The 477,547-nt window shown below is 44.0% G+C and overlaps 2 protein-coding genes and 1 long non-coding RNA gene across 3 annotated transcripts; 1 reads left to right on the top strand and 2 right to left on the bottom strand.

The window, feature by feature from the left end:
• Positions 1-18,986: 18,986 nt before the first annotated feature.
• LOC137522469 (E3 SUMO-protein ligase ZBED1-like) lies at positions 18,987-22,612 on the bottom strand. The gene is made up of 2 exons (XM_068242533.1): positions 22,188-22,612; positions 18,987-21,525 (listed from the first exon to the last, which is right to left on the bottom strand). The coding sequence occupies exons 1-2, from the start codon at positions 22,590-22,592 to the stop codon at positions 19,849-19,851; spliced, it is 2,082 nt and encodes a 693-aa protein (XP_068098634.1). The 5' UTR covers positions 22,593-22,612; the 3' UTR covers positions 18,987-19,848.
• Positions 22,613-24,413: 1,801 nt separating this feature from the next.
• Positions 24,414-230,594, bottom strand: SLC6A9 (solute carrier family 6 member 9). The gene is made up of 14 exons (XM_068239550.1): positions 230,325-230,594; positions 161,327-161,455; positions 61,047-61,203; positions 56,346-56,477; positions 53,271-53,544; positions 45,972-46,104; positions 42,586-42,720; positions 39,160-39,263; positions 37,377-37,614; positions 37,108-37,242; positions 36,824-36,923; positions 32,628-32,728; positions 31,344-31,514; positions 24,414-29,635 (listed from the first exon to the last, which is right to left on the bottom strand). Exons 2-14 carry the CDS (start codon positions 161,354-161,356, stop codon positions 29,441-29,443), a joined length of 1,905 nt encoding a protein of 634 aa, XP_068095651.1. The 5' UTR covers positions 161,357-161,455; positions 230,325-230,594; the 3' UTR covers positions 24,414-29,440.
• Positions 230,595-240,164: 9,570 nt separating this feature from the next.
• Positions 240,165-268,595, top strand: LOC137522468 (uncharacterized). Its single transcript, XR_011022303.1, has 3 exons — positions 240,165-240,252; positions 259,581-259,862; positions 268,512-268,595. It is a non-coding gene; the product is annotated as an uncharacterized lncRNA (long non-coding RNA).
• The last annotated feature ends 208,952 nt before the right edge of the window (positions 268,596-477,547 follow it).

Genomic DNA, 477,547 nt, shown 5'->3' with positions numbered 1-477,547 from the left:
CGAGACCATTTGTTTATGCTTGTGACTTTCTGTATGTTTTTTAAATCGCACACAGCTTTCTGCTTTTTTCAGCACGACGCGTACCTTTGCATACAGTTTATGAAATGCGAAAAAACACAAGCGTAGCGGAAAACGCAAAAGCCGACAGAGACCAGGGAATACCAGGGGAAAACGGTCCTGCAAGTGTGTCCCCTGCCTTAGTAAATATGCCTTCTTGCCTTCATCACAGCTTTCTTCATTACATTATGCAACTCAAACATCTTCCCCATTCAGCGCATTTCTGATTTCCGAAAACAACATGGTGTAAGATCTGGTAAGTATGGTGGGTAATCCAAAAATGGCATTTTTTGTCAGCTATAAATACAGTGGGGTGTGAAAGTTTGGGCAACCTTGTTAATCGTCATGATTTTCCTGTATAAATTGTTGGTTGTTACGTAAAAAATGTCAGTTAAATATATCATATAGGAGACACACACAGTGATATTTGAGAAGTGAATTTTAGTTTATTGGATTTACAGAAAGTGTGCAATAATTGTTTAAACAAAATTAGGCAGGTGTATACATTTGGGCACTGTTGTCATTTTATTGATTCAGAAACCTTTAGAACTAATTATTGCAACTCAAATTGGCTTGGTAAGCTCAGTGACCCCTGACCTACATACACAGATGAATCCAGTTATGAGAAAGAGTATTTAAGGGGGTCAATTGTAAGTTTCTATCCTCTTTTAATTTTATCTGAAGAGTAGCATCATGGGGGTCTCAAAACAACTCTCAAATGACCTGAAGACAAAGATTGTTCACCATCATGGTTTAGGGGAAGGATACAGAAAGCTGTCTCTGAGATTTCAGCTGTCTGTTTGCACAGTTATGGAACATATTGAGGAAATGGAAGACCAAAGGTTCAGTTCAAGTTAAGGCTCGAAGTGGCAGACCAAGAAAAATCTCGGATAGACTGAAGCGACGAATGATGAGAACAGTCAGAGTCAACCCACAGACTAGCACCAAAGACCTACGACTTCATCTTACTGCAGATGGAGTCACTGTGCTTCGTTCAACCATTGGGCGCACTTTACACAAGGAGATGCTGTATGTGAGAGTGATGCAGAGGAAGCCTTTCCTCTGTCCACAGCACAAACAGAGCTGCATGAGCCATGCTAAAGCACATTTGGACAAGCCAGCTTCATTTTGGAATAAGGTGCTGTGGACTGATGAAATTAAAATTTAGTTATTTGGGCTTAATAAAGGGCATTATGCATAGAGGAAAAAGAACACAGCAGAAAAACACCTGCTACCTACAGTAAAATATGGTGGTGGTTCCATCATTCTGTGGGGCTGTGTGGCCAATTCAGGGACTGGGAATCTTGTCAAAGTTGAGGAACGCATGGATTCCACTCAGTATCAGCAGATTCTAGAGATCAATGTTCAGGAATCAGTGACAAAGCTGAAGCTGCGTCATGGCTGGATCTTTCAACAAGACATCGATCCTAAGCACTGCTCAAAATCCACAAAGGCATTCATGCAGAGGAACAAGTACAATATTCTGGAATGGCCATCTCAGTCCCCAGACCTGAATAAAGTTGAAAATCTGTGGTGTGAGTTAAAGAGAGCTGTCCATGCTCGGAAGCCATCAAACCTGAATGAACTAGAGATGTTTTGTAAAGAGGAATGGTCCAAAATACCTTCAACCAGAATCCAGACTCACATAGGAATCTACAGGAAGCGTTTAGAGTCTGTAATTTCTGCAAAAGGAGGATCTTCAAAATATTGTTTTAATTTATTTTTTGTGGTGCCCAAATTTATGCACCTGCCTAATTTTGTTTAAACAATTATTGCACACTTTCTGTAAATCCAATAAACTTCATTTCATTTCTCAAATATCACTGTGTGTGTCTCCTATATGATATATTTAACTGACATTTTTTATCGTAACAACCAAAGATTTATACAGGAAAATCATGACGATTAACAAGGTTGCCCAAACTTTCCCACCCCACTGTAGTTGCACAGAGATCACATTGTGGATTAGAACACTGTCCTGCTACAGCATCCAACCTTTCCAAGTCTGGCCTCTTTCTCTTCACACGCTCCCTGTTTGCTCGAGATCCCCTTTTTTGTGTACGTTGACTGACAACCGCTGTCTTTATGAATGGCAACTACTCTAGCTATCGTTCTTACTGTCCGCCATCTGTCCTTCTGCATGATTTTGTTGATTTGTTTTTGTCTTCAGTTATTGAGCCGCTTGGACATCCTGGGCATTCATCAGCCTCCACATTTTCTTGACCATCATGCAAATGCATATGTGGCTCAGAGGCCTGTGTATGATGAAAACATTCTTCTCCATAAAACAGGTTATGACTTTCTTTAAAGGACAACTGTAGTGAGGAGAATATATGGAAGCTGCCATATTTATTTCCTTTAAAATTATACCAGTTTCCTGGCAACCCATCTTTTTGGCTGCAATCGTGTCTAAATAACACCAGAAGCATATGCTTGTTTAGGGTCTATGGCTTAAAGTATTAGAGGCAGAGGATCAGCAGGACAGCCAGGCAATCTAGATTGTTTAAAGAGAACCCGAGGTGGGTTTGAAGAATATTATCTGCATACAGAGGCTGGATCTGCCTATACAGCCCAGCCTCTGTTGCTATCCCAAACCCCCCTAAGGTCCCCCTGCACTCTGCAATACCTCATAAATCACAGCCACGCTGCTGACAAACAGCTTGTCAGAGCTGGCTGTGTTTATCTCTATAGTGTCAGTCTGCTGCTCTCCCCGCCTCCTGCAGAACTCCAGTCCCCACCTGCATCCCTTCCCTCCCTGCTGATTGGAGGGAAAGGATGGGGGCAGGGACCGGAGCAATGCAGGAGGCGGGGGAGCAGCTGAGACTGACACTACAGATGTAAACACAGCCTCACAGCACGGCTGTGATTTATGAGGGATTGCAGAGTGCAGGGGGGCCTTAGTGGTGTTTGGGATAGCAACAGAGGCTGGGCTGTATAGGCAGATCCAGCCTGTGTATGCAGATAACATTCTTTAAACACACCTCGGGTTCTCTTTAAAAGGTAATACATATGGCAGCCTCCATATCCCTCTCGCTTCAGTTGTTCTTTAATAACTTGCAGTAAGTTAATATGCTGTTCTGTTTTGTGAGGTGGCATTTCTGTGAGAATGAAACTGACCAGTATCTAGCTTAGCTGGCACATGCATGAGTTGTGGGGAAAGCTGAGAAGACTCCGAGGTCCAGTGTTAACCTAACATATCTCCTGATCAGAGTCACATGAATCTGTTATTTATATGACAATTATATAGATTCTGAGGCCAGAGCAAGTGATGAAGTGTTTCTATTTTTGTGTGTTATAAATTCAAATCTTATATCTATCCTGGTGTTTTATTATAAGTTTTATGTGTTTGTTTGTTTACTGTACATCTTTTAAGAAATATTTCAGTCAGGGCCCACTCACACTAGGGATTGCAAAACACTCGCAACATCACTAATGTTTTGTGGTGGCTTTTTCGCAATTTAGTGCATATTTTTCAATGTTCATTTTCACAATTTTTGAGCCAATCGCGTGTTTTTAACATTGCAATTGCTCTAAAATCTCAAAAAAAGCGCTGCATGCACCGCATTTGCGTTTACCACGCATCACCAGCGTTTGCGGCAGTGATCTCACTGCCATATACTTATTATTACACTAGCTCTTTTAAAAGTTCTAGCGATCGCCGGCGATCAGCGGTAAACGGTCGCTAATTGCCCCAGTGTGAATGGGCCCTTACAGTGTTTCACATTAGGAGATGAAATACATTTTTCGTTTTTTTATTAAATAATAAAACTACAAGTTAGATAGCAGATCAGCCATTATCTAGAGACAGAATTTAGCCTTCGAAGGGATAGCAGCCCCATCTTTAACCACTTTATCCACCACTACAGTATATCTAAGTCTTCTGTGACTTCATCTAAGCCACGAGTCAGTAGATATAGGTCTTGTAGCAGAAGCAGTGCTGTGCAGGATTGGGCTTGCTCCTGTGCACATTTCCGGCATTATCTGATGCAGCACTAATTCGTGAACAGGAATATATGTTTCCTGAGGTAATGAGATTGATTTTTACCATTAAAAATACTTTCATTTTCTCAGTTCATAGTGAAAATACACTCTGTAGCATTATTTCAGAATCAAATATATTCACCATAAATTGTGACAGGAACATAATCTAAGTTTTGTGATAAGAATAAGAATATTGTGATAAGAATAAGAATAGCCAAACAAAATTCGTGTTTTTTATCTACAGTAGCACTTTTTATTTTTAACCACTTGCCGACCGCACGCTTATACCGTGCGTCGGCAAAGTGGCAGCTGCAGGACCAGCGACGCAGTACTGCGTCGCCAGCTGCAGGCTGATTAATCAGGAAGCAGCCGCTCGTGCGAGCGGCTGCTTCCTGTCAATTCACGGCGGGGGGCTCCGTGAATAGCCTGCGGGCCGCCGATGGCGGCTCGCAGGCTAAATGTAAACACAAGCGGAAATAATCCGCTTTGTTTACATTTGTACGGCGCTGCTGCGCAGCAGCGCCGTAAGGCAGATCGGCGATCCCCGGCCAATCAGCGGCCGGGGATCGCCGCCATGTGACAGGGGACGTCCTGTCACTGGCTGCACAGGACGGATAGCGTCCTGTGCAGCCCAGATCTCCCGGGGGAGCAGGTAGGAGAGGGAGGGGGGAGAATGTCGCCGCGGAGGGGGGCTTTGAGGTGCCCCCCCCGCAACATGCCTGCAGGTAGGAGCGATCAGACCCCCCCTGCACATCATCCCCATAGGGGGAAAAAAAGGGGGGCGATCTGATCGCTCTGTGTGGCCGCGGATCTGTGCTGGGGGCTGCAGAGCCCACCCAGCACAGATCCAAACAAACAGCGCTGGTCCTTAAGGGGGGGTAAAGGGTGGGTCCTCAAGTGGTTAAACTAGAATTGGTAAAACTGAGAAATTATGTGTTTTTTTCTATTTTTTTTCCTTGTTTTCCTATTAAAATTCATAGAAAACAAAATTATTCGATGGAAAAAATGGCTTACAATGAAAGCCTAGTTTGTCTTGAAAAAGACAATACAGTATATATTTCATTTCTGTGTCATAAGTAGTTTTTTACCCATTTAATCATGTGAGTGAGATTGGATAGAAGAGGGGTGTCTGTGAATGTGTGGACATTTGCCCCCTCCCCCTTTTTGCTCCATTTTTGTTTTGTGTGCGTGTGATTGATGGGCTGACACTGTGCTGTGGGATTCTTTATTGATACTCATATTGTTGGAGTTCCCCTTAATTTAGCGTCCAAGATAAAAGGATGTATGTCTCTTGCTATTACTATTGGACGCTGTGAGTAAAGTGTGGAGCTTGCCAATCCTGATATGCGCCCAATACTTTCGGAGAAATAACTGACATTACGAGTTTCAAGCTGTTAAGAGAACTGCTCGATTATTTGTTTTGGAGAGGAGGCTTAACCAATGGGTAGAGAGTGGAGGCGGGGATATGTAGATGCGACAGGGAAGACTGCCTTTTAAAAGTAACATGACGGTGCTGATCACATGACCGTCTGAGGAAGCCCGAGGGGCGGGCGATACTAGTCACGGAAACGAGCCAGGAGTGACGTCACCCGCTGCGCGTCTTGCTAGCGCATGGATCCGGATTAGCGTGGACGGGGAGCTCTTGTGAGAAGGGGTTGAGAGGAGTGGCGAGCAGTGGCCGGAGGAATCCTGAGGAGTCCACAGGAATACATGACTGTCCCAAGGAGGTGGTGAGAGCCCTCCGGGCAATGTGATCAAATGTGTATGAGATCTGGGCTGAAGAGGTTGCAATTTATGCTGAACGCTGCCCTGTACAATCACATAGGCTTTTGCTTGTTGTGGGAAACGGACTAACACCTGGGGGGCCCCCTATGCATGGATTAACCTTACTGCATGCCTAACTCCACTCCCCCTGAGCTCGTCCTTGGAACTCAATTGCTATTTGAGGGCTTTATATGTTGGAAAGTGTGAATCATCAACCTGGAGGAAACGGGGACTATTCACTATTTGCCTTATAGCATTGACCACGCAAGTTGGATCTGAAACTACAGCCCACACACATCTAATGAACATTGCAGTTGCAATTGAAATAACTCCCGGGAGTGTACCTTCTGAGTGTGTGGGATGATTGTGAGTGCAGTGTGAGTGACATGGCCGGCTATGTATGCCAGGTTTAAATACACTCAAAGGCTCGGTTTTATGGGGGTAATGGGGGACTTTGTATGCAGACATTAAATAAATTAAATGTGTTTATATGAGACTGAGTGATACAGTTTTTTGGTTCTAGGCATTTAATCACTCACTAGGCTCCCCCAATTGGGGTTTAACACTAACTATATACAGTGAGCGCTGGATAACATTGTTGTTGCTATGTGTCATAAGTAGGGATAAAGTTATTGCTGATTAAATAAGGACATAGCTAAACTGTCAAAACTGCTCTGGTCCATAAGGGGGAAACAAGGTCTGGATGCGAAATGGTTAAAGGGAATTTCTATGTTTGTTGAGAAGTTCAGTGCTTTGGGTCCAGCTCTGTATATTGCAAGGACCAGCATTATTTCTGCTTGCCATTGTTTTTAAAACAGTCCTCACACAGTGTAGCTAAAGCAAGGTACACTCGCTGGACATTGTCCCTTGGATAGAGGTAGAGACTGATAGCAGTATACTCGCTGGATAAGGCTTGATTAATACGGGAGCTCCGTTTTACCTTTGGGCAAATTTCAATGGATCCCATATCAATAGGATACATTTACTCATGTCCATTTGGGAAGGATCTGTTGCAGACCTGAAATGCAAAGTCCTGATCTGCTCAATATTTCTGTACAAGTGGATGCATTTCCCATAGAAGTCTATGGTGGAAACGCATCCACTCTGGACTCTACAAGGACCTCAATTGATCACCTGAAGAGATCTTGCACTGTTCGGCTGGCCATTTGCGATCCGGCTCCAGTGTGGGCCAAAAAAACCTTTAAAACCAATAAAGTGGAGTGTGTTGACTTACCTCCAGGAATGACACAACCTGATTAGGACACAAAAATGTGTTTAGTAAAGACAAGACAACTAATTTTGTTGTGCTACCCTCACTTCCTCAGGTGTGTATGTGCCTAATAAAGTAAGAGGTAATTGCAAATGGCATTACCGAAAATGTAATCATGAGGTAAAATTATGAAAGGTACATACATTTTATTCTGTATTTATATTTTTGAGGGCCTCATATACTTAGTCCATTCATCAGTTGCATACACCTATGTAAGTGGACTTGATGCAAGGAAATGTGTTGTCTTGTGGCTTTTTACCTAATGAAACTCTGTAGGTAACCAACCTGTGTCTTTCCTTAAAGTAAGCCCACACCCAAACACCATTTTATTAGTGTTATCTGTATTGGGAACCTTCTTTGTTTATGCGTTAGTGACAGTTTGCCCTCATTGGACCAGTGGAGTTTACTTTCTATGACTTTTTCATTCCATAAATTACCTGGTTTGCAGGATTAACTGTTCCACTGGCTTTCCTGTGCATCTGCCCTTACTCCAGTGAGGTTGGGTTAGTCTCCTCCCCTGCTGTATCAATAGTTGTCTTGATGATAACACTGTTTTGTGAGTGTAACCAATAACCCTGTTATCCATCCGGATAGCTTTTTATGCTACATTTTTTTTTGCTCTCTGTATTGCCATTCTTGTTTTTGATTTTCCTTTTTATTCCAGTACAGAAAGCTGTGACTTTCTTTTTGGAATCTGTTGGAACCACTCCCCAAGCTTAGGACTTACAGCCCCAAGCACTCTTACCACCACTAGACCCACTTTAGCCATCACTGTCCACATCCTATCTACTTCCTGTTTCATGCATTGCCACTTCTACAGCTTCTCATACTCTGTCTGATGCTGTGACCTCTTACTACTATATCTCATCACTGCTCTGTTCTAATCCCTGCTCTATCTCACGACGTTCAGTTGACTGGCTGGTTCCTGTTTCTCGGTCTGTTTGAATCTCGAAGTTGCATTTGATCTTATCCCTGATGTTCTTTTGGACCTTCTGTGGAATTTACCATTGGAACCTGGCAGGGCTTAGACCATAATTTGTGCACATGTTCCTGTATACAAGGCTAGTTAGTTAATTGTGTGATTTAGTTCCTGGTGTCCTTGCTTGCATCTTACACCCTGCCCCTATATCATAGAATGACTTTAGAGGTATCTATGCAACGGCCTCAATTCACTAAGCTTATCTTTTGTCTTTCATAACGTTTCTAGAGTTATCACCATGGTGATGAGGCATGTCATAGGCCTCAATTCACTAAGGTTATCTCCTGTCTTTAATAACTCTTCTAGAGTTGTTACCATGGTGATAAGGCATGTAGTATTCAGGAAACATTTTACCTCAGGCAAGCCTAAAGTTAACTCTTCTGTCTTTAAATTAACTCTCCAATCCTTAAAATAACTCCAGAGTTAAAGACAGGCTGTTAATTAACTGCATGTGAAAATAACTACAGAGGAGGTAAATTAACTACAGAGGAGGTAAATTAACTACAGAGGAGGTAAATTAACTACAGGAGAGGTAACTTAAGGAATGAAGAGGTAAGATAACTCTCTCACGTGTGGAGGTAAGTTTTCTCTTGCTTTATTATCTCTAGCATGATCTTAGTGAATTGAGGCCATTTTCAGGAAACATTTTACCTCAGGAAAACCTAAAGTGAACTCTTCTGTCTTTAAGTTACCTCTTCAATCCTTAAAATAACTCTAATCTAATTCTAAAGTTGATGGCCTCAATTCAGAAAGATCATGCTGAAGATCAGGCAAGAGAAAACTTACCTCCACACATCGATCTTGCCTTATTAACCTATTTTAGTTCCTGGACGTAGAAACTACGTCCAGGAACCACGCGCGCTCCCACGGCCAATCGCGCGCGTGCACTCGCGCTCCTGGCCCGCGGTTCGTTAGCCAGGCAATCAGTGAATCGGGCTATGGTGCCCGATCACTGATTCCTCTCCCCCGCTGAAAAAGCGACAGCTTCTCTCGGAAGCTGCGCTTTTTCTGGCTGTTACCTCCCCCATGCGTCTCTCTAAGCGTATGTTACGCTTAGACTGACGTCATGTAAACAAACTCATGGCCGCCATCTTGTGGCCAAAAAGTAAAGCTACAACTAAAAGTAAAAAAAATAAAACTCAAGACACATTTACATTATAAAACCATTGTTTACATCCCACCCTCCCAAAAATACCCAAATAAAATGTTTAATATATATAAAAAAAAAAAAAAATTACAATAAAAAAAACAAAACATGTAAATATTTACCTAAGGGTCTAAACTTTTTAAATATCAATGTAAAGATGAAATATTTCTATATTTTTTTTTTTATTTTAAACTTGTAAATCGTGATAGATGCAAAACGGAAAAAATGCACCTTTATTTCCAAATAAAATATTGTCGCCATACATTGTGATAGGGACATAATTTTAACGGTGTAATAACCGGGACATATGGGCAAATACAATACGTGAGTTTTAATTATGGAGGCATGTATTATTTTAAAACTATAATGGCTGAAAACTGAGAAATAATGAATTTTTTCAGTTTTTTTTCTTATTCTTCCTGTTAAAATGCATTTACAGTAAAGTGGCTCTTAGCAAAATTTACCCCCCAAAGAAAGCCTAATTGGTGGCGGAAAAAACAAGATATAGATCAGTTCATTGTGATAAGTAGTGATAAAGTTATAGGCTAATGAATGGGAGGTGAACATTTCTCAAGTGAAAATGACGGAACGCAAATGGGTTAAGGTGTAGAGATAAGTTTTCACAGTGAGAGAGTTATCTTATCTCTTCAGTCCTCAAGTTACCTCCTCTGTAGTTTTCACATGCAGTCAATTAACAGCCTGTCTTTTACTTTAGAATTCTGAAGTTATTTTAACCTCCGTGGCGGTAAGCCCGAGCTGAGCTCGGGCTATGCCGCGCAGGAGGAGATCTCAGCCCCTGGTGGGGCGATTTTCACCATTTAAAGTGCTGTACGCGCAGCTAGAACTGTGCTAGCCGCACGTACAACTTGATCGCCGCCGCTATGCGGCGATCGCCCGCACGCAGCGGCAGAAGAGGTCCCCCCCCCGCCAGAGCCCTGCGCTGCCCGGACCAATGAGTTCCGGGCAGCGCTATGGGCTGGATCGGAGGCATCTGACGTCAGGACGTCGGCTGACGTGCATGACGTCATTCCGATCAAGCCAAACAGGGGGGAGCGTTATTTACGCGTTCCCCTGTTTGCTATTGTTGCCGGCGACGATCGAACTAGAGGGACACATGCGCCCTCTAGTGGAGTTTCATGTAGCTACCACTCTGGTAGCTTTACATGAAACATAAAAAAAAATTGGATTTCTGCAATTTTTGCAGAAAAAATAAACCGCCAGGGAGGTTAAGGGTTGAATAGTTAACTTTAGAGATCTTGCCTTAACTTAAAGACAGAAGAGTTAACTTTAGGTTTGCCCGAGGTAAAATGTTTCCTAAATACTACATGCCTTATCACCATGGTGATAACTCTAGAAATGTTATTAAATACAGGAGATAAGCTTAGTAAATTGAGGCCAAAGACAGGCTGTTAATTAACTGCGTGTGAAAATAACTACAGAGGAGGTAACTTAAGGAATGAAGAGATAAGATAACGCTCTCACTGTGTGGTGGCAAGTTTTCTCTTGCCTTATTAGCTCCAGCATGATCTTAGTGAATTGAGGCCTTTGTCTGCATCTTAGAATGTGTCAGCATCCTGTCTGTGGATGGTACATCCCATACAGGCTCTTGTGTTGCCATGGCACTTCCTCTGTTTGGTCTTCCTTCCATGTCTGCTGGTGTCTGAGGTAATTTCTCACCAGCTCACATCATTGGGTGCCATCAACTGATAGACTCGTGGACTCTGGGTTTAAATCAAGACAAAAGTTTTTGACAGACACATACACAGCAACACCCTCCAAAATTTGATGAGGATGGCCAATTTATTTTCCAAAATCCACATTGTACCTTTATAAATGTGACCTCTCTCTGCAGTTAATTATTTAGTAACACAGAATTTGCAGCATAAAATCCATGGAGCGTGTAGCAGGAGCCATACATGTCCCAATCAGCATAAATCAGATCTCAAGCTGACGTTTTTATTGCTTCCCTGTGCAGATGTTTTATCACCAATACTCTGGAGCGCCACTCACATTCTGGAGAAAACATTCATGCAAATTTCTTTATGAATGAAGAGTGATGGGATACGTTAGCAAAGTTGTGTGTCTATCATAAATTATTACCTTATCTGAATGCAGAAAAAATGGTTTTTCAAATTTGTGTTCTTCTTGGGTTGTGATTGACAAAGATGAAGCTGGAGGGTAGAAGAGAAGATGTATCTCTCTGTAAAATCTGTTCCCATAGAGAGTGGCCCACCTCATGCAATACTAATCAGATCCTGTCTGAGGAGAGATAAATGGCCTCCCTGCTACACTTCCAGTATTAAAGTAAAACTTCAGCTTTGATGATTAAAGAAAAAAAAAGAAATCTGGTCAACGGTAGCTCTAAACACTCCAGAGATTTTAACAAATAGTGATAGTCTTACCTGCTTCTGTTCCATAGGAACTGAGACAGTTCAATGCAGTGAATACCTACAACACCACAGTGTTTAGTATTAAGCTTCCTACACATGCCTGACTGAAAGCGGACCCAAACCAAAATTGTTTTTAATTCAAAATATTTAGTTGCACCACTCTGACACATACAAAGATAAATAAACACTCCTTCAAGCCTATGAGCATTTCAGTGCATGCTTTTCACCCTTCTCTTTTCATTACTAGGGTTACACAGGGGGCATCCATTAGCAATTCCTCCTTTGCCGGACACCACCTACTCCAGCATTTTGCCATATTCTGTCCTGGCAATATGAAAGGAAGGGAGGGGTTCCTCCAATAAATGTAAAAAATGTTATATTTGTCATCATGCAACTGAAAAAAGGCTGCTATTTATTATTATAATTTAGAAAATAGATTTTATTTCTGAAATCTTGTATTTTTAATTTGGGTCCACTTTAAAGAGACACTGAAGCGAGAATAAATCTCGCTTCAGTACTTATATTCAGCAGGGGCATGTGTGCCCCTGCTAAAACGACACTATCCCGCGGCTAAACGGGGGACCCTTACCTCCCAAATCCCCTCCGTGCAGCAGGGGATCTCTTCCGTATTCAGGCAGGGCTAATGGCCGCAGCCCTGCCTCCACACGCGTCTGTCAGCGCGTATCTCCGCCTCTCCCCCGCCCCTCTCAGTCTTCCTTCGCTGAGAGGGGCGGGGGAGAGATGGCGATGCGCCGCTGATAGACGGCGCTGAGAGGCAGAGCTGCAGCTGTTAGCCCTGCCTCAACAGCAGCAGCAGCATCTTTAACCACTTTATCTACCACTACAGTATATCTACGTCTTCTGTGACTTCATCTAAGCCACAAGTAGATATAGGTCGTGTAGCAGAAGCAGTGCTGTGCAGGATTGCGCTTGCTCCTGTGCACATTTCCGTCACTATCTGATGCAGCACCAATTGGTGAATGGGAATATATATTTCCTGAGCTAATGAGATTGATTTTTACCATTAAAAATACTTTCATTTTCTCAGTTCATAGTGAAAATACACTCTTTAGCATTATTTCAGAATCAAATATATTCACCATAAATTGTGACAGGAACATAATCTAAGTTTTGTGATAAGCAGTAAGAATAGCCAAACAAAATTCGTGTTTTTTATCTACAGTAGCACTCTTTATTTTTAAACTAGAATTGGTAAAACTGAGAAATGATGTGTTTTTTACTATTTTTTTTCCTTGTTTTCCTATTAAAATTCATAGAAAATAAAATTATTCGATGGAAAAAATGGCTTACAATGAAAGCCTAGTTTGTCTTGAAAAAGACAATACAGTATATATTTCATTTCTGTGTCATAAGTAGGGATAAAGTTATTGCTGATTAAATAAGGACATCGCTAAACTGTCAAAACTGCTCTGGTCCATAAGGGGGAAACAAGGTCTGGATGCGAAGTGGTTAAAGAGAATTTCTACGTTTGTTGAGAAGTTCAGTGCTTTAGGTCCAGCTCTGTATATTGCAAGGACCAGCATTATTTCTGCTTTCAAATCCCCTCCGTGCAGCGGGGGATCTCTTCCGCATTGAGGCAGGGCTAATGGCCGCAGCCCTGCCTCCACACGCGATGCGCCGCTGATAGACGGCGCTGAGAGGCAGAGCTGCAGCTGTTAGCCCTGCCTCAACAGCAGCAAAATCTACGACCAAGTCGGTCATAGATTTTGCAGGGGGGGATTTGGGGGGTGAGGGACCCCAGTTTAGATGCGGGATATCGGCGTTTTAGCAGGGGCACACTTGCCCCTGCTGAATATAAACACTGAAGCAAGATTTATTCTCGCTTCAGTGTCTCTTTAAAGGCGAAAAATTGTAAATATTTAAATATGTGCAAACATATGCATATACGAAGTAAGTTTTTGCCAGAGTAAAATGAGCCATAAATTACTTTTCTCCTATTTTGCTGTCACTTACAGTAGGTAGTAGAAATCTTACAGAAACGACAGGTTTTGGACTAGTCCATCTCTTCATGGGGGAGTCTCAGGGATTTATTTATTTTCAAAAGCACTTAGTGAATGGCAGTTGCTCTGTCCAACTGCCAAAAAACTGTGTAGCGAGCAGGAAAGCTGGCCAGCATCATTGTTTAAATCCTTTTTAGGGAATATCTTTATAAAGAATAACAGCCTTGCTGAGAATCCCCTATGAAGAGATGGACTAGTCCAAAACATGTCGCTTCTGTCTACTACCTGCTGTAAGTGACAGCAACATAGGAGAAAAGTAATTTGTGGCTCATTTTACTGTGGAGAAAACGTACTTCTTATTTGTCTATGTTTGCACATATTTTACATTTTAAATGTTTTTGCCATAGTTCCCCTTTAAGTTGGCTGAGGCGGTCGATAATGATTGCCTCAGCTGACAAACAGGCGTGTGTATGGCACCTGACGACCCCCGACAACCAACCCGCGAGCGATCCGGTGGACGGACCTACTCAACCCCAGTGATATTGATCCCCTTGTTCACGCCACTCCCCCGCCCTCCGTTCCATCACCCCCCCCCCCACACACACACACACATAGCATAACAGCACATTGTCAGCTTCTCAGCAGACGCGTGTGCAGCCCGGGCCAGCAATGTGGCCCAAGCTTATCCCCAATGGGCGACGACATTTGGGCATGTGCACGCACCCTAAGAAGGAGAGTCTTTCTGTTATAGTTACATTAAACTTTCCTAGATTGTAAAAAGCAAAGCCACCACACTTCGCCCACCCGATGCAGCTGCTTCTGAAGTATCGGTATATGGTGCTTGATTTGAGTGTCTGTTAAATATGTTATTGGCAGGCATGTGTTGTGGAACCTGAGAATGGTGTAGCCCAATCAAGAGTTGGAAGGCGAGTATTGATTGATTAGGGCTATCATGCTAGGGTTAGCTACAGATATTAGGAAGGTTACGGTTAGGAGATGGGTAGAGGGAAGTTACTATAATGGCACCCATCCACTTGTAGATGTGTAGTGGATCACGTAATATCTTCCTAATATTTAAAAGAAAGGAAAAAACACAATTGAGAGCCCCCAATAGTGTATTATTGATGATAAAGGAATGTCAAGGTAGTAGCAAATAGAAATATACTCACAAGTATGGGTTTCCTGTTCAGGAAACCACTTAAAGCACTTATGGGGATATTAAGCCTGTCCCCACTCTGGCTAAAAAGTCACTCTCTGTAGAAGGAAAGATCCACCAGGTGGATAACAATAATTGCAATGGAAACAGAGGCGCCAGCAGAGTAAAAATTGATCATAGGTAAAAACAGATAAAAGTTGGGGGGGGGGGGGGGCAAGGGTGGACTTACCTCTCCAAAACCAAACACAACCACTATGTATGGTTTAAACAAGATTAAATTCGTACTCTAGAACAAATGCAACGCGTTTCGTGGGTCTCTAGCCTGCTTCCTCAGGCAATAATAAAGATCGGAGTAACTCAGAAGTAACTACACAACTTCTGAGTTACTCCTATCTGTATTATTGCCTGAGGAAGCAGGCTAGAGACCCGCGAAACGCGTTGCATTTGTTCTGGAGTACGAATTAAATCTTGTTTAAACCATACATAGTGGTTGTGTTTGGTTTTGGGGAGGTAAGTCCACCCTTGCCCCCCCTCAACTTTTATCTGTTTTTACCTATGATCAATTTTTACTCTGCTGGCGCCTCTGTTTCCATTGCAATCTTTGTAATATTGGTGGCTTACCTGTGTTACCATTTTGTACCATTAATTGAAAAGATTGTAGCAGTTATCTTTTCTAATATCAACCACAACGCCACTGGCTTTTGTACTGCCTGATGCAGTACAAAGCAATGGAAACTTTGTGTACTGCAGCTAGAGACTCCACCCCCATGCTTCACTGGCAGGTATCTGGTATTGTTTAAAAGGAAATAAATACGGCAGCTTCCATAGGTCTCACACCCCAGGTTTCTTTTAACAAACAATTCGGCCTATGACTGAGACTATGGTTTAGGTTTTGGCCAATTACGTGATAACAGCCCTGGTGTAACCTATTAAAAATGTCTCTGAATGTGGTTTTCTAGGGCCCATATGGCGCTCCTCTTTACTGCAGTCTACCACCGGGCCAGACCCCAATGCAGATGCAATGCAATGCCTATTCTGCCAGAGTCGTCCTACACATCTGATCCAGTCGCCTGGCTTTCTTCTGATTTAGGACTTATTCACATTAGCGTCTTAGGGATCATTTTCCTTGTGAATTTTATGTACTGTATATACTCGAGTATAAGTCTAGAAATTTAGGTCTGATTCACTTCATAAAAGTATAGGGGTCGACTTATACACAAGTCACCGGCAACATTGAGCACACTGAGTAATGTGTGTACTAATAGTGACATTCCCATTTTCCCAGTGGTAAGGGATACTTTGAGGAAAGGAAATGCCAAGAAAATACAGGTCTGAAAGTCCTGGCCACAACAATTAACAAGGAAAGAGGCAGGGGGGAGGGGGGGATACTGGGCTGCATAAAAGGGAGTGAATACTTGAAACACTGGGGGGCCTGGAGGAGGTATTGGCTGCACTTAAGGTGCAGGAGGGGTTAATGGCGGCAATACTGTATGCAGTGCAGCCATTAACCCCTCCAGAGCCCCAAGTGCAGCCATTAACTTTGCTGGGTAGACTTATACTTGAGTAAGTAAAGCATTCCAGCTTAAGAGGGTTGAATATTGGAGTCGACTTATACACAAGGTCGACTTGTATTCTAGTATATACTGTAAGAGAAGCTGTTGCTTTACTTTCAGAAAAAATAGTATCATAACACTCAATTGAGGAGTGTATACGACCTAAGCCAAAGGACAAGCATCCTCCACTACTAGTAATAAGTTCACAATCTCCACTGATACTTCCACTAATTAAAGCAGGCATATTTCCTTTGCTAAAAGCAGTGGGCAATCAGTACATGTACCTATAGGATCAACTTTGACAAAGTTTACATCTGTGGCTTATTTTTAGCTAACCTTGATCCTCCTCATCACCTCACCTTTACTATCCTTTGTGGCAGCAAAGCCTTATCACCTAACTTTAACATTTATTAGCAGCACCCAACACTTATCAATGCCTAACCTTAACCCACCTTTGTGGTACACAACCGTTATGACCGCTTAACCCTCCTTTGTGGCTCCCAAGTCTTATCAAGTGAAACCTTAAAGTGAACACAGAATTGAAAATAAACTGATGAGATAATTAATTTTATTTATCCTCCTACTCCTAAAAATGTCCTATTTAGATATGCCATGGTTTTATTTTATATTTAAACATATACAATGTAGATTAAATGTTTTATTGTCTCTGCATAATGGCAGCCTAGTAAGTGTCTCAATGTTAAAATGCATGAACTAGTGACCTAGTTCTAGCTCTCCAATGTCCTCAGAAGTTGTATTCCGCCAGTAAAACTATTATGGCTGTAATTTACTTATCAGTGAGGTTTACTATATTCTCGAAAAGCTACTGACAAGACAGAAGCTGTCACTTGCATGCCTGAAAAGTAACTGTTTCAGGCAGCAAAACAAACAAAGAAAAACAGCCTTTTATTAATGTTTTGCACTGTAAATTGACATATTTATCTCATCATGTCTCATTTCATCTCGGGTACATTTTAACATTGTTTGCAACACCCAACCCTTATTACCTAACCTCAACCCTACTTTGATGCACTCAGCCCTTAGTGTCACCTAACTATAATCTTCTTTTATGGCAGATGAACATTATCAGCACCTAAACCATGTATTCAATCCTAACTTTCGAATGCTAACCAAAAAAACCTGTCATTAAACTCCTCACTTCAACTGAACTGTACTAATGATAATATAATCTTTATTCTCTAACAGTAATTTTTCACTTATGACCTGAACCCTGCACGGAAATGTGCATAGTGCCAAACCTGTGTCAAAGCCTGCATCAAAAAGATGCATGAATCTTAATCCAATCAAATTTTTTAGAACTTTTTTTTCCTGAATGAGTACTGACTAGGGTTGCAACGGTATGAAAATTGACGGTATGATAACCGTCAAAAAAAATACCGCGGTATGACGGTATCACGGTATACGGTATTGTACAATTATTCTCATTACAAATACCCTTATAAAAATGAGACAGTCAAATTTAAACAAACTCCTCTTTATTAAACCCTTAAGGGTTAGTGTCTGACCTCCTGTCATGCTTGAAACCAACAATACAAAAAGTAAAGGTCAATCCAAAATTCACAACAGAGCAATTTGCTATTTTGCTGGCTGTCATTCTTAAAGTGGACCTGAACTCTTGCATAGGACTGAAAAAACACATAGATAAATGCACCCTGTATGTATTTAGAGAGTTTAGCCTGTTTAATTCCCCCTCATTTGTGTCTAATGATGATTAAACTCTAATAATCACAAGTTGTAATCTGATCTCTCCCCTGTGTGTCACATGACTGCCTATGGCAAAGAGAGGGCACTAGGGCAGATAATAAGGCCATTTGAAAATGAGAAAGTACAGTATGTTATGTCTATCTGCTAAACTGTGCAGATTTATTTTAGGAATTGTATCAGGTTCAGGTATAACAAGGAAAAGGTTATCATGCTGTTGCATATCTTTTGGAGCACAGAGGAGAACGTTCTTCTGAGTTCAGTTCCACTTTAATTGGTTCTTAATCTTAACTTTTATTAACGTGTAATAAATTGCATGCCATGCATTGTATTATATTACAGCCAGAACCTGTCCTGAAGTCTTGTTGTGCACCATGCAATTTCCCATCAGACAGATGGGTCGACCTATAACTAGATAATTTCAGACAGATCCAATCAGATCTCCGATCGTATTCCTGAGCGATTTTCTGATCACTTAGATGATCAATGCAAATCAAACAGAAAAACGATCGGAAATCAGATCAGACCTGTCGGAAATTATCCAATTCGACCCATCTATCTGACATGAAATTGCATGGAAAACACCAAAAATACAATAATTAAAGGTCAATCCAATTGCCAACAGAGCAAGAGCAGAGCTGAGGGTAAATCTTCCCATGGAGAGTGACCCTTCCAACAGATCATGAGATTAACTAAAGTTCAATCCAAAATTGCCAACAACAGTTACAGGGCTAATTGACACTTTATGCCTGGCTGGCCCTGGGCTGGGTACCAGACTGACTGGTACTATTCAATGAGTAGTACACTATTACACACTAAAATGTGCACTGCAATTTCTCATCAGACAGATGGGTAGACCTATATTAGATAATTTCAGACAGATCCGATCGGATCTCCGATCGTTTTCCTGATTGATTTTCTGACCACTTAGATGATCAATGCAAATCAATCAAAAAAACGATCGGAAATCAGATCAGACCTGTTGGAAATTATCCAATTCGACCCATCTATCTGACATGAAATTGCATGGAAACTTCCTGAGCATGCCCTAATCCATGGAAAACATCAGCAATACGATAAGTGAAGGTCAATTCAAAATTGCCAACAACAGTAAGTAAGTACACAGAGTCACTCACAGACACTTTATGCCAGGCCCTGGGCTTTGTGAGTACCAGTACCAAAACCACCAGACTGGTATTCAATAAGTATATTACAGTCACTAAAGTTGTGCACCATGCAATTTCCCATCAGACAGATGGGTCGACCTATATTAGATAATTTCAGACAGATCCGATCGGATCTCCGATCGTTTTCCTGATTGATTTTCTGACCACTTAGATGATCAATGCAAATCAATCAGAAAAACGATCGGAAATCAGATCAGACCTGTCGGAAATTATCCAATTCGACCCATCTATCTGACATGAAATTGCATGGAAACTTCCTGAGCATGCCCTAATCCATGGAAAACATCAGCAATACGATAAGTGAAGGTCAATTCAAAATTGCCAACAACAGTAAGTAAGTACACAGAGTCACTCACAGACACTTTATGCCAGGCCCTGGGCTGAGTGAGTACCAGTACCACCACCACCAGACTGGTATTCAATGAGTATATTACAGTCACTAAAGTTGTGCACCATGCAATTTCCCATCAGACAGATGGGTCGACCTATACTAGATAATTTCAGACAGATCCGATTTCCTGATTGATTTTCTGACCACTTACATGATCAATGCAAATCAATCAGAAAAACCATCGGAAATCAGATCAGACCTGTCGGAAATTATCCAATTCGACCCATCTATCTGACATGAAATTCACATTCACAACTCATCATGAGAGTCGGAGATTAACATGTATTTGTTTAGGCCAGGTTATGGTGAAGAAATGTAAGCATGTTGAGAGTTTCAGGGCTCATCCTTGACCGCTGAGGAGACAGGATATGTCCGCTGGTACTAAAGATTCTCTCTGAAGGCACGCTTGTTGCAGGTATGCAGAGATACTTTCTTGCCACATTTGCCAGAAGAGGCATTTCTTGCCTATGCATTTTCCACCAAGAAAGAGGGTCAGCGTCACTGCTGATAGTAGGAAGAGATATGTACATGGACACTTCGGACAGCACTTTTTCATGAATGTTTTTATTTCCTAATGTTGCCTTGTTCTGCCGGGATGATGTGATTCGCTGTAGCAACCCAGATAGACCCTTCTCTTTCTTAGTGGTGGTGGTGGTACTGGTACAACTGGTAGTGCTACGGCTTTCTGTTCCCTCTGCTCCTTCATTTACTGGAGTGGATTCTTCTAGTGAGTGTGACATTGGTGCAAGATTCTCAGCTTCTTCAATACATGCCTCAACTGTGTCATCCAGGTTTTTACAAAAGCTTCTCTTAAATCGCGGATCTAGTAAGCAGGAGATGTGCAACACACGTTGCATTGACTCTGTGTATCTCCCTTCTAGCAAGTCTTCCCTCATTATAGTCTTCATCTGTGAGGTAAGTATGCTGTCTTCAGTTTGCTCCTTAAGGATTTCATTGCCAATGTGCTCAAGTATTGGTGTGAGTGAGGACAGTGTGACCCGTTTCTCAGAGGCAAGGGCATCAGTGAGCTCATGAAGTGGTTGAAGAATCTTGTTGACATTCTCAAGAGTGGCAATGTCGCTGTCTTTTGGCATGAGGTGCCATGTACCTCGGTCAATGGCCAGCACTGCGCAGACAGCCTGTTGCTGTTCCAGGAACCTGGAGATCATCTCAAATGTAGATCCCCACCTTGTTACCACATCATGGATTAGGGCATGCTCAGGAAGTTCCAGGTCTGACTGTTTCTTTTTTAAATCTCTTTTCTTTTTCCAACTCCTAGAAAAACCCTGTACTAAATGTCGGCAGGCTCTGACAGCTGATTCTACCCTTTGCATTTTCAAGACTTTGTTAATGGCCAAATTTAAATTGTGTCCAAAACATGTGAGCCAAACACAAGGGAACTCTAAAAAGGCCTTCTTCATATTTGACGCGTTGTCTGTAGTAATTCCACACAGGCTTTCCTTTGGAAGATTCCAATCTTGGAGAATGTTGTCAAACATTTCAGAGATGTGTTCTGCAGTGTGGTCTTCTGGAAAAAAGAGAGTCTCCAAGCAATGACATATCAGTTTCCAATCTGAAGAGAGGTAGTGGACTGTAAAACTAATGAATGGTTCCCCTCCTCCACTGCTACTGGTCCACAGGTCTGTGGTGACTGCATACCACATAGCTTCCTTCAGCTGTTGTTCAACACTGGATCTCACTTCTTTGTACATGCGAGGTATTTCATTACTGGAAAAGTATGTTCTTGATGGCACCTTGTACAGTGGGATGGCCTTTTTCATCAGGTGTAGAAAGCCAGGTTTTTCCACTAATCTTAAGGGCATCATGTCCTTGGCAATGAAGTATGCCACAGCACGGTTCAAATCTTTGGCTTGTTTAGACTTGGGGTCTAATTTTGTTCCCTTTATAAATGACTGCATGACAGTTGGTTGAACAGTGCTGGAATATTCAGTCTTCTTAGCTTCATCCTACAGAAAGAAGAAACAATTACCACAAAATCACTCACTAAAATATGTATATATAATTTACATTTAAAGTAAAGCAGAGACAAAGCATCCTCATGTTTTTTACCATATTAGTGGGAAGTTGGAACATTAGAGAAAACACCTACCCTGGCCTGCTCTCTGTTTCATTATTTACTGTTCATTCAGATTGCTTCTGATCAGCCCATGAGCCCTGATAAAATCCCAGACTGAGCATTCAGTCTGGCTTTGCTATAATGACTCAGGCACAGGCAGATAATGATTCATGAGCAGCAGAGCCACAAGGGGAAGGGGGCAGGCTTAGGCTTGAAAAGACAGCACAGAAAAGAGACTCACCTATAAAGATTCCTGAACAAAGACAGACTGAACAGCGCTCAGACAGTCGGGGTCTCTGGAATTTTATCAGGGCTGATAAGAAGCAAGCTGACAGTAAATAATGAAACAGAGAGCAGGTCAGGGTGTTTTCTCTAATAATGTTGCAACTTTTCCACTGATATATGTTAAAAAAACGTAAAATACATGAGGGTGCTTCGTCTCTGGTTGCACAGGCATGCACAGGCCTAAAAGTTAAAGTACACAGCAATAATGCAGCATTGATAAAAAATTAGGCAGTGAGGAAATTGAAATGGGAATGGATGGATACATACCTTGCTATGTTGTAGAGAGTGAGACACAGAGGGATGGTGTTCTCGGAGATGAGCAAACATGTTCGAGGTGTTTCCTCCTTTGGCAGCCACTTTTCGCCCACAATTGCGACATACTGGAAATCCGTCCTCCATGACAAAGCCACGGTCGTTTTTGGGATATCCAAAATGTTCCCATGCTGCAGATTTGACTTTTTTATTTGGTGGATGGAGCAGGATTCTTTCTGCCGTTTGCTGTGGCTCTGTTGCCTGCATGCTTTTGTGTAGCTCAATTTCCTCTTCCTGCATATTACTTCTTCTGTGCATCTTAGGATCAGCATCCTGCATATTTCTTGACTCAGCTGGCTGCATTTCTGATGCCTCAGCCTGCATGATCTGTGGCTGGTGGAAATCCTCCTCAGGAAGCATTCTGCAGTGCAATTCTCTTTTACAACTAGCTTATTGGTGGCACCGTGGCAGTGGCAGTGGCACAAGGACTGGGAGAGATCAAATTACAACTTGTGATCAGACGAGCTTATGCACAGCACAGGTGGTAGTCAGACTCAGTCTCAGAGATGATGACACATTGGGGATCAAATGACTTGCTTGCACTCACACAGGCTAAACTCTCTAAATACATGCAGCAGGTGCACCGTGCAGCCAGGGTCTGCTTTCCTAGCTGGCTCAGGCTGGCAGTGGCAGGCAGGCCCAGGCCCCAGAGTCAGACACAGTGGGGGAGGCTCTCAGGCGGCAGGCCATGAGGTCAGGTGGGGCTGGATGCATACCCTTAAGGTGGTGGTGGTGGCGAATTGGCGTTGGCGTGGCGATGCCCTTATTTTTTCCTTTAGGGTGGCTCTAGGGCGTTTCCCCCTTGCCTTACTTTGTTGCTGGCCTGGCTGGAAATATGGCTCCCTCCTGGGTCGTACAAGCTACGCAGCGGCAGTACGCAGCACTCACAGACTCTGGGCGGGAAGGCAGGAGGAGTACGTGCCTACGTGGTGCGTAGATGCGTGTGCGCTCCAGCCGCTAGGGGAGCAGCGTTTAAATTACATGCCGCGGTCGCGGCAGGTCGCACTCGCGTCATCATTACAGGACGCGTACGCAGCCAGCGCCTGACGTCAACCCGGAAATAGGGCAAACCGGTATTTCGGAAATGTGCACGGTACGGTTACCATGTAAATTAATACCGCGATATATCGTGAAACCGGTAAACCGCGGCAACCCTAGTACTGACACATTATTCTACTAGGTACACAGCTGTAATTGTATTTCTATACTGCTTTATTGTTGTCATCAGATGCTCCATAATATTAAAGAGACCTGAACTCAGAACTTCCTCTTTGCTCTGAAAGATAAGCATTAACAGCATAATAACCTTAAAGTGGACCCAAATTTAAAATACAGGATTTCAGAAATAAAATCTATTTTCTAACTAATAATAACAAACATAAAATATTTTACATTTATTGGAGGAACCCCTCCCTTCCTTTCATATTGCCGGGACAGAATCTGGCAGGCTAGTGGAGGAGATAAAAAACAAAAACCAGGCTGCTACTGATGATGTCACAGGGGAGGTGATCTCATCTTATGTGAGATTTCACATAGATGACGCCCCTGTGAGGGAAGGTAGCTGATGACAAACACACCCATGATCTAAAACCTCCTACTAAGCTCAAAAGTAATGGCTACCACTTGTATAACCCTAGTTATAAAAAGAAAGAGGGTGAAAAGCATGCACTGAAATGCTCATAGGCTTGAAGGAGTGTTTATTTATCTTTGTATGTGTCAGAGTGGTGCAACTAAATATTTTGAATTTAAAAAAAATGTTTGGTTTGGGTCGCTTTAAAGGAAAACATTTCTTTGTTAGAGCTTACACAACTCCTGCAATAAATCTGCAGTGTGTCTACTTCCTGGTTTCATGGAAGCAGAGAAAAGGTGAACCTCCTGTGTTTACATATTAGCTGTGTCTGCCGAGACAGCGCATTTCTGTGCTGACAAAGCTGAGAGCTCAAATTACACTTGTGAATACTTACAGATGATGGGGAATTACACCGGCTCTTTTCTCTAAAAACACACAGGGTGCATTTCTCTCTGTTTTCCTTCTGTCCTATGCAAAAGTACAGATCCCTTTTACTATCAGTTTCTGAGCCTCTTTACAAGTTCTCTGAATTGTCCTGAGGTTCCACTCACACCTCACTCAAACACACAAAATCCCCAAGTATCAGTCGCACCAAATAACAGGAGGCAATAAAGTTTTCTACAGTAACTTTAATCATGATTATTACGTTAAAGGGACATAGACATTTCAGGATCAACTTGGTGTCTGGTGGGAGAACATTTGGCAATGACAATTATAAATGACAATTTTATTGTGCCATAAATCCCGTGTACCCCACGCTCAGATATGTCTTCCTCCGGCCTTGTGCTAAGACAGAATACTTTCCGTTTTCTCATTGTGCACCAGTAAGAAGACTCTCCGCACATGGCAATGCTGGCATAAAGGGGCTAAAAAAATACAGCACTGTGCTTATGAGGAAAGGGCGGTTTGCATAGGACGAGCCTGTCCTTTATGGCACTTGGGGACTATCGGTGACATTTCAAAGGGGACAATGTGCTCACAGTTTCATATTCTGTTGTCTATACTTTGGGCTTCTCAGTGAATAAAGTTGACAACATCATAGATTAAAAAAATAAGTTTCAGTAGACACGGATGATAAAAAAATATCAATGCTATAATAAGCCGACAATAAAATACTTCTTACGGATTAGTTCATAAAATGTAAGGGGGAAGGGGAATCATTAGAACACTGCGCTACTGTCTATGTCAAGTTCTAATACTCCATGGCAGACTTGTAAAAACATCAAACAAAAAAAATGATACTGAAAACGAGTTACAGACAATTCCCATCATACATTCTTCTCTAAATATCTTCTATACATTCACATATATTCATCTACAAGACGTACGACAGAGTCCCAGGATGGCATACAGCACGGAGAAAACAGGAATTAAAGGGTGAGAGGACAGACAGGAAGTGATGAAGTCAGAGCTGCCATCATTTCCATCCTTGTGTTACAACTAATACACACAGTTTCTAAAAGTGATTTAGTGCACATGTACCTACTGAGACTGCCTACCTACCTAGATCCACTCCATGCTGCGCGAATGTTGAGGAACGTTTGTATGGCAGAAAGAAAGACAGCAGGCTTATTAATTGTGTGTTGAGTGCAATGATTGGCGTCCGATGGCTGTGTGAGCGCTATCGCACTTTCCATGACAAGGTAAAGTGTCTCGGCCTGCACTTGGCATCCCACTATCACTACACTTTGCAGTCTGTGAGCTGCAGAGAAGGACCAGAGACACACAGAGCAGCTTATATCTGATAGAGGCCATCATTTGGCTCTAGTGAGTAGTAGTCAGATCTTCATCCATCTGACTGGCTCACTTGTGGTGGTTTCCTGTTACACACCTCATAAATGCATCTGACATCTCTCACTGTATGTAGGTGGGGGGCTGACCTGTACTCAGAGATGGATTAGGGGCCCTAGGCAAGGTAGTAGATGTGGTGCCCCTTTGTAGTCCTTTTGGTAAGCTGAAGTGGAAAGAGGTCAGAGAAGGGGGCAGGTGGGCCCCTGACACCCACTAGGCCCCAAGCACCTGCCTTGATTGCCTGGTGGATGATCCTGCTCTGCCTGTACAAGGGATAATACTGCGGTAAAGTCTGGCTTTGGGCTGTTGATCTGTACCCGATATTGGCAGAAATCAGCATATATCAAGCGAGCCAACAACAGGCTGAATGTAGTGTCATCATATTGCCCTTGTGTCACACAGCCTGCCTAGAAATGGCTGGAGAAGCTTGTGCCAGACTGCCTGCAAACATGCTTCAGGAAGCACAGACTTTTATCCGTGTGGCCACTTATAGCATCAAATGTGTAACAAACCGGTGTGAAGAAATTGAAGTGCTGCTGCTAAAGAAGTGAAAGGAATGAGAGGTATTATACAGTAAGTACTGGAATTGATAATAGGAGGTAATGTCACATTATGCTGTAGTGACTCCCTACAAGAAGATGCAATGTGCTGCCACCTTGTGGGAAGAGCTGGTGCTGCATCACAACTTTGACATTTACCCATTCTTGGTTTTGGCACATTGTATGATCCAGCAGCTGTGAAATGACCAGTCCCAGCGTGGCTTCCAGGACACGCTGACACCGGCGCTCTCACCATAGCTTATACAAAGCCTGGAGACTGCCCAGCAGCTCCTCTATTGCTCTGCCATGAGAGTGTGTATCAGATGGTGTTCCTGAAGTTTGGTCTCTGCTGAGAACTCTACAGGGTGCACTATAAAGCCCAGCAACTATACCATTTACAAATAAATAAGTGAATAATATCAGTATGGTATGTGTACATGCTGTATACCAGCTCTGTGCCAGGCTCCACCGTCTGATAGCTAACATGACTCTGCCCACATGGTGAAGGGTTTGCAGAATACTTGGCCGATTACAGAGTTACACTGAAGCAGGAACCAGACCCCAGAACCATAAGAAGAGCTGGATAGGCCTTCAGTAAACTGACACTGCTGCTTAGTGCAGAATCCCACTGCTGATGAGAAAAGGCAACCCCTATATCCACCAGGGATCTACAGCAAACCTGCAATCCACAGTAACTCCACATGCCTCCTAGCAGAGGCTGTGAAATGTTTGCTGCCGTTGTATTTGTCCAGGTTTGGAAAACAAGTAACAAGCTGATACTCAAAGCAGCCCATTATTCCTGCCGAACGATGAGAGGTTTCTGGGCAGCCTGTACTTCACATAGAGTACAGATTCCATCTCTGCAATCCCTGCTTCAGCCAGTTTGGGAAATTCATAGCTGGTTGCAAACTGAAATGCAAAATAATTTTTTTGATTAACAATAAAGTCATCTGAGCACCACAAACATGTACAAATATTTCAAGGCCTCCCCTTCAGGGAGGTTTGTAAATAATGAGTTCTTTAGTGGGGCTGCACTGTAGCCCCCCGACTATATGAACCCATCCATCCTGAGCATGTCAGTGCCGTAGGTTTGAAGTACTCATGCTGTCAGGCACATCCTGGCTGCTAGTGCATGCTGGGCGATATACTCATTAATGTGCCTACATCTCCCATCATGCACTAGAGTCCAGGCATGCGCTGGAGACCACCATGGCGCTTCAAACAAGCAGCGAAAACAGCAGAAAGATGGATGTCCCCATACAGTGTGTGTGTGGGCTATGGAGCAGCCTCTCCATAGGTAAGTAAATCAATGCAGTCACCCACAAAAGCGCAGATAATTTACCATCCATCTTTAGGGGGAGGACTTTTTTAAAATATTTTAAAAATAAGGTGCTTGGATCCCTTTAGATGACATTAAGTGTTATACAGCACTGGTAATAGCTTTTAGCGAAAGTGGAGTTTCACTTTAAAGTTGACCTATGCTCAGGAAATGATCTTCAGCTATATCATTAGCCGTCAGCATGCTTTAATTGTTCTTACATTTTATGTTTAAACAAAGCTTAAAAAAAAACAAACAAAAAAAAACCCTCTGTGTAAGCTTCTAATCCTGTTCTGATGACTACAAGGTTGTTCCTACATCCCATACAGATTATAGATTTTTATTGCCCAACACAGATACCTGTGATTGCCTTGGGCGAAAATCTGGCATCAGTGCAGGTGTGCTATGAGATCATTTAGTGATTGACATTGCCTCAGAGTTCCTTGGGGGAGGGGTTTCACCACAATATCAGTCATACAGCACCCCCTGATGGTCTGTTTGTGAAAAGGAATAGATTTCTCATGTAAAAGGGGGTATCAGCTACTGACTGGGATAAAGTTTCTCTTTAAGTGAAGATACCAAAAGATGTCACCAATACCTTTGTTATATAACAAGCCTGCTCTATCGTGTGACACCCACAATCTTAGACCTCCACTGAATAGCGGTATTGACTTCTCTGCCTTGGAGTGACAACCACCTCTTATACTTGGCCATAAACCACTGTGAGCACCATCACTGTAAGGGATCTGCAGGAGAGGTGGAGTTCCAAGTCACAAATGTCAGGACATCTTCTCTCTGTGGGTCTACCTGATAGCTCAGGGAAGGATGAGTGCTTCTAGAAGGTACCTGGAGGTATCGTATGAGTCTTGCACTAAGTAGTAGTGTCAGTTTATAAACCCTGCAATCCTTGATGGATTTACTTTAGCTCCTGGCATCTTGCTTGGGTTGACTATGCCCATAACGCCCTATGAATCTCTATGAATACTTCATTCCATGAATATCGTGCAGAGCCTGTGGCCAGAGTTGGAATATCAGCCATACTAACGATGCACAAATAGCCAGTACAAGCAATGACACACATTTTCAAAGAGTAATTTCCTGTGCAATGGGGACAATGAAGCAGAACTTTCTGTGCACAGCATACATGGAAACAAAGGGAAGACTTGGGATTAAGCTGTTGAATTAATAACTACCTCATATGGGAAATGCAGTGAGAACAGACAGAGCATAAAGTGACTTTTGGGGTAGTTGAGGTCTAGTATTAAAAAAAAAAGCAGAGACCATTTGATCCACAGGAGTCGCTGTGGCACCATCTTGCTGGAGGGACAATCAGGAATGTGGTGCCCCTCCCGGTATGCACAACTGTGTAGCAGCTCCTATTATGTGTTAGCAATCAGCGACGCACTGGGCGGACGTGTATGTAGACACAGTAGGAGGGAAACACGGCCCCTTGTATCACAAAGGAGCTCTCCGCTTCCCACTGTTCTCCTCAAGTAACAGGAAATAGAAGTGTTGCATTTCTCTTCTCTCTCCCCAGCTCAGTAAAATGTCCTCCTAACATGCCAGGGAAGAGTGACGGAGGACAGGCAACCCCTGACCTCCTGGGGTTAAAAATCTGAGGTTTATAAAACTCTAAAAAATAACATTTCATGTAAACTAAAATTAGAAGAGTTAGCTCTACGTGTTGAGATGACGACACCTCTTTCTCCCACGCGCTCCCATCCTGCACATGTTGTGTCCTGGTGATGAGAGTCAGGGAACTGGCCGTCCTAGGCCATGGCTCCTCTGCGCAGCAGCTGAACAGTTGATGTCTCCGCGTGGATGGGAGAAACAGTTTGGTAGTTATTCTTTTGAATGCTCTGAGGTGACAGGTTGGAAGGAGGACAATGGAGGGTTGGACTGGTCTGGATGAATACAAGAGGGAGATGGGGAGAGGGTAAAAACGCATCCATACCACCAGTGCCTTTTTCCAGCCCTCCGCACCAGCTGGCTACACTTTAGAGTCCTGGCTGTGGGCCTGCCCATTGCTGCCCGGTATTGTTAAGCCAATCTCTTCCTTCTTCTGTTTCTCGGGGTTCAGTGGCTGGATCTCGGGGCTGCCCTCGTCTGCTGCATAGCGGCCTGTCCGGTGCTCAAGCAGAGCCGGGCCCCAGTCCTTGCTGGGCTTCACTGCATACTTCAATCGCTGCCAATGAAACAAAATAAAGACAAGTCAGAGCCGAAGTTTAGCATTCAATTCCATCCCTAACTGTAGTAATCTCAATATGTGAAAAAGACGAGCGCTTGGTCTAGCTGTGCTTGGAACGGCACCTGCGCAGTTCTCAAACGCATGGTGCAGCTTGGGGGAAAAAAGGTATACGACTGAAGGATCCCTTTGAATATGAAGAGGGCTAAATATGGCAAATGGGAGGGGGGGACCCCCGAGGACACCTAGTAGCAGCAGCGCACTCCGGAGATAACCCAGCCCACCATGGGCTTCAATCCATAATGTAGGTCCGGTTCAGGGGTACTTTAAAGTAATAAAACTAAGTTAAGAAGCCAACAGTAGAAAAGTCTCTTTTGCTTTTTGTTTTAGCCTACACAGAAAGCATAAATGTCTTGTGATCACATGATAAGCCAGCCAACCAGAGCTGGTCACGTGATCAAATCTCTCACATCCTTCTACAAGAAAATAAGGGTGGGAGAAACAGAACATCCCTGGTGAACAGCTGTCCCCAAGCCCAGGAGGCTGTATCTGCAACTAAAAGCTCAAACTCTGCAGCTCGGCACAACCACTCACTCTGCTCTGACCCATAGATAGACATGCACTGTGGAGATAGTAAAGAGGTGGGTGTGGCAGAATCTCTAGTTTTAGTCCCAAAGTAGATACAAAGAACCGGCACTGCAGATCTCAGTGAAAAAATTGTCATAAATATACTTATATACTTTCTACATGTACTATATAGAATCTCTAGTTTCTTGCTGAATATCTCTATATGCATATGTAGCCACCCCACCCATTTGGCAAAATACTCAAGTATAAAATGTAAAATGTATACAGGGCTACCAATATCAACAAAATTGAAGCAGCCCTTTGGGAAGTTAGTGGCCATCACATAATCTGCCTTGATGTGTTTTACGAAGACCCATGTTAATGAATTCAATGGATAGCTTGTCAAATATATAATGCCTTAATAGTAAAGTCGTATAACAGCAGACACACAAGAGACATCACTGCAGAGTAGGTTTGTTCAAAAATCAGAAAATTGCAATGTTGCCATCAGTGTTACCAGATCTCTTAGCATACATCTCATCCACTAAGATGTAAAGCCAGCAGATGGCGCTGTGGGAATGTGAAGCCACAATATACTGTATACATGGTATTGTGGGACTGTGAAGGTTGAGGGCCCTTTCATGCGGTTCCTCGCGTCGCACAAAAACGCTGCATCCCATGGCAGAAGCAGTGATATGGGGGTATCACATTGAACGCGGTGTGGCAGGTCCCGTGACGTAGCACAAGTAACTGTGCGTCATTGAAAAGTATGCCTCACTGTATGGTCTTCGGCTTGAAGTGTGGAAGGCTATGTGGGTACATTTACAGTGGTGTATTGCAGTTTGGCATAACGGCCGCTTTGTAACATGGTTTGCCGCATTGCAATAAGCCACGTATGCGACATTCACACTGCAGCGGGTGCATTGCATTATAATGGAGTGTGGCATCATAACTTACTGCATGCTGTGCGTTACCGTAAAATGTGCGCAGTAACAGTGAAGCATACTTTTCATTGACTGCATGCGATGTAATTCACAAATGATGTGCGGCGCCTCTTTCCCGTTCCATTACATTGTGCCGGAAGCTTCCCTAGCTTCCCCTTATGAGGTAACTGAATCTCATTTATGCAGCACAAACTCACCTGCAGAAAGGTGTCCCCAGGCGACTTCCAAATCTTGAAGAAGGCATATCCTGGGATGCAGACGACAGACGACAGCGCCATCAGGAACCCCAGTGAAATGGCCCAGCCAGGGTAGAGGTAGTCATTGTATGTGATTGGCCGATACTGAATGACTGTGAAGATGAGAATGAACTGAGGAGAGAACAGAGAGGAACGCTGTCAGTGGGAGAGAATTCACAAAGCACAGAGGCAAAAGGCTGCCCAGGTCTGAAGTCTAACATTTCTCCCGTGTAAAAATCATGAGATGTCCATAAAACATATTTCACAGAAAATAACACTGAGCAGGTACCCGCTCTCATGGTAATGCACAGTGATATCTTTTTCAGTTTTTTTAATACATCGGGGGTTAGTACTACAGATGGTCAACGATATGACGAAAATTCTGATTTGATGCACAGGTTATGCTCATTTTATACAGCTTGGAAAAGGACCTATAAAATGCAACCGCTGTTGTGTTTGATTGAATTCCTAACTGCATAGATTTGCATAAACCTCGCACCAACTCCACAGACTTACTGCCACTTCTTTGTCCATCCCTTCTTAGCAGTTTTTCTTTTTTTGTAAAAACTGTTCTTGCAGCTTTTTTTTTTTAGCAATTTTATATTTTAAAAAATGAAGATATCACCCATGAAATAGATCTGTTTTACATGTTCTTTCTATTCACTTATCAGCCTGATTATTATAAGAATTTGAGAAAAACAGAACTAGAAAATCTCAATCCTTAAAACCAACAACACCAATCGAGCTGCCGTCCCTCCACCTGAACAGTTTCGCGTTAAGCTTCATCAGAGGTGTGGAGAGCGGCAAACAAGCAGCTTCTTTTATAACTTACTCACCTAAGGGTTCCGTGATCAGCCATAAGTGCACATAGCTGCGGCTTACGTTAGAGACACCCTGTCACAATATTTATTTATTTATTATTTATTAAGCACTGTATTAGGTACAGTGTAGCAGCATACATACCCAGTGATCCCAGCAGAGACTTATTAGTGCATAATTAGTACAAATGTACTGAGAGTGTTAGTGTCCTTTTACACTTAATGCGTTATAATGCTTTGCTATGTGTTGCGTTTTAATGTGTTTTTTCCTTCTCTATAGCAGTGCATTGAGAAAACGCTTCAGTTTTTCAGTGTGTAGTGTGAAAGAAGCCATAGGTAAACATGGACACTGGGCTACACACCAATTGTCCTTTCAGTTACAACTGTGTAAAAGGACCCTTAGTGACCACCAGTGAAAGTCACTTACAAAGATAATGGCTGGAGAGAAGAAGCGCCAGCAGATCTGGAAGAAGAGAGGAGGAGGGAACCCCAACATCATCTCAATGTCCTTGAAGTACTTACGGTGACCTGCAAGAAGTCAGAGAACTGTCAGTGAAATATCGTGAAGCACTGTGAGTACAGAGCAATAGTCCTCATGTATGGTGCACAGGCCAGGTGATGCACAGCCATGACATGTGGAGTACACCTCTGATCAATTACTCGGATTGTTTGAGATAACACAACACTGAACATACTAAGAATGTAAACGTCCCTGGGGTTGTAAGCGACGTCTAACTTTTCTACTCTTCTCAGTCTACTTTTCCTCTTCCTTTCCTTCTGTCCTCATCTTAAAACTCCCATCTCTGCTGGTATCTGAGGTCAGGCCTGAACTATGGACTAACGGTGGCCACACACCATACAATTTTTTACATTTCTTTTAATTCAAAAATTACAATCAATTTTTCTAATTGATTATAAATTTTAAAAAAATCTGATCAATGTACCACACAGGTGTGTTAAATTTTTCCCCAATTAAAGTATTGCAAACTCTGAAAAAATTGCTTGGGTCTATACAATTATAATTTGAAAATATACCCTACACCATTTTCATAAAAATTGATCAGAAAGAATCCACCACTCCCGACTTATCGACTTACGCTGAAAAAAAACAGGAAATCTGATCTAATATGATCTAATTTCATGCTCCATCCAGTGACTGACTAAGCATTACCTTGTACTCATACTTTGCTGCGTGATCTGGTTTTTCTTGTATTCCTGTATTGTCTTATTGCTGTATGTCACCCCTAAATATTGTCTGTAACCTAAACTAATGTACAGCGCTGCGTAATATGTTGGCGCTTTATAAATACAATAAATAAATACATTTCTTGCTCAAATAGTAAAAAAAAAAAAGTTTTACATTTTTCGGAACAAGCAATAGTTTTAAAGGACACCCGGGGTGAAAATTAACTTTTTCTCTTTTCTGCTCTCAGAAGCCATTTTTCTTTTTCATGGCTGTATTTCCTTATCGATGAGAGTTATACTGTAGTCTGACCCAGTCCTGACAGGAAAAAGCAACACAGCATAGTTATTAGTGTGCTTGGCACTGTACAGACACATGTCTATCTCATCATGCCACCTCGGGTATCCTTTAATCACATTGCCATAAAAATGGATCATTTTATTGCAGTGGTCCTCAAACCAAGGCCTGTCGGGCCGAATGCAGCCCCCTGAGGCTTTTTCACTGGCCCACCACTCACAAAATGTATTACATATAGATGCGGTCCACTGCATCTTTAAATATTGGTGTCTTGCATATATAATAGCAGTGCTGGTACCACCAATCCACAGGGAAGCCAGCGAGCAGTCACTTGCTGGCTTCCAATCCAATTCTGAATCAGGTGACACTGCTTTACTATTGGATGACAGGTTACTCACCGAGTATGCTTCACTGTCTGGCTAAAATAGATTTTTTTACTATCTGCACATGCTGTATTGGGGCATAATATCTGCTTTGGATAAATGGGAGGCAAAAGGGCTGCACGTGTAAACAGGTAATAGTTTACACTACCTAGGTTCAATGTAATGTTTTCTACATCATATTGTGTATACTCCGGCCCCCAGTTAGTTTGAAGTATATTGGCCCGGCCCTTGACCGAAAAAGTTTGGGGACCCCTGTTTTATTGTATTGTGTGTGGCCACATAAAGGAGCCAGTGTTGCCAACTCATCCCTTTAATTACTGACACATGAATTATACAGGTTTTGTAGCTAGGTAGATGCAGTTAAGGCACTGATTATGTGCAAATAGCCCCAGAACCTGTATAACTTAGATGTGTTAGTAATTAAAGGGATGAGTTGGCAACATTGAAAGGAGCATCAGAGACCACAGGATTCAATCGGATTTACTAATTAAGCATTGTTAAAGAGAACTCGAGGCGGGGTTCTCACAATGAAATCCCCATACAGAGGCTGGGTTTGCCTATAGAGCCCAGCCTCTGTTGCTAATCAGATCCCCCCTAAATCCCCCCCTGTGCTCAGCCAGACCCCATAAATCACAGCCGCACTGAGCGGCTGTGTTTACCTTTGTAACGTCAGTCTCGGCGCTCCCCCCACCTCCTGCATCACTCCCGTCCCCGCCCACGTCCCTTCCCTCCAATCAGCGGGGAGGGAAGGGACGCGGGCGGGACCGGTGCGATGCAGGAGGCGGGGAGAGCGGAAACTGACGTTCCAAAGGTAAACACAGCCGCTGCTGACACGCTGCCTGACACTACCTCCTTCTTTTTAAAGTTTTTTAGTTCTTTTTATACTGTTGGCACCTCTGTACAACTGTACAAGAAAATACTTAGAATCATTTTGACTACTTTTCTACCTACTTTTTGGCACTTTTTCAGTTGTAGATTGCTGAAAAGTTACTTTAAACAGAAGATATAAAATTATCTCCTAGGAGAAAACTTAGGAGAAAAAGTGAACTGGATCAGGCCTTTTATTTGTTAACTATGTTAAAGAGTAACTGTCAGGCTGCAAAAGTTAATTTAAACCTCTATTCTCCTGTGTTAAACAGTTTAGAAGGAAGCCAAAAAGGCAATACTGAAGTTAAAAATCTCTCTTACTTTTGATGTGTGCTGAACAGCAAGGATGTTAGACCCAAGCTCTTAAAAGGACGACAGGCCGCATACCATACTGCAAAGCATTCTGGGGCTGCTTGGGTCCTCCCCTCGGCTGCTAGTGAGAAGTTACAGTCTCATGTTACAACAGCCAGCACTGAAAAATCTCCGGGCAGAGTATACTGCATGAGTCCGCTATTGTTCCTAGCCACATGGCTAATTAATATTCACTGCACAGTAGTGTTGTATTTTTTCTGAGTGGAATCATCAGGAAGCAGGGAGGACATGACGACACAATTGGCTTCATAGGAGACAGCCAAACATGGAACCTGCCATGAGCTGTCAGGAGCATCAATCTCTGCAAATACTATATAAAAATTCTGTGAAATCCAAACGTGGACAGTGAAATGCATATGTAATGTAAGTAGAGCCAATATTAAGCTACTGATATATGTGTTTTTTTTCTCTGAGACCTTATACCTAACAGCTCCTCTTTAAAGAGACTCTGTAACAATTTTTTCAGCCTTAGTTCTTCTATCCTATAAGTTCCTTTGCCTGTTCTAATGTGCTCTGGCTTACTGCAGCTTTTCCTAATTGCACAGTGGCTGTGTTATCTCTGTTATATGATCTAATCTGTTTTCTTCTGTTGGCACAGTCAGGCTAAAGCTGGAATGTGTGGAATGTGCAGGGCTGCTTGTGATTGGTAGAAGCAATACACACCCCCTCCAGGCCCCCTGCAGGCTCTGTATGACTTACACAATCTGCTTATGTGAGCCTATCAGAAGCTGGTTAGTTTGTTTGTAAACCCTGCCTAAAACTGTTAATTACAAGCCAGGATTGCAGCAGAGAGTGGCAGAAACAGCACAGAGGGGGCCAGGAGAACATAATGAATAGAACGGTATGCTTTTTGCTGTAAAAATGTTAGAGTACAGATTCTCTTTAAAGACGTGTTAAAATATACAAAAATATATTTTTTAATGAGTAACACACGTAACACAAGTAACATGTGCTACACTAGTGACCTAGGTTACATGGGTTTCACTAATTGTGCAACACATGCTACTTACTTAGTATAAGTAATGTTACAATTGCTATACGCTTCCCATACATGTCAACTTTGCCAGCAGTTAGTGACAATGGCTCTATAGATAAAATTGATCATCTCTTCAGTTTATTTTCACTTCAGGGTTGCTGAAGGCAGTTTGGATTGTATTATCTTGATATCAGACCTTTAAACCATTTTACTATGGTAGCAGGAAATCTGTTTTGCACTTAAAGTGATTTAATTCATAAAAGTTACATTACTGGTGATGCTGCGTATAAGTTCTGTCTGGTAACTACATGAACAGAAAAAAATATTGTAGTATTGTACCAATAAAAGTTGTGTTTACTTAATTTCACATGTTGTCACGTGACTGATTTAGATATGAGGTAAGTCTTTCCTTTAACCTCATTTTAGTTTTACTTTAGTTAGTCTGGATTTGACTTCAGATATGGTTAAACAGAAGCTTTGTAGCACTTGAGCTATAGAACCGTGAGTGAGACATGCGTGAGAAGGTGTATCTAAGATTCACTCACCATAAATGTACATTATAGCGACACACATTATACAGGAAATGATGACCAGTGAGAAGCTAGCAGCATAATTGTCCATTAGGAGGAGCCAGTAGATTCCAGCCTGTAGGAGGGACAGAGGGAAAGTCAGGGAATCTCACCATAATAAACAATTTACTGATGTCATGTGTCAGAGCAGGGTGGGGCAGAAGTCATGTGATCAATGAGGATGTGAGGAGGAAGTTACTGTCACTCTGGACACCCACATATCTGTACAAAGCTCAGAGCAACACCTTTGTGCTGATTACCTGTGTTGTCAGTGGGATCCCCAGCAGGAAACCTACTACTGCCACTCCAAACGTCACACACGTTTTCCAGCGAATAATCCAATCACTGCCGATCTCATCCACAATGGCTGTGACCAGAGTCTCCAGTAGACAGAACTGCAACCAATGAGAGAAGAAAGAGCCAGGTTATGACACCCCTAGTGGAGTATAGCAGATATGACTGCAAAGTGGCCCACCAATGGCCAACCCCAACATTTCCCAATTCCTTTTATGATAAAAGCAGGTATTACCTGTGTACCCAGTCCCAGCAGGATCAGCATGAAAAAGAACAATATTGACCAGAGAGGAGAGATTGGCAGCAGAGTCAGGGCTTCAGGATATGCCACAAATGCCAGGCCAGGGCCGTGGTCCGCCACTTTGGACACATCCACCCCTAGGTGGTTTGCCATAAAGCCGAGGATGGAGAAGATAACAAAGCCAGCATAGACGCTTGTGGCACAGTTGGTGATGCTGATGATGATGCTGTCCCTGGAAGGGAAGTCACAAATGTCAGCTACAAGTTCCCACATTGGATATATTTGGTTTCTGTGTGTGTAGATCTCAGCATCAACGATCCACCTACCTTCACTATATGTGCACATGTTCCCTACAATATGTAGCCGTGAAGAATGTACTCCTGGGTGCAGGATGATATCTGGCGGCGCCCAATAACCAGTGGCACAAAAGATAAGTTATCGGCAACGTCAAAACAACACAAAGTAATTGCTCTTTTATTGGTCAATGGACAAGCATGACAATGATAGTCAATTCACAGTAATTTGCTTGTTTGAAAATTTGATTGAAAATAAGGGAAGAAGGGAGGGGGTAACAACCGAGAGCCCACTATAGTGTAGTATGTAAAAGTTTATTGTGGGCAACAACAACACAGAAAGCTGAAATACTACAAGTGTGGGTTACCGCTAAGGAAATCACTGTAAATGCAGGTGGGGTGATTAGACTACTCGAGTTAAGAAGTCGCTCTCTGTAGTAGTAGGAATGGGGTGACCTCCACCAAGGGTGGACAACAACTGGACTGGATTAGGAAAACAGAGGCGCCAAAACAGAATAAAATACACTAAAAACAGTTTAAAAATGGGAGGCAGTGGTGGACATCCCTCCTGACAGATGACACAGTAGTAACTGTGGAGAGTCTCTCAGTGCAGAGGCGCCCATATACCGAGAGACTCTCCACAGTTACTCCCCTATCACCTGAGGAAGCGGGTTTAACCCGCAAAACACATCACAACAAAGGAGGAGTAAATCCTAATAAAAATTGTGTTCTGTATTGAAACAGACCTATTGTGTCATCTTTTGGGAGGTAAGGTCACCACTACCTCCCATTTTTAAACTGTTTTTAGTGTATTTTATTCTGTATTCCTAAACCAGTCCTCTTTATTAAGTTGTGTCTTTGATAGCGTTGGTATTGGAAACCCCTGAATACTGCCAAACGCCACACTTCAGAACCATTCAGTGCTGAACAAGCAGACAAGGTCCGGGGTAGTCCACCAACTTTCACTTCACGGCGCTTTCCAGGTGACTCCGATGCTCCTCCTTCCGGCTTTGGAAGGAGGAAGCATGGTGGTCATTTGAAATGCGCCATGAACTGCGAGTAAGTGAACTCACCCAGACCCTGTCTGCTTGTTCTGTGCTGAAGTGTGGCGTTTAGCAGTATACAGGTGTTCAGAATTCGATATGCCGAATTCGAACATCAATACTAGTCTTTTAGCACAACTTAATAAAGGAGCAAACTGCTTTGAAACAACCATCATTGTCACGCTTGACCGTTGACCAATAAAAGAGCAATTACCTTGAACCACTTCAGCCTCTTCTCTCTCATGTCAGACATTATCTAGAACATTTATGAAGGTGTAAACTAGTCTTGTGTGACATCACCTCTTCTATAAACTACTTTAAGTTACATCTTGCATATGGCTGTACAAAGCCAGCCAGCGGGGGGCCACAGTCATGGTGAAAATGCCAATACAATATATATATAACAATAGCTAGTGGGGGGAGGAAACAAGGCGGACCTACCTGTAGCAATTGTTGTGAAACTTGTTATAAGACGCCATTGTGATGAGTCCCCCCCATGCACAGCCCAATGAGTAAAATATCTGCGAGGCGGCATCACCCCAAACCTGTAAGAGAAGATTCACATCAGACCAAGACAGAGAACCACAGAACAGGGGGAAAAACGCTAATATAAAGACCAAAGGCTGGAGGGAAACATTGGAATTTATTCAGTATATTGTAAACATTAAAAGCTTTATTTTTTTTACACACAATGACAAAACTTCCTTTAACGACAGCTGAAATGAGAAGAATATGAAAGCTGCCATATTTATAACTTTTAAACAATACCAGTTGCCTGGCAGCCCTGTAAAGCATTCATGCAAAGGGCACCTGGGCACAACTTACATTTTCATGCTGAAATTGATCGGGAATCAGCCTGCGGTTTATGACGCTCAATGGATCTCTCTCCGATCTGATTTGACCGGAGATAGATCTGTCTCTTGGTCGATCTGCTTATCCTCGCTAGATGTATGGGCCCTTAAGTACTACTGAATACAACTGTTTAGCCACAGACCATATAGCTAAACAATGGCAGAGCTCTGCCATGTAAGTTGCCTGGCTATCCTGCTGACCCTCTGCCTCCTTAACCATAGACTCTGAACAAGAATGCAGCAGATCAGAGGTTTCTGACATTATTGTCAGATATCACAAGATTAGCTGCATGCTTGTTTCTGGTGTTATTCAGACACTACTTCAGCCAAATAGATCAGCAGGGCCGCCAGGCAACTGGTATCATTTTAAAGGAAATAAATATTGAAGCCTCCATAGTCTTCTCACTCCACTTATGCTACAATCTTAGCATGTCTATGTAATATGAGAGAATGCCTAAAGAATCCATTCAAAGTATATTCTGTAAATCCACCAGTCTTCTACATAAATATGGTAAGATTGTACAATCAAGTGGGTTCCTTTAGCACATCACTCAATTGTGTGGAATCAGTGCAAGTTTACTTTCTAATTCACAAAGTCAGCAATTGCACTCATTTGCTTTGGCCACTAGATGGCACTATTATATACTGAATGCCATTGCATATTAGATTTAAATTATTAAGTTTTGACACATTTTTGGAGAAGAAGAACTCAAATTCATATAGACAAATAAGAAAAAAGTTCAGTTCCAAGCTGAATGTAATAAGCAACACAGCAGATTAGCATCTCAATGATTATCTCTATAGAGAGCCATTCTTTACATGAAGCAATGGTTGTCATTTTACACCTCAATAGTCATCTCTAATTAGTACACCAATGGTAATTCATTAGGATATCAATAGCATGGTTGGCGCTAATAATGTAATAATTAAACTTGCACTTGCGTTAGCATTGTTCTTGAGTGCCTTTTGCACTACATTTTGATGGAATTTTCTTGCAAGATGAACTCGTGTGATTTTTTTTAAGACTTCTGTATGTTTGGGTTTCATTTTGTAATTTTTGAATAATTTGGAAAGGATAAATGAAAACGTTTTTGCTTTATCAGCCCACCCAGGTCCTCAGTCACCCCTGGATTTTGCCAGTCTGGCTGCTATATTAATAGTGCTGCAGCTAGGACTGCATAAGAGGCCCAGCCTGCCTTGCCCTCAGACTCCACCCATTTGGCGAGTGCCCGTGGTCCAGAAGACAGAATAGCCACATATTTGCTGTGTTGATTGGTCCCAGTGGCCTTCTGCATTCAACACTTCGACATCAGAAACTACGGACAGCACTAAGTATAGCACACCACAATATTGCTCACTGACACTACTCTGATAGGACCCTTGGGTAAGGAGTGTTATGTGATCCTAGTGGCCCCTCCCCCAGCAAAGCGTTCAAAGCAGTGGGTAAGCGTCATACTTTACTTTCTAGCAGAAAGACTGGTCCTCACTCCTGGTCTTCACTATAGCCGCTGAACAGTCTATCACCTTATTATTATTATTATTTAGAAATAAATGGTGAGATAGGAAAAGGAGTGGGTATGAGCACAAATCAAATCAATCAAATTATTATTATTTATTGTGTTTATAAAGTGCCAACATATTACGCAGCGCTGTACAATAGATAAATGGGTTAACATACAAGGTAGGACATACAGGAAGACTGTTCTAGTCCACAAAAAGGATGGTTGACAGTAAGATTGCATAATCAAGCATGAAACACTAGGGAGGAGGGCCCTGCCAGAGGCTTACAATCTAAAGGGTAGGGGTGGAGACAATAGGTTCATCTATTGTTTATGGTGCTGGTGTAGGGGGGTATGCGAGCATGAAAAGGTCTTGAGGGCTTGTTTGAAGGTATTAAAGGTGGGAGCGAGTTCCTAGAGAGTGGGGGCAGCCCTAGTTAAGTCCCGCAATCTTGCATGGGAGTGAGATATGCGTGGTGCGACTAGGCACAGGTCATTAGAGAATCGGAGGGGACGGCTCTTCTCTGTGCATGTCATGTGACATGTATCAAGAGTCACAAGGAGATAGGCCGTACAGTAGCTACAACAAAGAAAGGAGTGGGGACCTGTTGCTCCACTGGAAGAAGTCCAAATTCTGCTTTGGGTCCCAGAGGTCTGTAGCTATGCCTGTACAAGATACTTTCCTAACAGACTGCCTAATGGCAACAAGTGTGGCAAGTACAGTATGTACATGGCTTAAAGGACAACTGAAGTGAGAAGAATATGGAGGCTGCCATATTTATTTCCTTTTAAACAATACCAGTTGCCTGGCAGCCCTGCTGATCTATTTGGCTGCCGTAGTGTCTGAATCACACCAGAAACAAGCATGCAGCTAATCTTGTCAGATCTGACATTAATGTCAGAAACACCTGATCTGCTGCATGCTTATTTAGGGTCTAAGGCTAAAAGTATTAGAGGCAAAGGATCAGCAGGACAGCCAGGAAACTAGTATTGTTTAGAAGGAAATAAATATGGCAGCCTCCATATCTCTCTCACTTCAGTTGTCCTTTAACTCTTCTGTTGCTGGTTTGCTAATAATAACATATGTCTGTTTCATATCATATACATCAGTACTGACTGCTGAAAATGTTTTCTTGTTGCCCATAGATATAGTTAAAGTGAACCCAAGGTGAAAGTGATATGGAGGCTGCCATATTTATTTCTTTTTAAACTATACCAGTTGCCCGGGAGCCCTGCTGGTCTATTTGGCTGCAGTAGTGTGCAAATAACACCAGAAACAAGTATGCAGCTAATATTTTCAGACACACTTGATCTGCATATGCTTGTTCAGGGTCTATGGCTGAAAGTATTAGAGGCAGAGGATCAGCAGGCAACTGGTATTGCTTAAAAGGAAATAAATATGGCAGACTCCATATCACTCTCACCTCGGGTTCACTTTAATGTACAGCGTAGATTTCTTGCCATATGAAAGATGAGAAGTCAGGTGCAAGTCACATGATGTGGTCACACTAAGTTACCTTGGCATCTAGGATCTTGTCCCACTGAGGGGTCAGATAATACATAATCCCATTTACAGCTCCTTCTAGAGTTATCCCTCGAATAAAGAGGATTGTGAGCACCACGTAGGGAAATGTGGCTGTGAAATACACCACCTGGAAGACAAGCAGAAGATGTCAGAGCGAGTAAGGAGCAAGGCAATGTAGTGCGAGTGCCAGGAAAACAGTAAGCGATCAATAAATAATAGACACAAAGGCATTGGCCAATTCAGTAAACATTTCTTCCAAGTTCTCTCACAGGACATTTTCATTCCTTATTAATAAAATACCTCATCAGCCCCATGCAAGCAAGGAAGCACTGAAAAAGTTGATACAAATCAACTTTTTGTTTAATATTTGTTTTATTTGCTTCTTTTAAGTACTATGCGGTGTATTCAGCAAAGAAAAGTTTCCGAGGGCTGGGAACGCTCTGTAATTTAGCTGGTATACCACATAGGTAGTGTGCATTGCGCAGTCAGTAGGACCCACATAATGCAAACGTTGCCAGGGTACAGCATGCTATGGAAGTACGTAGCGCACGGTACCCTGACAATTCGCACTAATTGAACGTGTGCTACTTGACTGTTGGATGTACCGTTAACATTACCGTGTGCTTCCTGCATATGGCACTTTTAGTGACATTTAGTCGGTATTATTAAGAGCTCCATTGTAATATCCAGCCTAATTCTCAGTCAGTCAGTTCTCTTCATGCCTGGAGGTAACAAATTACTGGGCTTTCACATTACAAAACCCAGCGTGCTTTGCTAACCAAGTGTCATGATTATAATCTGCATTATTAGCTAAGCAAACTTATAGCATAACAATACTAAACCATCCCCAAATTGTCTTACGTACTACCGTAATACAATACATTTCTAATCCTTGCCCCCCCCCCCCCCAAAAAAAAAGCAGGAATCAGAGAACAGTCAGTCTAGACAGTTTTTCTCTTATTTATTTAATACACAAGTTTCCAAATTATTGTATTTTTTAATTGCATGTGTAAAACATTTGTTAGGCCCGGTTCACATTAGCGTTTTGAGCCAAACGGATGCGGTGAGCGGATCCGTTCTCCACTTCACCGGATCCGGATGGCTCTGTGCACACTGCCAAATGGAAAGTGAAAACCGATCTGATCAACGATCGATCGGATCAGTTTTCACTCAGTTTGCTGTTAAATATATACCTAATGCTCTTTTGAAGCCGGTGGTAGAGGCTTCCTCTTCTTCCGCTGTGACGACGCAGCTCGCCATGTGACTAGTCAAATGACGAGTCATGTAGTCACGATGCGGAAGAAGACTGAAGCTTCTACCACCGGCTTCAAAAGAGCATTAGGTATATATTTTACCCTCCCTCACCCACCCGTCCGGCTGCTGCACTCTCCCTCACCCTCCCGCCGCTCAGGTTCACGTTCCCACATCCCCCATGGAACGGACCGTTTCCTCACTAGTGTGAAGAAATGTTCCGTTTTCCATTGCCCCAATGCTGCAGCATTTTTTGTCCGGTTCCGTTCCACTGGGCAGAACGGTCCGGAAAATTAGAGCCTGCAGCATTTTTTAGGTCCGGGTAATGGAACATATCCGTACCACCGGACGTATGTGAATGGATCCATAGGTTAACATTGGATCCTTTCACATCCGTTCTGTTTGTACAGTATATGTTCCGGTTACGTTCCAAAAAAAAACACTAATGTGAACGGGCCTTATTGTTTAACACATACCTAATGCAGATATTGGCATACGGTCTAATGTGCAGATAACAGATAAGTATGTAATGCTGACACACACAGCGATAGGCAGAGGTGGGGAAGATCTGCAGGAAGCAGAGGGCGGCACAGGGAAGCTGCTGACAGGGAGTCAACAGCCACCTAAGTGTTGGTGTCGGGGTGTAAACAAAAATGGAGGCACGTGTAAATATAAATACTAAATAATAATAATAAATAATAATAATAGTGGCTGGATAGTGTACTGTGTGGCTGGATAGTATACTGTGTGGCTAGATAATGTACTGTGTGGCTGGATAGTGTACTGTGTGGCTGGATAGTATACTGTGTGGCTAGATAATGTACTGTGTGGTTGGATAGTGTACTGTGTGGCTGGATAGTGTACTGTGTGGCTGGATAGTATACTGTGTGGCTGGATAGTGTACTGTGTGGCTGGATAGTGTACTGTGTGGCTGGATAGTATACTGTGTGGCTGGATAGTATACTGTGTGGCTGGATAGTATACTGTGTGGTTGGATAGTATACTGTGTGGCTGGATAGTGTACTGTGTGGCTGGATAGTATACTGTGTGGCTAGATAGTGTACTGTGTGGCTGGATAGTGTACTGTGTGGCTGGATAGTGTACTGTGTGGCTGGATAGTGTACTGTGTGGCTGGATAGTGTACTGTGTGGCTGGGTAGTATACTGTGTGGCTAGATAGTGTACTGGATGTGGCTGGATAGTGTACTGTGTGGCTGGATAGTATACTGTGTGGCTGGATAGTGTACTGTGTGGCTGGATAGTATACTGTGTGGCTAGATAGTGTACTGTGTGGCTGGATAGTGTACGGTGTGGCTGGATAGTATACTGTTTGGCTGGATAGTGTACTGTGTGGCTGTATAGTGTACTGTGTGGCTGTATAGTGTACTGTGTGGCTGTATAGTGTACTGTGTGGCTGGATAGTGTACTGTGTGGCTGGATAGTATACTGTGTGGCTGGATAGTATACTGTGTGGCTGGATAGTGTACTGTGTGGCTGGATAGTATACTGTGTGGCTGGATAGTATACTGTGTGGCTGGATAGTATACTGTGTGGCTGGATAGTGTACTGTGTGGCTGGATAGTGTACTGTGTGGCTGGATAGTGTACTGTGTGGCTGTATAGTGTACTGTGTGGCTGGATAGTATACTGTGTGGCTGGATAGGGTACTGTGTGGCTGGATAGTGTACTGTGTGGTTGGATAGTGTACTGTGTGGCTGTATAGTGTACTGTGTGGCTGGATAGTATACTGTGTGGCTGGATATTGTACTAGTTTAGAGCTCTGCCTCTGACACAGGAGACCAGGGTTTAAATCTCGGCTCTTCCTGTTCAGTAAGCCTGCACCTATTCAGTAAGGAGATCTTGGGCAAGACTCCATGACACTTCTACTGCCTAGTGAGTGTGCCCTCGTGTCTGCCACTTTGTTGCCTGGAGTCTGCCAGATGTACTTTACAAACAGTATCAGGGGTGTAACTAGAAGGGAGCAGCCACTGCAACTGCAGAGGGGCCCAGAGGTGTGTGTGTGTGGGGGGGGGGGGGGGGGGGGGGGGGGGCAACTACACTAAAAATACAAGTTTCTGGTTTGCACCTTGCAGGAGAAAGGAAGGATTGTTATGCAGTAGAAATCTCACCTTCCCAGAAGATTTCACTCCTCGGATGAGGCAGAGGAACACCACAATCCAGGAGAGGCCCAGACATCCTAAGATAGGCAGCCGTATCTCCCCAAAATTTCCAATGTCATCCGACAGCCTCAGCACCTCAACTCTGTAACATAACCAGAGAGGCCATGTGATATACATGTAATCACAAGGAAAGAGTGCATATGTATGTATTCATCCCACTTGTTGTTACACCACCAAATAAGATTTGGTCCAACTGTCAGAAGTCACATAATTGGTTATGCACCTGTGTGCAAAGTGTCACATGACCTGTCATGTGATGCCCGTATAATCTGTACTGAAACTGTCCTGACTCTGCAACATCACTCACTAAGCAACATGATGAGCGAGGGACACTCCAAACGAGAAAGATGTGGAGAAATATATTAAAATAAAATACATTTTGAGTATCCCATGAAGAACCATTGCATTTATTAATGAAAAATGGAAAGAATATGGCATCACTATCAACCTGGCAAGTGAAGGTTGCCCACCAAAACTCACACACTAGGCAAAGGGCATTAATTAGGCGTAATAAAGGATCCCGGAAAAAGGGTGCAGGAGATTGCTACTAGTAGAATATTGGTAAATTTACCAATAGGCTACTACTTTCTTCCGATAGTAGAATATCAGTAATATTTACTGATATTTTACTATGACCTAACCTGACCCTACTTATACACCCTGTTGGTTGTGCCTAACTCTAGTACCCCCTGGTGGTGCCCTCCTCCCCGGCCACAAAACCGCAGCAGTAGATGGAATTTTGGGTGCCTGGAAATTGAGACTACAAATAGCTGGTGCTTGCGGCTATAGCTGCAAGTTGCGGCTGCCGAAAATTTTTATTCAATGTCACTAATCGCAACTCCAATGGTGGAAGGAAGGGTGCCGCCATAGACTGCTTCATGCCTGCTATTTATAGCCACGATTTCGAGGTACCCAAATTTCCCTCTATGGGCACTTTCCACTTTGGTCTGTGTGTCCTTTTTTCCTGACCGTTTAATTAGAGGTAACACACCAAGGCTTTTCCAGTGGAGGTGAAAAAGCTTTAAGAAAGAGTGGCCAGAAAGAGTAGCGTAGCGGTCTCTATGGCTGCATTGATGGTTTGTATGTCACTGACCAAATCAAGGCTCCTCTATAAGGGCTCTTTTACACTTAGAAGCTCGATCGCATTCACACTGTGATGAGATCGCGATTCTTGCAGATTTTCACTACAGTGATTGAGTCCCTATACAAAGAATATGAGCTTAATCGCACGGAAAATGCTTCAGGATGATGACTACGCTCGGAAGACATTTGCACCGCAAACAAATCACAGTAATGGAAAGGGGAGCCATGGTTTACATTAGATCTAACTGTAGCTAGCATTTTACGATCCGCTAACCATCGGAATTAGATCGCAAAACAGTCCTAAAGCATGCTTCTTATCTTATAGAGGTATCAACACTCAGACATAAAGCACATTCATCTATTGTGCATTGCTGCTGATGGCCATACCATAGTCCTCATACAGTCCGAAAATACCGGCCAATCTTCTATTTTTAAAAGTGAGCCTTTTATAAGGCATTTCCTCCTATGCATATTATGGAGAGCATACTGATGGAGCAGATAACATAATAGAGCATGTATTGTGTGCTGCATTCTGAGGCTGGCCAGGGAATTAGCTCTCGATAATAGAGGCCATGATCACAAGGCAAGCAGTAGCTCCCATTGAGTATAAACAAAAGCGGAAGGAGCGCTCCGTAGCGTGTTAACTTTTAATAAATAAAAAAAAGGCGCAAACACATATGCACTTAACAGGCGTTGCATTTGGCGTAAAGCCTTTATGAAAATGTCCCACCAGAGGAGCAACCTGGAAACTGCAGTGGCCAGCAGCAGTGGGGTCCGGATGGAATGGTGACCCGAGGTGCCCTTGCGGGGTGATCGTGTGCAGGAGATGTCAAAACGTGTTTCGGCGTATCCACGCCTGCGTCAGTTAACGTCTCCTGCACACACACGAGGGCTCAGCTTTATACTCGGTTGCTGAGAAGGACTTCCAGATGCACTGCAGGTTAAGCAGGGGGTGGGGCTCTGTTTGGGTGTGTGGACCCTTTGTAATATGTGCATTACAGTGGCTTGCAAAAGTATTCGGCCCCCCTGAAGTTTTCCACATTTTGTCACATTACTGCCACAAACATAAATACATTTTATTGGAATTCCATGTGAAAGACCAATACAAAGTGGTGTACACGTGAGAAGTGGAATGAAAATCATACATGATTCCAAACATTTTTTGTGCGTAATTATTCAGCCCCCTGAGTCAATACTTTGTAGAACCACCTTTTGCTGCAATTACAGCTGCCAGTCTTTTAGGGTATGTCTCTACCAGCTTTGCACATCTAGAGACTGAAATCCTTGCCCATTCTTCTTTGCAAAACACCTCCAACTCAGTCAGATTAGATGGACAGCATTTGTGAACAGCAGTTTTCAGATCTTGCCACAGATTCTCGATTGGATTTAGATCTGGACTTTGACTGGGCAATTCTAACACATGGATATGTTTTGTTTTAAACCATTCCATTGTTGCCCTAGCTTTATGTTTAGGGTCGTTGTCCTGTTGGAAGGGGAACCTTCGCCCCAGTCTCATGTCTTTTGCAGACTCCAAGAGGTTTTCTTCCAAGATTGCCCTGTATTTTGCTCCATCCATCTTCCCATTAACTCTGACCAGTTTCCCTGTCCCTGCTGAAGAGAAGCACACCCAGAGCATGATGCTGCTACCACCGTATTTGACAGTGGGGATGGTGTGTTCAGAGTGATGTGCAGTGTTAGTTTTCTGCCACACATAGCATTTTGCATTTTGGCCAAAAAGTTCCATTTTGGTCTCATCTGACCAGAGCACCTTCTTCCACATGTTTGCTGTGTCCCCCACATGGCTTGTGGCAAACTGCAAACGGGACTTCTTATGCTTTTCTGTTAACAATGGCTATCTTCTTGCCATTCTTCCATAAAGGCCAACTTTGTGCAGTGCACGACTAATAGTTGTCCTATGGACAGATTCCCCCACCTGAGCTATAGCTCTCTGCAGCTCGTCCAAAGTCATCATGGGCCTCTTGACTGCATTTCTGATCAGCGCTCTCCTTGTTCGGCCTGTGAGTTTAGGTGGATGGCCTTGTCTTGGTAGGTTTACAGTTGTGCCATACTCTTTCCATTTATGAATGATCGCTTGAACAGTGCTCTGTGGGATGTTCAAGGCTTTGGAAATCTTTTTGTAGCCTAGGCCTGCTTTAAATTTCTCAATAACTTTATCCCTGACCTGTCTGGTGTGCTCTTTGGACTTCATGATGTTGATGCTCCCAATATTCTCTTAGACAACCTCTGAGGCCGTCACAGAGCAGCTGTATTTGTACTGACAGTAGATTACACACAGGTGCACTCTTTTTAGTCATTAGCACTCATCAGGCAATGTCTATGGGCAACTGACTGCACTCAGACCAAAGGGGGCTGAATAATTACGCACACCCCACTTTGCAGTTATTTATTTGTAAAAAATGTTTGGAATCATGTATGATTTTTGTTCCACTTCTCACGTGTACATCACTTTGTATTGGTCTTTCATATGTAATTCCAATAAAACTGTACTTTGCAGCTCGACAATATTACTTGTGCACAAAAGCAAACATGATAACTGAATGGGCAATAAAAAGTAGCAAATTTTTTTTATTGAATGTTATGTCAGAGTTTTGTCCCACTTTAAGTACAAAAAATAGCTTCTATGGTCTGCATAAATAGCAGCACTGCTTATTTCCACAGTGTGATCTGCTCGTTGTGTTTTGGTGATCTCAATATTAAAAGCCTGTTATCGCTGCCATCTGTATGGCTCTGTTCTATGAGGTAGCACAGGGGGTATTCAGTAAAAGGCGCCAGTTACAGGAACAATGACACAATGCCCATTGAAGTGCCATACAGAGATCAGCACCTTGTACTGTGCGGCGGTGTGGTGACGAGAGCCGGCATACAATACAAGGAAACCCCGAGCAAATCTAACTCTGCACAATGCAAATTCCACACGGTGGGCCACGATCGCTGAACGGCGCTGTCTTCTGGCGGATAGCCATGAGGCTTCAGGGCGGCTGCACGGTGCTGACATTATTATATGGGGTGTCAGTACTGTAAAAGGTCTAACGTTAATCTTCCAATTTGCTTTCCAGTAGTCAGTCTCTACTTAAAGTGAACCTTAAAGTGAAAATAAACTGATGATCTAACAATGGTATCTATCCTTCTACTCCTAAAAAATGACTTTTAGATATCCCATAGATTTATGTAATGTTTAAAAACTTAAAAAAAGTAGATTTATTTGCTCAATGATACAGTCTGTCCCGTGTCTCTGAGTGCAGAAATATATTAAGCATTGGCCTATTTATCTATCCTCTGCTCTCAGGAAAGTATTTATAGCTGTAATTCGTCATCAGCGAGGGACCCTAACCCTATAGTCCGACTGGGTCCTGACTGGAGGAAAACTATCATTTGCATAGCTGAATATGAACTTTCCTAGTCAGAGAAAGAAGAAACGCAACACAGCATATTTACAGTATTTGTGTGCTTTGCACTGTACATACTTATATCTATCTCATCATGTCACATTAGCTTCCCTTTAAGTGAAAATAAACGGAGTTAAACAATTGTATCCATCCTTCTACTTCTAAAATTACTTTTTTTTCTAGATATCCCATGTTATGTTTCAAAACTTAAAGTAAATTTATTGTTTTGTCTCTGCTCAATGACACAGTGTTTTTGATCCCAAGATAGCTAAAATATATTAACTATTGACATTTTTTATCTATCCCCTGCACTTAGAAGCCCAGTTCTCTGCCAGGAATGAGCTTTATGGCTGTAATTCTTTATCAGTGAGGGCTACACTATAGTCCGACTGGGTGCTGATGGGACCCAGTTTCATCTTCAGCAACTCTTAATAAAGCCTGCATTGTAAAGGGCCAGAGGGAGTGCTTAGTTTAACCAACAGCTGTCCAGAGACATCAGTTAGTAATAACAGAATGCCAGAAATAATCAGTAATGTTTATGTACCGGACATCGGTATACAGCTGGCCGTACGCTATTCAGTTGCCATTCGATTTTGTTCAATATTACAATGGATATAATGATGAATTATTTTAAGACTGACTATTATTACTATTATTATTGATTTATTAATTGCCAACATATTCCATGCGTCTATTCCATGCGTCTATAAACCAACACTGCAGATCTGTCTTTAGATCAATTTTTAGCCCTTAATATAGATGGCAACATTGATCTAATTGACCAAATGACCAGCTTAAGGGCTCTTACACACAATTAGGACTCACAATGTGTGTCCATCCATGTGTGTGTGTGTGTGTGTGTGTGTGTGCGTGCATGTTCATGCATGTGTGCGTGTTCATGCATGTGTGTGTGCGTGCATGTATGTCCATCCTTGTTTGTGTGTGTGTGTGCGTGCATGTGTGTGTCCATCCATGTGTGTGTGTGCATGCATGTGTGTCCATCCATGTGTGTGCGTGCATGTGTGTGTCCATCCATGTGTGTGGTTGCATGGGTGTGTGGTCAAGCATGTGTGCGTGTTCATGCGTGTGTGTGCGTGTCCATCCATGTATGTGTGTGTGTGTGTGTGCGTGCATGTTCATGCATGTGTGCGTGTTCATGCATGTGTGTGTGCGTGCATGTGTGTCCATCCTTGTTTGTGTGTGTGTGTGTGTGTGAGTGCATATGTGTGTGTGCATGCATGTGTGTGTCCATCCATGTGTGTGAGCGTGCATGTTTTTGTGTGCATGTGTGTGTGCATGTGTGTGAGCGTGCATGTTTTTGTGTGCGTGTGTGTGCGCGTGTGTGTGTGCATGTGTGCGTGTGTGCATGTGTGTGTGTGCATGTGCGTGTGCATGTGTGTGTGCGTGCAAAGTATATGGAGACAGGGTAGGAAGTACTTACTCAGACTACACTTTCCTAAATACTCTTGTAATGCTTACAATAAGAATTTAGAAACAGTTGCTACCCCTAAAAGGCTGAGGTGCTTTTTTTTTACTACTCAGGAACCACAGTGTGGAAAGAAAGCTGTGATGACCCTCTGCAATAGGCATACTATCCAATACTTGTGTTATCAATATTTAAGAAGCTGTAACATTTTACAAGGTGGGTCTTTAAATATTTTTTATAAATTGCCGCATGCTGGGCTGCTTTCTTTATCTGATTTGACTAAAGTGTTTCTATTGCGGTCAATGATACACTCCAAGCCTGCTAGAAGTATCTCATGAGGAAATAACGAGCTTCTGTTGCTTACACAAGTCAGTCTATGAGTTTCATCTTTAAATCAATAGAAAAAGTAGAAAAAGTGTCATTATGAATTTGTTTAAAGGGAAGGTCCAAGCAAAATAAAAAAAAATGAGTTTCACTTACCTGGGACTTCTACCAGCCCCATGCAGCCATCCTGTGCCCTCGTAGTCACTCACTGCTGCTCCAGTCCCCCGCTGGCAGCTTGCCGACCTCGGAGGTCGGCGGGCCGCATTGCGTCCATTTTTACGCATTCCTGCTAGTGCAGGAACATTAACACATACATTTTTGCGCGTTACTGGTTCAATACGTACATTTTTACGCATTGAACCAGTAACGCGTAAGAATGTATGTGTTAATGTTCCTGCACTAGCAGGAATGCATAAAAATGTACGCAATGCGGCCCGCCGACCTCCGAGGTCGTCAAGCTGCCAGCGGGGGACTGGAGCAGCAGTGAGTGACTACGAGGGCACAGGATGGCTGCATGGGGCTGGTAGAAGCCCCAGGTAAGTGAAACTCTTTTTTTTTATTTTGCTTGGACTTTCCCCTTAAAAGCACCCAAGGAAATCAATTCATTTTATATTGGAAATGAGTAGGAAAGCATTCAAAACCTTTATATTATACTGCTATTCGTCCCTGTAATGCAACGGGAATAAATCACAATCCACAAATAGAAAAAAACAGGTAAAAGCTTCTAAAACTACCTCAACAAACTATTAAAAGTGAAAGTCACAGGAGACCTGAGGGCTGAGGCAGCCTCTGTGGCGCCATCTTAGGTGGTGAATAAAGAAATAAAGGCTAAAATAGAGACATACTCTGTAGATAGCAATAACAACCTGTTTATAACTTGTGCACAGAAGAGTTAGAACATGTCCCTGTCCCTGCTGAGGATTTGTTTTCCCTCCTGTGGTGTCACCAGTGGTAGAGATGTGAGGATCGTCATGCAGTGTGTGACAGAGGAGCAGCAGTATCACTCACCTCCAGTACTCTTCACTCGGACTGGTCCTCTTCACAGTCTGGTTAAGCATAGTGGTCATGTTGAGGGCGTCTTGTTGGGAGGTGAGGTTGACAGTGGCGTTTGAGTAAGGGCTCAGCACCCCCATACAGTTTTTAGAGTTCCAGATATTATTGCAGTACGTCCATGGCAGAATTCGGTTCATAGACGCAAACAAGTAGTAAAATGCAAGGCAAATAACAACGTTGTAATAAATACCAATATATGTTGACACCACCATCATCCCGTAACCTACACCTGTGGGGAGACAAGGTGATGGTTACTGATCATCAAGTGTAGCTAATCATCAAACCTGTAGGCATGTGAGATAGGAGGAAGGTTACCGAAGAAAAACAACAGAGCTTAATTACCAGCTTCCAATAATCCAACTAAACTCATCTACTAAAATTCAACTGATTGCTGTGAACTACTGGACATATTTTCCTCCACATAATTATACAATCTCAGATACAGTATGATAAGGCTATGGTTCTGCTTAAAGGGCAGCCATACTGAAAGGCACACCGATTCTGCCATTGAAAAAAGTTTTTTTGTTTTGTTTTTAGAAAATATGACAATTCTTTGGATCAAAGGCAGGAAGGATGCCTATGTGAGCAAGACTTTTATCATATGTTTTGGTAGACTATGTATGACAGACTATCTTCAGTCAAATAGTTTTGTCTTGAACTCAGAAGTCAAAGCAAACCTGAAGTGAAATTAAAATGCAGACATGTGCAGGTTTTGGAAGTGTTATCCAGCTCCCATACAGACAAATCTTGAACTGCTGAACTTGTTATCTGTTCCCTGCACTCAGGTGTGTTTTTCTCAGCACAAATTCTGATAGGCTATCAGTGAAAGTTATTCTATTTATTGAAAGACATGCCTCTGTGTGCCCTCCGTGCCACTGTCAGCCCCCCCCCCAGTGCTGTGCTAGCCTCCCCCCCAGTCTGGTGACAAGCAGCTTGTTGGCAGACAAATTGGGAAGGGGCATCCCGAGTGGAGAGGAATTCCTGCATAACGCCCCTTCCCTGCCTCTAAGAGCCTTCTCATTGGCTCTCCTATGTCTGTTCCCCACCTCTCCCCAGCCCCTTCCATGTCAATCAGTGCTCTGTGCTCTCATAGGGGTCACAGAAACGAAACTAAAGAAAAACAGCACATAGGATTGCCGGGGAGAGGCGGTAATGGACACTACCTGTTCCGGCCACCCTTCCAGATCAGGTAGTATGCTTTTTTTTACTTTTGAGACTTGCTCAGGTTGCCTTTAAAGGGAACCAGAGACGAAGACAACCTGCAAAATTGAAAAAGATGTTATACATACCTGGGGCTTCCTCCAGCCCCATAAGCCTGGATCTCTCCCACGCCGCTATCCTCCGCTGCCTCTATCGCCGGTACCGGGTCCCGCCACTTCCGCCGGATGCGACCAGTTGTACGCATGCACAGGGGCTCCCTCCGGCTTTGTACGCATGCGCCTGCACAGTACGGAGGGAGCGCACTGCGCTTGCGTCGTCTGGCTCGACTGCCCGAAATTACGGGACCCGGTACCGGTGATAGAGGCAGCGGAGGACGGCCGTGTGGGAGCGATCCAGGCTTATGGGGCTGGAGGAAGCCCCAGGTATGTATAAATTTAGTATCATCTCGTCTCTGGGTCTCTTTAAGTACATATTGGGAATATACATACACATGTTTACTCATCATGCCACATGTCACTTCAGGTATCCTTTAGTTTATTGTCGGGTTGGAATACAAGTATTAAAAAAAAATCTAATACAATTTTCATACATGTTAAAGCATTTTTTTTTCATCGCTTGACAACCCAGAATCACAGCTTTGCAATTCACACCACAGTGCTCAAAAGACAGGTGACCGTCACCAAAACCAAAGGACAGGCTCGTTGGTCACTTGTACTCTCAAAAGTCACAATTTATTGCTTAAAATACACAGGTATCTAAAGACTTACATCATGGGACCTTATAACAGAGACCCTTGAAGATAAAACTCGCATATAGTGTATTTCATACACATATAAGATGCCTGTGTATTTTAAGCAATAAATTGTGACTTTTGAGAGTACAAGTGACCAACGAACCTGTCCTTTTGGTGATGGTCACCTGTCTTTTGAGCACTGTGGTGTGAATTGCAGAGCTGTGATTCTGGGTTGTCAAACGCTGAGGAATATTGCTGCATGTATGAAAGACCATAGATGGAATTGGTTGCCTAAACTACTGGCAGAGTTACCAGATCAGGAGAGATATCATTGAAGGAGCGCCTGTATCTACATTACAACTGCGACTATATTTTTTTTTTTCTTGTTAAAGCATTTTAGGTTATAATAATACATAAAATCAAATGAAATTACAATTTTATATTTAAAATTATTATCAAATCTAAAATACAGAACAATGTACATGTCCTGCAAAAATATGAGAGACCTCAACTGTGAGTAATACAACAAAATGATAGGAAACCGAGTTTATAGAAGCCTGTTTACATTATACATGGTGGAGTTATATCATGTTCTGGTAATTTGTGGAATTTGCAGCATTAAAGGGAAGGTTCAGGGACTATGAAAAAAAAATAAAAATCCTTATCCACTTACCTGGGGCTTCCTCCAGCCCGTGGCAGGCAGGAGGTGCCCTCGGCGCCGCTTCGCAGGCTCCCGGTGGTCTACGGTGGCCGACCCAGCCTGGCCAGGCCGGCGGCCAGGTCGGGCCTCTTCTGCGCTCCATTGTGCGTTCCACGCCCGCGCGCTGACGTCATCGGACGTCCTCCGGGCTCTACTGCGCAGGCTCAGTAGTCCGATGACGTCAGCGCGCCAGCGTGAAACGCACAATGGAGCGCAGAAGAGGCCCGACCTGGCCGCCAGCCTGGCCAGGTTGGGTCGGCCACCGGAGACCACCGGGAGCCAGCGGAGCGGCGCCGAAGGCACCTCCTGCCTGCCACGGGCTGGAGGAAGCCCCAGGTAAGTGGATAAGGATTTTTTTTTCATAGTCCCTGAACCTTCCCTTTAAAGCTTTCTTCATTTTCTGGTTTTGGAAATTTGTCATAAACATCCACCTTACCTTTAAAGATGGGGCTGACCCGCCACACCCCAAGACATCCCTGACTGGCAAACTGTCCAAATGAAAGCTCCATAAAAAAGAGTGGGATTCCACAGAAGACCAGCATGATGAAGTACGGGAACATGAAGGCCCCTGAGTGAGAGAAACAGTGGTGAATCGTGTGAGGATGCTGTATGGTTTATGATAGCAGTAAGTAAGAACACTTTAAGGTTCAGTGCAATCATTGCCTGCAAAATGCATATACAGGCATGTCCAAAAAGTTGGGGATGATTGCAAACCCTCAAACCCTATATTAAGTTTCACCATCATGTACTTTGAGTAGGTAGGGAGCACTCTGCAACCTGAGTTAGCCTATGTAATGCAAGTGTTTTACTTGGGTAACGTATGGTGCGTACCCTGCATTACTCTAGTAATGCTTATGTTACCTAGGTAACACTGGTTATGCTAACTGCACAACTCACACTACTTACCGTATTTTTCACCGTATAAGACGCTCCGGCATATAAGACGCACTCAGTTTTAGAAGGCAAAAATCAGGAAAAAAAGAAAAAAACTAAACCTTGGTGCGTCTATGATGCAGGGGCGTCTTAAAGTGGAACTCCAGTGAAAATAATTTAATAAAAAAAGTGCTTCATTTTTACAATAATTATGTATAAATGATTTAGTCAGTGTTTGCTCATTGTAAAATCTTTCCTCTCCCAGATTCACATTCTGACATGTATTACATGGTGACATTGTTACTGTGGGCAAGTTATGTAGCTGTTTCTAGCTGCTCTGGCTGTTACAGACAGCTTTAAACAGCCATTTCCTGTCTGTGAACATTGTTACATTGTGGCAGTTTGCCCAGAGTACCGCGGTATTCAGAGCCTCTTGTGGGAGGGGTTTCAGCACAAAATTAGTCACACAGCACCCCCTGATGGTCTGTTTGTGAAAATCATTCTATTTCTCATGTAAAAGGCGGTATCAGCTACTGATTGGGATAAAGTTCAATTCTTGGTTGGAGTTTCTCTTTAAGGACTTTTCACCCCCCAGTTACTCTACATACTATTACACTGACCACATAAGGGGACAGTGTAATGATTGCCTATTCCCATGTTGCCTGCCTGTTTTCCCCTATGTGGTCAGTGTAGGGATTGGCTGTTCCTGTGTCCCCCTGTGTCTGTCATGTCCTCCTGTGCCAACCATGCCCTTCTGTGCCAGCCATGTCTCCCTGTGGCAGCCATGTCCCTCTGTCAGTCTCCGCCTGTGCCAGCCATGTCCCCGTCAGTGTCCCTGTGCCAGCCATGTCCCCCTGTCAGTGTCCCTGTGCCAGCCATGTCCCCCTGTCAGTGTCCCTCTGCCAGCCATGCCCCCCTGTCAGTGTCCCTGTGCCAGCCATGTCCCCCTGTCAGTGTCCCTGTGCCAGCCATGCCCCCCTGTCAGTCTCCCTGTGCCAGCCATGCCCCCCTGTCTGTGTCCCTGTGCCAGCCATGTCCCCCTGTCAGTGTCCCTGTGCCAGCCATGTCCCCCTGTCAGTGTCCCTGTGCCAGCCATGTCCCCCTGTCAGTGTCCCTGTGTCAGCCATGTCCCCCTGTCTGTGTCCCTGTGCCAGCCATGTCCCCCTGTCAGTGTCCCGTGCCAGCCATGTCCCCCTGTTAGTGTCCCCCTGTGCCAGCCATGTCCCCGTCAGTGTCCCTGTGGCAGCCATGTCCCCCTGTCAGTGTCCCTGTGGCAGCCATGTCCCCCTGTCAGTGTCCCTGTGCCAGCCATGTCCCCCTGTCAGTGTCCCTGTGCCAGCCATGTCCCCCTGTTAGTGTCCTCCTGCCAGCCATTTCCCCCTGTCAGTGTCCCCCTGTGCCGTCCGTGTCCCGCTGTTCCGGCCATGTCCCCCTGTCCATATCCCCCTGTGCCTGCAGCGTGAATACAGTATATAAGTTACCTGCTCCTGCTGACATGATTCTGGCTTCAGTCCTGCTTCGCGATCCTCTTCTCCTATCTACCGCTGCTACAGCCGCCGAACATCGCTTGCCGGTGAGTCCCAATTAGCCGCACGGCGATTACGCAATCAGCACACGTGCGCCGGGGTCACGCATGCATGACCCTGGCACACGTGTACTGATTGTGTAATCCCTGCGCGGCTAATTAGGACTCACCGGTCAGCGATGTTCGGCGGCTGCAACAGCAGTAGATGGGAGAAGAGGATCGCGAAGCAGGACTGGAGCCAGGATCATGGCAGCTGTAGCAGGAGGCATCGGTGGATGGCAGAAGAGGATCTCGAAGCAGGACTGGAGCCACGAGCGTGGCGGCAGGAGCAGGTAATGTATATACCGCTTCCCTGCGCACCTCTGCATCCCAAAATCTGTACCTTCGCCGCATAAGACGCACCCACTTTTCCCCAAAAATTTTGGGGAAGAAAAAGTGCGTCTTATACGGCGAAAAATACGGTACTCAGTATCCAAAGACATAACAACAAATGTTGTTTAGGTGATAGCTTTAATGACTAACTGTACAAGAGTTTTCTGCAAGCTTTCGAAACTTTAAGTTTCTTCTTCAGGCATGTGTCGGAACTGAAACATGATGTCTGAAAAAGAAACTTAAGTTTCCAAAGCTTGCAGAAAAATCTTGTACAGTTAGTCCCCGTTTCGCAAACTGAAACCAATGTACGGCAATGGAACAGTTTCTATTGTGTGCTGGTTATGCGGAGCGGTGCAGAGCAATCCGAGAATCTGCAGCATGCTGCAGTTTCTCGCACAGCTGCATCCGCGTCCCCGTCTCTTTGCATTGGGTGGCCGCATCTCCTGATGCGGAAGTGATGCAAATGGGAGCGGAAGTGACGCAAATGGGAGCATAAGTGATGTGTAGCCGCATCGCATCCCTTCGGATCCCATTCCCCTTTGGAAACAGGCCTTTATTCATTAGAGGTACTGTATTAACTAAATGTCTTTGGATTCTCGAACCACATGCAACTACCTACTCAGTGTAATGATAAAATTGCCACATGCTCCCTGCACACGGCAAATTTACTGACAGTTAGATACCCTCAATATATCAAATGTTGAAACTGAAAAATGACATTATTTACTAAAAATATATTCTCATTTTTAATTTGATATTATAAATGTATTTGAGTTCAGGGACAGCAAAAGACCGGAGAAGTCATGTAATGCTAAAAAGATATCTGGTGGAACATGTCACAACTAATTTAGTCAGTTGGAAGAAGGTCAGTAACAGTTTCCAGAAAAGTTAAGTGTCTCAGTAATAATGATGTGGAGAGGTACACCACTCTCTGAAACATTGTGTGGTCATATGCTACAACAATTTATATAGTATTTTTCGGACTATAAGACGCTCCTGACCATAAGACGCACCTAGGTTTAGAGGACAAAAACCAGGGAAAAAATATACTAAACCTGGTGCATCCATGGTGAAGGGGCATCTTGTGGATTATGCCCCCTTTGTACCTCATGCCCACTTGTGTCTCCCTGTGTCCACCTCTGTCCTCGTGTCCTATTCTATGCCCCTTGTGTCCTCCTCTGCATGGGCACAGTACAGGGAATACCCGACATTGCGGTGGGTTGGAGGTATTCACAAGTCAGGAGTATCCTACATTTGGACTATAAGACGCAGTGACTTTTTTCCCCCACTTTTGGAGGCGAAAAAGTGAGTCTTATAGTCCAAAAAATACAGTATATTGTTCCATAACCAAAAAATTGCAAGAGTGTAGGGATTACTTAATCCCCAGTACATAATATCAGTAAAAGATTCAGAGAATCTGTAGAAATCTTTGCATGCAAGGGACAAGGCCAAAGGCCAATAGTGGATAGCAATGATCCTTAGGCCCCCAGGTGGCACTGCAATAAAAACAGAAACAACTCTGTAGTGGCAGTTACTGCAAAAACTCATGAACAATTCTGAAAACCAATGGTCTCACATGGTGTTTTAACCATTAATTATGCTGACAAGGTGTTGTGCCAGCAGCGTGACCTGCTTTACCTCGCAAGTTCTCTTAAGCTGGTCACTAACGGTCCAATTTCTAGCGAAAAATCGTTCGAGCGATCAGAAATTCTGATCCGATTGGTTGTAAATAATCTCCATTGGTGGACACAATCGATTATGAACGAGTGAAAAAAATGTCGCCCGAATGAATTTTCGACGAACGAAAATTTGGATTTTCCTGGTGGTCGTGATAGATAGGAAGAAATGATTGGTTAGTTGATGGTGTAGTGAACGATTTTTCGTCCGATCAGAATTTCTGATCGCTCAAATGATTTTTCGCTAGAAATTGGACCGTTAGTGGCCAGCTTAAGAGTAACATGAGCTATGCAAGTAGCTTGGAGCAAGTTACCATAGTCAAAAAGCTCTGCTACCCACTCCGTGGTGAATTAAACCTGAACGCTGGTGCGCAATCCTCCTGTGTGTGTGTGTTTGGGGGGGAGAGGGGTCACCATAGCATTGCTCAGATTACATAGGTAACATGGATTACACCAAATGCGCAATGTGTGCTACCTTATCAGCATAATTACTGGTTAAATTAATGGTAAGAAAAAAACTTAATCAGACCTTTGTGACTATGCCCCTGACACAAAAAATATTCAGCAGCTGAAACCTTGTGTCAGGTAAAAGTAGGACAACATTTTACTTTCAAACCTTCCACAATTGGTTTGCTCAGTTTCTGAACATTTACAGAATGTTAAAATAAAGACAGAGTGTAGGATGACTTACCTCCTCCATTTCTGTAGCACAGGTACGGGAATCTCCAGACATTCCCTAAGCCCACTGCGTACCCCACGCTTGTTAGGACAAACTCAATCTGGTTTCCCCAGTTGCCTCTTTTTACATTCTCATCCCTCTTTGTGGCCTCCCCAGGCACCGTTCCATTCTGTAAAACAGGAATAAACTTCATGTAAGGTAACATTTACGCTATGAAGATACACCAATAAACCATCTTCATTTAAAGCCAACAATGTCAAGCAATAATCAAGCAATGTCAGCCAGGCCTCCCTTCTGTTACCAAAAGCACAAGTGAAAGTTCTGAAACATGGGCCCAGACGCAATTCACTTTTTCATCTGAGTTTTGCCCTAGGTTGTATTTTCACAACTTGTCAATAAAATGCCTTTTAAACCACCAACAAGCGAGAAAATACTTGGAATAATTTTGATAGAAACTTTTCACCTACTTTTTGGTATTTTTTCAGTAGCAAAATACTGAAAAAATATTTTAGACGTTTTAAAATTATCTCCTCAGAGAAAGCTCAGGAGAAGTTTTCTCCTAGGTGATATTTTCACAACTTGTCAATAAAATGCCTCAAACCACCAACAAGCAAGAAAATACTACAAATAATTTTAATCATATTTTTACACCTACTTTTTGAACTGCAAAGTGCTGAAACATTATTTTGAAAAGAAATGAAAACATTATATCGTAGGAGAAAATTCAGGAAAAATAAGGGCCATGGGCCAGGCCTTATCGAATTTCCTTTTTCCCCTAAATTTTCTCCAAGGTTACAGTTTCACACCTTATGAATAAAATGACTTTTAAGCCACCAGTAAGCAAGAAAATACTCCATATCAAACTCCTCATCAGTTCCTTCCCAAATGTGTCTCCTTCCCCTGTGATCTATAGCTCCGTGCACACGCTGAACCATGGTCATAGACAATCGATCAGCTCCCGACATTTAGCGACAAGCGAACAATGTCAGCACACCTTTGAATTCGGCAACGGCACAATGATGGTCCGAAAATTGGATCATTGATGTGTGTAAATGAAGTGGGGGAAGTGCAAATACAACACCGGTGTGTACTTTGAAAGGATTGATCATTTGTTATTGTTCGGTAGGAATGACTGGCAACAATTCTTGTCCAAACTGATCTGCAAGGACATGGGTGATAACCACTGTCTTTTACCATCATTGGGGCATTTTTTTTAAACGATTATTGGCCGACCCGTCATTTATTTCTGAAGGAGCTTTGGGCATAAACCTACATAATCAGGAGACCTTGGTGTAAATTTATGGTAAAACTGTCACAAAAGGCCTGTCCTGATTTTAGGATCAGTGCCTGTACATCTGCCTGTACTCCGAGCAGGGGCGCCTCTAGCCATTTTGTCACTCCAGGGCCAAAAACCTGTGGCCAGAAGGAGGCGCAAAAGGGGAAAGAAGGATGCACAAGGCACAGAGGTGGCAGCTGCCTGCAGCTGAACCAAGTAATAGAAAACCCATGGGGGTGGGGTTTAGTCCAGGGGTGGGGCTTCATTTGGGGTTAGGCTTAATCCAGCAACATGGCACCCCCAGTAGCAATGGCACATTAGGCAATGGCCTGTACTGCCTATGCCTAAAGGCTCCCCTGACTCTGGCCACACAAGCCTATCACCTTCACATGTGTCTATCATCTTTAAAGGACAACTGAACCAAAAGGGATATGAAGGCTGCCATAATTATTTCCTTTTAAAGAGACACTTAAGCGAAAAAAAATGATGATATTATGATTTGTATGTGTAGTACAGCTAAGAAATAAAACATTAAGATCAGATACATCAGTCTAATTGTTTCCAGTACAGGAAGAGTTGAGAAACTCCAGTTGTTATCTCTATGCAAAAAAAGCTATTAAGCTCTCCGACTAACTTAGTCGTGGAGAGGGCTGTTATCTGACTTTTATTATCTCAACTGTAATTGAACTGTTTACTTTTCCTCTGCTAGAGGAGAGTTCATTACTTCACAGACTGCTCTGAAAGACTCATTTTGAATGCTGAGTGTTGTATAATCTGCACATATTATAGAATGATGCAATGTTAGAAAAAACACTATATACCTGAAAATAAAAATATGAGAATATTTTCTTTGCTGCTAATCTTCTAGTAATTATTCATAGTACACAACCAATTCATTATATCATATATTTTTTTTCGCTTCAGTGTCTCTTTAAGCAATACCAGTTGCCCGGCATCCTGCTGATCCTCTGCCTCTAATACTTTTAGCTTTAGCCCCTGAACAAGAATATGCAGATCAGGTGTTTGGCCTAGTCCACACTAGGTCCGGAAACGTATCCGAGGCTCCGTTTTTCAGCCCTGATGAAAAACGGAGTCCCGGATACTAATGTTAAAAATAGCAGCCGTTCCTTACCCAAGAAAAAAACGGATCCGTCTGCGTGTGCAGGGACCCGTTTTCAAAACCTGAACGGAAGGTCCGGAATTGCTGCATTTTACGGACCACGTATACACGGATGGGTAGTGAAAAGCAATGGGAAAACGCAACTCCATCTCCACAGGCAAAATAGCACCCAAAACGGATGAAAAAAATGGATAGCATGAACTTTATTATTGGCCCAAAAACTCCTCCCACTACCTTCCTAATGGTCAAATTCTCATAGAGACGTTTTCTGTCCATTTTTTGGGGTAAAAAACGGAACGGAAACTGATGCAAAACTGATACACTTTTTTTTTAAAAACTGATCAGTTTGCGGTCTGGTGGTACTTCCCCTGATCCCGGACTGCAGCGTCCGTCCTGCAACCGTGCCTAGTGTGGACCTAGCCTTTCTGACAATATTGTCAGATATGACAAAAGCTGCATGCTTGTTTCTGGTGTGATTCAGCCAAAAAGATCAGCAGGGCTGCCAGGAAACTGGTATTTTTTAAAAGGAAATAAATACGGCAGACTTCATATTCTTCTCACTTCAATTGTCCTTTAAATTAAAGTTATAAAATGTTATTTGCAACAAAAGGGAAGGAGGTAGTGGAAGCAAGTATGGCAGACTGAAGGCGACAGGCCACAAAACAAAGGCCCCTCTTTTCCATTTCCCTGACATGAGCACAGGGGGTCCGGAACCCGTTCCCTACACCTTGTCTGCAGTCACAGGATGGAGGAGACATGACAGATCCGCAGGAGATACCTCTGAGAACAGCCATCACTGCCAGCATTCATTCCGCAGACACCCGGCCTGCAAATTCCAAATACCCCAATTTCAGGGGTCAGCTCATTCTTCCATGGGCCAGTGATATTTGTTATGCAAATCAGACCTCCCATCAAGTTCAATAGGTGGTCCTTGGAATGGTTAGAACAACATATCCTGATATAACTGCATACAGCATACTCAATAAGCTTTTATAGATACGGGATATATTTACAGATACATATTATCAGCTTGCTTAAAAAAAAGTTTCTATTTCCTGTTCTGACTTCCTTCTTCCTCAGCCATTACTGCAGACACACGCATTAACATTACACGTACCACTGATAGATGGCCAGTGAGGCAATGGTTTTTAACGTGAACCTGAACTCTTGCACAGGACAGAAGGAAAACAGAGAGGAATGCTCGCTGTGTGTTTTTAAAGAGAAGAGCCTGTCTCATTTCCCCTCATCTGTAAGTAATTACAAATGTAATTTGAGCTCTCAGCTGTGTCAGCAGTCTTGGCAGACACAGCTAATATGTAAAAACAGAATGCTAACCCTTTCTCTGCTTTCATTAGAGCAGGAAGTAGCCACACTGCAGATTTATTGCAGTAGTTCTGTAACAAATAAATGGTTTTCTTTAAAGGGTATTATGCTGTTGCTTATCTAACGTTGCCAGAAATGTGGGATAATGCAGCTGAAAAAGTACATCTGAGGAGCTAGCAGCAGGCACTGTGGGTGGGGCTGCAAGTTGGTGCTTATTCCAGTGTCTTCGCTGCTCGCAGTCCACGGTGATGAAGGCACAGGCTAAACTCTGAGAATAGGGTTTTATGGTGAAGAGAATGTTATGTTCCAGCACATGGCTAGCCTGACACCTGACCAGCAATTAAGTTGACATTAGCTAATCAAGGGCCTGATTCACAAAGCTTTTCTATTAAATTATCTCACCTTATTTATTAACTCACAATTTACCTCTCCTTATCTAACTTAACTCGTGGTTTAACTCTCCTTAACTAATTTAACTCATGGTTTAGCTCTCCTTATTTGACATAACTCATGGTTTAGCTCTCCTTATTTGATGTAACTCATGGTTTAGCTCTCCTTAGTTGACATAATTCATGGTTTAGCACTCCTTATTTGACATAACTCATGGTTTAGCGCTCCTTATTTTACATAACTCATGGTTTAGCACTCCTTATTTGACATAACTCATGGTTTAGCACTCCTTATTTGACATAACTCATGGTTTAGCTCTCCTTATTTGACATAACTCATGGTTTAGCTCTCCTTATTTGACATAACTCATGGTTTAGCTCTCCTTATTTGACATAACTCATGGTTTAGCTCTCCTTATTTGACATAACTCATGGTTTAGCTCTCCTTATCTATTTATCTCATGAATTATCTCTCCTTATTTGACATAACTCGTGGTTTAGCTCTCCTTATCTATTTATCTCATGAATTATCTCTCCTTATTTGTTTATCTCATGCATTATCACTCCTTACAGTTAAGGTGAAAAATAAAATCCACCCCCATGTGCCTTATACAGAAACAGACAGACTATGCCACTGACTGCATACACTGGATTTGGAATTGGACATGACCTTTTTATGAGGCTTTAAAGAGACACTGAAGCGAAAAAAAAATATGATATAGTGAATTGGTTGTGTACTATGAATAATTACTAGAAGATTAGCAGCAAAGAAAATATTCTCATACTTTTATTTTCAGGTATATAGTGTTTTTTCTAACATTGCATCATTCTATAATATGTGCAGATTACACAACACTCAGCATTCAAAATGAGTCTTTCAGAGCAGTCTGTGAAGTAATGACCTCTCCTCTAGCAGAGAAAAAGTAAACAGTTCACTTACAGTTGAGATAATAAAAGTCAGATAACAGCCCTCTCCAGGACTAAAGGTGGCCATACACTGGTCGATTTGCCATCAGATTCGACCAACAGATAGATCCCTCTCTGATCGAATCTGATCAGAGAGGGATCGTATGGCTACCTTTACAGCAAACAGATTGTGAACCGATTTCAGCCTGAAACCGTTCACAATCTGTTGTGGTGGTGCTGCTGCTGCTGCCCCCGCCCTCCCGCATACATTACCTGCTCCGCCGGCGCTACTCCAGTCCCCCGGTCACCGCTGCTCCGTCTGCGCTCTGGTCTCCAGGTCCGGCATGCCTCACTTCTTCTAGCCCGGCAGGAAGTTTAAACAGTAGAGGGCGCTCTACTGTTTAAACTTTCTGCCGGGCTAGAAGAAGTGAGGCATGCCGGACCTGGAGACCAGAGCGCAGACAGAGCAGCGGTGACCGGGAGACTGGAGTCGCGCCGGCGGAGCAGGTAATGTATGCGGGGTCTATTGCGTCGGTCGTCGGGCACTCGAACGCCGCCAGCGATGCGCTCTTTACCCGCGGGCGATCGACGGTTATTTTCCGCACGGCGCGATCGACGGGATCGGACGAAATGGATCGAAATTCGGCGTGTAGCGTGAACGATTGGCAGCAGATTCGATCCCAGTGATCGAATCTGCTGTCGAAACGAGCGCAAATCGGGCCAGTGTATGGCCAGCTTAAGACTTATGCTGGGAATACACGGTTCGTTTTTGCCTTCGTTTAAACCTTCGTTTCGATTGTGCCTTTTGTCCTTTTCGATCCCGAAATAATCAGTCATACGGTTAATATCACCACCCACGGTTTAGTTTTTTTTTCCGATTCTGATGGTTTCGTTTTTCCAATGATCGAAGGCTGCAAAGAAACGAAACGAAAATCCCTTTTTACAGGGACGGACTAGCAAAAACGAATGTATAATCGATCTGAACAGCCATCAAGCCTACCAATGGCTCGATTAGATGGATAAAGAGAGATAATATCAAACATGTTCGATCACTAGTCGTTCGTTTTTGGGGTCTATTAATCGAAACTATAATGAGATTATGACTATTTTCACATACGTTTTCAACACTCGATTCGTTTACCGAACGAATCGAAGGTTTAAACGAAGGCAAAAACGAACCGTGTATTCCCAGCATTAGTCGGAGAGCTTAATGGCTTGTTTGCATAGAGATAACAACTGGAGTTTCTCAACTCTTCCTATACTGGCAACAATTAGACTGATGTATCTGATCTTAATGTTTTATTTCTTAGCTGTACTACACATACAAATCATAATATCATAATTTTTTTTCGCTTCAGTGTCTCTTTAAACAGGCAGCTCACTCTCAAGGTAATTAGGGGCATCACAAGAATAAAAAATGCCACAGCAAAGCAACCCTTTCTGATGTTCAGACTACATGCGCTGCGAATGTTTTGGCAAAGCACAGCGCTGACAGTGAATGGACTCAGCAGCGCATATGACATGCGATCACGGCATTACATTTCAATCACACAGCCATCTGCGCTTATAAGTGTGAAGTAGGCCTAACAATGATATTTAGAAAAAGAGAAAGGTTTATATTATTGTTATGTTCAGCATTAAATTGGCATTGCATTAGAAACCTAATCATTACAGTCACATCTAAAGTAGAGTCATTTATAATACATCACATGCTTTCTCCATGTTTTACAAGGAATACTTACTTTACTAACTTAGGAACTCATGAGAAAAAGGTACACAAAGATTATATTTGGTTTTTATCACTGAACAAGACTTCTGACAACTGCTAACCCTAAAATGACATTAATCAGCTCTTTGGTCAGAGGGGATCAAAACAATAAAATGTCAGGGCTCTTTTACACTACATACAATTCCGATTTTGATGTGATTTTACAGGAGATTTAGATTTTTGTTGCAATTAAAAAAAAAGTCCTGCATGTTGCATTTTTCTTCTTGTTTAGCTACCATCCAGTGAAAATCAGATATTGGAATCGCAAATTGGAAATGTGATTTGCAGTTAAAAAAAGTCTAAAAACGTATCAAACTTGGCACCACACTTTTTTGGTATTACTGAATGCAAGATTAGCTAATAGTCTTCAGTTGTCTGTTTATTGTCTTATTGTCTCAAGTATTGTCAAGCTAAAAAAAGGAAAAGATTTAGGCAGGATTCACACTTGTCTTTCAGTTTTCTGCACACGCCTTTTTTCTGCACACTATGGGTTTGATTCACTAAACCAATATGACACCTTATCACCGATATCACACCTTATCAAAGATATCACACCTTATCAAAGTTAACACGCCTTATCAGAGTAGCATAGCGAGCGCTACAAACTTATGCCTGCTAATTGGCAATGGCACTCGTACTGCCCCGAGCCCCCGCGGTTCGTAGCGCTTGGTATGCTACTCTGATAAGGCGTGTTAACTTTGATAAGGTGGGATATTTGAGTTATCACGGTTTAGTGAATCAAGCCCTATGTGCGTTTGTATGCAGAGAAACACGCATGTTTTTAATAGCAGCTAATGTAACTGATAGAGTAAACGCAAACAACGTGCAGAGTTGCTGCAGTCAGTCAGCTTTTTTTTTCCCTGTGCGCGAAAAACACATGAAGTGTGAACTAGCCCATTGATCAACATGACTTCTCAGTTTGAATGTGTTTTTCTGTGCAGAAAATATGCACAAAAATAGCCGTGTGTGTCCCCTGCATTTCTGTAATATTTATCTAAAATTTTCCTAATAAAGTTTTTACTGTTATAGTCCTGCTTCCATCCCTGACTGGAAAAACCACATTCGGTATCTTTTCTGATGAAGTGTGTGCTGCTACACAAAATCTGTCAGTGATTTTGAGTGAATGCTATAAGCGACTATAATTATCATGCTACTGATATAATGGTGCCTCTAAACCTCCTTTGACTCTACTGTTAACCATTTCACCACTGAGGGGTTTTACCCCCTGACCACCAGAGCAATTTTCACCTTTCAGCGCTCCTTCCATTCATTCGTCTATAACTTTATTATTACTTATCCCAATGAAATGAACTATATCTTGTTTTTTTTCGCCACCAATTAGGCTTTCTTTAGGTGGGACATTATGCCAAGAATTATTTTATTCTAAATGTGTTTTAATGGGGAAATAGGGAAAAATGTGGGAAAAAATTATTATTTTTCAGTTTTCGGCCATTATAGTTTTTAAATAAAGCATGCTACTGTAATTAAAACCCATGAAATGTATTAACCCATTTGTCCCAGTTATAAAACCATTTAAATTATGTCCCTATCACAAAGTTTGGCGACAATATTTTATTTGGAAATAAAGGTGCATTTTTTTCAGTTTTGCGTCCATCCCTAATTACAAGCCCGCAGTTTATAAAGTAACAGTGTTATACCCTCTTGACATAAATATTTAAAAAGTTCAGTCCCTAAGGTAACTATTTATGCTTTTTTTTTTATTGTATTTTTTTTTTTTATTACAAAAAAAAAATAAAAATTGGGGAGTGTGGGAGGTAATGAGTTAATTTATTGTGTAAATGTAATGTTTGTATATGTAAAATGCTTTTAGGGTGTAGTTTACTATTTGGCCACAAGATGGCCACAGAGTGTTTGTTTACATGCGACCTGTAAGCGTCCGGAAGGACGCTTACAGGAAGCAGTAGGAGGCTGGGAGACTCACAATGATCTCGCTGTTTCTGAAAAAAGCAGCAGATCATTGCGGGGGCTAGATCAACAAACGGGAATGGATTTTCCCGTTCATTGATCTCCGGGCGAGCGGGCGGCGGCGTGCACGAGCGGCGGGTGCACGCGCACGAGCGGCGGGAGCGCGGATAGCGGCGGTAGCGCGGAAGGTACGGATTTCTCCGTCCCTGGTTTTTTAGGGAGGAAAAAAGGGACGGAGAAATTCGTACCGCCGGGGGTAAAGTGGTTAAACATAACAATTCCACATGCCTTATCTCCATGAAAATACCCTAAACATCCACATGAGTGTTGAAGAGGTGAATTTCGACTGTTTCTCAAACAAGTTATAATTCAAATGTTGTAAGCATATTACTTACAGCGACATGTGAATTAGCGGTTTAGACAGTGAGGGTGTATAATAGTTTAGGGATCTGGGCTTTCTGGTCTTTCACAAGTCTTTCTAAGTTTTTCAAATATATCCCATGTCTTACACGTTTCACATTTTATCGTACATTAGACCCGCTAGTATATGCTAGGCCAATACGAGGTAAATACAAGGTGGGCTGTGTATTTGATTCGGCCATTGGTAACTCAGTGCTATTAGTTTGCAGCACTGGCGCTATCAACTTTTTGTTTTACTACCTACTGAGACGGATACACTAAAGTACACAGATGAACCTAAGGGATCCCACAAGCCAACTGAACAAATTGTAACCATTCCCTGCGTCATATCAAAACATGGTGGGAACTGCCAAAAAGTTAGTACCGTACCTTTATGGCTATGTGATTATGGTCACATACTTTCTTCGCAATGCATACCTGTTGATATTATTTAAAGAGGAACTTTGAACAAGGACTGAGCTTCATCCCAATCAGTAGCTAATACCCCTTTCCCACAATTTTTTTTTACCATTTCTCAAATAGCTCATCGGGGGGGGGGGGGGGGGGGGGGGGTCTGTATAGCCGATACTGTGGTGGAAGCTTGCTGTCTGTGAGCCTCGTTGCACTGTGGGAAATAACTGCTTTTTCCAACTGCCAAGCAAGCAATATCTGCCTCTGTGCATAGAACTCTCAGTAAGGAACATTCCGTACAGATCACCTGGCAGATCTAAAGATGTCACCACCAGAGATAAATTTCAGAATGTAGATCAGAGATTGGAAAGATTTTACCATGGAGAAACACTGACTAAATAGTATATAAGTGAATATTGTAAACAATAAACAATTTTATTAATTATGTTCTTTTCACTACAGTCCCTCTTTAAAGTCACACAGAATGCGCTCAGCCCAATACATACACCTCAGCTAAAAGGAAAGAGGAACGAAAGGGGTCATTTATCACAAAACCTACCTTGTTAGAAAAACATCCTGTTTGTAATTTGGTAGTTTGTTCCCTCTAAATGTTTACTGTCTTTGTAGTCAGAGTTTATTGGTTAGAGCGTAACCTGGCCTCTCCCAGGTTCCATCCTCTCAAGAAAATGAGGTAAGTGTATTGGAGCTCAGCAAACTTTCTGCTACTGAACAGTGTAATGTCAGTGTTGGTGGTCAGCTTCCGTAACACATTTGTGCTGGACTCAGTGGGTAGTATCAGGGAGCTTGTGTCAGGTCACATGGCCTCTAGCGCCACACTATGCCTGGTCAGAGTGATCGCTGGATCGCCGGGGGAGACGGTGTGGGGAATGGAGAGAAGGGCAGTAGACAGAAGCTCATGGCATCAGTTAAATTCAGGTCAAAACAGGAATGGTCACTAATTCTAATGAGGCCTGAGCAGAGTGCCAGCTACACCGCACAATGCCAAGTCTCCAGGGCAGGACTTTCAGGAGAATAGCTGCAGTGAGTGTCTGGGGTACATCCGGGGGAGCAGATGTAGATTCATTACTGCAGACAAACATACAGCGTGCGGACAATGCACGAGTCCTGATACAGATGGGAAACTGTTCACTAAAAATAATTATTCTGAGATGTAAAAGGCAGTGAGAGAATACAAGATGACAGTATCACAGGTGGGGCTTATTCACCTTCTACAGATGGTCCAACGACAGGCACAACCTGCCCACACACACAGGCTCTGATTTAATAAACTTCAGTATTATCCTGGTTTTCATTGCAATAGATATTTTTACATTTTATCCACAAAAAATGTGAAGCGACTCTTATCAGGGTTCAGCGCCAGCCGCGTAGCACCTGAGTTGGGCGCTGCTATAGCAACAATGCTAAAGTCCACGGCCCGCGCACGATAATTTGGGGTACCGATCGCCAGATCCCAAATTACTTCTCCATTCCAAGATGTTAAGACTCGGAAGGGAAATAGTATTTATCACCACTGGGAATTTTAGCTGTCATTCAGCTCACCCTGACTGGCGGCGTACTGATATTACTTTTTCACTTGCTAGGTACTGAAATCTTATTTTATACATAAGATGAGATAACTTCTCCTGTGAGAAAGCTCAGGGGAACTCAGGGCCATCGATTCAAACATTTTATCGAATCGAGAAGGAATTGAGAGGGGATCGAGTGCGTTCCAGAATTCCCAATCAATGTAAAGTGGCTGATATCATGTTGAATCGAGCAGGATGCAAGATATCGGTCGCTCGCACAGGAATCGGATACTGTTCACATATCATTCAATCAATTTTTACATTCAGAGCATGGAGACACAACATTGGTCAGATCGATTAGTGAAGGTGAAACTCATAGGATATCATTTGTAGTGTGTGGGTCACTAGTCCATCGACTTTCGATCAACTATACTGAAGTCAATTCCCCAATAAAGTTGATCGCTTTGTTGATTGAATCAGAATCGCTAGATGTATGGCTACCTTTACAGTTCTTAGGGAGGCATGCAGTGTTGGCGACTAATCCCTTTTTAATACAGACACAAATGAATCATATCAGGCTAGCTTGATGCAGTTTTGGCACTGATTATGCGTAAGTAGCTCTGGAACCTGCATAACTTAGATGTTGGTATATAAAGGGAAGATTTGGCAACCCTGGAGGCATGTGAGGTGAAATGGGAGGGACCAAGGGAGATGACCAGAACAGTCAAAGCTGGCTTATCACTATATAAATGATTATATTGGGAAATACTGAACATTATGAAATGTGGTCTTCATTGCCAGTATTTTGTATAATATGCTCATTATGGATTATACAGGTCCGTGACAGGTGTATTTCAAAGTCCTGTATGCATACATCCCAACAGGAGAAACCATGATTTGCACCAAATCCTTCTTCGCTTCTCACTCACTCTCTGTAAATAAATGTATTACTGCTACAGTATAATCTCATTATAATAAACTCCGGTAGCGTAAACATTTGTGTATAGTAAACTACCTCTCCAGGTCCCGGCCAATCTCCATTATAAGTCTATGGGAGCAACGCCTGGTATAGTAAACTCTGATATAATAAAACTTCTGTTATATATAGTAAACATGTTTTTTGGCCCCTATTTGATGCTGACTCTGGATATAGTAAACAGTGGGCGGAGCATGCGTCATATGTCAGTGTGAAACCCATTGTCGGCTGGAAGCAGGTGAGTTGATGCCTGATAACATTTGTAAGACAAGAAGAATGGCACCGGCGCTGGATATACAGTACTGTACAAATAAGCAGCCTGGGGGAAATGGGGAATAATGTGAACATAAACAAAAGAGGATGCAGTGTTACCACTTCCAATTTGCAATCACTGATAAAAGTATTGTCCTCCCACGACATTGTACGCACTCCTGTGTATCTCTTCCCTTGTTAGCGATGACGCTCCTGGTAGTGTGTAGAGTGCAGTACAGGCTATTTTCACTTGTAGTGCAGATCAGAGCGGGCCTACTTGCTAATGCTAAGCCCGTCCAGCAGAGGTTTCGGGCCACTTACATTACAGATGCAAGTGGCTTACCATGATTGGCTGCATTTTGAAGAGAGGCTTCATGAATGGTTCAAGTGTGAGCAAAAAGCTTTGCAGGGCACGTCCTGCAAGTCCCACCCACGGAGGTATGGGAGCCACTCACAGAAAGCGGGTTCCCTTTATTCAGTGATGACTGCAATTTTATAGGAGCCTTGGATACTGTACCAGTGATTTGTCCATCCTGGCTATGAAGCCCTAAGGTATACTTCACCTTGTAGTCCAGCAAATGTGCAAGTGCTTGTACTGTACCTCCAATGGGAGGACAAATTTGGTCCATGGCAGCAGAGGATGCACCTGGGCAGGCTGGGCCATTTCTAGGACTATTTCTGATATAGTAGACTTCTGATATAGTAAACCAGTTTTAATGGTCCCATGGAGTTAACTATAACAAGATTATACTGCACAACTATTGACATGCTGCCTCTATATTACTGCATTACTTATTTTAGGTACAGATTGTTCTCCTAGTAGTCTTTGGCAACCTCTGCTGATGTCCATAGTATGAAAATGTGACTTTTGTTAGGGAGTTCTTCAGAACTGGAGGTTGCTTGAGGGTCATTTTCTTTGCCTTAATATTTTTTGCTGTGCGCCAACATAACTCCATCTGTGTTGGCCCCATAAATACAAGTATAGGTGAGTGACCTACAGAAATTAAAATTTCATTAAGATAAGTTGGCACTATCCAAATCAATAAAAAGAATCAATAATAATAATAATTCTACAGGCCTAATTTAGTGGTTGGGTTGAGAATGGTGACAATGGGGTCTATTCAGTAAAGAATGGTAAAGTTGCCATGTACAGGGAGTGCACTGCAATTTAACTGGTATACCTGATGGTAAGGTAACTTGCGTTGCACAATTAGCGTAACCCGCATTACCTAGGTATACGAGCAATCCAACAGTCCACAAACTGTAGCTGCTTCCAGTAAAAACCTTTTTATTCCATAATCAGTGCAGTTTCAACAAAATTCTTGTAAGCAACCAAAGTGTGTGGACTTTGTATTGTTTGTATTACTTGACGTATGGTCTAGCACCTACCCTTTATACTGGATTGGGGGGTGTGGGGATTACCGCATTACCTAGGAAATGCACACATCACCTGGGTACCACACTACAATATTTGCATAGCAAGCAATACCCTGGTAACTCAGGTTGTGCTAATTATGCAACATGTGCTACCTTTTACTGTTAACCTTCCTGGTGGTTTGATTATTTCCAGATTTTAGATCTAAAAGCGGTGCAATTTTTAGCATGCTTCTAGACGCTAAAATCAGGAAAATAATCACACCACAGAGAGATCTGCAGCAGTCCCTGCACTTACTCACCTCCTCTGGGATCCAGCACTGCAATTCTCCCTCCATCCTCCAGGTGGCTCTGTAACCCAATAGTAAGATTGTCGCAGACGGCGATCTCACCAGGGGGATGCAGAGCCTCCGAAGACAGAAAGCAGAATGGCTGCCGCGTCTGGATCATGGGGGAGGTGAGTTACAACGCCCGCTACGTGCTGCACTCTGCATAGAGCCCCCGGTGGCTACCACAGGTCAGGCTCGGGGTTACCGCTCCTGGCTGCTTTTTTCCACCCCGAGCCTGACTCGGGAAACCACCAGGGAGGTTAAAGGACCACTATCACAAAAAACTGTAAAATACCTGTAAACACATACAAACAAGAATATTGTTTCTTTCAGAGTAAAATGAGCTATAAATTACTTTTCTCTTATGTTGCTGTCACAGTAGTTAGAAGAAATCTGACAGAACTGACAGGTTTTGTGACTAGTCCATCTCTTCATGAGGGATTCTGAATATTTTTGTATTAATTCCTTACAAAAGCAGTCCCTGGAAAGGATCTAAATAAAGATGCAGGATGACACCCCCCCCCCCACACCCCCTCCCAACCTGTTTATACACTATGGTGGCAGTTGGAGTAAGCGACAGCCGTTCACTTTTGAAAATAAAGAAAACCCCGATATTCTCAGATGCTGCTGTGACACCACAGATTGGAATGTTTCATGTCATACATTCACTGCTAGAGGAACGAGTTCTTACATCAAAGTCTTCCCACATGGTGAGTCACGCATCTGAGTCATTACCACTCGCTGTCTAGTTATGGCAACCAGCATGCACTGAGTGCGCATCTAATAAAGAATATTTTCTGGCATGTCTGAGCTTACAAACTATTTTCAGCCTCTGGAACCCGCAAAATAACTCCAGGAACTCCTGAAGTGTATGCAAATCTGTAGCTCTATGTCAGAGGCTCCACCGTGAACATTCAGATAAGGAGTTTTACTTCTATTTATAGTAAATATCATTAATGGCATGTACATAACACTTAAAACCCTTCTAATGCCTTATTATTACTAAGTAGAGCTCCCCACAGTGAACTAGTGTGATGTTTCAAATTTACAATTTATAACACACTGCGCTGACCAATGCGAGAGTTATACTTTATATTCACGGTGGTGCGCTCCTTACAACTATTAAGACAAAATTTATAAAATAAAAGCGCTCCCGCTGTGTTCACAGTCCTAAATAAAGTCCTAAATAAAGTCCCTTAGTCCGCGTTCTTGCCAGATTTCAACCTCCAGAAGCGTATGGAATGAACACCACCACCTCACCCTCAGAAGTGGGCACTCACCCTTAGATGATGACCCCCGGCTAGATGGGTCACAAGCGCCTCTGGGATATTTTCAGGCAATCCCTCGCCTATACTGGCTCCTCTGGACGACGTTTAAAAGACAGTGTGTCCACAGCAATTCACCTCAAATAAAGCACATAGTCCTTTCCATAGCGTAAAACCATATAAACAATTTATTTATATAAAAAATGCACACTCACATTCCAAAGGATTTTGTAGCGCATAGAGTTTTATAGGGCTCTACCCCTTCACGTTGGCCGCCTGGCTGGCTCTCCGTGTTCGCATGGAGGATGTTTCCTCGATCTCCCCGCACGCCACGCCGGCTTACTTCCGCCTCTGTCGTCACGCCCGAACACGGAGAGCCAGCCAGGCGGCCAACGTGAAGGGGTAGAGCCCTATAAAACTCTATGCGCTACAAAATCCTTTGGAATGTGAGTGTGCATTTTTTATATAAATAAATTGTTTATATGGTTTTACGCTATGGAAAGGACTATGTGCTTTATTTGAGGTGAATTGCTGTGGACACACTGTCTTTTAAACGTCGTCCAGAGGAGCCAGTATAGGCGAGGGATTGCCTGAAAATATCCCAGAGGCGCTTGTGACCCATCTAGCCGGGGGTCATCATCTAAGGGTGAGTGCCCACTTCTGAGGGTGAGGTGGTGGTGTTCATTCCATACGCTTCTGGAGGTTGAAATCTGGCAAGAACGCGGACTAAGGGACTTTATTTAGGACTTTATTTAGGACTGTGAACACAGCGGGAGCGCTTTTAGTGTGATGTTTCCACTGCTTATTGTAGTTTCTACCAGAGACTGCCAGACAAAGTGTCAAAATCTGCTGCCAGATTTGTGCAGGTATGAAAGTGGTAAGAAACTTTATATTAAATGATGAGGTTAAAAAAGAAAAAAATCATCCAATGAGAAATTACTCATTTAGCTTTCCTATCCTGTTGTTTTTAGTGTGCGCTGGCAGAATTAGGAGAAATGTGATAATAAAAAAGAAAATAATATTTCTGCTGGTCTCCATCTTTACTGTTTCTCTGAGATGCCAACAGTAACATCACTTCCGCACCTTTTTTTTCCTTTCCAACCTAGCTCAGTGTTAATTTTCCTTACCTATTTCCACAGCTTAGGGCTGGTCTCCACTGAGCTGGCGTGTGTCTTGCTAGACACATGCCATTCCTTGCATGGATCTCTGCTTATCAGCTTACATCACTGTGTAAACTCTTCAAAAGGTGCAATCAGAATAAAAGTTGAACATAAATAAAATCAGGTAAAAGTTGGGAGGCAAGGGTTGACTTGCCTCCCCAAACCAAACACAACCACTATGTATGGTTTAAATAAGTTTTAATTTGTACTCCCAAACAAATGCAACGCGTTTCACAGGTCTCTAGCCCGCTCCCTCAGGTAAAAATACAGATAGGAGTAACTCAGAAGTTGTGCAACCACGTACAGCGCCTCTGTCAGAGTGGTTCAGTGTTCTCCCCAGGCTCTTTTCTAGTTTTGGTGAGCACCCGGCTGTCATTGGCTAACCTCCTCTGCTGTAAGAAGAGTTGTGCAGAGAAGCGCTGGCCCTGCATTCTCTTATCTAGCCCCACCGGCTACTTTTTCATGCCACCTGGCTGGGAAAAAATTTCTGGCGAGAACACTGATGGTTGTGTTTACCTGATTTTATTTATGATCAACTGTTATTCTGCTGGCGACTCTGTTTCCATTGCAATTATTATGCACCTGGTGGATGGGTGAACACCCCTTCTTTCCTTCTACAGAGAGCGACTTTTTAGCCTGAGTGGGGACAGGTCTAATACTCCCATAAGCGCTTTGAGTGGTTGCCTGAATTTGGCAACCCAGATTTGTGAGTATATTTCTATTTGCTGCTACCTTAGCATTCCTCTATTGTCAATAATACACAATTGGGGGCTCTCGATTGTGTTCGTCTTTGCCAGCGGCTGCTATGGCTATTGCTATGCCCCTGATAGTGTCCTTATCTTATCTGATAAAGAAAGCTTTCTGTTATTTGCATGGTGAGATAAGCTTCTTACTGGTAGCTAAAATATAAAAAAAACCTTTCCACATTCCTACTGGCACTGCATAGTTCCTGCAGTCAGGCCAGGGATGTCAAACCGGTCCTTCAAGGGCCAAGGTCCTCACACATTTATTGATACAGCTCAAATGAATTGATGGGTCTGAATCAGGAAAGGTGTGGTTCATCAGGTAGAACACATTCCTCTCTTTCTCAACACCTGTGAGTTAGGCAAAGGCAGCCAGACCAGGTAAAAAGAAAAATAAGTGGGGAAGGGGAGTACATATAGGGGCCTATTAGTAGAGAAGGGTTTTTAAATATTTTGTGAGCAATAACTACTTTTTGGCAATTTTTTATTTTTGGGTATTACAACCCCCTTTAAACACGAGTAACAATGGCTGCTGATCTGAAAAGCTAACTATATATGCCGCATGCATGAACATTGTGTACTCAGTGCTGTTGCCCGGTTTAGAAAGATGTGCAATTTCAGTTTACTGTCAGATTTGAAGATGTGACCCTCACTGCAAATTGAGACAGAAAGATCGTTTTCACAGCACTATGCAGCCCCAATCTATGCTTACATTTATAGTGAAAGTGCTATTACTTTATATAGCCTCTCATTTTTAAATGCATGCCATAATAAGGTTGCATATTTTGTACAGTACACCTATGTACTTTTTGCAACACATACAGTGAAAGTACCTGGATGGTTGAGTCGTATAATTTCCTGTTGACTAGCTGGGGAACGTCCACTCCCCTTGCAGCTGCTAGTTTTCAAATGAATCCTGGGTCACATGACCGACCTTTACAATGGGAATTTTTCTGGAATGACTGCATCAGCAATAACATTTGTGTAATGGTATAATTCTGTACTCGTTTTTACTAACAATAAAAACCTGAAAGGCTGATCTAAGACCAAAGTCCAACACAAGCACAACTGTTTATTGTTTGGACATGTTAAGGCCAGTACCCACCACTTGTTACTTGTGCCGATGTTACCCGACGTTGGGCAACATCGCTTTAACATATGCATGTTACACAATGTTTCCCCCCGCAGAGATCGCGCATGGTTAAGCAACGGGCACAGTGGTTCAGATCAGATTGATTCCCAACAACTCCCGCTCAAAGTACCGCGATTGCTTGAAGTCTCGTTGCTCCCATCATGTAACATGGGATTAATTGGCGGAGCGCTAGTTATCAGGGAGACGCCGACGGATCCATCTCCCTGCATCACGAGGTGAGTACATAGCATTCGATTGGTTGTTGTTGCCATCTGTGCCACAGCTAGTGAGAATTCCCTTTAATGCTTAGACCTCACGGTGAGTGAGAGAAATCACCAAAAAAAAAGGTACAGCCATCCAGCTTATATATAGCTCTAAACACCCTCTTAGGCCTTGTTCACATTGTAAATTACCAGCTTTTTAAAGAGCTTTTCCGTGCGTTTTGCTATTAGAAAAGTACTTTTGTAAGTGCTTTTCTAAGCATTTTTGCTGAGCGCTTAATTTTTACACTTCCTGACGTTAGTCAGGAAGTGAACTCTTTGGCCTGGAAATGAATAAATACAATGTATTTATTCAAAAAAGCGCTTGGGAAATAACCATTCAAAGCTCTTTCAAGCACTTTGTGATTTCCCTAAACTTTCTATTGAAGAGCAAACGCTCAGAAAATGGTACAGGTAGCTTGTTTGCGATTGGAAAGAAAGCTCTTTGCTTATGTGAGAACACTCACATAGAGCAATATTACACAAGTGCTTTTAAGGCAATTTTGAAAATCGCCAGCACTTAAAAAAAAGTGGAAAATGCTCATAGTGTGAACAAGCCCTCACTCCATGAAAAGGATACAGAGTTTTGGCTGCATTCAGTTAATGCAGCACACAGAGCCTGAATCTTTATCTCATTCTTCAATCCCAGCAGCCACTATTGCTCTAGACTAGCTGAAGTGTTTCTGTGTGATAACCCGGGGCGATGCCATGTAACAGGCATGGACAGAAAGGGGGCACTCTGCACATATCTGAAGTCTTGTGTTTCCAGGCTAAACTCGATAAACAAGACAAGCCTGCCAGCCCTGCCATCTGGGTTACTGGCACTGCCAGGGAGAGCAGGGCAGCACTGAAGAGAATCTCTGGCAAAATAACCAAGTATATTATCACTATTTTCTGTGTTCAGAATATAATAAGATGGCTTCAGGCATCCAGTCTGAGTGTACAGCTTGAATGTGATTGAAGGAAGGACTATCAGTGTCCCAATGATGTCCACATTCTTCTGTTCACAATTACCGGGCAGCATCACAAATAGAGAAAATCATATTCATCACTGGAGGCAGCACCTGACATTCTTTCAACAAAAACACTAAACGACGTACAATTATTCTATGCCCACTCAAGACGGATTTATACTTTTTCTGCCTCTAGGCCAGGTATGTTGCGGCTTCCCGTTTATGTGCAGCCCCCCTCCCATTCCATGTACAGCCCCCCTTCCATCTGTATCATCCATGTACAGCAGCTCCTCTCCCATTCCATGTACAGCCCCCCTTCCATGTGTATCATCCATGTACAGCAGCTCCTCTCCCATTCCATGTACAGCCCCCCCTTCCATGTGTATCATCCATGTACAGCAGCTCCTCTCCCATTCCATGTGTATCATCCATGTACAGCAGCCCCTCTCCCATTCCATGTACAGCCCCCCATCCATGTGTATCATCCATGTACAGCAGCCCCTCTCCCATTCCATGTGCAGCCCCTCTCTTCCATGTGTATCATCCATGTACAGCAGTCCCTCTCCCATTCCATGTACAGCCCCCCATCCATGTGTATCATCCATGTACAGCAGCCTCTCTCCCATTTCATGTGCAGCCCCCTCTTCCATGTGTATCATCCATGTACAGCAGCCCCTCTCCCATTTCATGTGCAGCCCCCTCTTCCATGTGTATCATCCATGCAGTGGCGTAGCTAGGGCATTTGGCACCTAGTGCTGGGTATTAAAAGACACCCCCCCCCCTAAAAAAATGGGCGTGGCCACAACCTGTGGTGTGCTTCGCGACAAAAATGGGCGTGTTCATGACCGGATGAGGGCGGGAATAACTGTAATTTAAAGTATTAGCTAGTATAGTTGCCCCAGTATAGCTAGTAGTTTCCCCCAGTATAGCTGCCCCCAGTGAAGCTAGTTGCCCCCAATGAAGTTAGTATAGTTGCCCCCAGTATAGTTGCCCCAGTATAGTTGCCCCCAGTATAGCTAGTATAGTTGCCCCCAGTATAGCTGCCCCCCAGTATAGCTAGTTTAGTTGCCCCCAGTATAGCTAGTATAGCTGCTCCCAGTATAGCTAGTTCAGTTGCCCCCAGCGTAGGTAGTTTAGTTGCCCCCAGCGTAGGTAGTTTAGTTGCCCCCAGTGTAGGTAGTTTAGTTGCCCCCAGTATAGCTAGTTTAGTTGCCCCCAGTATAGCTAGTTTAGTTGCCCCCAGTATAGAAGTCCCAGGAGGGGGGGAGCAGCGCTAGAAGGAGGGGAAATGGGGCAGCGGTGGGGAGGGGGGAAATATCCCCCCCCCTCCCTCACCTGGGACCCCTCCTTCTGCCTCTCTCTCCCCTCCATTTAGCGGTGGCAAGTGCGGGCTCGGCGGCGGGGAGACATGCGCAGAATTACTCACCACTTCCACGTTCCAAGCGCTGGCAGCATCATGTCGTCACAGATCTCCGCCTTCAATGCCGCTCACTGTGCTTCCGCTTATCAGGAAGCACAGTGGGCGGCTTTGAAGGCGGAGATCTGTGACGACATGACACTGCCAGCGCTTGGAACGCGGAAGTGGTGAGTAATTCTCCGCATGTCTCCCCGCCGCTGAGCCCGCATTTGCCACCGCTAAATGGAGGGGGAGAGAGGCAGAAGGAGGGGTCCCAGGTGAGGGAGGGGGGATATTTCCCCCCTCCCCACCGCTGCCCCCACTGCTCCTCCTTCTAGCGCTGCTTCCCCTCCTGCTCTGCTGCTGTGGGGGGGTCGTGGCGACACCCCCTGGCTGTCTGTCACCCGGTGCGCCACGCCCCCCTGCGCACTACAGTAGGAACGCCACTGCATCCATGTACAGCAGCCCCTCTCCCATTTCATGTGCAGCCCCCTCTTCCATGTGTATCATCCATGTACAGCAGCCCCTCTCCCATTTCATGTGCAGCCCCCTCTTCCATGTGTATCATCCATGTACAGCAGCCCCTCTCCCATTTCATGTGCAGTCCCCTCTTCCATGTGTATCATCCATGTACAGCAGCCCCTCTCCCATTCCATGTGTATCATGCATGTACAGCAGCTCCTCTCCGATTCCATGTGCAGCCCCCTCTTCCATGTGTATCATCCATGTACAGCAGCTCCTCTCCCATTCCATGTGTATCATCCATGTACAGCAGCCCCTCTCCCATTCCATGTACTGCCCCCCCTTCCATGTGTATCATCCGTGTACAGCAGTCCCTCTCCCATTTCATGTGCAGCCCCCTCTTCCATGTGTATCACCCATGTACAGCAGCCCCCTCTCCCTTGGGCATCAGTTTCTGTTTTTCATGTGTTGCTCCCAATTTTCATCTTCCATATGTAGCAGGCCCTCTTTCATGTTACAGCGCCCCCTTGGCCTGCAGCCACCCAAAGCCCGGGCCTTTGAGGCCTTTCCACAAATCTGGCCCTATGTCCACGCCTATGTTGATATTAGAGTTACGCAATCTACATCACACAGTCTAATCTCAAATGACTAAAGATTCCATATGCACAGAACCATTTTTTAGCAGACAAGAATACTTTATTCCAGTTGCATGCCTGTCCAATAAACTGGTCAGTTTCAGACACAGAACTTCATCAAATGAAACAGTGGCTGGTCATGGAGGTACATTTCTGTACAGGGGGTGGTGATGGAAGTTGTAGAGGAGTCATGTGTGGGGCAGCAGCATCCATGGAACACCATATCTGAGATCAGCATATGTACACTGCTTTGCCAAAGTAATGGGCCATACACACATACAAGGACTGTCACCCGGCGTGGATCGATACCTCAGGCAACATAGAGTCAAGGCTCAAAGACACATCACTAGCCTCTATGTTTTGTTCCTATGTAGACGGTGGGGAGGGCGCTGAGGGCCAACGGAGCAGCGTGGGAGTGATGTCACGTAGCAGGCGGGTCAAGTTGGGAGAGCAATGCCTTTGGCTGTAGGTCGCATGTTTGACTTAAGTTTGAGTGCATAGTATAGTATTGTTTAAAAGGAAATAAATATCCTCCTCACTTCAGTTGTCCATTAAAGGGGGTTGTAACATCCAAAAATAAAAAAAATTGCCCAAAAATAGTTAATGCCCCAAATATATATACATTCCCCCTTTTTTTTCCTAAAATGGGTCTCTATATGTCCCCTATTTTTTTTTTTACCTGGTCCGTGTGCCTATGCTGAACTGTGCAGAACTGTACAGTGCCAACAGGATTGTGGGAAGTTATTTTTAGCCACAGTAACAAGCTTATGTCAAAATGCACATAACAGTTGTTGTATGCCTATTATCTAGGTGATGTTTGCTATTGGAGGTATAGTAACATGTAAAATAAGCTGTAAATTAACACTGATCTGTGTTTAAAAGAAGGATAGGAGTCATGTCATTTTTGGCATCACAGAGAAACAGTAAAAATGGAAATCATGTTTTTTCATATCACATTTCTATGAAATCAGAATCAGAAGAATCAGAATCAGAATCAATTTATTTTCGCCAAGTAAGTTTGCACCTACAAGGAATTTGTCTTGGCAGTTGCTTAACAAACACAAACAAAAACAATACAAGGACAGACAGTGTGAATATTACAAGTTAAGGACATTATAAGTATAGTGGCAGTAAGCAATGTGAGAATTGTTCATGTTTAGTTCTGTGCTGATTACTTTCAGTCCTAGCAGCTCTAACGTGGTTCAGCATTAAGTATGGCTACCGCTTGAGGAAAAAAACTGTTCCTGTGTCTAGAGGTTTTGGTAGCGATTGACCGGAATCTTACTCCTGAAGGCATGCGCTGGAAGATGGAGTGAGCTGGGTGAGAGGGGTCAGAGGCAATTTTGGTTGCTCTCTTTCTGCACCTGCTAGTGTAAAGATCCTGCAGGGAAGGTAAGCTACAGCCAATTATCCTTTCCGCTGATCGGATGATGCGCTGCAGCCTCCCCTTTTCTAATGCTGAGCAGGAGCCGAACCATACAGTCATAGATGATGTTATGGTTGATTCGATGATTGCAGTGTAGAACTGCACCATTAGATTTTGAGGTAGGCCAAACTTTTTCAGCTGCCGTAGATGGTACATTCTCTGTTGTGCTTTCTTGACAATAGTGGCAGTGTTGTTGTCCCATTTTAAGTCGTTTGAGATCGTGGACCCAAGAAACTTGAATGACTCTACTTGGGTTATTGTGGATCCATTTATGGTTAAGGGGAGGTGCTGGGGGGGAGATCTCCTAAAGTCTATTATCATCTCCATGGTTTTGAGAGCATTTAGTTCCAAGTTGTTGCTGCTGCACCAGGAGGAAAGCTGTCCCACCACATGCCTGTATGCAGACTCATCCCCGTTTTGAATGAGACCAACAACTGTTGTGTCGTCTGCAAACTTCAGAACCTTAACAGATGGATCTGTGGAGATACAGTCATTGGTGTAAAGTGAGTACAGCAGTGGGGAAAGCACACAGCCCTGGGGTGCACCAGTACTGACTGTCAGAGAGCTTGATGTGAGTTTACCAAGTCTAACACGCTGTCTTCTGTCGGTTAAGAAGTCGGTTATCCATTTGCAGAGGGATTCAGGTATATGTAGCTGGGAGAGCTTGCTGTGCAGCAGTGATGGAATTATGGTATTAAATGCAGAGCTGAAATCTATAAATAAAATCCTGGTGTAGGTTCCTGGGATATCTAAATGCTGTAGTACATAATGCATACACATGTTCACGGCATCGTCTGCGGATCTGTTAGGCCAGTGTGATAGTAAACACTAAAACAGGATAGGTAAACTAATTTAATAATTGCCGATTGGATTATCTATTTTAATTTTTTATTCACTAGTATGGGGTTTCACTCCACTTTAACAAGTGGATTAAGTAGCCAGGGATCAAGGGCCATACTCTGAGCATGCCTGGATTCTGGCACAAGTCACAGAAGATTTGTGTAGGACTTGGGCAGCCAAACATTGCAGATTAACCTGTCTGCCCTTTGTGTTGAGGGTAACAGAACATTTCTACCTCTCATAAAGATACATTTTTCCATGTAAATACTAATATCAGCACAGCCTCTATGAGATATGGAGAGCATTACTCTCCTCCCATGCAGCAGGCACAGGTGAGGCCCCCCTCGGCAGAGATTGCAGAATGAGAATGACGTTTATATGAGTAAATACATTTCCACCCCTCCTCCCCTTGTCAGGTCATCAGAGCTCATCTGTGCAGAAAGCCGACTACCAACAACTGTTCTGAGTTCTCTGCAAATGGTGAGATGTCGGGAATGATTTTGCTCAGGTCTGTAGGGTGCTGGCATCAGGCGTCTGTGTGCGCCTAACCATGTCATTTAATTACACATGAGCACGACTGGGATGTGACGGCCAGTTACCCTGCACCAATCTGCCAGATAAGGCAATCTGCTGAGAGTTAAAACTGCAGAAAATAACTTTTATTTAACCCTTCAGTCTTCTATACATATATGTAATGTACATCCTTGGGGGCCGATTTTCAGGCTGGCCATGCTGCAATTAAAATCAGGCAGCTACCACACTTTGTTCTGCAAGTCCGGATCTAGAGGAACCCGATGTCTGGTCACACAAGCTCTGTGTGCACAACTTCCTCCAGTAGTCCAAAGGGGTAAAGAACCAGACATGCATCCAAAACAGTTTGTGTCAGCGTGCTTGTAAGTTTAATGGTTGAGAAATTGTACATCACAGCTACTATATGAGCGTACACAAATAAAAACTGTGTGTGAATGAAATATCAACTTTAAAGTCAATCTAGATCCAACATTTAAAATAGAAACATCTGAAAGAAAACATGTTTACCAGTGTAAAATATATGTTATATAAATTGCAACTGAGCATGAGCCACCCACTCCCGGCCATGGGAGCGCGATTGGTTAGGCATGCGGACAGGGCCGTGCATATACGCAGTAGCCCACGACCGGCTCAGTCGGCCAGCTTTCAGAGGGGCACAGCGGCTCAATGGAACAGAATGGAATGGCAGCGACGGTCCAGAAGGACTACAGGGGGCTGGAAGAAGCTCCAGGAAAGCTACACTGTACACATTGCTTTCACTTTAGGTACTGTGAGAAAACGCGGAAAAGCCGCCGCGTGTGCTCAGAACAAGGTGGCTGATTCCGCATCTAATGCGGCGGTTTGCATGCGTAGGCCTACATCTGCTAGTATGGCCGAACGCGGAGAAACCGCCGCATGCCCTGATAGCGGTGCGGCTGGTTCCGCGTCCAGCGCTGCGGGTGGTACACAACACGTCTGGTGTGGCTAGGACTGATAGTCCACACAGGTTCAGAAGGACGCGCGCGCTGAGAGGCAGAACTTTTATGACAGCCAGAAGGGAGTCAGCTGACCAAGCCGCTCAGCTGACGGTTCTACCAGTTCCCGTTGGTCCAGCACTTAGGGGAGGCGCTGGAGAGCGCTATGCTATATATACAACTTGCTTGTCAGTTGCTGGTTGTCTGCCGTTGCGATCACTACGTGGAAGCACTCAGACCTTTTTGTCAGAATCTGTGTTACCATTCTGTTATACTTCAGACTAGTTCCAGGGTGTTGATGATCACGGACCTCACACCCAAGATTAGGGACTTGTGTTACCATTCTGTTATACTTCAGACTAGTTCCAGGGTGTTGATGATCACGGACCTCACACCTAAGATTAGGGACTTGTGTTACCATTCTGTTATACTTCAGACTAGTTCCAGGGTGTTGATGATCACGGACCTCACACCCAAGATTAGGGACTTGTGTTACCATTCTGTTATATGTCAGACTAGTTCCAGGGTGTTGATGATCACGGAGCTCACACCCAAGAATAGGCATTGTTATCTGTTATGACTTTCTGCTTTCCTGACCTCTCTTCTGATCACTGATTCGGTACTACGCTATATCTGATTCTCTGTTGCCAAACCCTGCGTTCCATAGGATTACCGAATCAGCCTCCTGTCTTTGTACTTTATCTGTCCGTGTGTTGCCGACCTGGCTTGCCCGACCTCGAGAGCTATCTCTCCTGTTTAGAGATAGTTCACAGATCAGTCAGTGACATCCTCCTATTGGTGTCACTCACGCTCTGGTCCTTCCTACTCCTAGCCTGACTCCTCCCTTCGGGAGATTCTCAGGCTACTGTTAGGTTCTTGTTGTTGCTCTAGTGCAGTATTCCTTACTGCCTTTGTACCTGTTCTCCAGGTATTGTCCTCAAAGTATTACTGTTGCACCAAACAAACACTCATATCACTCAGGTGTCCAGAGGTTAGCAATATATCTGATTATCAGTGATTCTGCAGATCATCAATAATCAGGTGTATATCTGTATTTTTGGTGATACTGCAGATCACCAATAATCAGATCCTCTCTGTGTTACACCGATCGTTACAGGTACTCTTTAAGATCCCTGGAAATTGTTACTTCCTGTCATGTGAGATGTGGGTCTTAAAATTACACCACCTACTTTCTCTGATCTACCAAGTGTCATTTCCACATGTAGACACAATTTCTACTGTAATAAAGAAATTTTGGGAAATGGAGTCAGGCACCTGTTGGTCTTACCACAATGGACATGATTCACAAAGCTTTTTTACCTTCTTTGATCTGTTTCTGTTTTCTATGTTACATTTTTAAACTTCCAAAGAGCAAAAAAAAAAAAATAAATATAATTAAGGTAAGACAAGTAATATTGAAATGAAGCTAAATGAGCTTAAAAACAAATTCTTGGTAAATAGAGGAGGTCATGGTGGTCTTACCTCATCCAAGTAGACACACAATGACTGTAGTAAAGACAGTCAATATATTTTATTTATAAACTCCAAATATGCACTGCGTTTCGCAGGTTTGATCCCGCTTCATCAGGCAATATTAACGGAGCAATAGCATATGTGGTCAGTAGAAGAGCCATTTAGCTTCCTTTTATCTTTTTGGCGCCTCTGTTCTCCTGCATAATGTTGAGTCCACCCTGGGTGGAGGGTTGAACCGCCTTTTTCTCATCTACAGAGAGCGACTTCTTATTCCTGAGTGGGGTCAGGAAAATCTCCCCACCTGCTTTTACAGTGGTTGCCTAATGGTAACCCTGGTTTGTGAGTATTAATATTTACTCTATCTAGTAACCATTTACCAGTACATATTACACTATTGGGGCTCTTGGTGTTCCTTGTTTTTAATATTGAAATGAAGTGAATCAGGAACAACTCACTTTATTTTGCTTGTAACTGTGCTGAAACGATCATTTTATTAATCCGGAGAAAAATAAGTAATGTATGAGAAGTTTTGTGAATTGACTCATTTGTGTGGGACATGGGGGAACATAACTGTCCTTTGTTTTTGCTGAATTCAGAAAATAGAGGAAGTAAGTTGCAAAAATAAAAAATAAATAAATAAAAATCTATATACCTCCTTCTGATGTTCAAATGTATATAAGCTGTGTGTTCTAACATGTTGTCAGTCTACGGGAATATAGTCTGAAGATGGCTTATTAGCCGAAAATGTACTACTTTTCTTTTAGAGGATACCTGACCCCTGGCAAAGCTACTGAAGGTAAGCACAGATGTACAGTGGTGTGAAAAAGTATTTGCCCCCTTCCTGATTTCTTATTCTTTTGCATGTTTGTCACACTTAAATGTTTCTGCTCATCAAAAAACATTAACTATTAGTCAAAGATAACATAATTGAACACAAAATGCAGTTTTAAATGATGGTTTTTATTATTTAGTGAGAAAAAAACCCTCAAAACCTACATGGCCCTGTGTGAAAAAGAAATTGCCCCCTGAACCTAATAACTGGTTGGGCCACCCAGAGCAGCAATAACTGCAATCAAGCGTTTGCAATAACTTGCAACGTGTCTTTTACAGTGCTCTGGAGGGATTGTGGCCCACTCATCTTTGCAGAATTGTTGTAATTCAGCTTTATTTGAGGGTTTTCTAGCATGAACCGCCTTTCTAAGGTCATGTCACAACATCTCAATAGGATTCAGGTCAGGACTTTGGCTAGGCCACTCCAGTCTTCATTTTGTTTTTCTTCAGCCATTCAGAGGTGGATTTACTGGTGTGCTTTAGGTCATTGTCCTGCTGCAGCACCCAAGATCGCTTCAGCTTGAGTTGACGAACAGATGGCCGGACATTCTCTTTTAGGATTTTTTGGTAGACAGTAGAATTCATGGTTCCATCTATCACAGCAAGCCTTCCAGGTCCTGAAGCAGCAAAACAACCCCAGACCATCACACTACTACCACCATATTTTACTGTTGGTATGATGTTCTTTTGCTGAAATGCTGTGTTACTTCTACGCCAGATGTAACGGGACACGCACCTTCCAAAAAGTTCAACTTTTGTCTTGTCGGTCCACAAGGTATGTTCCCAAAAGTCTTGGCAATCATTGAGATGTTTTTTAGCAAAATTGAGACGAGCCTTAATGTTCTTTTTGCTTAAAAGTGGTTTGCGCCTTGTATATCTGCCGTGCAGGCCATTTTTGCCCAGTCTCTTTCTTATGGTGGAGTCGTGAACACTGACCTTAATTGATGCAAGTCACGCCTGCAGTTCTTTAGATGTTGTCCTGGGGTCTTTTGTGGCCTCTCGGATGAGTTTTCTCTGCGCTCTTGGGGTAATTTTGGTCAGCCGGCCACTTCTGGGAAGGTTCATCACTGTTCCATGTTTTTGCCATTTGTGGATAATGGCTCTCACTGTGGTTCGCTGGAGTCCCAAAGCTTTAGGAATGGCTTTATAACCTTTACCAGACTGATAGATCTCAATTACAGTACTTTTGTTCTCATTTAGTCCTGAATTTCTTTGGATCTTGGCATGTCTAGCTTTTGAGGTGCTTTTGGTCTACTTCTCTGTGTCAAATAGCTCCTATTTAAGTTATTTCTTAATTGAAACAGGTGTGGCAGTAATCAGGCCTGGGGGTGACTACAGAAATTGAACTCAGGTTTGATAAACCACAGTTAAGTTATTTTTAACAAGGGGGGCAATCACTTTTTCACACAGGGCCATGTAGATTTGGAGTTTTTTTCTCACTAAATAATAAAAACCATCATTTAAAACTGCATTTTGTGTTGAATTATGTTGTCTTTGACTAGTAGTTAACAGTTTTTGATGAGCAGAAACATTTAAGTGTGACAAACATGCAAAAGAATAAGAAATCAGGAAGGGGGCAAATAGTTTTTCACACCACTGTATGTTAAGGCTGGATCCACATACCTTTGTGCATTGGATATTCCCCTCCATGTTTCCCCCATTCTCCGTAATCACTATTTGAAAAATGTGACTTTTGGATAAAGTCAAATCTTCATACAGGAAGAGGCAGGCTTACTGCGATGTTCCCTCCCATCACCCTCGCATCCCCTCTTCTACCTTGTCCCCTAAGGGGAGTAAATGGGGCGGGGAAGAGGAGGGAATGAGAGGCTGACAGGAGGAAACATCCCATCAAGCATGCCTTTTCCTGTCTAAAAATTTGACTTCAGCCCACAAGTCAGTTTTTTTTTTCAAGGAGTATTAAGGAGACCAGGGGACATCAGATGATCAATAATCGATTGTTGAGGTGACAATTTAGTAGTGGATGTAAAAGGAAGGATAATTGGTGGGAAATGAGCAAGTAATGTCCTGTAGAGTTGGGTCATAGAAACACAACGTTCTTTTCCATCTTTACTGATCCTCCATGGAAGATTGCTAAATGACATCATGGGGCAGCTGTATGCATGCTAGAATCTCAGCCAAAGTGGCTCAAAACAATTGTCTCGGTACAGGATTACCTAGTGTGTATAAGATCCTTAAAATTAAACTTAAAGGCCCGTACACACACCTGACTTATGTCGGCCGAGGCGGATGATAACGACCACCTCAGTCAATAATCAGGTGTATGTATGGCAGCTGGCAACCTCCAACCCGCGAGAGATCCATCGAGTGGATCTACTCACCCCCAGTGACACTGATCCCCCACCAATCCCATTGTTCCCATTGATCCCCAAGGCGATCAGGTCCTGATCCCCGACCGGCGACATCTGTGAAAGGTGCATACACAGCTTAAGACTTCAGATCAGGTAACTGATACCTAATTGATCTGTATTGTTTACATGGGTACCGCTGTACTCGCTCCATATTCCATCAGGTTTTAGTTGGAGGTTATAAATAATCCAGTAATATCAATTTCAAAGCTGCTGAAAAACATATTGTAAAATTATGTATTTTTTTTTTATTATTTTATAGGTTTTCTCTTCTCTACTTATTTTATCACTGATCTATATATTAATAATGTAATTACCGTACATGTTTTCACAAACTGGTGAAATGCTAACCAGGAACTAGAGTGAAAGTGCTCCTAAATAGGAACTAATATTACATCTCCCATATAACAGCATGTTTACAATATGCCACGGGAATCTAAAATAACATAGTTAGTGAATATAGATTAGCGTAATGGAAATCAGACATTTGTGACTTATCAGTAATAAAGTTGTCACAGTCACGTGGACCTGTCATGATATATGCAGGGAGAATCTCACGCTCTTGGAATGGCGTCTGCTCTGGGCCTTTTTTCAGATGCTAATGTGAGGTCTCTGTCCACAAAGCTTGCATTTTGCTGGTAATGCCCACATGCCTTTTGGCTGTGTCTGGCTGCTGTGACTTGAATGGAGCTCACGGCCGACGTGGGCAGTCTGGGATCAAGAAGAGATTGTCCGAACATCACTGATTTACGTTTGGGAAGCGCATCTCCTTACACTGGCGGGTAGGGTCCTTCCGCTGCGCCATTCACTGGGCAGCACACGGAATGTAATAAAGGCCACCATTTCATCGGCTGACAACTCGCAGGTCCGAGAGCAACCTGAATTGCCCTCAGCACAAAAGGGGAAGAGTTATATGTGACACAGGAAATCCCCAACACAATGGAGGGTCCAGGGAAAGAGCTGTTGGCTGATATATGGTAGCGGAAGACACCATACAGACACCTTTATATAGCACAGTGTTTTATTTATATTATTTTCCATGTACAATTTATTCCATTCTGATGAAGAAAATCTCTGTCTGAACACAAACTGAAATCTAACTAGGGGCACATGAGTAGTATGGCTGTCCGAAGTCGCATTCTACATTTAATTTACAACTCTGTGTACAGCAACATCAGCTAAGATGCAGATTGTGCAGACATTTTTGACTCAGAAATATCTTTTCTATCAGCCTCACTTGTTTTAAATACTGATCTGGACAACAGAGTTGGATGTCTGGTGGGTTTCCGAAGACCTCCCACACAAGGAAAAGACAGGAGAGACCACAGTAGCCCTGATGGAGTAGTAATTTAAAGCACAGAGTGTGAATAATTCAAATATAAAAAATGACTTACAGAGGTGGATTGCGGAACCCTCAACCACAGTTTCGAGCAGGTGAGGCATTCCCATCCTAACTCTGGTATTTTATTGTCTTCAATAGCCGATTGGGAATATAATGGTTGGATGTCCAAGAGGTCTCTCAACTACCCCCACCCCAGAGGGGACTTTGCGGAGTGGGGATAATGCACTGCGAGGTAAGAGGTGCCCCAATAAGCAGATGACTAGAATAACTGGTAATGGATTAGGAAATAAAAAACGGCTTACCTGAGTCAAAAAAACACTAAATGTAAATATTTATTGTTTTTATTAAAGAGTAACTGTATAAAAACTAAAATCAATTCCCTATTTCTATCTGCAATACAGATAAAATGGATGCTAAAAAGGCAATGCCTAACTTAACAAATCTTGCTTTTTTTTTTCTTACAGATGAATCCTCATGTCCCCAGCTCTAAAGTACGCAGCAATTAGCCGCAAAAGAGAAGTTGCAGTGCAGGCTGGGGCAGGGGGAGTTCTCCTTAACTTTTCTCCCCAGACACAGCTAGTTTAGCCTGATTGGCTGCAGCCTGTGTCACTCACGCCTAACCCTCTCTCATTGGCTGCCTCACGTCTGCACTGTCCGCCCCCTCCCAGCACTCAAGCCCAACAGGCATCTGCGTCCCTTTATTTGGGGGCAGCAGGCACCTCCACATCCATGGGAACCCTCGGCCCTGCTACTATTTCCAAAGGGATTCCCCCTGCATTAACCCTCCACTCGGTAACATCCCTGCTCGGCCCGCAGCATTATAGAGCTTAGCGGGGAGGAATATATGCAGCGCACACAGATTCTCCTCAACATGGTTCCAGGCGATGGTGCTGCATTTATTCTCCCCTGCCAAGTGCTGTTATGCTGCGAGACGAGATGGATGCTGCAGGGTTGAGGGTCAATGCAGGGGGAATCCCTACTGATATAGAAGCAGGGGTTCTCATGGATGTCGGGGAGGAGGAGGGGGGGAGGGGTAAGGGAGGAAATGACGCAACCAATGGCTTTGCTGGAGGGACTAAAGATGGCCCCCTGTCAGGGAAAAGGATTCTCTGCATTTCCTTTTTTTATTTTATGAAATTTACTGAAATCAAATCGTGAGCAGTGCAATACATCTATCATGTAAGTAGTTAGTATTTATCTACTTATATGTGTATTTCTTTATCCTAGCATAGTATGGCTGACAGCTCCTCTTTAATATTATCCCTGAAAAATACGCGTTTCATGGGTAGTTGCCCGCTTCATCAGGTTTTTACAGTGTCTTATCTGTGCAATCAATAGAAGCTGGACAGTGACACTGTTAGGGATATTTTTCACTGTTAACGCTTTGCTGCATTTTGCAGATTGTTTGCCCAAAAGCACAAGGACACTGGCTCTATAATGTACAGCAAGTCGCAGGTACACATTTCCACTAATGTGATCCAATTTCAATCCAATGTGACGCAAACGTCAATTCAATGTCTTCTGCTTTTTTTGAGTGTTTGCACTTGTGAAGAAAGTACAAGTAAATCACAGACATAATGCTCTGCATTGCTATTTTCTTGCAATTTACCCATAAAAACTTAACAAAATGCATTATTCCATAGCCAATGTAGTGAAAATCACAAAATGCAATTGCAGAGACAAAAAGACAACATGCAGAGAACCACTGAAAAAAAGCGCAAACAACTTCATGCCGGATAATTGTAAAAATCACAATGGAAATGCAAAACACCCAATTTTCTCTGAGATTAACATCTATTTTGCACATTATTCTGCCAAGCGATATCATGCTATACTAAACTTAGTTTAAAGTGTACCTGTGTCCACATGTTAAGTATGTGACACTCAGGCATGGGTTAGGTTGTAAATTGTGCCTAATATTCAGCTTTTTCCATTGACCACTGTCACCATATCAAGTCATGTGATACTGGTGAAGTGGACAGTAGCTTAGGAGTATAGGAGTAGCTTAAGGTTTGTACACACGTGCAACTGTTCCGCCCAACTATCATCCAAACTTGGTCTGTTGGACGATAGTTGGGAATGTGTATGCAGGGCAAGCGACTAGACGAGTGACTGATAACAGGCGTTATGACCGAGCCAACCAGTGGATCAACTCACGACTGTTGGGATGATTTTGCACATTTGCCAATGTGTGTACAAGTCATTTCGAAAAACTTGTACTTGTTTTGAATGAGGCCATTTTATGCAGTCCGTCATCCCACTTGCTCACGGAGTATGTAAATTAATTTGCCATTCAGTTGGTTGGTGCACGGAAAATACCAGGGCTGTGGAGTCGGAGTCGGAGTCGTGGAGTCGGAGTCGTGGAGTCGGGCAATTTTGGGTGCCTGGAGTCGGAGTCGGAGTCGGGAAAAAATGCACCAACTCCGACTCCGACTCCTAATGAATTTGTAACTGTAATTAAAATAGAAAATATGATAAAATGTTCTATTTCTCAGATAATAGTCATTAAAAATAATGTATATATACAGTAATAGCTGTGCTTAGTCCACAAAAATGAAATAAACCAATAAAAATTAGTTACTTGTGCTGCTTCAATAAAGCAGTCCCCGTATTGTTAAGGTCAGATATACATATCTGATTGTGACTGTATATATGATGAGTACACAGGAATCTCTTATATATACTAAATAACATCTATGCTGTAAGAATAAAGCCTGATGTGTAGCTGTGTCACTAATAGAGATGGTCAATGAGATGGAAATAATTCTGCACTGATGCTGATTTATGCAAATGTATGCACTGAAATCAAATAATTTGATATGTTATTAAAATTTGGTTTGGTGACTACAAATTAAAGGGTACCTGAGACGGATGAAAAGTAAAGTTTTATACATACCTGGGGCTTCCTCCAGCCCCCTTCAGGCTAATCAGTCCCTCACTGTCCTCCACCACCCGGATCTTCTGCTATGAGTCCTGGTAATTCAGCCAGTCAGCGCAGTCCGGCCGCATACCACTCCCACAGCCAGGAACATTCTGCACCTGCGCAATAGTGCTGCACAGGTGTAGTATGCTCCTAGCGGTGGAGTGTGTTCATGCGCACTACGCCAGACTGGCTCAAGTACCTGGACTCATAGCAGAAGATCCAGGTGGTGGAGGAGGACAACGAGGGACTGATTATCCTGAAGGCGGCTGGAGGAAGCCCCAGGTATGTACAAAACTTTAATTTCATCTGTCTCAGGTTTACTTTGTTACACAGTAGTACTATACTCTACATATGCACTCCTCACAGAGCTGCAGGGAATCCACTGAGAATGCTGTGCACATTGAACACAGAGGTGTTGTCTGTTTACAATCTCCTCATTCCCCTGCAGAGTACCTGCACATCATTCTTACATGTACCCACACTTACATTGCCTAGGGCCTGATAGATGTTCTTTGTTCCGGTTTGTACCTTTTACAAGTACTATTACTAAGGACTAGTTTTAGTCTAAAGGGAATAAATATAGTAGTCTACATTTCCTTCTCACTTCAGTTGTCTTGTAAAATTCCTAAGCGTTGGCAGTTATGAGACGAATTTCATGTTACATACTTTTAATCAACAAAATTGTAATATGCAAATTAGAGGAGTCGGAGTCGTGGAGTCGGAGTCGGTGGAATCCTAAACTGAGGAGTCGGAGTCGGAGTCGGTGGATTTTTGGACCGACTCCACAGCCCTGGAAAATACAAGTCATGTAATCGCTTGGTGGTGCGATCAGTCAGGTCGTGGAGTTGGTTGGGCACTTCGTTGGACGTGTGTGCAAGCTTTTAGTGAAGGAGGGAGATGTGGTCACAATGTATGACTGGTTCACTTTTATTATTATTACTATCATTATTCATTACTGTACAAAAGGAACCTGTAACTGCCCACTTACTGTGGTTGGATGGGCAATCAGTGATGATTATCTGCACTGAAAATATCCCATAACAAGAAAAAAACAGTCAGATGTTTAACATGTTTGCTCCATTTTTCTTTGCCCTAGTTGTGATAAATCAGCCCTATTGATTGCTATCACAAGTCACTTCTGAAACGACTCACATCTTTATATGCTTGCAATAGTTCATGAAAGGAAGTCAGGCAATAGCCAAACAAAGTGAGGAAAATGTACTAACACATTGGTGTGAGTCAGACTTATTTTATTAAGTAGACCTAGCTGCAAAAAAGTGAAATTTTGAAAACCTCAAAGAGGAAAAACCAAGGAAACAAAATAAAGTTTAGGAAAGTGAAGCTAGAAGTAGAAGATATATTCAAAAATCAGGGTCAACCAAAGAACAAAGCACCATATAAAGGAAGAGGTCTCAAGCAATCAGTCTCTCTGGGAATTCAGTTGACTAATAGCACAAGTGTAAGCAAGTTACTACTGAAACTAGACAACTGTAAGAGGCACCTGTATGATGTAAAACAATAAGTACAAAAAGAACTATACGCACGTTGACCTTTTGAAGGAATAACCACTGATATAGGCCTCGATTCATCATTCTCTTTCAGATAACTTTTTCCAGTTTGTTAAATTACCGAATTCGAAGTTTAGCGATTTCTAGTTGTATTCATCAAGGTTTTTCCTCATTCGGTGTGAATTCGATAACAATTCGGTAACCATTCGGTAACGTGTCGATATTTCCATTTTACAGTGGTACTTTAACACAAGGCCATACGATTCCCATGGAATTGTGGGTAAAAGGCAGTCCTTTGAACACTACGTAGCAACATTCTGAATAGGGCTTAACACCTGGACCAGGATTCTGAAAGTGGTTGGGACAATCCCACAATTTGATAGGAGCCTTTTCTAAAAAATTATAGTGCAGCTAGCAAATTAGTTAACCCTGACACTGCCTGTGTTCTCTTACAAGATGATTCAAGAGAAATGCAGATGTCGTGTTATAGCAAATAAATCTATTCTCTTACAAATTTATATGGTTGCAGACCTTATTCTTGCCCTTCTGCGCCTTTGAATCACTCTCAGCTGATACATAACCACTTCAAATGGCTCCATCTTCTCTGTCAGCAATGATCTGACAGGAATAACGACAGAGCAGTGAAGGAGATAACTAATCCTAAATGTAACGCTAAACCACGCCCACTTTCTTTTTCATGAATTGCACTTTATTCCGTTTTAGCGAATCGTTACCGAATGTTCGCTAACAGCTGTAGATAACTTTGATAAATCCTGAAATGAAGTTAACAAATTCGGTATTTTACCAAACTGTTGTTAACAATTTGCTAAGTGTTGATGAATCGAGGCCATAGTACAATATTTATTTAGCACTAGAAACCATGCATTTCATGAGTACAAACCCCAATTTAACAGATACCAGTACAACAAGGCTGTAATCAGAGCGAATGCTGACATTTCCTGGCATATCCCACAGATAACTGCTCCATACACTTTCAGCCGTCCATATGATTCAAAGTCAGGTCAGGCCACAGTGTTTCATTGCTCCGTGGTCCAGGTCTGATGCTCACATGCCCACTGCAAGCACCTCGGCAGTTGACAGGAGTCGGCATGGGCAAACTGGTCTGTAACTACAAAGTCTCATATGCAGCAAGCTATGATGCATGGATTCTCCTGACACATTTCACTCATGGCCAGCCTTACATTTCTCAGTGGTACAGTAGCTATTCTGTGAGATCGTACCATGCAGGCTCATCTTTACTATCCTTGGGTGCCCATGACTGTCGCCAGTTCATTAATTATTCTTCCTTGGACCACTTTTTAGTATTTACTAACCATTACACAATGATGATACCCCCACAAGACAGCCCACCCCCTGACAGGTGCACATTGCAATGACTGTAATACTGTGAAGATAAAAGGGAAGGTACATGTTGTTCTAGCTCATAAATCAATATAAAGACTTTATTGAAGTACTCAAAGACAACACAGCACCTCACCCAGCTTTCTTAGGACTTTCAGTGTCGTAAAGGTGTCTGGGTTAAATTCTTGACCAGTGTTTCCTTGTGCATACATTTTGCTTTGTTTCCCTTACCTACACCTATTGAAAACTGACTCACCAAGTCTGTAGGACTGCTATTACAATGGTCATGTCATGTGTACTGTGGAGAATTATATGGACTCTCCACGCCTTACAAACATTCCAGGTCGATACAATAGGCAATCTTCAGGCAGCAGTTCAGTTCTTCAATGTAATAATAACTTTAACAGTGCAAATATGTTTGATATTAGTTTAGCTTTCAATGGGTGCTGGTGGGGGAAAGAAAGCTTCATTTATGTACAAGGAAGTGCTGATCAAGAACTTAGCACAGATTTGATCGGGAGACACACTCTATGATTCAAGCGCACCTGAATTTGTTGAAGTTCTTGATTACAAAGGGACTAAGAGGCGGGGCATAACCACCGGCTTATTTTGTGTATATATTAACATTGCGGTTTGTAACATAGAGAGGACATTTCATAAAGGTGACTGTTTAGAGCTCGTAGAGCCAAGTGTCTCTTCTCCTGGGCTCTACAGTGCCACCTTTATGGCACTTTACTACTTGAGAAAGTGGAACAAGGTACCCACGAAATACACTGGCCTCGATTCATCATTCTCTTTGAGATAACTTTTTCCAGTTTGTTAAATTACCGAATTCAAAGTTTAGCGATTTCTAGTTGTATTCATCAAGGTTTTTTCTCATTCGGTGTGAATTCGATAAAAATTTGGTAACCATTCGGTAACGTGTCGATATTTCCATTTTACAGTGGTACTTGTGGGTAAAAGGCAGTCCTTTGAACACTACGTAGCAACATTCTGAATAGGGCTTAACACCTGGACCAGGATTCTGAAAGTGGTTGGGACAATCCCACAATTTGATAGGAGCCTTTTCTAAAAAATTATAGTGCAGCTAGCAAATTAGTTAACCCTGACACTGCCTATGTTCTCTTACAAGATGATTCAAGAGAAATGCAGATGTCGTGTTATAGCAAATAAATCTATTCTCTTGCAAATTGATATGGTTGCAGACCTAATTCTTGCCCTTCTGTGCCTTTGAATCACTCTCAGCTGATACATAACCACTTCAAATGGCTCTATCTTCTCTGTCAGCAATGATCTGACAGGAATAACGACAGAGCAGTGAAGGAGATAACTAATCCTAAATGTAACGCTAAACCACGCCCACTTTCTTTTTCATGAATTGCACTTTATTCCGTTTTAGCGAATCGTTACCGAATCGTTACCGAATGTTCGCTAACAGCTGTAGATAACTTTGATGAATCCTGAAATGAAGTTAACAAATTCGGTATTTTACCAAACTGTTGTTAACAAATTTGCTAAGTGTTGATGAATCGAGGCCACGGTCTTTGAGTGTTTCAATAAACTTGTTTGGCATTTATATGGATTAATGACTACTTTAGGAACTGGGCCAACACATGCCTTCCATTTCAAACATTTAAAAAAACTTTTAGATTTCTGGGTGTCTTCAGACTACCCCAATACTTGTACTCTGCTGAGAGGTTGGCTTTCAAGTTATTCGAAATTAACCGCCCCTTTTTTTTTTGACAAGGGATTGCCACCTCTAGGAGAGACCATACAACAGTGGTGACTGCATCCTCACCGTTGTTAGCGTTTACCTGTGTGGTAACCTGGATTTGTGAGAGTCTATCATTCCTTACTTCTACCACTCTTCTAATTTTATCTTCATACTTCACTATTTTTACCTCTTGGTCTTGTTCTTATTTTCTTCAAAAAATTTCCGTTCTCCACTCTAGTGGGAAACGTATCCGTGGCTCAGTTTTTTAAAACCTGATGAAAACCGGAGCCACGGATAGAAATGTTAAAGATAGCAGCCGTCTTGACCCAAACAAAAAACGTATCCGTCTGTGTTTGCAGGGACCCATTTTTTAAACCTGAACGGAAGGTCCGGATCTGCTTTTTTTCCTGCAACGCTTCTGGATCCGGATACACGGAGAGGTAGTGCAGGGGAATAGGAGAACGGATCCCCCTCTACACAGGCAGTTTTGGACACAGAAACAGATCCGTTTCTGTGTCACAGCCTGTGGGTGGGGAGGGGGTTGCCATGCTGGAGGGGGTAGCAGCCCAGATGTGGGGGACAGCGGTTGGTGGGGAAGGGGGTCGCCCCCCTCCCTCACCTGGGTCCCCCACCCCACTCCCCTCCAGCTATTTGTGCAAAATTGGTAAAAATGTAAAGTATGTGGTGAGCAGTGAGCTTACCTTCTCTCTACTTCCTCCGCCGCTGCGTCACTGCCTGCAATGCTGCCCTCCGAAGTATAGAGGGAGGCATTGCAGGCAGTGACACAGTGAGCGGAGGAAGTAGAAAGATGGTAAGCTCCCCACTCGCCGCGTCACTGCCCGCAATGCTGCCCTCCGAAGTATAGAGGGAGGCATTGCAGGCAGTGAAGCAGCGAGCGGAGGAGTGATGGTAAGCTCCCTGCTCGCTGTATACTTTACATTTTTACCAATTTTGCACAAATAGCTGGAGGGGAGTGGGGGTGGGTGAGGAAGGGGGCGACCCCCTTCCCCGCCAACTGCTGTCATCCACGTCCTGGCTGCTACCCCCTCCAGCATGGCTGCTGCCTCTCCCCCCGTTTCCAGTCGTCTCCACGGACTGGAAACGTATGCTGCAAAAAGGCATTTTTAGAAAAAAACAGATTAAAACGGATTCGATCTGCAACGGACCAGTGTGGACCAGGCCTAAAGTCAGACTGCATGCTTGTTTCAGGTGTGTGATTCAGACACTACTGATGGATGAAAGATCGACAGGACTGCCAGACTGCCAGGCAACTGGTATTGATGGAAAGGAAATGAATATGGCAGCCTCCAAACTCCTCTTACTTCAGGTTAAGTCCAATGCCAAAATTGAGAAACCCTTCATCTGTTCAGTTACAGGAAGTTCTGTCAGGCTGAGGTGTTCTGTGCTGGAATGAAGTGAGATAGCTACACATACAGCTGGGAAAACATCAGCTGATATTTACTAGGAGCTCCTGCCAAGTCTTATCTGCCCTACTGGGAACTGCTACAGAGCCTAATCACTTATCAATATTTAAACAATGCATGTTAGCTGGCTGAGTGACCTCCTTGCTGGGCCACTGATAAACTGTGCTGGGCGGGGCAAAACATTTACTGAATGAAGTTTCTACACTGGAGCCTTCGTTTTATCAATGATATCTCCACTGAGTGTATTTGCAAAACATTTCCCCTATGTGTTTATTTACAAAGTGTCCAGAGAAAAGTGTCAGATGTTAAAAGTGGCCACGCGCTGTCCGTTAGCAAAACTCCATTTAATATTTACTGCTATGAATGCCTAAAAGATCGGCAAGAGGTAAATAATTTAATTCATATCTGCTATGGTTTTATGCATTTTATAAAAGAGGAACTGTATTCAAAATAACACAATGTATAAAATTGCTTATTTTTTTTACAAAATGTATTTAAAAATGAGTCACTGTTTGCACATTGTAAAATCTTTTCTCTACCTGACTTACTTTCTGAAATTTATAACAGATGTCAACATCTTTAGTCTTGCCAGGTGGTCTTTGCGGGCTATTCATTTATTGAGAGTTCTAAAGCCAATAGCAAATATAGCTGGTCTCCCAGAACACTCTGGGGAGGAGAATTCCACAAAATAAACAGAAAAATACAAACAGTAGCACAGATATGGATAATGGCCTCGATTCATCATTCTCTTTGAGATAACTTTTATGGCACTTTACTACTTGAGAAAGTGGAACAAGGTACCCACGAAATACACTGGCCTCGATTCATCATTCTCTTTGAGATAACTTTTTCCAGTTTGTTAAATTACCGAATTCGAAGTTAAGCGATTTCTAGTTGTATTCATCAAGGTTTTTCCTCATTCGGTGTGAATTCGATAAAAATTCGGTAACCATTCGGTAACGTGTCGATATTTCCATTTTACAGTGGTACTTTAACACAAGGCCATAAGATTCCCATGGAATTGTGGGTAAAAGGCAGTCCTTTGAGCACTACGTAGCAACATTCTGAATAGGGCTTTACACCTGGACCAGGATTCTGAAAGTGGTTAGGACAATCCCACAATTTGATAGGAGCCTTTTCTAAAAAATTATAGTGCAGCTAGCAAATTAGTTAACCCTGACACTGCCTGTGTTCTCTTGCAAGATGATTCAAGAGAAATGCAGATGTCGTGTTATAGCAAATAAATCTATTCTCTTACAAATTTATATGGTTGCAGACCTTATTCTTGCCCTTCTGCGCCTTTGAATCACTCTCAGCTGATACATAACCACTTCAAATGGCTCCATCTTCTCTGTCAGCAATGATCTGACAGGAATAACGACAGAGCATTGAAGGAGATAACTAATCCTAAATGTAACGCTAAACCACGCCCACTTTCTTTTTCATGAATTGCACTTTATTCCGTTTAGCGAATCGTTACCGAATCGTTACCGAATGTTCGCTAACAGCTGTAGATAACTTTGATGAATCCTTAAATGAAGTTAACAAATTCGGTATTTTACCAAACTGTTGTTAACAAATTTGCTAAGTGTTGATGAATCGAGGCCAATGTCTGCAGCTAGAGGTGTAAAAATTTGTATAGTTCGTGTCAACACCGCTCTACCCACCAATCACTGGAGTGTGCTCGATCAGGTCAGCAAAGCCCACAATATGCAACAAGAAGGTCCGCACCAAACCAGGATTCCAGACAATGGCTTTATTTAGGACGTATCCAATATGAAAACATGCACATGCACATGCATCAGAACGCTGACATGTTTCGAGCTATCTCAGCTCTTAATCATAGCTATGATTAAGAGCTGAGATAGCTCGAAACATGTCAGCGTTCTGATGCATGTGCATGTGCATGTTTTCATATTGCATACGTCCTAAATAAAGCCATTGTCTGGAATCCTGGTTTGGTGCGGACCTTCTTGTTGCATATTGTGGGCTTTGCTGACCTGATCGAGCACACTCCAGTGATTGGTGGGTAGAGCGGTGTTGACACGAACTATACAAATTTTTACACCTCTAGCTGCAGACATTGGCCTCGATTCATCAACACTTAGCAAATTTGTTAACAACAGTTTGGTAAAATACCGAATTTGTTAACTTCATTTATGATAACTTCATCATAGCTATGATTAAGAGCTGAGATAGCTCGAAACATGTCAGCGTTCTGATGCATGTGCATGTGCATGTTTTCATATTGGATACGTCCTAAATAAAGCCATTGTCTGGAATCCTGGTTTGGTGCGGACCTTCTTGTTGCATAGAGGTGTAAAAAGATGTAAAAGAGCGCACTATAGGTCCAGCCAAGCGGATCGCTCAGAAACAGCCGTATCAGTCCGCCGACAGACTGTACACACGCCGGACTGTCGCTGGAACGCCCACCCAGCGGGAGGTGACGACGGACTCGTCGTTTCCTCCAGTCCGGCGTGTGTACGGATCTTTTTGTTCCATTTTATCTCCTGTAGCCAGGAAGCAACAGCCGGGCTTTCACTGGCTTAACAGAGAAGAAGAAACCAGCGTGGAACTCACAACGGGCGGAAGCAGGAAGTTGGAGAGGTCACCTGATCAGGGAGTCCAGGCAGTTGGTGTTTTGCCTACAGCTTGCAGAATGGAGCCTTGCTGCTAACTTAGCTGCAAGTGGCCCGCTAGATGTCGGGATTACATCAAGTTTTTACATCTATGGTGCAGTTTGAGCTCACATAATAAACAGCTTAGGCTAAGCCCCAGCGGGAGGAGGGGCTACATACCAATATACAGCAATATCTAGCTATAGGAAGTGTTTCTGATGCTGAAACTAGGATATTGAACGTAAAAGTGGTTATCCTAAAAAAAAAATGTACTGCATTCTACTACATATTGTTACACTCTCTTTAATGTTAGTATGTACAACATTGCAGTACTGTAATATTCTGCATGGGGGTGCTATACCTAATTTTGTATGAAATGACACCCATTTACAGCTATGCTGTTGTAGATCCACACAAGAACTATTCCAGATCGGATCCGTGTCAAACGGATCCAATTTTCTGAAAAACAGATCCGTTTGACACAGATCTGATCTGGATGGCAGGCCCATTCCGGTCCACGCCAATCGCGTCGGTATATACGCGTATATATGCTCACCGCTGCCGCCGCTTGTTCCCTTGCACAGCTTGGAGGCCAGCAGAAGCATGGCTCTCCATAGGTTGGAACAGGCCAATCCTGCCTAGCAACAGGGAGAATTTTCATTGGTTCAACATGAACCAATGAGAATTCTCTCTGTTGCTGAGGATTCCTATTGGCCTGTTCCAGTCAATGGAGAGTCCCTGTGCTTCCTGTCAGCCTCCGGGCTGTTTAAAAGGACCGAGCGGCGGTGATGGGCGGTGGGACACGTGATTATACATCACGTTGGCGGCGTGTATGCAACAAAAACGTGCGAAGCAGATGCAGCAACTAGCCTGGTGAGAGCAGAAAATGTCAGTTCTCATAGGTTTGCATTGCAGTAGGTAGTGTCCCATATACACTGGGCAGTGTATATATAGAAGACTCCTGTATATATTCAGAGTGTAGCTATAGTGTATATATAGAAGACTCCTGTATATATTCAGAGTGTAGCTAACAAACTTGCACACATAGCCTCCAGGCTTTTCATCCAGCAAGACCCAGTGAGCGGCCATCTATGGAGATCAGCTGATGTGACCGATCCGGTTTGAAAGCACCACTGCTTCCTGCGTCCCCGGCATAGAGAGGGACAACGCTAGACTGCTGACAGACCCATATGGGCTAGTCAGTCAGTCCTAAAGGTGAGATCATTCCCCGGCAGGCTTGCCAGGGACAACTGCTACCCTTCTGAGTGCGCTCTCCTCTCTATCCTCCCATTCCCCCCACCCCTTGTCTATACAGATAGGTTTGCATTGGACACATTTTCCCGTCCAGTCCGGGAAAACGCGTCAAGTCCGGATTCTCCGCGACGTTTTCTTTCCGTTAAACATGGATCCGTATGTGATCCGTGTTGCCGCACATGTGGAAGCAGGTCCTAATTTTAACATAAGATCCGCTTCCTGCGTTTTTAAAAATGTATCCCACGGATACATTTTTAAAACAAGTGTGAACCGGCCATTACATTTATCTGACTACAATTACCAATGATGACACTTACAACTGAGATTAGAATTGGTATGATAATTACAACTGACTAAAAACCAACATTGCAGATCAGTCTTTAAAATTGAGTTTAAGGCCAGTGCACACCAAAAACTGCTAGCGGATCTGCAAAATCATCTCAGAAATCAGCAAAAATGCTGCAGGACCCGAGTTTGCGTTTGGGAAAAAAACAAATCGCTCTGGTGTGCACCATCCCATTGAAATACATTACATAAGCGGTTTTCAACCTGCTAGCGTTTTTACAAACGCTCAGAACCGTTCTAGGAGTGCACCAGCCCTCAGTCCTTAATATTGATTGTAACGTTGATTACAAACGTTTAACTTCATTTCCAACCATTGATAAGAGGTTTTGTCTGATCAAATGTTTAAATGGGCAAAATAACTGCACAGTGTATGGTTGCCTTAGGACCCTGTACAGACACTGAGTATTTGCTATCTCAAACAATTATTAGCGACAGCTTTATAAAAGGCCTCGAACACACAGGCAACTTTTCCGCCCAACTGTCGTCCAAAATTAGTTTGTTGGATGATAGTTGGGTGTGTGAAAGTGTAACAAACAACTAGATGTGCGACTGATAACAGGTAGTTTGCCTGATCCAAAAGGCGGCTTGACTCACTCAACTGTTGGACTAATGTCGTGCAATTGGCCGCATGTGAACGACTAGTACTTTTTTTGAATGTGGCTATATCGCGCAGTCCATCATTCGCTTGTGTGAGCAGTATGCAAATGAATTGGTCGTTCAGTTGGTTGGTGCACGGAAAATACAAGTCGTGCAATCGCTTGGTCGTGCAAGTCAGTCATGTTGCCGGGTTGATAGTGCGGAAAAGTTGCACGTGTGTACAAGACTATACACAATCACTATACAGATCCAGCTACTGCCAAGCAGACTATTCTATGGAAAGCTAACAATAGCAGTTGATAAGAGTCAGACGTTTAATAACTACGCAATGATAAAGTTGAAGAGAAATCGAGAGCCCAATATGGTGTAGTATGTCAAAATTGATTGGATAAATGAAACAGTGAGATGGTAATACTCACAAACACGGGTTACCACCTAGGTAACCACTCATTAGGCAGGTGAGGAGATTAGACCTGTCCTCACTCAAGATTAAGAAGTCGCTCTCTGTAGATAGGAAGAAAGGGGGTAGATCACCCCTCCACCTGGGGTGGACTCAAATAAATTGGTAGGTGAACAGAGGCGCCAGAAGGATAAAAGTACATAAAATTTTTACAAAATTGCTGGGAGGAAGTGGTGGACTCGCCTCCGTTAAAGTCACAGAGGTGCTCTGCTTGCTATAACTGAATTGCTGTTGTTTATCCCCTGCTTATTGCCTGAAGAAGTGGGCTGTGCCCGCGAAACGCGTTGCATCTTTGGGGTATTTTCAATAAATGTGTATATCTATATATTTACAGTCCTTGGTGTCTGCGATTCCACCACTTCCTCCCAGCAATTTTTTAAAAATTTTATGTACTTTTATCCTTCTGGCGCCTCTGTTCACCTACCAATATAACTACGCAATGATGTTGTACTTAAGATAGATTTTTGCACATTACATACCCTATAGGTACTTTTGCTGCTCCTATTGCTTCTTGCCCAGAGTGGCTCTATTTTAAAAGAGTAGACTCTTCGTCCTGCAGTGATACTGTACACTCACAATGCTGACTAATACCTGGTCTGTTTGAAGGCCCCCTTTATGAAAACTCAGAGATGAAAAATAAAAGAAACTTTATTGCTAAAAAAATGTTTCTCTCATACATTGAATGGTGCCACTGAACAATTGCATAGAAGTAATAAAAAGTTAAGCAAGACTACTAGTGTGAGTATAGGTGTGGCTCACATCGGCAGCCATCCGCCCTGCTGTGAGCCATAGTGCCATAGTGGGACACTTCCTGTTCCTTCTAAATCTCTATTGAACAGTACGGACTGCAGGGAGCTGAGCAGAACATCTGTACACGGCTCAGCCAGGGGCAGATGTCACCTGAAGTGATGACAAAAATCACACAAAAAGCTATGTACATAACTTTAGCCAGAATTCCAATGCTGCACTGAGATGAAAAGAGACAATTTCACTGAGATTTTAACCTGTCTGCCCTGAGTGACATGTAAGCCCTGCTGTGTGGAGGTTTGGAAATGTCCGAGGCCTGAAATCCCCCCCACAGGGAAAGCACAGAGTGTTCACTAACTGCTCTGTGGTGTACTACAGGGGCCACAACCATCAGAAGCATGATATTTACAGGAAGGAAGGAGCGAGGGGCTGCGCGCAGCACACAGATGTCCCCTTCATTCAGGAGCATTCAGCCTGAAGTAACCACATTACAAGCTTCCATTTCAACTCAAGCAGCAAAGAGATCATCTCCCGTCCAAATGTTGGCTCTGCCAAGACAAGACCCAAACAATTCGCCATCTCTGTTACCGCACAACGCATCCTATAATAATGCAAATTTCAGTCATTGCATTCTTCAACCTTTTTATGCATTCGTTTTATGTCTTAACTTTAAGAGTTTTTGTTATATATACATATGCATTTCCTTTTTTTTAATACCTGCATTTATTGTATTTTGCATATGATTGCATATATTGTAGTTATGAAACTTGGTTTGGAGAGAACAATTCATTTTCTATAAGAAATGAAAAGAAACTGCATGAAGGCATCCTCTTTAGAGGCTGTATGGCCCACTAGAGCGCTATGCTAATGAAAGTCAATGGGGGTAAACACACAGTAGCAATTGCAATTAAGGAAATCACAATTGCGGGTCCTGCAGCATTTTTGGAGTAAATACGCTCCAATACAAACGATAAGAATGTTGCAAAATCACTGTACAAGAGCAATTTTGCAGCAATTCTACTGAATAAATCGCAAAAAAAAAGGTAAAATTGCAAATCGCAATAGCTAATTGCAATCACTCTAAAACACCAAGCACTAACATTAAATCCCTGCTAAATCACTGTACAAACACCAGGCTATTGCGATTAGCAACCAGTAGTGGGTGACTGGCCTTAGTCTGGGTAAACAACACAAACAGTAGCAATATGTCTGTACAGAGCTCATCAGTGCACTACCCTTCAAAACAATCGGTAAAGATTGTTTGGCGCAGCAAAAGTTTAAATTGTTTGCCAACCCTTATACATTGATTAGCTGCCACACCAGAACTACTGACAAGTGAAGCAAATAACTTTGAATACCTGAGTCAAGTGTCAAGACTGGAAAATGAAGCTTTGATAGAACCCCCAAAAAAACCACATCACCAAAACCTGAATACAGTGTAATGTGAAGTTGAATCAGAAGAACTGCCGAGGTAAGAAATGATAGCTACTCACAAACTCAGGTTACCACACAAACCCAGGTTACCACAAAGGTAAACACTAACAAGGCAGGTAAGGAAGCTGACCCTTGCCCTGCTGTATTTTGGTCTCTCCCAAAGGTGGCATGTTTTGGTCTAGCTCCCAAAGAAGCCACAAATCAATATAAAAGCCAAAAGTCTTTATTGAAACACTTAAAGACAATGGCCTCAATTCACTAAGATCATGCTAGAGATAATAAGGCAAGAGAAAACTTACCTCCACACGTGAGAGAGTTATCTTACCTCTTCATTCCTTAAGTTACCTCTTCTGTAGTTAATTTACCTCCTCTGTAGTTAATTTACCTCCTCTGTAGTTATTTTCACATGCAGCTAATAAACAGCCTGTCTTTAACTCTGGAGTTATTTTAAGGATTGGAGAGTTAATTTAAAGACAGAAGAGTTAACTTTAGGCTTGCCTGAGGTAAAATGTTTCCTGAATACTACATGCCTTATCACCATGGTAACAACTCTAGAAGAGTTATTAAAGACAGGAGATAAGTTTAGTGAATTGAGGCCAATGTGTTTTGTGAGTACTTTGTTCTATTTCCTCAGGTAATAAAGTGCAATAAAGGTGGCAGTATAGAGTCAAGCAGCAGAGACACTAGGCTCTAAACACCTTTATGACATTGACAGACCTGAGCAAGTTGTCTGAGGTACTCACACATTGGCCTCAATTCACTAAGCTTTATAAAACACTTTATCAAACGTTTGATAATTTACCTCATGGGTAAAATCTAATTTTGAAATTCACTAAGGTGTTCTATATTTGTTGAATGTTTTATCAATAAAACGTTCAATAACTCTATAAAACTTTAGCGAATTCAAAATTAGATTTTACCCATGAGGTAAATTATCAAACGTTTGATAAAGTGTTTGATAAAGCTTAGTGAATTGAGGCTGTTGTGTTGTCTTTGAGTGTTTGCATAAAGTCTTTATATTAATTTGTGTCTTCTTAGTGAGCCCAGACAATTACCTTACCTTTTTAATTAATTTTATATTTTTCATATTTTGGGGATGTCAGAGTATTCCAGTCAGTGCAATCTTCAGGCTTTATCAGGCACCAAGTGAACAACATTGTGATGGCTAGTCACAGGCCAGATCGACTGAGTTATGGGCACCCAAGGTACTAAGGTACAAGGGTAGTAATGGCTGGACTGCCTGGTATGATCCCACAGTAAAACTACTGTATTAATATCAGGTTGTATTCTTGAGACGTTAAAGCTGAGTTCTTCTCTGGAAACCTAGTAATAGTCACAGCCTTGTGGTTCTGGTACCTGATGACTCTATACCTGCATTTAAAGGGGGCTTAGATGCTTTCCTTGCGTTGAAAGACATCCATGGCTACAATTACTAGGTAATGCCTAATGATGTTGATCCAGGGATTTTATCTGATTGCCATCTGGAGTCGGGAAGGAATTTTTCCCTTTTGGGGCTAATTGGACCATGCCTTGTAAGGGTTTTTTCGCCTTCCTCTGGATCAACAGGGATATGTGAGGGAGCACGCTGGAGTTGTACTTTGTACTGGTTGAACTCGATGGACGTATGTCTTTCTTCAACCAAAATAACTATGTAACTATGTTGAAGATCGTTTTGTTCCCATGAAACACATTGTTTGTAGCGCTAAATAAATACTATACTATACCAGTGGTTGCTCATTAAAGGGGCACTTCAGCCAAACCAGGAATTAAAAAATCACTTTTACTTGCCTGGGGCTTCTACTAGCCTCCTGCAGCCGCCACTTGCCCCCACAGTCACTCACGGAGCCTCCGCTCCCCCACAGCCAGCTAGTTTTGTTTTTGCGGACAGGCCCCGACAGGGAGTCGGTGGGCTTTCTGCGCCTGCGCAGGCCTGGCCACGTGTATCCTTCTTCATGGTACCGTCCTCAATAACGTTCTGCATAGGGTGCTGGACAATATTGCGGACGGTAACGCGAAGAAAAAATACACATGGCCAGGCCTGTCAGCGAAAACGAAACTAGTTGGTGCCGGGGGTCCCTTTAAGGAGGTCGAGATACTTACACTCCTTTTTGTATTTTAATTGTGTTATATCATACAGGTGCCTACTAGTCACCTGAATAATATCATGACCTAGTTCCCAAAGAAACTGATTGCCTAAGACCACGTCCTTTATATGGTTTCCTGACTGAACTACTTCTTCTAGCATCTATTTTTATAACTTCACCTATATACTGTATAACAGTTACATTTTCATCCCTTTGTTTTGAGGTTTACAAGGCTTTGATTTGTGCAGCTAGGCGTACATAAGAATATGTCAACACTCTGTATATTTTTTTCAATAGGGTGGTGTGTATATATCATATGTTTTTTGATATTTGGATGACCGCCTGTGACGAATGGCATCCTCATTTAAATACATACGACAACGCTAGAGGGCACTATTTTGTGGCCAGGCATGATACAGTCCTTTTGAATACTGTATGTCCATTTGATAACCCTCCCCTCACTTGTTTTGGTGGTGGTGATGTGTATGGCCCGTTATATTGTTTTAAATTGACTAATAAAAGTTATATTTTAGGTACTATAGTTGTAACGATTGTAATAATATTTTGGTGTAGCAACACAGACGTCTGATTATGTGGTGATCTGCAGAATCACCAATAATACAGATGCTATACCTGATTATGTGGTGATCTGCAGAATCACCAATAATGCAAGTATAGCTAACAGGAACACAGAGTGAGATGTGCTTGGTGCAACAGTAACTGATTAGTTTAATGAGACCTCACCAGAGGAGCTGGTGGGTACTATCAGAAACAGTAACTGAGTAGATTTAACTAAACCTCACCAGAGGAGCTGGTGGGTACTATCAGAAAAGCACCTCACCAGTGGCAAGGGCCCACTGGTGAGTAGAGAGGTCAGACAGGCTAGGTTCAGCAACTGAGAGGCAGATACAGTACAGAATCAGTAGGCAAAAGAGTAGTAGGTATTCAGGCAGAGGTTCAGCAACTAGATCAGATGGGCAGAGGTACAGAAACGTTAAGCAATAGTGGAGTCAGAGATAAGCCAGAGTCATACACAGAATATCAATAATAATACAATAAACAATAGTCCTAGTCTTGTGTGAAATCCCTGGTTTCCTCCCAGATCAAAGCACACCGGATACTAGTCTAAGGTCTGAGCGCTAACACGTATGTATTCGCATCAGCAGAGAGGTTTCGAGTGAATCGTGCAGGCTTAAGAAGCAGAGGAGACCTCACAGCCGCGCCCACTACAATTAGCCAATCCTGAGCGGCGTGAGTCCCCTCTGACGTCAGCCGACCAGTGGGTCAGCTGACGTGCCTCCTCCCACCATAAAGGTCCTGTCTACGCGCGCGGCCGCGCGATACAGCAACCCTATGTGCTAATAACAATTCCGTCCTCAGCGTGCTAGACGCCGACGGAACGGAAAAACCCTCCGAGCAGGGAACTGAGGCGGCTGCGGAGACATCCTGCGTGCCCGCAGCCGCAGATGTTACAATAGTACTATTTAGGAAGGGCATGTTTTAGGGTCTGTTGACAGCCACAATGCTTGCTATAATTTGTAATTTGGTGATCTGTCCTGCAGAGGAGATAATGTGGCTTTTACACACGCTAGATAAAAGTTGAAGGATACAAATAATCCATGTAAAGTTTTCAGGCAATTGTTCAGTGAAAAAAAAGCCCACCAACATGACACATGACCAGTGACGGTTCTCGCATGCTATGATTGGTCTATCCCGGAGAAGTTATCACATCATCAGAATATCGTTTTATCATAAACGATGATTTGGACACATTCTCCACATGAACTTTGAATGAAAGTTCCCTTATGCTATACCTGGGCTACCAATGCAACATGCATACACATTTCTCCACAGTCCATACAATGGCACATGCGCATTAATTTTCCCCCAGTCTGTGCAGTGGTGCATGCATGCTTTTTTTCTCCACAGTCTGTATAATTCCATATGCACATTCATTTCCCCCAGTCTGTACAATGGTGCATGCACACTCATTTTCCTCTAGTCTGTACAATGGCACATACAAACTTATTTCCCCCTAGTCTGTACAATGGCACATGCACACTCATTTCCCCCTAGTCTTTACAATAGTGCATGCACACTTATTTCTCCAATCTTTACAATGGTGCATACACACTTATTTCTTAACAATCTGTACAATGGCGCATGCACACTCATTTATTAACAGTCTGTAGAATGCCATATGCACACTCATTTCCCCACAGTCTGTACAGTGTTGGGGACAATGCGTTATTGCAGTTTGTGCAGAATTGTTTACAGATGATGACCATTTGTTGGGAATCTGTAATGAGTTTTATCTGGTGTGTTTTCTGAATTTAAAGCAAACTTGCTGGGGCGAAGTATAAAAATTTAGATACTTACACCTCAATAGTGGGAAGCCTCTGGGTATTTCATAGGCTTCCCAGATCCCCTTGTATCCTACCATCCCTGGGACTCTTCTTGTGGCCATGCTCCCCACCATGTATGAGCATAGCATGTGATACCCTGGTAATGTACATGTTACTTAAGTAATATGGGTCACGCTAATTTGCGCAACGCTTGCTAGCAAACTGTTGCAACTAACGGTCAAATTGCCACACCCTCTCTGCGTATGGCACGTCAAATTTGGCGATTCCCATAATCCCTGTGACGTGCTTTCACATCTCAACTTCAAGCAACTATCTGTAAAGTATAAATTCTCAGAACAGGCATGGGTGGCACAGTGTTGTGGTGGATAGCACTCTCCTCTTGCAGTGCTAGCACCCCCAGTTCAAGTCTGGGCCAGGACACTATCTATATTAAGTTTATATGTTCTCCCTGCTCTTGCGTGGGTTTCCTCTAAGCAATCTGGCTACCTCCCTTATTCCAAAAGTATACAGATAACTTAGTTATCTTCTCCCCAAAATTGGTCTTAGTCTACCATGGGGAAATGTGACTGATTAAGGTAGGTATGGTATCTCATAAAATCTTGGTATCTTTTGGAAAACAGCACAGCACTGGGACAAGACCTGCAAAACCTTTATCTTATGTCAACTCACATCCTGGAAAACACAATACACTTGTCTACAACTGGCCATACATGTTATCAATTAAAGCACGCACTCAGGCATATGATTAAAGCTTTTCTGATTGTAAAACAATCTGGAAATATTTAGGCCAGATTCACACTAGCGTTTCGGAAGGGCCTGCCTTGTTCCTATTGAAGTGCATTGTTTCCCAATGTTATTGGGGCTTCCGTTTTCTATGGTAATTTCCTAAAGGGGAATAACCATGGGATTCCCGTAAGATCGCCAAAAGATGCTGATTGAACAAAGAGGCTGAACGTTGGTGTGAATGACACCACTGAACCCCCTTGTCTGCATGTTTGCCAGCGTTCCACTGCCGCTCCCCCAGCGATGGGAAGAATGGGGAAATGCCAGGTTCAAACAGTAGTGTGAATGGTGCCCTATAGTGTTTCCACTTTGCTCTACACAATATTGAATAGGTTTAAAGAGGCATTCATTTTTTTCCAAAACAAAACTGGCCTTTCCTTATAATTTCAAGACCAAGGCCCATATGCCATTCACTTTTTCTCCTTAGTTTTCTCCTAGGAAATAATTTTTCCAACCAAAAGTAAGTGAAAAAGCACTGCCAAAATGATCCAGTGTATTTTATTGTTTCCTGGTGGCTTAAAAGGCATTTTATTGACAAGGTGCAAAAATATCAACTTGGAGAAAAGTAAGGAGAAAAAGTGAATTGCGTATGGGCCCAAGTGTTGAAGCAGAGGGCTGTACATGTAGAACAGTAGATAACACACTGAATATCGCCAGACACAGGGAGCAGCTTTCCTGGGCCTGAAATAAAATATATCAGAAACCAGCAGTTCAGAGCCAAATAAGACTCCATCAAAAAGTTCTCCATCTTCCCGAGGCAATAACCAGCAGTGTGGAACTGTAAGCATTATAGGAATCTCACACAAGTGACTGAACTTCATATATGTTCTTGGAGGGTAAGAAAGCGATCCTCTAGTTCCAGTGTCAAACACTGCATTGGGTTTGTGTTTTTTCATATATTCTGACTATTCCAGTTCTTCTACATTCTACCCACAATCTAAAAATATTCAGGCAGATTAACTATTTGCATCTAACCAAGACGATGTTAGGCTGGGTACATACAATTTAATTTCCCGTCAACAAGTAAACTGATGGGAAGTTGTATTGTGTGTACAAGTCCAAACTTCTCCCGACTGATAATGGGATCGATTTTCCCATTATAACTTTGGAAAATTGTTCCCATTATTGATCGGGAGCCGATCAGACATGTTGGAAATAATCGTCTGATTCCCATCAATTGGACAGGAATTTGCATTGTGTGTACTAAGCATTAGAGTTATTTAAGTGTAGGCTCAAGCAGCCATGGCCTGATGTAAATGATTCATACGCAAAGTGATCCTTTTACTCTAATATATGCAGAACAGGGTTGAACTCATGTTCTTCAATAATCTGCAGTCTGAGAGAACCTTGATGAAATCCACTTTGTCCAATTTATTGGCTACAGATAGAAATGGAGACACACCCTTCTCTGCCATCCATAGTGGCACAGTGGTCCTGTACACAAAGGCCCTATTCAATTCACTTTTACTCCTAAGTTTTCATCTTGGTGATAATTTCACAGTGCTTTCTAAGCCACCAGCAAACAAGAAAATCACTTTGGCAGTACTTATTCATCTACTTTTTGATACTTTTTAAATTGCAGAGTGATGTAAAGTTATTTTAAAGAGAAGATGAAACATTATCTCCTATGAGAAAACTTAAGAGGAAAAGTGAATTGAACAAGCATCAAGGACCCATATGCAATTACACTAATTTCTTTCTCCTGAATTTTCTCCTTTTCATCTTCTCTTTAAAATAACTTTTCAGGACTTTGCTAGTAGGTTTTCACCCACTTTTTGGAACTTTTTCAATTGCAAAGTTATTTTGAGTATTTTCTTACTTGCTGATGGTTTAAAAGGTATTTTATTGATAAGTTCTAAACATTTCACCAAGGTGAAATCTCAGGATAAAAAAAATAAATTAATAGCATATGGGCCAAAGTCTCTTACCGGTTTAGAGAACAGTCATGGTTAAGCTGCAAATCAGTAGATGCAGATCTATAACCTTTCAAGAAACATATCTGTACTTTCCAAAGCAAATTCTGTTTCCTCAGGTGCCTAAAATACATCAACATTGCCTCAGTTTCTCCAGTTACCTACTGCAAATGGCACTCACACAGTAAGTATAATTAGGAATAATTGCAGTCAGGATACTGAGAGGTGAAGTATGTTCAAAAAGCCAACTTTAGTGAAACATTCTCAATAGTAGACCCATGGCTCTTATTCAATTTACTTTTTCCCCAAAGTTTTCTCCTAGGAGATCATTTTCATCTTTTGTTTAAAACAACCTTTTAACACTCTGCAATTGAAAAAGTAACAAAAAGTAGGTGAAAAGTTCTGTCAAAATTATTCTGAGAATTTTCTTACTTGCTGGAGGCTTAAAGGGCATTTTATTGCTAAAGTGTGAACATATCAGCTAGGATACATTTTTTCTCCTGAGTTTTCTCCTAGTTGCTATTTTTACAACTTGTCATAAAATGCCTTTTAAGCCACCAGCAAGCAACAAAATACTCAAAATAAATGTCATAGCACTTGTTCACCAACTTTTGGGTACTTTTTCAATTGTAAAATGCTGAAAATTTTGTTTACAGACAAGATGAAAATTATCTCCTAGGAGATAACTCAGGTGAAAAAAATGAATTGCATATGGCCCAGTATGTCTGTAAAATTACAAAAACAACACTTAATACCAGCTACAAAGACAGCAACAAGCAAACATAACCTGGGGCAGAAACAAAACAATTCATACTGTCCAGGACTTAATATATATTCAGAGTTCTGCACTAACATTTATATCATGACTAGTGTGAATAACTTTCTCAACATCCCTGATGAAACATTCATATGTTTTATTAAGCTGAGAAACTGATCAAGATTCATTGATTAAATAAAAAGTTTTCTTTAATTTTTCTATGCAATCAAATAAACTTAAAAATGTAATGATTTTTAGCTTGTGTGGGGCCACCTTAAGGCAGTTATCCTAACGAGCATGTTATATAATAAGTTTGACAATATAACATTGAGGAAAACTGATTCAACACACCAAACGTGGAGCTAAAGTAAAACCAAACATGATAAAGAATTTGAGCTTGGAAACTCATAAAAGTAATTACACACTGCAGAGAAGTTGGAAACACATTTGGATGTATTAATCACAAGTGCCTTATGCCAGTTATTTTGAGGAGTAACCAGTACTTTTCATTAATTAATATTAATATTTCTCAAATACTCTGCTGAGCGGGTCATGTCTTCTCATGCACTCCTCAGAGTCCATCTCCAATTCTTAATAAATGTAAACAAACTACCTCCGATCCTTTCTGATTTTCAACATCAAGTAAATTGTCATATCTGTTTTAGGCTTGATTCATTATTTCTTCCTGAGACTATGAACTACACTATGAATTTACGTTCAACCAGAAGTGTCTCTTGAGCCTTATAGAATCAGCCTTGAGGTAGCACTAGATGAGAACCTGTGGAGCAGACAAAACGTCAAGGACAAATAATATATAACATGCAACCTACCACACACAGCCCCATGGTTGCCCTCTTCCAGATCCCGGAGCCTTCTTTCAGCCAGCTAATCCGAGCAGGACTGAATGCGGCCGGACCACTCAGGTGCGCTTGGCGTTAGTCTGGCTACTGAACTGGCCCCCGGGATTAGAGATCAAGACACGGAGCATTTCAGGGGCGGATGAGAGAGGAAGAAGAAAAGAGAGGGAAAGTTACTGGTTCCTGATATAAATCGGAGCGGGGACAATGCCACTCGGCGGAAGTGTACGTTACTTGAAAGGCACACACATCGTTTATCTGCCAGCCTGACAAGCTTTCAAACGGCTTGAAATGTATTAAGTCTCTGGCACATCCATAAAATATGCAGAGGAGGGGAGAGGAGCTTCATTCAGGCCTTCCTTCCCCATCCTCATGCTCAGCAACACTTTGCCTCTGCTTTCTATTCAGCCCTTGTTGCCGTGAAAGGCACAGAAGCTCCGAGCCCCCCACTTTCATAGCAGCACAAAGGAAGGGAACTTATGACCTTTCCTTTTTGGTATCTCAACTAACTTGGAAAACGACAAAACATTTAAAGCCAGGAGAAGGGGGAGAGAGCAGAGGAAACCATTATTCCGTACATGAAACATTAAAACAGAAGCATCCCCCTCCTCTTTTGTAAATCCCCTGCCCTTTATTTTATTATCTGTCCTGCCACCAGTATCGTGCCATCTACCCCGTCCCACCATTAACATGTAGAGGATGGTAGGAAATGAGGACCCCAACAGCAGGCTCCCTCCCCACAGAAAGGTATAATAAGTCAATGGAGATTGAAATAATTCCAGAGGGAATCTATACAGTCTCCCCGGGGAACTGGCACAATGAGGCATTGACACAAAGACCAGTCACTCTATGTATCCTTGTACAGATTTAACTTTCTGCCTGTGTTGCCAGCTTCCTATCCATAGCATTGCACTGGCTTCTGATAGGTGTATGAAACTGGGAATATAAACTTTTGCTACGATAACTTAGCCACTAGGGGTGCTGTTTCATGCAAGTCAGGCAAGGGAACTTCAATTAAGGTCCGTACACATACTCAACAAAAGTGGCCACAAACAACCAACAGTGCGGAAACTACCTAACTGACGACAAAGACAAACTACGAGTCTTTCCAACGAGGTTGTCTGCACACCGATATTGCAAATGACCAAACTCATTTAAATACTGCGCACGCAAGCGGAAGTGACATTATGAACATGAGTCCATTCTGTAGAGCAATGTTGTTTGAATGATGTTGTACACACGTGGCAAACTGAAACTGATCTGTTACACAGATAAACTTTCCATCCATAAAAGTGTGAACTGGGCCTTGCTCATATGTAGCAATGCTTCAATTGTACACATCTGCGTGTAAAAGGGGCTCAGATGCTTTCCTTGCGATTTAAAGACATCCATGGCTATGATTACTAGATTATTTCCAGTCTTGTTGTTCCAGGGTTTTATCTGAGTGCCATCTGGAGTCAGGAAGGATTTTTTTTTTCCTTTTGGGTCTAACTGGACCATACCTTGTAAGGGTTTTTTTGCCTTCCTCTGGATCAACAGGGATATGTGAGGGTGCAGGCTGGTGTTGTAGTTTATTTTCTGGTTGAACTCGTTGGACGTACATCTTTTTTCAACCCAAACAACTAGATAACACCTGCAATTTGAAGGCCAAAAATAAATGAAGCGGCAACTCTGTTACCAAACCTGTAGTCCTCAAATGGTCCTAACCCATGATACAAATACAGTATCTAGTGTTAGCTTGGATAGCACCATTTTTGAAAACAAGCAGCTCTACAACAAGCTCCTTCTTGCAGTTTTTGCCCTATTTATTTATCTACAGGTCCAATGTAACTTTTCTTAGTAATATGTATGTCTCATGACATACCAAGCTGAACATTTGTATATAAATGTATTCAATTTATGTCATGAAAGTACATTGGATTAAAAAACAAAAAAATTGCAGTGGTACACTCCCTCTGACTCGCTGGTGATCGTTCAGATAAAAATAGCTGGACTGGATTGGTGTACAGGCACCACCAGTGCTATGTAACCAAAAGTGCCTGGATCAGATTTTCCAGTAACAGGATCTGGTCTTTCGTCTGTGCTGGAGGGTAGAAAAAGGGGACGGGGAGACACCGGGAGCCCAATCTGGTGCAGTATCTCACGTGTGGTTACTTCAGATAATAAGAAATGATCAAATATACTCACAAAGCTGGGTTGCGTGTAGAGCAACCAGTCTAACTGCGCATGTGGGGAAGTACCGTCCCCACTCGGCCTTGTGAGGTACTCTTAGTGGTCGCAGCTCCTCTGAAGAAAGAATACCACCTGCCAGGTGGTGACCCCTACTCCTTGAAAAGAAGGGGTTATATGCAACGCGGGGGGATAGGAGGCGCCCTAATGGGTACTATTGGCACAGCACTTCCGTCTGAGACGGACAATTTGGCAGGTAGACTAATGCTCAAATCAATAAATATACTGATCGAAATTGGTATGTACTCCTGATACAGAGGATATTAGCATCTATTCAAGTAATTTAATTGGTGGTTCATACTGTTAATCAATATCATCTGGAACGATCCTACCTTAATGAGTAGTCATTCCATAGTGTGTTGTGCCTATACGCTGAGATCCCCTAGATTCGGGCGCCCGAATCTAGGGGATCTCAGCGTATAGGCACGACACACGACCTGATGAAGCGGTCTTGAACCGCGAAACGCGTAGTCATATTTTAAGTGCTCCAATAAAGATTGTTTTTTCTTACAACCACTATGGAATGACTACTCATTAAGGTAGGATCGTTCCAGATGATATTGATTAACAGTATGAACCACCAATTAAATTACTTGAATAGATGCTAATATCCTCTGTATCAGGAGTACATACCAATTTCGATCAGTATATTTATTGATTTGAGCATTAGTCTACCTGCCAAATTGTCCATCTCAGACGGAAGTGCTGTGCCAATAGGATCTGGTCTTTGGTCTTTACAGAAAATCTGCCGATGTAAGACTGTTGTCTGGTCCAATCAAGAAAGGCCTAATTTGGCAGCTGTAGATACCTTAACAATGACCAAACTGAATCTATAGATTCAGAAAATGCATTCCTGTGGAAGCCTGGCCACAAAAAAACCATAGCTGAGTTAAAAGGAATCTTGGTTATAGCTGGGCTAAAGTCAACAACAGTAATGGGCAGGTTAAAATAAAGTGTTTGCCAAACCTTTAGGGTATCTAGTAAGGCGTACCACTTGGCCAGAGGTTGGAGGGGGGTTGGCCTAAGTTAGAGCGTATGCTTGACGGAAAAGGATTCCTTTGTATAGTATGATCCAGTACACGTTTATGGTAGTATCAGCACTGCAAACTATATGATACAGAGGAGAAGGTGGACTAAGGGTGGCCACTAATGATCCAATATTTTTCATCCAATCTTATCTAATATAAGGGAACTGCCTATAGTATCCAATTAATATTATTCCATCAGTTTACTCTTCTACTACATAGATTTGGTAAGATTGGATGAAAAAGATTGGATCATTAGTGGCCACCCTTATTCTGTATCCTGCCACTATAGGCTTTAACTTATGCAGTATTGTCTGAAGTCCTACAACACAGATAGCAGAGTCAGTAGTGCTTTTCAGCTGTAGAGTCTCAGATATGAATCCGACCCAGGATAGCGTTTCGATGCTCTCCCTGCATTTATGCTGCTCTCTTGATTCAATTTTCGAAGACAACCAAAAACCTGAAGTTGGATTAACTGTTTCCACCCTGAAAACATTGCCTGTGAGCCGTGGTAGGTATATAATATTGTGGGCCCCTTTGCAGTACAGTAATTTGAATTGTTCAATGTTCTCTGTAAATAAATACACCATGGTCTGTATATTGAGGCCTCTGTATAATGAATTGAGTTTCAGAACCCGGGAGGGCAGAGGATCAGCTCCGCTTCCTGTGTACTTTAATGAAGTCTCATTAGTGGAATCCAGCTGCTTCTCGCTCCTTTTCCCTTTCCATGGATTATACACCTCATTACACAGCTCCCCCTAACTCTTACCTGAGTGAGTGCACTGCCTTTACTGCAGAAACCATAAGCACCCAAGCACGGTTTTCACTTCTTGTAGGAACTCGCAACAATTCCAAAGGGGCACAAAATTAACTTCCTTCCACAGAGCTAGATGGGGCATTCCAGACATCCGAAAATGGTTGTAAGTGAATTTACTAATTAGCCAACCATGAGCCAAGCCATAAGTAGCCATGGCTATTGGGCATTGTAATCCCCTTTCATATTTGTATTGCAGAATGGTAAATACATACAGTGGTGTGAAAAACGATTTGCCCCCTTCCTGATTTCTTATTCTTTTGCATGTTTGTCACACTTAAATGTTTCTGCTCATCAAAAACCGTTAACTATTAGTCAAAGATTACATAATTGAACACAAAATGCAGTTTTAAATGATGGTTTTTATTATTTCGTGAGAAAAAAACTCAAAACCTACATGGCCCTGTGTGAAAAAGAAATTGCTCCCTGAACCTAATAACTGGTTGGGCCTCCCTTAGCAGCAATAACTGCAATCAAGCGTTTACGATAACTTGCAACGAGTCTTTTACAGCGCTCTGGAGGAATTTTGGCCCCCTCATCTTTGCAGAATTGTTGTAATTCAGCTTTATTTGAGGGTTTTCTAGCATGAACCACCTTTTCAAGGTCCTGCTACAACATCTCAATAGGATTCAGGTCAGGACTTTGACTAGGCCACTCCAAAGTCTTTATTTTGTTTTTCTTCAGCCATTCAGAGGTGGATTTGCTGGTGTGTTTTGGGTCATTGTCCTGCTGCAGCACCCAAGATCGCTTCAACTTGAGTTGACGAACAGATGGCCGGACATTCTCCTTCAGGATTTTTTGGTAGACAGTAGAATTCATGGTTCCATCTATCACAGCAAGCCTTCCAGGTCCTGAAGCAGAAAAACAATCCCAGACCATCACACTACCACCACCATATTTTACTGTTGGTATGATGTACTTTTGCTGAAATGATGTGTGTATTCTACGCCAGATGTAACAGGACACGCACCTTCCAAAAAGTTTAACTTTTGTCTCGTCGGTCCACAAGGTATTTTCCCAAAAGTCTTGGCAATCATTGAGATGTTTTTTAGCAAAATTGAGATGAGCCTTAATGTTCTTTTTGCTTAAAAGTGGTTTGCGCCTTGGATATCTGCCATGCAGGCTGTTTTTGCCCAGTCTCTTTCTTATGGTGGAGTCATGAACACTGACCTTAATTGAGGCAAGTGAGGCCTGCAGTTCTTTAGATGTTGTCCTGGGGTCTTTTGTGGCCTCTCGGATGAGTTTTCTCTGCGCTCTTGGGGTAATTTTGGTCGGTCGGCCACTCCTGGGAAGGTTCATCACTGTTCCATGTTTTTGCCATTTGTGGATAATGGCTCTCACTGTGGTTCGCTGGAGTCCCAAAGCTTTAGAAATGGCTTTATAAGCTTTACCAGACTGATAGATCTCAACTACTTTTTGTTCTCATTTGTTCCTGAATTTCTTTGGATCTTGGCATGATGTCTAGCTTTTGAGGTGCTTTTGGTCTACTTCTCTGTGTCAGTTAGCTCCTATATAAGTGATTTCTTGATTGAAACAGGTGTGGCAGTAATCAGGCCTGGGGGAGACTACAGAAATTGAACTCAGGTGTGGTAAACCACAGTTAAGTTATTTTTTTAACAAGGGGGGAAATCACTTTTTCACACAGGGCCATGCAGATTTGGAGTTTGTTTTCTCACTAAATAATAAAAACCATCATTTAAAACTGCATTTTGTGTTCAATTATGTTATCTTTGACTAATAGTTAACGGTTTTTGATGAGCCGAAACATTTAAATGTGACAAACATGCAAAAGAATAAGAAATCAGGAAGAGGCAAATAGTTTTTCACACCATTGTATATGGAAATGTGCACCTTCTCTAGAACTGGGTTATGTAACTGAAGTTGAACAGCAACACCACAGTCCAAAGTTGGCTTGTATTCCAAATGCAAGTAGTCCAGCAATTAAAAAGGAACGTTAGTGAATAGGGGAGAACATAAATCAATACATTGCAAACTGAGAAGCTACAAAATAGAAGAGAGTTCAGGAATTGATTGATATTCGCCATGTAATTTGTTCATATTGTTTGATCCACAATCAGCCTACACGTCATCATCTTAACTGCTGGCAGACAGGAAAAAAAACAGACAGCCCCAACTGGCATTACCTATACCCACACTCCCTAACAAAATGATAAGGTAAAAGGTTGTTGTTTTATAGATATACATATGCACAGTGAGAAATACTGGTTGCTTGGCAGTTGGAAACAGCCATTATTTCCCACAATGCAACAAGGCTCCAATACTGTGATGTCAGGACCATCAGGACCTAAGTCCTGACATCCTACAGTGGGAGGGGTTTCACCACAATACCAGCCATACAAATGTTCCTATGATCTGTTCGAGAAAAAGTAAAGATTTTGCGTGAGAAAGGAGGTGTCGGCTACTGATTGTGATGATGTTTAATTGCTGGGTTATAATTCCTCTTTAAACTCCAATTCCGGAAAGAAATAAATATTTTAGTATTCAACATGGTATGGGTTTAGCAACTCTTCAAGATTTTTATTGTCACCCTGAGTCTACATCTGTGACAGTTTAGATTACTTTTTGTCTAAACAGGAAATGAAAAAAACTTTCCAAAACTGGCTAAGATAGCAATAAATATAACCTTATTTTTGCAAAGAGAAAAAGAGCTAGAATCTCAAACTACTTTAGTAGCTAAAAAAGTGGGTACAGTGACCCTACTTGAAAAACCCAATGACAATTCTAAACAAAAAAATGAGCGCTGGACAGACACTTTGCAGTGGTATAGCAACATACCGTTACCATGGAGGTGGGAGGAGGGTGGTAGGACGAGAGCGTGGTGCCCAATTGAGCATCTTCCGGTAGGTGGGATGTGGAGAGGGCCAATACGCTCAGGACTTGTTGTTATTAAAGATCTGACATATAGGGAGGCATGCAAGTGCTTTAAAGAGGCATGCAAATGGTATGCAGATGAAGGAGGCATGCAGATAAGGAGGAGTCCAGGTGTAGGAGGTATGCAGATGATGGAAACAACCAGATAATGGTGGTACGCTGATGAAGAAGAGGCAGAACAAGGCATTTCCAAACCTGCTTGGAACATGAAACAATGTGCAGCCATTACATAGGCAGAAAATGCTGTTTCAGTCGTTCGGGAAAAAAACTCATTACTGATAAAACTTCTGGGATATATTTATTTAATGCTTCATGGAATCATTCTCTAAGCACAGAGGTGTAGTAAGGAGGTTAAGTGCCAGGAATTATGAAACTAAATAATAATGTAATAATAATCATGTAATTATTATTATTAAATTATTATTATGTCATTATTATTAATATAATCAACATGGAAAAAGAGCAGACATGGCTCTTGTAGAATGCCATTGCTGATTTCAGCAGACTGAATGCTCCAATCACATTACTGGCTATACTGCAGAAGGCCAACAACCCCCCCACAAGTTTTTTTTAGTTCCATAAGAGAAGATGAATCATGCAAGGCTTCCCCTCCCCGCTCTGAATATCCCCCCCCCCCCCCATCAGATTCCTTTTCTCTACACATTTGGAGGATTTGGCTTGGAGGGACCCAGCTGCTGTCATGTGCGTAGCTACAAAGTGCCCTCACGGGAGAACACGTCCAAAAGGCAAGTGAAGCACAAACGAGCCGTCCTCAGAGCGCTGAGCGAGGGAGGCATGATCTATGAGAACATATGGGATCCAAACAAAACACTCAACCACAAAGAGGAGGTTGAGGCGGCCACGTGGCTGTCCATGTTTCTAGATATCTATAGCTTGGCCAGCTATGACCATACTGGTGGTCCGACAGAAACTGCAACCACCTGAATAGGAAAGATCCCGTCTTTTCCCAACCACAGACCTAATCATTGGTAAGCCAGGACCTTGCTGTCTAGTTGTCCTCTCTTCCCTATACAGCTTTCTGGTGTCTAGTAGCCCCCCCACCCTCCACTATACAGTTCCCTAGTGTTTAGTGCTTTCACCCTACCTCCTCCATATGGCTTCCCTGGAGGTCTAGGGCTTCACCTCGAATATACCGTAGCTTCCCTGGTGGTCTAGAGTGGGCCAAACATAATGCAAAGTGGGAAAACCAATGAAGGGCAAAATTTTAAGGTCCTGAGGGCCAGATTTGGCCCGCAGGTTGGAGTTTGACATATATGGCATAGGAGGAGGATGGGGAGATGAGCCGATGACAACTGGCTGCTCACCAAAATTAGCTGGGTGAAGCACCCGGCTAAAAGAGCCTGGGGAGAACCCTGTATCTGTGCTGGATATAGGAAAAATCCTTATCATGCATTCCTAAGGGCCTTTTCACACAGGCAGCTGACAAGCGGTAAAGTCACCACCTGTCAGCTGCTCTCCTGCATCAGCCGAGCATTTGTTATCAGCTGATACCGGTGCTGTACAGGCAGCCACCACACGGAGGGAGATCTGAGCGCTCCTGCAGCCGCGCCCCGACCTGTCGTGATCCTCCGCCACCCAGTAACACCACCGCGTGTCAACACCTGACAGGTGTGGTGGTACAACCGCTGCAATTAGGCTGCATTTAAATTGCACCCAACTAGCACAGGCGGGTGGCAGACAGGAGACTGAACTTCTCGGTAAACATGCAGTTCAGCCGTCCATCTGAAAGAGTCCTAACAATGCATAAAAGTAGTTTTAAACCTACACTCGTGTCACAAGCCCCCTAGTGGACAGACCGCACACTGCCTTCCAATTGGTTTCAGCACACAGACCATGCGATCTGTGGTTGCAATCGGTGCGCAGAAACCACTGGGATTTTGGCAGCAGACCGACTAGAAGGGAGCCTGTGAGTTACGGTAATACAAATTACACACTATTTCAGGGTATAACTGCCACCACCTCTGTTACCATGGTACAGAGGAACCCACTGACTGGCTGACTCTAGACCTGCAAATAAAAAATGGTTAAACACACTCTATTTTCTAGCTATCAACAATAGTAGCGACTCTTCAGAAGCTAGGTTTGGTTTTGTGTTGCGGAATAATAGGTGTAGCCGAACAAATAAATAACGTTAGCGCCGTTTATTATAAATGCAACATAAATAATTAATATATACAGAAAATCATTAAAATCAACAATTATAGAGACATTAGTAAGTCTCTAAAAAAAAAGTAAAAAAAAAAATGAAAAGGGAGAAAATACTTAAGTTCGTGGAAATATGTCCTTTCTGGGAAAACTCGTAAAGTTCCTTTGTTTCAGTTCAGGAGCAACGTTCAGACAAGATGGCCGCTAACCACATGGTCCTCTGGCTAGCAGCAGCATGCTCTCGTGAAGATGGGATTTGGAGGACTGACCTTCCCTGTATGCACCCTGGTTTTATGGAAGCTAGTTTTGGGGGTGGAACAAAGCCAGCCCCCACCGGTTCACAAACCAATTACAGTTCATTCCCTCGAAGAGAGATTTAGGTTTGAACTTATAAAATGCTGTAATTCAAAACCGATAAATGCCACATTTATGCTGATAACAGATTAATATTCCTCAGATTATGACAATTCCTATGACATCAGACTTGATTAGGGTAGAGGGTCCAGTTCCTGAGAAGTTTAATAATTTGGTTGTAGCGTACCCCTTGCCTCTCAAGACTGGTATCAAAAGGTTCAGCAAGACACTACAAATCCAATGATACAACTCTCATAACTATCCTAGATACGGTATTTCGTAAATAGGCAAAAAAAAATTCTCTCTGCTTCTGACAGAGTCAGGCAGTCTGGTCTCATGCAGAGTTTGTCTTTTCAAAAGGCAGTAACACTTGCCATTTGGGGCTTAGTGCTGGAGAGCCTTCACACCTTAGTGTCACTGGCCAGGAAAGGGACTCTTTTGATCAAGTTAATTTACACAAACATTAACTGCAATGACTGCACAAATCTAACGGGAAGCGATCAGAAAAGCGACGGCGCAAATCTTTCCGATTCGCCGGCGTTTCTCACGGCTGTTCCGTGACCACTCGTAACTATAATGTGTGACGCTACCCTACAGCCCAAAGCCTTGTACACACGCTGGATAAAAGTTGTTTGAAACATTTGACAATCAACAGATTTCGCTATATCAGACAACCATTGGTATAAAAAAAATGTAGCCAAAGGACGTTAAATGACAACAACGACACCCAACTGGCAAGTTTAATCTAGCGTGTGCAGGGGCTTCAGATTTTAGATAGTAGGTTTATACCTGCAGCGTTCGCCACAGAATTTTTTTCCAGCCGGGTGTCATAAAAAAGTAGCCGGGCCAGGCTGTACAAAACCACCACGGTAAAAAATAATCACTATAAGACTCTGGAGATCTGGCTTCACAGGATCGCCTGTACAACAAAATACATACAAGACTGGACTGGAGAGGAAGAGAGGAAAACTGGACAGATGTTAGTCTGACGTACAAACAAATGGTGTAATTTGCATAAAAGGAAATTCGGTGTAAATGACTACAAACCAATATCCCACTATAAAGTATCTGAAATCCACTGAATAGCACTAGCAAAATACCAGTATTGGCTTCTGCCTATTTGCAACAATCTTTCAATTGCAGAGTCTCAGTTTGTTACACACTATTCTGGAACTGGGTTTATAGAGCACGGATTGGCAAAATACAGCTTGCATTTCTTTGTTGCAGTGTGGTGCTTCCATTCAATGATACTTCCTGTTTGGTATTTTGATTATGAATTAGGGAAAATGTGTCAAAACTGCACTGGATCCAACAACATGTGCCAGCCTTATGCTAGGTACTCACAATACGTTTTTACGTTCGATAGATGCGTTTCGATAGATAATTTCCGACATGTCCCATATTACTTTCGGTTGCTTTACCGCTCGATTTTTCATAGAAGTGAATGGAAATTGATAAGAAAAGATGAGAGAATTGAGCGGGAAATAGAGCGGAAAAACAAAACGAAAATTGATCGAAAAAACGTATCGTGTGTACCTAGTTTTAAAATGTTGCACATTTGTAATTGCTTGTGGCTAAACATGTCTTAGAAAGAGTCCCTGTTCAAAATTAAAATACACTTGGGTTGATAAGGTCTCTTTGAGATGGGAGGCTGAACTGTGCGCCTGTCGCGCAGTCTGGCGTCCCCCCACAAGCGCCATAGCAATGCAGCTAAATAGCAGAGTGATAACATCACCAAGCAAAGCTGTGGCCTTGCTCAGATGTGACCCCATGGGGGCTGTCTGTTCACTGCCGGTACCAAGTGCTAACGAGCGCCAAGCTGGTGCAAAAGAGCAGCTCACAGGCGGTGAAGTCACCACCTTCAGAAGCCCATACAAAAGAGTCCTTAGGCCAGTTTAACACTGAAGACACTGTGCACTTGTCGGGTAGTTCGGTCTGATGCTGGGCCCTTTTACACTTAATGTGCTTAATGCATTGCGTTTTTTTTTTTTTTTACACCATAGCAGTGCATTGTGAAAAGGCTTCAGTATTCAGCATATAGTGTGAAACATGGACATTAACTTGCACATCAATTGTCCTTTCAGTTACAACTGACAGCAACTGATATAATGTAAAAGGACCCCAATTCCGGCTTTAGTGTTCGATTCTTACCTGATCGCTTATACAATTTGTTACTTGCCAACTGTACAAATTGTATTGTATTGGCGATTGTTTAATGTAATGGACTTTATGAGCCAAAACTGAATCACAAAAAAATCAATTGAATTTTTCCATCTACTACAGAGTCATCTAAGACGATGGTGTAACTCAGAAAATAGCAAACATTCGATGCGTACTTCAAATGGAAATTACAGAAATGTTTTGTCCACAGGATATGCGTTTGTACATTTGCAGAAAAATTATTCTTTACAGATTACCTGTACTTGGATACATGAAATCATTTGTTGGATGCAATGATCGGATTGTATTGTGTAAGATTAACCTGGAAATTCCCATAGAAATTGATGCAGCAATGTCACAGGGGATCCCATGGGTAGAGCTGATGCTGAAGACCTTTCTAGGTGACATCGGGGAAGAGCAGGCACCTGGCAGGATCCACAACAGGTTAAGCTTGGCCCTTTCATTGAGGCGATAGCAGAGGAGGAAGGTGACACATACATTTGACGAAATGCAGCGTCAGCGCCCTCCTGAGGCAGAATTTCCAGGTCATAGGCCTATTCTACACGTTCGGATGATTGCATGCAATTGTACCCATCTGTGGCTCCCGTTAACCCCGTAGGCTACTGATCTCATAACATCGTGCTGATGACTCCTCATATCGGAGCGAGGAAGTTGGAGATTAACCGCTTCATTGCAGCAGAGTGACTTCTACAGCAGTATGTATATAATCAGGACATATCATTCTGTATGCATGACAGGATAGGAACTTTAGCTGCACTGGGGAGGGTATAAGCACTATATGCTATAAAGGAGGGATGTATACATTGTAAAGCCCAGTAATTCCTGTAGGAGAGCGCACAGCAAAGAAGCTAGTTAATTCTGTATGCATGAGAAGGCAGCGATAACCACTTCTGCTGCACTGAGGTGAATGTAACACTGGGGGGAGCATGTCTGCTGCATACCAGAGCGGAGCACATGAGATTATATACATTAGTATAGGACAGTGTGCAGCTATGAAGCTATATCATTCTGTATGCATGAGAGGAAAGCCGATTCTGCTGCAATGAAATATATTCAGCACTGAGGGAAGCATGCCTACCACACAGTATACAGTGTAATATTGTACATTAAAAAGTATAATATAATGTTAGCAGTAGCACAGAGGCAGGAACCACTGACAGTGTATACCACCTATACATTCTATAAGGGAAAAGCAACGCGTACGATTGCATGCCATCTGTGCTACTATGCGCTGCATTGCATATCCCATTCATTGCAATGAATGGGATCTGCGCTGCGATTCCCGAAAATGCATGTAGCACGCAATAGCTGTGCAGCGCATATGATGGGAACGGTAGAAGGGCTGCCTATGCCCTTCTACCATTTTTGCGTGTCGCACACTATGCGCGCTGCTAAAATGCACACGGCAGCGTGTATAGTCTGAACGAGCCCTTACTGTCACTAGACAGGCACCGTTCATTGAAGAAGTTAACCTATTTTGGTTCCTGGACGTAGAAACTACGTCCAGGAACCATGCGCACTCCCGCGGCCGATCGCGCGCGTACACGCGCGCTCCCGGCCCGCGGTTCGTTAACCAGGCAATCAGTGAATCGGGCTATGGTGCCTGATCACTGATTCCTCTTCCCCGCTGAAAAAGCGACAGCTTCTCTCGGAAGCTGCGCCTTTTCTGGCTGTTACCTCCCCCATGCGTCGCTCTAAGCGTATGTTACGCTTAGAGTGACGTCATGTAAACAAACTCATGGCAAAAGTAATACTACAACTAAAAGTTAAAAAAAAATAAAAATCAACACACATTTACATTATAAACCTATTGTTTACATCCCACCCTCCCAAAACTACCCAAATAAAATGTTTAATATAAAAAAAAAAAACCATTACAATAAAAAATAAATAAAAAACATGTAAATATTTACCTCAGGGTCTAAACTTTTTAAATATCAATGTAAAGATGATATATTTCTATATTTTTTTATTTTAAACTTGTAAATAGTGATAGATGCAAAACGGAAAAAATGCACCTTTATTTCCAAATAAAATATTGTCGCCATACATTGTGATAGGGACATAATTTTAACGGTGTAATAACCGGGACATATGGGCAAATACAATACGTGAGTTTTAATTATGGAAGCATGTATTATTTTAAAACTATAATGGCTGAAAACTGAGAAATAATGATTTTTTCAGTTTTTTTCTTATTCTTCCTGTTAAAATGCATTTACAGTAAAGTGGCTCTTAGCAAAATGTACCCCCCAAAGAAAGCCTAATTGGTGGCGGAAAAAACAAGATATAGATCTGTTAATTGTGATAAGTAGTGATAAAGTTATAGGCTAATGAATGGGAGGTGAACATTTCTCAAGTGAAAACGACGGAACGCGAATGGGTTAAGGTGGCCATACACAATACAATAAAATGATCCAATTTTGAGAAAATTCAATAAAAACAATCGGTTGTCCGAAAAATGTAAAACTTTTTTTTTCTTCATTCGAGTGAGAAAGAGAAATTTGACCAGATTTCCCATTTTTTTTTTAAATATATGTCGATCGGGAGTGGAGGATTCTTTTTGTTCAATATTTATGAACACTGAATGGTGTAGGGTAGATTGTCAATGTATTAATTTGTAGACCCAAGCAATTATTTCAGAGTTTGCAATCATTTTGTTTTAATAATTGGGGAAAAATTGAACACACCTGTGTGGAACATTGGTCACATTTTTTGGATGTTACAATCAATCAGAAAAATTGATTGTAATTCTTGAATGACATAGCTCCCATCTGTCCCTCTTTTGGACGGACAGTACCTCTTTGGGAACCCAATACCCCTGTTCCTGTTTCTACCTCATCTATCCCTCTTTCAGGACTAATGTACAGATTGGTGTACATATATGTATTTTTCTCCTGAAAGATGTGTTTAATTGACTCTAAACTTTATTCCCATCCTTTAAATTGATACATTTATTTTCAAGTTTTAATATGAAGGAAAATGAGCCAGGATAGAAAGAACCAGTGTGGTTTGAATGATAAAACAACATATTTTTCTTATGAATTCTTTATAGTATGTGTGACTAGGGGTGTGTCAGGGATGTGGTTAGAGGTGAGTCAGGGGTGTGGCTTAGAGAGGAACTCCAGTGAAAATAACGTAATTAACAAAAGTGCTTAATTTCTACAATAATGATGTATAAATAATTTAGTCAGTGTTTGCCCATTGTAAAATCTTTCCTTTCCCTGATTTACATGCTGACATTTATCATATGGTGATATTTTTACTGCTGGCAGGTGATGTGAGTGGCAGTAACTGTTGCTTGCTTTTTTGGCAGTTGGAGACAGCTGTTATTTCCCACAATGCAACAAGGCTCCCGGAGTGTAATGTCAGAACCAGAACTGGTCCTGACATCACACTGTGGGAGGGGTTTCACCACAATATCAGCCATACAGACCCCCCTGAAGATCTGTTTGAGAAAAGGAAAAGATTTCTCATGGGAAAGGGGGTATCAGCTACTGATTGGGATGAAGTTCAATCCTTGGTCACAGTTTCTCTTTAAGTATCCCTCTTTCTGATCTCAAAAAGTTGAGAGGTATACTTATAGAATGTCTATGAGTAATATCAAAGCTTGCAGAAAGAACTGAGAATCTATTGCTTTCAATCAGAAAGAGATGAGGTAGAATGTTTGTGGCTGTGTAGTGTATTAGTAAGGGGCTCTGCCTCTGACACAGGAGACCAGAGTGTAAATCTTGGCTTTCCTGTTTAGTAAGCCAGCCTTGGGCAAGTCTCCCTAAAGCTCAACACACACCATACAATCTTGGTTGATAAATCTTACCACTTAAATGTAGTATAAGAGCTTATCCAATCAATCCAAGGTATTTTCAATCTGTTGGCCCTTATACTACCTAGATTTGGTAAATCTGTACAACCAAGATTGTATGGTGTGTGTTGAGCCTAACACTGCTACTGCCTATAGAGCACGCCCTAGTGGCTGCAGCTCTGGCGCTTTGAGTCCGCCAAGAGAAAATCGTGATATAAATGTCCTGTGTCTTGTATAGAATGACATATAAGCAAAAGTGATCTACAGTATTTCACACACACATAAATAAGAAGTTTTGAATCAGGATGATACCATTTATCTCAGGATGATTCAAAACTACTTGCTTTTACTGATGGCCAACACGGTACCCTACTGCTATACATAAATAAGTAAGTTAAAATGACCGAAGTTCCACTTTAAGCCGTAAAGCTCCCCTTGGCCACAAACCACTTTGTATTTCACCTTCAGAGACTCACACTTATCTGATCCAATTTACACTCAGACCCTGACTGTACCATATGCTGCAAGACCGTCCATCTGGCGTGTCTCCCGTCCACCGCTCCCGGCACTCCAGCTAGAACATCTACAATGTGAACTGAAAGCCATGACAATGTACGGTAATCAGTCCAGCAAGCTTCCCGTACATGCCATCAGATGCTGAACCTCCGACCAATTACTAATTCTTCATGAGGAACACTGACTAAGATCCCACCAATGCCACCAAATGTATTATAGCATGCTGACTATTTGTAATCAATACAGAAGCTCAAAAAATGTAAAGAAAAAACATGTTGTGCCCAATCAGCTTCTTTCTAAAAGATTTGTGAAAAGTTAGAGCAGGAACCCACACCAACACCACATACCTTTGTTTTGTGTCATTAGTGTCAATGATATGGAGCCTTTCTATAAATTTTGGTGAGCACATCTAACAAAATCCCATGTCCTCTGCAGTTTAGATGTAATCTTCAGTGAACACATTTTACATTGGAAAATAGAATTGTGCCTACTTAAAACAGAAAGTATTTGGAATTGGAGTGAGCATATGATGAGTTGTAGTGAGCATATGTTGTCTCCCATGATGCATCACTGCTGAATATGCAAATCATCTTTTGGTTGCCCTCTGATAGCTAAACACATCTCTAGAACCGTTAGAATGCAATGATGTGTCAGCTTATTACAGAGCCAAACTAATCCAAAATGCATACAGACTGTTTCGGATTAGTTGATCCTCATCAGTGCATGGCATGGATTAATATGGCTCTATGGGTAGGACTTGAGTTACAGAGTACCCAGCAATCTCATGGTGAACCAGAACTCCTAGGAGTGTGTAAGGGGCTGAAAGAGACCAAAAAGTCCTCTTACTAAAATGCTTTGTTTGCCTTTATATGCTGGAACTAGCGAATTGCCGCATATACTCGCATATAAGCCGACCCATGTATAATCCTAGGTACCCACTTTCCCCTCCGAAACCAGGAAAAAGTGATTGACTCACGTATAAGCCCCCGCCCCAGTAGCCAGATGTGCTTCCAGTACAAGCCAGCCCCTCTCCCCATATTCAGATGTGCCCCAAGGATTATACAGCTGTGTCTCAAGATGCCGCTAGATGGTGTCATACATATGACACACAGTGATTGCCACACAGGAAGGATCCCCAATCATTGCACTGCTGACACGTTACTTGCACGCTCCACTCCACAAGCCAAGGGACACAGATAGTCTTGAGCAGCACACTCTGCACACCAGGGGATGGGGGCGTGTACACAGCAGGGAGCCAAATGGCAAGAGCAGGATCACTAGTGCACGATCCTGACGCTCCTCTGCCAGTAAGAAAACCTGATCCATCATCCATTCTGCTCCACTGACCTGCACATAAGCCGAGGGGTAACTTTTCAAGACGAAAGATTAGGATTATATGCGAGTATATAAGGTAATAGCTGCTGGGCAAGGCACAGTATTTACAGTGGAAGTGGGTAGGACAGGCAAGCAGGGTGGAAAGAGCACATACAGGGGATGATAACAAAGGCTAGTGGGAGGGAAGGAAGTTTGCTTTTACATTGTTGTATGCTGAATTCTGTGTCCCTAAAGCCCCATCTACACGATATTGACCCTTGTAATGTAGTAAAATTTTAGAAGACAAAACAGAGGCACCAGGTTTTTATAAAAAAAAAAAAAAAAAAAAGAAACAGTCTAAAATGAAAGACAGTGGTGGACTTGCCTCCCAATTGAAGACTCAAATTGTCTGAATCAGGCAAAATTTTATTGTATACTCCACAAAACAGTGCAACACGTTTCACAGGTATTTCACCTGCTTCTTCAGGCAATTAACAGGAGTAATTGCCTGAAGAAGCGGGTGAAATACTTAAAGAGGGGCAAAGTCATAGCTCCACATAGAAGGAAAATTCCAAAATTTGGCTAGCATGCAGAGATTTAAAACCTTGGAGGATAAGGTGAAGTATTGCTGAAGTCAATGGGTAAACAATTTCAAGTAAGAGGCTGGTATTTACAGGCAGCTCCAACATACCACAAGGGAAAGTCACTCTTTAAGACAGTTATATTTATTGCAGGTGTTTTAGAGCTAGTCCACACTAGGTCCGGAAACGTATCCGTGGCTGCGTTTTTCAAACCGGATGAAAAACGGAGTCCCGGATACTAATGTTGATAATAGCAGCCAGCCTCACCCAAGTAAAAAACGGATCCGTCTGCGTTTGCGGGGATCCGTTTTCAAAACCTGAACGGAAGGTCCGGATCTGCTGCATTTTCACGCAACGAATCAGAACCACGGATACACGCAGGGGTAGTGAAAGCAATGAGAAAACGCATCTCCAGCTCCACAGGCAAAAAACGGATGTTAAAACGGATAGCCTGAGCTTTATGATTGGCCCCAAAAAATCCTCCCACTCCTTCCTAATGATGGAGACGTTTTCTGTCAGGGAAAAACCTGAACGGAAACTGATGCAAAACTGATGCACTTTCATCAGTTTGCAGTACGGTGGTACTTCCCCTAATCTTCCCCTGATCCGGACTGCAGTGTCCGTCCTGCAACTGTATCTAGTGTGGACCAGCTCTTACTGGACAATGCAGCACAATTCTTCTTTTTTAATGTTAATAGCAACATACTATGCTCTTCTCACACAGAGAATTGCATTGGATCAAATGAGGAACAGGTGCTAAAGAGGTGTGGCCAAATTCCAAACAACGAAAATCATTAACCCTCTGAGTACTCATACATACTGTACAAAATCTAACTGCATAGCAGTCATCAAAATGCTGTCCAGAGACTGAGGTATTTGCTTCCAAGGCATGTGTGATTCTGCGTAGTAGAACACACTATGGAAGGGTTCCTCTCAATCATTATGCATCCTAATACTATTACGTACTGTGCACCAATCTGAGAGCACATAATGAAGGCTCCAAGCAATCAGTCAGATAGTGCATTGTTAAAGTGGTATGAAACTCAGCATTTCTTCTTTGCACTAAAAGATTATTTACTCTATAAAACCTACAGTATCACCACAAAAAAATGGTAGCAGAACAGCAGTCAAACAGTTAACACAGCATTTTCTTTTTCAGTGAGCAGCTTCTGCCCGCATCCATAGATGTGATATTTTATCTTTTGCTTACTAAAGCCTCCTACACATGCCTGAGTTAAAGGACATCGGAGGTGACATTTGACATGATGAGCTATACATGTGTATGTACAGTGCCAAGCACAAAAATGACTATGCTGCGTTACTTTTTTTCTTTCTTTGCCTGAAAGAGTTAAACATTAGGTTTGAACGTGACTTGTCAGGGTGTTCTGTCCGGGTCGGGACTGGGTCGGACTATAGCAGAACGCTCACTGATGAGGAATTACAGCCATAAAACTTTTTCTTGGCAGTAAATGGATTCTGAGAACAGGGAAGAGATTCAAAGGGTCAATAGTTCATAGCTTTTAGCTCTGGCATACTTCAATGCATGTGTCATTGAGCATAGACAATGAAACCGTAATAACTTAAAAAGTAGATTTAAAATTAAAATAAAACTGTGGGATGTCGTAATAAGTCATTTTTAGGAGGAGGAGGATAGATACTATTGTTTATCTCATCCGTTTATTTTCACCTCGGATGTAATTACCCTCCCTGGCGGTAACCCCGAGTCAGGCTTGGGACGGAAATCTGTAGCTCAGAGTGGTAATACCGAGTTGGATCCATGGAAGGTGTGTAATGTGCAGAGCTTCCACAGATCTAACTAGCAGCATGATTTTTAAAGTCTAAAATCTTGTGAAAAAATTGAACCACTTTAAAACATTAAAACCTAGAAGTAATCATACCGCCAGGGAGGTTCTAAGTTAATCAGGCGTGTGTACAGCACTCGACTCAACCCCCGACGCCCTAACCGCAAGCAATCTGCCGAATTGATCTACCCAACCCCAACAAAGCCGATCCCATTGTTCGCACTGTTTCCCCGCATGACATCACGCATTTGCCGCTCCATTGTCCCCATGCATAGCAACACAGCACATTGTAAGCTTCGCACGTGTGACACGCGTGTGAGCAGCCTGGCTCAGCCATGTCGCCCAACGGGATCAGCTCCTGGCCCCCTGTACTTTGGGAACTTGCAATTTGTAAACACACAATATTACTTGTGCACAAAAGCAAATACGGTAACTGAATGGGTATTACAAACAGTAGGGAAACACATTTTTATTGAATTTTATGTCAGAGTTTTATCCCACTTTAACAATGTTTGAAGGGTACAAATTAAAGATGGGCATTAACAATACAATCCCCCGACGATCAATTGTCCAATTCGATTGTAATGATCAATCGGAAACAATCATTCATGACCACTAACTGAACTGCAAAACAATTCAATCAGATTAATAGAAGCGATCCATTTTTTAAATAGATTCCAATTCCATCAATCTGATTGGATTTAGTAAGGTTGTCCACCCATTAGTGGGCCAGAACAATTGTTTCCATCAGCTTGAACATAGCGATAGAATTGGACAACCAATCATCCGGGAGATTGTATCGTTAATGGCAGGGCTGTGGAGTCGGAGCAATTTTTGGTACCTGGAGGCGGAGTCGGTTATTTCAATAAACCGAGGAGTCAGAGTCAGGAGTCGAATGATTTTTGAACCAAATCCATAGCCTTTGTAAAAATTAGACTAAGGGGTCGGAGTTGAGGAGTCAGAGCAATTTTGGGTACCTGGAGTCAGAGTCGGTTGTTTCATAAACGGAGGAGTCTGAGTCGTTTTTTGTACCGACTCCACAGCCCTGGTTAATGGCCACCTTGAAGTTACACTACACAGACCAATGCTGACGCTAATTTCATCTTGATTTCTTAAAAACAAATTTAATCAAATTTAATCTCGTCACTAAAACAAAATGACATCTAGGACTAATAACATTTGCTGTCAGTCAATGGAATAGCACAGGTGTTGAAAATGAAAAACAAAGTGGGAACTTGAACAAAGTGGGAACTTCTGACAACAGTGCTCCAAACAGAATACACAGAGTACTGTTGCCAAGGTTGCAAAGATGCGCAATCTAAGCTTCTTACACGTTTTGGAAATTGTCAGCTGGCTGCAAACTGGCAAGCAATGATCATTTTTAATAACTGCAAAAAAGGCAAACTATCTACTGTATTTGTCTGGCAGTTTTATGTTAAATTTCCCTTTAATTCTGCATGTTGAGGATGTAGACGGAAGCGTAACAAAGCGATCTGTGTTTACTGACAGCTTATGGCTGAAGAGCTGACACCATGACACAAGCCTGAATGGGAAGCCACAAGTCACAGAAACAATTTGTTCTGTGGAGGAGCGAGTCACAGGGGACAAACACTAGACGTATTGTCATTTCACACAAAGCCACATGCCGTCAGTGGACCGGGAATGTTTGAAAAAAAAAAACACCAACATTAATCAAAGATTTCAATTTCTGGTTGAATAGCACACATAAAATAATCACAGTATTTCATCTAGGGAAGGGAAGCTCATAGCAGCGAATTAAACTTGGCAAACTAGCTGTGCACAGGTGCAAGATTATTGGTGTCCCATTATTAGTGATATTTAACTACAAGGGAAAATCTTCCAAACAGACAGGAACAATCATGTGAAAGTGGCAAGAACCCCCCCCCCCCCCCCCCATCTCCTGCCCCAACAGAAAATAAACACTGAAGACACCGACAACAATTAAAAACAGGTTCTAAAGCTACCAGCTCTAACTCTTGGCATAAGTCCCACTTCAAACCCAGGGAGGCTTCCAAGAAATCCCAGACAGTTGGTAGGAACACCATAGATTAGTAATTATCAAATCGTAGTCAGCAGTGAACATAAATCATGACCTTTGCAAGTAATCACAACATTCATAGTTTGTAGCTACCTATAACAGTAACCCCTGCTCTGGTAGCTATATTGGCCTATATGGAAGTAGGACTGGGACTGTCTATACACGTGTTTTAACTTATATTACCCAGGTAACATGCACATTGCTAGTGTACTGGGTGTTACGTTCTTGAGTAAGTCTTAGTAAAATTTACGTGCACTGCCTGCGTACTGCAATTTTACCAAAGTTACATGGATCAACCTCCATGTAACATGTCACTTCAGGTACTCTTTAAAGAGGAACTTTAACCAAGGATTGATATACCAATCAGTAGCTGATACCCTCTTTTCTATGAGAAAGCTTTACCTTTTCTTGATTAGATCATCTGGAGGTGTGGTGAGATCCCTCCCACACTGTGATGTCATGACCAGGGTCCTGACAGTTTTCTGTCTGTAAACCTCATTGCATTGTGGGAAATAACAGCTTTTTCCAACTGCCAAGCAAGCTGTATCTCCCTCTGGGCATAGAACTCTCAGTAACGAACATTCCGTACAGATCACCTGGCAGACCTAAACATGTCACCACCTGTGTTACATTTCAGAATGTAAACCAGGGAGAGGAAAGATTTTACAATGGGCAAACACTGAATAATTCCTTTATAAGTAAATATTGTAAAAAATAATTTTATACATTGTGTTATTTACATCACAGTTCCTCTTTAAGGCAGTTTTGGATTGAGGGGTCAGGTAATAGGATCAATGGTAAATGCAGCAGTGCAGGATGCAGAGATGGAGGAGGGAGTTTTAAGTTAAATGGGAGAAAGCAAGGAGTTGAGAGCTGGGATATGTAGGTAGGGACTGGGGCACTGGGTGTCTTTGCTGATTTTATCTTTAAAAAGTAGTACTGCATGTCTGCATGGATCTATTAGTAAAGATCCCACGTCTATTTATGATGTTGCTCAGAGCAGGGACAAGGTCCTCCAGCACCCAAAGCTGAGACACCAAAGTCCGCCCCTCCATCCCTCCACACCAGCTGTTAGGCCTGGAACCCACTGCAAAACGCTATCGCTAATCGCAAGCGCTAGCATTTTGTATGAGCAGTTTGTCAGTAGTTTCATGAGCGTTTTAGGAAGTGATTTTACAAAGTGTATCAATTTGCCAGCGGTTGTGTAGCGATTAGCGTTTTAAAGTCTGATTGGTCCTTTCAATTAATTTTTATTTTGTTACAGTGTGTTAACTTTTAAACGCTAGCAAAATCGCTCCATGCAGGTTTTGATGAGCGATTACGCCAGCGTTTATATACTTTACATTGAAACACTAACGCTTCCAAAATGCTGCATGTCCTGCGTTTGCGATTTGAGGAATCACAAACGCTCCAGTGGAAGTTGCCCCATCCAATTACATTAACTGAGCGTTTTGGCAAAACGCTAGCGTTCTGTAACGCTCCTAAAATGCTCTCAAAATCGCCCTTGTGGGTTCCAGCCCTCACACACTGATTGCTATTAGACTAAGAGGGCCACAGGGCCCACAACCTCCCCAACACCTTAATCTCTAGTTATCTGGCTTGCAGTCATTACCATGTATCCCCATTTCTTATTTCTTTATGCTTCAAACACAATTAGGAATGACAGCTGAATGAATTGTGCGCCCCCTCCTACACTGCGCCCTGAGGCTGGAGCCTCTCCAGCCTATGCCTCGGCCCAGCCCTGATTTTTGCTCTTTACCCAGGATGGCCCAGGAGCGGACAGTCTTGTTTCAATCTGCTCCTGCTTTGGAGCAGAAACAATGGCCCAAACCAATTCACTTTTTCTCCTGAAGGTGGCCATATGGAAAGCAATGCAAGTGCCATGCGTTGCTACGACCACATATGTTGCAAGCATTGTGCAAACGGAGGCAGGGCCTAAAGCAAATGCAGACAAAATCGTGAACAAAAAAAATGCAGTGTTGCAAGGAGGAAAGTGTACCTTATGTAAACATAAACTCTAAAAGCAGTAGCATAGTGTGAAAGTGGCCTTATGCTAGGTACACACTGTACAAATTTACTGTCAGATTGATTATTTTAAATAGGTCTGATCTGATTTCCGAACGATTTTCCATTCACTTCTATGGAAATTTGATCGGAAATCAAATCGGACCTGCTGGAAATAATCGATCTGACCGTAAATCCGTCAGAAAATTGTATCGTGTGTACCTAGCATTAGGGCTGGGGCCCACTTGGAGCATTTGGCAATCGCCAGCAATTGCTGTTGATCTGCAAAGCACCATGGCAGTGGAACTCTAGGAGCGCGATTCCACTTCTACACCTGCTTTTTGTATAAAACGCAAACACGCTCTTGCAGCATTTTTAGAGCAATTGCGATTGAAGGAATGCAGGCATTCCTTCAAACCCCCCCCCCCCCCCCCCCCGCAAATCACTACACAAATCGCAATTTCTAGTGGTCTTATCGATTTTTCAGAGCAGATTACAAGCATTGGTGTACAAATATTAACTACAATCGACATAAGCTGGGGACAGTTATATTTAAAGGACCACTATCACAAAAATGTGAAATTTAAAATACAGAAAAACACATAAATAAAAAGTACAGTTCTCCTAGAGTAAAATCTGCTGAAAAATACTTTTCTCCCATGTTGCTGTCACTTCAGGGCGGGCGCTACCATTACGGCAAAGGAGGCAGCTGCCCCAGGGCCCCAGAGCTTGTAGGGGCCCCCAGTGGCTACAAGAGGAAATTTTTTTTTTGCAAATCGGCCTTATAGTTTTTGAGAAAATCGATTTTAAAGTTTCAAAGGAAAATAACAAAACACATTTAAAAACCTGTCGACTTTAATGGTTAATAGCAAATCCACCTTAAATGCTAGAAACCCTAAATTTGCAGGAGATGTTAAGGAGATCATTAGGAATAAGAGGAAAAAACAATTTTTCAAAAAGAGCTTATAGTTTTTGAGAAAATCGATTTTAAAGTTTAGAAGGAAAAAAGTATAGTTTTAAATGCGGTAAATGTCACTTTTAGTAGCAAACCTAATGGTAGTGTAATTTTACATGCATCAAACGAAAGCGCAGTAAATTTCCTGACGGGGTTTCCAGGGGGTCTATACGCAGCAGCAGCGCTTTGGCCAGGGATCGCTATACAGCCGCAATATGGCTGTATGAAGATCCCTGGCATTTTTTCCTATTTTCCCAATTTTTTTTTATGTTTAGAGTGTGGGAATTTTAAAAAAAAATTATGTGGGGTCCCCCCTCCTGAAACTTTTTAACCCCTTGTCCCCCATGCAGGCTGGGATAGCCAGAATGTGGAGCTCTGACCGATTGGGACTTCACACCCTGACTATACCAGCTGCAAAAAAGGTCCCCTAATTCTGATTTTTGTTCCGGGGTATATGTTGGGGGGCCCCCCAGGTTTATTTTGCCCTGGGGCCCCATTGTTGCTTAAACCGGCCCTGTGTCACTTACAGTAGGTAGTAGAAATCTGATAGAACTGACAGGTTTTGGGCTAGCCCCCTCTCATGGGGGATTCTCTGGGTTTTCTTTATTTTCAAAAGCACTTAGAGGAGGTCAGTTGCCCAGTCCAACTGCCAGAATAGTGTGCAAACAGGTGGCGGTGGTGGGGGGTCAGCCTGCATTTTTGTATAGATCCTGTGGAGGGACAGCTTTTGTAAAAAATACATGAAATACTGAGGTGATGGACTAGTCAAAAACCTGTCAGTTCAGTCAGAATTCTACTAACTACTGTAAATGACAGCAACATAGGAGAAAAGTAATTTATTGTTCATTTTACTGTGGAAGAAACGTGCTTCTTATTTATATGCATATACGTGTATTTTAAATGTTACAATTTTTCACAAAAGTGATCCTTTAAAGGGGAGCTTCAGTCTAAACAAACATACTGTCATTAAAAAGACTCTGAAGTCTCGTAAAAATCATGTTTTAATTTAAAAAATGTGTTTAACATTATTGCCCTACCTAAACTGCCGCATTCTCGCCGCTGTAATCTAACTAAATCCCCCCTAACTCCCCGGGGGGCCATCCGGGCAGCGCTTCCGTGAGAGGCAGAGCTATGAGCCGCAGCTCTGCCTCTCAGCGAGTCTATCAGCCCGGATCGCCGCCTCTCCCCCGCCCCTCTCAGTCTTCCTTCACTGAGAGGGGCGGGGATACGCGGCTGATAGACGTGTAAGGAGGCAGAGCTCTGCGGCTGCAAGCTCTGCCTCCAACAGAAGCAAAATGCACGACCAAGAAAGTCGTGGATTTTGCGGGGGAGAGGGAAGGGGGAGTTAGGGGGGATTTAGTTAGATTTCAGCGGCGGGGATGCGGCGGTTTAGGTAGGGCTAACATGATAAACACATTTTTTAAATAAAAACATGATTTTTTTTACGAGACTTCAGTGTCTCTTTAAGTTACATTAGTTATGTTAATTAAAATAAGTAATATAATCTCTTACCCACCCTGTTTTAAAAGAACAGGCAAATGTTTGGGATTTCATGGGGGCAGCCATCTTTTTAGTTGAAAGGAGGTGACAGGGAACATGAGACACAAATCCAACTGCCCTTTGTCCTGATCACCCCTCCCAGCTGTGCGCTAGGCTTCAAATCTCAAATTCAAAATTAAAAAAACAAAAAACAAATTTGCTTCAAAACAGCAGAAGGAGAACAACATCAGAAATCCCATCATGCTTTGCACAGCATCAGATGCTTTGCACAGCATCAGGGGAAAACCGCCGGAGCAGTTTTTGTCTGTGCAGCTAAAAATGAGGCTTGGGGAAGAAAACCAAAGTTCTGATGCTGTGAAACTGTTAAAGAAAAACCAATCCTTTTAGTGCTGATGGGTAGATTTTTAGTCTGGAGGTTCACTTTAAGGCAGGCTGAAGTTTTCCTTTAAGAGTTTGAAAATGATTACTGGATAAAGCTGGAGCTGGGCACCCCTGTTCCTGGCATTTGTGTAATGCACGAGAATAATGTGTTCTGTGATGTACTGGAAAGCAGCAGGGCACGGCTTGTGTCGGTGGGAGAGTAGATTGGGTCATCAGGAAAGCATGACCTCTGATGAAAGTGGTGCATTGTACCTGCTGTGCTCACACAGACATAAACACACATGGGAAGAGTACAGGAGTTGAGATGTGAATACACACTGACACGTAGTCACACAAACAAAGGTCCTGGCTCTAATCTCATACACCTTCCATGGCATGCAGGGGCATGAGAGAGGGCAGATCTCCCCCTGGCCCCAGGGAAACATACAGTCCATACATGACGCCTTCTCCCCTTTATTCCCCATCTGTACACACATTACACCATGTGCACAGAAAACTACACGTCTGCCCCTTCTGAGACCCACCCTCACAGTGTGTTCTGTATGCACTGCTGTAACATCAAAAGAGAAAGTTCCACCACAGATAACAACTGCACTGATAAAATAATCAATAGGACTCAGCGATATTGTGGGGAAAAGTAAAACATACTTGAAAGGAAAGACGGAAAGTTTTAGACTTTATTTGAAGTGTTATTTAGGTTAATATACAAATGGAAGTTCATTGTTATCGATTGCAATTATGATTACCAACAAAAATATCAAATGAAAGTAATTTTGTGCTACTGAAGGGAAACAGTCAATTAAAAGGTTGTCCAATGATGATGAAGAGAAAATATGCATTCAATTTTATGATCAAATCAGTCGTATGGTCACCTTAAAGGACAGGTGTGAGGTGAAAAAACAAAAACGAGATCTACTTACGTGGGGCTTCCTCCAGCCCCTGGCAGCCTATCTGTCCCTTGCCGCAGCTCCAGTGTCCTGGGGTCCCCTCAGTTGCAGATGCTGATTTCGCCGGCTCAGCATCGTCTGTGCCTGCCACACCACTCACAATCGCGCTCTTGTGGCCTGGAGCATTCTGCGCAGGTGCAGAAGTACCGCAGAATGCCCCAGGCCACGTGAGCACGATCACGAGTGGAGCGGCCTCGACAGGTCGGCATCTGCAACGGAGGGGACCCACCGGAGCCATGGCGAGGGACAGAAAGGCTGCTAGGGGTTGGAGGAAGCACCAAGTAAATAGATCTTGTTTTTGTTTTGTTTTTTTACCTCACACCTGTCCTTTCATCTCTTGAGGACTGCGGTCTTAAACCCCCTAGTGACCAGGACATTTTTTACAAAATAAACCACTGCAGCTTTAAGGGCTCACTGCGGGGCCGTACAGCACACAACTACAGCACACAACTACAGCATACAAGTGATTGCCCCCAAACCCCCGACACCCCCCCCCCCCCCCTCCTTTTCTGCTCACCAACAGCGCTCACTAACATTATCTCCTAATGTTTATTTACAGGGAGTGCAGAATTATTAGGCAAATGAGTATTTTGACCACATCATCCTCTTTATGCATGTTGTCTTACTCCAAGCTGTATAGACTCGGAAGCCTACTACCAATTAAGCATATTAGGTGATGTGCATCTCTGTAATGAGAAGGGGTGTGGTCTAATGACATCAACACCCTATATCAGGTGTGCATAATTATTAGGCAACTTCCTTTCCTTTGGCAAAATGGGTCAAAAGAAGGACTTGACAGGCTCAGAAAAGTCAAAAATAGTGAGATATCTTGCAGAGGGATGCAGCACTCTTAAAATTGCAAAGCTTCTGAAGCGTGACCATCGAACAATCAAGCGTTTCATTCAAAATAGTCAACAGGGTCGCAAGAAGCGTGTGGAAAAGCCAAGGTGCAAAATAACTGCCCATGAACTGAGAAAAGTCAAGAGTGCAGCTGCCAAGATGCCACTTGCCACCAGTTTGGCCATATTGAAGAGCTGCAACATCACTGGAGTGCCCAAAAGCACAAGGTGTGCAATACTCAGAGACATGGCCAAGGTAAGAAAGGCTGAAAGACGACCACCATTGAACAAGAAACACAAGCTGAAATGTCAAGACTGGGCCAAGAAATATCTAAAGACTGATTTTTCTAAGGTTTTATGGACTGATGAAATGAGAGTGAGTCTTGATGGGCCAGATGGATGGGCCCGTGGCTGGATTGGTAAAGGGCAGAGAGCTCCAGTCCGACTCAGACGTCAGCAAGGTGGAGGTGGAGTACTGGTTTGGGCTGGTATAATCAAAGATGAGCTTGTGGGGCCTTTTCGGGTTGAGGATGGAGTCAAGCTCAACTCCCAGTCCTACTGCCAGTTTCTGGAAGACACCTTCTTCAAGCAGTGGTACAGGAAGAAGTCTGCATCCTTCAAGAAAAACATGATTTTCATGCAGGACAATGCTCCATCACATGCGTCCAAGTACTCCACAGCGTGGCTGGCAAGAAAGGGTATAAAAGAAGAAAAACTAATGACATGGCCTCCTTGTTCACCTGATCTGAACCCCATTGAGAACCTGTGGTCCATCATAAAATGTGAGATTTACAAGGAGGGAAAACAGTACACCTCTCTGAACAGTGTCTGGGAGGCTGTGGTTGCTGCTGCACGCAATGTTGATGGTGAACAGATCAAAACACTGACAGAATCCATGGATGGCAGGCTTTTGAGTGTCCTTGCAAAGAAAGGTGGCTATATTGGTCACTGATTTGTTTTTGTTTTGTTTTTGAATGTCAGAAATGTATATTTGTGAATGTTGAGATGTTATATTGGTTTCACTGGTAAAAATAAATAATTGAAATGGGTATGTATTTGTTTTTTGTTAATGTGCCTAATAATTATGCACAGTAATAGTCACCTGCAAACACAGATATCCTCCTGAAATAGCTAAAACTGAAAACAAACTAAAAACTACTTTCAAAAATATTCAGCTTTGATATTAATGAGTTTTTTTGGGTTCATTGAGAACATGGTTGTTGTTCAATAATTCCTCAAAAATACAACTTGCCTAATAATTCTGCACTCCCTGTATTTTTAAATAAATATTTATTTTTTTAATACATCTTCCTATTTTTTTTCCCGTAATCCCCCTCCCTTCCCCCGCCAGTCAATCAGCGTGATCCACTGTCATAGCTTCAGCCTATGACAGCGGATCACTTCCCTGCCTACAGAGGGGAAAGCCATGTGACACGGCTGTCCCCAGTACAGCGCTGCCTTAGATTGCAGTGCTGTACAGTATTTCCCCGTCTAACAGTCCCTAGCAGCAATCGCCGCTGGGAGACTGATGACGGAGCGGGGCTCAGTCATTCAAGCGGTGATGCACGCACATCGGCGCGAGAGATCCCCTGCAATCTCCATTCCCAGCCATTCACGCCAATCGACGTGCAGAGGTCCTGGAGCTGCCGTGCTGCTCCCGCCAACTGGCATGGAGCAGTCGTTAGGCAGATAAAGAGGGGGTCAAAACTAAATCATGTAAGGAGTCTAAGGTCGCATTCACAGTGGGACGTTGCTTTTTAATGTGACGTTAAAGTCGCAACATGTCTGCTTTGTGTCTGCACTGCAAGAATTGCAGGCCAAATTGTTTATTAAGATTTAACACTTATTGAACAGTCTCAAAATGCAATATATATCTGTAGATAGGCAACTTTTTGACATCCATGTCTTGGGTGGTTGGTGTCATATGCGGGGGAAGGGGGGGATAGGAAGAGCGTATGCAGAGTGCGCTGAGGAGCGTGCCTCAGTATGTATAGCTACCTGTCCTCAGTCCAGCTTGGGGAGGGCGGGGTGGTTTTGATTCCAGGAGGGGCTCATGCAAATTTTGTTGGGGCGGAGTCCTGTGGGTTATTGCTGCAACCTGGCTCATACTGACAATGTTTCAAATATTATTATTTTTTAGTATTTATATAGCGTCGACACCTTCCACAGCGCTGTAATGAGTATATTGTCACTTAACTGTCCCTCAGATGGGCTCACAATCAAGTCCCTACCATAGTAATAGGTCTATGTATGTATCGTGTGGCATATATCTCGTAGTCTAGGGCTAATTTAGGGGAAGCCAATTAACTTATCTGTATGTTATATTTTATGTATGTTATATTTTCGCTCCACTTCTCATGTGTACACCACTTTGTATTGGTCTATCACGTGGAATTCCAATACAATTGATTCATGGTTGTGGCAGTAATATGACAAAATGTGGAAAATACTTTTGCAAACCACTGTATATTTTTGGGATGTGGGAGGAAAAGTGCATGGAGGAAACCCATTCTGAAAGACTGTCACCAATGTGCTCCCCTGGATGGGAAGGCAGTGTGCTGTTTTTCTTTTACTGGTTACAATGATTGACAATGGAAGCTCTTGAGGGCCAAATAAAATGGCAAGGAGGGCCACATTCGTCCTGCGGGCCTTGAGTTTGGCACCTGTGCCTTAAAGGATGGCAATACACATATCAATTCTTCCAGAAGACTCCATCTCTTTTATTGAACCTGCTGATGATATTGCCTCCCAATATCTCCGAATGATCAGCTTTCGATTGAAAGGGTGTCATAATGTTGTAAAGAAAAACAAAAGTTTGCTTTCCTAAAACAGAAAGAATTTGCGATAATTCAGGTTGGAGTGAGCTTGAGATGTCTCCCAGAGCAACACTGCTGAATATATGCAAATTAACCATTGTACCCTTAGAAGCTAAACACACCTCCAGAACCGCCGGAATGCAATGATGTGTCAGCTTGTTAATTTGTACAGAGCCATAATAATCCAACATGCATACAGACTGTTTCGGATTGTTAGATCCTCATCAGTGCATGGCATGGATTAATTTGGCTCTATGGAGTAGGGCTTGTAAATCCGAGAGGCACAGACTAACCAGCAAACTCATGGTGACCCAGAACTCGTTGGAGTGTGTAAGGGAATACAATGGTCCTAAAAGCCCCCTTACTAAGATGTTAAGAAAAACAAAAGTTTGCTTTCCTAAAACAGAAAGAATTTGTGATAATTCAGGTTAGAGTGAGCTTGAGATGTCTCCCAGAGCAACACTGCTGAATAGATGCAAATTAACCATTGTTGCCCTTAGAAGCTAAACACACCTCCAGAACCGCTGGAATGCAATGATGTGTCAGCTTGTTAATGTGTACAGAGCCATAATAATCCATCCAACAATAATAATCCAACATGCATACAGACTGTTTTGGATTGTTATTATCGCAAATTCTTTCTGTTTTAGGAAAGCAAACTTTTGTTTTTCTTAACATCTTAGTAAGGGGGCTTTTAGGACCATTGTAGTCCCTTACACACTCCAATGAGTTCTGGGTCACCATGAGCTTGCTGGTTAGTCTGTGCATAATGTTGTAAAGTCTCCACTGAGCGGACAGAGAGAGAAGGAGCAGCAGTGACATCGATGGTCATCTTGCATAAAGCAGTTCCACTGATTCTCTAATAGGCTCAACACACACCATACAACCTTGGTTGTTCAATCTTACCACTTTCATGTAGTATAAGAGCTTATCCAATCAATCATTCAAGGTATTTTCAATCTGTTGGCCCTTATACTACATAGATTTGGTAAATCTGTACAACCAAGATTGTATGGTGTGTGTTGAGCTTTAGATTGATGCTGAAATCTCATCAGATCAGATCAGGCAAAATAGCAGGATTTATCATCACCAGCTGATCGATTTCTGATTTGCGTCTGCTATGTGGGACGGTTACTGACCCATGTAAAGACATCTTCCTGAGTGATATTACTACATTGTTATAATGATGAATGCAGCCAACGCTCTCACAAATACCAAGAGCCACATTTGGTAAATCAATAGCGGTTTAGGCTCTCCATAGATAAATTCCAGCTTATCCATGGGAGAGTCACCTCTGTGAACTCGCTTCCCCACAGATCGTCACGTTTCATTACCAACCAAAAGAACACTAAACGCCACTCACCACAGAGGGGCACCGAGTACGGCGTCCAAGTCAGAGGTCACGGGGAAAGTTCAGCCGGCTGCGTTGTGGCTAAACCCTCTATAGTGCAAAATGACAAGAAAATTTGTCACATAGAGTTATGACTGCTACTGATGGGGAAGATTCGTGCAGCTGTGTCTGCGGCATTCTCAGGAAACGCATTCCACAAACTCGCTCACCGAGAGTAATGAGTAAAAATCACCCCGATGTCTCCAGATCTGTCCGCCATCTACTGAGGGACTGTTGTGGAGGAATTATACAGGTAAACATCAACTAACTGACCTGTTTCTACACATTTAGCAAATAAAGACACATTTGCTTAAACAACCAGTTAAGGACCGCAGGAATTTTGAATGATCTGTGCTGGGTGGGCTCTTCAGCCCCCAGCACAGATCGTGTGGCAGGCAGGGCGATCAGACTTCCCCCCTTTTTTCCCCACTAGGGGGATGTCCTGCTGGGGGGGTCTGATCGCTGCCGCTCACTTTCGCCTAGCAGGGGGGGGGTTCCTCAAAGCCCCCCTCCGCAGCACTATTCCGCCCTCCCTCTTCTTCCCTCTCGCTCCTGCCCAAGATAGGCGGTACAGGACAGCGATGCGTCCTGTACCGCCTCTGATAGGCTTCAGCCTATCAGATGCCGGTGATCCCCGGCCAATCAGAGGCCAGGGATTGCCAATCTCCTTTACGGCGCTGCTTTGCAATGTATACACCAGGGATTTCTTCCCCGGTTGTTTACATTTCGCCTGCGAGCCGCAATCGGAGGCTCGCAGGCTGTTCACGGAGACTCCCTCCGTGAACTGACAGGAAACGGCCGTTTCCATGGAAACACCACTGTGACCAGCTGCCCGTTGGCTGGTTGTTAAGTGGTTAAAGGATCACTATCGTGAAAAATTGTAAAATTTAAAATACATGTACAGCAAAGTCCCCAGTATCTGGCTCTGGCGGGGATCGCCTGATGCCGGGTACATGTACTTGCCAGTTGCTTGAGTCAAATAACACAAACCTCCTCCTAAATTACTTACCGAGGCTCCAGCAATGGCTGTCAGTCCACCAGAACCTCTTTGCGGGCTCTGAGAGGCTTTCCGGCTTCCCCAGTGCACAGAAGCCGGAGTGTCAGCTGACCTGCATCAAGTCATGTGATACCCTGGCTTCCGTACACAGAAGCTGGAAGCTGCTCAGAGCCCGCGAGGAGGTTTAGGGAGACTGCCAGCCATCACAGGAGCCGTGATAAACCTGCTAGCCCCCTCACAAAGTCCCCCAAAAGAGGTCCCCATTATCCTACAGCATGCCGCTTAGTTGAGACTTCCAGTTGCCTGAATTCCGGATTACGGGGACTTTGCTGTATACGCTGTAAACTTTGCAGTAAATTGGTTCCAGAGTAAAATTTGCTATAAAATTATTTTTTCCTATGTTGCGGTCACTTACAAGATTGCACAAATCTCACAGAACTGGCCAGATTTGGATTCATTGATCTGCTCATAGCGGATTCTCAGGGTTCTCTTTATTTTTAAAAGCACTGTTAGAAAGGTAGTTGCTTAGACCAGCTGCCAAAATAGTGTGCAAGCGAGAAGGGAGGCTGGCAGGAATCTTTGTATACATCCTTCCCAGGGAGTGCTTTAGTAAAGAATAAAGGAAATACTGAGAACCCCTCATGAGGAGATGCACTAGTCCAAAATCAGATGTCAAATTTATAATGCTTACTGTAAGCAACAGCAACATAGGAAAACGGGGATTTATAGTGAATTTTACTATGTGAGAAATGTACTTCTTATACACTAGTATTTTAAATTTTAAATTTTTTTGCGATAGTGGTCCTTTAATGATAATGGGCTTGATTAACTAAGACAACTAGCATGCCTTATCAGAGTTAACACAACTCATCAGAGTTACCACGCCTTATCAGAGTTAACACACCTTATCATAGTTAACACACCTTATCAGAGTAGCACAGCAAGCGCTACGAACGTATGCCTGCTAATTGGCAATGACGAGAGCTCCACTCGTCCTGCCCTGAGCCCCTGTGGGTCCAATCACTTTAAAGGACATTATCCCCATGCTTTGATTGGCTCAATAGGCTGCCTGTCACTTGACAGGAAACTTGACAGGCAGCCTATTGGGCCAATCAAAGTGCAGGGATAATGTCCTTTAAAGTGATTGGACCCACAGGGGCTCAGGGCAGGACGAGTGGACCTCTCGTCATTGCTAATTAGCAGGGATAAGTTCGTAGCGCTCGCTATGCTACTCTGATAAGGCACGTTAGCTCTGATAATGTGTGTTAACTCTGATAAGGCATGCTATTTGTCTAAGTAAATCAAGCCCATTGACAGCTATGGGAACAGCGATTGCTATGTGGTGTTAATGCCAGGTGATGCAGAATAAGCCAGCAGGACAAATATGAGACAATTTTATAGGGAATCAGTAGCAAACTGGGATTTAGAAAATCTGAGTAGGTACCAATAGGGAATTACTGGCATAAGCAAGATTGCCTGCACCAAACACCATGAATGAATTACCGTATTTTTCGGACTATAAGACGGTCCTGACCATAAGACACACCTAGGTTTAGAGGAAAAAAACAGGAGAAAAATATATACTAAACCTGGCGCATTGATGATGAAGGGGCATCTTGTGGATTATGCCCCCTTTGTGCCTCATGACCCCTTGTACCTCTTGTGTCTCCCTGTGTCCTCCTCTGCCCCTCTTGTGTCCTCCTGTGTCTGCCTCGCCTCTGTCCTCCTCTATGCCCCTTTGTATCCCTCTTGTCTCCTCCTCTATGCCCCTTTGTGTCCCCCTGTGTCCACCGTTATTCCCTGTGTCCTCCTCTGCATGGGCACAGTACAGGGAGTCCCCAACATTGCGGTGGGTTGAAGGTTCGTATTGACAGGCGTATAAAAAAAAGGAACTCTCTGAATTTGAATTATAAGACGCAGTGACTTTTTTCCCCTCGCTTCTGAGTCTTATAGTCCAAAAAATACAGTAGCAACTGTAATAATATATGTACTGTAATATAAATACGGAACATTATAAACCGAAGATGTTAAAAGACACCTGAAGTGAGAGAAATATGAAGGCTGCCTTATTTATTTCCTTTTAACCACTTGATGACCCACCCTTTACCCCCCCCTTAAGGACCAGCGCTGTTTTGAGTGATCTGTGCTGGGTGGGCTGTGCAGCCCCCAGCACAGATCAGGTTGCAGGCAGAGAGATCAGATTGCCCCCCTTTTTTCCCCCCTATGGGGATGATGTGCAGGGGGGGTCTGATCTCTCCTGCCTGCCTGGGTGTTGCGGGGGGAGGGCACCTCAAAGCCCCCCTCCGCGGCGAAATCCTCCCCCTCCCTCTCCTACCTGGCCCCCCCCCCCGGCGATCGAGGCTGCACAGGACGCTATCCGTCCTGTGCAGCCAGTGACGGGACGTCCCCTGTCACATGGCGGCGATCCCCGGCCGCTGATTGGCCGGGGATCGCCGATCTGCCTTACGGCGCTGCTGCGCCGTACAATGTAAACAAAGCGGATTATTTCCGCTTGTGTTTACATTTAGCCTGCGAGCCGCCATCGGCGGCCCGCAGGCTATTCACGGAGCCCCCCGCCGTGATTTGACAGGAAGCAGCCGCTCGCGCGAGCGGCTGCTTCCTAATTAATCAGCCTGCAGCTGGCGACGCAGTACTGCGTCGCTGGTCCTGCAGCTGCCACTTTGCCGACGCACGGTATAAGCGTGCGGTCGGCAAGTGGTTAAACAATGCACATTGCCTGGCTGTACAGCTAATCCTATGCCTGTAGTACTTTTAGCCATAGACCCTGAACAAGCATATCCAGATCAGGTGTTTGGCTGACGTCTGACTGGATTTGTTTCAGGTGTGTGATTTAGACAATACTAAGCATCTATTACCTTAGTAGTGACTCTGGGGAGAGAAGCATTGGAAGGGGGCGAGACAGAGAGAAGAGGGAGAGAGAAAGCAGCGGAATGCAGAGAAGGAAGAGAGGGATTGGAAGGGAGAGAGCGTAGGTGGAGGTAGGGAGATGACCGCTGGGGAGAAAGGGAATAGAAGAGAAAGATAGGGGGTTATTCAGTTACAATGGAAGTGGGTTGGCGAGAGAAACATGGGAAAGAGCAAAAATGAGATTTGAGATCTGGAGTTTTCAAAGTTTTTCTGTTATATACACATTTAGTTAATACATGGTAAAAAATAGAACATTTTTCTATACTTAGAACAATAGTAAAAAACAAAAATAGGCAAGAGAAGACAACCCAGTCCCTGCTGTGCGCTGTACTTCCACTAATGCCCAAGGCTTAAGCAGTGTTTAGAACAGAACAGCCGCTTGCTAGACTGAACTCTGTGCCACATCGTCTGTCACTGATTGTCTTACAGCCTGCGTTCTCTCCAGTGCCCCCCCCCCCCCAAATGCCCCTCGCCTAAGAGTACTGATAAATGGACTGATTAAAAAAACACAAATATGAGCAGCAGATTCATTAAACAGATGGGACTCAAGTTATAGTGTAAAAAAAAAAAAGTTGTGGAATATATTTATCATACAGCTATGTTGGTGATGGTGTTATTGTTTCAGTTACATGAATTGCTAATGCAACGCATGCTAATGCATATCATCCCATATAGAACACCTAAACAAGCCAGTTTCGGGAATAATGCACAGTGTTTGGTCCAAGAATTAAAAAAACGAGACTAAACAAGCCAGTTTAATATACAGTTTAGTGGACTTTACACAATCTACACAAATAATGTAAAGGTGGCCAGCAATGGTCCAATTGGCCAAAAATTTACCATAAATGTTCAATCAGGAACACTGATTTGAAGAGTTTTTCCTAACGATTATATTGATCGTATTGGGCAAGTTTTCACTTCCCGTTAGTATTCCCAATTGATTGTTGCCAGACAATTTTGAGCAGGTCAATCAGGAAATTGGACCATTAGTGGCCACCTTAACGTACATTACCTATGCAACGACTTATGCTGCTTGTATAACAGGCAACATAGACTTGCATTGCTGCATAATCCCTACGGGGCCACGGATCATGCGGTAACGCACGGATGATTTTGCGGTGATTGGAAGGTAGGGATGCAGCTGACATCTTTGTTAGAGTAATGGCTGGTGTGAATCCTACAGGCAGTAAGGGGAGTTTAGACTATAAAGCCTAATTTACCAGCAATTGCGCTGGTAAAGCAGCACACGATGCGCAATTAGCGCTACCCATGTTATCTAATTAGCGTGCATGTTGATACTGTAACACGTGCTACAAAAGTAGCACAGTTCGCATTACCATGATACTGCATGTTACCTTGGTAACACAGGTTGCACTAATTACGTAACAGGCACTACCTAAATAGCGTAACTAACACTGCCATGTGCCACCTGTACAGGGCAATCTTACCATTAGTTAGCGAATATATCCCTATTTGGCAGACAAGACAGTGGATTGAACCAGGATAAGTTGAAGATTAATGATGTTCTGTGGGGCAGTTTACATTGATCTGTTCCATTCTTGTCCACTGCGGAAAAGTCCTACTACCCACATTTTGCCATTATTTGATGAATCATGCCTCTGCTTGCCTGTAGTGGAAATTACAACAGAGACAGGAGTTCTAGCATGAACCAGGAAGAAGTGTCATTAAAATCAGAGAAGAGTACTTTCCACTTGTGCCGGTCATACGGTAAATGACTGGCTTACAGTAAACACACAAACAAACGTCTGACTGGCTGACGTCTGTTAAAACATGACAACCAGGCAAATAAATGATACTGTTGAGGGTGATTAAGTATTGGTTTCCTCAAGATATCAGATTTTCTATTCACACACTATTTCCCCAGAGTTCCTCTTTAAACTAACATATTTGTACATGCCAGTGTGTGTTTTCACTAAATGGAAGTGGACCGAAGAAGTGCTCCAGTGAACTACACGGAAGTGGAGGCAGTGTAATAAGCTCTGATTGGTTCTCTTCACACTGGCTTGGCAAATATTGGTATTAATGTATGAAACATAAAGAAATCCACATTATAGCTGTGCATAAGAGGAAATGCACTGTCCTGCTGCCACTACTAACATTCCTCATAAGATCTGGGCCTGGAAGATAGGCGGAGCACCGGCTATCTGTCAGAGGCCACATGTGCTGTGAAGGAAGAGTCTCCTCCAGATTCACAGAGGTGCAGCAGAAGTTGTAGCACGTCAGCGGGTTACACATGAATGCAGGGTGGGGTAACTTCTCCGTTATCTCAGGGGTTTTCAGTTCTGTGAATGGTGCTTCTGCTGTTATTGATAAGGAGGGACCCGTCAAAATCCCTCCCAGTCTCACAGCCTAATATTTCTCTGCATGATAAAACCACTCGAGGAACTCTGTCTCCAACCACAGCACAAAACGAGATCTCGGCAAAAGAGGAATTCTAAAAAGCCTGCTCCAGTAACTATTAAAGAAACAGAGGAGGTAGAAGAGTGAGAGACTAGACAGCTGGGCCCATAAGCAATTCCCCTTTTCTCCCAAGATTTCTCCAAGGAGAGAGTTTTTCAACTTCTATTTAAAATAACTTTGCAGCATTTTTCAACTGAAAAAGCTTGCTTTCTGGTGCCTAAAAGGCATTATTTGACAAATTTAAAAATATGACTTAGGAGAAAATTTAGGAGAAAAGTCAATTGCATATGAGCCCATGACCCATATGCAATTCACTTTTTCTCCTAAGTTATCTCCTATGAGATCATTTTCATATTTTCTTTAAAATAACTATTTTACAATTGAAAAAGTACTCAAAAGTAGGTGATAAAATACTATTGAAATTACTTTGAGTATTTTCTTGCTTGAGGTCAGGCTCGGATTTACATCACAGGAACCTATAGGCACAGATGTCCTGGCACCTTTGACTTTGCCCTCCATGAACCTACAAACCCCCGTTGAACCGCACCGCAAGTGTGCTGGCTGTCGAAACTGTCTCTTCTCTCTTACTTCCGACGCCCGTCATAGGTAGCTACGGGTGCCGCTTAGTATTAAGTAGCCAGAGGAACCTGAATATTAAGTAGCTACAGGTGCCCCCAAGTATTAGGTAGCCAGAAGTACTAAGTAGCTAAAAGTGCCCACAAATACCAGGTAGCTACAGGTGCCCCCGACAAATAGGTGATCTCGTATGTGGAATGCAGAGAGCTGGGTGAGTAACCTCTCATTTATGCTTTGTTTGGGGAAGGTGGGAGGCACTTGGGGAGGAGAGTGAGCTGCCTTTCCATCATCAGGCGACTGTAGGCACGTGCCTATAGTGCCTTATGGTAAATCCGGCCCTGCTTGCGGTTCATAGGGCATTTTATGACGACGTGTGAAAATAGCACCTAGGAGATACCTCAGGAGAAATAGTGAATTGCATATGGGCCCAAGCGTAGAAGAAAGAAAAAACAAGGGGGGAGAGAGAGAGAGAGAGAGAGAGAGAGAGAGTCAAAGGAGACAGAAATGTAAAGGTGCATACACACATCCAATCTTGGCCAATTTTACCACTTTCATGTAGTGTGAGAGCTTCCCTACACTATCTATTCAAAGTATTCAAGTCTCTTGTTCTGCATACTACATGGAAGTGGCAAAATTGGTCAATCAAGATTTCAAGATTGGATGTGTGTACCAGGCTTAAAGGTGGCCACACACCATACTATTTTTTTAATATCTGTTCAATTTAAGAATTGCAATCAAATTTTCTGACTGATTGTAACATTTCAAAAATCTGACCTATATACCACACACACACGTTAGATTTTTCCCCCAATTATGGTAAAATTGATTGGAAACGCTGAGAAAATTGCTTGGGTGTGCCGGAAGGAGGAAGTGCGGTAGCGAGTCGTGCAACGTGTCCCATAGGTAGTATGCGGGTGGATTGAGATGCATAGAAGCCGACGGACTTCTGGGTAAGTAACCCCCTGTCTCCCGTGCTCACACCTGAGGCAATTAAGCCTCATTTTAATTCCAAATTCGAATGGATTCCTACACGGAAGCCCATCGCTAGTGACGGTACGAGTAATACTAGAAAAGATTTTGCTGAAATCTTGTCTTCTATCTTATGGTGAAAAATGACAGGCCAGGAAAACAGTCAATATCAGGAAGATATTGATCGCTTACCTGATTTATGAGCAGTAAGCATCCCAATGCTGGCACAACAACAGCCTATCAATAGCAGTCAGTCACTAATGATTAGACTTGGTGCATCCACCAATGAGAGTCATCATCAACATTACTGGGCACCTGTACCACGCCAAAATACATTTTTAGGTGGTCCAACTCAGATAAACATCTCAGGCCAATGGCTGAATAGTGTACTGTCTAAGGGCGCTACCTTTTGACACAGGAGACTAGGGTTTGAATCTCAGACTTTTCCTGGTCAGTAAGCCAGTGCCTATTCAGTAAGGAGTCCTTGGGTAAGACTCCCAAACGCTGCTACTGCCTCCCGAGCGCGCCCTAGTGGCTACAGCTCGGGTGCTTGAAGTCTGCCAGGAGAAAAGAGCAATATAAATGTTCTGTGTTTTGTACTTTAAGTTATACTGCTACAGAAGCCTACAGGAGAATTTGTTTTCTGCTTTTATTTCTGGGTGTCAAAGTATATATATGACTAGGCTATATATGTCTAAACTGCAGAAGCAGGTTAGAGCCTGGTGCCATAAGTCTGTGATATATGTGAAAATTCTGCAAAATGTCAGCTATTTCCTACAATCCATTACACTCTAGTTGAACAATGGATGTCTAGAAATCGGTAAGACTCTGTACTGACGCTGAAAGGGTTAAGCGTTGCATATTCTTCTCCACCCTGTGTCCATGTGCAGAAGTATGTATAGAAATATGCCAAGCATTGTACACAGTTGACATCACTTCCTGTTCTGCAGAAAATAGAATTATCATTAGCAAATCCTCCCTAGAGCTGGGAGCATTTACACACAAGTCTGGCACACATGTACACACACATGTGCAGCTCTCATGTCAAAGGGTACCTGGAGTTTGTACCAGCCATAACTGTTCTGCTCCCAGATAAAAAGTTGCTGCCTGTGCATGAAATACAGACAAAACAAAAGACAGTGAAAGTTATCTTTTTATACTGTAAATATGCTCTGAAGTTTACATAGTTTTTTGCTAGCAAACTGCGACTATATACTTAGGAGATAATATATCAACCTGCTATTTAGCATTATTAGTATTTAGTATTATACAGGGCTGTGGAGTCTGAGTTGGAGTCAGAGCAATTTTGGGTACGCGGAGTCGGAGTTGGAGTCAGTGATTTCATAAACTGAGGAGTCGGAGTCGGGAGTCGGATCACTTTGAACAAAATCCACAGCCCTGGTTATTATTAGACTAAGGTGTCGGAGTCGAGGAGTCAGAGCCATTTGGGTACCCGGAGTCGGAGTTGGAGTCGGTGGTTTCATCAACTGAGGATTCGGAGTTGGAGTTTTGTACGAACTCCACAGCCCTGGTATTATAGCTGTTGCTTAGACACAAAAGTACAGTTATATGTTTGCACACAACAAAAAAATTAAATTGGACCCCCTACCTAGATGGCCCAGATACAGAGATATGGGTGTGCTCCCAAGTCCACTCTGTCAGTTGTAAGCAACAGGTATGTCATATATTGTCTACCTAAAGAACATTGGAGATAGGCAGGTAAGTAAGGCTTTGTTCACACCATACGCATAGCCGTTGCGCATTTCGGCAAAGCATATGATGTGCAACACGGAAGAACATCAGAACTGCATAGACTACACTGTCCGACGTTCTCACTTAAAGAGTACCTGAGATGGGGCCACAGGAATAAATTATACATACCTGGGGCTTCCTCCAGCCACCTCCTGCCTGATTGCTCCCACTCCATCCTCTTCTGACTTCCCGTTCTCCTACAGTTGACCCTGGAAAATCCGTCAGTCGGGGCCAGTCGGCACATGCGCAGTCCAGTCAGGTATGGAGGAATTTTTGGGGCCAATTGCAGGCGAACGGGAAAACAAAAGAGGACGGCGTGGGAGCGATCAGGCCGGAGGGGGCTGGAGGTAGCCCCAGGTATGTATATTTTATTCCTGTGAGCCCATCCAAGGGTCACTTTAATGCGCTACGCAGCAGTGGCTTGTGATATCGCACTGCTGCATGCTTTTTACCAAAATGCAACGCTGATCCAATGGGATCAGCAGCGCAACAAGGAAGGCATGCAATCAGGGCTGTGGAGTCGGTCCAAAAATCTTCCGACTCCAACTCCTTGGTTTATGAAACCACGACTCCGACTCCAACTCCAGGAACCCAAAATGGCTCCGACTCCTGGACTCCGACTCCTTAGTCTAATACTTAACAGGGCTGTGGATTTTGTACAAAAATCTTCCGACTCCGACGCCTATGTTTACGAAACCACAACTCTGACTCAAACTCCGACTCCATATGCCCAAAATTGCCCAGACTCTGACTCCTCGACTCCGATTTCAACTCCATAGCCCTGCATGCAATGGCGTGCGTTGGGTTCCAATCACACAGCCATCTGCATTGGCTAGTGCGAACAAGGCCTTGGTTGTAATGCTGATAGCCCTTCTCTGCATAGCAGAATCGCCGGCCGCCCCCCCCCCCCCCACCACTACCCCCAACCATTCAGGTATGAAGTGAATGCATCCCAATCTCTCGGTAGGAGGTCTCAGGTAAACATGAAGTGCTCAGACTTGCTCCTCTTCTCAGTATAACCCCCCCCCCCCCCCCATCAATAGCTTCAAACAAATACAATGAAAAAGGAGAGAACAAAAAAAAAAGAAAGAAAAAAAACAAAAAAAGCACCACTAATGCCATTTAATTCCCAAATCCACAAACCCGCAAGAGAATGATAAAGATGAGAGTTAGAGAAAGAGGATGCATCTTACCAGCACGGCGTCTGCACACTTCTCTGCCATCCTCCTGGAGTCAGATGTGACAAGCAGCTATGTGGACCACTCTCCTTCTCTTCTGATGGCGAGCGCTGGTGTTTGCATTCACTCCCGCAACTTTCTGGGCTGCAGAGACAAAAGAGCATTTTATAGGGAGATCTAAGTAGGACGGAGGTCCTTTTGGGAGGAACCATAAAAAAACAATGTTAGGTAAATAAAGCTTTATCCATGGGGATGCTGGCAATTGGCAATACTGATTAAAGCAGCAGATGTGAAGGTATGTCCGCTCACAAGTGACATCGTGTGTGCCACAGACAGGCTATAATGCTGACCACAAGCAAAGTTTCAGACTGGATTCTCTCTGGACACTATGCAAAACTTTACAGTCACACCAAACACATTGCAATCCAGCTGCCATTATTCTGTCATGTAGCAAGGGAGCTAAAGGGAAAATATTTGGGCAGTACAAATCAAAGGAAACAGTCCACTGTTTAACTAATTGTTCAGATTGGCTGTATATTCAGACTGTTTAATGCATGGCCATCAATAATTGAAGAGACCCGACTACTTCTTGTAGCAGGGAGACCACTTTATCTAAAACTAGGAAGAAAAATGAAGTTTTGAAACGTTTTATAAGTCTTTAAGATGCACTTTATGAATCAATAATAATAAGTATATGTTTAAAGTGAACCCAAGGGGAAAATAAACTGATGAGATAAATGTATTTATTTTATATTTAAACATTTACAAAAGTAGGTTGAATGTTTTACTGTCTCTAATTAGTGGCAGCCTATTAAGTGTCCCAGAGTTAGAAAAAGGTCAATAGTTCATGTATTTTATCTCTCCCTGTCATAAGAAGTTGTATTCTGCCAGGAAAACCTTTATGGCTGTAATTAGCTTATCAGTGATGTTTACTATATTCCCCACAAGGTACAGAAGCTGTGACTTCCATGCCTAGGATTTAACTCTTTCAGGCAGCAAAACAAAACAACTAAGACAGCCTGGTTATTAATATGTTTGGCACTGTACATACACGTTTATCTCATCATGTCATATATCACCTTGGGTACATTTTAAGGTTAAGTTCTCACAAGACATAAAAATTACATTTTAATACAATGCTTGTGTGTTCCTGAATGGTTATGTAATCTGCTGTCCAGAAAAATGCATGCAACAGAACAAATCAATGTGAAATGGCCAATAAGAGAATCATAGGAGTCTTTGACTTGTCTGTTTTCACCACGCTGTCCAATCCATCAAAATACAGGGCAGTGGACTTACTGTGAACCAAGCCTAAGAAATAAGTTAGGCTAGAGTTCTGCTTTAAACCAGGAGAAAACAGCACTGAGCTTCTGAAGACCATAAATGAGAATGAATTTATTACAGGAGTGAGCAAGCTAAAAAGTTGCATCAATAAAGAAAATCTTTGTCATCAAGACAAACAAGAGGCACAAGTGTTGGAAAAGCCTGCTGTATGCTGGGTACAATTCCAGCAACAGGGGGCTGGCAAACAAAGCCAATCTTCTTGAAGATCTTACAGGGACATGACGGGAACTGGCACCTGTACAATGGAGGCCAGGATAAGAGTGTGCTCTGAGCACAGGAGGGAGGCCTGGCCAGATCAGAACACAACAGTAAGCACAAAGAACATTTCTCAATCCTTGCCTCCGAATTAAACTCATTAAATTTTGAGAGGATAAAAAAATAATACATTGCTTGATCTTCAGAAGACCTCCAAAGGTTTACCATACAGAGAAGGGCCTCAACAATAACCTGTTAAAGACTCCATCTGAAAGACATTATTGTGGCAATCAACAGACAGAAGTGCTCTGACCCTCTCCAGGGAAAGTGGACAAAAAAACAACAGAAAAGAACTGGACAAACATCAGACGTAATACGTCAGGCCAAGAACAGAGGTCCAGATGGGACCACCATGTACTTTGCATTCCAGGCCCAGTTGGGGATATGTAGAGGATTCTGTCCATGCATGCTGGGACAAAGAACATCACGATAGAAAAGGACAAGGAATAATCAAAAGCAAGATAATATGCAGGTATTTGTGCTCTAAAGAACCCAAACTACTTTCTGCTAGAAGGCTACCATCAAACTGAACAATAAAAAAGAACAAATAAAAGTAAACTATTTCAAACTACTAAAAGGCTACCATCAAACTGAACAATAAAAAAGAACAAATCAAAGTAAACTATTCCAAGCTATAATAACAAAAGACCCATGGGGTGCTTTATCACATCATGAAATTCCCTCTCTAAATAAAAGCAAAATAAACTATCAAGGTATTTGTTTCCTACTACTTATCAGACAACTGAACTGAAGTGGAAAATGAAGAACAAATAAGTCTGCACAAGATAAAAAATACAGCTGTTAGATTTATGACAAGTGAAAAGCCAATATTCTTTTAGATCCTTGCCTAAAATTCCTAATCCAAATACATAACTAGAGTATTTTAGGTGATACCTTTAACGACTAACTGTACAAGATTTCTCTGCAAGCTTTTGAAAATGTAAGTTTCGTCTTCAGGCATTTTTCAGAACTAGTTCAGAACCATACCAGAACCACATGGTTCTGAAACATGCCTGAAGAAGAAACTTGAAGTTTCAAAAGCTTTCAGAGGAATCTTGTACAGTTAGCTAAAGGTATCACCTAAACAACTCTTGTTGTTATGTCTTCGGATTCTCACCACGACTCATCCCGGACCACACGCAGCTAAAATTCCTAAATATCTGGAAGACTTGGATTCAAAAATCCCACCTCAGTTTTAAAATAGAGAGTCTATTTTTGGAAGCCTCTTTGGCTAGGCTTACATGTCCATCCACTTAATTGTCTGTAGTAAAAGACATGTCATCGGTAGCATACTATTTATGTCCGTGTTCCGTACCGTATCTGGTAATGTCATGCAATGTTGGGACTTTGTGTTTCGATACCGTAACGAACAAATGTGATTGTATAGATAACATAGGATCCGTCAACATGTCTGTGTGTCCTTTGTGGAATACATTCCGTTATTGTGTGTAGTGTGAACATGGCTTAAACCCTCCATGTCCTATTCTGCTTTTCCTTTCTTCTCATTAAGCAAAAGTAATGTCTGTTACACAAAATAAGCCATTTTTCATGGGGCATAGAGAAAGAAAAATGAATGTATCTTCTAACACTCGTACATTACAATAGAAATCACCAGGCATCAGTGGGCAAACGCCTCTCCCGTTTCTGTTTCCAGTACTGCCTCTCTCCCACAACCTCTCATCTACACTTTGTCCTTTTCCCCCTTCCCTACATAGCACTATCCTACATAAGCCACTCCCCAGCCTATACACAGCCTTGCACTACAGAGCTGCTCCCCTACGCGAACACCTGTAGGAGCTATCCTGGAGTAAGAGAGGACTTGAATCACATCTAAACCAAGCATTGAACAAGGCAAATTCAAATACCAGTCAGGATAAGGAAATGTAAATGCAAAGCGTTGGACAGACTGTCCTCTTCTAGGTCAATGTGTTTGGAACTGTAGTACAGCTCAGGGCTGTGGAGTCGGAGTCGTGGAGTCGGAGTCGTGGAGTCGGGCAATTTTGGGTGCCTGGAGTCGGAGTCGGGAAAAAATGCACCGACTCCGACTCCTAATGAATTTGTAACTGTAATTAAAATAGAAAATATGATAAAATGTTCTATTTCTCAGATAATAGTCATTAAAAATAATGTATATATACAGTAATAGCTGTGCTTAGTCCACAAAAATGAAATAAACCAATCAAAATTAGTTACTTGTGCTGCTTCAATAAAGCAGTCCCCGTATTTTTAAGGTCAGATATACAGATCTGATTGTGACTGTATATATGATGTGTACACAGGAATCTCTTATATATACTAAATAACATCTATGCTGTAAGAATAAAGCCTGATGTGTAGCTGTGTCACTAATAGAGATGGTCAATGAGATGGAAATAATTCTGCACTGATGCTGATTTATGCAAATGTATGCACTCCCTTTGCTGATGAAATCAAATAATTTGATATGTTGTTAAAATTTGCTTTGGTGACTACAAATTAAAGGGTACCTGAGACGGATGAAAAGTAAAGTTTTATACATACCTGGGGCTTCCTCCAGCCCCCTTCAGGCTAATCAGTCCCTCGCTGTCCTCTACCACCCGGATCTTCTGCTATGAGTCCTGGTAATTAAGCCAGTCAGCGCTGTCCGGCCGCATGCCGCTCTCACAGCCAGGAACATTCTGCACCTGCGCAATAGTGCTGCACAGGTGTAGTATGCTCCTGGCGGCGGAGTGTGTGCATGCGCACTACGCCCGACTGGCTCAAGTACCTGGACTCATAGCAGAAGATCCAGGTGGTGGAGGAGGACAACGAGGGACTAATTATCCTGAAGGCGGCTGGAGGAAGCCCCAGGTATGTATAAAACTTTAATTTCATCTGTCTCAAGTTTACTTTGTTACACAGTAGTACTATACTCTACATATGCACTCCCCACAGAGCTGCAGGGAATCCACTGAGAATGCTGTGCACATTAAACACAGAGGTGTTGTCTATTCCCCATAAACCTGGTTCAGATTGTGCATGAAGAATGTGTAATAGAGGAAGAATCTCCTTATTCCCCTGCAGAGTACCTGCACCTCATTCTTACATGTACCCACAGTTACATTGCCTAGGGCCTGATAGATGTTCTTTGTTCCGGTTTGTACCTTTTACAAGTACTCTTACCAAGGACTAGTTTTAGTCTAAAGGGAATAAATATAGTAGTCTACATATCCTTCTCACTTCAGTTGTCTTGTAAAATTCCTAAGCGTTGGCAGTTAAGAGACGAATTTCATGTTACATACTTTTAATCAACAAAATTGTAATATGCAAATTAGAGGAGTCGGAGTCGAGGAGTCGGAGTTGGTGGAATCCTAAACTGAGGAGTCGGAGTCGGTGGATTTTTGGACCGACTCCACAGCCCTGGTACAGCTTATTTATTATGCTATCTGGCTGCAGAAACTGGCGGTTCAGTCAGGTATGACCACGTACCACATAAAGACGGAAAATCAATAGATGATGTTTCATTTAAGGTAATACATTAGATTTACTCTAAACTCCATTGCTTTAATAAGTTCTATTGTCCAAATTGGGGGTTAAGTAGGCTTTTAGGAAACTGCTATATTTATGTATGTATTATTCTTGTGTATTTACACATATGTGTATGCATCTGTATGTACATGGGTGTATGTAGGTCTTGTATATAATAGATGTGTAAATATTTGCTATCATGATATATATAAGTGCAGTTATGCCCCCTCTCCAGTACTGCTTCCCCCTGTAAAAAGTAAAAGTCCATAAAGGTAGTGGTGGTGGGCACTCTCCATTTTGATATGGTTTGGTTCCTTTCCATTTTTTTGTGTTTGGTTCCTGTCCCATTTCCTTCACCCCCCCCCCCCCCACCTTTTCCACAGATCCTCCCCTGCACAGCAACTGGGTGTCAGTACTCTGCTGCCCCCTCCACCCCCTTGTGGAGAATGCATAATAAGGCGTGGCCCACCATATGCAGAGTACATATTGGATGGAGCATGCATCCAATTGGCTTGGCTACATTCTATTTTTGGGTGTAAAGTGGCCATTCTGAATCGATGAAGTACAGCAGAAGGTTTTAAACCTCCCTGGCATTCAATTTCTCCAGGATTTCTGTGCAAAAAGTGATTCAATACATTTTCATAACCTTTTTTCCCCTGTAACTTGCCATAATGTGTCAAGCAAGGGTTGTATTACAGTGCAGGAGAGTATTGACGTGTTTGCACGTCAATACTGTTCACAGCATGTTTTGTATTGACGTGTATAACCGTCAATAGCACCAGGGAGGTTAATAAAAATATCAAAAATGAAAGGAGACTAATAAGAAATGAGAGATGAGAAAATCAGATAAATGAAAACGCAATGTTTGCAGTTGTCTGGAGAGTGAATTTACATGTTAATAATTTACATGACTACCTGAAATATTCAAATCATATAATTCTGATACAAGGGTCAAAATGTGTGCCATCAACTTAAAGGTATGAGCTCAGATTTTATTACAAGTTCACCCTGTTATTTCAATATAACTAAATGTAAAAAAAAAAAAAAAAAAAAAATCAACCTCGTGGCTTTTTATCATTATTTTTTTTAATACTAGTTCATTAAGGGAATAGTTCTTGTCCTGTCCAATCCAGATGTAATGAGTTATGTGCTTGTTTAGATTTAGAAACAAAATATGGACTTGTCAAAGTACTTCTCCTAATTAGTCTTTTCCTGTTTAGGGTTAATGGGTCAATTATTTGTATGTTAAAAAAAAAGGTTAGCTAGGAGAAGAAAACAATGAAAGTTTGAGTCACTGTCACAAGGAATGAATCAGCAACTGCAACAAAGAAACAAACTGGAATGGTGGCTGTAGTGTTCTGCTGACACAGGAGACAAGAGGGAGACACAGGACCTCATGGAAAAACGCAATGCAGCTTTCACTCCAAACAAAAATTCCCTACAACTACTTATCACCATGCAAGTCATTATATGACAAAGGCTCATGCACATGTGCAACTTAAAGAGACACTGAAGCGAAAAAAAAATTATGATATTATGATTTGTATGTGTAGTACAGCTAAGAAATAAAACATTAAGATCAGATACATCAGTCTAATTGTTTCCAGTACAGGAAGAGTTGAGAAACTCCAGTTGTTATCTCTATGCAAACAAGCCATTAAGCTCTCCGACTAAGTTAAGGTGGCCATACACTGGCCCGATTCGCCGCCGTTTCGACAGCAGATTCGATCACCTTGGATCGAATCTGCTGCCAATCGTTCGCGCTACACGCCGAATTTCGATCCTTTTCGCCCGATCCCGTCGATCGCTCCGTGCGGAAATTTAGCGCCGATCGCCCGCGGGTAGGGAGCGCGTCGCTAGCGGCGTTCGAGTGCCCGACGACCGACGCAATAGAGCCGCATACATTACCTGCTCCGCCGGCACGTCTACGCCCGGTCACCGCTGCTCCGTGTCCGCGCTGGTCTCCGGCATGCTTCAGTTCCTCCGGCCCGGCAGGAAATTTAAACAGTAGAGGGCGCTCTACTGTTTAAACTTCCTGCCGGGCAGGAAGAAGTAAAGCATGCCGGGGCCGGAGACCAGAGCGGAGACGGAGCAGCGGTGACCTGGAGACTGGAGTCGCGCCGGCGGAGCAGGTAATGTATGCGGGCATGCGGGCGAGGGGAGCGGCGGCAGCACCACCACCACCACCACAACAGATTGTGAACGGTTTCAGGCTGAAATCGGTTCACAATCTGTTTGCAGTAAAAGTAGCCATACGATCCCTCTCTGATCAGATTCGATCAGATAGGGATCTGTCAGTTGGTCGAATCTGAAGGCAAATCGACCAGTGTATGGCTACCTTAGTCCTGGAGAGGGCTGTTATCTGACTTTTATTATCTCAACTGTAAGTGAACTGTTTACTTTTTCTCTGCTAGTGGAGATGTCATTACTGCACAGACTGCTCTGAAAGACTCATTTTGAATGCTGAATGTTGTGTAATCTGCACATATTATAGAATAATGCAATGTTAGAAAAAACACTATATACCTGAAAATAAAAGTATGAGAATATTTTCTTTGCTGCTAATCTTCTAGTAATTATTCATAGTACACAACCAATTCATTATATCATATATTTTTTTCGCTTCAGTGTCTCTTTAAAGAGAACCTGTAACAAAAAACCTCTGTAGACTTGGAGGAATCCAGCGCTAGCTCCCCCGAAGCCTTCCTCGACAAGCTTGAAAAGCGCTGATATCTTTACCTCTCCGAGATCCTGCGGAGGCGCACTAGTGGCTCTTCGTTCAGGCTAGGTGGAAATATCCAAGCTCAATCATATCCGCTCTACTGTGCAAAGAACTTGCGCCTGCGCAGTAAAGCGGATACAATGGTGTTTGGCTATTTCCGCCTTACCCAAACAAAGAGCCACTAGTACGCCTGCGCAGGATGGGGGGGGGGGGTGCCCGGAGATTAAACAGAGGGATGGAGGAGGTTGGGGGAAGCCTCGTTAGGATCCAGAGGCTCACCCTCACGAGGTAAGTATCCCCCAGAGGTTTTTTTTTTTTTACATTACAGATTCTCTTTAAAAGCACAACCAACCGCACAACATGATCAGTTGTTTACGACTTGTTGTACACAAGTATATACACATGTGCTGATCAACTACAGAATCGACTCATTTAAATACTGCGTGCTCATCAAGAAGTCTGCATTCAAAAACAACAAGTTGTTCAAACTACTTGTACACAGATGGCCAACCAGCGGGATAGTTGGGCAGGTTGATTCTCCAGTTGGATTGGGCAAACCGCCTGTTATGGGCACTCTGAACTCCTCCCACATCCCAAAACCATACAAATAAGTTAATTGGCTTCCCCTAAAATTGACCCTAGACATATGACTATGGTAGGGTTTAGATTGTGAGCTCCTCCGAGGGACAGTTAGTGACGAGACTATATATATACCCTGTAAAGCGCGTCAGAAGATGTTGGCGCTATATATTATATATATATATATATATATATATATATATATATATATATATAGTGGCTTGCAAGAGTATTTGGCCTTCTTGAATTCCAATAAAATTGATTCATGTTTGTGGCAGTAATGTGACAAAGTGTGGAAAACTTCAAGGGGGCCCAATACTTTTGCAAGCCACTGTATATGTATATATATATATATATATATATACATACATACATGTGTGTATGTATGTGTGTATGTATGTATGTGTGTATGTAGTATTTGTGGGTGGTGGAGCACTCCTCTAGAAGATCAAGCTTGATGTGCCACGGCGTTTCTGGCAACACTCCAGAATCTTGAGCAGTAGGTAGAGAGATGAAGCCGGCACCATCAATAGTATTAATGCTCTTTTAATGGATGAAAAACATGCTGACAGTCAATATGCGACGTTTCAAGGCCCGCAGCCTCTTTCTCAAGCTAGACTGTGCATGACAAAATGTACAATGTATAATCAGCTTTATATACTCACAACATGTATTCAAGGCAGCCAATCTGGTTTGCGCACACAAACAACAACCAATAGGAACAGGTCCTACCTAGTGGACCTGATAGAGAACTCTGTTGCTGCCTACCTGATAGGGACGTTCGAAGTGGTGTCCCTCCCCTCCAACATAACGCCTATCTCCGCAAGAGCAGGATCGCTTCGCAATGCCGGGCTGTTGAGCGGAAGTCCGTTCCCATAGGCCACGCCCCCGGCGGACCACATGGGGAACCTGCCGCACTACGTAGAGGAGAAGGCGGCGGCATGCCGCCCACTCCCCTTCTGCCCGGCAACATGTGACGCGAGCGGGAAAACCCGCTCATTCGTCACAGGAATGTAAATAAGGAAGCGTGCTGTCTGCTCCTGACAGAGAGCATAGCGTGGGTCCGTGACCTAGCAACGGACCTCTTGCGTGCTGTATCATATATTACAATACATTAAATGGTGCTATCTATCCATCGAGGCAAACAACAGACCCATTGGTATATATAGTGACCCACATTAAGGGCAACTTCCTACTTATAGATTATGGTGTCAGTAATTGAATGTCAGGACTATAGAAAGGGGATACGGTAAACGCAGGAGACCAGGAGGAAAAAAAGGGAGGAAAAGGGAGGAAAAAAACGGGAGGAAAAAAACGGGAGGAAAAAAACGGGAGGAAAAAGGAAGACAAACAGACACTAAAAGTCATCATGAGGAGGAAAGAGAGAGAGAGGAGGACATACGCCGGGCAGGATACCCACCGCTTCTATACAACTAAAAAAAGATACAATAATAATAATGATAATAATAATTAATAGAGGAGGCTGGACAGCATGGAACGGGGGAACCATCAAATAAAGGGTACAAGATCTAATTCTCTATTTAAACCCCTCGGTTCCATGGTGTCCAGTCTCTTGATCCAATGGGCCTCCCTCCATAGCAGCCTCCTCTCCCTATCTCCCCCCCTCCTCAACGGCAGAACCTGCTCTATAATTTGGAATTTAAGTTGGCTAACGTGATGATTTGCTGCCACAAAGTGGTAGGGGACAGCCTGATCAACCAGTTTTTCTCTTATAGCATACTTATGTGAAGATAACCTTTTCTTCAATTTTTGCGTGGTCTGACCAACGTATAATAGTCCACAAGGACACTTCAGAATATAGACCACATATGCGGTATCACAAGTAAAGTAGCCATTGATCCTAAATTGTCTTCCCGTGTGTGGGTGGCTAATAAATTCTCCCCTAGTCACCGAGCTACAGTGCACACAGTTGAGGCATGGGAAAGTTCCCTTTCTAGTTGAATCAGATCTGCCCCCTTCAGCGTGTCCCATGTCTGCATGGACCAAACGGTCTCTTAAATTTGGTGCTCTTTTGTAAGACACCAATGGAGGACGCTGAAAAAAGGGTATTTCTGGGAAACTATCGGTCAAAAGATACCAATGTCTCCTAATAATTTTGGAGATATCCTCACTCTGTGTACTGTATCTCGTGACAAAGGGGACGCGGTCCCCTGTATTTCTGTTTCGTCTACGTCTCCCCTCCAAACCTTGATATAGTCTGTCATGTGCTGTTTGTAAAACCTCAGTGGGATAACCGCGATTAAGAAATCTACCAGTCATCTGTGATATCCTCTGCTGTCTGGTCATCTCGTCGTCAACTATCATCTGTACCCGTCGTAGTTGTCCAATGGGTATGGCTTTCCTGGTCATATCGGGGTGGAAACTCCCGTAATGTAGGAGTGAGTTAACGTCAGTAGGTTTGATATAAATGTCCGTCACTAGTCTGTCTCCCTGTCGCTGTACTAGTGTGTCCAAAAAATTAATTTCTTGTTCAGAACAATGGATTGTTAGACGTATGTCAATACATCTCATCATTAGCTCAGCTATAAAGGCTTCAAGGGTCGAGTGTGGCCCCGCCCACACGCAAAAAACATCATCGATATAGCGATACCACATTTTAGCATGTGTCTGAAAGAGAATGTTAGTGTATACATACATATCTTCGTATACTCCCATGAAGATGTTAGCGTAGGGCGGGGCCACATTCGACCCCATCGCCGTGCCTTTCCTCTGTAAATAGTACCTGTGTTCAAAACGAAAATAGTTAAAGGTTAAGACAATTTCTAATAGTCTACAAACAAAATCAACTTGCTGTTTAGAAAAATCAGAGGAAGTCTCCAACACATAACGAACAGCCTCTATACCCCCATCGTGTGGGATGGAGGTATAGAGGCTCTCCACATCAAGTGTGACAAGCAGAAATGGACCCTCCAATGGGGGGGTGTTGCGTAGAATGTTAAGAAACATCTGAGTGTCTCTCAAATAGGATTTTAAGGCTACTACAAAAGGACTCAGTATTTTCTCCAGATATTTTGCTATAGGTGCAAAGACAGAGTCTATTCCAGCCACTATAGGTCTGCCAGGGGGATTGACTAGACTTTTGTGGATCTTGGGACATATGTAAAGAACAGGAGTAATGGGAAAATCCTGAACAAGGTATTTAGCAAGTTTGTCATCTACTATGTCGGCTGTCCTAGCAGCAGACACAATAGACGCTATCTTGGCTTGAATCTCGGGGAGGGGATCCCTCTCTAAGGGCTGGTAAGTTGATGTGTCCGAGATCTGTCGTAGTATTTCCTGGCGATAGGCAGGAGTATCCATGATGACGATGGCCCCGCCTTTGTCGGCGGGCTTAATAGTGATTGCTGTGTTTTCTGCCAATTGTCTAATGGCCAATCTCTCCTGTGTCGAAATGTTGTTACGACATTTGAGGCCGAACATGTTGGATCTTCTCAACACAGAATCTATCTCTTCTTGCACCTTTTTAGTGTATATGTCTATAATCTGGCATGATGGTGGTTGGAAGTTGCTCTTTAGCCGTAAGCCACTATCCTTCAGTCTGAGTATATCGCCAGTTTCTTCATTGTCTGATGTTCCAAATGGGCGTGGTATGGAGAAAAAGTACTTGAGTCTAATTGCACGAAAGAATCTCTGTAGGTCCACATCTATCTCCAATGGATCAGGTATGTGTGTTGGAGAAAATGAAAGTCCTCGATTGAGGACCGACAACTGGGGACCAGACAACACGACAGCAGAGAGGTTAACGACTATGTTCTCCTGCTTACAGGTCGTGGTTGGCGTGATCGCAGGCGTCCTCTTATGCCTCCTTCGCCTGCGTCCGCCCCTCCGCTTCCGTCCTGACTGGACATCTGATCTGAGAGGCCCTCCTGAGATGACGTCAGGGGTAAATCCGACGACTCCTGTGGATTACCATATGGGCGTGGTCTGGCGCCACCTCGTCCCCCCTGTCTCGGTCTACGGGGTGCCCGAGGTCTCTGTGTAGGTCTCTGCCACTGATATACGTATCCTAGTTTGTAATCATTCTCATCTCTGTGAAATTTGTCACGTTTGATTGCTTCAATTTGACTCTGATGTGTCTCAAGCATATTAAACAGTTCTGTGGAAAAGAGTTCATACGCCTCATAGCTGATGAGTGCTTTTAGTTTTTCCTTAAGTTGGATACGTTGAGTCTCAAGTCTGGGGAGTTCCTCCTGAATCTTTTGAATTGTAAGGGTCATGGAGTCAAAGGCAGCTTTGTTCCATATTTGACTCCACTTTTGGCAGAACGGTTGGTCAGTCGGAAACATAATGGGGGCCACATGGGATCTCATCCCTCTTGGAATTCTCTGTTGGCGATGGTATTCTGCCAGAGTTTTGGCATGCAGCTCCAATGTGATATGGGTCTTTGCTGCTTTAATAATCTGTTTTCGTAGCATCTTATCATCTGCTTTGCTAAGAAAAGCAACCTCAGTGGATACTTGAGCCATGATTCTGGTTGTTTCTTCTGGCGTATATGAAAAAGTGGGGGAATCCACATCTCGGTCCTCCATGTTGTTCAGAACAGAGGGTGCACACACCTGATGTGTTGAAACGTAATCTTGTATTTGTGGGTGGTGGAGCACTCCTCTAGAAGATCAAGCTTGATGTGCCACGGCGTTTCTGGCAACACTCCAGAATCTTGAGCAGTAGGTAGAGAGATGAAGCCGGCACCATCAATAGTATTAATGCTCTTTTAATGGATGAAAAACATGCTGACAGTCAATATGCGACGAGACCTACACAGAGACCTCGGGCACCCCGTAGACCGAGACAGGGGGGACGAGGTGGCGCCAGACCACGCCCATATGGTAATCCACAGGAGTCGTCGGATTTACCCCTGACGTCATCTCAGGAGGGCCTCTCAGATCAGATGTCCAGTCAGGACGGAAGCGGAGGGGCGGACGCAGGCGAAGGAGGCATAAGAGGACGCCTGCGATCACGCCAACCACGACCTGTAAGCAGGAGAACATAGTCGTTAACCTCTCTGCTGTCGTGTTGTCTGGTCCCCAGTTGTCGGTCCTCAATCGAGGACTTTCATTTTCTCCAACACACATACCTGATCCATTGGAGATAGATGTGGACCTACAGAGATTCTTTCGTGCAATTAGACTCAAGTACTTTTTCTCCATACCACGCCCATTTGGAACATCAGACAATGAAGAAACTGGCGATATACTCAGACTGAAGGATAGTGGCTTACGGCTAAAGAGCAACTTCCAACCACCATCATGCCAGATTATAGACATATACACTAAAAAGGTGCAAGAAGAGATAGATTCTGTGTTGAGAAGATCCAACATGTTCGGCCTCAAATGTCGTAACAACATTTCGACACAGGAGAGATTGGCCATTAGACAATTGGCAGAAAACACAGCAATCACTATTAAGCCCGCCGACAAAGGCGGGGCCATCGTCATCATGGATACTCCTGCCTATCGCCAGGAAATACTACGACAGATCTCGGACACATCAACTTACCAGCCCTTAGAGAGGGATCCCCTCCCCGAGATTCAAGCCAAGATAGCGTCTATTGTGTCTGCTGCTAGGACAGCCGACATAGTAGATGACAAACTTGCTAAATACCTTGTTCAGGATTTTCCCATTACTCCTGTTCTTTACATATGTCCCAAGATCCACAAAAGTCTAGTCAATCCCCCTGGCAGACCTATAGTGGCTGGAATAGACTCTGTCTTTGCACCTATAGCAAAATATCTGGAGAAAATACTGAGTCCTTTTGTAGTAGCCTTAAAATCCTATTTGAGAGACACTCAGATGTTTCTTAACATTCTACGCAACACCCCCCCATTGGAGGGTCCATTTCTGCTTGTCACACTTGATGTGGAGAGCCTCTATACCTCCATCCCACACGATGGGGGTATAGAGGCTGTTCGTTATGTGTTGGAGACTTCCTCTGATTTTTCTAAACAGCAAGTTGATTTTGTTTGTAGACTATTAGAAATTGTCTTAACCTTTAACTATTTTCGTTTTGAACACAGGTACTATTTACAGAGGAAAGGCACGGCGATGGGGTCGAATGTGGCCCCGCCCTACGCTAACATCTTCATGGGAGTATACGAAGATATGTATGTATACACTAACATTCTCTTTCAGACACATGCTAAAATGTGGTATCGCTATATCGATGATGTTTTTTGCGTGTGGGCGGGGCCACACTCGACCCTTGAAGCCTTTATAGCTGAGCTAATGATGAGATGTATTGACATACGTCTAACAATCCATTGTTCTGAACAAGAAATTAATTTTTTGGACACACTAGTACAGCGACAGGGAGACAGACTAGTGACGGACATTTATATCAAACCTACTGACGTTAACTCACTCCTACATTACGGGAGTTTCCACCCCGATATGACCAGGAAAGCCATACCCATTGGACAACTACGACGGGTACAGATGATAGTTGACGACGAGATGACCAGACAGCAGAGGATATCACAGATGACTGGTAGATTTCTTAATCGCGGTTATCCCACTGAGGTTTTACAAACAGCACATGACAGACTATATCAAGGTTTGGAGGGGAGACGTAGACGAAACAGAAATACAGGGGACCGCGTCCCCTTTGTCACGAGATACAGTACACAGAGTGAGGATATCTCCAAAATTATTAGGAGACATTGGTATCTTTTGACCGATAGTTTCCCAGAAATACCCTTTTTTCAGCGTCCTCCATTGGTGTCTTACAAAAGAGCACCAAATTTAAGAGACCGTTTGGTCCATGCAGACATGGGACACGCTGAAGGGGGCAGATCTGATTCAACTAGAAAGGGAACTTTCCCATGCCTCAACTGTGTGCACTGTAGCTCGGTGACTAGGGGAGAATTTATTAGCCACCCACACACGGGAAGACAATTTAGGATCAATGGCTACTTTACTTGTGATACCGCATATGTGGTCTATATTCTGAAGTGTCCTTGTGGACTATTATACGTTGGTCAGACCACGCAAAAATTGAAGAAAAGGTTATCTTCACATAAGTATGCTATAAGAGAAAAACTGGTTGATCAGGCTGTCCCCTACCACTTTGTGGCAGCAAATCATCACGTTAGCCAACTTAAATTCCAAATTATAGAGCAGGTTCTGCCGTTGAGGAGGGGGGGAGATAGGGAGAGGAGGCTGCTATGGAGGGAGGCCCATTGGATCAAGAGACTGGACACCATGGAACCGAGGGGTTTAAATAGAGAATTAGATCTTGTACCCTTTATTTGATGGTTCCCCCGTTCCATGCTGTCCAGCCTCCTCTATTAATTATTATTATCATTATTATTATTGTATCTTTTTTTAGTTGTATAGAAGCGGTGGGTATCCTGCCCGGCGTATGTCCTCCTCTCTCTCTCTTTCCTCCTCATGATGACTTTTAGTGTCTGTTTGTCTTCCTTTTTCCTCCCGTTTTTTTCCTCCCGTTTTTTTCCTCCCGTTTTTTTCCTCCCTTTTCCTCCCTTTTTTTCCTCCTGGTCTCCTGCGTTTACCGTATCCCCTTTCTATAGTCCTGACATTCAATTACTGACACCATAATCTATAAGTAGGAAGTTGCCCTTAATGTGGGTCACTATATATACCAATGGGTCTGTTGTTTGCCTCGATGGATAGATAGCACCATTTAATGTATTGTAATATATGATACAGCACGCAAGAGGTCCGTTGCTAGGTCACGGACCCACGCTATGCTCTCTGTCAGGAGCAGACAGCACGCTTCCTTATTTACATTCCTGTGACGAATGAGCGGGTTTTCCCGCTCGCGTCACATGTTGCCGGGCAGAAGGGGAGTGGGCGGCATGCCGCCGCCTTCTCCTCTACGTAGTGCGGCAGGTTCCCCATGTGGTCCGCCGGGGGCGTGGCCTATGGGAACGGACTTCCGCTCAACAGCCCGGCATTGCGAAGCGATCCTGCTCTTGCGGAGATAGGCGTTATGTTGGAGGGGAGGGACACCACTTCGAACGTCCCTATCAGGTAGGCAGCAACAGAGTTCTCTATCAGGTCCACTAGGTAGGACCTGTTCCTATTGGTTGTTGTTTGTGTGCGCAAACCAGATTGGCTGCCTTGAATACATGTTGTGAGTATATAAAGCTGATTATACATTGTACATTTTGTCATGCACAGTCTAGCTTGAGAAAGAGGCTGCGGGCCTTGAAACGTCGCATATTGACTGTCAGCATGTTTTTCATCCATTAAAAGAGCATTAATACTATTGATGGTGCCGGCTTCATCTCTCTACCTACTGTATGTGTGTATGTATGCATGTGTGTATGTATATGTGTGTGTGTGTGTGTGTGTGTGTGTGTGTGTGTGTGTGTGTGTGTGCGTGCGTGCGTGCGTGCGTGCGTGCGTGCGTATGTATGTATGTATGTATATATATACTAAATAATAATAATTATCCTGTGACCACTGAGGCTACTACTCCAAAGAGATTATATGGGAAAGCTTAAAGTGGTCTGAAACTCTGACATAACATTCAATAAAAATGTGTTTTCCTACTTTTTATTACTCATACAGTTATCATATTTGCTTTTGTGCACGTAATATTGTCTGATTACAAATTACAAGTTTCCAAAGTGTAGTTTTTCTTGCCCTGAAAGTTGCCATTGCATTTTATTCTTTTTTCTATTATAACTGCTTTTTATTATATATTAAAATCCTTTTAATGAGCTATTCTGCACACCGTGTGTGCCTGAAGCAGAGACAGTTTCTCAGCGAATATTTGTTTACATTCCAGTGTTGATACATTTAACAAGTAAAAAAGATACTGTTCTCTCCAGTTTGGATACAGATTTGAAGCCGAATAGCAGGAGAAAGTGCTTTGTTTAACCATTTCAGTGATATTCTGCTAGAATTTTTTTTCTGGGATAGTAGCTTTCAAGCTGTGAGGAATCTTTTAGAACAAAGTAGAAATGCTGGCTTTCAGACCACATTAAAAGCAAGTGCCCATGGGAAAATGCTTTCATGCTGTGCAGATCTGCATAACTATATATTCTTCCTGTGAACTTACAGCTGGAAGAGGTATGAGACCTCTTCCTAGTGATCCCTACCAGTCACCATGGAAGTTATAGCTAGAATTACAATGCAGACTGGGAAATAATGCACGATTATATCCAAGAACAAGCAAGATCCCCATCAATACCGCACCACACAAAGATATTGCAATAATGGTACAAAAGATGAGCTTTATTGTAGTATAAAATTACACAAGATGGTTAAAAACAATTAAAACCAAAATGTCCAGGAATCACACAAAGTGCATGAATCAGTGAATACATATCATAATGGTAATGCCCAACACTTCCTCTGCTCAAAATAATGCATACAATAAGGCATGAGGCGAGTAAAGGCGACCAGTGCTTGCAGCAAAAGAATGGTAGTGAAGTGCTAGAGTGTCAATAAAGTGCATGGAATGGAACACGAATAAGTGAGGTAGTAAGAGGTAGTGAAGGTAATCGAGAAACAACCATGCTGAAGTGCATAAATGAATAAAAGTGACCCATCAGAGAAAAAAGATCAGAGTGAATCAAGAGGTCCAGACTGGACCAAAGGATGAATGGCACCCACAGGGGAACGTGAAGAGAGGCACTCACCAAATGCAGCAGGAGAAGAGGAAGAGTCGTGCGTCCTGAACGCTACCTTCGCGATTCACCGCTCACAGCGGCTTCACCTGGGCATAATAAACGCCAGCGTATCCTCGTTTAAATAGGAAGTGCGTCAAAGAGAGGAGGCGGAACATCAGAGTCAACCAATGTACATGGCCACGTACATGGAGAAGGGCGCTGTGCTCACTTGGAGAGCAGCGCTCAATCCCCTGAAAGACGTCACAGGTCAGGTGGGGGCGTCGGCATGGTAATACAATACAACTATCTAAAGCGCTATTTCGCTAACCATTATTGCAATATCTTTGTGTGGTGCGGTATTGATGGGGAACTTGCTTGTTCTTGGATATAATCTTACTGTTTTGAGGTCCTTTTCTGCACACACATATCCATTTATTTAATTTTTTTGAGCTTATTTACCTGATTGGTACTGGTGCTTGCCCAATTTGTGTTGTGACATTTGGGAAATAATGCAACTCCAGCTAATAATAAAAGCTACTACTACTACAACTTAACGCTTTACTAATACAGTACTTACAACTGTCATTGGTTCTAAGCAGCTTCAGGGATCTGGAGCAAACTTCCCCCAAAGCCCAAGTGACATGGTAGTAAGTGGCCTGATGATCCAATACCTCTTAACCAGGCAACTGTGTCACTAAACGTCTGGTTATATGAAAACAGTGACGGTAAAAGGCAACCAGCTGTATACATTCAGGTTGTTAATCCACTCCATATCTTCTTTAGCTGGAAGAGTGGGGAGCTAGTTGTATCTACTTCCCATCAGTCACATGGCATCAAGAAGAACATCACCGAAGATGATCAGTATTTATAATTATTATTTAGTATTTACTGTATATAACGCAGACATCTTCCACAGCGCTGTACAGAGTATATATAGTCTTGTCACTAACTGTCCCTTGGAGGAGTTCACAATCTAGTCCATTCCATAGTCTATGTATGTATTGTGTAGTGAATGTATCGTAGTCTAGGGCCAATTTAGGGGGAAGACAATTAACTTATCTGTGTGTTTTTGGGGTGTGGGAGGAAACCAGAGTGCCCAGAGGAAACCCACACAGACACTGGGAGAACATACAAACCCCTTGCAGATGTTGACCTGGCTGGGATACAGTGTACAATTTTCTCCCTACAGATGCTTCTACATAAAGACTAGAGTAGCACTTTAAAAGTTAAGGAAATCATGGTGGCTTTCTTGATTGGCAGGGAAGAGGAATCGAGAGGCTGAGGAATCTCATTAATTTGGGAGAGGGTAGATTGATGACCCTTTTCGGAACTCCGGGCTAATTATGCAATCCCAAGGCATCACTTTTTGTACTATGGCCAATAACAATCTCATGTATAGGATGGGGGGAGGGGGGGACACTTTTGTCCCCTCACATACCTAAGGTTTCCCTATATACCATTCAATCACGTCTCCAGCAAGTTCACATTTCTAATAGGGCGTTGCATAATCTCTCGCGTTGGGCAAAAGATATACCTGAGGAGGACGTGGTAGTAATAGGCTTTGTTTTGTTATGTTTATTTCCTCATTATGACAGCAATGTGCATTGTCTAATGAAAAATACACAGACGCTTTTGCAGTTTCTCCTGTTATAGTGACAAGACAATTCTATAATGTTGTTATTTATTCTTATTGTAATGTGCAACAAAACCGAATAACTTCAATAAAATTTGTTTAAAAAAAAAAGTCAAGGAAATCATAAACTGAGCTGGAAAAAGTGTTGACTGAAGCCGACCTAAACTCAGGACTTCCTCTCTGCTCTGAAAGATATGCAACAGCATAATAACCTTTAAAGAAAAACATTTCTTTGTTACAGCTGATACAAATCCTGCAGTAATCTAAAGTGTGTCTACTTCCTGCTTTCAAGGAAGCAGACATAGGGTTAACATCCTGAGTTTAAAGGTTTGGTACGCTGCCATGGCAGTCAGCTGAGAGATCAAATTTCACTTGTCATTAGTCACAGATGAGGGGGAATTAGACAGGCTAAACTCTCTAAACACATACACATGCATTTCTCTAGGTTTTCCTTCTGTAAACATGACAGCCAGAGACCTAACACTAGAACAAAGAAGGTAATGGTATTTTTTCTGGCATTGACTCCTCTAATTAGCTTGCTCATGTTTGCCTGAACACAGCTTGTGTCTGGCTCATGCTTCTCGCTACCCGTCCTGTGACCATCAGGTGCTACAATATCTGGAGTACATCACAATGAGGAAGTGCTGCACCTACTCTAGCATGTGCTGAACTATTCTCAGTGTTTCCCCGAATAGCAGGAAAGTCACTGAAAACTTCCAGGCTTTTGACATGAGGAAGAATCAGACTGGCAAAGAGACACAAAGAGATAGTTTCATTCCAGAAGTAAAAGCAGAATGGCAGAGCATGTCACATGTTCAGTTACCACATCAGCACTCTATGGAGACATTATGCCATTATAGTCTTCTAGGAATGACTCTGAAAACCAGAATTATACAATTCCGGACACTGCAGAGAAGACCACAAATTTCATAACTGTGACCGAGGCCTTTACCAGGAAGAATACAATATTATCATAATAATTTCATCACAACATACTGTATATATCTCCTAAAATCTGCATCGCAACATCTCTCGTAAAATCTACAATCTATCTATTGTTAATTACATTAAGAACTTATTTTACAAATAAAAATTTTAAATTGGCTCCGCCATGATACTCTAAGTCTTTTATACTATGCATTGAAAAAAAAAGATGTGTTTCAACTTGCTATAGCAATCACTGTGAAAAAGCTTTCAGTTTTTATAGTGTACAATATGAATCATGGACATTACCTTGCACATCTATTGCTCTTTCAGTTACAACTGGCAGCAACTAATTTTGTGTAAAAAGACACTTAAAGCAAATCTGAAGTGACTTTAATGTCCGAGTGCTCCCAAAGATGGGCCAGGTCGCTCCACATCCGCAAGCCTGCTTTCTTGTGCACTCGCGCATGCACAGTATGGAGCCGCCTGCCTTCAAGAGCAATTAGGCTCCCAAAACCTTCTGAAGCCTCTTGTGGCAGCAGATTTGAACATAGGGTGACAGCGCTGGAACAAGGGGACCGTGAGAGGAACAGGAAGGCTCAACAGGACCCAAAGCCTTCACTCACAATAGGTGAGTATCAGGTTTTTTTATTTTAAATTCACTTCAGATTTGAATCTGAACCAATGAATATTACATACCGGTACTTACCTTACTGTCAGTTCCTCTCAGAAGCTCACCGTTTTCTTCTTACAACAATTCCTTACAGTTCTGACAAGATCTTGCCAGACTTGTTTACACAACTGAAAGCCTTAAACTTAAAGGTGTTTTTTTTTCACTATATCAATTGCACTCAGTTATAGCTGAAAGTACAAGTGATGTGCGACATCATGTCCAGGTTTCCTTATGGCTCAAGTTGGCGATTTTACAGTTTAACGGAGTGCTAACCCGGAAGTTGTTACGTGGTCATCGCCAGGGTCGCCATCAGAAATTTTTAGGCCCCATAGTGGGCAAACCTACTTGGCCCCCCTCACAGCAAATCACAATCTTTGAAGGCTGCTTTTCACATGCTTCCATTGCTGAGAGTGTTTGCATATGATCAGTTTGTTAAGACTGTAACTGCACTTGCCCAGATCGCTCCCAGCTATGAGAACACGATGGAGGAGGCACATGACCCGGAACAGTGCATGTGCATGTGCCCTGCAACCCAGCTGGATTGTGTGGACTTCACAGGAGCACAATGGATTGGAGGAAGCTGACGGACAACAGGGGGCTGGAAGGAGCCCCAGGTAAGTAAAAATCCTTTTCTCCCATTCGTCTCAGGTTTGCTTTTATCACTAACTGATTAGGGTAACTGCTGAATGAGCCTCCTGGCACCTCTTATCTCATTAATGGGCAGCCCATGTGTGGCACTGTTCACAGGCCCCATACAACAGTCCCCCCTGTGATGTCCTGAAGGCGGCCCTGGTCATCGTCATTTTTAAAATGTAGGACAGAGAATTCCATCTCACAGTGGAAAAAAGTACACAAGAGAGGAGAAAGAGATTGATGAGGATGATTGCTTTAGTGCAAAACATTTAACACAGAAAGCAGTTATGATAATAAGCTTGAAAACATGCTGGGTTTTCAAATATGACATTCTACAGTAGTACTCCCTTGTAGACATGAAAGTACCCACAGAGCGAGATATGCATAGTTCCAAAGGAAAGAAGAAAGGGACAGCACACATCTGGCTACAGCAAGTGCTTGTATTGGACAGCGCTTTGGCCATGGCCCTTCCTTCCTCAGGTGTACCTGGTGAGCAAGAGTGGTGAACCTGATGAGCAGGAGTGGTGTACCTGATGAGCAGGAGTGGTGTACCTGATGAGCAGTAGTGGTGTACCTGATGAGCAAGTTTGGGGACCAGTAGAGTGTGTTGCCTTCTCGCTAAGCTGACTGTTCATTATGTAATAAGGTTTAGTATGCACATAACCAATAGGGATGGGGAATGGAAGAGTAGTGAAGACCCCCCCCCCCCAGCAGGATTTGTTTTGGAAAGTAACTGCAAGTGTAGATTTTCGCTCATCTGGTGCTCACTTTTCTAGCCTTACCCCTTCGAGTATAACGTAGAATTCTGCTTTAATGTCCTCCTGCCTTCACCTGCCATATTGGCCCTGATGTTCTGCGTCAGACAGAACCTCCGCAGTGAGGAAATTGAAAGCTGGATAATTAAAGATGAGAGATGTGATCCAGGGAGTATTAATAAATCTGCAGCACAGATATAGAAATGGATTTTATATGCCGGTGAGGAGGACGTTTACATTACACGAGGGAATGGGCAAATACAATGATCACTTGCGCTGTGAATACTTCCATGCATGATAGTATAGGCTTTATTTTGTATTAAGATTTAATGACAGATAAAACTGTAATTTCACATACACAGACCACCAGTTAATACATCTTAATAAAAAAAAGTGTTCTCTTATTGAAGATCTTAAAGTGCACATTAACGGTAGAATTTTTTCATCAGATGCGATCTTTCGATGCGATTTGAATGATCCTAACTAATCTAAAGGCAATTATCGATTGTTCCCATTAACGGAACGATTTAAGAAGGTATTACATTGCAAATTGATCAGAAAATTAAACTTTCGGATCAATAATTTTACCTTTTCCAATCAACCAAAGAATCATAATACATCGATTTGACCAAAGAATCGTATCACATCTATGTAAGTGAACATCTGTTGTTACCCACAAGGCACCGCTACTGAATATGCAAATTATCTCTCTATGCCCCTGAAAGCCAGGCTAGCATCCAGAACCGCTGGTGTAGCGGTGCATTGTGGGTAACCACAGATGTTCACTTAAAGCTGAATTATTAAATTATTGAATTAATAAATTTCTTCAGTTTTAAGAAGGAAAACCAATCTAAGCATTGCTTTTTAGTAGGAGGGCTTTTTGGTCTCTTTTAGTCCCCTTTACTCTCCCTGTAGTTGTGGGTCACCCCAAGCTGCTTGGTTACTGTGTTGAGGCTCTATAGTGAAACAGTGTAAGTTCACTAGTGATGGGCAAGTAGATGCAAATAACTTGAGTTGATGCAAATTTTTATGCCAATCAAATCCTGCTGAGGCAAAATTCGATTGGTTCATTTTCAAGCTGCATAAATTTGCATACATTTGCATCAACTTGACGTTATTTGCATCTACTTGACCATCACTAGAATTCACCATCCCATAAAGAATAAAATGACAAGTTTTCCAAAACGAAACAGTACCTGGCTTATTCAGTGCTGCAGAAAAGGCTTCACAGCCAATTACAGGCACTGTGCAATTGCTTATCCAGCAGGTGAATAGCAAGAGCTGAAAACCAACTAATATATCCCTTTAATAGAAAAAAAAAAAAAAAAAAAAAAAAAAAAAGAAAAAAAAAAAAAGAAAGGATGTATTCAGCAAATGTCGGTAAAACTGCCATGTGCAGAGGGCAGAGACCATAGCAGTTTTACTGGTACTATGGACAGCGAGGTAGTGCAGTTAGCCAGGACACGCTAAGAAGCGGAACACTATGCATCTGCATTGACTAACATTGTAGCCTTCAACATGAATCTCTGCAATTCGCAGCATGTTCTGCAATGTAACAATGGAACCCATTGCATTGCATCGCAATTGATGATATGAACTGTTCATAGACTAGCCTTGTACACACGCAGCCAATAACAATCACCTCTGCCGAGAACCCAGCATGTGTACAACGGCCCCCTGATAGCTCAGCCAGACCCGCCAGACACCTTCCCTCTCCACTCCGCCAGCTGCGCCACGTCACTCCTGTGCTGCTATATCGTCCCTCCTCCCCTCCATAGCTACAGCGCACATCAGGGAGGGTCCCAATCCCTGCCAGGAGAGGTGCCTCGAACGGGTGCACAAAGCTTTAGAATCAGGGTTTGTTATAATGCAATGTGTTAGTGTAAAAATACCCTAAAGCAGGGGTGTCAAACTCAAATAGAAAGTGGGCCGAAATTGAACACTGAGACCAAGTCTTGGGCCAACCTCAATGTCTACTGGCTACCTTCCTCCCTTATAAAGTTCCCTGGTGTCTAATGGTTCAACTCCCACCCCTATACAATTCCCCGGTGTCTAGCAGTCCTCCTCCCTTCCCTATACAGATCTCTGGTGTCTAGTGGCCTCCACCCTCCCAAATACAATTCCCCGGTGTCTAGTAGTCCTCCTCCCTTCCCTATACAGATCTCTGGTGTCTAGTGGCCTCCACCCTCCCGGATACAGTTCCCTGGTGTCTAGAGGCCCCACCCTCCCCAATACAGTTCCCTAGTGTCTAGAGGCCCCCACAATACTCTATGCAGTTCCCTAGCGTTTAGAGCTCCCCCTCCCACCTCCCCCATATTACTTCCCTGGTCTTCACCTCCAATATTGCTTCCTTGGTGGTCTAGAGTTGGCCAAACATAAGTTACTAGATGATACCGCTAGATAGATTTTGTCAGGTAGACATAACTAAAGTAATTCTGAGTTGATGCACAACAATGCAATATGTATACAGTTTCTAACTAGACCAATCCAGCCTAAAGCCAAGGTGGGACGCGATTGTTCCCTGTGTCCGTCTCTTGGGCACCACCATCTCAAATGACCTCAGATGGAAGGCCAACACTAACTCCACCCTGGCGAAGGCCCAAAAAAGACTCTTCTTCCTCCGCCAGCTGAAAAAGTTTGGCATGCCCCATCAGGTTCTCACAAGATTCTACACTGCCACCACAGAATCTATCCTCTGCTCTTCCATCCTGGTCTGGTACGCTGGTTCCTCCGCCAGTGACAGGCTAAAGCTCCAGAGGGTCATTAGATCAGCAGAGAGAACCATCGGGAAACCCCTCCCTTCACTTGACCTACTTTACAACTCGAGACTGCGCACTAGAGCGCTGAAGATAGCAAACGACCCCTCCCACCCTGGCCAGTGCTACTTCAGTCGCCTACGTTCAGGGCGGAGATTCCGGGTCATCCCCACCAGGACTACGAGGCACAGGAACTCGTTCTTCCCCTCTGCCGTCAACCTCCTGAACTCCTCCCATGTTCTGCCTCCACCCGCACCATCTTAGGTTCACAGACTGGCCCTGTCACAGACATTCTGTCTGCTTGGAACTGTAAGGGCCCTGGCTGCCCTTTTCCACACAGACCTCATAGACTGGCATCGTTACCCATAGTATTTTTTTGGGGTTTTTTTTTTTTTTTTTTTGTTAAATGCAACTGTATTATCTGGTTAATTGTGTTATCGTGTATGTCTCCTGTATACTGCACCACTGTCATGTTTGTTGCTGAGCTCTGTATGCGCCAAATCCAATTCCAGGCATGACCCTGTCATGCTTGGCGAAATAAAATGATTCTGATTCTGATTCTGATTGGTCCGTTTTCAAACTGCATACATTTGTATAAAAATGTACACAATTCTGCATCGATTTGGAATTATTTGCAGCTCATTGACTATCAATAATCTGAAGTTGGTTTTCAACAGCGACTGTCCACTCTAGGCAGAGATCACAATACACCATCAGGGTAGGAACACACTAGGCAGAATCGCATATGCCTTTTCCACTATGCGCTATGGAAAACCATATGCGATTTTGCCTAGTGTGTTCCCACCCTCAGATAGCTTAGTTAGCAGAGCACTTTGCTTTTAAGCTGTACTAGTTACCTGGCTATCCTGCTGATCCTCTGCCTCTAATACGTTTAGCCATCGACCTTGAACAAGCATTTCTGACACTATTGTCAGATCTGACAAGATCAGCTGCATGCTTGTTTCTGGTGTTATTCAGACACTACTGAAACCGAATAGATGGCAGGGCTGCCAGGCAACTGGTATAGTTTAAAGAAACACGGAAACGAAAAAAAATTAAGATATAATTAATTGGTTGAGTAGTACGGATAATTACTAGAACATTAGTAGCAAAGAAGATAATCTCATATTTTATTTTCAGTTATATAGTTTTTTTTTTAACAACATTGCATCATTCTCTAATATTTGCAGTTTACACACTACTCAGCATTCCAAATGATTTTACAGAGCAGGCAGGTGAACGTTTGAACTGTTCTCTGTAGTATAAAAAACAATACAGTGCCAGATACTTGAGATAATAAGCTTCAGAAGACAGAGCTCTCTGCAACTTTGAAAGTCGTACAGCTCAGTGGCTCTTTTGCATAGATTACAACTGGAGTTTCTTAACTCTTCCTGTACTGGAAACAATATTAGACTTATGTCTCTGCTCCTAATGTTTTATTTCTTAGCTGTACTACATATACAAATCATTATATCATACATTTTTTACCGCATCAGTGTCTCTTTAAAAGGAAATAAATATGGCAGGTTCTATATTCTTCTCACTACAATTGTCCTTTTATACACATCCACAGGGCTGCACTATGAAGAAGAAAAGCCAGCACTGCATTTATAAATCAGCAAATATTATAGCAATCACATACATATGTAGGATACATTGCAAAAAGCTGGAGCGAACACTGGTAAGTTGATTTGCATTGACCTGATCTCCTGCACATGTACATCATAGAAAAACTGTAAAAAAAAAGCAATAGATGGTCTTTCATAGCAGGTAATAAAAGACTGCTTTATTACCTGTGGGAAGTGGCTGAACTCTGGTTTATCCCTGTTTTATCTCAACGCTCTGCCGCCAGGAAACAGAAATAAACACACATATTGCTGCAGTTTTTGGAACAAAATGTGTGCCTTGCGAAGTACTGTGTTACCATGGCAGCCATTATTAACATCTGCAGGTGCCGTACAAGAGTCGGGCACAAAACTTCCAGCATTCAGCACAACCTTAGCTGATCTCTCTGAGGGCTGGTGCACACCAAGAGCGCTTCTGAGCGCTTTTAAAAATGCTAGCGCTTTGAAAAGCGCTTGGCTAATGTATTTGAATGGGGTGGATCACACCAGAGCGATGTGATTTTCTCCCAAATGTAAATGCGGGTCCTGCAGCATTTCTGTGCTTTTCTGAGGTGATTCGGCCCCAATGTTAGTATAGAAAAGTGGAAAATCGCTCTGAAAAGCACTAGAACAGATTAATTTTCCAGTGTTTTTGTTACAGAAGCTGTTCAGTTCCAGCTTTACTGTAACAAAAAATAAAAAAATTCTACACCAAAACATTCCAAAAATCACTGGGCATGCTTAGAAAATCGCTAGGCACATGCCTAGAATCGCTCTGAAAAATCACTTCAAAAAGCGCTGAGCGTTTGCGATTACACTAGCCCTTTTTTCGGTGTGCACTGGCCCTAACAACTGCTGAGCAAATTTTGGTTCTTAATTCTTGAGGCTCATTTGGAGATAAGAGAATTATGCAGGAAACACGGCTGTGGAGTCGGTGTATAAATCCTCTTACCGATATTGTACAATCACTTCACCTAATCTTCTCACACTAAACCTACCTTTAGCTACTCCTAAAGCTGGCCACTAACGGTCCAATTTCTAGCGAAAAATCGTTCGAGCGATCAGAAATTCTGATCGGATTGGTTGTAAATAATTTCCATTGTTGGACACAATCGATTATAAACGAGTGAAAAAAATGTCGCCCAAATGAATTTTCGTCTAACAAGAATTTGGATTTTCTTGGTGGTCGTGATAGGTAGGAAGCAAAGATTAGTTAGTTGATGGTGTAGTGAACAATTTTTCGTCCAATCAGTATTTCTGATCGCTCAAACGATTTTTCGCTAGAAATTGGACAGTTAGTGGCCACCTTAACACTAACCAAATCCCGACCAAAATCTCCACCGCTAAAGTGTTCCTTTGTTGATATCTGCACCATCCCTCAATCAATTTTGTTTACACTGTGCGCCTTCGCTGCCCAAATTATTTACTGATGAAATTGCTTGTATTTTACAATGTTCATTTCTAAATGATTTAGTCAGTGTTTGTGCATTGTGAAATCTCTTCTCACCCTGATTTACATTATTAACTTGATCTCAAGAGGTGACTGTTTGTTTGTTGTGTGTTCCAAAGTGAGTAAAAACAACACCTGATCTACCTGAGGAAGCTAGTGGCTGAGATTAAGTGATGTGCTCTGTGCTGTTGATGACAGCTGTTCACTGGGAACCCACACTCTCCTTGCAGCTACCAGTCTTCTAAATAGATCCTGGGTAACACGATTGATTTTCCAAAGGGAATCTTTGGAATGGCTTTATCAAATAAAACATTTGTGTGAGTAAAGGCAATGCCCCCCTATTCACTTTATCTAGCAATTAAAAATCTAGGAGGATGAACCAGTTTTTGCTATACGCAGAGCCGTTTTCTTTATTTATTTTAGTTCTGCTGCAAAGCTAAGAGCATGAATGGCAAACAGTAAAGGATTATTCACCATGTGTTACAGAGCAAACATTTAAATACTCTACACTAAACAGTTCCAATATACACCGAACAATATTTAGAATGCAGTGTCAGTAGGATTGCCACAAGTGCAAAAGATTGAGGAAAGTGTATAGATTATTTTGGTATAATTACAACTTCATAGGAACAATTATCAACAGCGAATCAACATTCCTGCCAAGCGTTCTCTGTTCCACTGTGACGTTATAATAGCAATATATTTATAGAAGAGTAAAAACTGAGCACTTTCTCTCAATAAAAGGCAACACAAAATAAAATCCTCCTAGCCCAGGACAAATTTCAGGAAGTATGGTCTCTTTTCACTCATAGGGCTCAATTCACTAAAGCGTGATAACGCAGTTAACACGTGTAAAGGCTTTGCACGTGCTAATTCGAGTGCAAAGGCTTTGCATGTACTAACTCGAGTGTAAAGGCTTTGCATGTGCTAACTTGAGTGTGAAGTAGTTTGCACGTGCAAAGCGGCTTTTCACTGCCGTGCTAACACTTAGCACCCTTTAGTGAATCGAGCCCATAGTCTGCAAAGCACCTGGCATGTCTCTGACCAATAGTTAGTGGGTGGGTGGGGGGGGGGGGTTGGAGGAGAGGGAAGGGAAGGGGTGGAGTGTTGAGCAGGTAGATTGTGTTACTGTGGAAGAACGCTACATGCATGATTATCAGGGCTGTGGAGTCGGAACGAAATCATCTGACTCCAACTCTGACTACTGAGTTTATGAAACCACCAAGTCGGACTCCAACTCCAGGTACCCAAAATTGCTCCAACTCCTTGACTCCAACTCCACAACCCTTGCAGGGCTGTGGAGTGGGTACAATAATCATCTGGCTCCACAGCCCTGACGATAATGCCAAACTAAACAGGGAGCCTTTTATTCTACACTCAAACACCTCCAGGGGTGGAGCGGTCCAGACTGAGTAGAGTAAGGAGTTACAAAGGGTAGGGGCAGCATGACGTAACACCCTGATTCCAAAGCTTTTGATCTGCACTCAAGGGATGATAAAGTCATTGGATCCTGTTGATCTGAAGTTTTTTCCTATGGTATAATTTTACTGTGTACAACAGTCAAAATGCAGTATGCCTCTTGTGGTTTGAAAAATCACTCTACATTTCGATAATGGATACAGCATTTAGTATGCTACATGTAGATAAAAATCTAGTACTGTTCCTCTGAATGATTTTTGTTTTGTTACTTACGATTAAACATAATAGTGTTAATATGCTACGGCTTCAGTAGAAAGTTTTAAGCTGGGAGCATGCTTTGCAGAGTTGCACGCGTTTTTCATGAATGTACCCTCGCCACAATATTCACCGATACCCGCACATTCTTTACTTCTATATTACCGCCTTGGTGCCTGTGTAGCCGCAATTAACATTGCGTTGCATGGGGTGCACATTTTACTGCAGCGCCGCTGGCACCCAAATTATCTGCTTCATCCTGACAAGGGATTTTAAAGGACAACTGTAATGAGAGGAATATGGAGGCTGCCATATTTATTTCCTTTTAAACAATACCAGTTGCCTGGCAGCCCGTGTACGAGAGGAATCGGCGCGGGAGACTGGCGCAGGATAAAGCCAGTATATGGCTGATCCTGCTGCTGCACAAGCTCCCAGCCACGTTAAATACTATTCCCCCTCCAGGCCGCCATGGATGGTGGGGAATGAAATAATTTGGCTTCCAGGCCGAATTATAGTGTTTCAAAAGAAACTTCAGCTCTTTCTTCTGACGGCGCTGAAGTTACTGACTATGCACCGCTATAGCCATAATTCCTATTACGGCTGTGCCCAAGTCTCCTGCGCTGGATTTGACGTGTTTGTGGCAGCCCTGCTGATCTCCTTGGTTGCAGTAGTGCCTGCATCATACACCAGAAACAAGCATGCAGCCAATCTTGTCAGATCTGACAATAATGTCAGAAACATCTGATCTGCTGCATGCTTGTTCAGGGTCTATGGCTAAAAGTATTAAAGGCAGGCAATCAGCAGGGCTGCCAGACAAGTAGTATTGCTTAAAAGGAAATAAATATGGCAGCCTCCATATCCCTATCACTTCAGTTGTCCTTTAAAAGTGATTAATAGTGCTAAAAGTGCACTTATGTAGTAAAAAAGTGTGATATAGTTAAACAGAGAATCTTATTTTGTAGCTAAGCATGAAAATCACACTCCAGTACCACTCTCAAAATCATTTTACAGGCTGAATGGATGTGAACCAACTTGATGGAACAGATGCAGTTGTCACAAAGGGGGAAGTGGCAGATGCTACTTGGCCGTTGTTATAAATAGCATTTTCTTTCTATAGTAATGTAACAAAGTACATTCAGGCCGTTCTTTCTGGGCTAATGAATGTATGAAAGAGGAGGGGGATGCAGGTGAAGAGTGATGGCTGCTTAGTGTACAGAGACACAGCACACATAAGGATAACATAATCCAAAATGAGCAAATAGAGTTCTTAAAGACAGGAAATGCACCAAGATGACATATACAGCAGGTTATATTTATTGGTTTGTGTATGTTTCAGACCAGTCCATTTAGTCTGATACAACTAATGCTGGCCGTTAGCGATACGATTCTCCAGACGATCGCTCGGGCCCACTAACGGAAGGAAAGCTGCCAACAAAGACAATCAGATTGATGGAATCATTCTGAAAAATGGATCAGTTCCATTAATCTGATCGAATTCATAGCAGCTTTACTTCTGTTAGTGGGCCTGATCGATTGTCTCCGATCGATATTACGATCAAATCGGACAATGGATCGTCCAGAGAGTTGTATCATTAATGACTGCCATAAGGACTACATTGGCCGAGAATCCAGCAGGTGTGCAGGAGCCTCTCCAGTCATCACCTAAAGATCTGGCAATGCAGATCTGTGGCTACATTGGACACCTAACCAATCCCCATGCACATCGTCCTCCTACTTACCCTGCCAACCGGAAGCCACTCCGTCCTGTGTCCCACGTCGTTGCTGACATTCCTAAGTGCCCACCTTCTGAGCGCTCACCACTCTCATTCATACTGATGGCGAAAATGCCCACAGCCTGGCAGCCTCAGAACATGCCACCCAGAATGGTGTCATTGTGTGCCTATAAGCATGCACACAAAAAATATGTGCAGAGAGATAAGGGGCCATGGAGATCCTTATCACAAAGGAAGTTGTGGGAGGTGATGAATAACAAAAACATTACCTAGATGACATCTTTAGGGCTTGTTCACACATAGGCCTCAATTCACTAAGCTTATCTCCTGTCTTTAATAACGTTTCTAGAGTTATCACCATGGTGACGAGGCATGTGGTATTCAGGAAACATTTTACCTCAGGCATACCTAAAGTTAACTCTTCTGTCTTTAAGTTAACTCTTCAAACCTTAAAATAACTCCAGAATTCTAAAGTTAAAGACAGGCTGTTAATTAACTGCGTGTAAACATAACTACAGAGGAGGAAACAAATCAATGCAAAAAATAGATGTAAAACCGGCCTTAGACAGAACTATGTTCATCTCATATCTGTAGATTGTAGTATTGTTCTCTGTATTACAGAGGAGCTGTCAGCCATTCTATTTCAGAAAAAAACAAAAACATATATAAGTAAATAAATACTTGCTCTACTTACATTACAGTATGTATTGTACTGTCCACATTTTGACTTTAGTGATTTTTCTACAGTAAAAAAAGAGAGAAAATCCTTCTCAACATTTCCCATTTTAACTGTGGCTATTTTAATGCCAATCCTGATGTCATTTCCTCCCTTACTATCCTCTGCCAAATTGTGCATGCATTGCTCATCCTCTCCTATAGAAAGTGCAATGACTCAGCATCAGAAATATTGGCCAATCAGAGAGGAACAGAGGCGTGGGAGGGGAAGACAGGAGCGAAAGAGGCTTCAGCCAATCAGGCTGCATTAGTTGAGTCTGAGGGGAAAGTAGAGAAGCAAAAAAGGACAACCCAGCATGCCCAGCAACTTCCTTTGTGTTGCAATGTACCAAATAAGAGTCAGGTAAACTGGGGAATGATCGTTTATCAACAAGAAAAGTAATAGAGATTTTACCTTCTGGATTGCCTGCTTAGCATCCTTATTACTTGTTTACCAGATAAAAATAAAGAATTGATTTATTTTATGCCCGAAGGTGCACTTTAAGACAGCAGTTAACAAGCTGTGCTGTCCTTCACAAGAAAAGAAAACTAAAGTTCTTTCTGGAAATACATTCTGAGTTACTGAAACAGTTACAGTCTTGTGGCGCAGTAGTTACATCATTATGTTCTTGTTCATATATTATGTTCATATACATTCATAACTATACTTGTCTGCAGATCTGTAGGTTCCCCCTTAGTTCCCAGTATGCTACAATATGAAAGTGGTCAGCAAGCACAAAGTTTTTGAAATCAAATGGAAGTAGACTACCGGCAGTTCAGTTTCTAGGAACCCTGAAGATAAAGGAATATGGAAGGAATACACCACATCCTCCTGTTTTAAAAACTGCCAATTTCTTGGCTTTCGTGGTGAAGTTTAGGCTTCAGCAGGTCACACCAGCAGCAAGCATGTAGTTTGTGGAGGTCTTCAGATCTGTAGTAATGATCAGATAATTAAAATCCTGGCTCAACAGGAAACAGAATTTGCATGGGCAAATTGAGCTAATCAGATTTTGGAACTGCTGATCAATTAACAGACAACATGTCAATAATCAAGCTGCCAGTTACAGCAGAACTACAGTATGGCATAAGCATACAATTAATAACTTGTCTCCCAGCTTGACAATGCTAGTTATAATACCTGCCTTTGTCCTACAGATAATGTGATCTTTGTTAGACTCACAACACCCCGCCTCTGGACACATTTTTTCCAGCAGAACAGAATTAAACAAAAAAGTCAATGGTAACATTTTGAGGAATACACATAATAAAGTTCCCTTCAGGAACCTTCCATTTCGTGCCATATTGGATGTCTGTCATGAGGAGAGGAAATATTATACCATGCAGCATTTCTAAAGGTCCATACCTACGGCAAGATTTCATCTGGCAAAATGACAGATGAGTGATCGTTCCAACCCACATCGTGTCAATATTTCCTTTGGTTTCAAAGAGCTTTAGTGTCAAAAATGTAACATACAACAGTAATTCCAATAGTCCACCCCACACTCTCAATGTGAGGAACATGTGCCCCTGCGGGGTTCTCTCGATGGGTCCAAAGGGTACTCAAGCTTGATATAGTTAATGGAGTACAATGAACTGAGTTGAAAATGATGAAGCCTACATAAAAAGCACTACATTAGTATTTTTGAACTTATTAAAAGTAATAGCACATGCTTGGAAACTGTTTAGCAACAACTTCCATGTACTACCATGCAGGGCTGTGGACTCTGAGTCGAGGAGTCGGAGTCAAAGCAATTTTGGGTACCCGGGGTCGGAATTGGTGGTTTCATAAACTGAGGAGTCGGAGTCGGGAGTCAGATTCGAATGATTTTTGCAACAAATCCTTAGTTCTAGTAAGTATTAGACTAAGGAGTAGGAGTCGGAGCCATTTTTGGTACCTGGAGTCGGAGGTTTAAAAAAACGGAGGAGTCGTAGTTGGATGGTTTTTGTACCGACTCCACAGCACTGCTACCATGTAGCATATCTGTGTCAAGGAGTACTTGAGATGTTGGTTATTATACCAGGGGGTACTGGGCTAGAACAGGTTTTCACAAGGGGTGCATACCAATGAAATGTTGAGAAACAATGTTGTGCGGTGTACATTCACCTGAGATCCAAGACAGAGAGCAAAAAGACAACTGAGAACAGAAAGTAAAAAGTTTGCATTGTGCTGCAGCAGCAGAAAATGTTTTCTCCTAAGTGAAATGTTGGAACACGTTTTTTTCTGCGTCCTGAGAGCCCCCCGGGGTCAGATGAGTGACTGTTGTAGCTGAGATACAGCTGAGAAATGCTGCTGACGACACTTATCAAAAACCAATGAACAACCGGTGTGAGAGAACATGCATGACATAAAGTGATAATGCCTGGAATATCAAAAATGTAAATAGGCCTTGTCAGGAATATACTGAGGTGCTTATGATGTAAGGATAATATTTTAATTTGCCTGTCTGACTGCTATGTACTGTACTTCAGATGCGTATGTATGGGTCATCATCTGGCTTTGGGGGAAGCTGTACTTGCCTGTGTGACAGTGTGGAATACAATTACCCTCAGTTCCTGGGAGAGCAGGGAGCTAATTAGAAGCCCTATTGTCCCATTATACCAATCAGGACATAGTCAGGGAACTTCAAAGACCTACATTTGCATCTAAAGAGGACTTCAGTGAATAATGCTTGGGGTAATAAGACAATGGCAGAAGTGAAGTGTGTTGAAGTCCTTTTGATACCATTTGCTACCTGTGGAAATTGAATTATTGGTGGAGGTGCAACCTCCTTATCTTTGATCAGCTAGGAAGTACTGTCAACAATGGGGTTGTCACCTGTAACGTGGACTAGGGAAATCTTTTCATGTATGCTATTCATGTGGGCTATTGTACATTTTTCGCAGGTGGATGTTAGATCTCTGGAGATCCAATTATGACTGAGGATGTAATTAAATCTAGCTCCCCCCCCCCCCCCCCCGTCCACACAGGCTTACAGCCTCCAGGCGTATTTCATAGTATAAAACCGCAGCTAGGATAGCCACAACTGGTAGTTCTTGGAGGTAGCTCACACGGCTAGAACTAACCTGGTTCCTGACCAGAAGTGCGAACCCCCCCGCAACAACACCAGATCGATACGCTGGTACGTTTATTTCCCGTTTATTTTGGTAAGCAAAATCGCTTTGTGTGTTATCTTTGTAACTTTTATCTTGTAACTATTTTTACTTTGTTTTTTGTAATCTTTTTGTATATATTAAGTTCTGCACTGTTCTATGTTTTTCTAGAATATTAAATTATTATTTAATAAGTTTGACTTCTGCCGTACTAAACTAACACTCATAGCCTAGAAGAGACTGAAGTGTAACCGTGTATAAGTTCATGCCTAATTGTACGCTTGAGCAACACTACCGTATGAAATTGTAATTGCATTGTGTGTGGGGGCGTTTGTCATACGTTGGCCTAAGCACACAGCTGACCCAACGTACGAACAACGCCAGTGCGAGTAGCGACAGCAGAGTGGCTAACAGTATCGTTCGGAACGACTGTTAGTGGGTCTTTGCTTCACGACAGTGTAAGATTGCAACTGTGTGTGTGTGTGGGTGCGTGGCGTTCCCGTATTTGGCCTAAGCGCAAAGCTGACCCAAATACGAAAACGCAGATTGCGTATTGAGCACTCGATAGCTGAGTGAACGTGTCTAGCAACGCTAGTGGTGGCAGTGGGAAGTGTTTGAGGGGTTCCAGCCTTGGTTGTAGCTTAAATAAGGCTGTTCCCCGCTTAATCTGGTCAAACCCGCAGTCGGGAACCGTATACGCAGGCGTGCCGCGGGCCGGTTCTTGACATAATTCACTGGCAGTGGTGGCATCGTTTGGTACATTAGTACGCAGTTTAGCTCGCTATTCTGAGTACTAAAGGTTGGAAGTTTGCTAGAAGCAACTAGCCTACAGAAGTCTACTCAGTGCACAATCTATATACGTTTTTTTTTGTTCAAAGATACACACTGGGTATTTGCTTTCCCTTCCCCCCTTTTTTTTCTTTTTCTTTTTTGCAACACGATGGCTCAGAAAGCATCCAGCTAAGCAAGGCAAAATAAAGAGATGCTACTCCACCTGTGTGAGCACAAAGGCATCGAGACGGTGAGCGGCCAGACTAAGGAGCAGTTGGTTCGTGCCCTCGAGGAGCATGATGAGGCAGAGCAAGCCCGTGCTTCAACGTCAGCGGATGCAGCTCACGACATGCCAGAGGAGGAATCGCTCCCGCTACAGGATGCGAGTGGAGACGATGTCCTGGATGATACACCGAACACGGAGATGACATCTCTGGAAGCTGATCTACAGCTACTGAACTCGGCTGATCCTGAACTGCGCCTAAAGCTGATCCTACTGCACCGACAGGCAGAGAAGGAACAAGCGGCACAGCGACTCCAGGCCGAGAGGGAACAAGCTGCACAGCGACACCAGGCCGAGAGGGAAAGTGCTGAACGGCAACACCAGCTGGAGCTGGCTAAACTTCAGCAGCAGAACCGGTCTGCTGGACCCGCAGAACGCGAAGGTGAGCGAGTCCACCGAATCCCCCTGGATAAGTTCCCCGCTATGGACAAGGACTCTGACATAGACACTTTCCTACAAGGGTTTGAAAGGACTTGTCGGCAGTATGGGGTGCCCCGTGAGCAGTGGGCAAGATACCTCACACCAGGGCTGAGAGGCAAGGCCCTGGAGGCGTTTGTGAGTCTCCCCCAGGAGGAAGAAACAGACTTTGAGGCGATTAAGAAAGCCATTATTGCGCGATACCACCTCACGCCAGAGGTGTATCGCAAACGTTTCAGGACAGTGCAGCGAGGTCCTAATGACAGTTACCTGGATCATGCTTGCAACCTGCGCACTGCTTTCCAGCAGTGGTTAAAGGGACTGTCAGTCAAAACCTTGGATGCCCTGCAGGAGCTGATGATAAAAGACCAGTTCCTACACACCTGTCCTGTTGAGGTCCGGCTGTTTGTGCTGGATCGAGAACCAAAGACAGTGGATGAGGCTGCGGAAATGGCCGATGCCTACACCGCCCATAGAGCACCTGAGTCCCGGAGGACTACTACGCCCAGCTGGAGAGGAGAACAGATTGCTAAACCTGTTTCACCCAGCACCCAGAGGAGGCAAGCACCGCTGTCTCCTGGATTCAAGCAACCTGACACTCGGAAATGCTTTGTATGTGACAGGGTGGGTCATATCAGCACGACTTGCCCAGAGAGGAAGAGGGAGGCCCCAAAATCCAGTGAGGCCTCAAACGCCAGTGAAGTCCCAACGGCATTGTGTGCTACCAGGAATGCCACTGGCTATGCAGAGAATCTGCAGCTTGTCACGGTTGGGGGTACAGTTGCCACTGGGCTGAAAGACACTGGAGCAGAAGTGACTCTCATACATCCCCAGCTTGTGAACCCGGAGCAGTACATACCTGGGAAAATGATTGCTGTCAGAGGAATTGGGGGTGTCACCCCCGCCATACCCACCGCCTTGGTCCACCTGGACTGGGGGGCCGGCAGCGGATTGAAAGAAGTTGGGGTAACCGACAAAATCCCCACCAACGTGTTGCTGGGTACTGACCTGGGACGGTTAGTGGCCCGGTATGAGCCTACTCCAAACCCCGTGGAGCCTGCATCCCCAGCAGAAGTTCAGGACTCTTGCAAGGTACTGTCTGATAATGCTGTGCAAATGGGGAGTGCTGGTGAGGCCCCAGGGGCTATGGACTGTGTGCTAGGAGCCAGCCCTAGTGAGTCTCCAGTGCCTAGGCCTGGAGTGGGACATGTTGATACAAAGAATGCAGAAATTGATAATGTCATTTATGACGCACGGACTATCGAGGCGATCGATGCAAGAACTGTTGATGCTACTTGTGAAGTGCTGAGTAGCAATGGGTGTAATGCTGCAGATAATGTTGATGTTTTATGTGAGGGCCCAAATGACCATATACGTAGGGCTGATTATGCTGATGTCACCTGTGTTGTGCTACATAATGCTGTGTGTCATGTGGACACTCCGTCAGCTGCCGGAGTAACCAGCGGCGCTCGCTGGGCTGCAGCAGGTGGACTGTCCACTGAAGGGGCAGATGGCACCAGGCCAGATCCTCCCCCTTCAGATGGTTTCAAGACCAAAGGCGATGTGATTTACGATGTGTGTAATGTGGGCGCTCCCTCAGCTGCCGTGGTAACCCGCAGCGCTAGCGAGTCTACAGCACAGGGACTGTCCACCGAAGTGGCAAATGTCGCTGGGTCAGCCACATCCAATCCGGAACCTGGCCTGGAGGGCCCAGAAGCCTCTCCGTCTGCAGCCTTCCTGGAATGTGTGACAGGCAGCACTGAGCTCTCTGGGGCTGTTAGATTTGACAGCAGCCTGGAAGAGCTCAGGGGGCTAGCCAGCAGGTCACCAGCTGGGAGGGGCGGGCTGAGAGGGTCCTGGGAAGCTATTCCCTCTGAGCTGTCCGAAGTGGAGGAGGCAGACCGGCAGATAATCATTCCCCAAAAGGAACCGAGAGATAGCTCCTGCCACTGTAGAGGAAGTGCGTGTAGCGATGGTTGGAACCCTTCCCCAGCTGCAGCACTGTCTCTATGGTCGCCAATTCACGGTTGTCACTGACTCACATTCCCCTGGTTGGTTACGTCAGGTTGTCAGGGGCAATGACACATTGCAGCAACCTGACCTAGCTTTCCAGTCCTGTAGCTTGGAGCTAAGGAATTACCCCTCCAGGCCCGGCCGTCAGTGTCGGCTTTGGCAGGACGATTCGTTAGAATCATCTGCCGGCGCCATTTGGAAGAGGGGGCGTGTCAGGAATATACTGAGGTGCTTATGATGTAAGGATAATATTTTAATTTGCCTGTCTGACTGCTATGTACTGTACTTCAGATGCGTATGTATGGGTCATCATCTGGCTTTGGGGGAAGCTGTACTTGCCTGTGTGACAGTGTGGAATACAATTACCCTCAGTTCCTGGGAGAGCAGGGAGCTAATTAGAAGCCCTATTGTCCCATTATACCAATCAGGACATAGTCAGGGAACTTCAAAGACCTACATTTGCATCTAAAGAGGACTTCAGTGAATAATGCTTGGGGTAATAAGACAATGGCAGAAGTGAAGTGTGTTGAAGTCCTTTTGATACCATTTGCTACCTGTGGAAATTGAATTATTGGTGGAGGTGCAACCTCCTTATCTTTGATCAGCTAGGAAGTACTGTCAACAATGGGGTTGTCACCTGTAACGTGGACTAGGGAAATCTTTTCATGTATGCTATTCATGTGGGCTATTGTACATTTTTCGCAGGTGGATGTTAGATCTCTGGAGATCCAATTATGACTGAGGATGTAATTAAATCCAGCTCCCCCCCCCCCCCCCCCGTCCACACAGGCTTACAGCCTCCAGGCGTATTTCATAGTATAAAACCGCAGCTAGGATAGCCACAACTGGTAGTTCTTGGAGGTAGCTCACACGGCTAGAACTAACCTGGTTCCTGACCAGAAGTGCGAACCCCCCCGCAACAACACCAGATCGATACGCTGGTACGTTTATTTCCCGTTTATTTTGGTAAGCAAAATCGCTTTGTGTGTTATCTTTGTAACTTTTATCTTGTAACTATTTTTACTTTGTTTTTTGTAATCTTTTTGTATATATTAAGTTCTGCACTGTTCTATGTTTTTCTAGAATATTAAATTATTATTTAATAAGTTTGACTTCTGCCGTACTAAACTAACACTCATAGCCTAGAAGAGACTGAAGTGTAACCGTGTATAAGTTCATGCCTAATTGTACGCTTGAGCAACACTACCGTATGAAATTGTAATTGCATTGTGTGTGGGGGCGTTTGTCATACGTTGGCCTAAGCACACAGCTGACCCAACGTACGAACAACGCCAGTGCGAGTAGCGACAGCAGAGTGGCTAACAGTATCGTTCGGAACGACTGTTAGTGGGTCTTTGCTTCACGACAGTGTAAGATTGCAACTGTGTGTGTGTGTGGGTGCGTGGCGTTCCCGTATTTGGCCTAAGCGCAAAGCTGACCCAAATACGAAAACGCAGATTGCGTATTGAGCACTCGATAGCTGAGTGAACGTGTCTAGCAACGCTAGTGGTGGCAGTGGGAAGTGTTTGAGGGGTTCCAGCCTTGGTTGTAGCTTAAATAAGGCTGTTCCCCGCTTAATCTGGTCAAACCCGCAGTCGGGAACCGTATACGCAGGCGTGCCGCGGGCCGGTTCCTGACAGGCCTCACTTAAAAATGCAGGAAAAGGAGACATATCTGTGTACTGCTCGAAGCAACCAGTCAGATTACAGCTGCCAGTCTGTCTGGCCAACAGGGAAGAGGCAATGTGAGAGCTGTGAGGCTTCCTTCAGTTCTCCCCACAGGTAACAGGATAGAGAATCTGTTAAGTTTTGTTATTGTCCTAACATGCTTCACAGACATAAGCAAGTATAACCAGCTGATCCAAGCCGCTGGAGCTATTAAATGCAGAATAGTTCTCACAGACTGTTGTAGAGTAGTGGTGTTAGTTAGTACTTCACAGCTGTCTCAACTAACCATCTTCAATGTCCTGCTATCTGATCATTAGGTGTTCTTTTTCTCTTTCTATCTATCTATCTATCTATCTATCTATCTATCTATCTATCTATCTATCTATCTATCTATCTATATATACAGTGGGTTGCAAAGGTATTCGGCCCCCTTGAAGTTTTCCACATTTTGTCATATTACTGCCACAAACATGCATCCATTTTATTGGAATTCCATGTGAAAGACCAATACAAAGTGGTGTACATGTGAGACGTGGTTCGAAAATCATACATCATTCCAAACATTTTTTACAAATAAATAACTGCAAAGTGGTGTGTGCATAATTATTCGGCCCCCTTTGATCTGAGTGCAGTCAGTTGCCTATAGACATTGCCTGATGAGTGCTAATGACTAAATAGAGTGCACCTGTGTGTAATCTAAGTGGGGTGTGCATAATTATTCGGCCCTGAGTCAATACTTTGTAGAACCACCTTTTGCTGCAATTACAGCTGCCAGTCTTTTAGGGTATGTCTCTACCAGCTTTGCACATCTAGAGACTGAAATCCTTGCCCATTCTTCTTTGCAAAACAGCTCCAGCTCAGTCAGATTAGATGGACAGCGTTTGTGAACAGCAGTTTTCAGATCTTGCCACAGATTCTCGATTGGATTTAGATCTGGACTTTGACTGGGCCATTCTAACACATGGATATGTTTTGTTTTAAAATATTCCATTGTTGCCCTGGCTTTATGTTTAGGGTCATTGTCCTGCTGGAAGGTGAACCTCTGCCCCCGTCTCAAGTCTTTTTCAGTCTCCAAGAGGTTTTCTTCCAAGTTTGCCCTGTATTTGGCTCCATCCATCTTCCCATCAACCCTGACCAGCTTCCTGTCCCTGCTGAAGAGATGCACCCCCAGAGCATGATGCTGCCACCACCATATTTGACAGTGGGGATGGTGTGTTCAGAGTGGTGTGCAATGTTAGTTTTCCACCACACATAGCGTTTTGCATTTTGGCCAAAAAGTTCCATTTTGGACTCATCTGACCAGAGCACCTTCTTCCACATGGTTGCTGTGTCCCCCACATGGCTTGTGGCAAACTGCAAACAGGACTTCTTATGCTTTCTGTTAACAATGCCTTTCTTCTTGCCACTCTTCCATAAAGGCCAAATTTTGTACAGTGCATGACTAATAGTTGTCCTATGGACAGAATCTCCCACCTGAGCTGTAGATTTATGCAGCTAGTCCAGAGTCACCATGGGCCTCTTGACTGCATTTCTGATCAGCGCTCTCCTTGTTCGGCCTGTGAGTTTAGGTCGATGGCCTTGTCTTGGTAGGTTTACAGTTGTGCCATACTCCTTCCATTTCTGAATGATCGCTTGAACAGTGCTCCGTGGGATGTTCAAGGCTTTTGGAAATCTTTTTGTAGCCTAAGCCTGCTTTAAATTTCTCAATAACTTGATCCCTGACCCGTCTTGTGTGTTCTTTGGACTTCACGGTGTTGTTGCTCCCAATATTCTCTTAGACAACCTCTGAGGCCCTCACAGAGCATTTGTATTTGTACTGACATTAGATTACACACAGGTGCACTCTATTTAGTCATTAGCACTCATCAGGCAATGTCTATAGGCAACTGACTGCACTCAGATCAAAGGGGGCCGAATAATTATGCACACACCACTTTGCAGTTATTGATTTGTAAAAAATGTTTGGAATCATGTATGATTTTCATTCCACTTCTCATGTGTACACCACTTTGTATTGGTCTTTCATGTGGAATTCCAATACAATTGATTCATGTTTGTGGCAGTAATATGACAAATTGTGGAAAACTTCAAGGGGGCCGAATACTTTTGCAAACCACTATATATATATATATATATATATATATATATATATATATATATATATATATATATATATATATATATATATATATATATATATATATACATACACACATATATTGGATTGAACAATATTTTTTATAAATGCCTGTACAGTGCCAATGGGTGGTAAATAATCTATTTAAGATATCTTGGCTTATATGTTATTCCCTTTATTGCCTAAGTTTTCTCTTAGGTGATATTGTCACACCTTATCAATAAAATAACTTTTAATACCCTAGCAAGCAAGTAAATACTCAAATAATTTGGATAGTACTTACTGTAGTTTTTGGACTATAAGACAGTCCAAATGCAGGGGGTTCCTGACTTGAGAAACGCCTGAGAATACGAACCTCCAACCTGCCACAATGTCAGAACTCCCTATACTGTGCCCATGCAGAGGAGGACACAGGGGGACACAAAGGGGTATAGAGGACACAAGGGGACAGAGGAGGACACAGGGAGACACAAGCAGTACAAGGGGGCATGAGGTACAAAGGGGGCATAATCCACAAGATGCCCCATCACCATGGATGCACCAGGTTTAGTATATATTTGTTTTTTGTCCTTAAAACCTGGGTGCGGCTAATGGTCAGGAGCGTCTTGTAGTCTGAAAAATACGGTAATTACCTACTTTTTGGTACTTTTTCAATTTCAAAGGTCTGTTTTTAAAAGTTCTTTTAAAGAGAAGATGAAAAATTATATCCCAGGAGAAAACTCAGAAGAAAAATATAATTGCATATGACCCCTTTTTACGAAATGCCCTTTAACCACTTGAGGACCCACCCTTTACCCCCCCTTAAGGACCAGCGCTGTTTGTTTGGATCTGTGCTGGGTGGGCTCTGCAGCCCCCAGCACAGATCCGCGGCCACACAGAGCGATCAGATCGCCCCCCTTTTTTCCCCACTAGGGGGATGATGTGCAGGGGGGGTCTGATCGCTCCTACCTGCAGGCATGTTGCGGGGGGGGCACCTCAAAGCCCCCCTCCGCGGCGACATTCTCCCCCCTCCCTCTCCTACCTGCTCCCCCGGGAGATCTGGGCTGCACAGGACGCTATCCGTCCTGTGCAGCCAGTGACGGGACGTCCCCTGTCACATGGCGGCGATCCCCGGCCGCTGATTGGCCGGGGATCGCCGATCTGCCTTACGGCGCTGCTGCGCAGCAGCGCCGTACAAATGTAAACAAAGCGGATTATTTCCGCTTGTGTTTACATTTAGCCTGCGAGCCGTCATCGGCGGCCCGCAGGCTATTCACGGAGCCCCCCGCCGTGAATTGACAGGAAGCAGCCGCTCGCACGAGCGGCTGCTTCCTGATTAATCAGCCTGCAGCTGGCGACGCAGTACTGCGTCGCTGGTCCTGCAGCTGCCACTTTGCCGACGCACGGTATAAGCGTGCGGTCGGCAAGTGGTTAAACCACTAGCGAGCAAGAAAATACTCAAAATAATTTTGATAGTGTAACGATTGGTGTCAGCAAGCACAGATTTTCTAATTATTGGTGATCTGCAGTATCACCAATAATACAGATGTTATACCTGATTATGTGGTGATCTGCAGAATCACCAATAATACAAGTATAGCAAGACACAGGACACACAGGTGTAAGATAGTGTTTTGGTGCAACAGTAATATTGTAGGAGATACCCACAATCCCAGAGGGGCTGGTAGAAGGGGGTATCTCTAAGGAACACATTACTCAGTGCCCCAGCAGGCTGAAGACTCAGAGTAATGGTGATAGTTTCACTCGAGGAGCGGGTGATACACAGTGAGACAACGTAGAGTGATCACTCGAGGGGCGAGTGATTCAGACTGTACTGCAGCAGGTGATTTCCTGAGGGGCAGGATATCCCGGCACTGCTGTATTAACTAGTCACCTGAGGAGCAGGTGATTAAGACTGTACTGCAGCTCTCAACCTGAGGAGCAGGTGATTAAGACTGTACTGCAGCTATCAACCTGAGCAGCAGGTGATTAAGACTGTACTGACGCTATCTACCTGAGGAGCAGGCAATTCAGAATATACTGCAGCTATCTACCTGAGGAGCAGGTGATAACTAAACTGAGAGTCCCTCACCAGGACTAAGCTCCCTGGTGAGGGCAGAAGAGTCAGACAAGCAGGTTCGGCAACACACGGACAGATACGGTACAGAGACAGGAAGCTAAATCAGAGTAGTAGTTTCAGGCAGAGTCGGTAACTTAAATCAGATAGGCAAAGGTACCGAATCAGAGAGCAGAAGAATAGTCAAACTAGCAGAAGGTCATAACAAATAATACAATTCAATTAGTGCTTTAAGCTATCAACAGAATCTGGCTAAGTGTGGATCCCCAGCTCCTGCTGGTTCTAGAACACTTTGGGATCTGACTAGGTCTGAGTGATAACACGTAGCATATGCAACAGCAGACGCGGAACTGACAGTCAGGTCCTATAGATACTAAATGCTCTCTATAGCGCCGCCCCAGTAACTCAGCCAATCCAGAGCATAGCCGGAGTCAGCTGACCGAGGGATCAGCTGACTCCCCTTCTAGATGCATGAAGGTCCTTTTGCTTGGCGCGCACGCGCGTAGCCCTTAGTCTATGAGCGATAGAAGGACCAGGCAAAGCACCAGCATGTAACTGTGCGGCGGAAACTGCCAGCTGTGACGCGGAGATAGCCGCCATGCTGCTTGCTTTTGCGGCGGTATCTCCGCTATCCATTACAGATAGTACTTTTTCAACAACTTTTAGGTATTTTTTCAATGTTTAAATGTTATTTTAAAGAGAAAATGAAAAATATCTCCTAGGAGTTAACTCAGGAGAAAAAGTTAATTGCATATGGGCCCTTCTGTCACTGCCTTATCTATGTGAGAACACCATTCCTTCCTAATGTCCACCAGCAGTAAAGGTGGCCACACACAATACAATAAAATGATCCGATTTTATGGCAATTCAATAAAAAACGATCAGATTTCCAGAAAAATCTAAAACTTTTTTTTTTTTCTTATTCAAGCAAGAAATCTGATCGGATTTCAAGTTTTTATATGATAAACGTCGATCGGAAGTGCTGGATTTTTCTGATTTATTTTTATGAAAATTGAAAGGTCTGGGGTAGATTGTCAATTACCTTATTTATACTTCCAAGCAATTTTCTCGGAGTTTTGAATCATTGTTTTCATAATTTTTTAAATGTTACAATCAGTCAGAAAAATTGATTACAATTTTTGATTTGAAAGATATTTTAAAAGTTGTATGGTGTGTGGCCACCTTAACTCTCCATAGACAAATAGACATTCAAGACTCTGCCAGTCACCTTAAATTATCTTTTCTAATTGTTTTGGGTGACAGTTTAATAACAATATTTGGTACAGTAAGCCAGGGAATTACAACTCAGTACACTGCTGAAAAGGAAGAAACTGATAGGGGATGCCGAAACAAATGGTTATTTGTCACCCAAAACAGTAAAGAACTGTCTTCTTAAAGAGAACCTGTACTGAGTAGAAATATTTAAAATAAACACATGAGGTAACTTCAAATAAAGATTACATAGTTACCTTGCCATCAGTTCCTCTCAGAAGCTCACCATTTTCTTCTGACAATAATCCCTTCCAGTTCTGACAATATTTTGTCAGATCTGAAATATGTCCGTTGCTGTCAGTAAAATATCAGTTGCTGTCAGTTATAGCTGAGAGGAAAACTGATGTACCAGGTAATGTCCATGTTTCCCTATGGCTCAAGTGGGCGATGTTACAGTTTAACTGTGTGCTGACCAGAAAGCTGTTATGGGTAATGGCCATTTTCAAAATGGAGGACGGAAAATTCCCTTGATCACAGTGGACAAACAGGACGCGGGAGAGGAGAAAGACACTGAGGAGTAGACAACATGGAAGGTAAGTATGACTTGTGTATGCTTATTTTGACTTTTAATTTTCAGTTCAGGTTTTCTTTAAGCGATAACTGTCAGTGCGTACACAGATTAACCACCTGCCTGAATTCTGAACTGTGCTTTAAACGCACGTTTGACCATCTCACAGAAAACTATCTGTCTTAGCCTCATACACACGTACAAGGCATGTCGCCAGGCAGGAATTGAGACTCCATCCCTTGGGCAACCTTTCAGGGCCAAGGCTGTACAGACATGTTGCTAGCTTGCAGGCAAACAACATGGGGGAGAATGGAGGGCCAACGAAGCAGTGTTTAGCATTAGGCAAGAGGAAGAAAGACAGTACCATTTAGGAACAGCTGATCAACAAGAAAGAGCACCAAATAACAGACTAAAGGACTGTTGCGAAGCCGACAGAAGAGAATTCATAACAACAGTATAATATATACATATACATATATATATATATATATATATATATATATATATATATATATATATATATATATATATATATATATATATATATATATATACATACATACATACATACATACATACATACATACATACATACACACACACACACACACACACACACACACCAGGTACTGTAAAGCAAACCTGAACTGAACAGTCAAGTCAACATAAACTTACACACATCATACTTACCTCCCGTGTGGACTGCTCATCAATCTCTTTCTCCTCTCCTGTGCCCTGTTTGTCCACTGTGATCAGAGGAATCTGTCCTCCATTTTGAAAATGGCCATTGCCCCATAACAGTTTCCTTGTCAGCACAATGTTAAACTGTAGAATCACGCACTTAAGCCAGAGGGAAACATGGGCATTACCTTGCTCATCAGTTGTGCTTTAAGTTATAACTGACAGCAACTGATATATTTCAGTTGTGACAGAATCTTGCCAGAACTGGAAAGAATGGTTGTAAGAAGAAAACTGTGAGCTTCTGAGAGGAACTGACAGAAAGGTAAGTATGTAATATTCATTTGCAGGTACATCAGGTGTTTATATTGAATAATTTTACTCGGTTCAGGTTCACTTTAACTATTGGCCTCACCCAAATTAACTGGTGAACAAGTCAGACGTACACCATCCAAGCTAACCATTACCAATCAGATCAGCTGGAATTACTTAAATGCCTGTCAGTAGTGTCACTACTAAGTGCTTCCTAAACAGGAATGAACATTCAGTTGGATACTTGGACCTCTATATGAATGATTTTGGAAAGCAGGAGGGCCTTCATTATATACAGGAATCAAACACATTCAGAGTTATTTTCATACACTTCTGCAGCATTTCATTTAATTAATTATAAACAGCTGGTGAAAAAAACTTCAGCTCTTAGGGCTCTTTCACATTAGGGCAGATTTTCTGCGTTTCAACGCAAAGGATAAAGTTTGCGTTACCCAAGGTGAAATGAAAGTCCATAGACTTTCATTTTAGCTTTCACATATAACGCAGCCTTTTTGTGCGTTGCGTTCCACTGCACCCAGGCGCAGTTTTTTGGCCAATGCTAGCTTTATGTATTACAATGTTAGTCAATGTAAAATGCACACTATGCGCGTTTTTAATCCGTTAACGCAGGCAATCAGTCCCAGAATGCAACAGAGGAACAATGTAGAAAGTTGACAACTAAAAGAAAAAAAAATTACCTGCGTTTTTCTATGTGCAGTAACGCATTGAAAACGGATTAAAAACGCACACTCACTGCAGTGCAACGCATATCAAAACGCAGTAAAAGGCATACAACAAAACGTATGCTTTGAGCGTTCTCCAACGCAAGCTCTGATGTGAAAGAGCCCTTATCAAACATCTCTGAACTACTCACTAGACACTCTACTTCCTCCTGTGCAGATATCTGCCACATGCATATATGATGGACTCCAGACAATGCTGCCTGTAGAGTGTGCTTTCAATGATCAAATAAGGTACTACTCAAACGCTTTAACTAGACTCAGGTGAGCACTGCGCCTGTAAAATATTGAACATTTCTGAAAGCCAGAGGTTACAGCATATAAATAAAACAAGAATGGTAAAAGTAAAGTAAAATCAAGAAGCAAAATAAGTCTCGATGTTTTACCCATAATCGCAGGGCCGATTTCAGAAATTTGTGCGCCCCATACTGGCAAAATTACTGCACCCTCACTCACTTCCCCCCCCCCCCCCCCAAAAAAAAAGCAGTGTTTGGCCGTAAGAAACATGATGTCAGTGATTTATAAATACATAATACTACTATGGTAGGACATTAGACTGTGACTATGGTAGGTATGTGAGCGCCTATCAGTACAGTCAGTGACATGACTATGTACTCTGTAAAGTGCTGCAGAAGATATCAGTGCTATACACTGTAAATACATAATAATAATAATAATAATAATAATAATATGGTAGGACATTGGACTACGACTTTATTTTTGGATCTTGAGGAACCCCTGCATTTATTTTGCAGGAGGCGTGGTCTTTAAAAGTAGGAGTGGCTGTTTATTTCACTACCCCCTATTACAATGTCCCTGATTATACTGTCTCATTATGCTAGTGTTTTTTTTTATTAATGTGCTCATTATTTTGACCCCCAATTTAGTGCTACTTTTTACTATACCTCCTATTATAAAGTGCTCTATTACACCACCACCCCCCCCCCACGACGGTGGAAATGCCAAGGAACCTCTGCACAGTACTCAAGGAACCCTGGTTGAGAAAGCCTGGATGTGAGACTGGGAGGACAGGAGGAGACAAGGGAAGGAGGTAAAAGGGAGACACAGCAAGAGAAGGGAGGAATGGAGACTGGTAGGGGATAGAAGACAGCATTCTAGCCTTGCAGCAATAGGGTCCTATGTCCTAATCTGGGCCAAAACACAATGGGGAGACTGGGGGTATATGGCAATGAAGGTAAGTTTCACATACGCATTTATTGGATAAGCAAAGCCGGCACCCAGGAGATAGTTAACACTGCACTGCCGCATATCTCTCCCGAGCCTGGACAACAACTGCTCTGTAAGTTCCTTTAAGAAAACCTCCTCCTGTAGCTGACCAAGCCAGAGCCGACGTCCTAAGCTCAATAAACCGCGGCACGTCCACCGAGGGCCACTACTGGAAGGAGGAAATGTGATATATACAGATTGCAGCTATCAGGACATCTAGACCAGCAGAGGCCACTGGGCTTTATTGTTGAAATTTGGCATGGAACTCTCATCTCTGTGCTAATATTCCTTCCTGAAAAATAATCAACCGCATTAGGGGAATTTCATTTTGTTCAGCTAAAATAAAGCGGAAATTTCCATCAACATCCAACAGCCGCCCTCCAATAGAGAAAACTAAACAGGGTCTGTTAGAAAGAGGTGCTCATCTACATAATGATGCCGTCGCCTAAACTAAACAATAGAGATTGTGTGAATAACAAATCACCCCCCAAAAAAGTAAAGAATGAATAAATCACCTGTTCATGGCATATAAATAAATGTATGATCTGTCACTGATGATATGGTAACTGAACTGCACATGACGAGATCTCTTTTGGGAATAAATTAATTATCTAGCAATAGGCGTGTACATGTAAAAAACATACCTCCCAACTTTTTGAGATCAAAAAGAGGGACACTAAAGCCACACCCCTGAGCACCCCCCCCCCCCCCCCCCCCGACACACAACCTTATTCACGCATACCATAAAGATTTCATAATCTAGATAACAATATAACAATTTAAAGGATGGGAACAATGTTTAGAGTCAATTAAATACACAGTTCAGTAGAAAAATACATATATTTACATAAATCTGTACATTAGTCCTGAGAGAGGGACAAATTAGGGAGAAAGAGGGACATGGGGATTTAGTTCTCAAAGAGGGACTGTCCCTCCAAAATAGGGACAGTCGGAAGCTATGAAAAAAGGCAACAGGGAAAAAAGGCACCGTAAATTAAAGGATACCCAAAGTGACGTGTGACATAATGAGATAGACACGGGAATGTACAGTGCCTAGCACACAAATATCTATGCTGTGTTCCTTTTTTTCTTTCTCTGCCTGAAAGAGTTATATATCAGGTATGTAAGTGGCTGACTCAGTCCTGACTCAGACAGGAAGTGACTACAGTGTGACCCTCACTGATAAGAAATTCCAACTATAAAACTCTTACCTAGCAGAAAATGGCTTCTGAGAGCCGGAAAGAGGTAGAAAGGGTCAATAGTTCATAGATTTTAGCTCTGGCATACTTCAATGAATGTGTCATTGAGCAAAAACAATAAAACAGTTAAAAACTTGAAAAGTAGATTTAAACATAAAATAAAACTGTGGAATATCTTAAAAAGTCATTTTTAGGAGAAGGAGGATAGATAAAATTGTTTATTTCATTAGTTTTTTTTCGCTTCGGGTGTCCTTTAACCAGGGCTGTGGAGTCGGAGTCGTGGAGTCGGAGTCGGGGGCAGTTTTGGGTGCCTGGAGTCGGAGTCGGGAAAAAATGCACCGACTCCGACTCCTAATGAATTTAAACTGTAATCAAAATAGAAAATATGATAAAATGTTCTATTTCTCAGATAATAGTCATCATAAATAATTTATACATACAGTAATAGCTGTGCTTAGTCCACAAAAATGAAATAAACCAATCAAAATTAGTGACTTGTGCTGCTTCAATAAAGCAGTCCCCGTATTTTTAAAGTCAGATATACAGATCTGATTGTGACTGTATATATGATGTGTACACAGGAATCTCTTATATATACTAAATAACATCTATGCTGTAAGAATAAAGCCTGATGTGTAGCCGTGTCACTAATAGAGATGGTCAATGAGATGGAAATAATTCTGCGTTGATTCTGATTTATTATTATTATTTACTCTCTTTGCTCATGAAATTAAATAATTTGATATGTTGTTAAAATTTGGTTTGGTGACTACGAATTAAATGGTACCTGAGAAGGATGAAAAGAAAAGTTTTATACATACCTGGGGCTTCTTCCAGCTCCCTTCAGGCTAATCAGTCCCTCGCTGTCCACCTCCACCACCTGGATCTTCTGCTATGAGTCCTGGTAATTCAGCCAGTCAGTGCAGTCCGGCCGCATGCCGCTTCCACAGCCAGGAGTGTTCTGCACCTGCGCAATAGTGCTGCGCAGGTGTAGTACGCTCCCGGCGGAGTATGTGAATGCGCACTACGCCAGACTGGCTCAAGTACCTGGACTCATAGCAGAAGATCCAGATGGCGGAGGAGGACAGCGAGGGACTGATTATGATTAGCCTGAAGGGGGCTGGAGGAAGCCCCAGGTATGTATAAAAATTTAATTTCATCTGTCTCAGGTTTACTTTGTTACACAGTAGTACTATACTCTACATATGCACTCTCCACAGAGCTGCAGGGAATCCACTGAGAATGTTGTGCACATTGAACACAGAGGTGTTGTCTATCACCCATAAACCTGGTTCAGATTGTGCATGAAGAATGTGTAATAGAGGAAGAATCTCCTCATTCCCCTGCAGAGTACCTGCACATCACTCTTACATATACCCACAGTTACATTGCCTAGGGCCTGATAGATGTTCTTTATTCCGGTCTGTACCTTTTACAAGTACTCTTACCAAGGACTAGTTTTAGTCTATGACTAAAGGGAATAAATATAGTAGTCTCCATATCCTTCTCACTTCAGTTGTCTTATAATATTCCTAAGCGTTGGCAGTTAGGAGACGAATTTCATGTTACATACTTTCAATTAACAAGATTGTAATATGCAAATTAGAGGAGTCGGAGTCGAGGAGTCGGAGTCGGTGGAATCCTAAACTGAGGAGTCGGAGTCGGTGGAATCCTAAACTGAGGAGTCGGAGTCGGTGGATTTTTGTACCGACTCCACAGCCCTGCCTTTAACGCTAGTAGAGTATCAGTAGAATTACTGATATATATTATATATATAGTCTACGTTGCAGTTCACGCTCATTCAAAAGCATGCATTGTGCAATGCAATACTGTGAATCCATCATTAAGGTAGCCATACTTACCCTTGTCCGTTGCTGGCCGTATACATTTGAGTAAAAGGTAGCCATACATCTAGCTATTCTGATTCAATCTACAAAGCGTTCGACTTTATTAATCAATCAACTTCAGTATGGTTGATCAAAAGTTGATCGACTAGTGGTCCACACACTACAAGTCATATCTCATGCGATTCACCTTCACTAATCGATCTGACTAATGTTGGGTCGCCATGCTCTGCAAAATCGATTCAGAGTCAATCGAATGATATGTGAACAGTAGCCGATTCTTGTGCAATTGACTGATATCTTGCATCCTGCTCGATCGACTGGTCAATTCGATATCAGCCACTTTTCATCAATTGGACATACTGGAACACACTCGTTTCTCTCTCAATTCTATAAAATGATCAAATAATATGGTCGATCGTACAGCCAGTTCGCTAGATGTATGGCCACGTTTATTCTTTAAAGAGGAACTGTACTAAAATAATGTAATGATAAAAGTGCTTAAAGTGTACCAGAGATCACAAAGTATAAAGAATCAATACTTACCCGGGGCTTCCTCCCACCCCATAAACACATGAGAGTCCCTCGCTGTCCTCCCGCGGTCTGCCGTTCAGCTGCGATCAGCCCTGGTAACTTGCTCAGTCACGTCCAGTCTGGGTCTTCTGCACATGCGCGGACTTACTGTGCATGCACTGTAGACCCGGATTGCCGTCACTGAGCAAGTTAACGGGCTGATCACAGCTGAACAGCAGACCGCGGAAGGACGGCGAGGGACTCAAATTGATAGATTCTTATTACTTTGTGATCTCTGGTTACCTTTAATTTTTACAATAATTATGTGTAAAAGATTTAGTCAGGAGATGCTGCTTGCTTTTTTTGGCAGTTGGAAACAGCTGTCATTTCCCACAATGCAACAAGGCTCCCACAATGTGATGTTCCTAGGTGCTGACATCACACTGTGGGAGGGGTTTCACTACAATATCAGCCATACAGAGCCCCCCTGATGAACCATTTGAGTAAAGGTGAAGATTTATTGTGGGAAAGGGGGTATCAGCTACTGATTGGGATGAAGTTCAACCCTTGGTTACAGTTCCTCTTTAAATACTTTAGAGCAGCTACGGTACTTCCTGTACATGTCTGACCAGCTCAGCTTTGAGCAAAGAAAATAAAGTTAGGTAATGAACTTCTGCTTCCCTGTTTTTCCTATTGTTAGAACGGCTGTGAGCAAGCAGGTACGGTACAACTAGGCAGCGAGCAGACCCTAGGCTGCTGCTGGTCTTTTTTACATGGTGGATATTTCTAGGCTTGGAGCTATGCTCAGGAAACTGTAATCCAGGCAAATCTTGTCTGTACTACATTTCTCTACTATAGTAAAATAACTCACAAGTAAGCTCATCTCAACTGCAGCATGCAAGATTGATTCCATCGGAAATTTCCCCAAACTAAAATGCCCAAGTGTGAACCGTACCGATTTCATCCACTGGTTTCTATACAAAAGTGTGAATGTGCCCTCACATAACGACCATGCTGCATGACTGCGGAAGACAGGAAGTAACAAACACTGGATATATAACCCGGAACCCAACTAGCCAGCACAAATCGCAGTACTCACAGTGGTGAAGGCCAACTTCTTGTAGGCGCTGCTGTGGTTAGACTGGGTTCCATGGCTGCCCCAAGGTTAATATACTTTCACTTACTGTTTTTAACATTTAATACAGAGTTAATGGTATTTATTTAGAATGGGGTATAGTCCTGTGTTAGTTAGGCCTATTTTTAACATTGAGTCTCAAGCAATCAGAAAGCGCACTTATCTCTCATCAGCCAATCAGTCAATCCCCATCAGTGCCAGATAACCGAGACTGTACTGTATTAGTACAAATGTGTCCTTTTAACTCCATGCTTGAGCGGCTCCATTTTATTGGGCATGAGCGGACTGTACTCGCTCATGCCCAGAACAGATGTGCAAGGAGCATGGCCAGAAGAAGGCAACAGTACTGTGCAGCAGCAGTGGGCTCAGAAAGAATCTGGGAAGCCTTCCCACTACGTAGTTAAGTATTCATGTTGCCCCATGCCCCCCCCCCCCCCCCCCCCCCGATTTGCTTTAAGCCTAATCTTTTAAACACAGAGCTGCCTGCGTTGTGTTGCATTTAGCCTTGACTACAGTTATTTAATTAATTCTGTAGAAATTCTCTTTGAGGACAATCGATAGAGAAGAATGTAACTAAACTGATCAGGTGATGATTTGTAAGTCTGTGACTGATTGCTCCTGTTTGAGTCATCTCACCTCTGCTTCCACAATAGGTTTAAACCAGAAGCAGAAGTGAGATATTGGGACGACAAAGCTGCCCCGTGATATGGGCTCACCTGTGGTAGGGAGTCAAGGCAGACCTTCACCAGAGCACTGTGCAAAGGATGAACACTGAGCAAGACCATATTAACCAAACATGAGCACTGTGCATATCTTATCAATAAAATGCCTTTTAAGCCACCAGCAAGCAAGAAAATACTAAGAATAATTTTGACAGCACTTTGTACAACTACTTTATGGTAACTTTTCAATTGCAGAAGTGCTGAGAAGTTATTTTAAAGTGACACTGAAGTGAAAAGAAAACTTATGATATAATGAATTGTATGTGTAGTACAGATAATTAATAGAACATTAGTAGCAAAGAAAAGTCTTATATTTTTATTTTCCGTTATATAGCTTTTTTATCATAACCTTGCATCATTCTCTAATATTTGCTGTTTAAAAATTACACTCTATTTTAAATGATGAAACAGAGCAGAGCTAATGATCCTTTGAACTTTCCTGCAGTAAAACCTTAAATAAACAAGAAACAGTGAGAGACAGGTTGAGATAAGTGCTTCAGAAAACAGCACTATAGCCGAAGTTGGGTCGGAGAGCTCAGAGAAGCTCTTTTGCATAGATAAAAACTGAAGTTTCTTAAAGAGACTCTGAAGTCTCATTTTTTACCAATTTTTTTAACCCCCTTGGCGGTATGAAAAATACCGCCAGGGGGAAGCGCAACAGTTTTTTTTAATTTTTTTTTTTTTTTTTATCATGTAGCGAGCCGAGGGCTCGCTACATGATAGCCGCTGCTCAGCGGCATCCCCCCAGCCCCGCCGATCGCCTCCGGCGATAGGCGATCAGGAAATCCCGTTCAAAGAACGGGATTTCCTGGAGGGCTTCCCCCGTCGCCATGGCGACGGGGCGGGATGACGTCACCGACGTCGGGACGTCATTGGGAGACCCGATCCACCCCTCGGCGCTGCCTGGCACTGATTGGCCAGGCAGCGCTCGGGGTCTGGGGGGGGGGGGGCCGCGCGCCGCACCGGATAGCGGCGATCGGGCGCGCGGCGGCGGCGATCGGGGTGCTGGCGCAGCCAGCAAAAAAAAAATTAAGTAAATCGGCCCAGCAGGGCCTGAGCGGCACCCTCCGGCGGCTTACCCCGTGTCACACACGGGGTTACCGCTAAGGAGGTTAATATAATCTCTATTGTAATCTCTATGAAAAAACACTCATTTTACGGCAGGATTGCGGCGATTCAAGTAAGGCTATAATGCTTAACAAGATTACATTAAAAAAACTGGTAAAAAATGAGACTTCAGAGTCTCTCCCTGTACTGGTAACAATATGAGACTCATTTATGTGCTACCATGTTCTATGCTGTAATACACATACAAATTATTATATCATAAGTTTATTTTCACTTCAGATTCCATTCAAACATAAGATGAAAAATGATCTCCTAGGAAAAAAAGTGAATTGGATCAGGCCCATAGTGTGTTGGACCAGATGCGAACCACAGACCACAGACCCAGCGCTCTAAGGGAAGAGTGCTATCTATTACATCACAGTGTAGCCCAATCATACCATCATTTCAATCAGAAACAGAATTAGTTTATTTCGCCAAGCATGGCTGGGCCGTGCCAGGAATTGGATTTGGTACAATGATTGGCACAGAAAGAGTAATTCAACAAAACAAAAGTAATACAACATCAGTGTTCTCCCCAGAATTTTTTTGCAGCCGGTTGGCATGAAAAAGTTGCCAGGTGGGGCAAGATGACAGAATGCAGGACTTATAGCAGAGGATGAGGTGCGCTGATGACAGCCGGGTGCTCACCAAAAGTAGCCGAGTGGAGCACCCAGCTAAAAGAGCCCGGGAGGAACACTGCAACATTGGAAGTAAAGCACTGCGGATCTAGCAAGGACAGCAGCGTGTTACAGAAGATAATTACAGTAATACTAGTATGACCTAGTGGAACAGGAAGAGTTCAAGAGTCTAACAGTCGTGGGGAAAAAAGTGTTCATACGCCTAGTAGTCTTGGCAGGGATGGACCAGAACCTCCGGCCCAATTTGAGCTGTCTGAAAAATCTGTGACCTGGGTGAGAGTGGTCACCCACACTATTCATGTTTCTGATTAAGGATGGTCAATGGGATGCTAATACTTTCAAGTTGCACGAATTTGATGGGTCCATTTATAAGCTGCTTAAATTTATATAAAATTAGCATAACATTTTGAATCAACTTGGAATGAACCATCCCTACTCCTGGCCACATTCTGTAAGGAGCAACCTATAATTGCCTCTTATTACTCGCAAATATTGTTAAAAGATTTCACAAATAAAATTCTGTATAATTATGGTACAGCCAGATTCTTACTGAGCAGACATACAGGACTTGCCTGCGAGAAACACATCGACATATAAAAAGGCAGCAGCACATGAGCAGACAGCTGCAGACATACCTACACTGTTAACGGCTGACCTAGCTTATTAATTAAATCCCGTTTCCTTTTTTACGGCTAATCAGCGCAGTCAGTGGATCGCTCTCAGTCAGTGCGATGAACAGAGGAGTTGCAGCTGCAGCCAAACTTCTGCGTCCAAAACGGACAAATATATTTAACATTTTACAAGGAGAGCAGACAGTATCACAGGCGCTGATTGACAATTTCTCTCGAGTGCTTAGACTATGTGCAGAATCTGACTCTGCATATATCTACATGCCGGCAGCACAAGCGGAATAATAGCAAATAGAGGAATTAAAGGACCGCTGTCAAAAAAGATTGTAAACTTTACATTTTAAGAGGTACATTGGTCACAGAGTAAAATTCAAAGACTGAACTGACAGGTCTTGGATTAGTCCATCTCCTCATGGGATATCGTCAATATTTCCTTTATTATTTACTAAAGCACTCTAAGGAAAGGATCTTCGGTATATAAGGACGTGGGTCAGCCTCCCAACTTGCTTGCACGCTATTTTGGCAATTGGATTGAGTTACTGCCGCTCAGGAAGTGCTTTTTGAAAATGAAGAAAAACCTAAGAATCCCCTATGAGGAGATGGACTTGTCCAAAACCTGTCAGATCTGCCAGATTTTACAATCTATTGTGAGGGACAGCGAAATAGGAAAAAACAAATTTATAGAGCATTTTACTTTGGAACAATGCCTTGTCGCTAATCTTCTGGGGGGACCCACTCAGCTATGGGGGACAGCAGAACACTGAGGAAAGCCTAAATAGGATTCTGAGGCTTACCTCTCTTTAGGTAAGTATCTTATTTTGTACCCAAGCTTCGGTTTGGGCACACTTTAAAAGGAACCTGAACTGCGTAAAATTATTTAAAATAAACACACGAGGTAACTTTAAATGAACATTACATAGTTGCCTTGCCATCATTTCCTCTCAAAAGCTCCCCATTTTCTTCTGACAGTGATACTTTCCTGAGAAAATGTTGTCAGAACTGAAATATATCAGTTGATATCAGTTATAGCTGAGAGGACAACTGATGTGCCAGGTAGTGTCCATGTTTCCCTATGGTTTAAGTGGGCGATGTTACAGTGTGCTGACCAGGAAGCTGTTATGGGGTAATGGCCATTTTAAAAATGGAGGACGGAGAATTACATTGATCACAGTGGACTAAGGCCCCGTTCACACTTGCGTTTCTGTGCCAAACGGACCGGATGACCGGACCAAATCCGGATCATATCTGTACGGTTCCGATCCGGATCCTGTCTGGTTGCATCAGGTATGTATACGGCTGCGATCCGGATCCGTTTGGTAAAAGAGATAAATAAACTATTTTACTTGTTGGGGTCTGGGAGGTCAGCAGAAGGTGCATCTGTAGAATCAGGTCATCCGCTGTTTAGGCCTCACCTCCACGTCAGACATACTGCCAAACAGCTCCAGCACTAAGTCACTGCTGCTCCACTCCAGAAATGCTGGGCCCATGTGTCCCCATCCAAAATGGCCGCTAGAAAACGCATAGGAAGTGGGGTAGAACGTCAGTTTTTTATGGCCATTGTGTTCTGTGCTTTCCGTTTCCCATTGGTTTCTATTTCCGGATGGTGCAGTCAGGCTCCGGTCCGGGTGCGTGGGCCGGATGATCCGGACCCAAAAAATAGAGCATGTTGGAAAAGTGTCCGGAGTCCGGTTCCGTTCTGTACGGAACGGACGCATGTGAACGTCCGCATAGACTGCATTGCTATGCAGAACGTACGTTCCGTTTGTACAGTATATGGTCTGGATCCGATCAGGCGAATCCGGACAGCGAACGCTAATGTGAACCAGGCCTTACAGATGCAGGAGAGCAAAAGGAGATTGAAGAGTAGACTACACAGGACGTCAGTATGACTTGTATAGTTTATTTTGACTTTTAATTTTCAGTTCAGTTTCTTTAAGATCACTGAGTGGTGTAATATAGTTCAAACATCAAATCTAAAACCATAACCCTTAAAATCAAATAATATTAGCATGGGACTTCAGAAAAGTTCAATTCAAATTTAGAACCTCATGAGTTTATTTGCACTTCAGGTTCACCCTAAGCCTTGTGTACATATTGGATTAGTGGCTATGCAGATAGTTTATAATTGGATGCTTCCTCCATCTTTGCCAGCGACCTTGCCTGGGGAATAGCAGATGGCAGCATTGGGTGTTTTTTTTTATAAATCTACAATGTTCCTCTGCATCCTTTTTCTCCTTCCCCCCTCCCCTCTCTGTAGTACAGTGTAGGGCATTTCAGTGAGATGAGTAGTGTCTGTATGGGAAATGCTTTGCAGACATCTAGCTAATGGTTAGATCATGGCAACAGCCAATAGATCTGGATTTGTGTTGTACTATTACCCCCTTTTTAATACCTGTTGCCTTGTGATTTTTTTAATGGACTGCATGGCAATGCTTTGCTAGACACAGACTAAACGTTGAGTCATTACTGTTTCTTTTGCTGAACCCCATATTTCTACAGAATTTTACTTCCCTTGCTCCAGTTTTTAAAATTGTTTGAGCAGTAAGTTGAGATGTTAAAGACATTGGCCTCAATTCACTAAGATCATGCTGGAGATAATAAGGCAAGAGAAAACTTACCTCCACACAGTGAGAGAGTAATCTTATCTCTTCATTCCTTAAAGAGAACCCGAGGTGGCTTTGTATAATGTTAGTGGGGCACAGAGGCTGGTTGGGCACACTAACACCAGCCTCTGTTGCCCCATGGTGTGTGTCAAAGACCCCCCTGCTCGCCGCTATACCCCCGCAATGCTGGCGACACGCAGCGTGTCGCCAGCACAATGTTTACCCTAGCGCTGTCTGTCAGCGCCGCTCCGCCGCCTCCTCCGCATCGCCGCTACCCGCCCTCGTCCCTTCCCTCACGCTGATTGGAGGGAAGGGACGAGGGCGGGTAGCGGCGATGCGGAGGAGGCGGGGGAGCGGCGCTGACAGACAGCGCTAGGGTAAACATTGTGCTGGCGACGCGCTGCGTGTCGCCAGCACTGCGGGAAGGATAGCGGCGAGCAGGGGGGTCTTTGACACACACCATGGGGCAACAGAGGCTGGTGTTAGTGTGCCCAACCAGCCTCTGTGCCCCACTAACGTTATACAAAGCCACCTCGGGTTCTCTTTAAGCTACCTCCTCTGTAGTTAATTTACCTCCTCTGTAGTTATTTTCACACGCCTGTCTTTAACTCTGGAGTTATTTTAAGGATTGGAGAGTTAACTTAAAGACAGAAGAGTTAACTTTAGGCTTGCCTGAGGTAAAATGTTTCCTGAATACTACATGCCTTATCACCATGGTAACAACTCTAGAAGAGTTATTAAAGACAGTAGATAAGCTTAGTGAATTGAGGCCATTGACTTGAAAAAAAACTGGCACAAAAAAAAAATGTTCTAGAATTATGTTCTAATTAGAGGTAATATCCCTTTGTGGTTTTGAGGAAAATTCCTTGTTAGGTGTTCACCGCTCATTAAAGCGGATCTGATCTTAGAACTTCCTCTCTGCTGTAAAAGATAAGTAGCAGCATAATAACCTTTAAAGAAAAACATTTTTGTTAGTTACAGCTTACAGAACTCCTGCAATAAATCTCCAGGGTGGCTAATTCCTGGTTTCATGGAAGCAGATAAAGGGTTAAAACACTGTATTTACATATTAGTTGTATCTGCAGAGGACTGCCAAATTTCTGTGCTGACACAGCTGAGAGATCAAATTACACTTGTGATTACTTGAAGATGAGTGGGAATTTGAGACTGTTCTCTCAACAAACAAACAGGGTGCATTTCTCTCTGTTTTCCTTGTGTTCTGTGCAAGAGTTCAGGTCCAGTGGCATCAGAGATACCTTCAGACATTATCTATGACAGGAGGACAGGTTGAGCTGATGTGAGTCTTCATAACCATGTCCATACCAAGGCACACACATTTGAATGATTAATTTCCCAATTCAGTTAAGCCTGACAATTACATTTATTGAGTAAGGTAGTTATCAGACACCATTTTCCTGAAAAGAAAAAAGCCTACCCACATATTTGTAAATTGAACTTGAATGATTTCGCCATCTGACTTTAAACAATGTGATTCAGATATTAGCTAAATAATTATTTAGCCTAGTAAAAAAATATTATTATTAGTTACTATTTATATAGTGCTGGTATCTTCCGCAGTGCTATGTATTTATAGGTCGCGACTACGAACACCTAACTTATGAACCACCCTCTGACATGAACAACAGAAATTCTAATTGGACTTGTAGTTTTTGAGAAAATCGATTTAAAAAAATTCTAAGAGAAAATGGCTTTTAAACTTGTATATGCAGGTACAGAGGGCAGAGGTGACACAGAGGGGAACACTGGAGGCACAGAGGAGGTACAGGGGACAGAGATGGCACAATGTTCCGACTTAAGAACAGATCCAGGTTAAGAACGAACCTACAGTCCCTATCTCGTTTGTGTAACCGGGGACTACATGTATTTGTATTACATTTTAACAAAACAAAAAAACTACATTTTTTACACTAATTCAATCAGGAGCAGACTGAGAATTATTCACATTTCCATGTCAGTCCAAACGGCAAATGCATCAAACTGGTCAATTTTTTCCTATCGTTTTATGAAATGATTTGATGACTAGTCCAGTCAGGCAAATGGAAATGTTCCATATATGATATACCCCCAACGGATTTTGATCTCATCAATCGATAAAAATTATGTTGGGTTGATCACTCAGATGCTTACCTCACAGAGCATCAATTTTTATTTGGAACTGCAATCAGAAGTCATTTGGAAAACGCTACTCTTCATTGTTCTTCTCAATACAATATCCATCACAAACCAAATGCAATTCAATAGAAAATCTGGCTACATTTCCGATAAATATTGATGGAATTACAAGGAAGCAAAATATTTCTGACAAATTCAAAGTGACCAAATACACCTGAAATCTGTCATTTTAGTCACGCAGTCCACGGAATCCTTGAAAATCTATAATGCTGGGCACACTGGCAGAAACTGACCTGATCCTGTTTTCGGTTACTAGTCCCCATTTTGACGCCGATTGCAAGGATTAATGCACAACAAAGCAGTATATTGTAATCTTTTGTAACAGCTGTTTTGTTACTTCCTGGTGGAGCAAAAAAACTAAACAAAACACGGGTCTGCTGCTTGTTAGACCAACAATGTTATGTGGTTAGAGCATTTTCCAATGCCACCAATCAAATATGATCTAAAGACTGATAGAACTACCGAGACAAAAAAGGTGAAGGAAGGCGAATAGGGGGATCAATGTGTCCAATGTAATTTTGATCTATACTGGTTCATGAAATGACAGCCTTCACTATAACCAGGTGATATGTAATATAACACTACAATTCACACACATAATAAACACAAAGCATTTTGGATGAGGGTGACATGGAATTACCCTAGAAGTCCTATTTATCTTGCAGCTTTTGCAATAGATAATCTACTCTGCTGCTTATTAACAAGTACCGGTACATTTTAATTTTTTAAATAAAAATATAAAATAAAAAAGTTCATAATTCTGCATCAACTCAGTAAGCACGCATAACCTGCTCTAAGGTGACCATTAAGGATATAATTCGCCAAAGCATCGTTCATTTACGATCATTCGTGTAATCGAAGTGATTATTCGGGACCACTAATGGACGAAAATCTGCTAACCAATCCGATCAGAATGATGGGATTCATCCAAAAATTGGATTGATTTCATTAATCCAATCAGATTGGCAGGCCCGGATTTACCCCACAGGAGCCTATAGGCAGAGATGTCCTGGCACTTTAGATTTTGCCCTCCATTAACCTACAAACCTCCACCAAACTGCACAGCAGGTGTGCTGACTGTCCCTTGTCCCTTACTTGCCTTGCCTGTCATATGTAGCTACAGGTGCCCCTTAGTAGTAGGTAACTAGAAGTACCCTCAGTATTAAGCAGCTAGAGGAACCTCAGTATTAGGTAGCTAAAGGTGCCCCCGACTGAAGGGAGATCTCATCGGTGGAATGCCCAGACCTCTCATTTACACTCTCATTGGGGACTCTGCATAGGGAAGAGGGAAGGAAAGCACTCGGGGTGGGGCGTGAGCTGCCTTTTCATTATCTGACACCTGTAGGCACATGCCTATAGTGCCTTATGGTAAATCCGGCCCTGCAGATTAGTTAGGAGCTTTTTATCCATTAGTGGTCACAAACGATCATTACCAATCGATCATACGAATGATCGGAAACAAACACTCGTTCAGCGAAGCGTATCGTTAGTGGCCACCTTAAGAAGTGGTAGAAAACCTAATACATAAGGAGTTATAGAGCCCTTAATACAAGGAGTGATAGGGCACTTGATAGAGTTTTGAACTGAGCACTGGAGGTTTGGAGTGGGACACTAGGAGTCTGAACGGCATAATATAATTAATACACTGTCCTGCTATGTATTGTTCTTGACTATTTTCTTTTTGGTAGAAAACTCCATCACTTGTCACTTGAAATTCAAGTATCTGAAGATTGATAAAGAAAATAAGCTGAAGTTACAAGTGAATAGACTGTTCAGCGCATAACTTATCACATTTGCGCCTATTACATGGAAATGTTAAAAGGGGCCAATCAAGATTGGATGTGTATATGCCTCTTTATTCCTGATAGTCTTCCTGCTGCTGCTTGTTGTATTCGGAGTCCCTTCCGTTCCAGGAAGCTTTCTGATAACAGCATTCCAGTAGTTCGCTGGGCTGTGTACAAGCGCATTTGCACTGGGCATGTGCAAGTTCCAAAGCGCTCAGTTAAAGAAAGTGCTAATGCACTTCTTCTTTAGGAACTCACGCCAGTGTTTTTCAAATATGTTGGCCAAGGGTGCTTCCTGCAATAAGTATTCAACTTGGGTACTAAACCACATACTTACACAACAAGAGTAAAGCCTCTGGATTCTATAAAGGCTTCCCACACTGTCCTCCGGTCCGGTTGCCAAGTGCCCCCCCCCCCCTAAAGAACTCCAACAAAAGATTGCCGGACTGAACATGGAGGCCGTGCTCCTCTTCAGACATGAACGCCTGCATGAGTATGGCTGCGCCAGCGTAGCACGCCGGAGTCACCCGTGCATGAGCGGCTCCGTGCTACTGTGCAGGCGAGGCCATGCTCATGTGGGTGCAGCATGGTCGAACTGGTACCAGAAGGGGAGCATGGCCATGATGTTTTGGAGGGTCCCTGGCAGTGGTGAAGGTCCCGAAGAGAGCGTGGGAAGCGTCTGAAGGATCCAGGGGTTTCTCCTTAGGTAAGTATTTGATTGTTCACCAGAGGTTCACCTTGGGTTTCCTTTATTACGAAGATAACGTGGTCGGGAGGAACCCCAAAGACAACTAACAGCAGGAAGAAAGCAGTAAGTGAAATAAAACATTAAGTATATCATTTTAGTTTGCAATTTCACTTCAGGTGTACATTAATGAGATCTCTACTCAGTAAAGATGTATTGTACAGGCACATTGAGTACACCTGAGTGATGTGTACTGTCTCTATGAAGGTGGGAGGAGGGACAACAGCATGGCATATGATGGGATTGCTTACTGATGGTGGGGTAAGAGGGGGGGGGGGACAATGCCCTCAGCCATCACTCTCCTTTAAAGAAAGGCAAGGGACATTTCTACACACACAAGATTTGAGACTGCCTTAAATGCTCAGTTTTGTCTAGCATATGTACAAAACTTGAAACTTCCTAAAGTTCTCCTTTAAACAAATTAAATCTGTTTCAATCAAAGCAAATTCAGTTCTTGAGATTCCCAAAACCGGTTGTTGTGATGTCGCTCATGTCGTGGTGTTGGACGTGTGTATGTACCTTTAGTTGGTTTGGCCATGTGGATATAAAGGTCGTGTGAACGGGTTGTCGTGATGTCGCTCATGCCGTGGTGTTGGACGTGTGTATGTACCTTTAGTTGGTTTGGCCATGTTGATATACAGGTCGTGTGAACGCGTTGTCGTGGTGTTGGTCATATCGTGGTGTTGGTCGTGCTCTTTGTTGGACGTGTGTATGAGCCTTTACAAAACTACCAACATCCAGGTGCACAAAGCTATGTACCAACACTAGCTTATTATTGCATGATAATACTGTGCAAACATCTACATTGCGCAACTGTTATTTATGTTATAGTTAAGGTGGTAATGCAGGGGACAAGCGCAGAACAACAGAGAGGAGGTACTATGAGGCAGCGCACACTCAAACACCATCTGGTGTGTGTGTGTGTGTGTGTGTGTGTGTGTGTGTGTGTGTGTGTGTGTGTGTGTGTGTGTGTGTGTGTGTGTGTGTGTGTGTGTGTGTGTGTGTGTGTGTGTGTGTGTGTAGGGGGGGGGGGGGGGTTGAGGAGTAGAATGCAAGTGAAATGGAATTGTTTGTCATTTAGTAATCTGGATTGCTGAACAACATTGAGGCAGCTATACACATGCTAGATTTTTGAACGAGATGTCACTGAATGATAGTCATGGCCAAAGCTTGTCTAGCATCTGTACGAGGATATAGGACACTATATGACAGTGTAATAACCAAATTGCTATATATTATTATTATACCTTATTTAAAGTGGTCTGAAAGCCAGCATTTCTACTTTGCTCTAAAAGATTCCTCACAGCTTGAAAGCTACTATCCCAGACATTTTTTTTAAAGTAGAACATCACTGAAATGGTTAAAAAAAAGCAGTTTGTCCTGCTACTCAGCTTCAAATCCGCATCCAAACTGCAGATAACAGTATCTTTGTTTGCATTCCAATGTTGTTACAATGTGTGTAAACACAGTGTAACAAGTTAAAAGGAACTCTGTGCTTCAGACACACACACAGTTCAGAATAGCTCATTAAAAGATGTTAATATATAATAAAAAGCAGTTGGAATAAAATGCAATGACAGCTATTAGGGCACAATAAACTACACTTTGGAAACTTGTAATTTGTAAACAGACAATATTACTTATGCACAAAAGCAAATATGATAACTGTATGAGTAATAAAAAGTAGGAAAACACATTTTTATTGAATGTTATGTCGGAGTTTCAGACCACTTTAACACCAAAATAGTATCCAGCACTGTGCATGAAATAGGGGTGTACAGATGAACACTGAATTATTCTTGTTTTGATATAGCGGCATCATCCTCTGAGGCAGTGTACAAAATACAGCACATAGAATGTACAGCTGCATAAACAACATAGAGATACAGATAATACACACATAAAAAAAATCAGCAGTTAAAGTCTATATGGGCAGAGCAAAATACCATCCATCCATGCCTAGTCATAGAAACATGAATACAAAAACTCCTGATGTGAAGCCTAGAATGCCATTGCCAGATATAAAGAAACTGTTTCCAGTGACCTACATTACAAAAATCTGTCCCCATTTTATCGACAAGTTACCCTAGAAACTCCAAAAAAAGTTGCCTGAGTCTGTTTATAGTGACAGAAGCCCCCCCCCCCCCCCACCCCCCCCCCCCCCTCTCCAGTGTGTCAATAGTAGTGTAAGTTACATCAGCTGCCACGTGTGTCCAGTGTGTGTGTGTTGAATTGACAGGCTCCGCCCACTGCACATGCTGTGGAAAAGTACTATAGTGTGAGAGAGATGGGTGGTTCATGAGAGAACGCTGCAGTGTAGCAGACAAAGTTGGGCAGATGTAGGGTAGTGAGTGACCTCTAGTATTACTGGTACTAGTTACACTGCAGCATGCTCAGCTCTGAGGTGTATCTGGTAATGAGATGTAAAATCTCTAGGAATATACAGAAGCTCTCCATGCCCTGGCTGTGAGCTCCAGAAAGCAAATGAGGTGCAAGGAGAATAAATGACAAGAGTGCAAGGAACTGATCTGCAGCATTGGGCAATGCTTGTACACATCTGATCTAGATAGAGAAGGGTCATATTCCCCCAACTTTTCAGGAATACACACAGAGAGACTCAAGAGGCTGACATTGTGATGGCTAATCCCTCATTAACATCACACTGCAAGACCCAAGACATCTCCAGCACAAAGAGCCTGGACTGAGACCGCCAGATGGTTGCCGGGCAGTGTGTATTGCCCCCCACTAGGTAACAGACCCCCATACAAGCATGTGCTCTCTGCCCACCTGCCCCACTGGGCATCAGATACCACTAAGTAACGTGCTTAGGTGACCACTAAAGATTCAATCTTACCAAATCTATGTAGAAGAAGGGTACACTGAGTGCATACAGTACATTGAATGGATACATTAAGGTGCCCTTTAACAGTAAAATTTTTCCTTCATCTTTGATCTTTGATCTTTCGATGCGATTTGAATGATCGAAACTAATCAGAAGGCAATTATCGATTATTCCCATTAACAACGACTTAAGGTTTTACATTCCGATTCGATGATAAAATCCAACTTTCGGATCGATATTTTTTCTTTTCCAATCAACCAAAGGATCGTTTCACATCGATTTGCACCACACAGGGCGTAGTTTCATAAAAATTGCTTCAAAAGATTGAATCTTAAAAAAATTGTACTATTAATGGGCACCTTTGGCAAATCCCTTATATCACATAGAAATGGAGAGTTTGGACGCAAACATTGCATCGTTCGTAGGCACCTTAGAGGTGGCCACACATCTAGCAATTTGGCTGTATGATCGCGCGTTCGATTCAAATGAGAGACAATCAAGTGTGTTCCAGTATGCCCAATAAATGAAAAGTTTAGCTGATCGAGCAGGAATTGGCTGCTGTTCCATAACATTTCGATTGACTCTGAATCGATTTTTGCAATGAGAGCAGGAAGGCACAAAATCGGTCAGATCAATTAGTTAAGGCAAATCACATAGGATATCGCTTGTAGTGTGTGGGCTACTAGTTGACCGACTTTCAATCCACCATACTGAAGTTCAGTATCAGAATCACTATTTGCATGCAGCAGGTGCCAGACAACCCCAAACAAATGGCAATCTTTCAATATCCTCCCACTGGGAACTTGACAACACCAAAAACACCATGCATTGTTCAAATCAATGGAAACCAGACACCTTCCAAGCAATATGGGTGCTGGACGTCCCCCCCCCCCCCCAAACTAGCACCCCCAAAGCTGCTCCCACCACCTGCCTGACCTTCAGCTCACCCCCTGCAAGCTATGCAGAACTGCCCCATGCAGACATCAACCACCCTGAAATATACCTGTGACTGCTAGCAGCCATCAGACAAAGCACAGAGCTGATGTACTGTCACTATTCTGCTCAGAGCAATCCACAGGTCGGATCCGCACACACACCATGCAGCAGGAACTTCCCTATCAGCAGAAGCCCCTATAGGAGTGTCAGTGTCTAGACTGAGCCCCCGCATGGTGTGACAGTGACAAGCAGCGTGGCTTGCAGGATGACAGGCAATGGCATTGGCAGGCTGTGCATGGCTGGATAGAGTTGTCAGTCTGCACAGGTGGGTCACACAGTGGGACTGATGAGAGTGAGGAATGTACACGTATGCAGGGAGGGAAGGGGTGCAGAAAGCAGGTGGGGAAGGCTTCCTTACCATACTGGAAGATCCCCCCTCACTCCTGGAAGACTCCGCAGCTCTCACTGCTCCCGAACTGTCAATGGATGAGCTTTTTCTTAAAGGCAAAGTTGCATCATCCTCCACACAGGGACAGCCCTCTTTAGCGTTCCCGCCCACCAGCTTAGCGAGACTCCTATAAAGAATGGGGAAGTCAGCGAGGTGTCCGCCTGTGTATGAGCCTCCTCTGTGTGTGCATGGAGACAGCTCTGTGTACGGCTGCGGCAGACCTGCACGTTAGAGATGTGTGAGCTGAATACCAACCTCCGCTCAGTACAGCACTGAAGGCATCTGCCCCGGAGCCCTGCATCCTCCCTCCCTCTGCACATGGCTCTCCTCCTAACCTGTGTCTGTCCGCAGTTCTGTCAAATGCTGGGCACACTGTTGCCAACTGTCAGCAAATGTATACATGTCTGGAAATAAAGTGATTTCCTCTGCCCCTGTGATCCAAAAGTAAATCACAGGGCTATGGCCCACTACAGCAATTACAACAGCAATTTGGAATCACTGACGATCGCCAAAGATCATTTTGTAAACAAAAGTGGATGGTGGGGAGCCCACTGGAGCCATTGCGATTTGAAAAATCGCAACCGCTCAGCATGCAGCATTTTCAGTTGCTAAAATAATATCACTTTTGCACTAAAATAAAATCGCCCCCAAAAAACATCGGGAATCGCTGCTGAAATCACTTTGCAAATCTCTTGCAAAGATACTGAGGGCTAGTTTACACTTTACACTCGAATCGCAACTGCGATCACCGGCGATCAGCAAAGCACTGAAATGCGTCCAATTTCTAGTGGGCGTCCAGCCTATAGGATCTGTGAAAATAAACCCTCTCCACCAATGTTCTACTACAGAGATAAGGAGTGACACACAAACTCGTGCAGACACAATGTTTCTCTCTCTCCCCCTCCTCATTGGTAGCATAACTTGTATGACCTGTCCTGTCAACAAAGGAGCAGCTACGGATTGATGCATGCCAGCCAGGCAGGGCCGAGGCAGAGGCAAGAGAGGCTCCAGCCTCAGGGCGCAGTGTAGAAAGGGGCGCACAACTCACTCAGCAATAATTCCCCTATTGTGTTTGAAGCAGAGAGAATAAGAAAATGGGATACATGACAGTGACTGCGAGCCAGATAACTAGAGGTTAAGGTTTTGGGGGCCCTGGGGCGCTTCTTAGTCTAATAGCAATCAGTGTGTGATGGCCGGGGTGGGACAGATGGAGGGACGCACTTTGGTGTCTCAGCCTTGGGTGGTCGAGGACCTTGTCCCGGCTCTGCAGCCAGGTACAGGTAGCCACACATTGGGGTGTATTCTCTATTTGTAAAATTGCATCCCTGAGCACAGTAATTTTACCGGTACTTTTTCTGGCATGGGTACCCTAGGTACTGTGTACGTTGCAGGGTACTGCACACTATGAAGGTGGCAGAATGTGCATTACCTAGGTAACATATGTGTTGTGCTAATTGCAAAAGACGTGCTAAACACCTGACTGAAGTACTGAAAAAATAGCCTGCATGCATGCAGCAATATAAAGTGTACCTGCGACAACTCTAGAAGAATTTATACTTACCTCCAGTTCCATGACCTCTGTGGGCAAGAGCAGGATCATCCACAAGACAACGCCTTAACCCTCCTGGCGGTATAAAAAAATACGCCAGGAGGCAGCGCGGCAGTTTTTTTAAATTTTTTTTTTCTATATCATGTAGCGAGCCCAGGGCTCGCTACATGATAGCCGCTGCTCAGCGGCATCCCCCCGCCCTCTTCGATCGCCTTCGGCGATCTCCGATCAGGAAATCCCGTTCAAAGAACGGGATTTCCTGGAGGGCTTCCCCCGTCGCCATGGCGACGGGCGGGATGACGTCGGGTCGTCATTGGGAGTCCCGGGCCACCCCTCAGCGCTGCCTGGCACTGATTGGCCAGGCAGCGCACGGGGTCTGGGGGGGGGGGGCGCGCGCCGTACCGTATAGCGGCGATCGGGGCGCGCGGCGGCGGCGATCGGGGTGCTGGCGCAGCTAGCAAAGTGCTAGCTGCGTCCAGCAAAAAAAAAATTAAACAAATCGGCCCAGCAGGGCCTGAGCGGCACCCTCCGGCGGCTTACCCCGAACTACGTTCGGGGTTACCGCCAAGAAGGTTTTAAAGGAAACCAGAGCTGATAAAATATGAACATTTATACAAACCTGGGGCTTCCTTCAGCCTTATGCACACGGATCGCTCCCACGCCGCCGTCCTCAGTCTTCTCCCTCTTCAGTACCGGGTCCCTTAACTTCAGCCAGTCGCGGCCGGCCTGCGCAAAAGAAGTGCCGGAGAGATACCTATACCTATAGGGCGCACTTTTGCGTAGACTGGCCGCGATCGGCTGAAGTTACAGGACCCGGTACAGAAGAGGGAGAAAACTGAGAGTGGCGTTGTGGGAGCGGTCCAGGCGCATGGGGCTGGAGGAAGCCTAAGGTATGTATAAAACTTTTATATTTTATCAGCTCTGGTACACTTTAAGCCTTAGAATGAACATAATGCCAGAAAATTAACCAAGAAGAAAGTAAGGAATAGAGATTTGGTAATTGGAAACATGGACTATCACAACAATGCTGAAACCAGGAAAAATTTAAGAAATCACATCAGAAATTTTAAAATTTGGTTTTGGCCTGATCATGATCAGAATTAAGATGGTAGCATATGGACTAATAGATAAACCAGAGGTCACCTTGTTATGCAATAGAACTGAAACACAGGAAGGCTTCATTATTTCCCAAAATTTGAGGAAAAGTCTGATGGAACTTGAGCCCATCAATAATACACTGAAGAATATGTTTAAAAGGGTGATTCCAAAATATGTGTTGCCTGTTCACGGCCCAGCAAAAGATTACACTTATTTTCTTGCATGTTGGAAGATTTAAACATGTTTTATTGGTAAGGTTTATAAAATATCTCCCTGGAGAAAACTCAGGAGAAGGGTTAATAGGATATGGGCCTATATGTCTGTTAAATTTTAGTTTTTGTTATTACTGTTACTATTGATTTATCAAGTGCCAACATATTCCGCAGCGCTGTACAAATAAGAAACAAACATGGGGTACATAATAATACATAGAACAAAGATGCTGGGTCTCTACCTGGATTTAAGGCCGGTTGGCAAATTTTATTGCAAGTGCCACAGTGCAGAGCACAACGTTTCGCCCGCAAAGGTCTTTCTCAAGCACTTGAGAAAGACCTCTGCGGTCGAAACGTTGTGCTCTGCACTGTGGTACTTGCAATAAAATTGGCCAGCCGGCCTTAAATCCAGGTAGAGACCCAGCATCTTTGCTCTATGTGTGGAAGTAACCCTATGGTGGATGAGGGGCTTTGCTGGTTGACTCCCTGGTGGTGTTAAAGATTGGGTTGCAGTGTTGGGATATCTGTATTGCTTTGGTACATAAAAATACAGGCAATGGTGTACTGTACACCAATATACAAAATACAGAATTCGTACATAATTGGCAATTGCAGTGGCAAAAGTAACATGATGAACAAAATGTATAATACATGGGTGAGAGAGCCCTGCCCTTATGAGCTTACAATCTAAAGGAATAGGGGGAACAAGAGGTGGGGTAGTATAAAATAATCCTACCTAGAGGTAGTGTGTTTTTAGGTTATCTAGTAGGAGTGCAACTTAGGTCAATGGGGGGATGGCCTAAGGTAGAGCATATGCTAGTTGGAAAAACTGAGTTTTGAGGGAGCGTTTAAAGATATCAGAGGATGGAGAGTGACAGTGTGTTGTGGGAGGGGATACCAGAGGAGGGGGGAAGCATGTACGAAATCTTGTATACGTGAATGTGAGGAGGTCATTCTAGAGGAGGACAAAAGAAGCTCCTGTGCAGATCTAGAATCTAGTGAGGAGATGTACAAAGGAGAGAGATTGTGGAGAGATTTGTAGGTTAGGGTTAAGAGTTTAAAGAGACTCTGAAGTCTCATAAAATTCACGTTTTTATTTAAAAAAATCTCGTTAACATCATTGCCCTAATTAAAACGCTGCATCTCCAAGACTGAACTCTAACTAAACCCCCCTAAACTCCCCAGCAAAAATTTTTCTTGGTCGTGGGTTTTGCTGCTGGAGGAGGCAGAGCTTTCAGCTGCAGCTCTGCCTCCATGCGTGTCTACCAGCGCGTATCTCCGCCTCCCCCCGCCCCTCTCAGTGAAAGAAGCCTGAGAGGTGCGGGCGGAGGCGGCGATCGGCGCTGATAGACGTGTGTAGAGGCAGAGCTGCAGCCAAAAGCTCTGCCTCTTCACGGAAGCGCTCCCCGCAATGTGCCCCGGGGAGTTTCGGGGGATTTAGTTAGTGTGCAGCCACGGGGATGCGGCGTTTTAGTTAGGGCAAAGATGTTAAAAAGATTTTTTAAATAAAAACGTGAACTTTATGAGACTTCAGAGTCTCTTTAAACTGAATTCTTTGGCTAATTGGCAGCCAATGAGCATCTTGACAGAGGGGAGCAGAAGAGGAAGAGCAGGAAGAAAGATCAATGAGACAAGAAGAAAGATGAGCAGCCGAGTTCAGCACAGATTGGTGCAAGTCTGTTAGTTGGTAATCCACAAAATAGTATGTTACAGTAGACCAGACGAGATATTATAAGAATATGTATTAACATTTAAGTTGAGTCCTGAGTGAGAAAAGGTCAGATGCAAGATATGATTGTCATAGTGCCCCTTTAAAAGAAAGATATTAAAGTGGATCCGAGATGAAAAACTAACTATAACAAGTAACTTGTCTATATAAAGTTTAGATAGTTTACACAGAAAATCTAGCTGCAAACAGCTTCAATAGAATATGATTATTTCTTCCTGTGATACAATGACAGCAGCCATGTTGTTTGTAAACATTACAAACAGGCAAAGCTGATAGCATCTCCAGGTCTCTGCCTGTGACAAATTCACTCTGCTCTCCTCCTCCCCCCTGCCCTCTGTCTCTGGCTAGTAACTTCCACCTCGTCCCACCCAGACTGATCTCCCATAAGCCCTTGCTTCAGTGCCAAGGGTCTCTGAAAAAGCTGTGGGTGAGACTTGTTTAGTTTATAGGAAATTAGAGTATTAAAACAAAACAAAAAAAGTATTTGGCTTGAGGAATGCCCTATAATCTATATGAAAGGAACACTATGCAATGAGTAAAAGTTATCTCGGATACACTTTAAAGGGGAACTGAAGTAAGAGGTATACGGAGGCTGCCATATTTATTTCCTTTTAATCAATACCAGTTGCCTGGCAGCCCTGCTGGTCTATTTCTCTGCAGTAGTATCTGAATAACACCAGAAACAAGCATGCAGCTAGTCTTGTCAGGTCTGACTTTAAAGTCTGGAACACCTGATCTGCTGCATGCTTGTTCAGGAGCTATAGCTAATAGTATTAGAGGCAGAGGATCAGCAGGGCTGCCAGGCACCTGGTATTGCTTAAAAGGAAATAAATATGGCAGCCTCCATATACCTCTCACTCCAGTTGTCCTTTAAGAAGAATTGCTGCACCAGTCAGGGCTCGTTTCCACTAGCGCAGAAACCGGGTTGAATTTGCAAAGTTTCCCCGCAGGCAAATCATACGGAAAAACTCTGCCATAGGAAATAATGGTGATTCGGCCAACATTGCTATCTGTTTCCGTATGGGAGGCAGCGAATCGTCTGCGTACGCGCAGACCAGGAAGTACTGCCATACATCTCGGAATTGTAGCCTAAAACAAGGGGATATGTGGAGAATATGCTACAACCATTAGCTACAAAAAATTAACAGAGGGACAACATTTTATTAGGCATAGAAAAGCACAGTGGATCAAGTGGCTAGGACATGTGGAGAAACTGAAGAAGCAAACATGCCCAAAACATAATGGAGCAAGATTGTACTCAAAAAGAAGGAAGGGAAGACTACTGGCAAGGTGGATGGACTAGGTCAAGAAGGGGATACAAAAAATGACGGAAAGGAGTGAGAGAGAAATGGGTGAAAACAAATCAAGTATAATTGCAGTAGCAGCCGGCCACAGCTCCAAATGTGCTAGATTGCAACCACCTTTTGCTTAGGTGGTCGCAGCAGCCCTAACATGAAGATCCATATGTAAATAACTTTTCCTCCTGAGTTTTCTCCTAAGAGATCATTTTTCATCTTCTCTTTAAAATAACTTTTCAGCACTCAGCAATTGAAAAAATACCAAAAAGTGGACGAAAAAGTGCTGTCAGAATTATTTTGAGTATTTTCTTACTTGATGATGGCTTAAAGGGCATTTGATTAACAAGTTATGAACAATCTCAGGAGAAAAAGTTAGTGGCATATGGCCTGCAGTCTCTTATGTGGACCTGTAGCTATGAACCACTTCTATGATATTGTGTAGGTACCACCACAATCACTTGGAGAATTGCAAGAAAAGGCCAGGAGATGTTGCTTAAGTATTAGCCAGTGTCATCTCTTATAGTGTATATATATTGCTCTAAAATTGAGGCCAGACCTGCCACATGTGCAGGGCTAACCTTACCTGGCCTGAGCTCTACAGTTCTGCTGTGTCCAGGTTACTGACTGAGCTCCAGGGCATGGATTTGACCACATTTGTAGGATTCCATTGGAAGAAAGATTGACATCTCAGCAAGAAAGTACAGGCAGACATAGATGTGTGGACAGAACAATCAATAGAGTCTGAAGGATACACAGAGAATACGCTACTGTTTCAGCTCACTTCAATTTCAGACGTTTCGGGAACTTTTTAGGCAAAGTGGTTCACAGAAGCTAGCAAAGATAAATGGCGACAAACCAAACCAAATCTGTTATGACAAGAAAACATTGTCTAAGTATTACCAGGGGAAGTTAATAAAGGATACACAACATTATTAATCACTGTGACTTTCTGGATTTATACATAGAAATTGGAAACAAGTGTGTTAGTAGAATGTAAAAATTGTGTGTGATGGCAGAACTTCTGCTGCAACATTTTTAAAATTGTATTAAAAAGTTTCTGGGTCTTTGGCTAAAAGTATTAGAGGCAGTAGATCAGCAGGACAGCCAGGCAATGTGAATTATTTAAAGGACAACTGAAGTGAGAGGAATATGACGGCTGTCCTATTTATTTCCTTTTAAACAAAACCAGTTGCCTGGCAGCCCTGCTGGTCTATTTGGCTGCAGCAGTGTCTGAAACACACCAGAAACAAGCATGCAGCTAGTCTTGTTAGATCTGACAATAATGTCAGAAACACCTGATTTGCTGCATGCTTGTTCAGGGTCTGTGGCTAAAAGTATTGGAGGCAGATGAGCAGCAGGACAGACAGGCAACTGGTATTGCTTAGAAGGATATAAATATGGCAGCCTCCATATCCCTCTTGCTTCAGTTGTCCTTTAAAAGGAAATAAATATGTCAGCCTCCATATGTCTCTCACCGTGGGTTCCCTTTACACATCAGGTGAAGGCCGGCCCGCTCATGAGGCGGGGTGAAACATTTGCCTCAGGCGGCAAACTTCTAGGGGCGGCACCCGCCCGTCCGTGGGTGCGAGGGGGGGGGGGGCGGCCGCCGAGCCGGAGGGGTAGCGGGCAGGTCGGGGGTATTGGGCCTGAATTTGCCTCAGGCGGCAAAAAGTCTAGGGCTGGCCCTGCATCAGGTATGCAAGTAAGTTTCTGTCCAGTCGGGATCTAGTCAGACTGTAGTGTAATCCTAACTGATAAGGAACTACAGCCATCTTTCTTGCATGAGAACAGCTCCTAAGTACAGGGTAGAGATAAAACAGGATAATAGTTCATATATTTTTGGGTTAGAACTCTTTCAGCTTGTTTGTAAGTTCCAGCTTGTGGAGTTCTTGAATGTTGGCGCATGAATGGCTTTCTTCTGGAAACTGAACCATTTAGGCCATTTATCTACAAGTGCCTCCTTATTGTACATCTTGAATCATCCAAACCACTTTTCTTTAGACACGCTGTAAGCTGAAGTTATTTGGGCCTTTTTCTCTGCAACCAAAACAACCCTCCTGGCAGTTTTGGCTTACATTTTTCTCAGTCCACTTGACTGTGGCTTGATATCAAAGAAAAAGTCCTGGAATATTAACAGACCTGTTACCCCATGTCCAGGGGAGCCACCACATGGACATGCACCAATGTTAGAAACAATCAAAAAAATCACGAGTGTCTACTGAAAAAGATATCAGATTAACCAGTGTTGCTGCACCAATGGGTTTTGACGTGCAGGGACCACCCCTGGAGTCACAGGGAAGCTTCAGCAATCACCAAAGGTCCGCACCATCCAGTATTCAAGACAGTTTCTTAGTAAAAGACATCCTCAATTCACTAAGCTTAACTCCTGTCTTTAATAACTCTTCTGAGCTGTTTTACAGTTATCACCATGGTGATATAATTGTGATAACTGTAAAACAGCTCAGAAGAGTTATTAAAGACAGGAGTTAAGCTTAGTGAATTGAGGCCATATTAGAAACAGGTCTGCAAGCTGATTACAGACCTGTTTTTAATTATGTATTTTACTAAGAGCTATAAATAAAGAAACTTGAATACTGGATGGTGCGGACCTTTGGTGATTACTGAAAAAGATATCAACATTTACGTAAAAATTATAGTGCAACCATAGGAAATCCCCTTACCCCCCATTAAAAATACTTGTCCATATAAAAATTGTAACATCAGCTGATGCAGAGACAAAAAAAACCACATGCACACAAGCAACTGCACACACACTTCAAACTACATTTACTAGCACTGAATGCGGAAGTTCATGTAAACAGATTGTTTAAACAAGTTATCAAAAGTGAAAAAAGAGACGGCACACCACTGGCTGCAATCAAGGTGCTGTGTATTGGCGAACAAGTCACACTACATGTTACGGAGGAACCACCTCCTTCATCAGGTGTTAAACAGCAATGAAGTGTACAAAGCCCATATATATACACAATCACATGTAAAATAGGAACCACACCCATAGTGTCTGGCACTCCTCATCGGCTACCATTAAATATAATACAACCGCACACACACTTCAAACTACATTTACTAGCACTGAATGCGGAAGTTCATGTAAGCAGATTGTTTAAACAAGGTACCCTGTATAATGTTAAAGGAAATCTGAAGTGAAAATAAACTTATGAAATAATTCATTGCATGTTTAGTACAGCTAAGAAATAGAACATTAGAAGCACAGAAACCAGTCTCATATTTTTTCCAGTACAGGAAAAGTTAAGAAACTTCACTTGTTATCTATGCAAAAGAGCTTCTCTCAGCTCTCCGACCCAACTTGGGTTGCTGTTTTCTGAGGCACTTATACTTCAAAGAAACAGTAACAGGCAGGTAAGATTTTTGGAAGCATGGAAGTTGAAAGGGTCATTAGCCCTGCTCTGTTTCATAGTTTAAAATACAGTGTGGTTTGCAAATTGCAAATATGATAGAATGATGCAATGCTATATAAAAAAAAAGCTACGGTATATGCATAAAAATAAAAACATTGGACCACGAAAATTACTTTTACCAATCCATGGGGGAGGAGGTCCTGGATAAAGTCATTTGCTTGGTCCAAACTAACAAATTAATGTAAGTAGCGCATGAACTGTCATCCCATTGATTAGCTCTGTCTGATCTAACCACAAAATTTGTGCCACTGCCATTCCTTTTGGCTGGATTGTAGCCAGCAGCTGCTGTTGGTCCAAACTGTGGAACTTTAAATCTAATCATTGATTCACCTGGCAGGGTGGAACTTTGGAAATCACAAGCATTGTCCTGCTATTGCTTACTAACTCCCTGCTACAGCGCTGTTTGTGACTTTAACTCTATGCAGGGTACCTTGTTTACCCAATCTGCTTACATGAACTTCCGCATTCAGTGCTAGTTTATGCAGTTTGAAGTGTGTGTGTGCAGCTGCCGGAGGATCGCTCCAGGTATGCGTGAGCACAGGACGGCTGCAGGGGGCTGGCAGAAGCACAAGGTAAGTGAAACTTTTTTTTTTAGGGATCTTCAGGTCCGACTTAAAGAGGATCTGTAAAAAAAAAAAAAGGATCTGTATGCCCCTGGGGGGTACTCACCTCGGGAGTGGGAAGCCTCTGGATCCTATTGAGGCTTCCCCATCCTTCTCCATCCCACAGCGGCAGCGATAGAGCTCCCTGAACGGCGGGATGTAAATATTTACCTTCCCAGCTCCAGTGCAGGCGCAGTAGGGGCTCTCGGTTCGGAAATAGCCAATCTCACTCGGGTCCGCTCTACTGCGCAGGCGCAAGTCTCCTGCGCCTGCGCAGTAGAGCGGACCCAACTGGCTATTTACAAACGGAGAGCCACAACAGCGCCCCCGCTGGAAAGGTAAATATTGCACTGCCTGACAAATTTTTGGGTGTGCATTCCATGGGCCAGAGCGAGACGATGGAGGAGAACGGGGGAAGCCTCGATAGGATCCAGAGGCTTCCCCCTCCAGACCTGAGTATCCACCAGGGGCATTTTGTTTTCGTACGGAGTCTCTTAAATGAGCAAACAAGTCACAGCTGTGGACAATTACCTTTAATATACAATTAAAATATTCTATTTACCAGTTGGAGACTTAGCTGAGCAGGTGGCCAGCCAAGGACATTTTGGAGAATTTGGCAACCTGAAATTAAAGAGATTTACCTTATATACTCGCGTATAAGCCTAACTTTTCAGCACAAAAATGTGCTAAAAAGTTACCCCTTCGGCTTATATGGAGCAGAACAGATGGTGGAGCAAGTTTGTTACTGGCAGAGGAGTGTAAGGATTGTGAACTAGTGAACTAAAGGGAGATCTCATCAGTGGAATGCTCAATCACTGGGACTGTGCATAGGGAAGGAAGGAGGGAGTCACTAGGTGAGGGGAGTGAGCCACCTTCCCAACATCAGGCGCATGTAGGCACGTGCCTACAGTGCCTAATGTTAAATCCGGCCCTGAGGCACATAAATAAAAATAAGTGGGGTATCCAATATTTATGTCAGCACCTGAAGCCGAGCATTGTGGCATATCGCTGTGGTTCATGCTCTATCTACGTACACAACGTGATCCTTACACGGATATCATCGCCTGGCAAGGCAAAGGGAGTATTCCTCACTAGCCCTTTCTAAATCAGGCTCTTTGTGCGGTTGTTGTCTATTATAATGTCATTGCTTGTCACTTGCAAAACAAAAACATTCAACTACTTAATATGCAAGCTGCGGAGCCCCACCTTATGTAAAGGTCATTACATAAGACTGTCTTAGCTCTTAGTATAACTTGCTGGCAAGGAAACTGATGCACCAGGAGTGGATCATTTAAGTTGCCAAGTGGAACAAAGGGTACAAATCCCTGTGCCATCCTGGCAGTGTGAAAGTGACAGGGTAAACATCTTCTGCTGCTGGGAACATCCCGGGAGAATACAGACTGATCCTGGATGCACCACAGCAAACCTGCATATATGCGGAAACAGCGGAAAAGCATCAGAAATACTAACACTGTGCAAAGATTAAAAACTGTAGCAACCTACACTTTCCTCACTCTCGCTGCTGTCATATAAAGCAGTCAGTATAATAACATCCTGAATGGTGACAGATTGCGGTTTGCTTTGGCATTTTGCTTCAGGGCCAATCACATGCGTAACTTAGCTGCTCTGACTGTTTGCTTGATGCTGCGACTTAGAGCAGGATTATCCAACAAGCAACCTAGGCGGGTGCTTGGGGCCTATTGGGTACCAGGGCCGGTTCTAGACTTTTTGCTGCTGCATGATCGCACAGCAACTGACAATTTGCGCCGCACGTTATAGCCCTTCCCCCCAACACTCTCAGTAGAGGTAGGTAGCCAGGTATAGGTTCCCCCAGTATTGGTAGCTAGGTACAATTGCCCTCAGTATAGGTTGGCCAGGTACAGTTGCCCTCAGTATAGGTTGGCCAGGCACTCTCTTCACTTCCTGTTTCTGACGGCTGCCGCCCCCAGACTATTGCCGCCTGAGGAAGTAGCTTCACATGGCATCTTGGGCGGTCCGGGCCTGGTGGGTGTCAGGGGGCCCACCTGCCATCTTCTTTGAACTTTCTCCACTTCCGCTTACCAAGAAAGGGGGTCCCAAATCTACTACCTTGCCTAGGACTCCATTACATCTTAATCTATCTCTGCTGCAACTATAGAAATAGACTTGTGACTAGAGGTAGTAAGTGACTCAATTCTGGCAATAATCCCTCCTAATGCAAGTGTATTGCAATAGATTACTTACATATCTAGAGACCAGTTGCAGCTTCTACCGTATTAACAAACCACAACTAGTTCCTGTGACTTGTTGCCGTGACTAATGAGATGCTGCAGCTAGTAATATTGATAGTAATACACATGTATTGAGAGTGACTGTTGCCAAACTCGTTGGCATACTAACTAACCAACTACCATCCCTCAAATCTATACTGAACTCAACTGCTCTGGCCATCCACCTCTCTGCTCCTCAACTGCTGCTCCTCCCTACCAAGCTCTTCTTTGGCTGCCAATTACTCAGCATCAATCTTAAATTTAACCTACAAAGCTCTCCTAGATCCCATCACTATTGATGGACCAAACAGCTTGTCGGCGGACAGTTCCTGGTGAACTTGGGCTGTTTGACGTTCGCATTTAATGTGAGCTTTTTTTGTCAAAAGTTTGCGTTCACATTTTTCATTTGTCACTTCTGCGGTTCAGTTTGCAGTGCTTCCTTGCGTTCCACATCAATGTGCCGCTTCCCTCTCACCCTTGCATATGGCAAAACGCTTCCGTGCAGTCCAGCTATGGCACACTAGATTGAGTTTATAGGGCTATGAAGGGCTGATGGGTGGCCGTGGAGCCTCATACAATACCCTCCGAGTGGGTTCAGATCTACATGTTTCAACAGACTCGGCCGTCTTCCTCAGGATCAAGTGCTTTGATCTGGAATGGATTGTGTATATTAACCTAAACACTTGAAGGATTTTTATTAGTGTTTTTTTTCCAGTATATTTTCTGCATAGAAATTGGCCTACGCGGTATATTTTGAGATATATATATTTTTTTTAATTAATTTTTTAAGAAGCCAAGATCAGCAGCACCACTCTTGAAGAAATAGCCCTTTATTCAGACACGTAATTAAAATAAAAAAGCAAGGTACAGTACCCACAGGTTGTGCTCCACAATCTGGAGCGGAGCCAAGGCCGACACACCAAGCGGGATATACGGAGAGGGGATGCGGGACACTGCTATCTTCCTGATCCAGAGATGGTGATATATACGCTGTTTTCTTGTGATTTTATGTACAGGCATTACCAATTTTAATGCTTTATTAAAAATACGGTTTTACACATGATCCTTCCTGTTTGAGCCCTAGATTATGTCCAAAGCTTACAACCCATGGTGACTACCATATTGGGCATTTTGCAGACGGTGGACTTGATGTGAAGCCTGCTGTAATTTGCTGCTGATGAGCAGGGATAACTGGGGGGGGAGTGCCTGAAGTAGGTGGTGTTGGGCATCTAACCCTGGTCTATGTATACACACTGCTCCTAGAGTGTGTTTGTCACAAAAAGGGTGCTAATCACTCTAGTTGTTGAAACAGACTACACTATATATATTTTTTATTCATTAAGGTGTAAATTCATTTTGGTTCTTGGGATCTGAATGTGAAGGATCAAAGGACTGAGCGCAACTATAAGGGATATTGGATTTTTATGGACGTAATTAAAGTCACATGCGAGTTAAATGGGCTTAAGGTGCGTACACACACTACGGCAATGAACGACGGGTCCGTCAGACCCTCCCGCTGGGCGGGCGTTCCACAGTAGTGGACAGTAGTGCGTGTGTACAGTCTGTCAGGCAGACTGATAAGGCTGTTTCTGAAGTCAGCGGATCATTCAGAATCAGCCTTATCAGTCTGCAGACAGACTGTACACACGCTCTACTGTCGCTGGAACGCCCGCCCAGAGGAAGGGTCTGACGGACCCGTCGTTCATTCCGGTAGTGCATGTGTACGCACCTTTAGACGCAACTACAGCCCGCTGTTTCAAATGCTTTTTTGTCAAGCTGCAAGCTCATGAGCTTGCAGCTTGACAAAGAAGCATTCGAAACAGCGGGCTGTAGCTGCGTCTAAGCCCATTTTACTGAAATGTGATTTTAAATTCGTGTCTGAATAAAGAGCTATTTCTTCAAGAGTAATGCTGTTGATCTTGGTTTCTTGAATCGGCGACCCTTGGTCATATCAGCTTTAACACACTCCTATCTCCATTGGAGTGCTTTGTCTAACACTGTTATTTATTTTTTATACAGAATTTTTTTGATGGGGACACCAGCAAGCTCTATGAGATGTGTATGTATGTAGTGTGATTGTCTATGAGGCAATTGTCTATAGACATGGTTGGTCAATGGTACTGCTGTCCCATGCAGACACAAGAGTAACGGGGAAAACTAGGAAACCGGAACCTCCGGGAAAATAGACATTCCAATTCCAAAGGTGTCAACATGGCTGGAGGGAGCTTAAGAAATGTCAACGGTCACACAGGGCAGGGCAGAGGTCGCTGGAGATGATTATGTAGACTGTAGTGTGTGAAATCTGATGCTCTAAACATTCATCAGTAGGAAGTTTAAAATATGAGACAGCCCCAGTAGTATGAAAACATACGTACTATTCCAGGGCCTGAACACCTGCCACAGCCTTCTCAAGGGGTTACAACTCCTTCTGCTCAAGTTCCTTTGAAGTCCAGTTCCAGCAAGAAGTTTTGAATCAGGATGATACCATTTATTGGCATTATTAACTTAGAGATGAATAATCAGAAAGCTTTCGACTAATAATAAGCCTTCATCGGACTTGGTTCCTGCATATACACGTCCAGGATTTTTCCATTTTGAATGGTGAGAAAAGGGCTTAGAAACTTGCTGTTCCTTAAACATCTGTTAAGCTTTGTGGCGTTTTTAGCTAAGTAACCCCAGCCAGATGGAGTGGTGATTTCCCCCGATGATCGATCGTTCCCCAATCCATCTGGTCGAATCCTCAACGGTCATTGGCGCAGTCGTAAAAATGAACGATCATGTAAATGATCGTTTACATGATTGCGGCAAAACCCACAAAAGTCAATGAAGATCAGATGTAATCCAATGTGAAGGTCACTCAAAAACAAATGATCGCCGTGGGCAGTGTGTTTTGTGAAACATTGTTTCTTGAATTTCCACTAAACAATGTTGTGTGATATCACAAATAAAATCAAGCGCCGCTAAAAACTGTTCTGAAAAATTGCACCATGGGTATGGGCCTTTAGAGTTACAGGCACATATAAAACATTTTAGTTGAGTGGTAAAAAATTCTTTTTTGACTCCAAATGGCAGTGAAATAAAATGTCACCCCATTTGTATGTATACATAAACTCATACATATAGGATTCTTCTGGCATGTACCGGTATATGATTAAGTTAAATTATTTTTAATTTTAATGTAGTAATCAGAGCGCCACGAAGTCAACTTTTTATGTGAAATGTTGCTTCTGCAGTCCAAAAAATTAGTTTACATGCTAAATTGAGAGAACGAGTGCGAGACTATGTGAGTGCTACAGACTGGATTTCATCCTGCAAGAGGAAAAGACTAAAACCTTGTACACAATGTACAAGGCATGCCACATGGCGGGGATTGGTATACAATCTCTTGGGTGACATTCCAGGGCTGTACAGATGCATTGTTGGCATGCAGGGATGGGTTCTGTTCCTAAGCGGGGCTGGGGGGGGGGGGGGGGAGGAGCAACGTGCGGCAGCCAGGGTCAGTGGGGAGAACAATGCTCACTGATCACTAGGGTGGCCATACATCCAGATTTCGGCCAGACAGTCCGGTTTTTGGACTTCTGTTCCTCCGTCCGGCGCAAGGCCAGGATGGACGGTCAGAAGGCCTCCTTTTTGGGCCGTTTTTTTTTTTTTTTTGTTTTGTTCAACTAGGGTGACCAGGTGTCCTCTTTTGCCCAGACAGGTCCACTTTTTCCGACCTTTCCGGACTCCGGGGCATCCTGGCGGGTTTTTGAAATGTCCGGGTAGGTAGTGAAGAGAGCCGTTTGGGAGCCGAACACGAGCCGGCTCTTTGGGAGCCAAACGGCCGAGCCAGAAGAGCCGATGCTTAAAGAGCCGGAATTCCCATCACTAGACTGAGATTCAGTCTAGTGATGGGAATTCCAGCTCTTTAAGCATCGGCTCTTCTATCTCGGCCACTCGCGGCTCATGGAGCGACTCATAGAACGGCTCGTGGAGCGACTCACTCACTCGGGGCACCAAGGCAGAGCAGAGCACCAAGGCAGAGCACCAAGCGGGCAGCAAGTGGCAGCTGGGGCGACCTTCCAAAACGTCTCACAGGTACGGCTCAGTCTCCCTTCCGATCACGGCTCGGATCAATCAACCATCACCCCTGTGTGCCAATCTCATAGCATTTGTGGGGAAATCTGCTGCCATTAAGATTGCATTTGTGGGGAAATCTGCTGCCAATCTCATTGCATTTGTGGGGAAATCTGCTGCCAATCTTATTGCATTTGTGGGGAAATCTGCTGCCAATCTTATTGAATTAGTGGGGAAATCTGCTGCATAAAGATTGCATTTGTGGGGAAATGTTCTGCCAATCTCATAGCATTTGTGGGGAAATCTGCTACCAATCTCATTGCATTTGTGGGTAAATCTGCTGCCATTCTCATTGCATTTGTGGGGAAATCTGCTGCCAATCTCATTGCATTTGTAGGGAATTATGCTGCCAATCTGATTCCATTTGTGGGGAAATATTGAACTATTGTGCGCCACTGTCCTCGGTACGATGTCCTCCTTTTCAGGGTGTGATGTCCTCCTTTTTGGGGTTCTGCAAGTGGCCACCCTACTGATCACTGATCTGGTTATCAGGGGTTTGGGGTATCAAAGGCCCACTGTGCACATGCTATGAATCCTGCCTTACCACTCATTTCAACTTAGCTGATTAGACGGGGCTCTTAGCAGTAGAGTAGCAATAAGGGATGTAGAGGTTGCAACTGCACCGGGACCCCTGGACCAGACCCTCCTCCATACATCTTATTAGCTTTCCATTGGTGCTATGCTGGTAATGAGCACCTCTATATATGCACAAATAGTGGTAATCCTTAAAGGATTCCAGAGCTGAATTAAAAAGTAAAAACAGGGGAAAGCAGGAGGCTTGTACAGTATATGGAGTAGTCCTCTTGCCCACCCCATCCCTTATTCTCCTCTGTACCTCCTTTCTTCTGCAAATGCCTCCTGCAACCATTTCCAGGTCAGCCAGGTTGGGCATTAGTGTGCTGGCCTGGCTGCGCGCGTCCTTGATTGTCCACCCATGACCGGGAGTACTGAGAAAGGAGGAGAACGGGGGAGTGGTTGGCATGAGGACTACTCCATATACATGCCTGCTTCCCCCTTGTTACTTTTTCTGACACAAACTATTCTTGGTAGGTTTTGGGGCTTTACGTCAATAGAGTGCTTGGGGCCCAATGTAAAACTCGCACTAAGGCCCCAAGCTCCTCAGTGACGTCACAACACAGCTACACACTAGAGTGCTGTGTATCTCAGAATGTGATTGGTTCTACCTTTCCTACTTACGACCAATGAAAAGCAGACAGAGCAGTGCAGATTTTTAAGGCTCCGATTTGCTGGATATGATCATGTGTTAAACCAGGAAGTCATCTCAGCAAATCAGAATCTTAGAAATCTGATCAAAGTGATCATGTGCTCTCCATGAGTTCTCCTAGGCATCGCCATCCCTACAAGGGAGTGTTCTGTAGGAGTGTGTGGCATCACCTGACCTGAGAGGGCAATACATGTGGGGTAAAACCATATATATCTATAAACAACGTTTATATGGATTATACAGGGATTCCAAAGGTATGTATACAGGTTTGTGTACAGAGGAGTAGTTATGGGTGGGCAAGGGGGAACACATGTCCCCGGGTGCAGCACTGTAAGGGGCTCATCATGGCTGCTGCACCCCCACGTGTGATAGGCGGCTCGCTGGCTGCCCGAAGTGCCCCTGCTTCTCTTCCTCCCTCCCTCCCTCTGCAGAGGAGTGCAAAAGCATTAACAGCAGCAGAAAAAGCGGGGCACATCTTGCTATCTATGAGGGGGACTTCTGGCTATCTAAATGTGAAAAGGTACCTAAAGGGGGGCACATTTGGCTATTTGAAGGGTGGCACATCTAAACAGGGGAAGGAGATACATTTGGCTATCTTAACAGCATTTGTACATTTGACTTCACCCATGACCAAGTCCACATTCTGATGTCTGGCAACATCCATTTTGTCCAGAGTCGGACGGGGTGCAAAAACTCTCTATGTCCCCGGGCGCTGAAAATCCTAGCTACGCCTCTATTTGTGTAGCAAAGGTGCATGACAGTGGTGTGGGGTAAGGGGAGGGGGGATTATTGATATATGCAAATGAGATAGGGAGTATAGTGTTTAAATAAGATGTACATGTCAAGATGAGTTATTGGATAACATGTTTTTCTGGTTGAACTCGATGGACGTATTCCTTTTTTCAACCCAAATAACTATGTAAAAAAAAAAGATATATTGTCAATCTATGAATAGCTGCGACAGAAGATAGCTTATACATAGGTATTTTATTCGTACAGGATATCATGCAAGGAATTGTTTTTTGCACATACAGTATGGTGGGAGTACATGGGCAGGAAAAATAGAGAATAAACAAGTGAAATAGACACGCATACAGCAGTTCGCTTAACACAGAGAAGCGAGATATGTACATAATACAGTCAACAATCTGGCCCATATGCAATTCACTTTTTCTCCATAGTTTTCTCCTAGGTGATATTTTTAAACTTGACAATAAAATGTCTTTTAGGCCACCAGAAAGGAAGAAAATACTCAAAATAATTTTGATAGTACTTATTCACCTACTTTATGGCACTTTTTTAGTTGAAAAGTGCTGGAAAGTTATTTAAAATTGAAGATGAAAAATTATCTCCTAGGAGAAAACTCAGGTGAAAAAGAGAATTGCATACGGCCCTCTGTGTTATGCAATATGTGATTGTAAAGTTGACACTTTCTCTTTGCTATCAATAAAGATTGTTTGAAAATAATACAGTCAACAATAATACAATTTACATAGCACTGTGTGGATTGCAGATTATGTGTAGCATTTCACGTTGGGGACTGCTGGCTGGGTGTGGGGTGGGGGCAGAGTTAAGAGCTAGGATGGCTTGGAGGAAGAAAGAGATTCCTGTGCCTGGTGGTCCCGGTGGAGATAGTCTTAAAGAGAACCCGAGGTGGGTTTGAAGAATGTTATCTGCATACAGAGGCTGGATCTGCCTATACAGCCCAGCCTCTGTTGCTATCCCAAACCCCCCTAAGGTCCCCCTGCACTCTGCAATCCCTCATAAATCACAGCCACGCTGCTGACAAACAGCTTGTCAGAGCTGGCTGTGTTTATCTCTATAGTGTCAGTCTGCTGCTCTCCCCGCCTCCTGCAGAACTCCGGTCCCCGCCTGCATCCCTTCCCTCCCTGCTGATTGGAGGGAAGGGATGAGGGCAGGGACCGGAGCTATGCAGGAGGTGGGGGAGCAGCCGAGACTGACACTACAGATGTAAACACAGCCTCACAGCACAGCTGTGTTTTATGAGGGATTGCAGAGTGCAGGAGAACCTTAGGGGGGTTTGGGATAGCAACAGAGGCTGGGCTGTATAGGCAGATCCAGCCTCTGTATGCAGATAACATTCTTTAAACACACCTCGGGTTCTCTTTAAATCTCACTACTATGATAAATGCAAAAGTTTGGATGTTTGTTACGCAATCACGCAACAATGGCTGAACGGATTGAAATTTGGCACACACTGTACATAACCTGGAATAACATATATGATACTTTTTATGACCATAACCAAAAAGTGGGCGGAGACAAATACAAACTTCACTGGGAAAATGTAAATGGCAGCCATTTTTACACTGTTAATAGTAGGGTTCTTTGCACAGTTGGTCACTGGGTGACTGGAACTAATTTTCAGAAAAGTAGGTGGAGCCTACAAAAGCCAATCAAAATTCACCTATTGATTTTCAAGGGGAATATTTAATTGCTGCCATTCTTGCACCGTTAATGGCACAAGCTTCAAACCTGGTACAGTTGGTCATTGGATGACTGGGGTTCAAATTCAGAAAAGGGGGTGGAGCCACAGCCAGAGTTGTTTCATTTCAATGCAAATTATTGATGCCAAAGACGGCAAAGCTCACAAACTTGGTCATTGAGTAATTGTGTGTTACGGTTAGAAAAAGTGGGCGGAGCCAACACCAGCCAAATACATACCCAGGAAACGCCGGGCCATCAGCTAGTAAATAAATAAATGGTACCCTGTGGTGTGTCAAAGGTTTGCAGCAGTTTTGAAGAAGGCATCAGTGCCACTGTATGGCTATTAAAATGAGACCAATGTTCCAGTGTCATAACTACAATTCATGGGAGCCGCCAATGTTCCCTTGTCTCCCCTTGGCACCCTTCTCGGCCTTGGGGCCCATCTCACAAGAGTCATAAAACAAGTGTGGCCATCATGACCTTCATACCCATAACATGTGTAGCCACAAAAACACCTGATCTCGAGAATAGTCCCCTGTATCAGAGGAAGGGAAGGTCAGTAGATGGGCCCTCCACAGCTCTAGGCCTCACTGCGATCAAATAACTATTTATAAAGTGTCATTTTTTTTTATTACAACTTTGTGAAAACTACTGTTCTTAACCACTTGCCGACCGCGCACTCATAACGCGCGTCGGCAAAGTGGCAGCTGCAGGACACCGGCTGCAGGCTAATTAATCAGGAAGCAGCCGCTCGCGCGAGCGGCTGCTTCCTGTCAATTCACGGCGGGGGGGCTCCGTGAATAGCCTGCGGGCCGCCGATCGCGGCTCGCAGGCTAAATGTAAACACAAGCGGAAATAATCCGCTTTGTTTACATCTGTACAACGCTGCAACGCTGTTCTCTTTTGCCTGCACATCATCCCCATAGGGGGGAAAAAAGGGGGGCGATCTGGTCGCTCTGCCTGCTACCTGATCTGTGCTGGGGGCTGCCCACCCAGCACAGATCACAGAATACAGCGCTGGTCCTTAAGGGGGGGGTAAAGCGTGGTTCCTGAAGTGGTTAAACACGAATGGTCCTGAAAATAACAATCTTCAATGGGCACAATGGGCTGTTTGCAGCACGTTTCTGGGCAATGCTCACGTACCATAGAAAGGGATTGGGCTTTACAGAAAAACATGTTTCAAAATGTCAATGTTCTCTTTTGCCTTGAACATGGAAAAACATTCAATGTGAATTAGCCTATTTATAAACATGGGCAGTCAGTACTAAATAAGCACACACAAAATAATAAAAAATAAAGTTTACCTTGAATTGGGCTCAAGCAATTACCTTCTTTCTAAGGGATGGAACCTGCACCCCATACAGTGATCCCTTTCCCAGTCGATTCTCACTGGCAGAGCTTGTGTGTGATCTGTGTGTCAATGTATTCTTCATATCTTAATGTCAAATAAATCACAGTGTGATCGTAGTGCGATCTGGACTGCACTCCATTCAAGAGATAAGCAGCATTTCCCCGCCCCTCTCGTAAGCAGTAACACACTGCAGATGCAGGCTCAGTGGAAATAGGCCCTTATAAATACATGGTTAGGGGCCCCCTTGCCAGCCACATACACCACAGACTTCCATAGCACTGATCGTCTTAATCTGCTAATTACGCGAAATATAGCTCATTTTATGTAATCCATTCGTAATTTTTTTTTTATTTCATGCCGACTTAAGCGATTCATTGCAATACCCCCCTATATGCTGTGGTCGCCAAAATAGATTTTTAGAATACAATGAGAAATATAGTTTTTAATCTCAGAAAATATTACAGTTTGACATCTAATTTTCCTTGGTAGGGTCTTTTTGAAAAATAATTTTTGTCTTGTCCCAACTATTCTCCTAAACATATGTAGCAATTCTGGTGGTGACAGCATGTACAGTGGGTTGCAAAAGTATTTGACCCCCTTGAAATTTCCACATTTTGTCAAATTACTGCCACAAACATGAATCAATTTTATTGAAATTCCACATGAAAGACCAACACAAAGGCCTCGATTCATAAAGCATTTCCGCATGAGGAAATGCTGAAAACTGCTCACTTTACCGACCACACAGCCAAATCTGTATTCATAAAGGCTTTTTCCGCATGAAAAGCCGACATCCACGAGCAGAGTGATCAATCACCGCCTTGCGCGGTGATTATCACAGCAAAAGTAACAAATGTCAATTCATAAAGATTAGAGGTAGCGGTATGCGGACGGGTATTACCGCTACCTCTGATGTGGCGAGAAGCGTGCGGAATCCGTTGCAGTGAATGGGACAGACCTCCCAAGCAGCTGCAGAGAGAACACCGCACGGAGGGATTCCGCCTGCTTCTCCTGTTTCCGCATGCGTAGGACAGCCTAACGCCTGCCTACAGCGGAGTATCTCCGCACGCCTGTCACAACTAGCTAAATTTTTATGAATTACCTCCCTGAAGGCGGAAATACCGACAGCGGTGTTTCCCCGCTCGACTTTCCCCGCTCGCAGGCACTTTTATGAATCGAGGCCAAAGTGGTGTACACATGAGAAGTGGAACGAAAATCATACATGATTCCAAACATTTTTTTACAAATAAATAACTGCAAAGTGTGGTGTGCATAATTATTCGGCCCCCTTTGATCTGAGTGCAGTCAGTTGCCTATAGACATTGCCTGATGAGTGCTAATGACTAAATAGAGTGCACCTGTGTGTAATCTAATGTCAGTAAAATACAGCTACTCTGTGAGGGCCTCAGAGGTTGTCTAAGAGAATATTGGGAGCAACAACACCGAACATCCAAACAACATCCAAAGAACACACAAGACGGGTCAGGGATCAAGTTAATGAGAAATTTAAAGCAGGCTTAGGCTACAAAAAGATTTTCAAAGCCTTGAACATCCCACGGAGCACTGTTCAAGCCATCATTCAGAAATGGAAGGAGTATGGCACAACTGTAAACCTACCAAGACAAGGCCATCTACCTAAACTCATAGGCCGAAAAGGAGAGCGCTGATCAGAAATGCAGTCAAGAGGCCCATGGTGACTCTGGACGAGCTGCAGAGATCTACAGCTCAGGTGGGAGACCCAGTCCATAGGACAACTATTAGTCATGCACTGTACAAAGTTGGCCTTTATGGAAGAGTGGCAAGAAGAAAGGCATTGTTATTTAGTCATGCACTGTACAAAGTTGGCCTTTATGGAAGAGTGGCAAGAAGAAAGGCATTGTTAACAGAAAGCATAAAAAGTCCCGTTTGCAGCTTGCCACAAGCCATGTGGGGGACACAGCAACCATGTGGAAGAAGGTGCTCTGGTCAGATGAGACCAAAATGGAACTTTTTGGCCAAAATGCAAAACGCTATGTGTGGCGGAAAACTAAGACTGCACATCTCTGAACACACCATCCCCACTGTGGTGGCAGCATCATGCTCGGGGGGTGCATCTCTTCAGCAGGGACAGGGAAGCTGGTCAGAGTTGATGGGAAGATGGATGGAGCCAAATTCAGGGCAAACTTGGAAGAAAACCTCTTGGAGACTGCAAAAGACTTGAGACTGGGGCAGAGGTTCACCTTCCAGCAGGACAATGACCCTAAACATAAAGCCAGGGCAACAATGGAATGGTTTAAAACAAAACATATCTATGTGTTAGAATGGCCCAGTCAAAGTCCAGATCTAAATCCAATCGTGAATCTGTGGCAAGATCTGAAAACTGCTGTTCACAAACGCTGTCCATCTAATCTGACTGAGCTGGAGGTGTTTTGCAAAAAAGAATGGACAAGGATTTCAGTCTCTAGATGTGCAAAGCTGGTAGAGACATACCCTAAAAGACTGGCAGCTGTAATTGCAGCAAAAGGTGGTTCTACAAAGTATTGACTCGGGAGCTGAATAATTACGCACACCACACTTTGCAGTTATTTATTTGTAAAAAATGTTTGGAATGATGTATGATTTTCGATCCACTTCTCACATGTACACCACTTTGTATTGGTCTTTCACGGGGAATTCCAATAAAATTGATTCTAGTTTGTGGCAGTAATGTGACAAAATGTGGAAAACTTCAAAGGGGCCGAATACTTTTGCAACCCACTGTATGGGTGCTTTGCTATTAACCACTAAATTCAGTACAAAATTACGCAAAAATTATGCAAACATTTGAAATAATGGTTGCTGATTACGTTCACATAAAATACGATATCCAGAAATTTGGTTTTACAATTAGTATGATTTTACGAAACATTTTATTATGAATTAACTTGTGCTCATCATTATGCCAACGAGCTAGGCTTCAGTCTCGTTGATCCCTTGGGTGACAGTGTAGGGCCAAGAGTAGCCTCCAGGCAAATAATTGGAGATTATGGTAAGAAAAGTTGGGAGAAGGGCGATGTTCTGTTTTAATTTCATATTGCTTGTGGTGACTCATGTTTCTGTGCTAGCTACTCCTTCTTTTGCTTCACAAGACCCAATGCCTAATCTCCGTACAAGTCCGAGACTTGCTGTATCCACATGGTATATGTTTTATTACGATTTTGTTTGTTAGAGTTGCCACTTTTAATTTAACCAGCAGATGTGAAGTTCCCAGCAAGAACCAGAGAATACTCAAAAACAATTACCAGCTGTTGCTCTGATAGTAGAGGACAACTGACCTGAGAGGGATTGAGGCTCCATATTTATTTCCTTTTATGCAATGCACATCACCTGGCTGTTCTACTAATCCTCTACCTCTAATACTTTTTACCCTAGACCCTGACCAAGCATGCTGATCAGATGTTTGACTGCATTTGCCACATGCTTGTTTCGGGTGTTTGATTTAGACACTGCTGATGCATGATGGATAAGCAGGACTTGCCAAGCAACTGTTTACATGGAAATAAATATGGCAGCCTCCATATACCTCTCAGGTCAGTTGTCCTTTAAATTACCGGACACATTACAGACTGCCGCACACAGGAAGGATCCACCACTTCCTGTTTCCACAGGAAAGCCATGTGGGACTTGATGAGGTCAGTGTTGTCAGTAGCCCGGACTCACTAAGGTGGGATTGAGCACCTAAAAAGCTGGTTTTACACAATGCTACGCTCCCATTGCATTGCACTGTAACACTAGAAACTTCATTCATATGACCCTGTGGACGAGTGTGCCTACAGGGTCATATGCATAGCACCGCCCCCTCACACTTTCCCCCCACAACACACACGCACTTTGCCGCTGGTCGCTGCCCTTTGGCCAGTAACATACTCCCTGCTGGACAGGAAGTAGGTTATTGGGATTGTATTTCTCCTCCAGAAGCGCTCCACCATAGACAACAATGCTGTCACCACCACCAGGGACACCCTAAAGGATCCTCACTCACCAAATAAGGTGGGCCAGCAATGACATTGGCCTTATCTCGCCTCTGGGGTATTTGATAGGCTCCCCACACCCTGTGGCAGTCAGATGCTATCCAGATATCACCTCTCCTTTCTTCCTGAATGTGACCTCAATGCAAACAAATGCTATCATTGCGCAGGCATCTTAGCTTAAAAGGGTGTTTATTAAAAAAGGTTCCACTCACATGTTACAGGTAGTTGGTAAGCCTGTGGAGTGTTAGGAACGGGCTCCACCCCGTGCGGCCTCCCGGGCTGGCCGCCGTGTGCTGGTATCCCAGGGCTTGCTCGCTCCACCACGCCACCGCGTCCCACTACACTGTCCGTGTTAATTCCGCATGTGGCTCCTCCCTATCGATTTCGTCATGAAGATGACTCATTCAGGGGATGGAGCCACCATGCGGAGATTGCTGTAATAAGGCGTCTTGCTACGCCCCTCTGTGACGTCGCACCCCCGCCTCCCAATAGGCTCCGTCCGCTTCCCGGCCAGTGCGCATGCCGTCATTACGCTACACGCCTCCCTCTACTTGAAACTCACTTCCTTGCGTGTCAGTGTGCGTTCCGGAGCCCGGGAGGCTTTTATACACATAAAAAACTTTATTTAAAACTTTATTACAAATTCTATTCATATTAAAAACCTTCTATAAGGATCAGTGTTGGATTCACTCCCCCTAACATGTTTACTAATTTTAAACATCATCTTACATCATATTATACCAACTAAACTACGTGACCCCATGTTACTTCTCTACAATTCACCATATTTTCATTCAAATTATTTGTGGAGCATCCTCCGCTCCACAAGCTTTTACATTAGAAGCAGCGTATTCAACATAACATCATATTTCATTTATATCACCAGACCCAATCCTCTACTTTATAAACACATTCTTTCTAATTTGTCTATCCCCACATTATTGAGCCTATTGGGAGGCGGGGGTGCGACGTCACAGAGGGGCGTAGCAAGACGCCTTATTACAGCAATCTCCGCATGGTGGCTCCATCCCCTTAATGAGTCATCTTCATGACGAAATCGATAGGGAGGAGCCACATGCGGAAGTAACACGGACAGTGTAGTGGGACGCGGTGGCGTGGTGGAGCGAGCAAGCCCTGGGATACCAGCACACGGCGGCCAGCCCGGGAGGCCGCACGGGGTGGAGCCCGTTCCTAACACTCCACAGGCTTACCAACTACCTGTAACATGTGAGTGGAACCTTTTTTAATAAACACCCTTTTAAGCTAAGATGCCTGCGCAATGATAGCATTTGTTTGCATTGAGGTCACATTCAGGAAGAAAGGAGAGGTGATATCTGGATAGCATCTGACTGCCACAGGGTGTGGGGAGCCTATCAAATACCCCAGAGGCGAGATAAGGCCAATGTCATTGCTGGCCCACCTTATTTGGTGAGTGAGGATCCTTTAGGGCACATGTGTCGAACTCCAGGCCTGGAGGGCCAGATCCATGCCAGTGTTTAGGATGGACTGAGAAAGAAAGGAATGTGTTCTACCTGATGGACCACACCTTTCCTGATTCAGACCCATCAATTAATTTGAGCTGTATCAAAAATGTGTGAGGATCTCGGCCCTCGTAGGACTGGTTTGACATACCTGCTTTAGGGTGTCCCTGGTGGTGGTGACAGCATTGTTGTCTATGGTGGAGCGCTTCTGGAGGAGAAATACTATTGATAAGAAAGGACTAACTCAAGCCTTGTTTCAGAAGCGTACCCGTAGGACTGTCTATAACATAGGAACCCTTTTAGTTATGTACTGTATATATAAATCATATTGATTATTTAAATACATCCTTGAACCATATTGGTAAATGCGGGTATATTCATCTGAGCGCTGTGTAACGCTGTGTTTGACAGGTTATTGGGATTCCCAGGTTTCCACGTCATAATCATGTCACCGCCGCAAGGTATTTAAATTGTCAGGCATAACTGTGTAAAAAGATTAAAAAAAAAAAAAAAAAGATTTTAATGCTAGAGGTTACAAACCATATGAGCCCCCCAGACTCCCGCTGTCTCACATATCACTTTTGGGTGGACTGCCATTTTTGTGTTTTGTATGACTGAAGTAGATAAAGTTGCATTTGTCTTGATCCTTATTACCTGAATATCTGTAATCTCTGTCATATTCAGCATTGGGATGGCTTAAGTAACAATGAAACGGCATACAACATTTACGAGATAGAGAAAAGTTAATTGGTCAGTGTTATGTCAGCATTTTCTGCCCTGATTCACATGTTTAATTCCCATCGCTCCTGTACACCGGGCTGAGGGGAGGTAGAGGGCAAACAGCAGCCTCCTGGGGATTAGCATATGGCTGACAGGAAATGGAGGAAAATAGAGCAGAAGTCTGTGCAGTGGAGACCAGAGCCTACCTCAGTGCAGGGTAAACTGTGCTCTGGAGGGGGTGACATTTTCCATTCTGGAATCTGCTGCTTCGCATATCGACTATGAGCCTTATATGGGAGCAAGTGACAGAGAACTCATCACACTGAGTTAACATTATAAGACTTGCTAAATTAATATAAATGTCAAAAGTCAGCTGATTGAGAATATTAATGTAATTGTTCATAGTAGTACAGGTATAAACAAAACCAAGGTTGTGTACAACTCTGTACAGAATACACTGAGCCATTTCCATCAGCTTCTGTGCTAGAGGACTTAACATTTTAATGTCACTTACAATCATACTTTTAAATAATTATAGAAGGAATTTATATAGCACCAGTGTATTCATCAATAAATATTGAAATAGTCACTTAAGTATTCTGCAGCAAAGGAGCTTGCACTCTAATGCCATTATTACATTCACTATCATAGCACTCACACAAACTGATGGAATACCTTATCATAACACCAATGTATCTACCAATCTACACCACTAATTTACACTACTGTATAACACCCAGTGGCGGCCGTACCATGAAGCAGACTGAATCATGTGATAAGAGGTTAGATACTTACCTATGTATAGGGAAGGCTCTGGATTCCATAGAGTCTTTCGAGTCCTCGCACCATCCTCACATTCCACAGCTGTCCCCTGTTGAGGTTGAACACCCTCAGGGCTCCTCAACAGTCTTCGGTAGACTTCGCCCCCAGACACACGCATGCGCAGTATAGATCCAGTCATGATTGGAAGTACTCAGGCATGCAAGCACCACTGAAAAATGCCCAAGCAGGGTCAAAGACGTATTCGACCAAGGTGGTTTAAGAATTTCACTATGGCCCGGCAATGGAACTAGGTGTCGATGAGAGGATTGGCTACGGGATCCAGAGCCTTCCCTCTCCATAGGTGAGTATCTAATGATTTGTTTCAGGTTTGCTTTACCTCAGACTCTCTGCAACACAGGAGCTTACATTATAATTGAAAAGGAATAGAAAAACCCATTTTTGCAAAAGTATGAACCAATTTTATTAATAATCTTAAAAAAGACACGCAGTGTTAGTCCCTAAAGTGCAAATCCCCATAAGTTAAAAAGACCCAGGAAACATGTCCTAATCACCAACTGCATGTAATAACCCTGGCAGAGGAGAGAGACCACTCCAGGTAACGCTCCCTGCCTAAGACACTGCGTGTCTTTTTTAAGATTATTAATAAAATTGGTTCATACTTTTGCAAAAATGGGTTTTTCTATTCCTTTTCATTTGTTTACTGGTGTGCTATGCACACATTATGTGCTCTATTTTTGATGCTTACATTATAATGTTCCCACCATGGTCAAGCATGGATACAATATTTTTCCACCAGATATGCGATTTTAGAGATCACTTATACCAGATGAATTGCCCTGCACATAACTTCATTTCACAATGCAGCCAAAATGAAGGATCAAATCCATCAGGAATGTCCGTTATAAAGCTTACCATACCTACTAATTTCGTTTTTAGGACACAATGGCCATCTGGCAGCAGAGGCAGCCCTACCATGAAGCAGACTCAATCTTCTTTTCTGGATAGGAATGGATCATGTGTCCAGCACCGTTACAATAAAGACAAAGACCACTAAAACCTCTACTGGCTTTCTCGGAAGAAGATAATACAGAGAATTCAATCTACATTGGTTCTTCAGAGGAACTTGGAAAAGAAGTCACAGAATACGAGGTGGTCCACGGAACCTCTGATGCAGATTTCTCCATATGTCATTGATGTACACAACAATCCACTGTTATGGCAAGTGTGATTGCTTCATCAAAAGTGGCAGGGGGAGGATGATTTAAAGAGAAACTATAACCAAGGATTGAACTTCATCCCAATCAGTAGCTGATACCCCCTTTCCAATGGGAAATCTTTTCCAATGGGAAATCTTTTCCTTTTCACAAACAGATCATCGGGGGACTCTGTGTGGCTGATAATGTGGCGAATCCTCTCCCACAGTGTGATGTCATCACCAGGGTGCTAACATTGCACTGTGGGAGCCTTGTTGCATTGTGGGAAATAACAGCTGTTTCCAACTACCAAAAATGCATCATCTTCTTCCACAGATATTACCTGCCAGCAGTAAAGATGTCGCCATGTGATAAATGTCAGAATCATTTAAAGAACAAGAAACAGTTGTGTGGCACTTCCCGCCTCTAGGGTGATAGTCCTCCGCATGGATGACACAGACAATTTACTAAGGGCCCCACTTTATGCACTTCGTTAATATGTCACGAGACGTGTGCTCCGCATACACATCTGAAGAAAGAGTTCAATCACATTTGTATAAAGAAGCAAAGGGGCGTGCACCTTCCGTCTCTGGATTTATTTCCGTATTTGTGACAATTCCGTAATACAGTGTTTCATCATTTTCATTACATATTGCATGTAAACTTCATGCATAAACTTCGTGCATACAAGATCTTACGTATCCTTTGGTGTGTGGGTCATCTTAGTGGAGGTGGGTGGTGGGTAAAGGTGGTATAGCGACGGCCGTTTCGCGTCTCCTGACGCTTGGTCACGCTGCAGACCACTGTGAATGGGGGCTGTGAGCTTCCGGGGTTAAGACGGAGCATAGGCTCCGCCCTTTCCGGTTGCGTCACTTCTCCCATATTTGAGCTAGTTGCCATGGTTCTGAGGACGCTGAACAAGGGGACTATGGGCGGAAACAAGAGTTCCGCTTTCGCGCCATTGGTCAAACATGGGACTGTGTAAACCAATAGCCCAGTCCGCAAACATTTACGAATACTTATGACGGCGCATGCGTGTAGTTGCGCCGCATTCCTTGAATAAAGGGTACATGCGGTGTTTATCTATAATTACACAGTGCTACCCATATTGGGGCACCTGTGCAGCGGGCTTACTATCCAGCCCGCCCACCCGCACGCGTGTTTATTACACGATTAAATTTAAGGGTCCCGTTATCCCTATATACCCAGCGTTCCCGTTGCCATGGCAACTGTGAGATAAGTGTTATGTGTAAAAAAAAGTGAACTTTAAAAACACTTGGGAGGTATATATTAGATTTGAATTACACTGGAATATATATTCAGTAGAAATATGTAAAGGTAGGGCATCTACCAAGGGGCTAGCATTAACAGGCTAAGATTCTGCATGGCCATTAATATACAGGAACCAAACTGGACTCTATTCGTTGATCATCTATTTGTCACTCTATATAGTTTATAACCTCTATAGCAATATTTATCCAGTGGTGTGTATTATATCTACTGCTATCAATTACAGAACTACACATTCTAATTCTAGCATTACATCTACAGAACATTATATACATATAGTGTCAATAAGGTCCTTTTCTTAAGGAACATTCTTTCAAGGATCCAGCATGCAAGAAAGTTCAGTTTTGTCATTGAGGCCTAACGGGCCCATTGCTTCAGTCCTCAAGATCATTTTAGTTTCTCTCCTCAATAACAGTCTCTCTCTATCCCCGCCTCTTGTTGGGGTCTCTTGTTTTTCCAACGATAAAAAGCGTAAACGAAATCTTTCTGTAGGATGCTCATTTCTCATGTGTTTGATGAGCCGGGTACAGCCCTTTCCCGATTTTATGGAACTCATATGTTCCCCAAATCTGACTTTCATTGGTCTAGTAGTTTGCCCTATGTAAAACCGATTACAAGGACACATCAATGCATGTAGAACAAAGTCAGTTTGACAGGTAAAAAATCCCTTTATCTGTATCGAATCTCCACCTATTTGCACAACTTTATGATTTATCAATTTGTTACACCACTTACAGTGGCCTTATCTGTAGTTTCCCTGGGGCAATGTTGCCGTTAACCAATCTTTATTTTTGGGAGAGATGAACTCACTGCTGGTAAGTATGTTACCCAGGGTAGGTGCTCGCCTGAAAGCCACCCTGGGAAACTCATGCGATATGCATGCCAAGTCAGGATCTCGTTTGATCATAGACCAGTTGGAATGTATGGCCTTCCTGATTTGGTCTGCCATCGAGGTATAATCAAACGTAAAAGTCGTTCTCGCTACTTTAGCTTCGTCTCTCTCTCTGGGGTCAAGAGTGATCTCCTCGCCTGTCCCCAAGCTCTGCGTCTAGACCTTTTAAGTAGGTCAGGATCATATCCTCTTCTTTGGAACCTGGCAGTGAGTTCATCCGCTTGTGTAATAAAATCCTCATCCCTGCTGTTACTACGACGCAATCTTAAATATTGCCCATAGGGAATAGCTTCTATTACATGCCTAGGATGGAAACTTTGTGCATGTAGGATTGAATTAGCAGCTGTGTTTTTCCTAAAGCCTTTCGTGATCAGTTGATTATCTTCAATCATTAATTTGACATCCAAGAATGTCACTTCTCGGTCGTTAATCTCAGATGTGAACTGCATGTTCACCTCATTGACATTTAGATATTGCATGAATTCCGCAAATTCGTTCTCTGTCCCCGACCACACCACCAGGATATCATCCATGTACCTGGACCAAGGTCTGATGCACCTCCTGAGTGGATTTAAATCCGAGAGTACAGCAGACTCCTCCCACGCCCCCAAGAAGAGATTAGCGTAGGAGCATGCCACTGGGGTCCCCATGGCCGTCCCGGACACTTGATGGTACCAGCTGCGGTCAAACAGAAAAGCATTATGCGTTAACACAAAATTTAGGCATTCAAGGATGAATTCAACATATTCTTCATCTTTATTAGTACACAAAAGGTACCGTCTGACCGCAGCTATTCCCATGTCGTGCGGGATCCTGCTGTACAGACTGACCACGTCAATCGTGGCCAGTCTGTCTCCAGGCACCCACGTGGTATGCTCCACCATCCTTAACACCTCTAGGGTATCCCTGAGGTAGGATGGCACCCCCCTCAAAAGGGGGCGCAGGAGGTGGTCCAGGTACCTGGATAACCTCTCTGTGAGGGACCCACAGCCCGAAACTATGGGTCTTACACTGGAACACTTTTTTGAAAATACACTTAAAGATGTAAAAGCAGTAATTTGTGATTCAGCTGATTCTAATCTGAATGTAGAGGAGAGGAGAGCTCTGAAGTGGTTGAAGATGAATCGTGAGGTGATACTCAGAAGGGCAGATAAAGGAGGTAACCTCGTCATCATGTCCAATGAACAATATTGTAATGAGGCTTTAAGACAGCTTAATGATCGAGAGACATACCTCCCTATTCTTTCTGATCCCACCACACGATATCAAAATGCACTGCGCTCATTGCTGCGAAAAGGTGTAGAAAAGGGCTTTCTTTCATGTAAACTGGCTTCAGATCTACTCCCACTCTATCCACGACGACCAGTGTGGTATCATATACCGAAGCTCCACAAGTCCCTGACCTCACCGCCGGGAAGACCCATAGTTTCGGGCTGTGGGTCCCTCACAGAGAGATTATCCAGGTACCTGGACCACCTCCTGCGCCCCCTTTTGAGGGGGGTGCCATCCTACCTCAGGGATACCCTAGAGGTGTTAAGGATGGTGGAGCATGCCACGTGGGTGCCCGGAGACAGACTGGCCACGATTGACGTGGTCAGTCTGTACAGCAGGATCCCGCACGACATGGGAATAGCTGCGGTCAGACGGTACCTTTTGTGTACTAATAAAGATGAAGAATATGTTGAATTCATCCTTGAATGCCTAAATTTTGTGTTAACGCATAATGCTTTTCTGTTTGACCGCAGCTGGTACCATCAAGTGTCCGGGACGGCCATGGGGACCCCAGTGGCATGCTCCTACGCTAATCTCTTCTTGGGGGCGTGGGAGGAGTCTGCTGTACTCTCGGATTTAAATCTACTCAGGAGGTGCATCAGACGTTGGTCCAGGTACATGGATGATATCCTGGTGGTGTGGTCGGGGACAGAGAACGAATTTGCGGAATTCATGCAATATCTAAATGTCAATGAGGTGAACATGCAGTTCACATCTGAGATTAACGACCGAGTAGTGACATTCTTGGATGTCAAATGAATGATTGAAGATAATCAACTGATCACGAAAGGCTTTAGGAAAAACACAGCTGCTAATTCAATCCTACATGCACAAAGTTTCCATCCTAGGCATGTAATAGAAGCTATTCCCTATGGGCAATATTTAAGATTGCGTCGTAATAACAGCAGGGATGAGGATTTTATTACACAAGCGGATGAACTCACTGCCAGGTTCCAAAGAAGAGGATATGATCCTGACCTACTTAAAAGGTCTAGACGCAGAGCTTGGGGACAGGCGAGATGATCACTCTTGACCCCAGAGAGAGAGACGAAGCTAAAGTAGCGAGAACGACTTTTACGTTTGATTATACCTCGATGGCAGACCAAATCAGGAAGGCCATACATTCCAACTGGTCCATGATCAAACGAGATCCTGACTTGGCATGCATATCGCATGAGTTTCCCAGGGTGGCTTTCAGGCGAGCACCTACCCTGGGTAACATACTTACCAGCAGCGAGTTCATCTCTCCCAAAAATAAAGATTGGTTAACGGCAACATTGCCCCAGGGAAACTACAGATAAGGCCACTGTAAGTGGTGTAACAAATTGATAAATCAGAAAGTTGTGCAAATAGGTGGAGATTCGATACAGATAAAGGGATTTTTTACCTGTCAAACTGACTTTGTTGTACATGCATTGATGTGTCCTTGTAATCGGTTTTACATAGGGCAAACTACTAGACCAATGAAAGTCAGATTTGGGGAACATATGAGTTCCATAAAATCGGGAAAGGGCTGTACCCGGCTCATCGAACACATGAGAAATGAGCATCCTACAGAAAGATTTCGTTTACGCTTTTTATCGTTGGAAAAACAAGAGACCCCAACAAGGGGCGGGGATAGAGAGAGACTGTTATTGAGGAGAGAAACTAAAATGATCTTGAGGACTGAAGCAATGGGCCCGTTAGGCCTCAATGACAAAACTGAACTTTCTTGCATGCTGGACCCTTGAAAGAATGTTCCTTAAGAAAAGGACCTTATTGACACTATATGTATATAATGTTCTGTAGATGTAATGCTAGAATTAGAATGTGTAGTTCTGTAATTGATAGCAGTAGATATAATACACACCACTGGATAAATATTGCTATAGAGGTTATAAACTATATAGAGTGACAAATAGATGATCAACGAATAGAGTCCAGTTTGGTTCCTGTATATTAATGGCCATGCAGAATCTTAGCCTGTTAATGCTAGCCCCTTGGTAGATGCCCTACCTTTACATATTTCTACTGAATATATATTCCAGTGTAATTCAAATCTAATATATACCCCCCAAGTGTTTTTAAAGTTCACTTTTTTTTACACATAACACTTATCTCACAGTTGCCATGGCAACGGGAACGCTGGGTATATAGGGATAACGGGACCCTTAAATTTAATCGTGTAATAAACACGCGTGCGGGTGGGCGGGCTGGATAGTAAGCCCGCTGCACAGGTGCCCCAATATGGGTAGCACTGTGTAATTATAGATAAACACCGCATGTACCCTTTATTCGAGGGATGCGGCGCAACTACACGCATGCGCCGTCATAAGTATTCGTAAATGTTTGCGGACTGGGCTATTGGTTTACACAGTCCCATGTTTGACCAATGGCGCGAAAGCGGAACTCTTGTTTCCGCCCATAGTCCCCTTGTTCAGCGTCCTCAGAACCATGGCAACTAGCTCAAATATGGGAGAAGTGACGCAACCGGAAAGGGCGGAGCCTATGCTCCGTCTTAACCCCGGAAGCTGACAGCCCTCATTCACAGTGGTCTGCAGCGTGACCAAGCGTCAGGAGACGCGAAACAGCCGTCGCTATACCACCTTTACCCACCACCCACCTCCACTAAGATGACCCACACACCAAAGGATACGTAAGATCTTGTATGCACGAAGTTTATGCACGAAGTTTACATGCAATATGTAATGAAAATGATGAAACACTGTATTACGGAATTGTCACAAATACGGAAATAAATCCAGAGACGGAAGGTGCACGCCCCTTTGCTTCTTTATACAAATATAAATGTCAGAATGTAAATCAGGGAGAGGAAAGATTTTACAATGAGCAAGCATTGACTAAAAGAAATTGAGATCTGGGCTCTGTCAGTGCCATATCATGATGAATTTCAGACCATTAATTATGACCAGATCCTCAGCTTCATGTCCAGAAAAATGCCCCAGACCTGCAAGGACCTTCACCATGCTTCACAGTTATCTGCAGACACTCATCCTTATACCACTCTCCAGGTATCCTGAGAACAAAGTGACTTCTATTGCTGCCAAACATTTCAGAATTTGTCTCTGCAGTCTGCTGGCATTTTTCTGCACACCCATTCTTGTGTTTTTGGACTTCGCATAGCCTTGTTCTCATTTCAGAGTTATGGCATTTTATCTGCATGAGGACCATTTCCAACCAGACTTAATTTGTTGTAGATGAGTGTACTAAGTGTGCACAGTGGCGTAGCTAAGGAGCTGTGGGCCCTAATGCAAGTTTTACAACCCCCCCTCCCCCCATCTATACTATAACAACTGATACGGTGCACCAAAACCTGCCAGTGGCAACTACAGTGTCAGAGGTACAAGAAGGGGATGGGAAGCAGTTTGTTAATGATTACTACTATTCAAAGTATCTATAGAAGTGATTATTATGACTTAAAGAGAAACCATAACCAATGATTGAACTCCATCACAATCACAATTTCCATGGGAAATATTTTCCTTTTCTCAAATGGATCATCAGGGGGCTCTGTATGGCTGATACTGTGGCGAAACCCCTCCCACAGTGTGATGTCAGCACCAGGGTGCTAACATTGCACTGTGGGAGCCTTGTTGCATTGTGGGAAATAACAGCTGTTTCCAACTGCCAAAAATGCATCATCTTCTTCCACAGAAATCACCTGCCAGCAGTAAAGATGTCACCATGTGATAAATGTTAGAATGTACATCAGGGAGAGGAAAGATTTTACAATGAGCAAGCATTGACTAAATCATTTATAAGTAATTATTGTAAAAATGATGCACTTTTTTTCATTGTGTTCTTTTCACTGGAGGTCACTTAAGGACCAGGGGATTTTCTTCTGATCGGTGCTGCGTGGACTCTCCAGCCCGCAGCACCGATCAGGAAATAGCCAGGGCGATCAGACTTCCCCCCTTTTTTCCCCACTAGGGGGATTTCCTGCTGGGGGGGTCTGATCGCGCCGGCTACCTGCACTATCCGGGGGGGGGGGGGGGGGGTGGCTCTTCAAAGCCCCCCTCCGGAGCGCTTTCCGCCCTTCCCGGCTTTCCCTCCCTCTCCCTTACCCTCCGAGAGGCACAGGACGGATATCCGTCCTGCGCCTGATAGGATAGGCTGCCTATCAGATGCCGGCGATCCCCGGCCAATCAGAGGCCGGGGATCGCCAATCTACGTCACGGAGCTGCTGCGCAGCAGCGCCGTGTGATGTAAACAGCGGGGATTTCTTCCCAGCGTGTTTACATTTTGCCGGCGAGCCGCGATCGGCAGCTCTCCGGCTGTTCACGGAGACACCCTCTGTGAACTAGCATGGAAAGGCTGCTTGTTCGAGCGGCCGTTTCCATGCTATACCACTAACGACCCGCCGACGCCTATGGGCCTTAGGCGGTCGTTAAGTGGTTAAGGAGTGATCTTTTACAGGATCCACTAGACCATGCAAAAACTGATCCAAGAGGGATGGATCGTTCCAATGAGTCAAAACTGACCAACACCTGAATTCAGCAGCATATTGTTCGGCTGAATTTCTCCCTTGCTTGAGGTTCCTGAGACTCCTCAAGGGAAATTGCAACGCGCGCCCGCAATGTCCCGCTTACTTCCAGGTATCTGGTGCAGTCTCCAAGCAGTGACGTTTCTGCTGGTCTTTGGCGTACGTGTGACGGCAGGCTAGGTGGGCGGGCACATCTCTCCTCACATCCAGTGTATGCTCTCAGACGCTGGCGTACATAGTGCCTAATTGGTTATTAGTATTGTGGATTGTTGCCTGGATTGACCTTTGCATGTACCTTGACTTTTCTTAATTGCCACCTGCATTGACCCTTGCTTGCATATTGACCATTCGTATTGCCATCTGGACCGACCTTTTGCCTAAACCCAACTCCTACATTGGTTAGCCCCATTTGGTTGACGTTACTCTGTCTCCTGTTCAAGTGGGGACGCGCCACACAGGGTGAAATGGGAAAATATGTAGTATTCCAGGACTTTAGTATAGTTTTGGACTGACTACTTGGAGGAATAGGAACCGCTTTCAGATTTTTAATCCTATCTGGTCCTTTTTGGGAGATATTTGTCACACTTCCTGTGCGGACAGCATATGGGGTAGATTAGTCTTCAGCAGGATCAGGGTTGAAAAACAAAAGTTTTGTCTGAGCTTCAAATTGGTTACCCTTGTTTGTTTGCCTGAGTGATAACAAGAAATATTTATTTACTCTTTTCTTTTATTCACAGTAAATACAAAAGCTGTCTGTAATGATTTAGAAGAAAAGAATCCACTACTGTCTAATGTCCAGAAGAGAAAAGTCAAATAAAGCCCTGTTTACAGCACAATATAAAGCACTCACTTGTTTCACTATAGTGGTCTGTCTGTTTCTCCAATAATCGGACAAACCCTGTGACTAAAAAATGTGACTACTCTTAATGTTAAATATGATGATCTATTTATCAGTCTGTCCTATTTTGCAAAGATAAATATGACATTAATAGAAGGTATCAAACAGATTAATTAATAAAGAACTAACTAGGCAAGTCCTATTATGATGTCCGGGGCCTGGACTGCTTATGTCCAGTCGTTTGAGAACACAAAATAGCGGTTTTGACCAGCCCAATAGTGCCTGCCGCACTTACCTCTTCGCTCCACTCTAACCATGCAACAGGTGTGCATGCACCATTGTTTCTGCACAGATGTGTGTTTGATGTTGGATTGTAACATAAGTGGACATTGTCAGAAGCAGAGCAGGGACAAGGTCCTCCAGCACCCAAGGCTGAGACACCAAAGTGCGCCCCTCCATCCCTCCTACCCCAGCCATCACACAATGATTGCTATTAGGGGCCAGGGCCCCCAACCCCCTCAACACCTTAATCTCTAGCTATCTGGCTTGCAGTCACTGCCATGTATCCCCTTTTCTTATTTCTCTCTGCTCCAAACACAATAGGGAAATGATAGCTGGGTGAGATGTGCGCCCCCCTCCTACACTGCACCCTGAGGCTAAAGCCTCTCTCGCCTCTGCCTCGGCCCTGGTCAGAAGACTGTGTGTGGCTGGATCTTTATTTGTCAGCTTATCACAGGCAGCGGATGAGGAGAGGTGGGAGCTCATATGTTTGTGTCGCTTCCTCCACCACATTACAGGTGAGTGCCACAATATTCATCCATTGCTTTTATATGGTCTGCATCAAACTGATTAAACCCCTGAACCAAATCTATGCATCTCAAATGCATTTTAATAAGTAGTTTCTATAAACAACCTTTTAAAAACCTGGATCAAGCCTACTGCCCATTAAAACAGCATTTATTATCCTTGCCAACAGTTTAGGAAATGCATCAGGTAGGTTGCTTTAAACATCTAGATAGTCCCAGCTGCTTACCTGTAGCCGTGTTTCGGCGAGTCCTCCAGGATGGCTAAGGATGAGACATTGTCTGCTCCCTCCCCAAACGGAAACACCTGCAAGAGTTAAAAGTTTAAGGCACTGCCCTATAAAGGACCTCCCCTTCCCTGTACATTCAGTTTATACTAGAGTAATTCCCATTTCATCATACATACGTAACATATCTAATAATAGGGTTGGGAACTAAGCAGCCATCCTGGAGGACTCGCCGAAACACGGCTACAGGTAAGCAGCTGGGACTTTCTCCCATCGTCCTCCAGGATGGCTAAGGATGAGACAAACGAGAGATTTACCTTAGGGAGGGATGATGGCTTGTAACACTTTACGTCCAAAACTCTGGTCTTGGCTGGATAGCAGCTCCACTCTATAGTGCTTCACAAACGTTCTATGAGAAGACCATGTTGCTGCTTTACAAATTTGTTCCAGACTCGCTCCTGATCTTTCTGCCCAAGATGCTGCTAAAGATCGAGTGGAATGGGCTGTGATCCTGGAAGGGGCTGACTCCTGTGACTCCTTATAAGCCCAGCAAATCAGTTGCTTCACCCATCTAGCTATTGTTGCCCTGGATGCCTGAAGCCCTTTAGATGTCCCCATATATGAAACAAAGAGATGGCTAGACCTCCTCCATGGTGCTGTCCTTTCTAAATATGTTAAGATACATCTCCTGACATCCAACTTGTTCCACTGGACCTCTCTATCATTTTGCGGATTTGGGGAAAATGAAGGTAAAACAATTTCTTGTGTACGGTGAAAAGCTGTTGACACCTTTGGCAAGTAGGCGGGGTCAGGTTTAAAGACAATCCTATCTGGGTGTATTACCATATATGGGTCCTTAATTGATAACGCCTGAATATCTCCTATTCTTCTGGCTGAGGTTATAGCTACCAGGAAAGCGACCTTCAATGTTAAATTCTTTAATGGAGTGAGAGCTATAGGTTCAAACCTTTCTGTCGTTAAAAAATTTAGAACCAAGGATAAATCCCAAGGTGGGACCAACTTTTCAGGTATAGGCTGAGTTTTTGCCACTGAAATCAAAAAATTTTTAACAAAAATTTCTTTAGAAAGCGGTTTATGCAAGAACACTGATAATGCAGATATGTGTACTCTTAGGGTGCTTACTTTCAGCCCCATATTTACCCCACTCTGCAAAAATTCCAAAATAACCGTAAGATCATCTGATCTAAACCCCTGCTTTTCTTTCCAGGAGGAGTAAGCCTTCCAAATTTTAATATACTTCTTTCTTGTAGACAACTTTCTGCAGTTTACTAGTGTAGTAGCGACCTGACTTGAAAATCCCTGCTTTATCAATAAGTTTTCTTCAATATCCATGCTGTTAATTTCAGCATCTGGAGGTTTGGGTGGTACATAGACTTCTGGATCAGCAGATCCTGCCTGTCTCCCAGGTGCCAAGGCCCCTCCCGGGTTAGGGATTGAAGGTATGGAAACCATGACCTTCTTGGCCACCATGGTCCTATGAATATCACTGTCGCTTGAGACTGTTCTACCTTTCTCAAAGCCTGTGGAATGAGATTGAATGGCGGGAACGCATAGAGTAGCTGTTCTGGCCAGTCCAAGGTCAGCGCATCTAAGTGACTCGAGGGTACCGATGGGTGGAGAGAAAAATATTCCTCCAGCTTCGCATTGTGAGGAGATGCAAAGAGGTCTATGGTTGGCCAGCCCCACTTGTCCACTATCTGCAGAAAAACTTCCTGTTTTAACTCCCATTCTGACTCTTGAATCGGAGTCCTGCTTAATGAGTCTGCCCAAGTGTTGTCCTTCCCGCGAATGTGGACCGCTGTGAGGGATATCACATGCTGCTCTGCCCATGCCACTATCTCTAGAGCCAAATCCTTGAGAATCTGATTTCTGGTTCCCCCTTGTCTCTTCACATAAGATACTGCTACCACATTGTCGGAGAACACTAGTATCTCTCTTGTGATTACTTGATTCTGGAAGTGGATAAGGGCCAACTTTATTGCCATCAGTTCCCTGAAATTCGATGACCTGTGTGCCATATCCTGGCCCCAAGCTCCCTGGACTTGGTGCGTGAGGTAATGCGCTCCCCACCCCCAAGAACTGGCGTCCGTGTAAATTTTTTGAGGGTGTTGTTGTATCCAGGCCCGACCCTGTGATAACTTTTGAGGGAGTAACCACCACTGAAAAGATTCTAGGACCTGATCTGGGACTAAAACTAGATCGTCTAGAGAAGACTGTTTCTTGTTCCAAATGGTCAAGAACCAATGCTGGAGTTGTCGGAAATGGGCTTGCGCCCACTCTACCGCTGGGAATGTGGAGGACATTTGTCCCAACAATGACATTATCTCTCGAAGAGACACTCTGGTTTCTGTCGTAAAATACTGTACCTTTTGTATCAGCTTCATTTCCTTGTCCTCTGGTAGAAATACCTTTTTCTCCTCCGTGTCCCATAGTAGTCCTAGAAATAATCTCTGTTGACTTGGCACCAGGTGGGATTTTTCCATACTTATTAACCAACCTAGATTTCTTAGGGTTTGCAGAGAGAAACCGAGCGTTTTCTCTAAGGCTGCTTCGGATTCTGCTAGGAACAAAAAGTCGTCCAGATACGGTACGACCCTCACACTGTGGAGATGTAGAAAAGCAACCACTTCCGCCACAACTTTTGTGAATATTCTTGGGGCTGACGAAATGCCGAAGGGTAACGCCCGGTACTGATAATGGCATAGGGATTCTCCTATCTGTACCGCAAATCTTAAGTACCTTTGGAATTCCGCGTGGATTGGAACATGAAGGTACGCGTCCTCCAGATCGACAGTGGCCAGAAAGGCCCCTGGCCAGATTAGATTCCTGACTGAAGAGATGCTCTCCATGCGGAACTTCCTTTCCACAATGTGAGGGTTTAGGGGTTTTAAGTTTAGGATCATTCGATACTTCCCGGAATGCTTTTGAATTAGGAATACCTTTGAGTAGAACCCCCGAAACCGTTCCTGAGGTGGTACTCTTACAATTACATTCTTTTGTAGCAGGGATACAATGGATTCTCTTAGAGCCTCTGCCTTTGCTGGGTCCCTTGGGGAAGCTGTTATTAAACGGCTGGGGGGAGGGAGGGACTTGAATTCTATTTTGTAGCCGAACTGGATGAGATTTAGAATAAATGCGTTTGACGTTATTTCCTTCCAGCAGTGGGCAAACTGGGTCAACCTCCCCCCTACCTGGTACTGTATGTCATTTGTTGGGCTTTGGGGCAGGGGTGCCGGGCTTATTGAAGAGAAAGGACGACTTACCTCTCCCTGCATTGTAAGTCCATCTTCTGTTTTGAAAAGTACCTCTAACTCCCTGGTCCCTTCGTGGTGTTCCTCTCCTATACTGAAATCCTTTCTGGACTGTCTTTTTTCTCTTATCTGGGAATTTTTTCCCCCTATTAGAGGATCTTTCAAGGACCGTATCGAGATCCTTACCGAACAAAAATTCTCCTTCAAATTCCAAGGCACATAACTTATGCTTTGACGTAGAATCCCCCTCCCATGTGTTGAGCCATACTGCCCTTCTGGAAGAATTTATAAGTGCTGCAGCCTTTGCTGATGCTCTCAAAGCCTCTGAAGCCGCATCTGCCAGGAATGAAACTGTTTTTGTCATGACTGGTAAGGATTCTAGAATTGTTTCATGAGGTGTCCCGTCAGCTAATTGCTGTTGCAGACCTCTCATCCAGTTATCTAAATTTCTGGCTAGGCATATTGAAGCAATGGCCGGCTTGAATGCAAAGGAAACCGCATCCCAGGCCCTTTTTAATAGTGTTTCTGCCTTTCTGTCCATGGGTTCCCTAAGCGAACCCGTATCCTCAAAAGAAAGATCTGTGTTTTTGGAGTACTGGGCTAGGGCTGCATCCAGCTTTGGACATTTAGCCCATGGGACCTCGTCTTCCTCTTTAAACGGAAACCTCCGTTTAAAGGATCGGGGAATGAATAATCGTTTCTCCGGGTCCTTCCATTGTGATTTAATTAAGTCCTTAATGGAATCATGAATTGGAAAGGTTTTGAACCCCTTAGCTCTCAGTCCTCTATAAATATTATCTTGAGCAGATACTGTAGGGGAGTCAATTTTAATCTGTTCGGATTCATAGACTGCCTTTAAAAGTTCCTCAGTTTCCTCTCCATTAAAGAGATATTTAGGAACTTTAATTACCACCGAATCATCTGCATCTGAAGCTACTGCTTCCCCTTCCTCTGACTCATAACCCGAAGCTTGAGATAGAGGATCATTTTCTGCGTTCTGCTGAGTGCCCTCAGGTCGAGGTGACTGAGCCGGCAGGGTCAACTGAACTCGTGGAATAACTGGTAAATTAGGAGTAGAAGGCCCTGGCTGGTCCTGGTTTTCTACCGGGTTAGCCATAAGGGCTGTTCTGAAAGCGGAAAATGTACTGGTCATTTCCTCCTTCATTGATTTGACTAGGTCTAAAAGAGCCACAGTAGTCTGTACTGAGTCCTGCTCAGTAGTTCCAGGTTTTTTAACAAGGGAATAACACTTTTTGCATATATCCCGAGTAGCCCCTTCGTGTAACTTTACATTACATTTATGGCATCTCAGTCTTGCAGGCTGAAAAACAGATAACAAGGGGGCCCTCAGCATTTATACACAGATATGTAGGGATATCAGCACAAAACTTTCCCTCTCATACCTGCTCCTGCTGTGTATCCTCAGGCCGGGATTCCATGGCTGCCGCTGCGGAGGTCTGCTGCTGCTCCATGCTGGCGTGCTGACCGGCGTCCCTGTGTGTGTCTCTTCGCGCTAAATGCGCTTCTGCCAGAGCGAGGGTGCCGCCCCCCAGCCTTCCCTCACTCAATCCGTGGCCAGCGGAAGTGACGCGTAACGTGACGCGTACGCGTCTGACGTCACATCCGGGACGGCGCTAACCGCCGCCATTACACAGGGAACTTTGAATAGGCGGCAATGGCGGCGATCCTCCTTCTGGACAGACGACTGCAACCCAGGTACCTCTGCCCCTCCAGGTTGTAGCCAAAGCCGGGATCTCACCACCCACGGCCTCCACCACCATACAGGCAAACCCTAACCTAATACATGGGCGCCCCAGGCATACCACAGTATAAAATAAAGAACTAAGCAGGCGAAACGTCCAGGTGAAATGGGAAACAAACAAAAAAAACTGAATGTACAGGGAAGGGGAGGTCCTTTATAGGGCAGTGCCTTAAACTTTTAACTCTTGCAGGTGTTTCCGTTTGGGGAGGGAGCAGACAATGTCTCATCCTTAGCCATCCTGGAGGACGATGGGAGAAAATTAACTACAGTTCTTTAGTAGATTTAGTTTGTGTGAGTTGCCTCTCCATGTAATTCCAGACATTGATGCTTGATATCAGGGCTTAGTGCCAAATCATGATGAATTTCAGACCATTAATTATGACCAGATCCTCAGCTTCATGTCCAGAAAAATGCCCCAGACCTGCAAGGACCTTCACCATGCTTCACGGTTATCTGCAGACACTCATCCTTATACCACTCTCCAGGTATCCTGAGAACAAAGTGCCTTTTGTAGCTGCCAAATATTTTAGATTTTGTCTCTGCAGTCTGCTGGAATTTTTCTGTACACCCATTCTTGTGTTTTTGGACTTTGCATAGCCTTGTTCTCATTTCAGAGTTATGGCATTTTATCTGCATGAGGACCATTTCCAACCAGACTTAATTTACTGTAGATGAGTGTACTAAGCATGCACAGAAACTATTGCCTGGTCTAAGCATATAGAGCCATCTTATGTCTTATGATTGTGAAAGGGAAGTCAACTTGTTTTATATGTCATCTGCTGCACTATATTACCTTAGTTAACCACTATGTTTTTGGATTAGTGTTGCCTACTTCTTTGTGATTCTGTGCAAGAGATTGGGAAGTATATCTGGAAACATCTCTACTTCGTTGAAATTTCTGCCAGGGAGAGGCCTTGTACTGGAATTACATGTCCATGCATATCTAAAGCCATGGACACACTTAATAATTCTTGCCCAGAATATTATTTTGAGAGCATTCTGTGAGCAGTAGTTGAACAGACACACTGTTAGACAGCCTGTTCTTTTCTGATGAGGGGAAACAACAAGCAAGAGGTGTCCTGCTGCAGAGACTACAATAGGAGAACAAGAGAGATGGTTAATTAGTGATCCAACATCATGGTACGCAAACTACCTTGTCAATGGCATTGGTAACACCTTTATTCACACTAGATTAGACTAGTGTGTGTATACCTGGCTTAGGTCCCTGTTTGATCATCTCTCTCTGGCTTTTGCTACTATCATTCCACAAAAACAGCCCTTGTGAAACTGGCCACTAGACTCCAAGCAGCCAATCCAAAGGCCATTACTCTTAACTCATTGTTCTTCTGTATTTAACACTGTTGCCCACACTCTACTCCTCCAGAAAAGCTTCAGGTATAAAAGGCCTTGATTTCATTGGATTTCTTCCTATCTCTGGAAGGTTTTTTATTTTTTTATTTACTTTTATTCAAACTACATCTCTCTTCAACACTCTCTATCTTTTGAGGTACCTCTTGCTCCCTAACTTTTTTTTTTATCTATACACACAGTCTCTGGGAAATTACATTATTAATTTGAATTCAATGCCAATCATATACAGAAAATTATAGGAAGTGCAACCATTAGCAGAAAACCCTATCCCCGTCCCCTTATAAACATACATGCGCTCCACACCCAACACACTTACACCCAATACAGCACCCTCTAACGCTACCCCCTCTCACTGAGAGATGAACAGTGCACAGTACACAGGAAGTGTTTTTTACTTTACTTTCACTTTGAGAATAAACAGAGGCATCTCACTGATCACTGTTTATTCAATACGGGTACTTTGATTGGCTTTGGGAACACATGCAAGCGGTCTGGAAGTACTAAAGCTTGCTTAAAGTAAACCTGAGATGGGAAGTTAAAGAAAAAATGTGCATACCTGGGGCTTCCTCCAGCCCTGGGGCCAGCTGCGGATGAACCAGGTGTCGGAGTAGGACGGCAAGGGAGCGATAAGCCTGTATGGGGCTGAAGGAAGCCCAAGGTATGTATATTTTTTCTTTAATTTCCCATCTCATATTCACTTTAAAGAGAATTCGAGGCTGTTCCTTGGGGGGCAGATGGGACACAGAGGCATGTTCTCTGCCTCATGACATACCTCTGTGTCCCCACACCGCCGCTCTCTACACCCAAAATTAGTGACAAAATTTGTCACCATTTTGGAGGGTAAATAGAGGAGGTAGTCCCTGTTCAAAACACCTGCTAGGGCTGTTCCTGCAGTGTTTCCAGAGCCGTCATGGGACAGCTCTCTCTCCCTGGCCACGCCCCCTGCTGCTCCCCCACTTTCCTGCATGCTGGCAGAGAGAGATCTCTCTCCTTCCAGCGTCGTGACCCAGAGGTCCCGAAAGTGAGAGTGGGCCAGTGCAGTCCGCAGGAGCAGTAGAGAGCAATGGTTTTGGCGGCTACCTGATCCACCCAGCCCCCCGGATCAGGTAGCATATTTTTAAAAAAATTTTTTTATTTAAAATAAAAATAAGCTATGGTTTATATGCACTATAAAAATGTCAATGCCTCCAAGGATATAGTATTGTTATTGATTTCCAAACTGTTCTTGATAAAGGGTGATTGTGTTGATTAGAGATGTTTTATAAAGTTAATAACGCATTCATTGTTATAACTTATTATATTATATTTATACTTATATATTATTATTTATACTTATTTATATTATTATTTATACTTATTATATTATATTATTTATTCTTATTATATTCTTATTATAATTATATTGTGAAGGTAGGATAGTGGCGCACAGCTCAAAATCTTGTCGAAGTGTCTTTCTGGCAGCACTCCAGATCACAGCATACAACTGAAGATTGGAACGGCACCATCTATAATTATGCTCTTGCGATTTCATGATTTCAATATACATACAACAAACAAAAACAACGATTCGGAGCGTTGCATTCCTTCATCAAGCATTGCTGCAAGGGAAGAGAGGAAAGCCAGTCAAACCTCCCTATGGACCAACAGCCAGATGAGCTTGACATGAGGAGCTGACTTATAGGCAGGGGGGGTAACTATAGGGGAGCCGCCTCTGTAACCACGGGGGGGGGGGGGCAGAGCTGTAAGGGGGCCCCAATTACTACTTCAATCCCTCTGATATAGGGTCCCATCTTTTAGATCAGGTGTTTTTGTAGCTACAATTGTTATGGGTGTGAAGATTATGATGTCCAAACTTGTTTTATGACCCTTGCAAGATGGGCTTCAAGCCTTTAAGGGTCACCAAGGACAAGCAAGAGAACATTGGGGGGGGGGGGGGGGGGGGGTCCATGACTTGTAGTTATGCTCCTGCTTGTAGAAACAGTGTATATGTAAAGTCCTTACTCATCCATCAAGCAAATGAATTCTTTATTGAAGTCAAGTGAAAGCACAAGCAATAGGCAACTCTGATTTTAATTATCATCAATAAAGAAATCATTTTCTTAAAGGATGAGTGCGGACTTTACCTACACTTTGCTGCATGGGAACCCATGCATGTGGAGTGTAGGGTTGCTCTTACCGAGTAGCTACGTACTCGTGTCAACTTTTCCCATTCCGCTACTGTTTGATGATGCACTCCACAATGCTCCATGTCACTTTCCACGTCACTCCCATGCTTCCTCCTCCTGGGTTGAAGGAGGTTGGGGAACGCGACATGGGTTGCGAATGCAGCACATCATCTAACAGCAGCTGCATGGGTAAGTTAACCCCCCTCCCCTCCCACGGGCGATGCTGGCCAATTTAAATTTCGTTTCCCTGTAGCTCCGAGTACATAGCTACTCGGTAAGAGCAACCCAAGTGGTGTGGGTAACGCTTGTAGATGGTGTCGGTCCAATCTTCATTAATTGAATTGAATTTATACTGTAGTTTACAGTGGGATGCGAAAGTTTGGTCAACCTTGTAAATTGTCATGATTTTCCTGTATAAATTGCTGGTTGTTACGATAAAAAAATGTCAGTTAAATATATAATATAGGAGACACACACAGTGTTATTTGAGAAGTGAAATGAAGTTTATTGGATTTACAGAAAGTGTGCAATAATTGTTTGAACAAAATTAGGCAGGTGCATAAATTTGGGCACCACAAAAAAGAAATGAAATCAATATTTAGTAGATCCTCCTTTTGCAGAAATTACAGCCTCTAAACGCTTCCTGTAGGTTCCAATGAGAGTTTGGATTCTGGTTGAAGGTATTTTGGACCATTCCTCTTTACAAAACATCTCTAGTTCATTTGATGGCTTCCGAGCATGGACAGCTCTCTTTAACTCACACCACAAATTTTCAATTATATTCAGGTCTACTGTAACAATCAGTGTAACACAGAGAGGGTCTGATTACCGGTGAACTGCAGTATCACCGAGAATACAGAATATACCCGATTATCGATGATCTGCAGTATCACCGATAATCAGATATATCTACTAACCTCTGGACACCTGAGATAACGAGTGAGTGTTAAGTGCAACAGCAATACTTTGAGTACTGCACAGAAGTATGTTCCTTCCAAAAGTCTAGACTCTCCAGGGGGAGGAGCTAGGCTAAGTGTAGGAAGGACAGAGTGCGAGTGACACCAGAGATGGTGTCACTAACAGGTCTGGGAACTGCCTTTAACAGTAGGGTCAGTTCTCGAGGTCGGGCAAGCCAGGTCGTTAACACACAGACAGATAAGGTACAGATTCAGGAGACTGATACGGAATCCAATGGACAGGCAGGGTTTGGCAACGGAGTATCAGAATAACGAGGTACAGAATCAGGAGGCAGGTACAGAGTCCAGGAACGAGCAGAGTTTGGTAACAGGATATCAGAAATAACAAGGTACAGAATCAGAGTTCAGAGGGATAGTCAGGCAGGCAGAAGGTCATAACAAATAATACAGTTCAATATTCCTGACGCTAAGGTGTGAGTTCCTTGATCGTCAACACCTTTGGAAACTATGCTAGAACACAGATACAGACAAGGTCTGAGTGCTACCATGTAGTGATTGCAACGCCAGACACCAGAGAAATGACCAGCACCCAGTATATATACCACAGCGCTCTCCAGCGCCACCCCTAAGTGCTGGACCAATGGGGAATGGTGAAAATGTCAGCTGACCAGCTTGGTCAGCTGACGCTTCTCTGGCTGTCATATAAGCTCTGCCTCTCAGCGTGCGCGTCCTTCTGAACCTGTGTGGACTAGCAGTCCCAGCCACACCAGACATGTTTTGCAAAGTATCAGCTGATTCGGGCGCGGGAGCCGCCGCACCACTTTCCAAGCAAGCGGCGGACTCCCCACGTCCAACCACCATGTCAGGGGTATCGCTATGCGTACAAACCGCCGCGTCCAACGCGGACTCCACCGCTCTGCCTATGCGGCATGCGGCGGTTTCTTCGCGTTGTGCCGCCATGTTGGACGCGGAAACAGCCGCCTCACCCTGCACACTTGCGGCGGCTTTTCCGCGTTTCTTCACATCTAGGAACTCAGACGGCCATTCCAGAACTTTGTACCTGTTCCTCTGCATGAATGCCTTAGTGGATTTTGAGCAGCATTTAGGGTCATTGTCTTGTTGAAAGATCCAGCCCCGGCGCAGCTTTAGCTTTGTCACTGATTCCTGGACATTGGTCTCCAGAACCTGCTGATACTAAGTGGAATCCATGCGTCTCTCAACTTTGACAAGATTCCCACTCCCTGCACATGCCACACAGCCCCACAACATGATGGAAACACCACCATATTTTACTGTAGGTAGCAGGTATATTTATTGGAATGCTGTGTTGTTTTTCCTCCATCAATAACGCCCCTTGTTATGCCCAAATAACTTAAAATTAGTTGCATCAGTCCACGGCACCTTATTCCAAAATAAAGCTGGCTTGTCCAAATGTGCTTTAGCATACCTCAAGCAGCTCTGTTTGTGCTGTGGGCAGAGGAAAAGCTTCCTCTGCATCACTCTCGTATACAGCATCTCCTTGTGTAAAGTGCGCCCAAATGGTTGAACAATGCACAGTGACTCCATCTGCAGCAAAATTATGTTGTAGGTCTTTGTTGCTGGTCTGTGGGTTGACTCTGACTGTTCTCACCATTCGTCACTTCTGTTTATCCGAGATTTTACTTGGTCTGCCACTTCGAACCTTAACTTGAACTGATCCTGTGGTCTTCCATTTCCTCAATATGTTCGTAACTGTGCAAACAGACAGCTGAAATCTCTGAGACAGCTTTCTGTATCCTTCCCCTAAACCATGATGGTGAACAATCTTTGTCTTCAAGTCATTTGAGAGTTGTTTTGAGACCCCCATGTTGCTACTCTTCAGAGAAAATTAAAAGAGGAGGGAAAATTACAATCGACCCCCTTAAATACGATTTCTCGTAATTGGATTCACCCGTGTATGTAGGTCAGGGGTTACTGAACTTATTTGAGTTCTAATAATTAGTACTAAAAGTTTTGGAATCAATAAAATGACAACAGTGCCCAAATTTATGCACCTGCCTAATTTTATTTACACAAATATTGCGCTCTTTCTGTTAATCCAATAAACTTAATTTAACTTCTCAAATATCACTGTGTGTGTCTCCTATATGATATATTTAACTGACATTTTTTATCGTAACAACCAACGATTTATTCAGGAAAATCATGACAGTTAACAAGGTTGCCCAAACTTTCGCATCCCACTGTATTTACAAATATACTACATATACTGTTACTGTTATGTAAATGCTGAATGATGTCATGTCTGTAACTTTTGCAACTAAAAGTTTTTTGAGTTACAAAAGAAGTGTTGTTCAGAACCGGCTTCCCCATCGCTTTCCAAGCTCTGCTAATAGGATAAGCTCCTGTCATGAACACACAATATCTGTCTCTGGCAGGATGACCATCAGGAAATGCCAGGATGATAGAGATTAGTGCTGATTACTCCATAAAAGCATGCAGTCCAGCCATTGTAATGTTGCCAGCCTGGGAGATCCATGTTTACAATGGGAATTTGGTAGGATAGGTCTCCTGGGTTGAGTACTTAACACCCTACCTGTTTTTTAAGGACAACTATCATGAAAATTTGTAACATTTAAAAAGAAACTCCGGCCAAGAATTGAACTTTATCCCCATCAGTAGCTGATACCCCTTTTACATGAGAAATCTATTCCTTTTCACAAACAGACCATCAGGGGGCGCTGTATGACTGATAATGTGGTGAAACCCCTCCCACAAGAAACTCTGAGTACATACTCCTGGCAGTTTCCTGTCTGTGAACCTTGTTGCATTGTGGGAAATAGCTGTTTACAGCTGTATCCAACTGCCAAAAAAGCATGCAGCAGCTACATCACCTGCCACCAGTAAAAATGTCACCATGTAATAAATGTCAGAATGTAAATCAGGGATTTAGAAGATTTTACAATGGGGAAACACTGACTAGATTATTTATACATGCGGTAATTATTGTAAAAATGAAGCACTTTTTTTTATTACATTATTTTCACTGGAGTTCCTCTTTAAATACATGTGCATTAGTTGTACATTTGTCCTAGAGAAATATGCACTGTAAATTTCTATTTTCCTATGTAGCTGTCACTCCGGCCTTGTTCACATTGCATTCCGCTGGCGTTAGTGCGCGCATTGGGCTTTTTTGACGCATTTTTCTTTAGATCCCCGGCACTTGGGTGGGTGTTGCGTTTTTGTGAAAAGCTCTTTTGTAAGCGCTTTTCTCGAGCGTTTTTTTTAATTCACTTCCTGACGCAACTCAGGAAGTGAATTCTTTGACCCGGAAAATAAAAATACAATGTATTTATTCTTAAAAACGTGAACGTAATTGATTTTGAGTGTTTTGCATTTTTCCTATGCCTTTTATTGAGGCAAAATCGCCTCAAAAATGGTACAGGCATCGCTTTCCTGAGCGGATTGGAAACGAGCCGCTCAGATGTGAACTCTCTCATAGAGAATCATTGCACAAGCACTTTCAGGGCAATTTTGAAAAATCGCCAGTGCTTAAAAATATAATCACAAAATGCCTCTAGTGTGAATGAGCCCTAACAGTAGCTAGTAAAAATCTGATAGATCTGATCTAATTTGGACTCGCCCATCTTCTCATAAGGTAGTTTCAGTATTTTCTTTTCAAAAGCCCTTCATGGAAAGGACCGTTATATTGGTGCTGGGAAGCCAGACTTTTCCTGTGCACACTATTTTGGTAGTTGGAATGTGCCACTGCCATCCAGGGAATGCTTTTAAAAATAAAGATATTCTTAATAATCCTCCAAAAGGAGTTGGATTACTCCAAAATCTGACAGATATTTCTACTGCCTGCTGTAAGTGACAACAACATAGGGACAAAGCAATTTAAAGTGCATTTTACTCTGGATCAAATGTACAACTAATATAAGTATACAGCCCTGGCCAAAAGTTTTGAGACTGTCAAAAATATTTTTTTCTCAAAGTTTGCTGCTAAACTGCTTTTAAATCTTTGTTTCAGTTGTTTATGTGATGTACTGAAATATAATTATAAGCACTTCATATGTTTCAAAGGCTTTTATTGACAATTACATGAGATTTATGCAAAGAGTCAGTATTTGCAGTGTTGGCCCTTCTTTTTCAGGACCTCTGCAATTCGACTGGGCATGCTCTCAATCAACTTCTGGGCCAAATCTTAACTGATAGCAACCCATTCTTTCATAATCACTTCTTTGAGTTTGTCAGAATTACTTGTTTTTTGTTTGTCCACCCGCCTCTTGAGGTATGACCACAAGTTCTCAATGGGATTAAGATCTGGAGAGTTTCCAGGCCATGGACCCAAAATGTCAACGTTTTGGTCCCCGAGCCACCTAGTTATCACTGTCTTATGACACGGTGCTCCATCGTGCTGGAAAATGCATTGTTCTTCACCAAACTGTTGTTGGATTGTTGGAAGAAGTTGCTGTTGGAGGGTGTTTTGGTACCCTTCTTTATTCATGGCTGTGTTTTTTGTGGCAAAATTGCGAGTGAGCTCACTCCCTTGGATGAGAAGCAACCCCACACATGAATGGTCTCAGGATGCTTTACGGTTTGCATGATACAGGACTGATGGTAGCGCTCACCTTTTCTTCTCCTGACAAGCCTATTTCCAGATGGCCCAAACAATCGGAAAGGGGTTTCATCGGAGAATATGATTTTCCCCCAGTCCTCAGCAGTCCATCCACCATACTTTCTGCAGAAGATCAATTTGTCCCTGATGTTTTTTTGGGAGAGAAGTGGCTTCTTTGCTGCCCTACTTGACACCAGGCCATCTTCCAAAAGTCTTCACCTCACTGAGCGTGCAGATGCGCTCACATCTGCCTGCTGCCATTTCTGAGCAACCTCTGCACTGGTTGCTGGACTTTCTTGGACGCCCTGAAGCCTTAACAAGAATTGAACCTCTTTCCCTGAAGTTCTTCATGATCCTATAAATTGTTGATTTAGGTGCAATCTTAGTAGCCACAATATCCTTGCCTGTGAAGCCATTTTTATGCAACGCAATGATGGCTGCATGTGTTTTTTTGCTGGTCACCATGGTTAACAATGGAATATTAATGATTTCAAGCATCACCCTCCTTTTAACTTGTCAAGTCTGCCATTCTAACCCAATCAGCCTGACATAATGATCTCCAGCCTTGTGCTCGTCAACATTCTCTGAGTTAACAAGACGATTACTGAAATGATCTCAGCAGGTCCTTTAATGACAGCAATGAAATGCAGTGGAAAGGTTTTTTTGGGGGATTCAGTTTATTTTCATGGCAAAGAAGGACTATGCAATTCATCTGAACACTCTTCATAACATTCTGGAGTATATGCAAATTGCTATTGTAAAAACTTAAGCACCAACTTCTCTAATTTCCAATATTTTTGACAGTCTCAAAACTTTTGGCCAGGACTGAATTTTACAATTTTTCGCTATACTGGTCCTTTAAATGACAGTCTATCTGATAGAAAAACAGACACAAGATTAATACGCCACGCCTGACCCAGAAGAAGCATGCGGTGTGGGTAATGCATAGGTGCGGTGACGTGGCAGGTGGCGGTCCTGACAATGGATTGAGGCCTCTTTCGCACTGGGAAGTTTTCATTGTGTTGTGTTAACCTTTTTTTACCGCAGGGCAACGCTAAAGCAATGAAAGTCAATGGGTCATTTCAGATCGGATGCGTTGCGCCAGAAGCATCCCATCTGAAGCGAATGCATCATTGCGTTACTGCTCAACATCTGCAGTGACATGCGGTGACTGGAAGTCGTGTAAGTCAATGGCGGCACACATTTTAAAATTTTGTTGCGGTGCGCATGCACGGAAGCAGGTTTTTTTCAATACACTTCCGTGCAATTTGTAGTTCAGCCACAGGAAGTGAGCCTCACCTATAGTTTGGCTTGCTGCCATAAACTACATTACTATGGATTGCCACAGGAAGCCTATTTTAAGCCTTGCAGTACGATACGATCATCCAATTGCACTGCAACCAAAAGGCAGGTTGCTGGTGTGAAACTGGCCTGAACCTCTTCATTGGAGTTGCAGTAATAAAGTGGGAACAGAAGCCCCAAAAGTGGTGCCAGGAACCTGTCTTTTTTTTTTTCAAAAATATATTTTTTACAGTACAGAATAACAGTGCAATGCATTGCAATAAACATGCGTCAAAATGAGAGTTCACTTCCAAAACGAGCAGGAAATAAGATTAACCTATTTTGGTTCCTGGACGTAGAAACTACGTCCAGGAACCATGCACGCTCCCGCGGCCGATCGCGCGCGTGCACGCGCACTCCCGGCCACGGATTCGGTAGCCAGGGAATCAATGTATCGGGCTATGGTGCCCGATCACTGATTCCTCTCCCCCGCTGAAAAAGCGACAGCTTCTCTCGGAAGCTGCGCCTTTTGTGGCCGTTCCCTCACCAATGCGCCACTCTAAGCGTGTGTTACGCTTAGAGTGACGTCATGTAAACAAACTCATGGCCACCATCTTGTGGCCAAAAAGTAATACTACAACTGAAAATAAAAATAAATTAAAATGAACACACATTTACATTATAAATTTATTGTTTACCCCCCACCCTCCCAAAACTACCCAAATAAAATGTTTACTATAAAAAAAAAAAAACATTACAAAAAAAACAAACAAACATGTAAATATTTACCTAAGGGTCTAAACTTTTTAAATATCAATGTAAAGATGAAATATTTCTATATTTTTTTTATTTTAAACTTGTTAATAGTGATAGATGCAAAATGGAAAAAATGCACCTTTATTTCCAAATAAAATATTGTCGCCATACATTGTGATAGGGACATAATTTTAACGGTGTAATAACCGGGACATATGGGCAAATACAATACGTGAGTTTTAATTATGGAGGCATGTATTATTTTAAAACTATAATGGCTGAAAACTGAGAAATAATGAATTTTTCCATTTTTTTCTTATTCTTCCTGTTAAAATGCGTTTACAGTAAAGTGGCTCTTAGCAAAATGTACCCCCCCCCCCCCCCCAAAGAAAGCCTAATTGGTGGCGGAAAAAACAAGATATAGATCAGTTCATTGTGATAAGTAGTGATAAAGTTATAGGCTAATGAATGGGAGGTGAACATTTCTCACGTGAAAACCACAGAACCTGAATGGGTTAACATACTGGAGTGTTGGACATTTGAGCATTTTCCCGAAAATGGAGATTACATGTATCATAGCATACTGCAATTTCTGTATGATCTGAAACAAAATAAACAACACTGTCAGAGAGACTTTAATAACAACTACCAAAGTTAAAAGGGCACTATGGCGAAAAAGTTTAAAATTTAAAATATGTGCAAACATAGACAAATAAGTAGTATGTTTTTTTCCAGAGTAAAATGAGCCATAACTTACTTTTCTCCTATGTTGCTGTCACTTACAGTAGGTAGTAGAAATCTGACATTACAGACAGGTTTTGGACTAGTCCATCTCGTCATAGGGGATTCTTAGCAAGGCTTTTATTCTTTATAAAGGTATTCCCTAAAAATAATTTAAACAATGATGCTGGCCAGCTTCCCTGCTTGCTACAGTTTTTTTGGCAGTTGGACAGAGCAACTGCCATTCACTAAGTGCTTTTGAAAATAAATGAATCCCTGAGAATACCCCCATGAAGAGATGGACTAGTCCAAAACCTGTTGCTTCTGTCAGATTTCTACTACCTACTGTACGTGACAGCAACATAGGAGAAAAGTAATTTATGGCTCATTTTACTCTGGAAAAAATGTACTTTTTATTTGTCTATGTTTGCAAATACTTTAAATGTTAAACTTTTTCGTCATAGTGCCCCTTTAACTAAAATTCTATTTTTTCATCATTTCCTGCTTTTTGTGAAGAAAATTACATTTACAGAGAACAGCTTTCACTGTGGGCATTACTACAGAGGACTATGTCCAGGACATCCAAGATAAAGAGACAATCTTCACTGGCTGTAATACTGTGAGTAAAATGTGTTCTGAATGATAGAAAGCAGAAATATAGCTTCAAATTGTGTAAATAATCATCAGCTGAAGCTCTGTTTTCCGGGCTGTTTATCTCTCTCTCTCTCTCTGCCAGGCAGTGTAAAGTAACCAGTTCACAGCTAGTGTACTGTTCAACTTTGCCTTCCCCTCCCCCAATGCCAACACAAAATTGTTACAAACAAGTGGTATACAAAGCATTTTTTTCACACAGGCTGTGCTGAGAGACTTCTGAAAAGCTTTCTAGTGTTGCTGGCTAAAAGCTCTATAGGTATATGGGGTTTACAGAAAAACAGTTTCTTTGATAGTTGTTCTTTAAAGTGGCCACACTCAGCACAATTTAAAAAATGTATTTTCAATCCAAGAATTACAGGACAAATTTTCTAATTGATTGTAACATTTTAAAAATCTGATCGATGTACCACACATTTAATATTTCCCCCAGTTATGAAAAAAAAAATGATTGAGAACTCTGAAAAAATTGCTTAGGTCTTTATACTAAGAAAATGACAATCTACCATACACCATTCAATTTCGATAAAAATCGATCATAAAAATCCAGCATTCCCAATTGACATATTAAAAAATGGAATTGTTTTTATTGAATTGCCTTAAAAATTGATAATTTTATTGTATCATGTGTGGCCACCTTTAGCTAATAAAAGAAGCAAATGTAAACCCAGTTCTAAGAGAAAATATCTGCAAATGATCAAATGACATTTTGGGTCGGACCAAAAAACAAGGAAGAGATGAGCAGCATCATTGCAACTATATAAACATAAATCAAAGGGAAAAAAAAAAAACTTTTACAAATAAGACAAACTAGACAGTGGTGAGTCTAACTAGTAGAAAACATCAATACTGACATAGCTAAAGGTATAACACATAGAAATTAGTACGATAGAAAAAAATCAGCTTGCAAAAATAAACTTAAGCCCCAATAAAAAGGTCCTTAAGGCCCGTACACACGCCTGATCAAAGGCAACGACAGGTTCGTTGTCACCTCCCGCTGGGTGGGCGTTCCAGCGGCAGTCTGGCGTGTGTACAGTCTGTCTGCATACTGATAAGGCTGTTTCTGAGCGATCCGTCCGGCGGATAGTTCAGAAACAGCCTTATCAGTCCGCCAACAGACTGTACACACACCGGACTGTCTGCTGAAACCCCGCCCAGCTGGAGGTGACGACGGACCCGTCGTTGCCTTTGATCAGGCGTGTGTACGAAGCTTTATGCTACCTTATCACTGTTAACATCTCTGTCATAATCACAGAGGCATAGCTAGGCTTTTTAGTGCCCGGGGACAAAGACAATTTTGCGCCCCCCTCTGGACAAATTGGGCATGGCTACACATCAGAATATGGGTGTGGTCATGGGTGGAGCCAAATGTAAAAATGCTGTATAAATAGCCAGATGTGCCCCTTCCCTGTACAGATAGCCAAATGTGCCCCCCTTTAGATAGCCAGATGTTCCTCCCTTCCCCTCGTTTAGATAGCCAGCTGTACCCCCTATAGCTAGCCAGATGTGCCCCCCTTGTTCTACTGCTGTTAACACTTCTGCACTCCTCTGCAGAGGGAGGGAGAAAAGCAGGGGCACTTCGGGCAGCCAGCGAGCTGCCTCTCACTCACTTGGGGGTGCAGTGGCCATGCTCTGTGCCCTCTTACAGTGCTGTGCCCAGGGACATGTGTCCCCACCTTGCCCACCCATAACTACGCCTCTGGATAATCAGATAGATAAAAGTTGGGTAACCTACCAACTGCATTTTTTATGCGATTAAAAAAGTCCAGCATGCTGCTTTTTTTTCTGCATTTTTCTTCTTGTGTTGCTAGCCTCCAGCGAAAATCAGAATTGCAAATCGGAATTGTATTGTGATTTGCAGTGTAATACAAGTCTGAAGCTTGTGAGAAGTGCGTTTGGTGATTTTATAAATTTATTGATTTTTGGACAGCCTACGAAAGGACACTCCTTTTTGCCCTAGTTCTCTGTACAGCGTGCACCAGGTGCCTGTGCACACACTGCTGCGCACCACTTTCACAGGAGCAGATCGCAGCATGCGAATGTGCACACGGATAACTGTATGTGGCAGCCGCCACGAATAAATATGTGAGTAATCGTGACATGTCATTAAAATGTGTGTTAAAAATAAGATAACACTCCCACTGCAAGTGGTAAGAATAACTATTGAAGGATGAGCCCAAAGCCACTGTTCTTTCCTGATTGATAATAACACAATAATAAAATAGCAGTCTATCATTTACCCAACAAGTCACTGAAATCAATTTTTTTTTACTTAAAGCGGACCTGAACTCTTGCACAGAAGGAAAACATAGAGAAATGCACCCTGTATGTATTTAGAGAGTTTAGCCTGTCCAATTCCCCCTCATCTGTGTCTAATCACAAGTTGTAATTTGACCTCTCCCGTTTCACCTGATTGCCATGGCAGATAAGCTCATTTGAAAGCACAGGATGTTAACAATATGTCTGCTTCCATGAATTAGAAAGTAGACACACTGCAGATTTATTTTAGGATTTGTATCAGCAATAACAAATAAATGTTATTTGCTTAAAGGTCATTATGCTGTTGCATCTCTTTTAGAGTAGAGAGGATGTTCTGAGTTCAGGTCTGCTTTTATTTGTTTGTTTTTTATGTGCAATGTGATGGATGTTCATATTGACAACTAACATCAGTTATGCAGTAAACATTTTATTCTATATTTCATTCTATAGCAGATATGGTAAGGGGGGCTAATTCTGTAATATTTATTGTCCTTGTGAGACTGGCATGTAATGGACTTTTATCTTATCACATAGTTGAGTTTCTTATGGCTACTGGTGATGAATGTGTTATTCAGCGTTATCTCAAATGTTTATTTTGGCAAACCAAATACAATTTTGCCTACCTTATCTGCATTTCCTGAAATCTAAACATGTAACACATACCATGATTATGATATATCCAATGTAATACCGGTCATACAATTGCTGGGGGACATTTAGACTGTGAGCTTTGCAGACAATTTAGAAAGTTGGATACACTAGGGGGGAGGTCCCTGCCAGAGGCTTACAGTCTAGAGGGCGGGGGAGGGACCCGCTAGGTAGGCTTGCATTACCATACCCATCTAAACTTTTAAAGGTCCAGCAATCCATCAGTCAGGGTCAAATTGTGTCATCCAGAGAGGTAATAAATCTCCAGGGAATGCAATAGTCAGTGTGGTATGGATAATACAGTATGTGTAAATGCCAATCTCGCCCTTGCTTGCTGTATGCAGAAGGATTGAGAATTAACACTGGCTATTGTGTCTTTTGGAGGACAGTGTCACACCCTGTGTTTTGAATCAGGATGATACCATTTATTGGCTAACTCAGAGATGGATAAACAGTGAGCTTTCGACTTATAAAAAGCCTTCGTCGGACTGGTTCCTGACCAGAACTGAGGAGAGTTAAAGTGAACCGGTCAGGTTTCACAAACTACAACATGTGACCTTCAGTTCCCTGTGTGTCGAAATCATTGGCATACATTAAAGGGGCACTACAGCGAAAAACTGTAAAATTTTAAATATGTGCAAACATACACAAATAAGAAGTATGTTTTTTTCCAGAGTAAAATGAGCCATACATTAATTTTCTCCTATGTTGCTGTCACTTACAGTAGGTAGTAGAAATCTGACAGAAGTGACAGGCTTTGGGCTAGGCCATCTCTTTATAGGGGATTCTCAGGGATATATTTATTTTCAAAAGCACTTGGTGAATGGCAGTTGCTCTGTCCAACTGCCAAAAAACTGTGTAGCGAATAGGGAAGTCGGCCAGCATCATTGTTTAGATCCTTTTTCGGGAATATCTTTATAAAGAATAAAAGCCATGCTGAGAATCCCCTATGAAGAGATGGACTAGTCCAAAACCTGTCACTTCTGTCAGATATCTACTACCTACTGTAAGTGACAGCATTATAGTAGAAAAGTAATTTACAGGTCCTTCTCAAAAAATTAGCATATTGTGATAAAGTTCCTTATTTTCTGTAACGTACTGATAAACATTAGACTTTCATATGTTTTAGATTCATTACACATAACTGAAGTAGTTCAAGCCTTTTATTGTTTTAACTAGGTGGCCTAAGCCCGTTTAAAAATGGGCTCTAGGTCTGTGTCGAATCCCCTCCCACCCCCTCCCCTCCCAACTCCTCTCCTCCAACCACCCACTTCTCCTCCACTCCCCTCCCCGCCGCAGTATCACCGCCCACCCGTCGTGCGCGCACACCGCCCACCCACCGCAGACCCGGCCGCCCGCTGACCCACCGCACACTCGGCTTCCTGGTCCCACGCTATCCCTGTGTAGCGTTGTCCGTTCTGCGCACATGCGCACAACAGTTCAACACGGACAACGCTACACAGGGACAGCGCACGGACACAAGGGTTTTATTATAGAGGATATTGATGGTTTTGGCAAACAGCTCATGAAAACCCAAAATTCCTATCTCAAAAAATTAGCGTATTTCATCCGACCAATAAAAGAAAAGTGCTTTTTTAAAAAAAATTTAACCTTCAAATAATTATGTTCAGTTATGCACTCAATACTTGGTCGGGAATCCTTTTGCAGAAATGACTGCTTCAATGCGACGTGGCATGGAGGTAATCAGCCTGTGGCACTGCTCAGGTGTTATGGAGGCCCAGGATGCTTCACAGCCATTTCCTAGGTCTAATTTACACAGTGATCATTTTGAATCAAGACGATATAAGTCCATTACTGCAAAAAATAAATAAATAAAAATAAATCTATATATATGTACAAAGCCTGACAAAGTTACTTTTTGTTCCGTGGTTAGTCTCATAAAATAGGATTATGCAAAGACGTACCATGTCATCATTTTTTTCTTCCATATTTTTCCCTTTTAAAGGTAACCTTAAGTCAGTCCTTGCCGCAATAGCAGTACAGGGGGTGCTATTGTAGCTGGGAACGCAAATAATCACTCGCGTTCCCAGCCTGACGGCCGGTGACTGTGAAACCGGAAGTAGCCGCCAGTGGGTCCAGGAGCATCAGAGCGACTCTACGTGGGCACCAATCAGCTACAGGGGGCTGAGGGAAGCCCCAGGTGAGTAAAACTCATTTTTTATTTTTGACTTAAGGTTCACTTTAAAGCAGACCTGAACTTCCTTCTGCTCTAAAAGATATGTAACAGCATAATAACCTTCAGGCCTCTTTCACAGTAGGACGTTGCGTTTTGATGCAACGTTAAAGTCGCAATGCAAATTACAACGCATCGCCCCAAAAAAGTCGCAACGCAACTTAATGCCCCGTTATCGTCGCATACAGTAGAGCATACAGGCAATGAAAAGTATACTTCCAAGTCATTACTGAGCATGTGCAAACAGTCCAACGCAGCTAATAACGTGTATAACGCACAGCATGCAGCACTTTCTAATAACTACACACAAACGCGTGCACTGTGAATGTCGCACAAACTTTGTATTGCTGTGCGTTAGTCTGCGTTGAAACATTTTTATAACATGTGACTTTAACGTCGCACTGTGAAATGAGGAAAAAAATATAAAGTGGTTTATGCATAAACTATTAATCATCCTTCTAAAATAGTGTAAAAAGTTTTTTAAAAAAATAAATGGTTTCATCAAAGCAACATGTAATCCTCAGTGTATATAAACACTGACGGATGACGGACTGGGAGGCTAATCCATTTGTTAGGGGTGGTTTTTTTTTACTTTCATCATTTCACAAACATAACTCCTGCCTACCTAGTTTTCAGTGGTGTAATCCATGTGTTTACATTGTTGCCCGGCAACCAAACTCCCAGTCTGTGCAGAGAGTCTTCTTTCACTGAGAGGGGCGGGGAGAGGCGGAAATCAGCGCAGAAGGACACAAATGGAGGCAGAGCTACAGCCCAAAGCTCTGCCTCCTTAGGGCAGCAAAATCCACGACCAAGAAAGTTGTGGATTCTTGCCCAGGGATTTCGGGGGGTTATAGTGAGTATTCAGCCGCAGGTATGCAACGTTTTAGGTGGCACATTAATACTTAACAACAATCTGAAATAAAAAGTGGGGCTTGTTTTTTTAGACTTCAGAGTCTCTTTAACATCCTGTGCTTTCAAATGAGTTTGCCATGGCAGTCAGGTGACACAGGGAGATATCAAATTACAACTTGTGATTAGACACAAATGAGGGGGAATTAGAGAGGCTAAACTCTCTAAATACACACAGGGTGCATTTCTCTATGGTTTCTTTCTGTCCTGTGCAAGCGTTCAGGTCCACTTTAAGCTGAACGCTTTTAACATGTCAGTTTGGAATACTTGTCGGGAAACATGGCCTTACTTGTCAAAAGTAAAGGATATACTTGGCAGAGTTGTAGTACTTGCCCAAGTGGGTAGGGAAGATCGGTAAACAGAGCTGTTGTGTGGAGGGAAAAAACTTGTGGCAACGATGGCAATACTTGTAGGGAGAGATCCTTATACTTATTGGGACACATGGCAATATTGGGCGTGTTGAGGAAATGAAACTATGATTGTGAAGGTATGGCTACACTTATATTCTGAAGCAAGGTGCACACTTAGCAGAACCGCTAGCATTGCGGAAAACGCTGCGTTTTTGCCGATAATGGAAGTCTATGGGCCGCAGGAACAAAAATGCATATGCGTCTTGTATGCGTGCATTTTTAAAAACGCTGGTTTTGTTGCATAGTATTCAAAAACACATCAAAAATGCACATAACAAAAGTCAATGGAAACGCAATGGCATGCGGTTTTTATATGCTTTTTTTATTATGTGATGCATTTCCAATTCCTGTTGTCTTCCTAGTGATTTGCATAAATCAAAAAATTAAAACGCATGAAAAATGTGTGAACAGCAAACGTATTAAAATGCACGCAAAACGCTTGAAAACCCCATCTGCGGTAAAAAAACCCCCCTGCTAACGCAAACGCACAAAAAATGCATACAAAACAAAATATGCACATGACGTAAAACACAGCCTTTCATGTTGTTATGTTATGTGTGCACCTACCGTAAGTCAAATCTACTTTGCACATATACAGTACATTAGTCTGAAGACTACGTCAGGCAAAGATCTACAAATATCATCTAACAGGTTCATCATCTGAAAGGATGAAAGTTACAATGGTACTTTTTTTTTTTTTTTTTTAAAAAGGATTCTGCAGGTGAAAGGTCAGGCTTAAAATCAGATAATTTCAAGTTCTGTGGGTGGGGCTACTGCTGCTTGGATTTCTTCATTCTGCTATTCAGAAAGAAAAATGTCTTTGAGAACACTGCAACCTTTGGCAATAACAGAATCTACTGTATATGACAGGGGTCAGGAGCCTTTTAAACGCCACATATTTTAAAATGTATTTCCGTGAGAGCCATACAATATGTTTCAAACTGGGACAATGTGGATGCGCAGCAGAGGGCTCATGTCCCTATTGTCATGGTGATGTGTAAACAGTTGATCCTCTAGGAAGCCTCTTTAGCTTCAGCTTATACAATTGGCTAGCTGACTTGGAGGTTGATTCACTTTGTAGGAGGAGATATCCACATTTTGGCCCAATAGGCTGCCTAGCAAGTGACAGGCAGCCTATTGGGCCAATCAAAGTGCAGGGATCTCATCCTACAAAGTCACTGGACCTAACAGGATCCAGGGTGGGACAATTGGAGTGGCCGTTAGTTTTGGGAGGAGCACGAGTAATTAGTGCATGCTACAGTAGTGTGCCTACTTTGAAGATGTTACTTGCACTGCCACACTAAGCTGCGCTGCTTGAGCAGTGTAGCTTAGTGAATCAACCCCTAACTGTGAGCCAGATGTAGCCATCAAAAGAGCCGCATCTGGCTCCCGAGCCATAGGTGCCCTACCCCTGGTATATGAGAAGACTGCAGCCTTTATAAATGATTTAGGAAACGCTTGTTGTTAGCATCTAGTAGACAAAAACAAACTCTGTAACTATAAAGGAAAACATTTGTGCCTGATGTGGACTTCAATCTGTGATCATACACGTTATTTTCATTATTATGCAGTTTACACTTCTTGCTTTAATGTCTGTGTAGAATTACAAATTCCTAACTATATTTCTGTGTACACTTTTTGAATATGAATATGCGTTTTACCTTTCAGCTTTCATCTAACATTACTGCTTATTGTTCATTTTCATATAATGAAAGGTTGCTGCCGTTTGGTGAGATAACTAAGTAAATGGCTGTTCTCATGTGAAGTGTGTGTGTATAGCACTGGGAAAAATGCTGCAGACTGGCTTACAGCCTTTACCAGCGATAATAGAGATTGTGATTTTGTGCTATGCTATTCTTAATGATATATTATATCATATTATAATATGACATATTATAATATGTTATGAAATGTCTCCCTCTGCTGGAGTAGAAGCAGTTTGCATACACATCCAACATTGGCCAATTTTACTACTTCCATGAGAGCCAAAAGATTTTGAATACAATGAACAGCTTGTGTAGGTAAGCTCTCATACTAGGAGGTGGTAAAATTGGCCAATCAAAATTACATGTGTGTATGCACCCTATGCAATACATAACCAGGGATGCAGCATTTTTTCAGATTTTTTTTTTCTACATCATTTTTATTCATAAACAAGATAAAACAGGAACGCTGTGTGGTGCATTAACGTTTTATTGCTGTTAAAAAATGTAAATTGCACTTAGAAGATGTATATGCTATAAAAGTATATCGTCCAACATCCGGGCTGTGAGGATTCCCTTTCTCATTCTCCTTCCTCCAATTCCCAAATGCTGTGGCCAGTAGCAGGGATGTCGAGTTGGATCTCAGACCTTTGGGGTGGGATCATCGGGTCCTCTTTTACAGTGCTTGCAGCAACATGACGCGTTTCAGCGTACGTACGCCTTCATCAGATGATGCTGCAAGCCATTGCACTGTTTAAATAGACCTTACTGTTTAGTCAAGTGCTGTTATTGAGAGGCGCGGTTATCCGGTGGGCGGGATTAATACAATCCCATTAAGATGTTTTTATGTTCCTTTATTTTGATTTGTGTTAATGGACATTAACCTTTACTCAAAAATATATAAATATAGGGACTTACTTTAGTGAAAGATGTATTCCTCGGCTTACAGCCGTTGGTATAAACTCAGTTGTTCAGCGCCGTCAGTTGGCGACAAACACTGGCTGCGTAGATACTAGTGAGCCGGCGGGGGGAATGCAGTTCCGGAATTAACGTCACTGCCCGGGTGATTGAGGGCGGAAGTGACGTATCCATGCCGACTAGGTTATGGGCAGAAGTGACTCACTCGTATATTCATTACAAGAGCGGTAAAATGTTAGGCATTTCTGGTTACTTAGCAACCTTTGCGTGTCAGCGGCAGGGGCGGCGTATGGACTTGATTGGTTGCATAGCAACCTATAGTTAATCAAGCTTGGCGTGGAGGAAACCGCGGCAGATTCCTGTGTGGGGAATCGCCTGGATTATTCATGCCGGATACTGGCCTCATTTTCCTATAAAAAACATATAGTGGTATATCATCTGCCTCTATACAGCACAATTACTGACAAATTGTTACCATTAATGTATATCCTATTATATGACAGGGCTTAAAGAGACACTTAAGCCAGAAAAACAAATGAGTTTTACTCACCTGGGGCTTCTACCAGCCCCCTGCAGCAGTCCTGTGCCCTCGCAGTCACTCACTAATCCTCTGGTCCCCCGCTGCCAGCTAGTTTCGTTTTTGCCGACAGGCCCGTCAGGACTGGCCACGCTTTTTCCGCATTCCCAACTGTAATTAGAGCTATTGCGGGCCGCAATGCGTACAAAAAATTTTGTACGCGTTGCGGCCCCCAGTAGCACTAATTACAGTCGGGAATGCAGAAAAAGCTACGCGTGGCCAGTCCTGACGGGCTTGTCGGCAAAAACGAAACTAGCTGGCAGCGGGGGACCAGAGGATTAGTGAGTGACTGCGAGGGCACAGGACTGCTGCAGGGGGCTGGTAGAAGCCCCAGGTGAGTAAAACTCATTTTTTTTCTGGCTTAAGGTTCACTTTAAGTGCAGTGCATAACATGCAAAACAAAATTAAGTCAATGTATAAAATCCAATTCATAAAATACAGTGCATACTGGATTACTGTCATTAAAATCCAAATACCAATACTAATGCATCATCTATTCATTCAAACCAATTAATTTTGTTGTGGATACAATCATATGTGCCCCCATTATTATGACCTTATTCATCATATGCCATTGATCAGGAAAGGGATAAATACAGAAATTACAACATTATACACATTTATGCAGGATGAGGTCCAGCAACATAATTGCATCTATTACTTTGGCGTCTGTAAAGACAGCCTAATCGTATACAATTGAATTGAATTGTATACGATTATGCTACGTACACACTGGCGACTATGGTCGTTTGAAACAGCTAATTAACGATCGTTCCGCCGACAATCGGGGAAAAAACCTTACCCAACGATCATTAACACGAACGACAAAAGAACGACATCGGGAAGATGGAAATATCCAACCTGACGGATCGTATTTACTGACAATTGTTACAAAACTATAGTGTGTACGGACATCGGCCGAGAACGATCGTTACAAGGGCCAATGCGCCTGCGTTGAATTCTGCCCAGCTTTAGTACTTCCTTTGTAGCACGGCCGTAAAGATTGTTACATTGCTCATTTCAATTAAACTTTGTGTTCAAGTTAACAATCATATATTTGTATCTATTGTAACTCCATGTTAGTGTTTTTTTTTAAATTTTATATAAATATGTACGCAACATTTCCTTCTGATCGTTCTTTTCTGCGAGAACGATCGGTAAAATGTGTATGATAATCGCTGCATCCCATCGTTGCATACTAATCTTTCCAATATCATTCGTCTGGTAACTATCGTTCCTTGCAAACGATAGTTATCTCAAGTGTGTACGTAGCATTAGGCTGTCTTTACAGACGCCAAAGTAATAGATGCAATTATGTTGCTGGACCTCATCCTGCATAAATGTGTATCATGTTGTAATTTCTGTATTTATCCCTTTCCTGATCAATGGCATATGATGAATAAGGTCATAATAATGGGGGCACATATGATTGTATCCACAACAAAATTAATTGGTTTGAATGGATAGATGATGCATTAGTATTGGTATTTGGATTTTAACCACTTGCCGAGCGCCTTAAGCCGATGGGCGGCGGCAAGGGCTGGGCCCAAATGACCGCAATACATTGGCGGCGGCGGCGTGGTTATGCGGCAATCGTGTCACGCCTATAATACGCCGCTGCCGACTGGCTCCGCCCACCTGGCGCTCTTACCCGCCGCCGTACGGAAGCGGCGGCGGGTAATTAACTCCTCGAACACTGCATACAAATGTATAATACGCTTTGTAATGTATACAAAGCGTATTATACAGGCTGCCTCCTGCCCTGGTGGTCCCAGTGATCGAGGGACCACCAGGGCAGGCTGCAGCCCTCCATGTCTGCACCCAAACACACTGATCCTGCCCCCCCTGCTCTCTGATGGCCTACAGCACCCCTCAGACCCCCCCTGCCCACCCGTTTGCACCCAATCACCCATCAATCACTCCCTGTCACTATCAGCGCTATTTTATAGATTAGGTCCTATCCTGATCACCCCCACACCCTCATATCCTCCCCAGACCCCCCCCCCCCCAGTGTCCTGTATACATCTATCCTCCCCTGTACTCACCCCACTGATCACCTGTCAATCACCCATCAATCACCCCCTGTCACTGCCACCCATCAGATCAGACCCTAACCTGCGTCTTACGGGCACCCAATTACCGACCCACACCATCAGATCACCCGCAGACCCCCCCCCTCAGATCACCTCCAAAGTGCATTGTTAACATCTGTTCTCCCCTCTAAATCACCCACTGATCACCCATCAATCACCCCGTCACTGCTACCCATCAGATCAGACCCTAATGTGCCCATCGGGCACCCAATTACCCGCCCACACCCTCAGACCCCCCCCCCCCGTGTACTGTATACATCCATTCTCCCCTGTAATCACCCAGTAATCACCTGTCAATCACCCATCAATCACCCCCTGTCACTGTCACCCATCAGAGCAGACCCTAACCTGCCTCTTGCGGGCATCTGCTCACCCACCCACACCATCAGATCGCCCGCAGACCCACCCTCAGATTACCTCCAAAGTGCATTGTTTACATCTGTTCTCCCCTCTAAATCACCCACTGATCACCCATCAATCACCCCGTCACCACCTATCACTGCTACTCATCAGATCAGAGCCTAATCTGCCCCTTGGGCACCCAATCACCCGCCCACACCCTCAGACCCCCCCCCCTGTACTGTATACATCTATTCTCCCCTGTAAAATCACCCACTGATCACCTGTCAATCACCGATCAATCACCCCGTCACTGCCACCCATCAGATCAGACCTTAACCTGCCCCTTGCCTTGCAGGCATCTGATCGCCCACCCACATGCTCAGATCGCCTGCAGACCCACCCACAGATCACCTCCAAAGTACATTGTTTAAATCTGTTTTTCCCTTGAATCACCCACTGAACACCCATCAATCACCCCTTCACCGCTACCCATCAGATCAGACCCCTATCTGCTCCTTGGGCACCCAAACACCCGCCCACACCCTCAGAACGCCCTCAGACCCCAGCCCTGATCACCTCGCCAGTGCATTGCTTGCATCTATTCTCCCCTTTAATCACACCCTGATCACCTATGAATAACCCCGTCACCCCCTGTCACTGCTACCCATCAGATCAGACCCTAAACTGCCCCCCTGTGGGCACCCAAACGCCGCCCACACCCTCAGACTCCACCTGAACACCTCTCCAGTGCATTATTTACATCTGTTCTCCCCTGAGACATCCATCAATCACCTCCTGTCACCCCCTAGCACACCTATCCGTCAGATCAGGCCCTAATCTGCCCCCTGCGGGCTTCTGATCACCCGACCAAACCTTCACCCGCCCCACCGCAGTGACAGAATTTTTTTTTTGATCACTGCTGGTTTCTACAACATAATTGTGGCTGAGACCAACCGTTATGCCACACAATACGCAACCGCCAATCCAAGAAGCTACCATGCCCAGCCGAACGTAACATTTTTTAGGTCCTTCTCCTTAACATGGGTCTAGTCAAAAAGAATGTATTGCGGTCTTATTGGTCTACGCACCCAATACATCACATGCCCATGTTCTCTGCTGCCATGTCCAGGTCACGATTTGAGAACATCCTGCGCTTCCTGCACTTCAGTGCCAATACAACCTGTCATGTAAGAGGCCACCCTGCTTATGACCGGTTCCACAAAATGCGGCCCCTCAGACCACCCGTCATCAAAATTTGCAGATGCCTATACCCCTGAACAGTCATTTTGAGGCATTTGGTTTCCAGACTACTCCTCACGGTTTTGGGCCCCTAAAATGCCAGGGCAGTATAGGAACCCCGCCGTGACTCCATTTTAGAAAGAAGACACCCCAAGGTATTCCGTTAGGTGTATGATGAGTTCAAAGAAGATTTTATTTTTTGTCACAAGTAAGTGGAAAATGATACTGTGAAAAAAACCAAAACAATAAAAATCAATTTATGCTAACGTGTGACAAAAAATAAAATCTTCTATGAACTCACCATACTCCTAACGGAATAACCTTGGGGTGTCTTCTTTCTAAAATGGGGTCACTTGTGGGGTTTCTATACTGCCCTGGCATTTTAGGGGCCCTAAACCGTGAGGAGTAGTCTGGAAACCAAATGCCTCAAAATGACCTGTGAATAGAACGTTGGGTTCCTTAGCGCACCTAGGCTGCAAAAAAGTGTCACACATGTGGTATCGCCGTACTCAGGAGAAGTAGTATAATGTGTTTTGGAGTGTATTTTTACACGTACCCATGCTGGGTGGGAGAAATATCTCTGTAAATGACAATTTTTTGATTTTTTTACACACAATTGTCCATTTACAGAGATATTTCTCCCACCCAACATGGGTATGTGTAGAAATACACCCCAAAACATATTATACTACTTCTCTTGAGTACGGCGATACCTCATGTGTGACACTTTTTTGCAGCCTAGGTGCGCTAAGGGGCTTCACGTCCTATGAGTACCTTTAGGATTTTACAGGTCATTTTGAGACATTTGATTTCAAGACTACTTCCCATGGTTTAGGGCCCCTAAAATGCCAGGGCAGTATAGGAACCCCACAAATGACCCCATTTTAGAAAGAAGACACTCCATGGTATTCCGGTAGGAGTATGGTGAGTTCATAGAAGATTTTATTTTTGTCACAAGTTAGCGGAAAATGAAACTTTGTGGAAAAAAAAAAAAAACAATAAAAATCAAATTTCGCTAACTTGTGACAAAAAATAAAATCTTCTATGAACTCACCATACTCCTAATGGAATACCTTGGGGTGTCTTCTTTCTAAAATTGGGTCATTTGTGGGGTTCCTATACTGCTCTGGCATTTTAGGGGCCCTAAAGCGTGAGGAGTAGTCTAGAAATGCCTCAAAATGACCTGTGAAATCCTAAAGGTACTCAGAGTACGTTGGGCCCCTTAGCGCACCTAGGCTGCAAAAAAAGTGTTACACATGTGGTATCGCCGTACTCAGGAGAAGTAGTTGAATGTGTTTTGGGGTGTATTTTTACACATACCCATGTTGGGTGGGAGAAATCTCTCTGTAAATGGACAAATGTGTGTAAAAAAATCAAAAAAATCTCATTTACAGAGATATTTTTCCCACCCAGCATGGGTATGTGTAAAAATACACCCCAAAACACATAATACTACTTCTCCTGAGTACGGCGATACCACGTCTGACCCCTTTTTGCAGCCTAGGTGCGCTAAGGGGCCCAACGTCCTATGAGCACCTTTAGGCTTTACAGGGTTGCTTACAATTTAGCACCCCCCAAAATGCCAGGACAGTAAACACACCCCACAAATGACCCCGTTTTGGAAAGTGGACACCCCAAAGTATTCAGAGAGGGGCATGGTGAGTCCGTGGCAGATTTCACTTTTTTTCATCACAAGTTAGCAGAAATGGAAACTTTTTTGTTTTGTTTTGTCTCAAAGTGTCATTTTCCGCTAACTTGTGACAAAACATAAAATCTTCTATGCACTCACCATGCCTCTTAGTGAATACTTTGGGATGTCTTCTTTCCAAAATGGGGTCATTTGGGGGGTATTTATACTATCCTGGAATTCTAGCACCTCATGAAACATGACAGGTGGTCAGAAAAGTCGGAGATGCTTCAAAATGGCAAAATTCACTTTTGGCACCAAAGCTTGTAAATGCTATAACTTTTACCCAAATCAATAAATATACACTTATTGGATTTTTTTTTTATCAAAGACATGTAGCACAATAAATTTGGACAAAAATGTATATAGAAATTTTACTTTATTTGAAAAATGTCAGTACAAAGTAAAAAAAAATATATTTTTTTTGACAAAATTCAGGTCTTTTTTGATGAATATAATAAAAACTAAAAATCACAGCAGCAATCAAATAGCACCAAAAGAAAGCTGTATTAGGGACAAGAAAAGGAGGGAAAATTCATTTAGGTGGTAGGTTGTATGACCGAGTAATAAACCGTTAAAGCTGCAGTGGTCTGAATGGAAAAAAGTGTCTGGTTGGCGGTAATCGGGGTAAGCTGCCGCGGAGGCTTTCTCAACCCCTGCTGGGCCGAGTTTCATAATTTTTTTTAGAACACACAGCAAGCACTTTGTTTGCTGCGTGTTCGGGTCGATCGCCGCCGCTCGCCGCTACCCGCCGCTACAGGGCCCCCCCCGCATACCCCTTGCGCAGCCTGGCCAATCGTTGCCAGGCTGCTCTATGGGGTGGATCAGGACTCCCTGTGACGTCACGACGTCGCTGACGTCACTCCGTTCGTCGCCATGGCGACGGGGGAAGCCCTGAAGGAAATCCCGTTTACAGTGGTGTGAAAAACTATTTGCCCCCTTCCTGATTTATTATTCTTTTGCATGTTTGTCACACTTAAATGTTTCTGCTCATCAAAAACCGTTAACTATTAGTCAAAGATAACATAATTGAACACAAAATGCAGTTTTAAATGATGGTTTTTATTATTTAGTGAGGGAAAAAAACTCCAAATCTACATGACCCTGTGGGAAAAAGTGATTGCCCCCCCTTGTTAAAAAATAACTTAACTGTGGTTTATCACACCTGAGTTCAATTTCTGTAGTCACCCCCAGGCCTGATTACTGCCACACCTGTTTCAATCAAGAAATCACTTAAATAGGAGCTATCTGACACAGAGAAGTAGACTAAAAGCACCTCAAAAGCTAGACATCATGCCAAGATCTAAAGAAATTCAGGAACAAATGAGAACAAAAGTACTGTAATTGAGATCTATCAGTCTGGTAAAGGTTATAAAGCCATTTCTAAAGCTTTGGGACTCCAGCGAACCACAGTGAGAGCCGTTATCCACAAATGGCAAAAACATGGAACAGTGGTGAACCTTCCCAGGAGTGGCCAGCCGACCAAAATTACCCCAAGAGCGCAGAGAAAACTCATCCGAGAGGCCACAAAAGACCCCAGGACAACATCTGAAGAACTGCAGGCCTCACTTGCCTCAATTAAGGTCAGTGTTCACGACTCCACCATAAGAAAGAGACTGGGCAAAAACGGCCTGCATGGCAGATATCCAAGGCGCAAACCACTTTTAAGCAAAAAGAACATTAAGGCTCATCTTAATTTTGCTAAAAACATCTAAATGATTGCCAAGGCTTTTGGGAAAATACCTTGTGGACCGACGAGACAAAAGTTTTTGGAAGGTGCGTGTCTCGTTATATCTGGCGTAGAAGTAACACAGCATTTCAGCAAAAGAACATCATACCAACAGTAAAATATGGTGGTGGTAGTGTGATGGTCTGGGGTTGTTTTGCTGCTTCAGGACCTGGAAGGCTTGCTGTGATAGATGGAACCATGAATTATACTGTCTACCAAAAAATCCTGAAGGAGAATGTCCGGCCATCTGTTCTTCAACTCAAGCTGAAGCGATCTTGGGTGCTGCAGCAGGACAATGACCCAAAACACACCAGCAAATCCACCTCTGAATGGCTGAAGAAAAACAAAATGAAGACTTTGGAGTGGCCTAGCCAAAGTCCTGACCTGAATCCTATTGAGATGTTGTGACATGACCTTAAAAAGGCGGTTCATGCTAGAAAACCCTCAAATAAAGCTGAATTACAACAATTCTGCAAAGATGAGTGGGCCAAAATTCCTCCAGAGCGCTGTAAAAGACTCGTTGCAAGTTATCGCAAACGCTTGATTGCAGTTATTGCTGCTAAGGGTGGCCCAACCAGTTATTAGGTTCAGGGGGAAATTTCTTTTTCACACAGGGCCATGTAGGTTTTGAGTTTTTTTTCTCACTAAATAATAGAAATTATCATTTAAAACTGCATTGTGCTCAATTATGTTATCTTGGACTAATAGTTAACGGTTTTTGATGAGCAGAAACATTTAAGTGTGACAAACATGCAAAAGAATGAGAAATCAGGAAGGGGGCAAACATTTTTTCACACCACTGTAGAACGGGATTTCCGGATGGGCTTGATCTCCGGCGGCAATCGGAGGGGTGGGAGGGAGGCCGCAGGGAGGGGGGAATCATGTAGCTAGCGCTAGGCTAGCTACATGATTAAAAACAATTAGGCCTAAAAAACCTCCCGCGGCCGCGCAGCCGCAGAACAATTGACCGCCAGGAGGGTTAAGGGGCGAAAAGACTGTGGTCCTTATGTGGTTAATGACAGTAATCCAGTATGCACTGCAATTTATGAATTAGGTTTTATACATTGATTTAATTTTGTTTAGCATGTTATGTACTGCACTTAAAGAGACTCTGAAGTCTCTAAAAAACGTTTTTTTTAATTTAATAAATATGTTTAATACTTTATCCCTAACTAAACCGACGCATCCCCCAAACTACCCCCTACCTCTCCCCCGCAAAACCCACGACTTTCTTGGTCGTGGATTTTGCTGCCCCAAGCACTTCCGTGTGAGACAGAGCTATGAGCTGCAGCCCTACCTCACACGCGTCTGTCAGCGGCGGATCAGCGAAGGAAGACTGAGAGGGGCGGGGGAGAGGCGGAGATCCGCCGCTGACAGACGTTTGTGAGGCAGGGCTGCAGCTCATAGCCCTGCCTCACACGGAAGCGTTGCCCGGATTACCCTACCGGGGAGTTTGGGGGGATTTAGATAGCGTACTGCGGCGGGGATGCGGCGGTTTAGTTAGGGATAAAGTATTAAACATATTTATGAAATAAAATAACGTTTTTTTAGAGACTTCGGAGTCTCTTTAAGCCCTGTCATATAATAGGATATAGGAAGGAAGGCCGCAATAGCATCATAGGGGGAGATATTGTGGCTGGGAACGCGAAGAATCACTCGTGTTCCCAGCCTGACGGCCGGTGACGGCGAAACCGGAAGTAGCCGCCGGCGCGTCCAGGAGCATCAGAGCGACTCTACGTGGGCACCGATCAGCTGCAGGGGGCTGAGGGAAGCACCAGGTGAGTAAAACTAATTATTTTTTTTTAGGCTTAAGGTTCACTTTAAGACAAAAAGGAAACCCCCAGGTATAGGAGATGTTAGCATCTTTCAGAAGCTGAGTGCAAGTGTTATGAGGGAGAGGCCATTATAGATATGTAGCTCATCCCCTTTAAAAGTTATGGAAGGTAGTTTGCGAGCAGCTTGCAGCAAAGCTTCTTTAGCTTCATAGTAGTGCATTCTGGTAATGATATCCAGGGTTGCTCACCAGGACTTTTGAATTCGAATGTACCCAAATTATCCTGTAGATTTTCATGGTTGCCGAATTCGAATAGTGATCCTGCTCCCAAATTCGAAGTCGAATTTTCCCGAATAGAGCCTCTCCTATTCGGCCATGATCACAGATATTAACCCGTTCGGATTCGGCTACCGTCGCCCAAAACCCGCCGACTTTAAAGGGACTCCGAGCAGTGCAGAAACTATGGAAAGATGCATATCATTTTAAAGCTCTCTTTCTCCTCTTTTCCATAGTTACTTGTATTACACAGGACGACACTTTCCCCAGTGTCAGCAGCTCCATTCAGCAGAATGGAGCTGCTGACTTTAGGCAAAAGTCGCCCTGTGTAATACAATGTAACTATAGAAAGATGGGTATCATTTTAAAGCTCTCTTTCTCCTCTTTCTGACGACACCTAAATCGTCGCCCTACGCCTTTTAGTTTTCTCTATTTTCGCAATTGAAATCGCAGCCGCGGCAATTTCAATCGCGAAAATAGCGAAAACTAAAAGGCATAGGGTGGCGGTTTATATATCATTGAAAAGAGGAGAAAAAATGATATGCATCTTTCCATAGTTTCTGCACTGCTCGGAGTCCCTTTAAGGGTTAATAACAAAGCCCCCTTAAATGCCAGAATCACTAAATTTGCAGGTTATGTTAAGAAGAAATGTGGGAGCATGGGGAATTTTTTTTTTTTCAAAAAGACTTTATACTTTTTGAGAAACTCGATGTTAAAAGTTCAAAGAAAAAAACGATACATATACAAATACCGGTCAATGACAGATCGTGGGATTTCCCAGCAGTTAATAGCAAAGACCTCTTACATCCTAGCAACACCAAATTTGCAAGTTATGTTAGAAAGATAGTGGGAAACAATATTTAAAAAAAAAAAATTAAAAATGTTTATTTTGGGGGATTTCTGAGTGTGGGAAATCTGAAAAAAGAAAATGACGTGGGGTCCCCCCTCCCGAGCCTCTGTAACTCCTTGTCCCCCATGCAGGCTGGGATAGCCAGAATGCGGAGCCCTGGCCGACTGGGGCTTCGCACCCTGAGCTATACCAGCCCGCATGGTCCATGGTATGGGGGGGCTCTGGGGGGGGGGAGGGGCGGCCAAGCCTCCCCTCCCCCCGGAGCCCTTGTCCAATCCGTAGACAAGAGGCTCTTCCCCACCTCCGATGCCCCAGGAGGAGATGGGGGCGACGACTCCCTGGGGGGGGGGGTTCATGGTGGCATCTGGGTGTCCCCTTTAAGAAGGGGTCCCCAGATGCCCACCCCCTCCGAGGAGAAATGAGTAAAAGTACAAAGTACCCCTTACCCATTTCCACAAAGGGTGAAATGAAATAATAACACGACGACAAGAAAAATATTTTAATAATCTTAATTAAGCAGACATACTTACCTGTACCTTTATAAAAATGTTCCCATGGCAATAATATCCTCGGTAATAATCCAACGTATAAAGTATCCTCTATCTTGCGATCTTCATTTACGTTGATTGAAGATCTCCCACGGCAATTAGCAATACTATACCTTACAATGCGTCCTGCGTGCGGACGCATAGCACCGGCTCCCGCTGTCCTCCCCGCCTCTTCACCTGTCACCCTCACCTAGCCTGGCACCTGGTGCCACCCTAGGTGAGGGTGACCGGTGCAGGCAGGTGGCGCTAAGGTATAGTAACCGGCTCATCAATGAGCCGGTTCTTTTTGTATTAAATCAAATGAAACAATTCAGAGCCGGTTCATTTGATTCAATACAAAAAGAACTGGCTCATTGATGAGCCGGTTACTATACCTTAGAATGCAGCGCCGGCTCCCGCGATCTCTCCCCACCTGCCTGCACCTGTCACCCTCACCTAGCACCAGGTGCCAGGCTAGGCGAGGGTGACAGGTGAAGAGACGGGGAGGACAGCGGGAGCCGGTGCTATGCGTCCACATGCAGGACGCATTGTAAGGTATAGTATTACTAATTGCCGTGGGAGATCTTCAATCAACGTAATTGAAGATCGCAAGATAGAGGATACTTTATACGTTGGATCATTACCGAGGATTTTATTGCTGTGGGAAATTTTTTTTTAAAAAGGTGCAGGTAAGTATTTCTGGTTAATTAAGATTATTAAAATACTTTTCTCATCATTGTGTTTTTATTTCATTTAACCCTTTGTGGAAATGGGTAAGGGGTACTCTGTACCCCTATACTGATTTCTCCTGGGAGGGGGGTGGGCATCTGGGGTCCCCTTCTTAAAGGGGACTCCCAGATGCCACCATTAACCCCCCCCAGGGAGTCGTCGCCCCCACCTCCTCCTGGGGCACCGGAGGTGGGGAAGAGCCCCTTGTCCATGGATTGAACAAAGGCTCCGGGAGGAGAGGGAGGCTTGGCCGCCCCTCCCCCCCACCACACCATGGACCATGCGGGCTGGTATAGCTCAGGGTGCGAAGCCCCAGTCGGCCGGGGCTCCGCATTCTGGCTATCCCAGCCTGCAAGGGGGACAAGGGGTTATAGAGGCTCGGGAGGGGGGACCCCACATCATTTTTTTCAGATTTCCCACACTCCGAACATCCCCAAAAATAAACATTTTTAATTTTTTTTTTAAATATTGTTTCCCACTATCTTTTCAACATAACTTGCAAATTTGGTGTTGCTAAGATGTAAGGGGCCTTTGCTATTAACTGCTGGGAAATATTTCCCACGATCTGTCATTGACTGGCATTTACATGTATCTTTTTTTTCTTTGAACTTTTAAAATAGAGTTTCTCAAAAAGTATAAGGTATTTTTGAAAAAAAAAAATTCCCCATGCTCCCACTTTTCTTCTTAACATAACCTGCAAATTTGGCGATTCTGGCATTTAAGGGGACTTTGCAATTAACCCTTACATTCAGCGGGTTTTGAATCACGAATTCACTGCCAAATTTCCCCTGACCCGGATCCGAATGAATGCACCTGAATCGAATTCGAGTCCAATCGAATCGGGCAAATCCGAATTTGACCCAGACCCGTATTCGAATGTACTAGAATCGAATTTGGGTACATTCGAGCATACCTGATGACATCTTTGGGTTTCTGAGAGGTTGCCCGTTCCCATAGGGATCTATGAGCTCTGTCCATTCGCCACAGTTCATATGGGATGTTAGGGGCGATTGATTGGTACAGTTCTAGCAGGTGAGATCTAATCTGATCAGGTTTAACAGACATGGAGATTACTTTTATCCGCAAGTTTTGTCTCCTTTCCCTATTTTCAAAGTCTTCCTGAGAAGTGCGCAGGAACTTTGTGTCAGTGCTAAAGAGTTGCTGTTCCTCTTCTATCTCGGCCTGCTTTTGTGTTATGGCAGTAATTTTATCTTCTAAGGCACATGTACGTTCCCCCAGCCCTGCAATCTCAGTTTTTAGCTCTTTCATCGCTGAGAGGAGTTGCTGAAAAGAGCTGTTTATGGCTTGGAGCCGTCTCTCTAAAGCAGTCTCTAATATTGCTGCGGTGATGGGAGGGGAGTCAGGGGGAATTCAGGCCTGTGAAGGTGGGAGCTCAGCATGCTCCTAGTGGTCGGCGCCATCTTCTATCTCGGCCGGGCGGTAAGAAGCGGTCGATCGTGCCCGCTTGCTGAGCCATCTTTGCGGTTCCTCTCTTGTGCATCGGCTGCCAGAGAGTCTCAGGATGCTGTCTCGGCAGGAGTCACACGGTGTGGTTGCCTCAGAGAGCTGAATGCGGCTCGAATAGCGGAGGGATGGGCCGGAGCTCTGGGTCTAAGCCACCATCTTGATGACCTCGTGCATGCGCCCTCCGGAATTTTAAACTTTTTATTACCTTTTATCCTGCTGGCGCCTCTGCTCACTCTTATATTACCAATATCCACCCCTGGTGGAGGAGTCGATCCCCATCTCTTTTTTCCTGATCTACAGAGAACGACTTTTAAGTGAGGACAGGTCTAATCTCCTCACCTGCCTGTACAGTGGTTACCTAGGAGGTAACCCACTTTTGTGAGTATATACACTATACACATTTCAATTCCAACCTATTGTTTTGCTTACTACACTATATTGGGCTCTCGGTGCCCCCACTTTTGTTTATTGTCTCAGCTTGTGCTTAGGAGAAAGAAAAGCGTGATCTAGATACAGAGGAAGAGCAGGATGGGGTGAGTACTGAGAAGATGACTTTCCAGGCCCAAGTGTTTTGCTGGCCCATCTAGGAGAGGAGCTGACACACCACACCTCTCCACCCTAGTCTGATCAGGTTCAGGCTTCTTTTACACTGCGGCGGGTGTGTGTGTTCGGGAGGTGCTGCAGGTGTCTGTGCATTGAAGTGGTTGGGGGGTCTCCCAGGTAGAAGGGCAGGGGCTATTATACAAACAAGGCAGGGCCTTACAAATCTCACACAGGCACAGTGGCATAGCAGTGATGTGGCGGGAAACACTGCCTTGCTAGATTTATCCAGATGTTCCAAATTCCATGTTAATATCCATTTCTAAGCATGCATTTAGAAACCTTGAATCAGAGAGACACGGAGACCATATCTATAAGATTCATAACAAGTCCTTTATTTGGGACGCAGCCCTTGATTTTATTGACTACATGACATAACAAATAATGTTTATTCATTTAGGGATGGTTTATGGTTAATAGAGGGTGTACATAATTATTAAGAGGTGTGTTAGGGGTGTACATAATTAAATATAATGAAATCAGATAAGATCAGAGTCTGGTGATGTCTGGCTCAGTGCTGATATTGCTGACTTTGCACAAGCAGCCATTTTCCTGGCATCACACAGTGTCTTGTGGTTAATCTCCAGTGCTGAGAATATGTCTGTCTTTTGACCTAGAGTTGGGTATTTCCACTGACACAAGCTAACAAATAATTGCAACACATTACACAAGAGAATAAGCAGTTTAACACAATATATTGAGAGATAAGAGCAATGACGAGTTAGGGGTTTAATCAATATCAATCTTAGACTAATCAATAGACTATAAGGTAAATAATGTTATTCAATACCTAGCAATACTATCTCTACGACAGCTCCCTCCTCTGGATCACATTCTTTACCAAAGCTATCCATAAAATTTCACTTCAAGATCATTAATTTCCAGTACATGATCTGTATAGCAACTGTTAATTCCAGCACTCACCTGTCACCCCTCCTCTCCCTCTCACTGTCCTTCCCTTTGATATGATGCCATAGGTTCACAAGTGCTACTTTACCTCTGATAGGCTCTAAGAGTCCCTTTCAGAGGCAGGGATTCCCCCTTGTCTTCCTGTAAGCTGGCATGTGAATACCGGGTCAACCCCTCGGAGGAAAACCATTTACACACCTATGTCATTCAATCTATCCCTAATCTGTTTCAGATAAGAGGGGTGAGTAGGTGCTGACTGTAGAATATTTACTTTCAATTGAATATCTTTGTCTTTGAGCCATTATAACTCTTTTTGGGCAATGGGTTTTCCTTTAGCTAAGTTGAGGAAAATTATGAGAGAACTAATTTATGAAGGCATTTGTACGAGGGATGTCATAGCATCATATCCTCACTCCGGAGAGAGGAAAAATACAAAAGGTTAAAGATTTAGACACTACTAACATTATTAACAGCCCTCACTGTTGACGGTTCTACAAATAAAGAGAATCAAACACATAAACGAAACAACTATATACAGAGAAACCAGACCTAATTGTATATTCATATTTAGAGCTCTCTAACTCTTCAGTACAATTTTGACTTATCACAAATATTAACCTAAAAATTCTGCTCAGGTTGTGAAAATTTTACCCATAGAATAACACGTTTTACTCTGTGTACACCATCAATTACTGGTGCAGTTTCAATTACACTTATGTAATGTTATCAGGCGAATCAATGTTATCAAATGAGATCTTTGTCTTTTACAGTATAGTGAGAAGCATGGACCCAGGTTGCTCTTGAGTTTCACAGAAGTTAGTGTAGTCAGCAGAACCTGGAATAGACCTTCAAATCTGTGTTCTAGAGTCTTTTGAACATGTTTTTTAACCAACACCACCCAATCTCCTGGTTGAAGCTGTGTTGACCAGGAATGATATCTGGATCAGAAAGACAAAAAAACTCAAAATATAGATTAGTCAAATGTTTACACAATAATATCACATTGGATAACAGTTTATCATGATTCAAACAAAGTTCTTAAATGCCTGACCGAATAAGATCTCATAGGGGAACAGTTTTCTTTTCCCCTGGGTGTGTGTCTAACACCAAACAGAGCAATGGGTAATGAGTCTGGCTAAAGGTGGCCACACACCATACAATGTTTTAAATATCTGTTCAATTTAAGAATTGCAATCAATTTTTCTGACTGATTGTAACATTTCAAAAAAATGACCAATGTGCCACACACCTATGTACAATTTTTCCCCCAATTATGATAAAAATGATTGGAAACTCTAACAAAATTGCTAGGGTGTGTATATTAATAAATTGACAATCCAACACACACTATACAATCTTTAGAAAGATTGAAGAAAAATATCTGGCAGTCCGGATCGATTAAAATCTAAGAAAACGGGAAATCCAATCGGATTTTTCAGTCGAATGAAAAAAAAGCTTTCGATTTTTCCGGGAGATACGATCGTTTTTATCGAATTACTGTAAAATCGGATCATTTTATTGTATGGTGTGTGGCCACCTTAAGATTTTTCCGTCTCCTAAGCCATTTTTTTTTTTTTACTTGAGAGTGCCATTTAACCTCTCTCCCTTGCCACTACTTTGTGGCTTTCCAAGGTGGCTTCTAAAAGCAACAACCTAGTCACTTTATTTGGCCTTCCTAACCTGTTTCTGGTTCTCCATATTCGCACACCATGCCACTCATGCGTTTCTTCGCTGTTTTCTGCGCTGTCATGTTCCTTACTGGGTAAGCTTCTGGCCATCCAGGGAAAACGTCCACCACAACTAAAGCATACTGGCATCTTTACTCTGGGTGCATCTGCATGTGGTCGTCAATCTGTATCCTCTGGAATGGACTGGTGGGTCTTGGTAACTCTTCAACTTCCCATCTTTCTAGATTGCACTGGGCACATGTGGTATAACTGTTTTAAATTGTTCGACTCACTGTTCCTTTCACCCATGTGCCCAGATGGCACCAACTTGAGGGTATTTTGTCTTATGTACACAGGTCTTGTGGTCCATCTTCCACAAGAAGTTTTAATGGGGACTCTCTCCCGTTCATCCACCCTTTTACTTCTTCTGAATGTGGTTGTTATTGGAACTTTGGAACTTAACTGGAGGGTTTGTGCTCTTGTAAAAACTCCTTTCCAGGGACTTGTCTGATGATCTCTCATTTCCGAGTCTCACGTCCATGTTTCATCCTGTGACTTCCTCTTTGAACCATCAGATGCAATGTAAGCTCTTCTTACTCTCAACTTTAAAGGAGATACCTTTTAGGGTCTGCATCACTGGCATCAAATGAGATAAGCACATGTTGGATCTTCTCATCTTCCATAACACGATCACACTCTTTGTACCATCACCATTTTCACATAGTCTGCAGGAGAGCTGGAAAGTCGTCCCAAGTTGAGTGTGGACATGGCTATAGTTCTCATATGCTTCCTTTGTGCTGCATCTGTAGGCATCTGTTTCTCATATTCAGCGATAACTTAACTGCTCTTTCTTCTGCCATCAGGGCTTTAGCGTGGTTTTTTTTTTTACATCTCAGCTGACTGGATTCACTATGGTAGTATCATCTGCTCTCCTAAAGTGATGTCTCCACTTTAAATATGTATAACAATCATGTTTTCAGTAATTTTCTTTCTGTAGTCTTAGCTGCTTTCTCCACCTTCTGATTGCCTTTAACTTCTACAGTAGTTAGATTCCACTTCTAAGCACTCTTGTGGGTTCTTAGCTTGGTCTCATGAGGTTTACCTAAGTTGCCCGTGATAGGAATGTCACTCACGGCTGTCATGGACAACTCTTCAGCCCCATTCACAGTCTTGCTGCTCACCACATGATGTTTTGTGGTCTGGCATTTTGCTCTTGTAAAAACTCCTTTCCAGGGACTTGTCTGATGATCTCTCATTTCCGAGTCTCACGTCCATGTTTCATCCTGTGACTTCCTCTTTGAACCATCAGATGCAATGTAAGCTCTTCTTACTCTCAACTTTAAAGGAGATACCTTTTAGGGTCTGCATCACTGGCATCAAATGAGATAAGCACATGTTGGATCTTCTCATCTTCCATAACACGATCACACTCTTTGTACCATCACCATTTTCACATAGTCTGCAGGAGAGCTGGAAAGTCGTCCCAAGTTGAGTGTGGACATGGCTATAGTTCTCATATGCTTCCTTTGTGCTGCATCTGTAGGCATCTGTTTCTCATATTCAGCGATAACTTAACTGCTCTTTCTTCTGCCATCAGGGCTTTAGCGTGGTTTTTTTTTTTACATCTCAGCTGACTGGATTCACTATGGTAGTATCATCTGCTCTCCTAAAGTGATGTCTCCACTTTAAATATGTATAACAATCATGTTTTCAGTAATTTTCTTTCTGTAGTCTTAGCTGCTTTCTCCACCTTCTGATTGCCTTTAACTTCTACAGTAGTTAGATTCCACTTCTAAGCACTCTTGTGGGTTCTTAGCTTGGTCTCATGAGGTTTACCTAAGTTGCCCGTGATAGGAATGTCACTCACGGCTGTCATGGACAACTCTTCAGCCCCATTCACAGTCTTGCTGCTCACCACATGATGTTTTGTGGTCTGGCATTTTGCTTCTTGAGCTGACTTGTACACAGCACAGGCAGAGGGTCTGCTTTAAGTACTTCATGACTCGATACTACTGCATATCTGGCATGAAACTTCCCTGTGTCATCTGCAAATCTGTAACCATCTGCAAACAGAATCAGATCAGAATTTTTCAACACTGTTTCTGACACATTAGCCAGGGGTGCCATCTTGCTGTCTCTCAGATGGAAACAATCCTGTTCGGCAGCAGTAAACATGTGCCATCTTCCCCATCTTCAACTTATCCTTCAGCCTCTCTTTCCCCTCCTCAGATAGTGGTAGAAGGGTAGCAGAGTCCAGGACAGTACACCTTGTAATGGTGACAGTGTCCAACAAGGTAAAAAACAAAGAACAGGCATACGCAAATATCTTGCTGCTGAGAGATGCCTTGGTGGTACTTGTTGTAGGATGGCTTGAATGCTCTGCAGTTAGAACATGAAGCTGAGGTCCGAGCCAGGATTTATAACAGCAGTCTTGTCCGGTTGTAGTTGGGAGGAGTGGCGTGCATGGCCTAAACACAGGACGGGCCTCCTCTAGCCACTGGATCCAACCTGGCAGAGTTGTAGGTAGTCTATGATGAAGAGATGTCTCTAACTCTGCGTTAGAACTCCTGTAGCATATCTCTCTTCTTTCATTGGACAGTCTCAGTGCCGAAAATTAAGCAACAGCTTTTTTTCAGCACATAGAAATCAAAGAAGGCTTCGGACACTAGTAAGAAGGGAGCTGATGTGACACAGTCATACATGGGTTGCTTCAAGAGAAATGGGTGCGCCCCTTGAATCTAGGGCCTGCAGTATGGGATGAGGCCTAAGAAAACCTGTAACTGTCCTACAGTCAGACGTCAGCGTTGATACAGCCAGCTTCTTCTCTTCTGTCAGATGTTTCACTCTTGAACTGGCAAAGTGTCTTAGGAACACTATCTTCTCTTGTACCACTGCATTGTCCCTTTAACTCCTTGTTCCTCCAAGAAATATAGAAACTGAATGATGAAGATTTCTCCCTCCTCTTGAGATGAATAACACAGGAACAGTAATACACAACTTGTAGCTTCTGGGTACTTAGCAGAGCAGTCCATGTTTCAAAGATGGAAGACTTAGCCCTGCTGAGCTGAGAGGTGACCTATGCCTTCTGGGCCTATTGCTCACACCTCAGGCGGTATTTGGCTAAGCAGATCTTAAACAGATCACTGGCAAGGATTGATGTCATACATTTTTACAGGTGAACACAGTACAGGCAGTTTCTTTTGCGGCACACTAGTGTCCACCGTACCCCCTCTTAGAAAGTTGCAGGAGGGAAGTAAATGTAGTTAAAGGCAGGTACATCTTGAAATGTAATGTAGAATGTATAGTTCCAATAACTTCAGTGTCAGGATGGCTTAGCAGGACAGCAGAAATGGTAGGAATCATGGAGGACCAGAAACCTGTACTAATACTATAAATGATATATAAAGAGAACTGTGTTAACATATTATTAAAAATTGTGCTGATGACATATACCACAGTTCCATAATTAAAATGAAAACTAGTATCTTTCTAGCAGTTGTCATTTTTCTACCAACCCCCCACCCCCCCCCCTTTTTTTTTACATCTGTCTCTTAATACAAAAGACATTAAAATCATTTTTTTTCTTATTTCTTAAAGGGACTCCGAGCAGTGCAGAAACTATGGAAAGATGCATACCATTTTGAAGCTCTCTTTCTCCTCTTTCCAACAATATATAAAGGCGTAGGCCTTTTAGTTTTTGCTATTTCCGCGATTGAAATTGTGGCAAACACTAGTTCGATTGCGAAAATAACGAAAACTAAAAGGCGTAGGGCGGCGGTTTGTGTGTCGTTGGAAAGAGGAGAAAGAGCTTCAAAATGGTATGCATCTTTCCATAGTTACATTGTATTACACAGGACGACTTTTCCCCAAAGTCAGCAGCTCCATTCTGTTGAATTGAGCAGCTGACACTGGGGAAAGTGTCGTCCTGTGTAATACAAGCAACTATGGAAAGATGCATACCATTTTGAAGCTGCTCTCTTTCTCCTATATATAAAACGCCGCCCTACGCCTTTTAGTTTGATATTTTCGCGATCGAAATTGCGGCGGCCGGAGGATATAATTCCCTAAAAATGCATGATTATGTTTATCTACAAAGCGATATGTACATATGTAAATATGGCAGACATGGCTCTTTCATCACCTATGTGCAACTCTCTAGTAACAAGAAAGGCTGATCCTCTGTCTATTCATATGGTTAGTAACAAACCTATATTATGCAACCTAAATGTGTTAGAAACTGAAGTCTATTAACTTAGAACATAATTTGCCTTAAGGATATATAACATGGACTGAAACTGTAATTTTTATTGTCTTGTAGACACAAATGTAGGGAAAACAGTACAATTTTAAATAAACCAATTGAAGTATACATGAGCCTTAGCTAAAACTTTTATATACTACTTGTAGATTTAGCCAAATATTATTTGGACAGGTTGAAAACACAGTTAGGTTCCTCTTTTCACAATCGCCATTTTTAGGTATGGCCCATATCTGATTAACAAAGCACCATCTGAAACTCCTCCAACATTTAGGAATCTTCATGTGTAGCAGACCCAAAGGGTCTATTTCATGCCAGGGAAACATTTGAACTGTAATAAACAAATCTTTTAATTGGACACATTTAAATTGTCCTATCTTACCCCAGTTGTAGTAGGAATATTCATTAATGTTAGTGGTAGAACCAGGAGTGTATTCTCCTACTGTAAATAACATAAAATCAACATCTAAGGGGGTTGGTCCTTGAGGAGTCAGTTCCTGAGATTTTTATCAGGAGTTGTCAGGACATTTATCACTCTATGGCCCATATGCAATTCACTTTTTCTCCTGAGTTTTCTACAAGTTGATATTTTTAAACGTGTAAATAAAATGCCTTTTAAGCCACCAGAAAGCACTAAAATACTCAAAATAATTTTGATAGCACTTTTGCATCTACTTTTTGGTACTTTTCTAGTTGAAAAGTGCTGAAAAATTATTTTAAATTGAAGATGAAAAATTATCTCCTAGGAGAAAACTCAGGTGAAAAAGTGAATTGCATATGGGTCAATGTGTCAGATACTTTAGTAAGTGGGTATGCTAGAGGAGCACTGTTTCACATAGAACAGACAAGGGATCATTTCAACCTAGACTGTCCTTATGAGCAAACTTCTAGGTACCATCTCTTAAGCCCAATCTATACGTTACGATTCTTTGTGCGATTCGATTACGATTCTATTTACGATATGATTAAATCCGACATGTCCGATCGGGATTCGATTCGATCCAATTCGATTTGCCATTGCAAAACAATGGCAAATCAAATTGAATCGAAATCCGATCGGACATGTCGGATATAATCGGATCGTAAATAGAATCGTAATCGAATCGGACAAAGAATCATATCGTGTAGATGGGGCTTAAGTTCTAAAGCACATAATTGCTCACGTTCACTTACAGGAAGTATTTCACAAGCTCAGATGTTCCTTTTTCTCTTTAGGAGCAAAAAATATAACTACTCCCTGAATTTATATTGTCTAACAACTGTCTAACCTCAGCACATTCAGTACATTCAGTATCATAGATATGCAGATTTTTTTTTCAAATTTGACAAACATGCATGATATTTTTAATCTTATACCCAACTCTCTATAAAAATGAGGCTTTTAGGACCATTGTAGCCCCTCACACACTCCAATGAGTTCTGGTTCACCATGAGCTTGCTGGTTAGTCTGTACCTCTTGGTGTTACAAGCCCTACTGCATAGAGCCAAATTAATCCATGCCATGCACTGATGAGGATCAAACAATCCGAAACAGTCTGTATGCATGTTGGATTATTATGGCTCTGTACATATTAACACGCTGACACATCATTGCATTCCAGCGGTTCTGGAGGTGTGTTTGGCTTCTAAGGGTAACAGTGGTTAATTTGGATATATTCAGCAGTGATGCTCTGGGAGACATCTCAAGCTCACTCCAACCTGAATTATTGCAAATTATTTCTGTTTTAAGAAAGCAAACTTTTGTTTTTCTCTATAAAAATTCCAAAGCATCAGATGGTTTAATAACCCTAACAAGACAATCAGTATTGTGAACACGGGAGCCATTAATGGGCATTGCCCCTCCTTTCTATCAGAGATTGAAAACAACAAGAATAATCTCCATCTTGGATTACAGAACTTCCTCTTTTACGGCCGCACCCACATTTTCAGATGCCATTTTCCAACACACAGACACACTAACAGGCCTCACAGACAGGGAGATTGTCTTTCACAAACACAAAACCTGTCATACACAGACATAAAAAAAACACAAACACACATGGGTACCCAAAACAACAAGTAATTTATGTCTCTTTAAAAATCAAATACATTCATTCACAGACTTAGAACAGTCACAGCACAGCTCACAGATATTGCAACATCACTCTTCCTCATAGAGACAAGGAGGAATTTTCTCTGCCACACAGACTAACTACAATACGCAAATCCACAGCTACTCAAACAGCTGCACTCATCAATCATGCCAAAATTCAAAACTACATTCACAGAGTACTCAAAATGAAGGCCTTTTCATACCCAGTTAGTAAACCAATTGAAAGTATCCAAGATGATCAGCTAGCCACTTCTAAATCCTCCTCCCAAAAAATAGCCCAAAGAACTTTGAATACCTTCTTCCAGAAACACCCCACCCTGTTTAATACCCAGTACCCACTACTCTGGCCCCAACAACCAATTAGACCAGCTAACTAATTGCACAGGACCCCTGGATGCAGGTGTGAATTCTTCCCCACAATTTTGCATAAATCTTACTAACTGACTTACAAGTTAAAAACATGAAAGGTTAGGTTAACTTTTTTGAGTCAAGAATACCTCCAATATTTACCATAGGAAATATAAAGCATTCTCTTTATGGACTCAATCCACACAGGATATAACTTTACAACTTACCAGTTTAAAAATAAAACAGCAAAGCTCCTGTGACAACTAACCAATCAGCAAAAAAAGGGTTGCAGAGGCCTTGACCGCACCGGGACCCTTGGGGCAGAGGGTCCCCATAGGGCTTTTCCTCCCCTGCCTGCAATATTAGCTCTTTATTGGTCCTGTGCTTGTTATGATCACTTCTATTAATGATTTGAATAATAATAATGATAAGCTGTTCCCCATCCCATTCTTGCACCTCTGACACTGTGGTTGTCCTTGACAGATTTTGGTGCGTTGTATACAGTACTAGGGGGGCCCCATGTAAAACTCGCACCAGGGCCTATAGCTCCTTAGCTACGCCACTGCACAGGCACAGATGTTTCCTCAGTGTTAGGTAGCCCCCTCCCCATGGCACCCAATTATTATTATTTAGTATTTATATAGCGCCGACATCTTCCGCAGCGCTATACAGAGTAGATTGTCTTGTCACTTAACTGTCCCTCAGAGGAGCTCACAATCTACGGTAATCCCTACCATAGTCATGTCTATGTATGCATCGTTTAGTGTATGTAGCCCAGTCCAGGGGCAATTCCAGGAGGAAGCCAATTAACTTATCTGTATGTATTCTTTGAATGTGATAGGAAATCGGAGCGCCCGGAGAAAAGACACGCAGACACAGGGAGAACATATAAACTCCTTGAAGATGTTGACCTGGCAGGGATCCGAACTGGCAACCCAGCATTGCAAGACAAGAGTGCTAGCCACTACACCACTGTGCTGCCCGCGCAGAGAAAAGGGCACGGGATAAATATCGTTATCCACATTAGAACATTAAAATGTTTGAAAAAAGTTATCGTTTTAGAAACTTGCAACGTTCTAGTTTTTGTAATATATCATTTGTATGTACACATTTTACATAATCAAATATGTTATCGTTTGTATGTGTGCAGGGGGAGTTGTTAGAGATAGGCACTGTCAGGGGAGGTTTCTGTGTGAGAGTAGGGTTAGGTTAAGCTGTATTGGGGTGGTTAGGGTTAGGCACCATCAGGGGGACTGGTTAGGGTTAGGCACCACCAGGGGAGGTTTCTATGTGAGAGTAGGGTTAGGTTAAGCTGTATTGGGGTGGTTAGGCACCATCAGGGGGACTGGTTAGGGTTAGGCACCGCCAGGGTAGGTTTCTATGTGAGAGTAGGGTTAGGTTAAGCTGTATTGGGGTGGTTAGGGTTAGGCACCACCAGGGGGAGTGGTTAGGGTTAGGCACCGCTAGGGGAGGGCTCTGTGTGAGAGTAGGGTTAGGTTAAGCTGTATTGATGAATTATGTAACAATTTTTAAAGTTATCTTTTCGTTTTCATTTCCGGTCTGTTTTAAAACAGTATTTATCGTTAAGCAATTTAGTTAATATTTATAGCTATTGAGATTTTGTTATCCACTAGCGCCAATTTGATATTCAGTGGGGCCCTTTTTCTGCACGCCCTTTTTTCATGCACCCGACAGCTAGATGTTCCCCCAGCTAAAGTCAGCCATGCCATAGGTTCATGGGTCTGGCCTCTCTGTCCGTTTACTACTAGCAGAGCCACAAAATGCATTGTTATTGCTTGTCCCTTTTCAATCAACTGTCAAATTACACCTGTAAAGGCTGCAACCCGTAGTGAGATGCATTGGTAGGGTGACAGTTCTGGGAAAGAATACCAATATAATAATGACAGGGGTCTGTGCACCTCGGCCCAGCTAAGTCACTCAAGAGGATCAGGTCCTGATCCCAGATGGGTGACATCAATCCCAGGTGTGTACGCAGCTTTAGAGCGGTCACACCCAGGGCAACAAATATACACTGAGCGGTGAATGGCAACTAAAGGAATCCTAAAGAACTGCACAGGAAGTGCTTTGGAAATGCTTATTTATAGCGCAAGCTCCTCTAGCCGATAGGCACCCCATTGCTGAGAGTTCAGCGGTAAGATCTTGGTTATACTGTACAGCAAATCCCAGGTACAGAGTTGAACCTGGGATTTGCTGTATAACCAAGTTCTTACCGCCACAGTCTCCAGGTGTTAGTGCTGTCACTGTAGATGCACTACTAAGAATGCGCTCATAGTAGACAGAGTTCCTTTAGAGCCCTATGATCTAGGCGGTTCTCAACATGTGGGTTACTTGTGCTGAACTCAATGGGTACTTAAATATGTTGCAATCAATTCGCTCTAGTGAGTTCTTAGGCATACTAAATATACCGTAAATCATAAATAAAAAATCTGTAAAAGTATTTTTTGTTAATCAAAAACCATCTGGAAATATTTTGAAGTTATTCACATGTAAGGTATGTTTTTCAAAGACAGATCATTCACACAAAAGGAACATATATTTTCCTCTCCCTGCATGTGTAATAACAGTAATAACACCAGGGAAAGTAGTTACACATTTTCCACACCTGCATTGAAGTGTACTCGAGGTGACATATGACATGGTGAAGTAGACCTGTGTATGTACAGTAGCAAACAATAACTAGGCAGTGTTTCCTTTTTTTCTTTTCCTGCCTGAAAGAGTTAACCTACAGACATGTAAGTGACAGCTTCTCTCATGTAGGACCCTTGTCAGATTATAGTGTAACTCTCACTGATAAGGAATTACAGCCATAAACCTCCTTCCTAGCAGAGAAGAGCTTCTGGGGGCAGGAGATATTTAAAAAGGTCAACTATTCCTATGCTTTAGCACTGGGACACGTAATAGATCGTCATTGAACAGAGTCAAGAAAAACATTAAGGCTTTGTTCACATCTAAAATCGCAATAGCTGAGGCCAGAGTATTGCGATTTTTTCCCCCCATCCCGGCGCTTACCTGCATGCTTCGATTTTATATAAAGCGCCTTTCTAAGCGCTTTTGCAGAGCGGTTCTGTTTGTTCACTTCCTGATGTCAAAAGGAAGTGAACTCTTTCACCCGGAAATGAATAAATACAATGTATGTATTCATGACCGCACAAATGCAATTGCCGCATAAAGCGATTTTGCAGCATTTTGCACTTTTCCTATACCTTCCATTATAGCAAAATCACCCCAAAAATGGTGCAGGCAGTGCTTTGGTCAGCGGAAAGCAGACAAGACAAGCAAATATGAACAGTCCCATAAGGAATCGTTGCACAAGCGCTTTTTTACTGAGATTTTAAAAATCGCATGGCGCTGAAAAAAATAGCGAAAATGCCCTAGGTGTGAACAAGCCCTAAATCTACTTTGTAAATGTTTAAGGGGGTTGTGTGGATAGTTCTTAAAAACTAGACGAATGCAACTGCGCCTGTGCGGGTCCTAGCTCCCGCTCATGTCTCTGGGAGCTTACTGTGCAGTACAATGTTTTCTTGTATTGCGCCTGCACAGTAAGCTCCCGGAGACGCGAACAGGAGCAAGGATGCACATGGCCGCACAGGCACAGTTGTACTCGTCTAGTTAGATGATTAATTGGACCATGACAGGCGGCGGGAATGGAGGTTCGTAGGAGGAGGGAGCAGGACAGGACAGCTGCAGGGGCCGGGAGAAGTCCCAGGTAAGTGTCAGTTTTTATTTTTAAAAACTATCCACAGAAACCCCTTTAAACATAAAATAAAACCATGGAATATTTTAAAACAAATTGTTTATCTCAGTTTATTATAACTGAAAGGACAACTGATGAGCAAGGTAATGTCCATGTTTCACTATGGTTTACATACAAAGTGTTCTCACCAGGAAGCTGTTATGGGGTAATTGCCATTTTCAAAATGGAGGACGGAAAATTCCATTGATCACAGTGGACAAACAGTACGCAGGAGAGGAGAAAGGAATTAATGAGTAGACTATACGGATGTATATATGACATGTGTATGTTTATTTTTGACTTTTTTAGTTCAGGTTTGCTTTAAGATTAGTGGACACCTGTAATGGCTGCAACCCGTAGTGATCAGACGCGATTGCTATGGTGACAGTTCTGGGACAGAACACTGTAAAGACAGACAGATCCTGTGCGGTTACCTAGCAGTGCCATGGCATTTGGATCCAATCAGTACAGACCAGTGGCGTACAATGATGCGGGGGAGGGTGTGGAGCCCTGGGTGACGACTAGACGGGGGTGACACAGAAGACAAGCCAGCTGCTATGTTGCTTTCTTCTAGCTTTCACACTCTACTCTGCAATTTGGGGGCCCGCCATATGTCTCCATGAGACCAACGGCGGACGCCCGCTGATTGAGACCACCAGGTTCATGTTGACTACGGACCCCATAGCAGCCACTCTCTGGGAAACTTTCTTTTGCTGTTATAATTAGTCACTTTTTTGCAAGGGGGTTTGTGCAAAATATAGATGCCCAGAACTAAATCTGATTGTAAGCTCTTGTGTCTCTAGTGCTTTCTTACCCCCATCACCTTATGCTGGGGATACACGGTACATTTTTGTACCGTGTATCGACCAGCTGATCCGGCCAGCTGATAATATTCAGCTGACCCGATCATGCCGCTCGACCCTCGCCCGCTCGATTCCAATGGCAGGGAATCGAGCGGTGATAAGGAAGTGCCGGTGGGGACGAGCGGCAATCGATCCGCGCGCACGCGTGGACAAGTGAGGATGCGCCGGCTCGATCCGGCGCATAAAACGTGCCGTGTATGCCCGGCATTATACAGATACTCAAAGCACCAGTACAAATCTAAGGGCAACTACATTACTAATGAGCAAAACTGCCTTTAGAGGAAGTAACAAATGGATGCACATGCACGAGGAAGTGATGTAGCGGATGTGATGAACACAGACTCAGATCAGGGGCGGCTCTAGGCTTGTGGTGGCCCTGAGCAGAGAAAGAATTGGTGACCCCATTGTCACTATGGGATCTTATGCAGGGTAAATGGCCATATCCATTGCAGACACTGCATAGCAGCCTTGTGCTCATAACAAATGTTTAACCACTTCACAACTGAAGGGTTTTACCCCTTCAGCATCAGAGCAATTTTCATCTTTCAGCGCTCCTTACATTCATTGGCCTATAACTTTATCATTACTTATCACAATGAAATTAACTATATCTTGGTTTTTTTTCGCCCCAATTAGCCTTTCTTTAGGTGGGACATTATGCCAAGAATTATGTTATTCTATAGAATAGAAAAAAAATCATTTTTCAGTTTTGGCCATTATAGTTTTTAAATAATGCATGCTACTGTAATTAAAACCCATTTGTCCAGGTTATTACACCGTTTAAATTATGTCCCTATCACAATGTTTGGCGCCAATGTTTTATTTGCAAATAAAGGTGCATTTTTTTCAGTTTTGCGTCCATCCCTAATTACAAGCCCATAATTTATAAAGTAACAGTGTTATACCCTCTTGATATAAATATTTAAAGATTTCCGTCCCTAAGGTAACTATTTATGTTTTTTTTTTTGTCATTTTTATTTTTTTATTACAAAAAAAAAATATGGTAACAATTGGGGAGTGTGGGAGTTAATGAGCTATTTTATATTGTAAAATAATGTATTTGTATGTGAAAAATGTTTTTGGGTGTAGTTTTACTTTTTGGTCACAAGATGGCCACACTACATTTTTGTGAATGCGTCCTGTAAGCGTCGGAAGTTCAGGGAGGCTGGGAAACCTTTTTTTTTTCCACAATGATCGCGCTGCTTCTCATAGAAGCAGCTGATCATTGCTAGGGGGCAGAGATCAACGAACGGGAATGTTTTTTTCCCGTTCATTGATATCCAGGCGTGCGGCCTGCGTGCACGAGCGTGCACACATGCGAGCGGGAGCGTGGACAGTGGCGGAGGTGCATATATCTATGCCCGGGGCTCGGAACTGAAGTCGAAAGGAGCGTAGATATACTGTACCCGGGCGGCGAAGTGGTTAACATTTGCTGAAATTTGCCACTGCGCTTTGCCTCTACTTACACTGTCTCAGCATGCGGCGTCCTTTCTTCATGCTGCTGGGGAGCACCTCCTGGCAACTAGGCTGCAGACAGTGCCTTTACTAGTGATGCATGCTGGTGCTGGCAAAGCACACGGTATCACTGTTACAGGAGCACTGCAGTGACATGTGTAGTCATAGTGACCAGGTCGTTCATTGGTGAGTGCATGCAGTGGCCCCCATGGGATTGGTGGCCCTGTGCACATGCACAGATGGTACATGCCTAAGGCTGCTCCTGCCCAGGTAATTAGAGAGCATGCGAACAGACTTGACCAGTGTAGATGTGTCTGTGCTCCTCCCCTTCCAAAGCACTAATCAGGACATTCTAACTACTGAAGTATTCCTGTGCGGATCCGGGGCCAAGGTGTGAAAATATTAGATCTGGCCCTTAATTCATTCATTTAAATAGACTGAATTCAGCCACACCTAGATTACCTTGAGGGCTAGGTGCACACATAGCAGAAACGCTAGCGTTGTGGAAAACGCTGCGCTTTTGCCAATAATGGAAGTGTATGGGCTGCACGAAAAACCGCATATTAAAACCGCATATGCGTTTTCTATGTGTGTTCAAACCTGCGTTTTTAAAAACGCAGGTTTTGTTGCTCAATAATCATAAACGCATCAAAAACGCGCATAATGAAAGTCAATGGGAACGCAATGGTATGCGTTTTTATATACGTTTTTTCCGCAAACTAATTTGTTTTTGCTGTATTTCTGCTTCCTGTTGTACTCTACGTGATTTGCATACATGGAAATATGAAAACGCATGGAAAACGCATACAAAACGCATATGCAAACGCAAACCAGAAATGCATTAAAACGCACGCAAAACGCTTGAAAAACGCACACAACATTAACATAAAGACAAAAGAAATACCGAGAGCCCAATACAGTGTAGTATGCAAAACAAGGGGTTGGAAATGAAAAGTTTATAATGTATATACTCACAAACGTGGGTTACCTCCTAGGTAACCACTGTATAGGCAGGTGAGGAGATTAGACCTGTCCTCACTCAGGATTAAAAGTCGCTCTCTGTAGATAAGGAAATAAGGGGCAACACCCCTCCACCAGGGGTGGATATTGATAATGTAAGAGTGAACAGAGGCGCCAGCAGGATAAAAGGTTCTAAAAGGCTTAAAATCCCTCAGGAGGTGGTGGTGGACTCGCCTCCCTGAAGCAGACAAAATACCGTCAGTTTTATGACAACAGGTTTATTAATATACTCCAAAACAAACAGTGCAACGCGTTTCACAGGTATGTTCCCGCTTCCTCAGGCAATAAACAGATAGGAGTACACTGTAAAGACATATGTGTGTGCTGATGTGACAAGACAGAATTTCAGCAATAGCAGGTGTAGCGCTACACCTGCTATTGCTGAAATTCTGTCTTATCCCCATGTTTATTGCCTGATGAAGCGGGCTGGGCCTGCGAAACGCGTTGCACTGTTTTGGGGTACTAATTAATAAATGTGTACTAATAAATAAATTCAGACAGTCTTTCGTGTCTGCTTTATGGAGGTAAGTCCACCACTTCCTCCCAGCAAATTTTAAAGTTTTTATCCACTTTTATCCTGCTGGCGCCTCTGTTCCCCTACTGCTATACCGTGTCCACCCCTGGTGGAGGGGTGATCTACCCCCTTTCGCATCTACAGAGAGCGACTTCTTATCCCTGAGTGAGGACAGGTCTAATCTCCTCACCTGCCTATACAGTGGTTGCCTCTGTGGTAACCCACGTTTGTGAGTATAATTTTCTCACGATAACCTTTACTTCTATTTACAGCAGATGGGCGTGGCAATGGGTTCGCGATTCGCTCCACAGTATGCAAATCTATTCATGGCCAAAATCGAAGAGGAATACCTCAATGCATGTGGCATAAAACCCTTGGCCTACTTCCGCTTCATTGATGATATTTTAATCATCTGGTCCGCAAGTGAGGATGATCTTCTCCAGTTCCACAGGAACTTCAATGCCTTCCATCCTACAATCAAATTGAAACTTACCTACTCTCACACAGAGATTAACTTTCTGGACACCACCATATACATCAGGGGTAACAACATACAAACCTCTGTGTATCGCAAACCTACAGACCGTCCCACATACCTAAGATATGACAGTTTTCATCCCAAGCACATTAAGAACTCTATAATTTACAGCCAAGCTATAAGGTACAACCGGATTTGTTCTGACAGGATGGACAGAGACAAGCACCTGGATCACCTTAAGAACACTTTCATTAAACAAGGTTACAGTCCTCCCATGGCTGAGGCCCAAATCAGGAAAGCCAGCAACATCCCCAGGACTGAACTCCTGAAATATAAGCAAAACCAGAAAGAGGAACGTGTCCCTTTGGTTGTCACCTACAACCCACACCTGGAAATCTTAAGGAGGATTGCTAAGGAACTTCATCCCATTTTACACAAGGATCACAGACTGAGAACGATATTCCCTAAACCTCCACTCTTGTCATATCGGCAACCACACAATCTAAAACAGATGATTGTCAGGAGCTCTTTGAATAGGCCTCAACAAAACGGAACATCACCCTGCCGACAAAAAATATGTGGGACCTGCAGACACATTTACTCCACTGACAGGGTAACGATACCAGGTTCACAACAGGAGTACAGAATACAAGGTAAATTTTCTTGTGGGTCCACCAATCTGGTATATCTGATCATGTGTGCTAAATGCCCCAATGTTATGTACGTGGGAGAAACTGGACAAACTCTGCGCAAACGTATGAATGGACACAGGCACACTATTAATGATACCAAATCTGGACTCCCAGTTGCTACACACTTTCGGTCCAACGGACACAGCATGGATGATCTTCGTGTCACTGCCCTGAAGGGCGGCTTCAAAACGTCAAATGACCGATTAATAGCAGAAACAAAATTTATAAATTGTTTCAAAGCTGTGCAGAAGGGTCTGAATAAGGACAACAACTTTCTATATTGGTATGAGATTGATGATATATGAACTGTCTCAGCCACCCTAGCTGAACTTGTGAACTAAGAATTTACGATACCTCTGGGTCAATCCTAATACCAGGTCTGTGAGCAATAAAGTAAACAAGGATCCTTATCTTACCCCATTTAGATGGTCTGTTTGTATTAAGGCATCTTAATGATGTATTTATGCTTGAAAAAAATATCTGTTTTTTTTTTTTGATGTTGCATGTATATAAGCTGTCTGTACCACCAGCTTGCAAACTAACAGGATATAAACCTGACGAAGGCTGCAAGGCCGAAAGCTTGTTTATTCTTATTCATTTGTAGTTAGCCAATAAATGGTATCATCCTGATTTAAAACTTCTTGTCATTTATGCTTAACATACTACACTATATTGGGCTCTCGGTTTCTCTACACTTTATATGTGTGCTGATGATTTTTGGTGTATGGTTATGTTAACGTGAATAATGGGTAAACAATGCTGTGGTATATTGGAAGAGGGGGTGAGGGGCTGTGCGAGGATTGTTATAAGAGTAAAAATCGTAGTGAAAAAAAGGGGGGGGGGGGGGGTGAAGAAGGGAAAAAAAAAAGGGGGGGGGGGACACTATAGGGAGGTGTTAGGGAGAAAAGAAGGGTGGCAAAACACAATGCAATCAGATGTAGTAAAATGCAGTACAAAAGGAAATTTATAATTAATCACCATCCGAAAACCCCATTTTTTTTATTATCTTCCCAAAATTCATAAAAACATCAGTAAACCACCAGGTAGACCCATCATTTCCGGTATCGACTCAGTCACTAGTAACCTATCCCAGTTTGTTGACACACACCTACAAACATACGTACAAGCATTGCCTTCATTTCTCAAAGACTCCCAACACCTCATAGATCTCCTACAGCCTATTACCTGGCAGCCAGACTACATCTGGCTCACCTGCGACGTCACATCTCTTTACACAAACATCCCACACACCTTTGGTCTTACTGCTTTACAACATTTCCTCAGTGCCCAATCCCCCATGCCACCATCACAACAAACCTTCATTACACAATGCACAGAATTTATACTCAATAACAACATTTTCACCTTCCAAGACCACATCTATCGTCAGACGAGTAGAGTTTCGATGGGAAGCTCCCCCTCCTACGCAAATTTGGCCATGGGTTTTCTTGAACAACTCAAAATGACTCCAGACAATCCATTCTCCCATAACATTCTCTTTTACAAATGTTACATAGATTATTTGATTTTCATTTGGAAAGGAGACATAACTACCATCCCCAGTTTCATAGATTTCCTCAACGCCAACCCAGCGGGTCTACAATTCACATCACACTATGACCCCCACCTCCATAGAATTTCTAGACCTAGACACAGGTCAAATGAAAGCCAAAACCTATTTCAAACCCGTTGATGCCAACAATTATATCCACTACCACAGTTTCCACCACCGCCCTTGGACCAAAAATACACCTTACAGTCAATATAGAAGAATTTACAGAAACTGCACCGATACCCAAGATTACCACAGCTAGTCCAATATCCTAACCCAAAAATTTCTCGATCGTAAATACCCCAAGAAACTACTTAAAGATGCTAGTCATAAAGCCAAAACAATAAAAAATCCCCCGAATACGATTAATACCAAGAACACAGAACCCGTACCAAGATTTATTACAAAATACAGTGCGCAACACCCGAATATACGAAAAATCCTCAATAATAGATGGGAAATCCTCCTACAGGATCCACACCTCCGTTCCATCATTCCCACCCATTACTTACCGACGAGCACCTAACCTTCGCAACATTCTGGCCCCCAGTCGTTTATGCTCCGACACCCACTACTTCAACCCCAGTCCATCAACCGACTCACCAGGTTGCTCGGCCTGCAACCACTCAAGATGCCAAGCCTGCAAGATTATTATTACGCCTACCAACACTTTTCAATCTAAAATTACAGAATTTACCTATCCAATAAAGAACACCATCACCTGTGAATCTAAATTTGTCATTTACATCATCACCTGCCCCTGCCAACTTCAGTATGTGGGCAGAACCACCCAATTGGCAAGATGCAGAATCGGTCAACATAAACGCAACACCCTCAATAAATATCCACTGCACAGCGTATCAGACACTTCACTACGATACACAATAGCAATCCAGACCTATTCCGGATGACCCTTATTGAAACCGTACCACAAAACTGTTTAAATTCCTTTGACATGCTAAAAAACGTGAGATGTTCTGGATACAGATGTTGAGAACCCTAGCTCCAGAAGGTCTCAACGAACAACTGGAAAAAATTCATTAATACTCATCCAATACTAGTTTCTTTTAATGGTCCTGCTTTGTATCTCGTAGGGAGATACATGTACAAATTGATAACTACCTCCTTCCTCCTATAAACGAAAAAATATACAATATAAATAAAAAACGTTCTCCTTACGAGATACAAAGCAGGACACAGCTATATCGCTTGTGTCTGCTCGCTGATGCTGCCGCTTTCTTGCCAATTAGAAAGCCGAATGCTGGTTACCACAGCAACGGACAATAGGTGTCCGTCACTGTGCCAGCTTTAGATAAGGGGTCCTTAGCGGGGAGAGTAAAACTACAGAGCTGTACGGGGCCGTCCTAGGCTCTACGCAGCAACTGCATTTAGCTAAGTAACCGTTACGATTTGGAACAAACCTACCTGAGCTAAGCAGAGAGGGGAAATCTAACGGCAGCACAAACTACAAATACAGATGCCTCCTACTGCAAAATGGATTAGCCTGAGCCGCGTCGGAAAGGTACATCTGCCGACGTGACTCTAAAGCTATAAAGGCATAGTGGCAGTGTAGAAAATCCTTCTGATCTTCCATAATACACGTTATTAACTTTCCTCCATATACAAATATTTATGTTAAAGTGTCAAAAAATCAAGAAATAGAAGTAATGACATCAAACCCTGGGGTAAGGTGCAAGTTACTAGTTTCCTCAGATCCTTAGAGAAAAGTAATAAAGGTATTAGACCTAAGATAAATATGTTAGAAAAATGTGTCTTTTTTAAAGAAAAAACGGCAAAACTGCTATCATTAATGTACAAGTTTATTCGGGGGGATATAACAGAGAAATTATATCTATGGCAGAAAAAATGGGAAAGGGACCTAGGGGTGACCTGGGGAAAAGAAGACTGGCATAGGATCTTTGGCTTAGTATGGAAATATCCGAATCGTAAACTGCAACTTACGCAATATAAAACGATGAATAGATGGTATCTTACCCCAGCAAGGGTGGCGAAATTCACCAGGGATGGAGAGGACAGGTGCTGGAGGTGTGGTCAGGGGGGAGGTGACGAGACCCATATGTGGTGGAGCTGTGTGCACGTGAATGGCTTCTGGCAAGAGCTGTCCGGGTTCTGGACTAGAATTCTACAAAAGAATGTATGTATTCCACCTCTTGAAGCTATACTTGGGGTTATAGAAAAAGAACAAAATAAACAAATAAAAGAACTGAGAGAAATTGGTAGCCAGGTGGCACGTTATATATTAGCTAAAAGGTGGAAGGAAAAAATGCCAATTGATTTGCCAGCTTGGTTTGCGGAGATGTGTTACTTTTGGGAGGAGGTTGATGGGGAAGAGATGGACCCATTAAAAGAAGGTAAATTAAAAAAATTAAAAGCCCTTTGGTTGGACCTATTATGAATGAAGGAGGAAGAATTAGGAGGAATGAGAGGTGAAGAAGAGGCTGACATATGGAATGTATGATTGATAGTAAGTAAGGAATGAATGTATGTGTAGGATGGGAGAATAGAAGAGATGATAGGGGTAGGAGTGATTTTATGGAAGGGGAGAATGTGAGTTGGGGGGTAGGGGAGGTATCGGCTATAAGAATGGATTTTTGCTCTTTGTGCAAAATTATATTTTTGCTTGCTATTCGGATTATTATACTATTAAATAAAGGAAAGAAAAAGAGAAGAAATATAGTTGAGGTGCGAACTATGATGCAAATTAAAGAGCTAGACACTGGTTGTGTCCCAATGAAGCCCGCAATTAGGTCTTGCAAGGGCAAGGCCAAGCTGAGTTCGCAAGAAAAAAAAAATAAAAAATCAAGAAATTAGACATAGTGCTCCTTTAAGCTCTTGCATGCTGTCTGGTTGGAAGACAGGAATCACTCCTCTTTTCACACAGCATAGCTGGACTCTGCAGTGACCAGCTTATCTCCTGTGTTTCATTGTCTGCTTTCCTGGTAATGGGTGGGAGGGAATGCAGCTACTCCACTGTATTGCTTGCAGAGTTGCAAGGCTCCGTCATTTCTGTTTCAGATATATATATATATATATATATATATATATATATATATATATATATATATATATATATATAAAAAAAAATATATATATATATATATAAATATATATATATATATATACGCGTCCGCGCGTGCGTGCAATCACACACAACAGGAGAACCTATTTGGGCAATGAAATGTATACTGTTACAACAAAAAAAAAAAGGAGAATAAATCACTGAGCAGCATATTACACTTGCTGGAAAAGTGTATGTATTATTGATTTATAATATCAAACATCTGCAGCGCAGTACAGGATGTATACTGTAGTTATGTCACTTAACTGTCCGTTAGAAGGGCTCACAATTCAATACCTACTACTATAGCTATAGCTATGGTATATGTCCATTGTAGCCAGTGGTGTAGCTAGAGATTATAAGGCCCAATCACGGTCGAATGGTCAAATCCGTGATTGGAGGGGGGGGGGGGGGGGTATCCGAGCACCACTAGTTAGGAGTAACCCAAGCAGTAAGGTTAGGGTAAGGCATGGGAGGAGGAAGTGATTAGGGTTAGAAACCAGGCAGTAAGGTTAGGGATAGTCATAGAAGGAGGGAGTGATTAGAGTTAGGTGTAACCCAGGAAGTAAGGTTAGGGAAAAGTATAGAAGGAGGGAGTGATTAGAGTTAGGTGTAACCCAGGAAGTAAGGTTAGGGATAGTCATAGAATGAGGAAGTGATTGGTGTTAGGTGTAACTCAGGCAGTAAAGTTAGGGAAAGGCATAGAAGGAGGGAGTGATTAGAGTTAGGTGTAACCCAGGAAGTAAGGTTAGGGAAAAGTATAGAAGGAGGGAGTGATTAGAGTTAGGTGTAACCCAGGAAGTAAGGTTAGGGATAGTCATAGAATGAGGAAGTGATTGGTGTTAGGTGTAACTCAGGCAGTAAAGTTAGGGAAAGGCATAGAAGGAGGGAGTGATTAGAGTTAGGTGTAACCCAGGAAGTAAGGTTAGGGTTAGGCACAGGAGGAGGAAGTGATTAGGGTAAGGTGTAACCCAGGAAGTAAGGTTAGGGAAAGGCATAGAAGGAGAGAGTGATTAGGGTCAGGTGTAACCCAGGAAGTAAGGTTAGGGATAGGCATAGGAGGAAGTGATTAGAGTTGGGTGTAACCCAGGAAGTATGGTTAGGGATAGTCATAGAAGGATGAAGTGATTAGAGTTAGGTGTAACCCAGGAAGTAGGGTTAGGGATAGGCATAGAAGGAGGGAGTGATTAGGGTTAGGTGTAACCCAGGAAGTAAGGTTAGGGATAGACGTAGGAGGAAGTGATTAGAGTTGGGTGTAACCCAGAAAGTAAGATTAGGGAAAGGCATAGAAGGAGGGAGTAATTAGGGTCAGGTGTAACCCAGGAAGTAAGGTTAGAGATAGTCATAGAAGGAGGAAGTGATTAGGGTCAGGTGTAACCCAGGAAGTAAGGTTAGGGATAGTCATAGAAGGAGGAAGTGATTAGAGTTAGGTGTAACCCAGGAAGTAAGGTTAGGGAAAGGCATAGAAGGAGGGAGTGATTAGGGTTAGGTGTAACCCAGGAAGTAAGGTTAGGGATAGTCATAGGGGGAAGTGATTAGGGTCAGGTGTAACCTAGGAAGTAAGGTTAGGGATATTCATTGAAGGCCAGAGTGATTAGGGTCAGGAGTAACCCAGGAAGTAAGGTTAGTGATAGACATAGGAGGAAGTGATTAGAGTTGGGTGTAACCCAGGAAGTAAGGTTAGGGATAGTCACAGAAGGAGGAAGTGATTAGAGTTAGGTGTAACCCAGGAAGTAAGGTTAGAGATAGGCATAGAAGGAGGGAGTGATTAGGGTCAGGTGTAACTTAGGCAGTAAGGTTAGGGAAAGGCATAGAAGGAGGGAGTGATTAGGGTTAGGTGTAACCCAGGAAGTAAGGTTAGGGAAAGGCATAGAAGGAGGAAGTGATTAGGGTCAGGTGTAACCCAGGAAGTAAGGTTAGGGATAGTCATAGAAGGAGGAAGTGATTAGAGTTAGGTGTAACCCAGGAAGTAAGGTTAGGGAAAGGCATAGAAGGAGGGAGTGATTAGGGTTAGGTGTAACCCAGGAAGTAAGGTTAGGGATAGTCATAGGGGGAAGTGATTAGGGTCAGGTGTAACCTAGGAAGTAAGGTTAGGGATATTCATTGAAGGCCAGAGTGATTAGGGTCAGGAGTAACCCAGGAAGTAAGGTTAGTGATAGACATAGGAGGAAGTGATTAGAGTTGGGTGTAACCCAGGAAGTAAGGTTAGGGATAGTCACAGAAGGAGGAAGTGATTAGAGTTAGGTGTAACCCAGGAAGTAAGGTTAGAGATAGGCATAGAAGGAGGGAGTGATTAGGGTCAGGTGTAACTTAGGCAGTAAGGTTAGGGAAAGGCATAGAAGGAGGGAGTGATTAGGGTTAGGTGTAACCCAGGAAGTAAGGTTAGGGAAAGGCATAGAAGGAGGGAGTGATTAGGGTTAGGTGTAACCCAGGAAGTAAGGTTAGGGATAGTCATAGAAGGAGGGAGTCATTAGAGTTAGGTGTAACCCAGGAAGTACGGTTAGGAATAGGCATAGGAGGAGGAAGTGATTAGAGTTAGCTGTAACCCAGGCAGTAAGATTAGGGAAAGGCATAGAAGGAGGGAGTGATTAGGGTCAGGTGTAACCTAGGCAGTAAGGTTAGGGAAAGGCATAGAAAGAAGGGAGTGATTAGGGTCAGGTGTAACCCAGGAAGTAAGGTTAGGGATAGTCATAGAAGGACAGAGTGATTAGGGTCAGGTGTAACCCAGGAAGTAAGGTTAGTGATAGACATAGGAGGAAGTGATTAGAGTTGGATGTAACCCAAGAAGTAAAGGTTAGGGGTAGTTATAGAAGGGGGAAGTGATTAGAGTTAGGTGTAACCCAGGAAGTAAGGTTAGGGAAAGGCATAGAAGGAGGGAGTGATTAGGGTCAGGTGTAACCCAGGAAGTAAGGTTAGGGATAGTCATAGAAGGCATAGGAAGAAGTGATTAGAGTTAGGTGTAACCCAGGAAGTAAGGTTAGGGATAGTCATAGAAGGAGGAAGTGATTAGAGTTAGGTGTAACCCAGGAAGTAAGGTTAGGGATAGGCATAGGAGGGGGGAGTGATTAGAGTCAGGTGTAACTTGGGCAGTAAGGTTAGGGAAAGGCATAGAAGGAGGGAGTGATTAGGGTTAGGTGTAACCCAGGAAGTAAGGTTAGGGATAGTCATAGAAGGTGGAAGTGATTGGTTAGGTGTAACCCAGGCAGTAAGGTTAGGGATAGTCATAGGAGGAAGTAATTAGGGTCAGGTGTAACCCAGGAAGTAAGGTTAGGGATAGTCATAGAAGGACAGAGTGATTAGGGCCAGGTGTAACCCAGGAAGTAAGGTTAGTGATAGACATAGGAGGAAGTGATTAGAGTTAGGTGCAACCCAGGAAGTAAAGTCAGGGATAGGCATAGAAGGAGGGAGTGATTAGGGTCAGGTGTAACTTAGGCAGTAAGGTTAGGGAAAGGCATAGAAGGAGGGAGTGATTAGGGTTAGGTGTAACCCAGGAAGTAAGGTTAGGGAAAGGCATAGAAGGAGGGAGTGATTAGGGTTAGGTGTAACCCAGGAAGTAAGGTTAGGGATAGTCATAGAAGGAGGGAGTGATTAGGGTTAGGTGTAACCCAGGAAGTAAGGTTAGGGATAGACATAGAAGGAGGAAGTGATTAGAGTTAGCTGTAACCCAGGCAGTAAGGTTAGGGAAAGGCATAGAAGGAGGAAGTGATTAGGGTCAGGTTTAACCCAGGAAGTAAGGTTAAGGATAGGACAGTAAAGCAAAGTGACTATATAAAGCAAAGTGACTATATGTGAAGAGCGGTAATGTAATGATTTCTGACCCCATCTTCTCTTGTCCCTTTCCAGTGGAAGTGTATGTGGACATTCCAACTTCCGCCACCTCTGAAGCAGACGGCATCAGACTCGACGCCTTTGGTTTAAGAATTGCGATTTTGGAGCACCATCAAGAATGGATGGAAGCGGTGACCTCACAGTGGAGAAACAACATTGGCGTGCGTGTGAACTTGCGCCTCACTAGAATACATCGCAGGGTCAACGTAAATGTTCCTGTTGGTAAGTCACTGTATATGCAATGGGCTTGATTCACAAAGTGGTGCAAACTGTTCAGCACGGGTGTGCTAAACAGTTAGCACGTGAAGTGTAGTTCGCGTACTTTTGCGCGCGTAAATTAATTAATTAATTAAATTGCGTGTGCAAAAGTCCACGATCACGCGAATCGCGGCATTTTGCGCGCGCAAAAGTCCGCGAACGGCACTTCACACGCTAACTGTTTAGCACACCCGTGCTAAACAGTTTGCACCGCTTTGTGAATCAAGCCCAATGTAAGTCATTCAAGAAACACCAGTCCTGCTGGCATGCACATTGCCACATCTGCAGAGGAAGAGGGCAGTACATCACCTCATAACCTTGTTAGCTTGGCCAAGTGTGCCATCTGATAGAGGAATGTTCCGTCAGAGAACAAGCGGGGTAAAGGCTTCTATAACACAATTTTACATTTTTTAAAGATTATACATTAGGTTGAATAGAAATATTGGGGTGTATTCAGCAAAGCTTTGCAAGTAGTGTAGAGCACAGTTCCCCAACCCTGTCCACAAGGCCCACCAACAATACATGTTTTGCAGGAAACCACACACAATCACAGGTGAGGTAATTAGTGTCTCAGCAGAGCTGATAACTACCTCTGTGGATTTCCACAAAACATGCACTGTTAGTGGGCCTTGAGGACAGAGTTGGGGAACACTGGTGTAGAGTGCGGTACCCAGGTAATGCAAGCATTGTCTAGGTAACATTGGTCGCACTAACTGCACTTGTGCTCAGGGCTTTGGAGTCGGAGTCGAGGAGCTGAAGCAAATTTTTGGCTGCCTGGAGTTGGTGGTTTCATAAACTGAGGAGTCGGATAATTTTTGTACCGTCTCCACAGCCCTGCATGTGCTGCTTTGTGATCAGAAGTACTGGTAAAATTGCTCTCTGTGCACTCCCTGTGCATTGCAACTTTACCATCCTTTGCTGAATACACCACCGCTGACTCGGATTAAACATTTCTGAGGAGAAGGTGTTACTTTTTCTGATCACTGTGGTTGAGTGTGGTTGTGGAAGGCGTAGGCAGGTACAAAGGGCAACTGAGGTTTCCATTTCTTTACCGCATATAGCAGTACCAAGCAAGCACCATCCACATACTGATGTGTGCCGATATCTAACCGAAGGGATACAGAGCGATATTCAGTTGAATTAATTATGTCAGTGGCATTTCAAGGGCTTGTGGATTATCTGTTTGGGACCACTTTTCTCTTCAAGCACAAGCGAGTATGGCCACGCCTGAGCAGTAAACCGGAGGTGCTCATGCACAAGGGGCTCTGTGCTACTGTGCAGACCCACCCGTGGGTGCAGCGTGACTGAGATAGTACCAGGCAAGGAGCGCGGCCCTGAGGTTAAGGCGGGTTCTGGGCAGCGGCAGAAGACCGGAGGGCAGCGTTAGAGGATCCAGAGGCTTCCCTCTCCTTGCTTTGAGAATTTTATTGGGTCTCGAGTTCTACTTAAGCTCCTTGGCGGTTATCCCGAGCTAAGGTCGGGGCGGAAAAGCCACTGAGCTGGGGGCGGGCCACGGCAACACAGATGGGAGTGACCACATATCTTTGGTCTTCTTCGGCAAGGCTTTAGGCAAAAACCGCCATGAGTTTTGAGGGGGAGGGGGTTTAAAAATTATGCCCATTCACCCACCAATCCTATTTTAGGGGACAATGAGGAGTAAATTAACTACAAGGTATACGTTATGGTAGGTACTCTTTAAGACCTTTTGGGGTGTATGCAATAAACTGTGTTAAGCAAAATTTTGTGTGTAAAGTCTTACTTTATCATGAGTAGAGCAGAATGCAATACATTACATACAATGCATTACGCTCTACTCATCATGCATAAAACTTTCCGCATGTAATTCTGCTTAATGCAGTCTATTGCATACACCCCCTTGTGTATTACCGTGTACCCTGGGCAGATTTCCTCTCTCTTCCCATCATGCTTTTGGAACAGGAAGAGAGAGAGAGTAAAGCTCCCTAACATGAATATAGACTCTTTAAACCTGAAAAAGTTTCACATTAAATAATAAATGTTCCCTTTCATTGAACTTGTAGGAACCACCTCTTTGGCTTTCACATTATTCTTTCGAGCACCTGGAGCGCGCCTTGCTGACCTGAGGTCACTTCCGGTAAGAGATTTTTTTGTTTCCATATGTTCAATAGGGATTTGCATAGATGAGCTCCAGCAATGGGTAACGTTGTCACATAAAGATGTTTTCCTTCAATCTCATGTCTGCAAAACACTGCTGAAGTGCTTTAAAGAGAATCTGTATTGTTAAAATCGCTCAAAAGTAAACATACCAGTGCGTTAGGGGACATCTCCTATTACCCTCTGTCACAATTTCGCCGCTCCTCGCCGCATTAAAAGTGGTTAAAAACAGTTTTTAAAAGTTTGTTTGTAAACAAACAAAATGGCCACCAAAACAGGAAGTAGGTTGATGTACAGTATGTCCACACATAGAAAATACATCCATACACAAGCAGGCTGTATACAGCCTTCCTTTTGAATCACAAGAGATCATTTGTGTGTTTCTTTCCCCCATGCACTGAAGTTTCAGGCTGCTCTTTTCTTCCTGCAAACAGCTTTGCCCTTGTTTGTAATTCCTCAGTATGTGAAAGCCCAGCCAGCTCAGAGGACGATTTATCCAGCTTGTAAAAGATAAGAGAGAAGAGAGAAGCTGCCCTAATCTAAATAATACACAGGCAGTGTGCATAGAGGAGCCAGGAAGGGTGAGTTCATAGCAGAACCACAACACTGAAGAACTTGGCAGCCTTCCAGACACAGGCCGACAAGTCTGACAGGGGAAAGATACATTGATTTATTACAGAGACAGTGATAGTGTGAAGTGCTGCAGTTAGCCAGAACACATTAGAATAGCTTTTGGAACTTGTAGGATGATAAAAAAACAGGATGCAATTTTTGTTACTGAGTCTCTTTAAGAAGAGTCCCTTTGTACTGTGTCCCATTAGCTGAAAGTAAGAACTTTGTATGCTACTAATTTTTACTTATATATTTTACAGAGAAATTTGCAAGTGACACTCCATCGTCAGCAGCCAGAGGAGGAGTATCAGCCAGAGGAGGAAGAGACACTGGAGGAGGAGCCACAGGAGCCAGAGTGTGATGATGATCAAAAGAAGGTAAAGGGGGGGGGGGGGGGTACACTTTAGTGCACTGTAGTGCAGGGAACAGTAATAAGCTATAATATAGCCTAGCCCCAAGAGTTAGTGTTAGGTGAAAAGGTAGCAGGGAGGGAGGTAGTGTTAGGTGATGGGGGGTCAGTGTTCGGTGTGGAGAGGGAGGAGAGGTTAGTGTTATGCTGGATACACACGTTATGACTTTCTGTATGATAGATGCATCAGATTTATAAATTCCCTCATGTCTGATATTACTCCTGATTGGTTCTGCGCTCGATTTCTCATAGAAGTAAATGTAAAAAGATAAGAAAAACGAGCGAGGATAAGAGAATCGAGTGGAAAAAACTATCGGGTGGGAAAATCGAGCGCAAAATCGTAACAAGTGTACCCAGCATAACATGGAAAAATGGGCAGTTATTGTTAGATGTGGAAAGGGGGAGGTTAGTTTTAGGTGTGGAGAGGGGGGAAGTTAGTGTTAGGAGTGGAGATGGGGGAGGTTAGTGTTAGCAGTGGATAGGGGGAGGTTAGTGTTAGCAGTGGATAGGGGGGAGGTTAGTGTTAGCAGTGGATAGGGGGGAGGTTAGTGTTAGGGGTGGAGATGGCGAAAGTTAGTGTTAGCTGTGGAGAGGGGGGAGCTTAGTGTTGGGAGTGGATAGGGGGGAACTTAGTTTTAGGGGTGGAGAGGGGGAGGTTAGTGTTAGGAGTGGAGAGGGGGGAGGTTACTGTTAGGGGTGGAGATGGCGGAGGTTAGTGCTAGCTGTGGAAAGGGGGGAGTTTAGTGTTAGCAGTGGATAGGGGGGAGGTTAGTGCTAGCAGTGGATAGGGGGGAGGTTAGTGTTAGGGGTGGAGATGGCGGAGGTTAGTGTTAGCTGTGGAGAGGGGGGAGCTTAGTGTTGGTAGTGGAGAGGGGGGAGCTTAGTGTTAGGGGTGGATAGGGGGGAGCTTAGTGTTAGGGGTGGAGAGGGGGGAGGTTACTGTTAGGGGTGGAGATGGCGGAGGTTAGTGCTAGCTGTGGAGAGGGGGGAGCTTAGTGTTGGGAGTGGATGAGGGGAGGTTAGTGTTAGGGGTGGAGGTTAGTGTTAGGAGTGGAGATGGGGGAGGTTAGTGTTAGGAGTGGAGATGGGGGAGGTTAGTGCTAGCAGTGGATAGGGGGGAGGTTAGTGTTAGCAGTGGATAGGGGGGAGGTTAGTGCTAGCAGTGGATAGGGGGGAGGTTAGTGTTAGGGGTGGAGATGGCGGAGGTTAGTGTTAGCTGTGGAGAGGGGGGAGCTTAGTGTTGGTAGTGGAGAGGGGGGAGCTTAGTGTTAGGGGTGGATAGGGGGGAGCTTAGTGTTAGGGGTGGAGAGGGGGGAGGTTACTGTTAGGGGTGGAGATGGCGGAGGTTAGTGCTAGCTGTGGAGAGGGGGGAGCTTAGTGTTAGGGGTGGATAGGGGGGAGCTTAGTGTTAGGAGTGGAGAGGGGGGAGGTTACTGTTAGGGATGGAGATGGCGGAGGTTAGTGCTAGCTGTGGAGAGGGGGGAGCTTAGTGTTGGGAGTGGATGAGGGGAGGTCAGTGTTAGGGGTGGAGAGGGGGGAGGTTAGTGTTAGGAGTGGATAGGGGGGAGGTTAGTGTTAGCAGTGGATAGGGGGGAGGTTAGTGCTAGCAGTGGATAGGGGGGAGGATAGTGTTAGGGGTGGAGATGGCGGAGGTTAGTGTTAGCTGTGGAGAGGGGGGAGCTTAGTGTTGGGAGTGGAGAGGGGGGAGCTTAGTGTTGGGAGTGGATAGCGGGGAGCTTAGTGTTGGGAGTGGATGAGAGGAGGTTAGTGTTAGGGGTGGAGAGGGGGGAGGTTAGTGTTAGGAGTGGAGATGGGGGAGGTTAGTGTTAGGGGTGGAGATGGCGGAGGTTAGTGTTAGCTGTGGATAGGGGGAGCTTAGTGTTGGGAGTGGATAGGGGGAGCTTAGTGTTAGGGGTGGAGAGGGGGGAGGTTAGTGTTAGGGGTGGAGATGGAGGAGGTTAGTGTTAGCTGTGGAAAGGGGGGAGCTTAGTGTTAGGAGTGGATGGGGGGAGGTTAGTGTTAGGGGTGGAGAGGGGGGAGGTTAGTGTTAGGAGTGGAGATGGGGGAGGTTAGTGTTAGCAGTGGATAGGGGGGAGGTTAGTGCTAGCAGTGGATAGGGGGGAGGTTAGTGTTAGGGGTGGAGATGACAGAGGTTTGTGTTAGCTGTGGAGAGGGGGGAGCTTAGTGTTAGGAGTGGAGAGGTTAGTTTTAGGAGTGGAGAGGCGCGACGTTAGTGTTAGGAGTGGAGAGGCGCGCGGTTAGTGTTAGGGGTGGAGAGGGGGGAGGTTAGTGTTAGGGGTGGAGATGACGGAGGTTAGTGTTAGCTGTGGAGAGGGGGGAGCTTAGTGTTAGGAGTGGAGAGGCGCGAGGTTAGTGTTAGGAGTGGAGAGGCGCGAGGTTAGTGTTAGGGGTGGAGAGGGGGGGGGAGCAGACACAAGCGCGGAGGGGAGTGAGGGGTAGCGGACCACAAGGGGAGCCAGTATACAGGCAACATATTCATAAATGCCGGTACAGGAATTACACGGGGGAGCAGACCACACAGGTAGCTAATACAGGGAATCCCTGACCTGGCGGCGGGTCGCGGTTCGTATCGCCGGGTGCTCGTAAGTCAGGGATTCCCTGCATTTGCTGTACAAGGCGCGGGGATTTTTTTTCTCCCCATTTTTGGAGGTGAAAAAGTGCGTCTTATACGGTGAAAAATATGGTAATATCTGTGTATTCTGTGGTCTATTCTGCCTTCATTATGTTAATAAGCATTTTCTCCATCCACAGAGGAAGCGGGAAGATGATGGGATGTGCACTACAAAAAAACAGAGCACTACAAAATCCATGTCTCTGGACTAATTATGAACACTATTAAACACCAGAAAATCCAGAAGAGATATACTCATCAAAGAATCAGACAAGGGGGGCAACGTTGTCATATGGCCCCTCGAGTTATATCTGGAGGAGGCACAAAAACAATTGGACAATCCAATGTTTTATCGTAGACTGCGCAACAATCCCACTGAGGTGTTTCAGAAACAGTTTAGAGACATACCGGATGTTGCCATGCATGAGGGAGTGATCACTGCAAAAGAATTTGGGTTCCTATGGAGAGATAAGCCTATTATGGCGACATTTTATATGTTACCAAAAGTGCACAAGAACCTTCAGAAGCCTCCAGGGAGACCCATAATCGCAGGAATCGGCAGTCTGACTGAGCGGGCCTGTCAATTTATTGATTATTATCTTCAACCATTTGTGACATCACTGGATTCTTATATTCGAGACACGGGCGATTTGTTGAATCACCTTGATTGTCTAAATGTCCCGGAGGATTCTTTACTAGTAACATGCGATGTAGAATCGCTCTATTCCAATGTTGGGCACAATGAGGGCCTACAAGCTGTCAGATATTTTTTGAATATGGGCAGTATTCCCGACACCCGGAAACAGTTCATACTTACCTTGCTGGAGTTTGTGCTTACGCACAACTCGTTAATTATTGACTCGCGCTTCTACCTACAGGTCAGGGGGGTGGCCATGGGCGCGAAATGCGCACCATCGGTCGCCAACCTGTTCCTGGGATGGTGGGAGCGCGAGTGGGTGTAGTCTGAAACGATGAGTCTGTTCCACCCCCATATTCTGGGGTGGTTCAGATTCATCGACGACCTGTTCATCATCTGGCAGGGACCACGGAGTATGTGCACTGAGTTCTTTGAAACATTAAATCGTAATGAGCTTGGCATTTTTCTGACTTACAATATCAACATACAGGAGGTTGAATTTTTAGATTTAAAAATTAAGAAAAATTGGAAAGGGGAACTTTCCACTACTATTTTCCGTAAGCCCACCGCGGTGAATAGCCTACTACAATTCCAATCAAACCATATGGAATCGGTTAAACAAAATATACCGACAGGGCAATTTTTGCGACTACGCAGAAATTGTTCAGAGAATGGAGATTTTGAGGTGGCAGCTAATGATCTAAGAGATCGATTTAAAGCAAGAGGCTATCCGAGGAGACATATAGAGAGAGCCATTAGAAGAGCAAGGGCTACTCCACGCACTGATTTATTGCGACCTAGGAAGAAAATTGATGATGCCAAGATCAGACTCACTACACCATACAATACCCAATGGCAGGAACTGCGGAAAATACTTGGGAGACATTGGGATATCTTAAAAATGGATAATGACATCAGTCCTTTCCTTACAGATCATCCGAGTCTAACAGCAAAAAGGGCTCCAACATTGAAAAATATGCTTTGTCACAGCCACTTTGAGAAACCAGCTGCAAGTGTGACCATTAAAGGTAGCTATCCTTGTGGATCGTGCAATATGTGTGGAAATATGAGAACGACTAGGAACATTATGAATCAACATACTGGGAGGAGTTTTTATATTGATGATTTTATCAATTGTAAGACCCAAGCAGTTGTATACATGTTACAATGTCTATGTGGCTGGCAGTACGTTGGACAAACGAAAAATGCCCTTAAAGTTCGTTTACAGAAACATTGTTCTGTTGTTAGGCTGGCAGCTAGGGATAGGGAACAAGGGAAAACACTCACTACATTGGCCACACATGCCCTCAACACTCATGGAGGTTCCCTTAGTGAATGGTTGTTTTGTGGATTAGAAAAAGTGAGGGTTAACATGAGAGGTGGAGATGTGGTCAATAAACTTTTACGTGCAGAACTACGTTGGATTTTTAGACTACAGACCAGGAGCCCTATGGGACTCAATGAGGACTCAAGTTTTGCCTGTTTTTTGCCCCAATAATTTTAGGATGTATGGGACTCAGTGAGGACTCAAGCTTTGCTTGTTTTTTGCTCTGATAATTGTGGGATGTATGTCTTCCATTTATTTATTCATACATGTACAGTGGAATTTTTGTATCTTAACGGATTATCGTTCATCTTTTATAGGTTATGTTACATACAAGGCAGCATAGTTTGGGCACCTAAAATATGCGGTGTTGCTTTTTGACTGCTACTTAGTACACGCACGATAACCTATGAGACATCCTTTTACAGTAAGTATTGACATTCAAATGTGGTTTTATATGCATTTTATATGAATATTTATTTTGTGTGCATGGCACTTGGGTCACTTTAACTAGGATCGCAGTAAGTACGATCTATCTTATATAATGCACTAATGTCACTTTATATTCTGCACAAGGTGCACTTGGGTCACTTTATTTTTGATCGCAGTAAGTACGATCTATTTTATATAGTGCATTTAGTCACTTTATATATCTTATTACTTTTTCACTATGCTGCCCCAGTGTTTTCCTGGGTATGTAGGGATCACTGGTGCAGCTGCGTGGCATTCATTCACTTATGGTGCACACATGTTTTTGGACACTAATGTGTAGACGTGTCTGCATACGGATAAGGGTTGCCCTAAGTAAGTATGGGCAATCATATGCTGGTTCTTTTGTTTGTTGTTCCACATATCAGTCAGTTGTGGTTGTTTTTTATTTATAGGTGTGTGAATTACTTACCATGTTTTGTTGGTTTCAGATTATTTTGAGATTTCATTCACTTCACTTTCAACAAGACTTGCACTGTCACTTTAAATTCCGGACCAGCACCAAGCACTTTCACGGATGAAGAATTAAGCCTTTTCACGAATGGAGTAACGGATCAAATTGGATCAAGTCCTGTCGCACTTTCTTGTTTATCAAATGATATTTATTGTATGGATGCACTTTTTTCTATATTGCATTTGAATGTATTTATTAGTGTTGTATGCTTCCTGGGTGATGTATAGTAGTGGTTATATGCAGTATCTCATTTCCAACAGCAGATGCCCTTGGCGCTCCTTTTTTCCTGTTTTCTTTTTGCAGTTTTTATAAATCATTTTTTGACCACTAGATGGCAGCATAATTATACATATGTTTGTTATTTATTTGATAACTTGCTTCTATAATTATCTTTCTAAATTGATATTTAGACTATATAATGATTTTGTATTTTGTATATTGGTGTTCACATTATATTATAATATGGCCATTTTGCCAGCCGCTGAGCACAGAATACGTTACCCTCATACAGATATCGTTTATGACCAGCACAAGACATGCGCCATGCGTCATTACGTACGCATGACGCGTGCCAGCGTCATACGTCATTACGTACGCATGACACGGGGACGCGGAAGGGTGTGTGGCCACACTCCTGGCTGGATTTGCGGCGGCGGGCTGTGGAGGATATTTAAGGCTTCCTCATTTTTAACGTTTTTATCTCCGAAGAAGCATCTTTAAAGGGTGCGATACATGTGAGGTCTTACTGTCTATTGGCCTTGGGGGTGACAGTGTTCTGGCTTGGTAAGCTTTATTGTCTTTAACATTACATTGTGTATTTTCCTATAGGCAAACAGCCCTCCATACTTACTGTTGTCTGCTGACATACTTTTATTAGCAGACAGCATTTATAGGAACATCACATTGGTGATTCATTATTGTTTATGTTCACTTGCTGATGCTTGACACTTTATACTTTTATATTAGTGGAGTTGCATACTGTCATATTTATGTGGAGTTGTACACTTTAATGCCCTCTTTGGCCGATCAGACAGTATACTTGTTTTTAATGTTTGGGATAAGTCCTTAAATAAAACTATATATTTTACACTAATATGTAGCTGTTGTATTTTGATCATGGACTACTTTTCTGGTGTTTAATGATGATGGGATGTGCGCCATCTGCCTCGCTGATATCCAGGAGGAAGAGAGGGTGAGGTAAGTAATGCTCATTTCTTTTACACATTTCTATTGTCTTTGCTGTATTTAATGTAACATACAGCCTCTGTCTGGATATTAATGTTCATTTCTGTTCTCCCTGCAGACGACTTCCGTGAAACCACCATTTCCACCAGACCTGCATCGATCGTTGGCTGCAGGAGAGCCGGACCTGTCCCCTCTGCAGGAGTCCCATCGCTGCGCCCCGTCACATCTGAGCACCACTGGATAACAGGCCTTTCTTTTGCATAGTTTTATTTATGTTTCTTTCTCTTTCTGTCTTATAAGGTAGGTAAAAGTGGACTAGGGCAGGCATGGGCACAGTGGCCTGTGAGCCATATTAGGCCTGTTTAGTTTTGTAATCTGCCCACTCTGGCTACCTAAACGGGGGGTTCACTCTGGCTACTTAAATTGGAGGGTACTCTGGCTACCTAAATGGAAAAGGCGTGGGAGGTTCTCTGGCTATCTAAATGAGGGGTGGGGGCACTCTGGCTAACTAAAAGGGGGGCAATCTGGCTAACTAAAAGGGGGGCAATCTGGCTAACTAAAAGGGGGGCAATTTGGCTATTTAAAGGGGGGGGGACGACACTGGCTATATAAAAGGGGGGTAATCTGGCTATATAAAAGGGGGGCATGCTGGCTACCTTAAAGGTGGGCAATCTGGCTAACTAAAAGGGGGTAATGCCAGCTACCTAAAGGGGGAATGTAAAATCCTGGGGGTGTTGATCCAGGGATTTTATCTGACTGCCATTTGGAGTCGGGAAGGAATTTTTTCCCTTTTATGGCTAATTGACCCAGGCCTTGAAGGGTTTTTCACCTTCCTCTGGATCAACTGGGATATGTGATGGTATTGTACATTTTATTTATGTATTTTCTGGTTGAATTATCTCTTTGTATTTCTTCTTTCTTTATAATATATGTATTCTTTACTGTGTCTGTGTGTTTTTATTCCTCTGATAAAAGTGTGTTTCCTATAGGTACAAATAATGTATAGAATAATGGATAACGTCACTAATGTCAGTACCACAGTCTGTGGCCATTCTGGGGGGAGAGGATCAAATTAGCATTTCTCTGACTAAAACTTTGTGTAATCATTACCAACATCTGAATAATAGAAGATATCTGGAAAGACCAGTTGATCTTCCAGAGGGGCACAAAAATATGGCAAAAAAAGGATCAGTGTATAGGATATAATATACAAGATCACAAATGTGGGTTGTCACAAACCCGGGTGGCTACAAGCAACCACTGGGCCCTTTCCTCTAGCAATCGCTTGCTCTAAATGGTAGCGATTGTGATTCAGCAAGTCCCTAATTTTTTTACGCAATTGCGATTGCGATTTTACTGTGCAATACTTTGCATAGCAAAATCGCTGTAAAAAAACCAAAATGCTGTACAGCGCTACTGCACTTTGGTAAAAATCGAATCGCAGTAGTGAAAACACCTACCGCGATTCCTATGTTATTTAGCAAACCCCAGTGATTTAAAAGTTGCTAGCGTTTTGCAATTTTGGGATTCAGCAACGCAATTGCCGCAAGTGGAAAAGGGCCCTAAAGCTCTTTATTAGTAATTAGTCGATAGGTTGGCACATCTACTGGATGTATACAGTCACTCTCCAAATAAACACTTACATGGGGAAATTGTAAAGCAAAATCAAAATACCCAACATAAAACAACCTCAGACGGCTTGATCAACTAATTAATAGGAGGAGGTACCTCGAAAAATATATAAAATGGTTAAAATCAGTTTAAAAGTTAAAAAGAAAATTATCGCAAGTGAGCGTAGGAAATGTTTCAGAGGTGAAGCAAAACTTGTCATATATAAGTGAGCTCTCACTGCTGAGATGTGCTGAGTGTGGGAAATGTTTTATACAGAAATCACATTTTGCCACACATAGGAGTCCTCCCACTGAACAGAAGCAATATTACGAATGAGTGTGGAAAATGTTTCAGAGGTAAAGCAAACCTTGTTGTACACTACTGATAGGCCATATTTATGCTGAGTGTGGGAAATGTATTAGAGGCAAAGCAGGCCTTGTCCTACTTAAGAGATCTCACAATATTGAAAAGCCTATCAATGTGCTGAGTGTATAGAAAATGTTTTAGAGGTAAAGTAAACCTTGTCATACATGAGAGATTACACACTACTGATAAGCTTTATTTATGTGCTGAGCGCAGGAAATGTTTTAGAGGCAAAGCAGGCCTTGTCATACTTGACAACTCTTACACTATTAAGAAGCCATATCAATGTGCTGAGTGTGGGAAATGTTTTAGAGGTAAGACAAACCTTGTCATACATAAGAAATAAAGCTTTTTAATAGTATATAATCTATGTGTTGAGTGTGGGAAATGTTTTAGTGGAAACACTACACAGAGAATTTGTGTGTGTGCACCAAACCAAGTTGAACCTGACAAATCTGGCTTTGCAAATTTGGCCTAATTGGCTTCTCACAAGACATTGCTCATGCAAATATGCATTTGCTTTTGCATGCCAAATTATGCAGGGTCAAAAACCAATACCGCAAAGCAATTTCCCTGCGGGAATTAGTTCATGCTACATTAGCACTATCTAGGAGCACCACGGGGAGGCTTCCCAAAGCCCCCATACAACCGGGGTGCCAAGCCCTCTCACTGCTTGGTAACCACAGCGGCAGCCCGGAGGGGGAGGCTGGGAGGTGCAGGCGACCCCTCCCAAGCGTGGCCAGCGCCGGGAAGAGCCTCCCGCACCTACCTGCCAAAATTGAAAAACAGGCACTGACCTTAATGTCCATTGCGGTCCGCTACATGGGCACAACTTGGGAGCTAACACATGAGAAAGGAGTGAAGCATGGGCCCCCCTAAGCTTTGGAACTCAGGGCTGGCTTTCACACAACACACCAAGGGGGGGGGGGGTTGGGGAGATTAGAAGGCAGCCGCAGACAGCTCGCTCCAGGGCTCTCACCTCCTAGAACAAGCCATCCACCACCCGCCTCCAAAGGTTGATAGAAGTGAAAACACTACACAGAGAAATGTTTTAGAGGTAAAGACAATCTTGTAATACATGAGAGAGCTCACAATCAGGAGGCCCTATTTATGTGCTGAGTATGGGGAATGTTCTGAGCATAAATCTCCACTTGTCACTGGTAGGGTATTATTTCTGTCATTGTGAAATCTCTCATATAGGACAATGTTTTCTTTACCTCCAAAACATTTTCCTCCCTCATCAAATAAATCGAGTTTTCAATTGTTTAAGATCACTCATACACTATATGACAAGGTTTGCTTCACTTCTGAAGCATTTCCCACACTCAGCACATACACTGGGCTTCTCAATTGTGTGAGATCTCTCATGCATGACAAGATTTTCTTTACCTCTGAAAACATTTCTAACACTCAGGACATAAGCAGGGCCAGTCAGTAGTGTAAAATCACTCATGTATTGCAAGGGTTGCTTTTCCTCGGAAACATTTCCCACACTCAGTCAGAGCACAGCTTCTCTGCAGTGTGAAGACACTTGTGTGATAAAATGCAATTTCTGTATAAAACATTTCCCTCACTCAGCACAGGAATAAGGCTTGTCACCAGTGTATGATCTCTCATGCATAACAAGTTTTTCTTAAGGCTAAAATATTTCCCACACTCGGCAGCATCTCTTAAACCCCTTGACAGTAAGATTCCTCCCGGATTTTAGGGTGTAAAAGCTGTGCCATTTTTTTTGCACCCTTTAGGACCCTAAAACGTGAGTAAAATCATGCTGTCAGGGACATCTGCAGCAATTCTGCAATCACTCACCTCCCCTGGCTCCAGCGCTGAATTTATGTCTCCATCCTCTGGGTGGCGCTGCAACTCTAAAGTGAAATTGCTGGCTGTCATGACGACAGCCATCGATCTCACCAGTAGGAAGCAGAGCCCCGGAAAAGAAGAAGAAGAATGGCAGCCGACGTCGGGATCCCCGGGAGGTATGTAAAACCGCTCGCTGCACAGACCTCCCAGCTACTACCCCGAGCAATGGTCAGGATTACTGCTCTTAGCTGCGGTTTTCCGCTCTGACCCTAGCTCGGGATTACCGCCAAGGAGGTTAAGTATGACAAGATTTACTTTACCTCCAAAATACTTCCTACATGCAGTACAAGTACAACTAGTCTCCAGGGTGTGACAAAATGTGATTTCTCTACAAAATATTTCCCATATTCATCAGATGAATTCTGAGCGCTATGTGTCATGGGATGTCCAATGCTGGTGTCCGACAAACACACAACAATGCCGGGACTAGAAAGTCCAATGAGCGATGCAACATGTCAAAGGCACTGTGATATCGGAGGCATGGCCCTCTCATATACATCTTGATGTGTGACACTGTGAAATAAGGAGAACAGGAGGCCAGAGTGGAGGAAACTTGTGAGACATGGTACAGGAGATGGTGAGAATCTAGCACATCTGCATGAATTCTGAATGAATCACCACCACCAGAGGTAATGCTCGAGGATGGTGGGAATGATTTGGGGATGGGGACGGCAGTAAGATTTCTTGTTGTGTGTGTGTGGGGGGGTGCTATCTGCTCACACATCTTATGGGCAATGAGGGAATAAAGACTACCTAAGACTTTTATATCAGGGGCACAAAGCAAAGTATCTATAACGGATATCTGCAAGGGAACGGGGGGGGGGGGGGGGGTTGTGCAGCAACTAAAGGCTACCCACTGCTACGTGGTCCTTGGGGAGGGAGGGTGAGACAGTGAATTGCCACAACCCTAGTAGTACTAATATATGATATATATTTCTCCCAAAGTAAAATGCACTGTGAAATACTTATTTTTCCTATGTAGCTCTCACTTATGGTACATAGGAAAAATGATCTGGCAGGTATTGGACAGCTGCATTAAGCAGAATAAAAAAAATCAATAAAGCAGTAACAATTCCATCATGTTTGGTTAGTGCCACATTTTAGCTGCTGAAATACCGTGTTCTTCTTTCATTTTGAACTTAATAGCAGTTGTTCTTTTGAGATATTAAAGTTTTTATAAAGCTGAAAGGTTCACTCAACTCCCCTACAACAGTGTATGCCTGGGTGAACTTGACCTTTACAAAATGTTTAATATTTCAAAAACTATATAACAATAGAACAATGATTTTGCACCACAAATGCGGCACTAACCAACCTTTGCGGTTTCATGTCTGTGTGCTGTTGTTTGGGGGCTGGATGATGTCATCTGATGAAAAAATAATTGCTATTATCTTTCAAACGAAAGTATTGTCACATAGACAGCACCATATCTCTGTCAGAATACAGAAGACTGCAACATCAGGGCAGGGGCCATAAGCATATACTGATACAGTGTTCTCCCGAGAATTTTTTTTCCAGCCGGGTGGCATGAAAAAGTAGCCGAGTGGGGCGAGATGAAAGAATGCAGGGCCAGTGCTTCTCTGCACATTTCTGCTTACAGCAGTACAGAAATGTAAGAAATTGAGGTTATTGGTCGGTTGAGAGATGGCTCTTCTGTCTAAACATTAGAGGATTCAGCTCTGCTATAGTGTGACATCATCGGCATGAGCTCCCTGCATGAGCCCTGGCACTTGGTAGTCAGGAGGTGTCAGTTGGAAGTCAGTCTAGAGCTGGCGGCCATTTTGAAGTGCAGCAGCTTGAGACTCTCCAGGCGAAATTCACAGTTTTTATTCTTAAAAAAGAAGATTTTTGGTTAGAAGGTGACATAGACAGACTAGGACTAAATCATGGAGGGACTGGACCCAGGACATGTGACGGGAACACAGAGGAAGGCGAAGAAGAGAAGCAGAGATGAGCCAGCTGACAGCAGCCAGGCCGAGGCAGGAAAGCAGAGGGTGAAGAAAAGCAAGCAGAGAGTGAAGAGAAGGGACAAAGGGATCCAGAGCTTTGGCTGCCAGACCTGGGGCTGACCATGGATGACAAGAAGGACCTGCAAGGCACTGGCATGATCCATCGTCGAGTGGTGAAGGCTGCTGTGCTACTGCTGAAGCAACTGTTTCAGGATGCTACGGGTCTTCCTTGCATCAGAGCAGTGGAATTCAATGTCAAACCAACAAGAGAGCCAACAGTTTAGATTCACGTGGACCTTCAACACCATCATGCCTTTGTCACAGCGTGCGATGGAACAATGGTGCTGGTAGCTGACAGTGTTTCTACCTGGGTCTTTGGAGACATGGCCATCCAGCAGATTGAAGGCAGCTACAAGAGCTATGTTGAAGAACCACTGAAGAACATGGAGTATCCGCAGGTAGACCAACAGGCATACACCATCGGAGATATCTACTCTTGTGTCCTGCATTCCATCGCAAACGCCTATGAACTGTTGGCAGAAGATGGAAGCACAGAGTGCGTTTACAACAGGGAGCGCATGAGGCCGCATCTGCTGCAGTGCTTCATCAACAGGAAGATCACAGAATTTCCCAAGGATTCCAAAATAGACAAAGCACAACAACCCTTGGAGAGGCCTTTCAACTGGAAGACATGAAGCTAAAGTGGATTCTGCCTGCCTCCCACCACTCCAGCCACCACCAGTTCTCTTTTCAGCCAGGATCCAGAAAGACCAGCATCTCAGCAATAACACATTAATGGGACACTTTTAGCAATGAGCTGAAAAAAATGGATTTTGACCCAGTGGTGGCACAAAATCTGACAAAAGAAGAAAAAATAGCCCTAAAAGAACTAAGAGAGGCAAAAGGAATCATTATAAAGCCAAGTGATAAAGGGGGAAATGTGGTCCTGTGGAAAGAGGAAGATTATCTAGAGGAGGCTAAACGCCACCTAACAAATCAACATGTATATACGTGCCTGACCCGGGACCCATTTCCCCCTTTAGTGGATAAGATCAATAACAAACTAGATGAGGCACTTGGGGAAGGTCTAATTTCAAAAGGTGAGTATGAGTACATGAAAATTTACAACTATGTAAAACCAACGCTGTATTTCACCCCCAAATTACATAAAAATAAAGAAAAACCTCCCGGTCGTCCAATCATGTCAGGCATCGGCGGACCCACGGAAAGAATTGGTCAATTTAGAACATAATCAACTAATCATAGAACTTCTGCAGTTTGTCTTGGGGGAGAATTTCTTTCTTTTTGGGGGCGGGTACTATCACCAGGTGACCGGGACATCGATGGGGGTGGCGTGTGCACCTTTATATGCCTGTCTCCACCTAGGATACTGGGAGAGACGAGATGTGTACACAATGGAGTCCTTCCAACGTCACGTCGCCCTGTGGATAAGATTTATAGATGACGTGCTGGTGGTGTGGAGAAGCAGCAGACAGGAGTTGAGTAAATTTATGGACCTATTGAATCAAAATGACAAGAATATTGCTCTGACTTATGTGTGTGATGAGAAAGAGATCTCGTTCCTGGATCTAAAAATTGCAATCAGGGACGAGTCTCTAATAAGCTCCACATACAGAAAGCCTACTGCTGGAAACCCGATTCTCCACGCCACCAGCCATCACCCCGGTCACCTGGTGAGAAATATACCGTATGGACAGTTACTTCGATTAAGAAGGAACTGTTCTGATGAGGAGGAGTTTTGTAAGGAGTCAAGGGAACTATATACACGCTTGAGAGAGTGGGGGTACTCCCATAGGGTCCTTAGAAGATGTTGGCGAAGAGCCAAAAGTCGTGATCGAAAAACTCTTGGCCCAAAAGAGGAAGATGGATCAAATACCGCCCCCAGAGAGAGAATTGTCACACAATTCGGGTCCCACTGGGATGGTTTGAGAGAGAGCTTGGTTAAAGTCTGGCCCATTCTAACAGCATCTCCAGAGATTACAGAAATCGTGGGACCTTATCCTATGATTGCAGCCAGGAGAGCGAGAAACTTGAAAGATGCCTTAGTCTCATCTGAATTTAAAAATCAAAAAGAAGAAGACGAGAGAAAAACTTGGCTTGGAGCCAGACCACCCCCTAAGGGAATGTACAGGTGTGGAGGATGTAAAGTCTGTCCTTATGTTCAAAAGATAAAAACATTCTGGGATGCGAGACATGAGAGAGAATACAAGATAGGAGCTTTCATGAACTGTGAGACCACAGGGGTAGTATATAGGATAACATGCCCCTGTGGTTTACATTATATAGGTATGACGACACGAGCATTTAAGACCAGGATACTAGAACATATGTCCAACGTTAACAGTAAAAATGAAAATAAAGGACCCCTAAGAGAGCACTATAAACAACATCATGGAGGTATCTTTAGAGGTAGTGAAGTGACAATATTAATGTCAATTAAAAAGGGAGTGAGGAAGATAGATATAGAAAAAAAATTGAGACGTGCCGAGACAATGTGGATTTACAGATTAAATACTCTGTCACCAAACGGATTGAATTCAGAGATTGATTTTTCAGTCTACCTTGAATGATCCTACTAAATGAATATTATAATATTTAACATCTTAATGTATAGTATAAATGGTTATAAGCTTATCCCACCCCTCCCTCTATAAGCGTGTGTATACAACGTATTATGATGAGTGTTCTCCTTTAAGAGACTCTATGCTGAGTGAAATACTATGAGAGGGATCCCTCTTGGATATATAAGTATCTTGTATATGCTGGATAGCCCTCTAGTCAACCTATAAAGACGTCTCCCTCTAAGAAATATGTTGTGAGTGAAGAACAATGAGAAGGGTCCCGCTTGGATGTATGAATGTATATCATATGCTGGATGTCCCCCCCCTTTAATTATACTAAAAAGTGTGGAAACAATGACCTGAATCAGTTTGCTGGCAAGTTGAACCTCTTTTTCAGGAATGTCAGTGGCAATGAAGTAAAGGTTAGGAGGCCACCTTGTTAAAACTAAGTGAATCCTCAAATTCCCTCCACCTCCTATGATATGACATACGCTATGTGATGTGGGCAATGATGCCAGTATCAAAGATGGCGCTGCCGCAGCAGTCAGGTGACCGCTATGAGAGATATATGAGGCTGAGAAACTCCCTGGCCACGCCCTACACCCTGAGGAAGGCCGTGATTGGCCGAAACATGTAGGTGGGCGGAGCCTAAGACACCGGACCTATCCACAGCTGTGTCCCACGCTGATCTCCGCCGAGAAGCTATTAGAACGCGGATTGATCGCGGGATGAAGTACCGCTACCCACAGGGGATCCCCTACCCGAGTAACATAGCCAATAGGCGCACATGGAAGCGTGAGTACGCATAACATAAGGCAATCACTGGACTGCGGTGAGCGGGTGTGAACAGGGAAATACTGCCCGCTCAAGCAATGATTGACTATTCAAGCTGATTTGCCATGCTTATATCATGAATACTGCTGCATATCACTATATCTTACTAATGCTGTGAGCCTATTGATGTACACTAACTAATATGCTGTATAACTAAAAGCTAAAACCTGCAGGAACTGGACATTGGCGCAACTTTTTGCTTACTAATGCCTACTAATATTCACCTGACTGGACTGGCTTTAATGCTAACTAATGATATTGGAGCATGAGAGGTGTTCATTTGAAATATATGCAAGAACTGCACGTTTCCTCACTTTAGGCTCCAACGAGTTGTAATGATGAATAAGTAATCAGTGATTCTATATTTAGCTCTGTGATCTCTGCATGCAAGTGATACACTGTTAATTGGTTCTGTGCAGCTCATAAGCAATCTGTTGTGCATGTTGCTGTTGGTGTGTGAAGGTGTGAATGGAGGACCCCAGAGTGGGAATGGTGGAGGTCTGGTTGAGCTTTAATCTGTGATTTTAATGCTTTTTAATTAATGTGGTTTGGTGTCATTTTGAAGGTTTAAATAAAGCTTTTTTCTATTTTTTGAACTTAAGGTCTCGTAGTATCTTCTTACCCTCCTCCTTTAATCAGATACAGTGTTCTCCCCAGAATTTTTTCCCAGCCGGGTGGCATGAAAAAGTAGCCGGGTGGGGCGAGATGAAATAATGCAGGGCCAGTGCTTCTCTGCACATTTCTGCTTACAGCAGTACAGAAATGTAAGAAATTGAGGTTATTGGTCGGTTGGGAGATGGCTCTTCTGTCTAAACATTAGAGGATTCAGCTCTGCTATAGTGTGACATCATCGGCATGAGCTCCCTGCATGAGCCCTGGCACTTGGTAGTCAGGAGGTGGCAGTTGGAAGTCAGTCTAGAGCTGGCGGCCATTTTGAAGTGCAGCAGCTTGAGACTCTCCAGGCAAAATTCACAGTTTTTATTCTTAAAAAAGAAGATTTTTGGTTACAAGGTGACATAGACCGACTAGGACTAAATCATGGAGGGACTGGACCCAGGACATGTGACGGGAACACAGAGGAAGGCGAAGAAGAGAAGCAGAGGTGAGCCAGCTGACAGCAGCCAGGCCGAGGCAGGAAAGCAGAGGGTGAAGAGAAGCAAGCAGTGGGTGAAGAGAAGGGAGCAGAGTGATCCAGAGCTTTGGCTGCCAGACCTGGGGCTGACCATGGATGACAAGAAGGACCTGCAAGGCACTGGCATGATCCATCGTCGAGTGGTGAAGGCTGCTGTGCTACTGCTGAAGCAACTGTTTCAGGATGCTAAGGGTCTTCCTTGCATCAGAGCAGTGGAATTCAATGTCAAACCAACAAGAGAGCCAACAGTTCAGATTCACATGGACCTTCAACACCATCATGCCTTTGTCACAGCGTGCGATGGAACAACGGTGCTGGTAGCCGACAGTGTTTCTACCTGGGTCTTTGGAGACATGGCCATCCAGCAGATTGAAGGTAGCTACAAGAGCTATGTTGAAGAACCACTGAAGAACATGGAGTATCTGCAGGTAGACCAACAGACATACACCATTGGAGATATCTACTCTTGTGTCCTGTATTCCATCGCAAACGCCTATGAACTGTTGGCAGAAGATGGAAGCACAGAGTGTGTTTACAACAGGGAGCGCATGAGGCCGCATCTGCTGCAGTGCTTCATCAACAGGAAGATCACAGAATTTCCCAAGGATTCCAAAATAGACAAAGTACAACAACCCTTGAAGAGGCCTTTCAACTGGAAGACATGAAGCTAAAGCGGATTCTGCCTGCCTCCCACCACCAGTTCTCTTTTCAGCCAGGATCCAGAAAGACCAGCATCTCAGCAATAACACATTAATGGGGCATGCAAGTATTAGCTGAAAAGTTTCCTTACATGTAATTCTCTGCTCGCCCAGGAATTAGCAAATGAAAGCCGCTAGCTGACGATTATTTAGCTGACAGATTGGTTTCATTTGCTAATTTTTAGTAGATAAATCTTTTATTCAATTTTTTATACCATCAAATCAGTAAAATCTGTAAAGGATTATACATGTTTAGTAATGTCATCATCCTGGGTTAGTAATTTGTATGCAAGGAAGCTTTTCCATCCACCCCAACCAATGTACATTTATGTTCTCGCTGCAGACTACTTCTGTGCAACCACCATTTCCACCAGAGCTGCATCGATCGTTGGCTGCAGGAGAGCCGGACCTGTCCCCTCTGTAGGAGTCCCATCGCTGCGCCCCGTAACATCTGAGCACCGCTGGATAAAAGGCCTTTCTTTTGCATAGTTTTATTTATGTTTCTTTCTCTTTCTGTCTTATAAGGTAGGTATAAGGGGACTAGGGCAGGCATGGGCACAGTGGCCTGTGAGCCATATCGGGCCTGTTTAGATTTGTAATCTGCCTACTCTGGCTACCTAAATGGAAAAGTTGTGGGGACACTCTGGCCACCTAAACGGTGGACACTCTGCCTACCTGAAAGGGGGACACTCTGCCTACCTGAAAGGGGGACATTCTGCCTACCTGAAAGGGGAACACTCTGCCTACCTGAAAGGGGGACACTCTGCCTACCTGAAAGGGGGACACTCTGGATAACTGAAAGGGGGACACTCTGGATAACTGAAAGGGGGACACTCTGGCCACCTGAAAGGGGGACACTCTGGCCACCTGAAAGGGGGACACTCTGGCCACCTGAAAGGGGGACACTCTGGCCACCTGAAAGGGGGACACTCTGGCCACCTGAAAGGGGGACACTCTGGCCACCTTAAAGGGGGACACTCTGGCCACCTGAAAGGGGGACACTCTGGCCACCTGAAAGGGGGACACTCTGGCCACCTGAAAGGGGGACACTCTGGCCACCTGAAAGGGGGACACTCTGGCCACCTGAAAGGGGGACACTGGCCACCTGAAAGGGGGACACTCTGGCCACCTGAAAGGGGGAAACTCTGGCCACCTGAAAGGGGGACACTCTGGCCACCTGAAAGGGGGACACTCTGGCCACCTGAAAGGGGGACACTCTGGCCACCTGAAAGGGGGACACTCTGGCCACCTGAAAGGGGGACACTCTGGCCACCTGAAAGGGGGACACTCTGGCCACCTGAAAGGGGGACACTCTGGATAACTGAAAGGGGGACACTCTGGATAACTGAAAGGGGGACACTCTGGATAACTGAAAGGGGGACACTCTGGATAACTGAAAGGGGGACAATTTGGCTATTTAAAAGGGGGGGGACACTCTGGCTAACTAAAAGGGGGGCAATCTGGCTATATAAAAGACGGTCATGCCAGCTACCTAAAGGGGGGCACTCTGGCTAACTCAAACGGGGGGGCACCCTGGTTACCTAAAAGGTGGGGGGAGGGGGGAATGTAAAATCCTGGAGGTATTGATCCAGGGATTTTATCTGACTGCCATTCGGAGTCGGGAAGGAATTTTTTCCCTTTTATGGCTAATTGGCCCAGGCCTTGAAGGGTTTTACGCCTTCCTCTGGATCAACTGGGATATGTGAGGGTATTGTACAGTTCTGTACATTTTATTTATTTATTTATTTATGTATTTTCTGGTTGAATTATCTCTTTGTATTTCTTCTTTCTTTATAATATATGTTTTAATATTTACTGTGTCTGTGTGTTTTTATTACTCTGATAAAAGTGTGTTTCCTATAGGTACAAATAATGTATGGAATAATGGATAACGCCACTAATGTCAGTACCATAGTCTATGGCCATTCTGGGGGGAGAGGAGCAAATTAGCATTTCTCTGACTAAAACTTTGTGTAATCATTACCAACATCTGAATAATAGAAGATATCTGGAAAGACCGGTTGATCTTCCAGAGGGTCACAAAAAGATGGCAAAAAAAGGATCAGTGTATAGGATATAATATACAAGATCACAAATGGGGGTAGTCACAAACCCGGGTGGCTACAAGCAACCACTGGGCCCTTTCCTCTAGCAATCGCTTGCGCTAAATGGTAGCGATTGTGATTCAGCAAGTCCCTAATTTTTTTACGCAATTGCGATTTTGCTGTGCAATACATTGCATAGCAAAATCGCTGTAAAAAAAAACAAAAAAAAACGCTCTACAGCACTACTGCACTTTGGTAAAAATCAAATCGCAGTAGTGAAAAACACCTACCACGATTCCTATGTTATTTAGCAAACCCCAGTGATTTAAAAGTTGCTAGCGTTTTGCAATTTTGTGATTCAGCAACGCAATTGCTACAAGTGGAAAAGGGCCCTAAAGCTCTTTATTAGTGTTAAGATATGTGATGTTTTATATGCCCTTATACAGCTTATGCACTGATCTAGAGTCATATGATAATGTTGTCTGTTTGTTAACCAGGAAGTGTTAAAATAAAGTTGTGCTCAGAGAACAAAAAAAAAAAAGAAAAGAAAAAGAGGAAGAGAAGAGAACAGTGTGTGTTCCTGAGAAACCCAAGCTCGGTGCCTGTGTGAATTTATCCTCCATCAGAGATCTGCTGTAGTTCACAAGATAAGATTAGAAAACAGCATCAGACCGGTTATCCCTGCTCTTAAATCAAAATGGCAACAGGTTATGGGCCCAGGAGAGAGGGAACAAGCCGATGGAACAGGCTGCTTTTCGATGGAGATGAGAAGAATTATGAGCTGTGGGAGACAAAATTCCTAGGCCATCTGCGCTTGATGAACCTTAAAGAGACCATCCTGCATGAACCATCAGATGAAGCAGACCCTATTCAAGATAGGAGTAAGAATGAAGAAGCTTATGCTGAGCTAATCCAGTTCCTAGATGACAAAAGTCTGTCTCTTATAATGAGAGACGCAGCTGATAATGGAAGAAAAGCATTGAAACTTCTGAGAGATCATTATGCTGGCAAAGGTAAGCCACGTATCATAAACTTATACACAGAACTGACATCTCTTCAGAAATCTGAATGTGAAAGTGTCACAGACTATATCATACGCACAGAAACAGCTATTACAGCACTTAGAAATGCAGGAGAGACCCATCAGTGATGGACTACTAGTTGCTATGATTCTTAAAGGCCTACCTGAATCATTCAAACCATTTGCAATACATATAACACAAGGCAAAGAAGATGTGACTTTTGCTGACTTTAAAACCCAGTTAAGAATTTTTGAGGACACTGAAAAATATCGTAGCAGCACAAGTACTGATAATGTTATGAAGACCAGCACCCCTGTTACACCAGCAAGGGAGAAAGACATCCTTATCTGCTACAGTTGTAATCAGAAAGGTCACAAGGCGAATGCATGTCCAAGCAGAGTGAATAAAAGGAAGACACAGTGGTGTAATCATTGCAGGAGCTCCACTCACAGAGAGACATTGTGCAGACGGAAAGCACGAGACAATGCAAAGCATGTAGTTGATGATACAGAACAAACATTTGCCTTTAAAATAAGTGAAGACCAGTTGAGCAATTCTATAGCAAAAAGCTTGATGGTAGATACAGGAGCAACATCGCATATTATCACAGACATTACGAAATTTAAAAGATTTGACACCTCGTTTAAGCCAGAGAAACACTACATGGAGTTGGCAGATGGAAAAAGAACTTCAGGTGTAGCACTCAAGAGGGGCGACGCAGAAGTGTACCTAATGGACAGTACGGGAAAACAAGTGAGGACATTGCTACAGAATGCATTATTTATCCCCACATATCCACAGGACATTTTATCTGTTGAGGCAGCAACAAGGAATGGAGCATCTGTTGAATTCCGACAAGATGACAGTGTTCTGGTTCATAAGAATGGTACAAAATTTATTATAAAGAAATGCAACAGACTTTACTACTTGAACACCTACAAGGGATGTGACGACAGTTGTTACGGTTGTTATGATATTCAGATATGGCATGAAATCCTTGGTCATTGTAATTACGATGATATCTTGAAACTACAGAATATAGTAGATGTAATGAAGATCAAAGGTAAAGTTGATAAGTCTAACCTGAATTGTGAGATTTGTATCCAAGGGAAATTTGTTCAGAGTAGAAACAGAGAGTCTGACACCCGTGCAAAATGCACACTTGAACTAGTACACACAGATTTAGCAGGTCCTATAGAGCCAGTTGCAAAAGATGGATTTCGATACATCATAGCGTTCACTGATGATTATTCTGGTGCAGTGTTTGTGTACTTTCTGAAAAACAAGAGTGACACAGTTCTAGCCACAGAGAAGTTTATGGCTGATACTGCCCCCTATGGGATCATCAAGAGAATAAGGTCAGACAATGGTACTGAATTTACATCCAATGACTTCCAGTCACTACTCAGAAAAAGGAGCATAAGACATGAGACTTCAGCACCTTACTCACCACATCAAAATGGAACTGCTGAAAGAAACTGGAGAACACTGATAGAAATGGCAAGATGTATGCTGATAGAGAGTCAAGTACCAAAAGAGTTATGGACATATGCAGTGATGACAGCAGCTATGATTCGGAACCGATGTTTTAACAGTCGTTTGAAGCAAACGCCATACAACATACTGACAGGGAAGAAACCAGACTTTTCAAAATTGAAAATTTTTGGATCAGAATGTTTTGCATACAAACATGATAGGAAAAAGCTGGATCCAAAGTGCACAAAAGGAATTTTTGTAGGATATGACAAAAATAGTCCTTCTTACCTAGTGTATTACCCAGACACTGGCAAAGTCTTCAAGCACAGACTAGTAAAATTCATTGAAAAGGCTGTAATTGAGAAACAAACTCAGACTGAGCAGTTGGACAGTGATGATGATGTCTATGGAGAAAAGAGTGTAATTCCCATATCGAGTCCAATGACTACAGAGACCCCAGCTTCTATAGCGGAGATCACAGAGGACAAAGATGATGACCATGGTACAAGATACCCCACAAGAAATAGAAAAACTCCTCCGTATTTGAATGACTATGTACTAGAATCAGTTTGTGATGATCAGGTACTAATGAATATAGACTACTGCTACAGGGCACATGATGTACCTCAGACCTTCAGAGAAGCCATGGAATCACCCCAGTCACAAATGTGGTTAAATGCAATGAAGGATGAGATGGAATCACTAAAGGAGAATGATACCTTCACATTGACCACCCTACCAGAAGGCAAAAACTCAGTGGGGGGTAGATGGGTATACGTGATAAAAAGCAATGCAAATGGAACTGAAACGTACAAAGCCCGGTTTGTAGCAAAAGGTTATAGTCAAGTAAAGGGAACTGACTACATGGAAACTTTTTCTCCAACTGCAAATTTTACTTCATTACGCATTTTGATGCAAATGGCAGCACAATATGATTTGATCCTGCATCAAATGGATGTGAAGACAGCTTACTTGCATGCCCCAATTGACTGTGAGATCTATATAGACCAACCAGAAGGGTTTGAGATCAAAAATGACACAAATGAAAAGCTAGTTCTCAAACTAAAGAAGTCACTGTATGGTCTTAAGCAATCGGGAAGAAACTGGAACAAAATGCTACATGACTATCTATGTTCAAATGCATTTGTACAGAATTCTGTGGACCATTGTGTATATGTCAAACAGAATGGGAATGAGCAAGCAATATTACTAATATGGGTTGATGATCTGATCATTGCTGCTATCAATGAAAAACTACTCAATGATGTGAAGTCAACACTTGCGACAAAATTCAAAATGAAGGATCTTGGGAAACTGAACTATTTTCTGGGTATCAATTTTGAACAGACTAGTGAAACAGTGAAGATGAATCAGAAGAGATACATTTTGAAAATGCTAGAAAGATTTGGTATGTCAGATTGTAAACCGAGATCTACTCCTTGTGAACAAAGATTAGATTTTGACGATAAAAGTGAACCTGCAGATGTAAAAAGCTATCGGGAGATAGTAGGCAGCTTGATTTATGTGACTACATGTACAAGACCAGATTTGAGTTGGACTATAAGCAAATTGTCACAACACTTTTCACAACCAAGTGTACAACACATGATCATTGCCAAACACGTACTGAGATACTTGAAAGGAACTGTCAATTTTGAACTATGCTACAGAAAATGCAAAGAGAAATTAAAACTAGAGGCGTATAGTGATGCCAGTTGGGCCTCAGACCAGATTGACAGGAGAAGCACAACAGGATATTGTTTCAGCCTGACTGAAAATGGACCCCTGATTTCTTGGAAATCGAAGAAACAACCAACAATTGCTCTATCATCCTGTGAAGCTGAATATATAGCATTAGCCGCAACCACACAGGAGAGTCTATATCTTGCACAATTGCTAAGAGAATTGGACAGTGAATGTCAGTACGAGCCAGTAAAGATATTTGAAGACAATCAGAGTGCGATAGCTCTCTCAAAGAACCCAGTTTGCCATCAGAGATGCAAACATATTGACATTAAATTCCATTTCCTTAGATCTGTTCTAAGTGAGGGCAAGATAGATCTTGAGTATTGTTCTACGGACAAAATGGTAGCTGATGTAATGACTAAACCAATAACAAAGTGTAAGCTAGATACGTTTGTAAGTTACATTTTTGGAGTGTAGGCAGTTAATGATGTAACTGTACCAAACTATTCCTTTTAAGCAGTATAAGAGCAAATGGGGGTGTTAAGATATGTGATGTTTTATATGCCCTTATACAGCTTATGCACTGATCTAGAGTCATATGATAATGTTGTCTGTTTGTTAACCAGGAAGTGTTAAAATAAAGTTGTGCTCAGAGAACAAAAAAAAAAAGAAAAGAAAAAGAGGAAGAGAAGAGAACAGTGTGTGTCCCTGAGAAACCCAAGCTCGGTGCCTGTGTGAATTTATCCTCCATCAGAGATCTGCTGTAGTTCACAAGATAAGATTAGAAAACAGCATCAGACCGGTTATCCCTGCTCTTAAAGAGAACCCGAGGTGGCCTTGTATTACGTAAGTGGGGCACAGAGGCTGGTTGGGCACACTAACACCAGCCTCTGTTGCCCCATCGTGTGTGTCAAAGACCCCCCTGCTCGCCGCTAAACTCCCCGCAGTGCTGGCGACACGCAGCGCGTCGCCAGCACAATGTTTACTCTATCGCTGTCTGTCAGCGCCGCTCCCACGCCTCCTCCGCATCGCCGCTACCCGCCCTCGTCCCTTCCCTCCAATCAGCGGGAGGGAAGGGACGAGGGCGGGTAGCGGCGATGCGGAGGAGGCGGCGGAGCGGCGCTGACAGACAGCGCTAGAGTAAACATTGTGCTGGCGACACGCTGCGTGTCGCCAGCTCTGCGGGGGTATAGCGGCGAGCAGGGGGGTCTTTGACACACACGATGGGGCAACAGAGGCTGGTGTTAGTGTGCCCAACCAGCCTCTGTGCCCCACTTACGTAATACAAGGCCACCTCGGGTTCTCTTTAAATCAAAATGGCAACAATTAGCAATTAGTCGATAGGTTGGCACATCTACTGGATGTATGCATTCACTCTCCAAATAAACACTTACATGGGGAAATTGTAAAGCAAAATCAAAATATCCAACATAAAACAACCTCAGAGGGGTTGATCAACTAATTAATAGGAGGAGGTGCCTCAAAAAATATATAAAATGGTTAAAATCAGTTTAAAAGAAAATTATCGCAAGTGAGTGTAGGAAATGTTTCAGAGGTGAAGCAAACCTTGTCATAAGTGAGCTCACACTACTGGGATGTGCAGAATGTAGGAAATGTTTCAGAGGTGAAGCAAAACTTGTCATATATAAGTGAGTTCACAGTGCTGAGATGTGCTGAGTGTGGGAAATGTTTTATACAGAAATCAAATTTTGCCACACATAGGAGTCCTCCCACTGAACAGAAACAATATTACGAATGAGTGTGGAAAATGTTTCAGAGGTAAAAGCAAACCTTGTTGTACACTACTGATAGGCCCCTATCTATGTGCTGAGTGTGGGAAATGTATTAGAGGCAAAGCAGGCCTTGTCATACTTGACAGCTCTCACACTATTGAGAAGCCATATCAATGTGCTGAGTGTGGGAAAGGTTTTAGAGGTAAGACAAACCTTGTCATACATAAAAAATAAAGCTTTCTAGTAGTGTATAATCTATGTGTTGAGTGTGGGAAATATTTTAGTGGAAACACTGCACAGAGAATTTTTATGTATGCATCAAACCACGTTGAACCTGACAAATCTGGCTTTGCAAATTTGGCCTAATTGGCTTCTTACAAAACATTGCTCATGCAAATATGCATTTGCTTTTGCATGCCAAATTATGCAGGGGCAAAAACCAATACCTGTAAAGCGGTGTGCTGAGTGTGGGAAATGTTTTAGAGGTAAAACAAACCTTGTCATACATAAGAGATTATACACTATTGAAAAGCTTTACTTATGTGTTGAGTGTGGGAAATGTTTTAGTGGTAAAGACAAACTTGTAATACATGACAGAGCTCACAATCAGGAGGCCCTATTTATGTGCTCACTATGGGGAAAGTTCTGAGCATAAATCTCCACTTGTCACTTGCTGAGTATGGGGGTAGGGTATTATTTCTGTCATTGTGAAATCTCTCATATATGACAAGGTTTTCTTTACCTTCAAAACATTTTCTTCCCTCATCAAATACAGTATATGACAAGGTTTGCTTTACTTCTGAAGAATTTCCCACACTCAGCACATACACTGGGCTTCTCAATTGTGTGAGATCTCTCATGCATGACAAGATTTTCTTTACATCTGAAACATTTCTAACACTCAGGACATAAGCAGGACCAGTAGGTAGTGTAAGATCACTCAAGTATTGCAATGGTTGCTTTACCTCGGAAACATTTCCCACACTCAGTCAGAGCACAGCTTCTCTGCAGTGTGAAGACACTTGTGTGATAAAAAGCAATTTCTGTATAAAACATTTCCCACACTCAGCACAGGAATAAGGCTTGTCACCAGTGTATGATTTCTCATGCATAACAAGTTTTTCTTAAGGCTAAAATATGTCCCACACTCGGCAGCATCTTTTAAAGGGAAGGGTCATGCAGTTAAAAAAAAAATCCAAATCCACTTACCTGGGGCTTCCTCCAGCCCGTGGCAGGCAGGACGTGCCCTTGGCGCCGCTCCGCAGGCTCCAGGTGTTTTTCGGTGGCCGACTCGACCAGCCCGGCTGCCAGGTCGGGCTCTTCTGCACTCCAAAATGCGCCTCATGGGGGCGCGCTGACGTCATCGGACGTCCTCCTGGCTGCACTGCACATGCGCATAACTACTGCTCCAGCGCCGTACAGCCCAGAGGACGTCCGATGACGTCAGCGTGCCCTCTTGAGGCGCACGTTGGAGCGCAGAAGAGCCTGACCTGGCAGTCAGCCTGGCCAGGCCGGGCGCAACACCGGGAGCCTGCGGAGCGGCGCAGAGAGCACGTCCTGCCTGCCATGGGCTGGAGGAAGCCCCAGGTAAGTGGATTTGGATCTTTATTTCTTTTTTATTTTACTGCGGATCTTCCCTTTAACCCCCTTGACAGTATGATTCCTCACGGATTTTAGGGTCTAAAAGCGGTGCAATTTTTTTGCACCCTTTCAGACCCTAAAACGTGAATAAAATCATGCTGCCAGGGACATCTGCAGCAGTTCTGAAATCACTCTCCTCCCTGGCTCCAGCACTGGAGTTATGTCTCCATCCTCCGAGTGGCGCTGCGACTGAAATTGCTGGTAGTCATGACGACAGCCATCGATCTCACCAGTAGGAAGCAGAGCCCCGGAGGAGAGGAAGAAGAATGGCAGCCGACGTCAGGATCCCCCGGGAGGTATGTAAAACCGCTCGCTGCACAGACCTCCCAGCTACTACCCCGAGCAATGGTCAGGATTACTGCTCTTTGCTGCGGTTTTCCGCTCTGACCCTAGCTCGGGATTACCGCCAAGGAGGTTAAGTATGACAAGATTTACTTTACCTCCAAAATACTTCCCACATTCAGTACAACTAGTCTCCAGCGTGAGATCTCTTATGTGTGACAAAATGTGATTTCTCTACAAAATATTTCCAATATTCATCAGATGAATAATGAGCGCTATGTGTCATGGGATCTCCAATGCTGGTGTCCCACAAACACACAACACTGCCGGAACTAGAAAGTCCAATGAGCGATGCAACATGTCAAAGGCACTGTGATATCGGAGGCGTGGCCCTCTCATATACATCTTGATGTGTGACACTGTGAAATAAGGAGAACAGGAGGCCAGAGTGGAGGAAACTTGGGAGACGTGGTACAGGAGATGGTGAGAATCTAGCACATCTGCATGAATCGGGCCCCTCGGCACCACCAGAGGCAATACTTGAGAGGGGTGGGAATGATTTGGGGATGGCGACGGCAGCAAGATTTCTTGTTGGGGGGGGGGGGTGTGCTATCTGCTCACACATCTTATGGACAATGAGGGAATAAAGACTACCTAACACTTTTATATAGAACAGATATCTGCAAGGGAACTGGGGGGGGGTGCAACAACTAAAGGCTACCCACTGCTACATGGTCGGAGGTTCTTGAGGAGGGAGGGAGGGTGAGACAGTGAATTGCCTCAACGGGTGGCACCAACCCTAGTAGTACTAGAGTAGTACTAGTATATGATATATTTCTCCCAAAGTGAAATACACTGTAAAATACTTATTTTTCATATGTAGCTCTCACTTATGGTACATAGTAAAAATGTGACAGATCTGGCCAGGTCTGTGGAGTCGGAGTTAGAGTCGGGGCAATTTTGGGCACCCGGAGTCGGAGTCCTTGATTTCATAAACTGAGGAGTCAGAGTCGGAAGATTTTTGTACGAAATCCACATCCATGTTAAGTATTAGACTAAGGAGTCGGAGTCTGGGCCATTTTGGGTACCCGGAGTCGGAGTTGGAGTCAGAGTCGTGGTTTCATAAAATGAGGAGTCGGAGTTGGAAGATTTTTGTACCGACTACACAACCCTGGATCTGGCAGGTTTTGGACAGCTGCATGAAGCAGTAATAAAAATAATAAAAAATCAATAAAGCAATAAAAATTCCATCATGTTTGGTTAGTGCCACATTTTAGCTGCTGAAATACTGTGTTTTTCTTCTTTCATTTTGAAGTTAATAGCAGTTGTTCTTTTGAGATATTAAAGTTTTTATAAAGCTGAAAGGTTCACTCAACTCCCCTACAACAGTGTATGCCTGGGTAACCTTGACCTTTACAAAATGTTTAATATTTCAAAAAGTATATAACAATAGAACAATGATTTTGCACCACAAATGCGGCACTAATCAACCTTTGCGGTTTCATGCCTGTGTGCTGTTGTAAGGGGGCTGGATGATGTCATCTGATGAAAAACTAATTGCTATTATCTTTAAAGGGAACCAGAGAGGAACGGGGGGTGAAAAAAGAAACAGATTTTATACATACCGGGGGCTTCTTCCAGCCCCATAAGCCTGAATCGCTCCCACGCCGCCATCCTCAGCTTCCTGGATCCGCCGGTACCGGACCCGTCACTTCCGGCGGACGCGCCCAATTGTCCGCATCACAGGGGCTCCCTCCATACATGTACGCATGCGGCTGCGCAGTTAACAGCCACATGCGTATCTGTATGGGGAGAGCACCCTGTGATGCGGAGAATTGGCCGCGTCCGCCGGCCGACTTGCCGACTCACGGCAATGACGGGACCCGGTGGCGGCTGATGCAGGCAGCGGAGGAGTGCGACGTGGGAGCGATCCGTGCGTATGGGGCTGGAGGAAGCCCCAGGTATGTATATTGCATCCTCTCTGGTTCCCTTTAAAACAAAAGTATTGTCACATAGACCGCACCATATCGCTGTCAGAATACAGAAGACTGCAACAGCAGGGCAGGCAATCAGGCATGTGCAGTGATTAAATACAAAAGAGACAGAGCAAACTTGTTTGTTTACCTATAGTAGGACTGCATTATGTGCACACTGCTGTCTAGGGGGCCATAAGCATATGCTGATATCTTGGCTGTCATTGCAATGGCACACAGGAAGACTTGCCAAACAGGCAGCCCAGTAGCACAGAGGAGAAGCGTGGAGAGGTCTCTGAGGTGCAATGCTGGAAACTAGATACTCGCAGGTAAGGGGGGCTGGGCAAACTTTTCTTCACAGCAGCTGCACCTTCTTCATCACAGCTTCCAGACCATGCTCTACTTGTTTACAGTAGCTACTGCTGTGAGTACTGCCTTTCCGAATCCCCACCGCCTTACAATGCTGTAATGTAACTCACCACTTCACAGCCACCCACAGAGTTCAGCACTGGCTCTCCTCTCTAGCTCCATGTCCCAGGCAGTTCCTCTCCTCGCCGTTACAATCAGCAGGCATACCGGGCAGACATTTAGAATGAACATAAGTTCATGTGGAATGAATGGCCTGTAACTCCAACATGTTACCAAAAATACACAAGGATAAAGAACCCCCCCCCCCCCCCCCCCGGAGACCGATTATATCAGGAATTGGAAGTTTAAGTGAGAAGGTGAGTCAATATGTGGACGTTTTTTGTACAACCCCATGTAACAAGTCTTGAATCATATATCAGGGATACGGGGGACCTTCTGAGCAGGATTGACAATCTCAATTTATCTAATGATGTACTCTTGATTACTTGTGATGTGGAATCACACTTTTCAAATATAGAGCAAACACATGGAATGGAGGCAGAGAGGTATTTCCTTCAGATGGGAAGCAGAGAAGATTTTGGGAAAAATGAATTTGTGTTACTAACAAGAATTGATTTCCTATTTGATCAGCAAGATTACCTGCAGGTGAAGAGTGTGGCCATGGGCATTAAATGTGCCCCCTCTGTGGCTAACCTGTTCCTGGGGTGGTGGGAGAGAGAGGTTGTGTGGGGGGAATCGATGGAGTGGTATCACCCCCATATATTCGGGTGGTACCGCTTCATCGATGACCTGTTCATCTTGTGGCAGGGATATGTGGATCTCTGCCATGAATTTTTGAATGCTTTAAACATGAACAACTTGAATATTAAACTAACATGGAATATATCTAACAACGAGATTACATTTTTAGATCTCAGAATACAGAAAAGTGAACAGGGTTCCCTACAGACCACAATTTTAAGAAAGTCGACAGCTACCAACAGCCTCCTGCACTTTGAGTCCCACCACACCAGAAATTTGAAGGTAAGCATACCAACAGGCCAGTTCATACGTTTGAGAAGGAATTGCTCAACGGCAGAGACCTTTGAAACAGAAAGCATCAACATGAAGAAAAGATTCCAACAAAGGGAATATCCGAGAAAATGCTTGGAGAAGGCAATTAGAAGGGTCAAGGCCACGCCAAGATAAAATCTATTAACAACCAAACCACGAAGAACAACAGAAAAGGTAACCAGATTGGTCACACCATACAACACTGCATGGAATGACACATGGAATTTTAAACAAACACTGGAATATTCTGCAAAATGATCCAACAATCAAGAAATGCATTACTGGACATCCAAGCATAACAGCCAAAAGAGCTCCAACATTGAAAAACACATTCTAAGTAGAAGTCACTTTGCCTGAGAAAAAATAAAAAAAACTGTACCTAACAGGAAACCACAGATGTGGGACATGCTCTGTATGTCCATGGATGCCAACAAGTAAAAAAGTTACAAGCGCCAGCACAGGTTATCAATTGCCAAACCAAAGGGGTGATTTATATGCTGGAGTGTCCATGCAGGAAACAATACATAGGACAAACTAAAAACAAGCTAAAAATTTGTTTGCAAAAACATGTCAACAGTACGGTTGGCGGCAAGAGACCAAAAGGAAGGAAAAATGTTAACAATAGCAGAGCATGCCCTCACATTTCACAATGGCAACATGCAGGGATGGAAATTCATGGGAATTGAACAGGTCAAAATGAATGAAAGGGGAGGTAACATCTCAGTCATACTTTTAAAAAAGGAATTGAGGTGGATTCATGAACTTAAAACACAATTCCCACACGGCCTAAATGAAGACTATAACTATGGCTATTTTTTTAAATAAAATTTGTATAATTTCCTCTTGTTTTATCTTGCTCTTTCCAGGCATGAACAGTTGTCTTGCCATACAAACATGAGATTAACCGTACAGAACTCTTCTGGTGAGTATACTTTTTAAGTGCTCTGGTTCTCTCTTTTCTTGACTTAAATGTTTTTAAATAATAATTTATTAATAAGCACACACATCATTCCTCCCCCCCCCCCCCCCAGTGTCTGGTCGTGAGTAACAGACACCAAGCATGGGTTTGTAAGTATCGGATGCTTTACCTGTGTGTTTTTACCATCACTCTACGATTCCTTTCTCTTCTACTGTTAGTTGGATCTGCTTGTAGTGACCACGATAAAATATACCGTATAGTCCGGCGTATAAGACGACTTTTTAACCTCTGAAAATATTCTGCAAAGTGGGGGGGCGTCTTATACGCCGGGTGTCAGTTGCGGGGTGTCAGTATTTGTTCCAGGCAGAGCTTTAAATTACGTACCGGGTGCAGCCAGCAGCCTTGGCGGTCCTCTCGTGTCCTGGGTCCCCCTATTTCCTCCACTGTCCCCCTGCATCATCCATGCCTGTGTCCCGTGTTTGAAAAATCCATATTCATTGAAAGCTGCAAACCGGATAGCAGCTGCTCGCAGGGGTAACAGGGCAGCTTCCTGGTTCCGGGTCACCTGACTGGTGACTACGCACGCATCACCAGTCAGGTGACCCGGAACCAGGAAGCTGCCCTGTTACCCACACGAGCGGCTGCTTGCAAGATGCTTTCCGGTTTGCAGCTTTCAATGGATACGGATTTTTCAAACACGGGACACAGGCATGGATGATGCAGGGGGACAGTGGAGGAAATAGGGGGACCCAGGACACGAGAGGACTGCCAAGGCTGCTGGAGGACATAGTGGGACCCAGAGAGAGGACCTTTCCACCAAGACTGCTGTACCCGGTATGTAATTTAAAGCTCTGCCTGGCACAAATACTGACACCCAGTTCTTTCAAAAGCACAGCCCAATCTCTTTTCCCTCCCCTGGATGACTTGTTATCCCAGTGCTATGTTCTTCACCATTTTGAGGATGGAGGAGCAATGTTTTGCAGAGGGGTAGTCTAATACGGCGAGTATTTCTCAAACTCTATATTTTAACTGGAAAAGTTGGGGGTCGTCTTATACGCCCAGTCGTCTTATACGCCGGAATATACGGTGTGTGTGTGTGTGTGTGTGTGTGTGTGTGTGTGTGTGTGTGTGTGTGTGTGTGTGTGTTGGTATTGATTTATTGGGTGGTGACTCTGTTGGTGAGTAGCAGAGTCGCCTAATTCTCCATTTACTAATGTATCAGAACTATGAAGGTTCTCAGACATCAGTTTTCTAAAAAATGCTTTGCTTTCCCCCATGTCTTTTGTAGCAGATGGATCCTTTTTGAATCCTTGGTGTTATACACCCGTTTGACCACAAGATGTCCTCAATACTCCTTGAAGAAACTTTGAAACAATTCTAAATTGGAATCCTTGAGGGCTCGTTTCCACTATTGCGATGCGGCATCGCCTGGATTCCACCGCTGATGAAATCGCATGCGGATGAGATTCCCCATGCGTTTTTGCCGCGAATTCGCATAGATGAGGGTATATGCGATATTAACCATGTCACTGCCTGTGTGAATTTACATTGGTACCTATGCGAATTGGCGGCAAAAAACGCATGGGGAAAACGCATGCGACTTCCCTATTAAATACATTGTGTGCAATTTGCCTGCATTCCACACGCAGGCGAATTCTGAGGGCTCTGCCGTGCAGAAAAATCCTGCACAGAAAAATGCACAGCAAAACTGACAAGTGGAAACAGGCCACCCATTTGTATTGGCTGTGCGAATCTGCATGCAGGAAACGCATGCAGATTCACGATAGTGGAAACGGGCCAAAATAGTTGTATTTATTTATATATACAAAAATCTTTTTTAGTGTTTATATCAATTAATATATGTATTAACATGTCTGTATATAATATTATAGTGATATCTAGGAATAGCATGTGTCATTGTATAAACTGATTGACCTGTAATGAATTGGAACGCATAGAGGACGGACGCAACCATGCGGTCGCATTTCCTGCCCATGTTACATGTATTGGGGTTGCACTTCCTGCCTGTGGAACGCATTATTGCGGTCGCATCGCATGTGTACGCATATGGTTAGATGCAACCTTATGGTTGCATACATGAGGTAGGTTAGACGTCACTTCCCCCCGCCCTCTGTTCCCATAGCAACCCTGCCGAGCAGCGCTGATCTCAGCGCTGCCCGACGGGTGTCCAGTATGCGGCCGCGTACTAATGATGCAGCATCCCCACCCACTCAAACTCCTATTTAAACACATGAGGCATTCAGTCCACCAGCCTCCACTGAAGCAGACGCATTCTGCGAGCGCACAGGGCAGCAAACCCCACTCCTGGGCAGCAAATCTACTGGGTAAGCTACTTCTCTTATATATATTATGTTTGCACTATTTTTTGCACTTTGTAGCACTTTGCCTTGTAGGAGGCTTCATCAATATTATTATATATTTTTGGACATTATTGCAGCCAATATTAAATAAAACAATTTTTTTCACCCAAAGTTAATTGCATGCTATAGGTGTGGTGTGCTTTTGCACGCCATATAGGTTCTTTTTCACAATTCCTTTTTTGGTGTATTGATTGCACACTTTTTTATGCACAATTTTGGCTTTGTTTTTTTCAAACATTTTTGATTAGCAGTTCATATCACTAGCTGCATTATGAACATATGGCACTGTACGATTATTGCACTTGCACTTTAGGGTGCAAGGAATTTTTTATCACCCTTTTGTGTAACTTACCCAATTTTTTGCATAAATTAGCCCAATTCTCTGGCACATATTGTTATTTATAAAGATACCAGGAGATCTGCATACTTGTAGTGTTTGGGGATTTTATATAGTTTTTAATTATGTTTTTGGTTGTTCAAAAAAAATGTAACAACACGACTGCATATTCAAAAAAGTACCAAAGTTTATTTAAACGTTTAAACATCCACTATGAGAGGGTTCTTTTCTCTTTGAAAGTGTTGTAATGTTTATTACCCAGCAGTGGTTATATGGTCTGTAATTGACCTTTATTGCTCATGTGAGAGGGGCAGATATTTAGTGTCAATGCATGACAAACTCCAAGCCGGTGTACCAACATTACACCATACCGGAGGGCGGCTGCACCTGCTAATCCGTACTTCTATGTGGCGGGGGGGGACGGAGCTATGGAATGGAAGAGAGGCAGAACACATTTTCTCTGAATCAATTGGTCCAAGGGGCGGGGGATGCATGAAATCGCAGTCAGAGCCAGCATGAGATAAATGTGTGCCAGGTGGACTACAAGGTAGAGGCCTGCGCGAGTCCACTTTTTCATACCCGCACCCGACCCGATTTCTGGTGAATTTGATACCAGCATATTACTTTAGAAAAGGACTCATGTAAAAATGCAATCTCAAAATTACAAAAAATTCCTTATAGAAAAAGCTTTATTGACACATATACAAAAGGTATATCCAAAAATAGAAAATATAAAAACACAGTTCTTTAATATCAAGCAGTAGGTCCTCATAGAGCCAAAGACACAAACGTGATATCTAGTTTAGCTTGGTAAATGATAGCAGCTTAACGGGTATTAATTTTCGAGGCATTTTTCAAGAATTTGATACCAGCAACCCGACTTTCACCCGCAGAACCGCTACCTGATCCGCTACCCGCTTTTTAAAATTTTCTTCTAAAGTGCACATATAAAGTAACATTGAGCTGTATAGTTAATAAAATCTATTTTTATACACAAACCAAAGCTAAAGAAGGTTTACATGCTTACTTTCACTACTCGCGACCCGCACCCGCAGACCGCTAAATAAATTCGGGTAGCCGGACCCGACCTGCATTTCGGGCTACCCGCGGGTACCCGACCCGCTGCAGGCCTCTACTACAACGTCCAGCTCAGGAACCTAAACCCCCCCCCCCCCGACAATTTTTTTTAGAAATATATGTGTGTGTGTATATATATATATATATATATATATATATACCTGTATATACCCAGTCCAGCTATCCATCCTTTCCTTCACTGCAGCCCATCCCATGCAGCAGCATCTCTCTGTAGGCTCCTGATGACCTGCACTAGGAGTCTATGGAGAGACACTTCTGCACAGTGCTAGGCTGCAGTGACTAAAGCTGAATACTCACCTGAAGACGCCAGAAAAGGGAACTTCACAGCCAACGTACAATCATTCCCCGATCCATCTTCCTACCCACGGGAACATGAGATGCCGCACGGCGCAAACGAGAGTTCAAACAATCAGCAATTTCTGCGGGAGTCATCGGGGAGATTTGATCCTCCGCATTGCTAGTAATCGTCGTGCATCACAAAACATAATTCGGCCAATCGCGCGCATGTACCGCCCTTGTGAACTCATGAAAACGATCGCTCCTCGTGCAAAGAAATCACCCGTCCTCTAAAAAATCTTGCAAGAATTTGTGTTGTGGGTACGCGCCTTTAGAGGAGAGGTCCCAGCGGTTGACTAGGCGATTGTGCTCCGCTGCATGTTTTCCTATTTGGGGAGGGGGATTGAGAAAGAGAAAGACTCCCTTAGCATTAGTGTCCCTTAAATCAAGAGCAGGGGAAGCACAGCATGTGACTGCATGTTACTGCACTTCTTACTAAGGTGGGGGATGGAGGGGCAGATTCTGACCACACTTCTTACTGGGGGCAGGTTGTTTCAGGGCCCTTTCACACTGGGGCAGTGGAGTAAATTTAATGCAACCCACCACAGCCTAATGAAAGTCTATGGGGTAGCTCACACTCCCCACGTTGCTGTACGCTGCACCGGAAGTGCCCTATCCAAGGCGCGTCCATACCTACCTTACCATGCGGCTCCTGCAGCGATCTGCGTCAGACCGAAAAGCCATTATCTATGGGAACGTGCAAGTATTTAAAATCGCGCTGCAGTTCTTAGCATTGCACATGCGTGGAAGAGCATTTTAGCAATACGCTTCAGCACACGTCATCTATTGCCCAAAAGTAAGTGTCACTTCCTGCTTGGCCAAATGCCAGACGGGGTAATTCCACCAAAAGGTCTGTTTTTGGTGCTGCCGTGACTGCTTCCTACGGGGGGTGGGAGGGTTGGATGGGTGTGTGTGTTGGTGTTAGCACCACCAGTAAAGCTGACAAAGTTCAAATACAGAGAGGCACAAAGGCAGAGCTACAGCATGCCCTGCACAATTCCCCACCATGACCTCAGCAGGATGAGGACAGCTGCACATTCGCAAAGTGCACAACACACTGTGCACTCAAACCTGTCCGTGCTGTTCCAGCTGAGCTGCTGATCCTTCCGCCCCCGTCTGCTCTACTGCAGTAGCCTCAAAGGTGGCCACTAACAGGCCAATTTCTAGTGAAAAATCATTAGAGCGATCAGAAATTCTGATTGGAAGTGAAATTGTTCACTACACCATCATGAACCAATCTTTGCTTCCTATCACAACCAAATTTTGATTTAACGAAAACCCAATTGGATAACTGATTTTATAATCGTATGTAATTGATTGTGACCATCAACGGAGATTATTTCCAACCAATCCGGTCAGAATTTCTGATCGCTCAAACGATTTTTCGCTAGAAATTGGACCGTTAGTGGCTACCTTTACAGAATCTGGTCTCCTTTCCTTGGCTGAGGCTGCCAGCGACATACTTAGAGCCTCTGTAACACAATTTTCAGCCTTATTTATTATATCCTATAAGTTCCTATACCTGTTCTAATGTGGTTTGTCTTACTGCAGCCTTTCCTAGTTGCATAGTGGATGTATTATCTCTGTTATCTAATCTTCTTTCCTCTGACCGCTTTGGCTTCGATTCATATAAGTGAGTGCGGTAGTTCAGAGAAGGGCGGGAAATTACCGCTAGCGGTAAATTAGGGTTTTTGCAGTGAATTAATTAAAAAAATTCAGTGTGAGGTGATTGCAATAGCAGTCGGTAATTGTGCGGTGTGGTGCGGAAAGCTGTCGGTATAATTTGCTTAGTGCGGTAGTTTGCCGCTGACTTCCTAATGACAAGGTGCACTCTGGGTAAAAGTGGGCAGTTTTAGACACACGTGACTTACCGTATATACTTATATACAAGCCGAGTTTCTGACCCCCAAAAAGTGGGTCAAAAGTTGGGGGGTCGTCTTGTATGCGAGCCATGCGGTTCCCCATACCCCCGCGCACCCCCAACCCCACCCCCCGCGGCCGCCGCTGCAATTACCTTGGCCGGCGCCGCTTCTTCTATTCCCCTCTCCTGCTCGCTCCATAATTCACAGCAGCGCTCTTCACGGCTGCTGTCTCTGATGAGGCGGAGAGCGGTTCCCATAGCAACGGCGATGAACATCGCCACTACAGGAAGCCGCGCTCCCTGCTTCCTCACAGGCAGCAGCCGTGAAGAGCGCTGCTGTGAATTATGGAGCAAGCAGGAGAAGGGAACAGGGTTGCCAACCTAATTTTTAATTTTAGACGGACAAAATGCCCCGAAAAGTAGGACGCCTATAATTGTGGACGGACGGGGGGCGGAGTCAGGGGTGGAGTCAAAAGCGCACTTTTAAGTTGAGTTGTTAGTGGGGCTAAGCGCTAGACATTTTCAGCAGCACTGTACAGTCATGTCACTGACTGCCCTCAGAGGAGCTCACAACCTAATCCTAATGTCCTGCCACATTATTATTTGTTTATATAGCGCTGACTTCTTCTGCAGCACTTTACTGTCCTCAGAGAAGCTCACAATCTAGAAATGTGCCACATAAATGCAGTTCAAAGCAGCTGCAGCGATGTCGTGTGTCCCCAGCCATCGTAATTCATGCCTTGAGATGTAGTCCATTAATCTACCAGACGAGACATATAGTCATACTTATGGACTATATCTTCCAGCATGCATTATTACGGCATCCAGTCAGGGGTGCATAATAACACCGCAGCTGCTTTGTTTATATTGCGTTTCTGCTGTATACAAATAAGTAAGATGGAGGTACATGTGTAGACCTGGGGGGCTAAAGATCATAATATGTACATAAAGGCTCATAGCTGCCCCCCACAAACACATCATATACAAACCTCCTTTATGCTGGGTACACACGTTACGTTTTTTTTTGTGCGATTTAGCCACCCGATCGTGTTTTCGGCACAACTTCACACTCGATTCTCTTATCTTTATTCGTTTTTCATCTATCGCATGAAAAACGTAACCTGTGTACCCAGCATTAGGGAGAGGTTTGTGTCAGATTATGATCATGTACAGCAGTGTCAATGTCAAAGGGGGAGGGAGGACACTACAGATAAGAAGCTCATTGAGATTCAATCAAGCTACAACAGGAAGTGAACCTAGATCAAATAAACACACAGAACTTCTGCTGCTCCTATACTATATCTGAGCAGCTCCAAAGGGGCGACGCACGTTACCGGGCATTACCTACCTATACTGGGCACTTTACTAGCTATACTGGGGCACTTTACTAGCTATACTGAGCTCTATACTAGCTATACTGGGCACTATACTAGCTATACTGGGCACTATACTGGGCACTATACTAGCTATACTGGGGCACTTCACTAGCTATACTGGGCACTATACTAGCTATACTGAGCACTATACTAGCTATACTGGGCACTATACTAGCTATACTGGGCACTATACTAGCTATACTGGGGCAATTCACTAGCTATACTGGGCACTATACTAGCTATACTGGGCACTATACTAGCTATACTGGGCACTATACTAGTTATACTGGGCACTATACTAGCTATACTGGGCACTATACTAGCTATACTGGGCACTATACTAGCTATACTGGGCACTATACTAGCCACTATACTAGCTACACTGGGCACTATACTAGCTATACTGGGCACTATACTAGCTATACTGGGGCACTATACTAGCTATACTGGGGCACTATACTAGCTATACTGGGGCACTATACTAGCTATACTGGGGCACTATACTAGCTATACTGGGGCAATTCACTAGCTATACTGGGCACTATACTAGTTATACTGGGCACTATACTAGCTATACTGGGCACTATACTAGCTATACTGGGCACTATACTAGCTATACTGGGCACTATACTAGCTATACTTGGCACTATACTAGCTATACTGGGCACTATACTAGTTATACTGGGCACTATACTAGCTATACTGGGCACTATACTAGCTATACTGGGCACTATACTAGCTATACTGGGCACTATACTAGCTATACTTGGCACACTACTAGCTATACTGGGCACTATACTAGCTATACTGGGGCACTACCTACCTATACTGGGTGCAGCAGGGAGTGGCAGAAACAGCAAAGAGGGGCCGAGAAGAACATACTGAATAGAATGGTATGCTTTTTATTGTAAGAATTTTAGAGTACAGATTCTCTTTAACCACAGGCCAGGCATACTCTATAACCCTCCCTGGCGTGAAATTTCGCAAACACTAGTGCACATGACAGGCCGGGGCCCCGAGCACTGCCACTACTCGGGACCCCAAATCCAGCATGTAACACAATAAGGGGGCGCAGGAAAGCCCTGCAGCTGCCACCACCAGGAACCTGCCCCCACCACTCCTTCAACTTACCAAACACCAAAGAAAATGCTCACTGACAGACAGCACTATGCCACTTATGTAGTCTGCAGACTGCTTGTCAGCCAATAGGAAGTGCAAATACATTACACCTAGTCTGCAATACTACATGCTGGTCTTGGGGTCCTGAGCAGTGGCAGTGCTCGGGGCCCCGGCCTGTCATGTGGACTAGTGTTTGCATATTTTATTTCATTTGTAGCTCCTTATACAGGTTAGTTAGGAAAGGGGGGGGGGGGGGGGGGGTGAGGGGGAGATTCCTGCACGTTGGTGCCCCCTGCTAGCATATAGCCTTTGTCTATAGGTTACTGAAGCCCTCCCTCTCCAACGATTGGCTGTATTGCACAGCATCTGCTTAATTGAGTATTGCAGACTAGGTGCAATGTATTTGCACTTCCTATTGGCTGACAAGCAGTCTGTAGACTACATAAGTGGCAAGAGTGCTGTCTGTCAGTGAGCATTTTCTTTGGTGTTTGGCGTTACATTTCCCCAGAATTTCTGTGCAAAAAAGTGATAGTACATTTTTATAACTTTTCCTGTAACTTGCCAAAATGTGTCAAGCAAGGGTCTAGTATACAGTGCAGGAGAGTATTGATGTGTATGTATGTTTATACTGTTCACAGAATGTTTTGTATGGACGGATATATCTGTCAATACCGCTAGGGAGGTTAATAGGCGCCACAGCCGAACAGCTGCTTGCATCACTCACTCCAGGTGGTGATGGTCTGTAGCAGGTCAGGAGTTGTCAGCATGCTCGTGGGGGGGGGGGGGGGGGCGGGACTTTAAGGGGCGGAGTGGAACAGCTTTAAAGGGATACTGTAGGGGGTCGGGGGAAAATGAGTTGAACCTCCCCGGGGCTTTTAATGGTCCCCCGCAGACATCCTGTGCCCGCGCAACCACTCACCGATGCTCCGGCCCCGCCTCCGGTTCACTTCTGGAATTTAAGACTTTAAAGTCTGAAAACCACTACGCCTGCGTTGCCGTGTCCTCGCTTCCCCTGATGTCACTAGGAGCGCACGGGGGAGGCACAGACCATACTGTGCCTGCGCAGTACGCTCCTGGTGCCATCAGCGGGAGTGAGGACATGGCAACGCAGGCGCAGTGGTTTTCAGACTTTAAAGTCTGAAATTCCAGAAGTGAACCGGAGGCAGGGCCGGAGCATCAGTGAGTGGCTGCGCAGGCCCAGGATGTCTGCGGGGGACCATTAGAAGCCCCGGGTAACTTCAACTCATTTTCCCCCGACCCCCCTACAGTACCCCTTTAAAGCATACCAGAGGTGACATGATGATATAGACTTGTATGTTCAGTGCCTAGCACACAAATTAACTGTGCTGTGTTCCTTTTTTTCTGCAGACCTACTTGGGCTTCCTCCTGCCCCTGGCAGCCGATCTGTCCCTCCCGCAGCTCCGGTGTCCTGGGTTCTCCTCCCTTGTAGATTCCGGAACTCGCCAGGTCGGCATCTTCTGCGCCTGCAGATTGCGTCTGGCGCGGCCCCGTGCAGGCACAGAAGATGTTGACCAGGCGTCTGCATCGGAGGAGACCCCAGACGCCGGAGCTGCGGCGAGGGACAGATCGGCTGCCAGGGGCTGGAGGAAGCCCCAGGTAAGTCGATTTATTTTTCCCCTCAGATGGGTCCTTTAAGGCATTTCCTATTGGCCCTGCAGCCTGCCTGTAATGGAAAGGAAGGGGAAGGAAGAAGAAAGGGAGCAGTGAGTATGGGGACTTCCTGCAGGAAGCCGCTGCTGATAGCAAACTTTTTGGAGTAGTGCCTTCACACCCAAGCAGCCAGGCGAACGTGCGGCGGACAGACGGCCGGCCAGGCAGCATCACTCACTCTCACATCACTTAAAGGATACCCGAACTGAAGTGTGACGTAATGAGATAGACATGTGTATGTACAGTGCCTAGCACACAAATAACTATGCTGTGTTCCTTTTTTTTTCTTTCTCTGTCTGAAAGAGTTAAATATCAGGTATGAAAGTGGCTGACTCAGTCCTGACTCAGACAGGAAGTGACTACAGTGTGACCCTCACTGATAAGAAATTCCCCTTTTTATCTCTTTCTTGCTCTCAGAAGCCATTTTCTGCTAGGAAAGTGTTTTATAGTTGGAATTTATTATCAGTGAGGGTCACACTGTAGTCACTTCCTGCCTGAGTCAGGACTGAGTCAGCCACTTACATACCTGATATTCAACTCTTTCAGGCAGAGAAAGAAGAAAAGGAACACAGCATAGATATTTGTGTGCTAGGCACTGTACATACCCATGTCTATCTCATCATGTCACATGTCAGTTGAGGTATCCTTTAAAGCATTGGAAAATGCTAAATAAATATAGAGTACATGTGAAATGTCTTCACAGTCAAAGAATATTTAACCTCCCTGGTGTTCACTTTCCCTAGGATTTCAGTGCAAAAAGTGGTTCCATTAATTTCAAATAATTTTCAAGCATTTTTTTGTAACCATTTTGTTCAATATTGAATTCAATACAGGTTATTGTATTGAATTCAATAAAAATAGTTTGCCGTCAGATGTTGATGCTGCATGACCCTGGCATCATCAACACCGGTCACCGGGGAACAAGTCATCGCTGAGGGAGAAGCAGATCAACCGAGGGACATGGAAGAAGACACTGGGGATGCTAAGTAATACACAACAAGGGATCAGCACGCCAATGGTGAGTATAAGCCCCACACCAAGTCTCCCCCATGTGCGTGATGCAGGGTGCGCTTTCAAAGCTTCCAATCAGCAGTTTCTAGACTAAATTGCTCCCAGGGGAGGGAGTAAAATAGCACCCCCACCAGGGGGCTCGAGACAATTATATGCGATGTGTTATTTAGTCCCCCCAGTATAGGTAGCCAGGTATAGGTGCCACACTATGGGTACTCAGGTATAATGTGCCACCTTATAGGTAGCGAGGTATAGGGGCCGCAGTATGGGTAGCCAGGTATAGGTGCAACACTACAGGTACTCCGGTATAGGTGCCACCTTATAGGTAGCCAGGTATAGGAGCCGCAGTATAGGTAGCCAGGTATAGGGGCCGCAGTATAGGCAGCGAGGTATAGGGGCCGCAGTATAGGTAGCCAGGTATAGGGGCCACAGTATAGGTAGCCAGGTATAGATGCTGCAGTATAGGTAGCCAGGTATAGGGGCCACAGTACAGGAAGCGACTATAGGTGCCTAATGCCTAAGCCCTCCCTCTACCGATGCCTAACCCTTAACCCTCCCTCTACCGATGCCTAACCTTTAAAAGGTGGTTAAAAAAAGCCAGTTTTACTTACCTAGGGCTTCTACCGGGCCCCTGCAGTCACCCAGTGCCGGTCCTCAAAGATCCTCCGGTCCCCTGCTGCGGCTCAGTTTAACTTTCGGTGAATGAGTCTGTCACTGGCCACTGCACCTGAGTGGCCGTGGCTGTACGCATCCTCGTTCGCGGTCCTGTCACTGGGAGCGCCCAGAGCAGTATGAGAAGAGCTCTACTGCGCCTATGCAGAATGCTACCAGAGATGGGAGCGTGAACGAGGACGCACGGCCAGGGCCATGCAGGCCCAATGGCCAGCGACAGGCTCAGTTGCCGAAAGCAAAACTGAGTTGTGGCGGAGGACTGGAGGATCGTTGAGGACTGCGGTGGGCACATAGCGACTGCAGGGAGGCAGAAGAAGCCCCAGGTAAGTAAAACTGGCTTCATTAAATCACTGAAGTATCCCTTTAGCACGGTGGCATAGTGGTTAGCGCTTTCGCCTTGCAGCGCTGGGTCTCCGGTTCGAATCCCAGCCAGGTCAACATCTGCAAGGAGTTTGTATGCTCTCCCCGTGTCTTCCCCTAATTGGCTTCCCCCTGAATTGGGCCTAGACTATGATGCATACACTACACGATACATACATAAACATAGGAGTCCCTCTGAGGGACAGTTAGTGACAAGGCAATATATACTCTGTACAGCGATGCGTAAGATGTCGCGCTATATAAATACTAAATAATAATAATGTTTTCCCCGTGTCTTCCCCCTAATTGGCTTCTCCCTGAATTGGGCCTAGACTATGATGCATACACTACACGATACATACATAAACATAGGAGTCCCTCTGAGGGACAGTTAGTGACAAGGCAATATATACTCTGCACAGCGATGCGGAAGATGTCGGCGCTATATAAATACTAAATAATAATAATCAACTTTAACCCTCCCCGCTATCAATGCCTGATCCTTAAGCCTCCGCCTACCGATTCCTAACACTTAACCCCTCCCCCCTACGGCAAGTATTTGATTTTTGACCTGAGGTTTGCCTCGGTTACACTGAGTTGTCTTAACCTGCCTGGCGTTCTATTAAGATCGCCAGGCAGGCTGCGGGAGGGTTTTTTTTGAATAAAAAAAAAACTATTTCATGCAGCCAACTGAAAGTTGGCTGCATGAAAGCCCACTAGAGGGCGCTCCGGAGGCGTTCTTCCGATCGCCTCCGGCGCCCAGAATAAACAAGGAAGGCCGCAATGAGCGGCCTTCCTTGTTTTGCTTATATCGTCGCCATAGCGACGAGCGGAGTGACGTCATCGACGTCAGCCGACGTCCTGACGTCAGCCGCCTCCGATCCAGCCCTTAGCGCTGGCCGGAACTTTTTGTTCCGGCTACGCTGGGCTCAGGCGGCTGGGGGGACCCTCTTTCGCCGCTGCTCGCGGCGGATCGCCGCAGAGCGGCGGCGATCAGGCAGCACACGCGGCTGGCAAAGTGCCGGCTGCGTGTGCTGCACTTTATTTGAGCCAAATCGGCCCAGCAGGGCCTGAGCGGCAGGCTCCGGCGGTACTGGACGAGCTGAGCTCGTCCAGACCGCCCAGCAGGTTAATTGCTGTATTTCAACATTAATACAGAGTTTATGGCGAGGGTATAATAAGAGGTATAGTGCAGTATTAGGCCTATTTTTAATGGTATCTCTTAAAACAGAAACTTTTAACTGGCATATGCCAATTCCCATAGGTGTTGAATAACAAAGATTGTACAGTACCATTATTACAGATTTATACTTACATGGCAGCAGAAACACTGTGCACATGACAGTAACAAACACACACAGAGGAGGGGAAGCGTGAGATGCGCTACATTGTGGAAACTTCCTTTGAAGTTACCTCAGAAAAACAGAAGCACTGGACAAGGTTATTGAGGATGAGGAAACCAGTGATGTCCGGGGACACTTGTGTTTGGTCATTTTTGTTTTTTTGCATCCTCTGATTGGCCAAATACCGTATTTTTTCAGACTATAAGACGCCCCTGAGCATAAGAAGCACTTAGGTTTAGAAGACAAAAAACAGGGGGAAAAATATATATACTAAACCTGGTGCATCCATGGTGAAGGCGCATCTTGTGGATTATGCCCCCTTGTACCTCTTATGTCCTCCTCTGTCCACCTTGAGTCCTCTTCTTTGCCTCCCCATGTGTCCTCTATGCCCCTTTGTGTCCCCCTGTGTCCTCCTCTATGCCCCTTTGTCTCCCCTTGTGTCCTTCTCTATGCCCCTTTGTGTCCCCCTCTGCATGGGCCTAGTACAGGGAGTCCTCGACATTGTGGCGGGTGGGAAGTTCATATTGGGAGGCGTTCACAAGTCAGGAACTCCATACATTTGGACTATAAGACGCGTTGACATTTTTCCCCCACTTTTGGGAGAGATAAAGTTAGTCCAAAAAATACAATACTTCCGAGTTGAGTCTGCATTCTTTTACAGGTTCAATGCTTGCTCACCTGTTTGCACTCGCTGGAAGCAATGTGTTTGGGCCGAGTGGCTGCTGCTTTCAGTGAGTGGGTGTGTTTATTTGCCTGATGATTACAGATCTGGCCACAGTCATGAGCATATATACCTGATGATGATGGTGGTATCCTGATGACAACAAGCAGCCATGAGAAGAGCCCCAGGCAGCTCTGCTGTCACACAGACATAAGGTGGCCACTAATGATGCAATCTTATACATCTATGTAGCATACAGGTAAATTAAGTGAATACATTGAATGAATCATTTACAAAACTCCTAAAGGAGGCCACTAACATTACAATTTCTAGCGAAACATTGTTTGATCGATCAGATAATTCTGATCAGATTGGTTGTAAAAAATTATAAAAATCTTGAGATTGGATTTTCGTTGAACCAAAATTTGGATTTTCCTGTCGGTTGTGATAGATAGGAAGCAAATATTGGTTCATTGATGGTGTAGTGAACAATACATTACGATATTACACTTCCAATCAGAATTATGCGATCACTCAAATGATTTTTCGCTAGAAATTGGATCGTTAGTGGCCATCTTTATATTACATAGAGATGGTAAGAGTGGATGAATAGGTTGGATCATTAATGGCCACCATTAAAATGATCAATAACTATACAATTTGCCAAACAATTGTTTACAAACGATTCTTTGCATGAACAATCGGAAATGATTGTTTGGGACCACTAATGGACAAAACTTGATAGATCTGAAAATGTGATCAATTTTATTAATCTGATTGGGTTGGTTAGGAGATTTTTGTCCATTAGTCGCACCAAACGATCATTTCCAATCGTTCATACGAAGAATCATTCATAAAAGATCGTTCAGCAAATTGTATGTTTAGGGACTACCTTTAGAGTGAGTGACTCAGGAATGGTACACATACTAACCAGGAGAGGGGGCGGGTCTGTGATCCTACACATCACATGCAGAGCACTCTGCTGTACACTGCTCACAGCTGAGAGTAGCATAGTAGTGCACCCAGGACATTAAATGGCACTCCAGGACTGCACCTGTAAAGCCTGTGCCTTTAAATGCCTTGGGGCGTATTCACAAGATGGTAAAATTGCATAGCACACTACCTATGTAATATGGGTTGCTATAATTGCTACATGTGGGCTACATTGGAGTAAGTACTGGTGAAATTGGCATTGGCATACGGCACATGGCAATTTTACCATGCTTTAGTGAATATGCCCCAATGATTCTAAGTACAAAAACACACAGTACCTCCTCCATGATCCTAACGCAGTCCGTCAACTTGGGCGTGTCCTTACTGCTTCCAGTCACTCAGTTGCAGCAGGTGTGGAAAATAACTACATCCGGCAGTTTGTCTTCAGAGTCGGTTTTGACTGTAAACACAAATAAATATATTATTTCAGAAACACTACATTTACACGTTTGCAGCACATTTTCAACAAGAGTGGAATTACGCTTTAAAGGGAACCTGAGATGGGGGATTAGCATTAAAATACACATACCTGGGGCTTCCTCCAGCCTGATAGCTCCCAGGGTGTCCCCCCATCTCCTCGTTTTTCCACAATTGGCCCCAGATAGAGTCTGGAGTAAACTGCGCATGTGTGGCACGGCTGTGTGCATACTCCCGCTGCATTCACGTTGCCTGGAGCGTTCTGCGCAATACTATTGCACAGGAGCAGAAAACTCCCGGCGACAGGAGCGAGACAGAGGAGCGCACTTGGCCAGACTGCGCATGCGCCGACTGGCCCCGACTGACAGACTTCCCGGGGCAAGTAGTGGGCAAACGGAGAAGGAGAAGAGGATGGCGTTGGAGTGATCAGGCTGGAGGAAGCCCCAGGTATGTATATTTTATTGCGGGGGTCCCATCTCAGGTACACCTTAATGCATCAGGGCTAAAACAGATTAAACAAATGTAAGAGAGGAGCAGCTGCCCAATGGAGAGTAATATGAGAAGGACTGCTGTACATGGAAGAAGGGGCTGCTCATGGAATGGAAGGACAGCTGCTCTACATAGAAGGGGAGCAACAAGAAAGTTGGCATAGGGGTGGATAAAGTGTATATCCAGCCTTGAATGGCTGACCAGGAAGCCTAGGTATGTATATTTTTTTCCGCTTTTTCCTTTAAGATGGTTAATCTGCTATAGCAGATCAGGGGACAGTGAACTCTATAAGGGATGTATTAGCAGCACACTAAGGTAGTGAAAAGGTTAAAAAAAGTGAAAAGTAGAAGACCCCCATCAAACAATTATATTTTGGGGAAAATATTTACATTTTTAAGAAGCGAGGTTTTTCATAGCATGACATATGTCTAGGGGTTGAATATTGTGTAAAGTTGCTAGTTGGTGAGCTGTATACCCACATACCTATCCTGCCGGCTGTAGCTGGGATGACAGATTTGCTTGCACATTTAAAACCAAATAGGTTTGGATGGAGAAACACTTTATTTTGATTCATGATTTTGAGTTTGGCTCCATAAATGCCGTGACTGACTTGGCCCCTGGCTTTGCCTAGTAGTGTGCTGCTGTCACACAAAGGCTCCATTGGTCACATGACAGCGATTCTACCTGTTACATGTTGCAATGTATGCCCATATTTAAAGGGAACCAAAGACGAACAAAGTTAAAATGAAAAAAAGATGTTATACATACCTGGGGCTTCCTCCAGCCCCATAAGCTTGGATCGCTCTCACACTGCCGTCCTCCATCGCCGGTACCGGGTCCCGTCACTTCCGGCGGATGCGGCCAGTTTTCCGCATTCACAGGGGCTCCCTCCGTCTCTTTACGCATGTGCAGTATGGAGGGAGCGCACTGCGCTTGCGTCGACTGGCCAAAATAACGGGACCCATTACCGGCGGACAAAGGCAGCGTGGAAGCGATCCAGGCTGATGGGGCTGGAGGAAGCCCCAGGTATGTATAAATATGTTTTTTTTATTTGTCTTTGGTTCTCTTTAAGCTCATTTAACAATGGCGAGTGGGAAAAGATAATGTTTAGTGGAATAGAGGAGTTCTGCTGTAAGATGGGAAAGTTAGACTAACATTTATATTTATTAACAAACTGGTAGTAACTGAACACAATTTATACATAACGTGTGATAAATTCTCAAGAGTTTACCTACTAAATGACAAAAAAAATATTCAAGAAAACAGATAGCTTTTTAAACTTACATTGATTACAATAATATCTTAACCATTTTCCCCCCGCCCGTACGAATTTTTCCGTCCCTTTTTCCATCTTTTAACCCCCAGGGACGGAGAAATCCGTACTTTGCGCACTCCCGCCGCTGTCCGCGCGCCCACTCGTAAACACGCCGCCCGCCGCTAGTAAACACGCCGCCGCCTGCACGCCCGGAGATCAATGAACGGGAAAATCCATTCCCGTTCGTTGATCTAAGCCCCGCAATTATCCGCTGCTCTCCGATGGGCAGCGCGATCATTGTGATCTTACCAGCCTCCAAGTACTTCCTCCAAGCTTTAAAACAAAAAGTTACTGTGGCCATCTTGTGGCCAAATAGTAAAACTACACCCTACACATTTTTCACATACAAATAAATTACTTTTACACAAAAAATTAACTCATTACCTCCCACACTCCCAATTTTTTTTTTTTTTTGTAATTAAAAAAAAAATAAAAAAATGTACAGTAAAAAAAAATACATAAATAGTTACCTTAGGGACTGAACTTTTTAAATATTTATGTCAGGAGGGTACAACACTGTTACTTTATAAACTATGGGCTTGTAATTAGTCATGGACGCAAAACTGAAAAAAATGCACCTTTATTTCCAAATAAAATATTGGCGCCAAACATTGTGATAGGGACAATTTTATAACAGTTTTATAACCGGGACAAAAGGGCAAATACATTTCATGGGTTTTAATTACAGTAGCATGTATTAATTAAAAACTATAGTGGCCGAAAACTGAAAAATAATTATTTTTTCCCAGATTTTTCCTATTTTCCCATTAAAACACATTTAGAATAAAATAATTCTTGGCATAATGTCCCACCTAAAGAAAGCCTAATTAGTGGTGGAAAAAACAAGATATAGATCGTTTAATTGTGATAAGTAATGATAAAGTTATAGACGAATGAATGGAAGGAGCGCTGAAAGGTGAAAATTGCTCTGGTGGTCAGGGGGTAAACCCCCTCAGTGGTGAAGTGGTTAAATTAGAATGCAATTATCAAAGGACAACTTTCACAATAGTTGTAAAATTTTAAATACACACAAATATTTTTCCCCAAAATAAAATGCACTCTTTCTTTTTTTCCTCTGTTACCGTCACTTATAGTAGGTAGTGAAAATCTGACAGATCTATCAGGTTTTGGACTAGTCCATCTCCTAACAGAGGATTCTTATTTATTTATTAATTAATACACTTACTGTAGTTGCTCAGTCCAACTGCCAAAATAATGTGCAAAAGAGCTAGAAAGCTGGCTAACATCTTTGTATGACTCTTTTCCAGGAAGTACTTTTGAAAAGAATAAAGGCAATGTTGAGAATCACCCATGAGGACATGGACTAGTACAAAATCTGTCAGCTTTTTAATTCCTACTTTGAACGACAGCAACATAAGAAATACGGAATTTATAGCTCCTCTTACACTGGGAGAAATGTACATTTTATATTTATGTATTTTACAGTTATTTGTGATGGTAGTTCTGTAGCAAAATTGCTTAAATAGATGTTACTTGCTTGTAAACAGTACAGAAATGTAAGAAATTGAGGTTATTGGTTGGTTGGGAGATGGCTCTTCTGCCTAAACATTAGAGGATTCAGCTCTGCTATAGTGTGACATCATCGGCATGAGCTCCCTGCATGAGCCCTGGCAGTTGGTAGTCAGGAGGTGGCAGTTGGAAGTCAGTCTAGAGCTGGCGGCCATTTTGAAGAGCAGCAGCTTGAGACTCTCCAGGCGAAATTCACGGTTTGTATTCTTAAAAAAATAAGATTTTTGTTTAGAAGGTGACATAGACCGACTAGGACTACATCATGGAGGGACTGGACCCAGGACATGTGACGGGAACACAGAGGAAGGCGAAGAAGAGGAGCAGAGGTGAGCCAGCTGACAGCAGCCAGGCCGAGGCAGGAAAGCAGAGGGTGAAGAGAAGCAAACAGAGGGTGAAGAGAAGGGAGCAGAGGGATCCAGAGCTTTGGCTGCCAGACCTGGGGCTGACCATGGAGGACAAGAAGGACCTGCAAGGCACTGGCATGATCCATCGTCGAGTGGTGAAGGCTGCTGTGCTACTGCTGAAACAACAGTTTCAGGATGCTACGGGTCTTCCTTGCATCAGAGCAGTGGAATTCAATGTCAAACCAACAAGACAGCCAACAGTTCAGATTCACGTGGACCTTCAACACCATCATGCCTTTGTCACGGCGTGCGATGGAACAACGGTGCTGGTGGCCGACAGTGTTTCTACCTGGGTCTTTGGAGACATGGCCATCCAGCAGATTGAAGGCAGCTACAAGAGCTATGTTGAAGAACCACTGAAGAACATGGAGTATCTGCAGGTAGACCAACAGACATACACCATTGGAGATATCTACTCTTGTGTCCTGCATTCCATCGCAAACGCCTATGAACTGTTGGCAGAAGATGGAAGCACAGAGTGTGTTTACAACAGGGAGCGCATGAGGCCGCATCTGCTGCAGTGCTTCATCAACAGGAAGATCACAGAATTTCCCAAGGATTCCAAAATAGACAAAGCACAACAACCCTTGAAGAGGCCTTTCAACTGGAAGACATGAAGCTAAAGCGGATTCTGCCTGCCTCCCACCACTCCAGCCACCACCAGTTCTCTTTTCAGCCAGGATCTAGAAAGACCAGCATCTCAGCAATAACACATTAATGGGGCATGCAAGTATTAGCTGAAAAGTTTCCTTACATGCAATTCTCTGCTCGCCCAGGAATTAGCAAATGAAAGCCGCTAGCTGACGATTATTTTGCTGACAGATTGGTTTCATTTGCTAATTTTTTCATTTTTAGTAGATAAATCTTTGATTCAATTTTTTATACCATCAAATCTGTAAAATCTGTAAAGGATTATACATGTTTAGTAATGTCATCATCCTGGGTTAGTAATTTGTATGCAAGGAAGCTTTTCCATCCACCACAACCACACACTCTGCCTCCAAGCTGCAGACATCCAGCTGATCTTATAAAGCATCTGAACCACTCCAGCATGCCAATGCCCTCTCCTACCACACCGCAAACATCTGAGTTTTTAAAGTATAGTAAAAGAATAGTAAAAGAAGTGCGTATAACTCCCCCATCTCATAAGAGGTGAGTATAATGCTCCCAACTCAGAAGAGGTAAGTATAATCCTCCCAACTCATAAGAGGTGAGTATAATCCTCCCAACTCATAAGAGGTGAGCATAATCCTCCCAACTCATAAGAGGTGAGTATAATCCTCCCAACTCATAAGAGGTGAGTATAATCCTCCCAACTCATAAGAGGTGAGTATAATCCTCCCAACTCATAAGAGGTGAGTATAATCCTCCCAACTCATAAGAGGTGAGTATAATCCTCCCAACTCATAAGAGGTGAGTATAATCCTCCCAACTCATCAGAGGTGAGTATAATCCTCCCAACTCATAAAAGGTGAGTATAATCCTCCCAACTCATAAGAGGTGAGTATAATCCTCCCAACTCATAAGAGGTGAGTATAATCCTCCCAACTCATAAGAGGTGAGTATAATCCTCCCAACTCATAAGAGGTGAGTATAATCCTCCCAACTCATAAGAGGTGAGTATAATCCTCCCAACTCATCAGAGGTGAGTATAATCCTCCCAACTCATAAAAGGTGAGTATAATCCTCCCAACTCATAAGAGGTGAGTATAATCCTCCCAAATCATAAGAGGTGAGTATAATGCTCCCAACTCATAAGAGGTGAGTATAATGCTCCCAACTCAGAAGAGGTAAGTATAATGCTCCCAACTCATAAGAGGTAAGTATAATGCTCCCAACTTATAAGAGGTGACTATAATCCTCCCAACTCATAAGAGGTGAGTATAATGCTCCCAACTCAGAAGAGGTAAGTATAATGCTCCCAACTCAGAAGAGGTGAGTATAATCCTCCCAACTCATAAGAGGTGAGTATAATCCTCCCAACTCATAAGAGGTGAGTATAATGCTCCCAACTCATAAGAGGTGAGTATAATGCTCCCAACTCAGAAGAGGTAAGTATAATGCTGACAACTCATAAGAGGTGAGTATAATGCTCCCAACTCATAAGAGGTGAGTATAATCCTCCCAACTCATAAGAGGTGAGTATAATGCTCCCAACTCAGAAGAGGTAAGTATAATGCTCCCAACTCAGAAGAGGTGAGTATAATCCTCCCAACTCAGAAGAGGCGAATATAATCCTCCCAACTCAGGAAAAATAACTTACTTTTCCATTTTAACTTTTGTTTTAGCCCCCCCCCCCCCCCACACCCCCAAAAAATGGAAAAAAAATCCTCAAAAAACATTGTTTTTTTATCTAATTTTATTTATGATGTTAAGACTGCCATAAATTAGATAAGCATATATATATTAAAAAAAAAAGTCCCCCCCCCTTTCCAAATGTTCTAAGTTTTTAATTATTATAATATTTATAATGTTTGGACTGATATAGATGAGCATAATTATATATATATATATAACCCCCCTCCCCCTTCAAATGGTCTTTGCTTCTTTCTCTTATTATATTTCTGATGTTATGACTGACATAGATGAAGGTATTAAATTAAAAAAAAAGAAAAAAAAGCCTGCCCCCCTTCCAAATGTTATTTGTTCTTTTCCTCTTATTTTATTTATGACGTTATGCCTGACATAGATGATTGTATTAAAAAAAAATATCCCCCCCTCTCCATCCAAACATTCTTCGTTTTTTATTCTATTTATGAGGTTAATATGAACAGACTGAAAGACAGAAGTAAAGCTGGGCATACACTATTAGATCTTTTTTTTGTAGGTCAGATAAAAGCTCAATATCCCCCTGATGGGGATCCTTTACCGGATTACCACCTTCCACCAAGATATTTCATCTAATTTCCAAATGACATGTCACTAGCCTTGCACCCCTCAATGCAGCTATGTGGCTGCAGATTACTGGTGGGTGACCCCTGCACCCCATGGATAATCAAGAGAGGGAAAACATTTCTAAATTAATGGTTACGCCAATGAAAATTAATTTGACTTTTTTTCATTCAATTTTAGTTGTAATGTACTGTCAAATTTCTAAATTATTAAAAATGTCTAACAATGTTTGCCCAGTTTAACAAAGGACAAAATACATAGATCTGTCGTTATTAAAGTGACTCACTGAGTGTAGTGATAGGGTACAGTATGCAGGTTAGATGTAGGGTTAGACAGATGCTCACTGAGTGTAGTGATAGGGCGCAGCATGCAGGTTAGGAGACGTAGGGTTAGACAGACTCTCACTGACTGTAGCGATAGGGTAGAGAGCACAGGTTAGGAAATGTAGGGTTAGGAGAGGCTTAAAGTGTACCTGAACCCTGCATGTCTAATTAACAATGGTATTTGTACATTCTCCTCTGAAGCACAATTACTTATTTTAGTGTCTGGTCTGTGAAGTCCCATTCTGCAGATATTCCCACTTCCTGCTAGCTGTGGGAGAAAATGGGAATACCTGAAAAATGGGGCATCAAACAAAGTAAAATAGACCATTTTCCTATAAAACTTAACTACTGTACATACCTTTATCTCTGTGAAGTCCCATTCCTTTCATATCCGCTTCCTCAATGAAGAATTGCTGCTGGTCTTCACATAAAAAGAGGGAATATGTCAGGAATGGAACATCACAGAGACACAGTAATGGAACATAGCTAATCCTGCTTCAGAGAAAAATCTACTTTTTATTCTATTAGTATTACCTTACAAAAAAAAAAACCAAAACCCAAAAAAAAAAAAAAAAACACTGCTGCAGCTCATGTTCACTTTAAACTCCCAGACGCATGTGTGAGGTGAGAGATGACTAGCATCTATTAGGTGAGGGTAGCATAGTGTAGTGTAGGTCCTGCCCAAGATGAGTCTACCTTGGCGTTGGTGGCAGGCTTAAGATCTTTTGGCCAAATATGTTTATGTTACTTACAGTACTTACTCCACCACTACTTCCTTATTCCTATTTACAGCCACTGATCAATCCTCAGCACACATATACAGTACATTTATGTCTCCCCAACATCACTCTTAGAATTGCTTATTGTCTACTCAATACAACCTTATACTTGGAGTATCTTTCCCTGTCACATTATGGGGTCCTTGTGTATATCCCACACTGTCATATCCCACTTGTGCTGGTCCTGAAGGGAAGACATTCTGCTGCACACACGTGGCTTCCTGCCAGTAATTCCTTTCATGGACACTAAAAGCTGCATTTCATCTATAAAAGGCTGACAACACAGGAGGAATAACAGGGACACCTCTTTACACTGTATCATTTTTGGCCACTTGATTGAACTAGAGGACTCTGTTTTTTGAATTAGCTTATAAAAAAATAGCTTTACTGAGACAGAGTAAAATATATAAACAGGTAAAATAATCCAGTGTAGTAATGAAATTGGTGAGTTTACTTTTCAGAAAATATAGCAGCCCTGCTGAAGCCAACAAGAGCGACAGGTGCGGCAACCACAAGAGCGACAGGTGCGGCAACCACAAGAGCGACAGGTGCGGCAACCCCAAGAGCGACAGGTGTGGCAACCACAAGAGCGACAGGTGCGGCAACCACAAGAGCGACAGGTGCGGCAACCACAAGAGCGACAGGTGCGGCAACCACAAGAGCGACAGGTGCGGCAACCACAAGAGCGACAGGTGCGGCAACCACAAGAGCGACAGGTGCGGCAACCACAAGAGCGACAGGTGCGGCAACCCCAAGAGCGACAGGTGCGGCAACCACAAGAGCGACAGGTGCGGCAACCACAAGAGCGACAGGTGCGGCAACCCCAAGAGCGACAGGTGCGGCAACCACAAGAGCGACAGGTGCGGCAACCACAAGAGCGACAGGTGCGGCAACCACAAGAGCGACAGGTGCGGCAACCACAAGAGCGACAGGTGCGGCAACCACAAGAGCGACAGGTGCGGCAACCACAAGAGCGACAGGTGCGGCAACCCCAAGAGCGACAGGTGCGGCAACCCCAAGAGCGACAGGTGCGGCAACCACAAGAGCGACAGGTGCGGCAACCACAAGAGCGACAGGTGCGGCAACCACAAGAGCGATACGTGCGGCAACCACAAGAGCGACAGATGCGGCAACCCCAAGAGCGACAGGTGCGGCAACCACAAGAGCGACAGGTGCGGCAACCACAAGAGCGACAGGTGCGGCAACCACAAGAGCGACAGGTGCGGCAACCACAAGAGCGACAGGTGCGGCAACCACAAGAGCGATACGTGCGGCAACCACAAGAGCGACAGGTGCGGCAACCACAAGAGCGACAGGTGCGGCAACCACAAGAGCGATACGTGCGGCAACCACAAGAGCGACAGGTGCGGCAACCACAAGAGCGACAGGTGCGGCAACCACAAGAGCTACAGGTGCGGCAACCACAAGAGCTACAGGTGCGGCAACCACAAGAGACCTGTGGCAACCACAAGAGCGACAGGTGCGGCAACCCCAAGAGCGACAGGTGCGGCAACCACAAGAGCGACAGGTGCGGCAACCACAAGAGCGACAGGTGCGGCAACCCCAAGAGCGACAGGTGCGGCAACCCCAAGAGCGACAGGTGCGGCAAACCACAAGAGCTACAGATGCGGCAACCACAAGAGCTACAGATGCAGGAGCCACAAGATCTACATCTACAGGAACTACAGAATGTTTATTTGACCTCAGTATTAAATACTAAAGAACATTTTTATAATATAACCTTTGTGTTGTGATTTCATAACTAGGCTGGAAAAATAACTGACTGTCCTTGTAAAGGTGCGTTTGTAACTTAGCACAAATAGGTCCACAATGGACTTTAAAGGGAACCTGAAGCGAGTGAAATTATTTAAAATAAACACATGCTGTACCTGCAAATGAATATTACATACTAACCTCACAGTCAGTTCCTCTCAGAAGGTCACCATTTTCTTCTTACAGTGATCCCTTCCAATATAAATACAATATTTTGTCAGAACTGAAATATACCAGTTGCTGTCAGTTATGTATCAACAGCTGTCAGTTAAAACTGAATGTGCAAGGTAATGTCCATGTTTCCCTATGGCTCAAGTGGCTGATATTACAGTTTAACAGTGTGCTGACCATGAAGCTGTTATGGGGTAATGGTCATTTTTAAAATGGAGGACGGAGAATTCCATTGATCACAGTGGATAAATGGGATGCAGGAGAGGAGAAAGATTGAGGAGTAGACTGCACAGGAGGAAGTATGACCTGTGTATGGTAGGGCTGTACGATTTTAGGGAAAAATGAAATTGCGATTTTTCTCTCAGAAATTGCAACTTCGATTTTTTCCCCGATTTTTTTCAAAACATGCTTTTGCACTTTAGGGCAGGGGGGGGGGGGGGGGCTTGAGGTGGGGTGGTTCATGTTAAGACGATCTGGTGCAGCAGCAGCTTTCATAGTACCCGCACTGCCCGGTCCGCTGTCTGTAGTACCTTGTGTCTGGCCCCGCTGTGCGCGGACTGGCCAGAAGCAGTGAATATGTATAAGTGTTAATGAGCAGGGGGCGAATCCACTCGAGCAAGCGGCTGGGCACATACAGCTCTACCAATCACTGGATAGCGATGGAATGACGGCGGCGGTAGGCGGAGCTGTAAAGAGCATACAGCTCCACCTACAGCTTCCATCATTCCATCGCTATCCAGTGATTGGTAAAGCTGTATGTGCCCGGCCGCTCGCTCGAGTGGATCCGCCCCCCGCTCATTAACACTTATACATATTCACTGCTTCTGGCCTATTCGCGCACAGCGGGACCAGACACAAGGTACACTACAGACAGCGGACCGAAAAACCAAAGATATTGACGATCAGTAGATCGTCTTGCCACAAACCGCGGTTTCGGTTTTAAACCGAAGAACCGTGCAGCCCTAGTGTATGGTTATTTTGACTTTTTATTTTCAGTTCAGGTTCCCTTTAAAGATAAACTCCGACCAAGAATTGAACTATATCCCAATCAGTAGCTGATACCCCCTTTTACATGAGAAATCTATTCGTTTTCACAAACAGACCATCAGGGGGCGCTGTATGGCTGATATTGTGGTGAAACCCCTCCCACAAGAAACTGAGTACGTACTCTTGGCAGTTTCCGGTCTGTGAACCTTGCGGCATTGTGGGAAATAACGGCCAAAAAAAAGCATGCAGCACCTACATCACCTGCCAACAGTAAAAAGGTCACCATGTAATAAACGTCAGAATGTAAATCAGGGATTTAAAAGATTTTACAATAGGCAAACACTGACTACGGTAAATCAATTATACATAATTATTGTAAAAATGAAGCACTTTTTTATTACATTATTTTCACTGGAGTTCCTCTAAGCAGGATATACCATTGTCATGTGTCATAATAAAAGGCAATATAATAGTACATGGTTCACTTAAAGAGAGTCTGAAGCCATAATAAAAATGGCTTTTTTGCTTATATATAGCAGGGGCATGTGTGCCCCTGCTAAAACGCCGCTATCCTGCGGCTGAACGAGGGTCCTTTCCACTCCAAATCCCCCCCCTGCAAAATCACGACCAACTTGGTCGTAGATTTTGCTACCCCTGTGCGCTTCCGTGTGAGGCAAGGCTATGAGCTGCAGCCCTGCCTCACACGCGTCTATCAGCGGCGGATCTCCGCCTCTCCCCCGCCCCTCTCAGTGAAGGAAGACTGAGAGGGGCGGGGGAGAGGCGGAGATCGGCCGCTGATAGACGCGTGTGAGGCAGGGCTGCAGCTCATAGCCCCGCCTCACACGGAAGCGCTCCCCGGGCAGCACAGGGGGGATTTGGAGGGGAAAGGACCCTCGTTTAGCTGCAGGATAGCGGGCACACATGCCACTGCTATATATAAGGAAAAAAGCCATTTTAATTATGGCTTCAGACTCCGGAGAGGGGGAGAAGTGCGGGGGCTCGGGTGAGGCTGAAGAGAAGAGGACTACTCACTCCCATACCGGCCATACTCCTAGCGAACGTCTGCTCACTCCAAAACAAGGTAGATGAACTGCTCCTACTGCTCGGCCGTAAACCCTCGCTAAGCAAGAACACCCCTGTGCTTCACGGAGACCTGGCTCAACGAAAATGTCCCGGACAACGCTGTACAGATGCCAGGCTACTCCCTCTTCCGGGCAGACCGGGATCGAGACCTCTCCGGGAAAACGAGAGGAGGCGGCATATGCCTCTACGCAAACTCCGACTGGTGTACCAACATCTCACTCCTCAGCAAGTTCTGCTCCCCTGACGTCGAACTCCTAGCCATCAACTGTAGGCCCAGGTACTCACCTAGGGAGTTCTCCTCCTTCATTCTGATTGGGGTCTACATCCCCCCGGATTCCAACACCAGGAGTGCCCTGAGAACACTGAGTGATTATATCTCGGAGTGGGAAACTGCCTTCCCGGAGGCCCTCATCATCACCTTAGGGGACTTCAACAGCGCAAACCTGCGACAGGAGCTGCCCCACTACCAGCAGCACATCACCTGCCCCACCAGGAACCACAACACCCTAGACAAATGCTATACAACCCTCAGAAACGCTTACAAGGCCTCTCGAGGCGCTCCCCTAGGGAACTCAGATCACTGCGTGATCCACCTGACCCCCACTTACAGAAGGCAGCTTGAGTCGTCAAAGCCCATCACTAGAACCGTCAAAAAGTGGACAGAGGACGCAAAACTGAGGTTGCAGGCGTGCCTGGAATGCACCGACTGGTCGACCCTGGAGGCACCCACCTTGGAGGAATGGTCTGAAAACATCCTCTCCTACGTCCGCTTCTGCGAGGATGCATGCATTCCAACCAAAACCTTCAAAGTCTTCCCAAATGATAAGCCCTGGTTCAACAGCAACCTACGACGTCTCCGGAAGATCAAGGAGGAGGCACATAAGTCGGGCACCCCAGAAGAGTACAGGGAAGCCAGGAACACCCTGAATAGAGATCTGAAAGCCGCAAAAAGGACCTACTCTAATAAGGTAGGCCTCAGCCTACAGTCCAACAACTCGCGAGAAGTCTGGAAGGGACTCAAGGCGGCAACGAACTTCAAACCTCCCCTTCATCAAGCAGCCCCCAGTTCACAATTAGTGGAGGAACTCAACGAGTTCTACTGCAGATTTGATCTCCAACCCAAGCAGCCTGGGGCCCCGGCAGCCCAGTCAGCTCCAGACTTCAGGCATCAGGCATCCGCGAAGGAAGACGCCCAGGGCCCCTCAGGGGCCGGGGGCATCCCCGCTCTGACCGCAGTACAGGAGGGGGATGTGCTACGACACCTCCGCAGACTCAACCCTAGAAAAGCCTCAGGACCGGATGGGGTGTCCTCTCTCTGCTTGAGAACCTGCGCAATCCAACTAGCCCCCATCCTCACCTCCCTCTACAACAAATCCTTATCAGAAGGAAAGGTCCCTTCCTGCTTCAAAAGGTCCACAATTATCCCCGTCCCCAAAAAACCAGGGAACACGGATATCAACAACTTCAGACCTGTGGCCCTGACCCCCATCATCATGAAAGTATTCGAGAGGCTAGTGCTGGCCCACCTGAAGCACTCCACCCGCACCCTCCTTGACCCACTCCAGTTTGCCTACAGAGAAAACCGATCAGTTGACGATGCCATCAATGTCAGCCTGGCATACATCTCGGAACACCTCGACAGTCCAAAAGCCTATGCTAGGGTCCTTTTCCTAGACTTCAGCTCGGCTTTCAACACCATCTGCCCGGACATTCTGATCGACAACCTTGCGCATCTTGGGGCGGATTCCCTCCTCTGCGGGTGGGTAAAGGACTTTCTCTCCAACAGAACTCAACGGGTCAAGCTTGGCAGTTGCATCTCCAGCGAGAGATCCACCAACGTTGGGGCCCCGCAGGGCTGCGTGCTTTCCCCTCTCCTGTTTTCTCTGTACACTAACAACTGTACCTCGGCCTCCGACACCGTCAAAGTTATCAAATTCGCAGATGATACCACGCTTATCGGCCTCATCGACAGAAACGGGGAGGACGCTTACCGAAACGAAGTTGCGAGGATCTGTAACTGGTGCAAGGACAACAATGTTGTTCTCAATACAGCAAAGACCGTGGAACTTATCGTGGACTTCCGGAAACTCCCTCCGGCCCCCCTACCAGTGTTCATCGACGGGTCCGAGGTCTCCAGAGTCCAAAGCGTACGGTTCCTAGGCTCAACCCTAACAAGCGACCTCAAATGGGGGCAGAACACCACCAGAACCCAGAAGAAAGCTCAGCAGCGGCTTTTCTTCCTACGCCAACTGAAAAAATTCGGAATGTCACGGGATCTGCTCACCAGCTTTTACTCTGCGACCATCGAATCCATCCTCTGCTGCTCCATCATCGTCTGGTACGCAGGAGCAACCGCTACAGACAAATACAAACTCCACAGAGTGATAAAAGCTGCAGAAAAGATCATTGGCACCCACCTGCCCTCCCTAGATCTCCTCTACTCCACAAGAATGGAGACAAGGGCCTCCAAGATCTTACTCGACCCCTCCCACCCGGGCAGACGATACTTCGAGACCCTTCCACTGGGACGCCGTCTTAGATCCATCCCCGCCAAGACCACTAGGCGCATGAACACCTTCTTCCCACAAGCAGTTCTTCTGTTGAACTCACTGAACTCAAACCCCCCCCCCCCCTTCCCGGCCTACATCCCGGGGTCACCCTAGCCCCAGGCATCCCTCCCTCTCAGCTGTAAACTCTGACTGAAACATGGTCTCCCACAGTAGCGATCACTCCCCCCCCCCCCCCCCCCCCCAGGACTCCACTTAATACTGAGATGCTCTAAATGTATGTATGTCCTGCTTGCCTTTGCTATCTCTGCCATGCGTTGTTATGTGTTGTTATATGTATATGACATGTGAACCACAAGCAATTCCAGGCACACCACTCGGTGTGTTTGGCGATAATAAAGATGATTCTGATTCTTTAATCCAACAATATACGGGAAAAAAAAGCATGTAAAAAATAAAAAGAGGGGGGGGGGGGGGGGGTTAGTGGACAAATTGCATTTGAGGGCCCTTTTGCTAGGTACACACTGAGATTTTCTGGCAGATTTACTGTTAGATAGATTATTTCCAACATGTCTGATTTGATTTCTGATCAATTACCGATAGAAGTGAATGGACAAGTCGGAAGTCACATCGGACATGTTGGAAATAATTGATCTGACCGTAAATCTGCCAGAAAATCTCATAGTGTGTACCGAGCATTACACACGGAGGCAGTGCAGTAAATTGAACGGTACTCCACTGAAAGTCTGTGGTACACTGCGCCAGAAGTGCCCCATCTTCCATGTGTAACATCTATTTATAGCAGCCCCCTTATTTCATACATAGTTTCCTTGGAAGTTTCCCTCTTCCATATGCAGCCACCCCTCTTCCGTGGCCAGCCACCCCTCTTCCATGGCCAGCCACCCCTCTTCCATGGCCAGCCACCCCTCTTCCATATGCAGCCACCCCTCTTCCATATGCAGCCACCCCTCTTCCATATGCAGCCACCCCTCTTCCGTTGCCAGCCACCCATATTCCATACGCAGCCACCCCTCTAGACAACAGCTTTCCAAAGCCCAGGCCTTTATAGTAATCCAGCCCTGACTGCAAGTGGCATTTTTACTACTTACTGTCAGAATTATGGGTGGCATTTATGACATCGTCTGGCCAAGTAGCAGTCACATGTATATGTTTATAACCCAAGTTTCTAACTTTTGGAAGTGTGAAACAAAAAAACAAACAAAGAAACAAAAAAAAACAATGGACACTATCTGTAAGGAGTTTGGATGGTGATGGTGAGTGAGTGAGTGAGTGAGTGTGTGTGTGTGTGTGTGTGTGTGTGTGTGTGTGTGTGGGGGGGGGGGGGGGGGTGCGTGATGAGTATGGCATTGGCAGCCTCCATATCCAACTAATTACAGGTTTACTTTAAAATCCAAATGGTGACCAATTTCTCTAAAAGAAATGAGAATGATAAGTGAGTACAGTGTACAGAAGCAAAGTGGTGAAGAGAAAACTGTATCAATGGCCTGGCAGACTGCAGTAAAGCTTTTTTTCCCCCATTTCTTCTCCTCTCTGGATTAAGCTAGTGGTGGGGTCACTCAAATTATCCTGTGTGACGCTCAATCTGGAAAGAATTCCAGGCTATATAGCAGTGGCGGACACAGGCAGCAGTGGGCCCCTGTGCAAAATATCAATTGTGGGCCCCCCTGACCTGCGGCAAAAAAATGGGCGTGGATAGAACATGCGGCGCATAGCGCCGCGGCAAAAAACGGGCGTGGCAATGACCGGATAAGGGCGGAGCTAACTGTAATTTAAAGTGATCCCGGGGTGAGAGTGATATGGAGGCTGCCATATTTATTTCCTTTTAAACAATACTAGTTGCCTGGCGGCCCTGCTGATCTATTTGGCTGCAGTAATAAACTGAATTACACCAGCAACAAGCATGCAGCTTAATCTTCTCAGTTCTGACAATATTGTCAGAAACCCCTGACCTGCTGCATGCTTGTTCAGGGTCTATGGTTGAAAGAATAAGAGGCAGAGGACCAGAACAGCAACCAGGCAACTGGTATTGCTTAAAAGGAGAGAAATATGGCAGCCTCAATATTATTCTCACCTCAGGTTCCCTTGAAAAGTGCAACGCAAAGACAGTGGGCCCAAGTTTTGGTGACCCTTTCCCCAGAAAATTCACATAATTGTGCAGGTTTTCTCAAGAAAATACACATAATGTGAGCAGATTTGCCCAGAAAATACATTCAATCATGTCGGCAGATATGCCCAGAAAATACGTGCAATGATGTCGGCAGATATGCCCAGAAAATACGTGCAATGATGTCGGCAGATATGCCCAGAAAATACGTGCAATGATGTCGGCAGATATGCCCAGAAAATACGTGCAATGATGTCGGCAGATATGCCCAGAAAATACGTGCAATCATGTCGGCAGATATGCCCAGAAAATACGTGCAATCATGTTGGCAGATATGCCCAGAAAATACCTGCAATCATGTCGGCAGATATGCCCAGAAAATACCTGCAATCATGTCGGCAGATATGCCCAGAAAATACCTGCAATCATGTCGGCAGATATGCCCAGAAAATACGTGCAATCATGTCGGCACATTTGCCCAGAAAACACATGCAATCATGTAGCAAATTTGCCCAGAACATACATGCAATCATGTGGCAGACCTGCCCAGAACATACACGCAATCATGTGGCAGACCTGCCCAGAACATACACCTGCTAAAATAAATAATAAAAAAAAACATTTACTCACCTGCAGCAGCAGACCTCCTGTCCCAGCCTCCATCCGGCGCGCAGCTCCCATGGGTGGTTGGGTGGATAGGTAGCCTGGTGGGTAGGTAGGCAGCCGGGTGGGTAGGTAGGTAGCCCTTAGCCGGTTGGGTAAGTAGCCTGGTGGGTGGCTGGGTAGCCGGGTGGGTAGCCTGGTGGGTGGCTGGGTAGGCGGGTGGGTAGCCTGGTGGGTGGCTGGGTAGGCGGGTGGGTAGGTAGCCTGGTGGGTGGGTAGGTGGGTGGTTAGGTAGCTGGGTGGGTGGGTAGGTAGCCTGGTGGGTTAGTAGGTAGCCGGGTGGGTAGGTAGGTAGGTAGCCTGGTGGGTAGGTAGGTAGCCGGGTGGGTGTGTAGGTAGCCGGGTGGGTGGTTAGGTATCCGGGTGGGTAGGTAGCCGGGTGGGTGGGTAGGTAGCCGGGTAGGTAGCCGGGTGGGTGTGTAGGTATCCGGGTGGGTAGGTAGCCGGGTAGGTAGGTAACCGGCAGGGTGGTTAGGTAGCCGGGTGGGTAGGTAGGTATCCGGGTGGGTAGGTAGCCGGGTGGGTGGTTAGGTAGCCGGGTGGGTGGGTAGGTAGCCGGGTGGGTGGGTAGGTAGCCGGGTAGGTAGGTAGCCGGCAGGGTGGTTAGGTAGCCAGGTGGGTAGCTAGGTAGCCGGGTGGGTAGGTAGCCAGGTAGGTAGCCGGCATGGTGGTTAGGTAGCCGGGTGGGTAGCTAGGTAGTCGGGTGGGTGGGTAGGTAGCCGGCAGGGTGGTTAGGTAGCCGGGTGGGTAGGTAGCCGGGTGGGTAGGTAGCCAGGTAGATAGCCGGCAGGGTGGTTAGGTAGCCGGGTGGGTAGGTAGGTAGCCGGGTGGGTAGGTAGCCAGGTAGGTAGCCGGCAGGGTGGTTAGGTAGCCGGGTGGGTAGCTAGGTAGCCGGGTGGGTGGGTAGGTAGCCTGGTTAGGTAGCCGGGTAGGTAGCCGGGTGGATGGTTAGGTAGCGGGGTAGGTAGCCGGGTGGGTGGGTAAGGTAGCCGGGTGGGTAGCTATCCGGGTGGGGGGCCCGACTCCTATCCTCCCTCACTCACCTCGGGGCCCCCTCCCGGTATGCGCTGCAGCCGGCGGGAGAGCAGAAAATACAGGAAGTCTCCGGCCGGGGCTGCAGCAGAGCAGCAGACGCTAGAGGCAGCTGCTGCTTAGTTTCCGATATGTCTCCAAGTTGGAGACCAAGCGGCAGCTATTTTCCGCTCTCCCGCCGCATGAGGGGGGGGGGGGGGGCGAGGTGAGGGGGAAGGACAGGAGTTGGGCCCCCCAGGTTAAAAAAATAAAACATAAAAAAAAAAAAATTAAATAAAAAAAACCTGCAATACTTAATGGGCCCCTGAAGCAGCGGAACTTCAGGGGCCCTCGTGCGGCGGCACGGCCTGCACGGCCGTATGTCCGCCACTGCTATATAGGACTTTCTGTACAAAGGTGATGAGTAACCGTAAAGGTGGCCACACCATACAATTTTTTAAATATCTTTTCCATTCAAGAATTGCAATCAATTTTTCTGACTGATTGTAATATTTAGAAAATCTGACCAATGTACCACACACCTATGTTCAATGTTTCCCCAATCATGCATAAAATAACTGAAAACTCAGGAAAAAAATTGATTGGATCTGTACATCAAGTAATTGACAATCTACCACACACACACCATTCAATTTTCATAAAAATGTATCAGAAAAAAAACACACTCCCAACCTTCTTTTAATGAATACAAATGAGAAATTCGATCAGATTTACCCAACCAATTAAAAAAAAGGCTTTCGATATTTTGGGACAACTGATCGTATTTTTCAAATTGATGTAAAAAGTGGATCTTTTAATTGTATGGTGTGTGGCCACCTTTAGAATTCTGCCTCACTGCTGCTTTGTGTGCATCACAGGTAGCTGTGCCCAGGACCGTTTGAGGAATCCGGTCGAGGCCTGGCACCGGTATATTTCCAGGCCCTGTATACCTGGACAGCCGTTTCCTTGGAATCCTGTAACAGATTTTACCAGCCTTCTCTGTTGTTGGAGTTCTGCTTTAAGAGAACTAGCCCACACATTAACAACATCCCCAGTTTTATCCATCAAAAAATAAGTATAATCCTTGGCGATGTCACTTTAAATCAACTGCTGTTGCTGCCTGCAGTCACCCAGGGCTCGAACATAAGATGTGGCCACCACCAAAGATACAAACCACAACACAGGCTCAGTTCAAATGCAACAGGGGACACTGTATTAAAACAACTGGACCTAGGTTAAAACATACAACTTACATTGCAGGTCCATGCAAACTGGACCCTAACTGCATCAATTCGCTTACAAGGTTTTTGCAGAGACTGTAAAGTGGCATGCACCTTACATAGGTAACAGTCTCTGGTTGTCTTGGGAGAAGCCCGTTCTCCTTCCCTAGATCACAACTGATCACAATATGTAACAGGGTGAACTATGCATGTTGGCAGGTAATGTGCTTCTGTTATCTGCCACAATCAGATTTGCTCATCAGTGTGGCACCCATTTCACTGCTGCCGCCAAAGGCTGCAATGTTAAAAGCCGCGATCAACCAAATTTGGGCCAAAATCGGTCAAATTGCTGGCTGGCCATGCTTGTTGCAGCACTGATTTTAATTTGGTTCAATAAAATTATTGAATCAGACGGTTGACCAGACTGCAAAATCAATTTATGGCCATCTTACGGTGTCTGCTGTCTAATCATATCCTTATGCTTTTAAGTAGCTAAACAAACATTATTCAGATACATGATCAGGGCCAGATGTAGACTTTTTGCAGCTTGAGGCTAATTTGTGAGATTGCTTCTATAGCTGCAGTGCACCCCCCCCCCCCAAAAAAAAATAAAAACCCACACACCCTCAGTATAGGTAGGTAGCCAGGTATAGGTGCCGCCTGTATAGGAAGCCAAGTATAGGTTCACATGCCACTGTTTGTAGTATAGGGTCCTAAGAACGTACATGCCCCCCCCCCCCCCCCCCTATTTTGGCTGGGCTCCACTCCATTGTGCTCCATCCTCTGTAGCTAAGAGTAGAGCCAGATATGTGAAAGCTGAGGTAGCAGTAAATGTATCCATTCTATGCTCCCTGTACATCATCCCTGTGCCCACAACACTCTTGGCTGTGCACTAACATACAGGGGGCATGGATTGGACAGAACATGCACCGCTCATTACAGAGTGACACATGGGGCACAAAGAAGGTACAATGGAGAGGAGCCCATCAAAACAGGGGGATCTGCAGGCATTTGGACCCCATACTACAGATATTGGCATGTATAGCTTCCTGTCCAGGTGTGCTTTAAAGTATATTTTAAGTTAGAGTGTACTTGAGATGAGAGGAACCACAGGAATTTTACTTACCTGGGGCTGCTCCAGCCCCTTGCAGTGTGTCCTCCAGTCCCCTCCGTTCTGCTGCTGTCAGCCCTGATACAGTCCACAGCTGGCCCAGTTGGGGAGTACTGTGCCCCCTTGGCCCGGGAGCGTTCTGCACCTGCTCAGTTACAAGCTTTAAATGTGCAGAATGCTCCCGGCTATGGGGGCGCGATCGAGGAGCTGACAGACTACAGGGTGCTGGAAGAAGCTCCAGGTAGGTAAAAATTCTGTGGTTCCTCTCAGCTCAGGTTTACTGTAATCTGTGCATCAGGAACAAGGCAAGCCCTACCATGAAGTCACCTGACTCAAATGATTCAGGCAGTAAAATATAGGGGGCAACTGGCCCAATCTGATTGGCAGAGCAGCCTCAGTGGAGCACAATTATCCAGTCCACCTATCCATCCTTTCCTTCACTGCAGCCCATCCCATGCAGCAGCATCTCACTGTAGGCTCCTGATGACCTGCACTGGGAGTCTATGGAGAGACACTTCTGCACAGTGCTAGGCTGCAGTGACTAAAGCTGAATACTCACCTGAAGACACCAGAAAATGGAACAGGGAACCTCACAACCAACGTACAATCATTCCCCGATCCATCTTCCTACCCACGGGAACATGAGATGCCACACGGCGTCATCTATGATCTTAAAGATCTGATCCTCCACGGTGCTCGCAATCGTCGTGCATCACAAAACATCATTCGGCCAATCGCACGTATGTACCGGCCTTGTGAACTCATGGAAACAATCGCTCCTCGTGCAAAAAAAATAGATGAATTTCACTAGTCCTCTGAAAAATCTTGCAAGAATTTGTGTTGTGGGTATGAGCCTTTAGAGGAGAGGTCCCAATGCTGGACTAGGCGATTGTGCTCCGCTGCATGTTTTCCTATTTGGGGGAGGGGGGGGGGGGGATTGAGAAAGAGAAAGACTCCCTTAGCATTAGTGTCTCTTAAATCAAGAGCAGGGGAAGCACAGCATGTGACTGCATGTTACTGCACTTCTTACTAAGGTGGGGGATGGAGGGGCAGATTCTGACCACACTTTTTACTGGGGGCAGGTTGTTTCAGGGCCCTTTCACACTGGGGCAGTGGAGTAAATTTAATGCACCCCACCACAGCCTAATGAAAGTCTATGGGGTAGCTCACACTCCCCACGTTGCTGTACGCTGCACCGGAAGTGCCCTATCCAAGGCGCGTCCATACCTACCTTACCATGCGGCTCCTGCAGCGATCTGCGTCTGACCGAAAAGCCAATATCTATGGGAACTTGCAAGTATTTAAAATCGCGCTGCAGTTCTTAGCATTGCACATGCGTGGAAGAGCATTTTAGCAATACGCTTCAGCACACGTCATCTATTGCCCAACAGTAAGTGAGTGTCACTTCCTGCTTGGCCAAATGTCAGACGGGGTAATTCCACCAAAAGGCCTGTTTTTGGTGCTGCCGTGACTGCTTCCTACCGGGGGTGGGAGGGTTGGATGGGTGTGTGTGTTGGTGTTAGCACCACCAGTAAAGCTGACAAAGTTCAAATACAGAGAGGCACAAAGGCAGAGCTACAGCATGCAGAATCTGGTCTCCTTTCCTTGGCTGAGGCTGCCAGCGACATACTTAGAGCCTCTGTAACACAATTTTTAGCCTTATTTATTCTATCCTATAAGTTCCTATACCTGTTCTAATGTGGTTTGTCTTACTGCAGCCTTTCCTAGTTGCATAGTGGATGTATTATCTCTGTTATCTAATCTTCTTTCCTCTGACCGCTTTGGCTTCGATTCATATAAGTGAGTGCAGTAGTTCAGAGAAGGGTGGGAAATTACCGCTAGCGGTAAATTAGGGTTTTTGCAGTGAATTAATTAAAAAAATTCAGAGTGTGAGGTGATTGCAATAGCAGTCGGTAATTGTGCGGTGTGGTGCGGAAAGCTGTCGGTATAATTTGCTTAGTGCGGTAGTTTGCCGCTGACTTCCTAATGACAAGGTGCATGCTGGGTAAAAGTGGGCAGTTTTAGACACACGTGACTTACCGTATATACTCACATACAAGCCGAGTTTCTGACCCCCCAAAAGTGGGTCAAAAGTTGGGGGGTCGTCTTGTATGTGAGCCATGCGGTTCCCCATACCCCCGCGCACCCCCAACCCCCCCCCCCCCCTTCCCTGCGGCCGCCGCTGCAATTACCTTGGCGGGCGCCGCTTCTTCTATTCCCCTCTCCTGCTCGCTCCACAATTCACAGCAGCGCTCTTCACGGCTGCTGTCTCTGATGAGGCGGAGAGCGCTTCCCATAGCAACGGCGATTAACATCGCCGCTACAGGAAGCCGCGCTCTCTGCTTCCTGCTTCATCACAGGCAGCAGCCGTGAAGAGCGCTGCTGTGAATTATGGAGCAAGCAGGAGAGGGGAACAGGGTTGCCAACCTAATTTTTAATTTTAGACGAACAAAATGCCCAAAAAAGCAGGACGCCTATAATTTGGGACGGACAGGGGGCGGAGTCAAAAGCGCACTTTTAAGTTGAGTTGTTAGTGGGGCTAAGCGCTAGACATTTTCAGCAGCACTGTACAGAGTACATAGTCATGTTACTGACTGTCCTCAGAGGAGCTCACAACCTAATCCTAATGTCCTACCACATTATTGTTTATATAGCGCTGACTTCTTCTGCAGCACTTTACTGTCCTCAGAGAAGATCACAATCTAGAAATGTGCCACATAAATGCAGTTCAAAGCAGCTGCAGCGATGTCGTGTGTCCCCAGCCATCGTAATTCATGCCTTGAGATGTAGTCCATTAATCTACCAGACGAGACATATAGTCATACTTATGGACTATATCTTCCAGCATGCATTATTACGGCATCCAGTCAGGGGTGCATAATAACACCGCAGCTGCTTTGTTTATATTGCGTTTCTGCTGTATACAAATAAGTAAGATGGAGGTACCTGTGTAGACTTGGGGGGTTAAAGATCATAATATGTACATAAAGGCTCACAGCTGCCCCCCACAAACACATCATATACAAACCTCCCTTATGCTGGGTACACACGTTACTTTTTTTTTGTGCGATTTAGCCACCCGATCGTGTTTTCGGCACAACTTCACACTCGATTCTCTTATCTTTATTCGTTTTTCATCTATCGCACGAAAAACGTAACCTGTGTACCCAGCATTAGGGAGAGATATGTGTCAGATTATGATCATGTACAGCAGTGTCAATGTCAAAGGGGGAGGGAGGACACTACAGATAAGAAGCTCATTGAGATTCAATCAAGCTACAACAGGAAGTGAACCTAGATCAAATAAACACACAGAACTTCTGCTGCTCCTATACTATATCTGAGCAGCTCCAAAGGGGCGACGCACGTTACCGGGCACTACCTACCTATACTGGGCACTTTACTAGCTATACTGGGGCAGTTTACTAGTTATACTGAGCACTATACTAGCTATACTGGGCACTATACTAGCTATACTGGGCACTATACTAGCTATACTGGGGCAATTCACTAGCTATACTGGGGCAATTCACTAGCTATACTGGGCACTATACTAGCTATACTGGGCACTATACTAGTTATACTGGACACTATACTAGTTATACTGGGCACTATACTAGCTATACTGGGCACTATACTAGCTATACTGGGCACTATACTAGCTATACTGGGCACTATACTAGATATACTGGGCACTATACTAGCTATACTGGGCACTATACTAGTTATACTGGGCACTATACTAGTTATACTGGGCACTATACTAGCTATACTGGGCACTATACTAGCTATACTGGGCACTAGGCACTATACTAGCTATACTGGGCACTACACTAGCTATACTGGGCACTATACTAGCTATACTGGGGCACTTCACTAGCTATACTGGGCACTATACTAGCTATACTGGGGCACTACCTAGCTATACTGGGGTACTTTACTAGCTATACTGAGCACTATACTGGCTATACTGGGGCACTACCTACCTATACTGGGCACTATACTAGCTACACTGGGCACTATACTAGCTATACTGGGCACTATACTAGCTATACTGGGCACTATACTAGTTATACTGGGCACTATACTAGCTATACTGGGCACTATACTAGCTATACTGGGGCACTTCACTAGCTATACTGGGGCACTACCTACCTATACTGGGCACTCTACTAGCTATACTGGCCACTATACTAGCTATACTGGGGTACTTTACTAGCTATACTGGGGTACATTACTAGCTATACTGGGCACTATACTAGCTATACTGGGGCACTACCTACCTATACTGGGCACTATACTAGCTATACTGGGGTACTTTACTAGCTACTTTACTAGCTATACTGGGCACTATACTAGCTATACTGGGGTACTTTACTAGCTACTTTACTAGCTATACTGGGCACTTTACTAGCTATACTGGGCACTATCCTACCTATACTGGGCACTATACTAGCTATACTGTGGCACTACCTACCCATACTGGGCACTATACTAGCTATACTGGGGCACTAACTACCCATACTGGGCACTTTACTAGCTATACTGGGACACACTAGGGGAATAACGCGGCCAGCATTTATTACCCCCGGCTTATATGAGGGTCAATAATTTTTCTAGTATTTTTTTTTTTACGTAAAAGTGTAAGTGTGTGTGTGTGTGTGTGTGTGTGTGTGTGTGTGTGTGTGTGTGGGGGGGGGGGGGGTCGGCTTATATGCGAGTATATACGGTATTTATTATAAGTTATAATTATATACATACATACTAATTATTCTTATAAATTGTCTAACTCTGTGCAATTTCTAAAAACCTGGGTGATATTACAAGCACCATTCCTCCTCTGTATCCTTAAAAATTCCATAACATTAAGTTCAAAGGGCTCCATTTGTCACCTAAAATGCTACTGTGTAGAGCAAACTGGCCAGGTCTTTGTTGGCGATAACAACATGTTATTTATCGCTTCCTTACCTCCCCTTTTTTTTCAATAATACACTTTATTCAGTTTACCAACACAAACAACGTTTTCATTACCGCACTATTACTGCATGCGGTAAAACACGCGTTACATTTTATGAATCCACTATCACCATTCCATGCGGTAATTTACCGATTGGGCGATAACGTATGCGGTAATGCTTTATGAATTGAGGCCTTTGTCGGCTCAGGCTGGAATGTGCTGCTCTACAGTGATAGGATAGAAGTTATACACACCCTCTCCATGCCCCCTGCAGGCTCTGTGTGTTGTTGCTGTATGAGTCACAGACTGAGCTTCTCTGAACCTGTCACATGCTGGTTAGCAGCCATGTTTTTGTTTGTAAATACTGCCTAAAACTGGCAATTACAAGCCAGGATTGCAGCAGGGAGTGGCAGAAACAGCAAAGAGGGGCCGAGAAGAACATAATGAATAGAAAGGTATGCTTTTTATTGTAAGAATTTTAGAGTACAGATTCTCTTTAACCACAGGCCAGGCATACTCTTTAACCCTCCCTGGCGTTAAATTTCGCAAACACTAGTGCACAAGACAGGCCGGGGCCCCGAGCACTGCCACTACTCGGGACCCCAAATCCAGCATGTAACACAATAAGGGGGCGCAGGCAAGCCCTGCAGCTGCCACCACCAGGAACCTGCCCCCACCACTCCTTCAACTTACCAAACACCAAAGAAAATGCTCACTGACAGACAGCACTCTGCCACGTATGTAGTCTGCAGACTGCTTGTCAGCCAATAGGAAGTGCAAATACATTACACCTAGTCTGCAATACTACATGCTGGTCTTGGGGTCCTGAGTAGTGGCAGTGCTCGGGGCCCCGGCCTGTCATGTGGACTAGTGTTTGCATATTTTATTTCATTTGTAGCTCCTTATACAGGTTAGTTAGGAAAGGGGGGGGGGAGGGGGGGAGGGGGAGATTCCTGCACGTTGCTGCCCCCTGCTAGCATATAGCCTTTGTCTATAGGTTACTGAAGCCCTCCCTCTCCAACGATTGGCTGTATTGCACAGCCTCTGCTTAATTGAGTATTGCAGACTAGGTGCAATGTATTTGCACTTCCTATTGGCTGACAAGCAGTCTGTAGACTACATAAGTGGCAGAGTGCTGTCTGTCAGTGAGCATTTTCTTTGGTGTTTGGCGTTAAATTTCCCCAGAATTTCTGTGCAAAAAAGTGATAGTACATTTTTATAACTTTTCCTGTAACTTGCCAAAATGTGTCAAGCAAGGGTCTAGTATACAGTGCAGGAGAGTATTGATGTGTATGCACGTTTATACTGTTCACAGAATGTTTTGTATGGACAGATATATCTGTCAATACCGCTAGGGAGGTTAATAGGCGGCACAGCCGAACAGCTGCTTGCATCACTCACTCCAGGTGGTGATGGTCTGTAGCAGGTCAGGAGTTGTCAGCATGCTCCTGGGGGGGGCGGGACTTTAAGGGGCGGAGTGGAACAGCCTTAAAGGGATACTGAAGGGGGGGGGGGGGTCGGGGGAAAATGAGTTGAACTTACCCGGGGCTTCTAATGGTCCCCCGCAGACATCCTGTGCCCGCGCAACCACTCACCGATGCTCCGGCCCCGCCTCCGGTTCACTTCTAGAATTTCAGACTTTAAAGTCTGAAAACCACTACGCCTGCGTTGCCGTGTCCTCGCTTCCCCTGATGTCACTAGGAGCGCACGATGGAGGCACAGACCATACTATGCCTGCGCAGTACGCTCCTGGTGCCATCAGCGGGAGTGAGGACATGGCAACGCAGGCACAGTAGTTTTCAGACTTTAAAGTCTGAAATTCCAGAAGTGAACCAGAGGCGGGGCCGGAGCATCAGTGAGTGGCTGCACAGGCCCAGGATGTCTGCGGGGGACCATTAGAAGCCCCAGGTAACTTCAACTCATTTTCCCCCGACCCCCCTACAGTATCCCTTTAACCTCCTTGCCGGTCTAAAAAATCCGGCAAGAAGGCAGCGCCGCACTTTTTTTAAATTTTTTTTTTTTAAATCATGTAGCGAGCCCAGGGCTCGGTACATGATAGCCGCAAAGCGGCGGCATCCCCCCACCCACTCCGATCGCCTTCGGCGATCAGAGTATGCAGGGAATCCCGTTGAGAACGGGATTTCCTGCAGGGCTTCCCCGGTCGCCATGGCGACCGGGCGGGATGACGTCACCGACGTCATAGACGTCGTGACGTCAGAGGGAACCCCGATCCGCCCCTTAGCGCTGCCTGGCACTGATTGGCCAGGCTGCGCAGGGGTCTGGGGCGGCTCGGCGCGGCGGGTAGCGGCGAATCGGCGGCGATCGCGTACTACACGCAGCTAGCTAAGTGCTAGCTGCGTGTCGGGAAAAAAAAATTATGCAAGTCGGCCCAGCGGGGCCTGAGAAATCCTCCTGCGAAGGATACCCCGAGCTGAGCTCGGGATAACCGGCAAGGAGGTTAAAGCATACCAGAGGTGACATGATGATATAGACTTGTATGTTCAGCGCCTAGCACACAAATTAACTGTGCTGTGTTCTTTTTTTTCTGCAGACCTACTTGGGCTTCCTCCTGCCCCTGGCAGCCGATCTGTCCCTCCCGCAGCTCCGGTGTCCTGGGTTCTCCTCCCTTGTAGATTCCGGAACTCGCCAGGTCGGCATCTTCTGCGCCTGCAGATTGCTTCTGGCGCGGCCGCGTGCAGGCACAGAAGATGTTGACCAGGCGTCTGCATCGGAGGAGACGCCGGAGCTGCGGCGAGGGACAGATCGGCTGCCAGGGGCTGGAGGAAGCCCCAGGTAAGTAGATTTATTTTTTCCCCTCAGATGGGTCCTTTAGGGCATTTCCTATTGGCCCTGCAGCCTGCCTGTAATTGAAAGGAAGGGGAAGGAAGAAGAAAGGGAGCAGTGAGCATGGGGACTTCCTGCAGGAAGCCGCTGCTGATAGAAAACTTTTTGAAGTAGTGCCTTCACACCCAAGCAGCCAGGCGAACGTGCGGCGGACAGACGGCCGGCCAGGCAGCATCACTCACTCTCACATCACTTAAAGGATACCCGAACTGAAACGTGACGTAATGAGATAGACATGTGTATGTACAGTGCCTAGCACACAAATAACTATGCTGTGTTCCTTTTTTTTTTTCTTTCCCTGTCTGAAAGAGTTAAATATGACCCTGGCATCATCAACACCGGTCACCGGGGAACACGTCATCGCTGAGGGAGAAGCAGATCAACCAAGGGACATGGAAGAAGACACTGGGGATGCTAAGCAATACACAACAAGGGATCAGCACGCCAATGGTGAGTATAAGCCCCCCACCAAGTCTCCCCCATGTGCGTGATGCAGGGTGCGCTTTCAAAGCTTCCAATCGGCAGTTTCTAGACTAAATTGCTCCCAGGGGAGGGAGTAAAATAGCACCCCCACCAGGGGGCTCGAGACAATTATATGCAATGTGTTATTTAGTCCCCCCTGTATAGGTAGCCAGGTATAGGTGCCACACTATGGGTACTCAGGTATAATGTGCCACCTTATAGGTAGCGAGGTATAGGGGCCGCAGTATGGGTAGCCAGGTATAGGTGCAACACTACAGGTACTCCGGTATAGGTGCCACCTTATAGGTAGCCAGGTATAGAGGCCGCAGTATAGGCAGCGAGGTATAGGGGCCGCAGTATAGGTAGCCAGGTATAGGGGCCACAGTATAGGTAGCCAGGTATAGATGCCGCAGTATAGGTAGCCAGGTATAGGGGCCACAGTATAGGAAGCGACTATAGGTGCCTAATGCCTAAGCCTTAGCCCTCCCTCTACCGATGCCTAACCCTTAACCCTCCCTCTACCGATGCCTAACCTTTAAAAGGTGGTTAAAAAAAAGCCAGTTTTACTTACCTAGGGCTTCTACCGGGCCCCTGCAGTCATCCAGTGCCGGTCCTCAAAGATCCTCCGGTCCCCTGCTGCGGCTCAGTTTCACTTTCGGTGACAGTCTGTCACTGGCCACTGCACCTGAGTGGCCGTGGCTGTACGCATCCTCGTTCGCGGTCCTGTCACTGGGAGCGCCCAGAGCAGTATGAGAAGATCTCTACTGCGCCTATGCAGAATGCTACCAGAGAGGGGAGCGTGAACGAGGACGCACGGCCAGGGCCATGCAGGCCCAATGGCCAGCGACAGGCTCAGTTGCCAAAAGCGAAACTGAGTTGTGGCGGAGGACTGGAGGATCGTTGAGGACTGTGGTGGGCACATAGCGACTGCAGGGGGGCAGAAGAAGCCCCAGGTAAGTAAAACTGGCTTCGTTAAATCACTGAAGTATCCCTTTAGCACGGTGGCATAGTGGTTAGCGCTTTCGCCTTGCAGCGCTGGGTCTCCGGTTCGAATCCCAGCCAGGTGAACATCTGCAAGGAGTTTGTATGTTCTCCCCGTGTCCTTCCCCTAATTGGCTTCCCCCTGAATTGGGCCTAGACTATGATGCATACACTACACGATACATACATAAACATAGGAGTCCCTCTGAGGGACAGTAAGTGACAAGGCAATATATACTCTGTACAGCGCTGCGGAAGATGTCGGCGCTATATAAATACTAAATAATGATAATCAACTTTAACCCTCCCGCTATCGATGCCTGATCCTTAAGCCTCCCCCTACCGATTCCTAACACTTAACCCCTCCCCCCTACGGCAAGTATTTGATTTTTGACCTGAGGTTTGCCTCGGTTACACTGAGTTGTCTTCATTTGTTTCTAATTGCTGTATTTCAACATTAATACAGAGTTTATGGCGAGGGTATAATAAGAGGTATAGTGCAGTATTAGGCCTATTTTTAATTGTATCTCTTAAACAGAATACTTTTAACTGGCATATGCCAATTCCCATAGGTGTTGAATAACAAAGATTGTACAGTACCATTATTACAGATCTATACTTACATGGCAGCAGAAACACTGTGCACATGACAGTAACAAACACACACAGAGGAGGGGAAGCGTGAGATGCGCTACATTGTGGAAACTTCCTTTGAAGTTACCTCAGAAAAACAGAAGCACTGGACAAGGTGATTGAGGATGAGGAAACCAGTGATGTCCGGGGACACTTGTGTTTGGTCATTTTTGTTTTTTTGCATCCTCTGATTGGCCAAATACCGTATTTTTTCAGACTATAAGACGCCCCTGAGCATAAGAAGCACTTAAGTTTAGAGGACAAAAAACGGGGGGAAAAATATATATACTAAACCTGGTGCATCCATGGTGAAGGCGCATCTTGTGGATTATGCCCCCTTGTACCTCTTATGTCCTCCTCTGTCCACCTTGAGTCCTCCTCTTTGCCTCCCCATGTGTCCTCTATGCCCCTTTGTGTCCCCCTGTGTCCTCCTCTATGCCCCTTTGTCTCCCCTTGTGTCCTTCTCTATGCCCCTTTGTGTCCCCCTCTGCATGGGCCTAGTACAGGGAGTCCTCGACATTGTGGCGGGTGGGAAGTTCATATTGGGAGGCGTTCACAAGTCAGGAACTCCATACATTTGGACTATAAGACGCGTTGACTTTTTCCCCCCACTTTTAGGAGAGATAAAGTTAGTCCAAAAAATACAATACTTCCGAGTTGAGTCTGCATTCTTTTACAGGTTCAATGCTTGCTCACCTGTTTGCACTCGCTGGAAGCAATGTGTTTGGGCCGAGTGGCTGCTGCTTTCAGTGAGTGGGTGTGTTTATTTGCCTGATGATTACAGATCTGGCCACAGTCACCAGCATATATACCTGATGATGATGGTGGTATCCTGATGACAACAAGCAGCCATGAGAAGAGCCCCAGGCAGCTCTGCTGTCACACAGACATAAGGTGGCCACTAATGATGCAATCTTATACATCTATGTAGCATACAGGTAAATTAAGTGAATACATTGAATGAATCATTTACAAAACTCCTAAAGGAGGCCACTAACATTACAATTTCTAGCGAAACATTGTTTGATCGATCAGATAATTCTGATCAGATTGGTTGTAAAAAAATTATAAAAATCTTGAGATTGGATTTTCCTGTCGGTTGTGATAGATAGGAAGCAAATATTGGTTCATTGATGGTGTAGTGAACAATACATTACGATATTTCACTTCCAATCAGAATTATGCGATCACTCAAATGATTTTTCGCTAGAAATTGGATCGTTAGTTGCCATCTTTATATTACATAGAAATGGTAAGAGTGGATGAATAGGTTGGATCATTAATGGCCACCATTAAAATGATCAATAACTATACAATTTGCCAAACAATTGTTTACAAATGATTCTTTGCATGAACAATCGGAAATGATTGGGACCACTAATGGACAAAACTTGATAGATCTGAAAATGTGATCAATTTCATTAATCTGATTGGGTTGGTTAGGAGATTTTTGTCCATTAGTCGCACCAAACGATCATTTCCAATCGTTCATACGAAGAATCATTCATAAAAGATCGTTCAGCAAATTGTATGTTTAGGGACTACCTTTAGAGTGAGTGACTCAGGAATGGTACACATACTAACCAGGAGAGGGGGCGGGTCTGTGATCCTATACATCACATGCAAAGCACTCTGCTGTACACTGCTCACAGCTGAGAGTAGCATAGTAGTGCACCCAGGACATTAAATGGCACTCCAGGACTGCACCTGTAAAGCCTGTGCCTTTAAATGCCTTGGCGCGTATTCACAAGATGGTAAAATTGCATAGCACACTACCTATGTAATATGGGTTGCTATAATTGCTACATGTGGGCTACATTGGAGTAAGTACTGGTGAAATTGCCGTTGGCATACGGCACGTGGCAATTTTACCATGCTTTAGTGAATATGCCCCAATGATTCTAAGTACAAAAACACACAGTACCTCCTCCATGATCCTAACGCAGTCCGTCAACTTGGGCGTGTCCTTACTGCTTCCAGTCACTCAGTTGCAGCAGGTGTGGAAAAAACTACATCCGGCAGTTTGTCTTCAGAGTCCGTTTTGACTGTAAACACAAATAAATATATTATTTCAGAAACACTACATTTACACGCTTGCAGCACATTTTCAGCAAGAGTGGAATTACGCTTTAAAGGGAACCTGAGATGGGGATTAGCATTAAAATACACATACCTGGGGCTTCCTCCAGCCCCCTCCAGCCTGATAGCTCCCAGGGTGTCCCCCCATCTCCTCGTTTTTCCACAATTGGCCCCAGATAGAGTCTGGAGTAAACTGTGCATGTGTGGCACGGCTGTGTGCATACTCCCGCTGCGTTCTGCGTAATACTATTGCACAGGAGCAGAAAACTCCCGGCGACAGGAGCGAGACAGAGGAGCGCACTTGGCCAGACTGCGCATGCGCCGACTGGCCCCGACTGACAGACTTCCCGGGGCAAGTAGTGGGCAAATGGAGAAGGAGAAGAGGATGGCGTTGGAGTGATCAGGCTGGAGGAAGCCCCAGGTATGTATATTTTATTGCGGGGGTCCCATCTCAGGTACACCTTAATGCATCAGGGCTAAAACAGATTAAACAAATGTAAGAGAGGAGCAGCTGCCCAATGGAGAGTAATATGAGAAGGACTGCTGTACATGGAAGAAGGAGCTGCTCATGGAATGGAAAGAACAGCTGCTCTACATAGAAGGGGAGCAACAAGAAAGTTGGCCTAGGGGTGGATAAAGTGTATATCCAGCCTTAAATGGCTGACCAGGAAGCCTAGGTATGTATATTTTTTTCCGCTTTCTCCTTTAAGATGGTTAATCTGCTATAGCAGATCAGGGGACAGTGAACTCTATAAGGGATGTATTAGCAGCTCACTAAGGTAGTGAAAAGGTTAAAAAAAAAGGTGAAAAGTAGAAGACCCCCGTCAAACAATTATATTTTGGGGAAAATATTTACATTTTTAAGAAGCGAGGTTTTTCATAGCATGACATATGTCTAGGGGTTGAATATTGTGTAAAGTTGCTAGTTGGTGAGCTGTATACCCACATACCTATCCTGCCGGCTGTAGCTGGGATGACAGATTTGCTTGCACATTTAAAACCAAATAGGTTTGGATGGAGAAACACTTTATTTTGATTCATGATTTTGAGTTTGGCTCCATAAATGCCGTGACTGACTTGGCCGCTGGCTTTGCCTAGTAGTGTGTTGCTGTCACACAAAGGCTCCATTGGTCACATGACAGCTATTCTACCTGTTACATGTTGCAATGTATGCCCATATTTAAAGGGAACCAAAGACGAACAAAGTTAAAATGAAAAAAAGATGTTATACATACCCTTCGCTTCCTCCAGCCCCATAAGCTTGGATCGCTCCCACGCTGCCGTCCTCCATCGCCGGTACCGGGTCCCGTCACTTCCGCCGGATGCGGCCAGTTTTCCGCATTCACAGGGGCTCCCTCCGTCTCTTTACGCATGCGCAGTATGGAGGGAGCGCACTGCGCTTGTGTCGACTGGCCAAAATAACGGGACCCGGTACCGGCGGACAGAGGTAGCGGAGAAAGGCAGCGTGGAAGCCATCCAGGCTGATGGGGCTGGAGGAAGCCCCAGGTATGTATAAATATATTATTTTATTTGTCTTTGGTTCTCTTTAAGCTCATTTAACAATGGTGAGTGGGAAAAGATAATGTTTAGTGGAATAGAGGAGTTCTGCTGTAAGATGGAAAGTTAGACTAACATTTATATTTATTAACAAACTGGTACTAACTGAACACAATTTATACATAAAGTGTGATAAATTCTCAAGAGGTTACCTACTAAATGACAAAAAAAATATTCAAGAAAACAGATAGCTTTTTAAACTTACATTGATTACAATAATATCTTAAATTAGAATGCAATTATCAAAGGACAACTTTCACAATAGTTGTAAAATTTGAAATACATACAAATATTTTTCCCCAAAATAAAATGCACTATTCCTTTTTTTCCTCTGTTACCGTCACTTATAGTAGGTAGTGAAAATCTGACAGATCTATCAGGTTTTGGACTAGTCCATCTCCTGACAGAGGATTCTTATTTATTTATTTATTTATGAATACACTTACTGTAGTTGCTCAGTCCAACTGCCAAAATAATGTGTAAAAGAGCTGGAAAGCTGGCTAACATCTTTGTATGAATCTTTTCCAAGAATAAAGGCAATGTTGAGACTCACCCATGAGGACATGGACTAATCCAAAACCTGTCAGCTTTTTACTTCCTACTTTGAACGACAGCAACATAAGAAATACGGAATTTATAGCTCCTCTTACACTGGGAGAAATGTACATTTTATATGTATGTATTTTACATTTTACAGTTATTTGTGATGGTGGTTCTGTAGCAAAATTGCTTAAATAGATGTCACTTGCTTGTAAACAGTACAGAAATGTAAGAAATTGAGGTTATTGGTTGGTTGGGAAATGGCTCTTCTGTCTAAACATTAGAGGATTCAGCTCTGCTATAGTTTGACATCATCGGCATGAGCTCCCTGCATGAGCCCTGGCAGTTGGTAGTCAGGAGGTGGCAGTTGGAAGTCAGTCTAGAGCTGGCGGCCATTTTGAAGAGCAGCAGCTTGAGACTCTCCAGGCGAAATTCACGGTTTGTATTCTTAAAAAAATAAGATTTTTGTTTAGAAGGTGACATAGACCGACTAGGACTACATCATGGAGGGACTGGACCCAGGACATGTGACGGGAACACAGAGGAAGGCGAAGAAGAGGAGCAGAGGTGAGCCAGCTGACAGCAGCCAGGCCGAGGCAGGAAAGCAGAGGGTGAAGAGAAGCAAGCAGAGGGTGAAGAGAAGGGAGCAGAGGGATCCAGAGCTTTGGCTGCCAGACCTGGGGCTGACCATGGAGGACAAGAAGGACCTGCAAGGCACTGGCATGATCCATCGTCGAGTGGTGAAGGCTGCTGTGCTACTGCTGAAGCAACAGTTTCAGGATGCTTCGGGTCTTCCTTGCATCAGAGCAGTGGAATTCAATGTCAAACCAACAAGACAGCCAACAGTTCAGATTCACGTGGACCTTCAACACCATCATGCCTTTGTCACAGCGTGCGATGGAACAACGGTGCTGGTGGCCGACAGTGTTTCTACCTGGGTCTTTGGAGACATGGCCATCCAGCAGATTGAAGGCAGCTACAAGAGCTATGTTGAAGAACCACTGAAGAACATGGAGTATCTGCAGGTAGACCAACAGACATACACCATTGGAGATATCTACTCTTGTGTCCTGCATTCCATCGCAAACGCCTATGAACTGTTGGCAGAAGATGGAAGCACAGAGTGTGTTTACAACAGGGAGCGCATGAGGCCGCATCTGCTGCAGTGCTTCATCAACAGGAAGATCACAGAATTTCCCAAGGATTCCAAAATAGACAAAGCACAACAACCCTTGAAGAGGCCTTTCAACTGGAAGACATGAAGCTAAAGCGGATTCTGCCTGCCTCCCACCACTCCAGCCACCACCAGTTCTCTTTTCAGCCAGGCTCTAGAAAGACCAGCATCTCAGCAATAACACATTAATGGAGCATGCAAGTATTAGCTGAAAAGTTTCCTTACATGCAATTCTCTGCTCGCCCAGGAATTAGCAAATGAAAGCCGCTAGCTGACGATTATTTAGCTGACAGATTGGTTTCATTTGCTAATTTTTTCATTTTTAGTAGATACATCTTTGATTCAATTTTTTATACCATCAAATCTGTAAAATCTGTAAAGGATTATACATGTTTAGTAATGTCATCATCCTGGGTTAGTAATTTGTATGCAAGGAAGCTTTTCCATCCACCCCAACCACACACTCTGCCTCCAAGCTGCAGACATCCAGCTGATCTTATAAAGCATCTGAACCACTCCAGCATGCCAATGCCCTCTCCTACCACACCGCAAACATCTGAGTTTTTAAAGTATAGTAAAATAATAGTAAAAGAGGTGCGTATAAGTCCCCCATCTCAGAAGAGGTAAGTATAATCCTCCCAACTCAGAAGAGGTAAGTATAATCCTCCCAACTCATAAGAGGTGAGTATAATCCTCCCAACTCATAAGAGGTGAGTATAATCCTCCCAACTCATAAGAGGTGAGTATAATCCTCCCAACTCATAAGAGGTGAGTATAATCCTCCCAACTCATAAGAGGTGAGTATAATCCTCCCAACTCATAAGAGGTGAGTATAATCCTCCCAACTCATAAGAGGTGAGTATAATGCTCCCAACTCATAAAAGGTGAGTATAATGCTCCCAACTCATAAGAGGTAAGTATAATGCTCCCAACTCATAAGAGGTGAGTATAATCCTCCCAACTCATAAGAGGTGAGTATAATGCTCCCAACTCATAAGAGGTGAGTATAATGCTCCCAACTCATAAGAGGTGAGTATAATCCTCCCAACTCATAAGAGGTGAGTATAATCCTCCCAAATCATAAGAGGTGAGTATAATGCTCCCAACTCATAAGAGGTGAGTATAATGCTCCCAACTCATAAGAGGTAAGTATAATGCTCCCAACTCATAAGAGGTAAGTATAATGCTCCCAACTCATAAGAGGTGAGTATAATCCTCCCAACTCATAAGAGGTGAGTATAATGCTCCCAACGCAGAAGAGGTGAGTATAATGCTCCCAACTCAGAAGAGGTGAGTATAATCCTCCCAACTCATAAGAGGTGAGTATAATCCTTCCAACTCATAAGAGGTGAGTATAATCCTCCCAACTCATAAGAGGTGAGTATAATCCTTCCAACTCATAAGAGGTGAGTATAATCCTCCCAACTCATAAGAGGTGAGTATAATGCTCCCAACTCATAAGAGGTGAGTATAATGCTCCCAACTCAGAAGAGGTAAGTATAATGCTGACAACTCATAAGAGGTGAGTATAATGCTCCCAACTCATAAGAGGTGAGTATAATGCTCCTAACTCAGGAAAAATAACTTACTTTTCCATTTTAACTTTTGTTTTAGTCCCCCCTCACCCCCAAAAAATGGAAAAAAAATCCTCAAAAAACATTGTTTTTTTTAATCTAATTTTATTTATGATGTTAAGACTGCCATAAATTAGATAAGCATATATGTATATTTAAAAAAAAAAAAAAAAAAAGCCCCCCCCCCCCCCCCCCCAAATGTTCTAAGTTTTTAATTATTATAATATGGATAATGTTTGGACTGATATAGATGAGCATAATATATATATAACCCCCCTCCCCCTTCAAATGGTCTTTGTTTCTTTCTCTTATTATATTTCTGATGTTATGACTGACATAGATGTAGGTAGTAAATTAAAAAAAAAGAAAAAAAAAAGCCCCCCCCCCCCCCCTTCCCTCCCAAATGTTATTTGTTCTTTTCCTCTTATTATATTTATGACGTTATGCCTGACATAGATGATTGTATTAAAAAAAAAACCTCCCCCCCCCCCTCCTTCCAAACGTTCTTTGTTTTTTATTCTATTTATGAGATTAATATGAACAGACTGAAAGACAGAAGTAAAGCTGGGCATACACTATTAGATCTTTTTTTGTAGGTCAGATAAAAGCTCAATATCCCCCTGATGGGGATCCTTTACCGGATTACCACCTTCCACCAAGATATTTCATCTAATTTCCAAATGACAGGTCACTAGCCTTGCACCCCTCAATGCAGCTATGTGGCTGCAGATTACTGGTGGGTGACCCCTGCACCCCATGGATAATCAAGAGAGGGAAAACATTTCTAAATTAATGGTTACGCCAATGAAAATTAATTTGACTTTTTTTCATTCCATTTTAGTTGTAATGTACTGTCAAATTTCTAAATTATTCAAAATGTCTAACAATGTTTGCCCAGTTTAACAAAGGACAAAATACATAGAACTGTAGTTATTAGAGTGACTCACTGAGTGAAGTGATAGGGTACAGTATGCAGGTTAGATGTAGGGTTAGACAGATGCTCACTGAGTGTATTGATAGGGCGCAGCATGCAGGTTAGGAGACGTAGGGTTAGACAGACTCTCAGTGACTGTAGCGATAGGGTAGAGAGCACAGGTTAGGAAATGTAGGGTTAGGAGAGGCTTAAAGTGTACCTGAACCCTGCATGTCTAATTAACAATGGTATTTGTACATTCTCCTCTGAAGCACAATTACTTATTTTAGTGTCTGGTCTGTGAAGTCCCATTCTGCAGATATTCCCACTTCCTGCTAGCTGTGGGAGAAAATGCGAATACCTTAAAAATGGGGCATCATACAAAGTAAAATAGACTATTTTCCTATAAAACTTAACTACTGTACATACCTTTAACTCTGTGAAGTCCCATTCCTTTCATATCCGCTTCCTCAATGAAGAATTGCTGCTGGTCTTCAATAAGAAGAGGGAATATGTCAGGAATGGAACATCACAGAGACACAGTAATGGAACATAGCTAATCCTGCTTCAGAGAAAAATCTACTTTTTATTCAATTAGTATTACCTTTTACAAAAAAAAAAAAAAAAAAAAAAAAAAAAACACTGCTGCAGCTCATATTCACTTTAAACTCCCAGACGCACGTGTGAGGTGAGAGATGACTAGCATCTATTAGGTGAGGGTAGCATAGTGTAGTGTAGGTCCTGCCCAAGATGAGTCTACCTTGGCGTTGGTGGCAGGCTTAAGATCTTTTGGCCAAATATGTTTATGTTACTTACAGTACTTACTCCACCACTACTTCCTTGTTCCTATTTACAGCCACTGATCAATCCTCAGCACACATATACAGTACATTTATGTCTCCCCAACATCACTCTTAGAATTGCTTATTGTCTACTCAATACAACCTTATACTTGGAGTATCTTTCCCTGTCACATTATGGGGTCCTCGTGTATATCCCACACTGTCATATCCCACTTGTGCTGGTCCTGAAGGGGAGACATTCTGCAGCACACACGTGGCTTCCTGCCAGTAATTCCTTTCAAGGACACTAAAAGCTGCATTTAATCTATAAAAGGCTGACAACACAGGAGGAATAACAGGGACACCTCTTTACACTGTATCATTTTTGGCCACTTGATTGAACTAGAGGACTCTGTTTTTTGAATTAGCTTATAAAAAAATAGCTTTACTGAGACAGAGTAAAATATATAAACAGATAAAATAATCCAGTGTAGTAATGAAATTGGTGAGTTTACTTTTCAGAAAATATAGCAGCCCTGCTGAAGCCAACAAGAGCGACAGGTGCGGCAACCACAAGAGCGACAGGTGCGGCAACCACAAGAGCGACAGGTGCGGCAACCACAAGAGCGACAGGCGCGGCAACCACAAGAGCGACAGGAGCGGCAACCACAAGAGCGACAGGAGCGGCAACCACAAGAGCGATAGGTGCGGCAACCACAAGAGCGAAAGGTGCGGCAACCACAAGAGCGACAGGTGCGGCAACCACAAGAGCGACAGGTGCGGCAACCACAAGAGTGACAGGAGCGGCAACCACAAGAGCGACAGGTGCGGCAACCACAAGAGCGATACGTGTGGCAACCACAAGAGCGATACGTGCGGCAACCACAAGAGCGATACGTGCGGCAACCACAAGAACGACAGGTGCGGCAACCACAAGAGCGACAGGTGCGGCAACCACAAGAGCTACAGGTGCGGCAACCACAAGAGACCTGTGGCAACCACAACAGCGACAGATGCGGCAACCACAAGAGCGACAGGTGCGGCAACCACAAAAGTGACAGGTGCGGCAACCACAAGAGACCTGTGGCAACCACAAGAGCGACAGATGCAGCAACTACAAGAGCGACAGATGCGGCAACCACAAGAGCGACAGATGCGGCAACCCCAAGAGCGACAGATGCAGCAACCCCAAGAGCGACAGGTGCGGCAACCCCAAGAGCGACAGGTGCGGCAACCCCAAGAGCGACAGGTGCGGCAACCACAAGAGCTACAGATGCGGCAACCACAAGCGGTACAGATGTGGCAACCCCAAGAGCTACAGATGCGGCAACCACAAGAGCTACAGATGCGGCAACCACAAGAGCTACAGATGTGGCAACCACAAGAGCTACAGATGCAGGAGCCACAAGATCTACATCTGCAGGAACTACAGAATGTGTATTTGACCTCAGTATTAAATACTAAAGAACATTTTTATAATATAACCTTTGTGTTGTGATTTCATAACTAGGCTGGAAAAATAACTGACTGTCCTTGTAAAGGTGCGTTTGTAACTTAGCACATATAGGTCCACAAGGGACTTTAAAGGGAACATGAAGCGAGTGAAATTATTTAAAATAAACACATGCTGTACCTGCAAATGAATATTACATACTAACCTCACAGTCAGTTCCTCTCAGAAGGTCACCATTTTCTTCTTACAGTGATCCCTTCCAATATAAATACATTATTTTGTCAGAACTGAAATATACCAGTTGCTGTCAGTTATGTATCAACAGCTGTCAGTTACAACTGAATGTGCAAGGTAATGTCCATGTTTCCCTATGGCTCAAGTGGCTGATATTACAGTTTAACAGTGTGCGGACCATGAAGCTGTTATGGGTCATTGGGTAATGGTCATTTTTAAAATGGAGGACGGAGAATTCCATTGATCACAGTGGATAAATGGGATGCAGGAGAGGAGAAAGATTGAGGAGTAGACTACACAGGAGGAAGTATGACCTGTGTATGGTAGGGCTGCACGATTTTAGGGAAAACTGAAATTGCGATTTTTCTCTCAGAAATTGTAACTTCGATTTTTTTCCCCGATTTTTTCCAAAACATGCTTTTGCACTTTAGGGCGGAGGGGGGGGGGGGGGCTTGGGGTTTGGGGGGAGGGGCGGTTCATGTTAAGACGATCTGGTGCAGCAGCAGCTTTCATAGTACCCGCGCTGCCCGGTCCGCTGTCTGTAGTACCTTGTGTCTGGCCCCGCTGTGCACGGATTGGCCAGAAGCAGTGAATATGTATAAGTGTTAATGAGCAGGGGGCGAATCCACTCGAGCAAGCGGCTGGGTACATACAGCTCTACCAATCACTGGATAGCGATGGAATGACGGCAGCGGTAGGCGGAGCTGTAAAGAGCATACAGCTCCACCTACCGCTTCCATCATTCCATCGCTATCCAGTGATTGGTAAAGCTGTATGTGCCCGGCCGCTCGCTCGAGTGGATCCGCCCTCCGCTCATTAACACTTATACATATTCACTGCTTCTGGCCTATCCGCGCACAGCGGGACCAGACACAAGGTACACTACAGACAGCGGACCGAAAAACCAAAGATATTGACGATCAGCAGATCGTCTTGCCACAAACCGCGGTTTCGGTTTTAAACCGAAGAACCGTGCAGCCCTAGTGTATGGTTATTTTGACTTTTTATTTTCAGTTCAGGTTCCCTTTAAAGATAAACTCTGACCAAGAATTGAACTATATCCCAATCAGTAGCTGATACCCCCCTTTACATGAGAAATCTATTCCTTTTCACAAACAGACCATCAGGGGGCGCTGTATGGCTGATATTGTGGTGAAACCCCTCCCACAAGAAACTGAGTACGTACTCTTGGCAGTTTCCGGTCTGTGAACCTTGCTGCATTGTGGGAAATAACGGCCAAAAAAAAGCATGCAGCACCTACATCACCTGCCAACAGTAAAAAGGTCACCATGTAATAAACGTCAGAATGTAAATCAGGGCTTTAAAAGATTTTACAATAGGCAAACACTGACTAAATCATTTATACATAATTATTGTAAAAATGAAGCACTTTTTTATTACATTATTTTCACTGGAGTTCCTCTAAGCAGGATATACCATTGTCATGTGTCATAATAAAAGGCAATATAATAGTACATGGTTCACTTAAAGAGAGTCTGAAGCCATAATAAAAATGGCTTTTTTGCTTATATATAGCAGGGGCATGTGTGCCCCTGCTAAAACGCCGCTATCCTGCGGCTGAACGAGGGTCCTTTCCACTCCAAATCCCCCCCTGCAAAATCACGACCAACTTAGTCGTACATTTTGCTACCCCTGTGCGCTTCCGTGTGAGGCAAGGCTATGAGCTGCAGCCCTGCCTCACACGCGTCTATCAGCGGCGGATCTCCGCCTCTCCCCCACCCCTCTCAGTGAAGGAAGACTGAGAGGGGCGGGGGAGAGGCGGAGATCCGCCGCTGATAGACGCGTGTGAGGCAGGGCTGCAGCTCATAGCCCCGCCTCACACGGAAGCGCTCCCCGGGCAGCACAGGGGGGATTTGGAGGGGAAAGGACCCTCGTTTAGCCGCAGGATAGCGGCATTTTAGCAGGGGCACACAGGCCCCTGCTATATATAAGGAAAAAGGCCATTTTAATTATGACTTCAGACTCTCTTTAATCCAACAATATACAGGGAAAAAAGCATGTAAAAAATAAAGAGGGGGGGGGGGGGGGGTTAGTGGACAAATTGCATTTGAGGGCCCTTTTGCTAGGTACACACTGAGATTTTCTGGAACATTTACTGTTAGATAGATTATTTCCAACATGTCTGATTTGATTTCTGATCAATTACCGATAAAAGTGAATGGACAAGTCGGAAATCACATCGGACATGTTGGAAATAATTGATCTGACCGTAAATCTGCCAGAAAATCTCATAGTGTGTACCGAGCATTACACACGGAGGCAGTGCAGTAAATTGAACGCACTCCACTGAAAGTCTGTGGTACACTGCACCAGAAGTGCCCCATCTTCCATGTGTAACATCTATTTATAACAGCCCCCTTATTTCATACATAGTTTCCTTGGAAGTTTCCCTCTTCCATATGCAGCCACCCCTCTTCCGTGGGCCAGCCACCCCTCTTCCATATGCAGCCACCCCTCTTCCATATGCAGCCACCCCTCTTCCATATGCAGCCACCCCTCTTCCATATGCAGCCACCCCTCTTCCATATGCAGCCACCCCTATTCCATACGCAGCCACCCCTCTTCCATATGCAGCCACCCCTCTTCCATGGCCAGCCACCCCTCTTCCATACGCAGCCACCCCTCTTCCATACGCAGCCACCCCTCTTCCATACGCAGCCACCCCTCTTCCATACGCAGTCACCCCTCTTCCATACGCAGCCACCCCTCTTCCGTTGCCAGCCACCCCTATTCCATACTCAGCCACCCCTCTTCCGTTGCCAGCCACCCCTCTTCCATGGCTAGCCACCCCTCTTCCATATGCAGCCACCCCTCTTCCATATGCAGCCACCCCTCTTCCATACGCAGCCACCCCTGTTCCGTTGCCAGCCACCCCTCTTCCATACGCAGCCACCCCTATTCCATACGCAGCCACCCCTCTTCCATACGCAGCCACCCCTCTTCCATACGCAGCCACCCCTCTTCCATACGCAGCCACCCCTCTTCCATACGCAGCCACCCCTCTTCCATACGCAGCCACCCCTCTTCCGTTGCCAGCCACCCCTCTTCCATACGCAGCCACCCCTCTTCCATACGCAGCCACCCCTCTTCCATACGCAGCCACCCCTCTTCCATACGCAGCCACCCCTCTTCCATACGCAGTCACCCCTCTTCCATACGCAGCCACCCCTCTTCCATACGCAGCCACCCCTCTAGACAACAGCTTTCGAAAGCCCAGGCAATTATAGTAATCCAGCCCTGACTGCAAGTGGCATTTTTACTACTTACTGTCAGAATTATGGGTGGCATTTATGACATCGTCTGGCCAAGTAGCAGCCACATGTATATGTTTATAACCCAAGTATCTAACTTTTGGAAGTGTGAAACAAAAAAACAAACAAAGAAACAAAAAAAAACAATGGACACTATCTGTAAGGAGGTAGGTGTGTGTGTGTGTGTGTGTGTGCGTGCGTGCGTAGTAAAGCTTTTTTTTTTTCCCCCATTTCTTCTCCTCTCTGGATTAAGCTAGTGGTGGGGTCACTCAAGTTATCCTGTGTGACGCTCAATCTGGAAAGAATTCCAGGCTATATAGGACTTTCTGTACAAAGGTGATGAGTAACCGTAAAGGTGGCCACACCATACAATTTTTTAAATATCTTTTCCATACAAGAATTGCAATCAATTTTTCTGACTGATTGTAATATTTAAAAAATCTGACCAATGTACCACACACCTATGTTCAATGTTTCCCCAATCATGCACAAAATAACTGAAAACTCAGGAAAAAAATTGATTGGATCTGTACATCAAGTAATTGACAATCTACCACACACACACACCATTCAATTTTCATAAAAATGTAGCAGAAAAAAAACACTCCCAACCTTCTTTTAATGAACAAAAATGAGAAATTCGATCAGATTTACCCAACCAATTAAAAAAAGGCTTTCGATAATTTGGGACAACTGATCGTATTTTTCAAATTGATGTAAAAATTGGATCTTTTAATTGTATGGTATGTGGCCACCTTTAGAATTCTGCCTCACTGCTGCTTTGTGTGCATCACAGGTAGCTGTGCCCAGGAGCGTTTGAGGAATCCGGTCGAGGCCTGGCACCGGCATATTTCCAGGCCCTGTATACCTGGACAGCCGTTTCCTTGGAATCCTGTAACAGATTTTACCAGCCTTCTCTGTTGTTGGGAGTTCTGCTTTAAGAGAACTAGCCCACACATTAACAACATCCCCAGTTTTATCGATCAAAAAATAAGTATAATCCTTGGCGATGTCACTTTAAATCAACTGCTGTTGCTGCCTGCAGTCACCCAGGGCTCGAACATAAGATGTGGCCACCACCAAAGATACAAACCACAACACAGGCTCAGTTCAAATGCAACAGGGGATTTACACTGTATTAAAACAACTGGACCTAGGTTAAAACATACAACTTACATTGCAGGTCCATGCAAACTGGACCCTAACTGCATCAATTCGCTTACAAGGTTTTTGCAGAGACTGTAAAGTGGCATGCACCTTACATAGGCAACAGTCTCTGGTTGTCTTGGGAGAAGCCCGTTCTCCTTCCCTAGATCACAACTGATCACAATATGTAACAGGGTGAACTATGCATGTTGGCAGGTAATGTGCTTCTGTTATCTGCCACAATCAGATTTGCTCATCAGTGTGGCACCCATTTCACTGCTGCCGCCAAAGGCTGCAATGTTAAAAGCCGCGATCAACCAAATTTGGGCCAAAATCGGTCAAATTGCTGGCTGGCCATGCTTGTTGCAGCACTGATTTTAATTTGGTTCAATAAAATGATTGAATCAGATGGTTGACCAGACTGCAAAATCAATTTATGGCCATCTTACGGTGTCTGCTGTCTAATCATATCCTTATGCTTTTAAGTAGCTAAACAAACATTATTCAGATACATGATCAGGGCCAGATGTAGACTTTGTGCAGCTTGAGGCTAATTTGTGAGATTGCTTCTATAGCTGCAGTGCACCCCCCCCACCCCCCCAAAAAAAAAAAAAAAACCTCACACACCCTCAGTATAGGTAGGTAGCCAGGTATAGGTGCCACCTGTATAGGAAGCCAAGTATAGGTTCACATGCCACTGTTTGTAGTATAGGGTCCTAAGAACGTACATGCCCCCCCCCCCCCATTTTGGCTGGGCTCCCCTCCATTGTGCTCCATCCTCTGTAGCTAAGAGTAGAGCCAGATATGTGAAAGCTGAGGTAGCAGTAAATGTATCCATTCTATGCTCCCTGTACATCATCCCTGTGCCCACAACACTCTTGGCTGTGCACTAACATACAGGGGGAATGGATTGGACAGAACATGCACCGCTCATTACAGAGTGACACATGGGCACAAAGAAGGTACAATGGAGAGGAGCCCATCAAAACAGGGGGATCTGCAGGCATTTGGACCCCATACTACAGATATTGGCATGTATAGCTTCCTGTCCAGGTGTGCTTTAAAGTATATTTTAAGTTAGAGTGTACTTGAGATGAGAGGAACCACAGGAATTGTACTTACCTAGGGCTGCTCCAGCCCCTTGTAGTGTGTCCTCCAGTCCCCTCCGTTCTGCTGCTGTCAGCACTGATAAAGTCCACAGCTGGCCCAGTTGCGGAGTACTGTGCCCCCTTGGCCCGGGAGCGTTCTGCACCTGCTCAGTTACAAGCTTTAAATGTGCAGAATGCTCCCGGCTATGGGGGCGCGATCGAGGAGCTGACAGACTACAGGGTGCTGGAAGAAGCTCCAGGTAGGTAAAAATTCTGTGGTTCCTCTCAGCTCAGGTTTACTGTAATCTGTGCATCAGGAACAAGGCAAACCCTACCATGAAGTCACCTGACTCAAATGATTCAGGCAGTAAAATATAGGGGGCAACTGGCCCAATCTGATTGGCAGAGCAGCCTCAGTGGAGCACAATTACCCAGTCCACCTATCCATCCTTTCCTTCACTGCAATCCATCCCATGCAGCAGCATCTCTCTGTAGGCTCCTGATGACCTGCACTGGGAGTCTATGGAGAGACACTTCTGCACAGTGCTAGGCTGCAGTGACTAAAGCTGAATACTCACCTGAAGACGCCAGAAAATGGATCAGGTAACCTCACAACCAACGTACAATCATTCCCCCGATCCATCTTCCTACCCACGGGAACATGAGATGCCACACGGCGTCATCTATGATCTTAAAGATCTGATCCTCCACGGTGCTCGCAATCGTCGTGCATCACAAAACATCATTCGGCCAATCGCACGTATGTACCGGCCTTGTAAACTCATGGAAACAATCGCTCCTCGTGCAAAAAAAATAAATACATTTCACTAGTCCTCTGAAAAATCTTGCAAGAATTTGTGTTGTGGGTATGAGCCTTTAGAGGAGAGGTCCCAATGCTGGACTAGGCGATTGTGCTCCGCTGCATGTTTTCCTATTTGGGGGAGGGGGGATTGAGAAAGAGAAAGACTCCCTTAGCATTAGTGTCACTTAAATCAAGAGCAGGGGAAGCACAGCACGTGACTGCATGTTACTGCACTTCTTACTAAGGTGGGGGATGGAGGGGCAGATTCTGACCACACTTCTTACTGGGGGCAGGTTGCTTCAGGGCCCTTTCACACTGGGGCAGTGGAGTAAATTTAATGCACCCCACCACAGCCTAATGAAAGTCTATGGGGTAGCTCACACTCCCCACGTTGCTGTACGCTGCACCGGAAGTGCCCTATCCAAGGCGCGTCCATACCTACCTTACCATGCGGCTCCTGCAGCGATCTGCGTCAGACCGAAAAGCCATTATCTATGGGAACTTGCAAGTATTTAAAATCGCGCTGCAGTTCTTAGCATTGCACATGCGTGGAAGAGCATTTTAGCAATACGCTTCAGCACACGTCATCTATTGCCCAACAGTAAGTGAGTGTCACTTCCTGCTTGGCCAAATGCCAGACGGGGTAATTCCACCAAAGGGCCTGTTTTTGGTGCTGCCGTGACTGCTTCCTACCGGGGGTGGGAGGGTTGGATGGGTGTGTGTGCTGGTGTTAGCACCACCAGTAAAGCTGACAAAGTTCAAATACAGAGAGGCATAAAGGCAGAGCTACAGCATGCCCTGCACAATTTCCCACCATGACCTCAGCAGGATGAGGACAGCTGCACATTCGCAAAGTGCACAACACACTGTGCACTCAAACCTGTCCGTGCTGTTCCAGCTGAGCTGCTGATCCTTCCGCCCCCGTCTGCTCTACTGCAGTAGCCTCAAAGGTGGCCACTAACAGGCCAAGTTCTAGGGAAAAATCGTTAGAGCGATCAGAAATTCTGATTGGAAGTGAAATCGTTCACTACACCATCAACGAACCAATCTTTGCTTCCTATCACAACCAAATATTGATTCAACGAAAACCCAATTGGTTAACTGATTTTATAATCGTATGTAATTGATTGTGACCATCAACGGAGATTATTTCCAACCAATCCGGTCAGAATTTCTGATTGCTCAAACGATTTTTCGCTAGAAATTGGACCGTTAGTGGCTACCTTTACAGAATCTGGTCTCCTATCCTTGGCTGAGGCTGCCAGCGACATAGAGCCTCTGTAACAAAATTTTCAGCCTTATTTCTTCTATCCTATAAGTTCCTATACCTGTTCTAATGTGGTTTGTCTTACTGCAGCCTTTCCTAGTTGCATAGTGGATGTATTATCTCTGTTATCTAATCTTCTTTCCTCTGACGGCTTTGGCTTCGATTCATAAAAGTGAGTGCGTAGTTCAGAGAAGGGCGAGAAATTACCGCTAGCGGTAAATTAGGGTTTTTGCAGTGAATTCATAAAAAAAATTCAGTGTGAGGTGATTGCAATAGGAGTCGGTAAGTGTGCGGTGTGGTGCGGAAAGCTGTCGGTATAATTTGCTTAGTGCGGTAGTTTGCCGCTGACTTCCTAATGACAAGGTGCATGCTGGGTAAAAGTGGGCAGTTTTAGACACACGTGACTTACCGTATATACTCACATACAAGCCGAGTTTCTGACCCCCCCAAAAGTGGGTCAAAAGTTGGGGGGTCGTCTTGTATGCGAGCCAAGCGGTCCCCCATACCCCCGCGCACCCCCAACCCCACCCCCCGCGGCCGCCGCTGCAATTACCTTGCCGGGTGCCGCTTCTTCTATTCCCCTCTCCTCCTCGCTTCATAATTCACAGCAGCGCTCTTCACGGCTGCTGTCTCTGATGAGACGGAAAGCGGTTCCCATAGCAACGGCGATGAACATCGCCGCTACAGGAAGCCGCGCTCTCTGCTTCCTGCTTCATCACAGGCAGCAGCCGTGAAGAGCGCTGCTGTGAATTATGGAGCAAGCAGGAGAGGGGAACAGGGTTGCCAACCTAATTTTTAATTTTAGACGGACAAAATGCCCAAAAAAGCAGGACGCCTATAATTTTGGATCGACGGGGGGCGGAGTCAGGGGTGGAGTCAAAAGCGCACTTTTAAGTTGAGTTGTTAGTGGGGCTAAGCGCTAGGCATTTTCAGCAGCACTGTACATAGTCATGTCACTGACTGCCCTCAGAGGAGCTCACAACCTAATCCTAATGTCCTACCACATTATTATTTGTTTATATAGCGCTGACTTCTTTTGCAGCACTTTACTGTCCTCAGAGAAGCTCACAATCTAGAAATGCGCCACATAAATGCAGTTCAAAGCAGCTGCAGCGATGTCGTGTGTCCCCAGCCATCGTAATTCATGCCTTGAGATGTAGTCCATTCATCTACCAGATGAGACATATAGTCATACTTATGGACTATATCTTCCAGCATGCATTATTACGGCATCCAGTCAGAGGTGCATAATAACACCGCAGCTGCTTTGTTTATATTGCGTTTCTGCTGTATACAAATAAGTAAGATGGAGGTACCTGTGTAGACCTGGGGGGTTAAAGATCATAATATGTACATAAAGGCTCACAGCTGCCCCCCACAAACACATCATATACAAACCTCCCTTATGCTGGGTACACACGTTACGTTTTTTTGTGCGATTTAGCCACCCGATCGTGTTTTCGGCACAACTTCACACTTGATTCTCTTATCTTTATTCGTTTTTCATCTATCGCACGAAAAACGTAACATGTGTACCCAGCATTAGGGAGAGGTTTGTGTCAGATTATGATCATTTACAGCAGTGTCAATGTCAAAGGGGGAGGGAGGACACTACAGATAAGAAGCTCATTGAGATTCAATCAAGCTACAACAGGAAGTGAACCTAGATCAAATAAACACACAGAACTTCTGCTGCTCCTATACTATATCTGAGCAGCTCCAAAGGGGCGACGCATGTTACCGGGCACTACCTACCTATACTGGGCACTTTACTAGCTGTACTGGGGCACTTTACTAGCTATACTGGGCACTATACTAGCTATACTGAGCACTATACTAGCTATACTGGGCACTATACTAGCTATACTGGGCACTATACTAGCTATACTGGGGCAATTCACTAGCTATACTGGGGCAATTCACTAGCTATACTGGGCACTATACTAGCTATACTGGGCACTATACTAGCTATACTGGGCACTATACTAGCTATACTGGGCACTATACTAGTTATACTGGGCACTATACTAGCTATACTGGGCACTATACTAGGCACTATACTAGCTATACTGGGCACTATACTAGTTATACTGGGCACTATGCTAGCTATACTGGGCACTATGCTAGCTATACTGGGGCACTTCACTAGCTATACTGGGCACTATACTAGCTATACTGGGGCACTACCTACCTATACTGGGCACTATACTAGCTTTACTGGGGTACTTTACTAGCTACTTTACTAGCTATACTGGGCACTTCACTAGCTATACTAGCTATACTGGGCACTATACTAGTTATACTGGGCACTATACTAGTTATACTGGGCACTATACTAGCTATACTGGGCACTATACTAGCTATACTGGGGCACTTCACTAGCTATACTGGGCACTATACTAGCTATACTGGGGCACTACCTACCTATACTGGGCACTCTACTAGCTATACTGGGCACTATACTAGCTATACTGGGGTACTTTACTAGCTACTTTACTAGCTATACTGGGCACTATACTAGCTATACTGGGGCACTACCTACCTATACTGGGCACTATACTAGCTATACTGGGGTACTTTACTAGCTATACTGGGGCACTATACTAGCTATACTGGGGCACTACCTACCTATACTGGGCACTATACTAGCTATACTGGGGTACTTTACTAGCTACTTTACTAGCTATACTGGGCACTATACTAGCTATACTGGGGCACTACCTACTCATACTGGGCACTATACTAGCTATACTAGGGCACTAACTTCCCATACTGGGCACTTTACTAGCTATACTGGGACACACTAGGGGAATAACGCGGCCAGCATTTATTACCTCCGGCTTATATGGGGGTCAATCATTTTTTCCAGTTTTTTTTTTACGTAAAAGTGTGTGTGTGTGTGTGTGTGTGTGGGGGGGGTTGTCGGCTTATATGCGAGTATATACAGTATTTATTATAAGTTATAATTATATACATAGATACTAATTATTCTTATAAATTATCTAACTCTGTGCAATTTCTAAAAACCTGGGTGATATTACAAGCACCATTCCTCCTCTGTATCCTTAAAAATTCCATAACATTAAGTTCAAAGGGCTCCATTTGTCACCTAAAATGCTACTGTGTAGAGCAAACTCGCCAGGTCTTTGTTGGCGATAACTACATGTTATTTATCGCTTCCTTACCTCCCCGTTTTTTTCAATAATACACTTTATTCAGTTTACCAACACAAACAACGTTTTCATTACCGCACTATAACTGCATGCGGTAAAACATGCGTTAAATTTTATGAATCCACTATCACCATACCATGTGGTAATTTACCAATTGGGCGATAACGCATGCGGTAATGCTTTATGAATTGAGGCCTTTGTCGGCTCAGGCTGTAATGTGCTGCTCTACTGTGATAGGATAGAAGTTATACACACCCTCTCCATGCCCCCTGCAGGCTCTGTGTGTTGTTGCTGTATGAGTCACAGACTGAGCTTCTCTGAACCTGTCACATGCTGGTTAGCAGCCATGTTTTTGTTTGTAAATACTGCCTAAAACTGGCAATTACAAGCCAGGATTGCAGCAGGGAGTGGCAGAAACAGCAAAGAGGGGCCGAGAAGAACATAATGAATAGAGTGGTATGCTTTTTATTGTAAGAATTTTAGAGTACAGATTCTCTTTAACCACAGGCCAGGCATACTCTTTAACCCTCCCTGGCGTTAAATTTCGCAAACACTAGTGCACATGACAGGTCGGGGCCCCGAGCACTGCCACTACTCGGGACCCCAAATCCAGCATGTAACACAATAAGGGGCGCAGGCAAGCCCTGCAGCTGCCACCACCAGGAACCTGCCCCACCACTCCTTCAACTTACCAAACACCAAAGAAAATGCTCACTGACAGACAGCACTCTGCCACTTATGTAGTCTGCAGACTGCTTGTCAGCCAATAGGAAGTGCAAATACATTACACCTAGTCTGCAATACTACATGCTGGTCTTGGGGTCCTGAGTAGTGGCAGTGCTCGGAGCCCCGGCATGTCATGTTGACTAGTGTTTGCATATTTTATTTCATTTGTAGCTCCTTATACAGGTTAGTTAGGAAAGGGGGGGGGGGGGGGGGGTGAGGGGGAGATTCCTGCACGTTGGTGCCCCCTGCTAGCATATAGCCTTTGTCTATACGTTACTGAAGCCCTCCCTCTCCAACGATTGGCTGTATTGCACAGCATCTGCTTAATTGAGTATTGCAGACTAGGTGCAATGTATTTGCACTTCCTATTGGCTGACAAGCAGTCTGTAGACTACATAAGTGGCAGAGTGCTGTCTGTCAGTGAGCATTTTCTTTGGTGTTTGGTGTTACATTTCCCCAGAATTTCTGTGCAAAAAAGTGATAGTACATTTTTATAAATTTTCCTGTAACTTGCCAAAATGTGTCAAGCAAGGGTCTAGTATACAGTGCAGGAGAGTATTGATGTGTATGCACGCTTATACTGTTCACAGAATGTTTTGTATGGACGGATATATCTGTCAATACCGCTAGGGAGGTTAATAGGCGCCACAGCCGAACAGCTGCTTGCATCACTCACTCCAGGTGGTGATGGTCTGTAGCAGGTCAGGAGTTGTCAGCATGCTCGTGGGGGGGCGGGACCTTAAGGGGCGGAGTGGAACAGCCTTAAAGGGATACTGTAGGGGGGGGGGGTCGGCGGAAAATGAGTTGAACTTACCCGGGGCTTCTAATGGTCCCCCGCAGACATCCTGTGCCCGCGCAACCACTCACCGATGCTCCGGCCCCGCCTCCGGTTCACTTTTGGAATTTCAGACTTTAAAGTCTGAAAACCACTACGCCTGCGTTGCCGTGTCCTCGCTTCCCCTGATGTCACTAGGAGCGCACGGGGGAGGCACAGACCATACTGTGCCTGCGCAGTACGCTCCTGGTGCCATCAGCGGGAGTGAGGACATGGCAACGCAGGCGCAGTGGTTTTCAGACTTTAAAGTCTGAAATTCCAGAAGTGAACCGGAGGCGGGGCCGGAGCATCAGTGAGTGGCTGCGCAGGCCCAGGATGTCTGCGGGGGACCATTAGAAGCCCCGGGTAACTTCAACTCATTTTCCCCCGACCCCCCTACAGTATCCCTTTAAAGCATACCAGAGGTGACATGATGATATAGACTTGTATGTTCAGTGCCTAGCACACAAATTAACTGTGCTGTGTTCCTTTTTTTCTGCAGACCTACTTGGGCTTCCTCCTGCCCCTGGCAGCCGATCTGTCCCTCCCGCAGCTCCGGTGTCCTGGGTTCTCCTCCCTTGTAGATTCCGGAACTCGCCAGGTCGGCATCTTCTGCGCCTGCAGATTGCTTCTGGCGCGGCCGCGTGCAGGCACAGAAGATGTTGACCAGGCGTCTGCATCGGAGGAGACCCCGGACGCCGGAGCTGCGACGAGGGACAGATCGGCTGCCAGGGGCTGGAGGAAGCCCCAGGTAAGTAGATTTATTTTTCCCCTCAGATGGGTCCTTTAAGGCATTTCCTATTGGACAGACGGCCGGCCAGGCAGCATCACTCACTCTCACATCACTTAAAGGATACCCGAACTGAAATGTGACGTAATGAGATAGACATGTGTATGTACAGTGCCTAGCACACAAATAACTATGCTGTGTTCCTTTTTTTTCCTTTCTCTGTCTGAAAGAGTTAAATATCAGGTATGAAAGTGGCTGACTCAGTCCTGACTCAGACAGGAAGTGACTACAGTGTGACCCTCACTGATAAGAAATTCCCCTTTTTATCTCTTTCTTGCTCTCAGAAGCCATTTTCTGCTAGGAAAGTGTTTTATAGTTGGAATTTATTATCAGTGAGGGTCACACTGTAGTCACTTCCTGCCTGGGGAAGCGAGGACACGGCAACGCAGGCGTAGTGGTTTTCAGACTTTAAAGTCTGAAATTCCAAAAGTGAACCGGAGGCGGGGCCGGAGCATCGGTGAGTGGTTGCGCGGGCACAGGATGTCTGCGGGGGACCATTAGAAGCCCCGGGTAAGTTCAACTCATTTTCCCCCGACCCCCCTACAGTATCCCTTTAAAGCATACCAGAGGTGACATGATGATATAGGCTTGTATGTTCAGTGCCTAGCACACAAATTAACTGTGCTGTGTTCCTTTTTTTCTGCAGACCTACTTGGGCTTCCTCCTGCCCCTGGCAGCCGATCTGTCCCTCCCGCAGCTCCGGTGTCCTGGGTTCTCCTCCCTTGTAGATTCCGGAACTCGCCAGGTCGGCATCTTCTGCGCCTGCAGATTGCTTCTGGCGCGGCCGCGTGCAGGCACAGAAGATGTTGACCAGGCGTCTGCATCGGAGGAGACCCCGGACGCCGGAGCTGCGACGAGGGACAGATCGGCTGCCAGGGGCTGGAGGAAGCCCCAGGTAAGTAGATTTATTTTTCCCCTCAGATGGGTCCTTTAAGGCATTTCCTATTGGACAGACGGCCGGCCAGGCAGCATCACTCACTCTCACATCACTTAAAGGATACCCGAACTGAAATGTGACGTAATGAGATAGACATGTGTATGTACAGTGCCTAGCACACAAATAACTATGCTGTGTTCCTTTTTTTTCCTTTCTCTGTCTGAAAGAGTTAAATATCAGGTATGAAAGTGGCTGACTCAGTCCTGACTCAGACAGGAAGTGACTACAGTGTGACCCTCACTGATAAGAAATTCCCCTTTTTATCTCTTTCTTGCTCTCAGAAGCCATTTTCTGCTAGGAAAGTGTTTTATAGTTGGAATTTATTATCAGTGAGGGTCACACTGTAGTCACTTCCTGCCTGAGTCAGGACTGAGTCAGCCACTTACATACCTGATATTCAACTCTTTCAGGCAGAGAAATAAGAAAAGGAACATAGCATAGATATTTGTGTGCTAGGCACTGTACATACCCATGTCTATCTCATCATGTCACATGTCAGTTGAGGTATCCTTTAAAGCATTGGAAAATGCTAAATAAATATAGAGTATATGTGAAATGTCTTCACAGTCAAAGAATATTTAACCTCCCTGGTGTTCACTTTCCCCAGGATTTCAGTGCAAAAAGTGGTTCCATTAATTTCTAATAATTTTCAAGCATTTTTTTGTAACCATTTTTTTCAATATTGAATTCAATACAGGTTATTGTATTGAATTCAATAAAAATAGTTTGCCGTCAGATGTTGATGCTGCATGACCCTGGCATCATCAACACCGGTCACCGGGGAACAAGTCATCGCTGAGGGAGAAGCAGATCAACCGAGGGACATGGAAGAAGACACTGGGGATGCTAAGCAATACACAACAAGGGATCAGCACGCCAATGGTGAGTATAAGCCCCCCACCAAGTCTCTCCCATGTGCGTGATGCAGGGTGCGCTTTCAAAGCTTCCAATCGGCAGTTTCTAGACTAAATTGCTCCCAGGGGAGGGAGTAAAATAGCACCCCCACTAGGGGGCTCGAGACAATTATATGCGATGTGTTATTTAGTCCCCCCAGTATAGGTAGCCAGGTATAGGTGCCACACTATGGGTACTCAGGTATAATGTGCCACCTTATAGGTAGCGAGGTATAGGGGCCGCAGTATGGGTAGCCAGGTATAGGTGCAACACTACAGGTACTCAGGTATAGGTGCCACCTTATAGGTAGCCAGGTATAGGGGCCGCAGTATAGGTAGCGAGGTATAGGGGCCGCAGTATAGGTAGCGAGGTATAGGGGCCGCAGTATAGGTAGCCAGGTATAGATGCCGCAGTATAGGTAGCCAGGTATAGGGGCCACAGTATAGGAAGCGACTATAGGTGCCTAATGCCTAAGCCATCCCTCTACCGATGCCTAACCTTTAAAAGGTGGTTAAAAAAAAGCCAGTTTTACTTACCTAGGGCTTCTACCGGGCCCCTGCAGTCACCCAGTGCCGGTCCTCAAAGATCCTCTGGTCCCCTGCTGCGGCTCAGTTTCACTTTCGGTGACCGAGTCTGTCACTGGCCACTGCACCTGAGTGGCCGTGGCTGTACGCATCCTCGTTCACGGTCCTGTCACTGGGAGCGCCCAGAGCAGTATGAGAAGATCTCTACTGCGTCTATGCAGAATGCTACCAGAGAGAGGAGCGTGAACGAGGACGCACGGCCAGGGCCATGCATGCCCAATGGCCAGCGACAGGCTCAGTTGCCGAAAGCGAAACTGAGTTGTGGCGGAGGACTGGAGGATCATTGAGGACTGCGGTGGGCACATAGCGACTGCAGGGGGGCAGAAGAAGCCCCAGGTAAGTAAAACTGGCTTCATTAAATCACTGAAGTATCCCTTTAGCACGGTGGCATAGTGGTTAGCGCTTTCGCCTTGCAGCGCTGGGTCTCCGGTTCGAATCCCAGCCAGGTCAACATCTACAAGGAGTTTGTATGTTCTCCCCGTGTATTCCCCCTAATTGGCTTCCCCCTGAATTGGGCCTAGACTATGATGCATACACTACACGATACATACATAAACATAGGAGTCCCTCTGAGGGACAGTTAGTGACAAGGCTATATATACTCTGTACAGCGCTGCGGAAGATGTCGGCGCTATATAAACACTAAATAATAATAATCAACTTTAACCCTCCCACTATCGATGCCTGATCCTTAAGCCTCCCCCTACCGATTCCTAACACTTAACCCCTCCCCCTACGGCAAGTATTTGATTTTTGACCTGAGGTTTGCCTCGGTTACACTGAGTTGTCTTAATTTGTTTCTAATTGCTGTATTTCAACATTAAGGCTCAACACACACCATACAATCTTGGTTGTTCAATCTTACCACTTTCATGTAGTATAAGAGCTTATCCAATCAATCATTCAAGGTATTTTCAATCTGTTGGCCCTTATACTACATAGATTTGGTAAATCTGTACAACCAAGATTGTATGGTGTGTGTTGAGCATAATACAGAGTTTATGGCGAGGGTATAATAAGAGGTATAGTGCAGTATTAGGCCTATTTTTAATGGTATCTCTTAAAACTAGGGGTGGGACGATGAATCCGGCGAATCCACGAATTCCTCGAATATTGGGAAATATTCGAGATTCGTGGATTCGAATCCCGACGCCATTTTTCACTTTTCGAATCCGCCAAATCCCGACGCTGCATCGCCGCATATGCCGCTCCCCCCCCGCTCGCACTCGTCCTCCCCCGACCTCCTCCGACCCCCCCCCCGCGCCTCCTCCGTTCGCCAGCATCAACTCACCTGAGCGGAGCGCAGAGCGGCAGACCTCTCGCCAACTTCCTGGTTCCCCCTAGTGACCGGCTCTTACCATGATGTCATCAGTAAGAGCCGGTCCGGCCACTAGAGGGAACAGGGAAGTATCGAAGAGGTCTGCCGCTCTGCGTTCCACGGAAAGGTGAGTAGATACTCATGCAGGGGTGAGCGGAGGAGGCACGGGGGACGGAGGGGGCCGGGGGGGGGGGGGGCGGTGAGCGGAGGAGGCACGGGGAGGGGGGTTGGCGGTGAGCGGAGGAGGCATGGGAAAGGCCCCTATACCTACCTACAGGCCCCTATACCAACCTACCTAAAGGCCCGTATACCTACCTACCCATCTACCTACCTACAGGCCCCTATACCTACCTACCCACCTACAGGCCCCTATACCTACCTACCTAAAGGCCCGTATACCTACCTACCTAAAGGCCCGTATACCTACCTACAGGCCCCTATACCTACCTACCCACCTACAGGCCCCTATACCTACCTACCCACCTACCTACCTAAAGGCCCCTATACCTACCCACCCATCTACCTACCTACAGGCCCCCCTACCTACCTACCTAAAGGCCCCTATACCTACCGACCTACCTAAAGGCCCCTATACCTACCTACCTACCTACCTAAAGGCCCCTACACCCACCTACCCACCTACCTAAAGGCCCCTACCTACCTAAAGGCCCCTATACCTACCTACCTACAGGCCCCTACACCTACCTACCCACCTACCTAAAGGCCCCTACACCTACCTACCTAAAGGCCCCTATACCTACCTACCTACCTAAAGGCCCCTATACCTACCTACCTACAGGCCCCTACACCTACCTACCCACCTACCTAAAGGCCCCTATACCTACATACCTACCTAAAGGCCCCTATACCTACCTACCTAAAGGCCCCTATACCTACCTACCTAAAGGCCCCTATACCTACCTACCTAAAGGCCCCTATACCTACCTACATACCTACCTATACTTAAGGTCCTATACCCTGCTACCTATACTGAAGGTCCCTTTACCTACCTACCTAAAAGCCCCTATACCTACCTACATACCTACCTATACTTAAGGCCCTATACCCTGCTACCTATACTGAAGGTCCCTTTACCTACCTACCTAAAGGACCCTATACCTACCTACATACCTACCTATACTTAAGGCCCTATACCCTACTACCTATACTGAAGGTCCCTTTACCTACCTACCTAAAGGCCCCTATACCTACCTACCTGAAGGCCCCTATACCTACCTACCTAAAGGCCCCTATACCTACCTACATACCTACCTATACTTAAGGCCCTATACCCTATATACCTATACTGAAGGTCCCTTTACCTACCTACCTACCTATACTGAAGGCCCCTATACCTAGTTAACTACCAATACTGAAGGCCCATATACCCTGCTACCTTTACTGAAGGCCCATATACCCTGCTACCTTTACTGAAGGCCCATATACCCTGCTACCTATACTGAAGGCCCATATACCCTGCTACCTATACTTAGGGCCCCTATACCTTGCTACCTATACTGAAGGCCCCTATACCTTGCTACCTGTACTGAAAGCTACCCATATTGAAGGCACCCATACCTAGCTAGCTATACTGAAGGCACCTTTACCTCGCTACCTATGCCTGGGTACCTATACTGCGGGCAACTATACCATGGATCGCACAATTCTTATGTGCAGGATTCGTTAGATTCGGGATTCGAAAGGTTCGAGATATTCAAGAACCTTTTTAGATTCGGATCCGGATTCGGATTCGAAGAAATTTTGGATTCGTCCCATCCCTACTTAAAGGATACCACAACTGACATGTGGCATAATGAGATAGACATGGGTATGTACAGTGCCTAGCACACAGATAACTATGCTGTGTTCCTTTTTTTCTTTCTCTGCCTGAAAGAGGTAAATATCAGGTATGTAAGTGGCTGACTCAGACAGGAAGTGACTACAGTGTGACCCTCACTGATAAGAATTTCCCCCTTTTTTATCTCTTTCTTGCTCTCAGAAGCCATTTTCTTCTAGGAAAGTGCAGTGGCGTAGCTAAGGAGCTGTGGGCCCCCGATGCAAGTTTTACATTGGGGCCCCCCATACTCTCTATACATAACAATTGATATGACGCACCAAAACCTGCCAATGGCAACGACAGTGTCAGAGGTGCAAGAAGGGGATGGGAAGCAGTTTGTTAATAATTACCACTATTCAAAGTATCTATAGAAGTGATTATTATGAGCACAGGACCAATAGAAAGCTAATACTGCAGTTGAGGGAAGGCCCCACGGGGCCCCTCTGGCCCGAAGGGCCCCGATGCGGTCGCAACCTCTGCACCCCCTATTGCTACGCCCCTGGGAAAGTGTATTATAGTTGGAATTTCTTATCAGTGAAGGTCACACTGTAGTCACTTCCTGTCTGAGTCAGGACAGAGTCAGCCACTTACATACCTGATATTTACCTCTTTCAGACAGAGAAAGAAAAAAAGGAACACAGCATAGGTATTTGTGTGCTAGGCACTGTACATACCCATGTCTATCTCATTATGCCACATGTCAGTTGTGGTATCCTTTAAAGAGAATCTGTATTGTTAAAATCACACAAAAGTAAACATACCAGTGTCTTAGGGGACATCTCCTATTACCCTCTGTCACAATTTCGCCGCTCCCCGCCGCATTAAAAGTAGTCAAAAACAGTTTTAAAAAGTTTGTTTATAAACAAACAAAATGGCCACCAAAACAGGAAGTAGATTGATGTACAGTATGTCCACACATAGAAAATACATCCATACACAAGCAGGCTGTATACAGCTTTCCTTTTGAATCTCAAAAGATCATTTGTGTGTTTACCTTCTGTCCCCTTCTTCTCTCATGCACTGAACATTACAGGCTTCCTGCAGACAGCTCTGCCTGTGCCTGTGTTTGTAATTCCTCAGTATGTGTCAGCCAGCTACCTTCACAGCCTAACAGAGGAAAATTTTTATCCAGCTCTCTTCTATCACTGATAAGATAGCAGAGAAGCTGCTGGCTTATGTAAATAAAACACACACTGGAGTGTGCATAGAGGAACAGACCAGCACGGAAGAGTTGGCATCCTTCCAGAAACAGGCCGACAAGTCTGACAGGCGAAAGATACATTGATTTATTACAGAGACCGTGATAGTACAAAGTGCTGCAGTGAGCCAGAACAGATTAGAATAGGTTTAGGAACTTGTAGGATGGTAGAAAAAAACGTTGTAATTTTTGTTACAGAGTCACTTTAAAGAGGATCTGTAACATGAAAAGATCCCCTGGGGGGTACTCACCTCGGGTGGGGGAAGCCTCCGGATCCTATTGAGGCTTCCCACGCCGTCCTCCATCCGTCAGGGGTCTCGCTGCAGCCCTCCGTGGAGTCCGTACAGCAGTGACGTCAATATTTACCTTCCTGGCTCCTGCGCAGGCGCTCTGACGGCTGTCGGCTCCGAACTACACGGAAATACCCGATCGCCGTCGGATCTGCTCTACTGCGCAGGCGCAAGTGTCCTGCGCCTGCGCAGTAGAGCGGACCCGAATGAGATCGGGTATTTCCGTGTAGTTCGGAACAGAAAGCCGCCACAGCGCCCCCGCTGGAGCCAGCAAAGGTAAATACTGAACTGACAGTCGGCACAGTCGCCGGCTGTTCGGAGGGCTGCGGCGAGACCCCCGTGGGACAGAGGACGGCGTGGGAAGCCTCATTAGAATCCGGAGGCTTCCCCCACCCGAGGTGAGTACCCCCCAGGGGATCTTTTTAATGTTACAGAGTCTCTTTAAAACAGAATACTTTTAACTGGCATATGCCAATTCCCATAGGTGTTGAATAACAAAGATTGTACAGCACCATTATTACAGATCTATACTTACATGGCAGCAGAAACATTGTGCACATGAAAGTAACAAACACACACAGAGGAGGGGAAGCGTGAGATGCGCTACATTGTGGAAACTTCCTTTGAAGTTACCTCAGAAAAACAGACGCACTGGACAAGGTGATTGAGGATGAGGAAACCAGTGATGTCCGTGGACACTTGTGTTTGGTCATTTTTGTTTTTTTGCACCCTCTGATTGGCCAAATACCGTATTTTTTCAGACTATAAGACGCCCCTGAGCATAAGAAGCACTTAGGTTTAGAGGACAAAAAACGGGGGGAAAAATATATATACTAAACCTGGTGCATCCATGGTGAAGGCGCATCTTGTGGATTATGCCCCCTTGTACCTCTTATGTCCTCCTCTGTCCACCTTGAGTCCTCTTCTTTGCCCCTTTGTCTCCCCTTGTGTCCTCTATGCCCCTTTGTGTCCCCCTGTGTCCTCCTCTATATGCCCCTTTGTCTCCCCTTGTGTCCTTCTCTATGCCCCTTTGTGTCCCCCTCTGCATGGGCCTAGTACAGGGAGTCCTCGACATTGTGGCGGGTGGGAAGTTCATATTGGGAGGCGTTCACAAGTCAGGAACTCCATACATTTGGACTATAAGACGCGTTGACTTTTTTCCCCCACTTTTGGGAGAGATAAAGTTAGTCCAAAAAATACAATACTTCCGAGTTGAGTCTGCATTCTTTTACAGGTTCAATGCTTGCTCACCTGTTTGCACTCGCTGGAAGCAATGTGTTTGGGCCGAGTGGCTGCTGCTTTCAGTGAGTGGGTGTGTTTATTTGCCTGATGATTACAGATCTGGCCACAGTCACCAGCATATATACCTGATGATGATGGTGGTATCCTGATGACAACAAGCAGCCATGAGAAGAGCCCCAGGCAGCTCTGCTGTCACACAGACATAAGGTGGCCACTAATGATGCAATCTTATACATCTATGTAGCATACAGGTAAATTAAGTGAATACATTGAATGAATCATTTACAAAACTCCTAAAGGAGGCCACTAACATTACAATTTCTAGCGAAACATTGTTTGATCGATCAGATAATTCTGATCAGATTGGTTGTAAAAAAATTATAAAAATCTTGAGATTGGATTTTCGTTGAACCAAAATTTGGATTTTCCTGTCGGTTGTGATAGATAGGAAGCAAATATTGGTTCATTGATGGTGTAGTGAACAATACATTACGATATTTCACTTCCAATCAGAATTATGCGATCACTCAAATGATTTTTCGCTAGAAATTGGATCGTTAGTGGCCATCTTTATATTTCATAGAAATGGTAAGAGTGGATGAATAGGTTGGATCATTAATGGCCACCATTAAAATGATCAATAACTATCCAATTTGCCAAACAATTGTTTACAAACGATTCTTTGCATGAACAATCGGAAATGATTGTTTGGGACCACTAATGGACAAAACTTGATAGATCTAAAAATGTGATCAATTTCATTAATCTGATTGGGTTGGTTAGGAGATTTTTGTCCATTAATCGCACCAAACGATCATTTCCAATCGTTCATACAAAGAATCATTCATAAAAGATCGTTCAGCAAATTGTATGTTTAGGGACTACCTTTAAGCTGGCCACTAACGGTCCAATTTCTAGCGAAAAATCGTTCGAGCGATCAGAAATTCTGATCGGACGAAAAATCGTTCACTACACCATCAACTAACCAATCATTGCTTCCTATCTATCACGACCACCAAGAAAATCCAAATTTTCGTTCGACGAAAATTCATTCGGGCGACATTTCTTTCACTCGTTCATAATCGATTGTGTCCACCAATGGAGATTATTTACAACCAATCCGATCAGAATTTCTGATCGCTCGAACGATTTTTCGCGAGAAATTGGACCGTTAGTGGCCAGCTTTAGAGTGAGTGACTCAGGAATGGTACACATACTAACCAGGAGCGGGGGCGGGTCTGTGATCCTACACATCACATGCAAAGCACTCTGCTGTACACTGCTCACAGCTGAGAGTAGCATAGTAGTGCACCCAGGACATTAAATGGCACTCCAGGACTGCACCTGTAAAGCCTGTGCCTTTAAATGCCTTGGGGCGTATTCACAAGATGGTAAAATTGCATAGCACACTACCTATGTAATATGGGTTGCTATAATTGCTACATGTGGGCTACATTGGAGTAAGTACTGGTGAAATTGCCGTTGGCATACGGCACATGGCAATTTTACCATGCTTTAGTGAATATGCCCCAATGATTCTAAGTACAAAAACACACAGTACCTCCTCCATGATCCTAACGCAGTCCGTCAACTTGGGCATGTCCTTACTGCTTCCAGTCACTCAGTTGCAGCAGGTGTGGAAAATAACTACATCTGGCAGTTTGTCTTCAGAGTCGGTTTTGACTGTAAACACAAATAAATATATTATTTCAGAAACATTACATTAACACGCTTGCAGCACATTTTCAGCAAGAGTGGAATTACGCTTTAAAGGGAACCTGAGATGGGGGATTAGCATTAAAATACACATACCTGGGGCTTCCTCCAGCCCCCTCCAGCCTGATAGCTCCCAGGGTGTCCCCCCATCTCCTCGTTTTTCCACAATTGGCCCCAGATAGAGTCTGGAGTAAACTGCGCATGTGTGGCACGGCTGTGTGCATACTCCCGCTGCGTTCACGTTGCCTTGAGCGTTCTGCGTAATACTATTGCACAGGAGCAGAAAACTCCCGGTGACAGGAGCGAGACAGATAAGCGCACTTGGCCAGACTGTGCATGCGCCGACTGGCCCCGACTGACAGACTTCCCGGGGCAAGTAGTGGGCAAATGGAGAAGGAGAAGAGGATGGCGTTGGAGTGATCAGGCTGGAGGAAGCCCCAGGTATGTATATTTTATTGCGGGGGTCCCATCTCAGGTACACCTTAATGCATCAGGGCTAAAACAGATTAAACAAATGTAAGAGAGGAGCAGCTGCCCAATGGAGATAAATATGAGAAGGACTGCTGTACATTGAAGAAGGGGCTGCTCATGGAATGGAAGGACAGCTGCTCTACATAGAAGGGGAGCAACAAGAAAGTTGGCCTAGGGGTGGATAAAGTGTATATCCAGCCTTGAATGGCTGACCAGGATGCCTAGGTATGTATATTTTTTTCTGCTTTTTCCTTTAAGATGGTTAATCTGCTATAGCAGATCAGGGGACAGTGAACTCTATAAGGGATGTATTAGCAGCACACTAAGGTAGTGAAAAGGTTAAAAAAAAAGTGAAAGGTAGAAGACCCCCGTCAAACAATTATATTTTGGGGAAAATATTTACATTTTTAAGAAGAGAGGTTTTTCATAGCATGACATATGTCTAGGGGTTGAATATTGTGTAAAGTTGCTAGTTGGTGAGCTGTATACCCACATACCTATCCTGACGGCTGTAGCTGGGATGACAGATTTGCTTGCACATTTAAAACCAAATAGGTTTGGATGGAGAAACACTTTATTTTGATTCTTGATTTTGAGTTTGGCTCCATAAATGCTGTGACTTGGCCGCTGGCTTTGCCTAGTAGTGTGCTGCTGTCACACAAAGGCTCCATAGGTCACATGACAGCTATTCTACCTGTTACATGTTGCAATGTATGCCCATATTTAAAGGGAACCAAAGACGAACAAAGTTAAAATGAAAAAAAGATGTTATACATACCTGGGGCTTCCTCCAGCCCCATAAGCTTGGATCGCTCTCACTCTGCCGTCCTCCATCGCCGGTACCGGGTCCAGGGCTGTGGAGTCGGAGTCATGGAGTCGGAGTCGTGGAGTCGGGCAATTTTGGGTGCCTGGAGTCGGGAAGAAATGCACCTTTGGAGTCGGGAAAAAATGCATTTGGCCTATGCAGGTCTGACTATGTATCTTTGTACATGTGATGGGACAATAAAATTGTGGTGATTGCTCCGATAAGTCTGTGTGCGGACTCCTCCATGACGACAGGGAAAAAATGCACTGACTCCGACTCCTAATGAATTTGTAACTGTAATTAAAATAGAAAATATGATAAAATGTTCTATTTCTCAGATAATAGTCATTAAAAATAATGTATTTATACAGTATATATACAGTAATAGCTATGCTTAGTCCACAAAAATGAAATAAACCAATCAAAATTAGTTACTTGTGCTGCTTCAATAAAGCAGTCCCCGTATTTTTAAGGTCAGATATACATATCTGATTGTGACTGTATATATGATGTGCACACAGGAATCTCTTATATATACTAAATAACATCTATGCTGTAAGAATAAAGCCTGATGTGTAGCTGTGTCACTAATAGAGATGGTCAATGAGATGGAAATAATTCTGCATTGATGCTGATTTATGCAAATGTATGCACTCCCTTTGCCAATGAAATCAAATAATTTGATATGTTATTAAAATTTGGTTTGGTGACTACAAATTAAAAGGTTACTGAGATGGATGAAAAGTAAAGTTTTATACATACCTGGGGCTTCCTCCAGCCCCCTTCAGGCTAATCAGTGCCTCGCTGTCCTCCACCACCCGGATCTTCTGCTATGAGTCCTGGTAATTCAGCCAGTCAGCGCTGTCCGGCCGCATGCCGCTCCCACAGCCAGGAACATTCTGCACCTGCGCAATAGTGCTGCACAGGTGTAGTATGCTCCTGGCGGCGGAGTGTGTGCATGCGCACTACGCCTGACTGGCTCAAGTACCTGGACTCATAGCAGAAGATCCAGGTGGTGGAGGAGGACAATGAGGGACTGATTATCCTGAAGGCGGCTGGAGGAAGCCCCAGGTATGTATAAAACTTTAATTTCATCTGTCTCAGGTTTACTTTGTTACACAGTAGTACTATTCTCTACATATGCACTCCCCACAGAGCTGCAGGGAATCCACTGAAAATGCTGTGCACATTGAACACAGAGGTGTTGTCTGTTTACAATCTCCTCATTCCCCTGCAGAGTACCTGCACATCATTCTTACATGTACCCACACTTACATTGCCTAGGGCCTGATAGATGTTCTTTGTTCCGGTTTGTACCTTTTACAAGTACTCTTACCAAGGACTAGTTTTAGTGTAAAGGGAATAAATATAGTAGTCTACATATCCTTCTCACTTCAGTTGTCTTGTAAAATTCCTAAGCGTTGGCAGTTAAGAGACGAATTTCATGTTACATACTTTTAATCAACAAAATTGTAATATGCAAATTAGAGGAGTCGGAGTCGTGGAGTCAGAGTCGGTGGAATCCTAAACTGAGGAGTCGGAGTCGGTGGATTTTTGGACCGACTCCAAAGCCCTGACCGGGTCCCGTCACTTCCGCCGGATGCGGCCAGTTTTCCCGCATTCACAGGGGTTCCCTCCGTCTCTTTACGCATGCGCAGTATGGAGGGAGCGCACTGCGCTTGCGTCGACTGGCCAAAATAACGGGACCCGGTACCGGCGGACAGAGGCAGCGGAGAAAGGCAGCGTGGAAGCGATCCAGGCTGATGGGGCTGGAGGAAGCCCCAAGTATGTATAAATATGTTATTTTATTTGTCTTTGGTTCTCTTTAAGCTCATTTAACAATGGCGAGTGGGAAAAGATAATGTTTAGTGGAATAGAGGAGTTCTGCTGTAAGATGGAAAGTTAGACTAACATTTATATTTATTAACAAACTGGTACTAACTGAACACAATTTATACATAAAGTGTGATAAATTCTCAAGAGTTTACCTACTAAATGACAAAAAAAATATTCAAGAAAACAGATAGCTTTTTAAACTTACATTGATTACAATAATATCTTAAATTAGAATGCAATTATCAAAGGACAACTTTCACAATAGTTGTAAAATTTTAAATACATACAAATATTTTTCCCCAAAATAAAATGCACTATTCCTTTTTTTCCTCTGTTACCGTCACTTATAGTAGGTAGTGAAAATCTGACAGATCTATCAGGTTTTGGACTAGTCCATCTCCTAACAGAGGATTCTTATTTATTTATTTATTTATTAATACACTTACTGTAGTTGCTCAGTCCAACTGCCAAAATAATGTGCAAAAGAGCTGGAAAGCTGGCTAACATCTTTGTATGAATCTTTTCCAGGAAGTACTTTTGAAAAGAATAAAGGCAATGTTGAGAATCACCCATGAGGACATGGACTAGTACAAAATCTGTCAGCTTTTTAATTCCTACTTTGAACGACAGCAACATAAGAAATACGGAATTTATAGCTCCTCTTACACTGGGAGAAATGTACATTTTATATGTATGTATTTTACATTTTACAGTTATTTGTGATGGTGGTTCTGTAGCAAAATTGCTTAAATAGATGTTACTTGCTTGTAAACAGTACAGAAATGTAAGAAATTGAGGTTATTGGTTGGTTGGGAGATGGCTCTTCTGTCTAAACATTAGAGGATTCAGCTCTGCTATAGTGTGACATCATCGGCATGAGCTCCCTGCATGAGCCCTGGCAGTTGGTAGTCAGGAGGTGGCAGTTGGAAGTCAGTCTAGAGCTGGCGGCCATTTTGAAGAGCAGCAGCTTGAGACTCTCCAGGCGAAATTCACGGTTTGTATTCTTAAAAAAATAAGATTTTTGTTTAGAAGGTGACATAGACCGACTAGGACTACATCATGGAGGGACTGGACCCAGGACATGTGACGGGAACACAGAGGAAGGCGAAGAAGAGGAGCAGAGGTGAGCCAGCTGACAGCAGCCAGGCCGAGGCAGGAAAGCAGAGGGTGAAGAGAAGCAAGCAGAGGGTGAAGAGAAGGGAGCAGAGGGATCCAGAGCTTTGGCTGCCAGACCTGGGGCTAACCATGGAGGACAAGAAGGACCTGCAAGGCACTGGCATGATCCATCGTCGAGTGGTGAAGGCTGCTGTGCTACTGCTGAAGCAACAGTTTCAGGATGCTACGGGTCTTCCTTGCATCAGAGCAGTGGAATTCAATGTCAAACCAACAAGACAGCCAACAGTTCAGATTCACGTGGACCTTCAACACCATCATGCCTTTGTTACAGCGTGCGATGGAACAACGGTGCTGGTGGCCGACAGTGTTTCTACCTGGGTCTTTGGAGACATGGCCATCCAGCAGATTGAAGGCAGCTACAAGAGCTATGTTGAAGAACCACTGAAGAACATGGAGTATCTGCAGGTAGACCAACAGACATACACCATTGGAGATATCTACTCTTGTGTCCTGCATTCCATCGCAAACGCCTATGAACTGTTGGCAGAAGATGGAAGCACAGAGTGTGTTTACAACAGGGAGCGCATGAGGCCGCATCTGCTGCAGTGCTTCATCAACAGGAAGATCACAGAATTTCCCAAGGATTCCAAAATAGACAAAGCACAACAACCCTTGAAGAGGCCTTTCAACTGGAAGACATGAAGCTAAAGCAGATTCTGCCTGCCTCCCACCACTCCAGCCACCACCAGTTCTCTTTTCAGCCAGGATCTAGAAAGACCAGCATCTCAGCAATAACACATTAATGGGGCATGCAAGTATTAGCTGAAAAGTTTCCTTACATGCAATTCTCTGCTCGCCCAGGAATTAGCAAATGAAAGCCTTTAGCTGACGATTATTTAGCTGACAGATTGGTTTCATTTGCTAATTTTTTCATTTTTAGTAGATAAATCTTTGATTCAATTTTTTATACCATCAAATCTGTAAAATCTGTAAAGGATTATACATGTTTAGTAATGTCATCATCCTGGGTTAGTAATTTGTATGCAAGGAAGCTTTTCCATCCACCCCAACCACACACTCTGCCTCCAAGCTGCAGACATCCAGCTGATCTTATAAAGCATCTGAACCACTCCAGCATGCCAATGCCCTCTCCTACCACACCGCAAACATCTGAGTTTTTAAAGTATAGTAAAAGAAGTGCGTATAACTCCCCCATCTCATAAGAGGTGAGTATAATGCTCCCAACTCAGAAGAGGTGAGTATAATCCTCCCAACTCATAAAAGGTGAGTATAATCCTCCCAACTCATAAAAGGTGAGTATAATCCTCCCAACTCATAAAAGGTGAGTTATAATCCTCCCAACTCATAAGAGGTGAGTATAATCCTCCCAACTCAAAAGAGGTGAGTATAATCCTCCCAACTCATAAGAGGTGAGTATAATCCTCCCAACTCATAAGAGGTGAGTATAATCCTCCCAACTCATAAGAGGTGAGTATAATCCTCCCAACTCATAAGAGGTGAGTATAATGCTCCTAACTCATAAGAGGTGAGTATAATCCTCCCAACTCATAAGAGGTAAGTATACTCCTCCCAACTCATAAGAGGTGAGTATAATCCTCCCAACTCATAAGAGGTGAGTATAATCCTCCCAACTCATAAGAGGTGAGTATAATGCTCCCAACTCATAAGAGGTGAGTATAATGCTCCCAACTCATAAGAGGTGAGTATAATGCTCCCAACTCAGAAGAGGTGAGTATAATGCTCCCAACCCATAAGAGGTGAGTATAATGCTCCCAACTCATAAGAGGTGAGTATAATCCTCCCAACTCATACGAGGTGAGTATAATCCTCCCAACTCATAAGAGGTGAGTATATTGCTCCCAACTCATAAGAGGTGAGTATAATCCTCCCAACTCATAAGAGGTGAGTATAATGCTCCCAACTCAGAAGAGGTGAGTATAATCATCCCAACTCATAAGAGGTAAGTATAATGCTCCCAACTCATAAGAGGTGAGTATAATGCTCCCAACTCAGAAGAGGTAAGTATAATGCTCCCAACTCATAAGAGGTGAGTATAATCCTCCCAACTCATAAGAGGTGAGTATATTGCTCCCAACTCATAAGAGGTGAGTATAATCCTCCCAACTCATAAGAGGTGTATAATGCTCCCAACTCAGAAGAGGTGAGTATAATCCTCCCAACTAATAAGAGGTGAGTATAATCCTCCCAACTCATAAGAGGTGAGTATAATGCTCCCAACTCAGAAGAGGTGAGTATAATGCTCCCAACTCATAAGAGGTGAGTATAATGCTCCCAACTCAGAAGAGGTAAGTATAATGCTCCCAACTCAGAAGAGGTGAGTATAATCCTCCCAACTCAGGAAAAATAACTTACTTTTCCATTTTAACTTTTGTTTTAGTCCCCCCCCCTCACCCCCAAAAAATGGGAAAAAAATCCTCAAAAAACATTGTTTTTTTATCTAAATTTTATTTATGATGTTAAGACTGCCATAAATTAGATAAGCATATAAATATTTAAACCCCCCCCCCCCCCTTCCAAATGTTCTAAGTTTTTAATTATTATAATATGGATAATGTTCGGACTGATATAGATGAGCATAATATATATATAACCCCCCTCCCCCTTCAAATGGTCTTTGTTTCTTTCTCTTATTATATTTCTGATGTTATGACTGACATAGATGAAGGTATTAAATTAAAAAAAAAAGAAAAAAAAAAGCCCCCCCCCCCCCCCCTTCCCTCCCAAATGTTATTTGTTCTTTTCCTCTTATTATATTTATGACGTTATGCCTGACATAGATGATTGTATTTAAAAAAAAAACTCTCTCTCCCCCCCCCCCCCCCCCCTCTCCTTCCAAACGTTCTTTGTTTTTTATTCTATTTATGAGGTTAATATGAACAGACTGAAAGACAGAAGTAAAGCTGGGCATACACTATTAGATCTTTTTTTGTAGGTCAGATAAAAGCTCAATATCCCCCTGATGGTGATCCTTTACCGGATTACCACCTTCCACCAAGATATTTCATCTAATTTCCAAATGACATGTCACTAGCCTTGCACCCCTCAATGCAGCTATGTGGCTGCAGATTACTGGTGGGTGACCCCTGCACCCCATGGATAATCAAGAGAGGGAAAACATTTCTAAATTAATGGTTACGCCAATGAAAATTAATTTGACTTTTTTTCATTCAATTTTAGTTGTAATGTACTGTCAAATTTCTAAATTATTAAAAATGTCTAACAATGTTTGCCCAGTTTAACAAAGGACAAAATACATAGACCTGTCGTTATTAGAGTGACTCACTGAGTGTAGGTATAGGGTACAGTATGCAGGTTAGATGTAGGGTTAGACAGATGCTCACTGAGTGTAGTGATAGGGCGCAGCATGCAGGTTAGGAGACGTAGGGTTAGACAGACTCTCAGTGACTGTAGCGATAGGGTAGAGAGCACAGGTTAGGAAATGTAGGGTTAGGAGAGGCTTAAAGTGTACCTGAACCCTGCATGTCTAATTAACAATGGTATTTGTACATTCTCCTCTGAAGCACAATTACTTATTTTAGTGTCTGGTCTGTGAAGACCCATTCTGCAGATATTACCACTTCCTGCTAGCTGTGGGAGAAAATGGGAATACCTGAAAAATGGGGCATCATACAAAGTAAAATAGACTATTTTCCTATAAAACTTAACTACTGTACATACCTTTATCTCTGTGAAGTCCCATTCCTTTCATATCCGCTTCCTCAATGAAGAATTGCTGCTGGTCTTCAATAAGAAGAGGGAATATGTCAGGAATGGAACATCACAGAGACACAGTAATGGAACATAGCTAATCCTGCTTCAGAGAAAAATCTACTTTTTATTCAATTAGTATTACCTTTTACAAAAAAAAAAAAAAACACTGCTGCAGCTCATGTTCACTTTAAACTCCCAGACGCACGTGTGAGGTGAGAGATGACTAGCATCTATTAGGTGAGGGTAGCATAGTGTAGTGTAGGTCCTGCCCAAGATGAGTCTACCTTGGCGTTGGTGGCAGGCTTAAGATCTTTTGGCCAAATATGTTTATGTTACTTACAGTACTTACTCCACCACTACTTCCTTGTTCCTATTTACAGCCACTGATCAATCCTCAGCACACATATACAGTACATTTATGTCTCCCCAACATCACTCTTAGAATTGCTTATTGTCTACTCAATACAACCTTATACTTGGAGTATCTTTCCCTGTCACATTAAGGGGTCCTCGTGTATATCCCACACTGTCATATCCCACTTGTGCTGGTCCTAAAGGGGAGACATTCTGCTGCACACACGTGGCTTCCTGCCAGTAATTCCTTTCAAGGACACTAAAAGCTGCATTTCATCTATAAAAGGCTGACAACACAGGAGGAATAACAGGGACACCTCTTTACACTGTATCATTTTTGGCCACTTGATTGAACTAGAGGACTCTGTTTTTTGAATTAGCTTATAATAAAATAGCTTTACTGAGACAGAGTAAAATATATAAACAGATAAAATAATCCAGTGTAGTAATGAAATTGGTGAGTTTACTTTTCAGAAAATATAGCAGCCCTGCTGAAGCCAACAAGAGCGACAGGTGCGGCAACCACAAGAGCGACAGGTGCGGCAACCACAAGAGCGACAGGTGCGGCAACCACAAGAGCGACAGGTGCGGCAACCACAAGAGCGACAGGTGCGGCAACCACAAGAGCGAAAAGTGCGGCAACCACAAGAGCGAAAGGTGCGGCAACCACAAGAGCGAAAGGTGCGGCAACCACAAGAGCGACAGGTGCGCCAACCACAAGAGCGACAGGTGCGGCAACCACAAGAGCGACAGGTGCAGCAACCACAAGAGCGACAGGTGCGGCAACCACAAGAGTGACAGGTGCGGCAACCACAAGAGCGACAGGTGCGGCAACCACAAGAGCGACAGGTGCGGTAACCACAAGAGCGAAAAGTGCGGCAACCACAAGAGCGAAAAGTGCGGCAACCACAAGAGCGAAAGGTGCGGCAACCACAAGAGTGACAGGTGCGGCAACCACAAGAGCGACAGGTGCGGCAACAACAAGAGCGACAGGTGCGGCAACCACAAGAGCGACAGGTGCGGAAACCACAAGAACGACAGGAGCGGCAACCACAAGAGCGACAACCACAAGAGCGACAGGAGCGGCAACCACAAGAGCGACAGGTGCGGCAACCACAAGAGCGATAGGTGCGGCAACCACAAGAGCGATATGTGTGGCAACCACAAGAGCGATACGTGCGGCAACCACAAGAGCGACAGGTGCGGCAACCACAAGAGCGACAGGTGCGGCAACCACAAGAGACCTGTGGCAACCACAAGAGCGACAGATGCAGCAACCACAAGAGCGACAGATGCGGCAACCACAAGAGCGACAGATGCGGCAACCACAAGAGCGACAGATGCGGCAACCACAAGAGCGACAGATGCGGCAACCACAAGAGCGACAGATGCGGCAACCCCAAGAGCGACAGGTGCGTCAACCCTAAGTGCGACAGGTGCGGCAACCCCAAGAGCGACAGGTGCGGCAACCCCAAGAGCGACAGGTGCGGCAACCCCAAGAGCGACAGGTGCGGCAACCCCAAGAGCGACAGGTGCGGCAACCCCAAGAGCGACAGGTGCGGCAACCCCAAGAGCGACAGGTGCGGCAACCACAAGAGCTACAGATGCAGCAACCACAAGAGCTACAGATGCAGGAGCCACAAGATCTACATCTGCAGGAACTACAGAATGTTTATTTGACCTCAGTACTAAATACTAAAGAACATTTTTATAATATAACCTTTGTGTTGTGATTTCATAACTAGGCTGGAAAAATAACTGACTGTCCTTGTAAAGGTGCGTTTGTAACTTAGCACATATAGGTCCACAAGGGACTTTAAAGGGAACCTGAAGCAAGTGAAATTATTTAAAATAAACACATGCTGTACCTGCAAATGAATATTACATACTAACCTCACAGTCAACACACACACAATTCCACTGCGCTCCAATGAGTGTGAAATCCAACGGAACACACAAATATTCCACCAGGTGCTGCTCCAGAATACTCTGGGACCAAAGTATGGATACTGGTAAAAATACAGAAACACAAAAAGAGAGGAGGAGCGCTCTCTGGTGTATTATCCTTATTTTAATATTGCTTCATTCGCAAGGTAAAAAATAAAACTTACAAGATGTAAAAGATGGTAAAGCTTATCACACTAATACTGTATATCACCGTGCCCCAGGAGATGGAGAACACCTGCTCGGACGCCTCCGCTCTATGGCCAGTAGTAACGGGATTCGGAGATGCGATAGCGCCAGCGGGACCCGGAACACGGAAGCAAGCTTGCAATTGTCCTGCGCCTTAGTGCGTAATTACGCGTTTCGGCGTTCCACGCCTTCGTCAGATGACGCATAGGCGCAGGGAAAGAGGCTAAATACACAGCTGGTTGCCACGCAACCCGCCGGATACGTGACAAATGGCATTGAATAGATGAAAAGCGACGCATGCTGTATACGGCATACGCTACGTACTTGAGGGGAGGAGGCGTTGCCCTAGCAACCGGCCACGCTTTTTACGGGGGACGAGATGGACCAAACGTTACTACTGCATAGCATGCAGCGAATTAAAACCCAGTAACTCGCTGCATGAAGAGGTGCAAGAGCACATAGATATAGATCTTATAAGGAGAATGTACTTACACGATATATCCCCTGCATTAATACAAGATGAAACAGCTGTTTTAAAACATTAAACCTAAAATATGTATATTGCACTATGCGATATATATAAAAAAAAAACATGTGTCCATCAATCATTGCACCTATAGAAAAATACACATTCTAAAAACATGTGTGTGTATATATATATATATATATATACACACACACACGCACACATGTAAACAATTAACGGAGGGTGTATGTGCACACGGGTGAGTGTACATAGCTTCTATATTTCAAAAGCGAAAGTATGCAAACAGGTAAAATAAAATAAAAATAATGATAATAATAGAAGCATGTATGTATACCCATACCCAATCGTGCGGTCAGAGATCTGGACCGCATGCGCAACTAAATACTGAATGGAGGATATCAAACATGTACTGGTGTATCCCATGCAAGATTATATATAAAAGTATTAAAACATGTTAAAATTCACATGTGGTTGGCACTCCAATGATAACAGCAGAAGTATTTAATAGAGACATCAGACCCAGTGGATAAAATAGAAAATGGAGTAAACATATGATCAATAATCTACCAGGCAATAACCTAAGGTTTCCACTGGCTTTAATGACAATGGGGTATGAGGAATGGTCCTGGGGGGGGGGGGGGGGAAGAGGGGGAGAAACAACCTCAGGAGGCTTTCTAGGCTGTGCATGTGGTCAAATATACGTGGCTACTTCTAGCCCTTCATTAAGTCCTACTGGTGTCAAAGAGTTTAATTTAAAAATCCAATAGGATTCGCGTTCACAAAGCTTTTTGAATCTTAAGCCTTTATTTAGATCTTTAGCAATGATTTCAACCCCCAGTATTTTTAAACTATCAGTGAGTCCCTCATGACTTTCGACGAAGTGTCTTGGGACAGCGTGTTTAGTGCATCCATCCTGAATCTTCCTCTTGTGCTCGCCTAGACGTTGTCGCAGGGGCCTAGTGGTCCTCCCCACACAATATCTATTTTGACATCCACAAGATAACACATATACTATAAAGGAGGAACCACAATTGATGAAGTCCTTCACTTTGAAGATTTCTCCATCTTTGTCAGGGAATTCTAATACTCGATGACGGATAAATGCACAGCACCCACATCTCTTCTTATTACATCTAAAATTCCCCACCAGTTGTGGCAAAAACATGGATGATGTGGCTTTTTCTTGTTTACGATTTCTGATGTTACTTGGTGCCAGCCTGTTTTTAATTGATCGTGCCCTCTTAAATATCACTTTTGGTTTAGTAGGAAGCTCGTTTTTTAGCCAGGGGTCCTGAAGCACAATGTGCCAATTCTTCTTTACGATGTCCTTGATTTTAATTGCGCTTTTGTTATAAGTGGTTACAAATGAAGGTCCTCTATTTGTACCTATTTGTATCTTGCTGTTTGGACACTGGTTTTTCTTTTTCTTTGTTGATTTCTTGACTTTTTCTTTACTCTTATATTCCTCAATCACCTCAGTGATGTGTTTCTCTTTATATCCTTTTTGTAAGAACTTATTGGCCAGTATTTTGCTTTGTTCCTCATAATCCTTGTTTGTGGAGCAGTTTCTTCTCAAACGGCAGAATTGGCTTTTTGGTATGTTTTGAATCCATCTGGGATGATGACAGCTGGATACATGTAAATATGGGTTCCCGGCCGTAGGTTTGAAGTGTGTTTTAGATTGGATATACCTGTTTGTATCATCTGTCATTAGTGTCAAATCTAGGAATACTATACTTTTCTTATCTATTACATGGGTGAAACCTAGATTGAAACTATTATTGTTACAATAGTCCAGGAAATTATAGAAATCTTCACTTGTGCCATCCCAGATGATTAAGATGTCATCAATGAATCTTGTGTAAAACACAAGATGCTTGCTATACGGATTGTTCTCCCAAATATGCAACTTCTCCCAATATGCCATATAAAGATTAGTAAAGCTGGGGGCAAATCCCGCCCCCATAGATGTGCCACAAATCTGCAAATATATAGAATCCATGTATGACAAGTAATTGTGTGCTAGAGCGAATGCAAGTAGATCAATGAGAAAATATATCTGAATATATCCGAAACGCGTAATGACGCACTAAGGCGCAGGACAATTGCAAGCTTGCTTCCGTGTTCCGGGTCCCGCTGGCGCTATCGGATCTCCGAATCCCGTTACTACTGGCCATAGAGCGGAGGCGTCCGAGCAGGTGTTCTCCATCTCCTGGGGCACGGTGATATACACTATTAGTGTGATAAGCTTTACCATCTTTTACATCTTGTAAGTTTTATTTTTTACCTTGCGAATGAAGGAATATTAAAAAAGGATAATACACCAGAGAGCGCTCCTCCTCTCTTTTTGTGTTTCTGTATTTTAACCTCACAGTCAGTTCCTCTCAGAAGGTCACCATTTTCTTCTTACAGTGATCCCTTCCAATATAAATACAATATTTTGTCAGAACTGAAATATACCAGTTGCTGTCAGTTATGCATCAACAGCTGTCAGTTACAACTGAATGTGCAAGGTAATGTCCATGTTTCCCTATGGCTCAAGTGGCTGATATTACAGTTTAACAGTGTGCTGACCATGAAGCTGTTATGGGTCATTGGGTAATGGTCATTTTTAAAATGGAGGACGGAGAATTCCATTGATCACAGTGGATAAATGGGATGCAGGAGAGGAGAAAGATTGAGGAGTAGACTACACAGGAGGAAGTATGACCTGTGTATGGTAGGGCTGCACGATTTTAGGGAAAAATGAAATTGCGATTTTTCTCTCAGAAATTGTAACTTCGATTTTTTCCCCGATTTTTTTCAAAACATGCTTTTGCACTTTAGGGCAGGGGAGGAGGGGGGGGGGGGGGGCGGTTCATGTTAAGACGATCTGGTGCAGCAGCAGCTTTCATAGTACCCGCACTGCCCGGTCCGCTGTCTGTAGTACCTTGTGTCTGGCCCCGCTGTGCGCGGATTGGCTAGAAGCAGTGAATATGTATAAGTGTTAATGAGCAGGGGGCGAATCCACTCGAGCAAGCGGCTGGGCACATACAGCTCTACCAATCACTGGATAGCGATGGAATGACGGCAGCGGTAGGCGGAGCTGTAAAGAGCATACAGCTCCACCTACCGCTTCCATCATTCCATCGCTATCCTGTGATTGGTAAAGCTGTATGTGCCCGGCCGCTCGCTCGAGTGGATCCGCCCCCCGCTCATTAACACTTATACATATTCACTGCTTCTGGCCTAACCGCGCACAGCAGGACCAGACACAAGGTACACTACAGACAGCGGACCGAAAAACCAAAGATATTGACGATCAGCAGATCGTCTTGCCACAAACCGCGGTTTCGGTTTTAAACAGAAGAACCGTGCAGCCCTAGTGTATGGTTATTTTGACTTTTTATTTTCAGTTCAGGTTCCCTTTAAAGTTAAACTCCGACCAAGAATTGAACTATATCCCAATCAGTAGCTGATACCCCCTTTTACATGAGAAATCTATTCCTTTTCACAAACAGACCATCAGGGGGCGCTGTATGGCTGATATTGTGGTGAAACCCCTCCCACAAGAAACTGAGTACGTACTCTTGGCAGTTTCCGGTCTGTGAACCTTGCGGCATTGTGGGAAATAACGGCCAAAAAAAAGCATGCAGCACCTACATCACCTGCCTAACAGTAAAAAGGTCACCATGTAATAAACGTCAGAATGTAAATCAGGGATTTAAAAGATTTTACAATAGGCAAACACTGACTAAATCATTTATACATAATTATTGTAAAAATGAAGCACTTTTTTATTACATTATTTTCACTGGAGTTCCTCTAAGCAGGATATACCATTGTCATGTGTCATAATAAAAGGCAATATAATAGTACATGGTTCACTTAAAGAGAGTCTGAAGCCATAATAAAAATGGCTTTTTTGCTTATATATAGCAGGGGCATGTGTGCCCCTGCTAAACCGCCGCTATCCTGCGGCTGAACGAGGGTCCTTTCCACTCCAAATCCCCCCCTTCAAAATCATGACCAACTTGGTCGTAGATTTTGCTACCCCTGTGCGCTTCCGTGTGAGGCAAGGCTATGAGCTGCAGCCCTGCCTCACACGCGTCTATCAGCGGCGGATCTCCGCCTCTCCCCCGCCCGTCTCAGTGAAGGAAGACTGAGAGGGGCGGGGGAGAGGCGGAGATCCGCCGCTGATAGACGCGTGTGAGGCAGGGCTGCAGCTCATAGCCCCGCCTCACACGGAAGCGCTCCCCGGGCAGCACAGGGGGGATTTGGAGGGGAAAGGACCCTCGTTTAGCCGCGGGATAGCGGCGTTTTAGCAGGGGCATGTGTGCCCCTGCTATATATAAGGAAAAAAGTCATTTTAATTATGACTTCAGTCTCTCTTTAATCCAACAATATACGGAGAAAAAAAGCATGTAAAAAATAAAGGGGGGGGGGAGGGGGGGTTTAGTGGACAAATTGCATTTAAGGGCCCTTTTGCTAGGTACACACTGAGATTTTCTGGCAGATTTACTGTTAGATAGATTATTTCCAACATGTCTGATTTGATTTCTGATCAATTACCGATAGAAGTGAATGGACAAGTCGGAAATCACATCGGACATGTTGGAAATAATTGATCTGACCGTAAATCTGCCAGAAAATCTCATAGTGTGTACCGAGCATTACACACGGAGGCAGTGCAGTAAATTGAACGCACTCCACTGAAAGTCTGTGGTACACTGCGCCAGAAGTGCCCCATCTTCCATGTGTAACATCTATTTATAACAGCCCCCTTATTTCATACATAGTTTCCTTGGAAGTTTCCCTCTTCCATATGCAGCCACCCCTCTTCCGTGGGCCAGCCACCCCTCTTCCATATGCAGCCACCCCTCTTCCATGGCCAGCCACCCCTCTTCCATATGCAGCCACCCCTCTTCCATATGCAGCCACCCCTCTTCCATATGCAGCCACCCCTCTTCCATATGCAGCCACCCCTCTTCAGTGGCCAGCCACCCGTCTTCCATATGCAGCCACCCCTCTTTCATACGCAGCCACCCCTCTTTCATACGCAGCCACCCCTCTTTCATACGCAGCCACCCCTCTTCCATACGCAGCCACCCCTCTTCCATGGCCAGCCATCCCTCTTCCATATGCAGCCACCCCTCTTCCATATGCAGCCACCCCGCTTCCGTGGCCAGCCACCCCTCTTCCGTGGCCAGCCACCCCTCTTCCGTACGCAGCCACCCCTCTTCCATACGCAGCCACCCCTCTTCCATACGCAGCCACCCCTCTTCCATACGCAGCCACCCCTCTTCCATACGCAGCCACCCCTCTTCCATACGCAGCCACCCCTCTTCCATACGCAGCCACCCCTCTTCCATACGCAGCCATTCCTATTCCATACGCAGCCACCCCTATTCCATACGCAGCCACCCCTATTCCATACGCAGCCACCCCTCTAGACAACAGCTTTCCAAAGTCCAGGCCTTTATAGTAATCCAGCCCTGACTGCAAGTGGCATTTTTACTACTTACTGTCAGAATTATGGGTGGCATTTATGACATTGTCTGGCCAAGTAGCAGCCACATGTATATGTTTATAACCCAAGTATCTAACTTTTGGAAGTGTGAAACAAAAAAACAAACAAAGAAACAAAAAAAAACAATGGACACTATCTGTAAGGAGTTTGGATGGTGATGGTGAGTGAGTGAGTGAGTGTGTGTGTGTGTGTGGGGGGGGGGGGGGGGGGGGGGGGCGTGATGAGCATGGCATTGGCAGCCTCCATATCCAACTAATTACAGGTTTACTTTAAAATCCAAATGGTGACCAATTTCTCTAATAGCAATGAGAATGATAAGTGAGTACAGTGTACAGAAGCAAAGTGGTGTGTGATGAAACGCGGAAAAGCCGCTGTCTCTCAAGGCGAAGCGGTTGTTTCCGCATCCAGCATGGCGTCACAACGCGGGAAAAAACGCCGCATGCCGCTTAGGCAGAGCGGCGGAATCCGCATCGGAGGCGGCTCCCGCACTCAGTTCACTGGATACATTGCAAGACAGTACTGGTGTGGCTGGGACTGATAGTCCACCAAGATTCAGACTTACACGCGCGCGAGCACAGAGGCAAAGTTTAAATAGCAGTTAGAAGGGTGTCGGCTGACCAGCTGACAAATTCCACTGCTCTCATTGGACCAGCAATTAGGGAGGTCCTGGAAAGGTCCTAGAGTATATATACTGCTGGTTGTTCACTTGCTCTTTGTCTGGCGTGCGATCACATATGTGGAAGCACCCAGATCCGTAGTCAGATCCGCAAGTGTGCCGGGACCAGCTGGAGCTGTAATCCTACACTTAGCTAGATTTTGTTGATAGCTTAAAGTACTAGTTTGATTGTGATTATTTGTTATGACTTTTGCCTGCCTTGACTACCCTTCTGAACTCTGATCTTGTACCTCGATATTTCTGATACCCCGTTACTGAACCCTGCCTGTACTTAGACTCCGCCTTTGCCTCCTGATCTTGTACTTTATCTGTCCGTGTGTGTACGACCTGGCTTGTCCGACCTCGAGAACCGACCTTACCGTTAGAGGCGGTTCCTCGCTCTGTTAGCGACCTTTCCTCCTGAGGGTCACTTCCAGACATCCTTCCTACTGTCAGTCTGACTCCTCCCGTCTTGGAGAGCTCAGGTCTGCAGAAGGAATCTGTGCAGTACTCCTTGCTGCACTGAGGCCTAGTCCTCAAAGTGTTACTGTTACACCAAACACTACACTCTACTCAGGTGAACAGAGGTTAGCTAGTATATCGGATTATCGGTGAGACTGCAGATCACTTATAATCTGGTATATATCTGTATTCCCAGTGATACTGCAGATCACCGGTAATCAGATCCTCTCTGTGCTTCACCGATCGTTACAGAACGCCAGACCAAATACAAAATGGACGCAAACACTGATTGTCTGGGTGTACTTGCCACTTCGGTGGACAACATCAATCAAGTACTGGGCGCCCACATAACTCTTATTGATGCCCTATCAGGGTCTGTACAAACCCTCCAGACATCAGTGGATCATGTGCGATCCTCTCCTAGCTCTGACATACGTATGCCTGTACCTGAAAGCTTTTCCGGCCACAGATCTGACTTCCGGAATTTTAGGAGTAGAGTATTGTCCTATTTTGAGTTGAGACCCCAATCTTCGGGTACTGAGACCCAGAGGGTCACGTTTATAAAGACTTTGTTGTCTGGCGACTCCCAGTCTTGGGCATATAGCCTGCCCGCCGGAGACAAAGCTCTTACCTCTGTAGAGGAATTCTTTAAAGCTATGGCAGTAATTTACGACGATTCGGACCTTGCTTCGACTTCTGAGCGGAAGCTCAAGCTTTTGCGTCAAGGCGAAGGTCCGGTCGAAGATTACGCGGCCGAGTTTAGGAGGTGGTCAGTTACGGCCAGGTGGGACACTTATGCCCTATTAGATCGTTTCTTGTCAGGGCTGTCCGATGAGGTCTCTGATTTGATGTTAAGCCAGCCCGAGCCCAGAACAGTCGATGAGGCCATCTCAGCGGCCATCCGAATCGACCGCAGGCTGCGCTACCAAAAACAGACCAGGGGTAGTTCCCGTGTCAGAGGGGTATCTTACACTACGGTCCCAGTGACTCCACCTCCTACTATTTCACCTTCTCCCGTCTTGCCTCCATCCGAGCCGATACAGATTGCTCGGTCAAAATTGACCCAGGTAGAGCGAAGACGGAGAATGACCGAACAGCTGTGTCTGTACTGTGCTGAAGGGGGGCATATAGTACAGAACTGTCCTAACAAGACGGGAAGATGCTACCGTTTAGGAGTGGTAGGGGGTAGCACCCTAGGTGCCCGGCTCATACCCTTAAACGAAAAACGTTTGCTTCTTCCATGTATGATTACATGGGGGGACAAATCTGAAGCCACAGAAGCCTTTGTTGATTCTGGCTCCGCGGCTAACTTTATGAGTTCAGAGTTTGCAGAAAAGTTGGGCATTCCGCTCACCCCAGTAAAACCACCTATCCAGGTTACTGCTGTGGACGACTACCCACTGCAAAGGGACCGTCCGCTGTCTCAGACACCAGAGGTGGAAGTCACTATTGGGGTTCTGCATAACGAAAGTCTAAGTTTCTTTGTATTACACATGACCACCTCCACAATTGTTTTAGGAATGCCCTGGCTGCAGCTCCATTCGCCACAGACTAATTGGGCTACAGGACAATTAACTAGTTGGTCAGACTTCTGTTCCCAACAGTGTCTAGGGAAGGTGACTTTAGGTCAGACCAAGTTGCATGTGGAGGGGGTTCCCGAGCAATACTCCGAGTTCTCGGATGTATTCTGTCCCAAGGCTGCTGACAAGTTACCTCCTCATCGCCCTTTCGATTGCCCCATCGATCTCCGTGCCGGTTGTATGCCCCCTAGGGGCCACCTGTATAATTTGTCTGGACCAGAGAAAATAGCGATGCAGGAGTACATTCGTGACAATCTAGCCAAAGGGTTCATTCGCCCCTCCCGGTCGCCTGCAGGGGCCGGATTCTTTTTTGTTAAGAAAAAAGACGGAGGGCTGCGACCATGCATCGACTACCGTGGCCTGAATAAAATCACGGTGAAGAATCGTTATCCGTTACCATTGATAGACGATTTATTTACGCAAGTCACCAACGCTAAGATCTTTTCAAAATTAGATCTGAGGGGTGCATACAACCTGGTCCGCATTAGAAAGGGTGATGAATGGAAGACGGCCTTCAACACTCCCGACGGGCATTACGAGTACTTAGTGATGCCCTTCGGGTTGTGCAATGCGCCAGCCGTCTTTCAAGAATTAATCAACGAGGTATTCAGGGAGGTGTTGGGTAGGTTTGTACTAGTATACCTTGACGATATACTAATCTATTCCAACAACCTCCCCGAGCACAGGGTCCACGTTAAATTCGTGTTGGACAAATTAAGGCAAAATATGCTGTATGCCAAGGTGGAGAAATGTATTTTCGAGGTGACCACTGTCACATTTTTAGGGTATGTGATCTCCACCTCAGGCCTGTCAATGGATCCTGCCAAGGTCACAGCTGTCCTGGAATGGCCACAGCCAGTGGGGTTGAAGCCCCTGCAAAGATTTTTAGGTTTTGCGAATTACTATAGGAGGTTCATAAAGGGATACTCCACCATGATTGCCCCTCTTACCAGTCTCACAAAAAAGGGGGCAGATACCAACCACTGGTCTCCTGAGGCTGTGGCAGCTTTTTCTCACTTGAAAAAATTGTTTTGCTCTGCACCCATATTGAGACACGTAGACACCTCTTACCCATTCATTGTGGAGGTTGATGCCTCAGAAGTTGGAGTAGGGGCTGTGCTGTCTCAACGCTCTGGGCTGCAGGGAAGGTTGCACCCGTGTGCCTATTTCTCTCGGAGGTTTTCACCGGCAGAGAAAAACTACGACATAGGCAACCGGGAACTTCTGGCCATTAAATTGGCATTTGAAGAATGGCGCCACTGGTTAGAAGGGGCAGAACACACGATCACGGTGTATACTGATCACAAGAATCTGGAATACATCGAGGGGGCTAAGAGACTAAGTCCCCGACAGGCCCGTTGGTCGTTATTTTTTACGAGGTTCAGATTTATTATCACATACACTCCAGGCAGCAAAAACATCAAGGCAGATGCCCTGTCCAGATGTTTCGAATTAGAGACAGCACAGCCCCCCGCTCCTGAGTCCATCATCCCGCAGAGGCTGGTGTTAGCAGCCACAGAGACCTGGGAGGATTGGACAAAGGTTTTGGGTCCCTTTCAGCAGGATGTCCCTGAGGGAAAACCGGAGGGGGTCTTGTTTATCCCACTGTTTTTTCGTCTACAGGTCTTACAAATGTTTCACGCCCATAAGAGTGCTGGTCACCCTGGTGCTGCCAGAACGCAGGATCTGATTGCCAGGTGTGCTTGGTGGCCTTCTATGGCATCAGACTGCAAGGAATATGTCAGGGAATGTGCGGTATGTGCAAAAAGTAAACCCTCCCGGCAGGCACCTGTCGGTACCTTACAGCCTTTACCCGCCCCGAGTGAACCATGGACCCACTTGTCCATGGATTTTGTGGGTGAGCTCCCCAGGTCTGAAGGCATGTCGGTCATTTGGGTGGTAGTCGACCGCTTCAGCAAAATGGCCCATTTCGTGCCTTTGAAAGGACTCCCCTCGGCCCAAGAATTGGCTGACCTATTCATCGTCCACATTTTCCGGCTGCACGGCATTCCGGAGAACATTGTGTCCGATCGGGGAGTCCAATTTATCTCTAAATTCTGGAGGGCATTTTGCCACCAAATGGGCATGAAGCTGTCTTTCTCGTCAGGCTACCACCCACAGACGAATGGGCAGACTGAACGAATTAATCAGTCTTTAGAACAGTTTTTAAGATGTTACGTTGCGGAGGCACAGAATGACTGGGTGAAGTTTCTGGCTTTTGCAGAATTTGCGCAGAATAATTTAAAGAGTTCTTCTTCTGGTTTTTCCCCGTTCCAGATTGTGACAGGGAGGTCGCCCAAGTTCTCCCCTTTGCAAGTTGCCTCTTCTCCGTTCCCAGCACTGGAGGATTGGCAGAGGTCACTCAGGGACAATTGGGGAATTGTTAGAGATAATTTGCAGAAAGCGTTCCAAAGTCAAAAGGGTCAAGCGGACAAGAGACGTTCCATGGAATGGAAGTTTCAGCCAGGGGATTTAGTCTGGGTGTCCACACGTCACTTGACCCTGAAGCAGCCTTCTGCCAAACTGGGCCCCAGGTTTGTGGGTCCGTTTTATGTGACCAAAAAGATCAACAACGTCACTTATACCGTTGATCTCCCCGCCAGCATGCGTGGGGTGAGATCATTTCACGTATCCCTGCTCAAACCTGCAGTCCATGTGGGCCCTACTCCTCCTCCTCCTGTCCTGGTGGATAGTCATCCTGAGTTCGAAAACCAAAATTAGCTTACCTGGTAATGCTGTTTTTAATAACCCTCCAGGACAGGTGCTACATATGAGATTTAGGCCCGCCCCCAACAGGAAACACAAAGATCTAGCTCTCTATAAGTTCCACCTCTAATCTCTACCTGCCAGTCTGTTCCAATTAACTGTTCCGATAGAATACTTTAAACTCCACATATTAATAACACTCTAACCATTTACTCCTTATTGGTCATGTTTACAACATATAGATAGTTATACCTTCATAAATTTAGGGTGGGTCACCTGTCCTGGAGGGTTATTAAAAACAGCATTACCAGGTAAGCTAATTTTGGTTTTTTCAAATAACCCTCCAGGACAGGTGCTACATATGAGATGATATGCAATAAATAACACTAACCTTAGGGAGGGATCACAGCCTGAAGAACTTTTCTTCCAAAAGTCTGTTCTTCCGCTGCTAGTAGATCCAGTCTGTAGTGTCTGATGAAGGTGTTCACTGTCTTCCATGTCGCTGCCTTGCAGATATCGGTTGCCGTTGCTCCAGCTTTGTAGGCCCAGGAGGTTGCAACTGACCTAGCTGAGTGTGCTGTTATCTCTTTTGGACATGGAGCTCCTTTAAGTTTATAAGCTTCATTAATACAGGCTTTAATCCATCTTGCTATAGATGCCTTGGACATGCCTTCACCCTTTGTTGCTCCCATAAAGTTAACAAATAGTGCTGTAGATTTCCTAAAGTCTTTTACCCTATCTAGGTAAAAAAGTAAACATCTCCTAACATCTAACTTATGCCACCTAACTTCCCTAGGATCCGTGGCATTTTTGCAAAAGGATGGCAATATGATTTCCTGCATCCTATTGGATAGGGTAGCTACCTTTGGTAAAAATTCACTTGTTGTTTTTAAAACTACCCTGTCCTGGAGAACTAAACAAAATGGTTCTACCGAACTTAGAGCTTCCAGCTCACTTATCCTCCTCGCTGAGGTAATTGCTATCAAAAAAATTGTCTTCATTGTTAATAATCTTAACGAAATATCCCTTAATGGTTCAAACACATCACTCATTAACATATTTGTCACGGACGATTGCGGGGACGCAGGCGCGTCCTGGAACCGCTCGTGAAGAAAAGAACGATCGCACTCGATTCCTGCATCGATTGCGCTTCAAAACGGTACAATATGGGTTGAGTGTGTAGGGGCAGCTAAAGTCCTTTTTTTAGCAAAGAGAGCACCATTCCAAATGCTGGTTGGCCCTTTTGATATGCTAATGAGCCTGAGCCTAATCTGCACTGGAGAGTCCCTGGCTTCAAGCTGTGCTGATGGCCCATCCATCAGGTATAAGGTGACAAGCAGCTGGCAGGAAGACTGGCCCTGTGACTGCTGATCAAGCCAGAGGTGTAAACTCAAAGTTGTCTAAGCAGATTTCACATTCAGATGTTAATTGAAGGAGCCAACAGGGCCTTTCATAGACAAGAAGCAGACACAGCTGGACTCCAGTCAGGCTGACTCCGGCCTTAGCAGGAAGAAATGAATGTACAATATAATCTTTTGCCCATTTACAGAATACAATAAATAGGGTGGTTATGAGAGCGGTATCATTGGATCCGTAGGGTCATGCTGGATCTCTTAATACCAGTCGAGAGGGGCCCGGGGCCCCTACAACCCAGGTATGAATCTACTCAAGACCCTGATCTGATGCACTAGCCATGTCGGGTATCATATTAATCTGTATTTTCCTCCAAGTATGAAGCTGTTACCCCCCTAAATGTAACGTGTATGGTTCAGGAGTTACAGCAATTCATAAGTTTAGCTCTAAAATCTCTCAGAGGGAATGAACTGTCATTTGCTGGTAGCTCAGAGGGGGCTGGCATTGCCACACCCCCAAACCAGCTTCATCAAAAGCACAGAGCCAGCAGGCGGGCTGGGTCCTCCACACTGAACCATCTTGCACTCATCAGATGCCAGCTTGAGGATATGCTGGCATCCACCTGGTCTGAACTCTGAACTCTGGACTTTGAAACCAAGGACTTTATGATTCTTCCCACAATAAGGACATCTTTCCAGGAACTAAGTATTTTTCTCCCTTCTTTTATTTTTCATACTGGCTATTACTGTTTTACTAATTGGTGATTTTCATCATTGTCTGTATATATTAATTATTTATATTGCGTGAATAAACGACTTTTCCCAAGTCATTCACTGTTTCGCTACCCTGCTTATCAGCACACACAGAAATGATCCCGGGTCTCTGAAGATACGCTACTGTTTGTTTGTTGTTGGCTAGACAGAATATCGTGTGTTTAACCGTTTTATTCGCAGGATTAGTCAGTCAGTTAGTGGGCCCCACGGTCCCATAGTAACCGCGGTGGTGGCAGTTTACTCTGAACCAGTAGGTGACGTTGTAATCACCCGTGTCTCACAGGCTCCCTTCTGAGTTGTCTGCGGCTAATTCTTAACGGTTCCTGCGCATTGACTGCGACCAGAGTTCGCACGATCTGTGCGCTGGCACCGTTTAGAAGGCTAAGTGCGGTCAGCCACTGAGGGCTCCTGTGACAGTGTTAGGCAGCGGTTGGATCTGTGTTGTGCTGAAAGTATCTGCGATAGCGCTAGCGCTATCGAGAAACGAACTAATTCGTTGGTGTAGCTGGAAGGCAATATATTTTTTATATATACAGAGAGACTGTGTAGCCAGTACCCCTTCCCCAAAGTTTTATTTTATTTGGCATGGAAATGTCCGGGAACTACCAGAACATGTGCCTAGCAGACCTGGAAAATCTTTGCGAAGAGAGGGGCATTGGCATCCTCCGCAAGACAAAACGGGACCTGATAGCAGACTTGTCCAGATGGGATACCCAGCAACCGCGGGAGCTGGATGTGTCTGCTGAGGTAGACACTGCCCCATCTGACTCAAGGCAAGGGGAACCAGAGGCTGAAGATCCTAGGCGTACAGAGGTTGAGCATCCTGCGGGCCCTGTTGCAACAGTTACGCCAGAGACTGTCAGTATGGACCCCAATCCCAGAGTTTCTGAAAGTACTCGCCTGGAACCGGCCAGTACTAGACTGTCCGTTTGTACTGATCCGCTAATGCAGCAGGCATTACAAAAGCTGATGGACACTGACCTGGACAAGTACCTGCAGTACATGCGTGAGGAGCGCCAATCTGCAGAAGCGCGGACAGAGCGCCAAATGCGGGAGGAACGGGAGCGGCAAGCTGCTGCTGCTGCTGCTGCTGAACGCCACGCAGAGAGGGATGCCGCTGAGCGAGAACAGGAGCGCCAATCTGTAGAGGCGCGGGAGAGACGACAGCATGAGCTCAACATGGCAAAGGTTCAACAGGCCAGCCGGAGTTCACCGCCCAGCCTCCCTGCTGAAGGAGCTGCACCACCCGTAAGTGCAAAGTTTAAATTTGCTAATATTGAAAAAGACACAGACATTGACTTGTTTTTGCGGTCTTTTGAAAAAGCATGCCGTCAGTATCGTCTGTCCCAAGACCAGTGGGCCAGACATCTGACACCTTTGCTGCGCTACAAAGCGCTTGATGCCTTCGCAGAATTGCCTGCGGAGAAGGATAATGATTATGCTGCTATAAAAGACGCTATCATTACTAAGTACCAGCTGACGCCAGAAGCCTATCAGAAAAAGTCTTCTGATTCGTACCGAGATGTGGTCAGCAGCTTGCTCACCACACTCCGCCAGTGGACACTAGGCCTCACCAAAGGGTCTTATGATGTCCTGGAGGACTTGATAGTCCTGGAACAATTTCTGAACATTTGCCCTGCTGATGTACGCCAATTTGTGCTAGAACGCAGGCCGGCTTCAGCCACTGTCGCTGCAGACCTTGCTGAGACTTTTGCAACTACCCGGGTGGCTGATACCCGCAGAACTGTCCCATCCAGCTGGAGAGGAGGTCAGCCCAATACCTCGGCAGACCCTCCTGCCCCTGTGAGCCGTCCGCCACAGAGGCCACCCAGCGCAGCTGCTGCACCCAGGCCTGCAGCGCCTGGAGAGGTCACCTGTCACTACTGCCGCCAGCCCGGACACATGAAATTCGACTGTCCGGAGCGGAGACAGACATCACCTGCACCTCACCCACAGCAGAGGCAGCCCGCCAGCGAACCACAGCCTGGATCATCAGATTTTGTCCTGTTTGCCCGCGGAAAGGAAATCCGCGACCGAACCGACCAGCAGCAACTTGTTAGAGTGAACGGCAAAGTTGTCACCGGATTTCGAGACACCGGAGCTGACATCACGTTAGTTCACTCACATCTTGTGCCAAAGGAGAGCATCAGCTCCAGCCGATCCCTTGCCCTTACTGGAGTAGAGGGCACCCTTTTCCACATAGCCCACGCCAGAGTGAAGCTGGATTGGGGAGTGGGAGGGGTCCACGAAAGGGTTGTTGGGGTTATGAAGGATCTCCCAGTCCCTGTGTTGCTAGGGACTGATTTGGGCAAGCTTGTGT

This window comes from Hyperolius riggenbachi, chromosome 6 (assembly GCF_040937935.1).
Source record: "Hyperolius riggenbachi isolate aHypRig1 chromosome 6, aHypRig1.pri, whole genome shotgun sequence".
Lineage (NCBI taxonomy): Eukaryota > Metazoa > Chordata > Amphibia > Anura > Hyperoliidae > Hyperolius > Hyperolius riggenbachi.
Note: the sequence above shows the minus strand (reverse complement) of the source record. Positions and strands in the feature narration are given on the sequence as shown.

Excerpts from the sequence above, each read along its gene's own strand:
- LOC137522469 (XM_068242533.1), bottom strand. The coding sequence starts at position 22,592 with ATGCTTCCTGAGGAGGATTTCCACCAGCCACAGATCATGCAGGCTGAG. Across the intron at positions 21,526-22,187 it reads ACTCTCTACAACATAGCAAG|GATGAAGCTAAGAAGACTGA; the intron begins GTATGTATCCAT and ends TTCTTTCTGTAG.
- SLC6A9 (XM_068239550.1), bottom strand. The coding sequence starts at position 161,356 with ATGGCAGAGAAGTGTGCAGACGCCGTGCTG. Across the intron at positions 46,105-53,270 it reads CCGAGTGAAGAGTACTGGAG|AGTTGAGGTGCTGAGGCTGT; the intron begins GTGAGTGATACT and ends GTTATGTTACAG. Across the intron at positions 37,243-37,376 it reads TGCTGGGACTGGGTACACAG|TTCTGTCTACTGGAGACTCT; the intron begins GTAATACCTGCT and ends CATTGGTTGCAG.